This window comes from Lissotriton vulgaris, chromosome 2_1 (genome assembly GCF_964263255.1).
Source record: "Lissotriton vulgaris chromosome 2_1, aLisVul1.2, whole genome shotgun sequence".
Taxonomy (NCBI): Eukaryota; Metazoa; Chordata; class Amphibia; order Caudata; family Salamandridae; genus Lissotriton; species Lissotriton vulgaris.
In genome coordinates this window covers 2,078,123,407-2,078,700,122 of record NC_141687.1, presented here as the reverse complement: position 1 = coordinate 2,078,700,122, position 576,716 = coordinate 2,078,123,407, and the positions used below count along the sequence as shown (strand labels likewise).

Here is a 576,716-nt window from a genome sequence, read left to right as displayed (position 1 = left end):
CATATATACAATACATATACAACAGTGTACCCATAGAAAGATAATAGAAACCTTTCTAAAATATTCACTCCCAGTTCTGAGTGATATCAATCTAAAAGGAAATCCTCATAGCGCCTAAGATCTAAATTCTCTCACAAACTGTTTTAGTAGGGGGCGTAAGAAATTGAAACAAGCACTAATAAAGATAGGGGGACTCCTTCAACACAAGAGTGTTGACGCAGTCGCGGTCGTGTTTCAGCCAGAAGACTCTTTCAAGGCATCATCAGGACAGGGGTACTTGCAAGTAAACAGTCGATGGACCAGCCACTCCCACATAAGGGGGGCGAGGCAGGAGGCTCAAATCCTCTCAGACTGGTGCCCAGAACCTTACGGGCACAAAAACGTGCAATGTCCGCTTTTCTAACCAACAGGAGAGTAAACTCGTGTCGGGCGTGTAGAAGAAAAATGTACAGGGCGGGAAAATTTGTCGCTCCTACAGCTCCTTAGAATGGGGGCTGAAATATTCCAACACCGGCATCCGCAATCCACAGGCAGCAAGCTCCGCGTTGAGGGACTGTTGGGAACAGAGGACGCCAGAAGATCAAGAGACTGCTCTGAGAGCAACGGGAACAAGTCCAGCGCTCCAATGAAGGAAGCGGATGCTGGGACTCCCCTCTCGACAGCCCAGGAGGGACGTGGGTTCAGGCAAGTGCCTAGCTCACATGTTTTTTTTAAAAGGTTGGTGGGCAGGTTTATGGACTGCACCAACTTGATTCGCGATACCCCTGCACTTAGGCACCTGGTGTGGTGAAGGGAGCACAAGTCCCCTCTGATACATCGGGACATCAGCCTGACCCCCTTTATTCGTTTTTGTTCCTCTCTTGAGGAGAAGCCCTAAACTGATGAAAAGCGTGGGACAAGGCGAAGAGTGAAGACGCCGGCAAAGCACTCCTCTTTCGTTATGAGACTATTCTTTTTATTTTGTTGTTCTTTCAAAGAAACTGAGAAGCTAACCTGTTTAAATAAGGCCTATGCTCCACAAACTGTTGGTACCCTCTATGAAAGGAAGGGATATAAATAAAAATTATACAAAAGAAGCTTGTGATTCATCCAAATAATGATAGCGTTCCAAGCAATGCGCTCGTATATCGTCCATTCTCTGTGTATCCAACCAAGAAAATCCCAAAGGAGTCTTGTTTAATTAGAAAGCCAATTCCGAATGTATTATTCAATTCAATTTTTCAACACAGAGGCACATTATCCAATTTATCCAGCCAACGCGTTTCGTCCTAGGCGGACATCATCAGGGCTTCTAATATCATGATAATCGTATGACTTTAAATTCCATGTTGTGCACCCATCCTTCTTCTAGTATCAATCTTTGTTTATTGCAAATATTTACGTTCCACGCTTCCTTCTAGTGCATCCCCAACACTTTCCTTCTTTCGTACACCATCAAGATGGTGTACGAAAGAAGGAAAGTCTTATGATTATCATGATATTAGAAGCCCTGATGATGTCCGCCTAGGACAACTCTGAGAAGGTAGACCGGTTTTCTGTGTAAAAAAAGGTTTATTATATAGGATAATATATGAAAACAGACACACTAAAGAACAGCTATTGGTGCCAAACGCTTTCCGCAAACAGGTTCTGTACCTGGCCCACAGCCAGACAGGGGGTGGGCACTATGGAAAGGAGAATACACTGAAATACTTACTTAACAAGTTCTACTGGCCGGGGGTGTACCAAGAAGTGGCTATGTATTGTGCCTCCTGCATTAGGTGCCAACTGGCTAACTCACCCGCCCTTCCCTGCACTCCACTTCAACCACTCCCTATAACGGACTTCCCTTCTCCCTTCCAGAGAGTAGGAATGGACCTGGTGCGTCCTCTGATTTTGTCTGCCCGAGGACACCAATATACAAAGGTATTGGGAGACTACTCTACTCAATATTTGGATGCCCTCCCTTTAACTAGTACAACCACCATGGTTTCTTTGCTTTCCTGGGTGAGTTTTCCCCATGAGATACTCATTGACCAGGGCACCCCTCTTGTATCCTGTTTGATGAAACAGATATGTAACCTCCTAGGAATCAAACAAATTCGCACTGCAGTCTAACATCCCTAGACAGACGGCTTAGTCGAAAGGTATAATAAAACTATCAGGACCATGCTTAAAAAGATGAGGCTGGAAGGGACTGGGACCGTAAGCTCCTATTGGTGTTATTCGCCATCCAAACATATGAACAAAGTTCTACTAGGTTTTCATCATTTGAACTACTGTTCAGGAGAAAACCCTGCACACTCCTTGATATGGCAGCTCAACAGTGGACATAGGAGGATAACTAGAGTAAGCCTCTGTTACACTACAGCACATCATTAAAAGACACCCTGGCTACTCTGTGGGTGGAGGTCTATGCAAATATGGAAGTCGCACAAGCCCGTAAAAAATAGCAGCATGATTACAGCACTTAGGGCCAGATGTAGGTCTCGATTTTTGGCCATTTACCGGCCGGTAACGGCCGATTTCGGCCGTTACCGACCGGTAAATGGCCATGAAGATGTAGGGGCTGAAAAATGGCACCATAATCGGTAATTTTACCAATTCGGCAATTTTACCGAATCGGTAAAATTACAGAATCGGTAAATTTACCGATTCTGTATATTTTACCGATTCGGTAAAAATACCGACCGGTAAAATTACCGAATATGTGTCATTGCAATGTAGGTAGCAATATTTACATTGCTACTGGGCTCCAAGATTCGGTATTTTACCATGCAATACAATTGCATGGTAAAATACCGATTCAGGTGTACATGCAAATCTGTGCATGTACACCTGTGCCATGTGGCACACATACATGCCCTTAGGGCATGTATGTGTGCCACATTGCACAAGAGCCTAAAACATGGGTGCCAGAGGGTGTCAAAGTGACACCCCCTGCACCCTTGCAGAAATCGGTATTTCCAGATTCGGTAAATACCGAATCGGTATTTGATATTGAATCCTATGGGCTTCAAGGCCCATAGGCTTCAATTGCAAATACCGATTCGGTATTTACCGAATCGGTAAATACCGAATTTTACAGATTCGGTAAAATTTACCGAATTGGTACCTACATTAGAAATACCTACTCTAAATTACCGAATCAGTAAAATTCGGTAATTTAGAGTCGGTATTTCTAATTTACCTACATCGGGGCCCAAGTTACAAGAATTTTCAGTGGGAGAAAATGTGCTGATACTCTTACCCAGTACTGATAAGAGACTTTTAGCCACAAGGCAAGCCCCTTACCAAATTCTGGATAAGATCACTCCAGTCACATATCGAGTGTCCGTTCCACACAAAAGCCAGACAGGCCAAACTTAACATGTAAACCTTCTTAAAGCCTGGGACTGGCCTTTACCCATCTCTCCACGTAGGGTCGTTAGGATAGATTGTGTTTCAGTTGACAAATCACTGGAGGTAGCCCTTTCCCTACAAAAAGATGGATAGAATACGTCTGTTCGATTAGGGGATCAGTTAACAAATGAGCTAAAACACCAGATACAGACCCTATATGATACTTATCCCCAGGGCACAAGTCCTAAAAAAAGTGGGGGGACTAACCTAGTTAGGCAGTATGCAAATGACATCACAGCGCGCAAAATTACAGCGCACAACACAACAGCGTGCAACATCACAGCACACATGACATCACACGGGGCATCACAGGAATTGATATCATTGAAAGTGGCATCACAAGCAATAACTTTACAGGAAGTGACATCACAAGAAGTGACATTAGATCTAAAGCCATAACATATATGTTTATCAGGTCTATCATGTGTATGTTTGAGTGCATTGCGAGGTTAATAGCACAGTGAACTATGGAAGATGACGTGACTTCTACACCTTCCAATTCCCAAGTTTTATGTACCATATCCTGTACATTCATTTACAAACTTATATAATTTATTGTACATGTAATATGCATGTGTTGATGTAAAGCGCTCTGACACCCTGCATTGGAATGAGCAGGGCTATACAAGACAAAATAGTGGCACTAAAAGTATTTCAACCCCTCCGCAGGGGAAGTAAGCTCTATATAAATGCAATTTGCTTCGTGTAAATACTGGGAAAGACCAACACATGTGATATCCTTAGAGTGCATTCATATCTCCTAAAAAGGGACTAAACAAAGTGAAAAGCTGTCTCTCTTAAGTATGTGTGAAGTGTTAACAAGGTGTGAGCCTTAATTTCCCAACATCTTCATTTGCATCAGGTGTGAGGCCCCTGACTGCTCCCAGCCAAGAGACTCCAACAAAAGGAGGCCTGATGACCCCTGAAATTCGGCCTTTGTTACGGACCCAGCAGGAATCTTAAATAAGAAAGCCCCATCCCCTCCCTGCCTGCTCATTATTGCAGATGGAAAGCAAACAACGTGCAGGCGCTGCTGAAAGTGTCCCGGTGTTTGGAAATTACACCGGGACGAGATCAGCACATTATTCAGTGGGGCCAAAATTCTTGGCAGGGTGGACAGTGTTCTCTCTGTGAAAAAAGTGGGTGGATGCCGTCCACCCGCGTGTACCTCCGATTCGTGCCCTGCTTATCCCACCGTGTCCTTCGGTGTTCCAGGGCGCGTTTCCCTAGTTGAACATAACATTATCACAGCTAGTACAAGAGTAATAAAATTAAGATCCTATCGCATTCCATCTTGAAGGAGACAGGTAGTGGACCAGGAGGTAAAAGCCATGCTGGAAGCAGATATCATAGAACCCTCCCATAGCGTCTGGTGCTCTCCAGTCGCCCTTGTTCCCAAACCCGACAGTAATCTACGGTCCTGCATTGGCTTCCGTCAACTAAGTGCTATTTCAAAATGTTATGCCTATCCTATGCCCCGGGTCGACGAACTTATAGAAAGGCTAGGAGATGCCAGGGTTATGTTCATAATCGATTTCACAAAAGGGTATTGACAAATACCCCTGTCCCCAAATGAACGAGAAAAGACAGCTTTTTTCCATTCCTTCTGGTCTGTTTCAGTTTAAGGTCCTCACCTTTGGCCTTCATGGCTCTCCAGCCACTTTTCAAAGCATGATGGGTGTTCTCTTGCGTTATCATCAGACGTATGCCGTTGCCTACCTGGACGACCTAGTCGTCCATAGTCTTGACTGGAAAAGACATCTCCTTCACTTAGAGGAGGTCTTAGGAAACTTACAACAAGCAGACCTCACTATAACCCCCCCCCCCCAAAAAAAAAACTTTTGGCACTGATCACATCAAGTATCTAGGATATGACATCCAAGTAGGGAACATAAGACCTCAACTAAATAAACTGGAGGCTATCTCTAAAATCTGACGTCCCGTCACCAGAAAAGACACACGCTTCTTCCTGGGACTAGTGGGTTATTATCGGAGATTCATTCCCCACTTTTCAGACATAGCCAGTCCCTTTACAGACCTCCTGGTCAAGACTATATCAGGGAAGAATATCCCGTAGTCTGACCTTCAAGAGCACAGTTTCTGCCAGTTTAAAGACTCTTTATGTAATCCCCTGTTTTAACATGCCGCGACTACAAGAAAAACTTCATCCTCCAAACAGATGCCTCAGGTAGGGGCCTTGGAGCTGTCCTGTCCCATTGAACAAAAGAGATTGAAGCTGTTCCTCTGGGTTGGATGTCACCTACCAGATGTTTTGTGGTGGTGAGATGGGACAGGAAAAAGGAGGTAGTGGGATGGCGGGGATCCCGCTTTTGCAGAACTAGGGTCCTCTCACACCCAGCAAGCTAGGTGTCATGCTTCATCATATGGACCTGCTCCTCATTGGGCCGGCGCTGCAATGCTCAACGGCCACCCGTGAAGGGGCTCTTTGTCGGAGATCTTTTGTTCCTTTGCCGTATGATGAAGTGGGGGTGTGTGGCCGATGGGTGTGTAGATATGGTGTGGTGCAGTGGTTGCGTATTGTGTTAAAAAAGGTTGGATATTCCAAGTAGATAAGCTTTATTCTGGCTGGTAATCCACCTTACTAAAATACTTTCTAATAGAGTTGCAAAGCCTGATGAGGGATATTCATTCAATCATATGCTCTACTCTATGGGTCGACATGTTTCTTGCCCTGTTGGTCAGTAAGTACAGTGCCAATTCTTCAGGACCTATATGTGTAAAATATGTGAAAAAGTGGTGTTTGGTATCTACACGAAATGGTGCTTCTAATTAGGTGCTACCATTCAGAAACGACTACATATCAAGGCTTGTGTAGTCATTAAAAAGGACCTGGGGATATAAACAATGTGCAAAAAGAGGAGAACAAGACATTGTAAATCGATGTATTTCAAAGTTGACTCCAAAATGCACACACTGGCATTCCCTGTGGTCCAGACCTCCTATTTAGCATTGATGTTACAGTGCAATAATAATAGAATCAGTGAAACTTGAAAACATTTAAAAACAAACAATCTCTCTCACTCATGGTAGTTCATGCTGATTTCACTCAGTGGTGTCAATGCATATTTAATCTCAACAAGCGATAGCTCGATTCGCTCATTATTTCCAAAGAACTAATGCTGGTGCATGTATTGTCAAAGTGGTATTTAATGTGCCCTGACTCACCTCCCTGGTCGGTAAGAGGTGCTTCAACAAGGGCGGGCCAGTCGTAGGGGCGCCTCAATAGAAGGAGCCCTGCTCGGTGCAGAAATAGAGAAAGGGGGCAGTTTAGGGTGCAGTTGTGGTGTCCGAGCTCACCTAACAAAAGATTGAGTCCATATCGGAAGTTACTTGCTCCTGTGCCGCGGGCGGAGGAACCTGCTGCAAACTCAATGCCATGCCGGAGGGTGGGCCCGCCGTGCATCGAAACGTGCCGTCAGGCCGCCTCCGGCCGTTCCGGGCTGTAGCGGCTTCCCGCCAGGTGGAGGTGTCAGTGACCCCACATGTTCCCAAAAGGCATCCCTTGTAACTTACTTGTCTCCGGTGGAGTCCACGATGGGAACCTACCCTCTCTGGCCGTCCCACGGTCGCTGGTATCACCGGTATGTTTGGGGGGGCGATATGTAGGACCCAGGTGCACGCGAGTGGTCAGGGACGTGGTTACAATCATGGACTTCCAGGGTAACGTGTGTAACCTCTGCAGGCTGTGTCCATGGCTTGTTCTGGCGGCCATATTGGAGCGTGTTGTTTATAGTAAATTAAGCTGGAGTTAATGGCTCTGTGAAGTTGATGGGCTTGCGCATCTCCAGTAGATATTCCGAAGAGGTACACCAGATTATTAACTGCTTTTGTTCTACCTCATTTGTGATAGTGGAAACCTCAACCCGCTTGTTCCGGTGTATGTCCCGTTATAGGTTGGGGCCGTTATGTACTATATTCCAATTATAACAGTATTATTTATAAAATGATAATTGTAAAAAATTATAATTATTAAAATCCGCAACCTGTCCTTATGGGGGTAAAGTGTATGTATGAGTTTCTCTGGCGGCCGAGCTGTCCGCATGAGCGCCCAGTGTTAAGTTGGGCTGGTGGAAAGGACCAACTCAGATGTCCCAGCCTGAAGATAATGGAGATCTGCGCCACATCCTCTTCCTCAGCAGATAACTGGTCCAGAGAAATCCATTATGCCACTATTTAGAAGGAATGCTTAGCCATCAGGTGGGCGATGGAAGCCCTTCAATATTACCTCTTGGGACAGCTTTGTCTTTTGCTCACGGATCATGTCCCTCTTACCTGGCTTGCTCTACATAAGGACTCCAATCCTGAAGTGCTTTGCTGGTTCTTTGGTTTACAGCCTTTTTCCTTTCAGGCCTTGCACGTTCCGGGGCAGCTGCAGACAAATGTGGACTTCTTATCTCATTATCCTGTTACTGAATGGCCCTCACGTCCATTCCTGGTGGGGAGGCAATGGAACAGATCAGAGGAGGAGCTCTGCTGTGCCACTAACCCCAACATGGCTGCTGCGGTTTTCCACACAAGAAATGGACTTTCCCCTCTAGTTGAGCACTTGGAATCTGGAAGTCAGAGACGGCATCCCAGGAGCTGAGAGGTGGGGCCTGGAAAGACGTAAAACCGCTGAACCCCGAAGCCCCCAGTGAGGAGGAAACCATAGAGATGATGGAGCCGAAGGAACAGCTAACGAGGTGTCAGGACTGCCTGAGAGACTACTGGGAATGGAGGACGCCCGAAGATCAAAAGACCGCTCTGGGAGCAACGCGAACAACTCCAGCGCTCCAAGGATGGAAGCAGACGCTGGGACTCCCGTCCCCATGGCCCAGAAGGGCTGTGGGTTCTGGCAAGTGACTAGCTTGAATGTTTTTTCGTTTGTGGTTGTGTGTGTGGTTGTGTGTGTGTGGTTGTGTGTGTGTGGTTGTATGCGTGGTTGTGTGTGTGGTTGTGGTTGTATGCGTGGTTGTGTGTGTGGTTGTGGTTGTGTGTGTGGTTGTGTGTGTGGTTGTGTGTGTGTGGTAGTGTGTGTGTGGTTGTGTGTGTGGTTGTGTGTGTGGTTGTGTGTTGTGTAGTTGTGTGTGTGATTGTGTGTGGTTGTGTGTTGTGTGTGTGGTTGTGAGTGGTTGTGTGTGTGGCTGTATGTGTGGTTGTGTGTGTGGTTGTGTGTGTGTTGTTTGTGTGTGTGTGATTTGTGTGTGTGTGGTTGTGTGTGTGGGTGGTTGTGTGTGTGGTAAGGTGTGTAGTTGTGTGTGGTTGTGTGTGTGGGGATGTGTGAAGTTGTGTGTGTGGTTGTGTGTGTCTGTGGTGGTGTGTGGTTGTGTGTGTGGGTGTATGTATGTGTGGTTGTGGTTGTGTGTGTGGTTGTGTGTGTGGTTATGGTTCTGTGTGTGGGTGTGTGTGGCTGTGTGTGTGGTTCTGTGTGTGTGTGGTTGTGTGTGTGTGGTTGTCTGTGGTTGTGTGTGTGGTTGTCTGTGGTTGTGTGTGTGGTTGTGTGTGTTTGTGTGTGTGGTTGTGTGTGTTGTGTTTCTGGATGTGTGTGTGGTTGTGTGGTTGTGTGTGTGGATGTGTGTGCGGTTGTGTGTGTGGTTGTGGTTGTGTGTGTGGGTGTGTGTGTGGGTGTGTGTGTGTGGTAGAGTGTGTGGTTGTGTGTGTGTGGTAGTGTGTGTGGTTGTGTGTGGTTGTGTGTGTGGTTGTGTGTATGGCTGTGTGTGTGTGTGTGGTTGTGTGTTTGAGTGTGTGGTTGTGTGTGTGGTTGTGTGTATGGGTGTGGTAAGGTGTGTGGTTGTGTGTGTGGTTGTGTGTGTGTGGTTGTGTGTGTGTGTGTGTGTGTGGTTGTCTGTGTGGTTGTGTGGGTGGTTGTGTGGGTGTAGTTGTGTGGGTGTGGTTGCGTCGGTGTGGTTGTGTGTGGTTATGTGTGTGGTTGTGGGTGTTGTTGTGGTTGTGTGTGTGATTGTGTTTGGGTGTGGTTGATGAGGGTTTGTATGTGTGGTTGCGGTTGTGTGTGTGGTTGTGGGTGTGGTTGTGTGTGTGTGTGTGGTTGTGTGTGTGTGTGTGTGTGTGGTTGTGTGTGTGTGGTTGTGTGTGTATGGTTGTATGTGTGGTTGTGTGTGTATGTGTGGTTGTGTGTGTAGTTGTGGTTGTGTGTGTGGTTGTGTGTGTGGTTGTGTGTGTGTGGTTGTGTGTGTATGGTTGTATGTGGTTGTGGGTGTGTGGTTGTGTGTGTGTGTGTGGTTGTGTGTGTGGTTGTGGTTGTGTGGGTGGTTGTCACTGTGTGTGTGTGTGTGTGTGGCTGTGTGTGGTTGTGTGTGTGGGTGTGGTGTGGTTGTGTGTTGTGTTTGTGGTTGTGTGTGTGATTGTGTGTGGTTGTGTGTGTGTGGTTGTGTGTCTTGTGTGTGTGGCTGTGACTGTGGCTGTGTGTGTGGTTGTATGTGTGTGGTTGTGTGTGTGTGGTTGTATGTGTGGTTGAGTGTGTGGTTGTGTATGTGTGGTTGTGTGTGTGGCTGTGCATGTGGTTGTGTGTGCAGTTGTTGTTGTGTATGTTGTTTTGTGTGTGTTTCCGGTTGAGTGTGTGACAGTAATACTAAAAGCATCTCAAAATAAAGGAACACAAACATCGAGTTTGTGGAAAGAGAAATCACATTGTAAGTCAAACGGGCACAGCAAAGCATTAACACAACAGCATGTTCTTTGATGTTCTTTTAACGAGAACATCAAAAGGGCGCTGCTAAAGTGATCGCGGGCGAAAATGATCTTGGGCGCTTAATGAGTATGACGAGGTTTGCCATTTGGCGCCTCGGCTCCTAAGCGCGCTAGTGCACATGCACTGTAGCTCTAGGCTGGCCAGGCTGGCCATGGTAGCATTTTCTGAGCCCTCACTAAATGTCTCGTGAGAACAGCGCATGCGCTCGGTCAGGCGAAACCTAAAAAATACTACCCTCAACTAGTCAGATAGTACATGACAACCATAATTTGGGTTCAGCAAGCCCCTAACATCACTAGTCCTATGTGCCATCTACCCTGGTGCACTATGCCTTTGAGTATCAAGAAGCTATTTCGTTTTTGCCCAGTGTTATATACTTGATTATTAGTATGCTTATTGACCTGTTCCTGTCATACATTGCATATAATGTGCATCCAGCAGGCATGTTATACCTACCTCATGTACCTACATGCAGTTCTCCACGTTTCAGTGTGAACTGTTTGGCTTTTATCGAACTACATCTCATGATATTTCACATCTGTGTCCAGCCTGGAGAGGGGGAGAGGGTGTGGCGCAGTGGCCAGAGATGCCGACTGGGGAGCTGGGGGTCCGGGCTGGCGTCTCGGCATCTGCTCAACATCCTGTGATTCTGGGCAAATCACTTTAGCTACCCCATGCCTATGGACAGCTCCTGGATACCCTCACGGGTGATAAGCTGTGCTATATAAATCTTCAAATTATAATTAGTAATAACTACAACCAATCCCAAACACAGAGGTCTTAGAGAAGCCTGGGGAACGCCCTCTTTTTATCATTGTTGTTCCCTGGTGAAATTCCAGACAGGTGACAAACTAGAGGACATTTAACACTCAAATAAATACTGAATTGTAGTGGGTCCGACTGACTGCGCCGGTGTTTGCACAGTTATTAAGCTAACAATCTTCCTACATTGAATACATCACACACTGACCATTGATTCACGCATCTGACTCAGAATACAGTACGGTTTTGAAGATGGTTTGTCAGTGAAAAGCCCGACAATAAAGGTACCCGGAAAGGAATCCATCTATGTTGTGGAAACCTGAGGTCTATTGTCAGTTTATTGAACCCTATTTTACATTCTAATAGCAACAATTGGAAATGTTAACTGGAGAATCTGCTAAGAATTCATAATTTCTGTCGCAAGGGTTATTTGTGAGCCAGCAGAAGTTTCCAAAAGAAAAATAGGGCAATTAAACACTGCTATGACTTCACAGTAATGCACAACACACGTCTTGGTAATCCGCTGGGACGTCACATCATTGTACAGTGACTCTATGAGGGTGCCTTCTGCTGGAAGGAGGTGCCCTCAGCCTGCAGAGGTGCATACGTCCCAAGAGTACTTGGTAAAGGCAGATAAAGCCTGTTCAGCTTCCCCTCACTGCCTCCAAAATGCTTGCACGTGACGCTGTATATAAAAGAGGCCTGCTAAATTGTGGTTCCTGCACAAACATCTGTTTGCAGAGAATTGCCTTTTTAAGTGGTACAGTGCCAGTCGCCCTCGAAATGTCTGCACCCTCTGTTTTTGGCAGGTCAAACCTGTCCGAATTTAACAGGGGAAATGGGCTGGAATTTACAGGGAAATGTAGATTTTGGTGCCATGACCTGAAAATATGCATCTTATTCTCCAAAATGTTGGAAAAATCGATAATTATCCCACCTGATTTGCTCTAGACCTTGATCTGTCATTTTTTCAAATGCAATAATTATCACATCCGACAGGGGCACTTGTAATCCCAAGCCCTAAAACATGCAGGAAATAGAGCTGCATGCAACAGAGGGAGCCACTACTGAGTGTAAGGACTGCCATCCACTCACGGATTAAGCTTGATGGTGATAGGCGCTGTTATGGGAAGGTAGAACTTTTGAGACCTTTAGGGAAGGGAAGTAGGGTACTACAAGGGAACTCCATTTAATGTGTGAAAATAGAACCCAAAAGAAAATACAGTTGAAACTAGAATTTTGGATTACTAATCACTCCCTGGCATATCAAATTTGACAGAAAGGAAAAATATCAAGAACCAAAGTTGTTCCTTAACGATTTAAATGAGAACTGTGCCAAAAAAGTATACATTTTTAAAAAGAACAGACAATAGATTATTGTTGTACATTATTAAAAATAAAATATAACAAAATAATTAAACATGGATTATCACAAGATTAATTAAATATGTGACCCAAGTAAATAAGAATCCTCCTAGTAATGCAAACAATATATAATATCAGTTGAAGCATACATTGATTTACTTCCATGTAATATGACAATAACATCTATAATCCCCCCTCGCCCCTGCTCGAGCAGGGATGTAGATGTCATAGGGTGAGAATGCCATGGAAACTTAGTAAACACCCTCAAACTCACTGGTATATAAGTATTGATAACATTTTCTATAGAAATGTGCAAACATGGATCCGGTCAGAGGTTACTTTTCTTCTATAAACACGTATCCAGGTAGGAAATAGAGAGGCAGCAACCCCACAGATGATGTGTGTTTCTCCACACAAAAAAATAATTTCCCCTTGAAGAAAATTGTTACAATGTGAAAATGCACATCGAAAAGGCATGCATAATTGTAAACTTTATACAATTACTCATTTGTAACTGGTTAAGAAAGTGAGCAATATTGCAATGCAGAGACTGTTGCAGCTTCCCCGCAGGACTTCTGAGATTGTTTTAGAGTTCCAAAAATACATAGATACACAGCCAAACATAGATGTACATCTTGAGATGAAAATTTAAAAGGTTGTTTCCGGAATCAAACCTCTAGTAGTCTCCACCTGTTATAAATTTAACTTTATAAAGGCTGTGACTCTTTTTAAAAACCATTGTCGCCATTAAACCATATCCTCCTTCTCGCAAATTGGCTCTTTTGAAACAATGCCTGGTTGAAGAAGGGCTATAGGAAATGCAAAAATTGCCATCACTAGAAAATGGTGTATCAAAAGATGTTTTTAATACGCTAAAAGGGGTATACCTATGGTGAAGGTAATAATGTCATCATGGACCATTATAAACTTTATTCACACAAAAACAGATTGAAAGTAAGTCCACTGAAGACTATGTACATGCTTTAAAAATGTTTGCAGCTACATGTGATTTACAGCAAATAAACTATGAACAGGTTCTTTGCGATCGCATCTTGATGAAGACTAAGAATATCAAAGTACATGAACGTCTATGAGTATCCATTACTTAACTCAATCTGACGTCATAATGATTGCAAAGTGAATAGATCATTTAGAGAAGTTTGGATAAGACATATATGGAATTATCATGGTAGTGAATACCATTGTTAATGAAAAACAAAAAGGAAAGTACAACTTTGAGCTAGGGGAACATAGAAAGAAAAGGAGGGGTTCAAGCTACAGGTGACGAAGCACTAATCATTTCGGGAACCGACAATTGTGCCTTCTTATTGACAAAAATTGTAACTGATGTAGGAAAAAATGTTAATTCTGGAAGGGAATCCTAATGCAGGCAAGATTCTCATTACAGAGAATGATGATGTGCAAGAATTCAGTATTGGCCAGTGCTGTGTATTAGAATGAACAGAATACAAAACATATTACCATCAACCATGATCAGGTTAGAAGGAGAGGAAATGCGTATACTGACAAATTCATGCACATGAGATTCCATCACTGGCAATGAGTTATTCTAGAGTTTATAACTGGGAAGGAAGCTCCTGCACACAGAAATGCGACCAGCCAGAAGGGGTCATAACGCACAGAATAAACAAACCGGGGTTTATACTGGTAACATTTGAATTTAAGGGCATAACACTCAATGCAAAGCTGAGAAAGGTGAATCTATTTTAGCATGGCCACAATAGGAAGACTTAGGAAACGACTTAGATCCCAGGGTTGATCCCCCTTTTCATCTTATTAAGAAGAGCAAGTCTCAAGAGAAAGGCTGGATGTTGGTGGAGTTATCACTAAGGTATTTTACTCAATATTTGCCAAGTTGGAAAGATATGAGGGTTTGAAACATCAAATTGTAGTGAAGGGAGGTTGTATGTTGATCAGCACAAAGTAAGAAATGTGTTCCTTAGTTGCAGGGAACATTTTTAAATAATATTGTGCTACTTGTTTGACAAAGAAATCATGGAACCCACTGAATTATTTCTGTGGTTTTCCTGATTGTAACTTAGCTGAAGAGTTTGGGAGATCACCATTTGTTTGTAGACTTCTATAGTCTTCTTTATTCCATTTGAGTAGATCAACTTATCCTCTGTTGAACAGTTATGAGATGGTATCCATTCTTTTTTTTTTTGTTTTTTTTTTTGTCCTCATTAGCCTTTACGCCACCCATTTCTAACCAAACGATACCGCCTATGGGTTTTTATCTCATATACCGGGACCATTAACAACCTCACTAGTAGTGTCAGTCCATGACCGCCTCTCTATATATATGCCACCCTTTGTAGGAGGTTGGTACATGGGTGAACTCCACCGTCACGTTGAAAAAGCACCACCGGCGAGATAGGCCAAGACCTTAATCATTGGACTGAAATTACTTACAGATCCACCTATCCCTTTACTCTAAGAGAAACACTCATCACCCAAAGTGTGACAAAAACAATGTCCAAAATTTGCATTTAACTTTTGTCGGACCCAAAGTATCCATTTTAGCTGTGAATCTCATAGCTCGCAACCAGTCTAAAATCCCGGGAGATAAAGGGGAGACCCAAAGTTTACATATCTCTCTGCGGGCCAAGAGTATCCCATAAAATACAAGTTTAGCTTTATCATCTATGCTTTTTATCTGCAAATTCAACCTTCCAGTTATAATAAGTTCAGGGCTTACCTTGACAGTCTGGTCGATAGCTTGGGATAAACAGCTACTTACTTCCTCCCAAAACTCTTTAATATTTGGACACTCCACGAACATGTGTATATCTTTCTCATTGGGACTTCTACACTTTGGGCATTCCACCAGCCCTCCAGGCTTGAACTTTGAAAGTCTATATGGAGACCAATACGCTCTGTGGAGTGTAAAAAGATGATTTCGCCTTAAATTTGCGGGTTTGACAACTTTATACAACATAGCCATAGTTACTTGCCATTGAGTGTCAGATGCGATGTCCGGCAAGCAATCTCTCCACAGCGTTTCTGGCAGTATAAACTGACCATCCGTCGTCTCCAATATTGACCAGTACCAGAGTCCTACTTCTTTTTTATACACTTGGCTTGAGTGGATCTTCTCTTCCAATTCATTCTGAAGTCCCACGATAGTTTCAGCTTTACCAGCCCAACTATGGATTTGCAGATATTTAAATTTCGATATAGCCTGCCCCCAGATGTCCACTCCCTGACTCCACCCAACCAGCTTTCCATCTGGAAAAAGATGTCCCCATATTTCTACCCCTGCAGTTCTTAGAGGAATAGCCAATGCATCTTTAGTCCATGCAGGAGATCCTGGGCTGTCCCAAATGGAAGTATAATACCCATAATAGGGGATTTTTAGTATCCTCCTAATCCAGTACCAAAGTTCCGCTGCTTCCCGCAGTAGCTTAAGACACACTTTTTTAAAATACTTTGGATCCGCAAATTTACAAAGAAAACCAGATTCCTTATATTGGCAGCTTTTTAGCATTACTGCCAACAATACACCAATACCCGAAGTCGGTGGAGTATTTACAAGAATTCTAAGATTTTTTTACTGAAAAGCCCAACAATATAACTGAAAATCCGGGGCTGACAGCCCCCCTTTAAGCAATTTTCTCCTTATCTTAGTCCATGAGAGACAAGATCCTTTTGAGGCCCATATAAATGTACTGACTTCGCTCTGAAGCTTCTTCAACCATTCTCTTTTGAATGCAAGAGGGATTGTCTCAAATAGAAAAGTTAGTTTTGGAAGAACCATCATTTTTATCAGATTTGTACACCCATACAGATTAAGACACAAATGACTCCATCCTCGAAGCATTCCTCCTATTTCTCTCTTAACTCTTACAAAATTAATTTTTGCTAGGTCATCCAAGTTCTGAGTAATCCTGACCCCCAGATACCTCATTTCTGATTTGCATTTTATAGGGCCCGGATCCAAATTCCAACTCATAATTTCCGTTTTATCCTCGTTTATTTTGTACCCTGAGACAGCTCCAAATTCTTTAGTTATTACAGATATATTCTCCAATGTCTGCTGAGGGTTAGAAGTATAAATTATAATATCGTCAGCGTATAGACCTATTTTCTTGGACCAAGCTTCTACCGAGAAAGGGAGGATCTTCTCAGAACCCCTAATCTTACAGGCCAAAGGCTCTATATACAGATCGAACAATAAAGGGGATAAGGGACAACCCTGCCTGGTGCCCCGCATTACTTTAATTGAATTAGTTAGAATCCCATTAATCAATACTCTAGAGGTAGGAGAATTGTACAGTGATAAAAGTGTATTAGTAAAAAATAAACCCAGGTCTAAATGGGTCAAAAGTGCTTTTAGAAATATCCAATTTACTCGGTCAAACGCCTTAGTGGCGTCCAGCGCTATTACTGCTAATGGAAATTTATGTGTAGAGGCCAAATCTATTGTACCTATTAGAGAAAAAGTAAGTTCCTTTAGGAACCTACCTTTAATAAAGCCCTTCTGATCTTCCTGCACTAGTTTAGGAATAACCAGACTAAGTCTATCCGCCATTATCTTTGCAAATACTTTATAATTGCAATTTAACAGCGAAATAGGCCTATACGAATTCGGATCACTTGGTGGTTTCCCAGTTTTTGCAATTAGAACAATAGTTGCCTCGTTCCAAGAGTCCGGCAACTCCGCCTTTCCTTGCAAGATATCATTGAATAACTGAACCAATAGAGGCAAGATTTTTTCCATAAATACTTTGTAGACCTCAACTGGTAGACCATCAGGCCCAGGAGCCTTCCCTCTCTTAGCTGATCTTATAGCCTTTTCTACCTCAGTTAAGAGAATCTCCCCATTCAAAACCTGTTTTAAATCAGTTGGAAGCGGGTCCACCATCTTCAACCATTTCGCTATTTCCAGAGTATCAGGGTTCAAATCTTCCTTATACACATCTGAAAAGTACTCAAAGAATGCATCCGCAATTCCCTTGCTCTCCGTAATGGCCTCACTCCTACCAGGCAGATTTAATTCTTTAATAAAATTGCGTACTAGATCTTTTTTGACCTTCCAGGCCAGTAGCTTTCCGCACCCTTCACTATGGCTAAAGTGTGCCAACTGGCTTGATTCCCATTTCTCTCTGATTCTGTTGTTAATAACTGCTATTAAATCCAATTTTAACAGCTCAAGATCTTTCAGCATCTGCTCTACCACTGAACCTTCACAGGAATTAATGCTGGATTCCAAATCTCGAATATTCTTTTCCAAATCGGTAATTTTATTAAAATAGATTCTTCGTTTTTTTGCTCCCTGGGCACCCAGCCTACCCCTCAAAAAGGCTTTACAAGTCTCCCAAACTGTTTCTATCTTTGCAGTGCCTGCATTTGCATCCAAAAAAACCTCTAACTCTGAACTGATAAATTGCAAACACTCTTGATCTAAAAGTACTGTGCGATCCAGCCTCCAGATTGTTTCTGCTTCAGATGCTTGAATTTTTATACTAAGTGTGATGGCTGAATGATCAGAGATATGAACGCCTACATGCCCCACTTCTGTAACAGAATCTTTTAACCTTAAGTCCAGCAACACATAATCGATCCGAGATTTATGCTTATATTTCTTGTTATAGTATGTAAATCCCAACTGTTGCCCATGATTAAATCTCCAGATATCACACAGCCCAAATTGAGTCATCAACATCCTAATTCTGTTTGACATTTCACTAAACTCTTTTTTTAAAGTTATTCCCAAAACTTTAATACTGAAGCCCAATTTGGCAAACTCTGCTGAAAGTGTGACATCAGTATTAGGGGACGAGGGGGTCAGTGCTTCACCGATAGAAACTCCTGCTTTAGATTGGTCTGGTGTTTTAAGTCCTAATCGCTATCAGCTTCTTATGGCCGATATGAAAGGGGAAGACCTGGCGGACTCGAGTAAAGTACCAGCAGTGTTAAGACCGAGGAAGTGAGTGAGTTGACTTTGTCAGATTCGAATTCGGGGGCAGTGAATGAGTTGACCTCCTCAGACCTGAATATGGGGGAAAATTCTGATATGGCAATAATAGCCCTTCTGAAGAAACTGGATTTGGACATGCACAAGGGGTTTGAGGAGTCTAAGGCGGTTCAGGAGAATATACGTGCTTCCTGTACTAGTCTGGAGGTCAAATTCAGTGAATTGAGCTCACGTATGGTAGTCCTAGAGGTGGAGGCAAAGGACCTCCGAGACTCAGTTGCTGACAACTGTAGAGAGATTGAAGAAATTAAGTTTAGAGAAAGGGCACAGGAAGAGCGAATGGAGAGACTTGAAAATATGCAGAGGCGAAACAACTTAAAAATACTGAAACTGCCGGAAGGAAAAGAAGGGGCTGACATTAAAAGATTTGTAGCCCATCTTTTTAAATCTGAGCTGGAACTGGAAGAGGACGAAGAGACGATTTATGCAGATATACAGAGGGTCCACCGAGATCCTTTCAGATTAAATGCTAACCGTACCAAGCCAAGAAAAGTTTTGATAAATTTCCTGACATTTAGTTTAAAAGAAAAAATTTTGTCAGTTGCCTTGAAGAAAAAGAATGTCTTGGTGGACGGGGTAAAAATTGATGTGAGGTCTGATTTGTCACCGGTCACAGCTAATAGGCAATGGGAGCTAGGTAAACGCATAGAACCACTTAGGGCACTGGGGGCTACAGTTCAATTAAAATTTCCAGCCTTTTTAAAAGTAATGTGGCGGAACAAGATGCATAATTTCCGAGCAGTAGAGGAGGTCGATGCGTTTATTGTACTATGTCAAGAAATGACCTGGCAAGCTGCCGTATAAGTCAAATATTCGATACGATGTTCACTATTAAGCCTGTGTTTATTGGTGTAAGATGTTTAATAAAATATGAAGCACCGCCACGAAAAAGCACCCACATGGCCTAGGCCAAAAGGGAGGATGGTAGGGTTTTCCACGGGAGGGTTGGGTAGGAGTAGTTGGGTGGGTAGGGAGGGCAGGGGGGGGGAAGGGGTGGGAATAGGGAAGAAAAAGTCCTTAGAAGCTTAGCGACCACCAAAATGTATGTAATGTTCTTTAGAGATCGATATGAGTAGGGCTAGTACAGGTGACTTAAAATTTCTGAAAGCGTAGGGTGGAGCACCGCTATTTCTACTGGAAATTGTTCGATGTTTACGTGCCTCCGGGGCTCTCTCCCCGTCTGGAGAGATATGTATTAATACATATCTCTCCAGACGGGGAGAGAGCCCCGGAGGCACGTAAACATCGAACAATTTCCAGTAGAAATAGCGGTGCTCCACCCTACGCTTTCAGTATTATACTCTACCCGCCCTCAAGGTGAGAAGCACGCAAACAAAACCTTTTCATAAACCAACTCAAATATGCAATACGAGGACATCACAGCCTCCACAGACAGGAGGGCAGAAACTTTCGCATATGCGACAGACGCAAGTGAGAAAATATATTCGTTGATACAACCATCAAGTAAGGAACCAATCTATTCTAAAAACAAAGAACAACAAATAAGACATCTGTTATACCTAACTCGAAAGGAGATCAACCAGAGAATGCACGCATCTACCATGATAAAATACCATAAAGCACAGAGAATACCGAGAGGCCTCAGGATTGCACTCAAACCCAGTTTATGCAAAAACTCAAAAAATTTCACAGAAAAATGGTTTGCTATTCTAAACAAATGCAGCTTAGATCTCATTCTACTAATTATAGAAGAATTGGCACTAATATTGGAGGAACTAACACAGGAAATAGAACAAACCAAAACAGAAATCTCCAAATTAAGTACACCGGAAGAACTAACAGCCACACTAGAAGATATAAATAACCAACTCATAAAACACACACAGGAAATAAATGAGCGAAAATTACGCAAGTATAAGCGAGACACTTTGGACTACAAACTACAAGAGGTCTACACCTGGGCTGAAGTGTATGCAAGAAAAAGACAATCTAAAGGATATACAACACACACGGATACTTCTTCTACAGACAGTGAAAGCACCACCTTAACGAAAAGACAACCACAAAAAATAGTACAGCCAACCGAACAAGCAACCACATCAACAACAGTACCTTTTTTAGAGGAAGGCCGGATAGAAACAGAAGACTCCGGAGGGGACGCAGAAAAAGAAACGGAACCCAACCAACCACAAACCCGGTCCACACTAACCAAAAAAGAGAGGAAGAAGCAACAACAAGCCAGCAAAGCCTAGTGTTGAACATATCAGACTATACCTTCAGCAAAATCCAAATAGCAACTCTACAAAAAGGATTATCTTTCATTCCCACAGCTCATACTAACACCTTGGAGTTGGAAGTAAGTCTATTTAAACTCACCAGAAAATTGAGACTGAAACATTTTTTTGAAAATGTAATAGAAAAACAGATCACAACAGAAACGGATGAACTAAGAGGATTAAAAATGAAAAGCACTTACATGCCTCCACTCAGCCACAAAACCATAGATCTGTATGAACAACTGTGCAGCAAAGAACTCAAACTATTGAATACCAAACCAAAACCACACAAAATGAACATCACCAAAAAAGAATTTGGAATTCTTAAATCAATAGCTGGGAACCAGAAGATCATATGCCAAAAGGCAGACAAGGGAGGTGCCACAGTTATCCTCAATAAAACTTACTATCAAGAAACCATGTCTGAACATCTCAGAGATTCAAATCTATACATGGAAATTGACACAAACCCCATAACGGAAATCAAAAAAGTACTACAGAGTATAGTTCAAAAAGCCCACGACCAAGGAACGATAACGGAAAAAACATCTAAATATTTAACACAGGAACAACAAAGAACCCCAACAATGTATTTAGTTCCTAAAGTCCACAAAGATCTATGGAAACCTCCATGCAGACCAATAGTGTCTACCAAGCAAAGCATCCATGAACCAGTAGGGAAATATCTGGACAGATACCTGCAACCATTAGTCTTGAAAACCAGATCCTATTTAAAAGACACAACAGATTTTCTTTTAAAATTATCTTCTATTCAACCTGAAGAAAACATGATCATGGTCACAGTTGACGTCAAAGCTCTTTACACTTCAATACCACATCAACAAGGTCTGGAAGCTATTGAAAGCGCCCTTTTGGATAGTGAGTATCCGCAAGATCTTCGAATATTTCTTCTCGAATTAATGCAGTTCACGCTACAACATAGCTATTTTGAACAGAACAACAAATGGTATATGCAACAAAGCGGAACCTCAATGGGAAATTGCGCCGCCCCGGCGTATGCAAATCTGTTCATGGCAGCTTTTGAAGAAACCTATGTATATCAAGACACGGTTTGGACCAATAACATTGCTATGTATGTAAGATTCATAGACGACATATTTTTAATATGGAAGGGCTCAAAGAACCAACTGGAACAACAATTACAAACACTAGATTCTCAAATGGATCAAATTGGATTCACATGGAACATTCAAGAACTCACCATCCAATATCTTGATGTAGAAATAACCAAAGAAACTAACAAATTTTCCACAAACCTATATCGTAAACAAACAGACAGAAATAATCTGTTGTTATACAACAGCCATCACCCACCAGCACTCAAAAAACATCTCCCGTATTCCCAGATGTTAAGGGTAAAGAGAGTGGTCTCAGAAGCCTCCACATGTAATGTACAAATGAAAGCAATGAAACAGAGATTTATAGAAAGAGGGTACCCTCCAGAAATCACAGAAATGGCACTCACACGAGCCCAACAAAAATCCAGACAAGAATTACTAGTACGGAAAACCACCACTCCTAGTAACCGTATCACATGTGTAAGTAAATTTTCAACAGTTAGCACCCAATTTAAAAAGATCATCAAGAAACATTGGTCAATGCTCGTAATGGAACCCGACTTCAAAGGAATCTTCTCAGAAGAACCGATATTTGCACACACCCGTGCAAAAAACTTAGCAGATTTTCTAAAACCACAGGAGGAAAGTCACACAGTCACCAAATTTCGAGGTACTATTCCGTGTTATAATTGTAACACGTGTAACAACATCATCAAAGGATCAAGTATAACACACCCACAAAAGGGTTTTCCAATACCCTTAAAAGTAAATGCAACATGCGATTCAAGTAACTTAATTTATATGATCAAATGCCCCTGTGGAGACGTTTATGTAGGTCACACTGAACGTAAACTGAAAGTCCGCATAAACGAACACAAGAGTACAATTAGACTCAAATCCAACAAAACGAGTGTGGCAGAACACTTCACTGAGAAACAACATAACGTTGGGCAATTACGAGTATGTGTATTGGAGATGCTACCCAGAACGGAAGGTTCCACAAACAAAAACAAACTGCTAAAACAAGAGAACTATTGGATTTATAAGTTGGGAAGTCTAAAGCCTGGGGGACTCAATGAAAGGACGGAGTTTCTATGTTACTTATAATTTTTGTCAGTCTAACAATTCATTATAAACACATTATTGCAAATCAATACAGTGATTTTGTATAAACATTATGCTAGCGCACCAGCAGCGTATACTCATGGTAGTACGAGCCCTGGTTTGGATCCCCTAACACAGAACAGTAAAGTTAGTGAAATAACATAAAAAAACGGGTCCGCGAGACCTTAATAATGCGCATGCGCTAGGGGCGTAGACCGAAAGGAAACAGAACCAGTCCGTAGAGGAATGGCGTGGAAGACAGAAACGCCGTGGTAAGCCACATTGCTTGTAACTTTAACTAAGTGCGCTAAATAGGAGCATTAACCCGAGCCGGAGTAACTGTTACAAGTGTAACAAGAACGATAGACACGCTAATGTTTTTGAAATGTAATATAACCAGCGCGTAACGCGAGGTGCACAATCCTAAAGGTAAACCTCGCAACATAGATAACAGTTAACCAAGAGCAGGAAACAAGCGTAATGCATGGCCATAACTGAAAAAGAGGAAAGTATATTCAGTTTCCGATACTCGATAAAACTAAGAACAGAGGTTTTCAAAGGTCCCTTAGTGAAACAAAAATAACAGTTTGAATAAAACGTTTAAAGTTAATTTGTTGCAGTATGCATAATATATCAAAGCATGTTATATTGAAAACACGTATATTTTTTATTTGTAGATCAATTATTTCCCTGATGAAGGCAGATCTTACTGCCGAAATGCATTGGATGTATTATGTGAAATAACGGAAAGAATGTTTTGAAAAAGAAAACAGTTTCATGAGAAATAAATGAAATGTTCAGAAATAACGGAATAATGGTATTATTTTGAAATACAAACTACAAAAATTTCAGTGTATGAACATAAGATAAACCGAGAGCTGATCCAGCACACATCGGTGCCCGGGGGGACAGCTATACCCAGCCAGGTACAGCTGCTATCGCAAGACTTAAAATTTCTGTCATGGAATGTTAACGGACTACGTACAAAATCTAGGAGACGAGTAATATTAAAATATTTAGAGGATTCTAAGGCCCATATCATAATTTTGCAAGAGACGCATTTGACTGCAATAGAGTGTAAGGAGGTTATGCTAGGTCAAAGATGGGTTGCCCATGGGTTTTGTACTCCACAGACCATAGTTACAAAGGGTGTTGCTGTTTTGGTTAGACAGGGGGTTCATTTTTGCCTGGAAAATTTTGTTGCAGACCCAAAAGGTAGATGGCTTATTTTAAGTGCAAGAATTGATTCTGACTTACTAATCATAGTCGGATATTATGGCCCAAATCTTGATGAGGTAGATTCTCTGGACACTTTGGCTAGAGAATTGCTAGGCTCTGCTGGCAAAATTATAATGGCAGGGGATTTTAATGCAATTTTGGATTATAAATTAGATCGATCTGTAAACTCGCATGGGCGTATGAATCCCAAAATGTCAAACAGAATTAGGATGTTGATGAGATGGTATCCATTCTTGAAGGCGCCATGTTTTTCTCGACAATGGATTAGGAAAGTGCCCACCATCAAGTGATGTTACATGAGAATTCAATGTAAGAAACTGCATTCATAAAAAAATTGTTTATTTCAGTACAAACGCATGCCATTAGGTTGGAGAGAGCATCATCTGTGTTCCAGCGTACAGTAAAGGAGACCACAGAGGGTTTTCAAGGAACCATTGTATCCCAAGAGGACATCAAGGTGTTTGGTGAAAGTTAATTTGAATATGACGACAATCTGGAAAAAGTTTTGGGTTTTGTCAAGACAGAGATTAACTTTGCAATAGGATAAATGTAGATTTCGTCTTTCGAACATTGAGTATTTAGGTAATTGCATATCTGCAGAAGGCATCACACCAAAGGAAAACCATGTTATGGACATGCTGGAAGAGCCAGCACCATAGGAATCTTTCATGAAGGTGAGTTCCAGAACGCCCAACACCCAACATTCTGCAATGACATAATACGTGCTGCAGAGCACGTAACCGCCGGTTTTACATCTTTCCTGCTCTTCTTATTGAGCCCCATATTAAAGGATTGAGCTCAGCCTCGCCACGCCTGGCCGCCATTGCAACGATAACCATCAACATAAATAAACAAAACTCAAAGCACCTCTTGGTGCTTGGCACACAAAGCGCCCCGCTATAAAAGCCAGACAGACCTACAGGCGTTTAATGTTTGTATTTTCTGCGAGGCGGTGATTGAGGAGGGGAGAGACAACAATAGGTGTGTCCGCAAAGTAAGAGTTAAATCACCCCTTGACGTCTTCGGAGCAGTGTCCATTGACAGGAGGGGAACGTTGTCTAGTAGGCAGGCTTGCCTTCAGAGAAACAGAGATTCACTCCCTGGAAGTGTCAATAAACTGAATACAAAGCACGCCGGTGTACGTCAATGGGAGGGGCCGAGGACTCAAATCACCAGAGATTGGCAGACGCACAAACAAGGCCAGTCAGACTCGAGGGAATAGAGAATCCGCCCGTGTCGTATCAATGGCGACCTTTAGTAAAGAGATTTGTGTTGCCCACTATCTGCTAACATTTGGAAAGCACAACGGTACAGTCCTGCACTTAATTAAGAAACGTCTGCCTGAGTATGCATGAGCAACACACACCACCAGGCAGGTGCTAAGGAACGCTGTTACATGCTCTGTGTGTGCCTACGGGCCTTAAGGTATGCCACAGCCCTGTAACACACATTTTGTGACGATTTGTTGTGTCCACACAATGCATTAGAACGCTTTACAAATCCACATTACAATACATCATATTATTATTGTTCATGACAATCAGTTCTTAATTTGTAAAAAAAACAATGTTTAAAGGCCAAAGCTTTTCTTAGAAACATTCCAACGTCGTTGCAGAATGCTTGGTTTGCCGAAGGCCGAGGTTACTGAATACCAAGGCTGCCTAGTTATGATCCCACCTCATGCCTTTTTTGTCCTGCCCTTCATTTCCCTTTGTCCCCCAGCAGCAGGCTCTTTTACTTACCTGTTTTCTCACCTTGTCACTGTTTTCCTTGTTTGACCTTCCTCCTTGGTTTTCCCAAGGGGACACAATGGCAAGTGTAATCAGGCGCTTTAGAAACTCAGAATTATTATTTATTTTGTTGCTGACCTTTTCTCTCGTATTCTAAGTCACAGTCCCCAGCAATGCATGCCGGTGCCCACTACCGACAATCACCGGCACAAATGTAAACTTTTATGATACTTGAAATACTCTTAGGGGTATATTTACTAGAAAATGTCGGAGCGCAGAGCTGTGCCAGTTCTGGCAGCGCCGAACTAATTCCGTCTTTTCTGTGCTGGGCATAAGGCAGCTGGAGTTCATCCATCATGCAACTTCTGTCTTGCGGGCAGGGAAATTGGTCCGGTGTTTGGCATTTTGTTGTAGAGGGAGAGTATGAGCTGGGTGTCATTAGCACTGGATATGATTCTGATTCTGTGGGTGCAGATGATGATGGTAGATGGGGTCTTGTAGGCAATAAACAAGGTGGTCCTCAGTGAGGATCCTTGTTGAACTCCACGGATGAGGTTGACAGCATTCAAGGTGACGGGGGCCAGGATGACTGACAAGGGGTGGCCTGTAAGGAAGGAGCAAATCCAGCAAACTGTGGGTCCTTGGATGCCGGCTTTGTGCAGTTAATGGCTAAGGATGGGGTGGAAGAATATTTAGAAGGCTGCCGAAAGGTCTCGTAGGATGAAGAGCCTGGTGTGACCTTGTTTAATGGCTTTTACACTTATTTTTTATTTTTCATCCGACCTGCCCTTCCTTCCTTTTCTGTTTTGCCTCCCTTTCAGTTTTCTTTGGGTCCAAGAATAAGGGAATCACTTTTTCTTTTTGTGTTTCCTGCCTATGCTTCTTGCTTCAAACTCACTGCTCGTTGGGATCCAGGGGTTCTCCCCAATTCCCATTTGGTGTGAGGGCTCATCATAGCTGCACTCACCAAAGCCACACCCCGTTGAGTTTGGCTTCTCCAGAATTATCATTGCATTGAATCCACTCACCAGTATTTGTTTACAACCTTGTGTTTGCTTGCTCATGGTGTCATCCTAGATTCCGAAAACCCATTGTCTGAAGCCCCATGACTGAACTAGTCTCCTGTGTCTCTTTTTCTGTTTCCCCTCGAGAAGTGTTATTCATTAAAACCTGTTCTCGGAGAGCAGGTGGGAGTACTGGGATACTCTGTGGATCCATCTCCTTCTGCCAAAATTGGCACTGAAGATGTGTTTATCCTCTACCCTGTGGTCCTCAAAAGGAAAATGAGCATTACCATAGTATGACTGGTCTAATGGCGTGATAAGTATAGAGGGATTGAATCTGAGGCCACACACCATGTCATAGTGATAACATGCAAGTGTTATGTGTTATGTGAATTCAACAAATTTACATAGCAAACATTCTGCCATTACTGTTGCCTCTCTGGAAAGTTGCAGTCAGGTACCTTCTCACCTCATGTCTAGGATCCTGGCATAGGACCGAAGTCTACTTACATTTATGAATTGTAACAACAATTACTCTCGAGGTAAGGTGGTGGAGGAAGGAAGCTGCTATCTCCTGGTGGCCTGAGGACACGGGAGCAGGGAGCTCCACTGGTCAGTGCAGCACTGGCCTCAGTTGACCAGCAGCAGCGCCAAAACCTGTAGGAGAGAAGATCTAGGCTCAATTGATACAGCTACAGCTTGACTCCCTTTGTTTGTGTAGAGCTGTTTGGCTCCCCTCGCCTTCCTCCTTTAATCCTTAAAACTCGCTGATTGTGGTGGGTGACTCCCCCAGACAGAGGACTGGACCTGGAAGGGAGTGCTCTTACCCGGACTTTGGCGCCCATTATAGGTGACTGAGCACCAGGAAAAATAGGAGCCATTGGATGAATTGTGAGGCCCACTCAGACCTTCAACTGAAGACAGAAATGGGATAGGAGTAAATTGATGAAGCCAAATGATACGGTTACACTGATGGGTGATCTAAAAAGTGAGCCACATAGAGTCAGGATCCATCAGTTAGACTCCATGGGAAGAGACAAACAGCCCCACAAACATGGCAGGGTAAAATAGATACACCAGTGTGATGGATCAGCAGACTGAGGGCCAACCAACCATTCCACACAGTGTTGCCCCCAAGTCAGATGCCACTGCTACTATATATAAGCAAGAGGGGAGACATGAATATCACTTAAAGGATCGGAGAACTTAGCCTAGACCTCTCACTACTTGGACAAGAACTGCGCAACACTGTAGATCAATAAACTGAGGCTGAGAGCTCAATATGTATGAAGGAAGACTTAAGAACAAGGATGACGACCAAGATGTTGGAGCTACAAAAAACATTCGAACTACTGTAAGACAGGCCTGAAGATGCTGAAGAAAGGTCTAAACAAATACCATCAGAATCATAAGCCTTCTGGAGGGTGTTGATGGCACCATGTTGGTAGTTTATCACAGGATGACTGAACATCTGGATACCATCTAAAGACCTAGGCTGGATAGCACCTAAAGACCTATCACAAAACTTCCTTATTGAAAGAGCTCTGAGGTCTCCAACAGCTCAGACACCCACTCACCCCCTAGGCATTTTTCAATTCAGCTGATAGAGACACCACACTGGAAGCAGCATTAGCCCAAGGAAACCTGCACTATGGTTTGGCCAAACTAAATATTTTTCAGCAATGATGGTCTTTCATGGAAGTGAAACAAAAGCTAAGAACACCTCCAACTGATATATATGCTACTCTTCCCTGCAAGACTGAAATTCATATTCCAAGACCAGAGTTATTTCTTTGTTCTTCAGAAAGTACATGGGACTTGGTGAAGGAGAGGAAAACAAGAAAACCCACTTTCCTCCCCACATCTCCCGGAATGGGGTCCACCTAAATCATCTGGTGGTGCTGCAAAACTGGAATCCAAAGAGCATAGACACCAGCGACGAAAGAGACACCGATCTGAAGGACAACCCACCAGAGGTCCGAAATTGCAGTGTCCTCATTCAGGAGAAGGGGACACTACTGAAGAATCATACACGCTTCACCACCCTGACACCTGAAGGTTGGGTAAGACTGTGACAGGGTGTCTCCACACACCAAAAGAATCAGGGGGTCTATTTGTAATAGCACCCTAGTAAACTCACATGCTTTTGAACTTCAGTGTTTGATTGTTTATTCTGTTTCTTGTTTATAATTTTAGGGATTCTTAATTTTCGGACAACAAATACTTCAATAGTGGAACGTGGTGAGAGGAGTGTTGGGGAGATTGGATTTCGGTTAAATGTTGGCAGGTACCTATGATTGCTAGATTTAAAGACATCCAGGGACTAAAAATGGACGACACACACATAGCAGAATGTAATCCGAATATAGTGCAAAACAGCTACAGAGTGCTTTCATGGAATGTTAAAGGTTTAACGAACCATATCAGAAGAGGGGTGGTTCTTCAATTCGTAAAACTACACGTACCCAGCATACTGTTATTGCAAGAAACACACTTAGTGGGTAACAACTGTTATTTCCTTGGTTGATATGGATTTGACAGGGTATTCTATGCAAGCTTCACCTCCCGTTCTAGAGGGGTGATCATTCAGCTCCACAAATCCTTCCCTTTCACTATAGAAAAAACCATACTTGGGAACTTGGGTCACTTTGTTCTGGTTAGAGGCAGACTATAGGGGCAAACATTGTCTTTCTTTTTGGTTTATGCCCCGCTGACAATGCTGAACATGAACTTTGACTAGCTCACTACTCTGTTATCTGGGAGCAGCCTTTGGCAGACTAGTGATAGCAGGTGGCTTTATTGCTATTATTCATACCCACCAGGACCGGCATTCTCCACCCATTGCTCTTTCCACAAAACTACCTTATTGGGTTGACTCACTGTGGTGGAAAGATGTCTGGCATCTTGGGTATAGGAAAGGTAAACAATAAACATATTTCTCAAACGCGCACCCGTTGTTTTCCTGTGTTGACTATTTTTAGTCCCCGCATTAGGCAGGTCAGAAGTTGAGGGGGTAGAGATACTCCCTGAAGATATCTCTGACCACGCACCTGACATGTTACATTGATATGGTTCCAGTAATAGATCCCATGGCATTTGGAGATTCAGCCCCTGGTGGCTACAATACCAAGGTATTGCAGATGCACTGCAGAAACATGCATTTGACTACTTTGACCTTAACATGCACCCTGTCCAGTCTGTGTCTACTCTATGGGAGGCTTTAAAAACAGTGATATGAAGTAGAGTATGACATTGAATGAGGGGAAAAGACATAAGGAAGAACATAACATTACTAGAAACACACAATGCTCAGCTAGAACAATCAATAATCATCTCTAGGGTCCCAAGCGTTTAGATTTAAAATAGTAAATCCCAACTCCATCACCTAGCTATGGATACTCACAAGCACATCTGTATGCCAATGTAAAGCAGGGTCTATGAATCCGGGAATAAGTCAGACAGATTGTTATATTGGTTAGTGGCCTGAAGCCACCCTTCCAAATCATGCCCAGCTCAAATCTAGGGGAATCAGAGGGTAACTGTAAGTAAGCCTACTATATTGCCTCAGGCTTTGGTTCAAATGACCAAACTCTGTAAGCTTCCCAACCACCCCTCCCTTCCCAGACTGAGACTACCTTTAATATCCGATCTGCCGGTCAGACAATTGTATGAATCAGAAAGAGACAGCTTATACCTTTTGCTTACAGTAGACAAAATTTGAGTAGCCATTGCAGCTATGCAGTCAGGGAAAACTCTGGGTCAAATTGGCTTCCTGGTTGAGTTTTAAAAAAAATGCAACTCTGTAATGGCCTCTCATTTGCTCTCCCTATCTAATGAAGCAGAAAGGGGGCCCGGAATCGTAGAAGTGGGTAGGAACCCAGAATACTGTTCATCATAAAGGGCAATTTAATTACTGAATATTGAGACCAGGCTGTTGGCACAGATTCTTTCACATAGACTGGTTAAGGTCATGCATTCCTAATTGCACAATGATCAGAACAGCTTTTTACATGGTCCTGGTACCTTGCACTGTATTAGACATTTACAGCTTGCCTTGACTAGACTCAAGGAACTTAAGGGACACCTATCGTGGATTCTCATTGACTTTGAGATGGCCTTTGATTCCATTAATCGAGAATTCCTACAGCAGGTACTTCCAATGATGAACTTCAGGCCATGGTTCATGGCTGCTGCTAAAACATTTTATACAGATCAATGGGCAAATGTGAAAGCCAATGGAGCAGTATCAGATCCCTTCCTCATCCAGAGAGGTAAAAGCCAAGAATGTCCCCTCTTCCTTCTGCTATTTGCACTTTTTATTGAGCCACTTACAGAGTAGATCACAGTAGATGTGTTGATGAAGGGCTTACAATGACGGTGTATAACAGAAGACCGCATTTCCTTATATGTGGAGGATGTCCTTCTTTTAGAAGATCCTGTGGAAACAGGAACTTGACTGATGAAAATACTTAACACGTATGGATCAGCATCTGGTTTAAAAGTCAATCTGAAGAAATCCATTTTGGTCCCAATTAGAAAAAATACAGCTGACCAAGGGGTACTTTACCATCTTCAGATTAATAAGGAATATCAATTCAAATATGTGGGAATTTGCGTTTCAATGTCTTTGTAGGCCTCTTTAGAGGCCAACTTTAAAACACTTGACAGATCAGGCTTAGACATGGAGAGGTGGCTGAGACTCCCACTCTCAATTGCTGGAAGAATTGCTTTGTTTAAAATTATTGCACTTTCCCTCTGGCTCATTGTATTGCAAATCTTACTCTTTCAGATTCCTAATCGTTTCTTCCACAAACATTATGCCTGCTTCCGAGATTTTATATGGGCGAGTTGACAACTGTATGCTCAATTTCCAAAGTGCACCCTCTCTACTTATGATGGTGGTCCTGAAGGCACAAGACTTTCACAGATATTACTGGGCAGTCCAGTTGTTGAGAGTTAGCAATTGGATATGTGGACAAGGTAACGATCTGTCCTATAGCATGGAGGTGGACCTGTTTGCAGAGAAAGACGCTCATCACTTTTTTTTACCATATTACTAAGAAATTTCTTCCCTTGGGACAAAGGCAGCACCGGCAACTTGCTCTGAGGAGTCATGCAACCGTGTGGCAGATTTTGCAGAAAAGGTGGAGCAGATTTACTCCTTCTTCCCGGACTCTGCTCGAGTAGGCCAAGTGACCTCGGGAGAAGTCGGGCACGTTCTAGAGATAGAATGTATTGATACATTTACAGTTCCCCCTCCAGAGCTCCTAACTAAAATCTGTACTAGTGTCAAGTCGGGCTCTCCTAGAAACCAAGCCTCCCCTAAAGTGCTTATAGGTAGTATTGGAACTCTCCAGCCATGCATTAGACACCTCTTGGAGGTATCTTTCATGGCAGGTACGGTGCCAGTAAGATGGAAGGAAGCAATGGTCCTTCCACTACCCAAGAAACTGCACATTAGTCCAGACCAACTCGATAATCTGCGCACAATCTCCCTACTTCCTTATTTCGCAAAAGTTGCGGAGAAGGTGGTAAACACACAACTTACTGGGCATATCGGGAAATACAATCTCCTTCATCCCACTTAGGGGGTCATTAGGATTGCGGATTTTCCGCATCCTCTGGGCCGGCGGAAGCCACTGCTGGCCCGGAGGATGCGGAAAATCCGCAGCGGACCCACCAAAGACCCACCGCCACATTAGGATGGCTGGTGGGTCCTGGTTTCCGTCCGCAGCTTTTCCGCTGCGGCTGGCTTACAACCGCGGTGGAAAAGCTCTAATATGGTGACTGTGTCTGTCAGACACCGTCCGCCATATTAGGATGGCCTGTTTCAGATGCTTTTCCGCTGCGGGTTATCCGCCGTGGAAAAGCATGTGTAACTTCACTGCGGGGGCCCGTTGCGGGCCCCCTAGGTGAAGGGGTGTGGGGGTGCACATGGGGGGTACCTATGGTACCCCCTGCATTTGTATGCGTAAAGCGGCAGGCACCGCGCGGTGCCTGCCTCTTTCTGCATACAAAAGCAACACCTGCATTTTTAACATTGCCGTGGGTGCAGCTTGAAGCCGCACCCGCCGCAATGATAAAAATAGATGATGTGACTGCCAGGGTGGCGGTCACATCCTAATTGCACAGGAGGGAACTCCGCATGCCATGCGGAGGTTTCCTCCTGCTCTGGGGTCGCGGACGGACGCAAGTCCGTCCGCGATCCTAATGAGGCCCTTAGTCTGGTTTTTGGGCTCTCCATTCGACGGAATCGGCCCTGCTACTTGCCACTGAAACCATTAGGAAATATGTGGATGCGGGACAGACGGCGGCCTTAATTCTGCTTGATTTAAGTGCCGCATTTGACACTGTTGCCCACCATACTCTGTTGCACTGTCCGAGGAAAGAAGGTGTGTCTGGCAGTGCACTGAGCTGGATGAAATCTTTCCTATCTGAGCGCAGTTTTCAGGTGAGGCAGGGCTCCCATTACTCCAAAGTTATCAAACTGAAACAGGGGGTGCCTCAGGGATCGACCCTGAGCCCAACCGTGTTCAATCTCTATGTTACGCCTCTAGCTGAGATTGCAGATAAATATGGGTTTATGGTTGTGTCCTATGCCGATGACACTCAACTGGTGGTTTCCCTTACACAGGCACAGGACACGGCGGCTTCCAATTAAGTGGCATGCATGCAAGACCTAGCCTTGTGGATGTCGAATAACTGCCTGAAATTGAATGGCAATACGACTGAGGTGCTTGTGATAGGGAAAGCCCCGTCAGTGTGATCATCGGCATGGTGGCCTCAAAGTCTGGGGCCCACCCCCACGCCCTGCGCTCAGGCTAAGAACCTGGGGGTATGCTTGGACACCAAGCTCTCCTTTGAGCACAATACCAGGCGGGTGGCAGGCGCCTGTTTTGGAGTCCTGCGATGCCTTCGGAAAACCTTGGATGTGCTGCCTACTGCAGCCAGGAAGACCATGGTGCATGCCCTGGTGACATCACGCCTTGATCATGGTAATATACTGTATGTGGGTGCTACGGCTAAATGCATGCAAAGACTCCAGGGTATCCAGAATGCAGCAGCGCATCTGGTTCTTATGCTCCAGAGGAGTGCCTCGTCTAAGACGGCGTTGGCTTCCCTCCACTGACTGCCGATAAGGGAGAGAGTCTTGTTCAAGGCACTGTGCGTCTGCCACTGTATCATTCAAAGGACGGGCCCATCATATTTGTGTGACTTACTGACGCTCTACTCTCCAACCCGCCAACTTAGATCATGTGGGATGGGACAGGTGTGTGTTCCGGCCATTAAGAGAGCAAGGATGGGTGGCCGTTCCTTCCGCTTTGTGGCCGCACAGCAATGAAACAAACTACCTTGAGCCTCCCGTTGGAGGGCTCGGAGGGAACCTTTCGGAAAAATTTGAAAACCTATCTCTTCCCTCTGGGTAGTTCTCCTGGTTAGGATAGGGTATAGGGGTCAAGGGCAGTTTCGCACCGCAGCGCGGGGACACACTGGCCTAGTGTAACCAGGCGCTTTATAAATGTGCTTATTATTATTATTATTATTATTTGTTGTTTTTTTTTTAATTTTTGGAAAACCTTTATTTATAATTCAAAGTACACCGCTATTCAGCCATACATCCCGGAGGCTAGGCAGCATTATAAAGCAACTTGGAAGTGTGCACAAAACAGTAGGAGGAGCAATCAGGTTTAATTTTGCAGTTTTGAAAGTGAACTCATGAACAAGGTGAAACCAAAAAGGGACAAGGAAAGAAGGAAAAGGGAAGAAAGAAGGGGAGAAGGAGAAAAAGATGGCAAGGCAAAGGAGCATAGAATATCGGTAAGGCACATATCCAGGGGGAGAGGCAGGAACCTCAGCATCATGAAATAACCATTTCGAATAAGCAAACATGTGTAAGGGGAGCAAAAGACAGGATTACATCACGTGAAACCTGGGTGGAGGGAGTAGCTATGGTGAGAGACGAATTTCCGGTTGGACTTCCTCTGGGGGCACACAAATGTCGCCTCTATTCGAATTCCAGGCACCCCAGACCAGCCCCCACATCTTGGGCTTACCCCGGGCAAAGTAGACAGTTTTTTCCCGGAGCATGCACCAGTCCATGTTGGTTTTCCAAAGACTCACAGTGGGGGGGGCCGGAGCACCCCATCTCTGGGCAATGTCCCTCTTGGCCACCATATTACCCAGGGTGACCCAGCGGGTCTGAGCGATATTGTAGTCGGTCGGACCCCACACATTCAGCAAGCAGCGTCGAGCCTCCGCAGGCAAATTCACACCAGTCACGACCCGCATAACAGCATGCACTCGCTCCCAGTAAGAGGCTATGACATGGCACTCCCAAATGGTATGCATGAAAGTGGCCATCGCACCACAACCCCTCCTGCAAAGGCCATCCTGGGAAAGCCCCATACGAATCAATCTGGGGCCAGTGACATACACCCTGTGGAGCACTTTCAGCTAGACCAAGCGCAGTCTGGCCGAAATAGCCACCTCCTTAGGGGAGGAAACCGCAGACTGCCAGTCCTCGTCATCCATCTCAATCCCATCATTCATCCAGAGGTCTCGTACTTTCACCAACAGGTCCGTCCGAACATTAATACGTTTTTTGTAGGTCAGGGAGATGGCGCTGTCCGGCATTTGGCCGTCCAGAACTCTGTCCTCTAGCGGGGATGACTCGGGGACTTTTTCACCAACGGGCAAGGAGGACGTAAGGGCATGTCTCAATTGTGCATACAGAAAATACTCCGTGGCCCCCAATTGAAATTCCACCTGTAAAACAGCAAACGATTTAATTTCCCCCCTGGCCATCACATCCGCCACTTTGGATATACCAATGAGGTCCCACCGGTCAAAGCCTTTGGAATGCCACAAGTTCCCCAGCAAGTCAGAGTCATAAAGGGGAGTAGCCATGGTGAGCCTATCCTTCCACCCCAGAGCCTTTGTAACCGCCCTCCACAAGTGCACTGCGGTCCTGGTGGGACCAGACAATTTCCGGTCCAGAGATCTAGAATACAGCGCTCTATAGTACATCCCGTCGTTCATGAGCCAGCGATCCATGGCATACCCCGGATTGACCACCGGTCCGTAGAAGCCATGATTGATGGCCGCCAATTGAGAAGCCCAGTAGTACATGCGCACGTTAGGCAAAGCAATGCCACCGTCATACCACGGAATGGTCAGTTTGACTACGGCAATGCGCGACCTACCATCCCACAAGAGGGTACGCTGCAAGCCCTCAATCTCCCCGAAATATTTAGAAGGTACTGGGTCCTGCGTGTTTTGAAGCGCATATAGGAATCTCGGCAGGGACATCATTTTGAACAACGCCGCACGGCCCAACAGGGACAGCGGCAATCGTTTCCAACCCTCCACGTCACGCCGAAGGCGCGTCAGAGGAGGGAGCAAGTTGTTTGCGTATCGTGCCCGGGCATCCGTTGAAATATAGATGCCCAGGTACTTGAAGGCCTGTTGCGAGACCTGTATTGCACAGCCCCTGGGGAGACGCGGAGTGTCTCCGCATAGCACGTAGAGGTAGGACTTGGACCAGTTGATGACCAGGCCCGAGTAGCTACCAAAGGTACCCAGTACATCAAACACCACAATCAAGGACCGACAGGGGGAGGTGAGGTAAAGAAGAATATCGTCCGCGTATAGCGAAACACGATCTTCAAACCCCGGTGACCATTTGATACCAGTAATATCAGGGTGAGTGCGGATCCAAGCAGCCAGTGGCTCCAGCACAAGGGCTAAAAGGAGCGGCGATAACGGGCAGCCCTGCCTGGTACCCCTGCGCAAGGCAAAGGAAGCTGATATGCGGCCGTTGACCGTTATGTTGGCCATCGGGGAGGAATAGAGGAGCCGAACCCAACTGATGAAGTCAGGGCCGAACCCAAACTTAGACAGCACCGCCCAGAGATAGTTCCATTCAAGCGAGTCAAATGCCATCGTCGCGTCCAGCGAGGCCAGGACGGTTGACTCACAGAGCGTGTGCGCCCGCGCCATGACAGCGTGAAGTTGTCTAAGATTAAGGGCTGTGTTACGGTGGGGTATGAAGCCAGACTGGTCCGGGTGGACCAAGTCCGCGATCACGCCCACGAGCTGATTGGCCAGCAACTTAGCCAGGATTTTGGGCTCGGCGTTTAGCAAGGAAATAGGGCGATACGACCTACAAAGGTCTCTAGGCTTCCCCTCCTTATGGATGACCACAATGGTAGCCAAGCGTTGATCCAGTGGGAGTTCACCGGCATCTCGGGCTTCCAGGAACATATTCTGCAGGGGCGCGGCAATAGTGTCCGCTTTGATTTTATACTGCTCCACCGGGAGACCGTTGGGACCCGGAGCTTTCCCGGAGCGCAAAGACCTTATCGCCAGAGCCACCTCATCGACCGTGATGCCGCGGTCCATGTCATCGCGCTCAGTATCAGACAGGCAAGGGAGCTCAACCCCCTCTAAGAAGGAGGCCGAATCCGATTCAGTCAAAGCGGAGACTGATGTATAAACCATCTCAAAGTAGTCGGCAAAAGCCGCGGCAATAGCAGTGGGGTCAGTAACAACCAGACCATCTTCGCCCAGGATCTCAGGCGCCACACGAGAAGCCAGCTCTTTCTTATCCAGCCAGGCAAGGAGCTTGCCCGCCTTGTCTCTGGCGTCGTAAATCCTTCCTTGCTGTTCCCTGCCCATCGCCTTGGCCGCGTGAGTGGCAGTGGCACTGTACTCCGACTGCTTCAGGGAGAGAGCATGTAGCAGTTCAGGTGCCGGTCCCAGCGCTAATTGGGAGTTCAGGTCTGCAATATCCGACTCCAACCGTACCATGTCTTCATCCCGTCGTCTGCGCACCTCGGCTATCAAGGAGAAAGCCTCTCCTCTAAGGACAGTCTTAAAGGCCTCCCAGAGGGAAAGGGCCGACGTTACCGTGCCAGTATTTTCCGTGAAATACAGATCAATAGCTTTAGCAAGGAGGTCACGAGTCTTGGGGTTGCGGAAATACCAGGGATTGACCGGCGCCACCCTAGTCGCTGTCGCGATGCCAAAGTCAAAGGACACCCAAACTGGAGAGTGGTCCGATATACCCCTGGCCATGAGGCGAGCCCCAGAGACGGTCCGTGCCTGAGCCGCAGGTGTCAGGATGTAATCAATTCGGGAAAGACTACCGTGAGCTCCCGAATGGAAAGTGTACTGTCGTTGGGCGGGATGTAAGAGTCGCCAACAATCAATGAGGCCCATGGTGCTCATGAAGTCCGGGAGCCATGATTGTGCGCTGCGTAGATCTCTGGACGGAAAACGATCCAGCGTGCCCGAAACCACAGAGTTAAAGTCCCCACCCAGTATTAACAGCCCCTCCGGGAGACCCAAAATGGCGCCTCCAAGATCCTGGAAGGTAGCCGCTTGCAACCCCGGGGGGACATAAACAGAAACCAAAACCAGGGTACGTCCCTCCCATCTGCTCACCACGGCAACATAGCGGCCCCTATCATCAACCACTGTGGACTCCACCTCTAGGGGAAGAGACATGCGCATCATTATCCCCACCCCTCGGGATCCCGTAGAGAACCCGGAATGGGCCACCATTTTGAACCCCTTTCTATTCAGAGCCTTACAAGTATTACCAACGAGATGAGTTTCTTGCAGGAGAATATCTGGAACACAGCGTTTAAACATTTGTATCACAACACCACGTTTAATACGATCCCCCAACCCATTCACGTTCCAACTGAGTACATTCAAGGTCTTACCCCCCATCGTCAAAGGTGCCCGGTCCCAGCCATCCCCCCCAGAAAGCAGCCACCGAAACGGTGTATTCAAGACAGTAGTTCCCTCGCCATGAGAAAAGTAGGAAAAGAAGAGATAAAGAAGAACACAGAACCCAACTGACTCCCACCCTGCACCCCTGCATTAGACTAGAAACCACCCCAACCAGCAGTGTGCCTGTCGCCCCTTATAAACTAACCTACAAAAAGCCCCCAGAGGAGAAAGGAATTATTGTTATTATTATTATTATTATTATTATACTAAACCCAAACTTCTATACCCAAGGTAGTTGCTATGACTATGAGAGCCTGATCCATGGCTCCAAATTCTATTGGGTAGTATGAAAAACCCACACTGGAGACACTGTTGTGGGCAGAAGACTGGCTCGCCTATTCTGCCAGAGCAGTGAGTTAAATAAAGCAAATTATATTGGAATATCAAAGATGGGAGACATTTGGGAGGGACACCACATGAAATCAATTGAATCCACAGAACCAGAGAGGGTGGAAGAGCCTTCTACACCGCAGCCAAAGCCTGGAATGAGCTCCAGTTCAACTTCAGACGCTCCCCTACTCTGCACACCTTCAGGAAGAGCCTAAAGACCTGGCTTTTCGGCTGACTCGGAGCTGCACAACCCCCCACCCAGCGCCTTGAGACCCTCACAGGTGAGTGTCACACTTTAAACCCCCTGATTGATTGACTGATTGAAGCTGCAAACATGCTACTTGGTGCCTAAAAATGCACCAAGTGAGACAAAGTTGAGCAGAATGGGGTAACACTTTGGTAGTTCTGACCGTCACCGAGAGACTTTTTTTTTTAACATCCCACACTTGTTGCAACAGACAAGTAGGTTTCTAGGTGTTAATTTCACCCATAGCTTTTGCCAAATGTAACACACCATATCTCTCCAATGTTCTATGTACACTGAAAACTTGATTTTGTACACCTCTTTGAAAAGCTTGCTGCTTTGTTACAGTAAACAAAACACTCAATTTCTCTCAATGACGTTCAAGTGTGAGGGTACTTATTACACACCGATCTATTCACCAGGCGCTCATGAAGAATGAGCTTTACCTTCCAGCACTGGTCTTTTTTTCATACTTGATTTTGGTATTTTTTGTAGATCTATTGGCTTGCAACCCAACATACTCGGAACAGTTCCCGAACAAGACATACTCTGGGCCTAATTTTAGGAGGCAGATAGAACTGCACCTGTTACCCCCACACAACAAACAGCTCAGTCAGCAGGGTCTCTGGCATGCCAAGCGAGGAATGTGTCCTAACTCCTCCTCTCCCCCTTTTGGGTCTGAGAAACAGCGGTAATTGTGATGCTCATTGATCCCCTCAGCCCTGGTGCCAATGTACCTGCTGCACTAACGATACCAACTTCTCACAGCAGGTAACTCACTGCCTCACAAACTCGCACCTCAGTGGCTGATTGTTCTACAACTTTTAATGCCAGACCCAGAAATTACAAAACAACATTTTCTCCAGGCACACAAACAGACATGTATTTGAAAATAATTTTGAAAAGAACAGTGTGTCTCAAGACGATGAGTGTAAACAAAAAGCCCTGTTTATCATAATAATAATAATTCCTATTTGTAAAGAACAAACATATCACCCCCTTAAGGGGTTCAAGGCGCCAGAGGCCGTCATTGAGATTAAGTGAGCTATTGCCCAGAGTCTCATGATGCTGAGCTGAGGTGCTGCCGGTGCCAGGCATTGAACCGTGAACCTGCGCTCCGGAGTCAGCTGCTCTGGCCACTGTGCCACACCTCTCCTCTCCTGTGTGTGTTACACAGCCAGGCAAGTGTATAGAACACCCATTAGTTACAGGGTGGCCTAACTTGGGCTGGTGTCATTTATCTATAACTTAACTAAAGCTGTTCCCACTGCCTCTCTCCGTTCATCAATTCTTCCCAGTCCAACCACAACACACTCCGCCACTGTTCTTGCTCGCCCTGACCCCCAACCCCACCCCCACCCCCTTTGTTGCTTGCCCCATACCCTGCCCCCCTTGTTGCTTGCGCCTTCCACCCTCAAACTTCCCCCAATGTTGCTTACCTCTTTCCTGACCCCCTCCTGCCAGAAAAATAAAAGAGCTGTGGCGCAGCCAGTACTGGCAACGTCATAGAGCTTTTTTTCCTAAGCATTACCAAAGCCAATCAGTTTCACTCGTGCAAGATCAATTGGCTTTGTCAATGTGTCTTTTTTACCATTTTCTACAGTAGCAAGAACATCTGAGCTTGCATGGGTTCATCCAGTACTCTGAGTGTAGCAAATATTTACATGGACCTGTTTGAAGAGAAGTTCTTACACAACGAAGTAGCCCTCATTTTTTAATAACATCACGCACTGGGCAAGATATATTGACAATATCTTCTTTGTGAGGGACAGAAGGTACACAACCATTTGCAATGCAATTCAATTCAATTCATGAAGCTTTATTCGGCACATAAAAAATGACCATAAAAGCACAAAACATATATAATATCGATATTACAAAATACGGGACATAAAAAAATATATCATAAAATACAGACAGTGTTCCTAAAATAGCATACTTTTACGTGCCTTAATAGAACAAATTAAAAAGGTGGCAGTAAAAAAGCAGATATCGGCAGACTCCATGTTAAATAGCAAATTCATCGCCTGATTAACAGTACATACACCATATTTGACAAACATGGGTTTCAGATAGACTAATCGAAAATTCATATACAGTTTACAAATCAATAAAAAGTGCAAAGTGCTTTGTTTGGTAACGCCATCACACAGACAAGGCCCAGTTGGATGTTTCTTAAGGTTTAGCAGGGCCACTAAGTGATGTTCTACGCCAAACCTCAGCCTAGTTAGCACAAACTTATGGGATGGCCTAGTCACCATGGCTAAGTAGCCTGGAAAACCTTCATTCATGTTGTATTTGCTGTAAAACATGACTGTGGACATAGATCCATAAGCTGAGGCCCGTTTCCTTGCTTTTTGGGCCAGGAATGTAGTTTTCAGCTTTGGATATCTTAGATGCGGCACTGGGGTCAATCAATACATTAATATTAAATATTTCTAAATAACAGTCGGCAAAATATTTTAACCACAGGATATTGCAGGATTTATCCATTGATAAACAATCCTCTATGATAGATCTATTAAAAGCCTTTTCTTCCTGAAGCCATATCGACCGCCATAGCATTAATGGCCTCATTGATAGTAGATCATCTAAAAAATGAATATCCAATTCCCAATGGATCAACTCAGTCGGGGCGGAGGAAGGTAAGCATATGAGTTTTTTTTTAAAAAGAGTTCTCCTCCAATTGCAAATTATGGTAGCGCGTGTGTCCCCATACCCCAGCACCGTTTATTGCAATGGCGACACATCTGGCTTGATAAATGTGGAGCATATCCCTTGTGCGTCTGTCACCAACTTTTGCCGCAATCTAAAAACACCATGTGCGTTTTTCGCCATTTTGTTACTAATATTATTGAATTCATTAGTCCACTTTTTGTTTTTCGAGAAGGTTATCCCGAGATAGCAGAATTTATCTACTTCTAGCACCTTTTCACCCTCAATAAAAAAGGCATTAGAGGTTTTTCTTCTAGCCCCATAAGTCATTGTATGTGTTTTCCCCTTATTGATAGACAGTTTTCTATCCTTAATAAAGTTAGAAAAATCTATTGATCAGACGCTGTAGTCCGCAAGGTGTTCTTGAAAGCAGGACAGCGTCAACAGCATACAATAACACTGGTACAGAAACGCCTTTAATTTTAGGGGCATCAGCGTTTACGTCTTTTAAAATGGAGTCAACTTCATTAATGTCCCCCGACCCTTTCTAAACCCAAACTGGCTGCAGCCAGGACACCCTCTTGCTCAACCCACTCTTCTAGTCTAACCAACATAACTCTACCCATGATCTTAACTGAGGAGTCTAGAAGAGAGATGGGCCGATAATTTCTTACATCAGATCTATTGCCCTTTTTGTGAATCGGGATTATGATGGATTCCCTGCAGGTTTTTGATGCCACAGTACATACAGCAGCATTAAACACAATGGCCAAAAGAGAGCTCCACAACTCTGGGGCTGCTTTATAAACATCTATAGGGACCCCATCTGGTCCCTGGGCTTTGACCCCCTTACTCGCACCGATGCCAAGCTCGATCTCTTTTGCACTTATGCCCAATGGAAGAATGTGCCATCTACTAGGGTAGTTATCGACAGAGTTAGACGGACCAAATATTTGGGAGAAATGCGAGACCCAGTCATCGCTAGATACGTTGGAAGTTAGCTCAGGCGTGTTTTCCTCCTTAAGAAAAGCGGAGTTAACTGTTGCCCAAAACAATGTGTTATTAGATAACTCTGCAGCTTCATTAAGTGAATCCCAGGCCTGCTGCTGCATCTCACCCTTCCTCCTCTTTAGTGCTTGCTTAAATTGACGATTTCACCGGGGGCCCTAGGTTTTTTTGCAAAAGCGCGTTTTAGCTTAGTTAATAAACTGGTACACATATGGTCAAACCAACCCGGTCCATTTAAACATTGTGTTTTTTAAGGTCTAGTGAACCTGGCATCAATGGATTTATTGATATAGTTGAAAGCAGTTAAAACCCGCCCATGATCTATATCAGTATCAAGAATAAGGGTAATGTCAGTCAAACTTTCTTTGACAATAGAACTTAACAAATCTTTAGCCTTCTCCCCAACCCATCTTATTCTTACACCATTAGGTCTATGTGGCTCCACATTCGTAATTGTGGTACCCCCTTCCACAGGGCTTTTCCCTCACAGAGTACATTCCAAAATTATACAGTTATGGTCACTTAGAGATGAGACCTCGATCCTGGGGGGGCACAGTATAGGGTAATATTCGATGAGACAATCACATGGTCAATTACTGAACTGCTCTGCTTGTTCTTAAAGGTAGGGATAGTCTGAGCCAGATCATCTTTAGCGGAATCTAAGATTTCCAGGTCATGGCAGCCCATAAGCTTATGTAATGAATCGCCGTAGCTGTTATGTTTGAAATGCAAGTCATCTGAACCAACATTATTGATAATCCCACAGACCTTTTGGGTTGACAGTTCACAGAGCGGTAAATTAAAATCGCCCACCCAAATAAAGTCAAATAAAACGTTTGATTCTGTGCTAAAATTATCAATTTCACTCGCTAGATCATTGACTACTGTCATCCTAGAGTTATCAAACACATTATTGTAGTAGTTAACAAGTAATATATTGCACCCTTGATCCGCGATGAGCCACAAAAGCTGTACGTGTGTACCCACGGTCAAGTACCTTTTTACTACAATTTGCCGTTTAATAGAGACCAAAATTAAAAGACCACCTTTAGCGCTCCCTGAGGTTGAACCTTGCGCCACCAAACTATAAGAAACAAACCCCTCATAATTTACATCTTCCCTACACCAAGATTCCTGGAAGCATAGAATATCATTACTATTAATAAAATCTTTCCAGCCCAGAACATTCCCCTTAGATTTTAGTCCAGCGATATTCCAACTAACAATTGAAATACCATTAACATGCGTAATACTTTTAGCATCCGATGCAACAATAGTGTGTGTACCGTCCCCCGCCTTTGAGTTGACATTTAATGCATCCCCATAGTCATTATTCGCTATTAGACCACCCGTCAAGATTTGCTCTGGGTCTGTATGCAGGGCAATTGGTTCAGTTGTCTGACTAATTATGATCGCCCTTACAGGTGACCCACAACCCTGTAGATGTCAGTCATTTGTGTCCAAGGAACTTAGAGCTTGGAACCTGTTCTGCATAGTTAGTTCAAAGACAGGGCGATGAATAGGTATAAAGGGTCTGCTTCTGCTGATATCGGGAGATGCTGCAGTGAGGTGACTATAGAAATAGCCAAGTGGGCGCACATATACACTATTCGCATCATATACTAGGGAGGCTGTTCTTAACAAGGCTGCAGCAACGTGTTGGGGGTGTTTGAAATTAATGATAACGCAGTCACCCCTACAGGTCTTTCTAGAAGGGCCAATCCAATTTACCCTTCTGGTAGATATTTGATCAGAATAGGCATTTGGGAAGCCACAATGCTTATTTAGCCATGAGACTGTTTTATTTTTAAGCGATTCATGAGATTCCTGGTGGGACTGGGTGGTATGGGGTTCATTAGGCGGAACATTGGTCAGAACGACCACATAGGGTGCACAGTCAGGGGGGAGATTAAGAAAACGGCTTTTCTTTACTTGTCTAAAACCCAATTTACTCTCTGGTAATGCTATAGCCTGTTTATTCTGACAATTAATTGGTGTTGGGTCAGGCATAGCAGTTTGGGTAGCGCTAATTCTCCCTCTAGGTGGGTTAGATATGCTTTTACTGGTTCCATTACCCTCTACGGCTGGACCCATGGTAGCAGCCATAGATCTTTCGGCTGCGGCCAGATGTGTTTCCAGAAGGCCCTTTAATCTTTTGACTTCTAGGGAGACAATATCCAATTTAAGCACTAGGGGTTTAATGATCTCTTCCATCTTGGTTTCAATAATTCTAACTAGAAGGTCTAGTTGCATAGAATTAATTTTAGCTGCGCCTTTTCTTTCCGATAGTTCAGGAACAACCTGAGGGCTTTTTTAGGGTGTTTCTGCTCTTTTTCTGGTACGATTTCCCCCACGTTTGATTTGCAGCTTCCTACATGACCTCACCGCTCTAGGGGCAGGTGGGCGTTGCTCAATTGCCTGAATCGATACATCCAGGGTATCCGGATGAAAATCAGAGTGAACCTGTGCTTCGGTCGTGACAACTAACCTATTATCCAGGTCTATACTGTCATCATTTACTAGTGCAGCCGGTGGGGAGGGGGAGGGAGAGGCTGAGTGTATGGCAGGAGGACTCCCCCGTCCTAGCGAAGCTCTCCGGTCATTATTGATTTTATTGACGACTTTCACTAGGTAGTTATCTAAAGTAGCTAAAACAGGTGTGGTTTTATCGGGTTTCTGTTTAGACATTATCAAATCTAGCGACAAACCCTTAAATGTTTGAATAAGTTTAAAAGAACAAAGACTATCATGAATGTCCAAATATAATAGTACCAGAATTGGCATACAGATCTGAGGTCAAGTATGGTAAATAAAACTGGGCAATGTCCACAGTCAGAAAGAAATAAAAGTCTCACTTGAGGGGGATGAGTGGGCTCAGTAGCAAGACCAAAGTCTGTGGCCCAGCCCAGCCTTGGCCTGCCCCGGACTGCCACAGACTGTCCTGGCCTTGTCCCGGGCTTCTCCCGCGATGCTCCAGCGCGCGACTTGCGATGGGAGAGGCATTCCGGCTTCTTCTAGCGCCTCCGGGCGCGCTGCTGGCGTGAGGAATGTGCGCCGCCGCCCCAAGGCCTGCCGGGAGTTGTGGTTCGTTGTTCGGACTTCTGCAGTTCCCCTCACGGCGTTTGCGTCGTGGTATAAAGCTGATGCCCTCACGGCTTGCAGGTAAGTTCAGACTGAGGTCCCCAGGAGCTCTAGGCACTCCGGCTTCTTCTAGCGCCTCCAGGCGTGCTGCTGGCGTGAGGAATGTGCGCCACCACCCCAAGGCCTGCCGGGAGTTGTAGTTCGTTATTCGGACTACTGCCGTTCCCCTCACGGCGTTTGCGGCGTTGTATAAAGCCGTTGTCCTCACGGCTTGCAGGTAAGTTCAGACTGAGGCCCCCAGGAGCTCTAGGTGCTCCCGCTTCTTGTAGCGCCTCTGGGCTCGCTGCTGGTGTGAGGAATGTGCGCCGCCGCCCCAAGGCCTGCCGGGAGTTGTAGTTCGTTGTTCGGACTACTGCCGTTCCCCTCACGGCGTTTGCGGCATTGTATAGAGCCGTTGCCCTCACGGCTTGCAGGTAAGTTCCGACTGAGGCCCCCAGGAGCTCTAGGCGCTCCGGCTTCTTCTAGCGCCTCGGGCGCGCTACTGGCATGAGGAATGTGCGCCACCGCCCCAAGGCCTGCCGGGAGTTGTGGTTCGTTGTTCGCACTACTGCCGTTCCCCTCACGGCGTTTGCGGCGTTGTATAAAGCAGTTGTCCTCACGGCTTGCAGGTAAGTTCAGACTGAGGCCCACAGGAGCTCTAGGCGCTCCGGCTTCTTCTTGCGCCTCCGGGCGCGCTGCTGGCGTGAGGAATGTGCGCCACCGCCCCAAAGCCTGCCGGCTTGCAGGTAAGTTCAAACTGAGGCCCAGTCCCACCACACCACAACCCACCACTGTCCTTACTCGCCCTGACCTCCAACCCCACCGCCACCCCCTTTGTTGCTTGCCCCGTACCCTGCCCCCCTTGTTGCTTGCGCCTTCCCCCCTCAAACTTCCCCCAATGTTGCTTACCTCTTTCCTGACCCCCTCCTGTCAGAAAAATAAAAGAACTGTGGCGCAGCAGGTACTGGCAACGTCATAGTGCTTTTTTTCCTAAGCATTACCAAAGCCTATCAGTTTCACTCATGCGAGATCAATTGGCTTTGTCAATGTGTCTTTTTTACCATTTTCTACAGTAGCAAGAACATCTGAGCTTGCATGGGTTCATCCAGTACTCTGAGTGTAGCAAATATTTACATGGACCTGTTTGAAGAGAAGTTCTTACACAACGAAGTAGCCCTCGTTTTTTAATAACATCACGCACTGGGCAAGGTATATTGACGATATCTTCTTTGTGTGGGACAGAAGGTACACAACCATTTGCAATGCAATAGGTCTCCCATTTTTTTTAGAGTTAGAGCTATTGGCGTTGTAAAAGACAATGCCTTTTACCAATGTGTTTTGGTTTGGAGTATAGTGGTTGTATGAACAGAGACACAGCTGCAGCATTGTCTAGAGGACTAAGAATTGGGAATTAACACTGGGAACAGGGAAGTCTAGAGGACTTGGAATGAGGAATTACAGATGAAAGCAAAGAAGCAGGTAGCAGCACTGTGTAGAGCACTCAGAATGAAGAATTACCAACTGGACCAGCGAAGTAGCTAGAGACACTGTCTACATAACTTAAAATGAGGAATTATTGACAGCACCAAAGATGCAACTGCAGCACTAGCTAGAGGACGTAGAATGAGGAATTACTGATGAGACTAGAGAAGCAACAAGCAGCACTGTCTAGAGGACTTCGAATGAGGAATTAACGATGAGACCAGAGTATCAGCAAGCAGCACTGCCTAGAGGACTAAGAATGACGACTTACCACTGGGAACAGAGACACAGCACTGTCTAAAGGATTTAAAGTGTATAAAATTCCGACAGGACCAGAGTAGCACCTAGCAGCACAGTCTAGAGGACTTATATTGGAAGAATTACCACTAGGACCAGAGCAGTAGCTAGCAGCACTGCCTGGAGGACTGAGAATGAGGAATTACCACTGGGAACAGAAAAGCAGTTAGAATGTCTATATAGGAGACTAAGAATGAGGAATTACCAACGGCACCAGAGAAGCAGCTCTCAGCACTGTTTGGAGGACTTAGAATGGGGGAATTATCGAAGAGACCGAAGAAGCTGCAGGCAGCACTTTCTGGAGGACTTAGAATGAGGAATTACAACTGAGAACAGAGATGTAGCTGCAGCGCTGCCTGGAGGACTTATAATGAGGAATTGCCAACAGGACCAGAGTAGCACCTAGCAGCACTATCTAGAGGACTTAGATTGGGGGAATTAGCTTTAGGACCAGAGCAGCAGCTGCACCGCTGTCTAGAGGACTAAGACTAAGGAATTGCCATTGGGAACTGAGACACAGCTAGCACCTCTGCCTAAAGAACTTAGAATGAGAAATTACCAACAGGACCAGAGAAGCAGCTAGCAGCACTGTCTAGAGGACTAAGAATGAGGAGTTACCACTGGGACTAGAGAAGCAGCTAGGAGCACTTCCTAGAGGACTTAGAATGAGGAACTACTGATGATACCAGAGAGGCAGCCAGCAGCACTGTCTAGAGGACTAAGAATTAGGAATTACCCCTGGGTACAGGCACGCAGCTGCAGCATTGTCTAGGGGACTAAGAATAAGGAATTAACATTGGTACCAGAATAGCAGATGCTGCTGCCTAATTGTCGTATGCAAATATAAGCAATTATAAGATTTTTAGGGTGAAAGGACGACAGCTGTGTTTGGCAGTTAGGAAAGCCTCACTCACCTTGCTGCCATGGTAGCAGTCAGGGGCAAAAAGCATGCAACATGTTGTGTGCATAGCGGGAACATGTGTACTTATAGCTGTTGCTTACTAGAAGCAAGGCTGGCAGTAACTTCACCTCTTTTACTGCCAGCCTTGTGTGTCGTAAGCAAGGACTATAAGTACAATGTGCATGTTTAGACACTGCTTGCAGGTTTTCAAAACACATAAATAAAAGGCATTGTCATTTACAATTCCAATAGCTCAAATTCTCGCAAATGCGAGACCTATTGAATTGCAAATGCTTGTTAAAGAAGGGGGCGGCGTTGGCATCTGTGAAAGGCAGAGAGAAAGTGTGCTGTGTTCCAAGCTCATTCCCACTGTCTCCCTAGCGCAAGGTCCAGCTGTCCAGCCCCATACACCTCCACCCTCCCTAAACCTGGGCCCAAACAGTCCTAGGCACCTCACCCTGGACTGTTCCCAGCGCTTTCAACTTACTCTCCAATGGGGCTGTTGAAATTCTTAATGGCAATGTTTAGGATATGTGTTTAGAATTCAGAGAGCCCATTGGCTGCTTAAAAAGTAGTTTTGTTTCTGAAGAGAATTGTTATGACTTTGTGTTCCTTGAAGCGCCCTCAGTGCCCCTGGGCCTGACTGCTCTTGCAGTCCTTCCTCGCTAGTCATGTTCAGTGCCAGTTGCTTAGCGCCATTTCAATGTTTAGATCCAACATCTGGGTTCAGTTGATATACACAAAAAGATGTCTAGTGCCTACCTTCCTACATGTCTTGGTGCCAGTTAAAATTAGCAAACAAGCCTGCTCCCTGCCACCTTCAGACTCGCAGCAGCAGGCTGACTGCCCATAGTGCCAGGCTCAGGTGTGCATCATTGTGTTGTTAAGGTGAGTCCAGGTTGAAGTACTTCATTGCTGTGCTTCACCACTGGAACTAATGCATCTATTCCAGGCCTAAGCGCCAAGGAAGACAGGCTAAAAAAATGGACGTCTACCATCCCGTCTCACCAGTGTACCAGTGGTCTCCTGAAGCACTGCTAAAAAGTAAGCATAGTGCTCCGTGCAAAGTGAGGTGCCTCCAGGTGCTAGTGTGCCAGTATGAAGTCTCATGATGAGACACTGTCTATTCCCAGTAAACCCTTGGCATCCTGGATCGTGTATATATTGGGCTCCCCGCAGCTCCTTTACTTTTAGGTCTCACCTGCGACAGTGCATGCACTGCATGCTCTTTAGCTTCTAAGAGATATTGTATACAAGGGGCTCGCAGCCTGCCCATTGCTTAGCTTTCTTTGGTTTCATTCTCACTCCTATTTTCTGCTTTATAACTGGCCAACACATGCTGGCTTCACTTCATCTTCCTTCAGCTGGAGCACGGACCAAGTACGGATTGCTTCAGCTTGATTGCTGTCCTACTGCTGATCTTTCTGTGATTGAACCCCTTCTTTTATTTTTTTCTTCTTAACTGTTGTCCTAGTTGAACCTCTAATCATTTTTAGCTATGTTTTACTATACCACATGCACTTCAAAGAAGCCCTTTTCTCCCTTGAAATGGATGTCTATTATGTCTATTATGACAACAGATGTTATCTGCTTCCAAATGTATTTTCTCTAAAACATAAGCACAATTGCTTTCTTTATGTGGTAGGAGTTTTTGCCAAACGTCATATTTATTTTCATTTTCACACATTGGAAGATTAACTGATTTGGACGGAATCACAGGGTGTTGTGACAAGACCTAACAAGCATTGGTAAAGCCATTATGTAATTCCCTTGAAATTATTGGCTCTACTATTGCTTGTTGTTCGTGCCGTACAGCATAGGCATTGATGACTTTAGCAATGATTTTTAGTGATGATGTATAGCAGTGTGGCAGCTGTGCAACATGGCTTCAAATTATAATGAAACAAACATTGGCAAAGCCAATCGGTTTTTGCTATACAAGAGTTATTGGCCAATGTGTTTTAGCCATGTTGTACACCAGCGTGGCTGCTGTTCAGCCCAGCTAAAAGTTAGTGGCATAGAGTGGAATTGTGAAGAGTGAAGTAGAGTGTTGTACAGTGGAGTGTCAGAGAGTGTCATGTATTGGAGTGGCATTGTATGGAGTCAGGTAGAGGGGCATACACTGGAGTGGCATAAAGTAGAGTGGAATGGTGTAGATTGCATTAGTGTAGAGAGTTGCAGAGTATAGTGGTGTAGAGTGCAGTGGCATTAAGTGCAGTGGCATTGAATTCAGTGGCGTACAATTCATTGCCATAGATTAGAGTGGTGCATAGTAGAGTGCAGTGGTGCAGAGTGCAGTGGCACAGAATGGAGTGCCACAGAGTGGATTGGCACAGATTGGAGTGGCACAGCGTGGAGTGGCGGAGAGTGCAGTGGCGTAGAGTGCAGTGGCATAGAGTGGTGCAGAGGGGAGTGGCGTAGAGTAGAGTAATGCTGAGGGCAGTGGGGCAGAGAAGAGTTGAGTGGCATAGAGTGTAGTGGTAAAGGATACAGACTAGAATCGAGAGGTTAGAGTGAAGTAGCATAGAGTGGTGCAGAGTAGAGTAGCATTGAGTGGTGCAGAGTAGAGTATAGTGCCGTAGAGTGCAGCGGCATAGAGTGCAGTGGAGTAGAATAGAGGGGAGTACTGTAGAGTAGAGTGGGGTAGAGTTCAGTGGTAGAGAGTGCAGTCTTGTAGAGTAGATGTTTAGAGTGCAGGGGTGTAGAGTGGAGTAGAGTGGCATACAGAGCAGTGGCATTGAGTATAGTGATGCAGAGTAGAGTACAGTGGCATAGAGTACAGTGACAGAGTGCAATTGTGTAGAGTGCATTGACATAGTGGTGGTTAAGAGTAAAGTGGCATAGAGTGAAGTGGCATAGAGTGGAGTAGAGCAGAGTGGTGTAGAGCGGCGTAGAGTAGATTGTTTCAGAGTACAGTGAAGAGAGTGGAGTAGAGTGGCGCAGAGTGGAGTGGTGCAGGGTAGGGTGCAGTTCTGTAGAGTGGCATATAGTGTAATAGCGTAGAATAAAGTGGTGTAGTGTGCAGTGGCTTAGAGTGCAGTGGTGCAAAGTATACTAGAGTGGCACACCGTGGATTGGCGTACAGTGCAGGGGCATAGAGTTGGGTGTTGAAGAGTAAGTTTATTGGCATAGAGTGATTTGCATAGAGTACAGTGTCGCAGATTGGCGTACAGTACAGTGGCATAGAGTGGTATTGTGCATAGTAGATTGGTGTGGCCTAGATTGGAGTAGTGTAGCGTGCAGTGGAGATGACAGCAGTGGTTTAGAGCGGGGACGAGTGCATTGGCATAGAGTACAGTAGAGAGGAGTAGAATGCAGGGTCATAGTGTGGAGTGGTGAGAAGTACTGTGGCATGGAGTGGTGCATAGTAGCCTGCAGTGGTGTGGTGGGTGCAGAGTAGAGTATAGAGGAGTTGTATAGAGTGAAGCATTCATGGTGTGATAGCACACTGCCATTACAGACACACATTTTCAGTTGAAATGACCATTACATTTGCATAGACATACAGTTTTACTAATAAAACTTTACAGTGCACAGACAGAAATGTGTGGAAATTGCATCATCTCTTGTAATGATTTGTTTTGATCATATTAAAGTATTTGTTTCCAACACACTTCAGAAATAACAAAAAATTTGCTTAATTTGTGTTCCTAATTCTGATTTATTGTGAAGCACATACACAGTTCATTTAAATGTTGTTTTGTACTACAAAAAACTCCCTCCTACCCCCAGTGTCCAGCAAGACTGCCACATAAATCCTCTCACTTTGAAGTCAGAAAAATAAAAGTAAATAGGCGCCCTCAGAAGACAGGGCCTGACATTTGACCTTGGTCTTTGAATGCACAGGAAATATGATGAGATGAGATCAAAAATGATAGACCTGGTTATAGATGGGAACACTTAGAAGGATGCTGAAAGTAAAGTATGGGCAAGGGAAGGTACGAACACAAGCTGGACAGCCTAAAACAAATGAAGCCAGGAAATGGAAATGAAGAAAATGTGAGTTACAAACCACAAAGCCAATGGTAAGCAAAGGGCAGAATGCATTTCCAGGTCAACTTTCGGAATGTTCTCAAGATGTCTGTAGCAAACCAGACAGCTGCACTGTCTGATAGGCTGTGACTTAAAAATGATTATGACGCATCCCAAACTAATGCATTTTTTAAAAAAGTGCATTACACCTGGCTGCATTATAGCACTTTTTTAAAAATAGTTTTAGCCAAACTGCAAAGCAACCATGCTGCTGTACAGCACAGCTTTAAAACATTGCCAAAGCCAATAGCTCTCATAGGCGAGACCCATTGGCTATGCCAATACTTGTTTGAGAATGGCCGAAGAGTGTGAAATCCGGTGACTTGGAGAGCAACTGTCAGCGAGGAAGATACAGACCCTTGCATGTGAGCTCTGCCACCAGGGAGTTTTCTTGGACGAGCTCAGTGACCCTTTTGAGTTGACTGTGTATTCAGGTAAATGTAAATTTTCTCATGGAATCAGCTCACTATAGACTTGGTTATGAGCAAACTCGATTACGGGAATGCACTATTGGCCGAAGTTGGAGACACAGCGTTAGCTAAACTGCAGGTTATACAAAATACTGCAGCCAGGATGGTCTTGAAACGCCCCCCAGGATTTCCATCCCTTCCCCTACTCAGGGAACTTCACTGGCTCCCAGTGAAAAAGAGAGTCCTTTTTAAGACTTGTTGTCTTTCCTTTAAGGCTCTCAAAGGGGAGGGACCCCGTTACCTACAAGAGAAGTTACACAAATACACATCCTCAGATCCAACTCTCTGGCCCTCCTTAGGGTCTCTCGAATCCGCATGAGCCGCACAGGAGGCAGGGCTTTCTCATATGTCGCCCCCAAATACTGGAATTCCTTACCGGAGTAAATAGTACGCTTTTGTATAAAGCAAAAATGTTTAGGGATATTACTATTGTAATAAAAAGTATTAATGACATTTTCAATTGAGTTATTCATTTGGGCTCTGTGTTATCAATTGAATCGGTGAACTTTCATTACTCGTTTTTTAAATAAAGGAATGCAGGGTAGACAGATTTCTTTGTCCAATATTTACTTGTTTCCCCTGTTCCTCAACCCTCATCAGCCTTTCAGTATTCCCCTTTCTTTTAATTTTAAGACTTGAAGCTGTAGCTGCGTAGGGGTCCAGGAGGCCAGTTAACTTTACTGAAAGGCCCCGATTAACCTGTTTTCAGCTTGGCAAAATGTTCTGAGCCCCAAACTCCTAAAAACAGGCTACTAGGTATCAGGTCTCTCTAAAGATAAGTCTCCTGCAGGGTACAGTCCTCTGTAGTCTGCTGGGTTCCCTAAGTCAGGAGTCCTTCTGATTTTGTGCCCTGAAGCTGGAAAGCAGGAGGAAACCCACTTGACACTTGGAGAGCAGCTATAGTCCATTGGCGCCAGCAGACGTCAGAAATCATTGAGTTCCTTTATGAGTCTTCTTCATCCAGCAGGAGCCAGGAGTGGGGAGGCATCTTCCAGCAGAGGCTTCTTCAAGTAGATTCTCACAAAATCCAGGAATGTTCTGATGAGCTGGTGGTTGAGGGGTGCCTCGGACAGATGATGGTCAGTACTTTTAGGTTAAAGGTTATATATATATCTCTGGAAGCACAAACAATGTCCAGGATGTGCCTGTAAGTAAGAAACCTAGCAATAACAGTTGGACCTGCCAAGTCCAGACACTGAGTCCTTTGGGCAGAGGAATTACCTAATAGCTCTCAACTCAAGAGACCAAGATAAACCTTTGGGTAGAGATTTTAGCATGCATTTATATTAATAAAGAAATAAGTAGACAGAATCATATACTGGGACACCAACCTGACGGGGGCCACTATCAAGCAGCCTCCGCTGCCAACGTGAGGTGAACGGCTCCATTTGCATTCCCGGCCGTGAGGGGAACGGCCCAATGGAACTACACCTCCCAGCGGCCCCTGCCCTTCCACACCTGACACTGCGCCGGGGGGCACGATAAAAGGACACCAGCCCTCCCGCAGCATGGGACACCAAATTGGCTGGGGCCACTAGCAAGCAGCCTCCGCTGCCGCCATGAGGTGAACGGCTTCATTTGCATTCCCGGCCGTGAGGGGAACAGCCCAACGGAACTACACCTCCCAGAGGCCCCTGCCCATCCGCACCTAACACCACGCCAGGGGGCAAGATTAAAGGACATCGGCCCTCCCGCAGCGCGAGACACGTGCGAGCAAAGCCCGGGCCAAGGGCGGGCCCGTCTGAGCCCGTCCGAGACTGGGCTGGGCCATCCCCCTAAAAAGAGTGCAACGTGAGTTATACGGCTGAATGACTGGTTACTTGGCAATACTTGTGGACTGTGGGAGAGTATTTGGGGGTTGTTAAAAGTAAAGATTTGGGATTATACTCTTTGAAGTATTCTAGGGAGCCTGTCAGATCCACCCAATTGACCCAGCTACTTCATAACCATGGGGGAGAGTATCTCTCCACCTACAAGGCCAAACACTACCCAGAAGGCCTCTGTGCGATCCTCCACTGTGAAACCTACAGCTATTGATAAAATGTTACGCCATGTAATTGGGGCTGTTTCTGGTGAGATTAAACGTATTGAGAGACTTCTCTCACTAACACCAACGATCCCAAGAATTACACCAACCTTGGAAACAGGAGTCTTTGATTCTTCCCAAATAGTAAATCTCTCAATTACCCCTGACCTAATGTCTGTCCAAGAGAATGCAACTCCAGAAAATTCAAGCAAAACCGACACGGGGGGGCAAAAATAGGAACGGTGGCCAGCGGAAACAAAAAGCTCATAAAGGGGGGAAGCAAGCAAACCGCACAAAAACATTTATTTATTTATTTATTTATTGAGTTTATATAGCACGACAGCTACCCATAAGGGCTTCCCGGCGCTGAAGGACAGAAGCAGCATATTACTGGCAAATGAAGGATTATTGGTTAAAGGGCCAGGTTTTAACGGCTCTGCGAAAGCGAGCATGACAGTTCTCCTTGCGAATGTCCAGGGGGAGGGAGTTCCAAAGTCTAGGTCCAAGATTAGCAAAAGAACTGCCACCAATTCTGGAAAGTCTGTACTTGGGTACATAAAATAAATATTGAGAAGAAGAACGAGGAGAACGAGAATGAGTGTAGGGTTTGACAAGGGACTGAAGATACAAGGGAGCTACCTCCAACTTGATCTTGTGCATGTATCTCAAAGCCTTGAACTTTACATGACTTTCAAAACGGAGCCAATGAAGCTCCCGAAGGCGTTCTGTGATGTGATCAGTTTTACGACAGCCACAGAGAAGCCGAGCAACGGCATTTTGGACCAATTGAAGACGACGTGTGACTGCCTTGGTAGACCCCAGGTAGAGCACGTTGCCGTAGTCCAACCTGGAGGTCACCAAGGCATCCACTACGGACCTCTGCGTGTCGGACGGTAGCATCCAAAAGCTTTTTCTCAGCCACCGCAAGATGGTAAAGCAGGTGGCTGCCACTCTGTTGACCTGACATTTCATGGATACACCATTGTCAATGGTAACCCCTATATTACGCACATATTTGGAAGAGGAAGGTAGAGAACCCAAGGCAGCTGGCCAGTGCCTAGGGCTCCAGAGGTCGGGTTTGTTCCCAAGTACCAGAACCTCGGTCTTCCCACCATTTATTTTAAGCAGGTTGTGGTTCATCCAGTCGGATAATTCGCTGATACCCGCCTGCAGGGGGGAGGTCGAGGCTGGGTCAAATTGGAATAAAGAAAAGACGATTTGAGAATCGTCCGCATAGGTAAATAGATTAAGTCCAGAACGTTGTGCAATAAGTGCCAAGGGAGTGACGTAAAGATTGAAAAGGAGGGGACTGAGGATCAAACCTTGGGGCACACCTTGAGGGGAAGAATAAGTTTTGGAAGTGGAAGAATGAGAAAAGATTTGGAAAGTCCGGTCCGTCAGGAAAGATGTAAGCCAGTCCAAGGCTTGTCCACCGATGCCAATGGCCACGAGGGATCTGACGTGGGATACAGTATCAAAAGCTGCACTGAGATCGAGTAATATCAGAGCAACTGTATCACCTCGTTCCAGCAGCAGGCGAAGATTTTCTGTGACGCCAAGAAGAGTGGTCTCGTGGAAAATCCAGGACGGAAACCGGACTGACAGGGATGTAGCAAGTTATTAGTTGCCACAAACTGGGACAGGTGCTGGTGAATATGCCTCTCTAAGATTTTAGAAAATGCAGGTAATAAATAGATAGGACGGAAGTTGGAAGGAATCTTGGGATCAGCAGTAGGTTTTTTCAACAACGGGGTAACCATTGCGTGCTTCCAACAGCCAGGGACGACTGCAGTGTTGAGTGACTGATTAAGTAAGGTGCAAATCATAGAGAGTTGAGGGGTATCCAGAAGGCGCAGTATAGGGATAGGCAAGGGATCAATCGGAGAGCCTGACTTAACCTTGCTCAGGATCTCCAAGAGAGTTGAGGGGTGAAGATCAGGCCAGGACAGAAGTAATCCCGGGGACGAAGCAGTAGAGTCAGTGACCTCCCCTAAATTAGGGGGCAAAGTCGCCAAGATGTTGCTGTCTCTGTGAACGGAGATATCCTGATAAATATTTTTAATTTTAGCGATAAAGTACTGAGCTAGTTCATCGCACTTGCTGCTTGACAGGGGGGGAGGTTTGGCCGTAGTCTGAGAACCTGCCAGATCTTTAACCACGCTAAAAAGTACTTTGGATTTATTAACCGCTTCCGAGATCATTTTGTTTGCATAATTTGCCCTTGTCAGGGCACATGCTTTATGGTAACGCTTCAACTCATTTTTATAGGTAAGGCCAGCTGAAGGGGAGTAATCCCTTCTCCAAGCGCGTTCCAATTTTTTACATCGAGATTTGTCCGTTTGTAATGTCTCGTTATACTATGGGGCAGGTGTTTTATGGATTTTCTTATGGACAAAGGGAAGGCATGTGTCAATAGCTTCAAGGAGTCAGGAGTTGACAGCGCTGGCAGCGGTTTCCATGTCAACCGAATTTGGTAGGCGGTGGGTAAGTGAGTGGCAAGAGAGCCAATGTCCAATTTTTCCAGTCTCTCTTTCGAATACTCACTGGGGCCCTACATTGCGGCAATGCTTCAGTAGGAGTAACAGTAGACCTAAATAAATAATGGTCGGACCAAAGAACAGGCAATGCCGAAAAGCAATGTATGTGGAGTATATTAGAAAAAATGGGGTCAAGAAAATGACCGCCACTATGGGTGGGGCCCTTATTATGTAGAATAAGATTCATGGATGCGAGGTCAGCAATAAGATTGCTGCCTACACTATTTTTAGGGTCCTCCAAGTGGACATTCAGATCCCCAACAACTAAAAAGTTGCTGGAGGATGTTAAAACCGAAGCTATATAATCCGAGAATTGTACCAGCCAGGCATTAGCTGGGTCAGGAGGACGATACACTAATAGACCTGTGAGGGTAACCTTAGGATGAAGAGCAAGCTTGAAATACGCTGCCTCACAATTGCATAGGGTGACCGGATCGGTTGGCATAGATATGTGTTCTTAAATTTAATTGCAATGCCACCCCCGGTTTTCTTGGGTCGGTCACTTTTAGCAATGGCGTAGCCAACGGGTAAAGCTTCCGCGATGTCTGGACCGGAGCTCTCGTGGAGCCATGTTTCAGTGATGAATAACGCATCAGGGGATTCATCAGTGAGAAGATCAAAAATCTCACGTTTATGCTTATGCAGGGAGAGACAATTCAAGCTGAGAAAGGCATAGCTAGGGTAACAAGGAGTAATGGTCCGCTGAACAAGGCAGTTACATAGCTGTGGGAGTAAGTGCAATGGGGGCAAAATTGTGGGAACTGATCAAGCATGTCAAAGGTAACAGCTGCATGGATAGGTATGGGTCTCAAAGCATGCAGTTGATCAGCTCCATAAATGAGCTTAGGTGTTGTGAATTGGTCAGGGGTCGTGACCCTGGGCCCGTGTGGGCGAAGACGGGCACGCCTTTGGCGCGCCTTCGGCGCTTCCGCCCGCTGCGCGGATGGAAGGTGCCAGACATTTAAACAGGAAGAGGGCGGGAGGGTCAAAAGAACTAGACTGCCAACCCTGCACCTCAGTCAGAAGGCCATGTACCTGGTACTAACAGTATAAAGTCAATGGAGTCCCGCTATGGGCCTCAAATCTGGTTAAAGAGCTCAAATCCCACTTTGAAAGGCTTATAAAATGTGAGCTAGAAGCTGTAATGAGTCATATAGAGAAGCTGACCTCGTTTTTAGATATGTGGGGGAACAAATTAGACACTGTCCTGAATAATTTTGAAACTAACAAACTGTTGGACCACGCCTCTGTTCACCAACGCATAAATGCGGTCCCGCCTGTCACTACTGTACCACCTGCATCAAACCCGCCAATTGGCCTATCCCTGTCATTCATCAAGCTGTAGATCCAGCTGTCTTTCAAGAGGGGGCAATACAAGCAGGGGATATTGCCCACGGCTCGAGAAATACGCCAACAACCATAGGCCCTTTAGTGGATCAAAATGTATCTAGTGATCGCAAAGGAGACAATGGGACTACTCGCCAACCTAACCCAAGGGTAATAAACCTTTCCCCGCCACGTATCGATCTACCTCCAGCTTCTACTCCTTATGTTGTTATTTTAGCTGGAGTACCTGAGTTGGAATTAGGCAGTGGGGACATTTATCCTGAGTTGAAAAACAAAATCATTTTTTGCCTAAATAAATACAGAACCCTTTCCCCCCCTAATACAGAGTGAAATATTATTCGCTCAGAGGGTCAGTTGGTTGGGACAGAGGCAGAAAGAAATTCCGGGGGATTGCGTTTTGATCAACTTTAGGGACACAAGGGCGGTCCAGCACATTCTTAAATAGGGATCGACCAGGGGGAACAGTGGTATCTAGACACTCCCCCTAATCTACTTCTACCCACCCAGTCCCCTGCTAGAAAAGATGGGAAGTGTATACAAAACGTGGGAATAGAGAGGGCAAACTGGAATTCTGCCAAACATGGGTAGGGGCTTGGAAAACATCTCATCTTTCAATATCCCAGTTAGCAACAGATACAGCTCCCTAGATCTAGTCGATTGACTGGATCCTACAGCTAAACAAATAGAAGGTACACCTATTCAGCCAGTTGAGCATCAAAACTGTGAAATATCTGAGTCTGTGGGTCTCCCTTTTAATAACATTTGTGAGGCTATAGTAGCACCAGGTAGCTCTGGTGCCCCTATTAGTACACTAGGGTAGTCTCAAGGTACCATACAGGGTTGGGAGGGGATCCCGTGCCAAGTGTTTCACCAGGAGGTGCGACCTTTGCACACACAGATTGATACTGCAATATACGCGCAGAATACTAAGATCTTATCCTGGAACATAGCAGGTCTCATTTCTAAAATGGACTTCCCAGATTGGGGAGAATATATTGATACACATGAGCTATGTCTTTTTCAGGAAACATGGTCTACCTTACCACTGTACAGAGTAGGTTATGTTGCACACTCGATTCCAGCCCTTCAGGAGCCTAGGGGCAGACCCTCAGGGGGATTTTGTATTTGGGTTGCTGTACATCTGGGTTGTACTATTAAGTTGATTGATACTGATTCCCAGGACATTTTGTGTATCCTCCTTTCTTTTGATGACACATCCAAGTTGGCTATTATTAACATTTATTCTCGTCCAGTGAGGGTGGGGCAAACCTCCCAGACCATAGATCTCCGGCGCAGATGCAATCAAATACAGATTAATTTGGAGCCCCACCTAGAGCCTCCACACTTGTTCGAAGTGTGTAACATAAACAACAGAAATCCCTCAAATGCAGACCACACAAAAATAGGTCTCACATTGCACTAAAAGACTGGGGATTATACTAGCTTCGTTAGAATTATTGGACCCGCGGAACCACGTCGCCCATCATTGAAGATTATCCACAATGAAAGAGCCCTGATGAGAATCTGAAACGTAACTCCAGATTCGAAACGCGTCGGCACTGGTATGTACTAAAAGAAAGATAACAAGAATTTATTGTTAATCACTTTAACTTTGTTTTCAAAGTTGGTTTTGATCTTTCCTAAAGAAAAATTCTTTGTTGCCGTTTTTTGCAGCTATTTCATTTTGTGGCTATTGTAGTGGAGAAAGATTTCGCAAAGATTAATTTTTTTGTGGACACAAAACCGCTACATTTGAAAAGAAGATTTTGCATAAATTGTTTATATTTGTATATTTGTATGTTGTATGTTGTGCAGTAGTTTTGTATATATGTATAAATGTTTTGTATAAATGTTTTTCTCACCCATGAAAATATATAAAAAATTTGATAAACTTCAAAAGGGTTCAAATAAAATAACCCCCACAAACAGAAGATAATTTCTTAGTTTGTTTGTTCTTAAATTTTGCGACAAGAAATCAGAGCGAGGGCTAGCAACAATTCTTTCTAATTTATCACAAAAAGGTCCAGCTACCCCTCCGTCCCAGGACCAGACTCCTTTTCTTCACAAATCTTTCAAGGTATGGCACTTCCTTTGACCTGGGTTGGCTCGGAAATTATCCCTATTTTTTAAAAAGGCTCACCACACAATCTGGCAAATTATCGGCCAATAAGCCTTATCGGCGTTACCCAGAAGATATTTGACCGTGTCCTCTTGGGTCAATTGTAATCATGGATGGACGAGATGAATGTTTTAACTCGTTTACAAGCAGGATTTAGGTCCAGAATTTCGACCATCGATCAGATATTTAGATTGTAATTGATCCACTGGAAAACTGTAACTTTGGAGGGTGGTAGCCTTTACCTAACCTTTGTGGATCTTAAGTCCGCATTTGATATGGTGCAGTGTGGCTCAATGATTGGAGCGGCAGACCCTGATGCAGAGGTCTAGTCCGGGACCAGAGTTCAATTCCCCGCTTCGGCGGGTCTTGTGCTCAAAATTCCACGGACCTGATAATGCTTGCCTCGGTGCCTATTCCAATCATGGAGTCCCACTCTGCAACTCTGGGCAATAGCTTGCTTAATCTCCACGACGGCCCCCACAAAGCTAAGGATGCCTGTCCTCCACCTTGGGGGTGCCCAGGAGTGGACGCCTCACAGGGAAAGCCAGGATGGGTTCCACAGCGGTATTCGTAGAAGCGCCTTGAGACCCTTGAGGGTGAGTATTGCGCTATACAAGTATCAATTTACATTTACATTTACCCCACAACAGGGGAGCCCCTGTTTACTTATGCCAGCTGTTGAAGCGCTTACATGAAGGCACCTATGCGAGGGTAAGATTTGGTAAGAAAGGAGAACTGACAGCTCCCTTCCCTGTGAGAAAGGGGTGAGGAAAATATGCGTTCTAGAGCCAACCCTTTTTTCCCTTTTCCTAAATGGTTTAATTGAAACGCTCTTGTCAGTGAAAGACATAGATTCACCATTGTTAGTAAACCGCAAAATCCCAGCATTAATGTTTGCGGATGACACGCTGCTCCTGTCCAAATCACCAATGGGTATGCAACGGGTACTGGAAGAGTTTAGCACTTTCTGCAAGAAGAGGAATCTGGAGATCAATAGCCAGAAAACCAAATATATGGTCTTTCATGCCAACACTACCAATTGCCTGCACCCGCAAATGGAGGGTAGGCCCCTAGAGAGAGTGTCCACTTTTTACTAGTTGGGTATTACACTTAACAATAAGATGAATTGGGGGACCCAAATAAAGAAAGGCAACCTAAAATTAACGCAGTTAATAGGTGGCATCTTGAAAGTCCACAAAAACTGTACCCAAAAAGTGGTCGGCCCGCCAGCATAAATTTATAAAATTCAAGCAAGGGGTACTTCACTATATGGAGCTGAACTCTGGGGATATTGTCCATCTAACATCTTATCTCTTACAGAGAATACCTTTATTAGGCAGTTGCTTGGTCTCCAAAAAGTACTCCTCTAATCCCACTTAGGATGGATCTGGGTATGGGACCTATAGCCGACCTAATTGTCTCTCATCCCCTCCTATTCTGGCATCGCCTCTGGAGCACGCCTGAGTATGCCATTCACTGGGGAGGCAAACATGTGGTTAACACGAGAAGAGACCTGCCCCTCTATCCCCAAAAAGTCCTTATCTCTACCTCTTAAAGAACACAAACTATCTTTATTGTCCCAGAGTATGAATTAATGTTGCCTGACATCTAGGTTTCTGGATGTCAAGCAACAATATAAATTGGAATTAGCCCTGGGCAGTATCCAACCATTCATGGCAAATAAGTTGTTTACTATTTAGGCACAGGATGCTCCCTCTCCGTGCATTTATAAACAAATGGAAGGGAGCAACTAAATCAGATTGACTTGGGTGCACTTCTTCTGAAGAAACAGAACTCCATGTTATGTTTTGCGGTCTTGCCTATAAAAGGTCTAGATCCAAGTGGGTCCTCCAACTTTGTAGAAATTCGGGCCTTAGGAGCTATAGCGAGGTTTTTAGGCTAATAAAATACGAGACTCATCCACTATTTGTTATGTTATGTTATGTTATGTTATGTTATGTTATAATGGCTTTTGTAGAGCGCACGGCTACTCAAAAAGAGTGTCCCGGCGCTTTTAAAAAGGAGGGCTGCAATATACTAACATAACACATTAAAGGAGAAAATATCACAGATAAAAAGAACAGAACAAGCAAAAGGCCTACTGGGTGAACAACCAGGTTTTGAGGCCTTTTCTAAAAGCTAGTAAGCTGGTGGCTCCTCGAAGTATAAGAGGCAGAGAGTTCCACAGCGGTGGCGCCAGTAGTCCAAAGGAGCGACCTCCCAGGCGCGCTCTCTTCACTCGTGGGACAGTCGCTAAAAACAGGGATTCTGACCTCAGAGAACGAGCCGGCCGGTAGAAGGCAAGTCTCTTTTGGAGGTACTTAGCTCCCGTCGCATGGAGGGCCTTGTATGTCAAGGTCAAAGCCTTAAAAGCAATCCGCTTGCGGATTGGGAGCCAATGTAGGGTCTGCAACAAGGCTGCTGCACTAGCATGTCTGTTCAGGCCAAAAATCGCTCTCGCCGCCGCATTCTGAACAACTTGGAGCCGCTGTAGCAGGTACTCTGGCAGGCCCAGGTACATAACGTTTGAATAATCTAGCCTAGAGCCTATCAGAGCCTGCACAGTCAGCTTCCTGTGCTCCTCCGATAAGAGGGGAAGAAACCTCTGCAGCATCCTAAGGAGGCCGAAGCAGGTGCCCGACAACCCCAGAATCTGGGACTTCATAGTCAACCCCTTGTCCATCTTGACCCCCAAGTTCTTAGCCATTTGGGATGAACAAGTGGGGGGGAACATATCAGTAGGCCACCATGCCTGCCAGTCTGGCTCCATGTCACACCCAAAGAAGAGTACCTCGGACTTATCGGAATTGCACTTGAGGCTGTTCAGTTGGAACCATTGGAACACAGCCCCAAGGCAATCCCGGATACTCTCCCCATCGAAGTCTCCTTCTCTCGTACACGAGAAGAGGAGCTGGGTGTCGTCTGCATAGGATACGATCCGGGCCCCAAACGACTCCGCCAACGCCGCCAAAGGGGTCATGAAGATATTAAAGAGGGTCGGGCTCAAGATAGAGCCCTGGGGGACCCCAACTCCCAGGGGCGGCATCACGGCGGAATCTGGCGAGGCCCAGACCGTTTGCCGGCGGCCGGCTAGAAAGGACGAAAACCAGCTGAGCACCGTCCCCCGTAGTCCAATCTCACTGAGTCTTGTGAGCAGGCCATCATGGGGGACGGTGTCGAAAGCCGCCGACAAATCCAGCATCACCAGCATGGCTTTACCCCCAATATCCAGAACCCCTTTAATGGTTTCTGAGACCTCGAGGAGCGCAGTCTCCGTGCTGAGATTTGGGCGAAAGCCCGACTGGGTGGCATGCAGAATCTCATTTGTCTCTAGAAAATTGGACAGCACCGTCTGCACGTGCTTTTCTACAATTTTCGTGAGAGCTGGCAACAGGGAGATAGGCCGGTAGTTGACTGGGGCCTTTGGATCCAGACCAGGCTTCTTGAGCAGCGGGATGACCATTGCCTGCTTCCAAGCCTGCGGAACCACTCCCTGGCTCAGCGAAAGATTCAGTAGCGGGTTAGCCAGCGGATTGATCACCTCGGCCAATTTCGCCAGAATTTTAGCAGGGCACGGGTCCAGGGCGAACCCGATTTCAAGTTGCCCATAAGTGCTAAAGAGGCGGGCGCAGATATAGGTGGAAACACGCCCAGCGTCACACCTGACGCAGCCGGGGGCGGTCGGTTGGCCTCAGAATTAATCAGCCCCGCGGGTACAGCCGATGGAAAAGAATCCTGTATAAGTTGGATCTTGCTAGTAAAAAAACTAGCAAGATCAGAGGCCCAAGAATCAGAGGGCCTCTCCTCAGAGGTGTTAGACCGTGGAGATATAAATTCTCTAACTATAGAGAAAATCTCCTTACAGGAGTTGGAGGCAGCTTCTATCCTCCCTGCCAGGTAGGCTTTCTTGCCCAGGCGAATGTCCCGGTGATAGTCCTTAACCGCACTCTTATAAGTCAGCTTAGCCTCCGGGTCATATTTTACCCGCCAAGCTCTTTCGGCCACCTTGCACTGCTGCCGCTTAGCCGACAGTGCAGCGGTGAACCAGGGGGCGGAAAACCGTTTTGGAGTAAGACGGGGGGCCAGTTCCGGGGCAAGATCGTTAAGCCTGTCTGAAAGCCATGCCTGCAAGGACTCCAGATCCTTCGACAGGTCGCCCGAGAGGGGGCAGGGATGATCCAGGGCAGCCTGGGCCAGCATCTCAGGGGTCACTCGATGGAAAGCCCTATGGGTTCGACCATGCTGCTGTGGGGCGGCAACAGCCGATTTAACTGTGCCTTTGATTGAAAATTTAGCGAGCAAATGGTCTGACCATAGTACCGGGATAATCTCTAGCGCCTCAAGAGGGGATGTCGAGAAAACCTGGTCGAGAGTGTGCCCCTTGTCATGCGTCGGCCCCTGCAGATAGGGGAGTAATCCCAACGGTGCCATGGCCTCTGAGATTTTAATAGCGGCCGCGTCAGATGAATCATCCATCTGGAAGTTGAAATCCCCGGCTACGATGCAGTGTTCCGCTTTCAGGGCCAGTCCCAGCAGGACGGAGTCAAGGTCTTCAAGGAACATTCCGGGAGGACCGAGCGGTCTATAGACCAATAATCCCTTGACTGATTGATGCGGAGCCAACGCGATAGAGAACGCAAGGGACTCCGAGCCACGAATGTCCTCCACAGGCAAGATAGTACAAGCCGTGCCTTTCTTCACCACAAGTGCCACTCCACCGCCCCTTCCCTTAGCTCTGTCCTTCCTGAAGATGTTATAATCAGGCGGGATTGCCATGGCCACGTCTGGATTCGAAAGTTCTCCCCACCACGTCTCGGTGAGCATAAGACACAGTGGTTTAGCCGTGTCAAGAAGCTCAAAGATGTCTTGTGCATGTCTGCACGCCGATCTGGTGTTTAGTAGCATGCAGGGAAATCCCACACTGGCGGTGTTACTGCCAGAGGGACATGGCAGAGCTCGGGTGGGGCGCCAGCCACAGCCGGGGCAGATGGGCTTACCACGGTGACGGCCAAGAAAGACAATGCAGCAACCACTGACAGCAGTGGAGAGAGCGCGAAGCTCCCCAGAAGTATAACGCAGCACGAGTGATCCTGTATGACACATGCTGGATGGCCGAGCCCCCCTGTCGCCCGAGCGCCTCCGGGACGCTGACAGGCGCAGACGGGCAGGACTCTGGCAAGACTCCGGCAAGCGACAGCGTCCTAGCTGCGCGTTCCCGCTGCACGGGAGAGAGCGACTTTAAATAGGCGCCGGAATGGAGGGAGGAGCGCATGGACGCTCCAAGATGGCACCCGCCGAAAAAGCCTGGTCCCAAGCCAAGATGGCGCTGGTCGCCGATCACCAGATGATCCCCGGACCACCCACAAAACCCGGGCCCACCAAAACGGTGGTGAAGATTCCAGAAATTAAATGCAGGTATGAGGGGGGGGGAGAGCCCAGCCAGTACACAATTAAAATACAGAAACGAAAAATACACGAGCAAAATTCTACAACTAATGGAGTTAAAATATGCAGCGCTTACAAACCGCAGCGCGGTAATGCGGCACCTTTTCAAGGCTGACCGCTGTCTAAAAGTGCCTTAAATAGGCGCCGGAATGGAGGGAGGAGCGCATGGACGCTCCAAGATGGCACCCGCCGAAAAAGCCTGGTCCCAAGCCAAGATGGCGCTGGTCGCCGATCACCAGACGATCCCCGGACCACCCACAGAACCCGGGCCCACCAAAACGGTGGTGAAGATTCCAGAAATTAAATGCAGGTATGAGGGGGGGGAGAGCCCAGCCAGTACACAATTAAAATACAGAAACGAAAAATACACGAGCAAAATTCTACAACTAATGGAGTTAAAATATGCAGCGCTTACAAGCCGCAGCGCGGTAATGCGGCACCTTTTCAAGTAGTTGCTACCTCGAAATTTTTATTTGCGATGTGGTGTATATGCAGAGGTATTTTAAAGGAGAAAGAGATGGGCAATAACTTGACTGTGCTCTCCAACTAGAAATGTTATGGTATGATACTTGCACATATCTACACCTATAGAAATGCCTTGAAACCTTTTTATGGTCGCTTAATTTTAATGTTTATCTAAAAAAAAAATGTTTGAAAACAAAAAATATATCTGCACTGCTTTAATGTTTTTAATTGCATAACGTAGGAAATCCTGGGTATTTTTGACACATGTGGTCGTCAATCTTAGGGGGTCAGGCTGCAGGGTGATAGCTCACTATACAAACAGTTATTGTTATTTTGTATATTACCCGATGCACTTGTCTGCTGTTTGTAAGAATCAATTGTATTTATGAAATGTTATATCCACTTGTTCTTTTATGGCTGTACAGCCAAAATAAGGTTTTTTGAATGACTGATATACTTACATAGATGAGGAACTGAGAAAGAAATCTGAAACTAAAGTAACCTGGTATTTTCTATTTAGTCTGATGTTGTGATGTCTTGTTTCTTCTTAGCGTGCGCAGATACTCAGATATAAATCCAGCTGTGGTGCCTCGATGTGCACTATCTGGAAGGGCAGTCGAGTGAAGCAGCACTGTTACCTGAAGTCTACGTTGCCTCTCTCCTACATGTATGTGATTCAGACTGTGCATTCAAGAACCTCCTTTGCTGTGCTTTTCAATGTTTCACTTGTCCATGAAGATACGTTTCCCATGTTGTATATTGTCAGTGTTCTTGATCCTTTTGGAAGGCTGTACAGGCTGGTCACATCACCCACCCAACAGGGTCCAATCTGGTAAACTACCCCACTGTCTCTGGAACCTGACTGTCTAGGATGAACAAGGGCATGAAAAGGAAAAGTCTTGACTGGTATCTCAAGTCAAAAGGGGTAGAGCTAAGGCTGTTCTCTGTTATGTCACTCTCAGATATCTAATCCCTGCTAAATGATAAACAGTTAACTCCACTCTGTCTTTCCTGAGCTCTGAGTCAGGCCTTTGTCTTCTGTGCCAGAGATGTTAGTACTACCAGCCAAGGATGTGTATTTCAGGTCTACGGAATGTGATGAGTGCCAGAAATCATGTTTGAGTCAGCTCTAGCTCAAGCAGTCTATAGTAAATGTTTATAAAATTACGTTTAGACTCAAGTTACCATAAATCAGATTTCATTATTAAATAAAATCTTCGAAATTAAGAAACACATTTTAATGACCTTGCTAGCATTTTCCCAGACAGAGATATACATTGAAATATGTTAATCATGCCTAAGTATGTTTTTAAAAAAAACGTAACTGGGCGTAGACATCGAAATAGCATTTAGACATTCAGTCACTGTGAGGGTCACATGTTATTTTTTTTGTTGAAACAATTTTTATTGCAGAGTCAAATACAATTTACTTTACAGGAATCAGAATCTCTGAGTGCGGAGTCGTTCCCCCTGCTATGTCCCAAAGTCCCCGTACACAGCCGTTCAGCCCACAACCCGGAGGTCGGGCGGCGCTATTCAATTCCAGTTTACACTCTTCTCCGGGACCTTTGCTGTATTCAACATATGAGGCTCTCCGCTCTCTGCTTTTGTATTTTCACCCCATTCCCGCTTGCACTAACTGACATTCGTACTTGTTCCGTATCTAAGTCTCGGGATGCTTCTCCGCCCCCCCCTCCCCATCCTCCCCGGTGTCTGTAACTACGTCTGGCGCTAGGATATGTGCTTATAATGTGGGCCTCCGGATCAGTACATGTTTACTGCTCGTGTGTGCCTGGTGTGGGTGCCGGGGTCAGAACCCTCTCTATAGGAGCCACCTGTCCTGCCGCCTCTTCATCCCCCTCCTCGTCCAACATACTATCCCTCAGTGCCTGCACTAGCATTTCCCATGCCATAGCTGCATCCTGTGCCTTCTCGTCCGCAGTACGGCGAGCCAGTTGGTACCTGATCGTGCTCTCCGCCGCCGCCCACTTCAAGAATTCATTCAGCCACCTCCGGTGTGTTGGCCCTACTGTCGACTTCCAGCCTTTGGTTAGCTCTCTCTTCGCGATAATTAGCCCCATGTCGATGAATTTGCTAGACAACTTATTCTTACGCGTGTGTGGGAACCAGTGCAATATGGTGACTGCGCTGTCGTACTGTAATTCCCTGTCCGCTACCTCGTTTAAGGTGTCACCTATTCCCTCCTAATATTCCTGCAAGTGGGGGCAGCCCCTCAGCATATGCACCAGATCTGCACCCAACTGATTACATCTGGGGCATGCTGCGTCCTCTGCACCAAAGTATTCTACTATTTTACTCGGGGTGAGGTAGGCCCTGTGGATGACATAGAGGTGTATTAACTGAAAACGCGCATTCCTGGTGCATTTCCTAGCCCTCCGCACTAATTGGGACCATGTCGTATCTGGGATGTCTAACTGTAGGTCCGTTTCCCATTTACGCTTCAGGGATGTGAGTGGTTGCAGGGTGTCTGTTTGCATTCTGGAGTAGAGGCACGTAACAGCCTTAATAGTCCCTGCCGCCATCATGGTGTATTGGCACGCTAGTGTTGTCGTGGGTTCCATCAGTCCCTCCCCCCAGTGTGCCTGTATGGCTCGTACCACCGCCGCATGTAATAGGTAGTCGCCCCTCGGAAGGTCGTATCTTTCCTGCAATGTCAGGTACGGGGCCAACACCCCATCCTCATAGAGATCCCCCACCATCTGTAACAAAGCTTCCTCCCACAATCTTATGTGAGGGTCACATGTTATAGGTACAAAGTGTGCCACATTTTATATTTTAGGCTCTCTGCGTTGCGGGTTTGCAAGGCAGACTTTAAGGTTGACTTATTAGTACATAAAAATAGGGTTTCCTACATGGCAAAGGCACATTTCCTTACCATGTCTTACTATAGTGCAGTTAAACTACAGTCCAGCAAGAGTGGGGTGGTGCTCCTGGCAGCTATATATTTTTGTCATAAATGTAAGTGGTACAAACACACACTGCGTCCCACATAAGGCATTTAACTGACATCCCATGCACTATGGCCTTTAGGAAAGTTAAATAGATTAAATGGGTGAAAATTATTTTACCACTACTATCTTAGTGATAGCAGTATCCTAATACCAGCAAACATAGAAAAAGCCCAAAAAACTAAGTGGATGATGAAGCAGAAAAGGCGAATTTGTTACACTGCCTACTCTGAACGTGAAAGCATGTCAGGAGTAGTGTGAGCCAGCCAACCGCCAGGCCAGCATAAAAAGTGAAGTAAAACTCTGACATCAGGACAGGGGGCCTAATTCTCATACAAGACTGACAGCCAGGATGGAAATTCCACACTCCATTTGAAAGAAGCCTTTGGACAATTAAGGGTGTCAAAGGAACAATGATCATGGCCCAGAAAGGCTAGAAAACAGTCATTCGAAACACATCATTGTTTTAAAAGATTATGTTTACTACAAGCCACAAAGACCGAAGTTGAGTGATACTGGGGCCATCTTATCTCCACATTGACTGGCAGGCAGCTCAAGAGAGGGATCCACCAGGAGTGGCTATGGGTGAGGGGCAGAGGAATGGTCCGCGGAGATCCCATCACCTTGGAAACTCAACGATGCAATCGTCTAACATACTCCACATCATCTAAGAGATTCAGAGGCCACATACGGTGATTGTGTGTGATTCTGCAGATAATTGTTAATCCAGGTGGGTCTAGATCGAATCCAAGTTGGGAAGGGATATACTGAGCCACCTGTCACTATGGACTAACATGATGTAAGAATCCATACATACGAACATTTTAAAACAAGAAAATAGAAGATTGTAAAAAAATCGGAAAGCTGGAAATTGTAAAAAAAATCGGGGGGAATGGTTTTTTTCCCTTTGACTTCTACTGAAGCAGAGTAAATTTAGGTGGGAGACATCTAAAATAAAGCCATTTTTGGCTTTAAAAATCAGCAGCATTCCACCTGAATCGGGTCTGTCGGCATGTATATAATACACACGGAGCCTGAAGCTGGGCGAAGCTGAGGTATGAAATAAAGGGGGATTAACCGCTCATAATTGTGTAAAATGGTGAATTAAATTAAGAACATTACTCTGCTATATACAACATATTTAGAAAATGTATTTTTTAAACAAAACAAATGTTGTAATATGCACCCCAATTAATATATATAAATTCAGGACAATGGCAATTCACCGTAAATATAGTCTTTCAACCAATTCGGTTGTGTTCTCCGTCATTCTCTCTTTCTATATCTCTCTCTCTCTTACCATACATCTGCTCCCCTACATCATTCTCACCTATAGTGTCTGAAGAAGAACAATTTGACATATTGGCATCACGATTATGACTAACCATAGGTTAATCAATATTCTGCACATCATTACTGTTATCATGCACAACATCCAATAATGCTTCCCTCGCCAGTTCTCCCACCCGGATGTACCTCCACTGCTGCCACAGATTTACTGGAAGATTCCATGGTTGCAGTTGTAGAATTATTGTCCACCCATTGAAAATCACCCTTGGAAGGATTATCATTGGGATGAGAATTCTGAAAGTCTTTCCGCAAATCTTTCTTACCTGGAGCAACTCTCTTTAAATTTCATACCTTTCCACTACTCACCCTGACCGCATTACTTAACACCTCAACAACTTCTTCTGGTTCATAAAACTAACTGTGACCTATAGGAACCTTACCCAATCACCAACAGCAATGTTAACTGGTTTGACACCAAGTTTCGCATCATAATATGTTTGCTTCTCAAATGTAGTTAAACTATTCTGTCACGAACAGCTTCAAGCGACCATTGCTCTATGTCACTTCTCCACAACCATCCTGGTCTTTAGACTTTAGACTTTAACTTTAGACACGGGGTTCCTTCCTCTCATTATGACAACTGGGGACAACCTTTTGGCCTCATCACATGTCAGCCTATTAGCCTAAACTGCTTTCTTAAATTGAATCTCCCATTCATATTCCCAGCAATAAGCTCTATCCACAATGTCCACTACTGCCCACCTCGAAAATAGAGATCGATGAGGACAATAATGTACCTTTGTGAATCACCCACCGGTCCCACAAAATCTATGGCTCCCGGGTCCCACAGTTGCTTAGGAGCAAAATAGTCACACATAGGTCGTCGAAAGGTGTGTAGGGTTTTATCACAATAAGAACAATTCAAGCACTCCCTCACAAATCTTTACACAGCGATGTAAACACCAGGCCACCACAACAATTTCTTTACCAAGGATTTTGTTTTTACTATCCCAAAATGGCCTTCGTGACACAACTGAATAACAATATTACATAACTTACTAGGAGGAATAATGCTGGCACCTCTAAAAATTGTACCATTAGTCACCGAAAGTTCTGATCTAGCTTCCCACTAAGGCCTTAATTCTGCCCTTTAAACATTCATTCTTAGGTCAATTACTATGAATAAACTCCATCACATTCAGTAGAATACAGCCCTTTTCATACTCTGTCATCCACTCATTCTTCTTGACAACAGGCATACCAGTCATGCACCAATGCCATCAGGAACTTGTTCCCAGCATTCCTCCAACTTTGTAGGCATTCTGAACAATCAACTAAAAATGATCCTTTCCTGGCAGATATTTTATAGTATAAATATATGCTTGCATTTGCATGGACAATCTTGCGATTTTGGCTTAGGCATGAATTGTACCCTAAGTTGTCAACAATTTAACCCAAGGCATATGGTCACATAAAATCATGATAGGACTTCCCCACACAAAAGCCATGATATGATCCAAAGCCCACTCGCATGCTAATGACTCTCTCTCAATTATAGAATACCTTTCTTCAGTAGATGAAAGTGATCCAGAGGCAGAACAAATTATCATCTCTCTACCACTGCTATCCTTTTGTGTTAACACTGCTCACAGTTCTTTATTGCTAGCATCTGTGGTAATGTAACAGTCAATGTTGGGGTCAAAATATTTTACTTTTTTTTAATTCTTTTTATTTATTCAACAAGTTGATCAATTCAGATACACAGAAATCGTCAGACAGTTATGTTTTACACAGCCTCCGTTACAGGGAGAGCGACAGTATACATATGTGGTAGAGGACACGACTATCAATCAGTTTAACACATTGCAAATATTTACATCCTCAATTCTCCCAGATCTGGGACCCCACTCCCTCACCTATTGTTAAGATCTATACTTCTCCCATGGGCTCCATATTTATTCCCACTTCTTTGGGTAGCCCCTGCTCTTGTAAGCTACTTTTTCTGTCAATCGGCACCAGTCCATGTCTGTTATCCAGCTGGAGAGGTTTGGTGGATCCAGTGCCCCGCACGGCAGTGCAATGTTACGTTTTGCCACCCCAGAAACCAACATTAGCCATGTCTGTGTGTGTGTGGGCCACCGGTCTTCCCCCTTGATCCCAAGTAGGAGCCAGCATACCTGCGTTTCCCCAGACCCTCCGACATCACCCCGGCAACCCTTGCCCAGTAGTGTTGAATTCTGAGGCATCCTCAGATGATATGGAAGAAAGTGCCAGCTTCACCGCAACCCCTAACACAGTGGTCCGTGTCTGCCCTCCCAATCTTGTGTTGAAGTGTATGGGTATATTATGGTCTCTGTAGAATTCGAAGTTGGATTAGTCGGAATCTCGCCCGTATGGCGATCTCTCTGGGACTCTGGTCTAACTCCTGCCAATCATCATCCTCTAGCATTCCCACGTCCATTTCCCAGGCTCCCCTAAGCGGTCCCAGAGGATTGGGGAGGTTATTCATTAATTTACTGCAAGTGTTAAAGATCGCCCTGTCGGGTATATGGTCTAATAACAGTCGGTTTTAGGGGGAAGTACTCAGGTAATTTGATTTGATTTTTCTATTTGTATAGCGTGTGATTGCCGAGGGCGTCTTGGCACTGGGAAATCTCACTGGCTCATTAAAGATGTATGATTAGAGCTGTTTAGCGAAAAGCCATGTTTTAACTTCCTTTCTGAAGGATTTCAGGGATGGACTGGTTTTTATGTGTAGCGGTAGTTGGTTCCATGTTCTTGCCGTAGTAGTGACTCCCCGTCCGGGATGTGGCACCTCAGGCATGTCTCAACTGTAGGTACCTGTACTGCTCCTTGTCCGTCAGTTGATATTCTGTTTGTAATTCCTTAAAGGTAATTATCCTACCCTTACGCCATATGTCCCCGAGGGTATCTACGCCTATGAGGTTCCAGCTGCGGAATCCCTGTAGGAGACCCACCTCTCTCAGCGCGCCGCTGTGCCACAGTGGGGTTTGCTAGGTCAATCTGTCCTTCCATTCTAGTGATTTGGTGGCAACGTGCCATGCTCGTACCACCACCAGGGTGTGAGTAGGGAGCGGTTTCCCCCTTTTCCTTGATACAATGCCGTTAGGTGCGCGTTTGTTCCCATAGCCTGACTATCAACTAGGTATGCAGGTTTAGAGAGGGGCGCAAAGACCCAGCTATTTAATAATGAGGTGGGCCGCCAGGTAGTAGTTCTGGATATCTTGGATAGCTAGCCCACCCTCGTACAACCCCACTGGAATTTGCGTAGTGCAATTTGCGGTGTCCCAATGCCCCACAGGAGGTTACGTTGCTCTACTGCAATGGCTTGGAAGATGGTGTCCGGGATCTTATGTGGTGCATTTTGTAAAGAATAAAGTAGTTGTGGGAGGACCATTATTTTAAATAGCACTGCCCCACCCATAAGAGTGATAGGTAATTGACGCCAGTGGGCAGTGTCTCCGTGAAGTCTTGTCAGTTATGTGTAAACATTCAGTTGGAGGAATTCCTCAGCTGAATATGTTATCCAAATTCCCAGATATTTAAATTCGTCATGTTGTGTTAAGCCCGCACAGTCTGAAGTGAGTGGGGGTAACGCTCCAGAGAGATTAAAAATGAGGGATTTGTCCCAGTTTATCTGGTGAACTGAGTATGTACTGAATAGCTGAATTATGTTAATAAGTCTGTGAAACGTTTGCCCGAGGTTTGCTTGCATAGTTATATGTCGTCTGCGTACAATGAGATTCGCTCCCCCCACTACCCTCCATATCTAAGCCCCTAACTATGTGATCCCCTCTGATCCCTGCCCAGAGTGGCTCGAGCGCCAACGAGAAAAGTATGGGGGACAGTAGACATCCCTGTCCCTGTGGCTCACAAAGGATCTAGAAATCATAACATTCACACGGACACAGGCTCTAGGGTCCCGGTAAAGGAGACAAACCCATGCAATACAACATGGGCCCAGGCAGAGCCTAGACAGAACTGCCTGGAGATACGGCTATTCAATAATGTCAAACGCTATGCATGCATCCAATGCCAGTAAAGCCTCAGTAAAGTGGACTCACTTGGATTAGCTGCCGTGGCTTGCATCACCCCATCAAGGGGTCTAAGATTTAGTCTGGTGCATAAACCCAGCTTGTTCCGGGTGAACCATAGTGGAGGTTATGGGGGCAAGCTGGTACCTTTGCCAGCACTTTTGTTTCAAAATTAAGTAAGGAGATAGGCCGGTAGGAACCACAGAGCTCTGGAGGTTTTTAGGTCTCGCCTGTCGATGCGCATGCGCATCGAGCAAGCGAGACTATGGGGGCTTATCCACTCTTTATCCACTGCAAGGAATCGTGGCGATTCCTTGCAGTGCCCGTGACTTTTAAGCTCAATGCGCATGCGCATTGAGCTTAAAAGCGCGTGCACGTCCGTCTTGTTTTACCCACTCCGCCCCCTCCCCTTCCCGCCGTGTCGCATTTCTCATCCCCCCTCCCCTCTCCTCCGTCCGTCTTGTTTGTTTAATTTAACCCGCTCCGCCCCTCCCCTTCCCGCCGTGTCGCATTTCTCCTCCCCCCTCCCCTCTCTTCCCTCCGTCTCGTTTGTTTATATTACCCGCTCCGCCCCCTCCCCTGCCCGCCGTGTCGCATTTTTTTTAAATCCCCACTTCCCCCCTACCCCCCATCACTGCCAACACTGACGCCGTGCTAAAGCCCGCTCTCCCTCCATTTACTGGCCTTTAGCAGCCTGTGGCAGCAGAGGACATGTAAAAGCAAGGGCAAGTATAATAAAGCTTAACTTAGTATTGTAATGTTGTCCGTGTGATCTCTTACCCTGCATTCCAGTCACTACATCTAGCTTACCTTTTACTGCCACTAGTTCTTCTGCATGGATTGTATAGTCATACGGCGTATTGAGCTGGCAAACAGAGAAACCATGCCATGACATAGTATCATCTGATACAAAGAGCGCGTTAGGAGGTGGAATTTTGATGACAAAATACCATCACAGCTTTACTCTCGGTCTCTCCCCTCGGCCAATGTCACCATACTTGGGAAATGTATACTCTGAAATATCGTGTACTATAATGTTACGGTCTCACCCATCCCTCCACAAATAATAATTTTACCGTCGTCAGATGTACACAACACATTAAAGAACAGGGCGGGGTCAAGGTGTTATCAGAAATAGAGCGCCCTAGGGCAGAAAAGAACACCCTTTCAACCCAATGTCCGTAACCCTGCTCCAAATAGCATAGAGTATCCCTCCCGCCGATTGGTTCAGTCACCCGCCCGTCAAGTTTAGCTCTCCTCACCCGAAAGCCCCGCGGCCCACTACCCGGATCCGCTCGTACTTCTCCATTTCTAGGAACAAACTTCCATTGTCTCCTTGGTAACGCTTCCGGGCTAGAGATTGCCGTCATAGACACAAAAGACAGACTCACATGAACCATGGAGCGAGGTGCCGTGGTCAGAGAAGAGAGACTTTCTTTAGAGTAGCGATCGAATGGCGTTTTTATTTATTTATTTAATGCGACTTTTATAGCGCGAACATCACCCTCAACCCCTCACTCACCCTCACTCTCACTCATCCTCACTCACCCTCACACCCTCACCCTCACTCACCCTCACCCTCACTCACCCTCAAACCCTCACTCACTCACCCTCAACCCCTCACCCTCAACCCCTCACTCACCCTCACTCTCACTCACCCTCACTCAGCCTCAACTACTCCCCCTCACCCTCACTCACCCAAAACCCCTCACCCTCACTCACCCTCACTCACCCTCAACACCTCACTCACCCTCAACACCTCACCCTCAACACCTCACCCTCAACACCTCACCCTCACTCACCCTCACTCACCCTCACTCACCCTCACTCACCCTCAACCCCTCACTCACCCTCACCCTCACTCACCCTCACTCACCCTCACTCACCCTCACACAGTGCAATAGTTCTCAGACCATTTCAGTTAGAGCTTTTAGAAATGTTTATGGCTTTTTTTATTTGTAATACTTTAGCATTGGCTACAGGAAACAAAAATGCTAAACATTTACAAAACAAACCCATAAACAATTCTAAAAGCACTAACTCTAATGGTGCGAGACCTATTGCATTTCCAATGCTTGTTTTTCCTTTGGGATGATCACTATTGTGGCGATTCTCAAATCTGTGGGTAAGCAACCCTCCTGCAGTGCTGTAGCGAACATTTCCAACAGGGGCTTCGCCACATCAATTGCCACACATTTAAAAAGTTCTGCGGGAAGACCGTTAGGGCCTGCTGCTTTCCCCGATTGTAGGTCCCTGATGGCCCCCTCTACTTCCTTCACTGTCAGGTCCTGGTCAGTGTCTTCCCTGTCCTCCTGGGTCATAGTGGTTAAGGATAAGTCCTCAAGTAGTTCAGTGCCTTCATCAATTGATCGGGTAGATGCCGACTGATGTACTGTCTCGTAATAAGATGCAAATGCCTCTGCAATGTCTGCCCCGGAATTAATTGTCTTCCCACTGCTTTTCTTAATTTCGGCAACCCAGTCTCGCTCGGTCTTATCTCTCTAGTCATGTGATTAATTTATTAGCTTTGTCCCCTACATTGTACAGTCATCTCTGCGCGGCCCGTGCGTTTTGTCAGCCCGCGTTGTCCCCCAGGTCTCTGAGCTCCTTTTGCTTAAGACGTAGTCTTGTGAGCAAATTTGGGGTGCCCAGCTCCTCCTTGTGTAATTGCAGCTTTAGGGCATCAATCTTGATCTCAAATTCATCACACCAGGCGCGTCTCTCCTTCTTTAGTCCGCCAGCCGTTGCCTGGATGTAGCCCCTAACCACCACTTCGTATGCTTCCCGGAGTGTGCAGTGCGAGTCAACCGACCCCTCGGTTTTGTCAAAATATTGTTGGGTACGCTGTCTGAGCTTGTCCTGGAAGTCACTGTCTTTAAGGTGCCACGGTGCAATATGAGGAGGGAGGGTGTGATCCTTAGTTGGGCCATGTAACAGGAGCTCTACCGGTGTGTGGTCAGATATGCCCCTGGCCTTGTGATGGGACCCACAGAAGCGTCCTGTTTATGTGCCCTGTGTAAAGATGTATTCAAGACGGAACCCACTGCCATGTGCTACGGATATATGTGTATATTGTCTACAAGAAGGGTTATGCAATCTCCTTAACCCCTTCCAGGCTCATGACGAGCTGGGCTCGTCATGGTGTAGCCTCCTCAAACACTGATGACGAGCCCAGCTCGTCATGAACAATGGGAAATTCAATAATCCAGCACAGCAGCAAAATATCGCTAGCAGCGATGGTGTTAAGTCCCACAGGCACATTGCGTTTGCAAAGGCCCGCCGAAGATCCGGCTCCCCGTCCTTGTTTGTCATGTTGTTCTATCAAGTTCCTGTGACATCACTGCATTCATGTCGCCACCCATTATAAGCACACCAGGGTGCATGTCTAGTAGTGTATTACGTAGTTCAGGAAAAGTTCCTGCGTGTAGCCTTGGTGGAATATATGTGGAGCACAGGTTTAAGATTAGACCATGCCATGGCCACAAACCTTTCCAGTGGGTCCTGCCAGGTGCGGCCCGGAATGAAAGGCATGGAGTTTTCAACCAGGATTGCCAGCACCCTGGAGCCTGATGAAAAGCACGCATGTGCCCGGAGGGTATATCCAAACCTATTCAATACCAGGTAGTGGTGGCCTTGCAAGTGCGTCTCCTGTAGGAGGACAAGGTTAGGGGAGGGTCTGCGCAAGTATTGCAGGGCCGTAGTCCATTTGATCTTGTCTCCCAGCCCATACACGTACCATGAGAGGATCTTCAATGTTGTTGTGAGTTGCGTAGCCATAGTTGTGTTTGGGTACTTAACAACTGCCCTCTCTCCTTCAGTGCCCTCCCTAAACAACCCTCTCTTCAAAGCTGCTTGCTATTTCTTGCCTGATGTTGTGAATCTCTGACTGGATCGTAGAAAACATGAAACATTGTATATAACATTAAGCTTTTGTAACAGAACCCCCTTGTGGGAAGGTGGAATCTGACTGCATGGTTACCCCCACTTTTTTCCTGGTGTTTTGCTGGTTTTCGACTAGTTTGATTGGGATCCTGCTAATCAGGACCCCCGTTTATCTGCTTTCTCCCTAAATTGATTGCATGTACTTTAGGTACACTCCAGATTGGATACTGGGGTACCCCATCAGTCCCTAGTATATGGTACGCTATATACCTAGAGCATGGGTACCCCAGAGACCTCCCAGGGGCTGCAGCATGTATTATGCCACCCCTGAGAAACCATTCAAACTGACACCACAGGTCTGCTACTGCAGCCTGTGTAAGGTGGTGCAAGCACCCCTTACTTAGATAATAATAATAATAATAATAATAATAATAATACTGATACTTGTATAGCGCAAACAACTACCTCTCGAGGAGGTGTCCCGGCGCTAAAAGAGTACTTCAGCAGGGCAAGATGCATGGTGAATTGCTTAGGTTTTCTGCGTAAAGAGCCAGGTCTTTAGGAGCTTCTTAAAGCTACCTTCTGTCGTAGCAGATTGGATGGCAAAGGGCAGGGTGTTCCAGAGTTTTGCCGTGCCAGCAGAGAAAGACCTGCCCCCAAGTCTAGCTTTTCTAACTCGTGGAACGACTAACTGAAGCAAGGAGTTAGATCGCAGGTGTCTCTCCTGATGGTAACAGGGAAGTCTGAGTTTTAAATAGTTAGGGCAAGTCCCTTTTAGTGCTCTGAACGCCAGGGTAAGAACTTTGAATTTAATTCTGCTCGCCACTGGGAGCCAATGCAGTTTGTGCAGATGCGGAGAGACATGATGTCTGAAAGGAATATGCTTTATCAGTCTCGCAGCCGCATTCAGCACGATCTGCAGGCGTTGCACCAGATATTTCGGCAGACCAAGGTAGAGGCCGTTCGAGTAGTCCAGTCTGGAAGTGACTGTCGCATGGACGACCATTTTGCGACACTCAACTGGTAGAAAGGAAAGAAATTTACGGAGGTTTCTGAGTTTATGGAGACATCCAGTAGTGACCTGTTGTATATGAGAGGAAAAAGAGAGATTCTCGTCCCATTTTACTCCCAAATTTTTCGCACTGGTTCCGGGGGATGGTGCTGGGCCCATTTCGGGAGGCCACCACAGGTCGGGGGGAGGATGTGTACTTTTCCCAAAGAATAGTACCTCCGTTTTGCTTGCATTCAATTTTAATTTGTTTGCATTCATCCAGCTGGCCACATCTCGAAGGCAGCCCCTTATTTTACTAAAAGCTGCCTCCGACACCTCCACATAGGGGAAGACTAATTGCGTATCATCTGCATACGAAATTGCCTTGACCCCCCATTTGGCAATCAAGGTGAAAAGTGGGGCTAAATAAACATTAAAAAGTAGCGGGCTGAGTGCCGACCCTTGGGGGACACCACACCAAAGGCGTTTTGGCTTAGAGGAGAAGGTACCCAATGCCACTTTCTGAGAACGATCTGTGAGATAGGAATGAAGCCAACTCAATGCCTTGTCTTCCAGACCTATGTCCTTCAGCCTTAGCAGCAGTCTGCCGTGATCTACTGTATCAAATGCGGCAGATAGATCCAGGAGCACCAGCATAGCTGATGCTCCTGAATCTAAGGACCACCTGATCGACTCAGCAACCTCAATGAGGGCCGTCTCTGTGCTAAAGCTGGACCTGAGACCTGACTGTGTTTCATGTAGAGTTCCTTTTTCCTCGATAAAGCTATTCAGTTGACGTTGAATCAGCTTTTCGAGCATTTTTCCTGGGGCTGCTAGTAGGGAGATGGGACGTAGATTACTCAGGTCATCGTGAGTACCATTTGGCTTTTTTTTCAACTGGAGAAGTGTAGCATGTTTCCAACAATCAGGAAACGTGCCAGTCTCGATGGACGTGTTCCATATATGTAGGAGTGGTACTGCAATTGCCTCTGACATCATTTTCCAGAGCTTAGGTGGGCAGGGGTCAACAGGGGCCCCTGATTTACATTTTTGTAGTTCTCTCAGTGCCTCAGCGAGGGTGATAGGGTGAAATTGAGTTAAGCAAGGGGGGGGCTCAGTTTTATCCAAGTCCGCCATAACTGTGGGCTCGGGGCTCGTGAAGGTGTCATAGACCTTCCCGATTTTTTTGTCAAAAAAATCTGAGATGTCTTCAAAGAGTCTTGCGGACGGGATAATTTCCGTCTCGATAGCCCTAGGTTTGGAGTGGAGAAGTGTGGCTCAGGGGTTAGAGGCGGCAGACCCGGAAGCTGAGATCGGCCCTGGACCAGGGTTCAATTCCCCGCCTCGGCGGGTCTTGGGCTCAAAAATTCCACGGACTCGATAATTCTCGCTCCGGTGCCTTCTCGACTCACGGGTTCACACTCTGCGACTCTGGGCAATAGCTTGCTTAATCTCCACAACGGCCCCTCGCGGCGGGATGCCTGGCTTTCACCTTGTGGATACCCTGCCGGGGTTACCTCACAGGGGAATACCAGGACGGGTTCCCTAAGCAAGCGCCGGGAAACCCTTTGTGGGTAGCTGTGCGCTATATAAGCTCAAATACATTTACATTTACATAGGTTTAAAAAAGGATTGAACAATCTTAAAAACTTCTTTGCTAGATTGCTCCGCTTGCTGAATGGAGGTCACAATGAATAATTTTTTGGCTTTTTTTATGGATTGATGTAGACCGCGTAAGGCTTTTTTGTAGCAGATTTTTGCTGATTCACAGTAGTTTACCCGCCAGAGGCGCTCCAGCCTTTTACATTTGCTTTTTTCAGCCATCAGCTCTGTGGAGAACCAAGGGGCGGAAGGGGATTCTCTACGTGACGTGGCGACTTTAGCAGGAGCAATAAATTCCAGTGTGTTGCCTATCCAGCGATTCAGCATCACTGCATCAGAGTTTACGTCTGAAGTCAGTGGTGGGGGGGCAGCTGCGAGAGCGGGACATAGGGTATCAGCTGATATGTTATCCCATTTTCTACGCACATAGGAGCGTTTCCCTATTGTCTGAGAGTGGGATGGGAATGAGATTGAAAATGGGATTAGGAAGTGATCCGTCCATTACAATGGCAACGGAAGTTTAGCTGTAGTATCCAATATGTTGGGAAAAATTAGGTCCAGCATATGGCCTGCCCGGTGCATTGGTCCAGAAATAATTTGAGTTAAATTAGCGGATTGCAGCGTAGTGATAAGTTGAGTGGCCTGGGGGCAATCGGGCCTGTCTGCATGAACTTTAAAATCACCAACTACAATGTAATGTGGGTGGGCTAGAGAGCTTTGGACTATAAAGTCCATAAGTTCACAGGTGTATATCGAGGAACAGTCCGGGGGTCTATAAATAATCAGGCCGGCTAGAGATAGTTGGGGATTAATTTGAAGGCAGAAGTGTAGCCCCTCTATACCAGGAATAGTAGTAGGTGCAGAGGACGCCAAAGTGTATTTATCCTTGAAGATAATAGCCACTCCGCCACCCCTTCTGACCTCTTCTCTATTTGAGAAGCTTAATTTGAAGCCTGGTGGGACAGCTAGAGGAATGGATGCCATATTGTCCTCATTGAGCCATGTTTCTGTAAGAAATAAGGCGTCCCACTCATAATCCGCTATTAGTTTCACTATATCTATCCTATATCACCCCTATGGCAGGCCTTATCAATCCTGAAGGCAGGGTGCTGGGTTTTATGTGAGAGGGTGTCCATGCATGAGCAGAGCCCCTCTGCAGCCTTCGGAACCTATTCTCCGGGGTTGTTTGTGATGCAGCCAACCATATATTTGTAAGTCCATTACAACCGTTCGGTAAATGCTAACTTTAAAATGGCTGCTTGAAAACATGTCTGGTTTAATGTCAAACACCTTGATTCCACCCTCCTAAAGGGACATATGCGACACACTGGTACTCCTGGTACAAGCTTTATCGACCTGGGCATCACAAAATGGATGCTGCCAGCCACAGACAAAAGTCTGCCCTCCTGCTGCTGAGCCAAGCTCGAGCAGGGGAAGGATTGACAATAGGCTTCCTGTCACAAGGAGGTGTGACCACCTCCCAGACAGGCTTTAGTGTATTGGGGCTGGGTGGGTGCACTCTGATAGTGCTTTGAAGTCTACATTGGAGGCACATTTGGTGTCCCTGTGCATAGTCCAGCTCAACCCAGTTGCAGGAGCCATTTGCTCCTGCTCTGGCGCGAAACTTGACAAAGGACATGGGTGTAGCCACCCCTCTGTCCTGACCCTCCAATAGCTGGGTCCCCAGATTTTGTCCCACCCCTTCCTTGGGTATAAAGTAGGTACCCCTGACTACAAGACTTTAGATTTTACCTAGACTAATCTCTGCTACAGAATCAAAGTACTTCGATGATCTGCACGACGCTGGACATCTGAAGAATCTCCAGTGGAGTAAAGGAGTTACTCCCCTGCTTAGCAGGCACCAAAACAAATCTGACCGGTTTGCATCTCTGAAGCTCCTGAGGATTCCGAAGATTTCTGCAACACAGGAGGTGGGTTCCCGTGGTCTCTGAGTTTTATCTGCCCTCTCAGCTATTCTGAGGCCCATATCCCTCGTGGGGACCGTGCAAACCGAACCCCGGTGCACTGTGAACCTTTGCAGCAGCATATGCTTTCCGGCAACCCCTGAGGCTGTGCTTTGGGTTTCTTGTAGTCCTGACCCCGAGCAGTGTTTCCACCAAAGATTTCCGGCCTACATTCCACAATTGTTCCGTGGGCTGGTATTTTGTGATTCCTCTCGAGGTCCCTTTGCGATCCCTGGTCAGTTGGCCTGTGGGTCCCAGTGAAGGTAACTTCAACTTTCCGTGGCCTTTCCTGGCTGCTCCAGACGGGTCCTGACTCTCCATTGCTTGGAGAGTCCCCAGGACCTTGCTGGCCCTCACCAAAGCTGATTTCCTCTGACCGTGTGGGTTGCAGTTGTCAAGGCTTGTTGGCATTCCATCCGAACACTAACCCCCACACCTCCAGCACTCAACATCCTTCGTGGGACAGCTCACTTCTGGATTTTGGTCATCGTCGACATCTCCTGGTCTTGGTGGCTGCAGAGTCAAGCATTGCCTCAACTCACCTGAAGCACCCGACATCGGTGGGCATTCGTCTACCGAGCCCCTGGTCATCCTGAAGTGACCCAGACTCTGTCCCTCTGCTTTCAAGTTCTTCTCATCTCCAACCAGGCTTGGATCACACCGGACACTTTTCATCTTCCCGGCAGCAGGACTTTTCAGCATCACGCCATTGAAACCGACGAAGTTTCCCAACATCACTTGACACCTTTGCACCTGGCTTAGGTAACACGGGTACTCCGGTACTCACAAGGGAGCTGGCCTTAGAACCTTCTATGTTTGAAAGGGTTTGCTCAAAGTCCTCTCCGAAGTGTCCTTAATCTTTAAAATTCCAGCCGCGACTTTCCCATAGAGTTGTACGGACTCGCGTCTGTGTTCTCACACTGCACCCATCCTCCGTGGGTCTCCTGTGTCACTACTTTGGGTGGTTCCTTGGGGTCCCAGCAATTCTACGTGCTCTAGGCACTGTGTCTAGTCAAGTCGTGGTTGTTACACCATTTTCTTAGTATATGGTTTGGTCTCCCCCTGGAGCCCACTGTGTATTGAGCTATTTACTGTCGTTCTAGTGATTTATTATTGTGTGCTCTGTTCTCTAATCTCATAGAGAGGTTAGTAGAGAGTGTTAAGTAATAAATACATATATTTTATATATTCCTTGTGGGATTCTCCTTTCATTTGGTCATTCAGGAGGTTATAATCTGCTAAACCAAGCTGTTCTACATTCCTTCGAGACTTAGCCTGAAGACTGCCCTCCATAGCTACTACTAGGATAGCTTTCAATAAATGTCGTCTTTACCTAATCTTCGATATGGGTTGTTTGGCCTGGTACAAGGTGCCCACTATAATTAGTGGTCTGCATATACCAGGCCAACTTCTCACACCCCTTATAAACTCCCCCTACTGCCCTGCACTGTAGGTTTGTAACTACTCACCTACCCAATTTGCAGAGCGCCTGTCGCCCAAATTGACTAATTAAACAATAACTTGGGGTAGGCCGGTGCCGCCGTTCGTGATCCGGCAGCAGCCCTCCCTGTTTTCATGTAATGTCTGTTTTAATGTGAGTCGTTGATAACGTGTGGGTGTGCATCCTATTCTCTTACTGTTCCATATCAGCTGAAGAAGTCTATTTTATTCGTGGTAATCTACCGTGGCAGGGCCGGGTACAATTTCTAGCCATGTGGAGCCCGGTCAGGGGGGACGGGGGGGGGGGGGGGGGGTCATTTCCATGAGAACAGATCCAAAGTAAGGAAAATACAAGCCTAAATTTAATTTGGTTCAGGAAATATAATATATAAAATTATGGAAATATACATTTATTCATTTCCTGTGGAATCATTCTATATTATTTTCAACTCAATTGTACTCATGAAGGAATTTAGTTTCATTGTAATTTGCACATGTAACTTTGATGTAGGCATGGGCGGAAAATCCGTTCCGCTCGCGGATTTTGCGGATTTTCGGGAAATCCGCAATCCGCGAGATTTGCGAATTTCCCGCAAAATCCGCAAATCCGCGAGCAGCGGATTTTGCTCGCACTGCTCGCACTGTTCGCGTGAGTTCGCGCCCCGCGAATAAGTGCAAAATTGCAGAAATACGATCTTAGCAAAACTGAAAGTAACTACTTACCAGGTTCAAAAGTTCAGGCTCATCATTAGTAGCCATTTCCTGTAGTGCTTCCTGAGGGGCCCCTCCAGAGTTCAGTTGCCAGTTGAAACTATTATGTGACCCTGCTCTGAACCTCAGAATAGTTACACATATGCCACAAAGGTCCTGAATTACAGCTAAGGGAGACAAGCAGGAGCCAGGCTGGAAGTTAAAATCCATTAATCAGCCCCTAATTCATTATTGTCAGTTGGGGCAGGGCAGGTGTTGTAACTAATTTTGCAACAATGAAAGCACTTAGCAAGTGCAAAAGATCACTAATCAGGGCGCACTAAGGAAGCAGGTGCCAGCTAAAAAAATATTCTGTGACACATTAATCAGCCCCAAATTAATTCAGGTCACTTGAGGCAGGGAAGGTGTGCTTTGCTTTGCCGAAAATAATGTACATTGGACAACCAGAGGGTGTGGTGATGAAACAGAGGGTGGCATGGGTGGGCCAGAGGGTGGCATGAGTAGTCAGAGAGTGGCAGTGGTGACAGAGAGTGGCAGTGATGAAGAAGAGTGTCCCAAACAGGCTGGACACGTAGAAACAACAAGTTCGCAAAACTTGCGACCCGACAGGTAAGTTCGCAAATTGCGAAATTGTAAAAACCCTCGCGAACTGGCAGAAACACGGGCGAACACAAAAAAAAAATCCGCAAATTCGCGGGTATTCGCGGATTTTGCGGATTGCGAATCCGCAAATCCGCAAAATTCGCGAACGCGAGATCCGCAAAATTCGCCCATGCTTACTTTGATGTATTACTGCAATTTCAAAGTACCAACGTGTAAAATCATTTCTAAACATAACATATTAACATAGTTTCTAGTAAATTCTCATTAGTACATATATAAGGGTTATTCTCTAAAATGTTTCAAAGCATTTAGGGCCAGATGTATCAAGGTAAATTGCGATCGCAAACGCAGAAATTCGCAGAATTTCAGTGTTTGCGATCGCAATTTAGCTGTGTGCAATGCAGGTAAGTTAGAACCCACTCGCAAAATAAGGAATTGTAAAATTTGCGATTCTCTATTTTGCACAAGCATTTAGAGAATTGCAATTTGTGATGATTCTCTAAATGCTATTCAAGTATCCATCGCAAATTGCGATTTTGCTGTGAGGAATTGCAAATTACCACCAACTTCAGGTTGGTGGTAAATTGCGATTTTTTTGAAAAATGCAATTTCATGCATTTTGCAAAGTGCCATGGTGCGCACATACATGCCCTCAGGGCATGTATATGCGCCACATGTGCACACATGCACATGTCAGGGCTGCTACAGGGTGTCCTTTAGGAACCCTTGCAGCCTTGAAACTGTGTGCTCAATTTGCGAGTGCCTATTGGGTACTCCCAAATTGCGTACGCAAGTCCCATTCTTTCCTAGGGGCGCATTGGCCCATATGAATGAATGGGAATCCATTCCTTATTTGCGAGTCGCAAATAAGGAATAAGTAGGAATCGCTAAATATTAACAGATTCCTACATACATTGCGTTTTCTGAGTCTATAGTAGCGAATCGGTAAAATTTGCTATTATAGACTCGCAAATTGTTATGTTCATACATCTGGCCCTTGGTCTTAGTATAAATGTGCGGTATGAGAAGAGAGAGGTACCCCCTTAACAAACTCAAGGGAATTGAGGTTAACAACCTGAGTGACAGAAATATGCCCTTGAGACCAATTCACTATATGCAAGTATAAACACTAATATACAATAAAAAAGGGCATCAAAAATGCGCTTCTATCTCAATGTTATTTATTACACAGATAATTGAAATGAATTTCTGTGTAATAAATAACATTGAGATAGAAGCGCATTTTTGATGCCCTTTTTTTATTGTTGTAGGAAGGTGGCTACCTGACTATGGTTACCCCAGATTTTTTGCCTTGTGTTTAGCTGGTTTTCGACTTAGTTGGCCTGGTTCCCTGCTAATCAGGGCCCCAGGCTATCTGCTCTCTCTGTAAAATGGATTCCATGTACCCTAGGTGCATAACTAGATTGGCTTGGGTCACCTTATCAGCCCCTGTACAGAGCACTATAGGTGCCCAGGGCATAGGTGCATCCAAGGCCTACCAGGGGCTGCAGCATAGCTTTTGCCACCCCTGGCTGGTTCTTAAATTGACACAACTGGCTGATCACTCAGCTGGGGCAAGTGGGTGTAATCACCCCTTGCTTAGATATAGTATACCTATATCTAAACCTATATCTGGACACATATATAGCCTGTAAGCCACTCCTATGGAAGGCCTCATCAATCCTGGGGGCAGAGTGCGTGGTTTTATGTGAGACGGAGCTCTGGCATGAGCTGAGCCTGTCTGCAGCTGTCGGGAACAACTCCCTAAGCTGATCCGGGATAATGCCATACCATATACTCTTAAGCGCCTTATAATCCTCGCGGTTATATAGCAACTTTGGTTTGGCTTTATCAAAACATGTTGTGTAAGGTGTCATACGAATTGGAATACTACCCCCTTGCCAGTTCTGGCGACGGGGGTAGCATTCCACCCTTCTAGAGGGATAAGACATGTTACTTTACTGAAACGCGGTTGATTTAAAATGAGCCTCAGATCCACAAGATGGATGCCTCTGCCACAGACACGGGTCTGGCCTCCTGCTGCTGACCGAAACTCAGCATATGGTGGCCTGGACAAAGAGTTTCCTGTCGCAGGGCGGTGTCAAACCACCCCAGACAGGAGATAGTGGATTGTAGTAGGGAGGTTTCAAAGAAACCAGACACTGCCTGGGGAGCACAAGGCTGCCCCTTGCATAATCCGGCCAAACCGGTTCTGGGGCCTCCCAGCCCCTGTCCCAGCGCGGCCTGGATCAAAGGAAAGGGGTGTAACCACCCCCTTCCTGGGTCCCACCCATAGGAGGGGACCTAGCAGGATGTCCAGCCCACCAGATTCGAATAAGAGTGGGAGCAGTGCCAATGTCAGATCATCCTGAAGAAACATAAGAAACAAATTCTGGACCCTTCGACTTTCTACTCAACGCAGAAGACTGAAGAATCTCCCTTGTGGTCAAGGAGTGACCACCCTGTGCAAACAGGTACCATCCAGCCCTCGACCCTTGCTTTGTTGCAGTTCCCGCCGGAACTCGAGCGACAGAAATCGACGAGATCAAGCTTGCCTGCCTTCTCCCAGCCCGATCGACAGTCCCTGCAGAGCTGAGACCAGTGGAGGCGACCGGAAGCGTGGGGCACGCCATCTTGAAAAGGCCACGAGACGCTGACCGTGCAGCCCACGAGTGATCCTCGAAGCTGTGCACCGGGGTTTGAGAAGCCCCCACCCCGAGCTACACTTGCACCAAAGCTACCCCCTCCACACTCGACGAGTGCTGCGTGGGGCCCTTCTGCTTGTGGCGGCTCGACGCGTTGGCCTGGTCACTTGCCAGATGGCTTGTGGCCCCCTGTGCCGACGAAAACTGAAATACGACTTGCTTTTCTGGTTGCTCCAGATCTGCACCAGCTCCTGTGAAAAGGAGCCCCCACTCTGACCCTCCTGGTTTGAGTGATAAGCAATCTCCCGGTTCCGCGTGGATTGCTTTTGCCAAGTGCTGTTTGCTGCAATCTTGAAGCCGACAGTGCTGACGGTGAGAACCTACGTGGGACAGATCGTGACCCGCTCCTGGACGTCGCAGATGCCCCAGAGCCCACGTGACAGCGGAGAGAAGCCTATCGACAACCACCTGATTGCGCCCGACATTGCCTGGTTCCGTCCTGGTTCCACCCTGGTCACTGCTGAGTGACCCAGACTCTGTCCCCTCTGCTTTCAGGTACTTTTCTACTTCGATCCACCCTTGGATCGCACCGGACACTTCTGCTTCACATCGCCTGCAGCTGCAACAGCTTCAAGCACCAAGAGCCTGCGTGTCAAAACCCGACGCCACTTCGACCCTGTGCACCCACGGCCTGTGGGTGCGGTAACATTGCAACGCCGGTGTTTCCACACTGGTACACACCTCTAGGGTCTGTGTCTAAAGTTTTGTTCCTCTAGGTTCAGCGGAAGTATCTTTTAACTCACTTTAAGTAACTTTTACGCACCATTGACATTGCATTGGTGCGAGCCGCATTTTCCGTGCTGCACCCGTCTCCTGTGGGCTACTCCCGACTTCAGCATTGCTAGTCCTGACTGCTCCCAGCGAATCTCTAGGCCCTAGGCCTAACCACTGTTCGATTGGTGTTCCTTATACCACTTTTTTAGTATATGGTTTAAGTGGCCACCGGCCCTTATCCAAAATTGTGCAACTTTATATGTTTTACTGTGCTTTTGATTTAACGCTTGTGCCCCTTTCCTCATAAAGAGTACTGGGGAGTAATTTAGAAATAAATACATATATTTTTATAATATATACTTGTGTGGTGTCCTTTCATTTGATTACAGGATTGTATGTGGTAAAACAGCTCGCTTAACACGACCTCTTAAGTTAAGCCTTTAAGGCTGCTTAGTCCATGCTACCACTAGGATAGCTTGTCTAACAAGGTTGACTTACAACCAGACATCTTTGGGGTTTGTTTGGACTGATACCAAGTGGTTCCAGAATTGGAAACACTACATATCAGGCCAACTTCTCACAATTGTATATTAGTGTTCATACTTGCATATGGTGAATTGGTCTCAAGGGAATATTTATGTCACTCACTTAGTATAAATGTGCAGCACCATTTTCTCTTTTCTCACTTAGTGCACCAATTTTCAGATATGCAAGGATGGAAATTACCCTTTCAATATTACACGTAAACCTTTAAAACGTGTTCAACTTCAATTAATTTTTTCTCACACATTATTTGATAAGAATAGTTAGAAATTTTGTAACACCTAAATAAATCTATTTTTTTTTATTGATACCCATTCGACTAGAAACTGAATCAGGTTAAACTATGAGCCTTTGTTATTTAAAATATGTTTCCCCCTACCCTACACTTCATCTGCATGCTTTTAATATGCAGTAACTAAGGCCCTCATTTTGATGTGGAGCCCACTGACATCCATTGAAGCGGTTCGACCGGTGGATTACAATCTGGCGGTCAGAGGCATCTGGGGGAGGGACCGCCGACTGCTATTCTGATGGGCTCAAGTAGCCTGCTGGGGCATCAGTGGGTACGGTGCCTGCTCGGACACCGCCGCAGGGATTACAATGTTCCTTTCCATCTGCCTTTCTATGGCGGTCCAAATACTATAAAAAGGCAGACAGAAGGAGACTTTGGGGGCCCCTAGCAGGGTCCCCAACACCCCTGGACCTCCGCTATGGGGCATGGGGGCTGTGGTGCCCCCCAAACATCCATGCACCGTGTGGCAGGCATTGCATGGTGCCTGGCACAAGGTTCATGGATGTTTGAAAACATCCAATTTTCAATTGCAGCTTATGCTGCAACCCTTTTTCGGCCACCGTACATGCTGCAATGGAAAAATTGATGTTTCCGATCTCCCATAGGGCGCTCGCATCCTACTTTAGCGGGTGGAACCGCTGAGTAATAGTCGGGTAGATTCCAACTTGCTACGTTGTCAGTCAGACGCTTTTCCGACTGGCCCCTAAGTCTCTAAATGTATTTGTCTCATAGAATTTTCAATGTATAGTTAGCACAGATGGTGCACATTTGTAATTTTTCTCTCAAATGTGTCAAAATCGGTGTTATGTGTCAGCTATGGGATTCAGCCGTTTATCTGTTTCATCAATCCCAGGATTGATGGTGAATTAAGCCATCACAAAAATGTTCTCTTCTGATGTCTCACATTACAACTCTGTAGTCTTCATTCATTGTAATCTGAACATTTCCAAAGCCTTCATTTTAACGTAGTACCCACTTTGTCTATCTTCCAATTCTATTTCAGCTCTTTTCCTTTTTATTCCTCAAATTTCTTTCCTAGTTTTCAGACGCTTAAAAACCTTGAAGATGATAAGCAAGGTCAATACACATACAGCAATTGTGAAGCTAGGCTTCAAGATTTTTCCCAACAATATACTTCCCAGATTTGCAAGCCATCTACCTATAGAGGAAAATCCTTCCCCAATTGATTACCAAGCACCGTCAGTCAAGTCCTTTCCAAGATATGTAATGTTCGTAATGTATCCTTTCAGATATTTACTTTTGTCTGCAATAAATAGGCAACAATGTTGCACCTTTAGAATTTGGCAGACTGCACCTTCATTTGTGAGAAAGACGTCTAACGCAAGACAATTATAAAGAATTGTAGTACTCATGGCAATCATTTCAGTATATATTGCAGAGAATCCTCCAGCAGTACTGGTCAACAGCTTATCTACCACAGTAGACAGTTCTCATATTTTGTGAGAATTTAATATCACCCCAACAGATGGTATTGTAGGTCCAAAAATGTCTCCCACTATTTCTCTAATACTTGCACCTCTTTATGGGTTGTATGAGGTTACAACGCATTCCGTTGCAATGCATGCCTTTACCACGCATAACCTTTTACCACAAATGTGCCTTTACCGCGCATACCTTTACAACAAATTTTGTTGTAAAAGCAAGTATGTTAAGGGACTATTTGTGGCAAATGTTTTTCCTGACCCCTGCCCCAAGTCCTAAAACCTGTCCCTTTAGCCCCCACTCTGTCCCTAGTCTTTTTTAAAAAAATACCCGTCCCATGCTCTGTACCCCTGCACAACAACCGCCGGCGCACAATAATTCTAACAAATACCCCTCCCCTGAGCCCTAGAAACGGACCCTGCACGACCCCTACAACCTCCAGCCCTTCTAAAACCTAACCCTCCCCTGAGCCCTAGAAGAGGACCACTACTCGACCCACTCCCCCCCACCCCCGCCCCCGGGCCCCAGCCTTTCAAAAAATCTACCCCTCCCCTGACCTGAGCCCTAAAAGGAGACCTAAGCGCAACCCCCCTCTAAAAAAATGTTAGATTAATCATTAAAATAATAAAAAAAACAGAATATAAATAAATAGTAAAGACAAATTAGTTTAAAATCCCCCTTATCTCTCCACAACATCACCTCTTCAGCTCTTCTGAGGCATGTTGCAAGGGCCTCTCTGTTTTCTCTAATGACACTGAACGCCTCCAACACTCTTACCACGCACATACGTTTACCACACAGACCTTTACAAAGTTTCGATTCTACAAATTCCTTTTCTACATTATGTAAAAGGCATTTTAGTTTGTGTTGATGCGCATAAGCTATCTCTAAACTTTGAGTAGGCTTAAAGAATTCGGCCATCATTACAGCTTTTTTAGCATCAGGCACAGGATTTCAATATTTCCTCACACGCACTTCAGAAAAGATTAGATCATAATTACAACAGTAGTACCAAAACTGTCCCTGGACATAAAATAAGCTCATTAGTACACTGCAAGAAATACGATATGTTACAGGCAAATGATGATAGGTCACTCGCTCAGAAATTGATTTAGGCAATTGGAAGCACACATAAAAAACTCAAGCATTCATGGTGTCAACATCTCATACAAACATTTTGTAAATACATTTGTTGAAAAACCACCAGTGGACTGATCTCCATGTAACATCTTATCATCTGAAATACTTAATCTATTGTGATTTGCTAAATTGTTTTTAGAGACAGATGAAGGCTCAGGCTTGTTCATGTAGATATGATGGGGCAACGTCAAAACTATTTTTTAAAACTACACGCAAAACAGAAAATATAGCGAGTATACAGGCACATATACATTTACATTTTGATGATAATGCGTTAGGATCCATCGCCTCTTTAGAATCAGACCTTGTGACCCTTGATACGTTTTGATTAAATGTTAATAGCATTAGCAGCACAAGTACGTTTCAGGGAGCTCGTTCTTTGCAAGTCTGCAGCTATTTTTACGTTGTTTTGTAGCACAGTTTATGCTCCCTTTATAGTCTTGTAAATGAAAGCTTTTAGCAAATGCACAGTTCTTGTAAATTGCTAATTTCTTCAGCCCAAATTGACTCCGTTTTTTTTATTGGTTAATTGATTTCAGGAATTTCAGGAACACAAAGTTCTTTCAAGGTGGCTCTTGCAAACTCAGATTGCTGTAGCAAAAGGCATGATATGCTTTCTCCCAATCATTCAGTGCCAGGTAAGTCCATTCAGGTGCAGCATATTGTTGACTTGGTTTCTTAGCACTTTTGTACCTTCTCACTGATGGTCCCTCTTCATCACTGTCGCTTTGTTCAGACTGACTTCAGCAATTGTTCTTGGAACTCCTCCTTCTGTTAAAATGTGTCTCTATCTGTCTGGTCTTCTGGGCAAACAGTCTCTGGACACTACTCGCATTTCAGGTGTACTGTTCCCTTCAGTGAGGTCAAAATGACGCCTAGTCAGCTCTTCCTCTCATGACCCTTCAGTGTCTACAGTAGCAGACTCTCTTGGACCTCCTTCAGAACCAGTGCACGAAGTCCCAGTAGCTGGAGCGCTCTCTACAGTTTGTCTAACCTGAGTCAGTTGTCTCTCTGTAATCACTGCCACATCCAAAACAGGCACTGTATCTTTAAGAGGACATGGGACTCTAGGAGTATGAGAGTCTTGCACCCAATTTGGAAGACCACCACACTTAACAGCAGTTGTGGTTACCAGGATCACCTGGAAAGGCCCACACCAACGAAGTTCCAAACACAGCTTGCGCACATCCTTCTTCACCAGGAACCAGTCATCTGGACTGAGGTCATGGAACAGCTCCTGTTGAGGCAACCTGCTGAGACACAGAACGTACCATGTCAGGCAGGCATTTACAATAATCGACCAACAAATCATCTGTAAAATTCACCACTGCATTGGATGGAACTGTAGGCTGTCTCATAGCCCACCCAAAAATTATTTTGTGAGGAGATAGTTCTGTTCTTCTGTCTAGGATACTTCTCAAAGTCATCAACACAAGAGGTAATGCATCAGGCGATTTTAGAGAAGACGAAGCACACACCTTTCAGTGTTCCATTTATCTGCTCCATAATTCCAGAGGCTTCTGGAAGAGACGCGCAATGAAGCTTCTGATCAATTTGTAATGCTGCACATAACACCTTTAGGACCTCATTATTAAAATCTGTCCCTCGGTCTGACTCCAAAGAAGTCGGGAACTTGAAAAGCGATATCAACTCCCTGAACAGTAACTTGGCCACAGTGAGACAGTCATTTCGTTTTCTTGGGTAGGCTTCTACCCATCTTGAAAAGATACAAACAATTACATTACAAGAATGTGTTCTAAGCCATTACATACAGGCATTTCAACAAAATCAAGCTGCCTTCGATTGAAAGGACCTCCTGACCTCCCTATGTGACTCATTGTGAATGGTGTTCTTTTCTCGACATTTTGTTGTTGATGCTATATGCAGCTGTGACACAAAGCTTCATCCACCAATCTGACCCTTGGGTTAAACCATGTTTGATGAAAGAGGCGCATCATAGCATAGCATAGTATCGTGCCATGGGAGGCAGCAAACTATCTGGTAATACAGGCCTCCTATCAGTGTACACCAACATTTCATCTTTTTGCCTTTAGCACATCCCGCACTGACCCATCCTTAGTTCTCAGCTTCTGGTACCTAATCCTGTAATGCTTTCACTTCCACCCAAGTGTCTACAATGGATAACAACAGTTTGCAGTCCATGACATCAGTGTTCTCTCTCAGGGGATCTCCCGTGATGGTGTAAGAATTTAGAATGCAATAGCGCGCAGTCTCGTCCACATATCGGTTTCCTACTGTGACATGATCATTGCCATGCCAATTGGCTGCACACTTCACCACAGCAATTTGAGCAAGAGGTTTCTCACACTCTCTCCATTCCAGGTAGTGGACCCTGATAAGGTCATGACCCTTGCTGTGACCACAGTTGCCCAAAGTCATGTACAATACCAAATCCATACTGACTGTTGGTGAAGACTGTAACTCGTAATTGGTCAGAGGTGTTACAGGCTTGCATCAAGGCAACTAATTCAGCCACTTGAGCAGAAAACACACCTTGCAACAACCAAGCTTCAATCACTCACACAACTGTACATACAGCATAGGCAGCTTTTAGATTTCCTTCTGCATCACGCAAACAAGATCCGCCAACAAACAGCACATGATCTGATTCAGGCAAAGGGGTGTCAAGGATGTCTGGGCTCGGTTTTGTGTACAGCTCAGTCACATCCAAGTAATCCTGATCAGCATCATTAATCACAACCTTGGGTCCAGGAAGGGGCATTTATGTTGCAGGATTTAAACTTGTGCATTGCATCAAAGTCATATTCTCAGCTACTAGTATGATTGGCTCAAACCTGGTGAAGCCGCTGTTTGTGAGGTGTTGCGTTCGAGCATGAGTAAGCAAGACCTCAACTGAATGAGGGACATACACCCTAAGCGGATGTCCCATCAGATACTCTCACTCTGCTCCAAACTCACACTTTGCTTCAACAGATTTCAAACATCCAGGCAATGTGATGGCAACAGGATCAAGAGTTGCCGAAAAGTATGCTACAGGTCTGTGTGCCAGTACCATGCATCTGAGTCAGTACTGATAATTCACAGTCCTTGCACTCACTGCAAAACCGAGTAAAGCTGTTGTTATAGTTGGGCATTTCCAAAGTTGGAGCTCGACAAAGACTCTCTCAGTTCAGTTAAAGAGCAAATGCAATCGTCAACCCAAGGTACCGGGTCTGATACTTTGTTATGTGTCAGTCTCTAGAGAGGTTGTCAAAGAGAAGTTGGGAATCCATTGTCAACAGTAGCCAACTATTCCCAGAAACATAAGGACTTCTTTTTGAGTATTTGGCGGACTCGTGTTCAGAATCGCAGTGATCCTGTCTTGAGACACTTTCCTTGTTCCTTCCTCAATATGGTGTCCAGGATACAGAATGTCCCTCTTACAAAATTGCAATTTGGACGGTGACACCTTAATTTCATTTACAGCCAATTGATTCAGTAAAGTGATGATATCACATGTGCAAACTGCCTAAGTACTTGCCGCTACCAATAAGTCGTCAATGTACTGAACGAGGACAGAATAATTTGGCAGCTCCAAATTTTTATCCAAGATCGGATTGAATATTGAGGGGCTTTCCATATACCCTTGTGGAACTTGCCACCATGCCAAAACAAGACTGCCAAACCGGAAATCGAAGAGATACTCACTGTCCTCATGCAATGGAATGGAAAAGAAGGTATGACACAAATTACTGACAGAAAACTACTCAGCTGCACATAGAATCTGGAATAAAATCACTGCTGGATTCGGTACAACAGGACAACATGGGACAAAAATCGGATTAATTTTGCGTAAATCCTGAACAATGCTGTATTTACCGTTGGGTTTCTGCGAACCCATAATAGGAGATTTACATGCACACCCCATTCTTTTTTTTCAGGATTCCTTGCTCAATCATGGATTCACTCAAAGGAGTAATCCCTACAATGGTTTCTGGACTCAAATTGTATTGCAGGATTTGTGGAAATTTAGCATTAGGCTTCACCTTCATGGAAGCTGGGGAGGGAAGCTATATCTTGTTTTGATGACATAAGGGGCAAAGCTCTGTTGCGAAGGATGGTGTTACAACTGGGGTGTGGACAGCGAGGAATTATTCTGAAGTTGTACTATATGATGTATTATTTTATCGCTGGAGGGGTTTCCTTTGCCTGACTCTTTGTGTATATTGTAAAGATTCGTGTATGTTTATATAAAGCCAATAAACTAAGTTTTTAAAAAAATTAGGCTTCACAGTCATTTTTATTGGAGCCACACCTTTGATCAGGCCAATGTTTTTTCCTATAAAATCCTATACTTCTGGAAATATGGTGTCTCTCAATTCCAAAGGCAAGTAATCTCTCGTTAACATAGGAAACAATTCTGCACTTTCTGACTTCTGGGTAACCAATTTAAAGACAACATCCTCATTGTTTGTGTGAAATTCAATTCCCTTTGGGGTACAATAGATTGAGCAATTGAGTTTTCACAACAGGTCTCATCTCAATAAATGTACTGGACTTTCATCACATACAACCAATTTGTGTACATCCTCGAAAGAACCTATTTTCACAGGTACAAGTTTTGTTACTTGGTTTGACATCTGTCGTTTTGCAACATGGATACTTTCTCCCGAGAGAGGTAGGTTTGGAACATCCGCTGTTCTTACAGTGGAACGGGTAGCACCAGTATTGAAGAGAAATGAATCCCATTTACATTGACATCCACATAGGAACCACTCTGGTCTAGGGAATTAATCAAAAGGGAATGGACACTGGTGTCTACTAAACCTTCGGTTAGTCTTTGAAAACCCTCATAGATGGCCTGATTTAGTCGATGCGGTGTATCTTTTATCCGCCCCGTCAGGCGTCATGGCATATTCATAGGGTAGTCAAATAACGTGCGGTATGCCTGCCTCACCCGAGGCTAGCTCTGGTCCAGGTAGAAGTGTCCAGAAATAATAGGAAAGGGAAAAATATAAAAAGAGTGTGTCACCCAAAAAGATATTTTAATGAAAAGGTTGGCACTGTTGTTAAAAAATTCGATATATATGTAATCGGGCAACTAGATTACCATATATCTATATATATATGGATGCGTCAACATGTTTCAGCTCTATGAGCCCAGCCGGGTCTGTAGAGCTTTCGTCAGGACAAAAAGACAAAAATACATACACAGAAGGTACTTACACAACTTGTGTAGTTTCCTATAGCTATTATGGAATTTCTTATACAGTCACCTATAATGTGGGAACACAAACCAATACACTATATTATGGTATGCTAAATGCGGTGAGTAGGCATAATACTTTTCTTAAAGCACACAGACTAGAATTACTAGTAAAAGGTATGCACCTAATTGTAGATACATTAATAGTGAGAAGGAAGGAGGGCAGGGGAAAACAGGTTTCAAGTCTCTAAACACAGAGAGGAGGCTACTTGTGCAATTTGTGCTTATTGGTGGGGTAGGAGTGGAATGCTAAGAGTGCAGGGTCCCTGTAGTGACAGACTTCTGTAGTTAGACTACAAATCACTGCGTTGGTGTTATTAATGTCGAGCATCTGTTCTACAAAAGTGGGATGTTATTATCCATTTACGCGCTTGATACTGGGGGATGCCTGTTAATATCGTACTTGCACGCATGTGGCAAAACGTCAAATACATCAGGCTATTCCTAATTACATCGAAAGCAAGATGTCCCAAAGCGGGGAATATCTCCTGGCTGTGATTACACGCTTTACAGCGGGATGTGGTTCACTCTGGTTATTAAGGTCTCTCAGAGATGGTTGCACGCACGGATAAAAAGCGGCAAACATTCTGCGATTAGAGCATAGTCTTTAAAGTATGTAGCACGCGGGGAATTTATCTTTGCTGCAAATACGCGCTACGCTTGTTACGCGCATGTATTCAGGCGCCCAGCAGTGTATTGTAAATCACAATGAGAGCAAGGTCTCTTAAAGAAAGTTGCGATTCTTGTTTAAATAACGGTGTCAGTGTCACAGTCACAGGTTCGTGCTCAAAAACTGTTGTCAATTACTACGCTGCTCTATGGGTGCCAATTCCAATAAAGTGCATATTTACACACGCAGCAAAATTTCAGAAAAAATACCTTAATAGGCGTTCTTAAAGGCTTCTACAGGAGTGAAGAGTCGCTAGGAGTGGTCTTTGCTAGAAAAATTTACCAACTCGGTTAGAATATAATAGGTAGGACTTCTTACCCGAGTAAAGTCGTCTTCAAACATAATTCTTACCCACGAGGACCAGCTTTCAGTCCCTGTGCTGACTCTGCCCTTGGTTACAGGCGGGGCTCTGCCTACCAGTCTTTAGGCAGGAGTCTAGACACAAAAAAAGGACTAAAATACAAACAAGTTAGTCCCTCCAAGATGGTTCCCTCCACCAGTTCAAAAAACGAAATGCTTTATTTATATATTTTAAACATAAAGGCTCAAGGACCTGGTGTTTACTTGAAAGGGGTGCAATATTAACCAACTTAAACATAATTTTTACCCACGAGGACCAGCTTTTAGTCCCTGTGCTGACTCTGCCCCTGGTTACAGGCGGGGCTCTGCCTACCAGTCTTTAGGTAGGAGTCTAGACACTAAAAAAGGACTAAAATACAAACAAGTTAGTCCCTCCAAGATGGTTCCCTCCACCAGTTCAAAAAACGAAATGCTTTATTTATATTTTTTAAACATAAAGGCTCAAGGACCTGGGGTGCAATATTAACCAACTCAAAAGCGGGCATGGACACAGTCCTGCTACTATGGTTAGCTTAAGTTCCTGACAAACAGAGTTCGTCGTTGGATTTAAGAGTATCAATATATATTTACATTATGGTAGTCGTACTCCACTTAGACATTGGGTAAAAGAGTGACAAACATCCGTGGGATGATGCCAATTTTATATCACAGTTACCAAACTGGATGAGTTGTTCCTGCCATCATCAGAATGGTTTGCAAGTCTGATATTCAGGTGCATGTTTTAGATGTTTTTAATAGAGATGTTTTCAATAAAACTGACTCCAGGGAATATGATCATTCATCCCTGATATATGGGTGCCAAGACGGTCCACCCACCTTTGTTCTTTTTCAAAAAGAACTTGCTCTGCGTTGTTGTTCTTGTCTTGTAGCATTTCTAGTACTGTCCAGCTCAACTCATCACAGGTATGTCCTGCTTCCACGAAGTGTGTGCAGAGCTTCGTGGTGTTTTTCTTCATTCTGACATTGCTCCTGTGTTCTCCAATTCGTAACTTGATTTTTCTGCATAACTTACTACATTCTCTTGCTGACCTTCCGTTCTTGCAACAGGTGTAAAACATAAAAGGGACATGTCAGAGTCTGGCATTCCACTCGAAAGAGTGTTTCTTGTAGTGTTCTGTGTCACCCTTGGTGGAGTTACCATACCAATCTCAGGTACGAAGAAAGTTTGGGCCTGTCCTGTCCTTCCACTGGAAGAATTTAATTGTGGAATTTAGACTCAAACCAGTTCTATCTCCTCAAGGAATATCAGCTGGAGTTGGAATTAAAGGCATCTGGGTAGGCTGTCTCGATCTCAAATCTGCAGGGGTAACAGTTTAACCATTTATCCCAGTAGGAACAGTCAATGTATGTACATTTTTCTCAGACTGATATAAAGGAACTGCAATACCTATAGTCATTGGGGCAGTCAAAACATTTGGTGCATTTAAAACAGTCTGATTATTCACATCAGATATCCCTATATTCCCACCCACTGGTGTGAAGGGAGTATGTGGGTTTAATCTGTGTGCACAGCAGGTACATCAGGAATTATCCCAGAATAAGAGTTTGTTAAACTCTGGGGTTGGTCTTCGTTTTAAGGTGGTGGATAGTTAAATAACAATTCATTTAAAAATGTATCATCAAATTCATGATCACTATGTCCAGCCAGATCTAGTATTTGTGACTCTTCAATATGCTTTTTCTTTCCCTTACACTTCTTTCCATGTCTCTTTTCTGCAACTATTACAGGATACATTCTAGTCCTCTGTTATATCTGCTCTCCAGGCCTCTGTTCAGCACCCCATCTAGCCTCAACATATCAGTTTAAAGTATTCTTTTACCTTCCCTGGCATTTCTGCTTCTCCTTTTTATGAGCTATATGTTCCCTTTCACTAAGCGCATCCAACTGCATTGGTCTAGGCGGTGGTTTGATCTCACATAATTGTCTCCTCAAATTTTCAAGAATTCTGTCATTAAATGTTCCACATGGGAGAAAGCTAATAGTCTGTCAGTTTCAGTGTATTTTAATACAATTTTTAAGCCATACACACATGTGATATCCTCTCTCCTGGGTCGTATACAATGCTGGTGTACCCTCGGGTGGCATGGGTGCATCCCCCTGCCTTAAACTCTTCCCGAATTCCCCCTACTCTTCCTTGTTAACCTCCCTTTACAGCCAATAACAGTGCGGTGCACAGACACATAGTCATTCTATCACAGCACAGCATTACACCAAGTAGCCAATCCAGTGCTGCCAATCTCACTCCTCGCAGCAGCTACCCCTACTTTACAATCCTTCATGCATGTTCTCTGTGTGTAAACACTTCACACAATGGAAGCTTATTTCACAAACTCTGTCTGCTATACTAAAGAAATGATAGATCCTTTTACACAAGAAGGCTAGCCAACTACAAAGAACCAATCTATTTTCCCATACACTTCAAGTGAGACCGCTACCATGCGATCTCACTCAGGCTGATGCAATATGCTTCCTGTGCACTGAAAACAATTGTAACAACAGTAACCCTCACACAAAAAAATTCCCTTCTCTAAGTGGTACTGCCAAAGGCGTCTCATGAACAGCACCTTCGAAACACAGCAGACAACTTACTCAGCATATTCCACACTGAGACCACCCGTAGGTGTATATCCCAAGATCTTAGGTCAAGACAACCGCTATTGCAGCTTTAGCTTTCCTGCTCAAAGCAGGATCAGCGGTGGTATATACAACTTTGCATTTGTTGTACTAACTTGGTTACCACTTGATCACTTGACAGAACTCTTAAACTGTCTTCAGAATTCTGATTTATTCAAATTGACATGTTTGCAAAATTACTAAAAGCCTTGTTAGGGCCTTTCTTAAGTATATAGAGAGCCAGCATCCTACAGCAACCCTACTGATACTCTCACCACTGCTTAAGACCATCATCGTCACACTACTAAAAGTCTTGTTAGGGCCTTGGTTAAGTCCGTTTAGTATGTTAGAAAAATAAAAAGTCACTTTAGCTAGGGATAAGAGGGGTTAGAAGTTTTTTTTTAACTATGTCTCTTAACAAGAACCCAGCTGTTAGGGAAGATAACTATAATGGCATAGAGGACCAGATTGAGGAGCTCAACCTCACCCCTAACCTGCACTGGTCTTTCAAGGAGGTATGGTCCCTATGCAAAATCAAAAACATAACCATGGGGTCCCATCCCACCCAGCAAAAGCTCCAGGAGCCGTTGGCTGGGTATGCTAAGGACCATCCATCTGAAAATGGTGAAGACCAATCAAATGAGGAAGAAGATGAAGGGGATGAGGATACAGTCAAACCCCCATCACCCCCACACTTCATAGGGAGAGAAGGTCCACAGTGGCCCTGAATTCAAACTTCAACCTCTCTGTACCTAGATCCCACAGAGGTGAGTCAGGCACTACTGAAGACATTGAGGACAGCCTCAATGAGGAGGACAACCTTTTAGCATGGTTGACCAAAAGACTGGATCTAGAGACCAGGTTGTTGGCTCGAGAGAGAGAGAGAGAGAGAGAGAGAGAGAGAGAGAGAGAGAGAGAGAGAAAGAGAGAGAGAGAGAGAGAGGGAGAGCAGAGATGGGCCTAGCACCCATCAATGGTGGCAGCAATGTATTTAATAAAGATAAAGAGCAATCTTACGATCCTTAAATCCCCAAAGGGATTGTCCCTAAATATGAAGAGTGATGATATCACAAAATGGTTCAAAGCCTTTGAGAGGGCTTGTGAAATGAGAAAATGTAAGAAGACTGGGAAACCAGCTTATGTACAGCAAAAGGATGAGGACCTCTCTCCTCAGGAAGAGGACTTGGACACCCCAGAGAGAACTGAGCCCATGGAGCTTGACCATAACCCTGGGCGTTACTTGCATAGTAGCTACGCGAAGTGCACTTCGCAATACGCACGCTACGCGTAGCTACGCGAACTGCGTAGTGCGGTAAGGAAAATGCTGTTCGCACTGACTGCACAGTGCCGGATGCTTGTCCGCACTATGCAATCAGTGCAAACGGCATCTTGCACAGTGCAAGCTGTCGTTTTCTGCCGCTCGAGTAGATTTGAACTCGAGAGGCAGCTTTCTCACCGCGGACTGGTAGTTCCTCATCGCGAGCGATCGAGAGCATACGCAACCACTTGAAATGAGAAACCTGACCTCCCTGCGTTGAGAATCTCGCCAGGAGGTTTATTTTGCACGCTCGCAATCGGCAACTTGATGTTGCTGATAACGAACGAGCAAAAAATGCCCGCTACGCTTTGCACTGTGCTACGTGCAATTCGCGTAGTGCATAGTAGCGCAAACTATGCACGCTCCGCGAGCGTAGGGTAGTAGTACGACGCCCAGGTTTAGACTACAACAGCTCCTGCAATAGCCAAGCCCTCATTGGTGTCTTCGCCAGGGTAGGGTTTCCTAAGGAGGTGGTTTCAGACAGAGGTTCCAACTTCATGTATGCTTACCTAAAGCACATGTGGAAAGAGTGTGAAGTGCTGTACAAGTTTGCTACACCCTATCACCCACAAACCAATGGTCTTGTAGAGAGGTTCAACAAAACACTGAAAGGCATGATCATGGGGCTCCCTGAAAAACTCAAAGGGAGATGGGATGGCCTCTTGCCATGCTTGCTTTTCGCCTACAGAGAGGTGCTTCAAAAGGGAGAAGGGTTTTCCCCCTTTAAACTTCAGTTTGGCCATCCTATCAGGGGACCACTCCGTCTTGTATAAGAAGGTTGGGTTAAGCCTCTCCAAGAACCAAAACAAGTCATTGTGGACTATGTGCTTGGCCTAAGGTCCAGAATGGCGGAGTACAGGGAAAAGGTATCCAAGAATCTTAAGGCCAGCTCAGAAGCACTGGAATTACCAAAAGGCTGCACTGGTATAATTTCAACCAGGGCAAAAGGTGTAGGGTTTGGAGCCAGTTGCACCAAGGGCTCTTCAGGACAGATGGAGTGGCCCTTACCCTATCTTAGAGAAGAAAAGTGAGGTCACCTACTTGGTTAACCTGGGCACAGAAAGTACCCCGAAAAGGGTGATCCATATGAACCGCCTTAAGCTTTTCCATGACATGGCTGACATCACCATGCTTATGGTGACTGATGAGGATCAGGAGACAGAGAGTGAAACTTTCCCTGACCTCCTCTCCTACAGCCCCAAAGATGGGCCAGTGGATGGAGTTGTCTTATCAGACATCCTACCTGCCCAACAGCAGACTGATTGCAAGTCTTGCAGCAGTATGCTAAGCTCTTTTCCTTAACCTCTGGTCAGACAAACTGGTGTACCCATGATGTGGACACTGGTGACAGTTCACCTGTCAAAAACAAAATCTATCGACAGTTTGATCAACTCAAGGAAAGTTTCAGAGCTGAAATCAGCAATATGCTGGAGTTAAGGGTTATTGAACCCTCTTAGAGCCCCTGGGCCAGCCCAGTGGTTCTAGTCCCCAAACCTCATGCACAGGGTGGAAAGAGAAAAATGGGGTTCTGTGTTGACTATAGAGGGCTCAACTCTGCCACCAAGACAGATGTTCGCCCTATCCCAAGAGCAGATGAGTTGATAGACAAATTGGGTGCAGCTGAATTTCTAAGCATTATCAGTTTACTATTATGCTCTTTGGTTTAAAGAATGCCCTTGCCACCTTCCAGAGGTTGGTGAACCAAGTCCTTGCTGGGTTGGAATCCTTTAGTGCAGCTTATCGTGATGATATTGCTGTCTTTAATTCCACCTGGCAGGATCACCTGACCCACCTTGGGAAGGTTTTAAATGCCTGTTGGCAGGCCTAACTATCCAGGCATCCAAATGCCTGTTAGGGCAGGGAACTGTGGTGTACCTGGGCCACCTTGTTGGTGGAGGCCAAGTACAATACTTACAGCCCAAGATCCAGTCTATCCTGGACTGGGAAGCTCCAACAACTCAGACCCAAGTCAGGGCATTCCTTGACTTGACAGGGTACTACAGGAGGTTTGTGAAGGGATATGGGTCCAACGGCTAAGAGTGCTCCTCTTCCCCCTATTTGGCGTCGAGAGTGGCACAAAGTCACGGCCAATAAAATCCAGGAATTTTGGATAGACCCCGGAATCTCAGCAACCGACACTGCTGATATGGCCTTAACTAAGCTTAATGTCTCAATTAAGCAAGCCATTGATCTTATAGCCCCTTTAAAAAAGCACAAACAATACCCAGTGTCCAAACAAGACAGTTGGTATACCCATGAATTGAGGGTAGCTAAGCAAAACTGTAGACGGGCTGAGAAAGCCTGGAGGAAAGGGAAGACCGAGAGCAGTAGAGTAGCTTTCCTAGATACTCAATCCAAGTACTACAAAAACATAAAGCAAGCCAGGAAGCAACACTTAACACAGCAGATTGCACAGGCAGGCAACTGCTCTAAGGAGCTTTTTAACATTCTGCAGAATTTTATTAAGCCGACTGCCTGTGACAGCTCTGAGGACTTCTCACAAGACCTATGTGATGAAGTCTCGAGATATTTTGAGGATAAAATAAAGAATATCTACGAAAAAATAGTGGCAGCCAATGATGCTTTAAAAACCCCCAACACAGGCCCTCTCTATCCTCAAACACCGGTATCTGGTAATAAACCCACCCTTTCATCCTTTCCTCCGGTCACCAACACAGAGCTCATTGCCCTCTGCAGCCACATTAAATCTGGATCGCCTAATGACCTTATTCCAACCAAAATGGTTGGCCCCATGATTCCTATTTTGGGCCCGCACATGCTGGATGTGATTAACATCTCCTTAACTAAAAGCCAGGTCCCTGCAGATTGGAAAAGGGCGGTGGTGAACCCGATCAGGAAAAAGGCATCTTCTCCTTGGACTGACCTCTCCAATTTACGACCGATCTCCCTCTTGCCTTACCTGGGTAAGGTTACAGAGAGACATGTGAACACCTATCTCTCTCAACACCTGGAAGCGACGGAGGGCCTGGACTATTCACAATCTGGTTTCAGGCCCAACCACAGCACAGAATCAGCCCTTCAAACAGTGACCAACAACATCAGAATGGCACTGGATGAGGGCAGCTCACTGATTCTGGTGCTGTTGGACCTTTCTGCCGCTTTCGATACGGTGTCTCACACGGTGCTTCTTGACCGCCTAGGTGAGGTGGGTGTGGAGGGTGAGGCTCTGACCTGGATGAAAAGCTTTTTGACTGGTCGTGTCCAAGAAGTTAGGCTGGGCTCCCATAAATCCACACTAAGGGAGCTCAATAAGGGGGTGCCACAAGGCTCATGCCTTAGTCCCACACTCTTCAATGTGTATGTGGCCCCCCTAGCCAACCTGGCCAGATCATTCGGGTTCACCCCGGTGTCGTATGCCGACGACACCCAACTCCTTTTCCCGTTCAAAACTCTCACATCTGCAATAAAAAGATCTTTTGCAGATGGTATGAGAGCCATTGCAGACTGGATGTCAACTAACTGTCTGCAGTGCAATGTGGGGAAAACGGAGGTAATGTGTTTTGGACAAGCGGCAACATATTGGTCATCTGACTGGTGGCCTGTGGAGCTTGGCCCTGTCCCCACCCCCAAGAGTTCTGTTAGGAACCTGGGAGTGCTTTTCGATCAGCAACTCACCTTCAAGGGACATGTCAATCAGGTGGCCGGTACCTGCTTCCGGGCTATCGGGATGCTGAGACGAGTCTTCCCCTATTTACCAGACCATCATAGGAAAATGCTTGTGCAGGCTCTGGTCATCAGCAGGGTAGATTACTGCAATGGGCTGCTCCTCGGAGCAAACGAGGAGCAGCTCAGCAAATTGCAAGTAATCCAAAACACAGCAGCAAGGATTGTCCTGAATGTTCCAGCTAGGACCCCCTCTAGCCCCCTGCTGAAGAGACTCCACTGGCTTCCAGTGAGGAAGCGAGTCCAATTTAAGACTCTATGCACAATTCATAAGAGCAGGATAGGGGAGGGCCCGAAGTATATGACCAAGATCTTTCAGCCCTACATCCCGGGGCGTTCCCTGCGCTCCAGTCATCAGCAGCTCCTACAGACACCAAGAGTAAATAAAACCAGACAGGGTGGCCGTGCATTAGCTTATGCCGGCCCAATACTCTGGAATTCCTTGCCTCCAGAACTCAGATCAATTTCCAGTCATCTGTGTTTCCGGAAAAATTTAAAGACCTACCTATATCCCGACACATAAATAACTCTCCAGTTTCCGCACTCTTTATCACTCATGCTCTCGTAACTAGCACAGTTTCATGGTACAGTAATAGCGCAGAGATACCCCTTCGGGAGTCTAGTCTGGCGCTCTACAAGAATATAAAATAAATAAATAAATAAATAAATTGTGGCTCCCCTCAGAGAACTCACCTCCAAGAAGATGCCCAAAACGTTAATCTGGACAGTTAGCTGTCAAAAGGCTTTTGACACCCTGAAAGAGGCAATGTGTTAAGCCACAATTCTCAAAGCTCCAGACTATGCCGAGCAATTCATTGTGCAGACTGATGCCTCTGAGCTAGGAGTAGGAGCGTTCCTATACCAGACCAATGATGAAGGGCAAGACCAATCTGTTGCTTTTATAAGCAGAAGGCTTCGCCCCACAGCAGCGTTATAGTGCCATTGAGAGGGAGGCCGTTGCTGTGGTTTGGTCCCTGAAGAAGCTGAGACCATACCTATTTGGTACTCACTTCCTAGTTCAAATCAATCACAGACCTCTAAGATGGCTAACACAGATGAATGGTGAAAATTCTAAGCTGTTGTGGTGGTCCATCTCCCTACAGGGAATGTACTTTGTAGTGGAACACAGACCAGGGACTGCCCGTGCCAATGCAGATGGACTTTCCAGGTTCTTTCACTTAGAAAACGAAGACTCTCTGGGGAAAGTGAGTGTGCCCTTGGCTCCTGCTAATCAGGTACCCAGGGCCAATGTCCTTTCCCTAAAACTGCATTGAAATACAAACCTAATTGGCATCTCTGGCCACAGGTCAGCCCCTGGTAAATGGTACCACAGGTACCCAGGGCACTGTGACCAGGGAATGCCTCTAAGGGCTGCAGCACTTATTGCGCACACACTTAGAGGTACCTCTACACTCACACACTGCCTTTGCAGGCTGTGTGTCTTGGTGCAGAACAAAGTGAAGAGTCGACATGGCACACATCCCTGTGTGCCTTGCCTACAACCCTCTGCCCTGGCTTAGATCAGTCAACCCTTTAGCTGGGTACACTATACCAGTGGTGAGGGTACAGGTGCATGAGCCCTGTACCCCTTCAGTATCTAAGTCCATTCTAAGAAATTGTAAGTGCAGACTGCCATTAAGAGTAAATGGTGCTGGGAGGTTGTCATAATGAACTCCACAGCACCATAATGGCTACACTAAAAACTGAGAAGTTTGATATCAAACTTCTCAGCACATTAAACGCACACTGATGCCAGTGTGGGATTTAATGAAAAATGCACACAGAGGGCATCTTTGAGATGCCCTCTGAAAAACGGCATACCACTAATGTCCAGGCTGAGTGGCTGCTCTCAGCTGCCACCACCAGACATGTTTCTGGACCCCTGGGTCGAGAGCCTGCTGCTCTCAGGGGTCTGAAACAATGCACATCCAGGGAAGAGGTGCTAAGCCTCCTCCCCCAGGATTGGCAGAGTCCACGAAGGGGAAGCTTCAAATGTTTGCCGCATTTGTGAGCTTCCCCAGGCCACTTTCTGCTTTCAGAAACTGTTCCCCACTGGTTCTGATCCCCACTTTGGGCGGGAGAACCGACGGGAAAAACAACTGAGGAAGAGAGGTGTGCCCACCTCTGCCAACTCCACCCATCAGGTGGGGGAGGCGAGGTGAAGCACAACTCTCAGTCCCTGCCATCTTGCAGATGGGGGACCCATCCAACCAGTGAAAAGCTTATGCCCCCCTCCCGCAGGAGGGTGGCATAATAGGGGGTGTACCCACCCCAGGGAAGGGACCCATAGGGCCCAACCTTTTACCTACCTGTAACGCCCTTAAATCTAGTGTTTAGGGGCACCACTGAACCTTACTTCCTCAGACAAGAAACCACAAGAAGAAAAGAAGAAAATGACTGAACAGCCATGCCAAAGCTAACAAGAGGAAGACGCCTACTCACTTGGCCCAAGCCCTACCGGCCTGTCTCCACCACGAACCTGCTCTTGAGAAATCCCGGTGTGTCCTGCAGCCAGCAACCTCGAGGAACCCGGAGGACCTGTCTGCCTTCCATCCCAAAGACTTTGTCTTCCGTGAACACCGGATTTGTTCATCTTCAACCTCTGACCCCGGCCGGAAACCGCAAATTCGCACCACTCTGCACCCGCTGTCCACGACCCGAGCTCGAGTGGGCAAATACCACGAGGAGGTCTCCCCAGAGATCCTGGCCTGACATCCAGCAATCCCTGACCTACATCAAGTCTCCAGCTGACGCCTGCAGCCTAAATCCGGATTGTCCCCCCAACCGCGACCAGGAGCTGGTAAGAAGATCCGACCCTAAAAGGCACCCATGCATCCGGCGCCCCACGGCCTTCGGTGGCCCAACCGACGGTCCCTAGCCAACGCCTAACATTCCAACCTACCTCTCAAAGTGGTGGTCACACCCAGAAGATGTTCGTCCCCGAGCCTGCAGTGCCTTTGCAAACCGGAGAATTCCCATTGCAAGTTACAGGGCGCCCGACGTCACGACAGCACCCTGCACCCGGACGTCCTAGTGCCGCTGAGAGTGTACCTTTGGTGCTACTTTGTTTCCCCATTTGCCCTGAGCTAAAGTCCAGGAGCTGTGCTCCCACAACCAAGCGGCCACCAACCGGAAGCCCCCTATCCTCCTTGGGACAACATTGGGCCTCAGCACTCTGCATCCGGCCTCCCTAGTGCCGCTAAGGGAGTAACAAGAGTGCATCTCTGACCCTGGGGGACCCATGAGTCTATCCCCAGTATACCAACTCCCACAACCAAATACTTACCCTTAAACCGATAACACTACTTTCCTCCATAGGATAACATTGACTGTTTTTCTGTGCAAAGTTTCCAAGTGTGGAGTTGGTAAATCTATGAAAAGCTTTTAAATTGTAACCAAAACAACCAAAACACTTTTACTTACCTGTTTACAGGAAATGTCCCATTGCAGAATCCAGGTATACAGCACTGTGAAAGAAAAGTAATCTCAAAACTAACTAACCTGTAATTTTACTAAAAAGCCTATACAAAGTATATTTACTGTAATTCCAAAGCATTGAATTCTCAGTACCAGTACTGTAATCCAAACAAAGTGTGCATATACAATTACAACTGTTTACAAACTGCATTACTACTGTAAAGAATGTATTGCTTACCTGTGCCAGGCGTGCTTGGTTCTAGAAAATAAAATAACTAAAAGAATATTTTATACAAAAACAATTGGTCTGAAGTTCAGTCTTTGAGTGTGTCAAATCATTTGATGACTGAGTGTATACAACAAATACCTAACACTGTCCTCTGATTCAGCCTTACTGCTCAACCACTCTACCACAAATAGAGTATAAGGTGCTATCTAACTTTACCTCTGCCTACCTTTGGGGTTCCATTGGACTCTGTGCACACTATACCTCACTTTGGTATAGTATATACAGAGCCAGCTTCCTACATTTGTGGATCAGCATGATATATACAACTTTGCATTTGTTGGACTAACTTGGTTACCACTTGTTCACATGACAGAACTCTTAAATTGTCTTCAGAATTCTGATTTGTTCAAATTGGCATTTTTGCAAAATTACTAAACGTCTTGTTAGGGCCTTGCTTAAGTATATACAGAGCCAGCTTCCTACAGCAACTCTACAGAAACTCACACCACTGCTTAAGACCATCTTCGTCGCACTCCTCCGTCGGTCCCGGCACTTGGTCTCCTTCAACCGGACATGAGCTCTGAGCTTGGGCTGGATGGAAAATTTTTGGAGAGGGAACTTCAATAAGGATCTCGGTAGGGACCCCTCTATTTCCTAACTTCATCAGATGGATAAACCATCCTCTGGAAAACTGTGGGCCCATTTACTTTGTCTCACTTTATCTCCTGACACTACACATCAGATTCTTTTACTTGGTCCTCTGATGGATCTTGAATCGTGCTGGGTAGGTGGGGGGGAAATCGTATATTGGGGATCTAATCTAGTTATTCAATGAGGACCAGGAATTGGGTAACTGATCTACAAACTTGTAATTAGATTCATATATATCACTCTCAAAACTAAACTACTAAACTATACAAGAACAAGATTATCACAGCTAGACCAAATCTCCTGAAGAAATTCAGCTGAAGTAGAATCATGTAAACCAATAATTTGGTTAGAGCTATGCAGAATAATAAGGTTATAATCTTCTGACAAAGATATCTCTCTATTAGAATTCCCATTCCTCATTAATACTCAACTAGAATGCACAGTAAATAATTTGGGATGAATCATGGAGAGACAGAAACAGGATTTAGTTACAATTAGATTGTTATCAGTAAATTAAGAAGAGTAAATACATCAATATCAGGCATTAAATTAGGAGTGGAGAGTGATCAAATTAATCTCTTAAGGGCCATCAATTACCAAAGCTATAGCAGAATTTATTAAATGACATGACCTACATCAACTCTAAAGTTCTCTCCCTTAAGGGTAGAAGTCCAGGAATAGCGCACTAAGCGTATGTGTAAGCCAAAGGAGAGCCAATAGAGTCCGCAACTAAACGAATGATGTGTCTCTCAGTCCGCAAAAGGGTAAGATGATAAAGGACAAATGTTAACTCCAACAGTTGAGATGGCTCAGCTGAAGCAGAGGGGAGGGGGTCTCCAGTGCAGCAATCTAGAGAGAGGGGCAGTTAGGGTACCTGGCTGCTTCAATGAAATGTAAATGTGGGCAAGTGGTTAATCTGCGCACGTAAAGGCTGCTTGAATGCCGTTATAGATGCTAATTAAAGGTTCACTTTAACTGCCTGATGTGAAAGAATACTTATTATTGAGTGGTATTGTAAGGGTGTTCCAAGCTGAGTTGTGAAATGTGTACTTTTAATGGACAGTTGTAAAGCTGTTTGCACTAGATGCAATCCGCATATTATAAAATTGTACACTTTGAAATAATATTTTGTCACTAACCTTCATTTATTTATGCATTTAGTGACAGCCAATCTGATCAGGCGTGTAATGCACATTTAAAACAGTGGCTTATACACTCACAGTGCTTTCTGTGTGGGGGCAGGGACCTATTAGCACCAAAAATACACCTATAACTATGCCCTAATAGCCAAAAAAGATTAAATTCAATGTGCCTCTGGTTGCCCAAACATACATCTGCAATGATCACATCAATCAACAGAGGTTTCATAATATAAAATAGTAAATTTCCCAATGATTAGTTTAACTTACATTTATCTTTTATTTAAGGTGTGAATTATTTTATATGGTATTACCCGATCGCGAAAGATTAATAAAATAGTCACTGAATATTTTGTTCTGTTTAGCCATACCTATGATTCCGTCTCCACGCTCACTGACCCTGTCCCAAATGCACTCAGGATCACAGTATTCATACTTATTTTTAATGCACTAACACTGCTGCATTGACTAGCTATGTAAAGTCTGGATGCTCAGGAATAAACACACTCCACCCATGGAACGCCTACCCCCCCCCCCCCGCTCAGAGGGTACAGTAATGGAAGACAGCAATTTGTGCTGTCGAGACTGCAGGGCCGTGCAAGGTGGACTTGTATGGCATGATAAATCTAACTTTAGTGTTGAGTCAACCTTACATTCAGCAAGTGCGACGCAACACAATAATAAATATGCCCCAATGTGTGACCAGGCAACCTGGGTTCAAATCCCAGCTCACCCACAAGACTATATTGTGTGATTTAAGTCATATCAACTTACTTCATTTGAGGGCACTTTCAAGTAAAGCAGTTCAAAATGAATTCTATACAAAAATCTCACTTGTACATGCTTAAATGGTCTGCAACGTTCCACCAGCCATTAAAATATTATTGGCCATGACATAAGGGACACCAGACAATTGGTTCACTTTGTTCACTCATGGCTTTGTCAGAAGGGAGGATTAATAAATATTTTAAAGTTCATGTTTAGCTACTTTCATTTCAAATAAATATTAGTGCAATGTTCTGATCTAATATACTAAATTGAAACACTTCCATGTGTTAAAGAAACACTTTTTACATTTTTAAGTCTTTATCATGTCCTCATATTTTGTTTGTTGTGAAATTTGCATCCTAAAAATATTCTAAAGATTCTCATGTTCTTTGGCACTTAGGGGTGAGACAGACCATTTATTAGGGGTTGGCTCAACTACACAGCCATTACAAGACATGGACAGAGTGAACAATTTCTCAGGGCCCACTTTTCCAAGAGGCCCAGCTTCTGCCTTTCCTCTAGAAGCACCACCAATGGACCATTGCACAGGCAGTTTTTGCCAGGGTGAGTGGAAGATGCTTCTTCTACCACTTGACAATGCTTCTTCTGTTTCTGGTCTCTCTGCTGAGATTACTCCCCATGTACGCAATAATTTCCAATACTCATGGAGGGCCCACCTAATTTTAACAATCGTTCTGTCTTGCTCTTCTTTCCCTTATTGCCAGCTCTTAACAATGACCCTTTGATTCCGTTGCAATAGATCTCCCATCTGATCTTGTTTTTATCATGCTCTTTAATTATTTGTCAAGTGATCAGACTCCCAGTTCTGAGATAAAAGTAGAGACCCTGGCGCACACTCTATTGTATCAGTCGGGTCTTTTTGGTGCTCTGAGAGTACAGACAAGTTGTGGATACGTCACATCCTGAATTTAGGTGTGAGACTGTCACCCACACCATCTGCTCTGCCTCATTATTTTTTCAGGTTTAATACCTGGTGGAGGGTGAGGTAAGCAATACTGAAAAAGTCACCTACCTTAATGTTTCTCAAACTTTTTGCCATGTGTATTGAAATATATAGAAACGTAACCAAACTCTTGCTGTTGCTTGCTCTCCAAGAAAGACTAGGTAGAATTGGGTTGGGGTGATGCCCTTGACACCATGCTTAAGGTTATCAATTTACTGTTGGACAAGGACATAATACACCATCTGAATGCAGCATACATAGAGGCACTTTCATACAGCACAGTGAATAAATATTGTAAATAAATGCAGTATAAAAAAAAATAATTCAATGATTTGATCTCTGACCCTGCTCGCAGACAGGTCGCTCCCCACGCTGCTGCACGGCTCTGCCTGCATTGTTTTTGCCTAATCTTGTATTTTTCCCCTGTGCCTAACTGGCTCTCTTGCCCAGACTTGTTTTTATTCCCCTGTGCCTGTACTTGCATTCTTGCCCAGACTTGTTTTTATTCCCCTGTGCCTAACTTGCTTTCTTGCCCAGACTTGTTTTTATTCCCCTGTGCCTGTACTTGCTTTCTTGACCAGACTTGTTTTTATTCCCCCGTGCCTAACTTGCTTTCTTGCCCAGGCTTGTTTTTATTCCACTGTACCTGTACTTCCTTTCTTGCCCAGACTTCTTTTTATTCCCCTGTGCCTGTACTTGCTTTCTTTAACCCTGGGCAAAGCACTACACTACGCTCGCGTAGTTTGCAAAGTTTGCGCAACTTCGCACACTGCACGTAGCACTGTGCAAACATGCGTGGCGTAGCGTAGCGCAGCGGTCATTTTTTGCTAGCTCGCAGTCCTCCACATCAAGTTGGCGACCGTGAGCAAGCAAAATTACATCCTCGCGTGACTTTTTCCTTGATCGCGATCAGCAACATCAAGTTGCCAATCGCGAGCATGGAAAATAAACCTCCCGGCGAGATTCTCAACACGGGGAGGTCAGGTTTCTCATTGCGAGTGGTCGCGCATGCTCGCGACCGCTCACGATGAGAAACTACCAGTCCGCGTAGAGAAAGTTGCAGCTCGAGTAAAAATCTACTAGAGCGGCAGAAAAGTACAGCTCGCACTGTGCATGATGCCGTTTTCAATCATTGCACAGTGCCGGATGCTTGTCCGCACTGTGCAATCATTGAAAACGACATCTTGCACAGTGCAAAAATGCTACTACGCAGTTCGCGTAGCGCTACGCGTAGCTCGCAAAGTGCACTTTACGTAGCTACGCATAGTGCTATTTCGCAAACTACGTCCACCCTTAGCTTTCTTGCCCAGACTTGTTTTTTTTCCCCTGTGATTGAACTGGCTTTCTTGCCCAGACTTGTTTTTATTCCCCTGAGCCTAAACTGCTTTATTGCCCAGACTTGTTTTTATTCCCCTGTGCCTGTACTTGCTTTCTTGCCCAGACTTGTTTTTATTCCTCTATGCCGTACTTGTTTTCTTGCCTAAACTTGTTTTTCCTTCCGGTGCCCAACTCTCCCGCGGCCCCATCCGTTTTTCCCGCCGCTGCGGCTCCGCCCCCCTGCAATCCCATTCACCGCCCCGCTCCTGCCTTCCAGCTGCTCCTCCCTCCCACATCTCCTCATTTGGAGGCCGCGCAGTGGCCGCGGCGCTGGTGTGCCCAAGGCAAGCCTGTCGGCGCCTGTCCGCACCTGGACTGCGCCCAGTACCAGGACCCCGCGAATGCCACGACACCCGACACCGCTATGATGCCAGAACGCTCCACGCACTCAACACAGTAAGATCACACACCAGCTTCCTGGCCGCCCCGAAGCACACCCACGGAGCTTTCACCTGCCGGAACTGTAGCTTCACAAGCATCCGCCCCACCAGGCTGCCGACCAGGAAAGAACCCAACCACCTCAGATGCATCCTTCTCAATACCCGCTCCGCCCGCAAACACGCCGTTGAACTCTGGGACCTACTCGACTCAACCTCCCCAGATGTCGCCTTCCTGACGGACGGGCTGAACCCCGCCTCGGCACCCGACATAGCCATAGCCGTCCCGGAAGGCTACAAGATCACCTGCAGGGACCGCACCAACAGAGCAGGAGGATGAATCGCCATCGTCCAGAGGAACACTCTCAGAAACTCGAAAAATACCGACGACACCCTCAGCACCGCCGAAAACCTGCACTTCCAGATCCACACCGAACCCAACACCACCCTCAGAGGAACCCTCATCTACAGACCCCCCGGACCCCGACCACAGTTCAGCTACTCCATCACCGACTTCGTCAGCACACACCCCCTCGCTTCCACGGACTACATCCTCCTCGGGAACATGAACTTCCACCTCGAGAACAACAACGGCACCAACTCCACAACCCTGATCGACAACCTAGCCAACCTTGGACTCAGACAACTCATCACAACACCCACCCACTACGCCGGTCACACGCTTGACCTCATCTTCTCCGCAAGCCCCCACGTCTCCTTCAACCACACCACCGAACTCCACTGGACCGACCATCGCTGCATCCACTTCACCTTCAAGAAACCCACCAAGCACCACCCCACCCAACATATGCCTCACCGCTGCTGGCGAAAAGTCACCGAAGACCAGCTAACCACCACCCTCGCCCAGAGCCCACCCGCCGACCCCAACACCGCGGCCCACAACCTCAGACAGTGGACCAACGACTGCGCCAACACCCTCGCCCCGATCAAGAACCCTCCAACAGTCACACCAACAAGAAAGCCAGCTGGTTCACTGAAGACCTCCGGGCCTCCAAGCAAACCTGCCGAAAGCTGGAGAAGATCTGGCTCCGTGAACGAACACCGGACAGCCATGCAGCCCACAAGAACGCCACCCGCAGACACCATCACCTCATCAGATCTGCCATAAGGGCCTCCTTCAAAGACCGCCTAGACAACAACACGCACAACAGCAAAGACTCTTCAACATCATGAAGGAACTCTCCAACCCCAGCTCCAACACCAACGACATCCCACCCTCACAAGACCTGTGCGAATCGCTGGCCACCTTCTTCCACCGCAAGATTGCAGACATCCACAACAGCTTCAACGCCACGACCGCCACGACAACCACTGAGACCTCTGCCCCCATGACCACCAACCGCCTGCTCTCCTGGACCAACATAAACAACAACAACACCATCAAGATCATGAACACCATCCACTCCGGATCTCCGTCAGACCCATGCCCACACCACATCTTCAACAAAGCCAGCACATCCATCGCACCCCATCTCCGGAAAGTCATCAACACCTCCTTCGTGACAGCAACCTTCCCCGAGAGCTGGAAGCACGTCGAGATCAACGCCTTACTCAAGACACCCAAGGCGGACCCCAAGGACCTCAAGAACTTCCGGCCCATCTCCCTACTCCCGTTCCCGGCAAATGTCATCGAGAAGACCTTCAACGAACAACTGACCCGCTTCCTCGAGGAGAACAACATCCAGGACCCTTCCCAGTCCGGGTTCCGCAGCAACCACAGCACCGAGACTGCCCTCATCGCCGCCACCAATGCATCAAGTCCCTGCTGGCTAATGGAGAAACGGCTGCCCTCATCCTCCTGGACCTGTCTGCCACCACACACTACGAACACGCCTCCACAACGCCGGGATCCAAGAGAAGGCCCTGGACTGGACCACCTCCTTCCTCTCTGGCAGAACACAGAGCGTCCGCCTTCCCCTTTCCGCTCCAAAGCCACTGAGATCATCTGCGGCGTACCCCAAGGCTCATCCCTCAGCCCAACTCTGTTTAACATCTACATGGCACCTATCGCCCACGTAGCCCGTATGCACGACCTCAACATCATCTCCTACACCGATGACACCCAGCTGATCCTCCCCCTCACCAAGAACCCCCACGCCGCCAAAACCAACCTTCACGAAGGAATGAAAGCCATCGCTGAATGGATGAGGAACAGCCAACTGAAGCTGAACTCGGACAAGACGGAGGTCCTCATCCACCCCTTCGGCCTGGGACGACTCCTGGTGGTCGACCGCACTGGGAACCACTTCAAAACCCACCGACCACGCAGGCAACCTAGGGGTCATCCTCGACTCCACCCTCTCCATGACTAAACAGGTCAACGCCGTCTCCTCCTCCTGCTTCAACACCCTCCGCATGCTCCACAAGATCTACAAGTGGATCCCCACTGAAACGAGAAGAACGGTCACCCAGGCCCACGTCAACAGCAGGTTGGACTACGGAAACGCCCTCTACGCAGGAGTCTCGGCCAAACTCCTGAGACGGCTCCAAGGCATCCAGAACGCCTCTGTACGCTGCCTGATCCTCGACATCCCTCGTCGCAGCCACATCACACCCCACCTGAGAGACCTGCACTGGCTCCCGGTCAACAAGAGGATAACCTTCAAGCTCCTCACCCACACACACAAGGCACTCCTCAACACCGGACCAACGTACCTCAACAGACGATTCAGCTTCTACACCCCCACCCGCCAGCTCTGCTCCACCGACCTCGCTCTCGCCACAGACCCCCGCTTCAGAAGAGCGACCTACGGCGGCAGATCGTTCTTCCACCTCGCCGCCAGGACCTGGAACACCCTCCCTATCCACCTACGGCAGACCCAAGTCCTGCTGACCTTCAGAAAACTCCTCAAGACCTTGCTTTTCGAGCAGTAGCAGCATTCCCCACCCCAGCGCCTTGAGGCCCTCACAGGTGAGTAGTGCACTTTACAAATTATATGATTGATTGATTGATTGATTTGATAAAGTAGTGAGGTATGGCTGCATTATTTATTTATTTATTTTGCAACTTATACCGCGCAAACTAAAACCCGAAGGTGTCAAGGCGCCTAGCAAAAAAAAAAGGTCAAAAAGCGGGCAGTAATGCACTTACATGTACGCTTGAACAAAGAGGCGAGTTTTAAGGGCTGCTCTGAAAGTTTGGAGGGAGGGGAGGGACCTAAGTTCTAATGGAAGATCGTTCCACCATTTCAGATGTGTCTGTAAAATTGATCTTTTGTCCTGAATTCTGACCCTTAGTTCAGAATTTTTTACATTCCTGTCCTGAATTCCACCCCCCTTTTGAAGGTTCGGGTCTGGTACGCCTCTGGTCTCAACCACCGATTGTTGGTCAGTTCTGCGCTTTCTCAGCGCTACTTATGATAGCACTTTTGCGGTGTCACTTCTGATGTTGTCGAATGTTTGAAAGATCTTCCTCATACCCTTTTTTTCCTCCATTCTTCGTTCTCTGCCACAACGTGAACATTTGTTAAGAGTATGATTGACATCGCTGGGCAAAATTTGTAAATCACACTTTCAGAGTAAAGCTGGCCGACTTGTCTTATCACTTGTTAGTAACTTGTGCAAAGTCTAAGCCTGCTCCACCCTCCTGCATGGGCCTCAGGGGTACGGGTAGGCCTCGCTTCCTGTTGCCATGTCAACTAAAAGTTCGCCCGGGGGCTGTGCAGAGGAAATGACGACATATTGACAAAAGATGTTGTTGAGGCACGTGACCTGCTGTACGAACCCTTCCCAGTGTATTGATGAGCGGGCAGAAAACAAATAGAGCCCTTCGGCTGGTGAGATAAAGTAGTGCTGCTCCGCACCTTCAAACCATCCTGAAGACTTGGTCTGGAAATCGCGCCATATTTCACAAGTGAAGACTCTGCAATATATTTGACTTTTACTATGTCTAATGTAATAACGTGTTTTAATAAAATATGTATTTTTCTTTAGCTGACGGAATTTAAGTTAACGTTTATAATCTAGTATTAACAAGTAATTCAGAATTATTTACATTAATTTCAGGTTCATCGTATAACTTTTTGTTGTACTTTTCTCCTGCATCGACTAACTCTAACATGGCCACTGTATGCGCAGGACGCTAGCTCTTGACAATTGAGTGATTTTCTGCCTGTCCTTCTTCTGTTTCTAGTGCAGTACCTTGTTATGACAGAAGTGCGAATCAGCGGGGATATACGTGCATTAACAGCTGGAGCTCTTTAGTCACCTGAGGCAGGGTCGAGGAGGCGCTGGGGGTCTCTAGGGCGCACCACATCGCTCGGCTTCTTGGGGCTTTGTTAAGTGCCGGAGGGACTAAGGTGTCGGGGAGATTATTTACTAGCAGCAAATGTTCGGGAAGGGCGGAGCGGTGGAATTGCCAGTCCCTGGCCGGACAGAGTCGTTTACGCAGATGGGAGACTGTGGGCAGCGAGCGCCGTGAGTGGAGCATGAACCCTTCACAATCAGGGAAGGGGACAGCGAGGAGTGGGGTTGTCATGCGTCGGTCAGCGTGTATGTGGAAGGGGGCTACGGCAGAATCTGGTTATCTCTGAGTCTGTTTACAGGGGTTGTTGGGCTCGCCTTGCTTCATGAAGCTGTGCAGCCTGGACAAAGGTAAGGGAATTTCGAAGCGGGGGGTTGTGGGGGCATCGCTGGAGAGGCGTAGGTATGACTTGGTGCTGGCGCAAAAGGAAACATCCAGACTACTAGTGCAGCTAGGGCGGAGTGGCAGGTCGACGCATTGTTTGTACAGCTCTTGCTGTGCTCCAAGGAGGCGTCTGTGGACCGGCAAGGTGCCCTCATCAGGATTGGTTCCAGAAGGTGGTGGTTTCTCCAGATAGCGTGTTTGTTGGACCAGGTTTCTGTTGTTCCAATGACCGACAGGCACCATTGAGCACTGCGCTGGTGCAACCAGGACCGAGTGGCTGTGTTAGGGAAGTTGCTGGTGCGTCAAAAGGCAGAAGTTGGGTAACATACATGGTGGACAAGGACGTTTCTATAGAGTTGCTGTTTGCGAATTTGAAATGTGGATGTAACGTTCGGTTGAGTGTTAGCACTGCATAAACAGTCAATACCATTGCTGGGTAAGCCGCAGTGGTCCCTTATTTCTCTTCTGCTTTATAGATTTCAATTTGGTGAAGTAGAGGTGCAGGCGTACGAGAGTATGACCAGCCCAACACATTTTCTAGTAGAAACTCCTCGCAATAGCGGCCTGTCTGTCTCTGTATTGCTCTGATCACGATGTCTAGAGCAGTTGGTCATTTCTCCCAAACCCACTGGCGATTTTAGTGGGTGTTGATAAGCATTAAGATGTATGTTAGAAGGCCGTCTTTTCACCCACTCTCCGCGGCTATGGTGAGTCCCGATAGTATTCAGGATCGTTTTTGAGTGCTAGTGGTTGGCCTCTTAAAGGCAAATCATTTATTATGTGGGGTGTTGAAAGTTCTCGAGGTGGACAAAGTTGTTGTTTAGTTCTCACAGACACATTGCTGTGAATGTTGCAAGTTGACTGTCTTTAGGGTGAGTGCTGGTGGTTGTATTTTTCTTCCGGTGCATCATGGTTGCTATCTTGGGTCCCAGGCATGGGTGTTAGAGTTTGCTTCCTGGTGGATATCACTGATTGTGAGGGGGGTCCAGCAGTCCTTTTCCTGAGCGCTAGTAGTTGGTCCCTATCCCAGATCTCTACACAGTGCTTACTTCAGTGGCTGATGATTAGCCATTCTTCCACCTAGACTGTTGCACTGTGGCTGCTTGCTGCAGGGCGTTTGAAAGTCCTACAGGCTGCAGCAACAGTGCTGATTGTGGTGGCACGCTGGAGGGACAGTCTCCCACTCATATATATATAGTGTCGATTGGAGTAAGTGGAGGTTGGCTTGCCTACTTTCCAGGTATATTGCTAACTGCGATTGATGCTAGGAGCCGGGATGGCTTCTCTCCCATGTTATGTGCTAAGAGCGGGCGGAGCTTCTGGTCTTTACCCAAGTGCTAGAGGTTAGCCCCTCCCCGACATATCTAGACACAGCTGATTGAGGTGGGCGCTAGTGGGTCGTTCTCCTCCCCTAGGCAGTACAGTATTGGTAATGCACAGACTGTTCGCCGCTCTGCACAGCTCGTCGTGATTATGCGGAGGCTGCTTTACTGTGCCACTCGGTTATAAATAGACTGCAGGAGTCGTCGTGTCAGGAGAGGACACCGTGCCAGCCTCTGCTGCTGCGAGGACTGTGTAGTTGTTGCTGGCGACTCTGAAACAACATGTCCCTGTAAGGATCTCCGCAAGCCCCCTCTCTTTCTTTCCTTCGTCAGTAAATAAGGCTTTCCGAGGCAGTCTGCTGGAATGAGACCTAGCGAAACCATGAAGCCAGAGCGAGGTAAGTTACAGTTTCCTCTCTTTTTGTTATCTTACCTGCCGAGCGCTTCTCTTTCGAGGACACACGAATCTGTCATTTGGCATGCATACTGAGACTCGTTTCAGACTCGGATTTCTGAAGCAAGGGAAAGATAAATGGTGAAAAACCCGAGGCGTCTGCATGGGTGGGTGTCATTTACAAGGCTATATATTTGAAACATTTTATTTAAAATTGATTTTTCTACCTGATGTTCGCGTGTCTTTAAATAGTTATCCGGAACGGTAGTATTTGTACGCGTACAACGTGCCATTTCTCAGTAGTTTAACCACCCGAAGGTAAGTTTTTCATTGTTTACACAGGGACAACATCAAATTTAACTAAGTTTTTGACGAACGTTTTACTGTGGTCGTCAAAACTAACTGATTAAGAAATTTAAAGGTTACTAGGATAAATCAATGAACGAGAGCTAATTTCGACCCATCTTGAAAAATAATGTAGCTCCAGATTGGCGTGTAGCTGGGCTCATCTTTCGCTTTGTTGTTTTGTATATTAGTTGCGCGACCCTAGTGGTCTTGTTATTGTGTCGGACTTCATGAGATTGAGAACAACAGGTACCCAGGACGGTGGGAGAGAACGCTCAGTGCGAGCCAGCTGAGCTGGCAGGTTGTGTTTGGTTAGGAGAACAGCTGATCCGCACAAAAGCAGGCTTGTCCTTAAGTGCCTATGACGTTGCTGGAGTGCGAGAGCAAAGTATATAAACAGAGGTCTCTCCACTAACAGAAATAACCAAGCAGAACAGCCAGTAGGCAGACTTGTTTCTATAAACTTTTTTTCAATTTTCCTGAGAAGGTAAGGTTGGAAATCGGATGTATTCCTCTTGAAAGGCAGCTGGACAAGGCCATTTGTATATCTTTAACGTCAGCGATGTCGTCCCTTTCCAAAAACGGGTGTTTCCTTTTGCTCATTTGATGATATACGTTCGTGGTCCTTTTCCCATTTCTTTTTAAAGCCTTTGTATGTAAACAACCATTCTTACACTGCGAGGTTTCTGACATTGCTATCTGTACTAAACAATCTTTGTTGCCTGAAACCACACAATTTGGCTCATTTTGTTACTGCTTCTTTGGACGTGGTGTTTGTGTCCTGTTGTGTCACACACTATACTCTAGTTAGTACAACAGTATGCTTCTGTAAAGCTGTTGGAACGTATATCGGATTTGTAGTTTGTTATGGTAATCATTCAGTTTGTTTTGTAGACGTGTTCAGTCGTTTTAATGTAATTTTATCTCTCGTTCTGTATTTGGGCGCACTGTTTCAAATGGGCTGCCGTCACTGTTATTGTGTTGGGGGTAGGGGTGGTGGGCTGGTGCAAAAGGGTTGCATGGTTGTACTACGATTGCTTAGCGGTGGAAGACTGGATCGCATGGTGTTAGTGGTGTACTGATGAACTCCCTAGTATTGGAAATGAAGAACTTTGCCATCACCATCTACTTGCGCGCCATGATTTCTTCTCTGGAGGGAACTTGTACAACTGCAATATTTTAACGAACATGAACGTACACATTTTCCTGTTGGCAGCCACTGAGCTACAAGCCTACTTGTTATTCTAAGTGCTGGTGCCGTGCTACAATTAGAGGAGTGAGGAGATTTTGAAGTGCTGGATAGTAATGGGACGACAAAAGCAAAAGGAACAAATGATGGACGGAATGCTGAACAATGCAAACATTCACCCCCAGTCACAAAGATCTGGGTTTAATCCTTCGTTCTTTTGCCTAGCACTCCACCCCAGTTTGGATCCAGCTATATATGCTAATCAGTCTTGACTCAGTTCCTCATGGGAACCGTCCTGGCCGAACTGCCAAGCCAGGTACTCCCTGGACTGGTAACCAGCATCCCGCGAATGGTTATGGGGCATCACTCTTCAAGCCACTGGAGTCAAGCTAGCCTGGCTGATGAGGAATGAAACCCCGAAACCGGTCCAGGGATGCTTGTTTTCAGTCCAGGAGGACCTTGCCTGGCAGTTTGTGCTGGATTGTTCCCATAGTTTGCATATGGCAGGGTCTAAACAGGAATGGCATGGTGAGTAAAAAAAAACCAATGTATTTAGGCCAGGTCTCTGTACTGGGGTGAATGTTTGACATTGTTCAACATTCTGTCCATCAATTGTTCTTTTTCCATTGGTCAGTAATGAGCGTCGTATGTTCCAGTGTAGATCGCTATTTCGAAATTTCGACTAGGACAGCATGGAAAGGGAGTTGTCCAAAACTTGATGATGCAAAAGTTAGGCTTTAAGGCAGCGCTAGGTTGCCAGCTTCACACTTCATAGCTTTGCAGCGTAGACAACGTTGGTGCTATTTTGAAATGAAAGTGCAGCTTAAAACCGTGCTGAGGAATCGACGCACTAATTTTATGGTAATCACCAGTCTTACACACAAAACTCTTGAACCTAAGTGAAAATTGAACTTTGTGTGAAAATAGCATCGCCGCAAAGTGCAATAGCAATGTGCAGGTATTTTTAAAAACATCTTTTAAAAACTGTGCAATAAACAAAGGTTCACTACTTCTTGAAATACAGTGACAGAACTGCAATTACTGAAATTCCAGAGCAATAACTACTTATACTTTAGAACTTGAGTACTCAAGTTAAACTAAATTCTGGGATAGTAATTATGCGCTATTTGACACCATGGCTACATCTCAAGGAATTTTACCACCAACATTAGTCTTATGAAATCTAGGAAAACCAGTCTTTAAGTGCATATGGTGGCATAGAGCATTTGAAAATTATTTAGTTTCCATTGATGATGAGAGTTTTCATCCAGAAAGAAAAATAGTGTGGTTTTTCTATTCATTTGGGTCTGACGAGCAAAAAATCGCTGTTCATTTGCAGGTGATACTACCAACAAAATGAGACTTTGGAAGATGTTGAGTTAATTAAAGCTCTGAAGAGACTAGAATTTTGTTTCACTGAAGAACTGAGCGTCATAGTTGAAAGGTCATCTCTTCTGCTCATGGAAGCAGGGTAAGTCCTGACTAGGCTCAGGTGGAATTACAATTCCACTTGCAGAATTGGCATAAACCGTATCAAATTTGGGCAGTAGACAGTCAGGCCCAGGGATTTTGCAGAGCGAGTCTGCGTATGGCTTCCTTAATCTCGAAGATCGTTATTTCCCCATTAAGTTTCTCCCTGTGCCCGAGTGGTACCTGAGGGTAGGCAACATTGGTTAGAAAGGACCTAATCTCCCTCACTGCCTATGTATAAAGCATAATGGCGTGTGAATGCAGCATGTAACTTCCTTTGCATGTGTAATAGGACCGTGTAGAAATGAATGGACAATATAGGTCACTGGGGTTGTTCCTGGTGTAGTAACCATGCTAACAGTGCTCCCGGTTTGTCGGCCTCAGCGTATGTGTTTTCAGTGTGAGCTGCGTAATTGCGTCAATGCAACCTCTCCAATAGTGCAGCATGGTTGCACTGAGCCTTACCTAGTTGTGCACGGTCTGCTTTGGAGGACTGGACCTGCTCCTCAAGTCTAAGCAGCTGCTGTTCCACCCGGGACACCACGCTGTCAATCTCACGGAAAATGCTAAGTGTGTTGCCCAAGCAGTGTTCTGTAATTCCCACCTTGAAGACGTCCCATTCTATCAGAGGTAGTGAATTCCGTGTTTATATCGCCATTGCCTGTTCAGTATTAGGCGCATTAATTGATCCAAGCAGCACCTGGCAGCCATCTAATCGCCACTTCCAACACCACTACTAACACATATTGACCTTCTGGGTCCATGACTGTGTTCTCTGCAGTGATGGGGGTCCCCTGCCTTAATACATACCAATACCCCCCAGGCGTAAGTAAGAGTAGTTAGTGGAATATACTTGTCTCCTCCATCTCTTCTGCAAACACAAGGCCTCTACCTTAGTAAGGTGTGATTCTTGCAGAAACTCTTCCTGCGGCCTAAGTATGAATAGACAGCATATCAACAGGAAGGGGTGTGCATTCCCCAGATATTCCATGTTATGATGTTCGTGTCAGTCATAGTAATGGAGTTCGAGTGGGTAGGGTTCGGCCCACACCGATAGGACAGGGCAAGTCCCACCCTAAATAGAGTAATCTAGGTGAGTGCAGGCTATGGCGGCAAATCAAAAAGGAACAATCATAAAAACATAGTACATGTAATACCATCAAGAGCAGGGATACAACGGGTACCCGCCCAAACTTGTATAAAGGGTGGCGTTGTTGAGAAACTGGTTTTGGGGTGGGCAATGGTGGTCACTTGAATAGTGCCCATATCTCATGTGAACCTGAGTTTTGCTCGACCCCAGTGGCCACCACTCTCCTCATGTGATGGCTTAGCAGACGGGATGGACACCAGAATATTTCATGAGTTGGCACTCTGGCGCCTCAACAAAATCACAGTTGGGGAAGGAAAAGGGTATCAGAACGTGCCCGCACCGCCCAACCAGATGGTGCAGCCACACTTCCTGTGTGCCCTAAGTGATACATCCATGAGTCACCACAAAACGCTATAGTGGCGTAGGGTCAGCTAATGTGAGCGTTTTGGGCAGTGTTGTAGCACTAGCAGTCATGGTTGCACTAGTGGGAGTCCAGAGAAGTTGATGTAATTAAGGACCATCAGGCCTCCCCATCCCACAGGGAGCCATCAGTGCTGCAACTTGGGCATCTAAGCATGGTCCATGAACCGGGCGCAGATCAGGCCTCCTGTGCCACCTGTCATCCCATGAGGGGCAGGACAGCAGGTCAGCTATAGGGAGAACAGCGTAGGGAGTCGCCATATCTGGAAGGTGTAACTATGAACCCCACATAATCAGCATAACACTGGCTCGTTTTAAACATATTAAACGTAGTTTGTGGGGTCACTGTGGGCAGCGTGTCGAAACCTGGGGTCAGAGGTCAGAGAGTCCTCATCTCCTGAGGATTTGGAGTCATTGACATCTGTGTCAGAGGGTGGAGTGGGATCGCAAAACTCCACAGCCATCAGCAGTCCCCTCCATCTTTCCTGTATGACCTCCTCTAAGTTTGGGGGACCGGGCATATGTGGACCTGCGGCAATTTCCCCCTCCTCCTCTACAAGAGTGGGCACTGGCTATTGGAGTCTCTTAGCCTGCGTTTGACCACAAAAAGAGGATGTTGTTTGCTCTGGACTTCTAACATGTACTCAGGAAAAATCTCTGCTTTAACGTTGTTGACTGTCAGGTTGTTCAATTTGCGGGCCTCACGCGGTAATGTGTCCTTTGTTTTTATAGTGCATAAGGCATGCTACTAGGGGTTTAGGTGGAGAGCCTAGAGATAGTCTCTACAACGGAACCCTGTGTGCTTGCTCCACTGAGAAGAAGGGCGAGAGGGCCTCTGAGAATAAAACTCCAAATCCAGGACTCAAGCTAGGATTATACATTCCGTCCCTCTACGATTTTAGGCAGACCCACCAACTGAATGTTGTTGCACTGTGATCAGCCCTCAGCATCTTCCACCCGCTCCTCAAGAGTGCAGACCCTATCCCTTAGTGTATAGAACAGAGACTGCGAGTCCTGAGTTTGCGGTTGGTAGGTGCTAGCGATTGCTCTGATATGTGAATCCTGTTGGATATTTTGCGGTGGTTGTCTCTCAGTAGCGTAAGATCCGTTGCAACTGCATCTGTTTTATTTTACAGCGACACGCTGGACCATTCTATTGCTGAAAATACCAGGTCAAGTTTACCTTCACCTGAGGTAGGGCCAGTAAGGTAATTAACAGAGTCCACAGCCTGTTGATTACCCATTGGCAGAGTCAAGGGTCTAGGCTGTGCTGGCTGGGTTCCATTTCTGAGGCTACCCATTATTAATGCAGTGAGTCCAATGGCGTCCACAGGGTGCAGTGGTCGACTCCAGGTGCAGGCCAGCTTGCAGCTTGAGCAGCCTAGTGCAGCAGGGGGCCTCTGGTATAGACAGCCAGTTGGTACACAGGGATTCCCAGTGACAGCACAAGGTAAAGCCCTCCAAGGGCAGCATCTCCACACAAGGCTCTCACGAGGTGCAGTGGGGAGCGCTTGAGGCCTTAAGAGAAGTCTCTGTGTACGGGTGTTGTTGCTCAGAAGACGCCTCCAGTACATCTTCACAGAAAGGTATCAGTGGGGTATCACCAGCGTGTCCTGTAGAGCTCAGACAAGCTCCCCAACATCCTCCCAGGCAGGCGCCCAGATGCAGGGTGCCCTGTTCCAGGTTGCGCCTGTCCCCAGTTTAGTGCTTCAAGTCCAGCTCGGGTGTGGTGTTTTATATGCTGTCCCTCAATGCGACGACCAAAATGGGCTGATGGTACATGGCAACCACAGACCTCTGTGTGCCCATGTCTCCTCTAATGAAGCTGTCCTTCTGCCTGCATTGTGAGCCCATATGGCGTGTTATGATCTCCTGGGGAGGAGCACACACGTAATCACCCCCGCTGCCCCCATCAATCTAGGCTGAGCCTTGACAAGAGCTGACAAACAGGGAAGGTCCCCGCTGTACACTTGACTACCGCCAGACGGTCTGATCGGCCTTGCCTCAAGGGCTCCTCAAGGCTGCCTGCTGCTGCACAGGCCCCCGTATGGCTTGGGCCAGATGAATTAAAGCACCCACCTTTCACCTTTCGGTCCTGAGTAGTACACTGGTGGTCTGGAGAGGCAGTCAGTGTCCACATGCTCCATTCAATCACAGTGTCGGGGCAGGTAGGAGCATCTGGGACTCTTCTGTTTTTTGGGCCTCATAGGCCAGGCATCGGGTGACATTCCACTGGGGGCTATGGGCCCATATTACTGTTCTGCTGTCCACCTCCTTCCTCTACCCAGACAAACTGTGAAGAATGAGGAAGGGGTTAAAGGGGAAAGGGAGGAGGGCGACCTACACCCAATGGCAAGTTCCAGGCCGCGTACTCTCCTCCGCGTACTCTCCTAGGACCCCAACAGGCCATTGGGAGTCTGGGCAGGCCGTGAGTGAAATCCTTCCGTCAGCGGCAGCCTCGAGGCCCTTGCATGCCTCAATGGCATCCCCACTTCCTCCAGCAGATCCCACAGGTTGACAAGGAAGTAGTGGCCTTGTATATACAGTGGATAACAGGATCGCGGCGCATGGCTCCATCATAGCGTTTTCATCTTGGCCTTGGCCATGCCTTCATCAAAGTGTTCACCTTATTGCCTGTGACTGCATCTTTATAGTTACAGAGCAACGCATAACATCAATTACAAACTTGTTAACTCATTTACAAGTGTGTGTAGAAATGCAACAATAGCTCATCGTCTATCAACAAATAGGAACTGGATCCTGATTGCACATTGGGATATCTCTGTTCATCTTGGAAAACTGATTTAGGAAAAAGATTAAAATGGTTTGGGCGAAACATGTCTTTTGGTGACCACCTACTGTGCATATTCACTTTTATTACTTTCATTTTTAGTCTGATAAGCTTAAGTTTGGAAACAGTAACTTAGTGAGACCCTCTTCTCACTGACCCCCCCCCACCATTCCCTCTTTCTCAGTTTTCCATTTATCTTGCTTGTTCTTTGTCTCTCATCGGTTATCTCTTTCCTTCTCTGCCCTCTCGATTTTTTTTCTGATTTGTTACCTCCTTTTTGGTTGTCTGGCCCTTTTACCGAACCCCTTTTGCTGACCATCTTGTCTCACTGACGCTTTCTTCTTAAATTGCTCTTTGGTTCCTCTTCTTTCCCTAAAACCCTTGACTCAATGACCTCTTCCTACTGATTATTGATCTTGCTGCTCATTGACTCCAATTCTCTCACTTGAAATATGTTTGCCAGTGCTTTCTTTGATTTCCTGCTCCAACTGCATGGGTTTAGGTCCAAAACCATGCAAAGCTTTGAACACTATGCACAGAGACTTAAATTGTACTCTTAGCAATACATGGAAGCCAGTGCAGCTCCGAAAGAGTCTGAGTAGCAGAACAGCGTCATGGCCTTCCCAAGGCTAACTTAGCTGCCATTGTCTGGATCCTCTGGAGTCTCTCAATCAGATATCTTGGGGACTCCAGCAGCAAGGCATTGCAATAATCCATGAAACAAAGGGCCCTATTCAGCCTGCATGGTTAAATTCTCATACTCTGTAACTAATGGGGCCACACCTCATATTGGCTCACCAGAACATTTTTTAAATTTGACCGCTGCTGTGTTACAGGTCGGACATGCCATGGAATATGCAGCCTGCTCAGGATTGTACTTCATACTATCGGCGCTCGAGCCTGTGCTGGTAGCAGCGGGAGAATCTTCCTGAGGACTCTAATAATGTAGAAGGAGTTCCCCACTGTTTTGTTTACTTGTGTTTCGAGGTACAGTTTGTCATTGAACATAACTCCCAGGTTACACACTGTCTCTGAAAGAGCCAGTACGGGGGCTGTAGGTATGGGCCAGAAATTGACAGGAAGTGGGGGGGCGCAATTTTCCCGGCTGCACAGTAAAGGACTTCTGTCTTATCGGCATTAAATTGTAAGGAATTCTCTCTCAGACAATAAATAGGCAGTGGTCTGCATACAGGCGTGGAAGTCTTCCAAAGATAAAGACTGGTCCCCCTCTAGTGATAGAATAAGTTGAGTATCATCTGCTTAGTTTACAAGGTTGACATTGTGAGCCCTTACAACCGCAATCAGAGGGCTCATATAGATATTGAACAATATTGCAAATCCCTGAGGGACACTATGCAGAATGTTGGTGAACTCTGATTGATAGGGGGAGAGCCACTGCCTGTCACCTATTAGATAGGTAAGATTGAAACCACTTCAAAGTTATGCCCACTACCCTAACCTCTTCGAGACTGGCCAGGAGGACCTCATGGTTGACCATGTCAAATGCGACAGACAGGTCAAGCAAAATCAGTATAGCTGATTATCCCTTGTCTGCTCGCATTTGAAGATCGTCCAACACGGTCACCATAGCAGTCTCCGTTCCATGTCCAGGACTCATTCCAAATTGCACGTCCTCCAGTATGTTATTGGTTTCTAGGAACTTGGAGAGTGTACTACTGACCAGTCGCACTAAGATCTTTACTTGGTAGGGTAGAAAGGAGATGGGTCTATAGTTTTTTGGGCAAGTTGGATCAAGCTTTGATTTTTTCAGAAGTAGTGTCACTAACGCATGTTTCCAGCAAGCCGGCACTGACTCGCTAGTCAGGGATTAATTACAGATCTGCCGGAGTGTCAGGAAAAGTTCTGGGCCCAATTCCTTCCAAATTTTGTGTGGTGGTGGGTCCATAGGTGATCATGAGGAGACACCCAGTGCTATTCTGTTAAAATCCTCTACTGAGAGTATCTCAAAGTGGTCTAAGGAGCTCGAGTTCTCGCTCTTTCCCCATCTCATCTTCTTTTTTTTTTATTTTATATAATGAACCTCTAGTCCTACCAATGTGCTCTTCTTCCTCCGGCATATTGTTCATTTTGAGTTAATCAGTGATCTTTCTGATTTTGTCCTTGAAAAAGGGTGCTAGACTATCATAGAGATCCTGAGTAGGGTGAATCTTGTTTTTAGAGCAATCCGGATTGGCAATATCACTAATAATTTTAAAAATACTTCTAGTGCTATTAGGCACATCCAAAATGGTATCTGCGAAGTACTTTACTTTTGCTATAAAAATACATTTTTTTATAGTTAATTATTGCCGTCTTCCAGACGGTTTTATCCTCGTCTGCATAGACCTTCCTCCATTTCCTCTCTGCCTGCTTGCATCCCTGTTTCAGATTTTTTAATTTTTCATTAAACCATGGAGCCGAAGGTCTACCTGTTTTTTTCCTGATTTTTCTGAGGAGCAATCTGGTCCAGTCTAAAACGTATCTGTGCATAGAAAGCCGCACAGTTTTCTTCCACCTGCTTCTCTATATCGACGCACCCATTAAGGGAAAATACCGGGGATATTGTTGCCTTGTTCAGGAGCCCCTTCCAGTCCCTACTTAGAAAATTCCTCACCTCACTAATGGCCGAGATACTCATCCTGGGGTTATATACCCGAAATTCGATCAGGTGGTGGTCGGACCCACCCGCTGACAGGATGTCCACTGCTCCTATGCTTTTTGGAGAATATTAAATTTATTATATGTCCACCCTTGTATGTTGGCTCTGTGACCCATTGTTGTAGGTTTAGGCTCTCACAGGGTTGGAGAAGATTCTTGAAGTCTTAGTCCAGGATCCCATTTGGCAACATGTAAAAATCTCCCACAATGAGCAGTCTGGAGTGGGTAAACGCCATATTACTAAAGCCCTCGATAAGCGCCTGCTGTTGTTGAGGGCTGACTGTCCCGGGGGCCTGCAGCATACTATGCCGGTCAGCACATGTCCCTTAGGATCCTTTAATGAAATTCCTAATAGTTCAATGCCCTCTATCTCATCGAATATCCATTGGGGCAAAGTCCCATACCTCTTTAAAAATAATCCCTACTCCACCTCCCCTGCCACTAGTTCGTGGCTTATTAAATACTTTATATCCCAGTGGACAGGCCAGCCCTGGCTCTAAGTTTGAGACAGGGTGTGTCCATGTCTCTGTCATGAATAGTGCATCCAAGTCATGGGTTTCCAATAGCAATTGCAAGTGATGGTTAGACAAGGATCTGATGTTAAGCAGACCACGTATAACGGTATCTTTTCTGACAAAGTTCGACTTAAGTCCTGCGGTCTCCTCAAGCTTGTACGCTCCCATCCTACCTCCAATCTCGCCTATATCATGTAGTTCTTTGCTTGTATAGTCGGTAATCTTTGTTAGTTGCCTAGTACATCTCCAAACGGGCAGCATGGTTGGCGCGGTGCGCGGATGGGCGCATGAGGGCTTGCCTTTGGTGCGCCCGCTGCGTGGCCACGCCAGCGTGTCTTTTTATGGGCAAATGCGTGGAAAGACTAGAGTGCTGACCTCAAATATGGCGGGTCCGCTCTGACTGACGGACACCGCAAGGTCAGGGAAGCAGGGATGAGTACTTCGTTATGGATCAAATAATAAAAACCTCTGTTAAAAGCCGGATCATCAAATTGATATAAGTAATAAAATGAGGCAAATAAAGAACACTAGAACCGTATTGCACGTTTCTGGATTGAAGCTCTGCCTCTACAATAATAAACAGAACCTTTTAGCCATCCACGGATATGTCAGTTTGTTACTAGATTTATTTTTTTACATCAGTATTTTTCCTTTTTTTTCTCTTGCCATGACTTTTAAGGTCCATTATTTTAAGAATTGTTAACTACCACTGCTGTACATAGCATTACTGTATGTTTAGTACTGGACACTAATGAACCATTCAGTTTTCAATATACAATTACGGTAGTCACTGTTTCTGAGCCTCCTCCAACCCTGAATGAGGCTGGTGAAAAAATAGACCCTGACAACGTTGGATGAAATCGTTTCAATTTTATTTAATTGTGATGTGTGCGGTGGTGATATTTCTCTGTGAGAAAACACATTCTGTTTCTCCGTTTAGGTGTGGAGAGTAGGAAAGTGTGTGATTCTTCCCAGTCCACCTAAAGCACGAAGAACATTTTTCAGGGATAATCGATGAGGGAAAATCGATTATACTATTTGGGAAGGGTTCAAGTAAGAATGAAAAAGTTTAAAGTTACATCGCTGTTTTGAGCAGATTAGCAAATGATTGGCTGTTGGCAAATCGGAAACTCCTTGATTAGAAATAAATTGGGGAGTTGCGCAATCACTTCCTTAGTACACAAAAGGATATTAGGAAAGAACCCTGACTTTAAAGAAACAATAGCTATAGCTAATGGCAGACAGTGTCAAGGAGATGAGTACTTAGAAAACAACAACTATATGTGATAAAAAATGAAGGAATCATATCCAAGGTAGGACAATGTCCATGAAAATGATTCCGTAAACAGTCCACGGGCCTGTCTAAATTAAATTGTTTACCTTGTAGTTATATTGGGCTTTTGGTTAACAATCCTTTGTCTAGTTGAATCCTTATTGAGCTAGAAATGTGGCCAAAGAGGGCATTTTGCTCATGCTTACAAAAACATTTATACAAAGCAGTGAGCAAATTCGTCTTCTGGGTCGATGATGATAAAAAATAAATGTCATTTACCAGTTGTAAAATCATGTTGGATGGTAAAGCTGTCATGGCAGACTAATGTTCTCTTTACAAGCCAGACCTCAAATCTGAGGGATGGGGCTCCAATAAGGACCATATTCTGTTGGATAGAATGCTAGTTAAGTAATAACTCCTTTAGAGGGAGATCAATGGTGGTGATAGTTTATGTAACAAAGATTTAAATCTCAGAATGGAGACTTCAACAAAATGTAAGTATCAAACTCGACCCAATTAAACCCCCACCATGTTCTCTTACTAGTGCGATTAGTGTAGCAGTTTGTGTGCACAGATTTGCCAGACGTTTTTAGGGATAGTTTAAGGTACCTCAAGTATTTTGAAATTGCACTAAATCAATAGACATTCTTGTACCTATGACCTTTTCTACAAATCTTGAAGAAACCACGAAGGACGACTTTAAAACTATTATACCAGAGGGTAATAGATGGAATTGCAAGCTCAGAATGGTTAACCGCTATTGTGTTAAAGTCTGGTAGTGATGGCTTATGCGTGTGTGTGTGTGTGTGTGTGTGTGTGTGTGTGCGTGGGGGTGTGTGTGTGTGTGTGTGTGTGTGTGTGTGTGTGTGTGTGTATGCATGATTTAAATTCCTGCATTTGAGTGGACAGTTCTTCTCCTGAAGTGTTTTGCCTGACCGGAGTAGCCACATGTTTTATTTGTCTTCAAGTTACTATCAAGTAGATTGGTACTCTGGTTCAACACCCTTGACTTCTTGTGCGATGTTCCTGGAAGCTATCAGGTTCTCCAGCCTGTCAGTTCGGTTGGCCTCTGCAACAGCGTTGCTCATTGTTAATTACCTTATGAGGTGAGTTGTTGCATACAGTTCGTTGAGAGACTTATTCATGGACGAGAGCATACATGAATAGTTTTTCTCCAATATTGGCATGTAGCTGACCTCAGACAGTGTTAAACAGGTTTTGCAGGAAATGTCAGAGAAGCACCTAAGAACCACTTTAAACTACCAGAGAGCTAATGTGTTTTAAATGTTGAATATGAAGATTAAATAATGCTCACAGTGGGCACAAGTCAACACAATAGAAAGAAGTAAGGCTCTGGAAGAGTTTGGTGTGGGAATACCATAACACAGCCAGGCTGTCGCTGGAGTTCCACCTTTCTTTTTTCCTGAAGTGGAAGCAGGTAGACACAGTCGCACTCCAGTTTGAATCCCAATTCCTTAAATTACCGTTCGGTAAATTACCGAATCCTTAAACCTGCCTCCTACATCTCAAATGCCCAATACCGGTCGGTAACGGCCGAAATTCGGTAGTTTCGGCCGTTACCGACCGGTATTGCGCTACCTACATCTGGCCCAAAATGTCTAGTCTTCATATATTATAGTATTTATTCCTTAGTTTCTAAGATATCATATTTATGATAGCTTGACATTTTATCTAGCTTTTTTTTCACGGATACTTCATTTATTTTGTTCCTTCAAGGGGGAAGATGCATCATACTATAATCTGTTTATTACTCAATTTCGGCCCTGTTTCTGTATTCCTTTGTCTCAGTACTCCAGCCCCTTCCAGCAGTGTGTCTCCTTTGTTCCTTCAGCTCCGCAATTTTCTACCTTGCCTAATGTTTTATCTCCAGTCAGTGTTCGAATGGCTGAGGTGTGAGCTGCATTTTGAGGGTCTTGTTTACGTGCCAATTAATATTTTGTCTTCTGTACAGGACTGCCTCTCCTTAATTTCAACAGCCTTATTCCTGAAAGTCCAAATGGCATTTATGTACCGGCTGAACTGAAGCTTCAACTTTGCCCTCCAGATGAGCCTCTTTTAAACTTATCTCTCCTCCCAGTTGCTAGCTGCTCTCCCTTCCAGCTTGAAAATGTCTCACACTTTAAAACTATTTCTGAGTCACAGGCATTTAGTTGCAATTTCCATCTCTTTGGTTAATACTTCATAAATAATCCACTAGAACAAAATAGATGGCTTGCTATGCAGAGGAGAAGTGTTGAACACAGACTAGCTTCTTAGAACAAGTCACTAAAGTACTTTCATATCCACTGGGTTTAACCAGATGATTTTTCTGCCAGTTTTCTTTTTGCTAAATATTTAACTTGCTTGCTCTGTTAAACCATACATTGGTAGCTATCCTTCCATTCTCATATAGTAGGAAAAGTACAAACCATGTATTTTCTGTTGTCACTGTTAGGAAAGGTAGAATCTATGGCCCTCAGAAGGACTGGACTGTTAATTGTCCGCTAAGTTTCTTCTTGTTCTGTGGCTGTTAAGGGTAAATGACTAGTGGTTTGATTCTGCCTTTGTGACATTTTATCTCATCTGAAATTCCTTAAATGAGTGGTCACCAGATTGTCATTAATGGTAGTGGGTGGAATACATTTCCCTTATTGTGAAGTTCAAAAAGCTTTAGAGGAGAAGCTCTCTACCAGCATTAAGTCCAAACTGTGTAGTATTAATGTAACTTTTCCTCCTCATTGAGGGTTTTGACTTTGGATCCTGGTCCATGTGCTTGCCGTGCACTCAGGTTTCACCCTACCGAATTGGTTATTTGTCTGGAAAAGCAGGTTTCTCATTTACCTCAGAATCCAGTGATCATATCCACCTCTATGTATTCTACTGGATGCAACGGACTTAAGACTTATGAAATCCAATAGACCGTTTCCTTTTTGCAAAAACAGGAATTTCATAGAAACCGCAAATGGCCAGTCTGCCACACCTTTTCCAGCATGCAGTTCAAACAATACACCTGCGCCTTCTATGACTTATGAGTTAAGGGTAGTCTTTGAGATCGTGGCTCCTCCAATTTTTGACCCTTCATCTTTCTGTATACCAGAATCCAAGCACTGTTCTAGGTAGCAATAGTCTTCCTAGTGCTTAAAAAAACCAGTGTGCGTTTGCTAACTATTATCTTGTGCCCTTCTCTTCAAAGACCTGAAATGTGTTGTCTTTGACAGAATAATTTCTCAATACGGACGTCGTCATCTCTGTCCTTTGCGATTCTGGACTATGGTGCTCACCCATATCTCCTGCATAGTCCTAGTCTACATTCATCGAGTATGTGGATTTTTCGCCCACCATGCATGTCTTTTCTGTTATCTTTTCCATTGTCATTGGCTTGCAACCTGAGGGTATTTTCTGGCTTTGTGTACCGGTCTTCCATTATCACTACACATTTCAGCTGCCCTTTCCACCTTTATAAAAATCATAAAAGTCTATCTTTTCATTTTATTTAATTAAAGCTCACCTTTACCACTTGCATTATGTTTTATTTTACAACACAGCAGCGCGTCCTACAGAGAAGAAGTTGTCTTAACCCTGTTCAAAACAATCTTAATACAATGTATTGCCTTGATCTCCAAAACCATCCATGATCTGCTCCCTTAACACCTCTTTCCATTTATTTTAAATCGTACACCTCTTTTAAAAAGCTGACTGCGTAGCCTCAGGGATCTTCGGGACTGAGGTAGCATACACTTCAGAGGGGCTTGCCTGCCCTTAAAAACCACTACTACATCTCGAATTCTCATGACCAGTTGTCACCTAGTCCTATTTCAGGCAAGCAGCACCTGCTCTGTGATATTAATTCTGCTCCAGAAAAAGTGTAAAATGTTTGTCAGTTGCCCTAATTTGCTCAATGTATCTTAGCTGCAGTAATGGAGAAATGTAGAGCACTGCAACTGTTACTTAATGATGCATTGATATGTGCTTCAGGGTAGCTACACACTGGTCAGTTAGAGGCATTTGAACGTGTTCCGTTGTAAAAGTAGCAAAGCTGGTATTGCTGACTGATAAACTAGGGATTATCTGCCACAGTCTTACTTACCCCAAAATGAACTAGTGAGTACAGAAGCGACAGATAGGCATAGTAGTAGATGAGAAGTACCCGAAGCGCTCACAAAAGTTCAGAATGAATGGTAGATATGTCCAATGATGCATTCAAATGTGAGGGTGAGCAAGAATTGTTTTATTACATTTTCTCAAAACACTGTTTTTATGGTATAGCATCAAAGGAAAAAGCATTCAGCATGCGTTTCATCACTTTTTCAAGGCTGTAGGTCTGTTATGGGTCGTTTGCCCATATGGCAAAATATTTGGGTGAAAGCGATGCCAAACTCTGTAAGAGTGTGAGAAAAAGAAAATATATATTGCTCAGCCCAAATGCGTAAAATTTAGAGAAGCTTGCCGCCACCACAATGATTGGCGGCAATGTAGGTACATCAATAAATAACACTTATTTCATCCAGCCAAAATGCGACTTAAGCGTGGTCTTGCTCTCAATGTAAAAGTTTGCCAAATAGTAAAAAAAGGCCACGATATGCTAGATGCAGTGTCTGTCGATTTCTATGCAAAGTCAGAAGAGGGGCCTGCCTGCCCACAAAAACAACTGCTACATCTAGAAGTCTTATGACCATGCTTCACCTTGCCCTGTTTCTGGCAGGCAGCACCTGCACTGTGATGTTAATTCTGCTCCAGAAATAGTGTTTAATGTTGTCAGTTGCCCTGATTTGCTCTACTTTTCTTAGCTGCAGACATACAGAAATTTAGAACACTGTAGCTGTTACTTAATATTGCATTTAAAATGTGCTTTAGGGTAGGTGCACAGTAGTTAAAAATGCATCTTGTTCCGTTGTAAAAGTAGCAAAGGTGGAAATCCCGACTGATAACCTAGGAATTATCTGCCAGTATTGTACCCCGTAATGAGCTAGGGAGTACAGAAGGAACACCTAGGAATTGTAGGAAAGCTGGAGAACCGTTCAACTGCAGCTAAATATAGAGGCAACTTGAGGTATTAATATTTGTGCTAATAAAAACAATAATTACTATATTATGCCCCTTACATTGCTTTACTGTAGAAGTGGTATCTGCGTCTGGCTGCCGTCCATTCCAAACCCAGCCAAATTCTGCCATAGTAGGCTCCAGTTTACTCAAAGGATGGCTCAAGGTTAAATTAGGTAACCTAAACATGGGCATGTTTATAATTCGAAGCTTTCTCAATTAGGGTCCTCAGTTGCAAATAGTGGTCAGTAGTTGAGAATCGGTCACAGAATCTTGATTTTTAATTTTGTATAGCGCTCGAATGCCCTAAGGCACTGTTGCAGCCATGGGTTGAAAGTGGTGTATAAAGGTGCTGTGTTAGTGACTAAAGGGCCAGCTTTTAAGAAATTTCCAGAAGGACAAGAGATCTGGACAGTTCCATAGTTTTGCTGTCCCCAGAAAGAAACCCCTAACTCCTCATGATGGTCGTTCTGCCCTTGGTAGCACAAGAAGCTTGGCTTCTGAGCATATGACGTTCCTGGATGGTGTGTACCAGATACATCTGTCCTAAAAATAGACTGGACCAATGTTATGCAGTGCAGTAAAAGTTATAAAGAGAGCCCTAAATTCTGTTCTCTTTGCCACTGGAAGCCATTGTAGCTTAATCCAGTCCTGAGACAAAGACTGATATTTTTGAATTCCCAAAAGGAGCTGAGCTGATTCATTCTGTAGCGTCTGAAGTTTGAGGAGTCATTTATGGATGCCCATAAATAGGGCATTGCCATAATCCAATTTGGCTAAGGCATGACTGGTAACCACCATTGCTTTGGAGGTGTAAGAGGATAATGGGACATGTTTTCCTGATAATTCTTAAAGTAAAAAAATACTGATGAAACAAAGGCATTCACTGATCTTTATAGTTGAGTTTATTGTCAAATACAATCCCCAGGTTCTTCACTTTCCGCACGGAGAGAGGAGAGTACCCCCATTTCCTGAAGCAGCCAATTTGGCTACCAAAATGAGGTTTGTTTGCCTATTAGACGGACCTGCGTTTTCCCAGAGTTGAGCGTTAAGTAATTTAGCCTCATGCAGCTACCTATCTGAGACAAAGAGGAGCTAAATCTTAAGGCAGTGTCTTCCGGATTGCTGATTGCTAATGCCCTTATTTGGGCATCGTCAGCATATGATACCACGAGAATCAAATGATTTGATAAGTCTTGCCAGTGAGACAACGTAAAGATTAAAAAGAGTAGGGCTTGCCAGGCTGCAACAGTTCCCTTTCTCTCAGCTGCCACCTTATCTCTGTCTCGTATCAATTTTGAATAAAGTTTTCAAGGAACATCGGTAAGTGTTTTAAGTAATTTGTGAAACTGGATTTTACATTTCTCTTCCCTCTTCCTTTAGTTTTTTCCTTTAGATTCAAACCATCACACCATTCTGCCAGGGTGCTGAAACCAGTTAAATTTAGAGTATGATTTCAAATGTTCTTAATATATTTTTGCTCTTTCCATTTGCATGCTTTACCAAATGGTGCCAGTATGCTTTTATATTAAATCAGAACAGTGGAGGCAAAGTCTCAACTTAAAACATCTCCCGTTCCTTAGGATGCAAACACAGCGGATTCTGGTTGGAAAATGTTGGGGATCAACGCAAGCCACACCTCCCTGGACTCCCACAAGTGCCCAACTATCCATCACAAAACGACTTGGTTTTTCAAGGGGGTCACATGCGTTTTTGGTCCCAAGCTCAGTTGCCATCTAGGGAAGCCTACCAAACCCCAACATTTCTGAAAACTAGACACCCATGGAGGTGTGGCTTGCATGGACTCTCCCCAACGTTTTCCTACCCAGAATCCCATGTAAACCACAAATTTAGCTGAAAAAATCTCATTTTTCTCACGTTTCTGTGTAGGAAAGTTCTGGGTTAACCAGGCTGACACAAATTTTCTACCACCCAGCGTTCCTCCAGGTCTCCCGATAAAAATGATACCTCCGGTGTTTGCGGGCCAAGTACCTGTGACGGGCAAGGGCCCAAAAGGTATTGTGGAGACATCAAAATTACCCATCACAAAACAACCTGGTTTTGCAAGGTGGGTCACTTTGGTTTGTGGCCCTGGGCTCGCCGGCCATCTAGCGAAACCTAACAAACCCCACACATTTCTGAAAACTAGACACCTGGGGAGTCCAGGGATGTGTGGCTTATGTGGATCCCCCCCCCAAAAAAATCACATTTTCTTCACAATTCTGTGTGGGATCACCGTGCCGGCACAAATGTCGTACCACACCGCATTTCCCTTGGTCTCCCTATAAAAATAATACCCCGCCTCCCCCGAGAGTGAGCCTGCCTGGGTCTGGCTGCAACATACCTGGGAGGTGCAAAGGTGTGATCCAGAGTCCCATCGCCTGGGCGAGAGGCCCTGTGGCATGCCTGGTCAGACCAAGCCCGCTTATGTCAACATCTTTGTTTCCCCGTTCCATTCATAGCCCAGTGGATCCTGTCACCGGTGGCCTTGTCGACGCCTGCAAGCTGTGGGTCCGGCTGGGGCTCACAGAGTCTACCGGAGGGGGCCTACGGGGTGATGTGACAGAGCTGCTTGCTGTGCGGGCAGAACCCTAGTTTGCGGTGCCTAGAGACAGCCAGAGTGCGCCTCTCAAACCTGACTGCAAAGCGGAGATCCGTGTGACTGGGGTGGACGCGTGGCTTAGACCGGCGGCTGCGCTTTTTCCTCCCCCAGGGCTACCGCAGTACAGCTGGCGCCTGCGACGCATTAGGCCCTGATCAGGAGTTCGTCATCCGGTGGTAGCGGGCCTCAGGCGTGCCCTACTGCAACGCTTCAAACCTGGGAAGGTGGGCCTGCTGTGGGCCACTGTGCTGCTGAGGGAGTCGGCTCCTCCTGCTTTGCCTGGAGCTCCTACAGCGGCATTTGGATTCATGCATTAGTACCAGGGACATGGGTGGTGCATTGACCCGTGATTGCGCCTGGGATTCTGCTCGCTGGTGGTCTGGCACGTGTCATACTGTTAGAGGGTCTGTGCTGCATTCAGCCCTGGGTGGTGGAGGTGGCCGAGCTAGGCCTGATGCGGCTTGCGGTCCAGTGCCCGCTGTTCCCATGAGGCCTGGCCCGTGACATCCCATCTTGCATCGGCATGGCGAAAAACAAATCTCTGGCCCCTCCAATGAAGCAAAGCACCTAAGACCAATATACTACCACTAATGTTGTGGCGGCTGGAGGATCAGATGGTGCGGGGCCCACTCCGGACAATGCCGCCTTACTTTCCGCCATCACATAGCCCCACGACATGGATGCTAAGATTGGTGCAGTTGGGGTAGGAGGTATCGTTTCTTCGACAGGATCTCAGGAAGGGGGTGGACCGTATCACTGAGACCGAAACCAGAGTTTCAACAGTAGAAGACACTGTCACTACTCTCCAACAGCAAGTTAATAAACTGACCGTGGTGACCCAGGTATTGGCTGCATGGTGGAAGATGCTGAGGGGCTCGTCCGGCAAAATAACCTGCGCTTCGTGGGATTCCCAGAGGGCTGAGAAGATTCCTCCATGGAGGCATTCCTGATGCAGTGGTTACGCTCCGTCTGGCCGGAACATATGCTCTCCCTTTGCTTTGTTGTGAAGCATGCCCACAAGGCCCTCGCGAAGAAGCCTCCCGACCCCACGAGCAAGGCCCAGTCCGGTGATCGCCAAACTGTTGAACTACCATGATGGGGATGCAATCTTCAAATTCGCGCGGAGATCAAAACCAAGCTCACATACGGCTCCCGGGACATCATGATATTCCCTGACTATACAAAAATAGTTAAGCAGCAGCGCCAATCGTTTGTGGCGGCCAAACGCCGACTCAGGGAACTTAATCTCCAATACATGCTACTTCATCCTACTCGGATGCGAGTCATCTAAAAGTCGCAGCCTTTGTCCTTTGACTCACCCGAGGCGCTTTTTGCATGGACTGATGAGACTATACACCCTAGGCTGCATACACCACCACCACCACCACCACCACTGAAATCCTATTCCTCCCAGAGAAACAGGCAGGCCCGCCAACAGATATCCACATCAAAGCGAAAGCACAGATTGCGCTCCAACTGGCATTCTCAGGCACAGGGTGAAGACTCCTGACGGGGTGATCGAGTCTCCACAGGGACGAGCTAACCAGCCCCATTTACTGCATCCAAAGACCATCTGCTCGGCCCGCTCTTGTGGGGGTCCACTGGCCGGTTGGGGCCCCAGTGAGGTCTCTGAGATTCTATAGACCCATGGTTGAGGGAGTTGGGGAACCAATTGCTTGGGATCCCTCTGGGCTCCCATTGGGACCTGGGGGTACTCCCTCCGTGACAGATACTTCATGTTCACAGAGGTATTGGGGTGGGGAAGTCAGAATTTCGATGTTACATGTTTTATACTGTTATGGCACCGACACAGGGGTACCGCTACTCTCGAACACACCATCCCCAAATAGCGCCCCCCGGACTGTAGATGGCTGCCCAAATCTCTAGGGATCAACTGGGAGGGATTCACATCATGACGTGGAATGTGCGGGGTATCCTTAAAAAAAGTCAAACCTGGGGAAGGGGCAATCCTAAAGCAGGCCAAACGACTAGAAATCGACATGTTGCTACTACAAGAAACCCAATTGATAGGAACAAGGGCCACATGTTTGGCTTTCTTTTGGTTTGTTCAGATCAGATCTTCTGGGTTCACCCGGGGCTCAAGTGGCACAGCTATCCTAATCCACCATAGGGTCCTCTATAGACCCACCAAGACTTGGACAGACGTCGGTGGGCGATATACACTTGTGACAGGATCACTATAGTCTGTTTCTATGCCCCACACCCACTGGGCCAAGCCATTGTTGACAAGGTCCTACACCTTTGGGGGTAACTAGCAGTGATTGGGGGTGACTGGAATGACATCATGGCGCCTGAGGATATTTGGCGTGTGGAGGGATACCGCCGCTGTGCGGAGGCTTCAAAATTGCATTCTCTGGTGGCTTCGCATGGAGAGCTATTCACACGTCGGAATCGGGATATACCTTCTTCTCAGAAGTACACAGCCTTTCTCTCGGCTGAACTTCTTATTTTTTCCAGGTCTTCATATACATAGGGCTATTGTGGTGTCTATCCAGACACGGGAGGTGTTGTTCATACTCAAATGACACTTAAGCTGCATATAGGGCTCCAGATATCCTGTTTCCTATGCGCATGTCGCCTTGGCACCTATCTAATTCATATTACAAATTCACATTACACCAAGTGATTACACACTATATGGCATCCTACGTAGACACCTCCTCCGGTGTATTCCTGTGGGAAGCTTTAAAGACCACACTACGAGGAATGGATATCAGTTTGTGTGCCGAAGTGTGACAACGCCATGATGCGCAGGTATTTGTTGAAAACCCGACAAAGGGCCTTTGAGGCCATGATTAGAGATGGGGCGGAGCTCTGGATAGACATAATTGGGTTCTCTGCCAAAAACAACTACATCAACTGCCCATGAACGAGACTCGGACGGCATGGTAGGCAACTCAGTGTAGGATATAGCAGTGTGGGGACAAATCGAGTGGGGTGCTGCACCGCTTATGTAAAATCTCATGAGTGCCGGTGCTACGCCATACCGCGAGCAGGCAACATACTGACCCACAAGAGGATGCCCAGGCTTTCGCTGCATATTATTCAGAGCTATATACTAGGCGAGAAGTCTTGTCCTGTGAAGGACATTCTGTCGAACACGATTACGGGTGATGCCAGAGCACAACTTGATGCACCAATTACTGAGGAGGAAGTCACAGATGCACTGTTGGGCCTGCTCTCTGGCTGAACCTCAGGACCCAGTGGGTTCCCATGCGTATTCCTGAAATTATAGAAGTACCAATTAGGAGTACCCTTGCTAAAGGCACTGCAGGAAGCCTTTGAGCCGCAGATCCTCCCACCAGATTGGCGACATGCCGAAATTATGGTGTTCCATAAACCAAGGCGTCCCCCTGAAGTCCCTTCGTGTTAGAGACCTATTTAGTTGAGTCTTGAAGCCAAGCTGTTGGGTTAGATCCTCGCAGACTGTCTCCTCCCACATATATCCAATCTCGTCCACCTTGACCAGGCAGGTTTGATGCCACACCGTTCCAGATGCCATAACATCAGACAGGTCCATAATGCCCTTTCAAAATCGCCAGAACATGGCCGCTTGCGGCCATCCTATTAGCGGACATAAATAGCCTTTGATTCGCTCAGTTTGGAGTACCTGTTTCTTCTCTTGGCCAAAGTTTCTGATGTATATTGGTCTACTGCACACAGACCTTTCCACCTTTTGGGCGAGTGTCGGGGCGCGGTCTGACCGATTTCCTATCCTCAGAGCTACTAGGCAGGGGTTCCCCCCCTTTCCCCCATTATTTGCATTTGTGGTCGAGCCTTTGGCAACATGGCTAAGACGGGACACCCTGGTGCATGCGTTTGAATGGTCCATGGGCCGTCGGAGAGAATCGCACTGTATGGAGATGATGTGCTTTTTTTTTTTTCTTTTCTTCAGATCCAGGGTTCACAGGCCCACGGATGCTGCAGATTCTCAGAGTATTCAGGGAGACCTCTGACTTAAGGACAGACCCGTCAAAGTCAGTGCTGTTTCCTGTATGTGGTGATCAGGGCCGCTGAACCTGGCCACTCATTTCACCCGTGTTGTGGATTTATTTTGGGTACCTTGGTATCTACATATCCCCCAACCCGACCCACCCTTTCTTGGACCTACAACTTAAACGTCCTACTACCGCTCATCCGAGAGGAGATGAAGACATGGTCCTGCTTGCCTCTGTCCCTGCTTGGAGGATCTGCCATTTTTTTAAAATGGTTTCCTTACCACGACTATTATATCAGCTACAGAATTTCCCCAATGATATTCCACAATCCTGGTTTAAGCAGAACCATGCAGTTCTCGCATCATTTTTGTGGGGTGGTAGCCGCACTTGCATACAGTCCACCTACTGCGGAGGTATAGCCGCAGGGATGTATACGCCTACTGCTCCACCTCCCATCTACTCAATATTAATGAATAATGGTACAGCTCAAAGACAGAACTGGCGTGTGCAGTGGAGAGACGAGCGATGGGCAACCAGCCACTGACCGACTTTCTCTATAGTCATATAGGAATAACTCACTTGCCCCCAGCAGCTAGAGTGCTCATCCGCTCATTGCGTCCATGGCTGTGTGACCGTATCTCCCGGACTAAGACGGATTCCGAGGGCAGTGTAAGTGTCAAGTCAATACCTATGTAATTCGCCCACATTTGCCATATTTTACTGTGTTTCTGGGTGCAGCCATATGTCTTAAATACTGCTAGCTCCAAGCTCATACATTTGTCCATAGCTCTCTTCCATCCACCCAGCGAGGGTGGGGAAACCTCGCTCCAATGTTGGGCAACATCTCGCTTTGCCACGGGCAGCCCCAAAATTAAGAGGTGCTGTTTATATCCGTTACCGCCTACCGCCTTCGTACTGTGTAGGAGAACTAATTTAGGTTAGGTTCAAGGGGGATCTCCCAGGACACAATGAGCAGTGAGCAATAGTGTGTAGCCCTTTCTACCTTACTGCTGTGGACCATTATCGCGTGGGGTTTGAGGTGGGGTACTTGGTCTGTGCCAGGGGTTTTGGAAGTTTTATAATATTGGTATTGCTTGGATTTAAGATACACCTGATATTGTCTATATATCCGGGCCACTCCGGCCATATTGTATCGCCAATAAATTTCAATAAAATGTTTTTTTATTAAACGTATTTTTAAAAGAAAATTGCGCTTAGTTTGCTGTGCTATCCCCTCAATCCCTATATGTTTGCCCCTTTTCAGTCGCAGGCGTGTGGCCCATTCACACAAGTGAGGTATTATTTTACTCAAGAGACTGAGAGGAACGCTGAGAGGTAGGACTTTTGTGCAGGCACGTGATCTCAGACAGAAATGTGAGGAAAATTTGATATTTTTCCTGCTAAATTTGAGGTTTACAGTGATTCTAGGTTGGAAAACGTGGGGGATCATGCAAGCCATACCTCCCTGGACTCCATCGGTTGTTTAATTTTCAGAAATGTTGGGGGTTGGTAGGTTTCCCTAGATGCCCGCCGAACCCCGGGGACATAACCCAGGTGACCCCGTCTGCAAAACGAGGTGATTACCATTTTTATTGAGAAACCTGGGGGAATCCTGGGTGGCGGGAAAATTGTGTCAGTCCGGTGATCACACCAGTTTTACACAAACAAACGTGGGGAAAATATGTGTCCACTATTTTTTTTAATTTCTTTTATAGAGCTTTAACACTACTCCTCGCAATGCATGGTGTCAAGGCGCTTTACATCACACATACAGATTATACATTGGCAATAAATCATGTGTGTACAACAATATACATGATGTGTTATATTAGCCAGTGAGGGTTACAAGGTGTAGGAGCCACATGTCCTTCGTACCTCACTGCGCTATATTAGAGGGATTACAATTTATGAACTGCATGTAACAAAAGGCTCTTTGTGTTAAAAGCAGTAACCCGCTTACATAATGTGCTTTGTAGGAGACATATTAACCCTCTATGCTACTTTGATTCACAACTGGAATTAGGAAAAACAGTTCTCCAGAAAATAAATTATCTTCTAATTATTAATATTGCTTGACATTTAGCTGGCACACAAAGATCTCTGCAGCAGGGGCTTTAACCTCATAAGAGATTTTAAAATGCATTGCAATCAAAAGTGCCGGTCTTTTAGCATGGGTGAGCTGGGCCCAGACCTAGGGCACCTATTTTCTAAGGGGTGCATGGAGTTGTGTGCACTTTAAGGTTGTGCCCATAGCAGCACCCTTCTCATCTTTCTCCAACCTTCTCCTTACCTATTTGTTTCTGTACGGTAACGGTTTGCCAGTGTACAGTGGTTTTAGTCCTTCATTGTCATACGGGGGATGATGTTTTTAACACCCCTTTAGCCCCCTTCCTTACCCTCCTTTTACTTTCTCACCCCTGCTGGCACACATCAACACAACCATCATCTGGGTGAGGCAGCTAAACGATCGGTGATTTAGGTGAGCTGGGGGAGGTCCGGGATATTTGTGTAGAGGGGACAGTCCTTGCTCATTCAGGTACTGACTAGTGAACACAGAAGAGACCCCCCTGCTGCCTCATTTAATTCACTGCCATCAGTAAGGTCTCGAAATGTCTCTCCACCCACGACCCAGGGCTCTATCTTAGCAAAGGCTGGCTCTGGCAACCAATTAAGCAGAACATATTTACTGCCTTATTTCTCATTGTTGCCATATTCTTACAAGACATGGCTTAGCAGTTTGGGCTGGGCTGTTCCCATGAGGCACAGGGTCAGACTGATTTGCATATAGCCATGTCTGAACTGGGGTGGCAGAGTGGGCTAAAGAACGGTGATGGATTAAACCCAGCTCTTTTGACTGGGTGTGAGTGTTTGATTGATTCAGATGCTCCGTCCATCACCACTGCCTTTTGTATCGCTTTTGGCCACCATAAGTGTGGCAGGGTATGCTCAGACGTGAGTCCCTTGCTCACTTTGCCACTGGATTCAAGCAAGCCGGGCTGAAGACGGCTGGAATGCCAGAAACCGGTCCTCGGAAGCTTGTTTCCGGTCCAGGGAAGAAATGGCTTTGCAGTTCGGGCTGGACTGTTCCCATGAGGCACAGGGTCAGACTGATTTGCGTATAGCCGTGTCTGAACTGGGGTGGCAGAGTGGGCTAAAGAACGGTGATGGATTCAACCCAGATCTTTTGACTGGGTGTGAGTGTTTGATTGATTCAGATGCTCCGTCCATCACCACCGCCTTTTGTATCGCCATATTCTTACTGGCACAGCTTAAACATTTTTTAATATTTAAGTTGAGGCCCAGATTTTGCATCGGGTTTGCATCAGCATTTTGCCTCAACACCAATGCAAAATCCAATTTGTTCTTAAATATTGTAAGTGTTCAAATGTACTCATGACAGACCTGCTAAACAAATGTGAGGTCTTAAGATCGGATGTCACTTTCTGTGAGGACCTGGGTTGTGAAGCCACATGCAGTGTCCTGTGGTGTGATGTCGCATGTTGTGATGTTACACCCATTCTGCCTAACTTAGTGAGCCCCCCCCCCCCCTTTTTTTTTTTTAAGGACTTGAGCCCTGGTTTAGTATAAATGTTGCGTTTTGCTAAAAGTTGATTTAAGTTTACAGAAGACTATATGTGACACTAAAAGAAAGATCTACAGCAAATAGCTAAACCAAGCGCTAGATATCCCGGGCATCATATTGTGAACAATTCCCCCCCACCCTCCCTAGTGTCTACCATTTCCCTCAGAGTGGGAGGACTTGACTATAATTTACCTATCTCCTATTTCGCATATTCAGTGGAGATTTTACAAATTGTACTTTTTCATATCTGGAAATCTCCATGGATAGTTTCAAGTTGTTTTCCTAAACTGTAGAACACTTTCAAACATGATCTGGACTTTTAAACCCATGTAAATAAACGTCTGACGGTTCCAAGGCATTACTTTTGGTTGCTTTCATACATTGTATGTAAAAACCGATAAATCTGCGCGTTTTTATCGCCTGCTGTCGAGTTCTACTGCTTGTGCTGTTTTTTTTTCTTAAATTGTTTCTTAAATCGCTCAAACACAGCTGAGTTCACAAGCACAGAAAGAGAAAACCTGATACTACTGCCAAACAGACAGGAAATTGTAGTAGACCTTGCAAGCAGGGAAGCGTTGAACCACGCCTACCGCCCAATCAGCTGTCCGGGCTGTTGCTATGTGCGCTCTACTCTGCCTTCTTTGTACAGTAGACAGAAGAAATGCACTGCACGGAAAGACGGGCTGTGCACCGAAAGCATAATGTTTTTGTCTAACCGCTGCAGCCATCTGGATTCATTCGAGAAAAACCCCGCAGCTTTTTTACAACCGATGTTCGGCTTCCTAACACAGGGATTTCAGTATGATTTACAGTGGAGACACAAGACTGCAGAAAGGTGTGTTTTGAAGGAAGTTCATGTTACCCTTATTTTCCAGTCTTTTCATTGTCAAGTAATGTAGCGGTATTTGTCAGGGATAACATATTTTAAAAGTGTGAATTTAGTTTCAACGGAGATGGCATAAAGACTGTAGCTTTGTATTTTTCTTCATGCCCAGTACCAAACAATACACTTCCTGTATTCCAGTCTAGAGGCTAAGATTACTGTATATACAAATGCAGTGTTGTCAAAGTTGTTTTTTTGTAGAATTATAATTTTTTATTTGTAAAAGCGAAGGATACAATTGAATCTTTCGTGGGTACATTTGCCGTACTCTGCTAATTTGATCGTTTCTAGCAGGCCTATGTTGTTTCGTGTCTGTTGTCACCTGTAATGTATGCTCAGATTTGTTACATATCATAAGATGTTAAACGGAATCAAGTTGAGCATCATTTTCATAATTCTTTTGCACACATCCCAGTTAAGTCCTGTTTTATGAAAATAAAGTCTGTGCCATCGTGTTATGATAGACTTGGATGGAAGCCTGTTAGTTGACTATAAACTGGAAACAAAGGCCCCACTATTTGGTTTAATTGTTTTAGTATTGCGTGCATCGAAAGATCACTCGAGCACTATGGCATTTGAAATTAACTTGATACAAATGTCAGCTGCTGGCATAAACTTGAAATTAAGTGGTGATGTGTTTAAATAGGTCGTTGGCTTCCACTGTATCAGAAAGGAAACGCAGTTCTCGAATCGATATGCAACATTTCCACTTGAATCTCTATTTATTATATAGGTGCAGTTCCAAGGATCATTGCTGTGTATTGTATTGCATTTCACTGTATGTGAGCAGTATGTCGGTATTTGTTGTTAAATAAAGCTGCTGTTGGAAAACATCTACAGTTGGAGTTGTAATCAGCCTATTCCTGTTTTTGACCTGTATGGCTGTTATGCCATTCATGGTTAACATATTTCCTACAGTAATTTTCAAAGAGGATTTGTGACCGACTAATATAATCATTAGCTCATTTTGCTTCATAACCTTCAGCAGTTGGCTTGAGACCTTACAGTCACATCTTCGAGTATGTCAGTCTCGTGTTTTTATTTTTATTGGATATTTGTTTGTGTCCTTTCACCTTCATTGTCATGCCTTAAGGGCTGTTTTGTAGACTGACAAAAGCAGCTGAAAAACATGCATCAGAATGAAAGCAACTCTTCTTTTTCTGTAGTATCCATTTTTCAGATGCTTTTGTCTGCGCTCGCCCCTCTGTACAAACACAAGCATTAGTAAAGCGTTCATTCGAACCCACCAGCTCAGACAACATCATGTTATTGTTTTCTTAACCCACTCTTTTGTGTAGCGTGAGGCCCTGGAAATACTGCTTTTGTTAACAAGTGCTTATTGCCAGGGCACCACGCGGGTGGACGGCGTCCCCCCACTTATTTTAACCGGGAGCTCGGTAACTGGGAAAAAATCGAGCCACCCATTCACTCTTTGGCCTCTCTGGGGCGAGATCGGAGCTCATTCAGAATGCTGCTCACACGCTGGCTTCTCTGATGCAATCGCATCTAAGGGGTGAGCGAGGGTAGGTAATTAGTCAGATGGTGCAAGCCACCTTTCGTGAAGTAACTTCCTGTTTTGACGTCAGCGTCCCCCCACTTCTTTTTTTAGGACTTGTGCCCTGATTATGCTACTAGGATGCCTTTAGATTACCGACAAACTAGAACTGTCATTCAGGGACTTAACATAGGCCCCCGCGGTGCGGGAAGCGAGCTGCAGGGGGCACCCTTAGTACAGTACACAGACCTGAGCCCTCTGGATTAAATCCAGAGCGGGGGTCCCTCCGTGTACATTGCAGGGGGGCCCTTAAACTTATGTTACACCACTGCTGTCATTGCTAAAGATATGACACATGTCCTCATTGAAAACATGAGATCTAGACTGGTGTGCTGTTTTGTAATAATGGTCTCTGCAAAAAATGTATTGAAGTTGTGGTCTGGGCCGAAAAGATGGCATGTTGTCCAGGGCACTGTACGTCTTTGATTTAGCTTCATGAGTGCTGGTGAACACTAAGCAGTTGTACTATTACACATACTTTTGTACCACTAAACATACTTTGAAGATTTTCATCCCAGGATAAAATGTAGGAAAACAGAACAGATGCTTAAGGAATTGCTACCTTGCATGACTACAACTTGAATACAGAGCTTGATGATCACACTTCTGTCTCTTTGTGGCAAACTGTGTCATATGTTACACCACAAGAAAGCAAGACATACCCACTGAGATAAAGAGAAAGCACATGCCAGGAGATGAGAAGATAAAGGTTAGGAGAGAGAACTGTGAAACAATGTGTGGGGATTGAAGAAAGAGAAAGATGATAGGAAGAGTAGACGGAGGCAAGGAGAGGAAATGTAAACCGAGTAATGACAAGGCTGACCTAAATCGAAAAGTGGAATTAATAAAGAGGTAGTATGATGTTACAACGCATTCCGTTGTAACGCATGCCTTTACCACGCATGCGTTACAACGCGAATGCCATTCCCACCATAACCTTTACCACGCATATTTTTACAACGATTTTCGTTGTAAGTTCATGCATGGTAAGGGCATAGTCTTGGTAAAGTTTATTCCCCCACCCCTAAACCCTTCTTACAAATACCCCTTCCCTGCCCTTAACCCTAGAATCGGACCCTGCGTTGTTTTTTTTTTAAATCTAAATTTCCCCTTACCTCTCCACGTCGTCTCGTCTGTCGTCTCTTCTCCATGATCTTCCTTGTTGACGTTGCACATCGTGAAGAGGAAACTGAAGTGTCTTTCCGTTTCCTCTAACGACGTCGATTGCCTCCATGATCGTTACTATCCGGTGTGTTTTTTGGGGCGGGGAGACCCCCCAAGCCCCCTTTATTATTTTAGCATTTACCACACATGCCTTAACTACGTATCTTGTAGTAAAGGTATGCGCGGTAAAGGCTATTCATGCTAACCACGCATGCGTTGTAATGCATGCATGGTTAATGTTATGCGTGGAAACGGCTGTGTCGTAGTGGCCGTTTCCCTATTGGAGATTGATGTGGAGAAACACAAGAAGGAGAGGGTGAGCAGAGTGGAAGAGAAGCCACGCAAGGAGAGCAAATTAAGGAAAAAGTAATTGGGGAGTGATAGAGAAGATTATTAAAACTCACTCTACTCGCCTCCGTCTCAAGAAGAGAGTAGTACTAGGAGTGGAATAAACGAAATTGATTAATTTATTTAAAGTTGACGACAAGAGAGGAAAACCAGGGAGAAGGGGAGTAAAGTGTGATGGAAGAGGAGTAAATCGTGATGGAAGAGGAGTAAATCAGGAGATGGGGAAAAACTTTGACAGTAAAGTGAAGGAAAAATGACAAAAGAGATGAACAGGATGGCTGAAGAAGAACAAATTAAAATGCTTTAGCACAGAGAGGTGAAATGGATTGTGTTAAGTTTAGAACAAATTACTAACTGGATTAGTGGGGAATTAGTAAAAGAAAATATGAAATTAACTTGGGCGATGGACATGTTAGTCAGTTATTTGCATGGAAAAGGAATAGTGGAGGGACAGAAGAGGGAAGGATCGAGAGTTTAAAAATAAATAAATAAATAAATATATATATATATATATATATATATATATATATATATATATATATATATATATATATATATATATATAATTACCTACTGGCGGTCGCCAGTAGGTATATATAGTTAGGACCTAGTTACCATAGGAAATCCCCAACATTCTATTGGGAATAACTTTGGCGCCGATTGAGGAATCTGCTTATAATTTTCCTTAAATTTGCTCATCTACGCTTCGCTCCTTCCCTGAAAGTGTCAGGGGGATTCGTCAAGCGGGGGCCGAGAAAAAAGTGGGGGTCCCAAAACGTGTTTTCCCCATGTTAATTTCCATAGGGACCTTTAGACACAGCTACAGCCCGAACGGCTGAACGGAATTACACCAAACTTGGCAAAATGTTAGGGACAGGTATGCAGTAGTGCCTTTTCTTTATTTGGTGAAAATCCTTCTAGTAGTTGTTGAGAAAATTGAATTTGAGCAAATTTTATATCTATATGCGCTCAACATTCTATTGGGAATAACTTTGGCGCCGATTGAGGAATCTGCGTGTAATTTTCCAGAATTTTGGCCAGCACTGCTCCGCTCCTTCCCTGAAAGTTTTGGGGGGATTCGTCAAACGGGGGCCGAAAGGGGGGTCCCAAAACGTGTTTTCCCCATTGTTAGAACCGGCTGTCTCTAGTTGGCAGAGGTATGCACTTCTGACAAATAGGGACACTCCTTTTCTAGTCAGGGCAAGGGGATCACACCCTTCGATAACCCCTGCTCACCCCCTCGGTAGCTTGGCAGAGCAGAACAGGCTTATCTCAGAGGCTGTGCGTTAAGCAATTATGACCACATACAGTAACACCGTGAATACGCTACAAATGGACACGACACCGTAGTATTATAAAAATAAGTATTTTTATATAAGGCTTAGCACAAGACCAAAATAACGGCAAAACTGTACACAATCGGAATAAATACGTTTAGGAAGGAAAAAGGATAGTTCAAAGGTAGTTTCTTCTGTAGCACGAAAAAGTCTTTTAGTATCAAGCAAATCTTCTTCTTGGAAACACAGTTCTTAGCAACAGGGTAACTCACACGGGAGCTACACAACGCCGGGGCAAAGATAATCCACAGGTTCGGCGTCGACCGCGAGGAGCGCTACGCCGGGCCTGGAGTCACACGGACCCCCAACAACACAGTACCTTAGGAAAAAGAAGCACACGATGATCAGCGGCGTCGAGCAATCCGGCGTCGCGTCTCCGGTGTCGATCAGGCCTCAGCAGGCGTTGTCGATGATGCAGTTGCACAGAGTGAGCAGCGCTCACGGCGTCGAAGGGCACACGGTTGATGCGATCAGCAGCGGGGCAGACACGAGGTCCTCTGGAGTTAGAGCCGTACTCCCACTCACTGGCGTTGCTGCTGGCGTCGGTCGGGCCCAGCGTCCGATCGTCGTGTTTGCTGGTCCTTTTAGAGGTGCTGGATTCACACTTCCAGCAAATAGCACTTTTAGCAGATGAAGTCCTTTAGCCCTGTGACTTCAGCAGGAGACTGGCACTCTTCCAGTCCTTGGAGATTTCCTTAGCAAGCGTGAGAGTACACACACAGTTCCTCTCTCCTGGTTCCTTGGCAAAAATAAAGAAGCACTGCAGGATTCCCCCAACAACAGCACACGGGCAGAAGGGGTAGGCAGTCCTTTAGATCAGCAGGCCTCTTGTCCTTGGTTACAGGGTTCCTTGTCAGAAGTGATCTGATTTCCTATTTCAGGGGTCCTTCTCTTATACCCCTTTTCGTCTTTGATCCCTTTGTCTATGCCGGGGATTTCCCAACATCCTGGGTCTGTGGTGGGTGGAGCTAGGCAGTAGCACCTGGCCTATTCATTGAGCCGGGCTGAGTCCTCAGACGCCCCGCAGGAGGTGGAGCCAGCATTGATACTGGCAGGAGCAGAGCTATCGCCCTCCTGGCAGGAGGTGGGGCTAGGATCGTCCATGGCAGGCACAGAGCCATCAGTCGCTTAGCGGGAGGTGGAGCCAGCATTGTATCAGGCAAGGCAGGCTATCAACAACTACTCTCCCCCTACTCTCAACGTAAATGTCCCACTCATCCCACACTGACTCATCCCGACCTGTGGAGCCACCCAGCTCCTGTCACACACACGCAAGACCAGCAGAAACCAGATATGGTTAGGCAAGAAAATAGACACTTTCTAAAAGTGCTATTTTCGAACCCAGAGTCCAAAAACCATCCACACCAACGGATGCGTAATTAAACCCCGAGTTCAGGGATACCAAACTCGACATTGCACCATGCTCCCCGAGCCAGTTAGGATTATAGCGTTAACAATCCCGGCGGCCCATTCTATCCAACGGAGAGCAGGCTACCTCGCAATAGTGAAGCACGAAGATGGCGGCACTTCACTATCAGGACATGCCAACTTGGTCAGGCGTGTCCTACCTTACACTTACAATGCACCCTGCCCATGGGCCTACCATAGGGGTGACTAACATGAAGTTAAGGGAAGGTTGGAGGGGCTGGCAAGTAGGGATACCTGCGCAGCCGGCGTGACAGTACAGGACTGCACGTGGGTCTCGCAATGACCGACCCGTAGACATTCTTTTACAAGGCCGCTCCTGTGGGTGGCACAACACGTGCTGCAAGCCCACGAGCGGCATTTGTATTTACAAGCCCCGGCACTCCTGGTGCACTAGACTAGGGACTGATAGTAAACCAAATAAGCCAAACATGGATACAATAGATACATCATTTTAACATAGGGAGCACTTGCGCTATGGCACTGATCAGCAGTGACACGGCGCCCAAAGCATATACCAGCAAAACATCGTAAAACAGTAGAGGCAAACAGAAAAAATGGAGGAGAGACTCAAGCCAATGATGTCAGGTCTAACACGTGTCCCCTCCAGCTGAAATGTGGGGAGAACTACCCTTAACCTAGGGAGTCCTCATCACTAAGGCGGAAAAATCTGGACAGACCATCAGCATTGGCGTGATCTGTACCAGGGCGGTGTTCCACCGTAAAGTCCATCCCCTGTAGAGCAATGGACCACCTCAACAGTTTTGGATTCTCACCCCTCATTTGCATCAACCATCTGAGGGGCCTGTGGTCTGTCTGAACCCGGAAGTGAGTCCCAAACAGGTAGGGTCTCAGCTTCTTCAGCGCCCAGACCACAGCAAATGCTTCTCTCTCTATCGCACTCCACCTCGTTTCTCTGGGAAGTAACCTCCTGCTGATGAAGGCTACCGGCAAGTCTCGGCCCTCTTCATTCACCTGAGCTAGAACAGCCCCCACGCCATGCTCTGAAGCGTCCGTCTGAACAATGAATTCTTTCGAAAAATCGGGTGCTTGGAGTATAAGTGCTGTGCACATTGCAGTTTTCAGGGTGTCAAAGGCCGTTTGACAGGCATCAGTCCAGATCACGTTTCGTGGCTGCTTCCTGGAAGTCAGCGAAGTCAAGGGGTGCACAATGTTGCCGTAATCCTTGACAAACCTCCTGTAATAACCCGTGAGTCCTAAGAAGGCTCTCACCTGCGTTTGGGTTTTGGGCGGTGCCCAAGCCAGGATGGTATCAATCTTGGGTTGCAGGGGGGCCACCTTGCCGCTCCCTACTTGGTGCCCCAAGTACACCACAGAACCCTGCCCAATCTGGCACTTACTGGCTTTGATTGTGAGGCCTGCTCCGCGCAGGGCCAACAACACTTCCTGGAGGTGGCGCAAGTGTTCCTCCCAGCTGGCGCTGAACACTGCGATGTCGTCCAGGTAGGCGGCACTGAATTCCTCCAGTCCAGCCAAGACCTGGTTGACCAACCTCTGGAAGGTGGCAGGGGCATTCTTCATTCCAAAGGGCATCACCCGGAACTGGTATAGCCCATCTGGTGTGGAGAATGCTGACCTCTCTTTTGCCCCATCAGTCAAGGCGATCTGCCAGTACCCAGACGTTAAATCGAACGTACTAAGGTACCGGGCAGCCCCCAACCGATCGATGAGCTCATCAGCTCTGGGGATGGGGTGCGCGTCAGTCTTCGTGACTGAATTGAGCCCTCGGTAGTCCACGCAGAACCGGAGTTCCGGTGAAGCACCAGGCGCTGCAGCCTTCGGGACCAAGACCACTGGGCTGGCCCAAGGACTGCTAGAGGACTCAACCACCCCTAAGGCAAACATTTTGGAGACCTCCTCCTTAATGTACGCTCGGACCTTGTCAGTCACCCTGTAAGCCTTGTGCTTCACAGGAGGGCTGTCTCCGGTGTCAACGTCATGGACACACCAATGCGTGACACCCGGAACCAAGGAAAACAGATCCAGGAATTGCCCCAACAGTTGGTGACAATCCTGTCTCTGCTCAAGGGTCAGTGTGTCAGAGAGGACCACACCATCCACTGACCCGTCTTGCTCTTTAGCATACAGGAGGTCAGGAAGAGGCTCACTCTCCTCCTCCATTCCATCATCTGTAGCTAGGAGCATGCCCACTTCGGACCTTTCTAAGTGGGGCTTCAAACGGTTGACATGCAGGACCCGCAAGGGGTTCCTGGGAGATTTCAAGTCCACCAAGTAGGTGACATCGCTCTTCTTCTCCACAACCTTAAACGGTCCAGTCCACCTGTCCTTGAGCGCACAAGGTTCCACAGGGGACATGACCCACACTTCCTGACCAGGCTGAAGCTCTACCAGAGTGGCATTCCGGTCGTACCATCGTTTCATCTCCTCCTGGCTGGCCTCCAGATTTGCCTGAGCAAGTTCTCTGAAGCGCCGAGTCTGGTTCCGAAAGGCCAGCATGTAGCTGTATACATCCTGGGGAGGTTTCCTGGGAGATTGCTCCCAGCCTTCCTTGACCAGACTCAAAGGTCCTCTTACCGGGTGACCGTATAAGAGCTCAAAGGGGCTGAACCCTAGAGCCTTCTGCGGCACCTCACGGTAAGCAAACAACAGGCATGGCAAGAGGACGTCCCATTTCCGCCTCCTTGGTTCTTCAAGACCCATAATCATGCCTTTCAGGGTCCGGTTGAATCTCTCAACCAGCCCATTTCCTTGAGGGTGGTAAGGAGTGGTGAACTTGTAGGTTACCCCACACTCCTTCCACAGAGACTTCATATAGTTCGAAATGAAGTTGGTGCCTCGGTCGGACACCACCTCTCTGGGGAACCCCATCTGGGAGAAAACACCCATCAGTGCTCGTCCCACCACGGGGGCCGTCACCGTTCGGAGAGGGATGGCCTCCGGGTACCTCGTGGCATGGTCCACCAAGACCAGGATGAACCTGTTGCCCAGGGCTGTCTTGGGGTCCAGGGGCCCAACAATGTCAATACCCACCCGGTCAAAGGGGGTACTGACCACCGGAAAAGGTTGGAGGGGAGCCTTCTGCTTCCTTCCGCTTTTCCCACTTGCCTGGCAAGTGCGACAAGTCTTGCAATGGATGTCTACATCCCTACGCATCTGAGGCCAATAAAAATGGGTGACAAGCCTGTCATAGGTCTTGTCCTGCCCCAGATGTCCAGCTAACGGTACGTCATGAGCCAAACCCAGTAGGAAGGCTCTGAAGCGCTGGGGTACCACCAGCACACGGGCTGACCCAGGCTCAGCAGCCTTAGGCTCGCTATACAGGAGGTCGTTCTCCCAGTACACAAAATGTGACCCTGACTGATCACCTGAGGATTGGGCTGAGGCCTGCTGCCTCATGCCCACAAGAGAAGGGCACACTTTCTGTTCCGCACAGAATTCCTCCCTGGAGGGACCACCATCCTGCTGCCAGTGGGTCAGCTCGGGCAGATCTCCCAGTTCGGCAATTTGTTCCCCTGTGGGCTCCAGGGCATCCCCCTCAGGGTCTACCTCCTTCTGGACCATGGGAACAACAGGGGCCGGTTTCCCGCGCCTCCTGCCTCTTCTCTTCACAGCTGGGTCCTGGGCCGTACTTTCAGGCTCCGGGACCCCATCAACACCCTTACTCGCTGTCATGGATCGAGTGGTTGCACACACCCACTCCGGCACACCCAACATTTTCAAGTGCGCCGCTCGCTCCACCTTAGCCCAAGGGGAGTCTTCCAAATCATTGCCCATGAGACAATCGACAGGCATGGCGGGCCTCACAGCAACCTGAAGAGTACCTGAAACTCCCCCCCCATTCAAAGGAAACCTGAGCCACCTCACACTCTTTCTGGGAGTTATCGGCAGCTATCACGGGGTAGAATGCGTGGGGAACCACCTGCTCTCTGGACACCAAGTGACACTTGACAGCTGTCACACTCGCTCCGGTGTCTCTGAGAGCTTCCACTCTATGGCCATTAATGGTCACCCACTGCCTATATTTACTAGTGTTACTAGGCAGAGGGGGTGGAGGGACCATTTGCATGTCTCCTAGCGAGACCAGGGACATTTCTGCGGGACCCCTCCCACCATGGACAACCATCTCCTCCCCTCCCAAGGCTACACTTGCCAACTGACGAGGGGGTGCACGCGGCGGTGCATTCGAATCCTTTTTGGGACACTGGGGGTCATAAAACCGGTGTCCCACCTGCCCACAACCGTAGCAGGTTAGGGGGCCCCTATGAACAGGTTTACCCGTCGGGGCCCCTGGCTTCTTCTCAGGGGGAGGCTGGGAACCTTTCCCTTGGTTCCCTTGGGGATTACTTTGGGGCCCTTTCTGAGACTCCTTCTGTTTACCCTTGTCCCCCCCACTCTTCTGCTGGGGACCCTGCCCACCTTTGGCTGAGTCTCCCACTGGACCCTTGTGGACCCTGGTACTGACCCAGCGGTCCGCCTCCTCAGCAAGTTTTCTAGGGCTAGATATCTTGCTATCAATCAGGTGCTGGCGCCGCTCTGGAAAACAGTTATTAGACAAGTGCTCCCACTCAAATCATAAAGAGCTTCATAACTTTCCACTTTGCTGCCCTTTACCCAACCATCCATAGCTCTGCAAAAATAAGACACATATTCAACCCACGTCGTACCAGGCAACTTCTTACATTCTCTAAAAGCTTGTCTGTACTGCTCGGGGGTTAAACCATATCGCAACATTAAAGCATCTTTCATATGAGCATACGACATCCTATCGGCAACAGGCATGTCTAACAGGGTATCTCTTCCCTCATTCACAAAGCGACCCCACAACCCCGCTCCCCAATTTTTCTCAGGGACCTGGTGGGCCAACAATGCTAACTCATATGCTTTAAACCATTGACCAATATCTTCATTCTTATTGTAATCTTTGATCACATCTTTCGGGAAGTAAAACTTACTTTCTGCAGGCTCGGATGGAATGCTGCCACCAGAGGGATTCAACTCTAATTTTTTAGCTTGGATATCCAGTTCCCTCAACCTGGCTTCACGCTCCAAAGCTAACTTCTCTCGTTCAAACTCCAACTTTTTGATCTCTAAATCAGCTTCCCTTCTACCTCTTGCATTTTCTAACTCCAACTGCCCATTTATTTTTAGCCTTGCCATCTCCATGTTGTAAGCTCGCTCTTTCGCCCTTTCTTCTCTTTCTTCAGGGGAAAGACCTTTGGAGGAAACACTGCTTCCGGGAGAGGGCACAGGTCCATTCACTGGCACCTCCTCATCCCCTTCCTCTGTGGGTACCACCACCGCATCAGAGGGATTCCTGGACTCCCACCAGGCCTGCAATGCTTTATAAAAATCATCTTTTCTCGAGAGGCCGGTGGTAGGAACTTCAAACTGGTTGCAAAAGTGTTTCAGCTCATCTTTCTTGTATCTCTTTAGCTTACTCCTCTCGAACTCTTCTACAACAACGATAGCAGGGGCAGTGACTCCGTTGTCACTCATGGTTAAAACTGGCAGTGTTCAGAAAATCAAGTTTCAGAAAAGCGGAGAACAAAAATAGGATCCTTCCGAATCAGATTGTGACTGCGTTATGGTCTGCTTTCACTACGTAGCGCACACTAATCACTGTACATGGGTCATAAATGCAAGGTCCAAATCCTCACCGCTGCATCCAATGTTAGAACCGGCTGTCTCTAGTTGGCAGAGGTATGCACTTCTGACAAATAGGGACACTCCTTTTCTAGTCAGGGCAAGGGGATCACACCCTTCGATAACCCCTGCTCACCCCCTCGGTAGCTTGGCAGAGCAGAACAGGCTTATCTCAGAGGCTGTGCGTTAAGCAATTATGACCACATACAGTAACACCGTGAATACGCTACAAATGGACACGACACCGTAGTATTATAAAAATAAGTATTTTTATATAAGGCTTAGCACAAGACCAAAATAACGGCAAAACTGTACACAATCGGAATAAATACGTTTAGGAAGGAAAAAGGATAGTTCAAAGGTAGTTTCTTCTGTAGCACGAAAAAGTCTTTTAGTATCAAGCAAATCTTCTTCTTGGAAACACAGTTCTTAGCAACAGGGTAACTCACACGGGAGCTACACAACGCCGGGGCAAAGATAATCCACAGGTTCGGCGTCGACCACGAGGAGCGCTACGTCGGGCCTGGAGTCACACGGACCCCCAACAACACAGTACCTTAGGAAAATGAAGCACACGATGATCAGCGGCGTCGAGCAATCCGGCGTCGCGTCTCCGGTGTCGATCAGGCCTCAGCAGGCGTTGTCGATGATGCAGTTGCACAGAGTGAGCAGCGCTCACGGCGTCGAAGGGCACACGGTTGATGCGATCAGCAGCGGGGCAGACACGAGGTCCTCTGGAGTTAGAGCCGTACTCCCACTCACTGGCGTTGCTGCTGGCGTCGGTCGGGCCCAGCGTCCGATCGTCGTGTTTGCTGTTCCTTTCAGAGGTGCTGGATTCACACTTCCAGCAAATAGCACTTTTAGCAGATGAAGTCCTTTAGCCCTGTGACTTCAGCAGGAGACTGGCACTCTTCCAGTCCTTGGAGATTTCCTTAGCAAGCGTGAGAGTACACACACAGTTCCTCTCTCCTGGTTCCTTGGCAAAAATAAAGAAGCACTGCAGGATTCCCCCAACAACAGCACACTGGCAGAAGGGGTAGGCAGTCCTTTAGATCAGCAGGCCTCTTGTCCTTGGTTACAGGGTTCCTTGTCAGAAGTGATCTGATTTCCTATTTCAGGGGTCCTTCTCTTATACCCCTTTTCGTCTTTGATCCCTTTGTCTATGCCGGGGATTTCCCAACATCCTGGGTCTGTGGTGGGTGGAGCTAGGCAGTAGCACCTGGCCTATTCATTGAGCCGGGCTGAGTCCTCAGACGCCCCGCAGGAGGTGGAGCCAGCATTGATACTGGCAGGAGCAGAGCTATCGCCCTCCTGGCAGGAGGTGGGGCTAGGATCGTCCATGGCAGGCACAGAGCCATCAGTCGCTTAGCGGGAGGTGGAGCCAGCATTGTATCAGGCAAGGCAGGCTATCAACAACTACTCTCCCCCTACTCTCAACGTAAATGTCCCACTCATCCCACACTGACTCATCCCGACCTGTGGAGCCACCCAGCTCCTGTCACACACACGCAAGACCAGCAGAAACCAGATATGGTTAGGCAAGAAAATAGACACTTTCTAAAAGTGCTATTTTCGAACCCAGAGTCCAAAAACCTTCCACACCAACGGATGCGTAATTAAACCCCGAGTTCAGGGATACCAAACTCGACATTGCACCATGCTCCCCGAGCCAGCTAGGATTATAGCGTTAACAATCCCGGCGGCCCATTCTATCCAACGGAGAGCAGGCTACCTCGCAATAGTGAAGCACGAAGATGGAGGCACTTCACTATCAGGACATGCCAACTTGGTCAGGCGTGTCCTACCTTACACTTACAATGCACCCTGCCGATGGGCCTACCATAGGGGTGACTAACATGAAGTTAAGGGAAGGTTGGAGGGGCTGGCAAGTAGGGATACCTGCGCAGCCGGCGTGACAGTACAGGACTGCACGTGGGTCTCGCAATGACCGACCCGTAGACATTCTTTTACAAGGCCGCTCCTGTGGGTGGCACAACACGTGCTGCAAGCCCACGAGCGGCATTTGTATTTACAAGCCCCGGCACTCCTCGTGCACTAGACTAGGGACTGATAGTAAACCAAATAAGCCAAACATGGATACAATAGATACATCATTTTAACATAGGGAGCACTTACGCTATGGCACTGATCAGCAGTGACACGGCGCCCAAAGCATATACCAGCAAAACATCGTAAAACAGTAGAGGCAAACAGAAAAAATGGAGGAGAGACTCAAGCCAATGATGTCAGGTCTAACACCCATGTTAATTTCCATAGGGACCTTTAGGCACGACTACAGTCCGAACGGCTTTACACCAAACTTGGCAAAATGGTAGGGACAGGTATGCAATAGTGCCTTCTCTATATTTGGGGAAAATCCCTCTAGTAGTTGTTGAGAAAATTGAATTTGAGCAAATTATATATCTATATGTGCACACCGTAGGCTCACCGTACGGTACGCGTACCGTATGCGTATGTGCGCGTACCCTTACGTGCGCGAGCGAGTTTCTGATTGGCTGGCAGTCGACTGTCAACATTCCAAACTGGCCAAACCAGGAAGTGTTGGCCACCATCTTGTTTTTCAGGAGAACTGAGGCACAAGAGAGCCCAAAACAAGAGTGGGAAACACGAAAAGGGGGCAGGGTAGAGACCCCCCCAACCCTCTAGCCCTTCTCAGGGGGTCCCAGAAGGACCCCCAAGGGCAAAAAAAATATTCGAAAAAATCGAGGGGTACGCACCCCGTGCGCGTACCCCGCGATTTAAAAAAAATTTATATATTTTTTTGCACTTGGTGGTCCTTCTGGGTCCCCCTGAGAAGGGCTAGGGGATGAGGGGGTCTCTACCCTGCCCCCTTTTTACGTTTTCCACTCTTGTTTTGTGCTCTCTTGTGCCTCACTTCTCCTGAGAAACAAGATGGCTGCTCAGGTGGTCCCAGAAGGATAATAACGTATATAAACGTTATCCGCTAATAGAATTAGCATTTATAAAACCTTTTGAAATTTATTGAAAAAAAATATAGGTTTCACGCCTGATATAGTTAGGAATTAGCATTTTAAAAACCTTGCAAATTCACTTAAAACCATAGGTTTCAGGCCTTATATAGTTAGGAATTGGCATTTAAAAAACCATTAAAATTGCTCCTATAATGTTAGTTGTACTAACTATATTTCGCGCACCCGCAATCCACTGCTGATGTCACATATTACATCATTCATGACATGGTCAGTGACATCACTGATGATATCTCATTTGACATCACTGATCACATCACTTATGATATCATTCATGTGATAATACGATGCACCTCCTCACACTCTAATATAACCTTTGATACACCCAGTGTTAAATACAGACTACCATTCTTGAAACCATTGACACACCAATACCAGTTACTACATACGCACTCACTGATTCCTTGGTCTACACACACAATTACTCATTCATCCATAGAATCACTCATACATACAGTCACTCATCAATACAACACTATCATATGCACTCATACACCTATACAGACACTCACACACTGCCACTCATCCATGGAGTTACTCACACACCTAGTCAGTCATGCAAAGAATCAATCACACTTCCATTTCCTCAACTATACAGTTATACACACACAACACCTTACTTATTCAAACATATACTAACACATACTTACTCTCTTATACAATCACTGATACAAGTACACAGTGATCCATACAGCCACTCGCATATTCACTGGCTCTCATGTATAATCATTTATATATGCCAACTCTCACATGCACTGTGTTTTACATATGTACTTACTTGGACATGTAGCACTGAGATATCCATTCACTCACCAACACACCCATTAACAGTCAACCGCCCATATAACTGTTTCCACATGCACTCTTGAACTCATACACCTAGTGAACCAACTGCTCACACATCTATGCACAGTTACACACCTCCCAGCCACCCATACACACACTCAGTCTCCCATTCAAATACTTGGACAACCAATCAATAACCCATATAGCCACTCATATAGCTACTGATCAACACATGCAGCAGCTTACACAACAACCGACATACTGATGCACACATTCAGACAGTTTAGTCACTAACCCATGCATTTAGTAAGACACATTTAATCACTCACTCATACAGTCAGTCACGCACCTACTAAATCCTTCATCCAGACACTTATACATCCACTCATTCTTCAATATGTAAAACATATTTAAACTTTACAGAAACACACAGTCACTGGATGATGTCATCAGTGATGTCATCAGTGATGTCAAATGAGATGTCATCAGTGATGTCATCAGTGATGTCACTGACCATGTCATGAATGATGTAATATGTGACATCATCAGCAGTGGATTGCGGGTGTGTGAGTAGATAGGTGGGTGGGTGAGTGAGTAGCTGTGTGAGGACTGTATTGGTGAGTGAGTGACCGTGTCAGTGACTGGGTGGGTGGGTGACAGTGGCTGTATGGATGGGTGGGTGGGTGGGTGGATGTTTGGTTAAGTGAGTTGTGTGAGTGGCTGTATTGTAGAGTAAGTGTCTGTGAATGGATGTATGGGTAAGTGAGCTAATGTGTGAGTGCTTGTGCAGATGTGTGATTGGGTATGAAGGTGGTTGTGTATGAGCGCTTGTATGGGTGAGTGGGTTTGTGAGTTGCTGTATAGCTGAATAAGTGGGTGTGTGAGTAGCTGTATGCGTGAGTGTGTGGCTGTGTGAGTGGCTGTATGGGTAAGTGACAGTTCAGCATCTTTATTTGGGTACACCAAGTATCCAAAAAGTACAACAAATACAGTAAAACAAATACAAAATAACATGTAATACATAAAAACAATCTTTTAAAAAGAAGTGACTACCTTCTGACTGGTTGCATGAGTAGCTCTATGGATGAGTGAGTGGTTGTGTGAGTACTTCTATGGGTCTGTGAATGGGTATTTTAGTGGTTGTATGGGCGTGCAAGCGAGTGTATACGGTTCGTGAGTGCCTCTGTGGATGATGTAATTAGTTATGTCAGTTATGATGTCATGAGTGATGTCACTAACCCGGTCATGAGTGATGTAATATGTGAGGTCATTAGCAGTGCATTGCAGGGGCGTAAGGTATAGTTATCTCAGCTAACTAGAACTACTGAATTTCACTTGTTTTGTATAAGTTAAATCTGAGCCTAACTCAAACATCCTTAGAACAACCTTTGGGTTTTCAGTGAATTTCAAGTTTTTTTTTAAATGTTCTTTCCTAACTATAACATCCCTGTAATGTTTTTTTTTTAGGTGAATTTTATTTCCTATATGTAACCACTAACCTTTGACAGTGCGTGTGTGAATGAGTGCCTCAACAAGTCTGTAAGTGGGTATGTGAGTCTATGAGTGGGTGTCTGAATGCTCTCTGTTGTACCCTCGTCTGCTCTGTTTTGCCTCTTTCTGCTCCTTTCTCCCCTTTATTTTGCTTATTTCTGCTTGTTTCTCACCTTTATTATCAGTGATGTCATCAGTGATTTTACTGACCAAATCATGAGTGATGTCATGTGATGTCATCAGCAGTGCATTGCGGGGCGCGAGTTATAGTTAGCTCACCTAACGAGAACAGCTGAATTTTTCAGGTTTTGTACTAGTGAAATGTCAGCCTAACCATAACGTTCTGTGCCCTGTGTTTTTTTCCGTGAATATGAAAGGTTTTTTAAATGCTAATTCCTAACTATAACGTCCCTGTAACCTTTGTTTTTTTTCAGTGAAAGTTTTTAATTTTTTTTAATTCAGCCGTTATAGTCAGCTGAGTTAACTATAACTTTCGCCCGCACAATGGACTGCATATTATCTCGCGTATTACATCACTCATGACATGGTCAGTGACATCACTGATGACATCATCCAGTGATTGTGGTGTTTTCTAAAAGTTTGTGTGTTAAAGATCTATACTAAGATACTACAAGTGTTAAATTAGTATACTCTGTCTACTACTGAGTGATACTATTTTCAACACAAATTATGTGAGTGATTGTGTATATCCATGTGTCAGTAGGTGTCTTAAGTGTCTGTATGGATGAGTGAGTGGCTGTATGGGTGAGTTAGTAACTGTGGGTGGGTAGGTGAGTGAGTGAGAGGGTGTATTGGTGCATGGTTGAGTTATGGGCTGTGTGAGTGGCTGTATGGGTGAATGAGTGGGTGTGTGAGTGGCTGTATGGATGAGTGTGTACATGTTAGTATATACATGAGTAAGTGAGTGGGTTTGTAATTGTATGGGTGATTGAGTGGCTGTATGAATACATGAATGGGTGGGTGTGTGTCTGTATGACTTGATGTGTGAGTGGCTGTATTGGGGAGTGAATGGTTGCAGGGTGGGTTAGTGGTTTTGTGAGTGGGTCTATGGATCATATAGAGTGTGTGTGAGTACTTGTATGGGTCTTTGAACGGGTGTGTTAGTGGTTGTTTGAGTGGGTGTATGAAAGTTTCTATGGGTGTTTGAGTGGCTCTGTGGAGGATGTCATGAGTGATGTCACTGACAAGGTCATGAGTGTTGTAATATGCGAGGTCATAAGCAGTGCATTTGCTGGGGTGTAAGTTATAGCTAGCTCAGGTAACTATAATTGATGAATTTGTATGGTTTTGTGTGAGTGAAATCTGAGCCCTGTAACCTTAGTTTTTTCAGTGAATACATATATTCTTTATTATCTGCTAATATTTTTTGATTTTGTAAACAGTCGGGGGCCACCTGAAAAGGCTTCATGGACCCCTGGTTAAAACAACAGTTTTAGAATGCGTGTTAATGCCGATTGGATCCATTTGTTACATTGGCAGAACTTTTCTGAGAGTACCTCTGCCAAGTATGTCGCATCGAACGGCTCAGTATGAACTACTTGTTTAATATAGCTATCTTTGCAGAGCGTTTCAAGTTGTCTGGTATTTTTGAGCTTTAGGAGCAGCAAGTTAATATAGTCGAGCAATGATTTAATTTTCTACAGTTGTATGAGACCGATTTACTGGAAGCAACACTTATGTGCATTTGTGTTTGCAAAATTTACATGTACACTTGCTTGTTTTATTCCCTTTACCTATTCAAGTTTAGTGTATCTATTGTGATCATCGAACATTTCCTAGGCTGATTTTCTAGAAATATTTTGTAACCTAACATGAAACGTGGGAGCCTAGCGAAAGGTTCAAACCATTGAGATATTTAATTTGAGATATTTAACCAGCATGCAGTCTGCATTAACAGAGCCAGTGTGAAAACTTTGTTCCATTTTTTCTTTGTGCTTGCTGAGAATGCCTCCTTTAATGAGAGCAAACATGCTCCCTAGCTTGTTCGCCTCTGACTCTTTCTAGCACACTGGGAATATACAGATCAAGCTTCATTAAACCAACCTTACATATGGCACTTTCCTTTTTTTAATGGATGGATCGGACTAATTGGATTCATCAATCTATTTTTAGATTTCAGGTCTGCCGTTATGGGTCTTTCATTGAAGGCTTCTTTGAGGTAGAAAATAAAAAAGAAAACCCCCAACTGCCCGCGTTGATTGCCTTTTTCTTAAGAAACAAGCTTTCAAAAGTTTAGTTATTGACTATTCTTTGCTTCCGGCTAGGTGTTTATATGACATTGCACAAACTTACTTAAATCAAGCATTGGTGGTGGCCTCTGAAGGATAGTCTGGGCCTTTTGCTCTAACAAGCTTTAAATCGGAATGTGCCCTTACTGACAACAATTACAATGCTGTATTGCTGCTGCTAGCCCTGATGTAGAAATTTTGTTTGAATAACCTATTTAATAAGTATATTTCAAAAGTTTGTATCAAGCGTCTGTTGGAGTTTAAAACACAGTACATATACTTCTATCTAGCATTTGGGATCATAAAGAAAGTAAAACCTGCTTGTCTCGAAGACTGTTTTTTGGTCGAGCCCAGCGCAGCGCGCATGCTCTGCTCTAGGAAAACAACCTCTTGGAATCACTCAGGACTTTTCACACGCTCATGTGTTTTAAAAGAAAAAAAAAATTCTATTGGGCTTTGCGTGCATCTTTCTAAAATTGACCGCACGCAATTGGGCAAAGGCAGGTGCGTGTCCCACCTTTCCCAGGAAATGTAGTCTCGTGGAATTGACAGTGGCTTGATAGCGGAGTCATCAGATGTCTACTCGGGAGGGATGAGCTGGCACGGTGGCCAGTCTGGTGGAATCGACAGTCTGATGACTCCGCTATCGAGCCGCTGTCGGTTCCACAAGATTGGCCACCGTGCCAGCTCATGTCTCCTGAGTAGACATCTGCAACTAATCGTGATAACCTGTGTGTACTCCCTTAATCACTGAGCTGCTGTGTTTGGTAATATTCATTACTGTACCTCACATTGAGCCCTCTTCAACTATCCTGGGCTCTACCTTGAATCCCCCTCGGCAATTGAGGCTTCTGAATATTTAGGCATATTATCCATGTCCTGATGATGATCTGCGCTATGTCATGCTGGATCGAAACGCGGTCAAAAAACTGAAACACCTTCTATACTAAAAACCTTGTCTGTATTGGAATTGTAAAGGTGTTGCATGAGATTTGTTGCCCTTTGACACAGTTATTCATTAAGTACAACAAATCATAAAGCTTTTGCCTAAAAGCCCTTTCTTCCCACTTTCTGTATTGTTGAAAAAACCTTGTCTATATTGTTAAAAAGTAAATATCAGACCTCTGTCCGGCTGGAGATGTCCATTTTAATATAGCAACTACTGAGTCTATATTCATTGTTCTTATATTCTCCCTTCTCCAGGGGCCACTGTTGTTTAAAATAATTCACTCCCAGGTCCCTGGCCGACTTGTTTGGCTTCCCTTGTTTCCTTAAAATCAGTATCATTAATGTCAAGTGTCAAACAGTAAAACCAAGGGGGATGATGGACGGAGTGTTGAACATTGCAAGCACTCACCTCCAGTCAACTGATCTGGGTTTAATCCATCATCATTTTTTAGCTCACTCTGCCACCCCAGTTCAGACATGGCCATATGCAAATCAGTCTGACCCTGTGCCTCATGGGAACAGTCCAGCCCGAACTGCCAAGCCATGTCTTCCCTGGTCCGGAAACAAGTATCCTGGGACCGGTATCTGGCTAATCAGCTGTCATCAGCCAGGTTAGCTTGAATCCAGTGGGAAAGTAAGCAAGGGATCCACGTCTGGGCATACCTGCCAACTTACGGTGAACAAAGCAAAACCAAAGGGAATGATGGACCGAGTGTTGAACATTGCAAGCGCTCACCCCCAGTCAACTGATCTGAGTTTAATCCATCATCATTCTTTAGCTCACTCCGCCACAGTGTCATTGTTCCAGGTTTTTGATACCAAAAAGTTTTTAAGCCATTTCCTTCACCAGTTATGTTGCCAAAACGTTCAGCCTCTTAAACAATTGCTCTTCAGGAGTCTTCAACTTATGGTTTGGAACAATACAGTATACTCTATAGGTTTCTACAGCAAATAAAGTACACTCCTGAAAATAAAGATGCAGTGTGTTGCTGAGCTGTATGTTTCTGAACAGCCAAAGCACACCTATAGCTGTGAGGATTCAAAAACCTTTGCATTTAATTACTTAACCCCTTCCACACTCATGACGAGCTGGGCTCGTCATGGTGTAGCCTCCTCATACACTGATGACGAGCCCAGCTCGTCATAAAACAATACAAATAACAAATTCCCAGCACAGGAGGGGAATTGCCTTAGCAGCCATGGAGTTAAGTGAGGGACTCATTGACTGTTGGTGCAGACTTCTGTAATATATGGGCTGACTACAGAGTCAATTTGTCCCTTGAGAGAAGCATTTATATCCATTTAAACACTTTTTACCAGATATAACTAAGTTTAATAATTCACTGTATTTAACATATACGTTGCAAAGCAGTCCAGAGAGCATGGCAGGAGTTCTAGTACAGAGTAGAAGATCGGAAAACTATTACTGAACAGATCGGACTTTATTCTAAATTCCTTCTCATGAAACAACATCATAAGCAAACTTAAGCTAAAATTACACAACACTCTACTCTATTCAAAACAGCAACATCTGAAAATACAAGCGCACAACACCCATATAACACAGGACACTTACAGTCCAGATATCCAACTAAGTATAGTAGTAAGTTTAAACAATACGTTTTGCCACCCATCTTCTCAAAACAATCCATACTCCAGTTAACACCACCTGCCACAATTAAATAATATCAGTTCATTCTAACCACTTTAGATAGACCCAACTATTTTGAGTCACCCTCATGCACACAGACAGGCTTCATTATAAGAGCTTGTGTGATATTATTTTCTTTTAGCATTAATTCAAGGTCGTTTGGCATACATATTTATAAAGATAGGATAAGGATAGAACTGTTTGTAAAAGTAAAGAGTGATAGCTCCATGTAGACATACTACATGAATTGAAGACTATACTGTACTGGCTAATGCCATTCTAAAGCTTTGCAGAAATATGAACTTTTGAGAACGTACTTTTAGGTGACTCACAGTTTAAATAGGTTGTTACCAGCACTATCAGTAAAAGAACTTTAAAGAGCGGTATTGAGGCAGGGTGTTAATAAGGACACACCTGACTTTGTAACCATAGGTCCTTGATCACAGAAATAGTACAAACCTTTGATGTTCCCATTAAAATCATACAAAAGAACCCTACAGTTGTTCGAAAAGATATTCATTTTTATCTAACTTTTGGCCAGCCACATAATGGTGTGCACATCAAAATCAGATATGGCACAGGGAATATTAAGTTGTATACCAAAGGCCTGGTTACGATGTCAGTCGGAAAGCCTCTGACAGACACTCTGATCCTCCTAGACTGTGTTTGAACCCATCCACCGGACTCGGTCGGAAACCTTTCTGACCGACCAATTGCGATGCTTGCGGTCGGAAGGGTAACAGTTCGATCATTCCGAATCGGTTCTGATTGGCATTCGGAGAATCTGTGTCGGTCGGAGCCGATTCATACAGCTCAATGGACTGCGTTTCTGACTGACCGATTACGATGTCTGATTCCGACAGCCTTTCCGACTCGTCTGTCTGACACAAAAAGACTGACGAAAAGTGACTTTGAGAGCCCCAAGCAGGCTCCCCTTCATCCTGAGTCTTCCGGTTTGGGGGTGAAGGGGTACCCAAGGATCCCCCCCCTGTAAAACCATACACAGCGTAGCAGGCATCATCGGGTGCCCTCAAAAGGGTGAAGGGTTTTCCGCAGACACCCATTTTCCCCATAGGTGCCTGTGTTGTCAGTCGGAACACAGGCTATCATTGAAGCCAATGGGAGTCCTTCCGAACGGTGTTAGAAAGCATAATAATTGGTTGGGAGGAACTGCCGACTGCGAGTCGGTCGCAACCAAATCTAACAAGGAGTCGGGCAGTTTAGTTTCCGACCAACATCATAATGAGGCCCTAAATTTGATGCCACAACTGAAACTTTGAGGAACAACAATTTAAGCTTTCTGAGCCCAAAAACTAGATGGCTGAATATGTAAACAGAGAGAAGCTGCATTCTAATAGTTACGGATAAGTAATATTTCTTTAGAAGTTCTAAATTTAATACATATTTAGTAACTGGTATACATCATTTTACTTAACCTCAGGATAAAATGCTTTAGTATAACTATTAACTTGTAATACTTTCATTTCTTTACAGACACTTCAGATGAATTCTTTGAATATGATGCAGAGGAGTTCCTGGTCTTATTGGCCTTGTTGATTACAGAAGGACGAACACCAGAATATTCTGCAAAAGGGCGGACAGAAGGGTTTCATTGTCCTCCACCGAAATCTAGTGATCCAGTGTACATCAAACATGAATGCAGCGAAAAATTTACACAGGTACAAATTCAATTGTTCATACTGTTCAGTGTATTGGCAGTTGGTGTATCCCTTTTACAATACAGGAGAGCATTGATTTTTTTTGGACTAAATTGCTGGAACTGCAATTGGAGTAGTCACCTTTGAACATCTGTATTGCTTCACAAACAAAATAAAATACTTTGACAAAGTAATGTAGGAAAATTTGCTCTAAGCACAATACTGGGAATGCTTGTTTTGCACATCTGCCATTTTATTTTCTAAATATTGCCCCTTATCTGGGAATAGATTAACCTGTAATACAAATTGCGTCACGTAGTTCAATTCCATATTGTGGTTAGTTTAATTAATATGTAAGGCCCTTCTACTTAAATATTCTTTTCTCACTTTCAGAATTATCCCACTGAGTTCTCAAATTTTGTTCTGAACCCGATTTTGAATAAACATAGGTTTCACTCCTACTTCAGGAGTACGCATTTGCCTTAAATTCCTGCTCACAAGTTCTTTTCATATATTAATGACTTTCCATAAACGCAAGATGAAGAATTACACTGGACTAAGACTCCAATCAACAGCCAATTTTTCACAGTCTTTAACCCACCAGTATTATGGGCTCCATGGGTTTTACGACTATCACAACCCTGTGTCTTAGATGTGCTAAGCTCAACATATTTTTTTCAGTTTACTGGTTCCAAGTACGACTGCTGCACGACCTGACATTACACTGACACAGTAGCATTACTGGTATGGGAATGACAGCACCCTGCAGCCTTCAAATAACAAATCCCATGATTTCTAGCATGATGTCATCACACACTCAAACATTAACCCCTGTTCGATGATTTCCCTGTAAATGCGGCCCTAAATGAACGCCGGTGTTCACAATACACTGGATAGGGGGGTGAGCTAGGTTTGGCAAGCAGCACCCATCCCTCCACAAAAAAGGACCTTTTTTGCTCACCTTACCATGAGCACCATGGGACCTCTTACAAGGGGGATATAGGCATTACCATCTTACAGGGGCGGTGGGTGACATTTGAAAGTGGTGGGGCGGCAAGTCATTTGCATACAGCACCGTAGCGAGCGCAGCGAGCGAGCCCGAACCCCAAAAAGGGGGTTATGGGGGGATAACCCCCCCCAAAAGAAAATTTTGAGAAAAAAGAAGAAAAATCAAGCATTTTCAAGCAAATTTGAGAAAGCAGGAAGGTTAATAAAGCAATTGTGAAAGTGCAATTATTACATTAATAGATGGCATAACATAGGTAGGTGCTTATTCAGTATAACCACAGAGCTTCATACATTCCGTCCTATTATGCTCAGGTGCTGAATTCAGACTATAAGACTTTAAATAAATACCAGCTTGAAATACCATGTTTTAACAGTGTGGCTCACGCTCGCACCATGCACAGCTTGAGGCAATTAAATAAAGGCATGTCAGTCGCAATGATTTAGATTATCAGCTTTCACAAAGTGCTAAAACAAATGCTGTCCTGAACAGTGCTGTCCTGCCATCCTTAGCAGTGACCACCACATATAGTGCCCAATAACCACCTAATGTGCGCAGTTTTAAATGTGATCATTTATTGCCCACTTAGTAAAAATAGGCAAGTGGATAATAACAAAGTTTAATCTGATTTACAGCTCCTGTAAGCAAAACAACTCTGCATTACACACCTATAATGAGTGCCCCCGTTGTATTCTTCGCCTTCTCTTATACACAATAATATTAGTTGTTAGGACGAGAAAAGTTAACGTTAAAAGAATTGCTCTTCCTATATTGTCAAAGGAAGCCAACCTCAAACTGCATCCGGACTGCATTTATCATGCCTTTTCCTTGTACAATTCAAAAACGGCATAATATTGCATGTCTTTTTGCCAGAAATACATATGGACATGCCTAAAGCTGAATCGAACAGTGGAATTAACAGTGAAGGCTCCTGTATTTAATAATCAGACTTGTTTTTAAAGTGTGGATTCCATCCGGTTCCTGTTCAATAGTGGCAGGTCATGTTTTACATCTAGTTAGAGCGCATCCTTTCGAAGGTGATATTACCAGATTAAAAGTGATGTTTGGAACAGCACATCAGACAGGGCAGCAGTTGGATAGTACACGTTGCCACTGTTAAGATCCTTGTACCTCTAGTAGCAAAGGTTTGAATCAGTGGGTTATTGGACACACCTTTATGTGATGTGTTTTTGGTTGACTCGCTGCACCTCTGAAAAGTGTGCAATGACTGCTTGGGCATTAGTATTCCTCCTGCTTCACACCTCATACCACCAATGATTCAGTCCATATGGCACATTATTTGGTACATATCTCAATGAAAGCCCTGGTAAACTGAATTAAACACCATTCTTACACTTAAGAGACAAACCATTTCCGGGTCTCCAAAGTAGAGACGTTAAGGCAATTTATAACCCTGGTGAAATCCAGGATAACAATTTCAACTGCATCTGTTATGTTTCTGTATACACATTTTTATGTGTAATTGTATATAAATGTAGCTAATAGTTAGAAATGCTAGATAACTCCAAAACCCTCTATTGGACACTGGTAATTGGCTCCATGATGTACCTGAAATGAACAGGAATGCTGCTCAGAACCTTCCAGAACTTGTTCAAACCCATGTATGATGGCAGAGCATGATGGCAGAGAATTTGGATAAGCTAAACCTTCGGTAAACAATCAACTTCCAATGAGGAGGGGGACTCTCGTAGTTGTCTTTGGAAAAGTCGAAAAAACACTCCAATGACCCTGGAGGAGCTTCCACGAATCAAAAATCACGATCTGGTGCGTCCTTATGGAACACCAAACCCTAATAATACTTTAAAGTACATAAAATAGAAACGGAATTTCCCAGGATCACCTGCACAAGCACCCACACCAGCTAGCCAGGATATTTTAACCTGTATAATTATTTTTACAAAAATACAACCTGTTTGCACGAGGTACTAAGAAGTAGCTGTTTTAATGGAAAAAGGTGCAATTGATCACACAAAGCAGAGAAAGGGGGAAACCACGTAGGCTACCTTCATTTTGGGAAAGATCTTACTTCATTTTCTAAAATAATGTTCTGCTTTGCTCTGTTGACAAAGCAGCAGGAGTAGGTTGCAGAACTGCATGCATTAATCACCGATATTACCTTGAGTACATTATGTTTGCTGTAGGCAAAAGCCCTAAAACATTTAATAATCCGATATACTGAATTCAAACTTCCAGGTATATTTCTACAAAATAAACCAATTCGTTGTTTTCAGTGATATCGGGGTTCTGAGAACTTAATTTAAAGGAAATGTAAACACTACATACTACTTAGAACGCTTTTACTTAAACCGTCTACTTTGAAAGGATGATGTGCTGCAACTTGAACCTGTGACCTGCAAGTATACAGGTATAGGCCCACTCGCTCCTGAAGTCACTGACCTGATTTCATTATTTGTGGACAAAGTATATTAATAAGTGATTATCAATGTCATTGCCATAGTAGATGCCTTAAGTGGTTTGCCTATCATAGTCCTGTCGACTTGGGGCCATTTCATGGTAACTTCTAGAACTAGAGATGCGTCAGGCACTGCCAATCACTCTTAGAGCACAGCTGGCATAGATAAGTGTACATCAGGGGGAGTTGGTTCTGAGGCACTGTTAGCCGGAGGGGCTCGAATAGCGCCCACTGCTGTCCCCACATGAGCGAGATATCACACATTTGTGCTCCAAGTGCACCTCTGGAAGTGCAATTATTGTGCATATGTTTTTGGGAGGAGCAAGAGATCCACACAAAAAATTCACACGGTCAATCGACCTATTTAGGCTTAAATAACGCTGTATAATGTTTGCCAAACAGTAAAGGAGAACAGTTTCAATTCCTTAACGTGCACACTGCCTACTCACATTTGTTTGAAATGCCTAGACAGCAAAGGATAAACTGTGAACACATTAACACTGCGCTGTGCGGGTCCTGCCTAAGAAATTCAGCACATCAATGGAAATAGTTTGGCAACTAAATTTAAACTTTTTGGGGGGGCATACTCTGGGATATTCAACTCGGGAAAGTTAGTCATTTAATTAACCCAAGCAAACATTTATTGGACACGGCAATATCACACTGCAAACCACCAAGTGATCTGCAACATGAAAAAATACACCCATCATCAATATGTATGGCAGTGAAATAAAACTGGCCAATAAAATAGGTACATTCGGGCAGAGTGTAATTACAACAACATTACGTGTAAGAGCTCATATTAAAATGCCTCGCTTGTTTTTAGCTTTGGTGTTTACCCAAATAAGTAGATGTGCTCAAACCATATAGAAATTATGTTCTCACAAAACTTTGGTTGAACACCCTTTTTTAGAGCTTTCCCACACAATGTGCAAGCTGCAGTTTCCATTTTCGGTATCAGCGTTTTCCAGTCAGACAAAAACAAATGTACCACATCATGTCAAAGTACATACATGTTTTACCAAGTGAAGGAATATAGGCAGATGCATGGGTATCTACATTATTGCTATGGTTACCGTATTACAGATAACAGGCATCGTCAGTGTAATGCCCTCTAATTTAATTCTTCCTCAAGAAATCAAATGTCTGTTTGCACAGTATGGATGCGTATCCGAAGAGTTGAAAGTACATACTCTAAGGCTGTGGGGTGGGTGGGGGTGTTAGTACTTCAAAAACACAAGACCTCTCCCCCCAGCGAGCCCCCTCATGCGCACATACCATGCGCCTTTCTCAAGCAGGGTGCCGGCAGGAGGCAGACAACATTTCTTTTTGGTGATTACTCCATCAGTCGCTCAATCCCTATTCTAATCACACAGCCGGAAGCCCCTCACAAACATGGAGCTGTCTGCGTTAATGCTGGGCAGCTCTTGAGGCAGGCACACAATAACAGGCGCCAAACATATCAATTCCTCCCTGCCTCCGGTCCCCTATCCCAGCATCCCTGTCACTGCCGGACTCAACATTACTTGCAACCAAAACTCCAGTAAGCACAATCAGCACTGCACCTCCTGACCTATATTACACAACAGGGTCGCACTGGCCTGTAGGACAATCTGGCAGTACATGAAGGGCTGGTGCAACAGGTCAGCGTATAGGTAATTTATTTTTGGGATTGTTCGTGGACCTATTTTACGGTGTTGTAGGTCGGTTTTTACAGTTGATTTCTCTGATATTACCACAAACGTTGGCTGCAGCAAGCACAGATGGATAGTCTCCGACACCTTGCAAAACACCTATACTTAATGTCTTTACAAAGTTAAACCAGTCCTGATTTGCAAATGTGGGCTACTTGTTTAGCTATCTGTGTGGGGCGGGTGGGGGGCATATTTAATTTGGTGTCCGGGCCTATTTTTTTGTCCCAATTGGACACTGCTACAGAGGTGTGTATAATTACCAACCCACGCCAAACACATGGGCACTTGTTTTTCCCCTCTGCTGTGCCCCATTTTTGCCCTCTTTGCCACTGTTTTTCCCCCTTTTTTGTGCCCCGTTTTTGCTCCCTGTGCCACTCGTTTTTCCCCTCTGTTGTGCCCCATTTTTGCCCTCTGTGCCACTGTTTTCCCCCTCCTTTATGCCCTGCTTTTGCTTTCTTTGGCACTCGTTTTTCCCCTCTGTTGTGCCCCGTTTTTGCCCTCTGTTGTGCCCCGTTTTTGCCCTCTGTGACACTGTTTTTTCCCCTCTGTGTGCCCCGTTTTTGCTTTCTCAGGGAGCAAAAACGGGGTTACAAAAGCGTCCATAGTTAACAAATCAGTTAATCTGCACATATTATTTGCAGCAAAAAACACAGCAACTAGCACTACAACTACTAGCCTATTTTACAACATGATCTATGGTTTTAAACAATAACGAAGAAGAGCAGTTACATTATTGAACAAAACTCTGCCGAATATGATCAAATGTTCTTTAATAATAAGCGATGACGGCAGGCAACTGAACAAAGCTACACAACAAAAATTGTAGAGAACGCACTCTTGAAGTTAATTCAATTTAACTATCTACACAGAGCACAACTCACCCCATGAAAAATAATCAAGATGTACCAGACCTCGGGCCCCGGGGCCTCCTGTTCTAATGCTGCCTCCAAAAAGGAGTCTTTCCAATATATTCTCTGCTAATGTCCAATAATAGCAGAATGTTGGGGAAAGGTCAAGAGGTACTTTCCGAAGGAATGGACAGAAAGGAGTTGATAGATCCTGAAGCCTCCTTACTGGACTTAATACCACGCCCAAGAAATAAGAGTCTGCAATTAGTGCGAAGAGCATCCGTGTTGGAGCACTAATGAGCGCGTAGAGAGGGCCTCAAAGATTGCACCACATATTTTAAACACTGAACATAGCGTCACTGCTACTGCAATGCAAGAGCCTCTGAACCAAGCACTTCATATCTCAACTAGCGCACACATCTCAAGCAGTACAGACCCAGATGTTCTCTGCTGGGAATCGAGTAAAGCAGAACATTCCAAGGGAAACGACTAAGAGGAATGTACGAGCCGAGGATGAAAAAACTCCGGTCTGGGCCGAACTACTATACTACTCACGCGCCCTGAAAAACACGAGGCTATGGAAGAGAAGACAGACAGCCCTGGCTCGCACTGACGTCACTGAGGCAAGCATGCACTTGTTGTCCCCGAAATGGATGCATCGCACTACAACATACCAAACACGGCATCATGTTATTGTTGGTCTCCACTAATACCCACAGACACTGCACGTGCCATATTGTTCTGGTTCTGTACATGATTGAAATGCAGTGACAGGGTGTGCATGTACCTTGCATCACTCGCGCCCCCCTCCCCTCCCTACTCCCAACCCTCCATTACAATGTTTAAAGCTTCCTTATCCTGACTTACCTGAAGGGCATCTCCCACGGCTGCAATTAGCTGCCAAGGTTTCATTGTCGGCTGCAAAGTGCCTCCTGTTCCCAAGCCGGAAGGACCGTAGACGAGAAGTAGAGAAGTCAAGTGAGGGGAAACCGAGACCCGGGCCCACGTGCTGGCAATGTAAATGACCGGACGGCATCCAATAATGGTCGTTGCGTGATGGCAGCCAATCCTGGCCTTTAGAACCCGGCCCGGCTGAAGCCTCACCCCCGGCCCCTTCTCTATGCCTAAGGGCATCAGCGCATGCGCGGGCAAGTCTCAGCCTGGCAGTATCATGCGTACAGTGCTGGCCTGCTGCAGACTGTCACTCAAGCAGCTGCAGCAGGCCAGCAGCCCCGCCCCCCCCCACCCCCACGCCCCCTGCGCACTCCGGCAGGCATTGACAAAATGATCCGTGTCTCTCTCACTCCCGCGCTGCGTTTTACTGAATTTGAGCAGCTATATTTATTAAGCTTAGCAGTGCCACGGTGCGTCCAGGGCTTAGTGGGGCTACGCCCCTACGCCCCAATGGACGCACCGCTGCTGCCATCTTATATGGACGCGGGTCCTATCTCTACCAAAATGGCAGCGCTTTAGATACTGGTGATATAACTATCAATATTTGTAGTTCCTGTCTCTTTGCATGCAGTTTACTTTATACATTTGTCCATCAGCATGTTTTGGTTTTATATAAGCCTCTAACAAAAGAGAGGTACCCAATAAATCCAAAGGGCTAGGGTACCAGAAGACGAATTGTCAAAGTTTCCCCTTTGAGTGAACTTATGAGCTAACCACAGTTAGACCATGCACATGCACACTCAATTCAGTACCACAATTTAGGAGCAGCAAATAATATACATAATACAGTCATACAACAAATGTACATTTTATTTTGGCATATTAAAAACAATGTTAAAAACAATCATAAAAAATAGACTATAATGCACATTGATACACAGTAAATTGATCACATATAATGGGACAATACATAAGGAAAATGGTTCCAATTAAAAGGGGCGAAATACACTAGTCTGAACACAAAACTAAATCACACTCCAAACTGCACATTAGTTTCTATTTGGAGGAGTTCCTTTGTTCAATGACTTAGCATGTTTCCACCCAGCATTGCATCGACGCGTTTCGGTATGGCAAATATTATTCAAAGCCAAAACCTTCCTCAGGATTAAAATAATAATATCCCACTTTAACAATGTATCTTAATTGGGGTCAACAAGTGACCAGTATTAGTGGTTCTGCTATATCCAGCTATCAACAGGTATTGCCTCACAGCCGCCTCAATGTGCGTGTAAATATACACTGCACTCGATCACCCAAGTTGTGATGATGCTGTTTTTTCCAGGACGGATCTGGTCCTTTTGGTCCCGTTGCAGCTAGACCGCCTGCAGTCTGCTGATAATTTGTCCAAGCGGCAAAGTGGGGTCCTTAGTCCTCGACACAGCGCTGTGATCGAGTGTACTATACCACATTTAGTATGTCAATGAGGCTAAGGAGGGTGTCTCTTTTTTTTAATTTATGTTTGAGGTTGAAAGTTGACAAAGAGAGTGATGTGGGTGTGTGGATGGATGAGGAGGCAAGGTGATCCAAGAATTCATCTGGGAAGCCCTTGTTCAGACCAGGACTCCTCAGCCTACGCTGAAGTAACTAACAGTCTAGCCCCGCCCCTGGAAGCCGCTGATGCTCCTCGCCGCTTCCCCATTTCCACGCTTTGTGCAAAACGCGGGGGTAGATGTCTGAAACTACCCCGAGGCCCCCCCTGAGGCAGAAGCTTGTAACCCCTGCTCTCGCCCTCATGCTCCGTGAAGCCTGAGCCTGAGCATGAGAGCCGGAGCGATCCCGTAGGACGCCCGACCTGATTGCCAAGACCGCCAAAGCACCAAACCGCAGGGCTATTGAAACTGCCGAGACCGGCAAGGCTGAGGTGAGCGCTCAGGCGGACTGACTGTGACCGCGATTTATTTATTTATTTTTTTTGTCACTGTATTCCTGAGCGGTAGGGGCTGAGGGCTCAATGGTGCGCTCCACCTGTAGCAGCTGAAGAGTTCTTAAGCTGGAGTCTGTGTCTGCCTATAGCCCTGTGAGTCTAAAGCTTGGCTGCTGCACGGAAATTACCGGACTGTCTGTACCGTGGCATTTTTGGCACAGAGGGCATCGCGCAGAGGGTGTTCTCGGCGGAAATACGGCTGATTTGAGAGACTCGTGACCCCGTAGTGGCTCTTTACTGGGGGCAGCTATAGTACTAGCGGGACTGCCAGCTCCAGCATGCATTGTGGTCCAGCAACAAAGGCCTAGACGGGGACAGAAAATTTGTTTTTACTTTGGACTCTTGGGCTCTTGTTTGACTGAGTGGTGGGGACACTTCCTAGATTTGGAGGGGGGAGGCGAGGAGGCCCCCACTGCAGCCGCCACCGCCAGGAGTCAAACTTTTGTTGCCTACAGCGCCGCCGCCCCGGGACTACATCTCCCGGCAGCCTCAGCGGCGGCGCTGCCTTCTGACATCGGGAGAGCGCCAGGAGGCGCCTTAAAGCAGCGCTCCGCGGGACGCGAGCGGAACTCCGGGCAAAGGGCGGGCCCTCTACGACCCTTAGCAGCACGAGTAGGACGGGGACAGGCCACTCCCCTAGGCATCCCCACAAGAGAAGGTATAGTGCCCATTCTCATTTGCAGACGACTCATGGACTTTCCGTTTCACTAACATAGTCATATTACCTAAATCATGACATCTAAGGGGGCCTATCCAATTTTTATTCAAAAACGATGCCCGGGCCAGGAAATGGACACGTACACTCAGAGCCATAGGACCCATACCACCATCAGCGAAACAGATACCGATGACTGCCGTCAACCCTTAGAGCCAACTCAAACCCTCCCACAAACTACTGTCAGTTCGGAAAAATTGTCTTATTGGGAGGAACTAAATGCTTTTTGCGGGACTAATCCAACTCAAACCCTCCCACAAACCCCTGTTAGTTCGGAAAAATTGTCTTATTGGGAGGAACTAAATGCTTTGTGCGGGACTAATTTTCTTCCTGTTATAACCCCTTCCCCCGTAAAAGGCTCTACTATCGACCCTCGCGCAGATAGACCTTGCGATCCACCCCTATCACCCAAGGAGGATAGCAACCAAGCTATTGGACTGCCACAGGGCCAAGCTAGTGGATTGTCACAAGGCCAAAGTGCGAAAAGGAAGCACGACGGGTTTAATGATCACGAAACAGAAGCTAAAATACAAAAACTCTGTAGTGATCCCTCTTCGCCTGCCATAAATCCTATCTTTTCCAAGATGCACACTGAAACTCTGGACGACGAAGCAGCATTCACCCATCTGCAACTATTGCCCCAGTTTGAATTGATGTTAAGATCTGGAATAGCACCCCTGCTTGATCAAATCAACATCCTAAGGGATAGGGTGACAAACCTAGAGACTATTATTAAAGCCAATTCTTTCCCTCCGGCAAAGATTGTTAGATCTAATTGTTCCACTCTCCCTACTGCTCCAAAAGTGCCTCACACTACAAAAACTGTCCCAACTGTAAGTCAATCTCCCAACTGCCTACCTCACACCGTTACCAAAATCGCCCATACACCTGTGATCAATACCACAAAAAATGTCCTAACCGATAGACAACCTCCCAAGAGACAACCCCCAACTGCCATCAAAATTGCCCGTAAACCTGCGTTATCTAAATACTCTGCTATTAGAGCAGAACCTAACAGAGTAGCTTGCATAGATTTGCCTCCAGAAGCCGCTCCCTTTGTGCTTGTTCTTGCAGGAGTACCTGCACCTATCCACGGGAAACCTGAAAGACATCAGGACCTATTGCACAATGTCCTGTTTTGGTTATCAAAAAATAGACCCCTCCCACCCAACAAAGACGGTGGCATTCTGTGCGTTAGAAGGGTGGGTTGGTTAGGGTCATCACCTAAAGAAATTCCCGGGGATCTAGTTCTAGTTAAATTTAGGGACAGGCACACAGTCCCCTACTTACGATCCTCCCAGCCCCATGACAATGATGGCTCCATCTCCGTTTGGGATCTGTATGATTTTTATCTGAGTATCCCACCTATTCCCCCAGCAAGATCAGCAGCCCTACACAAACATCTGCTAGGTAGGGGTACCATCAATCCTCCTACCCCTATTAGATCAGCTCTTGTTATTAGAAACCGATAGTGAATGTTTATGAAAATCAGCATTATGTAAACATGTACCGTGGTTTTATTGTAGCTTGTGTTTTTATATTTATGTATACTTTTATGATTTCTTTGTGGAATCGAAATAAAGTTATTTAAATGACTGACTGACTAGAATGAGAATGTGGCCTTTGGAGTGTTGGTTAAGTGGTGTACTATACCACATTTAGTATGTCAATGAGGCTAAGGAGGGTGTCTCTTTTTTTAATTTATGTTTGAGGTTGAAGTTGACAAAGAGAGTGATGTGGGTGTGTGGATGGATGAGGAGGCAAGGTGATCCAAGAATTCATCTGTGAAGCCCTTGTTCAGACCAGCGTTACAAAAAGGGGGGTTGAACCCATGCAGTCACGGGGACCTGGGCGTTATGTGATACATATAAGGGGGGGTCCCCGTAGAAAGGGAAGGTGTATTGTAAATTACATACACTGTAATTATTTGAAAGACACTGAAGTAAAGAATTTTTTAACAAATTGAAGCAATTGTGGGATTGGCATATATTATTTAATAACCAATACTACGTGATTGTATATTACAGTACGAAATCATCTAAATTGTGAGCCCCAAAGGGGGGGAAAAGGGGAAGAAGGGGAAGGAGTAGTGCTCAAGGGAGTGTAAGAAGAAAGTAACACAGAATCAAGAGGTAACAATACAAAATTTAAAGACGGTTATCGAAGCAATTATAGTACAAAAGCCCAAATACAGGGCAAAATTCATGAGCACATTTAATAATTGGAATTCAACGGTCACATCTGAACATTAGAGAATTAGGGGTTGTGCCGGAGAATCAACAAAAGGAAAACAGTCGACGTTTCGACCCCTATCCGTAGGCCAATTAAAGTCCTTTCAACGGGGTCTTCATCAGGACGTCACACAAGGGAAAGAAGAAGTGTGGGGCCATTCTGTGTAAAGAGATTTGTGAAATATTTTAGTTCATGGAAGGGACGACAATCATCATCCTATCTAGAAAAATAGACGGATAATCCTAGTTAATTACCAAAATTACCATGGGGTACGACCCGACTGGGTTCTGTACATGGACAAAGAAGCCACGCTGAACGTCGTGGGCAGTCTCGTGGAATGAACGATTCAACTGAGGAGGAGACAAATAATCCGTGAGATTCAAAAAGAATCAGGGCACTTATTATAACTGCAGTATCTACCACAAAGAATGGACGCAAAAACATCATTGGCCCTACAGACGGGGGCAATTGGGATAGGGTAGAGATGTGTTGGAAGATCTGCATAAAATCTACATAAAATCTGGCTACATGGAGAGTCAAACTCTACCTCTGGGTCGCTGGAAAATGACCTTCCAGGAGAACGGAAGTTCTGGCACAGTGAGCGCAAGATTGGCGGCTTCTGCGCTCAAGGTACTGTAGTAAAACAGAGAAATGGGTAATGTTTACCAAATACTCGAGTTAAATGAAAAACACAAGTTGTAGCAATGACAGCAAGTTAAACATACTTACAGCTCAAAGAGCGTAACTGCACCGTCTACAAAGGCGCAGAGGCCATGGGATGTATGGTTCTACTGTAACAGACCACCCAAGGTTTCTTGATTTTTCTATGGTTGTAAACAAAGGTATTATAAAAAAAGGGCAAGATTGCAAGGTGAAAAAGATCCCTACAGGGTCATAGTCTTACTTACACAAGACTGGCAAATCGCCTAGACTGCGGCGCTCGAGGCGAAGGATTAAATGACTGTGAGTGTCGCCTGTCTCTTCATATAATCCTATGGTAGATTAAGGCAGGTGTGACACATACGTCGTAAAAATCAGCAGAAATTAAAGCAGACTTTCAAGTTACTTACAGAGACGGGAGACGCAGTCGCGTCTGCTCTGTGCACGTAGTCGTAGAGCGGGTGACTAATTAAACGTCCTACGGTAAAATAAAGATTATTTACCGAGTTGCAGGACTAGAATAAATGCGTATTTAAGGCAGAGTTAACTGGCAAGTTACTTACGGGATGGAACAAAGGTACCGGCGTCTGCTCGGGTCCTGAGCTTACAGAGACGGGAGACGCAGCCGCGTCTGCTCCGTGCATGTAGTCGTTGCGCGGGTGACTGATTAATAGTCCTACGGTAAAATAGAGATTATTTACCGAGTTGCAGGACTAGGAAAAATACGTGTTTGAGGCAAAGTTGACTGGCAGAGTTACTCACGGAATAGACCGAAGGTCCCGGCGTCTGCTCGGGTCCTGAACGCGAACTCCGCAGTGTGTACAACGTGGAGTTTTAGGGGTGGAGCTAAATTGAAACTACAAACCAAGTAACATGGTAGAGTTACTACAGCGAGCCTCGTATAGATGCACTTGAATTGCGACTGTAATAGAATTAATAGAGCCATAACACTATAACGTTCCTAAAAACTTATTACAGTGTGTAGTCTAATGAACGGAGCTATGTAAAATCTCTGGGTGATTAATTACAAAATTTATATGAGTGTGGTGGGATGGGGCCGCATTGGTAAAGTTCAAATATGGTGCAGCTCTCACGCAGGAGGCTGAAAACCAAATCACAGAGCAATATCCACAACTTGTGCTGGCGACATATCACAACCCACCACAACTCCCAAACCCAAAAGGTCGTAAGTGAGAAATAGCATGGAGGCATCATTCATAAATATTAACAGTCACGTAGACATTCCAGTACAGCTCTCAAACAAGGGCCTGTTAAGGGAAGTCCACACACCATTAGCAAGAAATTGACATACTGTACTTTACATAAAGCTCGTGCACTTCTCAGACATGAGGGTGTAACGAGTCTGGCTAGAGTGAGTTGTGAACCATCACCTAATAACACAAACAAGATTCTTCTAACCGAGAGCTGCCAATTGTGCTATACTGCTGTCCTGCTCATTTAGACCATTCTTAATGGAGTCCAAAAGGGACATCCATTTGGACTCTCGTGTGTTTAATATTGTGGGGAGATTACCACCTCTTCTACCCAATGATACTTTCTCAATAACAAACCAACGTAGGTCTGTTACAGCGTGTCCTGCTGAACCCCAGTGGTCTACCAGAGGCGCCCCTGCCACTTTGCATCCCAATCTGCTGGAGTGAGATGAGATCCTGGATTTGATTTTCTGTTGAGTTTGCCCTACGTATAGCTGACTACATGGGCACCGAATAATGTAAATAACTCCAGTAGAGTTACAATTAGTGTAATGTTTCAGGTTATAAGTTCTCCCTCGCACACTATGAATCCCATAGTGTCATGCTCTACGGGCAGGGCGTGCTACGACCTACGACTGCGTGGGAGCACTTTTTTGTTCTGAAAAGACTGTGTGGTGAATTTTGTGAGAGTAATGGGGAAAGTGAGGATGCTAAAAAAGTTAATTTCCTGGCTAGTAGAAAAAATATACTTTATTCAGTTCCCTAGCTGGAAACCTTAAAAAGGGGGAAAGAGATAAGGAGTAATTCTTACTCCCTACTTGGTCGACATGTTTCGAACGCAGTTCCCAGTGCGTTTCTCATCAGGACCTTAATACGATCCCTACTACACCGATGTCCTTGATGCCTACAGGCCTGGAGAAGAACCTGGATGAAGCCAAGGCATAGACGACGCAGAAGACTGGCAGGATGACAAAACCTAGGAGCAGCAGGAATCTTCCTTGATTCAGTCTCGTTTCCCAAGCGAAGTCCAACGAAGTCCAAAGTGCCCAGACGGTAGAAGTTGAAGTGGTTTTGAATCTGAATCTTGTCTCACAACGAATCTGAAGAGCCACCCACAGGTAAGCTCTTAAGTACTCTAGGGAAAGGGTTGGGATGATTCAGGGTACCCTCCCAAAAGAGGGGCTGAACAGAGGAGATGATACTCCCATGTCATTTAACCAGTTTTGCGCTACAATGGGAGCCAGTAGCTCCCTGAACGGGTTCATACTGGAGTATGCAAGGACAGCACCAAATGTGCCTTTCAAAGCGTTCTGGTGGCTTTGGCAAGTGCCTCACCCCAGCCCAATACACAAAGCCCTGTCTGGGAGGTGCTTCTACCTCCCTGGAACAGGAAACCTATTGTTCTGTCTTCCCCTGCTCGAGCTCCGCAGCAGGAGGGCAGAATCGGGTCTGTGGTCGGCAGCAGCACTAGCACAGCAGTTAGAGAATGGGACTTCAGAAGAATTTTGGCTTTTAAATACTAAAATAAATCTCACCATCATGAGACCTGTGTAACATTAATATTATTAACTTAGGTCACCCAGTACTTGCTGTGATCATCGCTAGGAAAATCAATGCTTTCCTCTGTGCAATGGTTATTTCTCAAGGACGCAGGCATATATTTATCACCCCTGTCTACAGAAAACCTCTATCATTTTTATTAATCAGTATAGTTGTAGATTTATTTGCTGTCACCTTGGTTCTAAGCAACCTTCAGGTTCTTGCTGACTGATTGTCACTATTGACAAGTATCCGGGGTAATACTATTACCTTTGTTTACCTTGGTGTACATCATTCCTGTGAAATGTTCTTATGCAGTTGAAGTAGACCCATTTCTTTATTGCATGCCAACATAACGTGTAGCATGCAACACTGCCCGTCCTAGGGGCTGTTCATCTCTTACATATCCCTGGCTACAGGCACCCTGGATACCCACAAAATAGTTTTCGCATATATGCAAAGTATGTTCTGCTTTTTTAGCTATTTAATAAAGCACTATTTAGAGCCTGACCTCTCAGTAGTTTCCCTTCTCACTCTGAGAGGTGGAAGATTATGGTTACTGAGCAAATTTACAAACTCTGATCATATTTATACTCCTTGTTTAGGACCGTTTTATGTATTAAAGGCAGAAGGCTTGACGATTTTAGACTTTAAGGTTGAGAACAAATGGGTTAACAAGTTGAAATCTGAATATTTGTGTTCCATCCACTTTAGGTGTTCCTGCGACACACTTACAGTCACTTACAATCAATCAATTCTTACTTTATTCGCTTATTAAAACAAAACAACCATAAAAGTTCAGATAAAATCACAATTTGAAAACAATACATATCAAATTCATCCAGTGTACCAAAGTCAATTCATCACATTTCAGGATATAATTGATTTCCGGAATTAAAAAAAATAATTTTAAAACGAGGAGATCGATAAAACAGTTAAAATATTGTTACGTTTCTGTACAGCTAAAAAGGCAGGGCGACAGCGATTTATTTCCATGGTCTTCAGTAAGGGAACAATCCATCTTCGTCTAGGAATTGAATAAAACTTACAGAAAAAGAGTATGTGTATATCTGATTGTTCTGACAAATCAACACATGGACATTTATTTAGATGTTTCGACCAATCATTCATGTTGGGGAAGCTAAGTGACCTGAATAATAAATGTAATCTAAAATGAGTTAATAAAAACCTCTCATAGTCACTCATTTGTAGTTTAGCATATGTCTGCATTTTACTTGTAGTCACAATTAGCTCGTGCGCAACCACCGTTTTTTTCATCATTCCTGTGGTGGTTCTACGCTCCTCCAAGTAACTTGTGCACTTTTCCTTCAGGGCTTTCCTGGAGATATTACACAGAGAGGATGGTTCATCATAATAATTTACCAAGCCTAGGTCAGTAGCCATCCAATCTTACCACCATTATCTAACCTAGTCACATTGATGGAACTGTTAAGTCCACATTCCTCTGCGGTCCAGGCTCTATGCCATAGCAGTACCGGGGCCACCTTTATAATGTCTTCTAAATATGGTTCCCACACTTTCTGGAATGGCTAGGAGGTATTTCATGAAGATGTTTTCCACCACCTGTAGTGATTTCACATTTGTATATCCCCACTGTCCTGCGCCATATGTGGCAATTGCTACACAAGTCGCTTTATTAGCATCTCCTCAATAGGCTTTCTGCTCATCTTTTTAAGTCCATTATTGATTTGCAGAACAATAACTTTCTTGTTTTGATTGTATTATTCCCTAGACCAGTATGGTCGAATAAGACTCCTAAATAGGAGAAAGTTGGGGTAAAATCAACTGGGCTAGAACCGATAAAAATTGCCTTTCTCTTTTTAAGTGCACCCAGACCACAGGTCATGCTAAAGAACTTGGAACAGTTTATCCTTGGGTCCAAACCGGTCATGAAATCTGAAAAGTAGGTGACTATACTTTGCATGGCCATTGGAGTTCTGGCCATCAAGACTGCGTCGTCGGCATACAACAGTGCTGGGACTGATTTTTTTTTTTTTTTTTTTTTTTTTTTTTTTTTTGTTCCCCACCATCGGCATATCCTTACACTCCCTTATCAATGTAATCTCAACGTCATTAATATAGAGCGTAAAGAGAAACGGAGCCAGGACGCAGCCTTGTCGCACTCCCCTAGCAATACCAAATGGTTTTTTCCCGTGCCTATCTCTGGCGGATGCACCTTGGTAAAGTTCCCGGAGAAAATTGATAATTTATGTTTTATGTTGTGGAGAAGTGTGGCTCAAATGGTTAGAGCGGCAGACCTTGATGCAGAGCTCAGGCCTGGGACCAGGGTTCGATTCCTGCCGCTGTGGGTCTCGGGCTCATAAATTCACCTGACCTGATATTCTCGCCTCAGCGCCTATTCTAATCATGGGCCACACGCTGCAACTCTGGGCAATAGCTTGCTTAATCTCCACAACGTCCCCCAACAGCGTTGGGGATGCCTGGTTTCACCATGGGGGTGTCCAGGAGTGGACACTTCACAAGGAAAGCCAGGAAGGGTTACTCAGTGGTATGAGTACAAGCGCCGGGAGACCCTTGTTGGGTAGCTGTGCGCTATACAAGTACAAAAACATTTAAATTTACATTTACCCCTAGTTGTTCCATAATCAGCCAAAGTTTTCTGTGTGTGACTCAATCAAAAGCAGACGATAAGTCTACAAAAGTTAAAAACATGCAACCATCCTTGGCTTTTGTATATTTTTCTATTAGGATATGCAAATTCAGACACTGGTCAGTGGTACTGAGCCCTTTCCTAAAACCATTTTGCAAATCACTGATTATTGTATTTTCGTCAGCCCACGTTTGAAGCCTATTTAAAATCACACGGCCAAAGATCTTGATGGTGGAGTCCAGAAGCGATGTTGGGCGATAGCAATGGCAGCTTGCTCTGTCCTTATTTTTAAATATCGGTACTATAGCGGATTCACACCAGGAAGATAAGAGGCCATTCCGAGATGTGGTATTAAAAAGTTGGGTGAGGATCGGGCCCCAGAGACCAATATTGTTTTTGTACAAGTCCACCGGGATTATTTCTTTATGCACTCTGCCTCGACATGGTAGCGATGGAAGCATTGTAAGTTCACACAATGTACTTGTAGCTGCCATCTTTCTATTAAGAACTTTGAGTATTCGTACGTTTCTGAAAAATTAATCTTTTAAGATAAAATCTTTATTCTTGTGTATGCCATTACAAACCTTAGGTAGTAGGGTTACACGTTTATCCCTCAGAAAACCAGCAAGAGATGAACATATCTCTTCAGACTAGCTATGCTTCACCACCATTTTCTTGATTTATTGGCATTATTTATATTAATTATTCAATGAAGTTGTTGTTTTATAAACCTTTCCTTATTGTCTGATGGTTCCTTTTGAATGGTCTGTTTTTATGACAGAACAGTCTACATCAGCTGCATTAGAGATTAGAGTCTAAACCAGTAAGGCAGGAAGGTGACCCATGTTTCTTCATTCACAACCCCTCTCTTCAGTAGGATGTTGAATTGAAATCCGGTTGCAAGAGCTCAGTTTTCAAGAGCTTTCTTAGACTCTTGTAGTTTAGTTTGGCTCTACGGTTTTAGTTCATGACGTTCCATAGTTTAGGGGAGTGGACTCTCTGATATCTGCATCTGTTTCGGATTGATACTTTTTCTTGCGATTGCATCTTCTTCTGCAAAACCTTAATAGTTTGAAACGTAGAGGCAGCAATTAGGGTAGTGTTGGCTGGGTGGAGTCTAGGTAGTATGGTTTGGCTTGGTAATTTACTAGTTGGTGGGATTGATCAACTGAACTGAGTTTGTGTTTTATAGCAGAGTGAATCAAAAGTTGGTATTCTACAATCAGTTATCATTGGTTGTTCCGACGCAACTTTGCACATGAGACCACTTAATAATGCTGCACAAACCAGTGGATTAAGAAATTGGGAGCACAAGTTGACCTCTCACTCCCACCTCACCCCCCCTCCTCCTCCTCCCGTCTACCAACCCTCAAATCAAACAGCCCTTTGGTCTGTTGTATGGTAGTGGTATTGAGGGGTAACAGGCAGCCCAACCAGGGTTCGCAGGTCCATGTGTGATATGCTGCTCCAGTTTTGTTTTATGAATTTTGAGCCATGTAATCTTGTTTAGCCCATTATAAAACAGGACTACATGTCGCACAATTTAACTGGAGCAGCACATCACGCATGGATCCGGGAAACTTAGCAGCTATAAGGGTTGAAAGATTTCCCTACAAGAATCAAACTTTATCTTGGATGATAACCGATCTATTCATGCTGAGATACAATGGCTCACCTAATCTGTAAAGAAATTAGCTGACACGTGAGTGATTATATCACTAGGAATGTATGACAATTGAGCGCTGTCCAACCTGTGCTCATGTGTTTCAACAACTGTCTTGAGCCACGTGGACAACCCTACAAAGATGTTATATAAATAAATTGAGAGGTATGAAATCCAGTCAAAATGTAAAGGACTCTTGGTCAGTTTGCTGTGACGTTTTCTGCGAGATCTGCAGGCAGTGATACTGCACCTTCTAGAGTTGCATAGTGGGAAAGACAAACTAAACAGCCCACTCAGTCATTGAGCCATGCGCCGACCCCAAAGGGCACAGAAGTATTACTGACCCCCCTCCCTTCCTAACCCCTCCCCACCCCGAAAATGCCCACTAGACATTAGGGCAAATAATTAAGCAGACTGTCCCTCCCCACCTATAATGACCACAGCAGTTTTTCTTCCTCGTCCCCCTTTCTCCCAGGAATTTTCGACAACCTGCAAGCACCATATATCCCTGCGACCAAAGGGGTCCACCAGACTTAATTGTATATTACTTTTGTTAGTCAGCCATCAGGGTAAAACATTTCAGTTGAAAATTTCACTTTTTTCAAATTTTATTGTTTTTTGTGTGAACCATTATTTATTTATTTTTGGGATAACCCAAAATCACTCCTTGCTGAATTTGGAATTTTGTCAATAATGTAGTATTCTCTGGCTTCACCCATTTGTTTAACGCCTGTTTTCACTACCAACTGCAATTGGGTAGAAATGACAAAATAGGAAAAAATTATACATTTTTAATTTTTTAACTTTTTTTTGTTACAGCTCTGCTTGTTCTTGAAACCTGGGAAAATTGTGATCTTAGCAGAGCGCACTATGTTGATGCAGTTTCTTAGGAAATAAAAAATAGAATTTCTTTCATTTCACTTTTTAAGAAAGCCCTAAGATGTTCCTGTAGTTAGCTAAATTTCTACGTTGGGGATGGTGTCCTAATCGGAGGAATACATTTTCTAAACCTCCTAAATAATGCTTTTCCCGCCCCAGTGACAGCTCTTTTTTGATATTTGGGCGCTTTGCCCTTAAGTTGATACAAAAAAAAGACCTAGACCTTGTAGGCACTTATACATTCATCTATTTTAGGGTATACTGTATGTTGCATAATTATTACAAAGCCTACTCCCCAACCATTAGTTATCAGGGTAGTCCGTATATCCTGATGATGTGCCTCCTTTAATATTCGCCCATTCCCTAAGAAAAAACATTCAGTTGCGAGACAACAAAAAAAATACACACTTAGTGTCTGATAGTAACCCAAGAAAGACTAAAAAAGTGTGTGAGAGCGAGATGGCACCTCACGGGCGCACCACCAACGGGAACCTGGCAGGTACTCACCAGGGTTGCCCTGTTCTCATCATTGGCACCATCAAGCTCATGAAAGAAAAGTGTGTCCAAGAAACACAAAAAGGAAATATTTTGTGAAGATATGCAGTGAAAGAAGACCACAAAACAACCAATAAAGTGTCAAGTCAAACCAACATGTAAAACTGACCCGACAACACAGATATGCAATTTTATTCTGTCTCTTGTGTTGGGTGTGGAACCTAAAAAAAGTGGGAGTGGTTACTAACTATCCAACCAACACCACTTTACTTGCCGACATGTTTCATTGCCATCGAAATTTTGGCAATTTCTTCAGGGCGTCATACATATTAAAGCCACTGCATAGGGACAAAATTGTCTCAGCAACTGAAAAACATAAAAACACCTTTGTAACTGCCTGCCGTTATAGTGTCCAGATTTTCAACCCAAACGCATATGACTCAAAAATAATGATTACCCTCTCGCAGCCATCTGAGCTCATACCAGCCGGGAGAGTAAAGTCATCGTGGACTTGCAACCCCAAGAGTGGGTCGTTGATCCTTCCCCTACAAAATGCTGTGGGGGAACAAGGACAGTATGTTTGCTAAACTCGTATATTTCTTTCTCCTTATGAGAAAACAAGTAACCAACCTCATGGTATCCCTCTATTATTCACAAGGATTATCAGCCAGACAAATCTCAAACTGCCTTTATCAATCGTTTTCAGTGACCTATCACCAGAATACTCCAGAGTCCAGCTCCTTACTACAATAATGGAAGCCATCGAGCGAAAGCTCCAACTCGATACGAATTACATTAATGTTTGTTAAGTGGCGTATTGTCATGAATTGGCATTTTAGGATTCCACCGGACTTCTATAAAACCGATAACCATATCAGCTTACAGGCAGGGGACTCTCAAGGCTACTGTCAAATTTCCTATCAGCTTGTTGGATTTATCGAAAAACTTTGTAACAAACAACTTTTAAACCCCCCCCCCCTATTTTTTTAATCATAACCCGTTCGAAATGACTCGGGTGCTGTTAACATATGTCCAGCTATCCTCTCGAGGTAATACACGAGACCCAGAGCCCTTACTCCTTACCGCTGCGGTGGAAGGTGTCTGCCGTCAAATCAGCCCGTCCTTATCTCAAACAGATCCCTGTTCTATAAACAATGGTTTAATGGCGTGCTCTCGTGATCTAACGTGACCGCCATCTTGGAACGGGCCGGTTTCCTTTGCAATCAATGGTGTTGCCCCTAGCGAGATGCAATCTCGCGGGATCTCGATGTAAAATCCATTTAATCACAACTTTGTCAATCAAACTTTATCAGTCACTACAGCATGGGTCACTGATTTACTAGTGTTTTTTACAAAAAAAGGCCTGTGGAATTTTTATGTCTTTATTATAAAAAAAAATGTAAAATTTTTATTTTTTATTTTTTTATATACTTCTAATATCCCACCAATCATTAGGTGTATACTTGCCTACATTTTTCATACAATAGCTCAATCAAATATTGGGAACTTCCTCACTAATCAGTGTAGCTATACCTCCCATCCCTGTATATGCGACATGGCATAGCCACTGCAGCACCTCGCTACTTTAAGTAAGGAGTTAATCACTGAATTTCACGCGGTTATTCCGGCAGGTATACATTATAAGACATACTCTACCCTTATCATGACTCTCATGGGCAGAGGTAGAACCCAATCCTGGTGTAAGTATTAATGGAACCAGGTTATATATAGAGAATGAGGTAGTGAGTTAGTACTTATTCAGATGCCAAGGAACTCCCATTCTTTCTGATTCAATGTAGTTTGTTCCATTCCAGTGGATCATTCAGCCCAAATTTTTCGCTCTTTTCTTGAAAAATCCATTTGGCTTCTTTTGTAATTATTAACTGCTCTAATGTGCGTGCATTTCCTGTTACTTTTTCTAACACTAACCATTTAAAAGAATGTTTATTGCTATGGCAGTGTTGCACTAATTTTGTAGTTAGTTTACCAGACTTTATGGTGCTCAAATGCTCCTGTATGCGAGTTTTTATTTTTCGTGTGGTAAGACCTACATACTGTAGTCCACACTCACAATCTAGCCTGTATACCACATTAGTGGTATTCCAGTTACTGAACTGTCTCAGATGCCAATCTTTGCCTGATTTTAAAGTGACACTGGTAGCCTTAGAAGTGATAGGGCAAACAGAACATGTGCCACATGGATGATGACCTGAGGGCCGTGTTCTACTGGTATCTTTAGGAATTTGTGTGCGAGTGTGCACCTATTTGTCCTTCAAGTTGCTGGATCATTTGAAGGCAAATCTGGGTGGGGGCATTTTGAAGTCTTTGTTGGACAGGATCGCCCAATGTTTGCGTATTGACTGCCTTATTTTGGGGGCTAAGGGGCCGAACGTCAATACTACTGGAAGACATTCTGTTTTCTTTTTGATTAACCTCCAATAAGGCACTCCTAGGGGTATTTAGTGCTCTCTTCTTTGCATGCTTTACAATTTTTGCTGGATAATCCCTTTTCAAGAGTTTATCACACCGCACCTGTGCTTGTTCTTTGAATACTTCCGTAGTGGAGCAGTTTCTCCGGTAGCGGAGAAACTGTCCCACGGACAAGTTGTCTCTTAGGGCCCGTGGGTGGTATGAATGGTAGGACAGTAACGAATTTCTGTCCGTGGGTTTGTGGTGAACACTTGTACTCAAGTTGTTACCGCTAGTTTAAGTCTAGATATACAGCAGAGTCCCGGCTATAGGACCAAGTGAAACGAAGACTTTTATCTTGACAATTAAGCCAGTTGAGAAATTCCAACAATGTGGTTCCCTATCCTGTCCAGATGCAGAGCACATCGTCTTATATCTCCTCCAGAGATGCACATGGTCTCTGAAGGGATTGGTGGCGGGGTAGGCGAAGTGCTCTTCGAACTGGCCTACATATATAAAGGCCAAACTGGGCGCCATAGTGGCCCCCATTGAGGTCCCTTTAGTCTGTAGGAACAACTTGTCCTTATAACAAAAAAAGTTTCTTGTCAACGCTATTTCGATGCATTTAAATAAAGTTTGCGGAGCATCATAAAACCACTCCTGCTCCCTCAGGGCTCTGGCTGCTGCCACCAGCGTAGCATCCTGGGGGATACAGGAGTATAGATTCGATATCGATGGTCACCAATATTTCTTGTGTAGAGTCAAAAGACCACCAATCCCATTCAAAATATCCATTGAATCTTTTACAAAGGATTTTTGAGTGACGACAGACTCGCGCAGGAAGTAGTCCGCGAACTGTGAGAGCGGTTCGAGGATAGATTGTATGCCCGACACAATCGGCCTGCCCGGCGGAGGCCGGGCAATCTTATGTATTTTCGGTAACTTGTAGAACGCAGGGATCCTGGGATTTGTATTCACCAGGAACTCTGCTTCTTTTGTAGTAATCCATTTCCTCTCTTGCTTCACCCACCATTTCTTTAATGAGGTTGAGCAGTTCAGGAGTTGGGTCTTTCGTCAAAGGTTGGTAGTTGGCACGGACACTAAGTAAAAGCAGTACTTCAGCCTCATAGTCTCTAGTATTGAGCACAACCACCGCACCCCCTTTGTCCGCACTTTTTATCGTTATTTCAAAGTTATTTTGTAAGGTTCTCACTGCTTCCCAGTCAGATCTAGACATGTTTTTATACCCTATATTCCTCTCTTGGGATTCAAGCTCTTCAATGTCTTGTAAGACTTTAGACTCAAAAACACAATCTCAGGGCCCACAGCTGCACTAGGAGTAGAGGTGGATGGTCTTCGTAGATTTGTATTAAAACCCTCTTGCATCTCCTGTGGTTGGTTAGAGAAGAATTTTTTTAGCTTAATTTTCCGAACTGTCTCTAAAAACTCAACCCTAGATTTGAAGGGGTCATGTGTAGGTGTGGGAACAAACCCTAGACCTTTGTTAAGGACTTGCTCTTCATTCTCTGCAAGATATGGTCTGACAGATTTACCACTATATTCTTTATAGGGGTTGTCTGCCTCTGCTCCGGGTTTGTCTCTGGGAATAAGTTTGCCATTGGGGTGGTTGGTTTCCTCGTCCACTTCCTCCTCTTGGTTGCCCAGTTCCCCTGTTGGTTCCTTGTCCCTGTTCTAAAAAAGAGCGCAGCAAAGTTCCCAATTCTGCGTTAGTTTGTGGTTGTGGAGTGAACCTCACTCTATTCCCCTGTGGCCTATTTTGATCGTCCTCAATGGACATATTGTCAAATGACCAGTTCGCTGGGGTGCGCTTCTGTTGTCTATTCCCCCACCCTTTAAGTTGACCTGTCTGATTGATTTGTTCAGGTCTTGATTGATAGTGTGAGTCAGTTACGTATGGGAAAGCCCATTCATGTGAATACCTCTGTAGATTTCTCTGGAGACCCTTGATTTTTTGATTTATCATATAGCTCTTATATTCAGTTAGGTCTTCTTGTATTTTACTTAGATGTTCCTTGGCATTTGTAAGGGTACTATCCCGTTTAATGCTCTCTTCGAGCTCAAGAATCTCCTTCAAGAGTTCTTCACTCAATCTCTGAGCTGTGCTAATAATAAGAATTAGCCAATCCCTGGTGCATTTGTTAGCTATATAGCTCCAGTCTAGCCTGAATTTTTTTATCATCCAAGAAAATTCTTGGTTCTATTCTTACAAGAAGGCTAGCCGGGGAAGCTCCTGCTGTATAGTATTCTGACATCAACGCCCCATGTAGGGCTACTCTAACTTGCTTCTTTTTTAGATTGCTAAGTTTTTCCCACTCTTCTCTCACAGAGGTGTTACCTAATAGTGGAGTGTCTGAAAAAAGTGAGGGGGCCGCTAGAATTGCGGCTATCTGGTCGTCTGTGAACGCCAGACAGTTCTTATCCATAGTCTGGCTAAAGGGAAACCTAGAGTTATATGCAATGGGAAGAGAGGGCCTTTTGAACCTTTTTTCCATAAAAAGTATCCAGGTCACATTTATGTGCTTTTTCCTCAAGTGTTAGGGATTGAAAATTTACCAGAGTTTATGTATTTCTCTGGAACTTAGAAAAAAGTTCAAAATACAGCAACATTGTGTTCTGTTTGGGAAAAAATGTGCTATGTATAATAGCTTGTGCTCCCCCCTAACCCTCTAAGAATTGTATCAACAAAAGGTTTATGTGCTCAAACCACTCTGTCTACCTTTCAGGAACAGGCAAGGTTGTAAAAAATATATGTATTTTTTTACCATAGGTTTTGCAATTTTTTAAGTGTTAGTCAGTTTTCCATAATTTTGTGGTTTCTACCTACTTGCAGTTTTTGTTTGAAAGTGGGAAAGCTTCACATTTCTAAAAAGTAGACCAAATTATAAATTCAGCAAGGTTATGTTCCTCGAAGGTTTTTGTCAAGGAATTTAATAATTGAAATGAAAAACTAATAAAAATAGGTAGGAAAAATATAACTAGGTTTTCATCTGTTCTTTTTTTGCCCCGATTGCTTGTTTACAAACGTAATTTGCTCCTATATTCATCAGTCTATACTAGTTGCAGAGATACATAGTGTTTGTAAGTTGTCCAAAATTATGCAGTGCCCAGTCCCATCAACTAAGTTGCAGTTTTTATTGATATTTCATTGTGTACTGACCATGCATCAGTTCATATGGTTACTCTTAATGAATGTAGATGTCAATGAAGGTAACCTATGCATTTTGAAACGTGACCAGGATATTGAGTTTAGGAATAGTTATTTGTACAGCTCTGAATTTGGGGTTACTCCTACTGGCATACGATTCACATCATTCTTCAAATTTGTGTTTCCTTGCACACTGTTTACAGTCAGAAGCCACACATGGAAAGAAAGCCATTAAAAAATATCCAGTATTCTACTTCTGTTCTCCCACACTTCTCCTGATAAAAAACAGTATCCCACTTGTGTTGGTGCACCTATTGCCTACGGCAGAGAAGGCCTCCGAACACAACAAGATAACATCAAGATTACTCCATTCACTCATTCTGGCAATGTGGATATCTGTGGTATTTGGGCCCAGGCTCCGCCAACAACCTGGGCAAACATCCAACCCCAGACATTTCTGTAAACCAGACACCGAGCAGAGTCCAGGCTAAAATCCTAGATCTTCCACGCATTTACATTAGGGAAATGTTCCCGTTTCTGCAGGGATTCACAAGATTCCTACCACCCAATGTTCCTGCAGTTCACCTGATAAAACCAGTACCCGTCTTGTATGGGTGGTCCTAACTAACCACCTCAACAAAATCCAGTCAAAGGTTAGATTGTAGGAGAGAGGAGTTGGCCTAATGGCTATGGCGGTCGACCTCGAATCTGGGGAACCGGTTTCGAGTCTCCGCAGTGACGCTGAACATCTTGTGATTCTGGGCAAATCACTTAATCTCTTCGTGCCTAACACAAATGAATGTGTCCTCATGTAATGTAACTGGTGCTATGTAAAGCACTCTGATACCCGATTTGGGTCAAGTTTGCGCTATATAATTTAATTTTTTTAAAAGGTGGTGTTAATAAAGCCTTCATGCTGTTATAGTTTTGGTCCATTCCTGTGATGTTCATTAGGTCCATCCACACATAGAAGGCAACGATACAATTAGAAGTGTGAAAATACAGGGTGTTAAGACTTTTGCCATTGGCGGGAAGTGCCCACATCTTCTGCCAGGTAAATATGAAAAGAATCATTTTTGACCTTTGCAGGGCATTCCGGCTAAAAAACGTCTTGTTATTCACGCAAGACACATCATCCTGGGTCCATTGCCCAGGATTTGTAGGATTCCTTGATTGCTGCCATTGACTATGGCAAGTGAGAAGAAATTTTGTTCTTATTTGACGTAATTTTGATATGCCTAAGGGTGGAGCCTCATGCAGAGATGGTCTAACACCCCTAGCCCTTCTTTTCTTCCTTTTTGTTGTACATAGTAGTCTTGTGGGCTTTCATCCCCTCTATTTGGGCATATTGGGATTTTTGCAACCTATCTGCCTATCACTTGGTTAGAGGGTCAAAAAGCCCATCATAACATCCGGGGGAAAAGTGATAACCATAATTGAATGCAGGGCTTAACTGTCTTTAACCTTGCACCAAACAGTCTTTCATTTGGAGGCAGAATTTGGGTTTATCCTCCCCACTACTCATCCATATATCCTAATTACACCAAGAACTCTGATTCCTTTTTTTGTTGCTAGCCATGGGCATGACTGCAGCTTTCAGGCTTAAGGCCCGAGGGCAGAAAGACTCTTGTAGTTGCATGGGTAAACTGAGTAGCCCAATGCCAGCACAAGTTTACCCCATAACATTTAAAAATTAATGAATAAAACTATCCCTGGCATCCACTGGTCTTTCTACCCCACTATGAGCCAGATTGGGGGGAGAGGGGTAAGCAACCTATTCTGATCCTGAGGAGGCAAACGACTGTAGGTGCTTTAGGAGTGGAGGGTAAGACAAGATGACTGGGCAGTGCCCCCCCCCCCCCCAATCCATTACAGTGGTACAGAAACCCTGGTGGGGCCTTTAGGAGTTTGGGTACCGCCCGATGCCTGGACGAGGCAGCCCCATCACATTTATTTTTTGTAATTTTAAAATGCCCTGGTGTCTAGTGCCTCTCTGTTCATCTCCCTCGGGAGGTCATATTGGAATAACCCCCCCACTGTGCCCCTCAAGGGGGTCAGAAAGTCTGTTGGGGCCTACAGCATGTGGATATTTCCTGATCCCAAGACGTGCTGGCACCCAACCCACCCTATTTTATTTTTTTAGGTCGAGCCTAGCGCAGCGCGCATGCGCTGCTCTAGGAGAGGGCTTCTTGGATTCACTTCAGACTTTCTGCAAACTTGTGCGTGTGGTGTTCAATTTTTCACACATGCTCATGACAATAAGATACAAGCAAGACACTTCCCCTCCACCCCGGCCAAGGGATAAACCCCATTTCCACAAGAGTGCGCGCTTCTTTTTCTAGCACTCGCATTACATCTATATCAGCACTCTCTTCCTGCACCTTTATCTTTGTTTTAGTATGTTATTGTCAAGACATTTGCTCTACTCTGTAGTTGGCCTCTATAGTCGCCTCTTTTTCGGTACCATCTTAAAAATTGACCGCACCTTTTAACATTAGCGTTTTTTCATCACCGTGGTGCGCGCTTCCTTTCACACCTCTGCGCAGCTGTGGTGCTTGCTACCTTTGAAATCTCTACATAGTGCACGGCTGTGGTGCGTGTTTCCTTGTCCCACATTGCTTTTGGTGATCGCTCGATCCAGGGTCGTAACACTGGCCCTTGCTTGGGGGCTTAATTTGAGCCGGTATCTGCCAGTGCGCACATGGGCACTTAATTATTAACACTTGCTTTTTGTGTGTGCTTGCTGGCACCGGCTGCTACATAATGCGTCTGCTTAGCTGTGGTGCGTGCTACCTTTCACATCTCTGCACAGTGTACAGCTGTGGTGCTTGCTTCCTCCCCCCCCGCCCCCCATTGCACAGTACACAGCTTAAAAATTGACCACACCTTTTAACATTCAAGCTTTTTCAGCACTGTGGTGCGCACTTCCTTTCTCACCTCTGCGCAGCTGTGGTGCGTGCTACCTTTGACATCTCATAACACACAAAAGATTGCCCCCCTCTCAGGTTATTTTAGGTTGAGGACCAAATAAACTATTGCATTAAATCTGGCCCGGTATATTTATTTATACCTTTTTAATCACGTTCTTTCATACAAAAATTATTTCAAATGGCAGAAAGAGAATACACAAAACAAGCAATTACTAACAAACCTATTAAATGGACAATTGACACAAAGCATATTACGAAAATATCAAACAATTAACATCAATATTACATCCAACAATCAATATAAATTGCAGTGCAACAATTTTGCAATATATTAAGTCAATTCAATGATCAAAATTCTTTACATAAAAAAAGTTACTACATTCCAAGAGCAAATAGAAACATGTATCACTATTATCCTGAGACACACTAGTTGTTGCAATTGGCTCTTGCTGGGGTAGCCGACGCGTTTCAAGTTCGGACCATGAGTGTCCAAACCATCATCAGGGCTGTGTATTATTCTGTGTGATACTATGTAGTTTGGCCTTTGATCGCTTCTATCACTGGACACAATTCTTTTCTTCAACTATCCAGCGGGGCAACTTATTCCACAAAAAAGAGTTTTAGTCTGCGCTATCTTGCGATGCACGGAGAGGCGGAGGAATGTCTTTTTAGGGCTCGGCCTACGTCACCACGAAGTAGGGCGGAGCTTCGAGCTCTATTGTTATAAAAAAAACAAAAGGTTTCTTTAGGGCTCTGGCCAGAAACATTCCAAACATTCCTTAGTGCGCGTGGCAGTTTTATGGCATCTGCATAGTGATTCGTCTTCGCTGTGCTGTCTTTGTAGTAGCCTTGACGCGATAGGCTTTATGTGATTTGCGTCCGCCATTGTGTGGCATTTTCTCTGCGGTTTCGCGCACGGGCGTCCATAAATAAAAATTAGGAGCTGTCAGGGTGCCTCGTTAAGTGAATGCAGACGGCCGGGGCGCGTTCACCATTCAGCAGCGCTCCGTGCGCTGGCTCGCTCTGCACTGCAGCCTCAGCCTCACCTCTGCTCTGCTGCCAGACACTCAGTGCTGCTAGCTCAGTGGGTTAGGCGCTGGTAGCAGAGGTCTATCACTTAACTTTCCATTCTTCTTTTGAGTTTGAATTGGAATACGGCAATACAATTTGTGTGTTTGCATGTGTCTGCTTTAAAAATTGTACTAATAATTACGTTTTGTCACCTGTAAAATCAATATAGAATATTAGTAAACTTTTTTGTTTTTCCAGGATATGCCTCCAGGCTCATCAGCACAAGGCTGCATTCATACATCCTTTCCATTGCTTGTTACCTCATTAAGGAGGTCGTCTGCTGTGAGTGTGTTTACGTCTGTCTTTGTTGCTCGTGGGACATGAGGCGTGCAGAGTGGCGGTGGGTGCAGAGTGGCGGTGGGTGCAGAGTGGCGGTGGGTGCAGAGTGGCGGTGGGTGCAGAGTGGCGGTGGGTGCAGAGTGGCGGTGGGTGCAGAGTGGCGGTGGGTGCAGAGTGGCGGTGGGTGCGGAGTGGCGGTGAGTGCAGAGTGGCGGTGACTGCAAGCAATCGCAGTATGGTACACTTTACTTTTAAACCTATTCATATAAAATACAGCATGCCACCATTGGTAAAATTACAATCCAACCCACATAATTCCACTACACACCACATGCACACACTCCATAACACATGGCGAAAAGACATTGGCGTTTACAATGCCATTAGCTCAAACTCAAATAAATCCGAGCCCGATTGCATTTCTAATGCTTGTTCTTATTCTTGTGATCCTTTAGTTCGCGTGATGGTAACATTCAAGGGACTTCGTTTTTTCTTTTTTTCTCCGATTATGGCAACAAATCTCCCGTTCTGCTTATGCAGTCCGCTAGTCTTGTATTCTGCTTCTCAATCGCTCCTTTTGTTGCCCTAATCGGAACCCGCTGAATACTAAAAAGAAGGCGAGGTCGATACATCTACAGCCCCGGACGGGGCGGTAGACGGGGGGCGAGAGGCGACGCCTCGTTCTACCAAAAGCACAGGTAGACGTGGCAGTATTTAAAGAAAAAACAAAGTCCCTTAAATGTTACCATCACGCGAACTAAAGGATAATAAGAAAAAGACATTCCTCTGCCCCTCCGTGCATCGCAAGATAGCGCAGACTAAGACTGTTTTTTGTGGAATAGGTTGCCCCGCTGGATAGTTGAAGAAAAGAATTGTGTCCAGTGATAGAAGCGATCAAAGGCCAAACTACATAGTATAACACAGAATAATACACAGCCCTGATGATGGTTTGGACACTCATGGTCCGAACTTGAAACACGTCGGCTACCCCAGCAAGAGCCAATTGCAACAACTAGTGTGTGTCAGGATAATAGTGATACATGTTTCTATTTGCTCTTGGAATGTAGTAACTTTTTTATGTAAAGAATTTTGATCATTGAATTGACTTAATATATTGCAAAATTGTTGCACTGCAATTTATATTGATTGTTGGATGTAATATTGATGTTAATTGTTTGATATTTTCGTAATATGCTTTGTGTCAATTGTCCATTTAATAGGTTTGTTAGTAATTGCTTGTTTTGTGTATTCTCTTTCTGCCATTTGAAATAATTTTTGTATGAAAGAACGTGATTAAAAGGTATAAATAAATATACCGGACCAGATTTAATGCAATAGTTTATTTGGTCCTCAACCTAAAATAACCTGAGAGGGGGGCAATCTTTTGTGTGTTATAATTATATAGGGTCCAGCCCTCCCTCAGCCCCACCAAGGGCCTATCTCCTTTTTGTGTGCACCTTTGACATCTCTGCACAGTGCACAGCTGTGGTGCGTGCTTCCTTTCCCCCCATTGCACAGTACACAGCTGTGGCAAGTGCTTCCTTTCACCCCACTGCACAGTAGTGGCGCGTGCTTCCTTTCCCAACACTGCATGTGGTGTGTGCCTCCGTGCACAGCTGTGGTGCGCACTTCCTTTCACACCTCTGCGCAGCTGTAGTGCGTGCTACCTTTGACATCTCTGCACATTGCGCAGCTGTGGTGCGTGCTACCTTTCACCCCATTGCACAGTGCACAGCTGTGGTGCGTGTTTCCTTCACCCCACTGCAAGTGCCCCCTCCATCACACCCATGTGGTTCTCTCGATTTCTGTTTTAATAAACCAATTTCACACACAGATACCCAGGTTTCCGATGTTAGCATTTGTGAACTCGCTGGACCTTGCAGCTTTTCTTACATGGCGTGTCCCTCCACCCTGGCCGAGGGACAAACTCCCCTGCCACAAGCTGCTATGATAGTATGATAATATTATACATTTGTATTATTCCCAGCAACTTTGGCATTGACATTATTAACCTTTATTACACTGTATGTTCGTTTTTAAATCATCATCAGCAACATTTGTGCCCCTGTGCTGCCCAGACAGGAAGCACACCAGTACTGCCACTGTACCAGTAGGCAGACACACCAACCCTCCCACAGTTCTAACAGTAAACGGTCTGTGTATTGTTTCTTATTGCTGAAATGTTTCTCCCTTCACTGATTCCTCACACGCCCCCTTCACTCTTCCCCTCTCTTCCTCCCACTGTCTCCTCTCGGAGATTGGTGCAACAGACATAAGTGTTTAGGCTCTGTTAATCTGCAGGAACGTTAATACCTTTAACAGGCCCATGCTGCCACTGTTATTTTATTTTGCAGCTACACTGATTTATGTTGAGATGCCAAAACCATCCAAACGTCCTACAAGGTACCTACTATACAAAATAAAGGACACGGAGCATTAAAAGATGTTTTGTTTTGGGGAATATTGTTAAATAAAGAGTTTTTGTGGGAGGCCTGCACACGAGGACAGTTCAGAAAGCCAGCCCAGGAGAAGTGTGGCTCAATGGTTGGAGCGGCAGACCCTGATGCAGAGGTCTAGCCCGAGACCAGGGTTCAATTCCCCGCCTCGGCGGGTCTTGGGCTCAAAAAATTCCACAGACCTGATAATTCTCGCCTCAGTGCCTATCCAATCATGGAGTCCCACTCTGCAACTCTGGGCAATAGCTTGTTAATATCCACAACGCCCCCCACAAAGCTAAGGATGCCTGGCCTCCACCTTGGGGGTGCCCAGGAGTGGACGCCTCACAGGGAAAGCCAGGATGGGTTCCACAGCGGTATTCGTACAAGCGCCTTAAGACCCTTGCGGGTGAGTAGTGCGCTATACAAGTATCAATTTACAATTTACAATTTTTACTCTACAGGAGGCCTACAGATCAGCCGCTGCAAATCAGGCGTCCTTTGTATTACAGCTCCTTTGAGTGTGTTTGTGTGTGTGTAGTAGTCCAGACTCTTAGGGCTCGTTCGATCCAGGGGCGTAACGCAGGCCCCTGCTGGGGGCTTAATTTGAGTTGGTGTCTGCAGGTGCGCACATGGCCACTTAATTATAAGCAATTGCTTTTCGTGCATGCTCGCTGGCACCGACTGCTAAATAATGCCTCTGGGGAGCTGTAGTGCGTGCTACCTTTGACATGTCTCTACACTGCACAGCTGTGATGCGTGCTTACTTTCCCCCACATTGCACAGTACACCGCTTCAAAATGGACCGCACCTTTTAAGTCATGTTTTTTCATCATCGTAGTGCGTGCTTCCTTCACATCTCTGTGCAGCTGTGGTGTGTGCTACCTTCTACAACACTTATTAAAAACATTAACAAACCAGTAGCTCTGTCTAAACACTTGTAACGCCCCAAAGGTGAGACCTATTGGCTATGCCAATGCTTCTTTGAATTATAGCTGTGAAAAGCTGTGGTGTCTAGTGGCTTTCAGCTACCCCACAGGAAGAACAGATTTGGAGGTTTACACCCAATTTTTCTCCCTGAGAAGGACTGCGACACTGTTGGGTCCTTTTGGGGGTGTGGCTGGATGTCTGGGCTGCCCAACCCATTTTTTGTTCTCGCAAAAAAAAAAAATCCCTGGTGTGGGGTAGGCTTTTTATTATCCCCTGACCGCATGAATTGCACTGGAAGTGCATATTGGGAGAATCCACAGGGCTGTGCCCTTGGGTGGGGAAGGGAGGAGAGTTGCAGAAAGAATATTGGATCCTATAGAGGAGTCGTTGTTGCCAGATGTGAGAAGGGCTGGCTGGCCTACACCCCATTTTATTTAAATACACTGGTTTCTAGTGAGCTTTGTTTCCATGGGTGGGAGTAGGGGCAGACTGAGTTAAACCACAGCAAATTTCTCCCTGAGGGGCAGAAAGACTTATATTGCCTATTTTAGCGGGTAGAGCACTTGGCTATGCCCAGGAGATCTACTCACCCCATCCTCAAGGATTAGGGGTGGCTAATGGGTTGATTCTTGCTTGGTTGGTGCCATTCTGAAGTGGTCTCCTCACATGGAGCCACTAAAGAGGAGTATCATTAACAAGCAGACATTGTACCCTTTCCTGTAGTACCTCTCTGATAGCGATCTGATCTTTGGGGGGGGGTAGACTGTGTCGTGTTCTAATCTAGGACCCCGATCAATACTGTAACCTTATGCCCCCATACGGCTATAATTCATTCATGCCCCTATAATGGCATAAACGATCAGAGCCATGTTTCAGCCACATTTCTGAAACTCGCCTCTGCAGCTCATTACAGTACATGACACAGCAGAAGCCACTATCTAAGATTCCTAGATTACACTCCGAGTTCTTCAACAAGATAAAACTCAGCAACCTGGGAAAGCCCCACTTGCTATGTTTTCATTAGTAATAGAACTCTAATGAGCACTGAAAGGACGATCACTTCCTAGTGACACCTTTATTGACGTCTTATGTCCAAAAACTTACGTCAAACAAGGCACCTTTCAGGTATAAATATTACCAACGTTGCCTTAAGCAAGCGCGACGACATCGATGATAGCAATGGTGTGGTGAATACAGGAGCAGAACAGCTGTCCCTTGCAGAGCCCAGCAGATGCAAGCAGCCCACGGACGCTGCCCCTCCTCCTCCTTGACGCGCTGAGAGAGACGCTGTCTTTTCTCCTGCCGAGAAAATCCAGCTCCGGCGTTTCCAGCCCACTCTTGCGAGTGACTGGGATATCGAGTCCTGGAAGGAGATGCAGACCTCCAACATTCTATTCCAGAGGTATGGTGTTGACTAAACCCTTAGAGAGAATTCTTGAAGCAAACCTTGGCAAAACCATCTTAACTAAAACTGCTACTTACTCCCTCCCACGTATTAGGCTTAGGTCAGGTACACTGGGGTAGGCGTAGTTAGAAGCACCAGTTGAGTAAGTTAGCTAAATGTATATATGAATGTATATAATTTATTCATTTTAACCATTGTATGGCTAAGAAACCATATCAATGCTTTTACAGTATTATTTCGCAATCCTCTTTTTTTCTGTACGCACTTTTTATAATAACTAGTCTTGCAATTGTGGCAATTCATTTCTCTTGCATGAGACTGTTCAATAAATAATACCTTTTATTGACAACGCCCGTCTCTCTATTCTCTGCATCTTGGTGAAAGTAATCTGCACAACTGACTGAGTAAAATAACTGTCTATTGTTTCACACGACTCTAGAGATTGACTCTTATTCTAAGGAGCAAAGTTGTCATGTTTATGCAGTTGTTGGAAAACTGAATCCCTTCTTGTCGGTACCAGGGAAGCTGATCACTTCCTATTCAGTCAAGAAAGTTTCCTGTGACCTCTGAGCTAGTTGGTAACAAACCCAATTAAGTTTAGCATAGTCAGTAAAGACCTGGAAGACCGCACTTCTACGTCTATACTACTGTTTATGTTATTCCAATGCGCAGGGCCTATAGGGAAAATAGGAACTACACTACAACTGACCTCTGTTCCTACGCACTGATCACAGTGAAAGCAATAGGACCCTAAAGGCTTGCACTGTTTTTACTTTCAGTATCTGTGACGTTTGAGGGATAGTCTTGTGCATTAAGATCTAATGTGCACTGGCCAAGAAGCAGCCCCTGGTAAGTTTGGAATCCCATTCTTCCAGGGCTAAGGGTGGTATCACTTCGTTGGCTTGAAGTGCCTATCCTTGACATCTGCCGGGGTTCAAAATGGGTGCTGGTGCATGTGTTTATGAAACACTACCGCCTTCACAGCTAGGTGTGGTGAAAAGTACCTTTTTCCCACTCTGTCCTGCTCAAGAGACCCTCTTCCACCTGGGGAGGGTACTGCTTTTGTATTTATTCTAAGGTGGCAAATCTGTGTTTAGAATCTATCAGAAGAGCCGATTACTTGCATTGGATAAGGATACTCTACCTCTACCCTTCCTCAACTGTCAATTCCTCACTGCCTTCCCGCCTATCCATTATGTAAAGTGACCTTTTCTAACATCGAAAATGGCTTAAAGTTAGTATTCAGCACACTTGTACAAACAATTATTCACGCAGTTTCTGACTGTGTAGAAAGAGTAAAAGAGAAGAAACTTGCATCCGGAAGCAGGGGTGGCGCTTATATGCATAGCATCGCTTTGCTTCATACGGGAACACTGCTTTAAAAAGTTGATCAGTTCTTGCACTTGGGAAGAACTTTAAGTTGAGGACTCTGTGGTTAAATCAAGTATCTTCAAGAATGAGGGTCACCGAAGGTAAGTAACTTGTTGACCAGCAGCCAAGGTGCAACCCACATCATAGAGCTAAACAAAACAAAAAACCTTTGGCTGTGAAAATCTCTTCCCTCGCAGCTTATTTTAAAATCCTTTTGGTGCGGGTACTAAAATAATTTTTTGCCTATTTTTGGGAACGAGACATTGTGTCATCCACCCTACTTGGTGCATAGGACAAGAACCTTTGTTTTCTGCGCTGAAGCAGTTAACCAAAAAAATAGCAATAAATACTAACTTTGATCCTTACTCTCATCTTCCTCTCTAAAATCTGGGACATTGGTGCTCCGTTGCACCTGAAAGTGACAGTATGAAAATGTCTGGTGTATTCATTCGCAGCTTTACCTGCTTCTTTTTTTATTTTAAGAAAATATATGTTCGAGGCATATGAGCTGCAGATTACACAATGTGCATAGATCGCCACCTAGTGTTAGGCCCGGATGTTTGTCCTGAAAGTACTTTGGCCGTCACAAGATAGGCGGCTCCTCCTTTGGACCACATTGCGCATGGGCATTGGCTCCATCCTCAGATTGTTTTTTTCCGCCATCTGGCTCGGATGTGTTTTCTGTGCTCCGGTTTGGAACCGAAATTCCTTTCGCTCGCATTCCTCACCCACTTAGACGGTATTGTTTCGATTGCGCTCCCCATCAATGCGATTCTTCACCACTTAGAAGTCTTCGATTCCGGTCGTCGATGAAGGCCTTCGGGCCTACCTGGGCCTTACTTTCTGGCTCATGAAAAGGAGGCCATTCAAGAGGTGTCCTCAACGTGGGTCGAAGTTTCCCCACACCGATCTACATGAGGTGTGCAACCTTTGCCTCTCACCGGAGCACGAGGCCAAAGACTGTTCTGCTTGTGCCTCCTTCCGCTCCAAGAAGATGATTCGGGACAGGCGAGCTCGAAGAACCATGGCGCGCTCTTCAGCTTCGATTCCCGATTACATTTTTCAAGAGGGTGTCGACGTGACAGAACACCAGCGGGCCGGAGAAAGTGCCAGCTCCTCCGATGCTGAAGACTCAGACGTCGAGGACATCACTCCAGCTCAACGGGTCGTAAGTAAGACCGTCGACCTCAACCCTTCCTCGACACCCTCAAAAAAGGCTTCGGTCATACCCTCACCTTCGGGCCCCAGTGCACACCAAGAGACTGCTTCCCACGCCCTGCCTTTGGGCCCGCTAAAGAAGCCTATTAAGCCTTCAGGCGGCTTGGGCTCGTCAGCCTATTTCCGGTGTCGATCCCATACCGACACCGAAGAAGAAGCCATCTTCCTCAGCCACGCTGACCGCTGCTCCAACACCCAAGCACTCTGCGTCGAAGACTGGCACCATCTCATCAACGCCAAAACCACACTCTGAGCCGAGAAAAAAACTGCCTAAAGGTCCCGACTCGCATGCTTCGGAGCCGAAAAAACACCCAGAACCGAAAATACACGTTCCGGTTACCAAAAGACCCTAGACCAGCTACCGAGTCCGTGACGAAAAAACCTCCGATGTTGAAGGATCTGCCCTATACAGAAGAGCTTTTTACACCAGATCCTACTCAAAAGACTCTTGTAAAGGATCCTAAGACTGGCCAACTAGCTCTTAGCTCTAAGAAGAGACCACTAGAGGCGCCTACAACTCCTCCTCTAAAGAAGTAGAGAGACATTGCAACCTCTCCATTAAGGGTCCCTTGTCCACCACCTCCCCATACTATTCCTCCTCCTACAACTCCTCCACCACATCATTCGCCTACACCATCCACTAATCCAGATGATGATGTAGATACAGACTCTGATGACACAGGTGGGGATGCACATAACCCAGTAGGGACCAATAGTCCCCCTCAGTCACCTAATCCATGGGTTGAATATAACAACCCTGATGTGCCTTACGTCCCTCAAGACGATGTATATCCTTCCAGACCTTCCCCACCAGAGGACACTATAGGGTTTAACCTATTAGTCCATAGCAAAACACACAAGATGATGGACGGAATGATCACATTCACCCCCAGTCACAGATCTAGGTTTAATCCATTATTATTTTGCTCCCCAAGCCACCCCAGTTCAGACAAGGCCATATGCAAATCAGTCTTGACCCTGTACCTCATGGGAACAGTCCAGCCCGAACTGCCAAGCAATGTCTTCCCTGGACCAGAACCAAGCATCCTAGGACCGGTTTCTGGCTATCGGCCGTCTTCAGCCAGGATAGCTATTAGTTCATAGAGCTGCCCAGTACCATGGGGTTGACTTGCACACAGATACTGTGGAGGTAGACTTCTTATTGGGCATTTTTGACACTACACAAAGGTCCACTGCCATTTTGCCAATGCTTAAAGGGGTCATTAAGCATTCAACAGAGGTATTTAAAGATCCTGTCAGGGCTCGTGTCCTCAATCCTCGCATTGAGAAGAAATACAAAGCTGCCCCTACAGATCCAGTTTACATTAGAGGTCCAGCTCCACTAGATTCCTTAGTAGTATCTAATGCACGTAAACGCGCTAATTCACAAACATCAGGTGAGGCCTCACCACCAGATAAGGAATCTAAACTCCTTGACGCCTCTGGTAAGCGCCCAGCGTCACAGGCCTACTAGTGGGGGCTAGAGAAGATATGCTATCTAGGTTACAGGTACTGCAGAATACTGCAGCGAGAATGGTTTTGAATACGCCAAGATGCATGCCATCGCGTCCTCTGCTGCAGGCTCTGCACTGGTTGCCTGTGAAGAAGAGAGCAGTCTTTAAACTTTTGATCGCGGTGTTTAAGGCTAGGCAGGGCCTAGGCCCGTCTTACCTAAAAAGGAAGGTAAGCGCATATGAGCCGGGACGTCAACTGAGATCTAGCAACCAAAATCTGTTGGCCCCATGCAAAATCAAGAAATTGAGAATGGGTGGGCGGGCCTTTTCCTATCTAGCTCCCTCCCATTGGAACAAGCTACCAGAACCACTGCGTGGTTGTTCCTCCCTGGCACATTTTAAAAACGGCTTAAAGACCTGGATGTGTGAGTAAGCTTTGGCCGTCCATGAGGCTTGCTTTTCTGTATTGCCGGGCGCCGAGAAATCCCCTCGGGGATAATTTGTTGCGCCATACAAGTGTTAAATAATAATAAATAATAATGACATGTGGCGCATTGCCAATACTCAAGCGCTGTTGGCAAGATATGACCGGGCACATTAAAGACGAATTAGAATCCATAATGCAGCATCTACCAGATAAGTATAAAAACAGGGCCAATGAACTCATACAAGAAGGTAAAAAAATCACCAATACTTCCATTTGTTGCGCCCTAGATGCCGCAGATACTGCCTCAAGGGCTATTAATACTAGTGTCCTTCTGCGTAGGCATGCCTGGCTACGTATTTCAGGTTTCAAACCTGAAGTGCAAAATTCCATCCTCAATCAGCCATTTGATGAGGAACACCTATTTGGCCCAAATGTCGATGTATCTTTAGAGAAAATGAAAAAAGACACAGACACAGCTAAATCTATGGGAGCCTTGCAATTGCAAGCTCCCAGACGTTCTTTTCGTCACTCATCATATAGAGGCAATACAAGAGGCTATGCCTCTGATAGCCCCTCCACATCCTATAAGACCCCTAGCCAATCCACATTCACTAAGGGCTACCAAAGAGTGGGTTATAGGGGTAACAACAACAAGGGCAGAAGCAAACCAACAACTCCCGCTCTGCCTCCACCCCTACCCAATGACTTTCCTCCACTCTCACCATTCCACTCCGGTGGCGGGGAAGACTACAACAATTCCTTCCTGCCTGGACCAACATCACATCAGAAAGGTGGGTGTGACAAATTATTCAATCAGGTTACTGTCTAGAACTAAGATCTAACCCCCCAAACATACCTCCCAAACCACGTCCAATGTCACAAAAGCATCTGTCACTGCTAAAGCAAGAAGTAATATTTCTTCTAGAAAAAAGTGCAATAGAACCAGGTCCTCTGCACCAACAAAACAAGGGGGTCTACTCCCTATACTTTTTTATCCTAAAGAAGGACGGGTCTCTATGGCCTATTCTAGACCTCAGACCGCTAAACATATACATACAGTCAGCCCATTTTCACATGGTCCCACTCCAACAAGTCCTTCCTCTCCTGTTACAAAACGACTTCCTTGCTACTCTAGATCTCAAGGACGCATACTTCCACATTCCCATTCACAAAGCTCTTCCCGTACCTAGACGACTAGCTCATAAAAGCCATCTCATACAACCAGTGTGTGGAACACACTCCTGCCACGATCCAACTGCTCCACAACTTGGGGTTCACAATAAACCATACCAAGTCTCATCTACAACCATCCAAAGTACAACAGTACCTCTGTGCCACAACAAACACCTCAACAGCGCTAGCTTATCCCACTCCAGTAAGGATAGCCAGCATGCAAGCTTGTCTCACAAAATTTCAGCCACAACACTCCCTTCCAGCACAAGTGTTCATACAGCTCATAGGGCTGATGGCCTCTTGCATTTTCATAGTGCCCCATGCAAGACTTCAAATGCGTCCTCTCCAAGAGTGCTTATCACATCAATGGAACCAGGCTCAAGGTCAATTAACAGTTGGTAGACGGTTGAACTCATCGCTCTCTGCAATGGTGGAACAGCAAAGACCTTTCCAAAGGGCGACTGTTCCTAGATCCAGTTCCTCAGTCTTGACAGCGGACGCATCGCTCTCCGGCTGGGGAGCCCATCTACTGCAACACACTATGCAAGGCAGGTGGACACCACAACAAACGTTGCTCCATATCAATTACCTGGAGTTACTAGCTATATTCCTAGCACTGAAAGCTTTCCAAAAGCTGTGTGAGTCCGCACAGACAACATGACAGCCATGTATTACATACAGAAACAGGGCGGAACACTCTCCCTGCAACTCTCTCAACAAGCACAAAACATAAGGCGGTGGGCTATACCTCAAAACATATTCCTCTTAGCCCAGCATGTTTCAAGAGTACAAAATACCATAGCAGATCTGTTAAGTCGTCAGACACAACAGACCCACGAGTGGGAACTTCATCCGCAAGTTCTTCAACCATTCTTTTAGACCTCTTTGCCACCCACAAAAACGCCAAAAGCCCAAGCTTCACCGTCTGATATCCACAGCCACTGTCCAAAGGCAATGCGATATGGATGAACTGGTCAAACAAATTTGCGTACCCTTTTCCACCTCTACCACTTATGCCACTAGTAGTACGCAAACTACAGCAGCATTCTCTGACCCTCATCCTAGTTGCTCCAATGTGGGCCAAACAGCAGTGGTACACGACACTGCTACAACTGTCTGTAGTACCGCACCAAAAACTATACCTGTCTCCACACCCTTTAACACAGAACCATGGAGAGATCAGGCACCCAGACCCAGCTCAGCTCAACCTTGCGATCTGGCTCCTGAAATCCTAGAATTCGGCTATCTTAACCTTCCTCCAGACTGCATGAATGTCATAAAAGAAGCTAGACGTCCAACCACTAGAGCATGCTATGCAGCTAAGTAGAAACGCTTTGTAATATATTTTCACAACAAAAATATTAATCCCCTAGACGTGTCTATTCAATACATCATAGGATACCTACTACACCTCCAAAGATGTAACTTAGCCTACACGTCTATTAGACTGCATCTTGCTGCCGTAGCAGCATATCTTCAAAACAGACGACATCTATCTCTGTTCAGAGTACCTGCTATTAAAGCCTTTATGGAAGGCCTTAAGAGAATAATTCCTCCCAGAGTACCACCTTCACCGGTGTGGAATTTGAACATTGTTCTCACAAGACTAATGGGACCTCCCTTCGAACCTTTACATAAATGTGAACTACAATTTTTAACATGGAAGGTTGCGTTCCTAGTAGCTATTACTTCTCTACGGAGAGTTGGTGAACTACAAGCACTAACCATTCAAGAACCTTTCTTGCAGATGCATCATAATAAGGTCGTCCTCCCGTACTAATCCAAAATTCCTGCCCAAGTTAATTTCTCCCTTCCACCTGAATCAATCTATGGAACTTCCCGTTTTCTTCTTGCAGCCACAGACAGTAGCAGAAAGAGCTCTTCATACCCTAGATGTCAAAAGAGCATTGTTATACTACATCGAAAGAGCACAACCCTTTTGTAAGACCAAACAACTTTTTGTGTCTTTATCACCACCACACAAAGGCAACCCCATATCAAAATCTGGGTTAGCTAGATGGATTGTCAAATGCATATAGATTTGCTACCACAAAGATAAACGTACGTTATCTGTTCCTCCTAAAGACCACTCTACAAGGAAAATGGGGGCTTCAATGGCATTTTTAGGGAACATTCCGCTAGAGGACATCTGCAAAGCAGCTACATGGTCTACACCGCACAAATTCACAAAACACTATTGTGTAGATGGGCAAACTAAACAACAAGCTAATGTGGGCCAGGCTGTTATCAAAACATTATTTCAAACTACTGCAACAGATAGGGGTGGTCGCCGCTAAGAGTGGGTACTGCTATAGAATCTATGCACAGTGTGTAATCTGCAGTTCATATGCCTCGAACGGAATAGGCTACTTACCAGTATGCATCTGTTCTTGGCATGTAGAGCTGCAGAGTTACACACGCCCACCCACCTCCACGGCTACCCTAGTCTGTTCCAGTATGATCTTAATTAGATACAGCTTACATGGACATCCTTCCTTTTCTTGCAAATCTCCATCATTTCCCTCATGGCGAAAAACAATCTGAGGATGGAGCCGATGCCCATGCGCAATGTGGGTCACCTATGTGGGTCACTTCCAAAGAACTTTTCAGGACAAAAACAAACTGCAAACATCCGGGCCCAACACTAGGTGGCGATCTATGCACAGTGTGTAACTCTGCAGCTCTACATGCCAAGAACAGATGCTTACTGGTAAGTAGCATTTTCAATTTTTTCAGTTTTTTTTTTTTTTCGTGCCATTTTAGTTGGATATGATTAAAATCAATAAGACTCTTCTGCCTTTTCGATATGTGGGAAATATTCATTCTTCAAGGTGTCGCAAGATCTTGTTTGAGTTTAGAGAAGATGTCTGTGATTTAGAGCTAAAATTTTAAATCTATTTTTCACAGTTTTCTATTGTTAAGATAATTTTTTTACTATATCCACTGTCTCCTCAGTTTACAATATTATAGTTCCTATGCCTCAATTTGTTGGATTTTAAAATGAAAGTGCTTCATACTTTTGTTACATTGGAGGTATACCAAATTCCCTGAAAAGATATACTTACTTGGTAATTTGATTTTCTGTAAATATCTCTCTTCATTATTTTTAAGTGTTGCCAAGCTAAAAGAACGAGGTCTGAAGTTGTAGAGCTGTGGAAGAAGAATACCCAGATTATGGTGGAGGTGATGCTTCTTCCAGACTGCTGTTACAGTGATGAAGGGGCTACCACAGATAGTAGCGATTTGAAGGATCCTGCAATCAAGCAAGATGCATTGCTGTTAGAAAGATGGCTTTTGGAGCCTGTTCCACGCCAGTAAGTGTTTTCATTGTTTTTGAAAGAGTTGTGTAATGAAGTATAGTATTTGGGGAAAGAAAACATGCCAGACATATAAACACTGTCATGTAGCATTTGTGATACGCTAAGTATGTTATTAGTCATTATCTATATAGGCTACTGTTTTTTCAGCAAATGTTACTGCTATTTATATTAGTAATAACAATTAAGATTGATTAAAAACTGTACGTAGCCGCAGTCACAATCTTAATAATAAAGGATACAGATCTACTAAAATGCTTTGTAAACGGGAGATGCAAATCCCAAGCACTGTGTGGTCTCAACAGGGAACTAATACATTAATAAGGCATTCACTAATCTCAAATCTTATTGACTTTTCTTAAGCTTCCATTAGCATGCGTCTATTTATCGAAGGATCCAATCGCCAACAATGGTGTTGCCGCTGCCAGTTTTGCATGGAAGTCCATTTAATAAAAATCAGCTTAATATTTATATTTCCATGCTTTTTTGCAATGTCCAAGACTTCCAAGATTACAGATAAAGCAGTTTTTTGGGAGTCTAGGGTAGCCATCTCACCACATCGAAGATGGCACGACCTGTCCCATTCTAGAAGATTTCCTGTACATAATTTCCCCCATGCACTCTGTAGGCAGTTGTCCCTTAATGTTTGGCACCATAAGATGTTGGATAAGTGGTCCTTTTTCATGTAACATAGACTGTACCACACCAGGATTAGGCTATGTAAAACCAAAATCAGCCAGTCGCTAACAAATTGGTTATTTCTCCAGGTGCCATCCGTGCATCACTTAAGTCCTTTTTAGTTGGCTCCCACACTTATGTGGAGAGTGGGTCATTGGTTTATTATCATTGACTAAAATCTGGGTGAACTATTTACAGTCAACTCTATACATTGTTATCATAGCCTGTAAGGGACTGAACTCTCGGGATGATCCCACCTCTGAGACAGTGCCTGTGAGTATGTCACATTTGCAGGTATGAGAATGTGGCCCTAGCTCAGCATGCCACCCACCTTGGTGATTCTAGTACAGTCCTTCCTGGTAAAACCCTCCAAAGCCAAGACCTGGTAACGTCCGTTCACGCACCAAAAGTAAGTGTGTGTGCTGTGTGATTCGTCTGAACCACCTAGTCATCTTCAGTGTCTCGTACCAGGTACATAATGCCATCTACGTCGCCTTTGGGAATTGCTGCTTTAGTACCTTCAAATGCCCACTGTTCCAGCTGTGCCTCAGAATCTCATTTTGTACGAAAGAGTGCGTTGTTTAGTACTAGAAGTGTTATGCCCAGTAGTGAGATGGTAGAGTGGCCATTCTTAGTCCCCTCTTCGAAAGTTGACTGACAACATTTGTCCAAAGATACTCGGGACAAAAGAAGGAAAGAAGCTGGTCAGTGAGAAGCTGAAAAAATTACTTGGCGACATTGCAAGAGTGCTTCTGAAATGAGTACAATAATGTGGAGGGGCACACCATCTTAAAGAGAGCAATCTCCACCTATACTTGAAATAGGAAAAGTGCACTAACTTTTTCTGTCCTTAGTCTAGTGTGGCAGTAGTCATTTGACACATCCAGCTCATCATTTCATCACAGCAATGTATTGAAGCCAGTAGATTGTATGTTTAGCCTACACTGCAAAATAGTCTCTCTCCCCATTAGAAAATAACATTGATTTAGAGCAGATACCATGAAAACGGGAGAACTTTCCAAAGAAGTCAAGTAGTTGTACTATTATTGGGATGGACCACATGTAGTAACTCCGGCACATGAGCTTGTCACCTGTGTACAACAAGACTTCGTCTTCAAACCATGAGCCCACAAATCCATATGACAAGATTGTTTTTTTATTAAGATGTAGCAAATCCTTCAACACAATATACAATGACTTTCCTATGTTAGTTGCTCAGTTTACCTCACATTGCGTGATTGCTTTAGACCTTAAAATTAGAAATCATGGCACATTTTGACAAGCAAGCTGACAAAAATGGTTGCCAATTTGCATCTGCATTTGAGATTAACAGATTATAATGGTTTTTAATACATTTTAATTGTGAGGGTTTTGTTTTCAGTAGTGTGTAATACTCTTGAAGCAATTTTCACATATTTTGGAACTCATTGAGATTGGTTTGCTTAGAAGGACACTCAGTGGTGAAAATCTTATCAGGGCTGGATCCGCTTCCATTGTGTTTTATTTACATGTTTATCACAGTTTAACTGAAATTGTAGTTTTAAACTTGCTTGCAATCCGAAGTCCAATTTGCTGGACTGTTTTCTTGTTGATGGTTCTAATGAATAGCTCTCCCAATCTTGTTTGTTTATGCAGCATTAAATATACTACATCAGTGTTCATAATTTGTTATAACCCCATTGCATCCTAGGAAACATTACATCAAGCCAGCTATTATGGTCTAATACCCACCACATTGTAACACACAGGGGCAGATGTTACCGGCTATACCCTTAAGTGCATTGCAAAACAATGAGTAAGCGGTATCTGTCCCCCACATAATGGGGCTGCATCCAGCAAGGTCTATTTGCAGGTATCTAGTGCACGGAAATGCCCGGATTCATGCAGAATAGATTAGATGGCTCGCAGCCAGGCAACCTCCGCCCCTCAAGTGGGGTAATTTCTATTAAAATAGAAAACATACATATATACGAGTCAAGACCTCCTTTACAGTAGAGCAATAGGTTTAAAATACCAAATTTACAAAATCTAGCTCAATAACAGCTCCACCTTATAACTAGCTAACTCAGGGTGTACTTGGAAAACTAGTGTGGAAAGCAACATATCAGGTTAGGAGTTTATGACGAGTTTGAATGCGCAATAGAAGGATGTGATAAGAATGTGCATTTGGTGAGAAAGTACAGGGTGTTGATAATGAATGTGATGAGGTCATGTGAGGATTTTGGTAATGATCTAGAGAGCATCCTTTTATTTTTATTTATGAAATGTGAAACGTAATTTTATAATGTTCCTGGCACAACGTCGAAAGTATGAGAATCTACTTGTCTGATGTCCAATAGAAAAACATTAGGGTAGTCTTAAATGCAGTAGGTTTGCACTTAAAGTACCCAAAGCCCTATATTATATTCAATATTTAGAACAACTATATTGTGATGTATCTGCTTTATAATAAGACAGGGCCTATGGGTTGGTTTTATCTTCAACAATAACTCGAAAGCGCTCTCTGGTGAAATATGGCTGTAGTCTGAGATGTAGCAAATCAACATTTATTTTATGATGTCTGCTTCTTGATATACATGTTTTAAACCGAATGAGATCAGTTTAGTTTTAAATCCATGAATTGTAAGTGTTTTGTGTGCATTTCATAATGTGTAATCAACACATTTTGTGGAAGGAGCAGTAAATTATGTTGGGATGATTTTGTGTTTTAGTTGATAGATATGATAAAAGATTGTACCACAGTATATTTATTTTGTGAATTACTCAATTTTCTCAATGGCTTTTATTAATTATATAAATAAAGTTAGTTGAATAGTAATGAAATTGGTAGAGGAGGGCAAACTAAGCGCCCCCACATTCCTGAACTCAGCATTGAATGCAGCAGGCACAGCCAGCAGGCAGCTAGTAGAGTGTACATCCATGAGAAGTGATTCCTGTGTGTGGGTGTCTGGATTTAGGAATGAGGTTCAGGCCAGCATCGTCAACACTCTGTCTACAGGAAAGAGCCTGTTCGGATCTGCTGCATTCTACACACTGCAGCAGATCAAAAAAGACAATGATGCAGCAAAGGCCATAGGGGGTACTACAGTTCCAAGGCCAAACAAAAAGGGGAGCAGACCTGCAGGATGAGGAATTTTTCAAAACTCAGCATCCCAGCCATTTTGCCATTAGCTAGCCCCAGACCAAGGTACACAGCAACAGTGGCAGTTTCCAACACCACAGAGTCAGCCCTTTTGGAGAAGAGCCAGAGGAAGGGACAACCTTCCAGGGGAGTGAGATACTCCACAAGTGACTTTGCTCTGGACATAAACAAATCCATTTTTTAATACATTTTTATTCATTTTCTCTTCATGTAAAACCTTTCTTTAACACGTTACATTCACCGTCAGTTTGCCGGTGACTCATCAAGATAGTTAAGAGGAAATCAGGATTACAAACAATATCAGCAGAACTGTCCAGCACCCCAACAAGCCTAACACCCCCACCCCTCTACCCCCACTCCTGCCAGTGTGCCACACTCAGTCAGTGCAGAACAAAATCCTCCGTGTAATTTGCCGGCTAACCCACACAGCCCAGCAAAGCTAGAGAAGATACAGTTCAATATTCCTCATCCAGGAGGTAGTAGCCTTTGCATTTACATCCCATTCCACCAGTTTTATCAACCCCGTGGTGCGCTAGAGAGCTCTTTCCCACACAGCCATGCAGCATACCGTCCCAGTATACATCCTCTAGCAGTCTAACGTTTATGGCCGTTCCTCTTAATCATGTTCTACGCTTCCTCTTCTTCCTCATCATCTGTGGTCGGGGTTTGGAGTTCCGCCACTAATGCCCCCCACGCTCTCGCCGATTCTAGTGCCTTATCACTAGCAGTACGCTTAGCCATTTGCAAACGCAGCGCCCCTTCACTCCCCGCCCAACTTAATAGGCCTGTCTTCCATCTCCATCTCTGATAAGTCTGCGACTTCCAATGCATGGTGAGCTCCCTTTTTGCTAGAATGAGCCCTAGGTCATAGAACTTACTAGTAACCTTAGTGCTGGGGGTATGCGGGAACCAAAGCAACAAGCAAGTAGCCATTTCTGCCTCCAATGTCCGTCCTGTTACTCGATTTAGACACGCCACACCTCTTCCCAGTAGGATCCCAGTCCTCTACAGGACCAGAACATATGTTGGAAATCCGCTCCATCTGTGGCACATCTTGGGCACAGTAATTGGGAGCCCCCAAAGTACTGTAGAATTTTTGCCGGGGTTAAATATGCCCTATGTAATGTAAAGAACTGTACTAGTTGAAATCTGGCATTCCGCGTCCCCTTCCAAGCACGCCGCAGTAAATGAGGCCACGTCGTCTCCGGAATGGGTCTACCGATATCGGTTTCCCATTTACCTTTCAAGGTAGCAAGGGGTGGGAGCTGTTTGGTCGAGAGTCATTTATAGAGGCACGTGACAGCTTTGAACGTACCCGCCGCCATGGTGACATACTGGCAACCCGATGAAGTTGGGGGTTCTTGTAACCCATTTTCCACTGTCGCTGCAGTCCCCCCACCAGGGCTGCATGCAACAAATAGTCCCCCCTTGGTAAGTCAAAAGCGCCCCAGGGCTCGACAAATCCACTCGCCCGCTCGCATTTGCGAGGGAGAATGGATGAGGACGAGCTATTTTTAGGTCCTACTCGCCCTTTCTGGCGAGTAGGAAGTCAAACTAACTTTTGTCCTCCGTCTTTGAAAACAGAGCAAAAGTGACAAGATAACATGATTTAAAGGCATTTTTATTGCTAATTAAGGGAATGAGCAATAAAGATGCCTTTAAATCTTGTTAACTTGTCACTTTTGCTCCGTTTTCAGAGACGGAGGTCAAGTGGGTTGCAGTCAGGTCGAGGGGATTTTCCATGGTACTAGACCAGCAGGACTAGTACCATTTTTCGGATTTGTCGAGCCCTGCCGCCCTGTAGGTCTTGAAACGATAACAGGGATCCGTCTCGATATAAATCTCCCACCATGTGGAGACCAAGGTCCTCCCAAACCGCCAGCTCGGACCAGTTCCCCCCATGTGGAAGGGCCGTGCACTTGCCCAGAGGTATTTCCGGGGCATACAGGCGTGAACATCCCACTCGTTTCTGGCTGCGGTTCCAGCACAAGCGAATAGTGTGTTCTTCAAGAGTGAGCTGATCAAGACCAATCTTCTGCTGGAGGATTATGAACGATAATATATGGCGAGGGATTATTCTGCCTTGCGGCCCTTACCGCCAGCCCCCCTCATCCCTTGGTCGCATCCCGATGTACAGTGCCACCCGCCGCCTACCCGAGCCCCTTATAAATCCCGTAATCAAGGTCCTAAGCCTCCGGGATTGTGACGTCAGAATCCACACCGGCAGTGTGCAAAGAAAGTAGAGCAAACCATAGAGTAGAGTGCCACCATTTTCAACAACGCCACTCGTCCAGCAACCGACAAGGGGAGGGTGCTCCAAAAGTCCATGCTGTCCATGCTGTCCTGAAGACCTCTTATTGCCTTACCCACGTTGCCCTCCAGGAGATCAGGCTGGGAATGGTAAATGTTAACGCCCAGATAAGGCAGACAATGGGGCTCCCATCGCAAACCGTCCTCAACTGGTGGCATCTGATCAACCGGGGCCAATGGGAATAGACAGGTTTTATTCCAATTCACTTTTAGGCCAGAGAGACTACCCAATCTCTGGAGTAGAGCTTTGGCGCCCGCAGCGACTCGCCCACTCCCGCCAGAAACAACAGTAGATCATCTGCGTACAGGGAGATATAATAAGCCTCTCCTCGCAGCAGAAAGCCCTCGTAAGATAATCCCAGTCTAGCGTGTATGGCCAGCGGTTTTATCGCCAGGGCAAACAGCGGGGATAAGGAGCAGCCCTGACGCGTGCCCTTCCCCACCTGATATGCCGCTGATATGGTATTTCCCGTCCTAACTCTTGCGGGGGCTGAGCAGTACAGTAGTTTAGTCCACTGTACAAATCGATCCCCTAGGCCAAATTCCTTTAACACATGAAATAAATAAGGCCACTCTACAGTATCGAAGGCCTTTTCGATGTCAACCGAGAGCACCGCTGCTCCCGGGACATCCTCCCCTCCACCTTCCATAATCCTAAGCAGCCGACGTACACATGTCGCTGTGTTCCTGGTGGGGATGAAACCCGCCTGGTCCGATTGCACCAAAACCCTCATGTGGTCCAAGAGCCGCGTCGCGAGGATCTTGCTCAAGATCTTATAGTCTACTGTGAGCATTGATAGTGGGCGGTATGCCCGGCACGAGCAGGCATCTCCACCTTTCTTCAGCAATGGAATTATGATCGCCTCCCTGGTAGACTCAGGCAACCTGCCCAGTTCCCATGCCTCCCTATCAACCAATTGTAACTGCGGAGCCAAAATATCAACATCCAACCCATAAAATTCCACAGGAAGACCGTCTATTCCCGGTGTCTTTCGCCTGGCCGTATGTTTGATCGCTGCTCTAATCTTGCCCAGTGAGATATCCTCCCCCAATTTGTCTCCCTGTTCCGGGTCTAATAGGGGAAGCTGCTCTGCCATCAGAAACTCATCAATCCCTTCAGGCAGGACCGGCATTGTGCTTTGATAGAGCGATGTATAATAGCCAAGGAACTGAGCATTGATCTTGCTTTGAGGATATACTAACTCCCCGGCCGCTGTATTCAGTGACAAGATCGGAGTGCCCCGGGCTACCGGATTCGCCAACCACGCCAATAAAGACCCCACTTTATCTCGCTCTGCATGCAAATTGTGTAGCCACTGCCTCACGCGCTGCCTGGGCCGCCTCCTGCTCTGCTGCGTCCGCATGACTCGCCTTTTCTGCCCGCTGCAAGCGTTCTTCCTCCCTGTCTACATCCTGCAATAAGGTCTTGCATACCCCCGAGACGAGATACAGATCCCTCGCACTACAACCTTGAACGCCTCCCACTCCTGAGCCCTACTCGTTGCTGCTCCCGCATTTTCAACAAAATAGTGTTCTATACCAGTCAGGACCTCGGCACTAAAACCTGGGTCTTCCAGCGTCAGAGGGTTCAAGCGCCATGTTGGGAATCACTTGCTGCTGTGCAGACCAGCGTACCGCTATGAGACCGGGATTGTGATCTGAGATTGTCCTCGCCAAGTACTCGCTATGGTAGGTCAGTCCCTGGGCATCTGGCGAACACAGAATACTATCAAGTCATATATGCATATCATGTGGTACTGAATAAAACGAATAGTCCCTATCCGTTGGGCAATGTGTCCGCCAAGCATCGGTTAGGCCCCAAGTGTCCTGCCAGTCCCGCCGCACTTTCGCCAAGCTGTGTACTGCCGATTGTGCCAGCGGTGGGTGTGAGCGATCTAAATCTACATCAGTGATTGAATTGAAGTCCCCCCCCATAAACACCGTGCCTACCAAAAGCGACGCTAACTTCCCTGACAACCGTGCAAAAAAGGCTGATTGTTCTGCGTTCGGGGCATACACACTGCACAAGGCCACCTCTCTCCCATCCAGTAGCCCCTGTACCGCCACAAACCTCCCCTCTGGATCCACTACTGTAACTAAATTCCTAAACAAATCCATAGATGCAAAAATTCAAAAGGACCTCACGACAGGAAGTCATCCCAAGTCTACAAAAAGGGGACTACATGGCAACGATAAACTTGAAGGATATCTACTTACAATTGCCCATGAATTAAATGCACAATCGATTCCTACGCTTCATCGTGAACTAAGTACACTACTGATCCCAAAGTGCTCCCCTTTGGCATAAAATTAGCACCAGGAGTTTTTGCTAAATGTCTAGCAGCATTAGCAGCATATCTCGGAAGAAAAGGAATACACATACACCCCTACTGAGAAAACTGGCTAGTAATAGCAAGCTCTTTCTCAGAGTTCAAGTGGAGCACAAGAATGGTGATGAGCACATTGCACAACCTGTGATTCACAATCAATTTGGAGAAATAATCAGCACTCCCAAAGAGAGAAAACGTAATCCTAAAATCCAGGATTAACAAGGTGGAGGCAAAAGCCTTCTTCAACATCAAAAGGATACTAGCGATATCCAAGCCCTACTTGCCCTACCGCTTGGTGCTTTCTCTGCCAGTGAAGACAGTGGGAAGGATGATGGGCATGATGGCCTCCTGCATTCCCCTGATCCTGCATGCAAAATCACACGTGCAGCCACTCCATGAATTTATCTTAAAACCAATGGTCACAGGCAACAGGCAGTTTGGGAGGATGAAGAAGTTTTAGTGCAAAAAGCACAAGAGGAAATAGCATGGTGGAACACAAACAACGTAACATAGGGGAGAGAATGTGGCCTAATGGCTAGGGCGGTCAACCTCTGAGCCAGGGGACGCGGTTTGAGTCTCGGCAGGGATGCTCAACATTCTGTGTCTCTGGGCAAATCAATTAATCTCCCAGTGCCTAACCAAAAATATTAATGTATCTGACCAACATAACTGGTGCTCATGTAAAGAGCTCCGATACCTTCGGGTGTAGTTCGCGCAATTTAACACCCCTGCCCCCCCCCCCCCCCCCCAAAAGCTCCCCCCTCCAAAATAAATGGCACTGGGAAGGCCTTTCTTTTGCAACAAACCCCAACTGCGACTATCACCACAGATGGATCACACACAGCATGGGAAGCTCACATGGAAACTCTAAGCATCAGGGGACTATGCAAGACACAGGAAGTATCTCATCACATAAACATCCTGGAGTTCTATGCAGATTTTCTAGCCCTAAAAGCATTCCAGACACTGATTTGGAGGAAAGTAAGAGCAGGTCCAAATGAACAACATGACCACAATGTTTTACCTGAATAAGCAGGTGCACAAGTTCACATGCACTATCAATACTAGTGCAAAAGATTTGGAGATAGGCCTACCACAGAAAGATAACTATAATGAAAGAACACATGCCTGGAGTAGAAAACATAGAAGCAGACAAACTAAGTGGGTAGGCTGCAATCTCGCATGAGTGGAAGCTCCATTACCAGGTGCTTCGGAGGATCTACAGGCAAATGGGTACACCTAAGGTAGACGTATTCACAACACTTGGAAATGCAAAATGCCTAGACTTAGCATCCAGTGACCCACACCACCACTCCATAGGAAATGCTCTTTCAATAGGTTGGTCAGGGAAATTTGCCTACGCATTGCCACTAATTCTCCTTCTTCTTGCTACCGATCTCCCAAGTGCAAGCAATTGCAGATGACCTACATCTTTGTTGCTCCAAAATGGGCAAGACTGACTTGTTTTCCAGATCCTGATAGAAATGGCCCAAGAAACATAAAGCTACCAATATGCCACAATTTCCTCCTAATGCAAAAGTGGATGCTACTCCACCCAGAACCAAGCAGCCTAAGTCTAGCGGCATGGCTACAGAGGGCATAGAGTTCTGATAGCTAAATTTGCCAAACAGCTGAATGAAAGTTCGGAAGAGGCTCCATGGACGAGCACAAGAAAATGTTATTTCGCATAATGGACGAGATGCATCTGATTGTGCAAAAAGGAACAGCTGTAAGAAAGCAGAATGCAAGCAGTGATCAGATACCTAATGCATCTACTGGACCAAAATTTGACTTGCGCTTCCTAAAAAGTACACTTTTTGGCAATTGTGGCCAATGCAAGAAGTCACGTATGGCGAAGTCTGTTTACCACACCAGCCATTTAAAAGGTTCCTAAAGGGGAAAAACGACAATAGCCTCAGCCAGCGTGGCACCCTTGCCAATGTGGACCCGGAAAAGGGAGACAATGCTGTTCAAATAAAGAATCACAGGTGGAACATAGAGTACCAAAAAGACACTTTTTTGCCAGTTCATTTCAACCCAACCTTCAGAGGTTAACAAAGATACCACTGCAAAAACAATGCACAGTATCTGAATCCCAAAAAGATTTGCGCTGCAAAATTAAGTTGTTACTTACCTTTTTGAGCAGTTTTGCAGCTCAAGAAATATTATGGATTCACATACATCCCACCTCCTTGCACAATTAATAAGATGCAACATAAACATGCAAACAAAGAGCAAATGACAAAACAAGGAACGTTTTTCGTTTTGCATTGTAAGGGGAAGCCACAACAGCAGGCCAATTGAAAAAGAAAGGTATAGTAGAATCTGATGATGGAGACCACAAGCAGAGGCTTTCGGGCCCATGTCTGGCGTCACAAGGGGACGGGACTCAACACTAAATAGTACCAGACAGTGCCAACACAAAACAAGCATTTGTAATGCAATAGGTCTCGCATTTATGAGAGTTTGAGCTATTGGTATTGTAAATGAAAATGCCTTTTATTTATGTGTTGTTTTTAAAACCATTAAATAACAGGCATTGTCATTTAACAATGCCAATAGCTTAAACTCTCGCAATGCGAGACCTGTTGCATTGGAAATGGTATTGGGTCCAGCCAAGAGCCAACGTGCATGTCCATGCCTTCAAAATCCCCCCGCCCTCCCTCCCTCCCTCCCCGTTGGGTTGCACCTACTCAAGCCATATTTAATGCTATTCTAGATCCTTGGTTTTACTTGTCGTTCTAACCTCGGAAGTTTTGTCTGTTTGTCCATTTTTGCTGTATTAGAGAATTTTCAGATGCAACCTGCTGCTGCTTTTTTTTTTTAATTGGTCCTATATTTTGTTTTGTTGGAATGGGAGCTTCACTCCCCAGGTAGTCAGTCAGGGTGTGCTCTTGCATGGCAAAACATTGATATATACATTTGCCTGCCCTTTATGCTTCTGGAAGCTTCTTCGTTTTTGTGAATGCAGAATATCACATTAGAGTGCATAGGCAGTGAATTGGTGGCCATGGCAATGCAACCCAACGACTACTATACTCAGAGGAATCTTCCAATTGAAGAAGGTAACACATTTTATCCATTCAAGTGATATTTGAATGTGGAATGCATATGTGTAAAAAACAATATCTCTGTGTTTTTATTGCCGTGGCACACATATCAGTCATTTCGTTATAGTGATTTCCTTTAGTGTGGAAAAAAAGAAAATAGCTCTTTGTCAAGTAAACTAGATAGAAGGGGATAGATTTGATCTTCCTTCCAGTTCGGTTGACATTGCATGAAAACTGGGTTATCCACACTTAGTGTAAATGCTGAAATATCTATTTCCACAGTTGTATTGTATGACATTAACAGTACTTGTTGTTTTAAAGGCTCACATTTGCTCTCCATACAGCTAAGTAACTGAGATCTGGATGTCAGTGTTATGGCTCCTCCCATACAGTATGGTCATTAACCCTACTAATGGGGGAAAGGAGTTGGCCTAACAGCTAGGGTGGTGGACCTCGAATCTGGGGAACTGGGTTGGTGTCTTGGCAAGGACGCTTTCAAACATCCTGTGATTCTGGGCAAATGATTTAATCTCCCCGTGCCTAACAAAAATGAATGCGTCCTCATGTAATGCAACTGGTGGTATGTAAAGCGCTCTGATACCCGATACAGGTTCATGTTCGCTCTATTTAAAACTCTGTGGAATAAGAATAAAAATGTAAATGTCAGACACTGAACCTGCCCATATTTTTTTTTTTGCAAGTTACTGGAAGGATGTCGGCTGCCATCCTGGCTATTACACATGAAGGGCACAGGGATGCCCAGCCGGAAGTGCAGCACCGGTCCATGTGCTGCAAAGATGCTTTCGACATTATATTACCATCAGGGCTGCAATCAAGGCCTATAGTGTCGCTGCCTAGGAGCATGCGTAACAAAAGGAACATAAAAAATGAATAACAATGCACACTGGCCCGTGCTCGCTTCAGCTTAAATCACTTCCAAGAAAAATCCAATATCACCTGCCCCGGCATCATTGTCTACAGGGCTCACGAGACCGGAACTGCAGCTCACTTATTTGTCTTCGAAGGTCCCAATGGGCTATGAGTGCCAGGAGGGGAAAAGTAAAAGAATGTTCTTTTACTGAGGTTTTCAGCTGTCATGCTTCTTCAGCAAACGCTGCTCTCGCGGTGGTAGGAGCTGTAGTCGGAGCGCTCTCCAAAGGGACCGGATTAAACTCCCCCGTGGACACCGGCGAAGGTTCTTGCTGAGAAAATACCTTCATAAATCAGGGCTCCTTTATAATCCAATAAACGAGAAGCAATATTCCCTGTTTGCTGTAAAATAAGTATAAAACATTGCGCTACCAAAGCAACTTGAAATGAAAAAAAGATATGTTTTAAGGAGGCACAGTACACCGTGGCCGTGGAATATCCGGGTGCTTGAAGGGAAGGGAAGGGAGGGAAAGTGAAAGTGTGCGATGCGCGCGCTGTGCAGCCGGTTTCTCTGCTGAAGGGAGACAGGAGATGTGCACGCGCGTGCACATCTCCTGTCCGCACGTGCCACCTCCTGTCTCCCTTCACTAAGGAAAGCGATGACAATAGAGTCCCTCCAGTAAAGCAGCTACGCTGCATTCACACGCGAGACCTAAAAAGGAAGAAGAGACTAAGATGTATTGTGGACCAAAACACTAAATGGCGGAATAATGCACAGTATTTGAATCCTGAAAAGAACTTGAAGGTACAAAACCACTTCTACAGGTAAGTAGCCATTTGTTCCTGGTAATTCCACTGTATTGGCTGAAATACAGCTCAAACAGTATAGTCCAGGGGTCTACAACCTTTTAATTACTTATGTTCAATGAAAACTAACCTGAGCTACTTATATTATTAGTGTTGTAACCGTAACCACATCAGACACCATTACATTAGAAGCCAACCTTATGCACGACAGCTAGCAGTGATCACCTCAGTGACCCAGACAGTGTTCCCAGCAATAAAATAAAAACACTGTCTATTCGGAATGCCATTACTTGGTAATACATAACCGCTATAGCTGCAGTGCCATTGGCACCAACGTAATACTATTTGTAATGAGGCTTCCCAACACCGCATGATTTTGCTCTCAAATGCTAGCTTTACATTTTTGGGGGGAATTTAACCATTTTTCTTCAATCATCTGCGTAGGAGCTCTGGAAATACTTTTGTCACTAATACACACTCCAATTTTGGCTTGCATATATAAATTCAGCCAGGCAAAAGCTTCTAATTTAGAAACTTGGCTGCAACCAGAGAGCTGGTGAACGGGCAGTAGCTTAAGAACTACTGGCTGGAGAAGCCCAATGCAGTCAACAGCCTATTTGAACTGCAGTTACAGGTTCATCATATTTTTTCAATTAAACAATGTGCGTAAATGTATCCACGATAAAATAAATGTATTTACTATGACGGTGCCAGAGATAGATTCAGTTAAAATATATTGTTCTGTGCCGCAAGCAGTAGTCATCCTTAAGCTGAAATAGTTGTAATTTTCTTTATAAAAACGTTTAAGTGTTAATATAATAAAAGGTAGATTTGGAAATATACAATTATCTGACGGCGCTGCCTCCTCTGTTTTTCTTTACTCAATTCTAGAAGTGGAGATCGATTTATTGAAGAAAAGACCTTATTATTGGCTGTTCGATCGTTTGTTTTCTTTTCCCAATTGAGTGCCTGGTTGAGTGTATCTCATGGTGCTGTCCCACGTAACATTCTGTACAGGTACGTTGGTGTTGTATTAAAAAGTATTTTGTGTATTGCCTGCTTTTGTGTTATTCTGTTGCATTGCTTTTTATATTTAGCGACCTGTGAGTTGAAAGCAATAAACTATTCATTTGCACCTGAGGTAGCATAATCAAATACATAATCAAATTCTAAATAGAGCTGCACACTTGCAGGAAATGGGTGCATAGGAGTTGCTAAAATGTCCATGGCATTTGAGTTTTTTGTTCAGCCAGAGGCAGTTGCTCGGGCTGCTGTCTAGTCTATCGTTTAACACCCACTATGCCACTGTAGACAAAGTCCTGCTTCCTTTCACCTTTTGCATGTTTGATGTGATGCTCTAAATATTATTAACCAAAAAGGGGCAATGCTAAACTCTCAACAAAGTAGCCAAGGATTTTAAAAGCACACAGCCCAATTAGTCACTTCAGTATATACCAGCAAATTAGTTCTGTATAAACTATTGCCCACCTCTAAGGTCTGCTGCTTGTGGACCAAATAATATACTAGACAATAACAATGGAAAGAGAGGCAACCGGTATAAATAATCCTGTATAATGAGGAAAATTCTTGAGTCTTCAGTGACCAAAAATTCTTCTTTAATATTTTCAGTCCATTACATGTGCTTACATGAGTTTCTCCCTTAGCAGGGCTTCACCAGGGCACTGGTAATATCACACAGCAATTTCCAGGATTGTGTAAGGCGTTATCCAAATGGAAAGACACACACCTGAAGTTGTAGTCTTCCTTTGATCAGTCGATCATTCACGTCCTCCGTAAGGATCAGGCCTATAAAATAACGAGGATAACGTATCCAAAAGTATGGTCCATCAATAGAAAATTCCAGTTGATACTTAATTGGGCATCATGAACGTTCTCATTGACCTGAGCCTTGTGCGGCTCTCTTCTCCTTACACCGACAGCTGATCTGGAACACCGTCGTTCGACTGAGTCGATTGACGGCGTTTCAGATCAGTTGTCTGTATACCTGTTGCCTCTCTTTCCAACGTGCATTAACCAACAAGCATTTACAATGCAATGGTTTTGCCTTTGTTAAAGTTAGAGCTATTGGCATTGCTCTTGACATTATTTTTATTTATGTGTTTTTTTTAAAACATAAATAAATGGCATTGTCATTTACAATGCAACTAGCTTTATCTCTCGCAAATGACACACACAAACACCCACAGAGAGCCCCCCCCCCACACACACACACACAGAGCCCCCCACACACACACCCACACAGAGCTCCCCCCCACACACACCCACACAGAGCCCTCCACACACACCCACACAGAGCCCCCCCACACACTGCGTCCCCCCCCACACACTGCAAGCCCTACACACTGCGACCCCCATTTCAATAGATGTGTGATGCTTACCTGGTACTAAATTGGTCCCTGCATGGCTGAAAGGTTGAAATGGTGTAGGAGGCAAGGGGACAAATGTGAGCATGGAGAGAAAGGAGTATAAGTTTGAGATTAGTGACTAGGTGAAAATAAAATCAGGAAGGACACAGGGTGGTCTTTCCAAATTAGATGGTCTATTTCAGGTAGAAAATGTCAGTAGGTTATTTGTGTTCTTGAGGGGGGATAGGTCCAACCGGCACCATAATCGGACGTTTATTGTTTATACCCATTCACAACAGGCAACTAGGCAGGATGGCCGTCTCAGAGCCCAATCAGCAGTGAAGCAACAAGGTCCCTAAACCTCCGTAAAAGCATGTCTAACACTGAGGGGCCCTCCTCAACACACACAGGGCTTGATAGAACTTAATTAGTTCCATACTGACAATTATTGCCAGACCAAAAATGTGTTAAAAACAGTAACATACACACTTGATATCTAGGAGATCTGACCGTGTAGCACTGCAGACCCCAATTTTACCCCCATTTTTGCCTGCACACCCTAAAAACGACCACATACAACATGTATACACAGAGAAGTCATCTGGAGTATACAGAGCAGAGGGAGCAGGCACTAGGAACAGACAAGACACAGGCAGGGGCACAGAGAAGTCATCTGGAGTATACAGAGCAGAGGGAGCAGGCACTAGGAACAGACAAAACACAGGCATGGGCAAAGAGAGTTATCTGGAGTATACAGAGTACAAGGAGCAGGCACTAGGAACAGACAAGACACAGGCATGGGCAAAGAGAGTTATCTGGAGTATACAGAGTACAAGGAGCAGGCACTGGGAACAGACAAGACACAGGCATGGGCAAAGAGAGTTATCTGCAGTATACAGAGTACAAGGAGCAGGCACTAGGAACAGACAAGACACAAGCATGGGCACAGAGAGACATCTGGAGTATACAGAGTACCAGGAGCAGGCACAAGGAACAGACAAGACACAGGCATGGGCAAAAAGAGACATCTGGAGTATACAGAGTACAAGGAACAGACCCTGATAACCGAGGACGTGACCTAGGAGCAGGCAAGAGACAGGCAGGGGCACAGAGAGACATCTGGAGTATGCATAGTGCAGAGAATAGACACTGAAAGACAACCGAGGACGTGACCTAGGAACAGGCAAGAGACAGGCAGGAGCACAGAGTGAAATCTGGAGTATACAGAGTACAAGGAGCAGGCAATAGGAACAGACAAGAGATAGGCATGGGCACAGAGAGTCATCTGGAGTATACAGAGTGCAAGGAGCAGGCACTAGGAACAGACAAGAGACAGGCATGGGCACAGAGAGACATCTGGAGTACATAGAGTACAACGAGCAGGCACTAGGAACAGACAAGAGACAGGCATGGGCACAGAGAGTCATCTGGAGTATACAGAGTGCAAGGAGCAGGCACTAGGAACAGACAAGACACAGGCATGGGCCCAGAGAGACATCTGGAGTATACAGAGTACAGGAACAGGCCCTGACAATCGAGGACGTGACCTAGGAACAGGCAAGAGACAGGCAGGGGTACAGAGAGACATCTGGAGTATACAGAGCAGAGGGAGCAGGCACTGAAAGACAATCTGGATTATAAAATGGAAACAGCCAGGAGACAGAGAGGGAGACACTCGAGCACAAAGAGACACCTGCAATACACAGAGAAAGCTCAAAACCTACTCTTGAAACGGTCAGGACAGGCAGGGACACACTTGGCCCCATAGAGGCGTCTGCAATAGGACCATGGGAGAATACGGACCATGCACAGAAACTGACCGACAGGAAAACCCCTGGAAACAAAGTATCCGAAGTTCAGAGAGAACAGGGAACAGGCACTGAAAGACAACCAGGTGCATAAACTGGAGACAGGCAGCAAACAGACAGGGCCACGGCTCGACACAGAAGCACATCTGAAATACACAAACTGCAAGAAATAGACAGTGAAAATCAATAAGGACACACACTGGAAACTTACAGTGACACGCCTGTGCACAGAGGAACATCTGAAGTATTGATTAAACAAAAATCAGACACTGAAGAAACAGGAACATTAACTGGAAGTAGACAGAAGACAAACAGGCAACCAGAGACATCTGAAAATATTGAGAAAAAGAAACGGATGCTGGAAACAACTAGGGGAACTCTCTGGAAACAGACAGTCGACACCTAGGGACTCTCCTGGGCACCGAGGGGCGTCTAAAGTATTAAGAAAACAAGGAGGAGATGGAAACCATGAAAAACACAAACACAGAATCAACTGCTAAAAGCCACAGACACGACTCGCCAGTAACAGCTGCAGGATAATAGAAGCTGGGGGTTAGGAGCATGCAGGCAAGAAATGACGAGGGAGGTCCGGGCGTAGGAGCATGCAGGCAAGAAATGACGAGGGAGGTAGGGGGACGGGAACGGGGCCGGGGAGACATAGAGAGCGAGGCAGCGGTAGGGGGGCGGGAACGGGAGCCGGTCCATAAGAGTAGGAGAACAACACAAACACGTCTAATGAACTTCCATTCCTCCACCACAACCTCCATTCGCCAGCCCAACACACTGCAGCCCTCCAAACCGCAGTCTTTCCAAATATCCGCCACTGTGTTTCCGACCGCATCTGGAGAGTGATCAAAAGTGTAAAACCACCCACCGTCACCACCAGCAGGAGGAGCGCCGCCTGCACTCCGGACATCATGGACAAAAGAGTGCGGCCCCCGCAGGTCTGTCGGGGGCGCGCACGGGCCTGGCCGCCCCTCTGGCGACCGTCGCTGACTCGGTACCCTCCTGGCACAGCCTCCGGGCTCAGTGCCCCCCCGCTGGGAGATTCATCGAAATCATGCTGTTTTAAAGGCTTTCAGGAGTAAGGCTATCCCCGACAGCCACACAGGAGTAAAATCAGCCAAAGCAGCGATATAAAGGCTTTCAGGAGTAAGGCTATCCCCGACAGCCACACAGGAGTAAAATCAGCCAAGGCAGCGATATGCGCCTTTAGGGACACAGGGACGAGCTTTCACCAGGTGCTGCTTTTTATGGTCGGACGAAAAAAAACATATCTTGTGTCCCGTTCTACTATGAGGCTTCCATTGGCGACCATTAAGCACCTCCTTCAATATACCTTACACTGCTCATTGTTTCTGCACAGTGGGCAGCCCCCCTCCCACCCAGCCGGACGGAGCCCCATCCCGTAGGCCATTAGCAGGCGTTCAAGCACTTAAGCAGTAAATAATGGGAAAGCTGCCTGACAAGGTGGAAGCGTGAAGAGGCCCTCGCACATAACAGAAGGAAGTGATGGGGTGTGTGCATTACAAGAGCAGGTGTCAGACAAGCACTCGACATTATCACATGAATGGGGGGGCTCTTCACTTGCAAAGGTAGGCTTTCCCCAAGTGTTTGCAAGCCAAACACTCCCATTCAGCCGCATCTTATCACAATACCCAACGTGAGCGCTCATTATCGCCCGGCCCCAGGGCATTCTGGGAAATGTTTGGGAAGCTCGAGTGTCCGAGGCCCAGAGGCATGCAGGCGAGAGGCCAGACTCACCCGGTCCGTTCACAGAGGCATGCAGCAGTTCTCGCCTGGGCCTCGGCAGAATGTTGCACGCGCATCAGAGGTTATGGCTGGCACGGAAACAGGCTGTTACTTCAGGCCTCCGAGGGAGTGGGAGCCCGGGAATTCCACCGGCAGATCGAGAGAGGGCTCCGGGGAGAGAGAGGGCTTCTGCCCATCTCTCTGCGAGGTGTCGCAAACAAGCCAACTCCAGAGCGACGGCAAAGGCCAAACGCACTGACAGGATGCAGAAAGCACTCGGTACATTTCGGAGAAGTTCGGTGTGCCACCGTGACGATCGGTCTGGGAGGCGAGCAGCGACAGGCTGGGCAGCCCAGACAGAGCGGCAGGTTGGAGAGGCACTTCTCCGGTCTCCCCGCGGGCGCCGCCATAGTGCTTTCTGTCTTCCTCTCCTTCTTCCCCGGGCTGCGGGGGGCGGGCACTTCCGGCCGGCCGCGCTAGGATTGGCCGGCCGGCCAGTCACGGGGCGGGAAACGGGGGGGAAGAGACGCAGTAGTGCCGGCAATGCCGGACCAGACACGGGGGCGTTCCCGGCGTCCCGTGACGTCGGCAAAAGCCAAAGAATGTCGGGAACGCCCCCGTGTCTGGTCCGGCATTGACGGACAGGCCCCTCGTCCAATGGCAAGGCTCCGTTTACGGAGCCAGCCAATCAAGGACGAGGGCCGAACAAAGCCACCCTACAGTTCTCAACAGGATTTCGCCTGCGCCGAAAAGATGCGCAGAGCGCATCTTCGGCGAGGCAAAACCTAAAAAGGGGTAGCTTGTATAACCCTAACAGAGCCTGGGCTTCAGTAGAAATGAGATGGGTTCTCTGTTGCAATAAACTAAATAAATGTTGTCGTCTAAATACTATAATTGTATGGGACCCGCTGTTTTATTTTGTGCAACATGATGTTCTACCAAGATACAGCATGTACAACTACACCACTACCCAGCATAGCATACTAAATAAGTAACATCACAAACATATGTGACAATATGTTCACCAACTGTTAATAAATCGTTGACATTTTCAAAAAAGCTATAGAACACTTCAACCTTGTTCCAATTTTAGATCAGGTGTCTACTTCTTTACTTCTAATGTGGTCTAACTTAAGGGTAGCAAAGCCAGTCTGCTAAAAGGTATATCTGTACCCCATGTAATGGTGCTGTATTCTCTAGCACACTTTTCTTAATTATTTTTAAATAATGCCCATGTTTCTGTATACTTGTAGGTCGACACCTTTCAGCCTGTAGTTACTGGGCTCTTCAGGACAACAACAAGGTAACTTGTGCATCTATTCATTTTGTACTCTACTTAAATGCGGATCACCCTGCCTGTGTGCTATCACTGTGGTTGGTCCAACGTATTCAGTGGACAACCCCATCAACTGTAGCGCGTGGATGGAATCTAATCGATGGAAACACAGACCGCTGTAACACGGTTAGCGAGTCAGGAACTCAAAATAAAATTGGAGTATGCTACCACCCACGTGGTCACTGCCAGCGTGGCAACTTTTTGATCCAACAAGACAAACACAGACTTCAAAGAGATGTGGGTCAGTTCCTGCGGTCCTTGTTTCTATTGATTAGATTCCACCCATGCTCTAGAGTTGATGGCATTGTCCACTCAATGAGCTGTACTGATCCTAGCAGTTGCACACATGCAGGATGATCAACGTTCAACTTGAGAACAAATTGAATCGATGCATCAATCAATCAATCAATCAAAGCATTTATATAGCGCACTACTCACCCAGAGGGTCTCAAGGCGCTAGGGGAGGGGGGTCCGCTACTGCTTGAACAGCCAGGTCTTGAGTTGCTTCCTGAAGGCGAGGTGGTCCTGGGTCAGGCGGAGATGGGTCGGGAGGGAGTTCTATGTCTTGGCGGCGAGGTAGGAGAAGGACCGTCCCCCTCTGGTGGCTCTTCGGATGCGGGGGACGGCGGCGAGGGCGTGGCCGGTCGATCGAAGCTGGCGTTTGGGAGCGTAGAAGTTGAGGCGGCTGTTGAGGTATCCTGGGCCTTGGTTGTGAAGGGCTTTGTGTGCGTGGGCGAGGAGTCGGAAGGTGATTCTCTTGTTGACCGGGAGCCAGTGCTGGTCTCTCAGGTGTCCGGAGATGTGGCTGCGATGGGGGATGTCCAGGATGCGTCGTGCTGAGGCGTTCTGGATCCGCTGGAGTCTCTTCTGGAGTTTGGCGGTGGTTCCGGCGTAGAGGGAGTTGCCGTAGTCTAGACAGCTGGTGACAAGGGCCTGGGTGACCGTATTCCTGGTCTCGGTGGGGATCCACCGGAAGATCTTACGTAGCATGCGCAGGATGTTGAAGCACAACGAGGAGACGGCGTTGACTTGTCTGGTCATGGAGACGGAGGAGTCCAGGATGAAGCCCAGGTTGCGTGCGTGATCTGTTGGTTTGGGTGCGCTGCCTAGGGCGGGAGGCCACCAGGAGTCGTCCCAGGCGGAGGGTGAGGATCCCAGGATGAGGACTTCCGTCTTGTCCGAGTTCAGTTTCAGGCGGCTGTTCTTCATCCATTCGGCTACCTCTTTCATCCCTTGAGTTACCTTGCTGTTGTGACGAAGACGCCAGTACCTAGAGGATGAAACGTGTTGACATCCAAGGATAGGAGCACCGCCAAATTATGAAAAAGTAATAATGGACAGTGTGCTAGAGGATGCAGCACCATTATGTGGGGTCAGATACACCTCTGGGCATTTTGGCTATGCTACCCATAGGTTGAACCACATTAGAAGAAAAGAATTGGACATCTGATCTAAAATTGTAACAACAAGGAGCATTAGTATTCTGTGGACATTTTTGAAAATATTTTGTCAATGATTCATTAAATGTTGGTGAAGGTATTGATTCCTTTTTTAGGTATGCCTCTGGTCCATCATAGGTAATGGTGGTCGCCAACTTCTCAATTTTAGGGAAAGCGAGTCACCATTTTCCTCGGTTTAAGTAACATTATTGTCATGTCTGCCATTGACGAAAATGTCGTCTGACCTTATCTTTCTAAGAACTGTGAAAGTGTCAAAACATTCGGCTAATTACATAAATATAAAACCTCAAACAACATCAGTCTGGGGCAAGTGTCTACTTATCATCATGTCAAGGTTAAATAAGAATAAATACAGACATATAGTCAAAATAGTGTTGTCTTAATTGATGTTCTTTCACCTTCTATGGTAAGAATAAAACATCTGGGATGCACAACTTGATGCACATAATCTGTCAGACATTCCTAAATTTATTTCACAAATATCAGTCTCTCATAGGATTTAGTATATTAGGGCTGCCACTTGACCAGTTGTCAGGAGTGGTGCTTTGCCCAGATTATTGCACGAAATTCAGCTAGCGATGGTCTCACTTAATGGCAGCGCATTTTGAAGATGCTACATCTCGCCTTCTACTGATGAAATCAAGTCCCAGAGGAAGGCTGCTACACAAGCTTGTGTTTGCCCTTTGTATGGAACATTGCCTTCTCGCCTCTGCCTTTAACGAGCGCTCTTGCTGCTAACAAGGTATGCAGTGTGTCTCTTCTCCCTAAGTAACTGTTGACGTCAAGTTTCTGTACTTTTCATTTTCTGTTAGTGTAGCGCATAGAAGTAGGTTGTAAGGTTTTATGACATTTTAACTATGTTTTTAAAGTTAATTTTATTCTTGTTGTTCACAATGTGCTTTCTTGCTGTCTTTATGATATCCTGTTTAGATATTTTAGATGGGCTGAGAGACTCATTTGCACTGTTGTGATGAATGCTTTAGTTAAGAGTCTATTCTACTTAGTATACTCTTCTCTTCTGTTCTACTCTATTCTTTGGAAATTATATAGTGTGTGGCTACCCAACGGGCCTGCCAGCGCTGGTAATAAACCTCCACTAGCAGTACTTCTTTCATGCCTCTAAATTAGAAAAGGTAAGTTTTCAGCTGTTTTCTGAAGCTGATTTCTAATTTGTCCGGTCTGATGTGTGTTGGCAGAACATTCCAGAGCTTAGGTGCCAGATATGCAAAGGAACTTCATCCGAATCTTGTTCTCTTGATCCTTGGTACCAGTAGAAGATTGAGGCCGTAAGAGCGTAATGATCTTCTCAACGTATAAGGAGACACCATGCGTTGAATAAGCTGGGTGCCTTTTTTTTGTTAATAGCACATGACCTGACAGAGATTTAAACTGGGTTCTCTTATGTTTTGCTAGCCAAATGCAAGGCTGCTAAGGCTGAGGCTGCTTACATATGCTTGGGGATTTTCTATTGCATCAGTGTTGCAGCATTCTGGATTACCTGCAGTCGGTTTGTAACATATTTCGGACTCCCTAGGTAGGGAAACCTTCCATAATCCAGACACGAGTTGATTAGTCCTTGCACAACCACTCTTCAGAGTGGTGCCAAGAGCCAACTAAACAGTTTTGTCAGGGTGCGAAGTAGTCCAAAACGACAAGATGGGTAGCCTGTTATCTGTCCATAATACCAGCTTTTGACTGTAGGGGAGGGTGAGGGAAATGCACCAGAACAATCAGGCCCTTTAAGTTTCAACTACCAGGAGGGGTTGTTTCCTGCAACTAAAACCTCAGTTTTATTCAAACAGCTGGCAGACACCCAGTTTGTAACTTGTTTAGGGCAAGAGTTTAACTGATTGGAGGTTTTGTTAAGTTCTGCGTTGAGTGAAATGATGATGTGTGTAATCTACATAGGAAATTAGAGCAAGCGTACCAAAATCTCCCAATAAACACAAGGGCTCTTTTTTAGAGCCACCCAAGATCCAAACATATAACCTAGATTTATAATAAAAAGTTACATTTTGTTTGCTGGAAGTGGCGCACCCAGCACTTTCACACTAGGGGGCTGCGCTGAGCATCGCGCTAGGGTTGCGACTGAAAGGTTTTCGTAAAAAAAAAACTGGCTCCTACCACTAATTTCTTTTTGCCCGTGGGACCTCATCCCCGGGGGCCTATCTACTTCGAAAGAGCCTGGGGGCGGGGAACCCCAATGCCCCCGCAGTCCCACCGGCTCCCCACGTCCTGCGAGAGACGGTATTGCTTTTCCTGACATGTAGCTCCCCATGTGGAAAAGCAATCCTCATTTGGATTTTGGAAGAGAGAGCAGGTTTCCCTCCTCTGTCTTCCAAAATCCAAACCAGAGTTTGCAACTGTAGGGTGGGATACATGCTCTTGCCCTACCGTAGCAAACAGCAGTGTCCCGGGGGTGTGCACCTGGGACACTGCAGGAGCCGGCCCTGGGGGGTGGTGGTCCCCAGGGCCATCAAAGGCTCCAGGAGGGGGGTCCGCAGCCCCCTTCCAACAATTTCAAAGCTCTGGGGAGGTGGTGGTCCCCTAGGACGGAGGTCCGCTATGGACCCCCAAATTTGAATTTTAGTGCCTAGGGGAGGTGGCGGTCGCCGGGGCGTGTGGGGGATTCAGCCCCCCATACAGGTGTAATAAAACAAAAATCCCCGATCAGTGGCGATCCCTGGGGCTGCGGGGGCCTCCCTGTGCCCCTGCTATTACATTTGTACATACCCCCTGGAACTGGCCCACCCGGGGGTTAAAAATAACTGAGCGAGGAAGCCCTCACTTAATTTTTTAAAAACATTTTTGTTTGAATCCGCGCACCCAGCATGTTCACACCATGGGGCTGCCCTGAGCGTCGCAACTCCAAATTTTTCGTTAAAAAAAAAGTCTCCTTCCACTAATTTCTATTCTCCCCGGGGACCCCATTCCCCGGGGCCTATTCACTTCAATGGGAAGCCCCAATGACCCCATGGTCCCGCCGGCTTACCGCGTCCTGCGAGAGCCAGCATTGCTTTTCCACATGGGGAGATGCTAACATACAGCTCCCCATGTAGAAAAGCAATTCTGCTTTGGATTTTGGAAGAGAGCAGGTTTCCCTGCTCACTTACAAAATCCAAAGCAGAGTTTGCTACAGTAGGAAGGGAGATGTGCTCCCACCCTACCGTAACAAGCAGCAGTGTCCCGGGGGTGGGCACCCTGGAACAATGCAGGAGCCGGCCCTGGGGGCGTGGCTGTCCCCTGGGCCATCAAAGGTTCCAGGAAGGGGGCCAACTGCCCCCTCCCAACAATTACAAAGCCCCGGGGAGGTGGTGGTCCCTGGGGCCGGGGGTCTGCTATGGACCCCTGAATTTGAATTTTAGTGCCCTGGGGAGGCGGTGGCCCCCGGGGTGTAGGGGGGATTGAGCCCCTCCCCACACAGGTGTAATTTTAGAAAATAAAAGCCCGGGGTGGCGGTCTCCGGGGCTGTGGGGGCCTCCCTGGGCCCCTGCTATTACATTTACACATGCGCCCGGGACCTGGCCCACCCGGGGGTTAAAAATAACGAAGCGAGGGAGGCCTTGTTTCTTTTTTTTTTTTTTTCCTACCCGTTTGGATCCGCGCACCCAGCGCGCATTCTGCTGTGTTTTTTATTTTTAAAAATGGCATAGGGTCCTTCTGGGACCCCCTGAGCAGGACAAGGGGGACAGGGTGTTTCTACCCAGTCCCCTTTTCTTGTTTTACGCCTTTATTTTTCTGTTTGCTTGTGCCTCGGTTACCGAACCACAAGATGGCTGCCAACACTTCCTGGTTTGGAATGTTGACAGCCAATTAGAATGCAGCTCGTGATCGGCAGGGTGCGCGAGTCCACTGCTCCTCTATATATCAAAACATTTATTTTTTGATTTTTCTAAGCAACTACTGAACGGGTTTACACCATTTAAGAAAGAGTTCTTTCTGAGGCAAGGGCTACCTTCATGCTAAATTTGGTGTAATTCCGTTCAGCATTTCGAGCTGTAGCCGTGCCTAAAGTTTCCTATGGGAATTTCCATGGAGAAACCCCGTTTTGGGACCCCCTTTTTTCTCGGCCCCTGCTTGCCGAATCACCCTGAAACGTTCAAGATAAGAGCTGACCGGAGCTGGCCATATGTTATGAAAATGTCGTGAAGATTCATCAACCGGCGCCAAAGTTATTGGGGAAAAAAAAAATACGTTTCCTATGGAAACTAGGTCCTAACTATAACTACCTGTAGGTAATATATCACACATGTATATAAATAGGCAGCCCCAAAACCCAAAATTAGACTCAAATATGCCATTATTGCATTGTATTTTTCTTCTTTAATAAATCATATAAAATAACCTTTCCATGATATAGAGAAATTTATTCCAAACTTGCTTGAACAACGCCTTTATTTTAAAAGAAAAAGTCAAGGTGATTGGAGATTAGCTAGAAGGCTGCATGAAGAATTCTCATTCGAGAAAACTGGCACCGTACCTTTAAGACCTCCAGTTTCCCATCATGCCCCACCGGTGACAGATTGTGTAGTTCTTTTTTCCGGCTCCTTCTGTGAGAATCCTGGAGCATTGAGCTTGTCAGTTAGTGTTTTTTTTATCACTAATTAGTATTTTCAAGTGAGATTCTTTTGTCTTCACTTGACGTTTTGTACTTGTAGTAGTACTTGTAGTACTATTTCCATAATTTTTTCTGACTTTTCAGCAATTTTTCCTGTCCCAAATGCCACCCTTATTTATAAGTGCCCTTCCTGTGGGAATAAGATGGCTAAGTCAGTTCTGCACTCTGTCTGTATTGTGAACCTACCATATTCACACAGACCAGACAAGTGCTAGTACTGCCAGCAGTTTTCCGATGAACCCTTTGTGAAAGGGAGACGATCCAGGTTCATGCCATGCAGTAGAGTGGAAAGGAGTCTGTAAGTGACCTGGAAGCAAATCCATCTAAAGAGCCCTCCTCTCAAAGAAGATCAGCGCACAAGAAACAGGGCGAAAAAAGAAAGCATCAGTCAAATTCGCCATTGAGGTAAAGATCGACGTTGATAATACCACTGTGCGCTCCTTCAGCCTCTAAGTCTCTGGTGTTGCAGTCTGCATCGAAGACTCTATTGCAGTCGAAACGGACGGCTCTCGGTATGGCAAAGTCTAAATCTCGACACGTATCAGGTTCCCATCAGCCGACGTCGTTCCCCTCTCGTAGACGGTCCAAGTCCGGCTCGACAACGAGGTTTGAGGGCAGACGTTCGACGTCGAAGACTGATCGTCAACATGGGCGGTTGCAATCGAAGACCTTAGTGCCAATTATGAGGACACCACCTATGAGGGTACCTCAGACGACGCTGAATCCAATGCTGAAGACTCCGACGTCGGTTGTCCTTGTTCACAGTCGATCAATTGTTTCCTCACCAACAGCAGGGCAAGCTCAATCATCCTCGCTGGCGAGATGGTAGACGTCAAGAACGGCTCAGGAGAGAAGGTCGCCTTCGATGTCGAGAAGAAGGGCACCTTCGACTTCCGGGATCACCGTCGGGGAGGTCGCATCCGAGGCCTAGATCCGCCTGCATGTCTCCACCTGATAAGAGACAGTGAATAGATAGGTCACCAGTTCTGACGTCAAGCGATCCTTCGTCAAGGGAAATTCAGGCTCTAACATAGAAGGGTATGACGTTGAGAAGTGCTTCGTCGTCCCCCGGACCCACGGATGGTGGAGATCAGGCCAGAAGATTCCCCGGCTCCAGAAAACCATTCGCCTCCAACTAACCTTTCTCCAAGATGGCTGGAGAGCATAAGAGACTGAAAGATGAGAACCTTTCTCCTACTATGTCATCTACTCTACCAATAAGAGTATCGCCAGTGGATGATATTGTTACCTTTAACAAGGTACTGTGTAGAGGGGCTACAAAGCTCAACATCGAGATCCCTGTCTGGTCTGTCAACATTGGTCATATTTGAGACCCTTCATCAAAGTACTTCCACTAGACTTCTGCTCCTCTTGCTTCCAGAACTATTTGAACGGTCTTTACATATTTTCTAACACCGGCATCAGTGGGAGCAGCACAATCCTAGATAGCGAAACAATACAGAGCCCCAAAAAAGGACCCACTTTTTCTGAGGTCTGATCCTCCACCGGACTCTGTCATTGTATCAGCAGCCAGGAAAGCGTACACGGGGGGCCTCCTCATCTGCTGTTCCCTTTCCCCCGACAAAGACCGCAAAACCACGGTCTCCATTGATTAGAGAATTTGCAACACCTCTGCCTCTTACATGAAAGTGACCAGCACTTCTACACTGCTATGTTGACATGACTTTCTCTCAAGGTTTACAGAGAAATTATAGAAAGAAGATTTTCAGGACTTTCAGGAGATCCTGCATGAAGGAGGGCTCGTGGCGATTCAGTCATCAGCGCTGCAGCAGATGCCTCGGACCTTGCTGCTCATGGTTATTCCCATGGTATCTGCGCTAGGAGTTTCTCCAGGCTGAGACTCGCAGGCTTGAAACCAGAAGCCCAACACAGAATTCTCAACCTTCCCTTCAATGGTACCTCGCTCTTTGTCTTTCATGTAGATGTTGAGATGTCCAGGATGAAGTCCAGCAGTGGGTTCAAACCTCTCATTGGTCATCGCAGCAACACATGCAAGATCACATTACCACCAGTGGTGGCCCGGCAGAGGAAGAGAGGGCTCCAGACAAAAAAAAACTGTGGCAAAAGAACAGCCTAAGCAGTGAGTTCTTGTTTCCCCCCCAACTCTGTTACCCACTCTGGTAGGTGGGGTGAGGGGGGCGGGGGTGAGGGGAGTTCAAGTTTTCACTTGGACGAGTGGATCAAAAAAATGCAGGACAACTGGGTACTCAATATTGTGTGGAATGGGTACTCAGTCAGATGCAAGTCTCCTCCACCCTCTGTACATCCTCGGAGAACTCCAGTCAATCTGTTAGATCTCCTGTGAAAGGAGGTCTCCATCCTGTTAGAAAAACATGCCATCGAAAAGGTTCCCTGGCAGCAACATCGCCAGGGGACCTATGCCTGCTACTTCTTGATTCCAAAGAAAGGTCCAAACAAGGCGTTCAAGGCCATACTAGATCTCAGACTCTTAAACAAACTTGTCCTCAAAGAAAGATTCAAGGGGGTGGCTAGCAGCCGATGATGGCGGCAGCAACCTAGAGAGGCTCCCGTAGCAAGGCGGCTTCCCGCAACAATCCGCATGCCTATCCGCTCAATATTCGTCCCAGAAGGGGTGTCCTGGGTGCGGTGACCGAACGGCGGTCGCTGGAGAAATTTGGGAGCTTTCAAGCCCCGGGAAGAGGAAGAAAGACCGACCTTATCCTCCATCACAGTGCGGCCTGGTGGCACGAGTGCAGCCGGGTGATCTGGCCGAGCTCCATCCGGGCGGAAGTGGACCCTCCCCGGCACAGCCGACAGGAAGTACCCGCAGAAGACGTAGTCCGACACCAACGAACATCCGGACCGGCGGGTTCCCTTTGAACACTCCACTCCCGACTCTAACTTTCCAGCGACGAGGCGGGGCAGTGCCTGGCGGCGGCAATCAACCACGACTGGAGTCTGAAATTACTGCGCGATAGCCGCCATCTTGCCCTGGCCTGCCAGAGCCGAGGCAGACCTGCCGCCGAAGGGACCAACCCGCCAGCAGCGATCACCGAACTGTGCCTAGCTGAGCTCTCCGTCCGGACGCCTACTTCCCCTATCACCGAGAGTGGCCCGACGTCGAGCCAAAATGGCGGGGAAGGGACTCCGACAAACCGCCGCTCAGGCGAAACTCGACAAATTTGCCTAGGATAACCAGGCACTTTACCAGCTTGAGCAACGCAAGTCCCTCGGCAAAGGTGCGGACAGCGACGGGGCTAAAAAGGCTACTTTGGACGATGTCCTACGCGCCCTGGAGCAGGTTCAGGCGACCGTGGGCTCGACCGCTACCAAGGTGACCCTCATACGAGCCGACCTCCAGAAAATGGGTGAGAGTGAAGCAAGTGGAGGTGATGGCCAAATCACTCGTGGAAGACGTCTCTGATCTACAGGTGGCAATGGAAAAGTTGCAGGCTGACAACAAACTCTTGAAAGACAAGCTGGATTACCACGAGGGGCGCTCCAGGCGAAACAACGTCTGCATTTTGGGGGTCCCGGAATCCGAAACGAAAGGGGCTATGGACCTGTACGTGGAGGACCTCATCAAGAACCAGCTGGCCCCTAAGGGGCTCTCCAACTTCTTTACTGTTGAGTGAGCCCATAGGGTACCCGGTGGGACACCTAAACCTGGGGCTACCCTGCGTCCCATCCTGGCAAGACTTTTTAACTTTAGAGATCGAGACACAATTCTCCAAGCGGCCAGGGTGGCACCACCCATTCAGATTCAAAATTCACGCATCTCCTTCTTCCCGGACTACACGGCGGAGGTCACGCGCAGGAGGAGAACTTTCCTGGAGGTGAAGAAGACGCTCCGCGAACAGGAATTGCCGTACTCCATGCTGTTCCCAGCCCGGCTACGAGTGGTGGCCGAGAAGAAGGTTTGGTTCTTCGACTCTCCGGAGGCAGCGAGAGACTGGCTGGAGGGATGGCGCACGGTGGACCGCACATCAAACCGTCGACGCAACAGGCCCGAAACCGACAGCCGGCCCGGCTCGCAGACTTCGGCTAGGTGGAGCGCGAGTGCATCCCCATCACAGGAGCGAACTGGGGCTACCGGGGGCAAATGAGAACCGCAGGCGATGTACTGGTTGGACTTTCTCCCATAAAGATTGCTCTATCTCGTCGTTCTTGGACTCTGGCCTGGACATCCCGAGGGAGGCAAGGGGACCGCCGGCTTTGGGGGACACTCTCCCCTGACGCGCAAGTACTCTGTTTTTGGAATGGGATAAGCGCTCTACTGAGTTGGGATGGCGGGCAGTTGAAGGTCCGTTTAGCAGGGAGGCAGGGTGGGAAGGGGAGGGGGGGGGGGTTGTTTCTTTATTATGGGAAATTCGCTAAGTCGATCAAGAACTGTGCAGTGTGTTTTGACTAGTATTGTGCTATTGCAGGTACGGATGATTCTTGCTGGGTGTTTGATGACTGGTGATGGCGGATGAACGACTCAATCCGTGAGGGTGCATGGGAGGCAGACGAGTAGCTCCGCCCTCCGGCTTCTTTCCTGGAATGTGCGGGGCCTAGGGGATAAGGTAAAACGTGGCCTAGTCCTGTCTGAAGTGAAGCGCTATAAACCAGACTTGGTACTCATGTAGGAGACTCATTTGGTGGGGGGAGCTACTAAGGCCCTGGACAGGAGGGGGTATAGAATGCTCGTGCACTCCGAATTCTCCACTGGTTCAAGGGGCACAGGTATACTGATCAAAAAATCCTCCCACTTCATCACACTCCGCACTAAAACCGACAATCAGGGATGCTTTTCTGCGGTGGTGGGGCAGTGGGACGGTCGCCCGTTAACGGTGGTCTCAGTGTATATCCCGCCTTCCCTACACTCGGTGATGCTTCCAGCGCTGGGCGACTTCTTGCTGTCCCTCCCGGACGGTGAAATGCTCTTGGGTGGAGACTTCAATGCAACTGTAGACCCGCAGCTTGACAGGTTTCCGGTTGCCGCCCCGCCGGGGGGACCCTCCCGGTTTCAGCGGTTCTTAGAGGCACTGGGGCTGATCGATGTTTGGCGCCATGTTCACCCCCTGATTAAACAATACACGTTTCATTCCACAGTCCACAACAGTCTGTCCCGCATTGATTACTTCCTAGCGTTGGGGGACGGGGTACAGCGAGTAGATGAGGTAGGCATACACCCTCGTGGCATCTCCGACCACTCACCATTGACCCTCACCATTACCTCACGGACACGCTCCCGTCGCCGCATATACCCCATTCAGGCCTCCTACCTTAAGGTCCCGAAAGTCAGGAGGGCTCTTCAGAGGGCCACAGAGCAGTATTTCATTGAAAACGAACCAACCGCGGCTTCTGCTGAGATTCTCTGGGAGGCCTATAAAACAGTATTGCGGGGACAGGCTATAGGCTCAATAGCTGCTCATAAGAAGGAACAAACAGCGAGCACTCTGCTCTCGAGCTCCGACTGCGCGACACCACAACCTCCCGCGAAGCTGACCCCACGGAAGACACGACACACACTCTTACCCTTCACCAGCAGTTTTACACTGACCATGCACGCCTCACGGTACAGGGGCATATCACTGAGACACAGAATCGGGTGTACGATGTGGGGGACAAGGCGGGGAAGATGCTGGCCTGGCTTGATAAGAGAGGGGGTAGCTCCAGGGGGATCCAACAGGTGAGGGACGAACATGGCACGATGTTAACTGGCCCCGACCAGGTGGTGGAGGCGCTAGCGTCCCACTTCGAAAAGGTGTACACTCCCGAAAGAGAGGTTACCGTAATTGCGGCCCAATGTGCACTGAGCGACATAGATATTCCGTCGCTGCGGCCGGAGGCCGCGGCCGACCTGGAGGCGGCGTTGACTGCCGACGAACTTCGGTTGGCCGTAGGGGCGCTCAAACCCGGTAAGGCACTTGGGCCGAACGGCATTCCGATCGAGTGGTTCCAGGCACGCACTGACGACCTTTGTCCCCACCTACTTAAGATGTACGTAGAATGTCGTGAAAAGGGCCAGCTCCCGCTGGTTCAGCGGACGGCCACGATTGAGGCTATACCAAAGCCCGGCAAGCCTCCAAAAGAGTGCGCATCTTACCGCCCCATCTCGCTGCTGAATGCAGAGAGCAAAATTTTGGCGAAGCTCCTGGCCAACCGCCTACTGCCCCATCTGTCTGACCTTATCCACCCAGACCAATCGGGGTTCATGCCTCATAGAAACACCGCACTTAATCTCAGAAGGGTACACGGGGTGCTGGCAAGGGCGGACCAACTTAGCGATAGTGCAGTTATACTGGCCCTGGACGCGAAGATGGCTTTTGACCTGGTGGAGTGGACTTACCTCTTTGAAGTCCTGTCCCACATGGGCTTCAGCCCGAACTTCATCTCATGGGTAAAGCTTCTCTACACAGCGCCAGTGGCACATGTGGTGGCAAATGGCCACATATCACGCATATTCCCTCTTGGCCGTGGCACCCGGCAGGGCTGCCCTCTATCTCCCCTGCTTTTTGCGCTTACCCTGGAGCCTTTGGCTATTCGCATCAGACATACTCCCTTACTCAAGGGAATTCAATGGAGGGAGGGATGGGAGGACAGCTTGTCCCTCTATGCGGACGACATGCTGGTGTACCTAACTGATCCCGAGCGTGGAGTCCCGGCCCTTTTGCGCCTGTGCAACGAACATGGTGAGGTTTCCGGCTACACTATAAACTGGAACAAGTCGGAGTTATATGTGCTGGCAGGGAGCACCCCGACACTCGGGCCAGACTGCCCTCTGCGTCTGGCCGGCTCCTCCTTTAAATACTTAGGTATCCATATCACAAGGGACCCCTCTGAACACAAGCGACTAAACCTCATGCCACCACTGGAACGTCTCAAACAAGACGCAGGCTTCTGGGCTGGGTTGCCATTGACGATGCTGGGGAAAGCTGCATTGTACAAGATGAAATCACTGACCCGCTTTCTGTACATCCTGGATAACACACCATTCCCGGTGACAGCGGGATACTTCAGGAGGGTTGCAGCGGTGGTTTCCGGGCTGTTGTGGGGCAATCGCCCTGCGCGCATAGCCCAAGCTAAACTCTGCAGGGGCTGGTATGAGGGCGGCATCGCACTTCCCAACTTGCACTTATACTACTGGGCAGCACAACTCAGGCCCATCAACCAATGGCTGCATGCTCCACAATCTGACCCGGCGTTCCAAGCGGACAGGGCACAATTAGGCACCAATAACATACTTGCCCCGCTTTACGATCCAAGGAAGCGGAGACTGCTCGTAGGCCCCACCAAACTCACTGTAGACACCTGCACGCGGCGACTGCTGCGCTAGGATGGAAAGGTACGATTACTAAGCTCACCCCGCTTTGGGACACACACGCTTTGGGAAGTTTAAGGAACAGCAAGGGGTTTTCCCGCTGGGACTCCATCGGCATCTCCACAGTGGGGGATATGTGGGAGCAAGGAGATGTCATCTCATTTACCCGCCTGAGAGAACTGTATGACCTCGGACCGCACGAGTCATACCGATACGTGCAGATCCGCCATGCCCTGCTCTCCGCCATCCCTGCTGGATCGACTCTCCCTGAGTCCTCCCCGCTGGAGGATCGCCTCCTGACGGACTTCATGGTGGAGAGAGCAACGTCCCTGACATACCGTAAGCTCCTAAATAATTCACCAGATCCTCTAACACCCCTTAAGGACAGATGGGAGCGTGAGGTAGGCGCCCTAGATGAATACGAATGGAATGAGGCTCTAGCTTCCCCCAAAGAAGCGGGCATATCGGCCAGGATGAGGCTGGTTCAGCTAAAGGTCCTTCATAGGGTATACTTCACGAGGACACTGCTACACCACATCCACAGAACTCCACACCCGTTTTGCTTGCGTGGTTGCGGGGATGAGGGTACCTTCTTCCACACTTTCTGGGACTGCCCACGCATACAAACCTACTGGCGCCAGGTTTTGCGTACCATATCGCAGGTACTTGAGGTCTCGGTCCTTCCGGAGCCACGGCGGTGTCTCCTCAATGTATGGGAACCAACAGACCTGTCGCGGCACGGCCGCCTCTGGGTGACACTGGGAATGATGGTGGCGAAGCGGGACATTGCGCAGCGTTGGGGGGCGGCAGACCTTCCGACAACATCACAGTGGTGCATGAACATGGATAGAACGATGGTCACTGAAAGGGCGGTGTACCTAAGCCGGGCCTGTCCGGGCAAATGGAACAAGGTCTGGTCCCCATGGAACGCCTACCGGGGTGACATCTGCGATCCTCTGCCGGAGGATGATCCACTAGACTCAGATGAGGATGAGGGGATGGAATGAACGGGGTTGATTGCGGGGGGAGGGTCCTGCGGGAGGGCTGTGGAGGGGTGGTAGTTTCTTCCCACCCCACTTTGATTCCTGGATAACACGACACTTTATCCTATCCTTGGGCTGCTCCTATACCTATCCTGCAATGTACATTGTCAATGATCGCACTGTGATTTCCCGATGTTCTGTTGTTCCTTTTGTTATTTTAGGAAAAAAAGAAAATGAAACCTCATTTATTCCTTATGATAATTGTGCTAACGTCCTTCATTCCTCCCTGTGGCATGCCTTCACTACAATGACTTTTTCAATATAAGAACTTTACTTCCACAAGGCTGTCCTTGCAATTTTCCTCTTTTGTTTAGCGGCCGGCCCCTCGGGGTTGTAGGCGGCATGCTGTGTAACATTATGAAGGTACAATAAAGGTTTTTAAAAAAAAAAAAAAGAAAGATTCAAGATGTTGGCATTACACCAAATCATTCCACACATTCATCAAGGGGATTGGATGTGCTCCATAGACCTTCAGAATGCTTACTTTCATATCCCAATTTCTCAAAAGCACCGGACGTTTCTACGATTCAAGATAGTTAGACCACTTTCAGTTCAAAGTATTGCCTTTCGGACTCAAGTCTGCTTCTCTCACTTTTTCAAAATGCATGGCGGTGGTGGCTGCCTTCCTGCGAAAGCTAAAAGATCTTTGTCTATCCTTACCTAGATGACTAGTTACTCAAGAGTGCCTCTCCGAGTCTCTTGCAAGAATATCTTGAGATACTTCATTGAAATCTTAAACCACTTGGGCCTGTGTGTAAACTTCTAGAAATCTATCCTCAACCCAACTCAAAGTATATACTACCTACTTGGGCGCCACTCTAGACGGTGCAAACACAACAGTGTGTACTTCGGAGGAGAGACTATTCTTAATACTGCACAAAGGTCGCACTCTCCTGCGAACACCTCATCACATGGCCAGGCAGGTATCCTCGCTGCTGGGCTTGATTGCGTCATGCATATTCGTTGTTCCAAATGCCAGGTTGCAGATGAGACTGTTACAACAATCTCTAGAGGACCAATGCTCTCTAGTTTCCAACTGCTGGGAGGGCACCATACCTCTCCCTCACTCAGTCTAAATCTCAATAAGATGGTTGATGCAACGTTCTAATCGCTGAAAGGAGTTCCTTTCCACCAGGAACTTTCCAAACAAAGTCTCGTCACGGATGCGTCCCTTCAGGGCTGGGGATCTCACAATGGGATCTCTCCAGGTACAGGAAGAGTTGTCAGAAAAGGAGAAAACTTACCATATCAACATGCTAGAACTGAGAACGTTACATCTGGCTCGCAAAGCATTCTTTCACTCCATAGAGTCATGTTCCCTGGTGGTTCATTCGGTCAACACCACAATGATGTATTGCCTGAATAAACGGCCCAGATCCAGACTCCTCTCTCTTAAGGCTCGAGCGATTTGGAAATGGCTGCTGGCGAAGAATATGTCTATATCAGCAGTTCACCTTCCAAGCACCCTCAATGCACTAGTGGACGATCTAAGCCGCAACTGCATTGAGGCACACAATTGGGTGCTAAAAGACGAAATAGCACAAGACCTCTTTCAGAAATGAGGTTCGCAAGGCCTAGACTTATTTGCGGACACAGCAAACACAAAATGCTGCGCTTTTGCATCAAGGTACCCTCAGCCAGCCTCCAGAGGGAATGCACTTTTGATCGATTGGCCAGAGAAATTACACTATGCTTTTCCACCAGTCCCTCTAATACCTCTGGTGATCAACAAACTGGACAAATCCAGGACGGAGATGATCCTGATAGCGCCAGAGTGGCCTCGCCAGTGGTGGTACTCGGACCTGCTATACCTGTCCAAGACGCCGTGCAGGAGGCTGCCGTGCCATCCGGATCTGTTAACCAAGCCAGGTGGGAAAGTTTTTCATCCCAACCTCCCATCACTCAGGTGACAGCATGGCTCCTGAGTTCCTCCAATATGGTCATTTAGAACTCTTGCAGGACTGTATGCAGATCTTAAAGGAAGCGACAAGGCCTTTAATGAGAAAGTCATATGCTTTCAAATGGAAGCGTTTTTATCTGTGGTGCACAACTAACGAACATAACCCTGTCCTGGGCCAAGAATAGGTCATTTTACCATATCTTTAGTACTTGGCTAAACCAGGTTTAAGGTTCTCTTCTAATAGAGTACATCTGGCACCAGTTACAGCTTATAGAAAGTCTCCCACTCAGGCCTCTTTCTTTCAAATGACAGTTGTTAAAGACTTCTTGGAAGGGCTAAGAAAGATCTACCCACTAATTCGATTACATTCCCCTGCCTGGGAACTAAATGTTGTCCTCTCCAAATTAATGGGTCCCCCCTTTGAACCTATTCCCAAAGCCTCTCTGCAGCACGTCTCTTGGAAGACTGCTTTTCTACTGGCAATTACCCCTGCTCGCAGTGTAAGTGAGATTCAGGCCTTATGTTCTACAGAGCCTTATCTCGTTTCCCACGCTAACAGAGTGGTTCTGAGAAACAGAGTGGTTCTGAGAACTCACCCGAGCTTCCTACCTAAGATTATCTTAGACTTTCATATGAATCAGTCGATCACCGCCCCACACACATTTTTTCCAAATCCAATCACGCCTCCTGAGAGGGCGTTGCGTTCACTTGATCTAAAAAGGGTGCTAAAATTCTATGTGGACAGAACGAATGATATAAGAAAGTCGGACCGTCTCTTTGTTACCTGCAATGCACACTGGTTTTCCCTCTTCTAAAAGGTTGATCGCTCGATGGATAGAATCTTGCATCACATAATCTTACCCTGGCAAGCCAAGGGCTCACTCTGAGGGGTAAAGCCCTACTAAGGCTCTGCTGAGAAATGTACCTATTCAACAGATATGCAAAGCAGCTACATGGCGCTCAGTCCACTCCTTTGCCTGCCATTACTGCTTAGATTCTGATACCCACGCGGATGCTCAGTTTGGGCAAGCATCCTGGAGTAATGATATTTGGATAACAAATGTTTCAAAATATGATAATATACAGGTATTTGTCTGCAGGATTCAGGGGATGGGCTTGCTACTCTATTCAGGGCTTATGACTATTGATCAGTATCCCCTGGAAGAGAAGGATACGTTACTTACCTGTAATCTTAGTACTCTCTCAGGAGTTATACTCAAAGTCCTAAGCAATCCTTCCACCTCCCCGGACGAATACCATCACTATAACAGAATGTTTTTTCCTCATGTTCTTTATACATTGTAATACGCCGTTAAAAAGACCTGACCTAATGTCGCCTGTGGGGCATGATGGAAGCCTGTAGGTCTTAAAGGCACGACGCCAGTGTTCTATATGCAGCCTCCTAGGCTATTCTGCCTGCTATCACCTTGCCTTTTTCTTTGAAAATAAAGGCGTTGTTCAAACAAGTTGGGAGTACATTTCTCTATATCATGGAAATGTTATTTTATATGCTTCATATGAATTGAAAAATAAAATGCAAATTTGGCATATTTTAGCCTAATTTTGGGTTTTGGGGCTGCATATTTATATGTATCAACAAAGAGAGAGGTAGGGAGATTTCAAAGACACTCTCTTAGTCCCCGGTTAAATGTCAAACAACAAAAAAAGAGAGAGGTCTGAACTGGTCAAGCCCACGGCTACCAGAAACGTGGAGCAAAAAGATAAGCGAGATATTATTGATCACAGTCACTCTAGTTGAGTGGGATCACAGTCACTCTATTTGAGTAGGAAAGCCCTCACACACCGACCTAGTCAGTGTCATGCTTCATCATCGGGCCCCACCGAAGAGACCGAGTGTCTCTTCGGTGTGCTGCGACGCCAGAAAGACTGCGGAGCTGGTTGTGTGGGGAGGATGTGTTGTGAAGATTCTCAAATTAAAAGTGACTAACAGGGTATCAAAAAAACTTTAATAAGTGATCCCTAAGACACGTGTAAGTGGTATATGTGTCTGAATTTAATAGCCAAGGTTATTAGGATCTAGTTTAAATTCAGCTAAATACCACAAATTTATTAAAATCAGTCAACATGTTTCTGCCTTCAATGTGGTATATATTCACCATGGCATTCTTCAGGACTATAACCCCGGCGGTATGGACACTCTAATAGTCCACCCTGACCTGGGGGCGTGAAAGTGAAAAGGAAAAGTGAAAAAAGTGCTTAAAAATGGGAGAGCAATTTGCTCAATCCAAAAAACCCCAAAATTAGGGGTGTATCAGCACCTGTAGGAAAAGATATACAAACAAACACATAAAGACATACATACAATTAGTATATGCCAGCGTAGACTTATCGTAGTGCTCCTAAGATGGTGGCAAACCTTTGTGTGCACACAATAATAGATAACTTATGCACCATCCAAGTAGCCCTTTGGGAATAATCGTATTTGCTAGGAGGTGAAGTGCTAGAGGTGGTTTAAAAACTACTATTGTAGTGAAGGAGATAAAAACGCGATGTGAACTCTCCATGAGAAGGGATCAATTTGACCAAATGGTCAGTGACCCCCACAAGATGGTGAAATATGGAGAACATCTCACTTTAAAAATGGGCGCTACTTGCACCATGGGTCTCGGGAGGGGGGTTGGAGCGCGATTGGCACATCCTAAGAAAAAGTACAGAGTCGAAATGTCAGCATAACCCATACAACACACAGGCACTTAGCTTTGTTAGTCGTAGTAATCGTTCCGCTGTGGATGTAGACTCACGCCCTCAGCGCTCACAGCCCGCTTTTAAACCTGTTGCGACCCTCTAGACCGGACCCCGACGATGGGAAGCGGGGCCGGTGAATGCATATAAGAGCGCTTTGTTTACGCGCTCGATTCCGGGTTTGGGCGTGCCTCGCTGTTCTCGCGATGGGCGTGTCTCAGTGAAAGCGAGGCTTGGGGCGCACACGCCCACTAAGGCGGATGCGCGTTACTGATCGGACCGAGGCTTGAATTAAGGAGCCTATCCCTACGCTAAGCCTCAGGGGGGTGTGTACACGCTGATAGTTGTTATGACGACCAAGGGAAAACATTGTCTCTCGGAAAAGGGAGCGAGGGATTAGCTATTTCGGTGGCAAGATTTACTTTGCAATCAGGAACTTGGAACTGCTATAAACCAGTGGGTTTATAAATAGGGAAGGACAGTGTGAGAGAGCACATATTGGCAAAAAAAGGATTGTGATTTTGTACACATAGATTGAACTGTGGACTGGGATGTTAAAGCACACAGAGTTTTTATGAAAAATAAATCGACTATTGCATGTTTTTAAACAGATCAGTTCTGTGTAGTATTTGACAGCCCGCTGGAGTTAAAGAGTTCATGTTAGGACTGTGTTCCAGGGGATATCGTCGTTGAGCCCATTGACATTTGTCCCCAGACGGTATACCCAACGCTGTTCCTTTTCGAACAGTCTATTTTGTATATTCCTTGCACCATCAATTGCTTCAATGACAGTCCACGTCATGTCATTAGTGGTATGATTCTTTTCTAGGAAATGGCGGCTCAGCTTAGTGGTTACTTTCTTGCACCTTATGTTACTTCGGTGTTCGCAGATCCTTTGTTTCACTTTTCTAGTGGTCATGCCAATGTACCGAAGGTTACAGGAACATGTGATCAGATAGACCACATTGCATGAGTTGCAATTAGTATGAACACGTTGCGTCCACACTTTCCCTTCTTCCAATGTCAAGGTTTTTGTAGGTTGTGTTAAATGGCAAACACTACAATCCGAGCAGGGATAATGCCCGGTGATTTTAGGGAGTCCCCACGATGTTGTTACTGATGGTGTGATATTCAGTGGATTCTCTTTTGGGCGTGTGTGGACCAGCGTATCTTTTAGACTGCGTCCCTTTTTAAAGGAAAAAAGGGGTTTTTCCCAATCCTTTTTAAAGGTTCTTACAATACTCCAGTGTTTATTTATACTCTTTTTCATGGTGTTGGAGAGGCTGCTGTATGTCGTGACACAGGTAAGTGGAATCTGATCTGAATTATTAGTTCTTTCTTCAAGGAGAGCTTCCCTTGGCTGATTTTTAGCTCTTTTAAATCCCTTGTTTAGTGTGGAGTTAGGATAGCCTCTATTTCTCAATTTTTCGGTCAGATCAGCTGATTGACTTTTAAAGTCTGTGGTTGTGCTGCAATTCCTCCGCAGCCTGAGAAATTGCGGAGGAATTGCAGAGGCTATCCTAACTCCACACTAAACAAGGGATTTAAAAGAGCTAAAAATCAGCCAAGGGAAGCTCTCCTTGAAGAAAGAACTAATCAGATTCCACTTACCTGTGTCACGACATACAGCAGCCTCTCCAACACCATGAAAAAGAGTATAAATAAACACTGGAGTATTGTAAGAACCTTTAAAAAGGATGGGAAAAACCCCTTTTTTCCTTTAAAAAGGGACGCAGTCTAAAAGATACGCTGGTCCACACACGCCCAAAAGAGAATCCACTGAATATCACACCATCAGTAACAACATCGTGGGGACTCCCTAAAATCACCGGGCATTATCCCTGCTCGGATTGTAGTGTTTGCCATTTAACACAACCTACAAAAACCTTGACATTGGAAGAAGGGAAAGTGTGGACGCAACGTGTTCATACTAATTGCAACTCATGCAATGTGGTCTATCTGATCACATGTTCCTGTAACCTTCGGTACGTTGGCATGACCACTAGAAAAGTGAAACAAAGGATCTGCGAACACCGAAGTAACATAAGGTGCAAGAAAGTAACCACTAAGCTGAGCCGCCATTTCCTAGAAAAGAATCATACCACTAATGACATGACGTGGACTGTCATTGAAGCAATTGATGGTGCAAGGAATATACAAAATAGACTGTTCGAAAAGGAACAGCGTTGGGTATACCGTCTGGGGACAAATGTCAATGGGCTCAACGACGATATCCCCTGGAACACAGTCCTAACATGAACTCTTTAACTCCAGCGGGCTGTCAAATACTACACAGAACTGATCTGTTTAAAAACATGCAATAGTCGATTTATTTTTCATAAAAACTCTGTGTGCTTTAACATCCCAGTCCACAGTTCAATCTATGTGTACAAAATCACAATCCTTTTTTTGCCAATATGTGCTCTCTCACACTGTCCTTCCCTATTTATAAACCCACTGGTTTATAGCAGTTCCAAGTTCCTGATTGCAAAGTAAATCTTGCCACCGAAATAGCTAATCCCTCGCTCCCTTTTCCGAGAGACAATGTTTTCCCTTGGTCGTCATAACAACTATCAGCGTGTACACACCCCCCTGAGGCTTAGCGTAGGGATAGGCTCCTTAATTCAAGCCTCGGTCCGATCAGTAACGCGCATCCGCCTTAGTGGGCGTGTGCGCCCCAAGCCTCGCTTTCACTGAGACACGCCCATCGCGAGAACAGCGAGGCACGCCCAAACCCGGAATCGAGCGCGTAAACAAAGCGCTCTTATACGCATTCACCGGCCCCGCTTCCCATCGTCGGGGTCCGGTCTAGAGGGTCGCAACAGGTTTAAAAGCGGGCTGTGAGCGCTGAGGGCGTGAGTCTACATCCACAGCGGAACGATTACTACGACTAACAAAGCTAAGTGCCTGTGTGTTGTATGGGTTATGCTGACATTTCGACTCTGTACTTTTTCTTAGGATGTGCCAATCGCGCTCCAACCCCCCTCCCGAGACCCATGGTGCAAGTAGCGCCCATTTTTAAAGTGAGATGTTCTCCATATTTCACCATCTTGTGGGGGTCACTGACCATTTGGTCAAATTGATCCCTTCTCATGGAGAGTTCACATCGCGTTTTTATCTCCTTCACTACAATAGTAGTTTTTAAACCACCTCTAGCACTTCACCTCCTAGCAAATACGATTATTCCCAAAGGGCTACTTGGATGGTGCATAAGTTATCTATTATTGTGTGCACACAAAGGTTTGCCACCATCTTAGGAGCACTACGATAAGTCTACGCTGGCATATACTAATTGTATGTATGTCTTTATGTGTTTGTTTGTATATCTTTTCCTACAGGTGCTGATACACCCCTAATTTTGGGGTTTTTTGGATTGAGCAAATTGCTCTCCCATTTTTAAGCACTTTTTTCACTTTTCCTTTTCACTTTCACGCCCCCAGGTCAGGGTGGACTATTAGAGTGTCCATACCGCCGGGGTTATAGTCCTGAAGAATGCCATGGTGAATATATACCACATTGAAGGCAGAAACATGTTGACTGATTTTAATAAATTTGTGGTATTTAGCTGAATTTAAACTAGATCCTAATAACCTTGGCTATTAAATTCAGACACATATACCACTTACACGTGTCTTAGGGATCACTTATTAAAGTTTTTTTGATACCCTGTTAGTCACTTTTAATTTGAGAATCTTCACAACACATCCTCCCCACACAACCAGCTCCGCAGTCTTTCTGGCGTCGCAGCACACCGAAGAGACACTCGGTCTCTTCGGTGGGGCCCGATGATGAAGCATGACACTGACTAGGTCGGTGTGTGAGGGCTTTCCTACTCAAATAGAGTGACTGTGATCCCACTCAACTAGAGTGACTGTGATCAATAATATCTCGCTTATCTTTTTGCTCCACGTTTCTGGTAGCCGTGGGCTTGACCAGTTCAGACCTCTCTCTTTTTTTGTTGTTTGGCTGCATATTTATATACATGTGTGTATATTATATACATTGTATTCACTTTGTTTGCCAAGAAGGATATGACAGTAGCAGGCAGCGTTTAAGACTATTTAGGTCTAAAGGAATTGTATGTACTGCCTATGCTGGTCAAATAGTCACACTGTTGCATCCTGAAACTCGTATTGCCCTGGAAAGTCACATGACTAATATTCAGCACTTGCAAATGAGCGTGATGTTACCCACCTGTGAACTAGGCTCAAGCCAAAACGCATAGGGTTAAGTTTGCAGAAAAATGAAATAATTACCAGTGCAACTGCAAACCTGGCTTGGCACTTCTTTGTTGTGTGTGTGTGTTTGTATATATATATATATATATATATATATATATATATATATATATATATATATATATATATATATATATAATTATTTCTTAATGCTCATGGCGGGACTATTTAGTGCTTATGACTTTTCTGATTCTGCTTTGGACAACCACACAAGTGAGGTATCATTTTACTCTGGAGACCAAGGGGAACTCTCGGTGGTAGGACATTTGTGCCGGCACAGTGATTCCACACAAACATGTGTGGACAAAGTGATTTTTTTTCAGCTAAATTTGTGGTTTGCAGGGGATTCTGGGTAGGAAAACGTTGGGGAATCCTCGCAAGCCATACCTCACTGGACTCCCCCGGGTGTCTTGTTCTCAGAAATGTGTGGGTTTTGTAGGTTTCCCTAGATGGCCACTGAGCCCGGGGCCAAAAACCCAGTCGCCCCCCCTTGCAAAACCAGGTTGTTTTGTGATAGGTAATATTGATGTCTCCATAATACGTTTTGGGCCTTTGCCTGTCATGGATACTTGACCCAGACACACAAGTGAGGTACCATTTTTATCAGGAGACTTTGGAGAATGCTGGGTGGGTGGAAGTTTGTGGACCCAGGCAGATTCCAGAACTTTCCATCACAGAAATGTGGGGAAAATGTTTTTTTAAAGAAAGTTTGAGGTTTACACAGGATTCTGGGTAACAGAACCTGGTGAGAGCCACACTAGTCACCCCTTCTTGGATTCCGCGGGGTATTCAATTTTCAAAAATGTATAGGTTTGCAAGGTTTCCATTGGTGCAGGCAGGGTTAGGGTTCAAAATCTAAAGCTAGGCACTTTCCACAAAGGGGTCAGTATTCACTGTAAAAATGTGGTGTGTTCACATTGCTTTCTGGGCAATTTCCTGTCACTGGCACTAGGCCTACCCACGCACGTGAGGTATCATTTTTGGCAGGAAGACTTTTGGGAATGTGGGGTGGGTGGAATTTTGTGGATCCACACAGATTCCAGAACTTTCCTTCACAGAAATGTGAGGAAAATGTCTTTTGTTGGTTTTTTTGACATAGTTCGGGGTTTGCAAGTGATTCTGGGTACCAGAACCTGGCGAGAGCCACTCAAGTCACCCCATCCTAGATTCCTCTGGGTGCTTAGTTAAAAAAAAAAATTATAGATATGCTAGGTTTCCCTAGATGCCAGCTGAGCAAGGGTACAAAATCCACAGCTAGGTACTTCGCAAAAAAGGGGTCTGTTTTCACTGTAAAAATGTGGAGTGTCCACGTTGTGTTTAAGGCCTCTTCCTGTCACGGGCACTAGCCATACCCACACAAGTGAGGTACTACTTTCTATGCATTTCTGCCTTACAAATGTAAGACCATGTGTAAAAAAAGAAGTCACTTTGAAAAATGTCCTATAATTCACATGCTAGTATGGGTACCCGCAATTTTGGAGATGTGAAAATAGCTACTGTTAAACTCTATAATTTTGTTCCCATTTCGGTATTACATAGGTGCCTTTCATACCGATTTTTCACTGGTTTTATTTTCCCAAATGAGTTGCTATATTCCCGGTACACTATAAAAAAACATTGCAAGATGCTGCTCAGTTATTGACTCTGGGTTCCTGCCGTTCTTGGTAAACCCACAAGTCCTATATATCCCCATAACCAGAAGGGTCCAGCAGATGTAACAGTAGATTGCTTTAAAAGATCTGTCATACTTTGAAGAAGTTACAGGGCAAAACATTGGCACAAATGGCTGGGTTTATTCAACTCATTTAAAATTTTTCTTATTTTCAGCTGTTAGTTTCTATAAAAAAAACCTTGAAGGAACTACACAAATGACCCCTTGCTGAATTCCGAATTTTGCCTACTTTTCAGAAATGAATAGCTTCCCGGGATCCATTATTGCTTTCTCACTGATTTCTACCACTAACTGGAAGGTGGTAGAAAGCACAAAAAGTAGCAAACTTAGGCTATGCCCCAGTAAAATGACAAAACGGTATAAAACCTTTTGCTTCTCTGACAAAAGTCTGTCGGTCCCTGAAAGCTGGGAAGATGGTGATTTCAGCACCACAAATCCTTTGTTGATGCCATTTGCAGGGAAAAAAACTGATGCTTTCTTCTGTAGCACTTTTTCCCCATCCCCCCCACTAAACTCCCCCCGAAAAATAGGTTTCGTTTGGCTAATATCTGGGTCTCCTCCAGGGAAATCAACAAACCCTGGGTGCCTTTAAAATCCCATGATGGAAGAAAAGGGTGCTAATTTGGTGTGGATACTTTATGTGGTCAAAAAGTTACAGGGGCCTAAGCGTTAACTACCCCAAATAGCCATAAAAAAGGCTTAGCACAGGGGGGGGGGGGGGGCCTAGCAACAAAAGGGTTAACAATATATTTGGTGCAGCTCTGTGGGACTACAATAAGCGGTCTTTCACATTTAGTGCTGGTGCACTGAACGGAGTTCACTTGTGTTACCCGTGGGTATAAAAATAAACCTTGTAGAACTACGTCAAAGTCACAGTTAATGCAACAGTTTTAACCCCTTGACTGCTGGCCCGTTTCCGCCCCTGTGCTGTAAACAAATGAACAGGGGCGGGCCATGACGAACCCCAGCCGTCATCAGCACACGAGCACCGTAGTGCATGACGGCTGGGGTTCGTCATCAGCATGCAAGGGGTTAATGAGGAAAAAGGAATATAATGGTGTGTTATTGTGCACACCATTACTAAATCCCACTGACCTTTCCTGTGCAGTAGTCTGTGGCTCAGAAAGACTCCATACAAAAATGAAGTATCTGTATAGCCGGATTTCCCTTTAGAAAATTAGGTGCACAATTAACCACAACATACCAAAATTCCATGCTATGGGGGTCTTTGTAGATATCATTGATCGTTCTATTACAGAGAATGTTTGCTTTCTAGTCTGTGTACAATGCTCTCATAACAGGCCTCAATCGTGACTTGTTGCCAGCACAACATGACGACATCTTGAATGTTTGTGTGGATGAGGTGAATATTATTGTAATCAAACATTTTGATTATGGAACATTCTGTTTTAGTTGTTTTCCGAATACAATAATCGATATATAAACACACTGGAAATATGCTATCTTAAAAATGGTTGCTTCATGATTACCGAAATACTTTCCAAATCTTCCCTACAGCTCATTGTTTGTTTGGTGTATAGTACTGGCCATGTGTTTTTTGATAAATAAAGGGCTGACTGCAAACTTAGAATATTTTTTTTCCAAGTTTTAGATGCTGGATGAGTGTGTTATAGATGTATTACCTTTAGAGATCTAACCCTTTTTTCTTTGTATTGATGTCTTATCTTACAGAGTAAGTGCTGCAGATGCAGAGCTACAATTGAGTTTTACCCAGCCTCCAACAGAACATGTGTTTCCTGTCCCGAATGTTTCACACAATGTGGCCTTAAAAGTCAGTGTTCAGTCTTTGCCTAGACAATCCAGTTACCCAGTTTTGAGCTGTAGTATTCACACCAACCTGAGTTTTTATGAGAAAAGAACCCAAGAGCATGAACGTAATACTCAGCAACACTGTGATTCTTTGGAGTCTGAGACGCAAATTGTCCCCAATACAAATAATTCTTTGGGAAAACCATCCTGGGATATGGCCCCTGAACGTTTACTACATGCACGAACTTGTTTATTCCCCGATGTTCCTTTTTCTCTTAGAAATGGTAAACTGTTTAAAATAGGCCATGAGCAAGATACTGGAATACCTCTGTGTATGGCTCAGTGTTTGAAAAATGCAGTGGATGCCAAAGCCCAATTCAATGAAATGCAAGCAAGAACTTGTAAAACGTTTTCTTTGGTTTCTCCTTGTGTGCCTAGTCTACCATGTCCACCTCCACCAGTAGTAGAGGCTAATCCTTTGATAGGTAATCTGCTCCAGGAACGACAAGATGTTATTGCAAGGATTGCTCAACATTTGATTCACTGTGACCCACCAACTTCACACATAACTGGACTCCGTTTTAATATGCATGATTCTAGTTCAGTCCATTCGAAACGCTTTTGGAATTCATGTGATAATGAAAGTGAGTTGAGGAATGACACCGACGCCTCTTGCAACTCTAGCCATTATTCAGCTGTATCAGAAGACGACAGTGAAAGAAAAATGAAAGCAAAACATCATACCCCTAGTCGTTCTTCCAGACCGGATGGTGAACTTAAGACCTCACCAAAACCTCAAGCAAGAAGAAAACTTTTTCTAGCACAGTCCGGTGAACCGGTGAACTGCACATTTCAACAGTCTTCGTCTAAAACCAGTCCTCTTACTTGCATTAAATTATCATCCAGTGGGGAACAAATATCACAGAATGTGGAAACACTATCGGACAGTCCATCGAAAGATAAATGGACTATTTGTGACATTTCAAAGCATTGTTCTTACTGCAAGAACATTGATCATGTTTGCTCTTACAAATGTAATCATCGAACAGTCACAGATAAAAAAGTTTGCACTGGCATTCCTTTTCATCTCCATTCAGATCATTCCCAAAAACAAAGTTCAAACCTAGTGATGGTTGACAATGTGCATACAAAAACATTGAAGTGCTTAAATGAGGACTCGAAGGATACAAAAGTGTCTGAGAAAAAAATCCAACTGATAAGTATAGAAAATTATTTAAAAAAAGACCATAAAAGTTTTACAATAGCAGAAAAACCAGATAAAGTAAAGTGTTTGCATGACGAAAATGAAGACCCAAGAATTGGTGAAAACCAAATATTTCCTGAGAAAAACTATTTTGAAAATGGTTTCACTAAGTGTGAACGATTCAAGAGTGAAAATGCACAGGTAAGTATTAAGAAATATGGAATAAATGAGAGGCATGATGAAGTTCCAAACAGATTTGAGTGTTCTTGTTATCTTTTTTTAAAAAAACTATTTTTTTGCACCAGTTGAGGAATGTAAAATTGATAAAGCTTTAATTGCATATCAAATCTTAAATTCATTGTATACATTTGCATGCACTGTGCTTTTCCAGAGCAGGGGATTGTATCTATTCAGAATTGCAATCCATATACAAACACTAGCCCATCCATTTCCAGCAAAAAATAAACTGTACCACTTACTTTTTACTCAGTGCTCTGAATGGATTTTAAAGGAAGTATTCTAGCAAGTGTTAGTGGAAATAGGTTCCTTTTGCTTGAAAACATTTGCATGCACATTTGATCGATAATAGGTGGCCTTTCCATGAAGTAACTCAGAGGTGTGTAAAATGTTGTTTAAAACCGCAGATCCATTTATGTCTATTTTTGTGGCATGTAAGGAAATCTGCCAACTTGTAAAGGTCATTTTACTCTTATTCTAGTTTACATAGTGCAGTGCTTCTACTTGTTTGGTCCTGAAGCACTGTTAATTCATCCACTGAGGCATGCCATGGTAGTGCATGTTTTGTGTTGGTGTGGTTGAAGCATATTCAGTTGTCACTGGACTGGTGTTCCAGTTGTATTGCTGTGTGAGTGCCAAAAGAATAACTCTTTAAATGTGTGTATAGGAAACTGTATTAGATCAGTTGTGCAATGGCATTGTAGATCAGTGAGGAAGCTGCTAATATGTTTGTGTAGCTCTCGAGAGGAGGATGAGTAGGTATGTGTGTGTGTATCTCTGTGTCTGTGTCAGTCTAAGATGCACTGCAAATGTGGTGCAACACAGTGGAGTGGGTAGCCAGTGAGGGACTTGAAGCTGTGGAGTAGAAGGATTGTGATTGGAGAATTGCAGAGTAACGTTTGTACATTCGTACAATGTACATTGTTTGATGGCCAGAGACATTTTGGAGTGGCAAGAATCAAGCTCATCCTGAAGGAGAAAACCACAAGACCCCGGTATTGACACTAGGTTTGCAAAGAAGCCGGCAGTTGCTGTGGATGTTGGGGAAAAAAGGCAGACCTCCTTAAAGCGAAGTGGGTGATCCAAAATGTGGCAGAACCTTGAAGCCCAGCTGCACCTGCAAGCACCTGTTGCCCACTTGTGTAAGAAGCAGTGCCAAGACAGTCACACAGGCCTAGATGTATCATCGTTCTCATTTGCGAATTCTTAATAGCGATTTTTACCGAATCGCTATTAAGAATTAGCAAAATGGGATGTATGTAGAAAATCGCTTTTTTTTTGCGATTCCTTATGATTCCTAATTTGCGAATTCGCACGTTGCGAATTCGCAAATTAGGAATAATTTTCCATTCATCCCTATGGGCCAGGAGGCCCATAGGATTGATTTTGAAAAAATTCTCAAATTGCGATTTCGCTATTTGCTAATCGCAATTTGAGAATTATTGCAAGGGTGCAGGGGTGTCTCATGGACACCCTGCTGCACCCCTCAAACTTACATGTGTGTGCATATGGCGCACATACATGCCCTGTGGGCATGTATGTGTGTCACATGCCACACTCAAAATTGGCACATTTTGCTTTTGTAAAGGAATTCGCAAATTAACACGAACCTCAAGTTCGTGTTAATTTGCGATTCCTTAACCTGAATTCGCAAGAAAAAAAAGCTTCATACATGGCATTTAAGGAATCGCAAATTTGCGATTCCTTAAATGCTTAAGCAAAATAAGGAATCGCAATTTTTTGCGATTCCTTATTTTGCTAATTTTACATACATCTCAAAAAGTGCAAAATGTCCGTTTGCGATTCCTTAAGGCCGAAATTCGCAGAATTTCGGCCTTAAGGAATCGCAAAAGGCTTGATACATCTAGGCCCAAGTTTCAAATGCACAACCCTTCTAAAAAACGCAAATCTGCAGTAGCAGCTTTCTGTGCCTCTTTCCAAGCCCCCATTCAAAGGGTACTTTTTTTCTCATCGTATCTGGCGGAACTTAAGGTCAATGGCAGATGTATCCTAGAAGTCTTTAGGGTGAGCTGTTGCTTTTATTTTATGTTGCCCAGCCTGCTCTTCCTTTTCTTTGGGCATCTCACATCTTCCTGGAACATTACAGAACCCAAATATGCCTCTGTGACAGCCTGACTGATGTCAAATCCAAAACGTACCATTGTAAATGATTAGTTTATTGATATTGGTACCACAAAGATGATGACCTTTGCCATCCCCCCCACAACTTAATCAGAATCTTGCCATTAGGTGAGCCCTAGAATAATTATTGGCTCTAATGACTTGGCGATAACAGTCGCAACTTGCCACAAGGATTGCCCAGTACATCTGAGCCCCCTGGGATCTGGAGAGCTGGCCTGATATCGACACTGCTCCCTCTTTATATCTTTATAGGGTTTTCTCTTCTTTTTGATACTGTTCGTGCAGCTCTTTTGACATGCCGTAACTATTTTTGACTAGATTTAGTCCGGTTGTAAATACTGCTGCTCCACTTTCCTTGCTGTTTCTCTGCTTAAATCATGTTTAAAGTGTTATGGTATGGGTGGGGAATGCTCAGTTGTTAAAACTTTGTCTTCATTTCACAGTGCAATGCACTACTGTACTGTACTGTGATGGATGGGGTGTCCGCCTTCCTGAGCAGAAATAAGTCTGCTGTAACAATATTAAAAACGGCTATTGGGCAAGGTACATATTCTGCTTCCAGTATATATAGGGGTGTTTTTTTTTTTTTTTACACTGCAACAAAAGGCTAATCGGAGATTACAAGTATCTGATCCCACTTTATGACCTATACATAACCTGTTTTAATTTTCCATTAAGACTGAGGCTATCCAGTTCTCTTTTTTTCTTCTTCCCATCATTCATCACATAGCGGTTAGGTGTTTTGGCCAAATCCCACCATATAAACCCCTCATTCTATGACTTTGCAGTTAACATGGACCACCTTATGGCCACTTACTAGGAGGAAAAACTGCAGAGGCGCTGATCACATGGGAATATACTTCGCCTCTCAAACTCTTTGAGGCCTTTTCAACTCCTCCAACATCTTTCACCTATTGTTCATCGAAAAAGGCATTGTTTCCAGTACCAATCCTCTTTGGCTAGAGTTCTTTCTCAGTTGACCAAAATGTAATTGGCAGATCTTCTGCCCACGGCTCCATCTTATACAGGGTCTTTCAACTTCTTGTCACTTGATGATCTTGCACCATGTGGCAACGTGCTACTTCGAATCACTAATGAATTTGATACACCAGTCCCTTACATTTCTATTGAGACCACAGTATTTCTGTGCTTAAGGTTAGCAAGCAGTTTCAAAATTTGAGTACAGTTAGTTCCAGACATGTAGAGGATTCTTTATTTTAATTTCTTTAACCCCTGCCCTGTGTGCTTTAGCATTATCAAATTTAGGAAAAATACAGAAGACACTCTTTATCTTGATGATTTCAGCTGAAGGTAGACTTAATCATACCGTTGGTGGCTAGAGATAAATCTGCATGGCAGTACAGCATCTTCAAAAGGAAAAGTATGTTCGAGGCATATGAGCTGCAGATACTACACTTAGCATTAGATCGCCACCTGGTGTTGGGCTCGGATGATTGCATGTTGTCGTCTTGGAAGAAGTCTTTTGTAGTCACAAGATAGGTGACTCCTCCCTTGGACGATAGTGCACATGGGCATCGGCTCCATCCTTAGATTGTTTTTTTCCGCCACTGGGTTTAGATGAACTTTTTCCGCTCCGGCTACAAATAGACTTTTCAAGCACTTCGAAGCGCAAAAAACGTATTAAAACTTTACCGAACTACCTTCGATATCGACTAACAGTTTTCGACTCAATCAGCTTGATTCCGGTCGTTGACGTGGGCCGTTGGGCCTATCCACGCCGTGAGGCCTACACCTCATGGAAAGGACGCCATTCAAGAGATGTCCCGAGTGTGGAGCAAAGTTTCCACACAGTGACCACCACGAGGTCTGCAACCTGTGCTTATCGCCAGAACACGATGAATCCAGCTGTACAGCCTGCGCGTCCTTTCGATCCAAGAAAACCATCCGAGATCGGAGGGCCCGTTGACACGACATGCAGAGATCAGCTCCAGAACCGGTGGATGTCTTCGACGAGGAGGTTCTGCTCGTTCCCAAAGAAGATTCCGATGATCTCCAAATAGTATCAGAGGCAGACAACTCAGATGACTCCATACCATCGGGTTAGCGCGTGAGTACTACTGCCCCTGCACCACACACAGCACCCAGATCGAAGGCAAAGGTCAATACTCCACCTCCGGGGCCCAGTCGCGACCGAAAAACCACTTTGAAAGCACCGCCATCGAGCTCGGCTCCGAAGAAAGTAATTAAGCCTGCTGGTAGCTCTGTACCGAGCAAGCCGCACGTGCCGATCCCACAAGCTCCCTCTGCACCGAAACAGAAAGAAGTCTCGGCTCCGAAACTGTCGACTTCTAAAGACAAAGGTATGAAGCCAGCATCCAAATCTTCAAAGCCGACGAGACCAGCTTCCACTCCGAAGCCATTGTCTTCGGTACAGAAACTGACGAGGCCTGATTCCGATGCGCCCAAGCCCTCGAAACAGCCTACAACACCGAAAATAACACCGTCTGTGCCGAACACTACGCCAAAGGACATTGTAAAACCTCCTAAGGCTAAAGACAGACAGCAACCTCGTCCGGAACCGAAAAAATTGGCACCGACAAAGGTTTCACAAGGGGAAGACCTTTTCCAACCAGATCCTCTGCAAAAGAAGATCTACAGTGACCCAAAGACAGGTCATGTATCCACTACACCACACAAGAAGAGGAAGGCAGATACAACACCCACGCCTGTAGTACCTGCCAAGAAGAAGGACTCTGCCACATCTCCTATGCACCCTTCTCGTATACTTCCGTCTCCTTCCTCCCCTGTTCCTCTTAACAATTCACCACAGATGGCTCCTCCACATTCTCCTCTTATGTCTTCACACTCACCTCAAAATAATGATGAGTAAAGTTTAGGGAGAGGGATGGACCCAGATGAGCCTTTCCCATACCCTGTAGATGATGCAGACTGGGAGTACCCAAACCCACAGGATGTGCCAGGTATCCCTGACCCACAGTCCTATCCATCAAAACCTTCCCCCCCAGAAGATAACATTGGTTTTGGTCACCTGCTGAACAGAGCTGCCATTTACCATGGAGTCACTATGCATTCTGATGAGGCAGAGGAAGATTTTCTGTTAGACACATTTGAACAATCGCAAAGGTCTGTTCAAATTCTTCCCATGATTAAAGGGGTCATCAAACATGCTCCAGAGATATTTAAAGACCCTGTACGTACTAGGATCCGGAACTCTAGAATTGAGAAAAAATATAGGTCTGCACCTGCAGATCTAGCCTACATTAAAGGACAACTACCATTAGATTTACTAGTCGTGTCAAATGCTAGGAAAAGGGCAAACCCACAAACGTCAGGTGAGGCACCCCCACCTGACAAAGAATCCAAAGTAATAGATGCTTCAGGCAAAAGAATAGATGTGCAAGCTACCAACATATGGCGTATAGCTAACACACAAGCCCTCCTTTCAAGATATAATAGGGCTCATTACGATCAGTTAGAGAAACTACTAAAACATCTACCTGACCAATATAAGGAGCAAGCAAACAACCTTATACAAGAAGGCAAGCAAATTTCTAATGCCTCGATCAAGTGCGCACTAGATGTGGCAGACACTGCATCTACAGCTGTAAACACTAGTGTCCTACTTAAAAGACCTGCGTGGCTACGCATTTCAGGATTTAAACAGGAAGTGCAAACTACCATTTTAAATCAACCATTTAATCAAAATCAACTGTTTGGACCAGAGGTAGACACAGCACGTGAAAAGATGAAGAAGGATACAAATACTGCCAAATCTATGGGAGCTTTACAGTCCACACAAGCTAAAAGTTCCTTTCGGCGCTCCTTCTACAGAGGAGGCTCCAAACAGACTGGAGCATACAATACAACATCCTTCAAATCTAACACATCCTCTAACAAGGGATATTTTAGAGGAGGATATAGAGGAAACAACAACAAAGGAAGGAGTCTGGGTAACAACAATAATTGAACCTCTTCTACTACAAAACAGTGACTTCCCTCCGCTTCCCCGACCGCATTCCACTCTTGTGGGGGGGGGGGCAGATTAACACAATTCCTACCTGTCTGGAATTCCATCACAACAGACAAGTGGGTAAGACAAATTATCCAGTGTGGCTACTGCCTCAAACTTATAGCAACCCTTCCACACATACCACCCAGGCAGCGTCCAATGTCTGCAGAACACCTTACTCTGCTCGAACAAGAGGTTCTGTTGCTTCTTCAAAAGGACGCAATAGAAATAGTCCCTTTACAACAGCAAGGAACAGGGGTTTACTCGCTATATTTTCTAATACCCAAGAAGGACGGGACACTAAGACCAATTCTCGACCTCAGGCCCCTCAATCATTACATACAATCAGATCATTTTCATATGATCACTTTACAACAAGTGCTCCCACTGCTGCAACAAGGCAATTTCCTTACAACACTAGATCTAAAGGACGCCTACTTTCACATTCCGATACATCCTGCTCACAGGAAGTATCTAAGGTTTGTGTTGGAAGAACAACATTATCAGTTCAAAGTAGTTCAATTTGGAGTGACAACGGCACCAAGAGTATTCACAAAGTGCCTAGCAGTAGTAGCAGCACATCTTGGGAGATAACAAATACATGTCTTCCCTTATCTAGACGATTGGCTCATAAAAGCAAGTCATTCAATCAGTGTGTCCAACACACACATCAGACAATTCAAACATTGCACGACTTAGGGTTCACAATCAACTACACCAAGTCGCACCTGCAACCCTCTCATATACATCAGTATCTAAGGGCTACAATAAGCAAGTCTACAACTCTAGCAAATCCCAGTCCAGCAAGGATACAGAGCATTCAAACCTTAGTCACATTCTTCCAACATCCACACTCTCTCCAAGCCAGAGTGTTCATGAGACAAATCGGCATGATGGCGTCTTGCATTTTTAGTGTGCCATATGCAAGACTGCAGATGCGTCCTTTACAGGAATGTCTAGCACAACAGTGGAACCAGGCTCAAGGGCAACTAACAGACCTGGTGTTGGTAGACGGCCGCACACATCGCTTTCTGCAGTGGTGGAACACCAAAAACTTGATAAAGGGGCGGCCGTTCCTCGAACCTGTTCCACAAATAGTACTCACAGCAGACTCATCTCTCACAGGATGGGGAGCCCATCTCCTACATCATACGACACAAGGACAATGGACCATTCAACAAAGATTGTTCCATATCAAGCATCTAGAGCTGCTAGCAATATTCTTAGCAGTCAAAACATTCCAAGTACAAAAAAAATCTGTCTTAATCCGAAAGGACAACATGACAGCTATGTATTATATACAAAAGCAGGGGGGGGACACACTCTCTACAACTGTCCTAGCTTTCACAGAACATTTGGAGATGGGCCATTTCACAAAATATATATCTGCTAGCACAACACCTTCCAGGAGTTCACAATCAGATAGCAGATCTGTTGAGTCGGCAGATACAACAAATTCACTAATGGGAACTACATCCGCAAGTTCTTCAACCAAAATGCCCAACCGTCGCCGCCAGGTTTCCACATCCACTGTCCAAAGGGCAATGCAATATGGATGAACTGGTTTGGCAGATTTGCGTACGCTTTTCCGCCACTACCACTAATACCATTAGTAGTACGCAAGCTCAGACAACAGTCTCTCAAATTAATCCTGGTAGCTCCCACATGGGCACATCAACCGTGGTTCATCACACTGCTAAAACTCTCTTTAGTTCCACACCAAAAGGTACGCCTCACACCATCCCTGCTAACGCAGAACCATGGAGCCATCCGACATCCAGACCCAAATCAACTGAATTTAGCGATCTGGTTCCTGAAGTCTTAGAGTTTGGTTATCTTGACCTACCACCAGACTGTATGAACATCTTTAAAAAGAGGCCAGGAGACCTACTACCAGAGCTTGTTATGCTGCTAAATGGAAGAGATTTGCCATTTATTGCAACAATAACCAAATTGATCCCCTGGACGCGTCCATCCAGAATATCATTTGCTACATTTTACATTTACAAAGATGTAACTTAGCATATTCATCCATACGCCTGCACCTTGCAGCAATTGCAGCGTATTTACAAAACAGAAACCAACTGTCTCTTTTTAGAGTGCCTGCTATTAAAGAATTTATGGAAGGATTAAAAAGAATCATTCCCCCCAGGTTACCACCTTCTCCAGTGTGGAACCTTAACGTTGTTCTTACAAGACTCATGGGGCCTCCTTTTGAGCCTTTACACAAATGTGAATTGCAATTCCTCACATGAAAAACCGCTTTCCTTATTGCTATTACCTCTCTTAGAAGAGTAAGTGAGATACAAGCTTTCACAATACAAGAACCATTTTTACAACTACATCGTAACAAAGTGGTTCTAAGAACTAATCCTAAATTCCTTCCAAAAGTCATTACTCCTTTTCATTTAGACCAATCTGTAGAGTTACCTGTGTTTTTCCAAAATCCTAACTCGGTAGTAGAAATAGCTCTACACACACTAGATGTTAAAAGAGCTCTTCTCTACTATATAGATAGAACTAAATCTTTTCGAAAAACAAAACTATTTTGTGTCTTTCTCTTCACCTCATAAAGGCAACCCCATCTTTAAGGGTGGAGTTGCAAGGTGGATTGTAAAATGTATACAAATATGCTATCAAAAAGCAAAACGGACATTAACAGTTCCTCCTAGAGCGCACTCCACACGCAAACTAGGAGCCTCTATGCCTTTTTTAGGGAACATTCGCCTAGAGGACATATGCAAGGCAGCAACATGGTCTACAACACACACCTTCACTAAACACTACTGTGTTGATGTGCATGCCAAGCAGCAAGCTGCAGTATGCCAAGCTATCCTTAAAACTCTCTTTCAAACTACTGCAACAGATAGAGGTGACCACCGCTAGGGGAGACACTGCTGCGCAATCAATGCTAAGTGTAGTATCTGCAGCTCATATGCCGCAAACGGAAAATGCTACTTACCAGTATGCATCTGTTCTTGGCATGTAGAGCTGCAGATTACTACACTCCCTCCCACCTCCCCTGTACCTGTATCTATTCCAGTTTTATCTTACTTAGTTGCACATGCATGGACATCCTTTTCTTTACTTCTACTAACTCCATCATTTCCCATCATGGCGATAAACATTCTGGAGCCAATGCCCATGCGCACTATTGTCCAAGGGAGGAGTCACCTATCTCGTGACTACAAAAGACTTTATCCAAGATGACAACAGCATGCAATCATCAGAGTCCAACACCAGGTGGCGATCTAATGCTAAGTGTAGTAATCTGTAGCTCTACATGCCAAGAACAGATGCATACTGGTAAGTAGCATTTTCCTTTCTGATTTCTGAAGGTTATCTGTTTTCTAAGCAGATCATCATAATAATGAATGTGACTGATTTACCTTCCAGAGACGTGTGCTGCCGCTTGGCCTTTTGAAATTGTATTTTTCCTTATGGCATATACAAAATAGAGGCAGAACAAAGTGGTCTCCCCGTTCTAGGCTGCATGATCCTCTGATCCAGTTTCAACCAAGAAATGCATATGGTGAAGACTAGTTTGAAACTTGGTAATCAGTCCGTCTTGGAAGAAGGAATCTGGCAGTGACAACTAACTTTACTTTAGGACAAACAGTAATTGTAGTGTACCAATCAATTTAGTCACCACCGTGGCCCCGGAAACTCACCAAGACAAACGTAAAACCTACAAATATAGTTAAATCCATACTCCTGAATTTACCCAGGATTTGTCTCAATTGCAGATATATAGGAGACCAACATACATCCACTTGTATGGCCATTTGGAATAAGAGAACATTGGTCCCTTAAAATGTCAGATTTCAGCATGAGCAATGTTTGAGCACACCCCTACTGTAGCCAAGAGCATCTCCAAACCTAGCTGACATCAGTAAACTAAGCAACATTCCACAATGCCTATTGTTGATGATTGTTGGAGATGAAGGACTGGGAGAAAAGATGTATTTTTCTCTACACTGGATGGCCTGTTTAAAATCACCTGTACTATTGAAATGCTTACATTTCAAGATCTTTACTTTGCACGTTGCTCTTCCAAATTGATTAGGACTGTGGAACTACAATACGTTTTGGTGGTCTGTAAATCTTCCTTCTAGTAGTGAGAGAAGTAAAGTTCGGACAATATCTGCTATATTTTCCATTAGTAATGGAGACTGTTAGAACCAGATCTGGTTCTAACAGACTCTGTTCTAACGGCCATTATCCTGTGAGATACAGAGAAGGCATTCAACATTGTGAATTGGAAGTGCCTCTTTTTCATTTTGGTTAAATTCAGATTTTAATTCCAACTCATAGGCTCGATCCAGGCCTTATCCCAGGGAGTGAGTTCAATTGATTATTAACAACATACAGGCAGGGTAAATAGTGATGGAGCAGGGGACTAGGCAGGGTTGCCCTCTCTTTCCATTATTTGCCTTGTTTATTGAGCCCCTGGCCCAAGCCCCACATCAGAATAGTCTGATTTTAACACCTATATCTGGGTCCCTGGTAATAAAACTGTATGCGGACGATGTGACGCTGTATTTAACACCCACAACAGACAATAACTTTAGGGCATTGTATCTTATCAAGAGCTTTACAGGTTTAGAAGGCTACAAGATAAGCAAGTCTATGACAGAATGTCTACTCTTTAATTCCTCCCCAGAAAGGATTCCGCTCCTTTTGAGAAGGAATTATAAACCGGGCCCTAAGAGATATCTAGACATATATTTTTCTGAAAAGCAACATTGTTTTTTTTACTACAATTTTTATTTTTATTTTTAATTATTTCATTTATGCAATTTTATCATACAGGTACAGTACATTTCAGAACAATTTACCATCAAGTATATCCATCTGTCAGACTTTCACAGACCCGCATTGCAAACTTTTCTGAGTAGTCCTTTGGTTACAGAGCATTCCAATAAGTCAGGCGGTCACACAGCTGTTGAGCCAACAACCCCTGCGGGGCAGCCAGTGACATAACTACTTTCTTCGTCTTGGCCCTCTGTCAGCACATCAGTACTCTGTACAACCACCCCCACTTGTACCCTCCCTGCCCCGTTTACCGCCCCAGACCCCTGTCTTTATACGTCTTGAACAATCCCCAAAAATGTTTAGGCCGGCTACGCGGAGGGAGCAGTTCGCTATAGTTCTCCATCTGCGTGCAACAGTATAGTATGTCGTGCTTCCATCTTTGTATTGTCGGCACTAGACCCTTCATCCAGCATAGAGCCACCACACTTTTTGCTATTAAAAGTCCCATGTCTATTAGCCTGCGCACAGCTTTTGGCATTGCTTTGGAAAATCCCAACAGTGCTAGGGCCGGGTCAGGGGTTAGGTCCATTTCCACTCTCCTCCCCAATTCCCTGAAGACCTCTCCCCAATATTTCTGGATTCCGGGGCAGTACCAGGCTAGATGTATGAAATCCGCTGTCCATGCACAGCACCTCTCACTGGTCGCTTCGTCTCTGAGTCCATATCTACATAACCGCTCCGATGTGTAGTATACTCTGTTGAGAAATTTAAAATGAATAAGCCTGTGCTTCCATTGCAGTGAGATTCGTCGTGTGTTCGAACAGCAGTACTGCCACATTATGTCATCGATTGTGATTTGCAGGTCCCTCTGCCAAGCCAGTCTGGCTACCGTGCATTCATGCACCCTGTGCGACATTGCTAGCCTATAAATATTGGTAACCAGCTAATGAGGGGAGCTGGTTTTTACAACAAACGTAAGTTCAGGGATCTCCGGGGGTTCCTGCATGTCTTCACCAAAGTGCTCCATTATAGCCCGACGCACCCTGTAAAACTGGAATCTCTGCAATTGCGTTGTAGCTTCCGCCCCCTCCTTTACCTGATCCCATGTTTTGGGTGTTCCTTCGTGAAAGAGGTCTCCCGCAGCCTGTAATTTCAGCGACTGCAAAGCTCTAACCACTCCTCTGTCCCTGCACGGCGCTAGCCAGCGGGCCCATTCTATGGGCTTGGACGGGGTATATAGTAATGCTCCCGCCTGCTGTTGTAGCAGGTAATGCCAAGCGTGTCTGGTGGCATTTAAGGAGTCTAAATAGCCTGTTCTACAGTCTGGGTCCTCGAATATTGTCGCAGGAGGCGAGTGCGGAGCAGCAAACAACTTTTCCATACGCAAATACGGTATGCCCGTCTCGCCGTCTATCCAAGCATGTAAATGGGAGCACTGTGCCACCCTTAGTATAATTCAAAATCCGGTGCTCGTAGGCCACCCATACTGTATGGCAGCGTCAGAACCCGCCATTTAACTCTCGCCTGCTTGCCCGCCCATGCTAGCTTTAGCATCAACTGCGTCAGTCTTTGAAAGAAGGATCGGGAGAGGACAATTGGTATATTGGCTAATAGAAACCACATCCGAGGTAAAACTACAATTTTTTATGATTGATATCCTCCCCATCAGGGACAGGGGGAGCTTGCACCACGCCTCCACATCGTCCTCCAGTTTATCAATAGCTATGTGTAGTTCTCCCGCAGAATCGTCTCTGGGTCTGTGTGCACGTTAATCCCTAAGTACCGGACGGGGTCCGTAGTCCATTGTCACGGTTACTCCATCTCGAATTCCTCCGTGACCGGGGTCAGAGGGAAGACCAATGACTTGGTCCAGTTAACCTTAAGGCCTGACAAGGCCCCAAAGTGCATAACTTCGCGAAGCACTGCTGTCCGATTTCGTTCTGGCTGCCTCACGTACAACAGCGTTTTGTCTGCGTACGTAGATATAACTATGTTATATGTCGGAAAGCTGATGCCTTCATGGCTGTGATATTCCCCCAGAGCACACGCCAGGGGCTCCGCTACCAGTGCATAAAGCAGTGGCGATAGGGGGCCGCCTTGTCTTGTGCCTCTAGTGATAGGGAAGCTATCTGTGACTAGGTTACCTATACATACCCTCGCAGTTGACCTGTGATACAACGTGTCGATGAGTTGTAAAAAAACTGACCCCAACCCCATTCTCGTCATCACCTTACGCATAAATGACCATTCGACCAAATCGAAAGCCTTTTCCATATCTAAAAAAAACACCACAGCTTTCACATCTTGCCGCACATGCTGCATAGTGCCAAACACCGTGCGAATGTTGTACGCTAGGTTTCTGTGTGGTATGTTATGTTATGTTATGTTGATTTATTATGCGCACAGATACTCCAGCCAAGGAGCGTCCCGGCGCAGAGACAAGGTAGAGCATAACACAACAGGAGAGTGAAAAACATAAAAGCAGCTAAAACAGGAATGTTTTTATAGCCCTCCGGAAAGTCAAGAGATCCTCCATCAGACGGATTTCAACAGGAAGGGAGTTCCATGCTGCCGCAGCCTTTACACTGAACGAGCGGCCTCCCATGCGACTGAGCCTGAATTTGGGGACCACAGCAAGGGCCAAGCCCTGGAAACGGAGGGTACGGGTGGGAACGTAAAAGGAGAGACAGCTAGATAAGATTTCCGGGCCTATCCCTCTCAGAATCTTAAAGGCAAGGCACAGAACCTTAAAAAGGATGCGCTTCCTTACAGGGAGCCAATGTAGGGAACGAAGGACACCTGCCACCGAGCTGAATCTGGGCAGTCCGACAACCGCCCTCGCCGCAGCATTCTGAACCCGCTGCAGACGGTTTCACTCGGCCTGGTTGGCCCCGGCCAGAAGAGAGCTGGCATAATCCAGGCGGGAGATGATAGTTGCCTGGATCACCAGCTGCCTGGTCGGGGCGTCAAAGAACTTGAGAACAGGTCTCAAGCCCCTAAGCAGTCCGAAACAACAGGCCGTGGTTTTTTTGGTGTGCCCTACAAAGGAGAGGCCCACATCCAGCCAAACCCCCAGGTTTTTTACCTCCGATACCGGGGTCGGAGTGGGTCCCAGCTCTGAGGGCCACCATTGGTCACCCCACAACTCCACTCCCTTACCGACAACCATCACCTCCGTTTTAGTGGCATTTAGCTGGAGACAGTTGCCTGTCAACCAGCTAGCCACCGCCTTCAGTCCAGACTGAAACCTGGGGGCCTCGATCTCCGCATCCCCGCTGAGAGTAACCGCCAGCTGTGTGTCGTCGGCATATGAGACCAGAGTTAGGCCCCACTGCCTAGCGACATCAGCCAGCGGTCTCACGTAAAGGTTGAACAACGTGGGACTCAGCGAGGACCCTTGCGGAACCCCCATGGCCAGCGGTTGGAAATCGGACTTGAAGGGAGGGATGGCAACACAGAAGGAGCGGTCATCTAGAAAGGAGCGGAACCATTGCAATACCTGGCCGCCAATGCCAGTCTCCTCGAGCCGATGCAGGAGGATGCTGTGGTCTACCGTGTCAAAGGCGACGCGAAGGTCTAGTAGTATAAGCGCCGCCGTTTGACCAGCATCCAACCTTGCACGGAGATGTTCCACCATCACAAGTAACGCGGTCTCTGTGCTGTGACCGGCACAAAACCAGTTTTGTGTGGGGTCGAGGGCATTGGTCCGTACAAGATGTTCAGACAGGGCCAGATTGACGTGGGCCTCTGTAATCTTGGCTGGCCAGGGTAGCAACGAAATGGGGCGATAACTTTCGGGCTTGGACGGGTCCAGGGAGGGCTTTTTGATGATTGGGGACACCACAGCTTGCTTCCACTTAGTTGGAACCACTCCCGTTTCCAAGGAAAGGTTGACAAGGGAACATACAGCTGCACGTCCAATAAAAGCCTGATCTCGAAAGAGAGCAGGCCTTACTGGATTGGATGGAGATCCAGATTTGACTTGCAACGCAAGTTTGTCAAACCCGTCCAAGGTGAGGGGGGGGAAGACAAGCAGAGTAGTCTGATGGTGGGTCCCACTGGTGCTTTCCCAACCGGACCCCATGCTAGGGAATGTACGATAGATGGCTTGGACTTTCCCCAAGAAATACGAGGCAAGGGATTCACAGTGGGAGAGAGAGCTTACGGTCGTAGAGGTAGGCCGCTTTGCCATGAGATCTTTTACGGCCTTGAAAATGGCTTTCGACGGATTAGTACTGTTCCGGAATTCTGCGGCATAAAAAGCCGCTCGAGCTTGACAAATAGCCCGATGGTAGAGCTTGACGGACCTGGCATATGCAGCTTTTAAATCAGCCCCATAGGTCTTCCTCCAGGCCCTCTCAGCCCGTCTACAGGCACCCTTCAGAGCCCGAAGGGCGCCATCGTACCAGGGACTCGACTCTCTAGAGTTGATTTTAGTCGATACAATGGGTATCAGAGAGTCCAGAGCCCTAGTAATCCAGGAACAGAAGAGGTCATACCCCTTTTCTACATCCGTCAAAGGACCCAGCGGCTCCTCTAGTAGAAGACGATGGAAGTCTTCTAACCTAAGTTTCTTCCAAGCCCTCTTCTGAACCCGTCTAGCCGAGGAGATGGAAGGGGTGGCTGAGACAGGGCAAAGGATGGACACCAAGAAGTGGTCTGTCCACTCCACCGGCAAGATGGAAGTAATTTTAGTCCCCGGCAGATTGGTAAACAAGGGATCTAAAATATGCCCCCCCCCGAATGGGTAGGCTGGGAGACCAACTGGGGAAGTTGAAAGGCCTCTAGGTCAGAGGAGATGGAGCGCACTGTCAGGCCTGAGAGGGTGTCGAAGTGCAGATTCAAGTCACCTATGATGGTAAAGTTGGCACAGTCTGCGACCAAAGGGCCAACAATGTCGGGGAAAGCATTTCTAAACACCACATCGCTGCCGGGCGGACGATAGACGACCATCCCGGAGAGCGTAAATTCAGGGCTGACAGAGACCTTGAACAAGGCACTTTCACACCCAGGAATATTGAGGGCACTCCAGACACAGGAATAATTGGACCTTACTACTAAGGCTATACCCCCACCTCTGGACACCCTATTCAAGGTGTACATGGAATAGCCGGGTGGACAGGCTAGATTTGAAATAGCGGTGTCCGCATCCTGTAACCAAGTTTCAGTCATAGCAAATATGTCCGGAGCCTCCTCCTCAATAAGGTCAAAGATGTTCTGATAATGTTTCAGTGCAGACCTGACATTCAGGTTCAGGATCCGCAGGGAGGAAGGAAGATCAGTAGTACGGCGGGTCGCCGGGGCATTAGTGCTAGGGAGAGGACTCGGAGAGTCGAGAGCCCACCCCTTGCAAGGGCAATGGTACGGGCCTCGCAATGGATGTACCGGTGGAAGGGTACAACTACGGCTTACCTGACCGATGGCAAACAAGCACTCCCGCGAATAAGACAGCATGGCGGCAGCAAGATGGAGTAATAGCCGATAACCAGAGCCCCGCGGCGTCCAGCGCGTCCTTAGCGCGGACGGGCGCAGACTGGCAGGACTCTGGCACGACTCCGGCCACGCGAGGACACGCCCGCTGCGCGATCCCGCTGCGCTAGGGGAGGAGCTTTAAATAGGTGTTCCCAGGCGGCACATGCGCACTCAAGCGCTATCAGATGGAAACGCCTCACTCCACTCACCCCACTCCAAGATGTCCGCCAAAAACGAACCAGGCACCCACCCCAGGACCAGACCCGCCAAAACGGCGGTGAAGGGGCACAATTTATGGTGCAGGTAAGGGGCAATTTTTAAAAAGGGTCAAAATGACCAAAACAAACAGAATTAATATACAACGTTTTTAAAACAGCAGTTTTACTGCAAAAACGTGCCTGTTCCGGGGCAACCAATAGTGGAGCGAAGGGACAACGGGCGGTATGAACTGCACTCTTCAGGCGGTTTCCCCGGCTTAGGGATCGCCTCTAGTATTGCCTCCCTCATGGAGCTCGGTAGGGTGCCCTCTATACCCAGGTCATCGAAAAGCGTGGCAAGCTGAGGCCGAAGTATATTAATGTAGGCCTTGTAAAAACTAGCAGTGAGGTCATCCGCTCCCGGCGCACTATTGGATTTGATGCTTGACAGGGCTTCTACAATCTCGTCTTTTTCTATCGGAGGCATTAAGAACTCCCTGTGTACACCCGAGAGGGAGGATAGTGCTATGTGTTCCAAGTATTCCTGCACTTCTTCCTCCATATCATCTGATCTGAATGCATAAAGCTCGGAGTAATATTGCCGAAATCTATCCGCAACATCTACCTCTTCCGTAAGCATATCTCCCCCCTCAGATCTCACCTGAGTAATAAGTGTCTTCCCCGTTTCGCTTTCAGCATCCGAGCTAAAACAGAGCCCAGCCGTTCCCCCTCCCTGTAAGAGCGAGCTGTAGCATATTTATCGAGGTGCTTAATTTCACTATCCGCAGCCTTGTGATATTCTTCCAAGAGGACTTTCATTTCCTCCTCCCTTCCTGCGTTCCCCTCCTGTCCCCGTTGATCTTCCAGTTGCGTTAGCTCCCGCTCAAGGTTCGCCAGCCTCTTCCGTATGTCTTTTAGGACCCCAGAGTGTTTAGCCATTACTATGCCCCGAAACTAAACCTTGAATGCCTCCCACGCAATCTGGAAACTATCCACTGAACCCACGTTAACCTCAAAGAAGGCTTCTATGGCCTCCGCTACTTCTCCTTTAAAAACCGAATCCAGCAGAGAGTACGGTTGGAAGCGCCATGTAAATGGGGGTATCGTTTTCTTGTGGGTAGTCGGTGTGAGCAGTACCGGCGAGTGATCCGAGAGCTAGCGTGGCAGAACCTTACAGGTCCGTGTGCTCTCCCATAACCCAGTGGAAGCCAACCAGTAATCTATACCGGTGTATGTTGTGGTATGCCGAATAGTGTGTGTAGCCCCCAGGCAGCTGGCTACGCGCTCGCCATACGTCTACCAAGTCCAGGCATGTCATCCCTCTTTCTAGCGCCTTCGCAGCTGCTGATGGCTTTTGGTGTGGGCAGCCGATCTATCTAAGCATGGGTCCCTGACCATGTTGAAGTCACCGCCCCACAGAATCCGTTCACCCTGCAACCTTTGCACCGTGGAGGTTAACTGTAAAATAAATTCAGGACAATCCTAGTTGGGGCCATATGCATTAACTATCATCAAATCAAGCCCTCTACTTCTACAAGTCTAACGTGTAAGCTGATTTGGGATTCACCCATGTCATCACCCCCCTGCCATGTGTCGTAAACCCTGCAGTATTAATATTCCCTAGGAGCCCCTTGTATCTCAGCATTGCACTCGTTTGCAGAAGGTGCGTCTCTTGTAACAATGCCACATCAATATCATGCCTGTGTAGGTAATTTAGCACCTTCCGGACCTTACGATGATCATTAAGTCCCCTAATGTTCCATGTCAAGGCGCTCAGACTGTCTATCAGTTTCCGCTCCACTCCCCGTCATCCTCTGCCATGTGTTTGGGGGTGTATCTGTACTATGTGCAGTCGCCAATGTGCATGACCTAGATGGGTCACCCGTCCCCGATGAGACCTCAATCCTTTGTAACCTGTCTGCATCCACTTGTGTAATTTGTACCTGTGCATAGCATGTTGCAAGCCATTTACGAACTATTCCGATCAAAAAGAAGAACCCCTCCTCCTCCACTCCCCCGAAATTCTGACATTCTCCCCGTGTCCTCCCATACCTCCCACAGCTGACCACCCCCCAACTTGGTTGCGCTATTAGAAGTCACCCCATCCCCCACCACCCGTTCCCCTCCCTTGAATTTCAAGCAGTGTGCAAGAAACTCTGAGGCGAAGGTAGCTCAGCGAATAAGGTGCAGTCCCCTACTCCAGGAAACCATACCTCGCCCAGCTGCGCTTGCGTCTGATAACTCATTTCACAGTAATTACCGGTATAATAATATAACATTCAAATATCTTCCTTGACCAGCAGTCTTTGATCAGCTATTATCGTTTTGTAAAGTCCTGTTGCCCCTTACTATCGCCTCAGAACTAGAATCTCCCCTCCCATAGCATAGAGTCCCAATTATTTAAAAAATTACAGTGCCCCCCCTGCTGAGTGTCTGAAGGACAATGTCACTTTCTAGCATGCACATTCAAGATTGTTCCTCCTTCAGGCTCCCTGATTAGGACCTCCCAGCCAAATCATCCACTCCACACATGTTACTCATCTTTTGCGCACTGGCACTTGACCTCAGTCCTGTTCGTCCAGTGGACCCCCAGACGCTTCGTCCAGGATTCTGCTTTCCGGGGTGCCTCGATGTTCCGACGCCCAGCGTTTAATAACCTGCTGCAGGGACTTGGGATCCGTAAATATCTGTGTCCTTGTCTGTTCACCCTCCGCTTCGCCGGGTAGAGCATGGCATAGTCGACTCCCAGATCTGAGTTGCTTCTTTATTGACACAAAGGGACGTCTTGCCTCCTGGACTCGAGCTGTGAAGTCTGGGTACAGCGATAATTCGTCGCCCTCGTAACTCAGAACCTTCTTCTCCCTGGCAATACGTAGTGCCGCATCTCGATCACGGTAATTAAGTAATTTCGCAATTATCGGTCTAGGCGGAGCCCCTACCAGTGGTTTAGGTCCCAGAGATCGGTGCACGCTCTCTCAACCACAAACATGTTGGAGAAGACCCCCTCTCTGAGCAGAGTTACCAGAAGTTTCTCCACGAACTGCTCCATTTTGCCAGTGGCTGTGGTTTCCGGCAGGCTCGTAATCTTCAGGTTGCATCTCCGAGAGCGTGCCTCCAAGTCTTCCGTTTTGTCTTGCAGGACCCTTATCACTTTCCCCAGTTGCTTATGATCTGCATCCAGGGTGTTGTGCGCTTATTCCACCTTCGTTATTAGTCTCTTCGACATGTCCAGCCTTTCTGCATGCTTGTCAATGCGCTCCACCATTCTGTCCATTCTGTATGAAAGTGCGTCCATTTTGTTGCCCAGTGACACTATACCGCTCTGCAGTGTCTTCTCCATGGACTGGAGCATGTTGTGAATGTCCGAGTTTGTGTCTTTTCTTGCGGGGGACCGCGGCCTTAGGTCCTCTCCAGTAGCCCCATCCTGAGACTTCGAGCGCTTCTGCTCAAATGAGAGTTGAGTCTTGTCCCCTCTGCTCATGTTCACAATAGCGCTGTCCTCACCTGCAGTGGCACAAGTCTGCACAGTCGTGTCTTCGTGGAGGGCTCGCAGAAACAGGTCGCGTATGTGACCCCCCCCACTCTGAACCACTACTTCGCGGTTGTACCTAGAGGGGCTGGGAACTGGACCACCTTTTCTTCAAGTGAACCCTCTCCGTCCTTGCTGTCCGAAGGTGTATGGGTGGGGAGTCAACTGAGATGCCCCTCTCTTCAATTCCGCTGCTTCAGCCAACAACTGTGTGCGCCAAGGCCCGCTGTGAACTTCCTCCCAGACTGTTGCTGCACTTGCATTTCAGTTCCCGCTCTGGTAATAAGAGCGCAGTGGGTCTCCCCAGGGCGATCCACCAGTTGACAGCGCTCAGGGTGGCTGGCCACCTCCGAAGTCTTCCTTCTGTCCTCACACTCACAAGGTGGGGCACCCAGAGACTCCGTAGTGTATTGTTGTCTCCACACGATCTCCAGCACCCCGGGTAGATGTTGGGGTGCCTCTGTTAATGTGTCCAGCATAGGAGGCCACCAAGCGACTCTCGCAGCCCTGCAGTTAAGGCCGCCACCTACGTGCTCTCCCACGCCCGCGGCTGCTGCAAGTTCCACCGTAATGCGGGGACCTCTGAGCCAGCAACAGTCTCTCCCCCCGCTGAGCTGCGCCCTCCACTTCAGTCACCGCTGACTCCGGGCTCGCCATGCGAGTGCTCTCACAAGCGCAGGGGCACAAGACAACCACCAACGTTGCACTCCGTGGGCGGCCCTGCACGGGTAGCCAGCAATCGAGCACGGTGCTTTGCGGCCTGCCACCCGCTTCAGAGTGCCACTCTTGTGCCGCTCGTAGAGGCCGCTTCAGGCCTCGCTACGCAGTTCCGGGGCTTCCTACCGCCTTCCGACCACCGGTCCTTTATTTCAGGAAGGTGAGTCACTGATTTACTGCAGGATAAATGTAGTATAATGCTCAGACGCTGCGGAGAGCAAGGCGGCCATTTTCTACGCAAGCTAGCTCCGCCCCTTGTTTACTACAATTATAGCCTAGTTCTAAGGAGTCAGTAATCTGTTAATAACCTAGGCCCAACTCCCGCTCTCAACAATTGGCATGATCGGCCTAATTAAAATGTTGATCCTCCCTTTATTTAAATTTTCTTTCTGGCTGTTTCACACAAATTAGCTATTTTTTCTTTTCCAAGTTGTATCAGTCTGTACGCTAGTTTGTGTGGAATCAAAAGCACCCCAAGGGAAAATGAGTATTCTGCAACTGCCCAAGAATAAGGATGGATTTACAAAAGGGGGTGGTGATGAACAGAGTGTCTGAATTGAGCAGACCACTCTTACCCAGTCCAAAGATCAGGGCTTGATCCATCACCGTTATTTATCTCACTGCCCCATCCCAGCTCAGAACCTGGCTATATGCAAATCAGTCTGTCCCTGGCCCAGTGCATCATGGGAACAGGGCAGACTAAACTACCAAGCCAATTCTTTACCAGAAAGGAGACAAGCTACCGGGGACCGGTTTCTGGCATTTCAGCCTCTTCGGCCCGGCTTGCTTGAATCCTGATGGAGCAGTGAGAAAGGGACTCATGTCTGAGTATACCCTGCCACACCTATAGTGGCCAAAATCGATTTACAAAAGGGGGTGGTGATGAACAGAGTGTCTGAATTGAGCAGACCACTCTTACCCAGTCCAAAGATCAGGGCTTGATCCATCACCGTTATTTATCTCACTGCCCCATCCCAGCTCAGAACCTGGCTATATGCAAATCAGTCTGTCCCTGGCCCAGTGCATCATGGGAACAGGGCAGACTAAACTACCAAGCCAATTCTTTACCAGAAAGGAGACCAGAATAAGGATGAGCTGGGACTCCTGGAACTACGTTGCTATTATCAGGTACGCCGTCTGAAAGCTAAGCCTTTTAATTGTGACAATTAGGTTGTTTTCCAAAGGTTGAAAGTTTTAAATTCCTCTGACTTTCCTTGCTGTGTGAAATCCCCTAAACATCCCAAAAAAGTAAGATATAAAGTGGTATCCCAATTCATGTTATATAGGAAGATTTTTTCAATGCAAGATATACCCATTATTAATGCGGAGACACCGCTAGGGTTCTGCATCTTTGTTGCCTTGATTAATCAAGGAACTTATATGTAAATTGGTTGACCTAGGCATAGCCAAGGTGGGGGACCGCTTTGAGGGTCCTAGGTTAAAATCCCCACAGTCTCTGTTCGCAGGTAGAACCCTGTACAGCCTGCAGTATTTTTTCTGTATGCCCAATAAGAGCAATACTTGCCGACATCAACAGGGGTAGATATAGAATTTTGTTAGGGAATAGTAAAAGATTTGTTTACGCTGGATGGAGTCAATCTCTGTCTGATTTTGGTACCAGGCTCTAGCCTTATACCCTACGTGGTTAATTGAAGTAGCAAGAAGCAAATGGATGCAGCAGGCAGACATTGGCAATAGCGAGCAACAATGGGAAAGGTATTTCAGTTCGTGTTTCACCTGTCTTAAGGGGGTGTATTTCCAGCGTATGACTTTTTTCAATGAGAGGTGCTTTATTTTACACCACGCGCTCTGAACAAGACGTTTCCATCAATTGCTGAGAGATGCCCAAGATGCACTTCCAAACGAGATTGGTTCCACGTGCTTTCGTCCTGCAGCGCCCAAAAACATTTTTGACCGAGGTCATTAAGTGCCGTAAGCTGGACCATTCAAGAAAATACCTGTCCCTTACCAAGAGAAAACACAGGGAGATGATGGACGAAGTGCTGAAACTTTTCAAACACTCTTCCCCAGTCACAGATCTGGGTTGAACCATCATCATTCTTTAGCTCTCTTTGCCACCCCAGTTCAGACACAGCTATATGCAAATCAGTCTTGACCTTGTGCCTCATGGGAACAGTCCAGCCCAAAGTGCCAAGCCATGACTTTCCTGGACCAGAAGCAAGCATCCTGGGACCAGTTTCGGGCTAACAGCCCACATCAGCCAGGCTAGCTTGAATCCAGGCTAGCTTGAATTCAGCATTCTGTCCAACATTTGTTGCAGTTACACCTTAACAAGAGTGGCCCTTCTGGGCTGGCATATTCCTATTCTCTTAAAACCCCGACAGCTGAGAATTAAAGCGGATAGGGCTATAGGAGAGAAAAGGAAAGGCTTCCCCATTATGATCACGGAAGAATCGGCTGGACTGAGGGCTTCTCCCAGGAGGCATTGTTAAGTATGCTGAGTCACTTTACAGGGAATGGCAAGGGCAGGGTGGTGTAGAATGTGAGAGAGTGACTGATTTCTAAAGGGGGGGAGGGGGGTTCTCTTCCACTTTGTAGACTTTTTGGTGACGGTTTATTGTTTTAGAGGACTGAGGAAGGCCAGCGCGGTGGGTGAGGAGGAAGATTCTTTGGAAGCTTTTACCAGGGAGGGGAGTTATTTATTTGTTGAATTTGATGTGTTGTCCTCTGATTTGATTTGTTCTGTATTGTGGATTGTTATTGTTGCGGAGTATCACCTTTTCCAATAATTAATTTTTTCAAAGTAATGAAGATTGCACCTATTTGAAATAACTTTTATGTGATGATGCACTTTTAAGTCTCATCATCCAAGAACTCACTCGCCCTCTCAGCAATTAAACGGACTGGTGATTTTACCCAAGATGTAAATGTAGTTTCCTAGTGTTTGTAACCAAAAGCTCCAGTCCTGTTAAGAACATGGGTGTCTGAGGATCATGCATTTCTCTTTCATTTATTAACTGCTCGCACATTCATTTTATAGTTTATCTATTAAACAAAATCAGTACCTTTCTCAAAAGTATATTTCTCACCAGCATGAAGCTGTCATAAGAAAATACTTCAGTCACAATCATCAGAACATGCTTGCAGTTTCACTGAGAGTCTAGTACATCCTCTTTCTTCATGTGACCAGCCTGAGGCCTTCTTGCTCACATCTTCCACTCACTGCTTCTGGTCCACTCCAGTCAAAAAGGAATGGGCAGGTGTAACATGCCATTGTAGGCATCAGCCTTTTGAATGTCATTACACAAAGTTTCATCTAATACATTAAAATAGTCCACTTATAAAAAGAAAGCTGATACTTATATCTTACTGCTTACATCTCCCCGAAAGGGTGACATTTTGCAAGTGCTATCTGCTGTCCTTTGGGATAATCCCTGCCTCAGTGTCCTTTATAGAATTGAAGCTTTCTGTTTCCAAAGCTTGGAACTTCTGCATTCTGTGTAGATACCGGAGGTGATGGTTTTGAGTGTTCAAAGCTTGCTCTCACTAAAGAAGCTAATTTCAGCACCTTGAATTAAATGTTCAAAGGACGATTCTGTGATCCAAACTACACCCTTATATTGTCTGTTAGACTATTTCTATAAGGGGAAGTGTCTGGCAATATGTGCTATGGTGTCCAAATAAGCAGCAAAGTGCAATGTATCTGTTCTCACTTCAGCCATGACTGAACCAACTCTGAAAATGGGAAGATGTTCCACTCCCACTTGTCTCTATCATTTCAACATGGTCTCTTAGGCATTTATGCACCTGACAGACAAAGTCTGAGTGATTCCTGAAAGCAGAATAGGAAATATATCTGATAGAGACATCTAGCCACATATTTCTTAACTTAGAATATCCCCAGGCGTCAGACTGGATCCGCAAAACGTTCCGCAGCAGCACCTCTGCGCCCCGCAGGTAGCTCCCCACAGCTTCGCCCTGAAGTCGTCCACGGACTTGACGTCAGCGGAGCCATATGTGCCCCTCCAGGCGTGCTGACGTCAGTTTTCTTCTTTTCCGTGTCCCAACGCGCTTCCTGTAAAACCAGCGGTTTACTTGGCCTCTTTTTTGGGCCTTCTCGACGCCTTCGGTGTCTCACGTTACCCTATAGGAAGATTTTCGCTATACTTCATATGGGTCTCGCATCCACACGGTATGCTTATGTATCTTCCAGTCTTCCACTTGACTATCAGTCTTACGGTAGTCCTGTTTTCGGTGCTTAGGCTGGTTGCCTTCAGCCTTTCACATGTCCTGTGACAGAGCGACTTTGTACTGGCGTGTCTTCTGTTTTTAGTACTACCAGCACTTTCTGGCCGTGGATCAGCATCCTGTCAATGCTGCCCCACGTATGCTGCTGCGGAAAGTTTTCCAGATCCAGTCTGACTCCTGGATATATTCTAAGTTAAGGAATCTGCGGCTAGACTGTGTCTCTACCAGATACATCGTTACCCCAAGGTAAGTAACTCGTCTCCCAGGTACTGTAGTTGGTCCAGCTGGAAACAGCAGATGGGAACACCTTCCTGGGTAAATATCCTGCCAGACAATCTTGGCACCTGTATATCAAAAGCTCTCCTGCAGGAGACCAGGCACTACAAGTTTGTTTATTTAGGGGAGAGTTCTTTTCTAAACAGAAATATATTTTGTACTCAGGACAGGAACGCATCGAGGACCAGGTTAACATCCCAGAGATCCAAATGCTTAGGTACCAGATGTCTCACAAAAGGTTGCAGATCCGGGGTTGTGCTGTCACTGGAGTTCTTTCTCCACCAGCTAGCACAGATTAGTTGGAGAGCTACCCCTGTCCTTTTTTAAATTTTTTTTAATTAGTTTATTTTTGTTTTTGTTTTATAGATTTCTTTTGTCGACATTTTGTTATTTATATTCCATCATGTCCAAAAACACCTCTGGATTCAAATTGTTCGGCGCCTGTCACTTCTCCATGTCTGTTAACCCCTTTGATGCTTGTGACCAGGTCAACTCGTCATGGGTTTTACCTGCCCTGTGCTTATGGCGAGTTGACCTTGTCACAAACAATGGGATTTTGAAAATTGCAGCGCACAGCGGGAATATTCACTAGCAATAATGTGGTTAAGGATCCCCACCCTGTATGCCTTTGATGCCTGAAGCGGGACCATGACCTACAGTTGTGCTCCAAATGCCGGGCCATGGCTCCTAAAGCTTTGAGGGAGCTGTCCCTAAAGCTGCTTGGGGCATCAGGCACCTCGGAGGTCTCGGTCCGGTCGAGAGGTAGGTCCAAGCACCACTCTGGGGGCTCCCAAGTCTTCATCCTCCCATTTAAAGGGGTCCGATAAGAAGCACCACAAAAAAACACAGGAGGTCGAAGCATGCTTCACCTCAACCCAGTCTGTCACCCGACGCAACAGAGTTGAGTCTCGACATTCAAGGCCTCGTTCTGCAGAGCGTGTGCCAGGGTCAGCTCCACATTTACCTCCCTTTCTGGGACCAGAAGTGACCCCGCCCAATAAAAGACATTTTATGATGCCATGTGCTGCATATGTGGGCGGCCTGACCCTGCTTGCATGCCTTCGGGCCCTGTAGGCTCAGCAGAAGTAGTTCCATTGGGTTCCGTGCCAGGGGCTCTGACCACTGTGGCCATGGACCCATCCCGGATCCGGACCGGCGCCGGTAATACCTCATCGACCTTCCACAGCACCATATATAACGCAGACTCTCCCGCCGACTGTGTCAGCCCCCTTCTCATCCCTGGCGACACGGAGCCAGCCGGTCGTTCTCCGAAGCCGGCACTGGCAGAGCCCTCTGACTCTTGTCACATTCTCAGTCTTATTTGGAGGGGCTAGGGTGGGAGGAAGATTGGGAGGAGACGCAGAACCCCTTAGAACTCCCTCCTTATTCTGAACAAACTGACTGATATGAGGAACTGAGTGATGACAGTGGCTTGGATACCTCTACAGAGCCTGGCATGCTTTCCCTTCCAAACTTATTTACTTAGGAGGGAACTTCCTTTGCCATGGTAGTACATAGGTCTTGGTCCTGCGGCTTCCCATGTGGCAGTCAAGACTAATGTCTTGACAGATGTACTGCAGCCTGGCGTCTTCACCTTAGAACCCTTGCTGCCATTTTAATGAGGCCTTGACTGATGTTCTCCTGGGCACCAGTCCAAGCCAAGCAGAGAGCCTCCTGTGAATAGACCAATTGCCCACCGCAATCGCCCTGCACTTGGCGACCCAACTATCCTCACATCTCACCTGACCCCTGAGAGCTTGGTGATCCAAGCCTCTACTTCTCGTGGCACCTCGGGATACGGAATCCAAAAGGATGGATAGTTTGAGCGTGCCGTTTGGGCCATTGCTCCCATTCGTTACGCGAGACAGTTGGGCATGTACTGCTACAAGTCCCGGAGGGGGCCCGGGCTGTCTTCTCCCAAGCTGTTGCTGACAGGAGAGATGCCGCAAAGTTTACCATATGCTGTGGCCTTGACATGACCGATTCGCTGGACAGAGAGATTTCTTCGAGAGTGGCAGTTAGGCACACGCCTGGCTGAGAACGTCTGGCTTTTCTGGGGATGTCCAAGCCAACCTTATGGACATGCCCTTTGATGGCTCTAGTCTGCCTCAGACGCTAGAGCATTTTAAAGAGTCACGTGCTACGGCCAAGTCCTTGGGACTCTGTGTCATCTCGTCCTGCATCCGTCTTTTGCCCCGTTTGTGGCTACTGAAGGAGCTTCCAGCCGCACCAGCCCTATCATAGTCAGAGAACTGTGCAAGTTCTGCAAGCTCTGCTCGGCCATGGGTGCGGCTCATTCTGATCCCATGATTCGGGCGGCCAGAGGTCAGGCTACTAAACCCCTCCCCCTCCTCTAAATCCTCCTAGTCCGATCTTCCCACATCATAGGCGTCCAGTTGTTGGCAGGATGCACCATCACCTCCACCACTTGTGGGACATCACCTCAGACAGGTGGGTGCTACAGCTAGTCCGAAGGGGGCTATTCCCTCCCCTTCAAGACCATGCCTCCTGCATATGATAGGCTGAAGGAGGATCACCTTTTCTTACTTCGAAAGGAAGTCATGACTCTCTTGGCCAAGGGGGCCATTGAGCGAGTTCTAATGCCATAACTAGGCTGTTGTTACTATTCCAGCTACTTTCTGGTCCCAAAAAAGAATGGAGGCCTTTGTCCTATTCTTGACCTCAGAACCCTCAACTACTCCCTCAGAAAAGAGAAGTTCAAGATGCTCACACTTGCTCGAGTTCTGCCTGCCCTGGACCCGGGGAACTGGATGGTAGCTTTAGACTTTTAAGACGCTTATTTCCATATTTTGGTCCTGCTTGCCCATTGCCTATACCTGCAATTTACGGTGGGCCGCGAGCACTTACAGTTTACCATGCTCTCCTTCGGCCTCACCAGTGCCCCTTGGATGTTCACCAAGGTGATGGCGGGGGACGCAGCTGCAGTGATCAGGGGTTCCAGTCTTCCGCCTATCTTGACAACTAGCTGTTGAGGACTGGCTCGCCCCAGGCAGTCGTCTCACACTTCCAGACTATGGCGAGCCCCCTGCATTTGCTCGGGTTCACTATCAACATGCCAGAGTCGCACCTGACTCCTTGCCAGACGCTCCCTTTCTTCAGAGCTGTTCATGCAGTTTCAGGCCTATCCTCCCGAATAGTCAGTCCAGTATATTCAGGCTATGATACCGATGTTTCAGCCTCGATCCTAAATTTCGGCAAGACTAACTTTGAGGCTGCTTGGCGTCATTACCTCCTGCATCTTGCTAGTTGATCATGCCCTATGGCGCATGCGGGTGCAGCATCGGGGGAATCTCATCGACCTGGTCCAGATCTCGATGCATTGGTAGCTGACAAAACTGCGAACGGTCACAGGCAGACCCCTCTCCCTTCCCCAACCAGATCTCACAGTGGTGACAGACGTGTCACTCCTGGGATGTGGCGGCCATCTGGAAGAGCTGGAGAGGACTCTGGTCTCCGTCGGAAGCCGGGCTCCACATCAACCTGTTGGAACTTTGTGCTATCCGGATAGCACTGCAAATCTTCATTGGAAGGCTGGTTCAGGTGTTCTTGGACAACACCACAGCCAAGAGGTACTGCAACAAACAAGGTGGGGGTGGGGTCTTGGACCCTCTGTCAGGAGGCTCTTTGTCTCTGGCCACTTCCCTGAACACAAGGGTGGCCAAACTCAGCTGTCCGTGCCTGGCGGAAGTGGATCATGAATGGCGTCTCCACCCGGAGGTGGCGCAAGGACTCTTTCCAGCATTGGAGAGAGCCTTGGTTAGATCGTTTTACCTCCGAAGAGAATGCACAATGTCAGTAGCTTTTGGTGTTTGAGTTTCTAAGGCGGCTCTTGCTCAGCGACGGTTTTCATCTCGAGTGAAGTCAAGCCTCCTATACGCCTTTCAGCCCACACCACTCTTGCCCAGAGTTCTCAAGAAGATCAGGAATGACCGGGCACAACTCATCCTTGTGGCTCCGGATGGGGCACAGAGCGTTTGGTATCCCGAGCATCAATCCTTTGATCAGCCTGCCCCTTCGGGAGGATCTTTTGTTGCAGCAGCAAGGGAAGATCCTCCTCCCGAACGTATCGACCCTCTGCCTCCTTCCGTGGAGATTGAGTGGCAACAGTTGATAGCATTTGAAATTCCTTTCAAAGTATGTGAAGTTATTGTGGCAGCCAGGTGTCCCTCCACTTAGTCGATATAACATTTGAATAGAAACCTTTATGCTGTTGGAGCACACTGTCATTTGGGCACATTAGCCGACAACACATCAATATATGCAGCTACTACGGACAAGTAGGAGATCTGTGCATATCGAACACGGAAGCACGCCCTGACGAAGTTCTTTTGAACGAAACTCGTTGGCTGCCAGATGAATTTGAATAAAGAAGACTAAGAAATTGGACATTGGATGGACATTTTTCTTTAAATCCATTTACATTTCAGTTATTGTATTGCGGTGGTGCAGTCCACAGTGGGTGGAATCTTGGTTTCTGATCAAAAGTGATCGCCCCTTGGGGACAGCAGGGGTGGTGGAAATGCACGCCATGAGAGCTATATGCTCATTATTGTTGACCTAACTTGTTTAGGTGGGCATATTGTTTCTGGAGAGGTGCGTCACACACAATTTTATTGTGTGTAGTGTTGAGTTTTTCCGACTGTGGGTGTGTTTGCACTTAGTCAATATACACCTGCCGATGGCAAATATTGTACAGAACCGTTTATTAACCCTCTGGCTGCCTCCATTTTTGGCATCCTACCTTTCATCCTAACGATTGCCCAGCAGAGCTCTGCTCTTGGCACTCTAAAGGGGCCCTTCCTGCAGTTGCCAGACCAACTGTCACTATTCAAGTCTCCTATTGTAAATAGATTTGTGAAGGGGCTTGCACATCCGTTCCCCCTTCACCTTTTGTCATACCACAATAGGACCTTAACTTATCTTATCTAATGTGTGAACCTTTCGAGCCACTGCACAATTCTCCCCTCTGGCTGCTCACCATCAAGACAGCCATTTTAGTGGCAATAACTTCTGCTAAGAGGGTGAGTGAGTTGCAGGCACTGTCTTCTCAGCCATCTTACCTGACCGTCTTCCCAGACCAGGTAGGGCTCCGCACTAGGGCTTCTTTTTTTGCCTAAAGTGGTGATACCTTTTCACCTAGGGCAGTCTGTCACCTTGCCAACCTTCTATGCTCCTCCGCATTTGTCTCAGGAAGAATGCCTCCATCGCCTCGACCCAAAAAGGATGTTATTGTTCTTCCTTAACCGCACTTAAGAGTTTCGGGTAGATAACCAACTCTTTGTGGGGCACGTTAGATCAAAGAAGGGTCGTGATGTGCAGATAAGGACCATCTCCTGATGGCTTATCCTCTGCATTAAGATGTGTAACGCTTTGGCAAAGAAACAGCCTCCTGAGGGCCTCCGAGCTCATTCTGTCAGAGTTAAGGCAGCCACATCTACTCTCCAGGATGGTGTCCCGTCCTGGACATCTGCCAGGGTCTACGTGGGCATCCCTGCACGTTTTCCAAGCATTATTATCTGGTCATTCAGGCCTGTTTGGTTGTTCGGTCCTAGAGGACTTTCAGGTTTAAACTTTTCCGCAGTCCCTCCTCTGGGGATTGAATTGCTTGAGTATCTGTTAATGGGTAAGGAATCTGTGTCTAGGTGTCTCTTATCAGACCGACAAGGTACTTACCTTCAGTAACACCTTATCTGGTAGAGACATGATGTAGCTGCAGAATCCTTACCAGCCCACCCATCCTCCCTGCACTGCGGATCAGTTCTTCATGTCGGGGCTTTCCCCTTCAGGGCCCTAGTTATCTGAACGCAACATTGTCAGTCAACTTCATGGCCCGCTCGTCTGCCATGGAAAGTTGTAAAAAGTACTGACTTCAGTATGCCGAACAGTGGCGTCTATATAAACGACGTGGTTGTCACCATGGCGGAGACGCCGATGCTACGCGTAGTCGACTGACACCACCTATCGGTGCGCTGGGGAACTGCTCAAGAAAAATCTTCCAGATCCAGTCTGACGCTTAGGTAGTTCACAGGTAAGGAATCTGCTGCTAGATCATGTCTCTGCCAGATCAGGCGTTACTGAAGGTAAGTAACTTATCCATTCTTACCACGTGTTTGCTGTAGATACACATGCTACGCATATTACTGCCATCTAGTTGTGGGCCTAGACTCTGCAAGTTGTTCTGTTTTCCTTGAGGAATTTGTATGATCGGCGTTGTGCGTCAGGTCTCCTCCTCGAGGCATTGCACATGTTCAATGGTTCCTTTGTTATGTCGTTTTCTTGGGCCATTGAATTAGGACGGGCTGCATCGTAGCTCTACAGATTTCGACACCTATGCAGCGAATGGTGAAAAATAATAACTGACACGATTTGAAGTCTAGTATCCAACGACTGACGCCAACACCAATCGAGAATGTCTGTCTCTGGGTGATGGAGACGAAAAAAGAAAGTCTATTTTGCAGATGCCCTTGGTGCGGAGCAAAATGCGCTCACTCGGACACACACCAAGTGTGTAACTTGTGCTTATCACCTGAGCACAAGGAACAAGAGTATGCAGTGTGTAGCCTGTTCTAAAAACAAATAGACGCTGCAGTATAGAAGAGATCGGCGCCTAGCACACACTATGTAAATGGCAGGCTAGTTCTCCCATGACGAATCACAGAGCGGAGAGGAGATCATCAATACAGCAACGCATGGTGAGGTAGTCATGGCAAGCCCCTACTATTTCGCCTCCGTAGAGTCAAGTGGGGATGAAGGGACCCTAATGAACATGGATGACACCACACCAAAGACTACAGTAATGGGGCGTGACTGAAAAAAAAACCTCATAGAACTGTGAGTAATATCAACAATGCCCGTACTAACAAAATCTTGCAAACATCTCCCGGTCCATGCCACTGTGTGCCACAGTCCTTGGGCTCAGGTCGACACAGTGAGCATGCCTCGGAGCCGAGAATGTTCTTGATTCCAGTTGGGTGACAAGGCCGAAACATGGGGATGGCACCGACACAACACCGGCACCAAAGCATAATTCGCTGTCTAAGAATGCTTTGGAACCAATAAAAAGAAAACATGCTTCCACGCCACACAAGCAATCTGATCTGAAGAAACACTTGCCCTATTCGGACTCCTAAAAAGCATCAACTCCAAGAAAGGAGAAGAAACATGGGCAAACTTCAATATCAAAGAAAAGCCATGTTTCCGTGACAAAATCAGTAGCACCTTCCACAGCCATACCACCGGCAACAGGGAAGAACAAGGCACATACCAAAATACATGAAGAACAAGGTAATCTGTTTAAAGGACTGCATACATATAAGTAACAGAAACACAAAGTCTCTTAAAAAATTAAGACAAAAGATCTAGAAAGCCTACAACCTTCACCAAAAAGAATTGCCACTGAAAATAGAGCCACAAGCCCCTTATCATTTAGTCAACAACAGTTCCCAGAACCACAATCGCACTCACCAACACAGGAAGAGGAGGAGGATGGGGACAAAGAGGGGCCATAGAACCTGTCCCATTCAAAGATCACAACATAGGAGTATATTCTCTTTACTTTCTATTTCAAAAAAGGATGAGTCGCTACATCTCTTATTAGACTTACTGCCATAAAATCAATACATACTATTGGAACACTTTCACATGGTAAGGCTACAAGGCGTAATACCATTGCTTCAAAAAAGGCGACTTCATGACTGCATTAGATCTGAAAGATACATGCACATCCCAATCCACCCAGCAAATTGTAAGTACCTCTGGTTTGTGGTAAGTGGACGTCATTATCAATTCAAAGTACTACCATTCAGGGTAACAACAACCCTGAGATTATTCGCAAAATGGTTAGCAGTAGTGGCAGCAAAGCTACGAAGGGAAATCATACATGTATTTCCCTATCTAGAGGATTAGCTGTTCAAGAGTCCCACCAAAACAAAATGCCTAAAGGACACTCCAAACTCAATCAACGTATTACACAGAGTGGGATTTACATCTATATCATAGCCTTCTAAAATCTCATGTACAACCGCTCCAAATAAACCTCATCTCTAAGCCATAATAAATTCCAACTCTAGGACAGCATACACCAATCCGCAAAGTGTTCTCAATCACCAGAACCAACTGCATAGCAATAGTCCCTCATGCAAGACTATATAGGAGACCCCTGCAAGAGTGCTTGGCATCACAATGGTCCCAAGTGTAGGGCAACATTGAGGATCAAGTGTTGGTTTCACCCAAAGTCCATCGAACCCTATAGTGGTATAACACCAAGAACATACTAAAGGGGAAAGACTTCCAGAACCCAATCTGGCATTTAACAATAACAGATGCATCTCTCATTGGATGGGTTGCTCATATGGAGGATGTTATGGGTCAGAGACATTGGTCCACACAACAACAGACACAACACCTGAACATGTTAGTACTGTTGGCCATACAAATGGCTCTCAAAGCGTTCTTACTCAACACAACAGGGAAGAATATCCTTCTACGAAGAGAGAAGAGGACACCAATGTACTACATTCAGAAACCAGGAGGGATCCATTACATACAACAGTCACAGTTTGGGCAAAATGTATGGCAGTGCGTAGCCAATAACAAAATTCACCTCCTAGTATGATACATCCCAAGGGAGGAGAACTCCACATCAGACTTGTTAAGCAGGCTGCTACAACAAGTTTATGTGTGGGGAAAATCACACTCAGTCCACATCAATACTTCCAATGGTGGGGAACCCACACAATAGATCTTTTCGGGACTGCTAGGAGCGCTAGATGTCAAAACGTTCCCTCCAGTCACACACACCCTCAATCCAAAAGGGATGCACTATGGATGAATTCATCAGAGATCTTAGCTTATGCTTTTCTGCCTTTCCCACTCATTTCTTACATGGTCCGCAAACTTAGACAGACTTCCTTATCCATGATACTAATAAGCTCCATCCTGGGCACCACAACCCATGGTGCACAACATTAACAGAACTATCCCTAGTACCTCACAAGAAGCTACCCAACTATCCAAACCTTCTTACTCACATTGGGGGCAGGGCCAGACACCTGAATCCTCGACAACTCATTCTGGCTTCTGAGGTCATAGAGTAGGGGGTTAGGTGGGTGGGAAGCATGAACGTTTCTAAATTCATGTTTGAAAATCAAAACTTTAAAAAAAAAAAAAACTTCTGAATGCACTACTATAATTTGATTTACCAAGGAAAAATGGTTTAACAGGCCAATGAAATAAATTTTTTGAAAAGACTAACATATTTTTACATGTTTCCTTTCTTTAAAGATGAAGGTGTTCCTACGTTTAAGGGCCCAGTTACTTTCTTTTGTTGAACTAAAAGTAACCTTTAAATAAGTGCTTTATGTGTATTTAACAATTTTTTTAATGTTAGTGCTGAGTTAAGTAAACAGCAGCCCAGTGCTGATGCTGCTCAGGGGGCTACATGTAAAGGAGGGCCGCATGCGGCCCCCGGGCCGTACATTGAGTATCGCTGCTATAGAGGGACAGTATTTTAAAGTATTCCAAGAAGGTGTGCTTACGCACAAACTCAAAATTTCTACCAAAGTTCATCTCACCTTTTCATTCAAATCAAAGTTTGGTCTTTCCATAAACCGTAGCAGAAAGAGCATTACATAAACTATATGTCAAACGTGCTCTTATGCACTATCTGGCAAAAACAAAACCCTTAAAAAAACTCAACTATTTGTAGCATTTTCCAATCCGCACAAAGGCAAAGCTATCTCAAAATTAGGAATAGCAAGATGGATATTCAAATGTATTCAAATTTGCTACGCAAAAGCCAAAAAAAACACCAACAGCCATGCCTAGAGTTCATTCAAACCGGAAAAAAAGCAGCAATGGCCTTTCTAGGGAATATTCCATTACTTGACATTTGCAAAGCAGCAACATGGATAAACCCACATACTTTTACTCAACACTATTGTGTAGATATGCAAGAGGCTCAAGATGCTCAAGTAAAGCAAACCGTTCTACACACATGCTTTACAATCTATGCATAGCATGTGTATTTGCAGCCAACACATGCTGCAAATGGATTGTTACTTACCCTGTAAGCATCTATTCGTTGCGTGCAGTGCTGCTGATTCACAACCACCCTCCTGCCTCCCCTGTAGGTATTAGATAGTTACACAAATATACAGCATGTTCAACAGCAAAGCTAACTTAGCAAACTATATCCTCACTTCCTATGTGGCAAGGAGAAAATAACATTTTGCAGCATTAATCTTTTCTGTATTCACATGCTGTGCATTATTCCGCCATCTAGTGGTTGGCTCCGGAATTGTGGCATTTCTTTCCTTTTTCTTTTTTTTTTTCTTTTTGATTGGTTGGCGTCGACATACCACCATTTGGTGTCTTACTGGGACGTTGACGGGCTTTCTCCGGAAGCTCCCACCTTTGGTCGCCATCCTCCGATTCTTTTTTTCCGCCGTTAGGTCTGGTTCGAGACGCAAGGAGCTCCAGAAGATTGGAGAGCAGAATCGCCAAAAATATTATGAAATTATCCAAAGAACAGGATCAAAGATTCTTTGACGTACCGGACTGGGATCCAAGGAGCTGGAACATGTCGAAGAGGGAAAAAACTAAAACTTCTACGACACATAAAGAATGCGCATACAGGGGGCTCCCTGTGCACAGTAATGGACAAAACACCATTCAAATTCTGTCATTACACTTACACACAAAAAGATCAGCATCCAGTCTGTAACCTTTGCCTGCCACTGGATCACTAAAGCGACGACTGCATCGCATGCTCAGCTTTCATCCCCAAAACGTTGAGGGTAAGAGAGCAGCAGAGAAGAGCCAGCTATATTATGCAAGGTCAAGGCCCGCCATCATCGCTTGGAGACCTGGGCATCTCCAACGAAGACAACGTCGACGAAGGTCCAGAAGTCGAAGCAGACAGACGTCACCGTAGTAGAGGTTGAGAAGAAGACTCCAAAGGAGGTAAGAGAACCGTCGACCAACTGTCGATCAAAAAGAGCCTCAGTGTCGAAACACTTGACGTCCGCAAGTGCGTCCAAGAGAAAACAATCCGTCAGTTCCTTGGACAAGGGCTCCGAGATGGCAAAAAAAGACTCTCAAAAGTTGAAAGATGTCAAGACAGTCACGAAAAAGACGTTAGGAGGTCCAAAAAAGAGGTTGAAACACACTTCGACAGCCGCATTGAAGAGAGGTCGAAACAGACTTCAACAGTCGCATCGACGCTTTCAAGCTCCAAAAGAAAGGCGGAAGGTCTCGACCCCGAAACTCACGCTTTAGAGATAAAGAAAAAGAGGCTCAAAGCAGAAATGGCAAGTATCTTGCAACACAAGAAAGATTTCGACGAAAAGATGAAATTATTCAAAATTCTGCAAAAATTTTCTATCGACGCCAATAAACAGGTTGAGGAATTACAGCCGCCAATAACCCCCGAACAAAAGACGAAGATGAAGAAGAGGAATTCTTCGAAGGCAAGGGAGAAGAAGAGGAGCAAACCTCCGCGGGTTTGGCGACCTCTGAGGCTCAAGACCTGCAATAGAAAGATCTGAACGCCAAATCACTAGAAGAAGCAGTGGAGACCTATCCATCGAGGCCTTCATCACCAGATGACATTGGAATGTATAACCAAGTCCTAAAAAAAACAGCAGACAATTATGGAGTGCAATTTGAGGAAAATTAAATTTTGGCCATGTTGTGTTCCCTAGCGCGTACCCCACCGACTCCATGTACCAGCTTAAAGTGCATGTAACTTCCCTCCTGTGCCAGTTATGAAGACGCAAATACATTTGCGTCCACCGTCAACTTGTCCTCTTTCAGACGCACCATGAATGGATTATATAGTCCGTTCCTAAGTATGCTATGCCAACGTCTTTTTGTAGTACACTTTCACTTTTTCCTGCTCTAGCCAGAGTAGGCCCTGAATTCCTGCCATCTGAACCTCTTTTGTGGCTCCTGGCTCTGCCCAGGCTACCTCTGTACTCATGAACTATGCCCTATATTCAGCGCGGCCCCTCGCGCTCAGCTCAAGCCTGCTTTCTGCCAAGACTGACTATAACCTTCGAGTTATCTGTTCCGCTCCCCGAGAATACATTCCTGCCTACTAGATCCTGTAAACATCCTTTCCAGCTGCAGAGCCAAAAGGCCGATCTGTCTTAATACAAGTAATTCATAGCCTCCGTTGCCATGCTTCCATGGAAGGCCCCGTGCCCCCACGCTTCACATGTAGACACTCAGGCGCTTATACACGCATCCACAGTTAGCATAGAATAGCTTCTACCCTAGAGACCTTTCCGCCCAGATAGTATAGTTCCTAAACATCAGATATCAGATATGATAGAAGTACAAGTTGATCTGACATGCCAGACTTCTGTCTCTTCCCGTCAGTGTAAATGTCAAGACCCCTGCACCCCGTCAGTCACACGTCATACAGCAGCTGCGCGCGCATCCAAGCTTCCGATTTCTGCTGACATTGCAACATTCTGTTAGCACCACCCTTGGTGCCACCCACTTGCGTCACCTGTCAGTGACGTTTCTAGCACACACCTCTAGTTCACGCCCTAGTTTACGCCTCTTGATGATGTATTGGTACCACGTGTATACTGTTATCTTGTCTTCTCTCAGCTGTTACGCCTCTCACATTGAAACTTATGATGTAAATCAAGTATATAAGCTATGTAATGTCAATAAACGAGAGCGCGCTCATCTATCCCTTCTGACACCCCTGTGGTGGTCAGAACATGATATCCTGATTCCTTTATGAGGAATAAAACCCTTAGAAACTCTAACACCACGGACTCTGTTTTCTTTCCTTCTGATTGAGTTATTATTGATTAAGTACTTACCTGCATAGAAATTAAGAGAGTAAATTAATTATTTACATCATTTTGGCGCCCGAATAGGGACCCCTCCCCCACCTCACGCGCCGGAAGGTGCGTTGCAATCCGTGTCCCCTGCCATCAGTTAGACGGACAACACGTGTACTGGCAGGATTTCCTGCATCCCCCTCTGACACACGGAGGTGACGAAGACTGCGATCAGTGCCCAGACGAGGCGGTGAGGAGTGCGGAGGATCCCGACCAGAGCCCAGCCGAAAGAAGCAAGGTCCGAGGTGTGAAGAGGCCCACCAGTTTTCCGAAGTTTTCCGAAGTTTTCCGAAGTTTTTCCGAAGTTTTCCGAAGTTCCGAGTCGAGTCCAGTCGAGTTTTCCGAGGCCTTCTGTTTCCGTGCTTCCCGGTGAGTACCATTGCTGGGTCGTATCTAGACGGGTTTGGGTACGCAAGTCCGGTCTGCACTGTTTTTAGGCAGTGTATCTGTACTGTTTAGCAGTATATCTAGGATTCCGAATTTCTGCACTGTTACAGCAGTGTATCCGTACCGTTGAGCGGTACATTCAGTGTAGGGGGTAGTTAGCTATGTCTTCAATGTTTTCATGTAATTAATGTCGTGGTATGACTGTGACTGTTTAAACGTGTATTATTGTGTTTTTTTTTCCCCATACAATATAGCTGTTAAAAAGTATCAAGGAATAAAGATCTAGCGTTCAGTAAATAAGTAAGCAGGATGCCGTTTCTCAGTAAGTTAAAACAGATCGGAACTAGGAAAGGGTTACTAGAGGAAGAAATTCCTATCCCCCCTAGGGACACTCCAGGCAATTTTATGTATCAGAAGCACGGCATAGACGCCATATTATATCTAGATTTATGGGCCGATTACACCAAACACCTAGACGAGAGACACAGATGGCCTGTTACCGGAACGTGGGATGCCGAGTGCATCATGAGGGTAGAAGAAGCATTATGGAAAAAGAAAGCTAGGCAATCTCAGAAGGACGCCATAGAATTTTGGCGTAAGGAATCACGTAAGCGTGCGGACAAAGCACTCCGTAGAGAAGACAGACTTAAAGAATCAGATAAAGAGCGAGAAAACGAATTAGTTACTGAAGGGATCCGAGTAAAAACAGAACAAATAGACCGTGCCCGAAATAATCTTGTAAACGGTATGTATCTAGTAGCAGATGGCCCATCCGAAACTGAATCAGAGATACCAACAAACTTACCGACACCGTTAGTTCCAACTAAAGTAATGCATAAAACTACTAAAGACATATTCCTGAATTCATATCTAGAGGATGTAGTACCAGCTTATACCAACATGCCTGTGCGTGCCCTGCCTACTGACAGGGATGGGGGGGGCACTGCGCCCCCAGATCCAGCTCCACCGGTACCGCAACAGACCTCTCCCGCTCCGCCAGCTCCGCCACCCCCCGTTCTTAAGACAGACCTACCGAAACCAGTACTACCTGATCTTACTAAAAGACAGATACAAGTCCAGATACAGACTCCACGGAGAGATAATGGCCAAGCATCCGCCTCAGGGGGTGCGACAGCGGGTCTACGGACCCCGCCACCGACACACAGATTGCATTTAAAGGACACACAGAATCCTTTCCAGTCTCCCTATTCAGCCCGGCTTGACGCATTCAAAGATAGGATGTCATTCTGCAGATATGATCCAGTACCCGGAACAGACGATCTGATGGTATTAGCATCACTGCGCTTAAGATCTGCCACCGATAACTTGCTATGCTATGTAGGAATGCAGGAAGCTCTCGACAGACTATACAAATTCATACAGACGGGGAAAGACCCCGACAGTGTTAAAGCTGCCATGTATAAACAGAAAGTTGACGTTCAAAAACAGATATTACGATTCTTCATTAATTGTGTGATAAGAGAACGAGACAGGCCCGGGACAGATCAAAGTGAGTTAGACACATTAAACAAGTGGGGCCAAAATATAGCAGACGCGAAACATGACAAGGGAACTTGTATAGCCACTATGTCCCAGAAAATTAGAAAGGCAGTATTAACTGCACATCAGGAAGAAACTGATAAAACTTCCTCCGGGGAGGAAGATGAAGATGAAACATCAGAAAAGTCTACAGATATCATAGCGTATGTAGGTAGGGGAAACTACCTTAGGAAAGGTGTCCGTCCGGAGAGCAAGAGAGTTCTTTTCTCCGCTTTAACCAATCCGAATTCTTCTGAACATCAGTTCCAGGAAACTGATAAAAGGCTTCGAGATCGAGTAGGGTATCATATACTCAATTCTATGGATGAACAGGAACTAGCCCGGTCGGCCGTGTTGTGGGCCGAAAACGCAGACATATATAATGATGACACGTTAGTGCAGACATTCTTGAACCTTTCCCCGGAAGAGCAGAAAATAGCAGGTGTATACATGATTCAGCACCTCCTTATCAAGTTCAGAAACCATCATTCTGATCCAGGTCCCTTACACGAAACATTAGAAGCACTAATCATGGATAGATGGAGAGGTTTTAGTACCAAATTAATACAAATAATTCTAGAACAACGACGTAAGTATAACACTTTCCTGAGCTCTGAATATGTTCCCGCCCCGCCTCCAGAAAGAAAAATGTACCACATGCAATGCGGTGGCGGCATTGAAAGCCAGAATCCCTTACGAGAAGTACATCCAGTTATGGGTGCCGATAATAACCTGAAACGTGTGTATGTTCACACACCACTGACTAAGTTAGAACTATTAGAGATGAAGAAATTAGTTCCGTGCCATGATAAAGACCCTGCAGGTTTTCACAGAGAGCTTAAAGACATGTTATTGATGGGAGATTACACGTATGACGATATTATGAAAATGTTAAAAGTACTGTTGCCCACGGGCATTTACGAGAAATTAAAGGAGAAGGATTGGGAAGTGGGAGAGTCAAAGATAGCATGGGCAGAGATAGAAGACGAAGAAAAGAAACGAGTCCCAGGGTTAGGCCTTGGGGATCTGACTAAAGCATTACCAGGTTTAATAGTACAGGTTCTGCCAAGATTATTGACAACTAGAAAGGAAGATTGGGACGCAATCTCGTCCTGCAAACAGAAACAAGATGAAGATACTAGTGACTTTTATTCGAGATTCGAGAAATGTTTCATTATCAATAGTGGCCTAAAAACAAGTAGCGAGTCATATCCACACCTTTTTGTAACGAAATTAGTAGAGAACGCCCTACCACTGGTTAAAAATAGAGTGTACAAGGTTGAAAGTACTTGGCAGGCAAATACGCCATCACAGATGTTACAAATGTTACAATATCACCAGAATAGAATTAGGGAAGAACAAGAGCAGGAACAGAAACGCATGAAAGACACGAAAATGAAAATGTTAGTAGCTCAGACAATTCCAGCCGAGGGTCATAGAAAAGGTGGGGCTCAGACCAATCATTCTGCCGCTCCCGTTAAAGGGACATGTAATTATTGTAAGCAGCCAGGTCACTACGTACATGAATGTCCAGTTCTGAAACATAACATCGAGACAGGTAAAACTAAAGAAAGACCGCGTCCGCCTAGACATGAACAGGGTCATCAACAGACCTCACAGAACGAACAGCCAATGCAGAATACACAGCCTATGCATGATCAGTCCCATACAGTACAGACCGTAGCAGTACCACAGCCACAGCATGCTCAGACACAGCCCGCTGCTGCAACTAGAGAAGTCTCACAACAAATGTACCAGTATGCCCAGTCGGCATATCCAGATTATCAGCGTTATACATGAAACAGCCTAGGGAGGGAAAGTGATTTGCCTCTTATTGAAATTCCTGTAGATCAAGAAGGTCCATATGTACATAGTCACGTATTAGGAAAAGACAGAAAGTTTTTAATTGACACAGGGGCAAGTCGCACTACTATAAGTCATAATGAAGTTCCAGGGGCACCCCTCTCAGGCTCACAGAATGTTTCCCTTGGTTTTTCAGGACAGCCTATTGTAAATGAAGTATCAGAACCAGTACCACTAGCTGTGGGTCCATTATCTCGAGTTACAGATTTATTACTTACGAAATCATGTCCCGAAAATCTGTTAGGAATTAAAACACTAAAGGCTTTAGGAGCTATAATTTGCTGTTCTCCGGAGGGAGTCAGACTCTTTCTACGAGATTTCAAGGGTCATTATGTTCTACGTGACTTTGATGTCAGATTGAAAAATGTACCAGATCACTTATGTATTAAATATTTTATTGAGCATAGGCAAGGAAATGCACCTCCGAGGCATCTGTAGAGCCGGCCCCACTCCCGGGGGAGCTAGATCAGCGACCACACTGGCACCCAACACGGGGCCAGCGGGAACATCATGTATTAACACAGCAAGCCGCCTACAACCCCACTGGGCCGGCCGCGTCATAAGAGGTGCTACAACGGTGCAAGCTGATCAACGCTAGTGCAATTCATAAAACAAAGAACTGTAAACAACTCCCTACCCTTCCCACCCCAACCCTCCCCTCTCCTTGTCCATTTCCGGGCGTAGTCTAACGGATGTGGTCCCTGCCTAACAATCAGGTGGTGCTGCGCGCGCAGTGTTGGTACGCTTGCGGGTGTGTGTCTTGGGGTCCGGGAGCGGTGTTTCTGCCAGCCGTAGCAGGCGCAGGTAGCGTGGGCAGCTCACCTCCCGAAACTCCCCGGTAAGCAGAGTGAGGAATGGTCGCCAGAGCTCCGCAAAGTCCGCCCCCCTCCCTGCCGCCGTCAGTGACAGCTTCTCCATGCCCAGGATCGCCCATAGCCGGTGAAGCCACCCCAGTTGCTGCGGGGGCTGAGTCGCCCTCCAGTGGGCCACAATGTTTTGGACTGCAGCCCCGAGTGCCAGCGCGATCAAGCGGCCTCTCCAGGATTTCAGGGGGTACATGAGGGCGTTCGGGAGGCCTAGAATGATGTATGCTGGGAACCGCGGCAGCTGAGTGTCCAGGTGTGCATCAATAAGATCCAGGATAGGGTCCCAATAGGGGCGCAGCGCCTTACAGCTCCAAAGCAGGTGTTCCAGTGTCCCTTGTTCCCCACACCCCCTCCAGCACCTGTCGCTTACCCGAGCATCCCATTGATGAAGTCGCTCAGGGGTGTGATACCAGTACATGGCTACTTTAGTCATTGTCTCTGTGAGCCCAGTGTGGTGCGCCGAGTGTCTGGCCCTATGGTACACCCCCTCCCATTCTTTCCTAGTGAGCTGCCTCCCCAGGTCCCTCTCCCACCGGGCCTGACCTGCGTTGTATGTGTGTGCCTGGGTGAGGAGTAGCTGTTGATAAAGGTCTGAAATCAATTTCTTGTCGGAGGTGCGCGTCAGCAGCCACCGTTCGTAAGGTGTGAGGTGCCGTTGGGCCCCGGGCTGGATCGAGGGGTGGAGCACCCAATGGCGCACCTGCAGATATTGCAAGCGTTCCGATTCGGCCACGCCATAATCCGCCTTGACCCGCTGGAACGGGAGGACTCCCTTTGTGTCGAACATGTGTCCCGCCGCCCTGCAGGGCGTCGTCCGCCACGTAGTAAATGTCCCGGGGACCAGGCCCGGCGAGAAGTCCGGGTTCTCAAAGATGGGAGTCATAGGCGAGGGGAAGGAGGTCAGTCCCTTGACCACGGCCACTCTGTCCCACACTCGCAGGGCGGTGCTAGTGATTTCAGAGGCGTACAGGTTAGGGGGGCGGTGGCGGCGTGGCAGGAAAGGCACGCCCTGGAGGGTACGGCCGGCCACTGCTTGGTCTAGGAAGAGCCAGTGTTTGCCGGACTCCAGCTGGAACCATTCTACCAAAGTGCGCAGCTGCGCTGCCTGAAAGTACAGGGTGAGGTCGGGTACGCCGACCCCCCCATTCGCCGGGGGTAGGGTAGCGAGAGCGTGCTTAAACCGGGGCCGCCGGCCGTTCCAGATGAACCGTGACAGGTCCGATTGGGTTTGCTGAAGCCAACCCTTCGGGGGGTTCAAGGGGAGCGTCTGAAACAAGTACAGAATCTGCGGCAGCAGAGTCATTTTGACTGCGGCAATTCTGCCGAGCCATGACAGTGTAAGCGGCTTCCAACGCCGGAGCTGCTCCCGAAGTTTGAGTGTGAGGGCCTCGTAGTTGACACGCGCGGTACCCCTAACGGAGGGGGCCAGGCGGACGCCCAGGTACGGGACGGTTGCGTCCGACCACTGTATCTTGAATTCCGACTTAATCTCGGCCACCACTTCTGGAGTCAGGGAGATATTCAGGGCTTCAGATTTAGCTTCGTTGATTTTGAAACCTGAGGCCAGGGCAAAGGTGTGGAGCTCTACAAAGAGAGCACGCAGGGACTGCATAGGGTTGGTGAGAGATAGCAGGACGTCGTCAGCGTACAAGCTGATCTTATGCGTATCGGCACCGAATTTGATGCCAGATATGAGCGCGTGCTGCCGTACCCTCTGAGCCATCGGCTCCATGTATAGGGCGAATAGAAGCGGCGACAGGGGGCAGCCCTGGCGCGTGCCTCTGCCAATGTCGAACCTCGGGGAGGTGTGGCCGTTTACCCTGACCGTGGCGTTGGGCTGGCGGTAGCAATTGAAGATGCGGTGGCGGAGCTTCTCGCCAAAGCCGAAGTGGCGGAGGACCTGGTCGAGATAGGGCCAATGCACTCTGTCGAATGCTTTCTCCGCGTCAATGGTGAGGAGCATGCAGCCCGGTTTGGTGCGCGACCCAGCCTCAATGAGGTGCAACACTCGCCTGGTGTTATCGCTAGTCTGCCGTTGGGGGATAAAGCCCGCCTGATCAGGGTCTACCAGCTGCTGCATGTAAGGTGCAATGCGGCCCGCTAGAATGCCCGTGTAGAGCTTCAAGTCTACATTCAGCAGCGAGATGGGCCGGTATGAGCTACACGTCGCCGGGTCGCGGCCCGGTTTGGGGATGACAGAGATGGATGCCTCCAGCAGGTCGGGGTGGATGGCCCCAGGTGTGTCAAAGGTGTTAAACAGGTCTCGCAAGAGGGGGGCAAGCTGCTGGCAAAAGGTTTTGTAGAAGGCCGCGGTATAGCCGTCAGGCCCCGGGGATTTCCCCACCTTGAGGCGGGCAATAGCAGAGATGACTTCCTCCAGGCCAATGGGCCGTTCCAAGAAGTCCGTTTGGGCTTGGTCGAGGGAGGGGAGTTCTGCGCCCTGCAGGTATGCCGGGCCGGCGAGCGGATCCAGGCGGTCCGCGTCGTACAGTGCCGCATAAAAGGTGCCAAAGGTCGCCGCAATCGCCGCGTCGTCCGTGATCTGGCTGCCATCGGCCGACCGGAGGGATCGCACCTGTTGCCGTTGGGTTTGCGCCCGTAGCCTGCTCGCCAGAAGCTTCCCACACCGGTCGCCTCCGGTGTAATAGGCGTGCTTAAGGCGCATAGCGGCGTATTCCGCTACGTCTTGATCCAAGGCCGCCAGCATTTTCCGCTCTGCGCATAGTTGGCGCCATGCCCTCGCTGCTCCCGTGCGCTGATGCATCTGTTCTAGTTCCGCCACCCGTTGGGTAAGCTCAGCACGCTTCAGTGCCCTGTCCCTGTTGTTGGCGGTGGCTATGGAGATGAGTTCCCCGCGAAGGACCGCCTTGAGGGCAGCCCACTGAGTGGCCTTTGAAGTGTCATCATTGGCGTTGTGTTCCAGGAAGCGGTCGATCGCAGCAGTGAGGCGTGTTTGGGTGTCGGGCAACTGCAGGAGGCCGTCTCGCAGCCTCCAGTGTCGTTGCGGGGCTGGCATAGCGCCTATACGAAGCGTCGTCACAACTGGGGAATGGTCCGAGAGTGCGGCCGGCAGAATCTCCACTTCCTCGACATGCTGCGCTAGCTGAGTGGTGCACAGGAAATAATCCAGCCGCGCATACGTCTTGTGCGCCGCCGAATAGTACGTATATGCAGTGGTCTGGGGGTGCATGTGTCGCCATAGATCTATGAGGCCCAGGTCCGCCACGTGTGTGTGTCCTGTAGCTGTGAGCGCCCCCACTTGCCCAGATCTCTGGCCTGAGCGGTCCGCCGTGTTGTGAAAAACAATGTTAAGGTCCCCCCCTAACAGCAAATGCGTGTGTGTGGTGGATGTGGCGGCTTCAAGCGCCGTATGTAAGAACCGTTCCTGACCCTCGTTCGGGCCATAGACTGAACCCACCAGCAAGGTAAGGCCTGCAACCTGGAAGCTGTAAAGCAGAAGTCGCCCCTTAATTTCGGCCTCTTTCTGGAGGACCCTCCCCTCGAAGGATTTAGCCACTAGAATCGCCACTCCCGCTGTTTTCTTTGGGGAGGAGGAGAAGAACTGCCAGGGAAAGGCGCGTGACTTAAGTCTGTGCTGATCGCTGCGAACAAGGTGTGTCTCCTGGAGGAGGCAGATATCCGCTTTGGAGCGCTCGAGACAGGAGAGGATTGCTTTGCGCTTATTCGGGCTGTTAAGACCTCGCACGTTGAGTGAGAGCACCGTTAGGTGACGTGTCATGTCTGAGGTAACAAGGGAGATGCTATTCCCCACCCGGAGGTGGCCGCCACCGACCAACAGGCCGCAAGAGACGCTGCGCAGGGGGTCCTACCGACTCCTACCCTGATGCCACAATCCCCTGGACAAGGAGAGCCCACCCGCCCCTCCCCCACCCCCCCCAACGCCCCCCCATCCCCAACTGTCCCCCCCAACCTTTCAGGAGAGCCCCCCCGCTCCCCCCCCTCTACCCCCAACTCCCCCCCAACCCCAACTGGTGCAGCTCCCCCCTCCCCCCAAACCCCAACAGTGCAATGCTCGATTCTCTTTACAGGTGCAAGCACCTGTGGAATCCCCCCCCCACTCCCTCCCTTCTCCCCTGCAACCAAAAAGAAGTCCAAATCAACATAGTCCCAGGTCCAGGTGTAAGTCCGCTGGACCCGTGGTGGATGAAACACTTGGTGTGTGGGCGATGGCGACGGTGATGTCGGGCACCGCGCCTCTCCACGCGGGTCAGCCATCAAGGGGACGGCGTAGACACAGCGCGGGTCAGCGAGGCTTCGCCCCCGCCGCCGGGCGAATCGTCCCGGCCAGGTCATGTCGTGGCAGCGCCGTGTGGCCGCGGCAGAGCTCAATCATGTTCTTTATTCGCCAGGCCTTGCACGACCGTCTCCACTGCCGCTCGTTGGCCCTCTGTTATTTCTTTGGTGGCAGGGCGTCGCGGCCTGTGTCGCCTCCGCTGTTGCCGCCATTTCCCCGGCGCGTCCTCATTGGTTGCAACTCCCGCTCCGGGGTTCTCGGCCTCCGATGGCTCCTCAATGTCTAGAAGGGCGCAGGCCTCCTTGAGGGAGCGTATCTGGTGGAGGTTATTGCCCATTTTAAACACAAGGCGAAAGGGGTGCCCCCAGCTGTACGAGATGTTGCGCTTCCGCAATTCCGCCGTGACGGGTCGGAAGAGGCGCCTCTTCTCCAGGGTCAGTGCTGCAAGGTCCTGATAGAGGGCAGGGGAGTGCGCACCGAAGGACACCGGCGCCATCCTGCGCGCCCTAGCAAGGATCTCCTCCTTAGTGCGGAAGTCCTGGACGCACACAAGGATGTCCGCTGGGTGAGCCGTGGCCACCCTCGGCGGGCCCGTTCTGTGCACTCTGTCCAGTCCCAGGGGTGCATCGGACGGTCGTCCCAGGATGTGGTTGAACAGCTCCCGGGTGAACTGGAAGAGGTCCTCTGTGTCAGGGGAGTGCTTCACCCCCCGGATCCTTATGTTGTGCCGCCTGGAGCGGTTCTCCAAATCCTCGGCGTGTGTTTGAAGGTCCACCTGCTGGTCGTGAATGCGCGCCAGTTCCTGCCGCAGCGCTTCGATCTCCACGTCCCGTGCGTCGCTTTTCGTTTCCAGCTCCGCCACCCTCTCACCTATGGCGTCGGTATCGCGGCGTGCCTCTTTGATCTCGTCCTGGAGTTCCTTCTTTAAGTCCTGAATGTCTACGCGAAGTCCCATGAAGAGTGACTCCAGGAAGGAGCGCGTGATGGGGCCCTCAGTGTCCGGCTGCCCCTGGGTTGGCGAGGCCTGGTGTTTCTTCTCGGCGCCCCCGCGGTGGCTGGCTGCTGAGGCGTCCGCCTTCTTCCCCTGAGCGCCGGGGGTGAAGAGGTCCGCGATGGAGCGGTCCTTCCTCGTCCTGGCGGTGGACATGGTCTGTGTAGCTTCACCTGTCCAGTAACACTCCGGTGGTGGACCGCAGGCCTAGGCCGCCGACGCCGCTGTGTCACCTGGCGCCCAGTCTGGGGAAGGCGGTGCGTTGCGCCTGCTCTCCGCGAGGCTAGGCGGAGCTCCGGGCGCAGCGCGGGTATAGGCGAGAGGGTCCGCCAAGGGGTGCCAACCAGGTGCGGGGTGGGCCCGCGTTGTTCCTCGGGGGTCCAGGCAAGTGTCGGGGCGTCGCAGGGCCCGCGGAGTGGGAGCAGCGCCGGCCACGTGGACAGACTTCCCGCGTGCGTGGTGGCTCTGCGCCCGGCGTGGCCCCAGACGCCTCCGCGTCGTCGTGCTGGTCAGTGGTCCAGGAGGGGGGGGAGCCGCAGCGCTGGTGCGCCAGAAAAGGGCGGGCTGCCGCAGGCAATCACCCCTCACTCGCCGGTGAAGCCCCTGCTAGGGAGCGCGCCTAATATGCTGGTGGAGCCTGGCCCGGCGGGCTGGGTTGCGTGTGTGGCGAGGGGGGGGGGCGCCTGGTACCTCTGTCCCAACCCCCCCCGTACCTCCGTTTCAATGCGCTGCAGGCCGGGTCTCCAATGGCACCAGGTCCGGCGATGGGAGCCGGCGGCAGTTCGGGCAGCGTCCCCTTCAGATGTGTGTTGAGGCTGGCCGGTCCGCAGAAGCCTCCACGGAGAGCCGTGGGAAGCCTCGCGCTTTGTCGCGCGGGCCGGACCCGCCGCCTCAGCCGATGCCTGCTCCGTGCGTCCTCAGGCGGCGCTGTGGCTCCGCCCACCTCGGCCTCGTTTTCGGCCGCGCTCTCGGCACACTGAACGCGCCAGGCCCCAACGGTCGTCGCCTCCGCTGTCCAACCGGTCACGATTCCGGCCGTCCCCAGACCCCGGACCGGGTCTGCAGATCACCGCTGCTGTGCTGTCGGCGCCAGGAGATTCTCGGGACCAGTCACGGCCGGGTAGGTGCTGTAGTTATGCTAGAATCGGCGGCCGGCGGCGGGAGCTCAGCGAAGCACGTCCGCTCACACCGCCATCTTGGCCACGCCCCCCTACCAGATCACTTATGGGCAAAAGGCCCAGCTGATGTAGGTTGTATGCATATCACACCATACCGTGTTACACTCAAGACAGGAGTTGTTTTACCCAGAATCAGACAATACAAGTTACCACCCGATGCTGTAGTGGCCTTACTGAAAATCATTGAAGAGCTTATTGCCCAAGGAGTGGTCGTAGAGACCGACTCCAATATCTGTAATTCCCCCATCATTCCAATTCTTAAACGTACAGACCGCAATGCACCGCCAGTATACCGGCTGGTGATTGATCTTCGAGAACTGAACAAATGCATTGTACCACAGTATCCTGTGGTCCCCGATATCTCCACCCTGTTAACTGCTATTGATTCAGAAGCAACGTTCTTTACTGTAATCGATCTCAAGAACGCCTTCTTCAGTGTACCCATTGACCCGGAGAGCCAATATCTCTTCGGATTCAGTTTAAATGGACGAAGTTTCAAATTTTCCCGCGCACCTCAAGGATTTACAGAAAGCCCCAGCATCTATAGTCAAGCACTGAAAAGACAACTAGATTGTATTCAAATGCCAGTTAATACAGCTTTACTACAGTACGTCGATGATCTGCTGATCACCGCACGAAGTGAGCCCGAATGTGAACAAGCATCTCTGATAGTTTTGCATTTTCTGGCCGACAAGGGACACAAGGTGTCTCCTTCGAAGCTACAATTCTGTGTTCAGCAAGTTGTGTACTTGGGTCACTTGCTGTCCAAAGTGGGGAGACAGCTCACTCCCGATCGCATTCAGTTAATAGTAAACATGCCCCGACCCCAGTCACAAAAAGAAGTGCGGGCCTTCATAGGCCTCACCTCGTACTGCAGACAATGGATTCCTCAATATGCATTTCTAGCTAAACCACTCATCCAGTTAACGACACAGGAGGCAGCGACTTCGACTGTCCTTCCTTGGACTCAGGAACACACACAAGCCTTTGAGGAATTAAAGAAAGCTTTATGCCAAGCACCAGTTTTAGCGACACCATGTTACAGCAAACCGTTTACACTTTTTGTAACAGAACGTGATGGTACAGCATTGTCTGTCCTCACTCAAGATCAAGCAGGTTCACATAAGCCTTGCGCTTATTTTTCAAGTACATTGGATTCAGTAGCACAGGCACTCCCTGCATGCTTAAAGTCAGTAGCAGCAACAGCGTTAGCAATAAGACAAAGCGATTCAATTGTTTTAGGTCATCAGTTAACAGTACAAGTTCCACATTCTGTAGAGGTTCTGTTAAACAGAACCCAGACTCAACACTTGACTATAGCACGATTGACAGGTTACGAATTGACATTATTCCAGCCACACATAGAAATCAGACGCTGCAGTATCTTGAACCCAGCAACATTGTTACCTACAGTTATGACAGATCCAGCTCCGCATGATTGTATAGAGATTATTAATGCAGTAACAAAGCCCAGACGAGATTTAACAGATGTTCCACTGACAAATCCAGACCTGACATTTTATGTGGATGGTTCATGCATGAGAACAAGTACAGGAGAATTAGTGGCCGCATATGCCGTGACCACTGAAACTGAAGTTAAAGAAACACATCGTATTGATACACTGTCTGCTCAAGCAGCAGAGCTCATCGCTCTGACCCGAGCCTGTATTCTAGCGAAGAACAGAAATGTTAACATATACACAGATTCCCGTTATGCGTTTGGAGTCGTACACGACTTTGGTATGCTCTGGCAGGAACGTGGTTTCCTGACCTCTCATGGTACCAAGATACAGCACGGTCCTCTCATTCAAGGACTGTTAGAAGCAATACATCTGCCTTCAGCCATATCAGTCATGAAGTGTAAAGCCCATACTAAAGCCACAGATTCTGTCTCCCAGGGTAACGACCTGGCAGATCAGACAGCAAAACATACAGCACTGACTCACACTCAGACAGCTGACACGACCAAGACAACAGATCCGACAAACTGCATGACAGTCCGAGATCCCACCCTAGATGTTATTGACATTCAGACACACGCTACTGCAGACGAAATAAAGAAATGGATCGAACTAGGAGGGATCCAGACAGATCAGGGTTGGATGACGAAGGGAAAATCTACATGGTTTCTCCCTGACTCTATGGTTCAAGTCATGATAAATACAGCACATAGCCCTGCCCATTTAGGAGAGAAAGCAATGCTAGACAGTTTGCAAAACATCTGGAATAATAAACACTTACGAGCAGCCGCAAAACAGAAAGTGCGTACTTGCATGATCTGTTGTCAGTTCAATCCAGGTAAAAGCGTCCCTGTAGAGCAAGGTGGATTTCATCCTCCCGATCACCCTTTTGAAGTCCTCCAGATGGATTATATCCAGATGGACCGTTGTCGAGGATTTAAATATGTTCTCGTAGTTGTCTGTGCTCTGTCCCGCTGGACCGAAGCATATCCAGTCCCAGATTACACTGCTCCGACCACTGCCAAACAGTTGGTTCGTGAATTTTTCCCACGGTACGGCTTGCCTCGTGTCGTGTACTCAGATAACGGTCAGCCATTCTCGTCTGCCCTAATGAAAGAAGTTTCCTTGTTATTGGGATACCAGTGGAAGTTCCATTGTGTCCGACATCCAGAAGCAGCAGGCCTTGTAGAAAGGCATAATCAGACATTAAAGATTCGCCTTGCCAAAATATGTCAGGACAAAGGGGTCGACTGGATAGTCGCCCTGCCGGTGGCACTATTCTATATGAGAATGGTCGCCCATTCGAGATCAGGGCTATCTCCGTACGAAGTGGTCTTTGGAAGACCACCGAATATGTGGGGGACGCCCATTCCTAAAAAAATAACCGATGTTGATTCTAATATGTTGACAGATTACCTTGCCTCCTTGATGTCTGCACTCCAATCATGTCGTTCACAGGTTGCCGCTGCCTTCCCTGACAACACCGATGTGAAGGAGCATGATGTCCGCCCCGGTGACGTTGTTTTAGTCCGAAACTTCGACAGGAAAAGTCCGTTGGAGCCCCGCTGGAAGTCTCCGAAGACCGTTCTTCTAACAACAAAGACTGCAGTCAAATTGGAAGGAAGAAAGGGGTGGGTCCACCTAAGCCATATCAAAACATTCCCAGGACTGAAACCGGAACAAGACACACCCACCCTTACAAAAGACTGTGATCCCAAAGACTTTTCCGAATGCAAACGAGAAAAAACTCCTCAAGAACAATATCGTATGAAGTTACGATCTAGCAAGTCAGACAGTTTAATTGTTTAAGTCCTCCCCTAGGTGAATCGGTTAAATAGTTTCTGACATGTATCCCCTAGATCGAGTTAGAGAGAGAGAGGAAAAGAAAAGAACATATTGCAAATCACTTCGTAGTCACTGCATAGTGACACTAATAATTATGTTTTTTTTCAGTACATTAATAATCATTGCTAGTATCTTGTTATCTATATATTATCCTATCTTCAAGCGTGAACAATCTGCTTACAATGTCTCTGCTGAACACACTTTTAGTGAGCTACCTCCTCATGAGCTTTCCTATAGACTTGCGCTGCGCAACAATACATTCATTAGTATGTTACATCATTCTCATCAAACTAACAATGCTACAAATTGCTGGATATGTGGCCGACTCCCTCCCTACCAGAATTACAAGGGAGCACTGCCTCTCTTTCCGTATCCGTTCACTCACAATGGCTCCTGCGGGGCATGGTTTAAGATAATTAATTCTTTAGATCCAGACATTGCTGTTTTCGATGGGGGTTGGGTTTGGGGAAACTTGAACTTGGTCCTACTAGACGTCTGTTACCCGGATAAGGAGGGACTCCCCATTAGAATAGGAACTGATCTAGAAAATGAAGTATATGGATTAGGTAATTACACAATTAGCCTTATGATTCTTACTGTCGAATCCGAAGCTGCACCAGTTCTACCTATTATGTCAGTACTGCCAGTCACTGGTGAATTATGTATCAAGAAGAAAGGTTCAGTACACTTAGGTCATAGTAAATGCACTACTGTGGTCGAATTCAGTGATGATGGAAAGTCATCCCTCAAAGCTATCAGTCATTCCTACTTTGTGTGTGGTCATACCGCATACATTCGTCTACCTCCAGATTGGGATGGTACCTGTTACATTGCATTCCTTTTGCCACCCGTTTTTCTAGCTCCTTCTGATTACCACAGAAATAGCAATCTAATAAAGAATAGACCCAGAAGAGATGCCCCCCTTGTCGACTACACAGAAACAGCATGGGAACAGTACACTGATTTTAATAAAGGATTCTTTTTCTTCTTAGGTCCTGTTCAGAATAGTAAATTAATACGCAGATTAACTAGAACACTTGAAGCTGTAGTAAATGAAACTACCTCCGCCTTAGGAAACTTAACAGAGGAGCAGTCCGCTATGCGGGTTGTTGTCCTTCAGAATCGTCTTGTAATTGACGTCATCTTGGCAGATAGAGGTGGAGCCTGTAAGGTCATCGGGTCAAGCTGCTGTGTTTTCATTCCACAGAATGCACCATCTGTATATCAAGCTATCACCCGTCTTCATAAAATTGCAAATCAGATACATCAGAATCCAGGCACCTGGACTTGGTCCGGTTGGTTCTGGACAACGTTAACAGCTTGGGGATGGAAAATACTATCCTTCCTAGGCATTGGCCTAGTCCTAGTATTCAGTTGCTGTCTGTGCCTACAGTGTGGGCCAGCGATTTGTGGACTGTGTGCCACTTCTTGCATTGAACATTCCAGTTTTCACTCAAAACGTAACCGAAAGAAAGAAGAACAAATGATGTTACAAGAACAGACTGATCGATTCATGAGGATCGATATTTCATGAAGGGTCCGTAGGGAACAAGGAGGGAATGAGGAAAATTAAATTTTGGCCATGTTGTGTTCCCTAGCGCGTACCCCACCGACTCCATGTACCAGCTTAAAGTGCATGTAACTTCCCTCCTGTGCCAGTTATGAAGACGCAAATACATTTGCGTCCACCGTCAACTTGTCCTCTTTCAGACGCACCATGAATGGATTATATAGTCCGTTCCTAAGTATGCTATGCCAACGTCTTTTTGTAGTACACTTTCACTTTTTCCTGCTCTAGCCAGAGTAGGCCCTGAATTCCTGCCATCTGAACCTCTTTTGTGGCTCCTGGCTCTGCCCAGGCTACCTCTGTACTCATGAACTATGCCCTATATTCAGCGCGGCCCCTCGCGCTCAGCTCAAGCCTGCTTTCTGCCAAGACTGACTATAACCTTCGAGTTATCTGTTCCGCTCCCCGAGAATACATTCCTGCCTACTAGATCCTGTAAACATCCTCTCCAGCTGCAGAGCCAAAAGGCCGATCTGTCTTAATACAAGTAATTCATAGCCTCCGTTGCCATGCTTCCATGGAAGGCCCCGTGCCCCCACGCTTCACATGTAGACACTCAGGCGCTTATACACGCATCCACAGTTAGCATAGAATAGCTTCTACCCTAGAGACCTTTCCGCCCAGATAGTATAGTTCCTAAACATCAGATATCAGATATGATAGAAGTACAAGTTGATCTGACATGCCAGACTTCTGTCTCTTCCCGTCAGTGTAAATGTCAAGACCCCTGCACCCCGTCAGTCACACGTCATACAGCAGCTGCGCGCGCATCCAAGCTTCCGATTTCTGCTGACATTGCAACATTCTGTTAGCACCACCCTTGGTGCCACCCACTTGCGTCACCTGTCAGTGACGTTTCTAGCACACACCTCTAGTTCACGCCCTAGTTTACGCCTCTTGATGATGTATTGGTACCACGTGTATACTGTTATCTTGTCTTCTCTCAGCTGTTACGCCTCTCACATTGAAACTTATGATGTAAATCAAGTATATAAGCTATGTAATGTCAATAAACGAGAGCGCGCTCATCTATCCCTTCTGACACCCCTGTGGTGGTCAGAACATGATATCCTGATTCCTTTATGAGGAATAAAACCCTTAGAAACTCTAACACCACGGACTCTGTTTTCTTTCCTTCTGATTGAGTTATTATTGATTAAGTACTTACCTGCATAGAAATTAAGAGAGTAAATTAATTATTTACATCAAATTGTAGGAAGAAAAACCCCAATCATGTTTTCTGTTAGAAACCTTACTGCCTACCCAAACAAGGAGCCAATTCCTTCTCATATTGCCAAGTGTTTTGGATCAGGGTAAGGAAGCTTGTAAAGAACCAGCCACACGCAAGGCGGTCACGCCAAGAGGAGAAAATAAATACAAGCTTTCCTCTAAGGATGATATGTACTGCAAGGGTTCAGTGCCAGCAGACTCAATTATAGCTTCTACAGCTCGAAAGAGAGCTAATGTACCAACAAATATTGTCCCTCCACCTGACCAAGAGAGCAAAAGGTTGAGAGAATGCATTGATCAAGAGGCATGCATATCGACACTGGGAGGGATTTGGAGAGCTGTTAAAACACCTGCCAGAGAAATTCCAAAAGAGGGCAAGTCACTTAGTGGAAGGGGGAAAAAAAATGTCAAACATATGTCTAAAATCAGCCCTAAACGCTGCTGAAACAGCTAGCAGATAAATGGCAATCGATATTACCGAAAGGAGGCATGCATGGCTGTGAATCTCTGATTTGAAGCTGGAGGTGCAAAACAACATTCTAAACTCACCTTTCAATTGAGAACAGCTGTTTGGAAGCGTGGAGGATGAAAAACTAAACCAATTAAAGAAAGACTATGAAACAGCAAGGTCTATGGGTGCCCTGCAGTTCAGAGGCATGCGTAGAGGCACACCCTCACGGAGACCAATGGGCAGAGGTAATCACCAACCTACAACGTCGCGCCAAGCCTTTCAACAGACGTACCAAGGAGTAAGCCAGGGACAACAGCAGAATTGGCAATGCCAACAGGGTAGGCAGTCCTTTTGAGGCGCCCTCTGGGAAGGGGCCCGCCACAACGAAGGGGACCACAAACAACCACCAAGTGACTGCACTCAAAAGCTTGTGCGCACTCCATAGACCTCATGGAGTGTGCTACACAAAAGAAAAACAATACAAACCAAAAAACAGAAAAGCAAACAGTTCCTGACCCCTACTTCACCTGTATGAGGCAGGTTAACATACTTCCTCAAAGAGTGGAAAAAGATAACTACAGACAAATGTATACTCCATAATACAGTATGGATACTGCAGCTGGCAAAGAAACCTTCCAACAAAAGACCAAGCAAAAAGATACATCCTAAAAGGAATTATCTCAATTACTACAAGCGGTACAAGAACTCCTGAGTAAACATGCAATAGAGCAGGTACCATGCAAGGAAAGGAACAGCATTTACTCCACGTACTTCCTTATCCAAAGGTGGACGGAACTTTACGACCAATACTAGATCTAAGGTTCCTCAACAAATATATAGACTCAAAGATTCAAGATGACAACATTGCAAGAGGTAATACCTAACCTACAAACAGGAGACTACATGGCAGCCATAAACTTAAAGGACCTGTACTTGCACATTCCCATGAACAAAAGACACAATCATCTATTAAGATTTGTGGTCAACAAGACACTACCAGTTCAAGGTGCTAGCTTTCGGACTAAAATCTGCAGCAAGTGTCTTCACAAAATGCCTAGGTGCAGTAGCTGCTCACCTAAGGAGACAAGGAATTAATGTTTACCCTTACCTAGACGACAGGTTAGTAAGAGCAAGCAAGCTTTGCAAACAGCATATGCAGCAAGTAATAGAAACACTAGTTCAGTTAGGTTTCTCTATACACTGGGACAAATTGTCAAAAGAACTAGAAGAACAAAAGGTGTTCTTGGAGCGCAAATCGACACAATATTAGGAAAAGTGTTCCCAAGCGAGAAGAGAACATTGGCACTACTGAAGGAGACACATATGTAGCACAAGGGGCAAGCTCTGACAGTGAGGACAGTGGGGAAGCTGCTAGAAATGATGGCTTTATGCATTAATTCAGCCCCCAACATTCGCCTACACATGCGACTGTTCCAGGAATAGCTTCAGCAGCAAGAGTCACAGGCAACAGGGAGTTTGGAGGATCTTGTGGTTTTCATGCGGACAGTTCATCAAGAGATGGCATGGTGGAACAAAACAAACATAGCCCAGGGCAGATTGTTCACAACACTAACTCCGACAGTGGCCATAACAACAGATGCGTCCCTAATGGGATTGGGAGCACACATGAACAACCTCAATGAGGAGGGGATTGTGCACACAGCAGGATGCAATGAAACACATAAACATCTTGTATTTAAAAACAATATTCTTAGCCTTAGGGCTCTGAAAACCTTCCTGTTTTAAATGTTCCTTGCTTTTACTGTTCTGCTTTTTTGTTACTGGACTTAGTGTTGTGTTGTGTTTTCCTTTCCCTGCGCCAGGACGCTCCTTCGCTGGAGCAGCTGTGCGCATTAAAATGCAAATAACATAACATAACATAACTTAGAAGCCTTTCAGAAAGGGCTATACGGGAAAAGGGTGTTGATACCAACAGACAACACAACCGCAATGTTTTACATAAACATCCAAGGAGGAACTCAGTTGGTAGTGCTCTCAAAGCTAGCTCAAGAGATTTGGAAATGGGCAATTCCAAGGGGAAACGACGTGATAGCAATACACCGACCAGGGAAGGACAGTGTAGAAGTATTCAGACTGAGCAGACAAAAAACATCATCTCACTACTGGGAACTAAATCGAACAGAACTCCAAAAGATTTTCAGGAAATGAGGGACACCACAAATAGACCTATGTGCAACACCTCACAATGCAAAATTCCAGAATTTAGCATGCAGGCGACCTTTTAGTCAGTCCCTAGGGAATGCGCTATGGATAGACTGGTCAGGGATATTTGCTTAGGCTTTCCCCCCAATGTAATTACTGAACAAGCTGATCAACAAATGCAAGATCAGCCAAATGACAATGATTCTCATCGCAACAAAGTGGGCCAGACCAACTTGGTTCTCAGAAATAATGGAGATGTCGCAAGGGACAATTCACAAACTGCCAAGAAAGAAAGATTTGCTAACAATGCAAAATGGAAAAGTGCTTCACCCAGAACCAGAGAGCTTAGGCCTAGCGGCATTTGCTCCTGAGGACTTCGAATTTGCACACCTCAAACTACCAGAAACAACAATGGCTAGGAAACCAACAACAAGGTGTTATATAGCGAAGTGGAAGAGATATATATAATGGTGCCTTAAAAAATGTCTTTCAAAGAAGATTACAAAGGAGAGAACAGTGCTAAAATGCTTGACACACTTACTGGTACTACTAAGAAAATTATGCTATACATCATTGAAAGTGCACTTAGCAGCAATTGTAGCGTATACCAGAGGAGAACCAGGGAAAAGTTTCTTAACTTCACATGTGGTCAAAAGGTTCCTAGAAGGAGCACAAGAAAACAAACAGTTCTTTGTATCCTTTGCACGCAAGCCATATATTTATGCCACAATCAAACAGAGTCCTTACAAGGTGCCCCGCGAGCACTCTCAACAAGAAAAAAAGGAGCAACTATTGCCTTTCTAGCTAATGCTCCAATTCAAGACATCTGCATGGCTGCAACATGGCCTTCAGTGCACACATTCACAAAACATTACTGTGTTGACATTCAAATGAATAAAGAAGCACAAGTAGGACAAAAGGTCATTACTACATCTGTTCACAAACCAAAGCTCATCTTCTACCCAGCCACCATAAGACTAGCAAACCGCTACAAAGTCTATGCATAGCATGTGAATCCAGAAAAGATTCATGCTGCAAAACGAATAGTTTCTTACCTGTCGGTGTGGTTTTGCAGCTTGAAGAATTTTCTGGATTCACTAGCGAACCCACCTTTCTCCGCCAGGAAGGATGAGAATAGGAGGAAAAGTAGGGGGGGGGCAAATCTGATGATGATGACCAAAGGTGGGAGCTTCCAGAGGAAGCCCGCCGATGTCACAGGAGGACATCCAATAGTGGTATGTTGTTGCCGACTAACAATAAGTAAACAAATAAATAACATAATGAAAGAAATACTGCAATTCTGAAACATCCACTAGATAGTGTAATAATGCACAGCATGTGAATCCAGAAAATTCTTCAAGCTGGAAACCTGCTCTTACAAATGAACCACTGAAGGAGGCGTGGCTTAGCCATCCAAAATGGTGGACGTGAACCCATAGTTCACTGCTCACTAGTCTTACCATTGCCAACTATCTGGGCTTTGCAGCCACTCGTGGAGGTGTTCCAGCATCAGGGGCCCAGTTAGCAGCACGAAAGGCCGGGGCTGGGCGTGGACTTTCTGGGTGCTGAGGGTGCCCTGCTGGAAGTACCCCCATTGATGCCTTAATGCTTGTGGTGGCCCCTGTGGCTCATGGCTGGGCTTGGAAGGTGGGCCACTGACCTGTTACCTGGCTTCCTGGAGAGCCCCCCCCGAGTCCCTACATGTGGGCCAGGTCCAGAGTGCCACGTCTGGGCCCAAAATTGCTGCGCCATACAGGAGTGTCAGGCCGTAGCCCCAGGAGCTGTGCCTGGAGAGAGGAGTGAAGTTGGTGACATGACTCCACCTGAATACAGTGGGGGATACCTGAGGTGAGAGGCTTCGTGAGTGGAGTGAAACCCCCATCCCCTCCCCCGCATCGTCTAGCCTTCTCTTATAACTACCGGGCCGTCTTTGAGGCAGAAGGGTCCCCCGCAGGGCTGGGCTTTCTCCCAATGGCCTACAGCTTTGCTCCGGTCTCACTGAGCTGGCTTGGAGGACGGTGAGAAGCCCCTTGCTCGCTGCATAACTGCGCTTACACGCTCCAGCAACACAACCGTGGCACGCGCCTCCCTGGGACGGAGCAGCAGGGGCACCCGTCACACACCCGAGTTCCCCTGGTAGGGGGCACAGTGAAGGAAGGACTGCCACTGCAGCATGAGGCGTGGGACAGCCGGGGGATAGTTGGGCCTATCCAGATATGAGCAGCCCCGCTGGTCCCAGCAACGCATTCCCTCTTCTGGCGGCAAACTCACCTGAAGCTGCTGATCTGTCGGAGTGACCGGTCGCATGCCAGCTGCTCATCTGTCCTGAAAAGTGTACCAGCGCCACAGTCTAGACACGTGGCTCCTCCTCTGAAACTGCACTGTTGGGGATGGCTGGCCCAGGAGACAGGCCTCGCCTGAGGTCTTGCTTATGAGAGACTTCTGCTTGCCTCCCGCACGGTGGTCTGTTGAACTTGGGCTCCCTCCCCAGGACCCATCGGAAAAGCCATGGTGTTGTACCTCTTTGGGGGAACAGCTCCGGGATCCTCTCCCCTGGACTACACACAACCAGGCGACCTCCCCTCCCATGATGAGAGGCAATTTGACCAACAGAGTCACAGACGAGTAGAAGGCCCTTGCAAGTCTGCAGCCACTCGCCAAGGAGAACTGCTCTGTCATTGCTGACATTCAAGCCCAGGTTGCGCAGTTGGAGGACAGGATGGAGGGTCTGGAGGGGTGCTCCCAGAGAAGCAACATTCATCTCTGGGTCTTGCCGGAGGGCATCACGGGGTTGGATCCTCTTGCCTACCTGAACTCCTAGTTTCGCTTGTTCACCCCTGGTCTGAACTCACCACCTTCTGCTCCCTGGAGCGGGCGCATCTGATCCTGACGCAGCGTCCGTCCCCTGCTCCCCTCCTCGCCCGATGCTGGTGAAATTGCTACATTTCAAGGACACTGTTGCTATACTTCGAGTGGCCAGAGTGGCAGGACCGTTCCAAGTAGAGGACAAAGTTCTTTTATCCCCAGATTACACTCTGGCAGTCGAGTGATGCTCCTTCTTGGAGGTCAAGCACCTCCTCTGACAACGGGGGATGCAATATCTTCTGCTGTTCGCCGCCCGCCTTAGGATAATATTTGATGGGACCACAGTTTTTCACTGCCCCCAAGGAAGCATAGGATAGGTCAGAGCAACATGGTACAAAGCACTATGCAGTTTACTCGTATATCAAGCGGCAGAAAGTGCAGTTAATTTTTCTTTGAGACTTTTGACAGCGAAGGAGCTTGATCGCCTGCGAAAGTGTTGTGGGGGCTATCTTCTGCACCACAACATTCTCTGCTTATGCGCAAAGGCTTTGGTATGGGTCCGCCCTCCCTGGAGTCCCCTTTCTGGAGCTTAATAGAGAGGTAGATAAGGAGGGGCACTATACCTTTTTGTAGGGTAAACTGGATGGCCGACCCCTACTTCTGGGGAGAATCTATGCTTCGAATAATGAGCAAGCCAAGGAGATTTCTGGGACACACTTTCAGCCACCCTCGCGAGCTGTATGACACTATCGTTAGTCCTGAGAGGGGACTTTAGTTGCCTTCTCAACACTAATCTTGATCATTCCCATCCCACGCCACCCAGGTCTCCTCCGCATGTGCAAACAGAGCGCTTTCGAGCCTGTACTCTGCACTGGTCCCTGGCAGACATCACCACAACTCCAAGCTCTACTCCTTTCACTCAGCCCCATACGACTTGTTGGTACATCTGGACCGTTTTCTCTGATATCAGTCCCCCTACTCCAGCACATGGATTGTCTAGACAGGTTACTTTCTAACCACGATATGCATATCATGGATCTCTGATGGGCGCCCCCCCTTGGACCTTACACAGGCTTGGAGACTACCGCGTGACAGCCTCGAAGATCATTTGTTCCGGAGGGAACAAGAAGATTACATCAAACAATACTTTGCAGAAAATCACAGCACAGCTTCCACCAGAATGCTAGAATGGGACACCTTTAAATTGGTCCTTCGGGGGGTCTGCGTCTGCCAGATTGCAGGGATCACTAGGACACTCGAGAGAGCGATATATTGGGAATGCTGAGGTCGTACTGACGGACCTTAGCAAGTCGGCGGGCACAGATCCCGCCTTAACCTTACAGCTGGCAGATGCTTGAGTAGCACAAGCAGTCCTACTAGAAAACCTGTGTCACTACAATTTCTCCGCCTATGCGGCTAGGATGCACCAGGAGGAGAATTGGCCCAGCTTCTGCTGGCGTGGCTCGCTCGGCAGGACACAGTACTTCGTCCCAATACCGAAATTATATTGGAACAGAGTGTCATCCTCCATACAGAAGAAGACATCCTGCAGGCCTTCGGTGATTCTTACTCAGCGTTGTATAGTACGTCACCAGACTTGAGTGTTAACCGCCCTGGTAGCTTTCTGGCTTGCGCCATGCCCCGTCCCCCTTTCCCTGAGTCCATCCTCAACTAAGGCAGCTTTGGATGCAGCCCTTTGATGTGAAGCAAGAGATTTGTGACCTGGCCTGCAGTAAATGTGGCTTTAATGGGCTGCCATTGAAGTACTATCACATGTTCTTGGCCCTCCTGTCACCCAAACTGGATGCCATGTACGACGCAGCAGTAGCAATGGGGGTGCCTACTCACTTCCTGCGGGAAGCCCTCACTTCCTGCGGGAATCTCCCACTCCCTGCAGGTATCCCTCCTGTTCTCTGTCCGAAGCTCAACAAAGACCGCGCACGACTTCCCTCTTATAGGCCCATTGCCATACTTTGAGCTGACTATAAGGTTCTGGGAAAGGTGCTGGCTGGCGTGAACACCCAGCTCTTCCCGAGACTGGTGCATTCAGTTCAGAATGGGCTTGTCCCGGGTCGTAGCACTTCGCAGAATCTTTGCAGGCTCTTTCATATACAGGACCAGGTGCGTTGGAAATTTACCCGGGCGGCATGCCTTATTCTAGAGTTGGAGAAGGTGTATGATACCCTATCCTGGCGCTATTTATTTGCTGCACTGGCCCGACTGAGAATAGGGCCTAGACTCCTGGCCTATACGAAATTGTTATACTCCTGCCCAGTTTCCCCGAGTACACCTGGGCTGCCTCATCTCATCTCCATTCTCAATCCATCAGGGGGGCGCAACAGAGGTGTCCGCTATCCGCCTTACTGTTTGCGCTTGCCATGGAGCCGCTTGCCTTACGTCTCTGTGGGCAAGGCCTGGATTTGGGTAACCCATTCACAGACTGGACTGGCGTAGCATCTTTATATGCCGACTGTCTACTCTTTTGTGCGAGACATCACAACTGATATCTCGCCAATTCCGCACACCCTGACTGAGTTTGCCTCCGTGGCTGGGCCACATGTCAATTGTGAAAAATAGTGTTATAATCTCTCCACCCAGAGCCGGTTCCTTGAGTTAATCATGGGGACCACGTGTCTTCCCTGGGAGAGCCGGGCCCCCCCTACCTGAGAACACACCTACATCACACTAACGACCTGTACTAGGGGAATCTCCGCAGGGTGCTGGCGAGCATCCGAACTTAGATGCATTTCTGGGCCACCCTGCATTTGGTCCCTGTGGGTAGGATAGTCCTGGTTAAAATGGTGGCCCTACCATGCCTCCTCTATCACTTCGCCAACCTCCTAGTGGTTCCCCAGCTCCTTTTTTAAGGAGCTGGATTGATTCTTGTCTCCCTCTTCTGGGCGTCTGGCCGCCCTCGAGTTGCTTTATCCAGGCTACAGATGCCAACTGATCGAGGGGCTCTCAGAAAACCATCCTCTGATGTGTATTACTTGGTAGCACAGCTGCAGTGGTTGTCTCTTTGGACAGATGGCAGATACCTCGATGAAGCTTCTGCGGAAACTGGCCCCTTGCCCATTCCTGCTCTCAGGCGCCTACTCCTGCCAGGCTCCTGCCCCACGACTACCTGGCCTCTGCAGGTGGCGGTGGCGCAGTATTTCCAGGATTCACCGCCTCTCTCGGACAGTTCCTCTCTACTCTTATGACCTACCGTTGGTTGGCTTTCCTCATGGTATTAGTACACTACAAAAGATCTACGGGTCTGGACTGTGCACTCCCTCCTCTCGCTGGGACACTTTTTCACGGAGGAGGATCCTCTACCTTTTACCCAACTAGCAGAGGAGAGAGGCCTCCCGCCGGGACAGATCCTACTTCGACTGCTTCTCCACACATGTGGGACTCTGTGGTATCTTTCTGGAGGGTAGCCTGGGACACACCCGGTCCTGCAAGCCATCCTGACCATAGGGGCCGGGACGCCATCTCTTCACCCGGCTGTACAAGGTCATACATGACTTAACCGCTACCTCCCTCCTTACCCTTCGCCATAAATGGAAGGAATAATTTGGGCGGGCCCTCCAAGAGGAGTAGGAACGTGCATGCGACTTCCCGAAGAAGGTCTCCCGTAATGCACGTTTAAAAAATATACAGTACATCGTACTACATAGCATACCTCACGCCCAGACTGCTACACCAGGACTTCCAGGCACATAGTTCAAATGCCCACACTGCCGCAATGTGGATGCCATGCTCATGCACATACTGTGGTCATGCCCAACCCTTCAGGATTATTGGCGAGCTGTGCACGAGGCACTCCGGGAGGTTACCGGGCTCCCATACATAGCCTCCTGGGAGGCATGTTCCCTGGGCATTTTTAAGAGGAGAAAACACCACAAACTACAGACACCATTTCCTGCCTTCGCGCTACTACTCGCAAGGCACACCATCACACTACACTGGCAATCATGTGTATCCCGGCCGATAGAGGCCTGGAGGGGGGCCCTGCATAGATGGAGCAGAGCAGATTAGGACTCACTCCGTAATGAGGAGGTTCGACAGCTGCGTTGCAGGCCCATTGGGGACCCAGGGGGACCGTGGCGCGAGCCGGTGTCCCCTGGGAAGTTTCGCACAGTGGAACAATCCACCTTAGCGCAATTGGGCGTTAGGTAGGGAAGGGGCGGGGCTTAGGCAGGCTACTTAGGAAGTGGTGGGCGGGAATTACATCATCGGGAGGCGTGTGGCGCAGTTTGTTGGTCCCACCCACACTCCCTCTTTTTCCTTTTTGTTTCTTTTTCTTTATTTGTTTAAAAAAATATATATATATATATGTCACGTTAAGACAGTTGTTACAGTTTATCCTTTATTGGTTTAGATTGGTATTAGACGCTCTGTGGGGGGTCTGGATAGTCTAGAGCGGGTTTATCCTTTCCCTCTGGGGGAGGGCAGGAGAAAACATGGTGAGGAAAGAGAATGAGGAGAAAAAGCAATGTTTGGGATTGTACAGTATTTGGGGCATTGATTGATAAGTGGTTGGGAAATGTTTTGCAGTTTACATTTATTATGGAAAATGTTTGGGGGAAAATGTAATGGGTGTTCTTTCGATCATAACAAATTGCAAAGAATTGGATATCAGTTTTTGACTGTCTGAAATAAAAGTTACCTTTTTTGCTATAAATATATGGTGTGGATTATTCTTATTGTGAGATGTGCCGGTCTTCTGCATTTTCAGCAGCTGAGCGAGGGTGACGACGTGCTCCCGGAGTCTCCCAGACCCTCACGGGGAGCTCAGTTGGTACCCCGAATACCGCCCGCGCAATTCCCCGCCCGCTGAGATGACAGTTACACAATACATCCTTGTACCTTCACCCCACTCGTGCGAAGCACCTTCCCCCGCATTTGCACTACCCAAACCTGGTACGCCACCCTTTAGTCCAACACAAGTCACCAACATACTCGCTCAAAGCCATGCTACACCCCCTCCCCCCAATGCGTTTCTCCCATGTTGCTATTTACAACCCCTGAATTACCCTGATAGGTCCATGTACAGTTTCCCTACGCATTTTTTCACAAGGCGCCAAATAATACTAATTTGGGGAAGCCCCTGCAGGAATCGTGAACTCATATTAACTGTGCTACCTATGTCTATATTATGCTACGTAATGGAACCTGTGCTATATGATGAGATTGGTCTGTTCAGAATGTTAAATGCAAAGAAAAATGATTCATTAAAAAAAATTCTAGCAAAGGAACCATAGAACATGCGCAATGCCTTGAGGAGGAGGAGATGCAACCATGATGCCAACCATAAAAATTCCTCTAGGAAAACAGAAAAACAACTTGCAGAGTCCGGACCCAACACAAGATGGCAGGAGTATGCATAACATGTAAATCTGCAGCGTTACATGCTACGAATAGATGCTTGCAGCGTAAGCAACATACTCTTTCTTTGGCGGACCACTTCTCCAGTGGAGGCATCTTCACACAAAAACCCCAAACACTCAGACTGGCACTCGACTCTCTGATGAAGTTTGAGCGCTTCTGAAATTGCCTTTACATTCCTGAATGTGGTCTTGCCACTACAGGAGTTCCGTTCTCGTGGTGTCTTGGAAAAAGAAATTTCATTTCATTTCATTTTCAATCTTTATTTCGGCCATTCGGTCATAAAAGATACACAGTACAAATAAAATCACATGTAACTCTGTCATAAACAGGTAAAACATTGGGTACATATGTTAAAAAGAACAGACATAAAGACATCTTAAAAAGAGCAGCATTTCTAGGTCCTACCCAGCATTTATTAAAAAGCGATTACGCGTGTACCAAACATTAGTAAAGAATTTGGAAAGTGCAAAAACAGTTGGGCCGGAAACATGGGATTTTAAAATCCTATACATTGGTACATATTCCCTGCCACCCAAATTCTTTATCAAGGGGAGGAGCCAGTATTTTCTAGCTGCCTTGTAGGCTGGGCAGAAGATCACGTGCAAGTCATCTTCCTCTTTGTCAGCACAGACAGGACAGTGCTTTGTGGTGGGGGCCAATGACCAGGAACTTGTAAAGGACCGAAAGGGCAATGTACCGTATCTCCATTGGAGGAACAACTTTCTAGCAAGTGTGGGATATATAGGGTCCAATGCCTTCTCAAATCTATAGAGATCCTTACTTTGCAGGAACACAAATGATAGGGACCCCTCTGTCTGGGTAGCTTGGGCCCTTGCCCTTTTGTGTTCATGATACAAATTCGCCAGGGTCCTCTTGGAGATGCTTGGTGCTACATTTGCCGGCTCAGTCCACAAATCAGGGAGCCCCAGTTCCGCGCAGGTAGCTTGGATGTTTTTGACCCAGGGAATGCTAAGCGCCTTGGGGTGATTCAGTAATTCGACCAGTTCCGCCCTATAGTCGGCGAAATCATTGCTGCTCCATAGCCTACGCCAAAAGGCAATGGGTCTCAAGCTTATCTCGTCAGCAAGTGGTCGTAGCCCTAGGTCAAGCCTCAAGGGGAGGAGCGGAGTACTAGGGGGAAGTGCGGCTATCTGTCTTATGAACTTATTTTCTGTTAGTGACAGGTTCCGGCATGGCATATGGCCCCACAATTCAGCCCCGTACATAATCGCCCCCCTGGCCTGGGCCTTATATATCTGGATTAAAGCCCCCAGTGGGCGGTAGGACGAGCCGGTCATCATCCGGGAAATACCCCCAGTAGTTTGTATTAGTTTGAGGTTTGCCCTACTCTGATGGGGTTCCCAGGTCATGGTTTCGTTGAGGGTCACACCAAGATATTCAAAGGTGGCTACTCTCTCCAGCCGCACGGCTCCCAGTTGTGGATTCGGGCGCTGTTTCAGGCTCGGGTTCAAAACCATGAATTTGGTTTTTGTAGCATTGATTTCTAGCCCTCTATCAAGGCAGAAAGCCACAAAGGAATCAAGTATCCTTTGTATGCCCATGGGTGTTTTAGATAGCAACAGTGTGTCGTCCGCAAACATAATTGCGGGCACACTGCTGCCATTTAGTTTGGGGGCGTCAGTATAGTCGGTGGCGTTGAGATGGGCGATTACCCCGTTGACGAAGAGGCAAAACAGGGTCGGCGCCAGCACGCAGCCCTGTCTTACCCCTCTGCCAACGGGGAATCTGTCAGTCAATTCCCCCGACCTCCCACACCTCACACGGGCATAATTATTGTGGTGCAGCCTCTGCAAGATCAGTAGGATATCTGGGGGCACACCCATCTCTGCCAGGACGCTCCAAAGTTTCCCCCTGGGCACCAAGTCGAAGGCGGCCCGTAAGTCCACAAAGATTGTGTACAAACTGCCGCCCTCGAACTTTGCTGTCCTCCAGTAGATCAGATTCAATCTAAAAACCTGATCCACTGTGGATACCCCCTTCCTAAATCCCGCCTGGTAGGGACTAAGGGCGCCCACCTCCTCCATCCAATCCTGAAGCCTGTTCAGCAAAACCCTGCCGAACAGCTTCTGTGCTACATCTATCAGACTAATCTGTCTGTAGTTGACTGGGAGGAGGGTCGAGCCCTTTTTAAAGATAGGGACCACCTCAGCCCCCAGCCAAGTACTAGGGATTTCCATCCCACCGAGAACACTGTTAAAAAGGGCCGCAAGGTAAGGCGCCCAGACGGTGGGCTCCTGTTTAAACAGGTCCCCCGGTAGCCCATCCAGTCCCGGCGCCTTCCCCGAAGCCAGACCTGAGATAGCAGCAGTAACCTCACCTAATGTTGTTGGATCCCCTTGGCAGCCCGGCCACTCCACCTCAATAGGAGCAGGCAGTTCTCCCGGCTCAGAGCTGTATAGGGACTGGAAATGGGCCTGCCACACTCCAGGTGATATTTTGGGCTCTAATGCCGAACATAGACTCCCTGATCCCCCATTCACGGTCCTCCAGAACAAGCGTTGGTCTTGAATCGCTAGGGCCTTAGTGAGTTCTTCCCATTCTACTTTAGCCTGGACAAGAAGCTTCTTATAGGCTTGCCTGCTTTGTTTAAGGCGTTCCCCTCCTATACCCTCCTTGATTACTCCAAGAAGTTCTGTTTTGGCCCGTCTACATGCTACATTGTACCACTGTGTTTTGCCTTGGCGCCTTTTCCTTGACTTTCGTGAGCTACAAGTGAAATGAGGTGCCGCAACTTTTATAAGTTCCTCATGGGCTTCAAACAGTTTGCTCTGTGAGTCTCTAATGTTTGCCTCGATGTCAAGGCTCCCCACGATTTCCAGGATGGGAGTAATCTCCGCATAAAGCAGAGGGAGTTTATCCTTTTTTGTAACCATGTGCTCCCACCTGATTCTTCTCCTGTTGTTATCCAGGAGAAGCGTGGGGTTGTTCCCTTCCTCATTAGGCACTGGAGCTTGGGGGCCTGGGTGGACAAGGTCAAGCTCAAGGGCGTTGTGGTCACTGTCGGTCCTTTCCATCACCCTAAAATCCTGTATTGTTGACCACCTCACTAATTGGACCAAGACGTAGTCCAAGTGGGACTCTCTCCCCCGTCTATTGTAAGTATTTTTACTGGGAATGTCTGATTTCGTTCGCCCATTACAGGCTCTGAGTCTGAACCTTAGAGTAAGGGCAGTAATTTGGAGTGCTAGTGGAGTCCAGGCTTTCGGGGGTGGAGCTTCCACCAAGGGTACTGCCCACCTAGCCTCTTCTTCCGATGAGAACCCTTCCAGAAGGCCGGGGAGTGGCTCAAAATGAGAATTGAAGTCCCCACCAACCACATAGTATGAATCAGTCGGCAGTTCAGATAAAAAATTCGAAAGTTCATCAATGGTTGGTGATTCCTTCGCCATTCCCATCGGCCTGGAATAGATGTTGACCAGCAGAAGTTTAACTTTGTTTGGCCAAAGTAGTGAGACCACAAGGATATCATCAGAATTAAGCGGCCACCGTGTGGCCTCGCATCCCAAATGAGCTGCGACTCACGTCGTGAGCCCCCCTGATGGGTGGCCTTTGCCTCCCCACCTTGCTGGGATGGAGAATGATGAATAGCCTTGATGTCCGTGATCCTCTCTGGCCCAGGTTTCTTGGAACATACATATGTCGCCTGTCTCGATGTAGTTTGCCCAGTCCGGCTCATCCAGTTTGTTGGCCAATCCCGCGATGTTCCAGCAAAGTAGCTTCAAGTGTTCGGGGGTGGCGGTTGCCATGCCATAGGGGATAGGGGAGATGATTCCGGGCCCCACTTCTGTTGCAAGGCCTGGGGCAAGGGCAGCAGGAGATGTAGGAGGCTCAGAGAGTCTATGCACACCATTGGCCGCAAGAAAAAGGACCTTGGCTGTCCCCTCAGCTACAGCTACATTATCAGCGGTTAGGTGAAAAGATTCGCTGATGCCGTAGTAAAGAGCCACTGGATCGTTCGATGGGCCAGGGGTTGTGCCAGGGGCCACGGTGGGAGGTTCAGAAAGTCCGCAGGAGCCATTATCCCAGGTCACTGGCTTGTAAACAGTAAGTCAGTCCACCCCGTCCAAGCCATTCAAACAGTTGAAGCGATTAAAATGGCAATAGGGTGTGTCTGGCGGTTGGAAATGCGGGCGTTGTGCATAGCCCTTGTGTCTACGTCTGCGTTCCACCATTGTCCAATCATCATACGATGGAACCTGGTGCCTGCGAATGGGGGGGAAGAAGAAAGATACTGGGAGGGCCTGTATGGTAGAATCCAGCGATCTATTTACTCCTCCACAGATGTGCAGAACAGTGCCCGGATCTTTAAAAGTTACCAGAATGCAGTCCCCTATTATAGTTTTTCTGGTCTTCCCTAACCAAGGGACCCTTCTCACCATAATGATCTCGTTGTTAAAAAGGGATGGTAGGGGTCGGTTCCAATTAAGCCATTTAATGACCTTTTTCTTTAGGGATTGATAATCTTCATTTTCCCCTGATCTTAGTTGGGGGGCACCTGCTAAAACCACCGTTAGGCTATTAGCTTCTGGCGGGAGGTCTGGCCTCCGTGGTCTTGTGGCTGGCTGGACTGGAAAGTGTGGGGGAGCATTAACCTCTTCTTGGCCTCTTCCATTAGTCTCCGTTTGAGATCTATGAGGGGCATGGTCTACTGATTGTATAGGTCTATTACTTTGGTTGTAATGCTGTGCCTGGAGTGGGATGGCCATAAGAGGTTGCAAAGGGGGGGCAGATGGCGCAATCTGGGGGGGGGGCTTTATTAACATTTGTTACAGTTCCTACTTTTGGAGGGTCCCCAACAGAAGAATAAGTTCCCACTAGCTTTGTTTGCTTACTTACTAGGGTGTTCAGGGTAGTAAGGGATGTTTCTAATAAAGTGAACCTGATCTCAACTTTTTTCAGACTATCACTAATGGGCTGCAGAAGGGAGCGGAATAAGAATTCGATACTCCCTGAGGCTGTGAGTGGAAGGATTATGTTCGATGTGTTAGCCTCTGGTTCTTTGGTGGTAGCAACTATGGTGGGGCTTTGAGGCTTAGGCAGCGGGATGGTAGGCACTGTCTCAATGGCCTTCCCCGGTGGAAGGATGTTAGTGTGTTTCTTGCCAAAGTCAAGGTGAGATATTTTAGGTTTCCCCCGTCCCCCAATTGACTTCCTGGCGCGTTTACTAGGCGGCGGTCTATGCACCTCCACCACTACATTATTTTTGGCTTACTCTTCTTCACTATTTGCATAGGGGGAGTTTGGGTTACCAGGTTGACAGGAGTAAGAGAGGACTCTTGGGGGGCTAGCTCTGCGTTTTTTCCGGGCACTCTCCCTGGGGTAGAGGAAATTTCCCTTAGTAGAAGGGGAAAGTCCTCGAGTGTCGGGTTATTTAAGCTGCTGGGGGGCGTGCCTTCCTCTTGGGAACTGGGGTAAGGGATAATGTCACTCAATGGTCTGTTTTTCATGGATTCAATGGAGCGCCTGCGCTCCGCCCTACGTTTCTCTAATGAGCTTTCCTTTCCCACATCACCCTTTGCAGATTTAAAATAATTGTCCAAAGTCCCTGTACTGGAGGCCCCATCCCTAGATGTAGTTTCTCGTGATGATGGCGAGGGCATTGCCTTGCTCGTTTTGGGGACTGGGATCAAGGGAATGGGCCCGGCCCGGCCTCCTTCGGCCCCGGACGGCCACAGACGGTCCCGCCCTTGTCCCGGGCTTCTCCCGGCGCCCTCCCGCACGCTCCCGCGCAGCGGGGCTATTACTTCCTCTTTATGGGTTTGCAGAGTACACCGAGGGGGCGTGGCCGGCAGGGAGAGGAGCCCAGCTGTAGTCGGGCGCGCGGGGACTCCTGGTCCGTGGAGTCCTCCGCTCTACCCTCGCAGCCCTGCCGGTCTTGAATTCACCAGGTGTTACCCCTTGCAATAGGCAGCCGCTGGAAGTTGCGAAGCGGGACCCGCGCAGCGGGTCCGGCGAGGCGTGGCGGCTCTCAGTAGGCTGAGTCCGGGTCCGAAGAGGTCAGAGGTCCGTGCAGCGTGATGACAGAGAATCCACCAGAGATAGGTTTTCCAGCGCCTTAAGGCTTGCAGTGATGGGGGCGTGGCCGGCAGGGAGAGGAGCCCAGCTGTAGTCTGGCGCGCGGGGACTCCTGGTCCGTGGAGTCCTCCGCTCTACCCTCGCAGCCCTCCGCTCTACCCTCGCAGCCCTGCCGGTCTTGAATTCACCAGGTGTTACCCCTTGCAATAGGCAGCCGCTGGAAGCCGCGAAGCGGGACCCGCGCAGCGGGTCCGGCGAGGAGTGGCGGCTCTCAGTAGGCTGAGTCCGGGTCCGAAGAGGTCAGAGGTCCGTGCAGTGTGATGACAGAGAATCCACCAGAGATAGGTTTTCCAGCGCCTTAAGGCTTGCGGTGATGGGGGCGTGGCCGGCAGGGAGAGGAGCCCAGCTGTAGTCGGGCGCGCGGGGACTCCTGGTCCGTGGAGTCCTCCGCTCTACCCTCGCAGCCCTGCCGGTCTTGAAATCACCAGGTGTTACCCCTTGCAATAGGCAGCCGCTGGAAGCCGCGAAGCGGGACCCGCGCAGTGGGTCCGGCGAGGCGTTGCGGCTCTCAGTAGGCTGAGTCCGGGTCCGAAGAGGTCAGAGGTCCGTGCAGCGTGATGACAGAGAATCCTGTGATAATCCTGACCCTACTCTCGCCACCCCACGCGAAATGGAAATTTAAAATCCCAAGCGGAGTGCAGCTTCATGTACCCAGGGATGTCTGTCCTCTGAATGACTCAACAATTCTTGCAGCACTGTATATATCTTGTTCACATTTAGCACTTTTTTGCACACTTTTTGCACCATATCACTTGCACCATTGGAACAAATTGTATGCTCATGAACTTTGACAGCCTTCTAATGTCAACTCGACACCATAAAATATGGATTTATCCTTTAATGCAAACCTTGTTTGATTTTTGGTGTGATTTTTGTTTTGTGACTCATTTGGTCTTTTTGTTTTATTGATTATTGCTAAAACATTTGAGTATTGTTGTTTTATTGGTTATTATTCAGTATACTAGGAATCAACTTTGTACCTGACAGAACCACATTCTCCACTCTCCTTAGATTCTGAGCCATCTAAAATTTACAGCTAGTTACCATCACATGCACCGTATGCAACCCAGTCCTTCCTCGTTTCACTGTTTTATCTCTTTACAATATTGATATGCTTTATCAGCCCACCAAGAGTCCTGAAGCGTTTTATGAACAACAAATCCTAATCAGTGTAAAAAGCAAAGGATAAGTACTTTATTACACCTAGAGTGGGAAAGCTGAAATATTCTGTAATATAACTTAGACAACTGTTTCTATATTTAGAAAAGGATGCCACTTAAACATTCATCTTTTTGGAAGAAACATGAATTTCATTCGTTGGATGGAACTTCAACCAATGCATTCCATCCTCGGACTGGACTGCCATTACTTTCAAGCCCAGTAAGTATTTATTTCAGATTAATATTATACATGAGTATGTTATATTTGTTAGACACGTATGCAGTGTTATTTTTGTGCTTTTAACCATATTGCAACATGCTTATCTCTCTTCTGGGTCAACAAAAAGCCACAGTGCCCAAGAGGGGTCTGTATTTAAGTGCCCAGAAAAGTTGGCAGGTATGGTACCCTTCAAAGACCCCTATGTTCTTCATATAATAACCATTCATATCCGGCAAATGTAATAAGCCATGAAATAAACTGCATTGTTTAATTAAAATATCTACTTGGTCTATAGCCGTTTGTACCATACACCTTGTTCTATCAATTTTCCCTGAAAGTCCTGCTGTACCTTTTGTGTATCTGGGAGGCTTCTAATCTTAGTGACCACAAAGACACGAAACCCCATTTCTTGCAAGCCAAGCCTCACGCTACCGCTTGGACCAGAGGAACTCTAAAAAGGGGCATTGTACCATCACTCTTTTAGAGCACTTACTCTGCACTTACTTTTGTTCCAGATTGCAGGGATGGAAATGGCTTGCTGCTTTGTAAATAATATAGCTGGTTTTGAAGATTGGGAGGGGCCGACAAGGGGAGCCAAAGTGGCTCTATTAGGATTGGGTTGATGTGATCATATTTCTTCAGGCCCTATGTGAGACCTGCTGCAGCATGTAGGATGCCCTTAATGTATAATGCTCTGTAGTAATTAAAGTAGTTTACCTTGGTGTGAGAATTCATCATGTTGCTCTGCAAAATCCTTGAGCCGGGCTCCAGGAGTACTAAATATAAAACTATCATACAGCTACCTTTTGATAAGAACTGTCCTTTATGTGCTGTGCTTGACGCCTCATTAGAAAAAAAAATCTAAATGTCTTGGACAAAGTAGAAGTATTCCAAATTATGCCTTTAATCTCCTGGTATTTTAATGACCCCTGCCCCCCTCAGTCCATTGTGCCGTGATAAATAGGGATGTATTTTTCAAAACTGTATAGTAAAAATTGCAAAAAGATATTGCCCTGTGTATCACACTCTGGCAACCCTTCTTGATCAGTCCCTAAGTCCAAGGGCAAACATTGTTGTTATTGCAGAAAATGTTTTCATTGCGCTCCTTTCGTGGTTATGTGGCTCTGAACATTTGACTTCCTGATGAGTAGTCCTTGTCAGTATAGGACAAATTCATGAATTATGTGCTTGCTTATGATTCCTGAAAAAAATTGCCCGCAATCAAAAGGTCTTTGAGCATTGGCACTACAAACCTGTACATTATATTCCTAATTTGATCTTTTCTAATATTGATGGCAAGAATTTAAATAACACAGCCTCTAGCTAGAGCTCAGTTTTAAAAAAAAAATTATGGTTTAATTGTTCCACATTACAATTAAGTTATTTCAGTACATATGTAATATGTTTTGCAACTGGGAAGCTCTTCCAGTTACATTCTGTTTACATGACATTAGAGTAGTCTATAGGAGAAGGAAATGAAAAAGAACAAAATATAAGATAAATAGGGCGAGCAGGGTTTTACAGCATTTCTCTCTGTAAGAATACACTTATATGGCCATTCTAATTAGTGTTCACTCTTTCCATCTCATGTGTTGTTTCTTTGGCTATCTTGACTAAGTATGCTTGGTATGGGCTCCATATACTTTGAATCTACTCTTAACTGCCATCAACGTGCTATAAGTAAATGACATATCATTACAATATGTTAACTCTCTGCCATTCCTCCAGCATTGGAAGTCGGTCCTTACACCATTGCATTGCTCTTCACCGTCTGGCTACTAGCATTCCACTAGCAGTTAGCCGTCTAATCAGTTTGGGCACTTCCTTAACATAACCAAGCAATGCAAGAGTAGAGTCGGAGATGATGTGAGGTTCTATTATTTTACTGAGATAATTGACTACACCATCCCAATATTCACGTTTGCCCCGACAATCCCAAGTGTCATGCAGGAAATCCGCCACTTCTGCAGTGCATCTAAGGCAACCTGGGTTATTTCTTAATCCAGATCTATGAAGTGTTGTAGGAGTATAGCAATTCCTTTGTATGTTTCAAAATGTCTTCGCCTGCATCGCTATTTAGTGATATGTTTTTTATTGCGGAGCTGTAGTATGTCAATAGCTCGTCTTTTATTATTTTCTGTATGTTAGTGTGCCAGTCGTGTCTTTTCTTCAGGTTTTATGCTTGTTAAGCGTTTCTAGATAATGTGTATAGGCGTGTAATAATGTGCCTGGATTTGTCATTTTGTAAAACCTTTTGTTAATGGGTTAATTGCCTGTGTTTGTTCAGCTCCTCATCTAGTATCTCCCAGTGGCAGTGTGTATCCTATAATATGAATCTATATCTAATGTGGTTAGAGTCTGTCCCTACTCTCGTAACTATTCTAGTGTCCACAGTTTACCTTCTCTAAACTACTCTTCTATATTATTTCTGCATAATTTCCTCCTTGCATGGCAACTCCTTTCTCTTGATTAGTCAGGTGCCAAGTGCACCAGTTGACCAGCATTGTAAGTGTGTATAGCAATTTACCTGTTGATATTTGAGTAATCAACTCCATGCATACACTGTGGTGCTCACTGAGACTGTTCTGTTGCATCAACTTGTTGGGACGCTAAACAGTACAGGGTCGTTCTTTTGTAGCACTACCGCTTCTCACTCCAATTATAAGTGTGGTAGATTCTGTGAGACATGGAACCAGTAGTGTGCAAAGTGATTTTGAGCTACTCTGTAGTATATCTCCAGGTCCGTAGCTTTCAGTCCTTTTTTTCATATAGGAGCACAAGTGGGTTCCAGCTGACCCTCGGCTGCCTCCCCACCGTAGCCAATCTTACCATAAATTTTGACAACGTATGAGAAAATGACTTTTGGAGCACTATTGATATATTTAAGAATAAGAACAGAAACTTTGGCAACACCACCATTTTCATTATAGCTGTTCGGCCTGTCAAAGACAGCGGAAGTCTAATTCATTTATTACGTTTTCAGTGAGCCAGTCTACTGCTGCTCCATAATTATTTAGAAGTACTACATTGAGATCCATGTCCACCTTTATTCTCAGGTAACTCGCTGGGTCTTCCGTCCATAGCAGCGGAAACTCTTTAAGTGTTATTTGTCAGTGGGAATATAAGTGACTTTCCAAATTTATACGTAAGCCAGACTAACCCTTAAATCATACTGTTTACGATTGTAAGTGCCAGCTGGTATCCGAGTACTCTTACATACAGTACTGTGCACATTGAAAGTGTTACATTTTAGCATGGGAAACATAGATCCCTATGTGCACGATACTCGTGCAATGCGCATGCCAGTGGCACCGCAGTGTATAGAACAGTCGAGAAAGCGGGCATCCCTGCAGAGTTCCTCTGCTTATTTCAGTTGGTTCCATGACCATGCCATTTATTTGCATTTGTGCCATGGGATCGGAGTGTAGTAGTCTGATCAACTGCAAGATTATCCCTCCCACACCTATCTTGGCAAGTACCACCAACATGAACTCCCATTCCACAAGGTCAAATGCTTTCTCGCAACTAAAAAAGTTGCACTTATGAGTCCATGTGAGTTATACCACGGAGCAGAGTTCTGAAATTTATGCCGTAGATCTTGCTGGGATGAAACCTGCCCATTCGGGAATTATCTATCCAGGTATCATAGGGCAGGTATCATAGGGCGTGTGCAATTTGCTTGTATTTTTGCAAATATTTTTGCTTCGGTGTTTAAAAGTGACAGTGGTCTTTATGACGTGCACTGATGTGCCGGTTTGCCTGAATTCGGTATAGTAAGTATTAGAGCTTCCCTAAGGGTACGTGGGAGATGGCCGGTCTGTGCCAGATGTTCTTAGAGTGTAGTTAGGTAGGGGATCAGTTCTATCAAATATTCTTTATAAACTCCTACCTTTAGCCCGTCGAACCTGGCGCCTTACAGCTCGGCATTCCTTTGACTTTATTTATATTTCAAATGGCTAGAGTGGTTCCGTCACTGCCTCTGTGCTCGTTCTCTAACCATGCCATTGTTAAATTCCATGTATAATTATGAATCTATTTTTGAGTGTGAGTGACTTGTAATGTGCATATTTCTAAGTAATGACATCTAAAACAATCTGCTTAGGCGCATACAACATGTCTCCAGTCTCTAAATGAATGTTAATTACTGCAGCATCTGCATGTGTAGGGTGTAATAGTGCCACAAGTATTGCTCCCCAATCCCCAATCCCCCTCCAGCCCCATATATTCTGCTGCTGCTAAGTCTGTCACCTTTTTTTCTGCTAGATGTTGAAATTCGTCTAGCTTTATTTTGTCGGGTTACATATTCACTTTCTAAAGTAGCTATTCTTCTAACCAATTCAGCCAACTCCTTGTTGAACGTAGTACCACTACGTGCTTGGGTATAGATACCCCACGTATATACTTAAAGGCATCCCAAACTGACTTACATCTTTCAAACAAACTTATTTTATTTTCAAGGTGCTCTGTTAAAGCTCTTGCCAGCTTTGCACAAAAAGTTTAATCTTATAGAGAGTTAGATGGGAAGCTCCATACTGTGTCAACAACAAAGGGTTATGACTATGCCACATGATTGCACATCTAGATTCTGTTGGTAGTCCGGGAAATATTTGCGTAGAGTTTAAGAAAAGCAATTTTAAATGTGGGTTGGTGCTTTCGAGGTACACACACCCCACCACCTAGGGTGTAATAGCCAACCTGATAACACAAGCCCTCTGCAGGGAAGTTTATCAATGATAGGTACCTAAGCACACACAAAAGTCCAGTGGTCACTGTATTTAAACAGTAATATAATACTTTAAAGTCCAAGTATATGCTGTGCATTTTTATTCTTCTCAGTATTTTTTCACAGTTCTGGTGGAACAAATCGTGACATTAGAGCAAGCAGCAGCTGCTACTTATTTCGTCAGATTTACTTTTTCAAGGCTGCAAAGGATATATGTATACCATATTGTTGTATTCTATAGTGTTAAGGCTACTCGGGAATGAGTTTCTTTTATTAGCGTAACCTCACCGGAAGAGTGAAAATAATTGTGATTTGTGTAAGATTTTACGTAACAATGGACTCAAATGAGTAGAAACCCTAAATGGACATTCACCGACTTGTAGTGTTGGTATGGCAAAAAGTAGATTCCTAGTAGAGACACTAGTATATGTTGTCATAGAAATAAAAACGTGTTGTAGGGTGTGCATGTGGAAGAACTGAGTGCAAAAGTCCCTGCCGCAGTGGAGGACGTTCCTTCTCCCATCTCATCGCCACAGCCTGGAACACCCTCCCCCTCTCACCTCGACCTCACTGACCAACTTCAGGAAGGGGCTCTAGACCTGGCTCTTCGAATGAGACCTGCAGCAAGCGCCTGGATACCCTTGTGGGTGACAAGCCACGCTCTATAAATACTACTTGATTGATTACATTTCAATCCCACATAGCTTTCTGATTCATAGCAGTTTCCCTTTTTGCCCGTGTACCATGAGGTCCCTTTCTGTTTGCTCCTTATTTTTAGTGTATTGTTGGGGGCCAGGTGTGTTTCTTGGAGGAGCTCTACTTCTATTGGGTGTCTTTTAGGTATGTTGCTACTCTTCTCGCCTATCTGAGGCTATTAAAAACAGCATATTTAGAATTTTAGTGCTGCAGTGTGTGTTTTGTTAGCATCTGTCATGCATATATTTCCCTTCTATTCCCTGTCTCAGTTATGTTCTTGTCAGTTAGTATTCTATCGCTATAGTATTTCTTGCTTTTCTCTTACCTGATGCTTCACATTTTAAAATTACCCCACAACCACCCACACGGCAGTCCCTAACTTGTAGGGACTTCGGTCTTCCCCTCACACCCCTCCTTTTCTCCCACTTTCAATTTAGTATATTTAATTAACACTGTAACACTATGGGCTACATGTGGGGGCGTGTACCCACTGCATATAGCTGTAGTAGCTACCTTTATACTATCTCAAGGTTTGTAGGCTTCTAGCATATTTCACTATGCATGTCATCCTTAATGTACAACATCATAACACGGGTGTCGCTCCTGTAGCAATGTTGTCTGGGCATTCCATACAGGTCTTTTATCAAATGGTTACGCAAATTATGCTATCTAGTCTGCGTGCCTTCACAATGTATACCTTATCTTCCCTCCCAGTGGTCGAGCATAGTAGATTCTCTTATAGTTTATCACTGTCAAATTTGCTATACATAATACCTCCCATTACTTCCGCTCTCCCCTGTTTGGAAACTTACTCTGCCCATTAAACCGCATGTTCTTTTTTCGTGTTTACCATAGCCACCTGTAATAAGTAATTTTCGTTTATGCTCGAAGTTTCAGTATGGTTTCCTTTTTGGGTACTTTTGCTTAAAGGCTTTCGGTACCGACTGTCCCTCATTGAGGATTTTTGTTTTCCCTTTTATTACAGCTGTGTATAGCATACTGTACTCTACCTCTAGCTCTTATAGTTTTTTAATGACAGTCGCAGATGAACATCGGGCTTCTTGAACTTATTAAATGAAGTCTGGATGTAGTGAGATTTCTGTACCAGCATGTGTGTTAGTTTTCAGTTTTTGCTCTTTGCGGAGCCCCGTGTCTATATCCCTCTAGTTTATTATTCTAGCAATGATTGGTCGTGGTCTATCTCCAGGGACTAGTGGAAGAAGTGATCTGTATGCGAGTTGTAGTATGAAGACCTCTCAGAATTTTTCTCTAGTAAATAGATTAGGATTTTCTACATATCACTCCATGTTGCCTGTGTTTGTTGTTTCTGCCACTCGCATTGTTCTGATATTATTGCACCTGGATCTCGCTTCGATGAGACTTTATTGTCTAGTCTTTCAGACATTCTTTCCATTCTGTAGTTTAGCGCATCGATCGTTCCATCTGTACTTTGGAGGCTTTGTTTAATGTCTTTTAGAATCAACTTGAGATCCTAATTTCCTTCCACTGTTGCTATGTTGTTTTGAGCATTGTCATCCTTCTTACCTCTCGTAAGTTTTCGTTGCATCAAACGTTAATTCCGGCTGTGTTTTATCTGTTTTTCCTATTTTTATGTTGTGGAACATTTTAGAGGTTGGTGATGTTGTTCCATGCCCCTTCATCTTAAGGACCTCACTTTCGTTTGGATGGCGGGTGAGTTACCCCAACTTCACATGCAGCATTTATATCTCAGTCTCTGCATGTTCACTTCTTCAGGGGCAGGAATTGTCACAATCGCTTGTTAAAGGATTGGCATTGCAGACCTTCTGAAATAAAAAATAAAATCATATTTATTGGCCTTAGTTACAGAGGTACCTCGTCTCAGCCCATTCGTGCAATTTCCCCTTTCCTTTCCTTTAGTACATGTTGCTATCAGGACTCCCAAAGAACGGACAGGGTCACAGGTAAATCTCTTGGTGCAGGCTGGGGTGGGGGAGGGGAGGAGGGAGTCTCTACCCCAGTGCCTCTCCAAGTCCTGCAAAGTTTTTAATGCTTGCTTCCCTGCCACTATACGCAAGTCCTGACTCCACTGGATATTCTAGGTGCTGTCTGCTGCTTGTCTCATCGGCTGAACATCTGGTGGACACAGTACTCCACTCACTTCTACCTTTGTGTGGCGTTTGATTGTGTGGAGTCTCGCTTGTTGCACAGCTGCAATTTCTTGTTCACTGCTCCTCACAATCCGTTTCTGCCGATTGTCATTTTATCTTCCTGGTCTGCCGCTGCTCTCCTCCCATTCATCAACGCCACCGGTATCCAGCTAGGCTGGTGTCTCTGTGCTTTGTTGTATTTGAGGAGGGGGCACTATGAAGGCTCGTCTGCTCTCGGGTGTCGCAATTGTACCCATGTCTGCACTCAGTGCCTTGCGCCGCTTATAGCTGCTATTTTCTTGTCAAACTTCTTTTAATAGGATTTTACATATAACAAGGCATAGCAACGCAATCAGTAGGAGACCTTATATTATACCAGCATGTAGCCATATCAAAACACAGCGTTCTACAGTCGAGCAAGGTCCTCTATGTGTTGGGCTTCACATTTAAATATTGCTTTTCCACAAAACCAGACAAACATCATGCATCCCTGTGTCTCCTTCCTCCCTGAACAGTGGGAGGAGTAAACATAAATGAAAATAAAAGGATACTCTGTTAACATGGATGGATATTGCTCATTTTGCAAATATTCACAATTTTCAGGGCTGGAATAAATTCAAACCTCCTACACAAGAGGGGCATGCTATCAAAACCCCCTGGCGAGATGGCTGACTAGGGGACCCCAGAAAAATTAAAGTTTTTAAAATTGTCTCTGAAAATGTGTGCCATCCTCTCCATTGTGAGCGCTTGCCATAAGCATGCGTGCCATTGTGTCAATGCCAGCGCCTCCCTCTTCTTCCATGCTGCGGCTATAACTGTTTCGTTGCTCCTAAGCATAGCTACATTATGACTTTGTTACTTCTAGTTTTATATATCACACATTCCTCTCGTAGGCCTAAGAGTGGAGTGCTGTGGGTCACTGGTTAGAGGCGGCAGACCCGGAAGCAGAGGACGGCCCGGGACCAGGGTTCAATTCCCGACGCGGCAGGGTTGTGGACCTGGGTCAGCGGACTCGATAATTCTCGCCTCGGTGCCTACTCTAACCAGAAATCACACTCGGCAACTCTGGGCATTAGCTTGCCTCATCTCCACAACGGCCCCCCACATACGACGGGGATGCCTGGTTTCACCCTGGAGATACCCAGTAGGGTCCATCTCACAGGGAAAGCCAGGACGGGTTCCCCAGTGGTCTACAGCGCGAAGATACCCCATGTGGGGTGATTCATGCGCTTTACAAGACATCATATCATTACATTAAATTACATTACATTACATTACATTACAAGAGTGCGAATTCAGGGGTGTCTGATATTGAGTAACCCAAAATATCTTTAATTTGAGCTAACATTTCAGACCAAAAGGGTTGAATTGTTGTGCAATGCCATCAGATGTGGCAGAGTCCGCCCATATCCCTACAGCAGAGGTCTGTTCGGGAAGATCATTTTTAGTTTAGTGGGGTTCAGGTACGAGTTCTAGAATATCTTATAGTGCGCCTTTCGTAGGCTTAAGGAATGGTTGCGTTTTGTTTTGTCTTTCCAGAGTTTCTCCCCACAGAAAGGAATACAGAAAGGCGATGAAACCCTTCCAACACCTCTTGAGAATCGTTCTATTGGTGCAAGTTCTCTAGTGGCTGCTTCCCGGACCTCAGGTTGCATTGCCAAGTGTATCTGATAGAGACACCTAGCTGCAGATTCCTTATCTTTGAGCTTCCAGGTGTCAGATTGGATCCAGAAGATTCTGCTTAGCATTACCCCTGCGTGCCGGTAGATGGTTTCTGTTGACTCCTTGTGATGTTGTTGCCATCTTGTTAGTAGTTGTCGTCATGAAGTCTGGTCTGTCAATATAACCGCCACTCCGGCGCGCTCACTTCAGTTTTTTTCTCTTTCTGCGCCAGCCAGCGCAGATCCGTTGAAGAGAGCTACCCCGTGTCATTTTTTTTTTTATTTAAAATTTTTTTTTATTGCAGAATTAGTAACCAATTCACAAAATAGATTAACCAGTACACTTATGGTGTTCCAATGCATAGACAAAGTAAGCAGAATATCATACACAGCCATTTAGCCCACAACCTGGAGGCGGGGCGGCGCATCGATCCGTACTTCCAGCAAGAACATCACAGTGATTACCCCGGAGGGATATCTGGTCAATAACATCATTATGTATCTGCATTTTACCCCCCTAAACTCCCGCCCCTCCCCTTGCACCAGCCAGCATGCTCCAGCGATCCATTTGAGCGACTTCGCACTTGTAATCCTGGTCCCACACCTATCTGCCAGTGGACGCCTATCGTGTCGACCCAGGGTACCTCTACTATCACCCTCGCAGCCTGTCTGGGACCTCTCGGTGCCCTTGGAAGCGTACCTAACTCTAGGTTCAACTACAGTGTCTCCCTGAACATGGCCTCGATGCCCAACCCCGTCCCCAAACAACGCCCTCTTCCCTCCCCTCCCCGCAACCGCTGCTGATGTGGGCCTGGTCTTGCTAACACTACAGTGGAGCACGCTACAGATCGAGTGGTGCCTCTGCTCTTCAAGCCTCATGGAGCCCCGGGTATGCAATTTGTCTATTCTTCGTCCTCCACCAGGTGGTCACGCAACGCTTGAACAATCGTCTCCCACGCCCTCGACATTTCCAAACTCTTGTCATTATCAATCTTGACAGCCTGTCTCATCCGGAGCACACTCTCACATTCAGACAATTTCAGCAGTTCATTCACCCATCTCCTCACCGACGGTCCCTCCTTAGACTTCCAGTGCCAGGTAATTTCTCTTTGCGCCAATATGAGCCCTAGATCAATGAATTTGCTAGTTACTTTTGTGTTCTTTGTGTGCGGAAACCAGAGCAATAGACACGCCGCCATGTCAAAGTCCACCTCCCGATCAGTCACCACATTCAGGAGTTCCCCCACTTCCAACTAGTACGTCCCCAACATTGGACAGCCCCACAACAGGTGGTCTATGTCGACCTCTGGAGCCAGGCACCTCAGGCACAGTGCTACATGTACCCGGAAGTACCGTTTGATCTTTTCCGGGGTCAGGTAAGCCCTGTGTAGGATGTAAAAGTGTACTTGTTGAAAACGTGCATTCCTTGTCCCTTTCCATGTTCGACTCAAAATGTCTGGAATGTGCCTACCTAAACTATCCTCCCATTTCGATTTCAGCACCAGAAGCGGTTCCAATCCCTCATGTAGCATCCTGTTATGTAGGCAGGTCACCGCTTTAAACGTGCCTGCGGCCATCACTACATATTGGCAGGCCATGGTCGTTTCTGGCTCGAGGAGCCCTCCTTTCCAGTGTTTCTGTATCGCCGCCACCACTGCCGCATGCAAAAGGAAGCTCCCGTCCGGTAGACCAAACTGTTCCTGCATCGTCTGAAAGGGGACCAACATTCCATCCACATACAGATCTCCCACCATCTGTAAACCTAACTCCTCCCATTCCGACAGCTGGGACCAATCACCCCCATGCGGCAGTGCAGTCAACATTCCCAGTGGTATCTCTGGGGCATACGGCCGGGCCTTCTTTATTCTCTTCAAAGTCCTGTGCCAACACAACCTGATCGTCTTTTCTTCCACAGTAAGGCCCCTTAACTCTAGTTTCTGTTGCATAACTATGTAGGCCAGGACGTGACGTTGTATACCGGTCCCTCGTTCGTGTTCCGGCCCTCTAAATTCCCTGGCCACGTGTTGCGTGAATATTTGAAGCTGCGCCGCCAAATGGTACAGCTCAAAATCGGGGAATGCCATCCCCCCTTCGAGCTTGGGTCTAAGCAAAGTATTCAATGCTACTCTGCGTCGCCCGTGACCCCAGAGGAAGTCCGTTGTCAACATTCTTAGTTCCTTAAAGATCCGCTGAGGAATCCAGATGGGCAGTGTGCGGAAGTAATAGAGCAACCTCGGAAGCGCCACCATTTTCAGTAGCGCCACTCAGCCCAGCACTGACGAAGGGAGAGAGGCCCAGAAGGATATACAACCTCTCAGTGCACGTATACAACGCCCTATGTTACCCTCCAACAGATTTGCGACCTCGTGATAGATGCGAACTCCCATATACGTGAAGCAAGATGGCTCCCAGACCACACCCAACTCACGAGGGGGACATTGTGTGTCCGCCCTAAGCGGAAAGATACAAGTTTTATTCCAATTCACCTTGAGTCCCGACAACAGACCAAACCTGGACAACATGTCCATCGCCCCCGCTAGAGCCTGTTTCACATCCGCTAGGTATAACAACAAATCGTCTGCATACAGAGATATGTAGTGTGATTGCTCACCCTGTTCGATCCCCTGATACATGGCCCCCGACCTAGCCCGCGCTGCCAATGGTTCCACTGCCAGCGCAAACAGCAGTGGGGACAACGAACATCCCTGTCTCGTCCCTCTACGGACCGGATAATCCGAAGATACAATCGAGCCCAGGCTTACCCTTGCTGTGGCCGATGAGTACAACACTCTTGTCCATCTGCCAAACCCTTCACCTATACCAAACTTTCCCAGTACCTCATCCAAGTAAGCCCACTCAAGGCTATCAAAAGCTTTTTCAATATCAACTGATAAGACCGCCGGTCTTCCATCAGTGTCCGCAGCACCGTCCAATATCCTGATCAGTCGGCGTATGTTAAGCGTCGTGTTCCTAGTAGGAATGAACCCTGCCTGGTCCCTGTGCACCAGTCTGGTCATGTGTGGAACCAATCTGGTGGCCAGGATACGGCTCAATATCTTATAGTCCACAGTCAGCATGGACAAAGGCCTATAGGACGTTACATCAGATGCCTCTCTACCGGGTTTCAGCAGCGGTACTACCAGCGCCTCCCTCATTGATCTGGGCAGGTACCCCAATCTTCCAGCCTCAGCATACACCACCAATAGTCTGGGCGCCAAAATATCCACGTATTTCTGCTAAAATTCGATCGGCAGGCCATCTACCCCAGGCGTTTTGTTCCTTGCCATTTGTTTAATGGCCACTCTAATTTCCGTTAGTGTTATAGGCCCTCCCAACTCCTTCGCATCTTCGTCATCCAGCACTGGGAGTGGTACTGAGTCCAGGTATGCTCCGATCTCCGAGGCCTCCACCTCTAAGTGGCATTCATACAACTTTGCGTAATAAGACCGAAAACGCGCCATCACCGCCGCCTGCGAATAAACCATCTCCCCTGATTCAGTTTTTATGCTCATAATTGGGCAGCCTCTAAGTTCCGGGTTGGCAATCCTGGCAAGCAGCGTACCCACTTTATCCCTCTCGGCATGTGCTTTAATGGCGTATTGCTTATAATCATAACTCTGCAGCCGTTCAGTTTCGGTCGCCACTACCTCTTTAGCCTCTAATAACCAGTCTTGTAAGTCCGGTCGTTCAGGCCTACGCCGTTCCAAGTCCCTTAGTACTTCCTCCGCTTTTGCAAGTGCATTCAAAACTGACGTTCGTGCATTCGAGAACCTGCCCATGCACACTCCTCTCACTACCACTTTCATTGCATCCCATTCTGTAGATCTGGTATTAGCTGAACCCTCGTTTTCCTCAAAGTAATGTTCTATGCCCTGTTGGAACGTGTCACTAAACACAGAATCCTCTAAGGTGTCAGGCCGTAGCCGCCATGTTGGAACCGCTGATCTCGCACGTTGCCACTGCACTAATACAACAAGGGATTATGATCTGAAATGGTCCTAGTCAGGTATTCCGTGTGAGTGACCATGGCAGCCAGGGAGCTACTACACAAAACCGAGTCTATCCTGACGTGTAACGCATGGAGAGCCGAAAAAAAGGAATAATCCCTACTATCAGTATGTTGCTCCCTCCATACATCTAGCAATCCCCACCTCTCTTGCCAGTCCTTCCTATGTGTGGCTAACCTGCGTACCGGGGAATCAGCCAGCGGCGGGTGCGACCTATCAAGCGCCACATTAGTAATCGAGTTGAAGTCACCTCCTAGGATCATGGGGCCTGCCAGGAAATAGGCCAGTGAGCTCGTAAGGCCATCAAAAAAGTGAGCCTGATCAACATTTGGTGCGTATATACTGCATAAAACCACATCCCTGCCATATAACCTCCCCTCCACCACCACATATCTACCCTCAGGGTCCACCAACTGGTTCGTAACCTGGAACGGTATGCCCGCCCTTACCCATATCAGCACCCCTCTAGCAAACGCTGAATAGGTGGTACCAAATACCTGACCCCGCCACCTCTTCTGTAGTGCAGTGCATTCTTGCTTATTTAAGTGAGTTTCCTGTAACATTGCAATCTGGACACCCCGCCTCACCAGATAAGCATGCACCTTGTGGCGTTTGACCATTGTTCGCAGTCCCCGGACATTCCACGTTAAGCATTTCAAATTAGGTAACGTCCCCATGGTAATCATTACTGTACCAGTTCAATAGCAACCAGTTGCCGCCCACATCGTTGCAGTTGCTTCCCCCCAGCATAACTGTTGAAAAAACTCCCCAAACCCCACTCCCCAGGACAGAGCCTAATAACCCAGTTTCAGCCCTGTTCCAAACCTGTAACACAACACACATCAGTCTAATCTGTGGTCGCCACCACAGAAGGCCTTAAGGGCCACAAGGGGGTGATTTATCGCTGACCCAGGGCAGGCGGAGCCCCCGCCCCGCGGCTCCCATCCCACACTGCTTGTGCACCACCATACCTGCCGGCCCTTCAACCACTAGGAGAGCCTGCCCCCGTAGAAACAACGAAATCGGCAAGCCCAATCAATAGTCACTCATTAAAGAGTCCATCTGACGTCTGTGGGGTAACCGCTGGGCCCTTTGAACTCTCAGCCTCCAATAGTTCTTCTCCAGTTCTGCCTCCGTCCTCACCAGAGTCCGATTCAACCAACATCTTCTCCTGTTGCGACCTCGTGATACTAGCTGTGGCAGCCAGCGCCCCCTTCTTGTCCGCGGCCATCTGACCCTCCCGCTCCGCTCTCTTGAGCTTGTTCCGTGAGCGGATTTGTTGCGATTTTCGGATCTGGAGTGGTTTATGTCTCTTCCGTTGACTTTTACCAGTCCGGTCCGTGCCGGCTCGATACAACTCAAGCCACGACCACGCTTCATCCGGGGTCTGAAAAAATTGGGTGTTCCCATCCAGGATAACACGTAGTTTAGCAGGGAAGAGCAAGGAGTATTGAATGCCTTCCTCCCTCAGCTCCTTTTTCACCGCTAGGAAGGACGCTCTGTTCTTTTGGACCTCCTGTGTGTAGTCAGGGAAGACCGTAACTCGACTATTGTCCACCTGAAAGGGGCCAAATGTGCGAGCCCTCTGTATTAACAGGTCCCGATCTTTATAGTGCAGGAGTTTCACCACCATAGGCCTAGGTGGTCGGCCTAGCATCGGTGGGCGAGCTGGCACCCTGTGTGCCCGTTCCAGGGAGAAGAAGGGAGATAGACCATCTGGTGCCACCACCGTTTTGAACCAGTTCTCCATATAGGCCACTGCGTCGTCCCCTTCGATTTTCTCCGGAAGGCCTACAACCCTCACGTTGTTCCTCCGATTACGACTTTCTGCATCCTCTGCTCGTCTCTCTATTGTGTCCAGGCGGCTGAGGATATCCGTCAGTTTATGTTCCGCGGTCACCACCGCCGGCTTCAGTTCTTGAAGCAATTGTTCGTGATCTTTTACTTTGTCCGATAGCTTGGCATGGTCCGCTCTCAGGAGATCCAGCCCTGTGGCGACCTGCGCAATGTCCTGATGCAAAGCCTCCTTAGTCGCAGTTATTGCATCCAAAATGTTGTCCAGTCGCTGGTTCAGCCTCTGTTCCTGCTCCGTCACCAACGGGGAGGCCCGGGCCTCGCCGTCTCGGGTCAGCGCAGTCGAGTCGTCCTGGCCCTGTTCCACGACGGCGGCCCCGCCAGCAGCCGCCATCTTAGTTGCTTTGGGCGTCGTCATACGGCCGCCGCAGACCTTCCTCCTGGTCTCGTGATCCCCGTCTCGGGAGCCTTGCTCTCTTATGTCGGTCCTAGTGCAAACACCCCAACTGGGCTGCCGAGCCGTGACCCTCTCCGACGGTGCCGATAGCCACTGGAAGCCGGGGCCGCCTGTGAGAAGTTGGCCTGATATATAATGTTCACTATTCTAGTGAGCACTTTGTATCAGTCCAAACAACCCTTATGGTGATTGGTTGTAAGTCAACCTTATAGACCAGCTATCCTAGTAGCGTGGATACGAGCAGTCTTCGGGCTAAACTCTAGAGGGCGTGTTAAGCCAGCTGTTATACCATCACATATACCCCTTGAACACCAAGTGAAAGGACACCACACCAGTGTTATGAAAATAAACAGTGTATTTATTAGAATCACAACAGCCCTGTACTCTTTATGAGGACAGGGTACTAAGCACACAACAAAACTCTTACGAAAATACTTGAGTTCGCACAATTTACACAAATGCCCGAGGGGCACGGAAAACCATATACTACAAAAGTGGAATGCGAAATTACTAGCAGGTAAGTACTGTACTAATAGGCTTTGGAATCGCTAGGACTTGACTACTGAACCTTCAGATTACTAATAGGAGGCCTAGGGAACTCGGGTGCAGAGTGTGCACTCTCACGCGTGATGCGGGACAAAGTCTATGGTAGCTAGATTTCACAAAGTTAGTGTTCTCGGGCGAACCCGACCTGGTAGGAGGAAAACTAAAGTGGATTCTGACCCTTGGATAGTGAGGCTATGCTGGGGCACCGAAATGCCGAAGTTACCTAGCCCAGGGGCTGCAGCTGCATAGGTCTCAAAAGACGTCGGGAATCCTCGTAGACGGACCAGGAGCCTGAAGAAAGAAGTTGCTGGCAGGCGACCAGTGAAGAGAGTTCGACTGATCCAAGCCTGGATCGAAGAGGGATGACACCTGAAAGCAGAGGGGACCAAGTTCGTGACTACTAGCCAGTAGTCAGGTGGCACCAGGAGGGCACCGGATGGTAGTCACCTCGACTAGGTGAGTGGGCGACGCTGTGCTCTGCAGATCTCACGGACCAGGAGGCGTTGTCGGCGACCAGGATGGAGGAGCGAGCTGTCCCACGATGGATGAAGCTGTCGACGTCGCTGGACCCAGGATTGGGGCAACAAGTCTTGGCTAATTCAAGCCCACGCGGTGGACTCAAAATGGCGTCTGGAGTGGACCAGGAGGGTCCGGGGTGCTCCTCTTCTGGAAGGGAGCAAGGGCCAGTCTGGAGCAACCAGACCAGCAGCAGTGATGTCGTCGGGCGTCGTTAGGAAGGCCACAAGCCAGCGGGCTAGTAGCCAAACAACGCGGTGAGCAGCAAAAAGCAGAAGGGCCCCACGCAGATCGTGGAGATGCTGGGAGGCTGAACTTCGGTGCTGGAGCTGCTCAGGGTCGGGGCTTCTCGGACCCCAAAGCACTCACCAGAGGATCCCTCGGCGGTCGTGCTGGAAAGAAGTCGTACAGTCTTGAAGATGGCCGGTCCCTCGGTCTCGTCGCACCCACGGTTCTCAGCTTTGCTGTAGAGGTGGGTAGAGGTCAGAGGTGCCAGGGAAGCCGGTTCTCGTCGAGCTGGGCAGTCGGATTCCGGAGGAAGGACTTGCAGCAGACCGCAGTGTTCTTAAGATGGTGCCTGCGGATGCAGGGTGACTACTCCTTAGTCACAAGGGAGAATCTTGAAGAAGAAATCTTGAAGTCCTTTCGTAGAAAGTCGTGTCTTGATTCCAAAGATGATCTAATTTGGAAGGGTCCCCGCTCCTGCCTTTATCCTAAAGAAAGGGGTGGGTATGCGACTAGGTCCTGCCCTAGGGGTGGGACCAGGAAGGGGGGGTGGTTACACCCCTCTCCCATGCCGGACTTTCCCCAGGCCAGGGGCTGGTGTGCCCCTGGAACTGGTTCTAGCCGGCAGATGCGTAGTGAGCACCGGGGTGCCACTCAGCAGTCACCTTCCTGTAAAGCCCTGCCTACCCAGGATACACAAAACCCTGTCTGGGATGGTGCTAGCACCGCCCCTGACAGGAAACTCTTTGTCCAAGCTCTCCTCGCTGGAAGGACTCCCAGCAGCAGGAGGTCAGACTCGTGTCTGTGGTGGCAGCATCCATTTTGTGGAGCTGAGGCTTCGTTTAACTTTAACCGGGGTTCACAGTTACATACATGTTGTGTCCCTCTAGAAGGGTGGAATGCTAACCCCGTCGCCAGGATTGGCGAGGGGTTAGTATTCCAATTCGTATGACACCTTACTCGACATGTTTTGATAAAGCAATACCAAAGATAGCATTTAACCGCAAGGATTATAATGCACTTAAGAGTATATGGTATGCGTTATCATGGAACAGCTATTAGGACTTGGTTCCGCAAGCTGCAAACGGGCTCAGCTCATGCCAGAGCACCATTTCACACGATTCCAAGCACTCTGCCTTCAGGATTGTCAAGGCCTGCCATAGGAGTGACTGATAGGAATCTGTGTGTCCATTTTTAGGGTTAGATATAGGTATACTATATCTAAAGCAAGGGGTGATTACACCACCTTGCCCCAGCTGTCGTGCAGCAAGTTGTGTCAGATTTAGATGGCCATCCAGGGGTGGCATAATACATGCTTCAGCCCCTGGTAGGCCCTGGGTACACCTATGCCCTGAGTTACAGCGTCTGATAAGGTGGCCCAGTACCAATTGGAAATGTACCTAAGGTACATGGAATCCATTTTAGAGAGAGAGCAGTAGGCCTGGGGTCCTGATTGGCAGGGTCCCAGGCCAACTAAGTCAGAAAACCAGCAAAACACAAGGCAAAAAAGTTGGGGGTAACCATAGTCGGGTACCTACCTTCCTACATCGCCCGTCATACTATCACCAAGGCCGAGGTTGGGGGGGAGGGGAAGATAGAGGCGGACGTCGTGTCAGCCGTACCCCAGTCCAACGCGGGCCCCAGCACCTCCAAGTCCACTCCCTGGACCTGTTCAGGTGGGCCCTAGCTTCACCAGCCCTATTGAAAGAGGCTCATACTTCGTTTCAGTTCCAGTCCGCCTCGCCCCTTGGATCGCCGTCTCTCTACGCCGCCATTTTCTTCCCTCTCGGCGCAGCACCTCCGGCCTCCACCATCTGGTCTCAGCGTTATGATCGGTCTCCCGAAAGCCCCCAGCTGCTCTCCAATGTTTCCTCAACACTTCGCACGAAAAAATCGCCGTGCAGGGAACGCCAAAGGTGTAGTTTTCAGGAGAAATAGCGGGACCATGCGCGGAGCAGCAAGCTCACGCTGCCATCCCGATCGGCGTCCAAGCCACGCCCCTTTACCCCCTGTCATGTTTTTGACAGACTTTTTGTCGACTCCTTTTGGTGTGCTAGGGATGTCTAGTAAGAAGACCTCAGGGTTCAAGACATGCAGCACCTGTCACCGCATCATGTCAGTCACGGACCCCCACTTAGTGTAATTCTGGTCCGTGACCAGAACAAAGAGTCGTGCTCCGATTGTCGGGCCATGTTGCCAAAGGCTTTGAGGGAGTGGTCCCTAGAGCTGAGAGTGTCCTGACGTCCTGCACCACAGAGTTCGCATCGCCAATCTTGATTCAGATCCCGGTCTCGGTCAGGAGGAAGATTCGAGCACTATTCTGGTAAATCAAAGTCCTCTTCATCGAAGTCAGGTAAGAGGCACCCAAAAAGCACAAGAAGTCGAAGCATGCTTTGACTTTGCCCCGCCTGTCACGCAACGAGGTGGAGGAACCTAGGCGTTCGAACCCCCTTCCGCGGAGCGGGTACCTTGGTTGCCACCACATTCCCTCCCTTTCGTGGGCCAGGAGTTAACCCCGGCCAACTTAGAGTTTTATAATTCCATGTGCGCCATTTTTGGGTGGCCTGACCCTGCTGTCGCGCTTTCCAGCCCCGCAGGCTCTGATGATGGAGGAGTCCCAATGGGTTCCACGCCTTCAGCTCCTGCCTCAGGACCACGGCCTCCAACTAGGCTTGTACTCTGGTCCGAACTGTTGCACCGCCACAGAAACCTTTAGTGGCGCAGTGTCCACCGCCAAGGTCCTTGTCTTCGCCAGCGCCCACCTGCGGGGCCTCCCCAATCCTCATTTCAATGACAGAGCTGGTCAAGCATCCTCCGTAAACCAGCCCCATTGTGTCTATACGGCTCCATGCCGTTCAACCTGCCCTATTATGAAGGGTTAAGAATGATGAGGAGGATTGGGAGGGTGAGCAGGATCCCTTAGAAATCCTGCAACCATAAGACACAAGTCTGGCCACCTCCCCAGATTCTGGAATGCTGTCTTCACCTAACCTGTCTAGGGAGGATGGGGCATAATTCGCTATTGTGGTGCGTAGGGCTGCAGAGGTCTTGGACCTGCAGCTTCCTATGGTGGCAGTCAAGACTAATGTCTCGACAGAGTTCCTGCTGACTGGTGTCTCCAGCTCGGAACCCTTGCTGCCTTTCAATGTGGCCTTAACAGACGTTCTTCTGGGCACCTGGCCCAAGACCAGCACAGGGGCTCCTGTGAATAAATTATTGCCTGCCCTTACCGCCCTGCCCTGGGCGACCCAGTTTTCCACAACACCCACCCCACCAAGCTTGGTGGTTCAAGCTTCCACTTTCTGTGGCGCATTTCCTTCCACACCTCCGGACAGGGAATCCAAGAAACAGAAAAGCTTTGGGAAGAAAATGTTCTCACCTACAAATCTAGCATTGCGGTTGGTGAACATGGCATGCCTTTTGGCCCGTTACTCCATTCAATATGGACATGGTTGTGCAGGTGCTGCCCAGGGTCTTGGAAGAGGACCGGCTCCTATTACTTACCCAGGCTGTTTCCGACAAGAAAGATGCAGCAAAGTTTGCCATTCAATGTGGCTTGGACAGAACCGACTCACTGGGTAGAGAGATTTTCACGATGGTGCCTGTTTGTCGCCGCGCCTGGCTGAGGACGTTGGTTTTAGGGGGTCTAAAAACGAATCTTGTGGACATGCACTTTGATGGCTCCTGTCACTTTGGAAACAAAGCAGATGCCGCCCTTAACCGATTAAGGGACTTGCGGGCTATCGCTAAGTCCTTGGGCCTCACCACAACATCCCGGCAAGTATCTGCTTTTCGCTCCTTTCATGGCTATGGAGTGGCTACCAACCACCCCAACCCTATTCCGGCTAGAGGTCCCACAACTGTGAACACTGTTTACCCCGACCCAGCGGGTGGCCATAAGTCGAGCCAAGTCACAATCCCCTCCTCCACCTCAAAACCTTCCTAGTCCGATCCCCCGGAATCATTCAAGACCAATTGGTGGCAGAATACCTCATCATCTCCACCACTGGAGAAACATCACCTCGGACAGGTGGGTGTTGCAAATAGTCACAAGGGGCTACTGCCTTTCCTTCAAGACTACCCTCCATCTATGCCTCCAATGTATGATCGGCTAACAGAGGATCACCTTGCACTAGTCTGCAAGGAAGTCCAAACTCTTTGCCAAAGGAGCTATAGAGCTGGTTCACAGGCCAGACATAATGTGTGTTTGCTATTCCCGTAATTTTCAGGTTCCAAAGAAGGACGAAGGCGTTCGTCCTATCCTCTACCTTAGAGACCTCAACTGCTTCTTCAAAAAGGAGAAGTTCAAGATGCTCACTCTAGCTCAGGTCCTGTCTGCCCTGGACCCGAGAGACTGGATGGTAGCGCTAGACTCGCAGGCTGCCTATTTTCATATCCCCATCCTGCCTGCCCATCGTCGCTACCTGCAGTTTACAGTGGGCCATGAGCACTTTCAGTTTGCAGTGCTCCTCTTCAGCCTCACCAGTGCCCCTCGTGTGTTCACAAAGGTGATGGTGGTGGTCGCAGCCCATCTGCGGAGATCAAGGGTTCCAGTCTTCCCCTATCTCAATGACTGGTTGTTGAAAGCGGGCTCATCCCAAGCAGTCGTCTCCCACTTCCAGTCTATGGCAAACCTCCTGCATTCGCTGGAGTTCAATATCAGCATACCAAAGTCACACCTGACTCCCTCTCAGATGCTCCCTTTTATTTGGGCGATTCTAGACATGGTGCAGGTTTGGTGGACCATGCACAGTGGCGCATGCGGGCTCTGCAGTGGGATCTGAACTTTCAATGGGCACAGCATCAACAAAATCATACCAACCTGGTTCAGATATCAGAGGGTACTGCGAAAGAGCTGCAGTGGTGGCAGACAAACCACAATTGGGTTAGAGGCAGACCCCTCTCCCTTCCCCACCCATATTCCACTGTAGTGATGGATGCGTCTCTTCTGGGATGGGGCGGCCATCAGTGGGAGGTGGAAATCAGAGGCTTCTTGTCTCCGGTGGAAGCTAAGCTCCATATCAACTTCTTGGAGCTTTGGGCTATCTAACTGACACTGAAAGCCTTTTTACCATCCATTGAGGGAAGTCTGATTCAAGTGTTCACAAACAATCCTACCTCCATGTGGTACTGCAACAAATAAGGTAGAGTGGGGTCATGTATTCTCTGTAAAGAGGCCCTGCACCTCTGGACTTGGCTGGAACAACAATGCATTTCCCTGGTGGTTCAACACCTGGCTGGTTCTCTGAACGCCAGAGCAGACAAAATCAGCCGTCGGTGCCCTGCATATCACAAGTGGCGTCTCCATCTGGAGGTGGCACAAAGTCAGCTTTTCGTCGTGAGTGGAGCTGTGACCTGTATGCCTTTCCACCGATGGCACTCCTGCCCAGAGTGATCAAGAAGATCTGGAGTGACCAGGCACAAGTCGTTCTTGTGGCTCCAAATTGGGCATGGAAAAGTTTGGTATCCTGAACTTCTGGATATGAGCATCGATCCTCCGATCAGGCTGCCCCTTACGGAGGATCTTCTGTGGCAACAGCAAGGGAGGGTCCTCCACCCGAATCTGTCCACTCTCCATCTCCTTGCATGGGGATTGTGTGGCAACAGTTGATAGCTTTTGACCTTTCCCCCAAAGTCTGCGAGGTTATTCTGGCAGACAGGTGTCCCACCACGAAATCGGTATACTCCTGCAGATGGAACAAATTTTGGAAATATTATACAGAACGGTCTATTTACCCCTGTAACTGCTTCTCTGGCAGATATTCTCCTGTTTATCCTTTCCATGGCCCAGCATGGTTCTGCTTTGGGCGCTTTGAAGGACTATCTTTTGGCCCTCTCTGCTTTTCTTAGACTGCCAGATCAGCTTTCCTTTTTTAAGTCCCTTCTAGTGCAGAGGTGTTTGAAGGAGTTAGCCCACTTGTTCCCCCTTCTCCTTTTCTTATGCCACAATGGGACCTTAATTTGGTCCTTACTTTCTTGATATGCGCACCGTTTGAGCTGCTGCACAACTGTCCTCTAGGGTTGCTCACGATCAAAACAGCTTTTTTGGTGGCAATTACCTCTGCCAGGAGTTAGAGCGAACTACAGGCACAGTCATCACAGGCACGGTCATCACAGCCTCCTTACCTGGCAGTCTTCCCTAACAAAGAGGTAGTAAGAACTAAGGCATCCTTTTTGCCCAAGGTTGTAACTCCCTTTCACCTGGGACAGTACGTTACTCTGCCCACTTTCTATGCACCACCGCACCCTTCCAAAGAAGAGTAGCGTCTCCAGTATCTCGACCCAAAAAGAGCATTTTAGTTCTACCTTGATCACACAAAACAGTTGCGGGTGGATGACCAACTTTTTATACGGTATGTGGGAGCAAACCAAAAAGGTGGGGGATTTTTTTCCCTGTTTCTGTATGACCGTGAAAAGGCCTCACTCATTGTGGGCGTAACTTGCCTACCCCCTGTGATATGATTGAAAAGAGAGGATAGGTGGGGGGCCAGTTCAGAGCTAAAAGTCTTATAAAATTGCGCAGTGAGCCCATCTGGTCTGGGGGAATTTGTGAAGTTTCAGGACTCCAATAGCCCTTTGCACTTTTCCCTCACTGATTGGTTCTACTAGTAGCTCATTTTGGGTAGACGTCAATTGTGGGAGATCCACTGTTGCAAGATAATCAAGCGTTGGTTTGTCAGCTTTATATAATTCTTCATAAAAATTTCCAAACACACAGGCTTTCCCCACGTCCGAGGTTTCTAGTTCGTCTGATGATCGGAGTATGTCTCCCATATATTCCTTTTCCCTCCTTACCCTAAGCTGTCTCGCCAAGTGCGGCTCCCCCTTGGTACAGTTTCTGTAGGATGGATGTTTGAGATGTAGAAGCATCAACTTCTCTCTGTTGGTAAAAATGGCATTGAGTTTCCTATTTAGAGCTGTAACTTTTCTTTGGAGAGTCAGTGTGGGAGTAGCCTTGTGTGCCTGCTCTAAGCTTTTCAATTCCTCTTCCAGTGCCAATCGTTCCTTAGTCCTCTGTTTATAAAGTGTGGAGATTATTGCCACACATTTACCCCTCATGTCTTTCTTGAATGTGTCCCAGTTGTTGGTGGGTGTGGTGTCTTGGGGGTTGTTCAATTGAAAGAATTCCCTGATGGTCTTCTGCAAGTCATCATGGAGCAATCTGTCTCGTACAAGGGTATTTGGAAAGAGCCAGCAACTGTGTTTTGGTACTGGGTTACTCCAGTCTATGAATAGGGAAACTGGTGCATGGTCAGATATCGGAATAGGGTGATTTGTCGCTACTCAGGTCGTGGTCAAAGGCCTGGCTAAGAAATACATAGTCTAGGTGGGAGTATGTACAGTGGATGTTTGAAAAGAAGGTATTATCTCTGGTTATGGGGTAAAGTGTCCTTCAAGCATCTTTGGCCTACTACTCAACTGCCGATCAGCAGTGTAGCATGCCTCTGACATTGCCAAACTTATCTTGAGCCAAGAAGTAAAGGTGACGATCTTAACTTAATCATGGCTCACTAAAGCATCTTCGCCATGCATGGATTTATTGATTCCACCAAACTACAGAATCGCAAGACTAGACAAACAAATTAAAAAAAGGGGGAGGTATTGCTTGCATTCATCGCTCTGACCTCTCCATTACTCCACTTCACTCGGATCCTCTTGACTTCTGCGAGTATTCTTGCACTTTCCATAAGACACGCAGCTAATTAAGTGTGCAAATTACACACCTTTTACCATTCCCCAGGTAAGAACAACCCTTTTATAGACCACCTAATGGAAATCATTAGTGAAAACTCTTCCCCTCACTCCAGTGATATATTCCTGGGAGACTTCAATCTTCAGACTACCATATTATTACCTTCCTAATTCCTGGCGTAATAAAGAAAAGACCTACGCAATCAATCTAACAGAAGCTACGGATGAGGGATATAAAGGGCTTAGACTATGACAAACTGGCAGCAAGTTGCATGAACGATTTTCCCCCCACCCTCTAATTTAACAAACGCAGCAAACTTACAGTGCACTATAACTCAATGTCAGATATAATCCACTCATTAGTTTCATTAAAACTGAGACGAATCCAGGATAAAGACAAAAACCCTTAGTTTAACGGTTCCCTAAATAAGGAAAGGAGAAATCTGAGACTAACCGAAAGGAAATGGGGTCAACACTTTTCATCCCCCCAGCTAAAACTGCTAAGAACGACCAGAAATGCATACAACAAAAAAACCTTCTCAAAATCGAAAAATGAATTCTTCAGAATGGAACTAGAGAGCACTAAAAATAGACCTCGTAAACTCTTTCAGATAGTGGTTCCAAGAAATGGAAAAACAACAATCAAATAAATTGGCCAAATACTCTAAAGAAGCAACAAAATCCCTAATAAACTGTGAAGAATTCTCATCATTCCTTACAGGCAAAGTCAATTCGCTGGGAAATGAGCTGTAAACAGCCGCCATGAACCTACCTCTCCTAATGCCTGCACAAATCGATGAATCAACACACCCCTATCAAGCAGTGTCCAAAAATGAAGGTCACTAGTCAACCTTCAATTTATATGACGATAACAATATCTCCTAAATCCTGTCGCCCATAAAACCAAATAACCACTACATTGACTCTCTCCCTTCAAAATGTAGGACAGCAACCAACCAATTTGTGATACCCATCAGTACTGCGATAATCAACACTTCTTTGTCCCAATGTTCCTTACCAGACTGTCTAAAACAGGTCCAGTCATTCCAATCATAAAAAAACGGCAATGAACCTTGCTGACCCTTTCAGGGCGGTATCCAATATTCCCATTTTAGCGAAAGTGCAAGAAAACTGAGCGCAACAACAACTGAGCCCACACATCGCTAAATGTAATCTGCTAGACGAATACCAGTCGGGTTTTAGGCAAGGTCGCACTACAGAAACTACAATACTTCATATAGTGGATGCTGCCTTACAAGCACTAAACCAAGACAAAACTTGTCTCTTGACTCTTGTGGACCTATTGTCGGTTTTCAAAACAGTAAACCATGAGAAATTACTGGATTAACTCAAACAGGATGGGATTTTTCGGGAACTGTTCTTGAATGCTTTAAATCTTTCTTGTGGAACAGAGAGCAAAGATTTTTAGTTAATCAAAAACTATCATCAACATCAATATTACGATTGGAGTACTGCAAGGTTCAACTCTTTCTCCAACTCTATTTCACTTCTATATGGAACCGCTAACTGTGAGACTTTGTCACACCAGCATCTCTTTCCATATGGATGCAGATGACACACAGATTTACATTAAAATGTCGTCACTGGAAGAGACTAAGACAGTGAATGAAGCACTAAAGATGATTCAATGGTTAACAAGTAACCCGCTTAAACTAAACTGGCAAAAAACTGATTCTTACTATTATCCCCTCAAAAGTTCCACTACATAAAAGAATGGGCCAAGTTGATCTCTGCGCTAAAACGCACCCGGATCGTAGAGGATTCAACCAGATCACTAGGAATCATGGTGGACAAGAACCTGAACATGCAAACCCACATCAACTCGTTGGCTAAAAACACCTGGTTCACCTGAGCTATCTTAAAAAACTGAAACCATTCTTAGAAACGTCAGACCTCAAAATGACAGTTCAGGCATTAGTCATTGTGAGGATCGAATACGGATGTACAACTCTATCAAGGCTGCCCTAGGTCTCAACAGCTCCTCTAAAAGCCAATCTCAACACAGCTGCAAGACTCCTAACAGGTTCTGGAAAATTGGACCACATCTCTCCTCACTGAAGGCTCTGAATTGACTATCATACAAATCCCAAGTCCAACTCAAACTGGCATGTATCACACACAAAGCATTGCACTCTAAAACACCTTTCTATCTAGCTCCAAAAATTGTGATATCTGGCGGAGGCAGGTATTCCCAGAACGCCAGGGATCTAGTTCAGAAACCACCATTCTTCTGGAAGAAGAAAACTTACAACAGAGCTTTCCCAGTTGCCGCACTTACAATCTGGAATTCGCTACCACCAAATATTAGAAGAATCCCAACCAAATCAAGATTTAAGAAGGAAGCTAAGATTTTTCTAATAAGCAAATTCCTTCCATAACTCCCTTCAAAACAAACACTGAACAGTTCCTTAGTGATTATCAGCACTTGCCTACCGGTATGTAATCCGCTAGCCCCTCAAGACTTCGAAAATGAAGCTGATTGAGAACTGTACAACCCTCTTTCAGAGTGTCTTACTACTTAACTTACCAAAGCTGATGTCCAGTTTAACTCTAAAATATGTTATCTTCTATGGTGGTCAGTCGATTGCAAAAAATTGTAATACGTTATATTCCTAGGTGTTTAAAGATTATTGGAAGCGCATATGTCTCTTCATGCTTTTGGATGTAATGTTCTCACTCGAGTGTTAGATATGATTGCTTGCTCTCATCAGTATTGAGACCACTAGTTCTCTGTTAAGCACTCTGATACGCTAACAGGTCGCGTTTGTGCTATATAAAACACTAAATAAAATAAAAAATTATTAAATAATTTTAAGTTATTTTATTTATAGATAAATAAACAAAGGAAGAGTGACTGTCAGTGAGACGTGGGTGTGATCTGGATAGCACGTAATGGTATGAGGCCAGCTGTGGTTGGTCAATACACTGGGCTAACTTTCTAGAAAAAACAAATTATTTCTTCAAGAAACCCTCACTCACCCTAGTGGTGACATGCTTCATCATCGGGTCCACTCGGGAGATCGAGTACCTCCCGAGTGTGCTACGACGCCAGGAGACTGCGGAGCGGGTTGTTGTGAGAGTGAGTGTGAAAAAGAAGGTGTAGTTAAAAATGTCAGAGGTTGTCCCAAAAAATCATTTATTCGCTGGTCAACTTGACATATTAAAATTCAGACTATGTGCAGGGAAACTATCCACAACAAATACAGGTGTTTCCCTGTTAGGGGAAGGTCAACATGTTTCTGCCCTTAAAGTGTGTGAGTTTACAGGGCTTTCGTCAGGACCAGTCAGTAGGTGTTACCTCAACAGGTATAAGCGCGCTAAGGCCTACCCTGCTGTAGGTGTGAAAGTTAAAAACAGTGGCACTATGTGTAAAAAAGTGCGTGAAAATACAAACCAAAGGCTGGGGATTTGCCTCAGTTGCGAGGAGCCCAAAAGTTTGTATTCAGTGTGAACCACGCCCCATAGATTCAGAGGGGGGGTGGGAGCGACAATGGCACACCGCCCGCAACGCTCAGCACCCTCTCGGCACCTAGCTGTCCCCGCTGGATCTCGTGATCCACGAGATCCAGCGGGGACAGCTAGGTGCCGAGAGGGTGCTGAGCGTTGCGGGCGGTGTGCCATTGTCGCTCCCACCCCCCCTCTGAATCTATGGGGCGTGGTTCACACTGAATACAAACTTTTGGGCTCCTCGCAACTGAGGCAAATCCCCAGCCTTTGGTTTGTATTTTCACGCACTTTTTTACACATAGTGCCACTGTTTTTAACTTTCACACCTACAGCAGGGTAGGCCTTAGCGCGCTTATACCTGTTGAGGTAACACCTACTGACTGGTCCTGACGAAAGCCCTGTAAACTCACACACTTTAAGGGCAGAAACATGTTGACCTTCCCCTAACAGGGAAACACCTGTATTTGTTGTGGATAGTTTCCCTGCACATAGTCTTAATTTTAATATGTCAAGTTGACCAGCGAATAAATGATTTTTTGGGACAACCTCTGACATTTTTAACTACACCTTCTTTTTCACACTCACTCTCACAACAACCCGCTCCGCAGTCTCCTGGCGTCGTAGCACACTCGGGAGGTACTCGATCTCCCGAGTGGACCCGATGATGAAGCATGTCACCACTAGGGTGAGTGAGGGTTTCTTGAAGAAATAATTTGTTTTTTCTAGAAAGTTAGCCCAGTGTATTGACCAACCACAGCTGGCCTCATACCATTACGTGCTATCCAGATCACACCCACGTCTCACTGACAGTCACTCTTCCTTTGTTTATTTATCTATTGATTGGGGACTAAGAGTGCCTCTGAACCCTGTCTCTCCCTTTGTTGATCGATTTTATTTATAGAGCCAAGCCTGGTGCAGGTAAGTGAAATAATACCTTTCAAAATCTTATGCAGTGAATTACAGTTGAATGCAGGTTCAAATGCAGTTAGTTGAATTACAACAGTTCGAAATTAATTCTCAGTTACTTTACAGATAACTGTGCACGTTACTTTTTGGATTAATTTTGTTAATCAGTGTGATGTGCCTAGATAGCACACAGAGACATTTCCTAGACAAAAGTTAAGTAATTCACTTTTAGTACATTTGCAGTTTTTCAATGTTTCATATAAACGAACTCCACACAATTTTCAAGGAAAAAACAGTCAATGTAATCCTATGGGAGGAAATAAAGTTATTAGTTTGCCGGTAAGTACTTATTTTTGGGAGTGGTATTCTCTGGGTCGAGGATGATCTCCTAGAGACCCTCAGCAGCACTAAGGCAGCCAGGAGGTGCAGAGTGCTGAGGCCCAATGTTATCCAGTGGGGGATAGCGGACTTCCGGTTGGTGGCTGCTCACAGGCAGGCTCAAGGTTGTGGGGGCAAAGCTCCGGGTGTTAGGCTCAGGGCAAAGGGGGATCCGAGTTGGCACCCAAGGTACACCTGCAGTGGCACATGGGCAGCTGGGTGCAGGGTGCTGTATTGGCGTCCGGTGCCGTGTTGATTTCCTTGGGGATTCTCCGTTTGCAACAAACACTGCTGGCTCAGGGATGAAGATCTTCTGGCGGTGACCACCAGTTGGAGAGGTAATTTGAAATGCCTGGGGATGCTGGGACACCATCTGTTGGGCCGCCCAAGGCTTTGGGACGTCGTGTGCATGCGTGTCTTTAGGCGTCTGGTTTTCTTACCAGCTCTGGTGGGAGTCGGGGGGGGGGGGGGGGATCCTCCAGAAAGGGGCTGCAGGTGTCGATTTGGAGATTCGAGGCAGGTCCGAGATCACCAGACCTCAGTTGAGGATCTCCGGGAAGATCTCCTTGTGGTGTTTGGCCACTCGGGTGGTGGGCTTTGGGTGCAGAGTGGTGTAGACTTGTGGATTTGGCCGCAGACAGAGTTTGTCTCCCGTGAATACCAGATTTGTTCAACAACAAAGTCTTGGCTTTGGAAGTCCGGACATGTCCTTCGAGTTCTTGAGGGCTGTTGGCTGCAGGACACACTGGGATTTCGCTGGAGCTGGTTCGAAGTGGGAACAGGCTGGTAGGGCTGAGGCCAAGTCAGTGGGCGTCCTCCTAGTCTTAGTCCAGCACAGCTTCTTCGGTACTTCTTTTCTTTTGGTTGTTTATTGTCATAGGAGGCAAGGTTTGGGGTTGCCCTACATACTAGATTTAGGGCCGTTACAGGTAGGTAACAGGTAGGTAATGGTCGGGACCAATGGGTCCTGTCCTTGGGTGGGTACACCCCCTATTATGCCACCCTCCAATGGGAGGGGGCATAAGCCTCACCCTGGTTGGCTGGTTCCCCATCTGCAAGATGGCAGGGACTGAGAGTTGTGCTTCACCTCACCTTCCCTACCTGAGGGGTAGGGGTATCAGAGGTGGGCACACCTCTCTTCCTCACTTGGTTTTCCCACCGGTTGTCTCGCCCAAAGTGGGGGTCAGAACTGGGGGTGACCAGTTGCTGAAAGCAGCAAAAGGTCTTGGGAAGCTCACAAAGGTGGCAAGCCTTTGAAGCTTCCCCTTTGTGGACCCTGCCCATCCTGGGGGAGGAGGCACCTCATCCCAGGATGTGCATTGTTTTAGTCCCCCGAGAGCAGCAGGCTCTCGAACCAGGGGTCCAGAAACTTGTGTGGTGGTGGCAGCTGAAAGATGCCACTCAGCCTGGACATTAGTAGTAGGTCGTTTTTCATGGGGCATCTCTAAGATGCCCTCTCTATGTATTTTTCATTAAATCCCCCACTGGCATCAGTGTGGGTTTAATGTGCTGAGAAGTTTGATACCAAACTTCTCAGTTTTCAGTGCAGCCAATATGGTATTGTTGCGTTCGTAATTACCAACTCCCAGCACTGCACTTTCAATGTCTAAGAATGGACTTAGACACTGTAGGGGTACAGGGCTCATGCACCTCATTACTGGTATAGTGCACCCAGCTCGAGGGGTGACTGATTTACTATGCCAGGGCAGTGGGTTGTAGGGATGTGTGAACCAAGAAAACCCAAATGAAATGATGAACAGAGCGTTGACAATACAAGCACTCACCCCGAGTCAACTGATCTGGGTTTAATCCATAACCGTTCTTTAGCTCACTCTGCCACCCCACTTTGCCACTGGATTCAAGCAAGCCGGGCTGAAGAAGGCTGAAATGCCAGAAACCGGTCCTCAGTAGCTTGTTTCTGGTCCAGGGAAGGCATGGCTTGGCAGTTCGGGCTGGACTGTTCCCATGAGGCACAGGGTCAGACTGATTTGCATATGGCCATGTCTGAACTGGGGTGGCAGAGTGGGCTAAAGATTGGTGATGGATTAAACCCAGATCAGTTGACTGGGAGTGAGTGAGTGCTTGTATTGTCAAAGCTCCGACCATCATTTCCTTTGGTTTTTCTTTGTTCGCCATAAGTTGGCAGGGTATGCTCAGACGTGAGTCCCTTGCTCACTTTGCCACTGGATTCAAGCAAGCCTGGCTGAAGAAGTCTGAAATGCCAGAAACCGGTCCTCAATAGCTTGTTTCCGGTCCAGGGAAGGCATGGCTTGGCAGTTCGGGCTGGACTGTTCCCATGAGGCACAGGGTCAGACTGATTTGCATATGGCCATGTCTGAACTGGGGTGGCAGAGTGGGCTAAAGAACGGTGATGGATTAAACCCAGATCAGTTGACTGGGGGTGAATGCTTGTATTGTCAACGCTCCGTCCATCATTTCCTTTGGTTTTTCTTTGTAGGGATGTGTACCATGTTGACTCTTCACTTTGTTCTGCACCAAAACACGCAGCGTGCAAAGGCAGTGGGTGAGTGTAAAGGTACAGGGCCTCTAAGGAGGCATTACTGGGTCACAGTGCCCTGGGTACCTGTGGTACCATTTTGACAGGGACTGACCTGTGATTTGGTTTGGTCTCCAATGCAGTTTTAGGGAAAGAACATAGGCTCTGGGTACCTGATTGGCAGGGGCCCAGGGCACACTCAAAGCACATCAACAGTTCAGAAAAAAGTGGGGGCAACCATGCAGAAAGAGGGCACTTTCTCACAATGTCATACTCGGCAGACCACACTGGACATAATTAATTACCTGCACCCTCTTCCCAGTTAAAGCACCACAAAATATATAGTTAAGCAGTCTTTAAAGTTGTATGCTAACAAAAATAGAATTTTGAGAGATGTGTGGGCTAATTTGGGAAAAATAAATTCTAGCATCAGTTCAAGTAGGAAGGAATAGCGCTCTTGCTTGATTTTTGTGTAAATAAATGTTTTAAAATGTCTTGCCATTTTCACTTTCGACAGCTGTGAGGATTACTTCAGCTATCGTAACACACTGCTATAGAAGCCAAAAGAAAGCCTATGTACTGGAGCATTATATAAGAAAAAATCTTACCATGACCCACTCACTTTCATTGGCTTGCTGGTGGAGCAATTGCTCGGATAGCCAGCAGCCGTTTCTTCCAGAAGAAGCTGAATCCTGCTACAACATTTGAAGAAGGGACTGTGAACTGACAGTGACAACTTAATTTTTGTGATGTCAAACAAGCATTAAAATATTCTATAATTAATCTACTCGTGCAATGATGGGAATTTATTTTGGAATACTTATGAACTACATAAATAGTATTCCTCACAAAATGTTATGCATGCAAAGATTTTACTCTTTGCTAAATGAGCCATTGTGTGATTCTTGACTGTTTCATTTATTCTAGGTGCCACAAAGAAAAACAAAGTCTGGATGTTTTGACCTGGACATTTCTTTGTTGCAACTGAAAAGCCTGTCTACAAGAAGGTATTTATATTTTGGGGTTTGAGTCATAAATAAATTTTATATGCAAATACTAGTGGACAAATAAATGTATGATGTTGCGACTAAAGCAGTTTTCTGACGTTAAAGTCCTTCCCTACTTTTGTGATCTCTTGGGTACAGAGCCAAGCCTTAATTATAGCGCTAATGAAATACATTCTAAAGTCTTAACATTTTTTATTATGTAACCACTTCCATGTTACTATTATTGTTTATCTAAAATAAGTGCATTTGAATACTCATTTACTTAAGTAGTTAACCAAGGGTGATTGTATTGATGCAAACATGTAACGGTAGCCAGAGAGTGATCTGGAGATAGCGTTAAATGCAATGCTTAATTCCTTTAAAAAGATTTTTAAAAAGTGGCAGGGCCCTTCTCAGAAGGCCACTGCAGCCTGCACCCCTCATTACCCCTGCCAGTGCTGCCAATTACTGTACCAATGCAACTTCTATCCATCACAAATTAAGCACTGGGTAAATATAGAAAAATAATCAATACATTTATATCACCAGACCGGTGTGTGATTTGGAGTAAGCTGATTAGTAGCAGCCTAGCTGGGTGTAAGTGTCTTTGTGTGGGGGATGACACTAATGACCGCCCACCAAATAGGACGTGTCCTGATTAAGGCCTTAGCAAGGAACAGATGTAGGGTTATGTATAAGATTTGTGAGTCATGTCAATCAATATCATGCCCACCTCAGATGAAAGATACAAATGTAGGCAAAGGCCTGAATGAAGCAATCTTTTCAGTAAGTCAGTCTTTGGTCTTAGGATGTAAATCGGAGAACCCCATGTGAGTGTATATTTGGTATCACACAATCCCTTATCACATGGAGACTGGGTGCAGGTTCACTCATCATAGACCCCTGGAGATTACTTGTATGGAATAAACAACATAATGAAGAACTCTGGACTTGTAAAAGGGCAATTTCTACTTTAACAGGAACATGTGTAGAGTCTTACATGTTCATGAAATGGCTTGGTATCCGGTTTGAATAGTAATAGCACAGATTGAATTGAACTCTTTGTGAATGAGCTGTAGAGGATATTTTATCCCAATTACGGTATGTTCTGTGTACAGTCTTGTTTTAGTTGTGTGATTTCTCTTTCAGGACAGTAGATACACTGAATGACATCTGTATGAGAAGATGTGTAAAATGAAGTTTCCCCTCTTACTGCCCATTACTACTCTAGTACCACCCAGGTGTTGTATTATAACTTTGTGGGAAAGCCCACTAACTGTTCTGTCTAAACTCGCAGTCGCATATACACATATTTTGCATGTACCACTTTCCTTACACTATTTTCAATTTAGTAAGCCTGTAGAAGCATTGTGTTGACTGATAGTTGTGCAGTTGCACACTTCTTAGCATTCTGTTTGTCCCACAAGTAAGTCTTTAAGTCCTAATCTAAAACTATCTCCTTTAACGGTGTTCCATCATAATACTGAATCAAAAATATTGTGGGACACAAATATTGTGCCAAAATTATTGTGATATCACACATATCAGGCGACAGAATATAGACAGTAAGAGTTTTGTTTTTTCTGTACTTTTTTTTTTAACTATAGTTGTATATAATCATTTTTATAATTCTTTTCTTATGTTTTATTAGTTTTTATTTTAGAAGTTGCTATTGTGTGTAATGTTGTTAGTTTATTTTATTTTTGATTTGGTATTATATTTAAATATTTGTTTAATTTCATTTGAATTTATTTATTGGTTTGTGTAAGAAATTGGTGTATTAGTTGAGGGAGTGAAGGTCCTAAATTAACCTGAGGCGCAACGCCCTGGTAGCTATGGCACTGAGCAGGTGTGCTTAACTGAGAGGCAATGTGTAAAGTATTTACGGAGTACTAAAACAGTAATCAAGTTGAACGCCACAGCAATAAAAAATACCTAAACAAATTAGAAAAATACGTAAAATTCAGTAAACAAAATCGCACCTAATTGACAAAATCCAATAAGGGGTACCAGAGATATTGTGTTTTGAATTTTAGGGATAAATAGTGCCAAGAAGGTCAAAGGGCAAATGATAGTACAAAGGTGCATTAGAACAGGACCTTGATGCTTACTGCGATGGAATGCAGGTCAGCTACACTAACCAGATTCATCCTGGTCAGAGATTTTTACTTTCGGACTTTAGTCTTTTAACTCACAATCCACCAAAGTAGTACACTTTTAAAGCCACCCCATGACCTCAGGGGAAGCATGTAGAGACTCACAAGATGGCTTGCATAAGTCCGGTCCAGTTGCCACCGGTCGGTTGGGCAGTTGCAGAAAAAGGCCTCTTGTAGATTGTTGTTCCCTGTAGCTTTAACAAGAAGTTATCTGTACAACCCTTGGAGTCCACTCTTTGCCCTTGATTCAAGAGAGAAACAGGTCTATTCCTCCTGGGCTCTTCTCTGGTTTCAGACCGCAGGTTCAGTCCTCTTCTGATCATCCTCAGGTCCAGGAATGTTCTGAAGTTGGTGGCTGGAAGTGCTACATTTATGCCTTACATGTGCTTATCTGTGGGAATGACCCCTGAAGGAAAGCTTCCCAGGGCTAATTATACCCACTTTGGGCATTTTGAAGATGGCTGAACTCTTCAACCTCACTAAACGTGGGTTCCAAGGGCTCGCGGTATTTGTGGGTAATGTACTAGGGTGGTCCCAGTGTAATCCCACATCTAACACTAAAATCTAGTTTGATGCAGTGCCTGAACCCACAACAACCTCCAAAACAGATGTCTGGTATAACAGAGTGGAGCTTTCAGTTACCAAACAGTGGATACACAAAAATTGTTTTGGCACTCTGCTTTCCTCTTTTGAAGTTTGCCCTAAAAACCTAGCAGACCCACGGGTGGGTCACCTAGGGGGGTGAAAACACAAAAGGAAAAAAAAGAACCAGTTTTTTCAGCAAAAGAAATACTTAAAAGGATACCAAACAGAACAGTAACAGATTTAGATTATTTCTGTATATTAAAGTTTTATATGCTTGAAGCGCTGCTACAATCATTTTCTATTAATAATGGGTAGATTAAATGTCCAAACTTGGAATGTTGGAGGATTATTAACAGGGGATAAACGAAGACGATTGGCTGAGTTGCTTAAACTAACTCCAGTAGATGTACTCTGTCTCCAAGAAACCCATCTGCCATGGATTAAAAAATCGTGGTTAAATATGAATGGGTACAATTTATTGGCTGTCTCCACAGTCTTCGAATATAAGGGGGGTAGCAATACTCGCGAAAAACAATCCTGGACCAAGTGTACGGCACCTTTCAGATCCCCATGGCAGATGGGCTATTGTAAAACTCGCCTGTGGTATAACCATTTGTACGGTTTATGGCTCAAATCAAGATGATCCCACAATCTTTGAAGAATTAGAGATCGAATTGCCTACTTGGCAGGGCCCGTTAATTCTGTGTGGTGATTTTAATATCTCATTAATACCACCATTATCTCCTCCAAAACAAAATATTGAGGACGTAAACCCAGAGTATACAAAGCTGTTAGGAGGCTTATAAGTAATCTTGGATTAACTGATATGTGGTTACACAACAATTCACACGATCAAGGATTTACCTACTTCTCTCATCCGCATCAAAAACAGGTTCGAATTGACAACATATTTGCTACTGGAGACCTCATTCTACTATCAAATATAAAAAAAATTCCAAGAATAATCTCAGACCACAATGCACTAATCCTTGCAATTACATTCACTCCTTTTTCTACTCAACAACGGTCTTGGTCATTTGACAGGAAACTACTCTCCAATACCGAATTCATTTCACACATTAAAAAATGGACTGAAGAGTTTTTTTAACATAAATCGCTTTAGTGCGTCTAGAAACATAGTTTGGGATTCATACAAATCTGCTTTAAGAGGAGAGATCTCCAGTTTTTAATATGCAACACGAACCAAAACTAGAAAATTTTATGAAATAAAGTTATCTGATTTGATGAAAGCTGAATTAGAGCACACCTCCCTGATTGAACAGAACAAAGATTCCAATAATCAATGGCTTCGGGTTGCGGTTTAAAAGCTGAACTTAATACTGATCTAAGTCAAAAAGCCGCTCAAACTTATAGAGCTTATAGAAAGAAGGTTTACGAAAGTGGGGAAAAAATAGGTAAACAATTGGCATTACCAACACGTCAAAAAAGTTTCTAATAATACTACCACTATTGTAGATGGTGGACGGACTTACGTCCAACCTACAGATATTATTATACAATTCCAACAGTATTATCAAAACTTATATTCTGAGGAAGGGAATAATTCCGAAAAAGATATTGATACTTTTTTGGCTGGCTTTCTTAACAATTCGGCAGCCACCAGCTTACTAGATGATGGGATGAGAGAAGAACTTGAAGCTGAGATTACACTAGATGAAGTTGTAAAAGCTCTATCACTTTTATCTTCTGGTAAAGCAGCAGGCCCTGACAAACTGCCAATTGAAATTTATAAAACCCTTAGTTTCCTATTAAGCCCCTTATTATTGGATTTATTTTTGGGTGTACAGTACAATGGCATTCCCCCACTTTCTTGGGATGAGGCTAGTATTATAGTATTTCCTAAGAAGGGAAAATCACCTGAACAGCAGACTTCTTATCGCCCCATTTCATTGATAAATTCGGACTCCAAATTATATGCCAAAGTGATGGCTCTCAGACTCCGCAGGATCATTGGGCATCTGGTCTCTCTGTGGCAGCATGGCTTCATTCCGGGTAAGGGGACCACCGACCATATTCGCCGGGCTATTGCCCTATTTGATGCCATGTCTGTCACGGGGGGCCAGATGTCTATGATCCTGCTCGATGCTGAGAAAGCCTTTGATCGTGTTTCATGGAACTTTTTGTGGGTTGCCATGGCACGTCTTAATTTCGGCCACAAATTTCTTAAATCTATAAAATCCATGTATCCTCAACCTAAAGCAAAAATTTCAATATTAGGTTTGGAATCTGGTTTAATCAACATTACAAGAGGCACAAGACAAGGGTGTCCTTGTTCACCTTTACTTTTCGTATACAAAAACAGCAGAGGGACCCTGAACCGGAACCTAAGAGAAGGATGCAGGAGGGGAACAACCCACCAGGGGAGTCAAAATAAGCAACAACATGAAAGGGAGGTTCCCAAAAATCAAGCGGACCAATAGGTTCCGAAATTACCAGTTGCCCACAGAAAAGCTGATAATCTTTTAATTATTTTATTTTCATTTTCACTTGTAAAAATTCATTATTTCAGTGAATCACACAACATATATAGTTAATATAGCGTAAGCCCAGAACTCTAAGGAACATTAAAAACATTTCTGCAGACTCATTCATCCAAGCAAAAAATCACAGTCATACTCATACAACAGCACATTCATCTAAGGACCAACAACTTAAGCAAAAAAGACACCCAGACTCTCATCAGTCAGACAGAAAAAAGCGCCGACGCGCGTTTCGGAAATGCCACAGTTGGGAACTCCTTCATCAGGGCGCCAGTCATTTAGTTTATTATGGCCATCCAGGTCCTTCAAGACTTTCAAAATGAGTAGAAGAATTCCAATTTTAAAACTTTCTGGGCAAACAGTATCCTAGTACAGCATATCTGTGGGCAAAAACAGAATAAATCAAAAACCACATCCAATTAAATAAGGAAGGGGAAGAAACGGTCTTAGTTAATACATGGAGTCAAACAAGAGTTGCAGGAGAAAACCATTCAGTCAACATGCAACCAACCGGACAACTTACCAATAAAGAAAAAGAGAAATAACTCTAAGAGTGTAGCATAAAGAAAATGAATAAAGTTAATGGTCGTGAGAGCATAACGGATCTTACGGTAAAGAGTCTCCTGGGTACATCAATAGGCTAGTCACAAAAGCTATGAAGGATCTCAATGCCATACATACCAATAACAGAGGACTGGGCAGAGTCCGACTAGAGACCGATGGTCACAGTGGAGGATGTAATTTGCGAACATAGGTAGATCTCTGGAAACGTACATAAATAAATCAACAAACAGAGGAAAAAGAAGGGGACAGAATAAATAAGGGTAACACATATATCCTCTGAAACATATAAGTCGACATAGTTACATACATAGCCTCAGAATAATTATAAAGATTTGGACATAATTCTTATCTTACATAATGGTACTATGAGAAGAGTATATATCAAGGGAAACGCTAAGGCCAAGATAACTTTTGTACAACCACCTCCATTTCATTGTTACATAAATATCCAAGTTTACAGGAGACCTGATTTAGTTATCTGGAATCAAATGCTAACCTGGGTAGGTAGATGGATGGAAAATGTCGAAAGACGAGAAAAACCAGTGGTCCCGGTCTCGAAGAATCAAATTGCGAAGAAGTATGCACGTATGTAGCGATATCCTTAAAAAATACAATAAACATAGTTTCTCATAGAGCTAGACTTTAAAAGAACAGGAAATCCCAAAAATGTGTTTACTCTATATGGACAACCTAAACATAATAGGCATAAGGAGCATAATGGTGTCGAAAGGACTGCAAATTCGAAAAAAGGGGGGCCACTCGACGAGGCTCACCCAAATTAAATTTGAAATCTGGAGCCAGCAACAGGTAACAGTTCTAGTATCGCCATAAACCAGGGACAGGAATATAACATCTTCCAAAATATTACGAAGTTAGCAAATACATGACGGGTACAAGAACCTAGATGGTAGGCACAATTATTTACCTATAGTTTCTCGGTTGTTCGATTTAGAGTGTAACATGAAATCAGCTGCTTCGGTTCCTTTATTTAGCAAAACAGAGTGCACTTATATTTCGAATAACTTTTCCTAATGGGAGAAAGGAAAACGTCTAAGTGCAGCAGATCTAAACCGCTACATACTGGGAAGATATTTTAGTATACGACCAGTCAATTAGGGATACAAGAATCTGGCGGAACAGCAGGAAATAATTACCTATAGTCTCTTGAAAGTTCGAAATACGGTGTAGCATAAAAGTGACCGCTTCAATAGTTTAGTCTAAAGAAACAAAGTGAGCAGGCATCTTTTGAACCTTCCTAGGGAGAGATGAAAAAGGCGTCTTAGCACAACGAACAGGTAACGGGAAAATACACAACCAAGAGGGTATCTACCGCTACATAGGGACAGACTTACTTGGCATATGAAGACGCGAGGATCGAGAAGTCGACCGCATAGAACAGGCTCCGCACCGAGATAGGAACGGCGAAGATAGCGTGCATGGAGGTATATACGCTATGTTCAATTAGGTTAATACAAGGCACCTGTGTCCAAGGGAATACTGCGGGATAAACACTAGATGGTCAGCCAAAAATCCAGATCACCAGGTTATCCAATAGGGGCCGCCCTTTTGAGAGAAACTCTACTCTGGCCTCAAGAAGTCATGTGGGAGACAAGGGCAATAGAAAGAGGACATTACATAAACGTCGATCCAGATCACCCGGGTATCTAATAGGAGCCGTCCTTTTGAGAGAAACTCTACTCCGACCAAAAGGAAGCCGAGTAGAAGGCAAGAGCAATAGAAAGAGGACATTTCCTAAACGTCACAAAAAACAATATCAATTAGGAACAATAATAACGCAAAAAGATGTATGGCGTAGAAAAATAAAAAAAGCGAAATGAGCTTAAAGAGGGAAAATTAAGTATAAAGTAACGATTGCAGAACAATATATCTGTCATATATGAACAAAATAATAATCAAAGATCGCGCAATTAATGAATAGCTGTTAATTTCGGAACCTATTGGTCCGCTTGATTTTTGGGAACCTCCCTTTCATGTTGTTGCTTATTTTCACCTTTACTTTTCGCCCTTTATATTAATCCCCTTATCTTAAAATTGTTAGAAAGTAATAATATAAAGCCAATCTTATGTAATCATTATGAAACTAAAGTTTTGGCATACGCTGATGACATCGCGGTATTAACAACTCACCTGATAGAAGCGCTACACGAAATTGAACAGCTCTCTCTGCAATATGGCAACTACTCAGTTATTCTCTGAACAGGGGAAAGACAATTGTACTGTGCACCGACAACACTATATGCCTAGATACAAGAAGAGCAAAAACTGCGATGTATCTCGGTGTGATTTTATCTGCTGGTATTAAGACTTTAGGTAAAAACAACATTGATCCACTTGTAGACAAGATTAAGACAGACCTGGACAGGGTAAATGGATTACATCTTTCCATTATTGGTAGGGTGAATTATTTAAAAATGAATATACTACCGAGATGCCTGTATCTTTTTCGTTCAATCCCTTTAATTGTAGATACTAAGATAATTAAGTTAATCAATAAACTCACTTCTAAATTTGTTTGGCAACATGGGAAAATCAGACGATCACTGTCTTACTTATCTATTCCGTTCAACAGAGGTGGGCTTACAGCACCGAATATTATCTTGTATCATTGGGCAGCTTTTTTAAAACATTTAAAACCAATGATTCTAGAAAAACCCTCTGTCTCTGATATTACTAACGCCACTATTCCTACAATTTATGAACTAGTACTTGGGCAGGAAGCCAATGGCCTTCTATTAAGAAAAACTGAAAACGCCCATTATAAACAAGTTAAGGATGAAATCACTAAAAGCGCCTGGCTAATCTGGAATCAGATACTTAAACATATACAGATTGGCAAAATTAACCGATATACGCCCCTACTTCAATCGACCATTACTTCTGGTCTGGATTTTGATCATACGGCTAAGAAATGGCAAAGACTGGGCATAAGAACAGTTAAAGATGTTTGGGTAAATGGCCCACATACTACATTTCAAGATTTAAAAATAAAATTTGGTCTTCCAGAAGCGGACTTTCTCAAATTTGCTCAATTGCATGCAAAATTAAAAGCAAAAAGGGACTTAATCAGTCTCCAGAAAAACGACCTAATAGAAGCATGTAATATTGCAAAAACTAGGATAGGAACATTCTGCGATATTCTACTAACAAATATTAGGGATGATATCGAGAAAACAGAAACTAAATAGGCGGTAAAATTAAATAACCCCGATATTGATATAGATAAAGTACTCGATATGAGCAATAATTTGTTTATGGCTAGTAATTTAAGGGCACAATTGCATAAAACAATTTATGATTTATATTTTACCCCGGCCAAACTATTCGTTTGGGGTTAAAGGGAAACTGACTTATGCCCACGCTGCTCACAAGGCCCAGCGACGTTAGCTCATATGTTTAGCAGCTGTCCCGAACTTCTTCTTATAAAAAATATGATTGCTTCATATTGGTAGAAAGTTTTTCATCATAAACTTTCTGAATCTGACACCCCATATGTTTTGGGATATGATAGCTCGCTAAATTTAACTAAATCGGAACAAAGATTATTATTTATAGGTACAGCTGTACTGAGATTAATCTTATCCGCGCGTTGGAAGGATAGTCTTCCTCCTAGCTTCCAAATGTGGTTAGCTCGCTTTCTTGCCGTCTTTAATTTTGAATCTGCAGTATTTGCCACCAGGGGAATTAAAACAAAACTTTGCGGCAAATAACTTTGGCGCCCAATTTCTACTTGGAAAGAAGGTTTATTTCTTAGTGGAATTGGTTGAGCTAAATGTGATTTTGTGTACATACGCTATTGCTTTTTGTAATCTCCGCTAATACATTTCCCCTTTCGTTTTCTGCTTTTCTTTTCACTCTTGCATATCTTAACTGTTACTGCTTGTATTGTTTTATTCTCTTACTGAATCCAAATGTATATACTTTATTCAATGTTTTTCATGCTATATGTATTGTCTTATGCTGATACTGGTTCTTAATAAAAAAAATCAACAAAAAAAAACCTAGCAGACCTGCCAAATAGGCTGTGGCACTATAATGTCAAAAGAAGCCCACTGTGATTGGGGCCTGACTGGCTGGGAAGACAACAGAAGGGTCTTGCCCAAGTGTCCGCTAATATTTGCCAGTGACAGGGAAGGCCTCTTTGTAGTACGCGCAAGGGTCATTTGAAAAGCCGAAACAGACTTGTCATGCAGGATGAGTCATTCAAGCAGGACTTGACACTTTTTAATGTCAAGAAGAATTGTCCAAGCCCCATTTTGCATATTCTTTCAGGTTCACAGGAATCATCTCTGCCCATTCATGTCAGCCTATTGTTGTGCGCCTGGGAACAGGTTCACACCTCATTCATGTTTGTTTAAATGCTAATTACTGGCTGGTCGAATTGGGATAACAAAATGAATTAGTTTCTAGGGATTCAAGAAGTGCAAAGGTAAACGTTTTAAAGTTACTTTTCCATAATATGTAGAACAAATATAACTTCATTGAATTGGATTTCAAGAACCATTAAAAATAGTTGTTTATTTATTATCTAGTCTAATTATTTATTATCTTGTTTAATTATTTATTATCTAGTCAAGTTCCTGAGATACAAAATTCGTATTTAATATTGCACCCCAGTGTGTTCCTATGGAACAGCCAAACCTGCTACAGTCAAAGTAGCTTTGAGGGCATTTTCACTGTAAGGACATGGTAAACATACAGGCCAGGGTGACAAAGTACTTTTGGCATAAACATGTGCCTATTTAAATGCCCAATACTCCATATACCCCAGTCTTGCCGTTATGAGCCCTCCTGGACTTTAATACACTCATGTTCCACCATGACACAAAGCACTTGTTAAAGAATGAACTGTCAACATTGGGAGACTTGTTTGAACCACCATAATGCTCACATTCCCAGAAGTGACCAAGGAATATAGAATTGCCCTGGGCCACTACCTGACGTACAATGCACTGACATTTCATCAATAGACATGGGGCCAGGGCCAGACCGAACAGTACACCTCTCAAATGCTGGGACTTTTGCTACGACACTAGTGACGTAATGAAGGAGGTAACTTTGTTATATAACATGTTTCTGGGGTCCCGCTTCACTGAGGATCCTGGTCTTCGGGGTTAATGCGATGCCATAGTAGGTTAGGAATTGATGGAAAGACACCGGGAAGGGGAGATGATGTAGGTAAAAACAGTGTCAAGGAATCTGAAAATTAGGTATACCCAAGTCAACTACTTACAACATACATACCTTACCTCTGTATGGTTGAACCGCTTACTCCAAGAAGTAACCCTTACCCCTATATGGTTGAACTGCATGTTCCCAGGAGTAGAGCCCAAATGACCTAGATGCCCCACACAGACAGCAGATTTCCAAAACATGATTTGGTTCTGGCCCGAAATAGCAAGGTAGTGGGAAGAAATTATGTTGACCATGACTGAGCTTACGGACAAACCCTGTGCGCAGATCCCGGAGCAATGCCTCTTGGGGCTGATACCACATTAAAAAAATAAGGTCCTAATTGCAAGTTTGGTGGTCCACGTACCAGTGGTGGCGGTCAGAGCATGGTGAGCTCAGCGGTCCTAACGCCGTATTAGGAGTTGCCAGGATCAGCTTTTTTGAAGGCCATTGCTGGACCGCCGAGACCGCCCTCAGACTTCCGGGTTCGCAGTCAGGGAAAGGCCGCTGCAACTGGATAGTACAGGGGAGCTGCAACTCTGTCCAGATTACGAGTTGCCTGATCCACGAGCGGACAGCTGCTGCCTGACCACCTGCTTCAAGGTGGTGGTGACAAATGATTTGGGGTGCCCGCTCACCCCTCTCTTCTTCTTCTTCTAGGCAGATTCCGACATGAATCCCTTTCTCCAGGTCCCCCTTCACAGCAGGATCTCACCCAAGGATTACAAGCCTGTTTGCAGTGATTTTCACATAAGTCCTTTTTGAACCATATACCCATTCCCAGGGGGCTGAACCCCGATAAGGGGTATATAGTATTTTTCCTCTTACGTCATGTATATGTGTGCATCTGATACATCTGCAGTCGAAAATACATACACAGGCATCAATATATTTGCGAATCGAAATACTAACCACTGCTGCAAGATCCCTGCATCCACACAGCCAGTACCATGGTCAACTTGTAATGCAACGGCCTTTCGACCATCAGCGCCATGGGCTGCTGGGGAGGGGGAAGGGGGAGGGTGGGGTGGGGTGGATGCGGTAATACTGCGGCTAGACTGCCAAACTCGTAATAAGGCCATAAACTTGTTGAGAAATTCAAAGCCATAGATGGCGCTTTAGCTAAACAAAGTGTCACCATGGGCTGGATATCACCAGGGGTACCACAGCGGCTAGTATGGCTACATGAGCTCCTTAAACGCGGGGCGGTGGAAGGTGATGCATGGCACAACTTTAGCGCACAGGGCCTTGGAAGCAGTCATTCAGATACATGAGGCGATTACCTGAAGGTGCTGAAGTCCAAAACAGATGATAAACCATCCTAACGGAAGGGCTGGGAAGGACTTGAATCTCCATGACTGGGCAGATTCCGGAGTATGACCTGGGGTGCACCACGCCCCACCTGCATCAAGCGCCCGCGGGCGAGGTCAATAACACGCACAAAGGATACCCCTTGAGCAGTACAAACACTCACTGAAGATATTCCACCAATGACTAGTACAAATATAATGAGAGGTTAGTACCTACCATAACAAGTATTAGCGGGACAGCACACACTCATTAGTAAGGGGCAATATTTGAGATTGCAGCATTGACTAACACCTGGCTTCGCGTTGGGAAGGACTGTAGACAATTTCAATGTTAGCCACCTTCCTAGACGGAATGTGATGTTATCAAGCGTTTACGTATTGTATTGAGAAAGACCTCCCAACAAGTTCTTTTGCCTACCCATTGTAAAGGTCATATTCTAAATCACATCTGGTCCAATTTTCCACTCAATACTTCCCCACTCACCATTCCCTGCCTCTGGTCAGACCATTTTTTCCTCCAATTCAAACTTACTTAGTCTACGTTCAAATCACCCTCCGCGCTAACTTGCTGCAGGGCAAGGAAATGGAAAACTCTTGACAAACCAGAATTTATTAATACACTAAGCAATACGATTCCTTTCCCACACCCTGATATTAATTCTGCCGAGTCCAACCTAGCGGGCTGGCTCCAAAATGCTAGCGAAATCCACACACCCTTCAAAGATATCAAACTGGCCCGGCGTGCTGACGCTCAGCGTTGGTTCTCCCAAGACCTAAAAGAAAAAAAACTATCTCTGCGCCAACTTGAGCGAAAGTGGCGCCGCTGCTATTCCCCTGATCTAAAATCTGAGTCATCGCGGCCAGGAAGGTATACATGAAGGCCATTTTGGTAGCCAAATCCGCCTATTTTTCCTCCCGTATCCTAAACTCTGCAGACAAACCCAAGGATACCTTCTCAATCTTAAACGAGCTGACTGATTTGGATAGCGTACGCCCTAAGGTGGCTCCAACCCAGACCTTCTGTGATGCCCTCAATACATACTTCATTGATAAAATTGTAGACATCAAAGCGAGCATCCCCAGATCCTCTAGCGTTACCCCCTCTGTTCACCATTCCCCCACCTGCGAGGTTACACTAGACAGGTTTCCTACCATGACTTCTGAATAATTCTTAGCGTTATTGACAAGAGTCAAGTCCTGGGCACCCTCGGATAAATGCTCCCCCTACTTTCTCAAAGACTGTCTGTCCTCCATCCCTACGCTGGCTCTTACCTTACTGAACACTTCTCTCACTTCCGGCCTAGTACCCCGTGCATTTAAGGAGGCAGCAGTCATCCCACTTCTGAAGAAGTCTGGGGTGGACCCCTCCTGCATGGCTAACTACCGGCCAATTTCTTTGCTTCCTTTTTTGGCTAAAGTTTTAGAAGCCCATGTTGCGAAACATCTGTACAACTTTTTGGAAAGCTCAAATTGTCTAGATTCCCATCAGGCAGGCTTTCGCCCTGCCCACTCAACAGAGGCAGTGGTAGTCGCGGTCCTTGACTCGCTCCGTGACTGCGCTGATAGACATTCCCCTCAGGCCCTGGTGCTCCTCGATCTGTCGGCCGCTTTTGACACAGTCGACCATGACATACTGATCGACCGTGTCAACCAGGCTGGCATCAAGGGCCTAGCCGCAGACTGGCTGAAGTCCTCTTTGGAGAATCGCTCCCAGTCGGTCCGCCTTAGTACCCTGGTTGGCCCTAAACGGTCCATCACCTGTGGAGTTCCTCAGGGCTCTTCACTGTCACCCCACCTGTTTAACATCTACATTCTTCCGCTAATCCAGGCCTTAAGAGACATGCAGGTGTCTGTATTTAACTATGCAGACAACCTGCAACTGCTCTTTACGATCGACAACTTCACAATCTCCATTTCTCATTTCCAGTCCACCATGCTGTTCATCCAAACTTGGATGAACCAAAATCACTTAAAATTAAACCCTGGAAAAACCGAGCTGATGCTTACAGGGGACAGTGCCAAATTCTGGGGCCCTCACTACTGGCCATCCAATATGGGCAATACCCCTACCCCTGCCGCAAAGACACTTGGAGTGACCCTGAACAGTGACCTCTCCTTAAAAACTCAAGTGGGCCAAGTAGTCTCCAAGTGTTTCTTCCAGCTCAGGAAAATCCGGAAGGTTAGACGTTTCATAACTCCTGCAGCTATGACCCAGGTGGTGATTACCACGGTTTTGTCCCACCTGGATTATGCAAATTCCATATACCTAGGTCTACCCCTCTATCTCTTAAAGCGCCTCCAGATGGTCCAGAATTATGCAGCCAGGTTAATCACTGCGCAACCGAGTTGGCACTCAGCCTCTCCGCTACTTAGGGACCTCCACTGACTCCCCCTGGCCCAACGTTGCTCTTTTAAAACTGGTTGCATGATCTTTAAATCACTCCATTGCAAAAGCCCTAAATTTATAGACAATCTCCTCACCAGGTACACCCCCTCCCGCAATCTGCGCTCTGCGCACCAAGCTCTCCTTCAGACACCTGCCTTCAAACGCAAACGCACTGGTGGCTGCAGATTTGCGGTTCTTGCATCTCGCCTTCGGAACACCTTCCCCTTTGAGATCAGATCATGCCCAGACCTCTTGTCTTTTAGGAAAGCCTTAAAAACATGGCTTTTTAAGCAAGCGTATCACTGATCGCCTCCCCCCCACCACTTTCCTCAGGATCCGTTCTCTGTCTACTCTAGCGCCAGGAAACCAACCGGTGGCAGCGCTCTCAATAAATACTTTTTAACATTAACATTAACCTGTATAAGATGTACAACATGATGCTAAGAGATATAAAACATCAAAATCAATAAAAATAGGTCTATAAAAAAGACTAACACCTGGCTTCATAATTCAGTTTCCCTGATAAGGGAGAGTTGTAATGGTTCTGTTCATGTATTGTCCTTCCTACTGGCCTCCGACACATCCTATATCTCCTGACTGAAGAAGATGGATACGGACAATGTGCACAAGTGTATACCCTAAAGGATTGGGAGATGTCACATACCTCAGTCATTGCTAGCACCTGAGCGGAATTATTCTGTTGTGTGTATAAATGTAATGTCTGTTAATAGGCTTGTGTGATTTTACAAACGGTGCACAATTGTTACGCCCATTTCTTAAAATCAATAGAGAAATACTGGTGAAAAAATGACATGTTAAACATTAATCTTTTACATGTCCTACTTTTAAATATCATGCATCCTGCCTTTATGGGCAATAAGGCCTACTTAGGGGTGAGTTATACATGTATAAAAAGAAGGTTCAAGCCTGTCAAAAGGGGTTATTTTCACAGGTCAAATTTGCAGTTAAAACCTGCATAGGCAGGCTACTGGTCGCAGGCTTTCATTAATGGTTACATTATCCCTGTAGTGGATAGCACAATTGGTGCCGCAGTCCACTTGCGACATATTTATATTATGGCCCTGGATACACCTTGGTGCCATATATTAGAGACTAAGTTAAATTAGGGGTATATCATTTTCAGCACGTTGAAAGGGGGATCACAGGTACTTCACCATTGATTGGCAAGGGTAAAATGCAATGAGATCTACAGTCAACAGTGCCAATCAGGAGTATACCAATTTAACCATATTGAAAGGAAGAGCACAAACATTAAAGTTCAAAGAGTTTAATAGCCAAAAAACATGGTGATCAGCAAAAAGGCTACAAGATATTGGGGTGACCCTGCAGAAAGGGCACATTTCCAACATATGGTTGTTAGGTTTGTGGGGAAAACGGTAGGAAGTTTTTAAATATTTATTAAAATTGTGTATTTTTAGTTTAATTTCAATATTAATTACGGCAGTTATTTATTTTGTTAATTATGTAATCATTTGAATAAAATAGTAATTGTAATTTTTAATTGGTTATAGTATTGAATTTGTAAATTAGTTTGTGGGTGTTGGGATTGTGGTGTGTTTAGTAGGTTGTGTTGTTTTTTTATATATGTGTGTGTATATGTGTATATATATATATATATATATATATATATATATATATATATATATATATATATATATATATATATACATATATACTAGCAGCCCGTCCCGACGTTGTCCGGGTATGAATTGCTGCCGGCCAGTAGTATTTTAATTTGTAGGATTTCGTTTTGATAGCCTTTCTTATCTGTGACAGGCCTGTGAAACGCTCCGATTCACGGTGCACTGCTGATGCACTTAAGAGTGCGTGTTCAGTAGTGTATGAACTCGAGTGTCCCTACTTTATTTTTCCTTGCAATATTATATAGCGCGAACTCGACAACATGGCATGAGCACAATTTACATTACAGAAGAACACATTCATTTGTGGTAGGCACGGGGAGACAAAGCGGTTTGCCTGGAATCACGGGATGTTGAGCTGATGCCGAGATTCGAACGTAGCTCCCCAGCTCTAAAGTTCGCAATTCTAGAACTTGTGGCGGGAGGTGTGTCTAAAAGTGTATGTTGGTGCTGGCCATCAATGAGAGAGACCTGTGCATTTTTCAAATGGGTGGTGAAAAAATATGAGTGTGTTGCTGGAGATGTGGGCCGCCGTGCCACCAATGTACTTACCGGGGGAGGGTAAACACCCATTATTCCGCAACTTTCTTTCCGCATACCACCACTTCGCATACTTTCATTACGAAAGTACCATGACTCAGCAATGCCATTATAACGCATGGCATTACATTTTATATGCTTTTACGACGCATACATTTACAACGAAATTCGTTGTAAATGCATGAATATTAAAAGCATGTTTTTTTAATGTTTGGGAAAGGTAAGTATGGGTATAGCGGTATATGTTTTGGGGGTACTGAGGTATATGTTTTGGGGTGTTTGGGTATTTTAAGGGTTCGAATATAGTTTTGGGTTATGGGGTACAGGGGCAGTTTTAGGGTTTAGGGATAGGTATGGGTTTTGAGGTACAGGGGTATTTTTAGGGTTCAGGGCTGGTTTAGGGGTATATGGGTATTTTTAGGGTTCAGGGGTAGGTTTGGGTTTTGGGGTACAGGGGTATTTTAAGGGTTCAGGGGTAGGTTTGGGTTTTGGGGTACAGGGCTATTTTTAGGGTTCAGGGCTATTTTTAGGGTTCAGGGCTAGGTTTGGGTTTTGGGGTACAGGGGTATTTTTAGGGTTCAGAGCTAGGTTTGGGTTTTGGGGTACAGGGTTATTTTTAGGGTTCAGGGCTAGGTTTGGGTTTTGGGGTACAGGGGTATTTTTAGGATTATGGGGTAGGTTTGGGTTTTGGGGTACAGGGGTATTTTTAGGATTCAGGGATAGGTTTGGGTTTTGGGGTACAGTGGTATTTTTAGGATTCAGGGCTAGGTTTGGGTTTTGGGGTACAGTGGTATTTTTAGGATTCAGGGGTAGGTTTGGGTTTTGAGGTACAGGGGTATTTATAGGGTTACGGGCTAGGTTTGGGTTTTGGGGTACAGTGGTATTTTTAGGATTCAGGGGTAGGTTTGGGTTTTGAGGTACAGGGTATATTTATAGGGTTAAGATGGGTTAGTGTTTAAGGGTGTTGGGGTATTTTAAGGCGTAAGGGTGGGTTAGGATTATGGGGTCCAGGGGTATTTAAAGGGAGCAGGGTGGGATTAGCACACAATATGAGACATGGCATGAAGGGCGGAACGTACCACACGCCCCCATCATTTGTCACGCCCTCAGCACACGCCCACAGCACAATGCAGATACGCCCACAAGGCACTACTTTGCTTGTACAGCTCTTTTACCTTTTAAATGTACCAGGTGCATAAAGTACGGCATTCCCTGTGAGCTTGTGGGACACTCACTTTACTGCCATAAAACAGAATAAGGATACTGACCTTGGACAATTCCGTTTGCCTTCCTGTGTGGGTCTCTGGAGTCGCCTTTACATGTCGCCGCACCCGCTTTGCGGGTGCCGCTTTGCGGTTGAGGTCAGAGGGCAGAACCTAAAAACTGTGACTGCGGACTTTGTGGAGCCGGGGAGCCAGCAGTAGCCTCAGGGGTGGTGCGCGGCAGGGACTCTGTTGCCCAGGAGTCCCTGCACAGCCAGGAACATCGCGGCCGCGCCCCCTGGTAGCCACGCCCCCTGCCTGCAACGCCCCCTACTTCAACGGCTCGCCTAACGTCTCGCGGGACGCCGGGCGAAGCCGGGCAAAGGGCGGGCAGTCTGTGGCAGTCCGGGGCTGGCCAAGGCTGGGCTGGGACACCCCCCTGTCATCTGCTACTCCTGGCTGCAAGGGTTGGACTATTTCAGGTATAGGGTGTCGCTATACCCCCACAGTTACTACCAATGTCCACACACTCGGGGAAAATCTTAAGGGGAGGGGGAGAGGGGGGGGCCCAGTACTATTATAGGAACTATGGACCGTTTTATTACACGAGTAGCTGCAGTTATTGAGAAAGAGATAGTAATGACAGAGCGCCGCCTTTCACATGATTAGTTTCCGCCCAAGCGCTCTTCTCTGGGCTCACTAGCCCAGGTTAAAGTCTCCAGTATGCAGCTCGGTTCCCCTCTACCCCACCCCCTCTACACCTGATCAGCTACGAATTGCTTCACTGAGGGATAGTATCGACAGGCTGGAGAACCTGGTAGCACCATCCATTCCCACTCCAGTAGTTGGTAGTGGACAGGACTTGTGTTCTCAGGAAGTCCCAGCCTCTTCACCATGCCCGGTATCCTCTCGAAGTGGTTCTGGTTCTCCACACCCATTGGCCTTAGCGATGTTGGCAACCAAGAACCCGTCTCTTGCTAAAAGGAAAAGGATTGCTAGCCCGCGTAAAGGTAGCTTCTTCAAACCATACAAGAGATCGGAGAAGCTTGGAAGTAGGGGTACAGGAAACACAATGGGGGAGGGTTCAGTTACGGATAACAACACCACCGAAAAAAGGGGCCACCATCCAGGCACTAAAGTTAAGGAAGCATGTGTAGTCCCCCCTTCTAATTGCCAACTGACTGCAAGTCACGATCCGGTAACACTAGCACAAATTGAAAACTTGATGAAAACACTACTGTCCCCGATAGCTGATAGAATAAAGGGGTTAGGGGAAAGGGTGGACAGGTTTGAACAGGCAACCCTGGACAACTTTTTTTCATTGAAAACCCTCATCAAATTGCATTCTAGGATGAGGGAGGATGGACAGGGAGGGGTAGTTGGCAACTGGGCGATCCCGGATTCCCTGCAGACAATTCCCACAACAACATCCACAGCAAATACAGTAATTTCGCAGGCGACTGATAATGCTCCTGCAGTATGCCGTTGTGGATACCCCAGTGAGCACTACCCTGATTGCCTATGCACCTATGAGTATCCCCAAACCCCCTGAAGCCCCGGCGAGGAAGTCTAGTAAGGCCAAGCCGCCGGGAGGGAAGGGCTCTGGCAATATCATGAGCACATCGAAGGGCAAGGGTATTGGCAAGGGTCCTGATCGGGCATGCCCAGTCTCAACCTCCACTAGTATATCCAGAGCCACCCATTCTGAAGTTTCTGTGCCAAAAACTGTCCCAAAGTGCCCCCGATTAATCTGCCCCCTGATTGCCATCCGTATGTCGCCATCCTTACAAATGTACCAATCTTGAAGGATGAACAATACAAATCCCACCAAGCACTCAAAAATAAAACCTTACACTGGTTAAAGACCAACAGACCACATCCTAGGGGTGTTGACGGGCTGATCTTGGGAGTAAGAAGAGTAGGGTGGGTGGGTTACGGCAACAAGCAATTTGAAGGGGACTGTGTGATAGTTAATTTCAAAGACAGTAGAGTAGCACAAGTTATTTGCAACCACAGGGATATAATTGGGGGTCCCAGTATTGGTGTAGTAGATTTGACCTACTTCTACCCAAGGCCTGTTGCAATCTCTATTTGCCCATATCCTGGCAGGGGTTGGAGTAATAGTCCATCTTATCCCGATAATTCTGTTGGTCCCCAGTTTCACCCATGTGCTCCCTGGCCTGGGTTTGACTGGAGCCCTCCAGGATATTGAACCGATTTCCACCACGGGGATGCTTCCTGGGCCCAGAGTACGGATGTAGTTAGCGCAGCCCTTAAGCCACCAGTAGTCGGCGACATCCCGTTCGCCGGCCCGGTGGCCCCTATTATTGTATTGGGAGATAACGAGTCCCATGGGAGATTAAGCAGGGGCAGTGGAATAGGAACCCTGGATCAGTTGGAGGATGGAGATGGTCCCGTACTCCACGGCGAGTTAGCTGTGGCGGATCCAGTTCTTAGGATTTGCAGCTGGAAAGTCGCGGGTATTGATAGGAAGTTGGGCCTGCCGGATTGGAATACCCTTGTGGAGGGTTATTCCATCTGTATCTTCCAGGAAACTTGGTGCAGGGAGCCCTGTCACAAGGTGGGATACTCAACCCACTTTGTTCCAGCTGTTCCCCCAGTGGCAGGGAAGGGACGCCCTCCGGGTGGCCACCTTATCTGGGTCGCGATCTCCTTAGAGTGTAAGGTGGAGGAGCACCCCACCAACTCTCCCGACCTCCTTAACATCACCTTAAAGGATTCCCGGGGTGTCCAGCTTTTGGACATCTTTAACATCTACGCTAGAGGAACGAAGGGTGGCACACAATCGGCCACCATTGCTCTCTTGGAAGGACTGCTTAGGCAGCGCCCCCACAAATCCCACATCTTGGTGGCGGGTGATCTTAATTGCACATTCGAGCCCCTTGATACGCATGATGTACTAGGCACAGATGAGGAGGACTCAAGGAGGGGGATGCCCGCTCTGACCTTGCCCCCCATTAAGAGGTGGACCCAAGTGGCTCTACAGATTAACTCCCTCAATATGGAATTTGACTTAAGGGCGGTCAAAGGGAGTTCCAAATCAGATCTGAAAGGGGCACACACCTACTATAGGCCAAATCATACATCTAGAATAGATTACATTCTTCTCGATGTATGTTTATGGGGTGCCCTAGGGTATATGGAGATCAAGTCGACAATTGAGAGTGATCACAATCTCCTCTCTCTTGTCCTCTCCCCCCCAGTGGCTTAAGGGTAGGGAGAAACCCCTCCCCCATATGGCTCCCAACCCCCAGGCAGTTACTATTTCTAATTGTGGCCGACTGTTGAAGTGGGCTAAATTTACCTTATCCCCAGAGAAAATGGCAGCCGTAGGGTCTTTCCTGCTTGCAGCTTCGAATAAACTAGATTTGTCTTCCCAGGTGTTTGAGGAGGTCTCGTTGACCTTCTGTAACCTAACCAGGGAATTAAGTAATCTATTTATCCTCCCTGGTAGGTGTTCGGGAGCTAACATCAGGGAGAAACCGCCTATCAAACAGGGATGGTACACAAAAAAATACAGGGCCATGAAAAAAGCCTTGGTGGGAGCAGTCAAATCTAAATCTCAAGTAGCTACCAGGCTTGCAAGGAAGGATTATTACCGGACCTTGAGGGCAGCGAAAAAGGAGTGGGAGGAGAAGTTCTTGGCGGGCCTCTTGGCAGCTAGCATAGGAAGGGACGCCAGGGGTTTTTGGAGCCTGGTCAGGAACAGGGATAGGCCGGTTGCCACGCTAGTCACTTGTAATATTCCTGCTCAGAGTTGGTATAACCACTTTGAGGCCCTTTATTCCCTACCTGATGGGGTCATCAGCGATTCTTTATCCCCGGTGGTTGAGGCAAAGTTTGGTCCCCCCGATGTCTTCACCGCCAAGGAGGTTGAAGCCGTAATAAAGACCCTGGTCCCACTAAAAGCTGCAGGACCAGATGGGATTCCCGGCGTCCTGCTACGAGCCTATCCCAAAGAATGGGGCCATCTGGTTGCTTCCTTATTGAATGCAATTCTGGGGGGAGGTCCTGTACCAGACTCTTGGAAAGGGGCGGAGGTTGTCCCGATATTCAAAAAGGGATGTCGGGACAGCCCTGCCAACTATAGGCTCATAAGCCTTATTGACTCTTCCCAGAAGGTGGCAGAGTAGGCGATTCTGGGGAGGGTTCTCCAATGGGTGGATGACAATAAGATTCTGTCAGACCTCCGGTCGGGAACTGGAACTATTGAACAGGCCTTCAGACTAATGCTCCTGCACTGGAAGGTGGTGGTGCTGGGCAAGGGCAGTCTTTACTTGGCCTTTATAGACCTGAAGACTGCCTTTGACCTGGTACCTAGGGAGGAATTGTGGAGGGTCCTGCAGAACATGGGGTTGCCCCCCTATATTCTGTCGCTCCTAATTAAACTACACTCAGGGAATTATGCGCAGGTGTGGTGGGGTACGGGGGGGAAAAGACCGATAGGATCCCGTTGTGCAGGGGTGTCCGCCAGGGATGTGTGCTAGCCCCCACCCTATTCTCTATGTATGTGAATGGGGTGGTGGAGCACTTACAAAAAGAACCGGCCGATGCACCCTCCTTGGCAGGCATCCGGATCCCTACTCTGCTTTTTGCAGATGATACTCTCCTCATTTCGAAGACCACCCAAGGACTGCAAAAGCTTCTCGACCGTTTCCAGGAGTTCTGTTCCCTGAGGGGACTGGTGATCAATATCGACAAGACCAAATATTTGGTCATGAATCCCCCCAGGAAACTAGGGCGTCCACCGGTCCTGAATGATTGTCCACTGAAAAAGGTAGCAGAGTTTGATTACCTGGGAATCCGGCTTAGTGACTCCATGAGTTGGACTCCGCATATTAATTAAATGCTTCTCAGCCATAAAAGGGTGGGCGGTGCGTTACTTAGGGAACACTGCTCTCCCCCCAAACATTGCATGGCCCCTGCTATTGATATCTATAAAGCTAGAGGGGTCTCTGCTGCACTATATGGGGCAGAGCAGTGGGGCACTTGTAATTTGGAGGTATTAGCCAAAGTGGAGAGCAAATTTTTGAAAGATCTGATGGCTCTCCCCTTGAGCACACCCACAGTTCCCGTACTACTGGACCTGGGATGTAGATCGATTGTGGATCAGGCACGACTACGGCCCCTGTTGTTGTGGGCTCGTTTGTGGAGGGTCCCCGAACTTGCCTCATACGCTGAGGGCCTGTCCGAGGTGATGGCCATTGGGGGTTGGCACATGGTAAAGTGTTTGAGGGATGTCAAAAGCCTCTTGGGGGAGCTGGGATTGGGCGACGCATGGGTTACTCGATCTGCCCCACCCAAAGCCACCCTGAAGAAACTGTACTGGGACTGGGTCTCTCTCAAACTCATTAGCAACCCACGTCACTGCAATTCCACCTCAGCTTTATTACGAATCAAAGACGTGGTGGCCTACGAACCCTATCTTGATCTGGTTTCCATCGCATTTGATAGGGCATTGTACTTTAGGTTTAGGGTGGGCACCCTACCAGTAGGCAATTTGCTATCGAGATGGAAATCGACCTCCCAGCATTCCCCCTATTGTGCCCTATGTTCCACGTGGGTGGAGACTGTTGCTCACATCCTTTTTGAATGTCCGGACTATTGTAACCCAAGGAAGCGTTGGCTCAAACCAGTGTGAAGATCATTTGGCACTCGCCAATATTCAGTGGCCCTATGGATTCTATTAACAGACACTTCTGCCCTTGTAGTTTGTGGCATCTCAAAATTTTTAAAATGGTCTTGGTTGATCCGTTCAAATAGGCTTTCTGTATCATTTTAATTCCTTTTTAATTGTATTTATCCCAATGTTTTTATCGTCTTTTTTATCCCTTTGGATGTGTTGTTATGTACAGTTGGTGAATGCCTTTTTTAAAAAATATTTGTTGTACGTACTGCTTTTAAGATATTTTTATGTATCGAAATAAAGCATATCAACCAGTATATGGTGGGCGTCTGCATAGCCTATGTCATTCTGCTGCAACTGCCCTTTCCAACGCTGTATTGGGTGTTGTGATTGGTGCTGTGGTTCCTGAGATTACCCGCCTCAAAGGTTTGGTCTCTCTCTTTATTATATTAGTATGGATATATATGTGTGTTGTGTGTGTATATTTCTGTATATATATATATTTACAGACTCAAATATTTCTCTTAAGTTTTTTATTGATAAATGTTTAGAGTTTTATTTTGGACACATTTTTTATGTTTTATTTTGTAATTATTTTATACATTTTATATTGTCAAATGTTATATATTTTATTTTACCAATTAATTGGAAATAGTAACTGTAGGCTGCCCAATGTCCAGCCTTTCCCAAGTTAACTTACATTGCAGTGGGAATAGTAAATCTGACACATAAGTCCAACACTTTTCCTACTGTTTTTTTCTTTGGAATGGGGATTTTACATTTTACCCCTACAACTCTAATTGCTTTGTATGTGGCATGTTTCTTTTTTATTGTTTTATCAAATTTGTTTGTGATGTTTTGTAAAGTTATTTATTTAGTAATAATTTGTTTATTTTTTAAAAAGTGAGATTTATTTTTAAATTTTGTAATTTTACAATTTTTTTATGTTATTCTTGTTTATTTCATAATGGTATTTATATATTATGTTGATTGTTCTTACAACTTTATTTTGAAACCTATATTTTTATCTTTTTTGTCATTTATTAAAAACAATGTTTTTTTATCTGTTGTATTTTTTAAGGGTTTTTTTAAAGTAATTATTTTTAATGCTAATATACTGTTTAATATTACAAATCTGATATACTTGTGTCTACCTATTTTGTAACAATATTTTGGTCTCCTATATTACTGTAGTTGATATTTTATCCTTTACAAAGTATGTAAACTCTGTTTTTTTTTAATCATGATTCTTTATGCTATTTTTGTATCTTGAGATTTTTGGCTCCTATTTTATTGTACATTCCTTTTTACTGTGTTCTTGCTTGGTCAAGTACTCCAAACATTATAAAGCTGTTAATATGCTTATGCAATTTTCCCTTTAGGTGGAATTCGTATTTACTTTTAATACATGTCAAGTAGTTGAGGGGTATGATTTTCATAAATATTGGTTATTAATCTTTAACTTAATCTCATTGCTTCTGTCACCCCTCCATATGTAAGAATGTTTACAAAAAAGATCAAATGAAGTTGGCCAAAATGAGGTCTAATAAATCTGTTCAGATGTTCTGCAAGTTACTACAAAAATATTGTAAATTTGGTTTATTTTAGAAGACTTTGCATTTTTTGTATTTAATTTTTTTAAAGCATTACACAACTGTTCTGAAAATATAGTGCCAAAATATCAATATAACATATTAAAATATACTTATGCTTTTTCACTTAATATCTTCTTTCTTTTACAGTACACAGCAGTATTTAAACACAGAAGATATTCCAGACAACTTTTCGTATATTCTTAGTGCAAGTGCTCCACCTGTCACAAGTCTTAGTCTTTTGGGAAATTTTGAGGTAAAATCTTGATTTGTCAAATGTTTCAACTGGTTGTACTATGAATGGTTATTATTCAGTGAGGTTTGTTTGACTTATAATACATTCAGGTGATAGTTGTTGTTGTTGATAGTAGTGGAGAAGTGTGGCTCACTGGTTAGAGGAAACCATTAAGAAAATGGGGTAACCCATAAGGTATGGACCTGGGCGTTCAATGGTATCAAAACAACAATGGTCCTAGACCTAATGATTATGCAAAATGAGTCAAATCAATACTATCCATAGTTTTTGTGAGTAGAGCAACCACAATCCGTCTGCTCTATTGTACTTTTTTGTACCACAAAATAAACCTAAACCACCAAAAAGAGATTACTTTTGATTTATTAGCTTATTCATCATCTTTCCTGTTTTTTAATGTTTTAACAATTCATTTTATACAACAAACATATCATTTCCAAATTGATAAAAACAGAGGTTGCCCAAGAGAAGAAGTGTGCAAAAAGGGGGGGTGATCAAAAGAGTGAAAACAAGTGAACGGAAAGGAAAACAAATTAGTGGATAGAAAGATTATTATTCGCATGATTTACAAAACAATACCGAACTCTATGCTTAGCTGTATTGGGACCCTGGCCAACGTATTTTAAGTTATTAATCAGAGCACTTTTTTTATATAGACATGTATCTGAAGGGTAATTTGCACTTGATAAAGTTCTTTAGTTGGTCCAAGGGTGATTGAGAAATACTGTCGACGTTTCGACTCGTCTTATGCCCAGCAGGTAATTTAAGCCTTGGGATTGCGAGTCTTCATCAGGACTGGAGAACAAAAACGTAGGCAACCAAGGGATAATATTAACCCTAAGAGATAAAAGTGGTGGTTACTAACTAAGGTGGATAGGTTTTTCTTTTCTTTTACAAGGTATTCGCCCATGAGAGGTATTATATTCTTACCCTTCACTAGAACAAGAGCGAGAGGAAGTGGTCCTGAATTCCAACTTTCCTTATAATATTCTGTAAGATAAATAGTGAAGCCCAGAATTAGTCTAGGTCTACACACTACTCTGTCCACATGCATATGTTAGTGTGGAAGAAATTATTTATTTATTTACCCTTATTTTGTGGATTCCATCCTCACCACATCTTGGTAAGGGAACAATCCTTCATACAGGCACCATGGTAAGTATTTACCTGCAATTAATTATGCCAATGTTAATGTATAATTACCAGAATTTTTTAAACAATAAATATTAAGCGACAATTGAAAATTGGAGTTTTTTGATTTACCTTAGAGATTTTTTCTTCTAGGTTCTGGGTAGCTCCAGTTGATCAATCCGGTAGCTACAAACGGAGACACAGTGTAGTCTCACTTAGCATATACTATTTACAACAACAAAGGAGAATCACATCTTTCAACCTTAAAAACGATATAGGTATTTACCTTATATGCGCGTTTTCCAGTGCATATATTAGGGGTGCCTGTTCCTCGAATCAGATTTCTGTGGGAGGGGGGGGGGGGTGTGGGGCGGGAGGGAAGGGAGAGAGACACAGAAAGTTTATTGTCTCTCTCAACGCGTCTCCACTACGACAGCCTGAATGTAAGGAATTGAAAGACGTAGCCGGTCTCAAAACGTCTTACCTATCTGCCGATTTCCGGAGTCATGTAATGCAGCCAAGCCTCGCTGTTCGAGGACGCCGCCGTTACTGATCCCGCGCATGCGCGTGTAGTTATACCTGTCCGCCTCTAACAGAGCTGGATGTAGAGAGCGGACTACTTTTTCATGTTGCGAGATGCACTGTATTTTGCCCTGCCTTCTGTACTCGGCCAGCGGATCTAGACAAAAGTAAATTAATCGAACATAGTGCACGTAAATGTTAAAATTAGCGGGCTCATTGGATGATTTAAACAATTTTGTTTTCCGAGCCTGTTGGGTAATTTGTTGCGCTCTAGTTACATATCCAAATTTAATGGAAATGTCCGTAGTGTCATAAGGTGCAATATTACGGTTCCATTACCAAATATTGTCAACCTCACTACCGCCTCTCACAGGGCTGGATATAGAGAGCGGACTATTTTGGAAACGTGCACTGTTTTTCATTCAGTATTCTATGGGCAGCCGGCGGATGTGAGCACAAAATTGTCTGATGGACTTGGTATACATTTTTATTCAAATTAATGGAATGAATATTTTATGCAGTATGTTGTTAGGCCTATTCAGATAAATTGTACAGCTCCAATTACATATCTGGAATGGATGGCAATGACGATAATATCCCGAGGTGCAATACTACGATTCTATTACCGAAGATGTCAACCTCATCGGAGAACCAGGGGAAGGACAACTATCTTGTCATAGCTATGCCACCGTATAGATATATACAAAAACCGACCTTCCACACAAATTAGCTGAATAACATCGTAGATTGACAGTCCGTATATAGATGTATGCAAAATCTAGGCTCAAACACAATTAGCTGAATAACATCATAGATTTGCAGTAAGTGTGGTGAGAATTTACATATAAACATCGCAAAAGTATTTTTACAATGGACCACATATTCTGTACTTAAAGACAATTGTGTACAAGTAGACATATACATATACAGTCATGCATGTTTATCTAAAAAGATAAAATCAATAAGTACATACGGTGTTGTTCATTATGGTTGTCACATGGGGAAATATTAAGATTAGACCTACTTTTCCAAAACCCCGAATACAATGGTACACATATACCCAGCAAAGCTACTTGTTTGTTCATCTCCTCAAGTTCGTTGAGTCCCTTGTTGACAGTGTTAAGAGAGTATATCCACTTACATTCCCTTCTATTCAGTATGTTATGTAGGTTACCACCTCGTGGGTTTTGTGTTATTTTCTCTATGACCCACCACCTCAAGCTGTTTTCTGAATGTTCAAACTTGCTAAAGTGGTCTACCAGAGGGGCACCTTGGGTTTTACAACGTATCCGGCTCATGTGTTGCAAGATCCGGCATTTTATTTTTTGTGTTGTCTGACCAACGTATAGAAACCCACATGGGCACATGATTGCATAAATGAGCCATGAGGTGTTACAGTTAGTGTGTTGTGACAATCTATATGTGCGCTCGTTGTAGGTGAAACTCTTACCCTCTATTGTGAGCGGACACGCTTTACAAGAGCCACACTTCCTGTGGCCAATAACTGTTTGTCCACTCCATAGTTTTAGTACAGAGCAGATGTTCCCGATAGACTGCTCAAAAAAGCCAGAAAAAGGGCATGGCATAACCATCGGGAACATCTGCTCGGTACTAAATCCAAGCCCAAGGAGGAACGTTTGGTCTGTGTGACGACATTTAACACAAAAAGTAATGCCATTAAAAAATGTGTGAATCTTCATTGGCATTTGGTCAGCGATGAACTAGGGGGAATTCCACCACCACTACATGCATTCCGTAAAGGGATGAATATCCGCGATCACCTAGTACAATCTATGCTGCCTAACAAACAGCCCTTGAACCAATCTACACTATGGAGTGGACAAATAGTTATTGGCCACAGGAAGTGTGGCTCTTGTAAAGCTTGTCCGCTCACAATAGAGGGTAAGAGTTTCACCTACAACGAGCACACATATAGATTGTCACAACACACTAACTGTAACACCTCATGGCTCATTTATGCAATCATGTGCCCATGTGGGTTTCTATACGTTGGTCAGACAACACAAAAAATAAAATGCCGGATCTTGCAACACATGAGCCGGATACGTTGTAAAACCCAAGGTGCCCCTCTGGTAGACCACTTTAGCAAGTTTGAACATTCAGAAAACAGCTTGAGGTGGTGGGTCATAGAGAAAATAACACAAAACCCACGAGGTGGTAACCTACATAACATACTGAATAGAAGGGAATGTAAGTGGATATACTCTCTTAACACTGTCAACAAGGGACTCAACTAACTTGAGGAGATGAACAAACAAGTAGCTTTGCTGGGTATATGAGTACCATTGTATTCGGGGTTTTGGAAAAGTATGTCTAATCTTAATATTTCCCCATGTGACAACCATAATGAGCAACACCGTATGTACTTATTGATTTTATCTTTTTAGATAAACATGCATGACTGTATATGTCTACTTGTACACAATTGTCTTTAAGTACAGAATATGTGGTCCATTGTAAAAATACTTTTGCGATGTTTATATGTAAATTCTCACCACACTTACTGCAAATCTATGATGTTATTCAGCTAATTGTGTTTGAGCCTGGATTTTGCATACATCTATATACTGACTGTCAATCTACGATGTTATTCAGCTAATTTGTGTGGAAGGTCGGTTTTTGTATATATCTATACGGTGGCATAGCTATGACAAGATAGTTGTCCTTCCCCTGGTTCTCCGATGAGGTTGACATCTTCGGTAATAGAATCGTAGTATTGCACCTCGGGATATTATCGTCATTGCCATCCATTCCAGATATGTAATTGGAGCTGTACAATTTATCTGAATAGGCCTAACAACATACTGCATAAAATATTCATTCCATTAATTTGAATAAAAATGTATACCAAGTCCATCAGACAATTTTGTGCTCACATCCGCCGGCTGCCCATAGAATACTGAATGAAAAACAGTGCACTTTGCTAAATGTTTCCAAAATAGTCCGCTCTCTATATCCAGCCCTGTGAGAGGCGGTAGTGAGGTTGACAATATTTGGTAATGGAACCGTAATATTGCACCTTATGACACTACGGACATTTCCATTAAATTTGGATATGTAACTAGAGCGCAACAAATTACCCAACAGGCTCGATAAACAAAATTGTTTAAATCATCCAACGAGCCCGCTAATTTTAACATTTACGTGCACTATGTTCGATTAATTTACTTTTGTCTAGATCCGCTGGCCGAGTACAGAAGGCAGGGCAAAATACAGTGCATCTCGCAACATGAAAAAGTAGTCCGCTCTCTACATCCAGCTCTGTTAGAGGCGGACAGGTATAACTACACGCGCATGGGCGGGATCAGTAACGGCGGCGTCCTCGAACAGCGAGGCTTGGCTGCATTACATGACTCCGGAAATCGGCAGATAGGTAAGACGTTTTGAGACCGGCTACGTCTTTCAATTCCTTACATTCAGGCTGTCGTAGTGGAGACGCGTTGAGAGAGACAATAAACTTTCTGTGTCTCTCTCCCTTCCCTCCCCTCCACCCCCCTCCCACAGAAATCTGATTCGAGGAACAGGCACCCCTAATATATGCACTGGAAAACGCGCATATAAGGTAAATACCTATATCGTTTTTAAGGTTGAAATATGTGATTCTCCTTTGTTGTTGTAAATAGTATATGCTAAGTGAGACTACACTGTGTCTCCGTTTGTAGCTACCGGATTGATCAACTGGAGCTACCAAGAACCTAGAAGAAAAAATCTCTAAGGTAAATCAAAAAACTACAATTTTCAATTGTCGCTTAATATTTGTTTAAAAAATTCTGGTAATTATACATTAACATTGGCATAATTAATTGCAGGTAAATACTTACCATGGTGCCTGTATGAAGGATTGTTCCCTTACCAAGATGTGGTGAGGATGGAATCCACAAAATAAGGGTAAATAAATAAATAATTTCTTCCACACTAACATATGCATGTGGACAGAGTAGTGTGTAGACCTAGACTAATTCTGGGCTTCACTATTTGTCTTACAGAATATTATAAGGAAAGTTGGAATTCAGGACCACTTCCTCTCGCTCTTGTTCTAGTGAAGGGTAAGAATATAATACCTCTCATGGGCGAATGCCTTGTAAAAGAAAAGAAAAACCTATCCACCTTAGTTAGTAACCACCACTTTTATCTCTCTTAGGGTTAATATTATCCCTTGGTTGCCTACGTTTTTGTTCTCCAGTCCTGATGAAGACTCGCAATCCCAAGGCTTAAATTACCTGCTGGGCATAAGACGAGTCGAAACGTCGACAGTATTTCTCAATCACCCTTGGACCAACTAAAGAACTTTATCAAGTGCAAATTACCCTTCAGATACATGTCTATATAAAAAAAGTGCTCTGATTAATAACTTAAAATACGTTGGCCAGGGTTCCAATACAGCTAAGCATAGAGTTCGGTATTGTTTTGTAAATCATGTGAATAATAATCTTTCTATCCACTAATTTGTTTTCCTTTCCGTTCACTTGTTTTCACTCTTTTGATCACCCCCCCTTTTTGCACACTTCTTCTCTTGGGCAACCTCTGTTTTTATCAATTTGGAAATGATATGTTTGTTGTATAAAATGAATTGTTAAAACATTAAAAAACAGGAAAGATGATGAATAAGCTAATAAATCAAAAGTAATCTCTTTTTGGTGGTTTAGGTTTATTTTGTGGTACAAAAAAGTACAATAGAGCAGACGGATTGTGGTTGCTCTACTCACAAAAACTATGGATAGTATTGATTTGACTCATTTTGCATAATCATTAGGTCTAGGACCATTGTTGTTTTGATATCACTGGTTAGAGGAGGCAGACCTGGAAGCAGAGGTCAGCCCGGGACCAGGGTTCAATTCCCGGCTCAGCGGGGTCTTGAGTCCTAAAATGTCCATGGACTCGACAATTCTCGCTCCGGTGCCTACTCGATTCACGGGTTCACACGCTGCGACTCTGGGCAATAGCTTGCTTAATCTCCACAACGGCCCCTCGCGGCGGGATGCCTGGCTTTCACCTTGCGGATACCCTGCCGGGGTTATCTCACAGGGGAATACCAGGACGGGTTCCATAAGCAAGCGCTTAGAAACCGCTCGGTGATTTGCGCTATATAAATTCCTGTACATTTACATTTAGTTGCATGTTTTATATGCATTTCAAAATTGCTGTTTATTTCATATTAAGGGTTACAACAAAGATTTATATCTTCGAGATCCAAGTCATCAGCTCGGTCACATCAAAAAGAATGAAAAATCAAAACACTGCTCCTCTGTCCCACAACTCGGATTCTCATGACACCCCATGATCCTCCAGGCCGCGACCATGGTCTCAGTCATCGGAACCGACTCTGGCCCTTGTCCTGATGTAACCCATATTCCCGCGGTCCATTGGTGATGCCACAACTGATCCAGGAGTTAAAAGACTCCAAGAGGCCTGTGGAGAGCTAACAGGCCCTTAGGAACTGAGGTGGGCTCCACGTGTTCCTCTCGACTCCTCTGTGAAGTTGGCACCAACACCAGGGGAGGAGTAGATAGTTCTTAAAGACTGGGAAACTAATCCACCGCAACATCCACGGAGGCGGTCACCACCTCGTCCTCTTGCCTTCACCGATTCCAAGACGCTTCCACAGCACTATGACAGGGACCCAATCAATGACGAAAGCCAGGTCTACAATGATGAAAAACTATTTTTAGACTTGCAGGATGCCAGTGGACTCAATGCCTTCCCTGTACTGGCTTCCATTCACCTACACTACAGCTACTGAAGAGACTTCCTTTTTGGCAGTGGTAATCAGGAGAGCAGCAGAGGTCCTTGTTCTGACACTTTCAACCACTGAAGTCAAAGCCAATGTCATCAGTGAAGTCCTACATCAGAACAGAAGTCATAAGAGCATCTCCTGCCATTCAATTGAAGCCAGTACTGACACACTGCTGGACACCTGGGCAAAACCAGGATCTTGCTCAGTAAACTGCCAAATAGCGAGGAGACACAGACCTGCTCCAGGAAATCCTTTAACATCCTACACCATCAAGCTTGATATTTCAGGATTTAACAAGCAGGTTAAACTCCACTGCACCAGACCTAGAATTGCAAAATATAAAATCTTCATGCCAAATGCATGCTAGTATTCCCCTACACTCTGTGAACTCTAGTTGCCCCCTGAGCAGATATTAGCATGCAATGTGAGATATGGTGGCAGAGGTATTGGCAGCAGTCTGGGAAGACCTCCGATGCAACCTCCAGTGTGTTATCCAGGGCAATCAGGACACTGCAAAGTATTTCATTTGCTCGGTTCTCAAAATTACCAAGCGCTTGGGTTGGGCAATCTGAACTAGTGTGGTGATTCAGCACCTTGCTTAGATTCGCTCAATTGGCTTTTTGAGTGATGTTCAACAATCGCTAATCAATATGCCTTCGATGTCATACGTCTCTTTGGACTCAATAAGGGCTCCACCTTGGAGCGTTTCGAGGTGCTCAAGGCCTCAGCCCGCTCCCATGCGTTGGTACCCCGGGTACATCAGTTTCCCAAACAATTTCACCGCTTTTAGGGCTTCAGAATAGATTTTCAGCAGAGAAAGTGCCAGTCCTTACTTCAGCACCAGCAGGCCTCCCAAACTTTTTGAGGCAGAGACTCCCTCCCAGAGACAAAGATTTACTCTAATTCCCCTAACCCCTTCCACGGGCACCACAAAACCTCTTTAATTGACCCATGGCCGTACAGAAACGGCAGATGCGAGGCTACATCACGTTTTACCACCAGTGGTGGTAGTGCAGCTTGTTGGCTGAGAAGGTGGTCCAGATTATCCAAAACCAATATGCCCTCCCTCTCCTTGCCCAGGCCACAGCACCTCCCAGAGGACTGATTGTCCATTCTATAAAGGAAATGTCATGCTCTCTTAGACATAGGAGCCATAGAGAAGGTGTATGTATCAGAAGTTGTATTGGTTGTTACTCTCATTACTTCTTGGTGCTAAAGAAGGACAAACGCCTCTGCCCTAGCCTCAACCTTTCGTCCCTTGAACTTCTTCAACTGGACCTAGGAGAGTAGATGGTAGCTATGGACCTGCAGTACACTTATTTCCAAATTCTCGTGGTTTCAGGTGGCCCACAAGCACTTTCAGTTGTCTGTGCCCCACTTCAACCTAACCAGTGCCCTTGCATGATCACAAAAGTGATGGTGGTGGTCATGGCACATCTTCAAGAATACCCATCTTGCTATACCTTGACATCTGATTGCTGAAGGTGGCCTTGCCGCAAACAATTGTGAACTACCTCCAGATGACCAGACATGGTGGCCTTTTTGGGATTTTCATCAACATCTCAAAGTCACACACTTTCATTTGAGCCTTTTGGACACAGTTCTTTTCCGAGCCTTCCCTCCATCTCTTTGAATCCAGGGTATCTGAAAGAGACACGTTAGTGATAGATTCCTTACCTTAGAATATCCCCAGGCGTCAGACTGGATCCGGAAATTTTTGCGTAGCAATACCCCTGCGCGTCGGTAGGTGTCGTCCGCGGCTCCGCGTCCGTCGTCGTTGGCGCCGGAATGAAGTCGTCGGAGTTCTTAGACGCCGCCCATGCGCGTTGACGTCAGTTCTTCTTTTTTTCCGCGCCAGCTAGCGCAGATCCGGAGAAGCTCTACCCCTAGTCATTTTTTGACTGAACTTTTTGATCTTTTTGATCATTTCTTTCTTCGAGTCTATCGGTGCCGGTAGGGATGCCCGGGTTCAAACCCTGTTCGAAGTTCGACCGACTGATGTCGGTTACGGACCCCCATCGCCGGTGCCTGAAGTGTTTAGGCCTCGACCACGACCACCGCACCTGCTCCGACTGCTGGGCCCTGACGTCTAAAGCTAAGCGGGATCGGTCCCGCAAGCGACTCGAGCTCCGGCAGTCGGCCCGCGCCGTTCCAGGTCCCTGTCAGGTAAGAGGCATGAGAGGTCGGAGCGACGTCATCGTTTCTCCGACCCACCCCGACGCTTGCACGATGCGGCCGGGGGTTCGGGCGACACCGCCCACGCAGCTCCGAGGGAGTCGCAAGCATCGCCGCCTGCCCCACACCTTCGGGTCCCTGGGCACGGCGCGACGCCGGAGGAGATCGAGCGATACCTCATGGCCATGAGATCCCTCCCTCCTCAGCCGGGTTCCGCGGCGCCTCCGAGCCCAACGATCCCGGTTGGAGGCCCTAGCGGGTCGGGCGTTTTGGCCCGGACGCCGTCTGGTGCTTCGGCCCCGACTTCGGTCCCGGCGCCGCAGGACCTCACCGGATCCGGGTCGTCGCCGGTCGACCCCACAACCTCACTGGCGCCGGCCCCACGGGTGTCCCCCCCCGGCGCCCACTGTGGACGCCGTCCCCAATGTTCCCTCCGGTCCGACTCTGGCGCCGGAACGGCGCCGCTGGGCGCCGCTTCCGACGGCCTTTGGAGATTTTTATTTCCATGAGGAGGCTCCGTCTGTTAATCCTGCTTTACAGGAAACTGGTGACGAGGGAGATTAGGAGGGGTCTGAGGACCCTCTGGCACTGGAGTGCCAGTCTCAACAGGACTGGACATATGAGCTTGGGGAGGCCAGTGGTATTGACACTGCGCCAGACACTGGATTTGTCTCCCCTCCGACCGTGGCTTCGGAGGAGGGGTCTACATATAGTGTAGTGTTGACGAGGGCGGCCAAGGCCTTAAACCTTGAGCTCCCCGTCGCGGCCGTGAGGACTAACCTCCTCACTGAGGTCCTCAAACCGCAGACAAGCTCCAGCGAGCCTCTGCTGCCGACCAATGAGGCCTTATGCGACGTTCTTGTGGGCACTTGGTTCAAGCCCGCCACAGGTCCCCCTGTGGATAGCAACGTGGCCAGACGCTACCGCCCGGCCCCGGGCGACCCTTGCTTTTTGTCCACCCACCCCACCCCCGAGAGCCTGGTCATCCAGGCCTCCACTTCCCAGACCGCATTCCCGTCGGCTCCGACCGATCGGGAATCCAAGAGATATGAGCAGTTCGGGAAGAAGGTGTTCTCGTCCCTAAGCTTAGGGCTTTGGTCTGTTAATACCGCCTGTCTCTTGGGCCATTACACCCACACCCTGTGGGACGCGGTCACGGACGTGCTGCCACAATGTCCGGAGGAGGTCCGGGCTAAACTCGCCCAAACCCTTGTGGAGGGCCGAGATGCAACGCGATATTCCATCCGGTGTGGGCTTGATACCACGGACTCACAGGGCAGGGCGATGGCAACGACGGTGGCGGTTCGACGCCACGTCTGGTTGAGGTCTGCCAACTTTTCGGCCGGTGTCCAGGCCACACTTCTGGACATGCCGTTTGATGGCCGTCGCCTCTTTGGCGACAAGGAGACCATGCGCTTGATCGTTTTAAGGACTCCAGGGCTATGGCCAAGTCCTTGGGCCTCTCGGCCACACGCCAGCAATCGGGTGCCTTTCGCTCCTTTCGTGGCCAAGAAAGGGGCGCCCCCACACGTGCTGCCAGCCACGCGCCGCAGAATGTTCAACAGCGCGGTGGCGGCCGTGGAAACCACCGTGGCGGCGGTCGGGGACAACGGCGAGGCCAGTCCACACCTCCCTCCGCAGCACCTGCCTCAAAACCTTCCTTGTCCGAGTTTTCAGGCCCATGTGACGCCGGTGGGAGGCAGGGTTCGCCATCACCTCTGCCACTGGCGCACTGTCAAGTCGGACAGGTGGGTGCTGCAAATCGTCCGAAGGGGCTACTCCCTCCCCTTCGAGGTGACCCCTCCAGCCATGCCACCGCAATTCCACCGCGCGTCGGGTGATCACTTGCAACTTCTGCAAGAGGAAGTCACAGCCCTCTTGGCCAAGGGGGCCATCGAGCGCGTTCCTGGGCCGGAAGTAGGGTGTGGTTGTTACTCCCACTACTTTCTGGTACCCAAGAAGGGCAAAGGGGGCCTGCGCCCTATCTTGGACCTGCGGAACGTCAACGGCTTCCTCCGGAAGGAGAAGTTTAAAATGCTGACTTTGGCTCAGGTCTTAGCTGCCCTAGACTCTGGAGACTGGCTGGTAGCGTTGGACTTGCAGGACGCTTATTTTCACATCCCCGTCCTGCCGGCCCACCCGCGTTACCTGCGGTTCACGGTAGGCCACGAGCACTTTCAGTTTACCGTGCTCCCCGTCGGCCTTACCAGCGCCCCACGGGTGTTCACGAAGGTGATGACGGTGGTCGCAGCTCATCTGCGCAGGTTCGGGGTGTCAGTCTTCCCCTACCTCGACGACTGGTTCTTGAAGGCGGGCTGGCCCCAGACAGTCGTCAGCCACCTCCAGACTACGGCCGACCTCCTGCACTTGCTGGGGTTCTCCATCAGCGTGCCGAAGTCGCACCTGTGTCCCTCTCAGAAGCTCCTCTTCATCTGAGCGGTTCTCGAATCGGCGCAGTTTCGGGTTTACCCACCCGAACAGCGGGTTCGGGATATACAGGCTCTGATTCCAATCTTCCAGCCTTTATCCCGAGTCTCGGTCAGGTTGACGCTGCGGCTTCTGGGGCTAATGGCCTCCTACATCCTTCTGGTGCATCACGCCCGGTGGCGGATGCGGGCTCTGCAGTGGGACCTGAAGTTTCAGTGGGCCCAGCATCAGGGCAACTTGTCCAATCATGTTTTGATCTCAGAGGGCACTGCGAGACAACTGCAGTGGTAGCTCACGGACCGCGATTGGGTCAGTGGCAGATCCCTCTCCCTACCCCACCCGGAGCACGTGGTTGTGACGGACGCGTGCCTCCAGGGCTGGGGAGGCCACATGGGAGAGGTGGAGATCAGAGGCCTCTGGTCTCCGGCGGAGTCCCGGCTCCATATCAACCTTTTGGAGCTGCGGGCGATTCGTCTAGCATTGAAAGCATTCCTCCCCGCTGTCCGGGGGAGTGTAGTGCAGGTGTTCACGGACAACACCACCGCCATGTGGTACTGCAACAAACAGGGCGGGGTGGGGTCGTGGACCCTATGCCAGGAGGCTCTGCGCCTCTGGCAGTGGCTGGAACATCAGGACGTGACCCTGGTGGTTCAACACCTGGCAGGCTCTCTGAATGCCAGGGCGGACGAACTCAGCCGTCAGTGCATGATGGATCACGAATGGTGTCTGAACTCGGAGGTGGCGCAAGGCCTTTTTCAGCAATGGGGAGAGCCTTGGTTAGATCTATTCGCCACAGAAGACAACGCGCAATGTCTTCCGTTCTGCGCGTTGGAATTTCCAAGGCGGCACTCGCTCGAAGACGCTTTTCGTCGCGAGTGGAGTTGCGGTCTATTGTACGCCTTTCCGCCTATACCACTTCTGCCCAGAGTGCTGAAGATCAGGCGCGACCGGGCCCAGGTTATCCTTGTGGCTCCAGACTGGGCACGAAGATTCTGGTATCCCGAGCTACTCAGCATGTCAGTCGATCCCCCGATTAGTCTACCTCTTCGGGAGGACCTTCTGTCGCAGCAGCAGGGGACGGTCCTCCACCCGAACCTGTCCAGTCTCCACCTACAAGCTTGGAGATTGAGCGGCGGCAGTTGAGGCCATTTGACTTGCCTCCCGAAGTCTGTGATATCATTCTGGCAGCCAGGCGTCCCTCCACTAAGTCGGTATACGCCTGCAAGTGGAACAGATTTGTGGCATGGTGCACAGCAAAGGCTGTGGACCCACTCTCTGCACCCCTTTCTGAGGTTCTCCTCTTTCTTCTTTCTCTTGCCCAGCAGGGCTCTGCTCTGGGCACTCTCAAGGGGTACCTTTCCACCCTTTCCACCTTCTTGAGGCTACCTGATCAGCCTTCCTTGTTCAAGTCCCCCATTGTAAATAGGTTTTTGAAGGGCATCACACACATGTTCCCTCCTGTTCCTTTCGTGATGCCCCAGTGGGACTTGAATCTTGTGCTTAGTTACCTCAGGTGTGCTCCATTTGAGCCACTCCATAACTGTCCTCTCTGTCTTCTTACTCTGAAGACTGCCTTCCTGGTTGCCATCACCTCTGCCTGGAGAGTGAGTGAGCTCCAGGCTCTTTCTTCTTCACCTCCTTTCCTCTCTGTTCATCCGGACAAGGTTGTGTTGCGAACAAGACCTTCCTTCTTGCCCAAGGTTGTCACGGCCTTCCACATCGGGCAGTCCATTACTTTGCCCACCTTCTTTCCGCCTCCGCATCCCTCGAAAGAGGAAGAGAGGCTCCACCGTCTGGACCCAAAACGTGCGCACTCTTATTATCTATATCGCACACGCCAGTTCCGGGTGGAAGACCAACTCTTCGTTGGTTACGTGGGCGCTAAGAAGGGAAAGGCGGTGCACAAGAGGACCATCTCGCGGTGGATCATCTTGTGTATCCAGGCATGTTACTCCATGGCCAAAAAGGAGCCCCCTGCTGGATTGCGGGCTCATTTTACTCGGGCCACGGCGACTACAACTGCTCTGGGCCAAGGTGTGCCCTTACAGGACATTTGCCAGGCAGCTGCACACGTTTGCACAACACTACTGCCTGGACAGCCAAGTCCGGAGGGATGGCTTCTTTGGCCGTTCCGTCCTCCAGGACTTTCTGGTGTGATTATTGGTTCGCAGACCCACCACCGGAGTTGGTATTGCTGGGGTATCTATTCTAAGGTAAGGAATCTATCACTAACGTGTCTCTTTCAGACGCACAAGTTGCTACTTGTGTAACGCTATATCTGTAAGAGACATTAGTTAGTAATAGATTCCTTACCGACGCGCCCATCCTCCCCCATTCTGCGAACTGAATTCTAGGGTTAAGGTCATCCCTTTCAGGGCCATAGTTTCATGGCACCAGTGGTCAGTTTCTTGCATGGCTCTGCGTTTCTGGCGCGGAAAGTAGTGTACAGAACTGAAGTCGGCACGCATGGGTGGCGCCTAAGTAGTCTCCGTGACGTCATCTCGCGCTTACGACTCCAGCGACGGACGGGGAGCTGCACAACGCCATCTATTGACGCGCAGGAGTACTGCTGACGAAAAACTTTCCGGATCCAGTCTGACGCCTGGGGATATTCTATGGTAAGGAAACTATCACTAACTAATGTCTCTTACAGATATATTGTTACACAAGTAGAAACTTGTGCGTCTGTTCGCATGCCATGCCTCTACACGACAATGTCAATAGAATAGCTCTTCCGAGCCGTCCTTGTATCATCTCCATGGTACCCGATGTATCCGTGGAATTACTCATGCAGAGCTGTGTACAAAGATCAGTGTATATACAATAGTACTACATGCAATCTCAGTATACATATGTCACTAATACTCAGTCATTTGCTCTCTGACTCCCTCACTTGGGGTGAGTGCTGATAAACTAATGGTATCTACACGACCAGCTGGTACCCTGTCCACCTTGGCAAATTAAATTCATGTATACGGGATGCCTCGTGGTAATTAAAAACGACCCATGTTATGCCCATGTAGTGCATCTTAGTCAGATGAGCCGCATGAGACATGCATTCAAACACGCTTCATGTAAAACAAATTAACCAACAGGTCCCGAGTCCTTACTCTGCGGGAACCAGGTGGCGTCGTGGGCACCGGACGCCAACCATTCATTCACTCTAAAAACATAGCGTTATCACGTTATTTACCGGGTATGTATATTACAAACATGCTGATACTAATGTAGTATTGAAAACACACTTACTGCAAACATCAACGCAATGTGAACTACTCCATCTTCGTGCACTGCAGGTCTGAACAATGTCTGCCGGACACAACGGGAAGTTAACCGTTATCAATTTCACTTTTCTCTGTAAAGGCTAGAATTCTAACTCAAGCAAACGTATCCACATAGCCAACATCAGCCACAGTCAATACGTCACAAAAATAACGATACACAAAGTGTGCATAGTTGAGAGAGCTGGAACTAGATGGTTTGAAGCTGTTAAACTTTTCGCAGTGGACTCTTTTGTTAGACTGCTTAGTGTAATTTAGCACAATTTCTTGCAATGTACAAAATGCTACTCAATTTAACATATAAAGTGCAGTAAATGTACATTATTTGCAAAACACAGCTGTCAATGTAAACCGGGTCATGTGCCTATAAAGACCCCAACAGTGTGTAATGTTCAGTAAAATGTCCTCATTAAGTTGTATCTATTATTCAGAAACGGGGGTCCTCATTCAGATGCAAATTATGCGAGCAGGATAGAAAGGCGTCTGAGGTCATCCATAGCTGGCTGCTGTCGTCAGACAATGTGGCTTAACCATGACATCGTATGCCGACGACACGCAGCTGGCGATGACACTCAGTGGGGACCCTGAGGTGACTGCGCCCAGATTCCGTGCAGGATTTATAGCTGTGGCGAACTGGATGCGTAGTAATTGCTTACAGCTAAATGCCAAGAAAACCGAGGTCCTGATTCTAGGGAAGCAGGCGGAACTTTGGGGAGATCAGTGGTGGCCTCCTGAGTTGGGGGTGTCCCCCATCCCAGCGGCCGAAGTTAAGAACTTGGGGGTCTGGCTGGATCCTAACCTCTCTTTTACCAGCCACACAAAGAAGATTGCAGCTACCTGCTATGGTATTCTGCGAGGACTGAGACCAGTCCTCAAATTCTTCGACCCTCCTACTCGGCAACTGGTGGTCCAAGCCTACATTCTCTCTCGGCTGGACTACGGGAGTGCACTGCTGCTTGGAGTAAATCAGGCTGAGGCCACTAGGCTGCAGAGGGTGCAGAATGCCGCTGCGCGGGCCATTGTTGGCCTCCCGAGACGTTGTTCGGTCTCTGCAGTCCTGACCTCCCTTCACTGGCTGCCGGTCAGAAAGAGAATCAAATTTAAGGCTCTCTGTCTGGCATTTAAGATCCTGAAACTCTCCTCTCCTCCTGCCCTTGCGGGCCTTGTCTCTCCCTATGTCCCCACGCGGTCTCTCAGGTCGGAATCTCTGCATCTGGCGATTAAGCCTAGGTTCAGACTGAGTAGGGTGGGAGGGCGCTCCTTTCGTGTGTTGGCGGCTGGATTATGGAACTCCCTCCCTGTCCATATTCGTGCCCTAAATAGCCTGACTCTCTTCTGACGCGCTATAAAAACCCACCTGTTTGCCTCCGCTGATTGATTCCCTCCCTTTCTAGCACTGTTCTGTTGTGTTGTGGTACTTGATCAGGCGCCAGGACGCCCCTTCGCTGGGGCAGCTGTGCGCCGAATAAAAGTTATTAACATAACATAACATAACATCATTTAGCCCAGTACACGTGATTTTCTGCAAATCTATCCATTTACATTCTCAACTGTTAAGTAGCTTGTTGATGTTGCCACCTCGGTTGCTTGTGGTGACAACTTCTATCACCTGCCAGTGTAACTCATTCTCTGTGTGTTGCATGTCTCAATAGTGGCGGACAAGGGGTGCTCCTTACACTTTGCATCTTATTCTGCTCCTATGTTGGGCGATGTGTTGCTTCACCATCTGTGACGTTTGTTCCATGTATAGTCTCATATAAGGACATTTAATCACATGAATTACACTCCTGGTATTACAATTCGGAAATGTTTTCAAAGCCCATTTCTTATCACGTTTCCAAATATTTTGTGTCCGGGGTGATTGCACATGCTACACATCCCCTATATCTGTAATGGCCAACAAGCGCAGGTAACCCCCATTGCTCCCTGATTTTATCATTCCTAGGACGGTCCCTGTGCTCCTTAACCACATTATTTTTGATGTTCTTATTATGTTTGGCGGCAAACAGAGCTACATCTTTGTAAGTCTTCTGTACCGAATCTCCATTCTTACAGACAATTTTCTGAAGCATGGTTCCGCTTGCAGGGAAACAGCATGTATGGCTCAGCTCGCATTGTAAAGACCGTTTCCCCTGCCTGTATACCCAGCTTTGGTGGGACAGGCAATTTGCCTGTTCTGTAACACAGAATTTCCTGGTCTGAGCCATTCCACTGACCCACCACCTGGGGAAGCACTGCTTTGGTATCTATTTAGAAGGTGAGGAACTTGCAGTTCGAATTTTCCATCAGAAGAACAAGCTACTTACTACAGTAATGCTCTTTCCGGTGGATACTCTAACTGCAAATCTATCACCGACCCATGCACCTCCTCTTTCTTTGGAATGTTCTTATCTAGGTCATACTAATAAGATTCCAATCTAAAGATCTGCACACTGGCACAATCTGATTTTTTTTAAGACTGTGTCAGACTATGCAGACAGATATCAGAAAGAAAACACCCACATGTGTATTTAGCTGGTATGTAAGTCACATCCAGGGCGGGACGGACTAGAGGTAAACCTGCACACCACCTCCGATGTATGAGGAATTGCTGAAACAATTTTCCAGATCCAGTCTGGACTCTTGAGGAATTCACAAAGTAAGGAATCTGCAGTTAGAGTATCCACCATTAACAGTGATACTGAAGGTAAATAACTTGTTTAAATATATCATGGTTAAAGGTGATAGACAAATTCTACAAATCCAGCAGGCAAAGCACTGGCACCAACCAGTCTCACTAACAAAGTTTGTTTGTACTAATCTGGGACTTGTATATTGGTGATCTTTCACAGTCAGACATCATTTCATCAGTGACTAAAACGTTTGCTTTTAAGAATGTATTAAAGTAGTTGCATTGCAAAGTCCTGCTTTGCAGATTTGGAGTGCAAGATCAGTTCTTGCATTGATGATTATTGTAATGAGATACATCACAATGTTCGTTTTGAATAAGTTCAGGCACATAAGTGTTTAGTTCAATTTTGGTGGTCCGAGAGTTCATTAAAGTCAGCTTGTTAAATAAATCTTTGTTAACCATGTCTTGATTAGGGTAAATATTTTTCATGTGAGGCTAATCCATTTTTATCTTAGAGGAAATGGGAATTGCATCGAATATGTCCTCACAAGATGCATACATTATCACATTAGTCCTTACATCTAGCTCAATTTCAAGGACAAGCATTGCGTGATCGAGAAGCCATTATGTAAAAACCTATGATCTCGACTAGTAAGTATTGAGGAAATTAGAAAAAAATCTATACGAGAAAATGACTTGTGCCTCCCCGACCAGCATGTATATTCTCTTTTATGAGGGTTTGCTAACCGCCAACACTCAGCTAGATCTAAAGTCCTAATATTGTTAAGAATAATCTGATAAGATTTAGGTTTAGACTGCTTTTTTCCGCCCACGGTTGAATCAAATTGTGGGTTCATCAATATATTAAAATCCCCTCCAATAACTATATCTCCGTTGACCATAAGGAGTGATTGAAACATTTCTTCATATATTAAAGGGCAATCGTTAATGGGAGCATAGAAGTTCACAAAAGTAATGGGAGATGGTCTATTCTTAATTTTAAAATTAGCCCAGCACCAACGGCCCTGTGTATCTGCTGGGTCTTCAATAAATCCTATTTGAATGATGAACCTTGGGTTATGTCTGTCCAGGCAGAGATTAAGTATTTTGTAGAACAAAATATGGGGACAGCACCAATTCATATTATATGGGACACCTTGAAGGCGTAAAACGTGAACTGAGTGCTCACTATTTCTTAAAAAGTGAGGAAATCTTTTATAGGCAAGCGCAGAAATCCTATGAGCATAGCAACTTTACCGGAAAATTTTTGGCATGGCAAGTAAAAGAACAAGCCGCAGCCAATCTGATTCGTTCTCTAAAATCGCCTACCACCGGAGAAGATACCTCAGATCAGGCGGAAATAGGAGCAATTATGTTAACCCATTACGAAAATATCTACTCTTCTTCCCATATTTTGGATCAAATTAGTTTAAATGTATTTCTAGATAAATACTCTCTTCCATCACTTTCCAATATGGATCAAGAAGTAATGGCTTCTCTTTTCTCTATTAGAGAATTGGAGCAGGTAGTTAAAAACTTGCCACATGGTAAGGCTTGCGGCCCAGATGGATTTCCAGCCGAATTTTTTATCACCTTTTTTGGCTCTCTTTCAGAAATACTTCTTTTATTAGTAAATTCAATGCTTCAGGGGGGACCAATCCCGACATCTTTCTATGATGGTACAGTGGTTAGCTTTTTGAAAAAAGGAAAAGAAGCAAAAGACCCAAATTCCTATAGACCTATAACTTTATTAAACTCGGATTACAAAATTATTACAAAATTGCTTTCTATTCGTTTCAATAAGGTTGCGTCACAGTTAATTCATACAGATCAGAATGGATTTATAACTGGCCGCCAACTGCTCACTAACACACATTATTTAGCAGAAGCACTAGATTTTTTTGAAACTCGTAAGGTATCAGCTTTAATTCTTCTTTTAGACGCAGAAAAAGCTTTTGATTTAGTAGTTTGGGACACTTTTTTTTTATTTTATTTCGATTTGGTATACCTTCTCAAGTCATCACTTTAATTAGAAATTTGTACCAGGGAGCAAAAGCCCATATTCTAATCAATAAATTGATGGTTGGGTCTATTCCTGTTCAGAGAAACGAGACAAGGTTGCCCTCTCTCCCCCACTCTTTTTGCTTTTTTTATCGAGCCTCTAGCATCTGCAATAAGAAAAAATAAAAATATTTCTCCACCGATAGATGGTATGGATAAGATCAAACTGTACGCAGATGATATTATGCTTCTGTTGAAATCCGATATGCAGTCACAAGAACAAGCCTTTCTCATTTTTTCACAATTTGAAGCATTGGGGGGGGTATCGCATTAATAAGCGGAAAACTGAGATTATTATCAGCGGGAATAACAACCCGGACCTGCATCCAGATATTCGGAGATGTATAACCAATAAACCCAAAAGATACCTAGGGGTTTATTTTTCGTCTACAGTACGCGATCTATACACGCTTAATTTTGAACCCTTGATTAGGAAAGTCCGTGCTATGTTCCTAAGATGGGATACACTTCCTTTATCTATCTTGGGCCGAGTAGCATTAATTAAGATGTCAATACTCCCACTTTTCAACTTTTTGTTTTCAACCATTTCTTGTTCCCTTCCTGGCCTTTTTTTTCCCAAGATTGAATCTCTTTTTTCAGCCTTCATTTGGGCAAAAAAGACTCCAAGATTAGCTATAGAAACCTTATATGTATATAAGGAATACGGCGGATTGGGCCTACCAAATTTAAAAGACTATTACTATGCATATTTTGTGCAGTATCTTTCGAGATTTAAATATCCAGCACTTAGAGATGTATTGTTTATTAATTTCTTTTTTGACTTAATCTGCAAAGAATCCAAAATACCTTCTCCTCTCGCGATTTTTAAATCACCCAAATTAGTCAGAAACAAGACTCTGCGTTGGTTTCTTAAAAAGCGAGATGTTATGCTGAAAAGGTACTCACTCTCTCTCCTGTCCCTATTAACTTAATTAAGAGAGGCTGTTTTTGGATTAGGGACCAGATTAGAAATAGACATCACACTTACTTGGGCAAGATATGGGTTCATAAACTTTCCAAATTTTATTAAATTTGGAGTCTGGTTGACTCCCGATGAGATGGCAGTGTTAATAAGTGGTAATTTTCTTCTTATGAGCTCATATGTAGCGCTGTATAGGGTACTGAGCATTATTGATATAACACAATTAAGTCAGATCTCTAATTTAACGAACGATATCTTTTGGTCCCCAGTATTCAAGAGGGCGGGAACATGGAGGAAAAGTTTGGCAGAAAATAGGGAGGAGGATCCGAGTGCCAAAGCGATAAATAAATGGCAGAAACATGAAGGCTTCAATTTAAAGGAAATAAACTGGACAACACTAAATAAATTAAACTTCATGGTCCTTAGAGGGGCGAACTGGATACGTATGCTTTTCTTTAGCAAATGGCTATTGTATTATACACCGGCAACGATGTCCAAAATGTACAGTAATGCAACGTCTAATTGTTTTAGATGCACTCAACCTGATTTGGCTAATTGGTCACATATTATTGCCTTTTGTCCCAAAATTAAGGTTTTCTGGGAAAATATGTTTGTTATATTGTCTCAATATTTACATTTAACGATCGATAACTATAATAATTTGATTATACTTGGGGTTGATCCAGAGCTTAATTTGGAAGATTCCATGGTGAAGCTTTTGTACATTATTGTTGCAATTGCCAGATCTCTTATTCTTAAATATTGGAAATCAGAAATAATTCCAACTGCAGATGAATGTTTTCAAAAAATCAAGAGAGTTAGAAATAGTGAATTGAGGTATGCAAAAAGGATTGGAGCTTTACGTAAATTCACTAAAATCTGGAAAGATTACTTTGACTGAGAAAAGCGTACAACGCTGGATATCTTGGACAGTATGTTTTTGTTTAAATACAATCTTTTGTTTGATCTGTACCTATCTTGGGCAATTTCAATGTATTTTCAGTTTAGTATGTTTAGATTTACATGTCGGATATTTGGTAATCATTATGTCATTGATTCTCTGCCAAGAACTTAATAAAAATATGTTAAAAAAAAAAAAGATGCATACATTATGAGGGACCATGCTGCGTCTCAGAAAGAAATATTATGTGCGATTTGATGGAAATAATGGCTTTGAAGAAAGCTATTTTCATGTTAAAAACGTTAACTGAAAGGAAACCCTAAGCTAAAAAAATGCATTACCATATAGCTAAAGCATTATTTAGATTGTGAGAGAATTGGTGTACACTATTGCCATGTTAAAACCAGTCCTTCGAAGTGCATTATGGTATATGCAGTTGGTTTTTAGTATTGGTGCTCTTTGGTGCACCTCACAGCTAATGCTGGACATCTCAGACGATTTGGCCTTCATTTGTAGAGAGCAGTACTGGATGTGGGAGTGCTTGACATGCTGCATTCAGTTCCTAATATCAAGTATCTCTAAACTCAGGTGCATCACAAATTGTACATGAAGTATAATTGCTAGTTTGTTTTGGAAACTGTAAACCTTTGCTCTTGAATGCCATTTCTTCCCAATATTGTGCAAATGCCATAAAATCTGCAACAGAGCAGATTCATTTATAATGCTGAATTATATATTTGGAGCAGTTTGCCTTATATTGTACTCAAGACAGTTACACTCCAAGTGTATTAAAATTTATTTTTTAGGTTTAAATCGGTTTTATTGAAACCAAGGATCTGGCATTCCACTATTCAATTCAATATAAACTTTATAAACTTTATTCGATTTTTCACAATTAAAAAACATAAAAGTATACTAAAACACAGCCCTGCAGTACAGATTTAGTCATTAATACATCATATAAAAAACAGAGAACATATAATTGTTAGCAGCCCTAATACATAAAGATTGTACTCTCATTTCTTGTTTACAAATTTAAAATCTAGACATAAATATAAAAATAATTAATCAAAACTGGCCCTAGACTTGATTGCAGACTTTAAAAAACCGACAATAAAAGGGATACAATCTTCCCTCAATAGTTGCAGAAACCCGAGAGCTGGCCGAGCCTGTTAAAAATACATCTTTTTTAAAACGGGAATTAAAAAATATTTCCGGAGGACATCATAAAAAGTACATAAAAACATAAAATGTAAAATATCCTGTGGGGACATCTCGTCGCAACCACAGGGTGTTAAATGTTGGCCTTTCCTGCAGCCCCTTGGTACAGCAAGCAGGAGATGAAATAGATCTAAACGAAACCTGGCCAACAGATAATTCGTGAGGGCCCCCAGTAGATATGGCTCAGCCCCTAATGTGGTTTTCAACATAATAAATTTGCGCACACTAAGTTTAAACAATTCAATCTCCTCCCTTTCCTGTGATTTCAGAGTAATTAATCCTATGTCTTTTTTACAAATTGATTCAGGGTTACTGAAAAGATTTGAGCGATTAAGTTTTCCCAGCATTTGTTTTATATACTGAAGCCACGGGATTCTCGACATATTGTCAAGTTTCATGCAATATTTTAAATTTGTTGAGTCATCAACAAGTGCTCGCTTGTCCAGATCTTTAACCCCAAAAAAGTGGGACGCAGGGCCAAAGTATCACACAAAAAGGGCATGCCTAGTTCTTCGTGCACTATCAAGTTGGCTGTACCTCCAGGCACTCCTAACACGCGCTTAAATAATTTCTTTTCCGTCACCTGCAGTCGGTCCAGACTACTATAACAAATTTCGCTCCCGTAAGCAGCAGTTGCAACACTTCTGGCTTGATATATTTTCATTAGTCCTGCAATTGGTGTTTTACCTAGTTTCCAGGAGAAATCAAATGTAGCACCATTCAGTCTCATCACATCTCCCTCTTTTTTCTCTGATTTAACGGACCCCAGGTAAGTCTGTCATCTAGAACCACGCCCAGGTAAGAGAAAACATCAGTGCGTTGAATCCTAGCTGTGCCTGCTCTAAACTGATAGCTGGATTTTTTTTTCCGAGCCCCCAACTGCATAACATAATTTCGAATTATTGACTGTTAAATCCCGGTCTCCCATAAAAGTGGAGAAAATTTCCAAAAGTGACTGCAGACCCCTAGCAGTTCTTGAAATAAGAACCGCATCATCCGCGTATAAAAGAATTGGAAGTGGACGTCTCCCTATGTATGGACAGTCAACAGCTGCAGCTGATAAGACCTTGTCGAGATCATTGATATAAAGGTTAAACAGGAAGGGTGCTAAAATACATCCTTGTCGTACCCCCTCCGTAGAGCAAACGACCCGGAAACCTCCATGTTCTCAGAGTACCGCCCCTGAGCAATGGTTTCACAATGTAAATCCTGTAGGAAATTCACAATGCTACAGTCAGCTCCCATGGCCCTCTTGGACTGCCACAGCTTCTCCCGATTTACACAGTCGAATGCTGAGGACAAGTCCATGAAGGCCAGGTAGATGGTTCCCGACATGTGCAATTGTATATTTGCTAATAACCATTGTCAGGTTAAGGCACTGGGCTACCGTAGACCTTCCCGGGCGGAACCCATATTGAATGTCTGCTAAAATATCATTATCCTCCGCCCAGGTGGTAAGTCTCTCCAGGGGCACCCGCCCCACCACCTTAACCACTGAATCAAGTAACGAGATTGGGCGGTAGCAGTAGGGGCTATCCCGGCTTCCCTTCTTAAATATGGGAACTATGGTGGAAGTGGCAAGGACCCAGGACATCCCACCATAGCCGCAGCATTAAGTACAGAGGTTAAGATTGATGCCCAAAAAGCAGAGTCTGACTTGAATGAATCAGGGGTTATTCCATCTGGCCCTGGTGCCTTTTTGCAAGTTAGGCCGACAATACCTCTTTCAACCTCCCCCTGTGTGAAAACTAAAATTGGATCACCAGCAGGATTGTTGTGGGAGCAAATAACGGGATTCGGGTCTTCAAACATCGCTATAAAGTAAGAGACCCATTCCTCCTCTGTGATATGTGATCCAGAGCACTTACCTCCCCATTCTCTACTATTGGCTTATTAATTATGCCCCAGAACCTAGCACTATCTTTAATTGTAGATGGTTCGATAAACTCCATCCAGGCCATCTTTTTCAAACTAGATTTCCTGTTTGACAGTTTTTTTTTATAGGCAGATCGCATATCCTTTATCAGGATGCGGTTCCTAGGAGTTCCTTTAAGGGCCCTATGTAGGTTGTTAGAGTCCTGTGTGCATGCAGCATCAAACAATCTTGGTTTGGGGCTAACCTTTTTGCTTCGTGGGGCAGATAGTAGATCCCCCTATTGTATGGGAAATATTTCCAAAAGCACTCATGATAGTATCCGGGGAAGCCCCAGTAGAATTACAAGACGCTATGTCTTCTTCACAGACCTCCTTGATAGTTTCATAGAAACCGTCCGGAGATATCTGTGACCATTTTAGTCGCCTATTTCTACTTGTGGGTCGAGCAGCACCATTTGGTGCAACAACATTTTTAGCAAATAGGACAGGACTGGAGCATGAAATACTGAGGGGGTTGTGATCACTATGAACATTCTCCATCACTACAAAATTATCAAAAAAGTAATATAGGGGGGATGAAAATATAATGTAATCAATAATCGTTCCCCGCCCTTTCCCCTTAAATGTTGGCACTTCCATAAAGCAGCATTCATCTACCAGGGTCCAGGCAGATAACAAATTAAATTCCTGCATGATGGTATTTAAACTGTCCCCTTGGGTACTATGTTCAAAGTGGATCCCTTCCACCCGTGAGCATCCCAACTCTCTCAGGCAAGATACCGTGGGATCTCCACAAGGGTGGGTATTGAAGTCTCCCAAAATTAAAATATTACTCCCAACTTTGCCACCCAGCAGGTGTAGTAGAGATCCCAGCTGTTGGATATTGCCATGCCCTTGTTCATTAGTAGCTGAATTATAGAAATTAACTAAACCCAGCACATGGGCCCTTCTTCTCAGAACCAACATCTGTGAAACTACTGTGGTGGCTAATAATTGGATACAACATTCTAGGGTCAGCGAAATATAAGTAACCAGTCCACCCTTTGATTTCCCTTTTACTGAGGGAATTGCAGTGGAAAAATAGGCCTTATAACCTTCCAATAGTAAGCTCTGATCCACAAGCCACGTTTATTGTAGACAAATGATTTTAAATTGCCTAATAAAAGATAACCATGAGGGGTCTGAGAACTTACTTGCCAGGCCAGCAATATTCCAGGATATAATATCAGAAGTTTGTTGCCTCTGAGGTACTGTTAATATACTACCCTCGTCTGCAGGTCTGCTTGGGAAGATGTCAGTTTTAGGTTCAAGGTCACCCCCAGGGCCAGAAGAACTCTCCAGCAATCAATCACAAAGCTCCAAATCTGAGAGAGGTGAAAACCTGTTCATTAGATCAACGGGCTGAGTAAACAAGTTCAGTGAATTTGTGCGGGCATATACACTGTTCTCGCCACAAGCTCCCCTGGCCTCAGTGGGATATACTAGTTCTGTGGGGAGATGAGCAGGATGTAGTACAGGAGATGGACCGCTGTGACAAAAAGGCTGGCGTCTGTATTGACCAGGGGAATAAAAATACTCGAACGATAATGCCGAAATTACTGTAATGGGACCTCTGCCTAGGCTAGTATTGTTTGATGCAATGACATTCCACTAATAACATACAAATCCATATGCCATTTATCAGACCAACAGTTTACGATTTAACACCCCTCCCCTCTCACCACCCCATCGCCATCCCCCCGTTCCAGGTACATAAGCAAAAATTCAATAACCACCTCCGTAAAAGCAAAAAGAAAGGAGGAAGAATAACGGGTCCATACAGTTCTTCAATTACTGCCTAATTGCTCCCTATCAGAAGCGCTAATTTTGAGTCATAGTAGATGCCAATACTTGGGACAGGTAAGTTCAGTAAATTCTTGAGATAATAAGCTAAGGAAGGGCTTGCTGTGCCATTGATGAGGAAGGTATCTCCATCCCCAGGTTATGCCAAAGCCTGTGTCTCCAATTTATTCTAGTTGGTGTCTTCCCTGACCCCACAGTGCTCGTATGGATTAATGTGCTACACCCAAAGATAATGCTATATGTCACCCTCTTCTAGAGCGTAATGGGTATGTGAGTGGATTAGGGAGACCAAGTACTATGAAGGTAGAAAATCTTGGCAATTGGGTGTCAAACTGCATGTTATCATTTAATACCTCATCCCAAAATTGCGATAACTTGGGACACCCCCACAATATATGCAACAATGTTCTCAATTATCCACATCCCCTCTAGCACCTGGCACTTCGTTCTGGCTATATTCAATGTAATCTCTAAGGTGTAAGGTACTAATTTGAGGCTATTTTTGTTGCTGTCACAGTGCTGGCCCTGTTTGATGCGACATGTTGTGTCCTATAAAACATTTCTAGCCATTCCTTCGGTGAGAGCTGTCTGCCCACCTCTTTCTCCCACCTGAGCTGCTAGGGTGTTTTTAAGTTCTCTCTCTCTTCTCTAAGATGCATATATAATTCTGTAATCAAGCCCCGGTCTGTAGCTTTGCGAATCAGCCATTTCTCAAATGAGGTTAGGGGGCATTGCGCTGCGTCCCTTATCGAGGGCTGTGAAAGCCAATACCTAAACTACGTGTATCTGTACCTTTCTGTTTTACATGTGGTCCTATCTCTCTGTAGATCATCTAGGGGTATAAGGCCCTCTACATAAAACAAATGGCAAATGAAACGGTACTCCAGCCCCTGCCAAGTCCTAAATCCCCTGGCGTCTAATCCTGGGGGAAACTCTCTATTCCAAACCACTGGAGTGAATTTGGAAGGGAAGGAAGTCTGTTCTTTAGGAGTAGCCACTGCATCCCAGGCCTGTAATGTAGAGGATGTAATCATAGACAAGTAGAGATTGGTGGGACGGTGTGGGCTTGTCAGAAAGTGAATCTTCCATAGATTCATGCCCACCAGGACCTTGTCCATAAAAAGCCACCTCTTTTCAGGCTCTGGTCTTTTTTTTTTTTTAAACTGTTTTAATTACAACATCAATAAAATTGGCAATGCAGACAGTAATCAATTACATTCCTTATTTACTCAGATCACGTTTCTCCTATGTTAAGCCCTTCCGTTAGAGCTTATGTACCTTATTGCTGTATCAGTACCTTATCCTATTTTCCTAACCCCCCCTTTATTCCCCTTCTATCTCCTCATCTGAGCTATCTCCATCTGAGTCTGGCAGCGGATCACAAATGTCCCCTCTGAAAGCATTCCATCCCGCCCATATCTTATTCCATTTCCGCGGGCATCTTCTGGTTGCATATACTGTGCGTTCAGTGATCATTGTTGGGTCCATGTTTCTGCACCATGTAGACAGTGTTGGCACCTCTGCCGCTCCCCATTTCTGTGCAATGTCTCTCTTGGCGATTAATAGACCCAGTGTAGTCCAGATCTGCCCGTAGCGTGTGAGGTCGTTAGGTTCCCACATATTTATCAAACATCCTCTTGGTTCTGGTAAGAGTGATATTTCTGTTGTCTGTGATATAGTGCGTAGCACCTGTCGCCAATAGTTTGCTATTATTGGGCAGTCCCATACAGTATGCAACCTCTTAAACAAAATGTGTGTGGTGCTCTCTGTATTTTATGTAGGGTTGTCCTAGTATAATATATTCTACGTAGGATTTTAAGTTGCACTAACCTGAGCCTGGCAGAAATGCCTACTTCCTTAGGTGATGCTAAAGCTTCTCTCCATTCTGGGTCATCTATGTCACCCACCTCTGCAGTCCATTTCTCTCTCAATATACCTGTGGGGTTTGGCAGATTATTAAGTAGTTTCCGGTATGTAAGCAGTCGGTCCTCTAACAGGGAAGCATCAGGGACTTCATTATCTAGTGGGAGAGCCGTCTGTAAAGCGTGTCGTATTTGCATGTATCTAAATTTTTTGTTCGGGCCTAGATTATAATGTTGTTGCAGCTGTGCAAATGGTATCATTGTTCCTTTGTCCCATAGATCACCCACTGTGGAGATGCCTATGTTGTCCCACTGTGTAAAACCCTTGCTCCGCCGCAATTGTCCTAATGCCTTGGCATCCCAGAGTGGGGTCAGTTTCGTTATCACCCCTCTCCATCCCATCCGAGCTTGTGCCGCATACCAAATCAGTGCTGTATGTTTAGTAGGTCCCACTAATTTCGCGACTAAACCTCTGGTATAAAGTACCGCTAGCATATTATTTGTTCCCAGTTGCGCCCTGTCTGCGCTGTAAGCTGGATCATCATGGGGTATATGCATCCAGTGGTTTATGACTTTGAGTTGTGCGGCCCAGTAATACAGTTGGAGATTTAGGAGTGCTATCCCTCCATCATACCAGCTGTTATATAGTTTCGCCTGCGCTATGCGGGCCGGATGATGGCCCCAAAGGAGGACCGAAACCTGTGCCCCTACTTGCTTAAAGTATCGGGCGGGATTAAATCAAACGTGTTTTCAAGGGCATATAGGAATCTAGGGAGGGCCTTCATTTTGTATAGCGCTGCTCTACCGGAAAGTGTGAGGGTCAGTGATGCCCAGTGCGTCACATCACGCTTTAGTCGCTCCAGTGGGGGTGCCAAATTCTTAGAAAAGAAGTCTATTGTGGATTTAGTGATGTGTATTCCTAAGTATTTAAATGAATCTTCTGTAGTCAGCAGTGGACACTCTGCAGAAAGTGTTGGCATCGGTCCTTTCAGAATGTACATGACCGATTTAAACTAGTGTATTGTATACCCTGAGATTCTACCTTGGGTGTTACATATATTAAGAAGTTCTGGTATACCGCTCTCTGGCTCTGTAAGATAAACCAACATGTCATCCGCGTAGAGTGAGAGACGGTCTTCCCACCCCTCCTTCCAACTGATCCCCTTTAGCAGCGGGGTTGCTCTAATTAGTGTCGCTAGGGGTTCCAGCGCTAGTGCAAATAACCGCGGCGACAAGGGGCATCCTTGACGTGTTTCCCGTGCCAGGGCTATCTCATCTGATATGCGGCCATTAGCCGTCACTCGAGCCACCGGTTTAGTGTATAGGAGCCGTACCCATGCACAGAATTTAGGGCCAAAACCCACATGTGTTAAGACTCCGAATAGATATTGCCATTCCACCATATCGAATGCCATTTTCGCATCCAATGACAAGATCACAGCCGGTTCTGCCAGAGCTGCGGCCTGCGCTATTGCTCCTTGCACTCGTCTAAGATTGAGGGCTGTGTTCCTATGGGGCATGAATCCCGATTGATCCGGGTGTATCAGCAGTGGAAGATGGGCCATCATTCTATTTGCTAACAATTTTGCTAGAATTTTGCCCTCTGCGTTTAGCAATGAGATCGGGCGGTATGATGTACATTCCGTCGGTGGTTTAGCAGGCTTTGGGATCGCCACTATCGTCGCTATACGTTGGTCTAATGGAAGTTCGGCTTTTTCCAAACTCTCCTTGTACATAGCTAAGAGAGGTGGGCCCACCGTTTCCGTCATTAGTTGGTACCATTCTATGGGTATTCCGTTTGGGCCCAGTGCTTTCCCTGATTTCACCTAACGTATTGCAGTTTGGAGTTCTTCAAGCGTTAAGGCCGCTTCCAACTCCAAGGCCGTCTCCGGTGTAAGAGTGCTCATCTCATTGTGTCTGAGGGATTCTGGTATGTCTGCCTCTGTTAGTTCTACAGTGGGGGTATATACCTCCCTAAAGTGGTCCGCTAGGATGCACACTATGTCTTCTGGGTGTGATGTTAGTGTTCTTTCCCTCGTCCGTAGCTGCTGTATTCCTCTTTCGCCCTCTCCTTTCCTATCTAGCCAGGCCAACATTTTACCAGCTTTATCCCCTATGTCATATACTTTCTCTCGTCGCCGAAATGTTTCCAACCGTCCGTATTTTAAGGTAATCTCGATATTGCTGCTGGCATAAGCTTAGGGTATGTGCTGTGTCTTGGGTTGGGTCTGAAGAGTGCGCTGTGTCTGCCGCTAGAAGCGCCACTTCCAGCTCTGCCAGTTCCTTTTGTTGTTCCTGCTTATACCCAGTGATTGAAGCTATCGCCTGCCCTCTAAACACCGCTTTATAAGCCTCACATAGTATTATTGCTGAGTCTACCGAGGTCGTGTTTTCCTCGAAATAAAGTTTGGTGGCTTTGCGGAGTTTCTTTTTGATAGGCTGAACCGTAAGATATCCTGGGTATATGGGGTATAGGCGTCTGCGGGTTTTTTCTCGACAGGAGAGTGCAAGTATCATCGGGGAGTGGTCCGATATGCCTCTGGGCTTTGTCTACGTCATCAATATTTTTGAGTCCAGTGTCCAACATTAGGAAATAGTCTAAACGGGATAGACTATTGTGGACCGTAGAGTGGTATGTGTATTGATGAGTCTCCGGGTGCGTCTGCCTCCATATATCGACAAGACCCATTGCTTCTATAAAACCTTGGAAACGTGAAGGCCCAGGTGTCTGCGTTCGAGTGGGGAACCTGTCTAGTGCAGCATCGATTGTGGTGTTAAAGTCCCCTCCTATGATCAGATCCCCTTCTGGTAGCGCCAGTAGGAATTCGTCGAGCGCCGGTAGAGCCACTGTGTGAAGTGCCGGTGGTATGTAGACCGATACAATATTTAGGAGCCTGTCCTCCCATTGACCATGCACTGCTGCGAATCTTCCCTGATCGTCTATTTTAGTCTGTAGGACTATGAATGCTGAAGTCTTTTTAATTAGAATACCCGTCCCTCTAGATCCCGAGGAGAATTCAGAGTGTGCAGCCATTTTGTATCCCCATCTGTCCATTGCCTTACATGTTGTCCCTATGAGGTGCGTTTCTTGTAGGAGTACCAGTGCTGGGCTATGTCGCTTTAGGGCCTGTAGGACTAAACCCTCTTTATCTTGTCGCCCAGTCCTCTTACATTCCAAGTTACAATTTTAAGGGGGGTGATTGAGGTCTCTTGCGTCGTTACGCCAGCGCTTCTAGGCAGTGTGTCATGAGCCATAAGTATGGTGTTCTAATGACGAGGACATGAAAGGCTACGCCAGTATGTGTATTCGCGCCAAGACCTTTCATCATGAGTGCGATAGAGCAATTTCTGTGACGTGTGATGTGTGGTCGAGCTAGATACCTATCGACTGGTCGTCGTACTTCTCTGTCGTTATTGCCTCTAACAATTGCAAACAAACTACATAAACTGTTAACATTCCCCTCCCTGATCCTCCCCACCCTCCCTCCCTCCCTGCTTCGCGATATTGCAACTACCCGCCACCCCAACTTAGCAGAGCACTCTTCCCCTCCCAATAGTATAGTACTTGCTTGTCCGGGGTAAGAGGACCAGCGGAGTACCCAGACCTTCTTGCCCCCCAAGGTCGGCCATAGTCCGCTTCCACAGCCGCCCCAGCCGTGGTTTCGTTACGATGGTACTATCTGCTGGTAGTCTTTCATGCCTTAGTGTTGTCGTTTCGCAGCCTAATCTTCCTCTTCATGTCCTGGCGACTGTTCTGGGTCCGGGTTTCTGGTTTCTTGCGTATCTGGTTCCTCTTCTCCTTCACGCAGGCGGTGATATCTATTTCCCCGATTACTGTTTCCCACTTGTCTCCATCCATCTATCCAGTCTTGCGCCGCCTCTGGTGTCTCGAAGAACCATGTCCGTCCATCAGCCACCACTAGTAAGTTTTGCCGGGAAGAGCATAGAATAGGGCAATTCCCTTGCCCTCAGCACTTTTTTGACCTCCAGGAAGCTCCTCCTACCTTGGACACCGCTGCCGTGTAGTCAGGAAAAAAGGTGATTGTGGAGTTTTGCACCCGTATTGGCGGAGCGGTTCTTGCGGCCTGCAGGATAACATCTCTATCCCTGTAGTTATATAGTCGTGCCAGTACCGGTCGCAGGGGGGGTGGGTACGGGGGAGGGGGCCCGGCTTCTGCCTGGTACTCTGTGTGCTCGCTCCACTGTGAAAAAATTTGAGACCCCCTTAGGTTGCAATCTCGTCTTCACTAAGTATTCCACGTATAGATCCATTGCTTGTCTGCCTTCTGTCTCCGGAATTCCAATGATGCGTACATTATTCGGTCTTGCGCGTCCTTCCTGGTCGTCAAGTTTGTCTACGAGCAGTTTATTTTCTTTTTTTAAGTAGGGAAACCTCAGTTTGTAATTCTGATGTGTCCGCCACTATTTCGACTTCTTTCACCCTGTCCGCCATTTTGTGGAGGTCCGCTCTCAGGAGGGAGACGTCTATGGAAATAGAACCTACCGTGGTTTGGACATTCGTTAATGCAGTCAAAATATCTTCTAGAGTGATTTTCTTCGTCCCTTCTCCATCCTGGTTTTTGCCTGTGAACGTGCGCCCTTCTGAATGTGACGTAGAGTTTTTATCGAATGTGAATTTGTCCAACTTAACATGGGCGGCGGTGTTCCTAGGTCCCCTGCCTGCCATTGCTTCTTTTTATGTGGAGTGGGCTGTGTCTTGCGTGGGGAGCAGCACTCTTCTGGTCGCTTGGTTTAAAAAAGGCTATTGTGTAGCAGTCTGTGCGTTCAGCTATAGATGTGGGGACCGCTCCTCTTGCGCTATAATTTCAACTACTCCCACAGTTTCGACGGTAGCCTGAAGCGTGGCTTCGCGTCTGTTGTGTCCTTTATTTCAGTAGTTCTCCCCTATCGCTTCTCTATGTGACTGCTCTTCCCTTAGTTGTCATACCATGTCTTTCTTTATGGACAGTGGGTGGCTTATTTATGATCCGTTCTTTTCAGTGGCCCTGATTGCCTGGTAGCGCACTGTGTGTCTCAGTATACTGTGTGCCTGCACTTTTTGATGGTGGAATATGTCTGTACAACAATCTGTTTCCTCTTCCAGTCTGTCTAATTGCCGCGTGAGGTGGTGAGCGTCGCTCGCTGTAAATTTCTCCAGAGTGGCTTATGTTCTGGTTTGCGCAGGCAGTGATATTCGCAGACTGCGGTTCAGCTGTGTGTGAATATTGCCGTAGGGGGTCTCTCAATGCTCTAGCGGTGGTTCGCCTTCTCTGCTGATTTAAAAGTGTTTGGTTGTTGCGGAGTACGCTGACACTCACCTTTCACCTCTAAAATGCCAGTTCAGCCTCTCCAAGTCTTTACTGCGCGTTCAGATGCTGTATCGCCGTGTCAGCTCCCGTTTACGTCCTCTGCGTATGCCGGTTCTTCATACAGTCCCAAGCCCCTCCAGCTTGGGTGATGCGTCTTCTTCCCGGAGTCTCGGCCTGTTACCGGATTTGTGCCCCTTTACTGCACCCGGTTGCTGTGGTGGTTTAAGCCCTGTGAAGGCGCTACCTTCTACTTTAGTCCCCGGTCTCCGCCTTTTGGATAGGCCGCTCCTTCGTAAATGATGGTATTCAGACTTCCCGGTTATGGATTTTCACCGGACTCCGGCTGTTGCCGCCCGGTCGCAGGTCCAAGCTCTGGCTCTTGGAGGTTAGTGCAGTCCCGGATTAATGCTCGGATTTATTGAAGGCCTGTGTTCTCCCCGGAGCTCCTGGGCTATGCAGCCGTCTTGTTCGGCTGGTAGCCACGCCCCCCGGCTCTGGTCTTTTTAAACTCATGTCTCAACCACTCCAGCAGGAACCTAAGTTGGGCCACTCTATAATATCGATGCAAGCACAGGACACCCAACCCTTCCTGTGATGTGTGTTCCCAACTACGCTCTCGGCTCAATCTGGGTCTCTTCGCAGCCCAGATGACCTGTTGCAATTCTCTCTGCAATTGACCCAACATTCCATTCGGAGGCTGTATTGGGAGGGTCTGGAACAGACATAATATTTTGGGTAACATTGTAATTTTAACAGCTGCAATCCTACCAAGCCAAAACAATGGGTACAATTTCCAGTGCGACCGGTGCCCCCTCACTCTCCGCAATGGGTCTTGGTAATTTAATCTTGATACCTCCTCTATTGTCGGGGCAATTTGTAGACCCAATAGGAAATAGCTTGCAGACCCAAGTAATGGGGAATGCCGCTGATATACTCTCCCGGGTTTTAGGAGTAACTGTCAGGTCTAAAGCCTGGGATTTAGAGCTATTTATATGAAACCCTGAGACCTCGTCAAATTGTCGAGCCTCATCCAAGAAGCCCGGTAGTGACCTTGCTGGTTCCCCTAGTGCTACCAGGAAGTCATCTGTATAAAGGGTGATTAGATGCTGTTCCCCTCCAAAGTTCACCCCCTTCACCCCTGTATTATCCCTCACTCTCTGGGTAAATAGCACCACATACAGAGCAAACAGGAAGGGAGACAAAGGGCATCCCTGGCGTGTGCCCCGCCTAATCGGAAAGCGGTGTGAACTGTGACCATTTACCCTAACCGTGGCCACTGGAGAATCATAACCACTCAGCACCCACGCCCAAAATCTCTCTCCTGAGCCAAAGTGAGCCAACGTCTCTATAAGATAGGGCCAATATCCTTGTTTGAAGGCCTTCTCCACATCTATAGAACGTAGCATAGCTTCGCCCTTCTTAAGAGTGACCTTGTCTATCAAGTGAAGGATCCTTTTTGTGTTGTCTGCACAGTGCCTGGACGGAATGAACCCTGCTTGATCCGGCTCAACTAAACCTGGCATCAGCGGACCCAGATGAGTTGCCAGTATACCTGTTAGCAGCTTCCAGTCAACATTCAGGAGTGAGATGGGCCTAAAAGACCCGCATTGGTGTTTCTTTCCCCGGCTTAGCTATAACCGTAGTGGATGCTTCAGCCATCGATGATGGCAGACTGCCTGGGCCCTCAATTGAGTTAAACACTGTGGTTAGAATCGGAGGCAATTCTTTACAGAAAGTTTTATGAAAGACAGCCGAAAAGCCGTCCGGTCCAGTGGACTTGTGTGATTTTAATTGGGATATTGCGGATATTACTTCCTCTATTCCTATGGGTGCATCAAGGACCACTGTTTACTGTTACAATAGGGTCTCAGTGTTAGCACCCCCCAAATAGCATTCAATATTGGAGGTCGAGCAATCCTGGGGGCCATAGAGAGCTGTGTAATACGATCTAAACGTCTCCACCATCTACTTATCCCCGGTTAATAAAGTGCCATCCTCCTCTCTCAATGCAGTAATCACATTGGACTGATGGAGGCCCTTGAGCTTATTTGCTAGTAACCTACCACATTTGTTACCCCCAACGTAGAAGGAATGTCTGAGGCATAGCAGGGCATATTCTGCATGATCTATGTCAAGTTCTGCAAGTTGTTTTCTAGCTACTTTAACTGCCTCAAAACTCTAGTTGCCCCCGTACTGGTGGACCCGCTTCAGCTCTCTTACTTGCCATTGAAGGTGTCCACGTTTTTCGTTTTTCACGTCCGATTTTATGATCTCCTGTTAAAATGCTAACAAACTCCCCCCCACCCCTGTATGACTGCCTTCAACGAATCCCATAATATAGCTGGTTTCCCCTCGGAAGTGTCATTAATTTGCATGTAATTCCGATCTGTTCCACAATGTCTTTCCTGCTAAGCAAATTCTCCCTCAATCTCCACAGACGTGATCTATCTCCTACCCTAGGGAGAGATATCGCCATGAGAATCATGGAATAGTCAGACAGAGTCTGTGGTTCTATCTCTATTGTCTCTAGAGCATTGAGTACCACCCTGGTCCCTAGTCAATAGTCCAGTCAAACAAGATTTATGCTCATGAGAACAAAAAGTGTAGTCTCTCGTGCTCCGATGTTTGACCCTCCATACGTGTCCTCCAATAACGCAACTGGTGCTATGTAAAGCGCTCTGATACACGATACCTTCGGGTCAAGTTTGCGCTATATAGAACTCTGTAAAATAAATGTTAAAAAAAAATAAGTGATATAGCCCCAACTACTGTACCCATTGGGCCCCTTCCCGTGATAATGTCCTCGTTCTTTCCTGCCTCTGTACTGAGCGATCCAGCTCGCTGTGCATTACTACATTAACATCTCCCACCGAGGATCACCCTCTGTTCTTTTGTAGCCATAATATCTGCTATAGCGCTGTAGTATGATATATACGCATACATCGCGCGGTATGTCGCACGATGTATATTCTTTGTTATTCTTGCGCTGTTGCACGTGGTATACATGTTATGAATTAAGTGTATTGCCCGTGCATGGAGGGTTGTTCCACGGTTGGCCAGTGTCACAGTTGGCTTTCCTGTGGAGCGGACGCTTCATGATCGGGTGGAGTTTTATCTACAATAAATATACATGTTTTACTGAGAACAGGATTCTGGTTTCCATTATTATCCTGCTACATTTGGCGACGATCGGGGAACTACTCCACCTGCACCCACGCAGAAATTTATCGGATTTTAATCTACCTCCCGATCCCGAGTTATTCCTACCTTCATCTGTACCTGGAAATCATTGTAGTAGGACTGATCTATTTGACGACTGATTACTGAGGTATGTACTGATCATAACGTGAAGCGTGATTGGTAAGCCACAAGCTTTTCATTGGCTTTCACATTTTAAAGGCGTGTCTGGAGATTTTGTGACGAACCGAACATTGTTAGAACGTCATAACTTTTATTCAAGGAAACAAAACGAAGATGAAAGGTGGAAGAGTATATTTCGGCTCTTAGAGTGTTAGCCATTACATGTGATTTTGGTCCATTACCGGATACATTTATCAGAAACCAGTTTGTTTTTAACTGCGCTTCAAGGAAAATTAATCAAAGAATACTAGAATGTAAAAATCCATCTTTGAGTGACTTAATTGACCTCGCATTAAGTATTGAAAGGTCTACCTTGACAAGTAAAGTAGTAATGGACCCTCCTAAATCTGGAATAAATGTGGTAGACACTTCTGAGTTCGATCAAGAAAAATCCATATGTATAATTAATTCAAAAAGCAAAAATCCATCTACTTTTAAATCTACTCAAAAGAAACAATTTTCAACAACGTTCTGTTACAGATGTGGGTCAAAGAACCTTTTAGATAACGCTCCAAACTGTCCAGCACTGAGAAGGTGTACAATTTGTAAAAAAATATGTCCCTTTCAAGGAGTGTGTAGAAATGCAAGGAAACCACTGAATGTAAATTTCATGGAACATGATGTTGATGAATGCACAAATTCTTTTAACAATATTGTCGTGACCTTAGATTGTAAAGGGAGTGTTGATTCCATTAACGGTCCTCTTTGTTCGGCAATAATTGATAACGTTCCCTTACAGTTGATGGCTGATTCAGGTTCTCCATTCACAATTTTAAGGGATTCAACTTTTTATGAAAAATGGCAAAGAAAAGTGAATCTGATAAAATCTGATATTAACCCTAAAGCATTTGGGGGAAAATATATTAACATGATTGGTTATTTCCTGGTTTAGTCCAATGCTTAGGTAGAGAAAAAATTACTAAGATTTATGTAGCAGAGAAGGGGAAGAATATTGTAGGTGGAAGGACCTAGCTCGGATGGGTCTTTATCTTGTTCCTGGAGATGAGAACCCTATTAAGGTTAGAGATCTCCCCAAGAACATAGTGAATGATTTACCTGTGTCTACCATTGAATATTTTAATTCTACATCCCCAAGTATACAAGATATTATTTCCGAATTCAAACCTGTTTTCAGTGATGTAGTGGGAAGTGTAAAAGGTTTCGAACACAAGATCAGGTTGATTCCAGGAGCTCAACCAGTCGCTCATAAAGTCTGGTCAGTTCCATTGAGTGTTATGTCAGAATTAAAGAAAACATTGAAAGATCTATGTGACCAGGGTATCATTGAAGCTATAGATTCATCTCAGTGGGTGGCTCCAATTGTAGTCACACGCAAAAAGACAAGGAGAGATTAGGCTTTGTGCGGATTTACGTTCTTTAAATAAGAACATTATCGTCGACTGTCACCCGCTTCCTATGATACACAAACTTCTTGCAAACATAGGTGAGGCTAAATGGTTTTCACTTATAGATCTGAAATCAGCATACCATCAAGTCTTCTTATCAAAAGAGTCGCAAGAACTTGCATCATTTATCACTCCTTTTGGAGCTTTTACATTTTTACGCCTCCCTTTCGGCTTGGCTTCAGCCGGAAGCGTTTTTCAGAAGCTTATGGACCTTTTTTTTCAAGATGTTACTGGAGTACAGGCATACCTAGACGATATTTTGATTTTTGCTAAGTCACTAGAGGAACACAATAGTATTCTTAGACGAGTACTTTCGATTTTAATGTCTAGGAATATGACTGTTCGTAGCGACAAATGTAGGTTTGCTGTCAATAAAATAGAATACTTAGGGCACACGATTTCACACGAAGGCATTACTCCAAAATTCTCTGTGATTAGAGCTATTGAGGATGCTAAACACCCCACAGATAAGGATGCTTTACGGTCTTTCCTTGGTTTAGCGGAATACTACGCTAGGTTCTTTCCTTCATATTCTCAGTTAGTTGAACCTTTACGTTCACTTTTGAGGAAAGGTTCAAGTTTTGTATGGTCAAATGAACTGGAAAAAACTTTTTGTGAAGTTAAAAAGATAATAGTATCTGCAAAGTCGATTCATGCTTTTAGAGAGGATGCCATTTCTGTTATTATTGTGGATGCTAGCATGTCCGGACTTGGTGCTGTCCTTACCCAGAATGCTGGAGGTCATGAACAAACCGTGGCGTTTGCTTCTAGGTCCCTGAAAACGTTTGAACATAGATACAGTACTATAGAGAGAGAAGCATTAGCGTGTGCATGGGCAGTGCACAAGTTCAAGATGTACATCTGGGGAAGGAGATTCGAATTAGTCACGGATCACAAGCCGCTGATTTATATTTTTAACAAAACAAATTTGGCTTGTATGTCTGCCAGACTTATGAGACTAGTTTCAAAATTGCAAGAATTCAATTTTGTGGTGAAACATATTCAAGGAGGTAAAAACTTTTGTGCAGACTGTTTGTCAAGGTTATCTATGTTTAAGGACGATGAGGAAGATGTTTTGGTGGAGGATGTAGAATGTGTCACTCTGGTAGATGCATTATGTGAAGTGAGTAATGTTATTTCAGAAGAGGAATGGAAATTGGCTACATTGGAGAATACTATTTTGCAAAAAGTTATTGACTACTCTACTCACTATTGGCCGGAACCTAGAGGTTTAAATGAAGACCTGCATAGATTTGCACAAATTGCTGAAGAACTTTCTATGGAGAATGGAATAGTTCGTAGAGGAGATACATTTGTTCCTCCTTTCAAAATTCGTAATGCTATAATTAACCAGGCTCACCAAGGTCATTTAGGGGTGACCAAGACAGTTATGGGTATTAAACAGCATTACTGGTGGCCTGCAATAGATAACCAAGTCAGAAATTTGATTGAATCTTGTCCAGAATGTCTGATGTCAGACAAGCATTGGTGCACGATAAAGGTACCTTTACATCCAACTGAGTTTCCTGATGTAGCTTGGGAAAAAGTTGGAATTGACTTTTCAGGCCATTATTCCATACTGAGTCAGGAGAATAAATATTTAATTTTATTTATTGATTATTTTTCAAAATGGATGTATTTTGAATTTGTAAAATCCCCTGATTCAGATTCCACAATCTCTTTTCTAAAAAGGAGTTTAGATCTGGAAGGTGCTCCGAAGGTGATTGTTACAGATAACGAGACACATTTTGTTTCGGAGAAGATTCTAAAGTTTTTGAATGATTTTGACATTAAACAGTTGAAAGTAGCATTGTATTATCCTTCGTCTAATGGTCTTGTGGAGAGGGGGAACAAAGTAATTAAGGAAGGTGTTCAGACAGCTGTGTCATGTAATCTTGATGTTGAGGATTTTGTTAAAAAAAAATGTATGGCATTATAACACTTCTACACATTGTGTTACTGGAGTGTCTCCATTTTCTTTGTTGAGGGGCAGGGATAGTCACTCATCACTATTCCCGGTTTGGTTAGGTAATGAAACTAACAGACATAAAATAGATCTAGACACCGTTCGGAGGAAAGTAGAGAACAAACAAAAACAAATGAAATCACATTTTGATAAAAACATGAATTGTAATTCAAATGATATTTTTGTGGGAGATTGGGTTTTAATTAAGAACCCTGAGAAGGTCCGTAAAGGACAATCTAAATATTTTGAACCAATTCAGGTATTGAAAGTGAGTAAGAGTGCTGCATTTATGGGCAAGAAGGGTTGGTGGAATAAGCAACAATTAGTGAAAGTGACTCGTCAACAGGTAGAAATCATAAAAAAAAACATCAGGATGATTTCAAGGATGGGTTGGATTGGCGTTTTTGGTTGAATGAATCTAATGGAAAATGTTATTCTTCATGTTCACAAGTCTTACCTTCTCACCAAAGTAATCAACAGTGTACTAAAGAATATGATGATTGTTCAAATGTTGCACATGAACAAAGATTTTCTTCTTTCGGTAGACCGATTAGAGCACCTAAAAAAATCAATGAATTTGTTAGATTTTAATATTTATTTGTTGTTGTTGTAAGGGGAAAGGTGGTGTAGTATGACATATACGTATACATCGCGCGATGTATATTCTTTGTTATTCTCGCGTTGTTGCGCGTGGTATACATGTTATTAATTAAAAGTGTATTGCCCGTGCATGGAGGGTTATTCCACCTTTGGCCAGTGTCACAGTTGGCTTTCCTGTGAAGCGGACGCTTCATGATAGGGTGGAGTTTTATCTACAATAAATCTACATGTTTTACTGAGAACAGGATTCTGGTTTCCATTATTATCCTGCTATAAGCGCCCTGTAGAAAGTGTTCCTGCCCTTCATTTGGAGCGTAGATAGAGCCCACCACTACAGTCTGTGTGCCCACCTGCAACTGATATCTCAACAAACTGCCTTTTATCTCTGCTATCTTCGCTCCTACTTTCCCTGAAAAAAAACGTGCAAAAAGTATAGCTACCCCTGCTACCATAAAAGAAAAAACTGTTGGAGGAAAGCCCTGGACCTCAACCTGTTGTCCCTGGGGAGTAAATGTGTTTCTTGAAGAAGGCAGATATCTGCCAGAGACGTTTCTAAATAAGAAATAATGGCCCTTCTCTTCACCGGGTTATTAACCCCCTTCACATTAAGAGTCAACACCTTCAGCCCTTCCACTATAAAAGGCCAAGAACAAGTATGCAACGTTGTGCCCTACTCTCTCTACTGGCTCCAATCATCTCTCCCGCCTCCTCCCAATCCAAGGTCCCAATGTCTTCACACAGGGTTTCAACAACTAAAATCAAATATAGCACCTGGAAACATTCCCCTCAAAAGAACAAGAAACAGTAAGTGTCCCTAAAGTGTAGTCCAGTGGATAAGTGTCGTCATGAGTGGTTGCTCTGGCTTCGCGCAAAATTCTTTCCTTTAGGGGGAAACTATGGACACATGTCAAGATGTCTGCTGGCTGTGTTTGCCTCGGTCCACCTCGGCCCACTCTGTGTGTCCTGTCTAGGCAGATCTCGGCTGCTGAAACGTCCCTCAGTATCTGGGCAAACAGTTCAAGGACGCATTTCTCTACATGTCATTTCTCTGCATCGCAAGACACTCCTCTGATCCATATGTTTTTCAGTTTCGAGAGATTTTCGAGATCCTCTGTGTGGGCCTGTAGGTCGAGGTGTTGCTCATTAAGACAAATCAGTTCCTGCTGTAGTTGTGTGATCTCTTCAGCTTGAGTTGACACCCGAATCTCAACAGTGTCCACCTCGTCCTTCATTTCCTCCACATCTTTTCTGATAGCTTGCATCTCGCCCCCACCTTGATGCCTTCATAACTGGCCTCTTCGCTGAAACCCTGGGAACAACATCAGTCAAAATTAAGCTGGAAAGAGTACATAGAGTGGGGAGGCCTAATCAAAGAGACAAACGCCATCCACGCTACATCGTGGCAAAACTACACTTGTTTAAAACTAAAAGAGGCCATACTGCAAACCACCCGGAAAATGAACACAGTAAAGTTCCAGGGATTTACATGCACACCAAGATATAGCACCAGCAACCCTCATGCGCCGTCAACAATTCAGACCTGTCACGGAAAAACGGCATCAGCTACCGCTTGACTTATCCCTTCGGCCTGGGCTTTGGGTTCCGAAACAAAGCATGGCACTTCACTGCCGTTATAGAGGCTCTCGCTGTTTTGGGTCTCCCGCTACCTGTGGACGACAACGGTCTGGATACCACAACCTACAAGGTAGCTCCCCCTTAGGCGCGGGGAAAGGAGACTCCTGGCAAACTTGTCGACCTCCCAGAACACAGTGTTAAAAAGGGTTTCAAAGACAACCAGTAACCAAAGACCCTTTTATGTTGCCCGGCGGTATCGCCTCTATAACCCACCAATGTTAATCAATGAAGAAGCAGGCGCTGGAGACTGGAAGGCAGGAAACGAGGATTTTATTCTCTCCGGAGGAGAACACATCAATTCAGACAGCAAGTATCGTCACGAGGTGCTCTAACCACATCTCTGAGGCCTGGCCTCTTATACTAGTGTTTATGACCTTTATTGCACATAACACATTCTCGCAACACTTTGATATTTTGAAAGAACATCCTCGGAATCTCCCCTTCAGGCCCGTTCCCACATACATTTACAGTTGGATTCCCCACCCCGGTCACAACAGGTGATGGTTGTCGCACAGCAGGGCATTCCGCCGATTCACGGAATGCATGGGGTTGATCGGATCTCATAGGGTGGGGGCTTTGATCGGCTCGAGGGTCTTTTGATGGGGAGGGGAAGCTTCCTACTGTACGGGGTAATAAACAGCATCCGCAGGGCCAGGTGGCGGCCTGGGAACAAGGAAGACAAATGGGGACACAGGGAAAGGGGGTTTGCATCAAAAGGAACTGAGGCCATGAAAGGAATGAGGGGAGGTGTCGCGCTGGGAACAGGATGGGATTCTGTGGTGAAGCTGCGCTGAAGAGGGGTTTATGACCCAAGGCATGAGAGAGCGGGGGTTGTCAGCGTGCGGGGGATGCTTGCGAGGTTTAAGAGAGAGAGAGACGCGCTGGCTATCAGTGAGGGGCAGGGAGGCCATGGTGCTCAAAATGGCTGCCGCTTACGCGCACGAATGGGCTCGAAAAGGGGCAAGATGGCGCCGATAATGTTCACCAAGCTTGTATTTATTTTCCACAGTCCTCCCTTTAACATTTCCAAGACATCTTGCTGGCCTATTTCCTATCTATACCTATTGCAGCGGTCATAAGTAAGGGAGAGGGGACTTAGGCAAAGGAACTGTACATAAACATTAGATTATAAACATCACATTGAAAAATCTCATCATCTAGTAAGCGGGTTCATTGTTAAGTTTGGTTGCAGAAAAAGTCATCGTAATGTAATATCGGACTAGAATTACGTAGCGAGGGCGTTGGGTACAGATCATAGATACTTATAGTCATTCGAAATAGGAGCTGGTAAGTTATCATTTAAGTAAGTCCTTTTTGTATTCGGCGGGAGCACAGTTAGTCCAATGGTGATTTTGGGAGAGAAAGGAGATATAGTAAAAAAAAAAAACATCAGAGTTCTCGGTGTCTTTGTCGTCTTCTGTTGGCACTGTTGAGCTCCTGGGTCACAATTTGTTCTGTCAACAGAAATGTTCATGTGGATTGAGTCGTTGGGGGTCTGCGGGTAGGGGTACATTTTGTCTGGTTTCGTCAGACCTCATAGGAGAAATGCGTTACGGTTTTGGAGCAGGTGCATTTTCTTCCGTAACGCAGAGCATAGGATTGTGATGAAAAGTGCAATTGTCCCTGAGTTGTGGGATCTGTTTGTTTCTTGAGTCTTTGTGGTGGGTATTTCCTGTTGCTTCCATCATCATTGAGGCGTTCAGCAGCGGGTAGAACCACATACTTCGTTCATCTTCTCTTTAGGGGCGACCCTTGGTGGAGTTCTAGGTCACCGTTCTGAGATTAACATAGTTCGTGGTCTACTTAGTCGGAGCTCCCTCCCTTTTGACGCAGGGAATACCCTTCTCTGGGTAGCTCAGTAGGATTTTGGAGGAACTTGGAAGTTCAGGTGGAAAGGTGTGGGTGTGAACAGTCCTTATGGTAGGTCGGAGGAGGAGGGGATGGAGCAGGGCCAAGTCGGGAACAGATCAGGGGGACGGAGAATTTGAGACAGGCGGGTCCATAACCAAGTTCAGAGAGCGGGGACACTTTGGCACACGTCGATCATAGAGCAGGGGCTTCAGGTCAGCCCTTTCCTTAGTTTTGTCTGAAACAGTGCCTCATCCTGCGACTCCTTACTGCTGTGGTCTCGCCTCGGCCTCCGTCGCTGATGTCCCACGATCCGCAGTCAGGCCGCGTGCTCCCACATCTGGTCTCTTTCTCCTCCGACAGTGATACCCTTGAATGAGTTTTGAAAAGACAGTCTTTAGAGATATTGCAGAAGAAGGTAATTACATAAATCTATTTCTCTCCCAACACCAAGCAACTGGGGTAAACACTCGCCACATTTGAGATTTTGCAGCCAACGTATAAACAATCGATGATGGGTTTGCTGGATTCCTTACAACTTTTCCTTTGTGGCTAATTCTTTGGCGTTTTATTGGTTATTACATTCATTCGTAATAGGTACGAGGTCTGGTACCCATTCATTGCATTCGTCTATTACAGTAGATGTCAGTTCTTCTGGTAGAGACCCATTTCCCTGGTACGAGTCTTGCAAGGCTAGGCTGGTCTTCAGGGCTTTGTATTTTACGAAAAAGTGCAGCGTGCTATTCACCATAGTCTGATAGGCATCCTTCTGAGGGATGAACATAGGCTAAACGACTCTTCATTACATCAAAACATCCTATTTTCAACAAGGTTTACTGCAACAAGTTCTTTCGATTTTCGATCTAATTTTAACTTGGCACACATCTTCCTAACTTTCTATATAAATTCTCGCAACCTGGTTACTACAAAAACTCGGGGGGGGGGGGGCTTGTGATAATTATTAAACTTATCCTTGGGGTGGGTGGGATCTTATGGAAGGCAATTAGGAACACAGCGAATTGGAGCAAGGGGCGTTTTTCAGGTTCTTGTTCAGGGCAGCTGATACCAAACTGGGGGCATTTTGGGAAGACGGGGGTGTCTCGATCATTTCTTACTGCTTGGGGTATGGAGACAATTTGGAATGGGGATGGTCGCATTACCACAGACATATTTTATCATAGAAGCCACTGACAAATAGTTCCCTGACTGTGGGTCAAATTTAGGGAACCTTAGTCGTCTTACCTGTCCCTTTCCTTTTGGCCAATTTAAATGTCATCCATATTTAGCAGAAAAGGAGAGGTAGTAACGTGGTACCGATACAATTTTATTTAGGACGAATTTGTGCAAATACTTGTGGTATTTGGGGCCAATCAGGAGGTGCACCAGGTTCGCCAATTAGGTGCCAGTCGCTAGGAAGAGGGAAAGTGTGGAGGGGTGAAAGAGTGAGAGAGTGAGAGAGTGAGAGTGAGAGTGAGAGTGAGAGTGAGAGTGAGAGTGAGAGTGAGAGTGAGAGAGCGAGAGACACGCAGAGACACGCAGAGACACGCAAGGCCAAACAGTACACGTGTGACATGGAGAATGACCGTGTATTGTTTGGGCTATTCAGTGCGTTACCCAACGTTAGACGTTTCGGGTCTAGGTTAGGATGTAGAAAGCATGCAGTTTTGGGACGGAAGAGCATTAGGTCAGGTACAGAAAGATCGTGCATTGGGTAGGGCGTCTTTTTGTGTCGTCTTGCAGCGTTAGTCCGTTTTCATGTATCGGGCGTGACGTGGCTCCAGATCCTTTACGGTACCCTAATCAGGACCCCAATGTAATCTGTAGAGGGAAAAAAGGAGGAAAAAGGGGGAGGGGGGGACAACATTCGAACACATCAAATGTACGGGCACGAAAGTCCTTTACTTACCGCATACTCGTACTTATCTCTTCGGGATATAATCCCTAGGGTCTTGGTTTCTGAAGTCAAGGGGGCGGGCAATGTGATAGGTGGTTCATGGGGGGGGGGGTTCGAGGATGGCATTAAGGATCGTGTGTAGGGAAACGCTAAAAAGAGGAATCAGAGGTGTCTAGCGTGAGGTACCCGGTTTTGTAGATGTATCCGGCCATCGGGATCCTTAAATCATTCCCAATGCTGTGATGTTCTAAGGCATATCAGTTCTTCGTTCAATCCTGTACCTTAGTACCTTCGATCACCATATCTTTATAACATTTTATCAATCACACCGCTTTACTTTACCCATTCTCAGAAGTCGAGGTCCTTCTTCATACGTTAGTTCCTGAGCTTAGTCGCATATTTTGGGGGCAACGTATCATACCTTTGATTCGATCATCAATCCAGGGCCGAACAACCATTTCTCAGATAACCTTAAAAAAGGAGCAGAACGGTTGCGCACAGAAAAACCCTCCCACTGATTCCCACATTTACAAAAGTATGTGATGCTTATTCATAGTTTTGAAGACCTTTATTTGCATAATCATTCAGTACGTAAAATGTGAAGAGTGCAATCATATTTTGGCCGGACATGTCGACGATGGAAGCACATACAGTAGGGGGTTGTTTTGTGGCACAAGAACATGTTAAAAGGCCTAATTAATTATTTGCAAGTAACTAAAAAACATTTCATTGCGTGGTGAGGGATCAGGGGCATTTCAGTTCATCAATGGAAACACAGTCAAGCTCATTGTAATCACATTTCCTAGATGTATACCGTGGGTGTGCATCATAAGCGACGTTATGTACCAGTTACACTAAATATCAAAATAAATCGTTCATTGAAATCAACATTTTTACGGAACCCCTTTCAAATGTTCGCCAAGTGAACCCTCCTCCCTTTTTCATTGAGTGCGCAATGGTTATCTTATATATCTTAGTACATCAAGTTTCATTAGCTAAGGAACACCACGAGGCATCCGTTAGTTCCTATTGATACCGGCGCCATTTTGGGCGAGGCCGGTTTAGTCCGGAAGTAGCATCAGGGGCAAAAATGTCCCCGACGATTGGCGGTTGGACCAGGGTCCCTTTCGGCAGTTCAAAAAACTGTGCTAACAGAGGGGCTGGTGGTGTGGACCGTCAATCAAGAGAGGGAGGGGGTAGAGTCTTTCTTACCGGGTCATGTTGATGTTCAGCCGGAACTTACTCGAGTTCGTTAGCCCATAATGTTCCTGGGTGGTTCAGACGGAAGCTGATGCAGACACGAGAGCACCGCCATCTTGTTGCTGTGCCGTGGTTATTTCATTTGTGATCAATGCAGCTGTTCCCCACCGGAAGTCTGAAGGGGCTGAGGGCTCTTGAGACTTTGGTAGAATCTTCAAAGTCGAGGGGATGTTTATCGATGGTGGGGGCTTGCGCCCAGGTGGACAAGCGCCCGAGTTGTAATTTCGGACAAAGTCTCTCCAGCGGCCTAGACCCGCCTTCCGAGGACCCAGACGCCATTTTGAGACCCTGCAGCAGCCGCCCTTCGTCGTATCTATCAGGAGTGGAAGAAAAACTTCTTGTGGTGATGAAAGACAGAACATCATGCTGTTGGAGCAGGACATTTTGGTTCGGGGCGCCAGGGTGCAGCAGTGGAGCCTTCATCTGGGGAGGTGAAGGAGGCTCGTCTGTGCCGTCTCCCTCTCCCGGCGCATCCCACGCCGTCCCTTTGAATCAGGGGTGCACATGATGACCACCCTACACCCCTGATTCCGACTCTTGGGGGACCATCGTACGTCCGGTGTTATTCAAGTAGGCCCATCGGACATTGTATGTCCTGTGCTGCGTAAATATACCAGTCGGGCGTTGTATGTCTTGTGCTACGGAAATATACCAGTCGGGCATTATGTCCTGTGCAGCGTAGGTATATGGCCGTCGCCCGGCTGGAGGACATCGGCGCCGGACCAGGGCAGGGAAGCCTCCTACCTGTGGAGGCGGGAGAGGCTCGTCCGCGTCGCCTCTCCCTCCCTGCCCACCCTGCATCCGCTCGATGGAGGAATTTGTGATGGCCGGACCAGGAGATACGAGGGAGGGGGTCATTTGCATCCGCCCCCTCCCTACTCGTGGCCCGGGGGACGCCATCCCTGGAAGGGTAGTATGGGAAGACCATTTCATTGCCTGCTTTGTGGAGTCTCCAGTACCTTCTCGCCGGCGATCTCTTTTGGTCCATAGCTGCTGGCAGGCCCCGCCCCACACGTGCTCTGTGTTTCGGGTGGGCGGGACCATCGAACTGTTACATTTCGAGGACTTCCGGAGTGAGTATAATGCGTTTTATTTTTCTCCTATTAGTACAGTTTGTTTTAGAGAGTGTTCTACTAGTTATTTTATTTACCGTTGGTTGTGTGTTTTCTTTACCGTAATTAAATCCTAAGTTATATAATAGACGCTTGGCTTCCTTGAGTCCTTTCTCTAACGGGGGTTGTTCACACTGGCCTGTAATTGTGTTTGGTTTTCAGAGTGGGGGAGCAACAGAGAGCAATCAGTCCCAGAACTCTAACATGTCGTTAAAATTGGTCTGACGAAATCTGTGCCATCAAGCATAATCAAACGGGGTGGTTCTGTCTGTCCTGTCTGCACTAGTCTGATTGGTTTTTATCTCGCGCCTTTTCCCTTTCTGTCGGCCTGTTCTTTCTGTCGACCCTCCGTTCTTACCTATGCTCTGCAGAGTCGGGCATTGGGCTTTCCAGTGCCCGAGACATTTACAGAAAGCACATTGGTTTTGTTTTAAATCTGTTTGTCCTGTGCGTAGTGTCGGGGGATTACCTTCGGGTCGTTGTGTCCCGGGGTTGACTTGTCGGCACATCCCTTTACACCGTTCTCTTTTCATGTCTATTCCTTGGAACTGTGCCATCGCTGGCCCTTCCCTTTGCCTACTAGACGTTTGGAGGGTTGTCCGTCGTGTCCCTTCACCTTTTCTGAATTCGTCGCCTTCCCTTCGTCGTGTGGCTTCTTTGCGCCACATACCGAGACTATCGAGCATAATAGGTGTTGTTTCATTCCTACGAAGGGCTATTTCTACCGTTTCTATTTTGTCAAGATCGAAGGATCCTCTCAGTGGCCACTGACTTTCTCGATCCTTTTTCGTATATTTATGCCACAGCTGGCTATAGGCTATAGCGATTAATCCATGCTTCATGAACATGTCCTTATTAGGGGTGCCTTCCAGCGGAGCCGGATGGTTCATCTCTAATAAGCGGTCCGGGCTAAACAGGCTACTAACCAGTGGGGAGAAGACAGGCATGACGGATCACAATGGGATAATAGTCAGCACTACCTATCTTATCGCTACGTGCAAAGACTAGACAGAATATTTCTATTCTACGTTGTTTGTACGTAGTGAATACCTCATGAACCAATCTTGAGCAATCAATGTTAGGTCAAAAATAAAAAATCAATATGGTCAATGGGGAGAATAAGTAGGCTCGCAAAGGTTCGCGTCACCTACCCTTTCACTATCTGCAAAGAGGGGACCTATTCTTCCCTGTTTGCAGACAGAGAATCTCCAGAAAACAATCTATAACAGTTAATCAATGGGGGGGGGGGGCAATTGTTCAATGGGGGAGAAAGATAGGTCCGACTGGTGCGTACCTATCCTTCGCTGTTTATAAAGGGAGAGCCTGTTGTTTCTCCGTTTGCAGACAGTGAATCTCCAAATAAATTAACAAAAAGTAATACTAGTATTTTCTCATCAATTATCAATCTCTTTCAATTATCAATCACTTTCAATTATCAATCACTTTTCGCAATTCGTCGTGTTTACACGACCTTACCCGGACCGCATGGACAGTTTCTTGTCTTCCGAATCCAGCGCCCGATCGTCCTCTTCTCTTCGTACTTCTCGTGGCACTCCTGATGGTTCCCAGTCAGGACCGCAGATCACTCGAGAGAGGTCTGTTCGGAACCAGTGAAGTTCGGATGATCGGCTGTCAGACGAGGGTCTATCGGACAGGGTACCTTCCGATCGTTGCAGTCGTTCACTCTGTCGTCAGGACCTCTCCCACTGGATCCACGAGTCGCTGATGGGCCCCACGTTGGGCGCCAATTGTTAAAAAGGGTTTCAAAGACAACCAGTAACCAAAGACCCTTTTATGTTGCCCGGCGGTATCGCCTCTATAACCCACCAATGTTAATCAATGAAGAAGCAGGCGCTGGAGACTGGAAGGCAGGAAACGAGGATTTTATTCTCTCCGGAGGAGAACACATCAATTCAGACAGCAAGTATCGTCACGAGGTGCTCTAACCACATCTCTGAGGGCTGGCCTCTTATACTAGGGTTTATGACCTTTATTGCACATAACACATTCTCGCAACACTTTGATATTTTGAAAGAACATCCTCGGAATCTCCCCTTCAGGCCCGTTCCCACATACATTTACAGTTGGATTCCCCACCCCGGTCACAACAGGTGATGGTTGTCGCACAGCAGGGCATTCCGCCGATTCACGGAATGCATGGGGTTGATCGGATCTCATAGGGTGGGGGCTTTGATCGGCTCGAGGGTCTTTTGATGGGGAGGGGAAGCTTCCTACTTCACGGGGTAATAAACAGCATCCGCAGGGCCAGGTGGCGGCCTGGGAACAAGGAAGACAAACGGGGACACAGGGAAAGGGGGTTTGCATCAAAAGGATCTGAGGCCATGAAAGGAATGAGGGGAGGTGTCGCGCTGGGAACAGGATGGGATTCTGTGGTGAAGCTGCGCTGAAGAGGGGTTTATGACCCAAGGCATGAGAGAGCGGGGGTTGTCAGCGTGCGGGGGATGCTTGCGAGGTTTAAGAGAGAGAGAGACGCGCTGGCTATCAGTGAGGGGCAGGGAGGCCATGGTGCTCAAAATGGCTGCCGCTTACGCGCACGAATGGGCTCGAAAAGGGGCAAGATGGCGCCGATAATGTTCACCAAGCTTGTATTTATTTTCCACAACAGAGGAAACAAGGACTGGCCGATCTCCCCTAAAAACTCTCATTTCAATGGTTCCCGGCCGCTCAGAGGGCAGATCTTTGCATGGGCCTGTGATTCATGGTAAACAATGTTTACCACAAAACGTTTTCAACGCAGGGAATCACAACGCAGTCGTTAAAACTCATACCGTTACTCCTCAAGTCGGAACAACGACTTGCGGGGGGGGGGGGGGGATATGTTGGATTTAAAATCCAACACCTTCCCTAAAGTCCGCAAAGTCTGGAGTTGGAATAGTAAATCATAGTATTCCAACATCCAGCACCCCCATCCACAAGTTGTTGTTCTGACTTGCGGAGTAATGGTATGCAGAATCCCTACGCGGTCGTTGTAACATTGTGATTACCTGCGTTGAAAAAGACTGCAGGATAAGGACACACATTCGTGATTCATGGTCTAGAACAAACACTGCAGTGTAGAGTATCAGGGGCCCGTGAAGGTTACATTATTCCACTATCCGGATAAGACATGTTTGAACACAACCTACGGGCAGTTAGCTGATACACATCAACGGATGAAGCTAACAGGATCCAATACAACAAGAAAGACCTTATCTTCTCAGATAGACTTTACACAGGAACTTCGTCAGCAGACATTGGTCCAACTCGCTTCTAATGTGTAACAAATACCACAATGGTGAACTGAATTAGGAACACATTGTCCCTCTGGGAGAACAAAGTCGAGTTGCAGTCGCTGGGGGAGGCTCGAGAAACCAGGAGGGGAGGAGCTTGGGTGGGAGGGAGTGCGAGAGTGAACAGAATGAAAGGGCTGAACAAGGACTAGCAAGTAGGGGCACAACACCGTCATGGTGATCACCACTCTTTTGTCGAAAGTTAGATGTCTGAATGCTCCCTTCAAACGCCAGAAGATCTGGAAATACCTCACAGATCAACACTATGATATTGTAGCTCTACAAGAGACCTACCTCAAGAGATCCGAAGACCATAGATTGAAACACAAGGCATATCCGCTAATATATAAATTCACTGTCCTCCACAAAACACAATGGGGTGGCCCTCTTTTTTCATTCCTCACTTAAATTCCAACCAGACGGAAGGGTAATATTACTGAAAGTCATATTCGAGGGAAACTATGTACCTTAGCGTCAATATATGCACATAGCACAAACTAGGCGGCATTCATAAATCCCTTATCCCTATTGTGGGGGATTCACAGGGGGAGACGTATTCTTGATGGGATTCTTCAACCTCACCTGGTATACAGGGACAGGTAGCACACACCCAAATAGATCCCCCACTGGAAGCTTCCCGAAATAAGTGAAACATGCCATCCAGGAAATGGGCCTCAGAGGAACATGGATGGACACACACCCAGAGGATAAAGACTACACATTCTTGTCCCGCATCCGTCACACCTACTCTAGACTCGATTATATATTTATGAGCCAAGCCTTAAATAATTAAGTCCAAGAAGCCACCATACACCCCATTCTCATCTCTGACCAGGCGCCAGTCTCGGGCTCCATAAAGTGGTATTGCTCCGCACCCACATTTAGTAGATGGTTTTTTCCCAGTGCACTAGTCTGTGACAAAACACCGTGCTATGCATTATGAACAACCATCAAAGACTTTTTCAAATTAAACGATCCTCAAGACACGCCTCTAGCGAACACATGGAATGCGTTCAATACGGTGGTAAGGGGCCAATGGCTGATTCTGATGGCCGCCCTCAATAAACTTTGCGCCTCAGAATGGCTGAGCCTAGAAAGGGAACTGAAAACACTAGAACTTACACATAAGGATAACCCCACGCTTGCACTCCAAAGAAAGGTCACAGTCCTGAAAGGGAAATTACATGCGACCTACTCTAATAGGGCGGAACAAACACTGCTACAAGTTAGGCAGACATCATATGCACAGGGCAATAAGCTGGATCACACCAAGCACAACAGTTGCTAGTCAAGAGAGAGATGGACTACATTGGAGACATACAGGATTCAGACATGGGAAGACTCTGGGAAAGCCTGCATATTTAGGGACTTCTACAGCACTTTATACACCGCAGATCAACCCAAATTACAGGCGCAAGCAGATTATCTTAGCACTGTGGAGCTCCTACAGGTCTCCAACACCCAGAGCAAACAACTGAGTGAACCCATAACAGAAGAGTAAGTGTGTCTGGCACTTGGGGGTATGAAGCTGCACAAATCTCCAGGACCAGACAACTTTACATCACAATTCTATAAAACCTTCAGCGCAGAATTAATCCCCCATTTGACCATCCTTTTCAATCACATCACGAACACCCAGCAGGTGATGCATACCATGCGGGAATTTCTTATCACGGTATTCCCCAAAGTTGGGAAAGACCCATAGCAATGAAGTTCTTATTGCCCCTTAGCGCTTCTCAATTTCCACATCAAGATATTGGCTACATGTCTACCCGACCTGATGCCGGGATGGGTACACCGGGATCAATCCGGCTTCATAAAGGGTAGGCAAACACACGATAATGTACAAAGGGTAATACACCTGATAGAAAAGACTACTAAAAGCAGATTCCCACAGTTCTTCTCTGCCTTGACGCCGAGAAGGCGTTAGATCGGGTGAACTGGCCATTCCTTTATCAAGCTCTACAGAGGTTTGGCTTCTGTGAAACATCCATAAAACTGATAAAGGCCGACTTTGAAGCCCCACTTGCCTGAATTCTAGTCAGTGGGGTAATCTCAGATCCTTTTTTACTAAGGAGAGGGATGAGACAGGGGTGCCCGCCATCCCCACTACTCTTTGTGCTTAGCATTGAACCATTAGCAGCAAAAATCAGAGAGAATCCGATGATCAGGGGAATTGATTTTGGTCCCGATGAACATAAGATTTCATTGTTCGCCGATGACATACTACTGACACTTACGGATCCACAGCGCTCTCTAACAGCCCTTCAGGAGGAGCTGAGATGGTTTGAAGAGGTGGCTGAGCTCTGCATTAACCTACCCAAATCCTTTCTACTTAACCTGACCTTAGCTGAAGCAGAGATGAATTCCCTAGTGGCCACAACCTTATTCCAGTGGGTCAATAATAAACTAACATACCTGGGTATGAAATCCCCAAAATATCAGGACTATTTGCAGCTAAGTAGCCCCACTCCTCTGTCATCGGCAAGGCGATCTTAAGAGGTAGGCACCACTATACCTGTCCTGGATTGGCAGAATACCTGCCATTAAGATAATAGTTATCCCGAAATTCTTACACCTGTTACAGAGTTTACCCATCGACCTAGAGAGAGATTTCTTATGAGGAGTCCACACACTCTAAGAAATGTATCGGGAAAAATAAAAGACAGAGGCTCCCTCCGGAAGCAGTCGTATGAAGGGGGACTGATTTTGCCGTACATGACCCTCTATTACAAGGCAGCACAACTCCAAGTTATAGTAGAACGGTCCCAACATGAGTCAAATAAACACTGGCTACAAATGGATCTGGCTTTTACAGGAATAGTTATTTGGGATCTCCTTTGGAAGCAGAACAAAATTGGCCCGGCGGCACTTATTAAGTACACACACTAGAACGGCTCTTGCAACTTGAGATGCAGATGCTGAGTCAGACTAAATGGACAACATTTCTCTCGCCGTTCTCTCCCTTACACTACAACCCGGCTTTCCCTCCAGCGTTGCAGCCGGGGCCATTTGACTCTGGGAAGGAGGGGGGATGCCTCACCCTAGTTGACATTTTCCATAATTGCGCCACTGGGTCCTACAAGCGGTAGTTAGGAAGGGGGCGACAAGGGAACTTACATCACTAGAATGCTACGTGAAGGGGCATGGACAGTAAAAGGGGCAATCTCTTTCCTCTATTCTCTGCTGCAGCATACACTACCATCCAGCCGCCCAATTCACCGCGAATTCTGGGAATACATACTAAGCCATGATATTACAAGTGACACAATGGAAGGCCCTATGAAAAGATATCAGGCAACATAATCACTCCCTAGGGCAACATGAGGTCCATTACATGATACTTTACAACTGTTACCTATACCCCACTAAATTAAAAAAGAAATTTCTTAACACATCGGACCTCTGCTGGAGAGGGTGTGGGCTCCTGGGCGACTGCCCTGCCTGCAGAGACGGAAGAGGTACGCTACGATCCAGTGAATATTGTTTGAAACCCACTAACTCTCTGAGGACAAAATCGATATGAATTGCAACCCGCACGCACTTAAGATCCTCCCAGGTCCACCGTCAAACGAATAAATTTGTGACCACCCACTCTTGTTTGGTCGATCTAGAAGCAGATCACCATGGGTGACAAGTACGTGCCCAAGCAATAAATTGGAATATTCTTTCAGAAGTTCAAACTCGCATATTAAAGAAGGTTATCCAGTCTTTTATTAACTTTTGAGAAATTCCGTCTTTTGAACAGTCAATAGAGGGATACTAGACACACACTCCCAAATCAATCATGGAGTAATTCCATCCACCGCTCAGTATCACTTTGCTACATAGAAAATACAGAATTCCTGAGGAAGGCTAACCGCCGAAACGCGTTGAAGAGGAATTGGTTCTGTATTTTGTAAAATGACTGTACATTTTATGTGATGTATCCATGATTGTATATTATAACTGATTGTATATGGTCACATGTAACAATATGCACTTTGCAAAGATAAAAAATACATGAAATTTAAAAAAAAAAAAGGATATATAAAAAAATTGAATAAAATCTATTTTGATACAACAATTAAAAATAAAATAGTAAACAAAATTTACACATATCTATTAGAATTTGAATCATTGCTCAGCGTCTAACTTGTGTGGTTTAAACTCTTGCACGTAACCCGGTGCGACTCCGAATTTTTCTAAAAAGGCTCCTGGGCGACTTCCGCCACATATGGTGGGAATGCACGACAATCAAGCCCTTCTAGACTAAAATCCTAGCCCAAATTAAAGAGATTTTGGGGTACCCTACCCCAGACAGCCCAGATTTTACGCTCCTAGGTCCCGAAACCCATGCTTGAAATACCAAATGACAGCCGATCAAGCCATAATGTGGCTATGTTTGTGGCTCTGGAAATCAATTTGGGAGTCAAGAGGAAAATGGTAGAATCGTCCTCCTCTCAATATTGTTTTACATTACAAAGATTTTACTGTTATTTTACTTGATACCTTAATGGTAAGAATAAAAAGGATGGTGTGGGTAAATCAAGCACCTTCTCATTGATGTTAGATGGGCAGTCCTTTTGAAATTGTAAAATACCCCTCACACACTGACACCTGATTCAGTGTTATGCTTCATCATTGGGATCTTCCTGTCCCTCTATGGGGCGGGGTGTGCTACGACCTATGTAGACACGGGAGCACTTTTATTCGTGATGGGGATTATGTGTAGTGCATGGGGAGGTAGGATCGTGAAAATTAGTGAAACTAATTATTTAAAAAAATGTTTGGGGGCTGCGAAGACTGCAATAGCCACCACCTGGAAGAAGAAAGAAGCCCCAGCAATAACACGTTTATGGCAAGCATTCATTATGGAGCACATGATTGATATTTTTAGGGATGAATTAAAAAACTTTGAATATGCCTTTGGCCCCCTGGTTAGCTACCTATCTAGAGGTCTCCCTCTGACCAGCTGCCCATTAAGGATTAGAGCACTACATTTTTTCCAATTCTAATTAGTGCCACCTCCCCCGCTTGAGCTCACGCCAACAATATGGTTTCTACTCCATGTCACCCAGGTCCTAGTTAGGCCAAGTTAATTTGTCTTTATCCTTACTTTTATTTCTGTTTATGCTAGTTTTGGTTTTCCTTTTCACTTTTCTTCCCTTCCGCCCATACGTGCAAGCAATATTACATCAACTATTAGGGTTTTTTGTCTTTTTTTCTCTGCTGTATGGGAAAAGGGAGGGATGGGGAGAGTTTAGGTCTAGGAGAGGGGTTCGAAAATGAACTATGTGCATCCCGGGAATACATGAATATGCATTCGAAGGGGAGGCTGCTCGGATTATCCGACAAACTCTGTACATGGAAATAGCTACTCATTGGCTATATGTGAGGGCAATGATTGAATGTATTACCATGTTTGTTGCCAAAGACCTTGAAAAATGAATTTAAAAAGTCTGACAAAAAATAGTTGAACTCATAAAACATTTTTGACTTTCTGAGAACCAGGAACAGCCACCCATTCAGACCAAGGTGCGACTTTGGCAGGCAAGGCTAGTCCTGCGTGGAGTTTTGTACCTCTCGAAAGAAGACTTTAGCTGGCCCTTGCAACTAAGGTATCAAGCAAGGAGCAAAAAGTGTTTGACTAGCGAGAGGATTTTGGTAGGGGTAAAATTTTATTTTTTTCTCACCAATTTCCTGCTAATTCCAGCTGGTTCAGTTGACCTCATTTAAAGGCTACCAGACTTCAAGAGGACTTTGTCGATTCAGCCTTTAACCTTACTATGCTAGAGAGTTTAGATTCCCATAAAAAGACTAGCTTGGTGTATCCAACCATTGCTTCATACGGGTCAGCCTGAATTTGTGAATATTTTCCTAATTAACTGCAAACAGTAACATGTGATTGGCATATTACTTTTTCTTGTTTTTTTGGCTTAAATCTTTAAAAATTATAACTCTGGTTCTCCTTACTGGATTTTAGTTAAAAGAAATTGTCTATAGGATTTCTATTGTGTTGTGATTTGACCTTTATATTGCTTTTTGTAATTAGTGCTAAATGTCTAACGAATATTCCTGACTTAAGCCTGTCTGCTCTGTACTATAGCCACCAGGAGTGACCCCATGTGTACATTATTTAAACTGTGTGTTCGAGGCATATGAGCTGCAGATCTCAAACTGAGCATTATATTGCCACCTGGTGTTCGGCTCGGATGATTGCATGTTGTTGTCGTCTTGGAAGAAGTCTTTGTAGTCACGAGATAGGTGACTCCTCCCTTGGACGATAGTGCGCATGGGCATCGACTAGATCCTTAGATTGTTTTTTTCCGCCACTAGGTTCGGATGAAACTTTTCCACTCTGGTTCGAAACCTACTTTCTAAGTAGTTTGACGCGTCAAAAAACTTACTTAAACTCTTCTAAACAACTTTTGACAACAGGAACCATCGACTCGATCTCATCAGCTCGATTCCGGTCGTCGACGTTGGCATTGTTTGGTTACTCATAAGGTTGAGATTTTGAGTTACAGTAAAATCAAACTGAATAACTGCAGTCTTGCAGGGACTACAGGACTTCATGCAATTTAGTCCAACTGGTTTCCTTCAATGAGCAGTTTTAAATTTAGTCCTGAAGCTGCTGCCTTCATTGTTACAAATTTTTAACTTTAATTTTCCAGTATTGATTCTCAAACAAATTAACATGCTTGAATCATTTCCTGTGTCGTTGAGGGAGTATGGTATAATTAGAAAGCACTACAGTGTTATACACAGCCTGTAAGAGCTAGAAAATAAATGTTCTTATCCTATCATTTAAAAGGAAAAAAAACTTTAGTCAGTCATACTGCAGCACAACGTTACCAAAACCCACAGAAGCTGCCATACCTCAGATATTCTACTGCACATTGTGTGATGGTAGTCTCCCTGAGGCCCGTTCAGTTTACTTCAAACATACCCTAGCTCCACCTACTTTGATTGTCATCATAATTTGTTTGTCCCCCCACCCCCCCATCAACAATCACTTCCACTCTGCTTACGACTAAGGGTGGGTGGGGAGCTCCGTACCGCCAGGGGGGTTTGTGGAGTTTTGCTTTCTCTGCCCACCCCTAACTGAGTAAACTCCCTCAGGAATGTGTGTTCCTAGAGCACAATCCGCTGTCTGCTCAAATCAGGGAAGATGTGGAGCGGTGCAGGAATGTTTGAGGCTCGCAGGGGCTGGGCCTGTGCCACAGCAACATCATAGAGCATATATTTCTCATTGAGATATGAGAGCACTCAAGTTCCAAAGCAGAAGACCTTGTGCAGGGCATGCTCACATATCACTGTACATGGACTGGACAATGGCTATAGCAGCATAGACACAAAGAAGTCAGTCAGGACACCTTTGAATGGTATGGTATACTGAGGCCACTTAGGGGCACAGTATTAGCCACAGCAGCACACCTGTCTCGAGTACATCTTTAAGGACATTGCAGAAACTGAACAGGGGGCAAAATAGTACAGCTCTCATAGCCTCAACCAGTGCATTTATAACGCCAATGGTCAAAGACTATTCCACCGCGCAACCTTCACAGCGTCACTAGTTGGGTCATTGGGAGCCCAGCTTCGGTGGCTTGCTCCAACCCATAATATGCCAGCCCCAGTCCCCAACATACCTCTGACCTGCCTCCCTGGCCACCCTGATCTTTCTGCACACGTCACTGTCCCTTGCAAGCATGCAGAGGTTGCTGGGTGACAGACGTCCACTGTGCGCGCCATGCCCTGTGAGCAAGTATGTGCAGCTGCTGCTCCCGCCACTTGTTACGTGTCTAACACTGCACCCCTGGGCAGCGGAGGTGGCTCCTGGGAGCCGCGGTAGCCCAATGCAGCACCACAACCTGCAGCCATCTACTTGGGCAGCGAGGTGCCCCTTTCAGCATAGCTCAAATCACTGGGAAGAGGAGATGGCGCTGCGAGGTGAGTGCAGGCCCGAGCGGGAATGATCAGTTTTACAGTAGGGCAGAGCTGAACTCCCAGGAATACAGCAGAGTTTTTATGGATCTCCCCGTAGGGCAACTCCTCGAACTCCGCCCACCCCTGCTCTTGACAGTGGCACTGAGAAAATCACTTTAGTATCAGAGAAACAAACATTCCTATTCCACCAATGCCAGAACATACCTCTCCTAGTAGTTTCACATTAGCACCGTCATTCAGCGGTCCATGCAGGTAAACGCCTATGATTAGAAGTCGACCGAATAGGGAAAATTAAGTAAATAAATAATCCTATTCCGTCGTCTGTCGACTACTCACCACCCCCCCACCCGCCCCACCTAACCGTGTTTACCTGCACGGACTACCGTTGTAGCCAGTTATTAGATGTCATCGATTCAGAGACTTACAGTCTAAAGAAACTTCATGTTACGTACTAGGAGAAACACGACAAAAATATGGAAGTTGAGTGTTTTCCTTCTGAGCCCGACACCCAAGAAACATGCAAGGTTAGGCCTCGTATCATTATGAGCCTTTGAGCAAGAATTGAGGTTTGTTAGCGGATTATTACAGAAGATTCCCAGACCCTTCAAAACCCATATCACCAAAACAAACATCCTTGAACCCTGTGTCGCCACTTCTATTCCCCCCCTCCTTATATTTCTTCTTGTTATCCAAGTCCGCTATATCAGCAGCCTGGGAATATACCTATTCTGACGACAGAAGGCAAGTAGGTGAAGTACATGATGATCAGGAAGCTGGCCCAGAATGCAACAACTACCTAGAACCTGTCTCACCACCAGACAATATTGGTTGCTTCCATGCACTTTTAGACAAGGCAGCTAAGACGTTTGACTTGCGGGTCCCGCATCGCCGAGGGAGTCAGCGGGGGACTTGTTCCTTGTGTGGCGGCTGGGGAGTCTTGGGGCTTTCCACAGGGCTGCGAGCAGAACTGCAGGGACTCCATATCCCAGGAGTCCCTGACTGGCCAATTGGTAACACCTGGCCCGCTCTCCCTGCTTGCCCCGCCCCCTGCGCACAGGTTGGATTGGAAAACTGCTTCGACCCTCGCTATCACGGGATTGATAGCATACTGACCCTGTCCTGAGTGGACCTCCTTTGGACCTTGTGCTGAGCTGTTCGTCCTCAGCAGTAGTGCCTCCACTCTGCTTCTTGCCGGACCTGTTTCGTGGGTCCCGCATCGCCGAGGTAGTCAGCGGGGGAGTCGTTCCTTGTGTGGCGGCTGGGGAGTCTTGGGGCTTTCCACAGGGCTGCGAGCAGAACTGCAGGGACTCCATATACCAGGAGTCACTGACTGGCCAATTGGTAACACCTGGCCCGCTCTCCCTGCTTGCCCCGCCCCTGCGCACCACAATCCTTCATTATCAGCACTTACCACTGCTGCGCGGGAGCGTCCCGGGAGAAGCCCGGGCAAAGGGCGGGCCGTCTGTGGCAGTCAGGGGCTGCAGGAGGCTGGGCTGGGGCCCCCCTCTAACTTTTTGGCCCGTATTTTAACTCCCAGCTGGGAGTACATGACCGTAAGCTGTGCTCCGCTCGTCATTTATATTCTGTTTAGCTAACAACTCTGTTACTAGGTCCACCCCATGCCTGTACAAGACAGGTTCATATTAGAATATTGTCTATACTTTTACTGTATTGAGGACCCAGGATGTCTACAGGTGTTCCGAACTCCTTACCGTCCATTGTAGGGAAGTCCATACTTGGGCCGTTAGACAAATATTTTGCCTGGGCCACTAGAGAAATAGACAAGGAGATTACATTGGCAGAGAAACGGGCGGAGCGCCGTTTCTCCATTGAACTTTTAAAAAATAAGCCAATAACCACGCCACAGAAGGTTGCACCGATTGCACAATTACATAATAAGACGCCTGTTGATGCAGACGCAGAGCTGTTTAGCACAGAAAATATCCCGCTAATATTTCAAGACAGGTCACCATTGTCACATGCCACGGAAAACACAAATGATTTTTTTTATTAATGAGCCGACTGTCACATCAAACTCCTTAATAGATCTAAACTCTCCCATACTCTTAGACGCAGTCTCTCAGTCAAACAGAAACGCATCTTCTCCTGTTTCTAATTCTCCAGTAGAGGTTGTTGTGTCGTTGGAGACACAACCGCCTATAGCAGTTAGTGTGACCAAAGATAAAATACAAACTAAGAAGTACACGGGAGTACATCGTTCTCCACCAAAAAAAAGGAGAAAGGGTAGGGTCAGAAAAGGGGATAAAACCACATGTATATCACCACCCCCTATGGATCCATTAAATAAGTCACCTAAGGAAATAGGGAAGGATGTATCAATAGGGCCTCCAACAGTAATAACTTCTTTTTCTGAAGCCTTGCCAACTAAATAGCTAATGGAGGCTATTGAATGCCTTCTAAAATCTCTCATACTCCCACTCACAGAGAGAGTTAAAAGGCTGGGGGAAAAAATGGACTGTATTTTGGCAGCCTCTAATCCAATTGAAAATCCTAAACCAACCAATCCAAGTGAAGCCTGCTCTAAAATTAAACATTCAATACAGAAACCATCCAGGCAACAAACTGACACGTCCGTACCTAAAAATACGCTTGCTGACATAAATTCTATCAAATCGGCGGCCACGCAAGACACTCTTAACCCCATGGCTGCTAAGGCAATTCCCCTCCTGTGCTGGGATTTGTTATATTTCATTGTTTTATGACGAGCTGGGCTCGTCATCAGTGTATGAGGAGGCTACACCATGACGAGCCCAGCTCGTCATCAGTGTGGAAGGGGTTAAGAGAAGGTTAAAACAGGTGCCCCGAAAGTTCTTTCCACTAGAAATGACCCCCCAACGAAGACAAGTCAAACGACTAGACCAAAATCTAATTTCAGAAATATAGTAGACTTACCCCCAGAATCATCCAACTATGTCATTATTTTAACAGGAGTTCCGGTCGTGCCAGTAGGAAACATAGAACCTAATACTAGTCTCAAAAATAAAGTTATCCACTGGCTGCGTAACAGACCTCTCCCATTACATCTAAATGGAGACATAGTATCGGTGAGACGGTGTAATTGGGTGGGCCTACGCCCTAAAGACATTGAAGGGGATGTGGTGTTAGTAAATTTTAGGGATCATAGGGTGGTCACTTACATCAGTGATTGGTTCCCAGGGAGAAGCGAGGGTGGTGTATCATCCCATAACTTGAGCTATTTTTACCCAGAAGCTCTGATGATGCCCCCAAAAAACCCTCCAACCTTGCGCAGCTTTGATGCCCCTCATTTTCCATATCATATCCCACACTTTACCGCCCCCAGACAGTACAACAACAATTATATTCCCTTACTTTCATCTCAACGCCCAAATAGGTACTCTATTCCGTTTGGCAATAACTACCACCCCATAAATCCAAATGAGTACTGGAACATCCCACTACACAACTTATTCGAACCCCTCTCTGGCTTAGACGTAAACAAATGACTTATTCCACCTATTTCTTATGAGGGATTCACCCGAGAGTAAATGATTAATTGTAATACTTTAGTAGAACCTGATAATCTTGTACCAGGGATGGCCCTCTCTGAAAATTTGGATGGTGCATTGACAAGGGAAGAAATTCTAAGTGGGGGCAATATTAGTAATAATTCTGACTACGAGAGAGTAGAATCTAGCAGGTCCATTATTGATCCTGGATCCCCTGAAGAGCCTAATGTAATCACTGTGAGGAAGGTAAATGCGGGGGCGCTGAATCTCCTAAAGAAAGTGCGGCGTGCCATAATTTAGGTTTAAATGGAGGGCATGGAGATAAATGGTCCATTATATTTTGGAACATAGCTGGCCTTAAGGCCAAATTAGATAACCCAAACTGGCAAAAATTAATTAATAACTGTGATTTTATATGTTTGCAAGAGACATGGGCTAAGGAAGAATACCATATGAGTGGTTTTAAAACTATATTCATCCCAGCCATAGGATCTGCACATGGCCGAGCAAAGGGGGGGATTATGCATGTACATTTCAAATTGTTTTCTATGTAAAAAAAATTGAGTTGTATTTCCATAACTGTTTTTACCATATTGTTGGGCTACATATTAATACCACTGTTTGTATACTGTTAGTAAATTTCTATAATAACATCCCTGTATTAGATATACCAGTGGTGCTTAAAACCCTGAACTCTAAACTTTACAGCATAAATAACAGCGCTCATAAACAGTTCATTGTCATATGGGGCGGTGATTTTAATTGTGCCCTTTGTGACAGAGCAGGAACAGGAAATTGTGGGTTAATGGTGGATAGGGATACCGCTTTGTCTCATTTTGAGCACTCAGTAACGGGGACTGCTTTAAATGAGATCATGTTTAATAATGATTTAGGGTTCTCGAACGAACTATGTAGCACGTAGGCCTCCTTCTCTCCTACTTTTAATGGTAGAGGTTTATTCTCTACAATTGACGTTATCCTAATTTCCTCGTGTTATAGGGATAGCATTGCAAGTTATAATGTCTTAAAATCTCGCGTAAGTGACCATTTCCCCATCAGGGTAGAATTATCCGACCCACAACTGATAGTCCATAAAAGAGCAGAGGTTTCTTCTGAAAACTTAGAAATTGCCAGGCAGAACGGATATGCTCTAAAATGGACCACGGTGGTCCCCGAGGAGTTCCTTAGCAATCTAATTAATGCATGCAACACAAGTTTTTCTGTTTGTTTGGATTTGGCATCTGATGATGCAGACATTATAAGTAATTTTAAAGAAATAACTGCTTGTATAAAGAGGGGTCTGTGAGTAAATGCTAAGGGAAACATGACTCAAAGGAAAACAAGAGGCTGGTGTAAATCAGCATGCTGTAAGGCCCACAAGCAATTAAAATTGGCTTTGCATAGGCATGACAGAAATCCGACCCTGATAAGGGCCCTACGCAAAGAATATAAAACTGCACTTAAAGTTCAAAGAGACCTGATAAGGAGGGAAGCATGGACAGCTATAATGGAGGCCTCTGAACTAAAGGATATGATAGCCTTTTGGAAAGCAGTGAATGCCCCATTTTTTAAAGATAGTACAAAGGCTCGAATTGAGATTGCTGTTACCGAGGACGAATGGGTCCATCATTTTGAAACACTTTATAGCCCAGTATCAATCACCACTGAGACACTGAGAGAACCCACGTTTAGGGGAAGGGCACTGAGGGGTTGCAACTCAACTTTTCCCTGGATGAGGTAATTAAGGGTATTAACTCTAGCCTAGGGGGAAAGGCACCTGGCCCGATGGCGTCCCAGTGGACATTAAAAAAAAAAAATGTACCCCTCTGGGCACTATTGCTTATTAGAATTTTTAATGCTGCTTGTACAATAGGACTGATTGGTACTTGGTATAAGTCGATTATTATCCCTATTTTCAAAAAGGGAGATAGAGCAAGCTGTGTGTGCTATCGGCCCATATCCTTGCTTGACTCCACCATCAAAATTTTTGGCAGAGTCATTTTAGATAGACTGCACTCATGGGCAGACGAACACAACATTATTAGCGACCTCCAATATGGTTTCCGCGAAGGAGTTGGTACTGTTGAACAAGTACTTAATTTATCAATATTAATAGAGAAATATACTATGGCTAAGGGAGGAAGACTGTTTTTAAAAATTTTAGATTTGACATCTGCCTTTGATTATGTAAATCATGGAAAACTATGGATAATTTTAACCCGGTTGGGAGTGGAGGAAAATATCATCAAATTTCTGAGAGAACTGTACAATGGGGCTAGTGCAATGGTTAGATACGGTAAAAATGGGGAGTGCACAAGAGAGTTTAGCGTAGCGAGGGGCGTGAGGCAAGGGTGCGTCCTTGCACCGTTTTTATTTTCTATTTATATAAACAACTTGGAGGAAACTCTATTACAGGATATGCCAATTGTTTTAGCCCGTCGTATACCTGCTCTTATTTATGCAGATGACACTGTTCTCATGGCAAGAACCCCCATGGCCATGCAGACTCTGATTACCTCTTTTAGCTCCTTTATGACCAAATTAGAATTACAAGTAAATTGTACCAAAACTTTCTCTATGAACTGTGGAGGCAACGCGAAACAAAAGAAAAAACCATGTTCATAGGATCGACCCCTTTAGACCATACCCCAACATTCCCATATCTGGGGATCTTGTTTGATTGCACTGGTAAGTGGAGCAGTGCGATCAAAGCTAGAGATTTGCTATTTTCTAAATCTATAATGGCCCTTAAGTCGTTCAGCAAAAAGATGGTAAAAAAGCCAGTCAAAGAGCTTTTATATATATATATATATATATATATATATATATATATATATATATATATATATATATATATATATATATATATATATATATATATATATATAAAGCTAGTTGTGTTACGGTGGCAATATATGGGGCAGGAATCTGGGGTGATTCTAATATCAGTAGATTACAACTAACTGAAAATGGCTTTTTGCGATATCTTCTAGCTGTCCCAGAGAGTACGTCCAGTTATAATTGCCACATTGAATTGGGTATTACTTATCTGGAAGACTTAATTAAGGTGCAACCAATTCTTTTATGGCATCAGGTATGGACTACTGAAAAATGCCATCTAAATCGCCTGTTTCTAGGGGATGCCCTGAAATTAGATGGCGTGAACAGGATAAAATGGCTGTGCTACATTAAGGCATTCTGTGAAAATATTAACCATCCGGAATTTTATGTAGACCCTATGTCGTTGTCTAATATCACTAAGAAAGCACTGAAACAGCTAAGTTTAAATTTCCTAGAGAATCGAAGAGAACAAACAGAACTGCTAAAAAAGACAGTAATCGCCCATCAATTGATAATAAAACCAAGGGTTATTCAGTCTTACCTAAACCTCCAAATGAAAGATCAAGAAAGGTTTTTGTTGACCCGATTTAGATTTGGGATACTGTTCAGACTGCTGAGCTTCCCTGTTATAAACGACTGGACAAAGGAAATTTGTAAATGTCCGTGTGATAACGTCTCCACTCAATCGGATATCCAAGTTTTATTTTTTTGTAGATTTTATGTAATATCTAGGAAAAGATGGATTATGCCTATCTTAAAATATATGAACATGAGACAGTGCCGCCCAGCTTTTTTCGCTGTACAATCTTTGGATGATATTTTCTCAGTGGCATCTGTTTCGGCATTTCTTAAAAGTATTTTTTATCTACGTAAGACACTGATTATATGAAATCCACTATTTTAAATTCTGGCCCATGTTAAATACTGTGTTTACTGATTTTATAATATTAATTATGATGATGTAATACTTCATGTGATTTGATGTACTTTTATGGTTATTTATGAAAAATAACCGAATAAAGTCTTTTGAATTGAATTGAATTGACTTGCTGATCCCAGTCTTGCTTATTGTATGATTTTACAGAACTCTCTCAGAAGTTTGTCGAAGCTGTTGCAATAGTTCACTTTATTTGTAATTAGGGTATTAAAGTAATAAAGAATCCTGCAGCATTTCTGCTGTTATCTATCCCTTGTTTGGATAAGAAATATCGAGCACCTGAGGATTCGCATGCCTGTCTTATTTTTTTTTATTTATTTAATTATTTGGGTATTCTAAAGCCGACTCAGTGGTGATGCAAGTTGCCCAGATATGTATTGTGGAATCTATTCACGCCATGCTCGACTCCGCCAGACAGGGAAGAAAGGTGTTTGGACAACATAGGGAAGAGGTTCTCAGCTGTTGCGGCAACCACAGCTTCTAACTCCTTAGCAATCTACAGTCGATACGGAAGACAGATGTGATCAGACATCAGTACTTACATTGACCTTCTGCCGGAAGAGTAAAAAGTCTGAGGCTAAGGAAATACTTCAGAAAGGAGAGAAAGCACCCTTAAGGATGATCGATTCCACAGTAGATATATTATCCACTGTATTTCTGCAACTGTTGGATGTTGCTGTTCTCCAAAGGCAAGGATGGTTGAATGCACATCTTTCAGAACGGAAGTACAACGTAAACATTTTCAGATGCTTTATCTTCGGTAAGCACTTAGATAATGCCCTGCAGACAATCAAGACTGACAGTGCCAGATCTCTTGGCTTTCTCCAGCAGAGGACAATTCAGTTTTAGAGGGGGATACCAATCTTATTGCTATCAACCATATCAAACTGATCAGCCACATACCCTAAGTAGGAAAACAGACCTTTGCCATCAACTGCTTTCACAGAACAATCTCCACAGAGGAAACTAGGACCTCAGAATAAATACACTGGCAGAAGGCAGTTAAAAAATAACGATGCGCTCATGAAAACCCCTTCACCAATAGTGTTTGGAGGTCAAATTTCCAATTATTATAGTGACTGGAAAATTAGGGAAATTTAACTGCAGACCGCTAGGTCCTAGACCTTTTTATCATTACTTACTTATGTCTACTATCCCTTCTGGGGTATGGGCCATCAACCTGGACTTTCCAACAATCTCTGTCCTGGGCTTTTCTTTCAGTCTGACTCCAGTTGTAACCCATCTCCTTGAAGTCAGCCTCGAGGCCTTTGTGCCTTCCTCTTTTCCTTTTCCCTTAAAGGTTCTAAGTCGGGGCTTGCTTGGTGATGTTTGATGCAGGCGTCTGTTCATGATTTCTTCATGAGCAGGGAGTTGGAATGTCTGCTGCCATAGGTCGTTGTTGCTGATTGTATTTGGCAATTGGATTTGAATGATTTTCCCCAGACAAGTGTTGATGAATGTCTGAGAAGGCATTCAACAGTGTGGACCCTTTGGAAACTACTCTGCCACTACAGTGTGCCAGATAACATTTTAAGAAAGATCAGGAAATCTTACGAGGGAATGACCCGCAAGATAGTCCACAAAGGTCAACTTGCAGAAGCCTTCCAAGTGAGGTCCAAAGCCCATCAGGGTTCTTTGCTATCATCTTTTCTCTTCCTGCTGCCCATAGACTGGATCATGAAGAAGCAAGAAGAAATGGGATCCAGTGGACATATTGGACGCAGCTTGACGAGGTGGACTTTGCAGATGAGTTAGACCTACTCGCCTATACCCATCTGAGAAGACCAACAATGTGGTAGCCACAATAGCACAACTTGGCCTCCAACCACAGGGGAAAAACCAAGATCTTGCAGGCTAACACAGCCAGCACAACTATGTCACTTTTGCAGGCGATGCACTGGAAGAGTTTGAGGCCTTAACCTACCTGGGCAGTGTCAGACAGGCACGGTGGCACAGACTCTGACATCAAAGAAATAATCTGTAAGGCAAGAGCTGCCTTCATTCCGCTAAGGAAGATCTGGAGCTCCAAGGACCTAACCCTGCAAACCAAGAGCAGGCTTTTTAACACCAACGTAGAATCGGTCCTTCTGTATGGGGGAAATACTTGGAGGACAACAGTGACCACAACTAGCAAGTCTAGACTTTCTACCCTACTGTCACAAAATGGAAGTCATCCAAAACACTCCCCATTTTCTACCTCAAAGTAGGTTGTGCTCTCCACCTTCATCTGCCGCAATTAGAAATGTTACCATGCTAAACAAAGGAAAAATAGTCCCTTTACCTCTGAGAAATATGGGCTTCTTTTCCCACTTCTTTTTAGTAAAGAAGTCTGGGGGAAATGAAGACCCATTCCAGATCCGAGAAAATTAAACCAACATCTCAGTAAACATTCATTCAAATGTTCACACTTCAAGATATCCTTCAACTCCTGAGTCTCGGCGATTATATAAACTCATTAAATCACTTTAAAGTAGCAGCACTACCCAAGATTCGAGCAGCCATTACTATTTCAATGGTATTTCTATTGGGCTAAAATAGGCTACTCTCACCTACACAAAGTCTCTCGCCTCAGTAGCATGGTATTTAAGGCAGGAATGTCACTAGGTATTTCCATACCTCCGCAACTGACTGGTAACCGCTCCTTCCTGTCAGGCATTCAGGAGGTCAACCAAAGCTTATTTGTGACTTCATCATTTTAGGCCTTACTCTGAATGAACACAAGTCTTCCCTCCAATCATCCTGGAAAATAACATTGCTGCATGCAGCTTAAGGACACTATGATAGACAAAGCTCACCTGATTGCGGAAAGTTGTTCCAAATACACTTACCAAAAAGCTTTAATAAACCACTTCAAGTCACTCTTGTGAAGGATGTCATCGTGCTGATTATGCTGTCCTTTAGTCCTGTTTTGCTGTCTTTGAATGAGTTACCTTTTAGAAGAACTGCACAAACAAAAGCAAGACTCATTCCACAGTGTACTCTGTGAATTAAATCTGCTGGATTCAGGAGACCCATTTTAAATCAGAGTTAACATTTTTATAACACAGAGCCCACAGTTTGTTATTACTGTGAAGCTCACTTACATGACCTGGAAATAAGTGGGAAATTTACTCCACAAGATTTGAGTATCCACATAAACCTCTTAGAAATGACAGCTCGTAGTTGAGTCTGAGCTTTTCTTGCGAGGATAACAGATTTTTCAGTTCTAGAGCACATTGGCACTACGACAATGATACATTATATAAAAAGCCTGGGGAATAAAATCTCAACCACTTGAACCTCAAATAATTTTGGAATGATCGTTAAAGCACTATCTCAAGCTTAAAGCCGAAATCATGCCCAGCTCACTCAATCAGAATGCAGATACTTTAAGCACAATGACAAAGAACTGCCACCAATAGGACCAATACACTTGAAACGGAATATCCAATTGTACAGGGGAAACCGTAGCTAGATTTTTTTGCCACAGTTCATAATCAGAAATACACATTTTTACACAAGTTGGCATCAATAAAAAGGGTCAGGGGGGAAAGCGTTTTCGATAGAACAGCCAGGATTCGTTCAATGCGTATTTCCCCCCAAATACCCATTGTTCGAAGAGTTCTGAACACAAGGAAGAGAGAAACAGGCAGAATCATACTAGGAGCTCAAAAATGCTCCTAGCAAAATTATCTCACCAAGATATTTCACTTATCTGTGAAAAGTCATACACAACTAAAACCGATCCCCAACCTGCTCACCATACACAATAGATCCAAAATCCTTAAACATTTCGGCATGGCTGCTGAACACAATGAATTTTCGCATTAGGCATCCCAGAGGATTGTAAAGAAATCCTAGCTAAAGCCAAAGTAGAAACAACAAATAAATAGGAAGGATCTGTTTATGGCGACAAATGTATTAATTGTCATCTTTCTTCTGCACAGAACACATATTGCCTTATGTACTACATCTGATATAAGAAGGCAACCCAATAACCCCTTTAGAGCTTGATCTGTCGGCACATACTGAGGAAAGAAAAAGATAATTGATGAAAATGCTCAGGAAATATTCAGATATTTTTGTGTATTTACATGTGCATATATATATGTATAATCAATCAATATTATGCTGAAAATGAAATAGCACATTAGGCATACAAATGCAAAACTGTTGAATAAACGGAAGGATTACGTTGAAACAAGCAACTGAACACGAGGAACAATTTCTAGCATGCAGCATACACTTGACTTTAATAATGGGACAGCATATTGATGAATCCAAGTTTAAAACATTCTTTTGACATGTATATGAAGATCCACTCTTTTTGAAAAGTACTGTACAATAAATCATGTTGGTTTTAGATGGTATTGTTGTGTTCATCTAAACAAGAAGTGCAGTAACCGTCTACATTTCAGTCTCTAACATAATTAATAAATGAGACCATCCTCAGGAACGCATTGCAATGGGTGTGGATGATTGACTACTAGATCTTCTTAAGTTAACACCTTCGCTGCGGTGGCTATTCCCCCTGCACCGCTACAGGGGCGGAGCGGGCGCGCGGCGCGCCCATGCTGGTGACGGAACCGCTCCGTCACAAGCCTCGGTTGAGCTGTGCTCATGACTGAGCGGTTCCGTCATGGCCCCGCCCGCTCAATGGAACGCCCAGCGTAGGCGCGGAATCCGCGCTGGCACGGCGAGCGAGCCATGACGGAACAGCTCCGTCATCAGCACAGCGCTACCACGGCTGATGACGGAGCGGTTCCGTCATCAGCATCGAAGGAGTTAAAGCAAAACAATTATATGTATGCCTAAAAATTGCAATATTCTGGAGTTGCACTGCAAATGCCAGCAACACTAATGCATCACATAATATAGGTGTAGTGTTCACGCAGTCGATACAGAATTATGAGATAATATGCAGCATATTGGGATAGGTGGGGTGCCTTGAAATCAATCAATCAGGGGCTCATATAGTGCAGCTACTCATCCATGAGAGTCTCAAGGTGCTTGGGGTGGAGGGACGGGGATGCTGATTCATCTGGGCGCAGGAGTTCAGTCGAAGAGCCAGTTCTTGAGGTTTTTCCTGAATTGGGTCTGCGACGAGGATTGCCTGAGGTGTAGAGGCAGAGTGTTCCAGGTCTTGGCGGCCAGGTGGGATAAGGATCTTTCTCCCGTTTTTTGGGGTTTTTTTTGGACAGACTAATTCCTTTCTGTCAAGCAGATGCCAAACAGTTTGGATGCCGCCATTTGCTTCAGACTACAAACCATTAAAATGTAGTGTTCTGGAGGGCTCTTCATTAAGTCCAACATTGTTAATCTTGGATATTTGGGAAAGTTTGTTTTTGCTCTCTCCCTCAGTGCCAGAAGATGGTAGTGCATAACCTCGTGGGTGGACTATGCCAGTGCTTATTACTGGGGCCACTCATTGCACCAAATAAAGAGACTCCAATTGGTACAGAACGCAGCCACTCTGCTTCTTTTAAGTATCTCGAAGAACAATTCAATACATGCACATTTTAAGGAATTCCATTGGCTGCCAATTCGGTATTGAGTGAAGTTTAAGGGATTGGTGTTGGCCCACCAAGCTTTTCGTAGATCTGGTCCTGCTACTCTGGCCAAAAGACTTAATTACCATCCGGCCAAACTTTGCGCTACTTGGATGCATTGCATACGGTGATTCCGACTGGGATGCACTTCCTCTCTACATGTGTGCTACTAAGGATGAAGGTTTCTTTTGATTGATTGATAATAGCTCTCTGTAGACCTGTAGAGGAAGAATTAGTATAGTATTAGAAACCTGCAAGCATCTGTTATCTGTATGGGCATAAATTGTGGAAAATTGCACACCACTATGATTGGGATATCGTAGCCCAATGAGTTGAATATAGGTTGCGGTTTTCTTTAAGAATGTTAAACTTTAGCAGGCAGAGGTGCATGTCTGTGTGCACACCATCTTATGTTGTATGTGTCAAATGCGCTGTTAAGCTTTTTGATTTTTTTACTTCACTGACATTTGCTTGGTAAATATTAGTGACCCTCTGAAAGGAGGCATCTATTGCTTGCTAAATCAAAATAAAATAGTTGCCAAAATATTTTTTGTTTAAATAAAGTAACACATAGAGTGATTTCAGATAGCCTTAGACCAGTGACATTGTTTTAATTTGAATTGTCTGCTTACAGCATGTGCTGTCTTCTGGGCTGTGAAATCGTATTACCTACAAATGGGGAGGTGGGGGGGGGGGGGGGGGGGGTTAGAGTTGGCCCCTAGTAAGGACTTCAATGTGATGCCAGTACTCTTCCCCCTTTATTACACATCCCCAGCCATCCTTGAAAGCAAATTGCATGTACCAACCTTACGGTTTGAAAAATCAAGTAACAACCAAGGGAGGTGATGGTGGAGGGGAATTGAACACATTCAAGAATGCTTGTGCTAAGGCAGCACCTGCAATTTTTTTACAGTTCTGATGTTCCATTAGCAAAGCATTTTTCAGTTGCTAACTAGAATGGGTGAGGGCAGTCGGAAGCTAACAGTTCCAGCTTTGCAACCAAGGTATTTATTTTGTTTTCAGTAATGCATTGAAGACATCAGCGATATTGAGGAAACCTGTCCCTTAGGCAAAGGCCATTTTCTCTCTAGGAGCGTGTCAATATTCTACTTGCATGCTCACTCCTCCTTTCACTAACCAATTGCTTTGTATGACTCGGGGTACGTGCACTGCACTTTTGAGCAATTTTTATATTCCAGGTCCTCTAAAGTGTTGCTTGTGAATCATAGCCATAAATTACTATAGCCAACTTTTATGTCCTTTTCCATTGTTTTTGTTAAGTATGGTTTACAGAAATGTTTCGTTCTCTTCAAAATGATTAAAAAAATGTTATTAGAGTTAAAAATGTGACATTAAATGCTAGTTTGCAATGAGTCCATTTACTATAATTGACATTGTGTCTTTTGATACATTAATGATTTATATGCCTTTTTCTAAATGTCAACCGCAGTTTGTTCACATAGCCACTGCTCCTTGCTCAGCATTTATTGTAATCTATTCTTCTTTGCAGATCATACAGTCTGCTATTGTGTGCCTGTGTTCGGCAACTTCTAAGGGTTTGCATGCTTGTATAGCCCACAGCTTATTAACATAAATATTTGGTATAGTCTAGAAAGAACGCTGTATTTTCTCATAGTCCTTCAAAACTACTGTGTTTGAAAAAACTTGTTGAAAAAAATCGCCTTTTCAAACCAGTAATTTTATGCTGTTTGTTAGGAGAGAAGTCTCTTCACCGCAACCAAAGTATTTGACTGAAGCTTTAAAACAAAATATTTTCTTCTTGTGTTGCAGGAGTCTGTACTGAATCATCGATTGGAACCCCTAGGCATTGTTGATGGTTTCACAGCCGACGTCGGTGCGAGTGGCCTCTTTTGTCCTACTCACATGACTCTTCCAGTAGAAGTGTCTTTCTATTGTGTTTCTGATGACAATGCGCCTTCACCTTACATGGTAATGAGCATTCTTTATTTAAATGTTAATTGGGGAGTTTGAAGGACTTTGTGTGCAAGAAATTAACTAAGGTGAGAGGGAGGCTCACAATGAATGCAATCATTTTTCACTGAATGCTCCGGAAAAGTAAACCATAAAATAGTTTTGTTACATTTTAATATAATTTGCCGAGTTCAGGAAGTACTCTCAAAGAGACGTTGGGTACCTCCAGGATCAAGTAATCAAAGGGCAATAGTTAATACAGTGAGGAACGTACGGTCCTATTATAATTCCTTAAAAGTATATGTTCTTTGCGTAATCACTAAAATGATCAAGAAAATGTGATCAAAGAAAACTGGATGAAATGAGTTTAACCAAGTTTAATTAATGTCACTGAAGTCAACCTGTTAATCATTCTTAGATTCACATTTGTATTATTCGGTGTCGGTTTACTATGACACCTTTGTAGCAAATGTTGAATAAAAGTGATTATCGTCCCTCTTCTATCTATCCCATCACATGACCCAATCTGAGTCTAGTGGACTGGCGAAGCTTTGAGCTCCCCTCCCCCAAAGGCTTTTATAGGTCACATTTCCTACTGTGTGCAAATGAAAGAGGGATGCTCTAAAAATCTGCTCCAGTTATTTGAAAAACGGATAACTATTCTTTTTTTGATGTTCTTTCTGAAAAGTGTTACTTTGCTGAGTATTTCATAGTTCAGAGGCTAGTGCTCCTCTCTCCTTTTCTCTGGGAAGCTGGGCCCTGGAATGATTGTTTTTCTTCACCTGATTAACATGTTCTATTCACTTTGAAAGAGTATCCTTCCAAAGCCAAAGTGCCCAATTTTTTTCTGATGATCCACATTTGCAGAATATTTACTGTCTCAAATCTGAGATTGTTTTTTTGTTTGCTAGTCATTCCCTGCAAAAAGTAAAACGTTTTCTAAATGAAAGAAACTCTTTTCTGATTTACATCCTGGCATTTAGACAAGAATCTTTCCAAAGCACTCCCGCTGTACACATCGAATGATTTCTGTGAAGAAATAAGGCTAAAGACTGAATCCTCCCAATACCCTAAATGCAATGCCACAGAGACTGATTTTTTTTTCTCAACTTAATGAGAATGTGCCCACACACATGCACATTCTGGAAGGGGGTGTATGAACGCCTTTCAGATGAAATAGACGGGACTTCAGCCAGATCCCCTTATAGCGCTCATGATATATGTAGCAGATGTTCCAAAGAGTACTCCAAGTTTCACTGCCATGACTCTGCTGTTAGCTAAGAGAAGGATAGCTTTGGAGCAGTGGTGCTCGTCCTACTGTGGATGCTTGCCTAACTAGGATGATGTATTATGATAAGACAAATAAAGTATATGCAATATTTTAACCTCCTACAGCCAGGCCGAAGAAAACTTGGCAATAGCTCCGGGACTACCTGTTAACTATTGACTCAGAGGCACAGAGCTGAGTCACTGGACATTTCTTCCAGTATGCTATACGCACTCTGTGCAACACTGCTTCCGCTTATATGGTAGGCTTCCGACCACAATTCTGCAACACCATCGCCGACTTAATCAGCTCGCACGCACTGACCTCCACCAACTACATCCTGAACTTCAATCTGGAGAACAACAGCAATTCGTCCACCCTGATAGACAACCTCGCCAACCTCGGACTGGAACAGCTCGTCATCTAGAAGATGGTCAACATCCAGCTCACCCGCTACCTCGAAAACAACAGCATCCTGGACCCCTCCCAGTCAGGTTTCCGCAGCAACCACAGCACCCGAGACCGCCCTCATCGCTGCCACAGACATCAGGATCCTGTTTGACAACGGCGAGATGGCGGCCCTCATCCTTCTGGACCTCTCCGCCGCCTTCGACACCGTCTGCCACCACACACTATGCACACGACGCAGGGATCCGAGACCAGGCCCTGGACTGGACCTCCTCCTTCCTCTCAGGCAAAACCCAGAGAGTCTGCCTCCCCCCGTTTCCATCTAAAGCCTCCGAGATCATCTGCGGCGTCCCGCAGGGATCCTCCCTCAGCCTGACATTGTTGAACGTCTACATGGCACCTCTCGCACGCATCACCTGACAGCATGACCTCAACATAATCTCCTACGCTGACGACACGCAACTGATCCTCTCCCTCACCAAGGACCCCCTCACCGCCAAATCCAACCTCCACCAGGGAATGAAGGCCGTCGCCGAATAGATGGAGCATAGCCGCCTCAAACTGAACACAGACAAGACGGAGATCTTCATCCTCGGGCCCAACCCCTCAGCATGGGACGACTCCTGGTGGCCCGCATCACTTGGGACACCCCCGCTCCCAGCACCCATGCACGCAACCTGGGAGTCATCCTCGACTCGAAACTCACCATGACCAAACAAGTCAACGCTGTCTCCTTCACCTGTTTCAACACCCTCTGTATGCTCCGCAAGATCTACAGATGGATCCCGACAGACACAAGGAAAACAGTCACCCAGGCCCTAGTCAGCAGCAGACTCTACTACGGGAACGCCCTCCGTGCTGGAGCCCGACCAAGCTCATCAAAAGACTACAAAGATTCCAGAATGCCTCTGCACGCCTGATCCTCGACGTCCCATGCCGCGAACAAATCACCCCCCACCGGAGGAACCTGCACTGGCTCCCTGTCGATAAAAGAATCTCCTTTCACTTCCTGATCCACGCACACAAGGCACTCCACAAGACCGGCCGAGCCTATCTCAACAGCCGACTCTCCTTCTACGTACCCAACAGGAAACTCTGCTCCGCAGACCTCTCCCTGGCTACCGTCCCACACATCCGTAAAACCACAGCCAGAGGCAAATCCTTCTCCCACCGCGCCGCCAAGACCTGGAACACCCTCCCCCTCATCCTACGACAAACCGAAGACCTTCTAACCTTCAGGAGACAAGTCAAGACCTGGCTGTTCGACCAGTAGCAACAGCACCCCCCTTCCTCCCCTCCCTTCACCGCCTTGAAACCCTTGCGGGTATGTAGTGCGCTTTACAAATTAACTGATTGATTGATTGATTGTACTTCTTTGCTGCTGCCGACCTCCCTCCTGAAGTTTCCTAATCCATGCACCCTATCAATGTTTGAATTTGTTAGTGCCCCTTCCAGCCCCCTCCCTTCCAATATATTGACAACTGATGTGCAATTTCCCACTGCATGGGTTTTTGATATATTTGTCTGTTTTTTGTTTAAAAAAATCTTAACTGAAGTTAAAAAAAGAAAAAAGTCTGGGCTTGTAGATGTCTGGTACATTCTGGCCTCAAAGCACTCTGTGGCTGTCTTCACGCTGCAGAAAACAGAACTCCCATCTTAATCATGTCTATCACCAATATCGAAAACACCATTAACAAGTGGGTCAGAAAAGAAAAGATTCTCAATGACAGCAGAAAAGTCCCCCAGAGCCATCCTTGATCGCCTAACAGCAGGCTACCATACGAAAGTCATTATAAGCCTCTGTTATTCACGAAACCTTGTTAGAGAAACCCTTGTATATGAGTGCATGCATACTTTAACCTTGCAGTCTTTTATGACTGCATCTACCCTACTATCATAAGTATTATAAGACAACCTTATACCATCAACCATAACAATACATCATTGTGCTTAATCAAATTCCGCCATTGAGATTTACCATGCCACCTCTAGCAATGATTCAGGAAAAAAATCTCTTCTATCCAAGATAATGTAGAAAAAGAGGGTCAGAGGTTATTTTTTTATCATGGGCGACACAGATGAGACTACATTTCCAGCATTTGCCATTGTATGAAGATACTAATTAGGAAGACAATTAGAATGACTACCCATGTTGGAGCATTTTACCGTCAAGTGTGGGTACTTTTTTTTTAGATTTAAACTCAAATCTGCCTCAGAAATTGTACTCAAGATTGCCTCACTTAGGTGGTGAGGCTTCATTTTATGAAATAGAAGTTTTCCTCTATCCAGCCCACAATGAGACCGGGTACCTAAATGGGCTCTCACAGACCTAGAGCTCCGAGTCCAATGAAGCCTCCATTTCATGGGAAATAGGATGCGGATGATATCTTGGTTCAAGAGGAAGAACTCTTCCAGATGTCAGACTACAGAAGGAGGCAAATTTGGGGATTACTACCATGGCTCCTGGAAACAGTTGGTTCCCCACGTGATACCAACACCCTCTCATTCAAATTACAGTGCAAATTTCCCACCCTAATGGTATGGCCTTGGTGAAGTTTGACCTGCCTGTATCATTCACAGAAAATAAATAATTGCTTAATTTAAACTATAAACCCATGCATACTAATAAAGGTTGTTCTGATATTGGACCAGGTTTAAAAAGGTCCGCTTTGTATAGAAAACCCAGCCACTTCTTTGCCACCTCTTTTGCTACTGCTCTATACTTGAAAAATAAAATGAATAAGTGCCTGTAAGTACCCCAAGATGTATTCTAAAAACATGTTTGAGCAATCCACACGTACAGAAGAAACCCAGCCTTTCACTGTACAACACTACCAGCTAATGGGAAAAATGGATGCTATGGGGCTATCACACCAATGCATTTCCAGCAACTCGCCAGGAGGCTACTGTAGCTTACACCAACCATTACCCGTGCCAGGGCTGCCAATGACAGACCAGCACAAATACTAACTATCACACTTCTACAAGCATGACAACGCAGTCTGTTCTAGGCTCCCAAAGCTATACGAATGACTTGTGTGGCAGGTATGTTATTTTTAATGTATATTGAATTAATAAACAACTGTTGTTGTGCTCATCTCTAAATTTGACAAGCAGCACCAGAAATCACCAGTTCAAATTACGCACTGTGGACTACTGGGCCTGGGCCTTGCCCTGGGAAGGAAGACAGAAGACCAGTGGGTGCAGACCAGAACTATCCTAAATGAAAAACAGACCACAGAAACCATTATTGGTATCATTATGGGTGTTGCAAAGACCAGCTATAAGTGATGGTTAAGAGGTGCAGTGTTTAGGTGCTGTGGATGGTTTCGTACCACATCCTTTTGCATGGAAGTGAGGTGAGCATCCTAGATTTCGCTTTAGTTGGGCATAACTAGTTTGCATTGCATGGAAGTGAGGTGAGCATCCTAGATTTCGCTTTAGTTGGGCATAACTCATTTGCAATACATGGCAAGTTCCTTGCCCTCACTTCAAAGAAAGTATTTAATGAAAATGCCAAAGAAGTCTTCTTCCATTGAAAGGAGGTCATTCTAGAATGACACTTTTTATGTCTTTATACAGCACACATCCTCCCAAGCTCTCAATAGGAACCATGGAACACAAATGAGCCATAGCACAAAACAAACAGAAAATGCCTACTATTAGAAGGTGGGCAGAGGAACTCTGCACAAGGGAAAAAATATACTGCAATGTTGGATTTAGGTAGAATAGGGCACTGTGTGATTGTTTGCAGCAGGGCACACAGGTACTGCTGCAAACATGGGTAGGGTTGCTCCTGGAACCTTTTCCCCTATTGACTAGGGAGGGGCCAGGAGTCACCCTTACCCAGGCATAAATGTGGTACCCTCTTCAAAAGTACTGGGCATGTGGAAGACAGAAGTAGGACTGCATCTGCTATTGGCCCCTGTGAAGAGAGCTCTACAGCTGGACTTCCTTCCACTTGTACCTTGGACAAAGTAGTGGATTCTAAGGATCAGTTGGCAGACCTCCTGATTTGTTAAACTACAAGGATACAACAAGCTGCTTGAAGCCCTTTTCCTGAAGAGCCTAACTGACGAGTTCCAATAGTACCTGCCCTGGACCCTGCTGGTATAATCTACTGGAGTGAGTCTTGAGCCCCCATGTGCTGTTCATGGCACCCTGGGACCCTTGACTATGTCAAAGTTTACTCCTGCTAACATCCTTAAAAACCTGGAACCTCAAAACTTTTGGACTCCAAAGACCTCCAGAGGACCAAAACAAACCTTCCAAGTCAATTCGACAAAGGTGCATTGTCACTGGGCTAAAGATTCAGGTATCTTCCACTCAGAGATTTTCCCAGCAGCATATCCATTTCCGTAAGACGTTGCGGAGAGGCCATCTGGTCCCTTGGAGCATTGTTTATTCACAGCCTGCAGCCTTTCCCCGCTTCAGGAATCTGAGCTAAAAAAAAAAATAAGTCCGACCTGAGAAATCTTAACTGGGATCCCCGTTTGGAGCTTTCTCATTAAGTCAATGACTAAACTGAGACCCCGTTCAAAGGCTGATGGGCCTCATGCACCCCATCTTGGCCACAGTATGTTGCCCTACCTCACTGAAGATTTTTGACGTCCGTTCCTGAAACTAAGTCAGAAGGTAAAATGTCTGACCGGGTTGAACCTGGTTTTTGTATCCGACCTGCACTCCATTGCTTTTGGCCTTAAATAACGTTAATGTAACAGTGAAGCACAACCAGATAACCATGGTTGGCCCTTTATGCTTTTTGGCGCTAATTTCATCTCCTGTTCCCCTTACTGGATTTTTGTCATGTTGGGGTCATTTTGTTCATTAAGTTATTTTCTATTTTTATAAATTGGAGTTGCATTTTAACTTAAACTGTTTTGGTATTTCTAAATGCTTTATAGATTTTCTTAAGATAAGCCTGTATGCTCTGTGCCATAAATACTAGGGATTGAACTCCGCTGTAAATTACAAATCTTTACTGGACCTAACTAGAATGACCGTATTACTTGTGGTGGACTAAATTCCACCCCAACTAATAATCCACTTTCTCACTGCACCATTATAGAAAACCTTTCACTATCTTTGAATAATGGGGGTTGATAAACCCAGGAATGCTTTCATAAGCTAATTTCGTTTGGGCGTGGCCTGTGCCCATCGGCAATGTATCGCTACTACCTGTCCAGGAAATAGCATACATCTTTTGGTGGAATGGGTACCACAGCTCCGGTCTTTCGGAGAAAACAGCACCAATCTCCACGAACCACAGGACATTACCTGATGGGTAAGCCTTGAACCTGAACTAAACATTGTATCCCGACTTTTATGCCTAATTTAGTCCTGATATAATTATTTATTGTGCTTTTAATTCTCAAGGAAGGGATTGTCCTTAGGTTCAACCCCTTAGAATTATTACGTGCCACCATGCTGAACCTCGGTGCATTGCAAAAATAAAGTTTCTCCAATTATTTATAAAAATATATTCTCTAATTCCGATCCTTTTTTGTTTTAAATTCATGCAGCACTTTGAAGGGTAATTCGCTTTCCTTTTTATGTATTTTAGTTCATCTTCTTCAAACATTCCTATAGAAAATTCCCATTAAAAAAAAATACATAATAAAGTAGTGCAAATGTACCAGATTTTGTGCACGCACAAATTTCACTACGTAAAATGTGGTGAATTTTGGTCAGGAAAATACCACAAAATTGCACGTTTTGCAGCACAGAATGGGGATGAATACTGTGTTTATGGACTGGGTAAGGAATACAAAACCCAGTGCACACCGCACTGTGCATTATTGACATTTACTAGGTATGGTAATACCATTCTAGGCATCAGTTAAATATTAGTGGGGTCTTATTCTGTATTTGGGAACTTTTACATTATAATATAACCTCGAATGAGATTTTAAGGCAGATTGTAAGGAGCTAGTTGTGCAGTTCTTCTATATAAGCCTAGAAGCCGCAAATGCTACTACATGTTTGGTCTATTACATCTTTATGCAAGACATGTCATAGACATGGGTTTGTAATACTGGTAGGGATTTAAAACTATATTTTTTTTATCCACCTAATGCCCCATAGTTTTTTAGATCTATACCAGGAGTAAATTTGGGTAGGAAATGGTGACTTGAAAATTGTAAGGAGCATACATTAGGTCAGTATGCCGAGCTGAATACAATATTGAAAACCCAAACCAGCATGTTAACATAACTTTCATGTGTGTGCTTTATGTTGTTTGTAGATTATATGACATATTTAGAAAATGAATTAAAAATGCAATATAGTATATGGCATAGAGCTGTGGTTTAGCGTTTCTCGCGTGAAAGCAGTAAGAATGTAAATACAATTGATCTGTGAATTGAGTCAAATTTTCAGTTGAGCATAGGGCAACATTGTAAACTTCGATTTTTATGGGTGTTTTTTTTTTTTTTTTAAGGGTGTGATTACTTTGGAATCCCTTGGAAAAAGAGGCTATCGAGTGCCACCTTCAGGAACAATACAAGTGGTATGTGTCATAGTCATGCACCGAACTAAAATGCTATTTTACATAGTTTGTCCAAGTAAAATCTGATCTGTAATCTCTTTCAAAATGAAATGGTGCTAAGCTCAATAATATTTGTTATGCTCACTCTTTGGCATCGGGACTCTGCTCATGTAAATTACATTTTAGCATACTTTATGTACTTTAGATAACAAAATGATTTACCCCGGGTCATCGGTATGTAAACAAATAATATATATATAGCAAATTTAGGAAGGCAGATGCAAACTTTAGACTTTCTCATAAAACGAAACTTGCACAATAAAGATTTTCACTGCACTGTAGAGGAAAACATCTTTTTGAAACGTGGTTTTGTACACACAATAATTAGTGTGTAAAGTGTCTGATGGCTCATCAAGGGTAGCAACAACAAAAGATTAGTAACAGTGGTTCCCAAGTGCACTAGCACTAAGGCTAACCAATAGGGCAAATGGTTCTAAATGACAATTTCTATTTAGAACTAATAGATATTGAGTAGAATGCAGGCAGTGGAGATTGTATTATAATGGGAGCTACTCTTGATGTAAAAAGCATACATTTGTAATGTAAAGAAAAAAAATTGAATCAAAAATAAAATATAAACATTATCTAAGTTGTCACTACATCAGTATATTGCACGCCATTGTTATTTGCACATCACCCTTCTATTTTGACCTTTAAAAGACATTTACACCTCCAGTCCTAATGCGTAGATAACAGCAGCTTTTTTCCTACATGTTCAGTTTTGTTCTTTGCATTAGGTATTTTGTAATGTAATGTAATGTAAAGGACACTTTTATAGCGCTCCTATCACTCCAAGGAGTATCTTTGCGCTCACCCAACCCAGATGAAGGGGTTGGAGGGAAAAGAGATGACTTGCACTTTGCACTACACATTACACCAGTGCCATACAGGCAACATCAGATAAAGAGAAGACCCAGGTTTTTAATGCTTTCCTGAAATGAGTTTCTTGGGACAATGATCGTAAAGAGGGCGGGAGCTTATTCCAGGCCTTGGCGCCCAGTACAAAAAGGGATTTGCCACCTTTTGTTACCAGCTTGAATCGAGGGATTGTGAGCAGATTCTGACTGGCGGACCTCAAACAGCGTGTAGGGTGATATCTTTTGAACCCATTACACAGGTATTTTTGACCTTGCTGTTGAAATGCCCTGAAGGTGATTATGAGAATCTTAAAAAGAATCGTTTTACCGATTGGTAGCCAATGGAGTGCATTAAGTGCTGCTGAGGCTGAAGACCTACGGGGCCAACGTAATACAAGGCGGGCCGCTGCATGTTGGACCATTTGTAACCTGTGGAGAACGGCTTTGTTAGCTCCAGCATATAAGCCATTACAATAATCCAACCTGGAATTTATTAGGGCCACTGCGACCGTTTTTCTGTCCGACAACGGGAGAAGATCCAAAAACTTCCTCAAAGCCTTTATAATCTGGAAGCACGTCCCGGCTACGGCCACCGCTTGATGTTTGAAAGACAGTTGATCGTCGAACTTGATACCCAAGTTACGAGCAGATGTAATTGTGTTGGGGGGGGGGCTTCTGCATCAGCAGGCCAACACATTTTTGGGGAAAACAGATTATGATTCCCAAATGGCAAGATTTCTGTCTTTCCAGCATTACATTTTAAATGATTGTCAGTCATCCATTTAAATGTTGCTGCTAGACACTCCTTAAGATCTTCCTCGGCACCAGGCCGTTCCCTGTCCAACACCAGGATGAGTTGGGTGTCGTCAGCGTATGATATTGTGCTGATCTGAAATAATGCGATCAGTTTCACTAGGGGTACCATGTACAGATTAAAAAGTACAGGACTTAGACGACCTTTGCTTCAGACTGGTATTGACCCAACACTGTGACTTGGCGTCTATTGCTGAGGAAGTTCCTGAGCCATGCCAAGACCTGCCCTCCTACTCCTGCGGCAGCCAACCGGTCCACTAAGATGTTATGTGAGACCGTATCAAAGGCTGCCGACAGGTCGAGTAGGATTAGGACAGCCTTCTTTCCCTGGTCCATGGCCGTTCGTAGGGTCTCTGCTGTAAATAGCAGGGCCGTCTCGGTAGAGTGTTTTGATCGAAACCCTGACTGGTTGGGGTGTAGAATGTTGTTCTTCTCCAAAAAGCTCGTCAGTTGACTATTGACGAACTTTTCCACCAGTTTCAACAGCACAGGAAGCAGGGAGATAGGACGCAGGTTGGAAAGGGCGGTAGGGTCAGCTAGTGCCTTTTTATGGAGAGGCTTGACAGCTGCAAGCTTCCAGTCATTAGGAATGTCTGCCGTGGCTAATGATGAATTAATAATCCTATTGATAATAGGATTAACCACCTCTACTAAGGTCTGTAGGACTACAGGGGGCCAAGGTTCAAAAGGAGATCCAGATTTGCTGGCCAGAATAGCCTTGGAGGTCTCTTCAAGGGAGACCGGGGCAAATTCCTCCAAGCGGGCAGGAGTCCTCACCTCCTCTGTCTGTTCAGGAGCTACCGACATAGCGGGTACTGAAGGGAAAGTCTTCACGATGGCAAGGATCTTATTGTCAAAATAATCAAATATCGCATTGCAAAGATTTTGAGACGGAGGAATCTCCTGCGAGAGGGCTGATGGGTTCATAAAATCCTTTACTATCTTGAAGATTTCTTTTTGTCCCTGGCCCGCCGTGGAGAGGGCCTGTAGGTAATGGGCTTTCTTGGCTAACTTTATTCCAGCATGATACTTCCGTCTTGCTGACCTATAGGCGTTATGGGCGATGGCGTCGTAGTTCCTACGCCACCTCCGTTCCAAAGCTCTTACTTCTCCCAGTTCCAATTTCAAGGCCAATGAGAACCATGAGGCACTCTTTTTGGTCTTAATGGTCCTTGAATTATTATTGCTGGTTGATCTCAGCGAGGCACCCACTCTGGCAATACAGTCACAAAAGTTCTGATTGTCAACAGAGGTATGGCCTGATGGAACCGGTATACTGGCGTTTAACTTTTCTACAACATCAGGTCTGCTGGGTAGTTCTTTCCAGTTAGGAGTGTATTTTTCTTTGGGACTTTTAGTTCTTTTTATAGAGGTGACTATAGGTGTAGGATTTAGTGCAATATGAAAAGGGACAAAGAAATGATCGGTCCAAGTCTGGGGGCTGGGGGGCTTAACTCTCAGGCTTGTGGAGTTAGAGCAGATACAGTCCAGTAGATGTCCCGCTAAATGAGTGGGTTAGCTGTCAGACTTAACTTACTTCCTCATCTTGATTTTTAGTCCGCCAATGTCACCCTAAGAATGTTAATAAGATTTATGTGAACAACCTTATAAAGATCCTTTTGTTTGCCAGTTTCATGATAAGTGGTATGAAATATCTAATGCACACCAATCCTCTGGGTCATTCCACTGCTCAATTATTTATTAAATAATGCGTATGCTGTGAGGAGTAGGTGTGCTGTTTGATAATGGTTGATATCTGTTTTTGAGTGTTCCCAGTGAAGACCGTCACCAGAGCTAAAAAGCATATCTGGGAGGATTTTCCCCTGGGCACTTGACCTAAACCGTTCTGAAAACTGAGCTTGTTCATTCAGCATATCTGGTCTTTGTTATCCATACCAAAGGCATGGAGAGATTGACTAGAGAGTAAAACTGCCCTGTTCCATGTGTGAAAGGAAAAGTATAACATTTCCTTCTCGCAGAAAATACGGAATAGCTGTCTGCACTTGGCCTGCCAGCTTGAAATAGGAAAGAATGTTCAGGTAGGCTCTCTGAGCAGCAACATATAAGTAGTCTTAAGCGGAAGGCTTTAGTCAAAACCAATTTAAATAAAAAAATTCTAAATGGAAACCATCCTTTTATGCTTTACAAAACAAGAATGTATTGTTGGACTTCAACTTGTCCTACTTTTCTCTGTGATGAGTTATACATGGCCACTCTGGGACTGCTTGGTGCAAGGGTGCAGACCTGATACTGCATAAGTTATGCATTACCTCCAGGGCTCTGATAAACCAGGTAGTCAGTAAAAGCAGTATCCCCAAGGCCACTTAAATCCTTATATCCCATAGTAGACTTTCACATAATAATTTCTCTGCCATGTTTGTATGTCTTGGAAACCAGGAAGAATTCTCCTCCCTAAGCCATCAACTCCCATCTTATGCAGAAATGGAGGGATAGAATATTTTGATGTAATACTGTATATTTTAGGAAGCCAAAATGTCATTTAATTAAATCGATTTATTCGTATAAGTAGAAATGGCAGTTGAACAAAAATGTAGCGTTGAACATGACTAAACTGTGTCCTTGTTTTGACATGGTCAAGTTGCATTGTGATTTATTCCTTTTCTTCTTGAAGGCATTGGGATCAGCTTCTACTACCTTTCTCTGTACTGTTCATGAAGAGCTTTGATGACACGTTCTACCATCAGTTGAACACTACTGCAAAACACCTGAATTTGACACTGTGCGCTGTAATTAATTTATCCTCTGTGCGTAATGATTAGTAGGATTCGTTCTGTTCAATGAGTCATTGCTGCTTCCTATCACGTCTGTAAGAAGGAAAAGAAGTATAAAGCAATTTTTTCATGTCTTTCATACATCGATTTTGATGCATATAGGCAGTTTGAGCAAACCCCAAAATGTTGTGTAATGTGATTTTGTATTTTCTTTTAACACATTCTCGCTCTAGAGTTCTCTGACAAGGGACTCCCCTTGCTAAATGTTAGAAGTGCATGTATTATTGCCTTAAAAGATAAAACCATGCTGCTAGCAAAAACAGACTCTTTTAAAAGCGTTTAAGGCAATGAAAAGGAATTGAAGCTCCATCTGTAGATTATTCTTAACAGTATCTGATAATTACTATAGCTTGCCAAAGAAGCCTATGCCTTTGTCGCTCTGTAAATAGCCCTTAGCAACTATAGCTATCTCCACATAAATCTATTAAGCTACCACATAGTAGGAACCCTAATAGTAGCATGAAAAGGCGTTTGGTGTTGCAATTCTTTTGAATGCAGAGAGATTTTTTTTTTTTTTTTTAAAGTGCAGCAAATTACGCAAAATGAAATAGTGTTTTTGGACTTTTATATTTATTAATTCATGATTATGCTTCCAGTTTATTTTTTTATCTTTGCAAAACAGATGTTAATACTACTAAGTTAAGATCTAGCCTACTAGACAGCGCAAGCTGTTTGATTGCAAAACACCTGTTGTAAGCTTACCAAGAAATTACAGGGATTAAAATCTTGCACATTCTTAACCAATGGTTGGCCTTATTGTCAGTCTCATTTGCTTTCTTATTATTTGATGGGTTTCCTTGTCCCAGCTTGTCTCTCTGGTGTTTGTCCCTTCCCTGCAGCATAACCTCATTACCATCTCTAATTGTCTGGCCTCTGTCCTTCAACTACCCACTCTTTTTGCTTAAGCTCTCTTTAGTGTGTGTGTGTTTTACAGCTCCCTTGTGTGCTACTTCTCTGTGCCAAGTACACTTCCCCCTCGTGCTCCGTGCTGCTGTTCCTCTCATGTTACAAACTCTCCCACCAAAGTTCCTTCCCCACATCGAAGATGAATGGAATTATTGTCTACCTTTACCTGTAGACTTGGGTGCTCAAGACCAGCAGCAAAGTCATACAAAATTTCAAACTTGAGTCACACCATATAAAGTTAATCTGAATATCATCAACATATTTCTCATTCCAGACAATTCACTATGTAGGAACATTGATAGAAATAGAGGCACTTTGTTTTTTCCCTTGGAGAGCAAATAGATTCCCATTCGAAAGAAAGGCCAGCCTCTTGGTTGTGTCTCATTTAATGGCTCATCACATCTAGTCTCTCCTTGACTTGATGACCTCTTATATATTTATAGATGTGGATGTGAGATTTTCTATCAGTTTTTCTTCGTGAAGCTTTTCTGGATTCACATGCTGTGCATTATTCCGCCATCTAGTGGTTGGATCCGGAATTCTCCACTTGTTGTCGCCCTTCAATTTTTTTATTGCTTTGCGTCGACTGAAACACCCCCTCCCAATTTGGTGCTTTCTCTGATGTTATACGCCTTCCCCCAGAAGCTTTAACATTTGATCGCCATCTTCAGATTCTTTTATTTACACCTTTGAGTCTGGATGCTTGGCTGAAGGCTCTGCAACACGCGGAAGAACGTTTCTGAGAAGTTCGTCGAAATTGGACGAAATTCAGATAAAGATCATCAAGGAAGAGGTACTGGAGGAGACTCCTATAGTTATGGAGTAGATTTCCTCAACAATTTCGAGAATGTCTGGACAGGGGGCTCCCTGTTCAGCATAATGGAGAAGACCGTTATACCCGAATTGTCACCACAAATTCTCAAAGGACCATCTCCCAGTCTGCAACCTCTGCCTGCCGATTGATCACCAAAGTTACAATTGCAACGCCTGCGCCAGGTTCAAGACAAAGACGCTGAGGGCGAGGGAGAAGCAGAGAAAGGCACACTACACCATGCAGAGATCAAAACCAACCCCAGTCCTAAGAGACATAGGCCTGTCACACGACGAGGAGGAAAACTACTCTGAAGGTGCAGAGGCAGGAACATTGGACGCCGACCTGAGAACCGTCAACCTAGAAGGGAAAGGCTACCAAGAAAGACAAGAGACCGCAGGTAAAAGAAATCTACCCCGAAAAAATTGCCTGAAAATTGTAGAAAGGACTCAAAGGGTGGCTCGTCAAAACACTTGCCGTTTGAAGGCACGCCCGGAACAAAGATTCCCTCAGGCCCCTCAAAAGGGGCACCACAGGAGGAAAGTCTTCAGAAAGAAAACACTAGTTGAAAGACCGATGAGGAAAAAATGCTTTGATGTTGAAGAAAGGTCTCGTGAAGAGCAAAGATGCTCGATAGCCTATGCGTTCTCGAAGGAATCTTCGACATCAAAGAGGAAATCTATGTCGACCCACGACCCTGAGGAACTCTGAGTCTGGATCGAGAGGCGACGACTCCAGGCTGAAGTGGCCGCTTTGCTTCAGAAGAAAAAACACTTTGAAGCAACATTGAATGCATTTTGAATTCCTCCAAACACTTTGACGCCAAAAGACCAGAGCGAGAAGAACATCAAACCTCCTTTAACACCTGAACCACAGAAGAGGAGCTCTTCTATGAGGAAGAAGAAGAGCAAGAAGGACTGGGCTTTTTTCAGGACTCCGAAGAGTCGGAGTAGGTGGATTCTCAGTGGCAGGAGCCAGAGATGGACTCCCCAGAGGAGGGAGTAGACTATCTATCGAGACCTCCTAAAGAAATTGGCATGTTCAACCAGATCATCAAAGAGGCTGGAGAGCGAAGAGGAGCTTTGCGCGCATCCAAGATGGCTGCGTGAGCACATGGCTCCAGAGACCCTCGTAGCCCCCCAAATATATCCTGCCACTTATCCTGTCTGCCGTTGAATTCTCCGTGTAGCTGAACCACGGGAGAATCGAACGTCGTAACCCGTGTCCCGAATGGACCCCGGGTGCCAGAGTTGTGAAGTTAGAGAGTTTGCGGCCTCTACCTCCCGGATGCCCGGCGCTTGGGTTGGCAGAGTACCCGAGGTGTAGTTCAACAACAACGGCGCAGTTTACCGGAAGTGGCCGGTCTGGCCCTACTTTCGCTTTCGATTTCATTAATCGACATCGGACCTGGGTGCATTTCACTAGCACGGACGACCCTATCGCTGTTAAAAGAGCTGGTTGACTGCACAGTCCGATGAGGGACAAATTCTTGCCATTGATAGCCGGCTGTCTGGCCGACCATCGCTGGTGCTTTGCCCCGAGGCACTCCTGTACTTTGCCTCTGTGGGAGCGGTGTGATCACGTTTCGCAGATCAGAAACTGAGGGATTGATCTTATCGGCTGGCGGGCATTCGGAAGTCTTAAAGACAGAGATGCCCGCAGGGTCCCCGCCTAGGCCTATGATAGCCCGGATATTTAATTTTAGAGACAGAGATGCCATCCTCCAGGCCTCCCGAGCGGGTGGGCCCTTGAAGTATGAGAACTCGTCCAACAGTTTCTACCAGGATTTCACACAGAGTGTTGAAAAACAGAGACTCTGGAGAGTTTTCTGGGAGTGAAGAGAAGACTCCGGAACATGGGACTCAAATATGCGATGCTTTTTCCGGCTAGGCTGCGGATCGAACACAGTGAGCTGGCCTACTTCTTTGACAAGCCGGAGATCGCGGCTGACTGGTTGGACACTTTGTCGGCCCAGCAAGAACTGGAGAGACAGAGTGGTGGTGCGGAGGGGGGGATCACAAGAGCAGGAATGAGCGCTGTCTAGGGTGCTGATTATTGTGGTGGTTCTGATCTCATGTTGATGCATGCAGTAAGGTGGGGGGGTTAATGGGCAATCGGGGGGGTCTCTCTCCTCCTCAGATCTACTTCTTGTAGTTTAGTTTAGATGTGGGGACGACAGGCACACTGCGAGTTGGGGTGGCTTTATAGTCTGAAGCAGGGGTGCAGGGAGGGGGGTATCGTAACGTGAAGTTTGGGGGGATGGGGGGCATTGGTTCTTTGTTTTGTTCATGTTCCTGCAAGGCACAATATCGCGAGACTTTTTCATTGTTGTGCTGGACTCAAGGGAGGGTTGGGTCTTCTTTCTCTTTCATGATGGGGGGGTAGGGGGTTGAGGGTGATGAGCTGGAAGGTAAATGGGTTGGGGGATAAGATTAAACGTAGTATAGTATTGCAACTACTTAAAAGGCATTCTCCTGATGTGGGCTGCTTCAAGAAACCCACTTGATAGGGAATACGTGCAAAGCGATGAATAGGAAGGGGTATCGCCTAGTGGCTCATGCTGGGTTTACGTCTGGGTCCCGAGGAGTTGGCATCCTTCTCAAGAATTCTCTTCCATTACAGGTGGAATCTATTGTTTTGGATGATAGGGGGCGCTATGTTGCTGTATCGGGACGCTGGGAGGGCTGTATGCTTTCTCTGGTGTCTATTTATGTTCCTCCTGGCTTGCAGTCTGCAACCTTTGCTGACCTGGGACAGGTTATACTGGATCTTCCGGGTGGTTTCTTGTTCCTGGGTGGTGATTTTAATGCAGTGGTTTCCGGTGTGTTAGATCGATATCCGCCTAGGGATGTCAGAAGGGCCCATGGACGGTTGCCTGACTTCATTGAGACAATGGGCCTGATGGATTGCTGAAGGTTGCTGCACTCCAATCAGCAGCAATATACATTCCTCTCGAGCGCCCATGGTAGTCTTTCGAGGATAGACTATGATTTGGTACCTGCGGCCCAGGCGCCGTATGTCGCTGAGGTCAGGCATATAGCTAGAGGTGTCTCGGATCATTCCCAGCTTTGACTTAGATTTGAATTGGCTCCTGGCTCAGGGGGGAGGATAGCCCCCATTAACCCTTGGTATCTGCGCAATCCTAAGACTCGGAATGATTTGGTAACAGCGTTGAAGCATTATTTCCAGGATAATGAAGGTTCAGTCTCCTCGTCGGTTTCGCTATGGGAGGCTTTTAAGACGGTGCTTAGGGGTCAGGCTTTGTCCCTTATTACAAGTGTCAAAAGGCAGAAGGAGGAAGATGTCGTTAGGGTTGAGGCCGAAATCGTCGACTTAGAGCTGGAGCTTGAGCAAGACGTGACGCGAGCTAGACTACATGTCCTGCAGTTGAAGCAGCTAGAATAGAGAACGTTGGTTCCGGATGGGGCGAACGCCCTTAGTCGAGAACAGCAAGGGCGTATTTATGACGTTGGTGACAAGGCTGGTAAATTAATTGCCTGGCTGGACAAGAAAGATAGAGCTAGTCGCGTAGTCCCTGAGGTTAAGACCGAGTGTGGTATTTGTATAACTGATTCGCAGGGGATAGTGGACTGCTTCGCCGATCACTTTCGTTCTATTTACTCTTCTGTATCTGATAGACCGGAGGAGGATTCTCGCTTATTGTTACGGGACATAGCGCTTCCGTGCCTATCTGTGGAGGATCGTGACATCATGGACAGTAGGATTACCGCGGATGAAGTGGCCTTAGCGGTGCGCTCCCTGAACTCTGGTAAGGCGATGGTCCCTAACTGTCTCCCGATTGAACTTTACAAGCTTAGGCCAGACAAGATTGCTCCCTATCTGAGAGACATGTTCCTAGAATCTCGGGAGGGTTGTCTTCTCCCTCGAGATCAGAGACTGGCGTCGATAGTTGTGATACATAAGGAAGGGAAGCCTAGGAATAGATGTGCTTCATATCGGCCAATCTCGTTGTTGGACGCGGAACCCAAGATTTTGGCTAAATTGTTAGCTACTAGATTGCTTAAGGTCATTAGTGAACTTGTCCATCCAGATCAATCTGGCTTTATCCCGCACAGGAGTTCTGCGTTGAATCTTAGGTGTCTGCATGGGGTTCTTGCGAGGGCATCTACCTTACGGGAGCAGGCCGTAGTGGCGTTGTTAGACGCCACGATGGCTCTTGATACAGTTGAATTGCCGTATCTATGGGCAGTATTGGCCAAATTTGGTTTCGGCCCGGACTTCATCAGCTGGGTGCGTCTTCTCTATACAGCACCCCTCGCTCAAGTAGTGGTTAACGGTCGTGTTTCGGCGCCATTTTGTCTTGGGAGGGGCACCCGACAGGGCTGCCCACTTTCGGCTCTTTTGTTTTCTTTGGCCCTTGAACCTCTCGCGGCTTGGCTTCGCTGGAAGTCTTCGATTAAGGATATTCGATGGTCTCTGCAGTTCGAAGATCGCATTTCATTATATGCGGATGATATTTTATTGTATCTGACCTCTCCCAGGAAATCTTTGAATGTTCTCTGCAATGTGCTGGCTTCCTATGGTAGAAATTCGGGATAGGTTATAAATTGGGCGAAATCCTATTTGTATGTCCTGTGTGGTGATGCACCTGTGTTGTCTCATAATTGTCTGATTCAAATTACAAAGGACGGGTTCAAATATCTCGGGATATATGTCTCCATGGATCCCGTCGTCATATACGAAAAGAACCTTCTCCCTCCGCTGATTCGGCTGAAGCGTGATGTTGCGTGCTGGCAGAAGCTTCCGCTGTCTATGTTGGGTCGGGCTGCCCTCTTTAAAATGATGTCGCTTCCTCGTTTTCTCTATGCCCTTCAAAATACTCTTGATATTGTTCCAGCTAGGTATTTTTGCGAATTGGAGGATTTGCAACGGAAGTTGTTGTGGGATGGTAGACCGCGTATAGCATTGGCTAAATTGACGCTCCCGTGTTATGATGGGGGATTGCTCTCCCTGATATTAAAAGATATTATTGGGCATCGCAGTTGGGGGCTATTAATCATGGTACGTACGGGCCTGTGTCTGATCCCGGCTACGCCGGATACTTCCTGGAGGCAATTATAACAGAGCGTTGTATACTAGGTCTGTGGAGAAGAGTTTTTCTGGGCCGACTAGGGCGGCAGTGCGGATATGGCATGATGCTACTAGCTCGCTTGGATGGAAAGACCGTTTGACTTTAGCGACCCCGTTCTTCGTCTCTGAGAGGTTCGGCAGACAGTGGAATACTAAGGGTTTTGACAAATGGGATCTCATTGGCATTTCCACAGTGGGCGACCTCTGGGTGAAGGGAAAGGTTAAATCATTTGTAGCCTTACAGACTGAATACGAATTGGGAGAGACGGAATACTCTCGATATGCGCAGGTCCGTCATGCACTGACATCGGTTTTCCCGGAGGGGGTGGAGATACCGGAGGCAACCCCATTGGAGGACCGTATATTGGACGGTTATCTGCCTGACAGTACCATTTCCCTTGTCTATAAGAAGCTGATCAATCATAGAGCGGACCTTTTGACACAACTATGGGATAAGTGGAACCGAGACGGCCTAGAACTTGATGATGAGGACTGGCAATCGGCAATCTCCTCACCAAAGGAGGTCGCGATTCCTGCGCGATTGAGATTGGTTCAGGTTAAAATACTACACAAAGTCTATTTCAAGGGTCCCCGTTTGGTCCAAATGGGTTTCACGATGGAAGGTCTGTGTCAGCGGGGATGTGGTCACTTGGGGACGTTTCTGCATATCATATGGGAATGTCGATATGTGGTTGAATATTGGGGCAGGGTCCACGAGGTGATGCAGGAAGTGACAGGGGTGGATCTCTTGCCAGAAGCTAGGCGATGTTTGTTGAATGTATGGGAGCCGACTGATCTCAATACGGCACAGACTCAATGGGTGACTTTGGGGGCCATGATTGCTAAACGGAACATAGCACAGCAGTGGGGGTCCCAGAGGCTACCCGCTATTGAGGTGTGGATAGAAAACATGGATTGGTGCATGTTCCGGGAAAAAACTGTGCATTTGGCTCGGGCCGCACGAGGAAATGGAACAATGTATGGGGCCCGTGGAATCGATACAGGGGGAACATATGTGTACCACCCGCGACTGCAACCTTTGATGTCCCACTTTCCCCCTGACCCCTTATTATTAACACTGACGTATCTTTTCAGTACCCTCTCCTCCTCTCTCCTCCCCCCCCTCAGTTCATCATTAATTGTGTCATATGTTGATATTGTGGACGACCCTCGTATGTTCTATGCAGTCATGTATTCTGTGGTTGCCTTGCTTTAGTAAAAAGAAATATTTAAAAAAAGAGGCTGCAGAGAAATATGGAGTACTGATAGAGGAGGAAAGACCACAGTAATGTTTCCTGCTGAAAACTTTGTAGCAATTCCAACCAGGTACCAGTTCCCTTCAATGCTGCCTAATGTCCTGGATCCAGGAAATGAGGCATTTAGGGACCCCGCCACGTCTGAGTATTCCTCTAAAGAGCCAGCTTTCATCGGGGGGACAGTACCGGCTAATTAAATTATCATAATTGAAGAGGGCCAACATGCCTTCAACATCTGGTCCACTTCCTGACAAGGAGGGCAAAGGATGGATCTCATGAGAAGAACACCTGTGCAGCGCACCCAATCACTGCGCATCGCTAATTCCATCGCCGTCCTGAACCGACATGCCTACCAGCACTAGGAAATGTCTGAGCTAATGAAGCACTTGTCAGAACAGTACAAAAAGAGCTGCACATCTGGCAGAAGAGGGAAAGAATATTGCCAACACCTGCCTAAAATTGGCATTGGATGCGGTGGATACGGCAAGCAGGCTAATGATGAGGGGCATCACACTATGCCCTCACTCGCGGCTGAAAATATCTTGGTTTAAACCGGAGGTACAGGCTAATATCTGAAACATCCCATTCAACAGATAACATTTGTCCTGAAGCACGGTTAACAACACCCTAAACCAACAAAACAAAGACAGGGAGACAGCCAAGTATGAATTTACCTCGAAAAAACAAGAGGTTTGGCATAACAGGAAAAGTTGCTTTAATTAAACACTTTGGCAGGTAAACAACCACATAAATGGGTCTGATGACCGTCTCAACATACATTCGCTCTGAGTGCCATTATATGCAGTCTTTGGAGCTTCACAAAATGATTTAGATCTTATTTTAGAGAAAGGAATGCAGGGCTAGTCATGGGGAGTTGTAAATCAGGCCACCTGATAGTGAATACAGATGGGTCTCGACCTTGCGTGAACACAGTGAAGGCCAGTGGGTGTAGTGTCCAGATGTCTGGTATGGGGAGCACCTGATTGCTGCATGTACTGTGTGTGTCTCCTGTGCTCTGATTGGCTGAGTGTTCCCAACTTCATGTGGCATCGAACTTTATGATGTTTTGGAAATACGAGCACCCCTCTGGCCATATGTGCCTCATTCGGGCCAAACTCCTGGGACCATTGTGGTGTTGCATGCCTATCTGTAGGACTAATATGGGGTTTTCCTTTTTGCATGGTTTTCCTGCAGCTTACGTTCCACCCCACCTGTGATCTGTCAATCAGTAGGCTCAAGCCTAGGTCGCAGGGGCTGCCTGACCATGTATTTCTTACTCTGAGTTGATGGAGAGGTCATCTCGGCAGATTTCAACAACAATGGCTTGATCTTGTTTTTGAATATATATGTATTGTTGCTTAAATTGTCATCAATATTAACATTCCCCCCTCTAGTTGAATTTTCAACTACATCATTTACCCCACACTCCATAGCAGTCGCATTGTTGGGGGCTTATTGTGTTACTGTTTCAATTACTACTGCTTCTCTATTTATTTGCATTCTAGCCATTTTGAGGACTGCATTTTTACAGCAGGAAACCCCCAATTGTAGGAAAGCACATAAAAACAGTGCAAGACAGCACTGACTTACACCGTCCTGGAAGCCAGGCAAAACCGTCTTCATACCATTCCTGCTTAGGGGCATCATCCTCCTTACGTATGTTCATTTGCAATCGATGAAGTGTTTGGATGCCAAGTGAGAGCGTCCTGTTATCCACGTCACTGCCTGGGATGAAAGTACAGAAGGCCCTACACTGGAACTCCATGTCTGGCATCCATTTGTTATTAAAGAAGACTGCACCTCATACACTTAGCACCACCCGGGGACCACTAACGAAAGCGGGATAGGTGGTGTTTGTGTACTCTTGTGGTGGCTTTGCTACCTCCAAGAATCTCATTTCAGGAACGTCTCAGGACCAAACAATATCCTCCCCTATGGTACCTTGCCTGCGCAACCTTTCTAGCTCTGTTCGAATCTTGCTAGGTTCGGTGTAAAGGTATAGTGCTGGGGGATTGGTCTCGTATCGAGGCACGTTTTCTATGGCTTTATGGGGTTCTACTCTATTTGGTTGAACCTTGGCTTTAATCCTACATAGGTACAAGTGGAAGAGGCATTGTGCTCTTTTGGGTACCTGCAGGGGTAAACGGTCCAGGGGTCCCAGGTTCCAAGACCTTACTTCTTTAAAAAAAATTAAACAATGAAGGAGCCGTGCTCAAAGCTATGGACCATAGAAGCTACATAAGAGAGTTGAGGTTGAGTGTGAGCATACCTTCCTTACTTTTAGATAGATGGTTTATTCATATAACACGGATAAATCCTGTTAATCTTAGTATTGTGATGGCAAAATCTGTTACTGCATGTTTTATTCATTCATCCCTTAACACCTTGGCTGCTAGGCGTTTTCCCCCTCCTGTGCTGGAAATTGCCATTTTGCTGGTGTCATGACGAGCTCAGCTCGTCATCAGCACAGCTCAACTGTGCATCATGACGAGCTGAGCTCGTCATGAGCATCGAAAGGGTTAAGTAGTCCATTCACTCTTGTTGTAGATTTATAAGACTTTATTTGAACAAAGGACAAGGACAGCTGACACGTGTTTCACCCTGTGTGGCGAATTGCGCCAGGGCTTTCTCAAGGCTAAACAAATTTGTCACGTCATTTTTCAACGTTTTCAGTACAAAGTGTCACAATACAGTTGATGCACATCTGATTTTTTTCTCAAGTGAGTCAGTATCCAGCGTAGTCCTTTAGGCAAAGGTCACGTATTTACCTTGAGACCGCCGCCATCTTAAGTAGTCTATACCGATGGTGTAAGACGGAAGTCTTACCCGGAGGACTACGCTGGATACTGACCCTCACTAGAGAAAAAAATCGGATGTGCATCAACTGTATTGTGACACTGTCAGGAATACCCCACCCCCCCACCTGCTGCTCGCGGACTTGAGCACGAGACAATTCGCAGGATATGTAAAGGCGGCCAGACTACAAGAACCAGCATGCCAGCGCGGGTCATGCGCAGGTAGAACACGCCCATAAAAGACGTCCGCCGTGGAGGAAGGGCATCGGATATTGTGATCCTTGCCGGCTGTTCCTCGATCTGGAGACCACGGACCCGCGTCTCCTGGAGAACTGCAGCGGATTTGGAACGTGTGTTACTTCGACTTCTGGAGGTAAGATCGAGCGGCTGCTCTCTTACTCTCCCACCGTTGAGCTCCTCGTGGTCGAGTGCCTTGCTAGGCATTCCCGTGAGAGGAGTGAGCAGAGACGCACACCACGGAGGTGTTTTCCGCATCCTCTGTTTGGAACACGTTACAGGCTTAGTAACCCTTCCTATGGCACAATACTGAAACGCTCACCACAGAGGTGATTGCCTACGTTCTTAGTTGGTTAAACTTGGCATTTCCGGCGATAAGGTCGAGCGGCTGCTCCCGTGAACGCCATCACATACCACACGGTTGAGTGCCAGTTAGGCATTCCCGTCCTTGATACTTTGACACTTGGTACTTCCAAAGCACAGTCAGCAGGCCTTGTTTGCTGGCCATACCTACAGCACACAAAAGAATTCGAACAGCATTGTCGGCCGTTACTTAGCACAGTGCCCTCCGTTGGAGAATACCGGGACCGGTATTCGTGCAGAGGACGGTTGGTTCTTGCCCTATGAGCATATCTGGGCTGAGAAGGGTATCGTTGACGAAACATCAAGCTTTATTGTTTCTTATGTATTGACAACCACAGTTGTGGGACTAACATTATTCTTTATCCATTTGCATTGTGTTCTACACTCACCAATAAATACCCTATTGGAAAGTACGTCTATAGTAGAGTGGTATATGTTTTCTTTATCGTCTCCCCGATCCTGAGGACATCAGGTAGATTACATAATATCCAACCTTACTCATACAATCTTTCTCCTGGTCGGGCGGAAGACGCTATGGCCACCATGGACGACGTGTTAGCAGCCTTGGCTGCTGTTCAAAACGAGCTCTCAGCCTCCAGGCAAGAAACAGCGGATCTCAGGTCCAGACTGGACACTATGCAACAGAACCCCTTCAATGCAGGACCCTCAGCAGTGACCCCTTCTCCAGCGGTAGTGGTGGAGATGCCCGTCTCCATACCCCTGGCCACACCTGAGAGATACAGCGGAGATCCCAACACAGTGCTGGTCTTTCTGACCCAAGTGGCCTTGCACCTCTCTTGTAAGCCCAAATCATTCCCTACCAGCCAAGCTTTTTTTTAAAAAAAAGCTTTATTCGAGGTTTGAACTCATAAAAGCACGAACATGCATTTGAAATACAATATTAAAAATGTTACCTTATAAAATACAGTTTTTAAGTAATATTTGTACAAACATAAACAGTTGATCAAGGAAAGGGAGCACAATAAAACTTTTATACACAATTGCACAAATGCCAAAGTAAATGCCACAACATGTATACTCTAAAGAAGGAGGGCCCTCCGTCTAATAGACCATGCCCACCCCAGGTACTTGGCTGTTGCTAAGACTACAGGCAAATGGGTGGAAGTGCAGAGGATTCGTAGGGCCTCCATACCCCTGGATGTCCCTAAATTTTTGCAAACAGGGACTAACCAGACTTTTCTCGGGGTGGCATAGGCTTTGCAAGAAAATAGGAAGTGGCCTATGTTTTCGTTTGATGCACCACAAGCTGGACAGCATAGGCTGGAGGAATTCCTCCACCTGCCTGTCGGCGATCTCAAGCAAGAGTGGCGTTTCTCTTATCGTGTCTGCCAGGGAATGCCGCCCAATGGGCGGTTCCGTTGGTGAGCCGGGACGACCCTCTTTTGTGCAATTGGGAAGCCTTTCGGGAGGAGTTCATGAAGGTGTTCGACAGAAGGGCTGATTCCTACACCGCAGACAGGGACATGCTGGAACTCCGCCAGGGCAACAACGATCTTTTGCAGTATCTGAATTCATTCAGACGTCTAGTGGCCGAAACCAAATGGCCCGTTTCGAAGCAGTCAGTTGTGCGATGAACTAAAGGATGTTATCGCACAGATCGACCCACAGCCCAAAACATGTGAGGGACTCATCAACCTGGCCTTGCGCCTGGATCACCGATTGGGCGAGCGCAGATGCAACCATAAGAGGAAAGAAAGCACTCTGCCTCCTTATGGGTCGCAAGGAACCACCGAAACAAACACCTCACCCAAGGCGGAACCAATGGACATCGGAGCTATCAGAGCCAGTCTTACGGCAACCAAGAGAATCACACTGCAAACAAGGCCTCTGTTTGTACTGCTGCAAGAAGGGGCATTACGTACGTGAGTGCCCGGCCAAGCCAAAGAACAGTCGATACCAGACCAATAGGACTGTGACGGCAGCAGTGGGCACTCTGGCGGAAAACCTATAGACTCCCGTAGTAGAGAAGGGGCTTCTCGGAGTCATACATGTATCCCTTCCTTGCTACGCATGGTTCAAGTATGGCAACAACATCTATTTATCACCATACACGTAGGGATTCAAGCTAAGTGGATTCCTGTGGTGGCCATGATCGATTCAGGGGCCACTGGCCAGTTCATGGATCAGGAAGAGGCGCAGCGACTAGGCATCACCCTATTACCCAAGGAGTTTTCTGAGGACGTGTATGCGGTGGATGGACGAAAACTAGTCACAGGACCTGTCGGTCATCACACAGGAGGAGTTCCCGTAAGATATGGGGAACGGCATAAGGAAGTGATCGACTTCAGTATAATACGAGCACCGCAGTATGGGATCATTTTGGGTCTGCCCTGGCTCCAAAAACACAACCCCTTGATCGATTGGGTGACTCACGATTTACACATGGACTCTCCGTACTGTCTCCGCACCTGTAACATGGCACAGGCTCTCCCTGTTGGCAACTAGGTTTCAGTTCATATGGTAGCCACGGCGGCAGAGAAAGCGTTTGATCTTCCCGGACACCACATACTGCAGCCTTAAGTTTCTCAAATGTAAATAAAGACTTCATATTTCGAGTGTTCTCTTACTAGTCTTTATTCTGAAATATGTATTGAGGTGATCATTAAGATCTGCATTGGGGTTCAAATCTACTGCCCACATTCGAGTTTTGTGTTGGTGCAAAGGTACTTCCTTCCCTGGCAGTTACCCTTCCCTGCTGTGGTTGCAGCCCCTGTCCCTATTGGGCTGGGTTCCCTGTCTGCTACTGCTGTGGCCACATGTTTGGCCAACGCCTCGTCCTTGTTGCGGTGGTGTGGTCGCTAACTGATTTTGCTATAGCTGAATGTGAGGTGCATTTGGGTTGGTCTGGGCTTGAGTTTGTGGTTGGGGATTTTGAGTGGACTTGCCTAGGCTTTGCGATCTTTGCTCATGATACACCTTTAACCGGAGTCTGTCGGCCATGTGGCCCATTGTGTGGCAAAAGAAACATTCTTTGAAGTATGGCTGTTGCCAGCCTCCCTGACTGGGCGGAAACCCTCTGGGATTCTGAGGCAGAGCTTCAAGATTGTTGCCATTTGCACGCATGTGGACAATGCTGCCCCCCTCAAAGACGGTCTTTTTCTTTTTGTGTTGGACTAGCTTAGCTGTGTCTTGTTGGGCTTGTTCCTGCCTCTTCCCAGTGGGATGTTATGTAGGAGCTCCTTGTGGCTGACTACCCTTCCCAGGCTCAGGGTCCCTTCCCATGTGATTGGCAGGCACATTTCCTTGGGGTGGTCTTCAGTTTGCTTTACGTGCTGAATTTCCTAGGGTGCTTATGCGCCTGGGTACCACATTTGGCAGCAGGAACGGGCTCCAGGCGTGTGGAACGCATCACATTGTGTCAGGCAACCACGTCTGTGCCTCTACATGTGCAGTGGTGGCGATGCCATTGCCACTGTGTCCCTTGACCCTGCTTCCTGTCTTATCTCGGGGGGGCCACCAGGCATGTGTGCGTCACGGTTCCAGCTCCCTGCATACCCTGTTGGTTATCGGGGTTCTCATTTTTCTGGCTGCTTCAATTAGGAGGTGGTGTGCACGACAGGCCCACTGCCGGACTGAGCCCCATAGTTCAAAGAAACTTCCTATATATTCTGTGACTGCCTCAGTGAAAGGCAGGCTCGCTGGGACTGTTCTTGCCTATATACATGCATTGTGGAAAGGCTTTGTTAGTCTGGGTTCTAGGGAAGGAGGTCCAAGAGAGCTCTGTTATCTGCAAACTGAATGGGCATTTCTAGCTTGGTCTCGTCCGAAGATATCAGTCGGGATTAGGGATAGTATAGTACCTGTTTCTTCATCTTATATCCCCCTTCTTTATCTCCAACTCGAGAGGTTCTGTGATGGGGACCCCTGCCACTGTACATGCAACTCTCAGTATGGTTGGTGTGTACTCTGATAAGGGGATTGTCCTTTTCCGTAGGCACTATGTCGTTGCCCTGTGTGTATTAGGAAGTTGTGGGGCATTTTATTCACTAGCATTGTGACCACGGGTCTCCTTCTGGCCGACTTGGGATGAGTAATAGGGTGTGCACGTTCTCGGGTGTGTTGGTGGCCTCTGGCATAGGTCTTTAATCTCCCCACTTGGTCTGTTGCGCTGACCCCGTAGCCTCACTTTCGCTGTCGGATCCTATGTGATCGGGCCCTCACTCTCTCTAGTCGTGTCACCATGAATCTTCTGGTCACCTGAGAGCATTCAAATGGACAGGTTGGAGTGCAGGCTCCCCGCGCTATCGGGGATGGATGGGGGGTGAAACTTCAGCAAACCCTAGCACCGAGATGGGGTGAGACTGGAATCACCTCGGCTTGCCAGTCTGGTAGCCTCCTAGTCCTAGATTTAGTGGCTCGCTGCCTGGTGGCAGGCCTCTGGCTTCCACAACCGGCGGGTTGGTGTATCCTAATGCAGGAGCGGCTGGGTTGGCACGCATCAGAGAGAGCACCTCCGCTCCCGTATACGGTGGGTAGGCGGATACCTTACTTGTGTGCTCTTAGACTGGATTGTCGGTCTGGGCCACAGTTCTAGCAGTGCCTCTCTTATAGATTTGTTTTGTCCTACATATTTGGTCTGAAGGTGTCCTTTTATGTTGGTGTGGAACGTCGTTCCCCCCAACTCCCCCCCCCCCCCCCCCCCCCCCCCCCCCCTGTCCACCCCCCCCTGTCTGGCCAGGGAAGACATATGCCCTATTGTGTGCGTGCCATTCATGGGAAAACTCAAGTTTTTTTAGCCTACATGGGAAACCTAGTTTGCCAGTGGGTTCAGAGGCGGCTCCATGGTTTAGTTGGGAACTTTTCAAGGTAACAATATACTCAAACTTCTCGGGTCAAAATAATCCTAAGTCTCCTGTAGGAGTCTGGCTCAGTATATAGTTTACACCTGTGGTAAGGCACTGTGCGCTGAATCCAGTCAACCCTTAGTGATAGTGTTTTGCTTGTACCACTTTAGTTGGTCTTTAGTTGGTCAGTAAACTTTTCACACAAGAAAGAACCACAGCTGGTGAGTTGAAAAATACGTATTTATTAGTACACACTAGACACTAATTTGATATACCTCCTACCGGGAGGTGTTAATTACACACAAGAAATACTTAAAAAGCAGGTCAATAGCATATAAAAGCGCATTGGGCCCCACGGGGGCTAAGCCATATACCTAAACAGTAGAATGCGGAATATGTACCAAAACAGGACTAGGACCCAAGGTTGGAGAACCCCAGGTGAAGCAAGGGACCACACCAAGGTGCCTGGGTGTACAGTCGTTACACCAGGTCAGCGTCCATTGAACAATACAGGTAAGTTGCAGTTTTAATTTTAAAGTTTTAGTATCCTTCCCAAAGGACCCCGAAGGAACCACTTTGAGGAAGGAAAGTTGGAGAGTCACCCGACCCATGTATAACCAGAATAGACCGATACATGCACCAGGGAGCCGTTTGCGCATAGGGGCGAAGTGATGTCGGAAACCTCTGTAGATGCCAATAGAGGGTCTTGTAAATACTGCAGCTACAGTGTCTCGTGGATCAGGCCAGTGGAACCTGGTTGACAAACCCAGACCAGAAGAACCTGAAAGCAGAGGGGACAGAGTCCAAACTACCCGGTGGTGACCAGGAGGCACAGGAGCACAATACCAGCCCCGGTTGAAGGTTCTTGCAGAGATGCAGTAGAAGGAAACAGCAGCTCTGGGGTCCAGGCGATGTTGTAGAAGACCAGGAGCCTCTCACGAGTTGTCCCATGCCGGTCAACTAGTGCAGGAAGGTCAGTGGCCAGCAGGATCACCAACAAGCCATGGTAAACACAAACAACGGTTCACGGGTGAAGGTGCAAGGATGCAGACAAGCAAGGTCTGAGGGACTAACCCAGCAAGAGTAAGTCAGGACTGACCCTGAGCATGTTGGGGAGCCAGAAGGAATTGGTGAAGCCCGCTCGAGGAACCTCTGGCTTCAGCCACAGGAGGTTGCAAAGAAGCCCCAGCAGCCCACTGAAAAAGGAGCCCGACAAGGCATGGGATGCAAGCAGGACAACATGCTTGGAATCTATGAACCGGGCGCAGTCTTCTTGTGGGTCCTGGCTTGAACAGAAGAGTTCCCGTGTCTACCAGCAGAAGAGTCTTTGAGCAAGCTTCAGAAGACAAGCAGTTGGTTCCAGAAGTTGATGTTAAGATGAATCTAAGGGCCTGCCCTAAGGGAAGCTCTTAAATAACCCCAAAAAGGGGGAGAACCTCTTCTGTGGCAACCCAATCAATCAATCAATCAATCAATGACATTTATAGAGCGCACTACATACCCGTAGGGTCTCAAGGCGCTGGGGGAGGAGGGGTGCTGCTACTGCTCGAACAGCCAGGTCTTCAGCTTCTTCCTGAAGGAGAGGTGGTCTTGGGTCAGGCGCAGGTCGGGAGGGAGGGAGTTCCAGGTCTTGGCGGCCAGGTAGGAGAAGGACCTTCCTCCTGTGGTCGCTCTTCGGATGCGGGGGACGGCGGCGAGGGCGTGGTTGGCTGATCGGAGGTGGCGTTTGGGAGCGTAGAAGTTGATTCGGCTGTTGAGGTAGCTCGGGCCTTGGTCGTGTAGGGCTTTGTGTGCGTGGGTGAGGAGGCGGAAGGTGATACTTTTGTTGACGGGGAGCCAGTGAAGGTCTCTCAGATGTCCGGAGATGTGGCTGGTTCGTGGGATGTCGAGGATGAGTCTGGCTGAGGCGTTCTGGATCCGCTGGAGTCTCTTCTGGAGCTTGGCGGTGGTACCAGTGTAGAGGGCGTTGCCGTAGTCCAGTCGGCTAGTGACGAGGGCCTGGGTGACGGTCTTCCTGGTCTCGGTGGGGATCCACCAGAAGATCTTCCGTAGCATGTGTAGGATGTTGAAGCACGCCGAGGAGACGTTGTTGACTTGCCTGGTCATGGAGAGGGAGGAGTCCAGGATGAAGCCCAGGTTGCGTGCATGGTCTGTCGGTTTGGGTGCGGTGCCCAGGACGGGAGGCCACCAGGAGTCGTCCCAGGCGGAGGGTGAAGAGCCCAGGATGAGGACCTCCGTCTTGTCAGAGTTCAGTTTCAGGCGGCTGGTCGTCATCCACTCGGCTACCTCTTTCATCCCTTCGTGCAGGTTGGCTCTGGCGGCGGCGGGGTCGTTGGTCAAGGAGAGGATCAGCTGGGTGTCGTCGGCGTAGGAGATTATGCTGAGGTTGTGTTGGCGTGCGATGGCCGCGAGGGGGCTCATGTAGACGTTGAAGAGGGTGGGGCTCAGAGAGGATCCTTGAGGGACGCCGCAGATGACTTCGGAGGCCTCTGACTTGTACGGTGGTAGGCGGACTCTCTGTGTTCTTCCGTCGAGGAAGGAGATGATCCATTCCAGCGCCTTGTCCTGGATTCCGACGTTGCTGAGGCGCTGTACTAGGGTGCGGTGGCAGACAGTGTCGAATGCCGCGGAGAGGTCTAGGAGGATGAGGGCCGCTGTTTCTCCGTTGTCCATCAGGGCTCGGATGTCATCGGTGGCGGCGATGAGGGCGGTCTCGGTGCTGTGATTGGCTCGGAAGCCGGACTGTGAGGGGTCGAGGGATCCATTAGTCTCGACGAAGGCGGCCATCTGCTTGTTGACGGTCACTATCAGAGGAGGTCAGGTACCCTACTCAGATGTCCCAGCCAATCAAATGCTCCCTGGGGAGGAGCTGCAGACTGGGGTGGGCACTCCCCTGTCCTTTGTGCAGTTTTGCGCCAGAGCGGGAGCCAAAGGCTCCTGGCCTGGGTAGAACTGGTTTATTCAAGAAGGGCACCAAATGTGCCCTTCAATGCCGTCTGATGGTGCTCGGAAGCTCCCCCACCCTACTTAATTCTAATGGAGAGGTGGTTCCACCTCTCTGTAGTAGGAAATCCTTTGTTCAGCTTCCCTTGCTCGATTTAGGCTCATCAGTATGGGGGCAGAACAGTGTCTACAGCCAGCAGCAGCACAGGCTGGCAGGCAGACTCTGAAAGGCTACACAAGTAGTTATTGCGCGGCTTCTGTGGCGTTACATTTCTGCGTCGGCTTCATGCCTCTGGTTTTTCAGAGGCTGTTCTGGCCACTTAGTTGTGCCTTTTGAAGGCAGCCGCTTTTGGGCGCACAAGCTCACTCTGCTTTGCGATGATATAAAGGGTGGAGCAGAATCTTAACTCTACCATTTGCTTCCATGGTCGCCCATACTAGGGTTGTATGGGAAACTCTCCCCTTTTTTTCTATTCAGATCTGTGCCATTCCGGGGTGGGTGCCTGTTGGCTTTTTTGTCAAATTCCCTTTATATCTACGGGTCACACCTGGTGGGGTGTTCCTACCCTCTACAGGTAATTTTCTTATTATTATACTGTCAATGACATGATGTGGATACCACAATATGGGACGTATATTATTTTCTGGCCTCTGTCCACCTGTTCTTACAGGCTTCTTTCTGCAAGCTAGTTTAACCTCATCCATGCTGCCACGATTTACCGCAGGTGCTGGGGCCCAATGTTAATGGGTGTGGTCATGACGGAACGGTTCCGTCTTGAGCACAGCCCAACCGATGCTCATGACGGAACCGTTCCGTCATGAGCATCGAAAGGGTTAATACCACAGTTCTTTTTCGCTAGTGGATACTTTGCTTGCATTGTGCGGATGCACTGCGGCCTTGCGCCCTGTTCTGCTGGAACCATCTTTTGTGTGCATTGTAGGCCTTTTTGAGATCTGTTCTAGGAATAAATATCCCATATGGGGACTTGGGTTGTGTGCATCTGACATTTATAGGTTGTGCATTCGCTTTGCACCAGCTTCCAATACAACCATCGGAGGGACTGTCTTTCATCTCCATAGCGCCTGTCTTTTCTATTGGGCATCTTTTCTTCCCTAGCAGAAGCAGTGCACCAAATGGAATACTCCTTGCCCTGGGTTAATTTTCCGTTGTGGCCTACAATGACATTTCCACTAAAGTCTTTTATTAATTCGCCTCTCATTATAGATTGCCAGGATGACTTCCTGCCACTAATCCTTCTGGTCCCTTATTGGAATATAACTAGGCCTGCAACTCTAGCGCCGCTATTTTTTCTCTGCTTCACCCCTGGAAAGGGTGTTATTGCTGTCACTTTCTGAAATACCTTGTATTCCATGAACATTCTCAGTTGGCAATTTTCCTTCTGGAATGTGGTGCCTTTGGCATTATGGTTCCGCCTCTCGGAGGACTGGTTTCCTCTCACTCAGTACAATCGTTCAGTGTTGTGGAGCGTGGCTGCATCATCAGTGAGGGTCTTGAGGCTAGGGAACTTCTTCCTCCTTTCGCACCCTTTTTTGCTGAAGGTTCTCTTCTTTTTTTCATAAGATGTGATACAGAGTCTCACCTCTATATTCAGTATACCACATACTCTTTTCTTTTGTGAACTTCATCCACTTCAGAGACTTTTTCCTCTCTTCGCCAGCTCTTCCTTGGAATCTTTTCCCCTTTTTGCCATGTGGTATACTGAAGCCTTGGCTGTGTATACCTCTTGTCTCCTATGGTGACTTTCTTTGCTGGTCTGATATCTCTGTCTGTTGGTTGAAACTGGTTATGTGTCGAGGCCTTTCATGTGTTGGCCTTTATTTTGACTACCTTTTCGTAGTCCTCGGTGTGCTCTTTCACTTCATAGCAGAGTTTCATGCCTGTTGTTCTCCTCTTCTGTCAGTTGCGTTGTTTTTGGCTTTATTCAACTCTGTAGTTTTCTCAACTTCGATCCATCGCCAATGTATGTCATTCTGTTAGCTCTTCATAGATACTCCTATTGTATAGGTATTCTTTGTTCCTACTCTAGTCGATATCACCACTTACGGCAGGAGGCCGTGATTCTATTTCCCTACGGGTAAGATTGGATTCTAGTGTAGTCTGATTAAATGTACCTATCCATGTGTAGATGTAATATATATATATATATATATATATATATATATATATATATATATATATATATATATATATATATATATATATATATATATATATATATATATATATTATGCTCCCTGTCCCACTGTGAAGTCAGGGCACTCGCGAGCGGGTGCAGTTTGCGGTAATGGGTACCCGCAATAGTATACAGCTCAGCCTCGGAATTGTACTCTCCAAAGAACCGCACTCGTGGAAACCAAAGGGTTGCAGTGCTCACACCAAAACTTTAATCACACTCGTTTGACAGACGCGTTTCAGCAATACGCCTTCCTCAGTGTCAATTACACTGTGAGGACGTGCCGGGGATATAGCATCAACACAATCATAAACATGGTAGATGGACTACCTCATTCTAACGGGCGCGCCATCTTGGAACATGCAAATACAGTTCACAATCGGGTGCATATTGCCGCTTAAAGGGAAAAACAGAGTAAATCAAGCCGTGGATCGGCATGGATCCCCGTATATCCACATCCGGGGTGATGTGGGGTACTTAAGTATAAGGCCCCTTCTGAACGTTTCCCCCGTCCATCCTGCCATGTATTGGCAAGTACTCCAGTGACTAGTATATACAGTGTCCCCATATGTCCTTAACCCATCGATGAACTTCTTAAACTAAACTATAAACAATTAAAACAATTAAATTGCATTGCTGTTAATGTTAAATGTCACTATGCATCAGATCATGGAGAGGTGTCGGGGAGATCTCATGTTGCTTATTTTCCTAAATGAACCGCCAGTTCTTCCCCATGATTCAGCCCGCCTGGACTTTTAGTCATGAGGTCGATTATGTACCTTGATTCCAGGCGTCTCAAAGTTTTTAACCTATCCCCTCCTCTTGGATTTTCAGGTACAAAATCTATGCCAAAGTACCGCAGCTTAGTTCTATCCCTTTGGTGAACCAAGTCAAAATGTCTCGCGACAGGGTATGCCGGATCTGCCTTGTCTATTGCCCTTTGGTGCTCAAGTACCCTGATTTTCAGTTGGTGGATCGTGCTCCCGATGTATCTCAATCCACAAGGGCAGATGAGGCAATAGACCGCATAATTAGTGCTGCAGGTCAAGAATTTCTTGATGGGTTTCGTGATGTTTGCTCCCGGGATGTCGTAGTTTCGCACTCTCTTGCATCCCGAGCAGGCCTTACATTTTCCGCAAGGGAAGAACCCACCCATCTCTGCAATTTTTCCTGTTCTTGGTGTCACATTCTTGAAGTGGCTTCTCACAAGGGAGTCCTTCAATGATCTTGCTCTGCGGTATGTGATCAGGGGTTTCGTAGGAATTTCATCTTTCAGAATAGGATCTGTTTCTAGAATATGCCAGTTCTTTTGCATAATTATTCTCAGTCCCATAGAATCACTGGTGTATGGTGTGATTAGACGAAATTTCCCCTCATCTTTGGTTTGTTCATTTGGTGCTTTTGGTTTTAGGAGATCTTCCCTTTTTATTTTTCTCACTTTCTTCAGAGTTTTATCCAAAGAGTCCGGATCGTATCCCCTCCTTGTGAACCTAGCTATGCAACCTGCCGCTGCTGTTTCAAAGTCCTTCTCTCTACTGCTGTTTCTTCTCATTCTGAGAAGTTCCCCATACGGGATGCTTTGTATCAGCCTCTTCGGATGGTTGCTGTCGGCCCGCAGGATGGAGTTGCCTGCCGTCGCTTTGCGATACAGTGATGTGTGTAGCTGGTTATTATCTATTTCCACTCTTAGGTCCAGGTATTCAGCTGTTGTTGTGCTGATGGATCCTGAGAAGTGTAGATTGCAGTTGTTGTCATTCAGCATTCTTATATATTGCTGTGCCCCCTCCATCGTCCCTTGCCACACGATGAAGAGGTCATCACTGTACCTGAACCACTGTACCACTCTCTCTGTTCCTTGTCCCTCAGTCTGAAGGGCCATGGGCACCCGCTCCTCCCACCAGCCAACGAACAAGTTCGCGTAGCTGGGAGCAAAGCAAGTGCCCATCGCGGTCCCAGAGACCTGGGTGTATAACTGGTCATTGAACAGGAAGATGTTGCTTATTAGTCAGAATTCTATGAATTCCAGCAACATGCGATTGTGCAAAGCGAATCTGGCAGGTCTCTTGTTCAAAAAATGTTCCACTGCCGCTAAGCCTAAGTCATGTCTGATGTTGGTATATAGGCTAGTTATGTCTAGCACAATCATCAGGTATGTTGGATCCCATGTTATTTCAGATACTTTCGTGAGGAAGTCTTTGGTGTCCTTTACGTGAGATTTGAGTTTGGTTACCAAAGGGAATAAGTAACTGTCTATGAATTTTGACATGTTTTCAGTTAGTCCATTTATGGATGACACTATAGGTCTTCCCGGGGGCTCCCTTGCATTTTTATGAAGCTTGGGTAAATGGTAGAAGGTAGGGATCGTGGGATTGTTGCTTCTCAAATACAGATTTTCATCACTTCCCAACCTAGATTTTTTGTACCATTTGTTGACTAGGTCATCATACCTTCTAATGCCCTCCTTGTAGTGTTTCTCATCTGTTTGCCGGTAATATTGCATATCTGATAGTTGCCGTAGTGCCTCCTTTTGGTAGTACTCACGTTTTAGAAGCACAACATTTCCTCCCTTATCTGAAACGTTCAGAAGGGGCCTTATACTTAAGTACCCCACATCACCCCGGATGTGGATATACGGGGATCCATGCCGATCCACGGCTTGATTTACTCTGTTTTTCCCTTTAAGCGGCAATATGCACCCGATTGTGAACTGTATTTGCATGTTCCAAGATGGCGCGCCCGTTAGAATGAGGTAGTCCATCTACCATGTTTATGATTGTGTTGATGCTATATCCCCGGCACGTCCTCACAGTGTAATTGACACTGAGGAAGGCGTATTGCTGAAACGCGTCTGTCAAACGAGTGTGATTAAAGTTTTGGTGTGAGCACTGCAACCCTTTGGTTTCCACGAGTGCGGTTCTTTGGAGAGTACAATTCCGAGGCTGAGCTGTATACTATTGCGGGTACCCATTACCGCAAACTGCACCCGCTCGCGAGTGCCCTGACTTCACAGTGGGACAGGGAGCATAATTTACGGACGGGCACCGCTGCAGATCTGAAACGCGTAACGGAAGAATAACGCAAACCGGAGGAAAGAGGCGGACCGCGAGAGAACGGGAGGACGACGCGGGACACGCATAATCACGGTGAGAGCGCGAGCCCGGATCTATACGGGCATCAGAGACAGCAGCAGGGCGTCAGTGGCTTAACCAAATTAGTGCTCACACCCCCTCACACTGTTTACAGTATAATCCATGAGAGGATATGTACTGTGAGGACACGCGCAGAGATGCGGCGAGAGGGATGTTCAAGAAGCAAGAGACCATAGCAGCAAGCTCCAGTGCGGGTGCAGCTCCTCAGCCACCTAAAACTAAACTTAATGAACTGCTGTTAAAACTTGAGAGACTACACGAGAGAGAAATTCGGAAGTGGTGGGAGGCCACCAGTCTCCAGAGCTATATAGATGACAAAAGGGTACCGAGGGGTTTAAGAGTCTATACGATCCCGTCCTATGAGAACCCGGACCCTCAGCTTCTAACTGACTGGGCAGAGCACACCGCACATTATTGCGAAGGAACTTTGGCAATACTTGTGAAGTACGCGTGGAGTGACCGCGAGAAAACGCTGGCAGAGATAGAGTTGCTAGAGCAAGAACTGTTGAAAGAAGAGAAACCCGAGAAACTAGCAACGTTCAAAGATCAACTCAAAACTCGTCTGAATAAGTACGAAGAAAAGATAAAGACCCGTAAACAAGAAAAATACATAAGGGACGAAAACGACTACCTATCGGGTCGGATCCTAACCTTTGCCAAAAAGTACGACGCCCCAAGGAAAGAGGTTGATCGTAAAAGAGCTCAAGGTACATTATCTCCACTGGACACGTCGGAATCAGAAGTCACCGACAGTGAGGCTGTGGATGAACAGAGGAAGAGAACGACAACTGGGAGACAAAGAGGAGGTCAAACACCACTGCCCCCTCCTTTTCACAACGAGTGCACGGTAATCCGCCAGTCATGGTTACGGGGCGGCAAGAACAAACCGCCAGAAACCGTGGCAGGAGAAGAACAAGAAGAGCCGGAGGCGGTAGGAAGAGGAAGGGCACAAAGATGGAGGAGCAAGAGAAAACCGAACAAGAAGTGAATGTGAACCATGCAGACGACCTCACTGTGGTTAACCTAACAGACAGAAGGTTAACTGAAGTTGAACATAACTTATTAAGTCGGGGTTTAAGCTTTTGTCCCAACAGCAAGAGTGAATATACGCAGATGAGGATCGATCTACATGCATTCGTGAGGAAACTCAAGTTACATAAATACCACAAAATCAGAATCAATACGAAGGGACCGAAACTTGCACAGAAAAGACTAACAGCCACTGATATCCTATCCTGTGAAGATCTGAGAGGGATAGAGAATCTTGAAAATCTAAGATTGGAAAGAGAGACACAACCATCACAGGAGGACACCATGATTAATAGAGCTCTCGCAAATGAAATAGATCAGGAGAGAGAGGAAAGCAATATGAAGCCAATGTCCACGTTCTGCCCGATAATGCCTTGGGATGCCATAGACGCATTTTCAGAGACGGTTCTGAAAGATCTAATAACTCTAAGAGGTAAACGGGAAAAGTCAACCAGGAAAGATAATATCACCCCACAAGAAAGGGAGGCTCTACGTATCCTGGAAAAAGAGGAGAACATAATAATTAAACCCTCAGATAAGGGGGGAAATGTTGTGCTTCTAAAACGTGAGTACTACCAAAAGGAGGCACTACGGCAACTATCAGATATGCAATATTACCGGCAAACAGATGAGAAACACTACAAGGAGGGCATTAGAAGGTATGATGACCTAGTCAACAAATGGTACAAAAAATCTATGTTGGGAAGTGATGAAAATCTGTATTTGAGAAGCAACAATCCCACGATCCCTACCTTCTACCATTTACCCAAGCTTCATAAAAATGCAAGGGAGCCCCCGGGAAGACCTATAGTGTCATCCATAAATGGACTAACTGAAAACATGTCAAAATTCATAGACAGTTACTTATTCCCTTTGGTAACCAAACTCAAATCTCACGTAAAGGACACCAAAGACTTCCTCACAAAAGTATCTGAAATAACATGGGATCCAACATACCTGATGATTGTGCTAGACATAACTAGCCTATATACCAACATCAGACATGACTTAGGCTTAGCGGCAGTGGAACATTTTTTGAACAAGAGACCTGCCAGATTCGCTTTGCACAATCGCATGTTGCTGGAATTCATAGAATTCTGTCTAATAAGCAACATCTTCCTGTTCAATGACCAGTTATACACCCAGGTCTCTGGGACCGCGATGGGCACTTGCTTTGCTCCCAGCTACGCGAACTTGTTCGTTGGCTGGTGGGAGGAGCGGGTGCCCATGGCCCTTCAGACTGAGGGACAAGGAACAGAGAGAGTGGTACAGTGGTTCAGGTACATTGATGACCTCTTCGTGTGGCAAGGGACGATGGAGGGGGCACAGCAATATATAAGAATGCTGAATGACAACAACTGCAATCTACACTTCTCAGGATCCATCAGCACAACAACAGCTGAATACCTGGACCTAAGAGTGGAAATAGATAATAACCAGCTACACACATCACTGTATCGCAAAGCGACGGCAGGCAACTCCATCCTGCGGGCCGACAGCAACCATCCGAAGAGGCTGATACAAAGCATCCCGTATGGGGAACTTCTCAGAATGAGAAGAAACAGCAGTAGAGAGAAGGACTTTGAAACAGCAGCGGCAGGTTGCATAGCTAGGTTCACAAGGAGGGGATACGATCCGGACTCTTTGGATAAAACTCTGAAGAAAGTGAGAAAAATAAAAAGGGAAGATCTCCTAAAACCAAAAGCACCAAATGAACAAACCAAAGATGAGGGGAAATTTCGTCTAATCACACCATACACCAGTGATTCTATGGGACTGAGAATAATTATGCAAAAGAACTGGCATATTCTAGAAACAGATCCTATTCTGAAAGATGAAATTCCTACGAAACCCCTGATCACATACCGCAGAGCAAGATCATTGAAGGACTCCCTTGTGAGAAGCCACTTCAAGAATGTGACACCAAGAACAGGAAAAATTGCAGAGATGGGTGGGTTCTTCCCTTGCGGAAAATGTAAGGCCTGCTCGGGATGCAAGAGAGTGCGAAACTACGACATCCCGGGAGCAAACATCACGAAACCCATCAAGAAATTCTTGACCTGCAGCACTAATTATGCGGTCTATTGCCTCATCTGCCCGTGTGGATTGAGATACATCGGGAGCACGATCCACCAACTGAAAATCAGGGTACTTGAGCACCAAAGGGCAATAGACAAGGCAGATCCGGCATACCCTGTCGCGAGACATTTTGACTTGGTTCACCAAAGGGATAGAACTAAGCTGCGGTACTTTGGCATAGATTTTGTACCTGAAAATCCAAGAGGAGGGGATAGGTTAAAAACTTTGAGACGCCTGGAATCAAGGTACATAATCGACCTCATGACTAAAAGTCCAGGCGGGCTGAATCATGGGGAAGAACTGGCGGTTCATTTAGGAAAATAAGCAACATGAGATCTCCCCGACACCTCTCCATGATCTGATGCATAGTGACATTTAACATTAACAGCAATGCAATTTAATTGTTTTAATTGTTTATAGTTTAGTTTAAGAAGTTCATCGATGGGTTAAGGACATATGGGGACACTGTATATACTAGTCACTGGAGTACTTGCCAATACATGGCAGGATGGACGGGGGAAACGTTCAGAAGGGGCCTTATACTTAAGTACCCCACATCACCCCGGATGTGGATATACGGGGATCCATGCCGATCCACGGCTTGATTTACTCTGTTTTTCCCTTTAAGCGGCAATATGCACCCGATTGTGAACTGTATTTGCATGTTCCAAGATGGCGCGCCCGTTAGAATGAGGTAGTCCATCTACCATGTTTATGATTGTGTTGATGCTATATCCCCGGCACGTCCTCACAGTGTAATTGACACTGAGGAAGGCGTATTGCTGAAACGCGTCTGTCAAACGAGTGTGATTAAAGTTTTGGTGTGAGCACTGCAACCCTTTGGTTTCCACGAGTGCGGTTCTTTGGAGAGTACAATTCCGAGGCTGAGCTGTATGTATATATATATATATATATATATATATATATATATATATATATATATATTCACAGAAAAAAACACAAGTTTCAGGTACTTTATAGTTAGAAATTACCATTTTAAAAAAAACATAGAAATTCACTGAAAATCCATAGGTTTCAGGGATGTTATATTAGCTGGACATTTCACTCTTACAAAACCCTGGAAATTCCACCGTTATAGTTAGTTCAGCTAACTATAACTCACGCACCCGCAATGCACTGCTCATGATGTCACCTATTACCTCATTCATGACATGGTCAGTGAACAAGGCGGACTTGTCCGCACAAACGCGCCTGGTCGTTTTTTTGGGGGGGATTAAAAACCTTTGATTTCCATCCAAGGAGTCTGTGCCTGTTCTTTCTAAACTAAACCAGGATTGGATCCCTTTAGATCGTGCTTGGGGCACACTTATCGACTTTGTTTGACTTTATCCTCTTCTCTTTGACTCTGAGGAACTGGGTAATAGACTACAGTTTGTGGGACTTGCCGCTCAATGATCATAGGCTCTTGGTCCTCTCCTTTCATACTTTGTTTTTGGTCAAAGTTGCAATTGTGTGTAATCCTTTCCCTCTACAGTATTCAAAGAAAAAAGGGCTGGTCATGAAGTAGTCTAATGTGGATGTAGCTCCTTTTATGAGAAAGCTGGTAGCTTCTTTATGGTCTGATTTTGTTAACCTTCTAGCTTACGACTGTATGTGGGGGCAGAAGGTAATTGATTGTTTTGAGATGATTTGCCGCACTGGACGTAATCTGATTTTGGCCCTGCTTCAATCTAGGAAGGAAAAACATATTAGGTGGTTTGATGCGGATTGCACTGAAGCACACAATCAGTTGCTGGTGGCCCTGAAAGACACATCAAGAGATCAGGAGAACGTGTGGGAATATAGAGCCTGTTACAAGCATGTTCCGAGAATAAGGAAAGCTACTATTAGAGCGGCAGCTTTCTCTTCCCTGCTCCAGGCTAATGAGTAACAGGATACCAACACTTTCTGGGTGACGCTAAATCGCAACTATTTTAGTAGCACCAGTGCTTCAGGGATTGATGTTGTGATTCCCCCTTACACTGGGGTTGCTCACTTTGCAGAATTGTATGAGAACCCCGATGCCAGGGCCCCTACCACATGTGGGGTGGCAGCAGGCAGCCAAATCTGGTTCTCCTCATGAAATTTGCCCCTCTTTTGACAAATGTTTTGAATGTATTTCTAGATGCAGGCCCACCAAAATCCTGGCCCATCCCAATATTGGCCCCATATTTAAAAAGGCTCTAAGAGTGGTCCACTCTATCGCATAATTTCCTTGATTAATTCCACCGCAAAATTCATGGGGAGAATTCGCCTAGAACGACTGCAGACATGGGCCGAGGAACATAATGTGTTATCTGACCAGCAGTTCAGTTTCAGGCCCGGCTTGGGAACAGTGGAGCAGTCCCTAAATTTTTATCTTTTAATCTGCAGGTACACCTTGGCCAAGAAGGGCAGGATATACCTGGTATTTATTGACTTAAGCTCAGCGTTTGACTATGTTAAGAGAGTGAAATTGCGTAACATTTTGTGAGACATTGGAGTGGAACTGTACTTAGTTGATTTCCTGAGACAGCTGCATAACAAAGTTACGGCTAGTGTGAGATATGGCCCAGGGGGCTGAAACTACAGCAGCCTCTATCTTTGCCAAGGGCATGCGCCAGGGTTGTGTGTTTGCTCCGTTCCTGTTTTCTCTATTTGTTAACGGCCTGGAGAAGCAGTTGGTGAATCTCTGGGTAGATTGCCTATGGGTAGATCATCATAGTGTCTCTGATTTTTAATTGCTGCAGATAAAACAGTTTCAATTGCTAGGACAACAAATGGTGTGCAGCTCTTAATGGACTGTTTCTGTAAAAATTTGATGAACCTTGATCTAAGGGTAAACCAGTCAAAAACTTGCATCATGGTCAATTGGGCAAAAAGGGAAGAAAACCCTACGTTCATAGATAACAGTGACAGAAAATGCACTGTCCTCACATTTGCCTATCTGGGGTTCTCTTCGATAACAATCTTCCCTGGAGACCTCTGAAGGGCAGCAGAGCTGCCACCTTCTCTATAACGGTGGAGGCAGTCTTTAATTTTGCCAGTAGACTGAGACGGAAGCCAGTCAAAGAACTGATAGCCATTTCTAGGGCAAAGTGTTTTTTGGTTGCATTATATGGTGTTGAGTTGTGGATTATTGGAGATCCAGAGGGATTGGATGTTGTAGAGAAAGGCTTTCTTAAAATGCTGTTTTCTGTTTCCACTAGTACATGTTCTTTTAATTGCCACCTGGAGGTGGGGATGGGTCACATAGTAGAAATCACTAAAATGCAAACGTAGCTATTGCGGCTCAGTTTATAGACACTGAAACACACAGCCTTTAACAGGGCCATCCTCACAGACTATTTGCAACTGGACCACTGTTTGAACATCCCCTAATTGAAGCATTTTCAACAAACTTCCTTGAGTCTGGGGCTAGATCAAGTTTTTTAGGTTCCCCGGTAGCCTTACAACATGTGTTGCTAATATATTGAAGACTAAGATCCTTGCCCACTGTGGGGACCACAGACTGCATGGGAGGCCAACAAGTGAAGTGTTCAGGCATACGTATCCTAATATCCTAATCCTGCTCTTGTTCCATATTTAATGTGGGTGGGGAGTCAACACTATATCTTTCTAGCCTTCTGGCCTTTCTCACCCTAGGTTCCTTTTCTAAAAATGTATCCGTTTTACCTTGTGATGGTTGCTCGTGGCAAACCACTTTGTACTTTGTTTTTTTGTCAATTTTATGTTTCTTTGAGTAAGTTTTATCTTGTTTTTTTTTTAAAACAGGCTAATATTCGCCTCACCAGAGCAGCTTTTATCTTTTCATTCTTTGCCAAATCTGCAGATAACCTACATCCAAAGGGCTGAGCCGGGACCCAAGAGACACCCAGGGAGAAAACTAACAAACTAGAGATAACCAATTAGAGGCCGAAATACAGGGTTAGATCTTGTGCTTCAATAGAATGACGGACATCAAGAAGATGCCCATTGTAGCTTGGAAATAGTAGGCAGATGAAGCTGGTGGGGGGAGGGTGAGAGGGAGGGAGGGAGGAAGGGAGGAGGAGGAAATTGAAACGGGGAATTTGGAAACATGATTTTTCCAGTTATGGAAAAAATTGCTTGAACTGGATAACTATATAACCTGAGCTAAGATGAAAAATATGTTGTACCACATTGTTCAACATAAGAATGACTGTAAAGAGAATAATGTCTGCCTGAAGAAAATAATAAAGAAATTGTTGTAAAAATACTACTCAGAGGCAGAAGTAAGTAAGAGCCGTCTTTATTCTGTCACCCACTCTCCTGGACTGCCTGAGAGATGCCAACATTCTAAGGCGCGCTCTCATGGAACATACTAACGGGGGAAGGGTTGGAAGGGGGGAGGCGGAGTGTACCATGTGGATATGTAAACAGGAAGAAAGATTACAACACATCTCCTTTTGATACGTAAAGGAAAAAAACTAAAATTGACATGAATGTCAGGAAAGTCGTCGAGAAGCCAGCATATGACCTGGAAAACTTGCAACAGTAGGAGAGGGAAGGGAAGGGAGGCATCCATTGCTGGCAAGAGACAGTGAAGGGAAGGACACAACAAGAATAACAAGGTTGTATAGTACATAGGTCACACCAGTACAATTCCATCATAAATGTACAATTCCACAACCAAGAAACCCCCTAAACAATTACCTAAAAGATACTCGGGAGCATAATGTAAATGTGCGAGGCACGGTGAAAATGTTTCTAGATACTTTAACACGCTTGCCTTTACACACCACATATACAACCAGCCCTGAAATGAGTGGTAAGGCAAGAGCAGAATCTAATTGCCACTACTCAGACAAACTTGATCAACATTATTAGGGTCAAGCATTATTCCTAGCTCTTTTAAGTGGTGCCAGCCTAATAGGTTTGACCCAATTTTTACAATGTAAACCCAACCCCGGGTGGACCTTCCTCTGAATTCTATATCCATCTCTACCATGCACACCAGGTGTATGGGTTCCCCAGCATAACTGGTAGGAGATACATCAGGTTTTATCACATTAAGACTGGAAATACTAAAAAGATCATCCATTTTCTGTAGACTAATCATCGTAAACTGAGAACAAGAATCTGCATATACGACCAAAGGTTTTTTGTTCACAAAAATGGTACATTTAGGATACGGAAGTTGCAGGGTATCTCCCTTAGAAGACTTCACATCTTTTTTTAAATGAAATACGTAACGGGGAGAGTGTACCTCTCCGTTGCTAACTAGTTTTACCTGTTTACTCTCCCCTTCTCTGAACACTCTAGCAAAGTGTCCTTTCCTGATACATTTCATACACGTAGCATTGCGAGCAGTGCAAGGAACATTGTTCGCAAAGTGGTTACTGCTGCCACGCCTAAAACATTTTAACCCTTCAGTTACTCATAGGTTTTTCTGTCTTGACTTCTCTTGTTTTGACTTTCAAAATCTCACTGTCAATGTTGTCATCCTGATACCCATTGGCATTAACTACACTACAGACCGGTTCTCTAGGTGGGTTCATTTCTAAAATGCACTTAGCAGTGTGCTCAATAGATAGTGCCATACTAACAGCATCTTTCAAGGATGAGTTTTTAGATAGGAGTTTCTCTCTAATGTGGGGATTGTTGGTACAGCCTACTAACTGATCCCTGATAAGGGAGTCGTTCAATTCTCCAAACTCACTTAATTGAGTAAGTCCTCTAAGAGCTGCAATGTAATTGCTAACTGACTCTTGTTTACCCTGCACCCGAGTGAAGAACTTGTGCCTTTCTGGGACAACATTAACTTTGTCACCAAAGTGACTTTCTAATTTCAAAAGAGTGATTTTAAACATCCAAATCAACCTCCTCATCTTCTAGCTCATGATCAGGTAGGGTATCATACATCTTTCTACCTTGAACACCAAGGTTGTGCAACAGGACATGTTTCCGAAGAGCAGAGAATTCCCCACTTCCCTTTTCCCCCCCCAATAGCGATAAGGTAGGAATCAAACAGGTTAATCCAATCCTTCCATTGGATTTCAGGGTCCCCAATATCATTTAAGAAGGAGGGAGGTTGACTCATGGACGAAGCAGCCATGGGGAAAGCTGGGGGAGGGCAAACCCTAAAAAGAAGGGAGGAAAAGGAGGTGCAAAGCAAGTATTCTCTGGGAAGTAAACTTAAAGGTAAGTGGCCCCTAGGGATAAGAGACCTACCTAGTCTAATACATATACATGTAAAAGGGGGTTAGAATATAAGTACACTTGCTGAGGGAAGAGCGCACTATAAGAGAAATCAATAGAGACTCTATAGACGTATTAACAGTATAAAACTGAACCTATGTAGAGTACTAGGTTTACCATGAAACAACAACAAATAGCCTATCACGGGCTGTACAATATCACTGCAAATATGATATAAGGTACTAGGTTTACCATGAAATAATAACTACATAGCTTATCACAGGCTGCACAATATCACTGCACAAATGAACTAAGATACACCCATTGCATCAAAAAACCCCAATATTAGGCGTAAAACACAAGTGAGTAGAAATGGGAAATAACCCAGGATGCAGGAGCAACTCAGTGAGGATAACACATGTTAAATGACTTAAAGTTGATGTTATAAAATGTAGATACCACAGTAGTAAGAGGATACAACAGGAAATGGTGTGTGAATCACCGTGAATCATGCCGTGACTCACTGGCAAGGGCCGTAGTTCAATGGTGGAATATTATAGCTTTAATAGGCAGTTGCAATAAAATAAAGAAGGTGTGCGTATCACCGTTGAGACACACACAGACACAAATAGAATAGCAAAAGTCCTTATTAGAAAAATGTATGTGGGCGCTTGTTGTTGCTCCAACAATGAGATGTACCAGTGTGTGAGCAGAGCTTCGGACGTTGGAACTAAATTACAGAAGTCTTACTTGTGACCTAGAAGACGATGACAGCTCTGCTCCACAGCCGATCGACGAAAATCCCTGAAAGGTGGCCCTGAGGAGCTGGAGCGCCGGGTGTGCTAGCAGAAGTCCTTGTACTCCCAAGAACACTGAAGACTCTGAAGTACGGCTTGTGAGGGGAGCGCTCGGTTGTGGGGAAAGATTAAATGTAAACAGATTGAAACTCTACGCAGACAGACCCTGGGAGATGGAAACCATCAACTGAACAGCTAGACAGATCCCTGAAGAGGAGACGTAAATAGGCGGCTCTGAGGAGCTGGAGCGCTGGCTGCGCCTCACAAAAATCCCGGTAATTCCGGCTGAGGCATTGAGACACATCGTCTGACAGTATACACCACTCTAAAGGCAGGCGAAAGAGGCTGGAGCACCGGAACAAACTTGAAAGAGGAGCCCCCGCCTGAGGTTTGAGGAAACTCGGAATGTCGACAGTATGTCAGCAACTTACACGGTTGCACCCTATCACTGTGAATCGCGGTGTGATTGAAGAAGCTCCAGAGTTGCCGCAGTGCCGCGACTTCGTGCACCACCAAAGCAGCCGAAAATCATTACACTGGGATCCACACAGCACCCGGCACCGTCGGCCACACAACGGCAACCAACACACCAGGCAGCTGATTGTACGTAAAGTAAGATCCCCACAGCGTCCGGCACCGTCAGCAGCAAGAACGGCAGCCAAGTCCAGAGGAAACACGTATAGGAAACAAGGTTGACCGCAGGATTAGTTCTAGAAGGATGGGTGAACAGAGGACCAGTCGTAGACACCGACGTCCTCTCACTTCCTGGGAAGATCGCAAACCACCCAATCTCACCTCCGGAGCTGTAGAGGGCAGCTGAAAATCGTCAGACTTGAAATTCCACAGGAGCTATCAGTATTGGCAACACAAATGGCAGGCAAGTTCCCAGGAACCAACACTTGCAGCAAAGCAGATTATCAGGAGGAATCTTCACACAATGCACTGTAATGGTTAACCAGGCACATGAAGAGAATGGAGAGAGTACTGAAAGGGGAGGTGACAGCAGGGCCCCATGCGCTGCTCTCATCACCAGTGTTGTAAAAATACTACTCAGAGGCAGAAGTAAGAGCAGTCTTTATTCTGTCACCCACTCTCCTGGACTGCCTGAGAGATGCCAAGATTCTAAGGCGAGCTCTCATGGAACATACGGGGATAGGATGGTAGGGGGGGAGGCGGAGTGTACCATGTGGATATGTAAACAGGAAGAAAGATTACAACAGAAATGTATTGAAAAAAACCTACATCCAAAGGGCTATTAGGCAGAGGTCCACTATAACTGTGTAAGAACCAGGAATTTGTATTCCGTTTGATTTTTTGATGTCTGGTAATCTCAATTTCATTTGCGTAGTTTTATGATGCGATTAAATGTTTTAATCTTTAATTGGCCATGTGCTTTTACTCTCTTTTATGTTCATTGATGTAATCGAATAAAGATAAATTGAATGATTGGTTGTAAATTACATTTCAGTAACACACATCTACTGCTGCTGGTATGGCTGTCTATCAAGTCTGGCCATTTTTGTTGAAGACATGAACTTGAGTCCATTGTTTGGAGAGGTGTGCCCGATATGAGAAGTTATTGTAGTGCATGAGGTACAGAGGCTAACGAGGATCCTGAACTGTTTTACCTTTCTTTGTTCATCTAGGCTATATTAACCAAAACAACTCTAGTGAGTGATTCAACGTAGAAGCACGGGAGAGAACATGTCATATAGGTCATATGTGCGAGGTAGTCATGAAAAGAGACAATAACAGTACCTAATGCCAAACACGCACATGATCACTTCTTGTGACTGGGTAGATGGTAGTGTGCGAGTTGGGGTGGAAAAGTTACCCACTGTACCTTGGTGAAGATTTTGGCATACCGAGCCTTTGTGACCCTGGTGTAACAAATCATTTTGTGTGATTTGCTCGTGAGCGAGCATTAAGGTAAATCCTTTTAAGGATGTTGGTCTTGATTTCAGTCTTTAAACACATTTTGACAATTATTGTATGTAAGCTCTGAACTGCTGTATGAGAGGTGTACACTTCCAATAAAAGTATTTATCTGAAAATGTAAATTCCTCTGCCATTACCAAATTGGTAAAATTAATGCAGCATAACGTTGTCAACAGGAATACATAATGTGAACCTACCTGAAAAGATATATTTAATCATTTGTCCCTTCGTCCAAAAGGTTACTTTTTCTTGTACAGCGTTGTTCCTGTTATTTAAGTTAACAATTATTATTGTACAGAGCCATTATGAAAGAATAATTATAATTTGTCACTTTTCAGACCTTATTTAATCCCAACAAGACTGTGGTGAAAATGTTTGTTGTTATATATGACTTACGAGACATGCCAGCCAATCAACAAACATTCCTACGACAAAGAACATTTTCTGTTCCTGCGAAAAAAGAAATTAATGGAAACCTCAATGAAGAAAATATTTTGCAGATTGAAGAAAAGACGTTACGCTACCTCATACATCTGAGGTAATTGACCATAATAGAGTGGGGGTATTAAATGTTATATAATATTATATTAAATGTTATATACAGGTGCTATGCAGGGTATGACTGGGGTTACTTTATTTAAATGTAAGTTTTGTTTACGTTGTCGATTTGAACATAAAAATGCCAAACGGAATTTCAGTTTTGGTGCCGGCTTCCTTTATTTAAAAATATTCACAGTGTCTGCAAAGAGGATCTCTAACCCCTAATTGGCATCAATTCTTCCCAACAAGGCGCCTGTGATGAAACTTTAAAGAATATAGTCCAGCCCTGCCAAGTACCATGCATCAGGCGTTAGACTAACGTATTTTCAGTGTGCTGAAATGCAAAATCGCACCGTGACTGAGCTGCAATAGCAGCCCCGGGTGCGCCCTGCTCCTGCCCGGCTATAGGGGCTTGCTCATGATCTGCTTGCAGCTCTGTCTGCTCCAATGTATTGTAACTAACACAGGACACAGTCCCGCCCGGACCAGGCACCACGCAGGATTACTGACGGCACAGGAATTATTGCCCAACAGCTTGGCTCCTGACTAAGACACTTAATTCTGAGAGACACTTTAACAGGTGGGTTGAGTCACAGGTTCAGTGCTACTGGCCCCCACGGTGTGCGCCGGCAGCATTTCAAATTTCTTTGACAGCGTTTGTCAGTGTAGGCAATTGAATGTCCATGCACCTCCTTCTAGCTGCTCGCACCATGCCACTATGAATGAGGATTGGTTACCGCAACCCAGTGCCACATCAGGACCACAGAGTTAGGCCGGGTGGCGTTGGTTGGGTAAACAGCCATTACAGCAAGGTTGTTACCCCGCAAGTCATTACATCGCATGCGATGTAACAAAACATAGCCATTACTACGCACACCAGTACATCACATGCGCTTTTACAATGCATGCAATGTAATGGCTATCCACATTGTTTTGAGGAAACTGAGGCAGTTCAGTTTCCTCACCACGACGGGCACCACCCCTCAGATGACGCTGAAACCAGGAGAGAGGAACCACGAGGAGAGAGAGGTAAGGGGTATTGTGCTTGGGGTGGGGGTTACTTTTTTAGGGTTTAGGGTAGTGCTGAAGTAGTGCTGTAATGTTTGTGTAGTGTAGGTTTGTGTTTTAGGATTTAGGATAGTGTATGGGGATCGTGCAGGGTAGTGTTATAATGTAGGGGCTGGACTGGGGGTAGGGTCATGCTGGAGATAGTGTTTTAGAGTTTAGGCTAGTGTTGTGGTGTTTGTGTAGGGTAGTGTTTTGGGGTTTAGGGTAGTGTCGGGGGGTCGTGCAGGGTAGTGTTTGAGTGTAGGGATCGGACTGGGGGTGGGGAGGGGGTAGTGCTGGGGGTAGTGTTTTAGGGTTGTGGTGTTTGTGTAGTGTATGGTAGTGTTTTAGGTTTTAGGGTAGTGTTGGGTGTCATGCACAGTAGTGTAGTGTTATTGTAGGGAGAGGACTGGGGGTCGGGGGAGGGTCATACAGTGGTACTTGGGGGGTAGGGTGGAGTCATTTACCTTGCAAAAGTTAACCATGAGTATGCCTTTACTACGCATGCCTTTGGTTTGAAATGGCATGCGTGGTAAAGGCATAGTCATGGTAATATTTGGCGTTGTAAAGGTAGTCGTTGTAATTGACATTGCGTAGTAAGACCCACGTTGTAATGGCATGCGTGGAATTGCTATGCGATGTAATGAGTCCTATTCGTTGGTTGTCGCGCCGGCCTGGGAGTCTACAATAAGTCTTTGCGGGCTGGCCTCCACGTTTGGTGCTTGCCTGTTGCAGCAGTGCCGACTCGCCTCGAGAAGTAAGTGCCTGAGAGAGTGAGCATTATTAGTCTGTCCAAAGTCAACTTGCACTTGTGCTATATCTGTTATTTATTTGATTTTTAAAGACTAAAGCCACACTGGTGCATAACTCTATTTTACATGAGTTGTTTAAAAATCGATCTGTATTCCTTTGCAGCCAGTAATGTTGGGGAGTGGGACATGAATGAACAGCCCGATAGGGAGCAGTTTCAATGTCAATTTTTTATTACTAATAGATCGGAGTCCCGTGGGGGAGCCAGCCCACTTAAAGCCCCGTCTTGCATTGTCTTTACCCTCTGTCCCCCAAGCGCCTCATGCTGTGCAATAGTTCATAAGTTCCTTTTTAGCCAAAGAGCTCAATCTATAACTCCATGTACCCGAGTCCCATGACCCCTCTGTCCGTGTACCTGAACTCATCACCTTGTCTGCGTGGCCCAAGTGCCTCTCACACAGCCTGATACATAGCTGCCAAGGTTTCAGATAGCTATGTGTGACAGTTTCATAATTTTTGACTAATTATGAGTGACCCTTTCTCACCAGCAAAATAAATCAATGAAGAAGAGGGAAACCTAAAAATACAATAATTTAAACACTTCAACTGGTACTTCAACTACGAGAAAAAAAATATTTTAAAGCTGGTGCAAAGCACCAGATATTGAAGGACAATAATCTAGTGCCGTTCCAATCAGGTCGTATGGTTAAACTGGGCTGGACGCCTCGTGCTGGAGAGATTGTTTTATTTGGCGCACGGCGACGCCTATTACGTGATGGTCAGGCAAATTGCATGTAGCCCTGGTCCACTAGCACGGCACACTCACACACACCCCGACTCAGTTACACTTAAGTAATGTGCATTAAAGCGTCACTTACTCAAGCAGAGACACGCTGCTCTACTGCAGGGATCCTAGAGTACAGGGTACGGTAACGGAAGCCACTCTGAATGAAGCCAACTGTATACCCAATGTAATACCGGTCAAGTGGACCTAGATACCGGGCAGGCATGGTTGGGATGTGAGAAAGCCGTCGTACTGAAATAAGTAAAAAATAAAAGCGTGCAGCAAGTAAACAGCAAGTGATTTAAAATCCTTTTGATGCCTCAACATTTGTTTGTTCCAGAGGTGCTCAGTGGGAAGGTTAACCAGTGGCATGATGGCAATTAGTAAAACTGAATTCCGAGGTGGCAATGTGTGTATTTCTAAATTAGGTGCTCCAAGCACGGAACGTAGGGAGATCGTTTGTGCTGAAGTGCGCAAAATGCAGAGGGCGAATCACTGAAACCCATAGGAAAGTATTACCGACTGCCCATCCACTGCAATGATTGTTGCGTGAAGGCAACGTGGAGGGTGATTGTTAACAACATCTAGCAGGGATTGACACTTCAAACTTCTAGAAAACCTTTCTCCCCTGTCCCACGGTGTGAACCTAGACGGTCCCCCCAATAGTAGTCACTTACTGCGGCCCCGGCAATGAGTGTAAAGGTAACAGCGCGGGTCTTCTCAGTCACGCCTGACTACACGGTCGTCCAGCGACCATGGCGGTGAGCGGCAGGGGGTCACTGTGGTAACGAGGTCACGGCCCTATTGGCACACATGTCATGGCCCCGCCCCGGGTGTGTAATCGGCAGAATCAGTGAGTGCGGTTGACAGCCTGGCGCGCTGCAGTGCGGGCGGCCCGGCAATTAATTAATTAATTCAGCCAGTCTGGTGGACGGCTGAGGCAGCAAAGGTAACATTGTAGCACTGCCGGCAGCACTCTCAGTGACTCACTCAGCCAGAGCTGGGGAGCATAAGAATTTAACTATTTATGAGCCACACTGCCAGATCTGCTTGAGGCAAGTCTAGAGCAGCAGAGCCATCGCGCTAGCACCAGCGCGGTAGCCGGTTTCAGTGGCATTAAAAATGCGTGACAAAGCATTTCAGTGCGGTGGTGCAGAACACCACACTGAAATGAGATTGTGTCACACGTGATGCGTGATACTTGGCAGGACTGCCGATAGCTCATCCCTGTCGAGACAAGCCGCGAAGAAGAATGTTTGGAGATCGATGAAAAAATATTGCAATCCCTCTGTCTAGAAGATAAAGGAAGGAATTAGGGTCCCAGCTCTTAGCTGAGGTTCACATTTTATGTTGACGAGGTTTCAAGGAGGACACACGATAAAAACACCACTTGCCTGCTCTCCAGCCAATGAAGTTCGGTTACTGGGTGTGTTCCCTTTGTGCCTCTGTAATGTATAGCACAAACGACACAGACTAAATTCTAATTTGAAATGTCACTATCTCATCTTGTTGCACTGGCTGACTATACTATGAAAATTAGCTTTTGCTGGCGCAGTCGCTTTGTTCAAATGGGTGTAATTTCAAAATTACCTCCGGCTCTCCCAACGATCCTGCACCCCCTCAGACCCTCATTAAGGCTATGGACGTGATCCGCCCGGTCATATTGGACGTTCTCAACACTTCCATCTCCTCTAAATCCGTACCTCCTTCATGGAAGTGTGCGATGGTGAGGGCCGTGTTGAAGAAGCCCAATCTTGACCAGACCAACTTGGCGAATTACCGCCCTATTTCCTTGCTCCCTTGGTTGAGCAAACTGCTTGAGAGGCACGTAAATAACATCTTGATGAACTATTTGGAGTCAAATAGTCTTCTGCGTGCCTCTCAGACAGGGTTTCGTCCTTTACATGGGACTGAAACCGCACTCCTAGCTGTAACGGAGGAAGCAAGAGCAGTGTTAGACCAGGGCGGAAAAGTCGCCATCATCCTATTAGACCTCAGCGCCGCGTTCGACACGGTCAACCATGTCACGCTGTTACAACGACTGGCGGACATGGGCGTGTCGGGCCCGGCCCTGGAATGGCTGACATCCTTCCTGGCTGACCGTTTCTTCCAGGTCTTTGAGGGTGAGGCGGTGTCACCTAAACATCCACTCAGGTGTGGGGTTCCTCAGGGCTCCTCCCTGAGCCCCACCCTGTTTAATGCCTACATGGAACCCCTAGACAGGATAGTCCAGCCCTTCGGTGTGCGTATTGTCACCTACGCGGACGATACCCAACTGGTGGTCTCTTTAGACCACTCGGAGGGATCGTCCAACACCTTAGGCCTCTGTCGGGAGGCTGTTGCCAGATGGATGCAATCTTCCTGTTTAAAACTTAACGGGGAGAAGACAGATGTCATCCTATTGGGTAATCCTTCTCCCTCTGTCTTTGCATCCATCTGGCCACCATGTCTGGGCCCGCCCACCGTGCCCAAGTCCCAAATAAAAAGCTTGGGGATTTGGTTTGATACAACCCTGAACTTCTCGGTCCAAGCCACAAAGACCACAGCTACCTGTTTTGGGTTGATGAGGATGTTGCGGAAGGTGCTCCCTCTGCTTCCATTTCAGGCAAGGAGACTCCTGGTCCAGGCTCTTATACTATCTCGCCTGGACTACGGGAACGTCCTCTTTATGGGAGCCCCCTCCTTTGCCACCCAGAAGCTCCAAGTCACCCAAAACAGCGCGGCCCGCTTACTCTATAATCTTCCTCGCTGGCAGTCAGCAAGGAATGCCCTAAGAGAGCTCCACTGGCTCCCCATAGCGGCTAGAGTACAATTCAAAGCCATGTGTATTTTACACAAAGCCTTCCATCGCATTGGCCCTGCAATTTTACAGCCCTTGTTCACTCCCTATGTCCCGTCCCGCTCCCTCCGTTCCTGTACCCTCCAGCTGGCCACCTCCATCAGAGTCAGGAAAGCCCGCTGGGGAGGCCGCTCTTCTTCACACACTGCGGCTAAGCTCTGGAACACCCTCCCTCTATCCCTTCGAGGAACCACTAATCTGTCCTTCAGGAAAGCCCTGAAAACTCACTTGTATGCTAGATCCTGCTGATCTGCCCTGAGCCCGCGCTAAATAAGCTCTCAGTCATAAGCGCTACGAGGCCTCCGGGTAGATAGCGCTATACAAGTGCAGTTTCAATTCAATTCAATTATGTTTCCCTCGTCTTCATTGCTTGATTTTGCTTGTGAGAAAGTGTCACTCATAGTTGTTGAAATGTCACTCATAATTGCACTTAAATTAAAAAAATGTCACACATAGCAATCTGAAACCTTGGCAGCTATGATAGTTCTAGTTGAAGCCGGCCTCTCCTGCATACATATCATGTTCTAAGTCAAACCATGTCACGAGAGAAGGTTGGACATTCCGAATATAATGTTTTTAGTTACCTCACTGGGCGCAAATTTTGGATGAAAGATCACGACTGTTTGAAATTCACAATCATGACATGGGGCTTACGGGCAGCTCTGATTATCATTCCTAGATAGGGTGATCAACTGACATGGGTGCAAATTCAGGACCGTGAGTGCAAAAATTCAGGACAAAGGGTCAAAATTCAGGACAAAAATTCAGGACAGAAGGTCAGAATTCGGGACAAAAGGTACATTTTACATACACATCAGAGGAAGGCGCGCAATAGTGCATATGTAAATGGACAACCAACACAAGCACAAGTCAAAATAAGTTAGGTTGAGAGAACCTTTCACTCACTGCATCTGTTGCGTATGCGAGAGAAACACACTTGCGTTTGCATATTCAAAAAAAAAGTGAAGAAAATCTTACAATTCCCCTCTCCCCCACTGAAAAAAACAACTGTTCCGAAGTGCCGTCACTGGGCAGAGAGGCCCATTAATTTTCTGTATGTGATATTTAGGCCAACATGCAGAATGATAATGGGCCTGATAGCAGTATGTGCCAGGTCAGTGAGGGGCTGCTGCAGGCCACAGAGCACAGCAGGAGCACGATCTAGCCCCTGCAATGAGAGTTACAGGCTGCTTGCAGGGGGCAGCTCACACCAATGTCTCAAATTACGGACAAAAGGCATCCATGGAAGAAACCCTTACGGACAACGGACAAGAGGCCCAAGTAATGGGCAGTCCGTGAAATTTACGGACAGTTGGTCACCCTATTCCTAGAAGCCCTGGCTTTCAGTGAAGCCAGGTACTTGCAAAGTTTTCAAATAATAGATATATTCTTCCGTAGGCCTCACGTTTCTTTCATACAACTTCCCCCAGCGAGGTTGTCCAGCATGACTCGAAAGGAGGTCAGCATCATCCAGAAAGGAATAATCCCTTTGTTTATGACCATAAAATAACTTCTCTCCAGCTCAGGACCTTGGCAAAATCTGTTACTTGAACATAGCTGTTTGTGTGTAGACACGGGTTCATGATGAAGGCTCTAGAATAGATATCATGTAACAACAATGCAAGCTGTTATTGTGGCTATGTAAGAGATGAGCACTAGTGTATGTTCTAGAGCTCATGTGAGGCCTGGGTGGGGGATTCTCCTAAGCCTTCCATGGTGTCTGCAGGGTTGGAGTAGGGGTGATAATCTCAAATCCATAGTTCCTGCAGTCAGTTCTTTCCAGTGCCTGGTGTCTCCATCTCTGATGGGGAACTTTGTTCATGGGTGTTGTTCAGTGCTGCACTGGCATACTTACTCTGAGCGACACCAAAACTGCGACCACTCAGCAGATTCCCCCAACTCCTGGGCCATCAACACTGCTTTTCATCTCCTCTCTTGACCATCTACCCGTCAAGCCGGGAATACTTTCTCTCCTCTCCTGCTGTGCAGGCTGCTCGGTTCAACAACACTCACAGCTTTGACTCTGCTGTTCCCATGGTGTTCAATTTGTGTTTCTTTCTGGGCGTATCTCTAAACAATTATTTCACTTTGCTTCATCTTGGGTTCTCTAACAGATCTTTTTTTGTGTTGAAATTTTTTATTAAAAGGTTTAGATGAAAATACAGAAATACGTACATATGTAAATAGATAGTAAAATAAGATATTGATAAATGAAGCATAATACAGGTATGACAATGATATAGTTATACATAGGATATAATGGATGTGAAGAAGCAAAAATAGCAAATATTCTATAAGCTATAAAGCAAAAAATAGCAGAAAAGAAGAAAGAGAAAGAATGAAAGGAAAATAGAAAAGAAAAGGAAAAAGAAAAAGGAAAAAAGAACCCCAGAGTAACAAGAGAAAGGAGAAAAGGAGATGAGACCAAGACATATAAAAAGGATTAAGGAGCAGAAAAGACTAGGAAGAGTACACAAATGCAAACTAAAATAATTAAGGAGGGATAACAGACGTTGGAGAGGAAGAAATGGAGACAGAGTCACTATCCACCGTGGCTTCTAGGAATGGGAACCATGTTTGAAGAAAAACAGAAGCCTGATCTTGCAAGTTATAAATCACACGTTCATAAGAGGCTGTTTGTACCATAGCCACCAGCCACTCTTCCTGAGAAGGAGATAAGGAGGACTTCCAATGACGTAATATACAGATTTTGACCGTAGCCAAAGCAGTATGAAGAAGGCGAGTCTGTGGTTTAGACTGTGTCGGAAGACCTCGAAGATCATGTAAAATAATATTTGCAGAAGTAAAGGGTAATGGTAATGACATAGTAGACGCCAAAGTCTTTCTTATAAAAAGCCAAAATGATCTGGTGCGAGGGCATTCACAAATAATGTGCCTAGTGTCACAGCCTGAAGCAGAACATCTCCAGCACAAAGAGTGTTATCAATTTAGCATGATGTAGTTTAGATGGAGACCAGTGCCATTCATGAATGATTTTGAAAATGCAAAATTTGAGACGAGCCTCTCGGACACCTTTATGTAAACCTTCTAAAATTTGATCCCATTGAGTAATGGAATATGTAACTGATAAACGAGATTGCCATTTTAATTGAAGAGCTTTCGAGAGGAGTTGCGAAAAAAGAGGATGCAGTAAAGTTTTATAAAGACCAGAAGTCACACCTTTAAAGTTTCCCCACAAATGTAAATAAGACAAAATAGGAGACGCGGTCAATAATTCAGGTGGGGAACCTGAATGTTTTGTGATGGCTTGTGGATGGTAAATGGAATTCCTCACTAATTTGAGAGAAAGATTTAAAGTTGTTGTCATGGAACAGTTGTTCCAGAGAGTGAACACCAGCCTTCTGCCATAGAGGCCACGATAACATGCGACCACGAACACGAATAGCCGAGTGGACCATAAAGGAGCTTTGACATGAAGCCGCGGATTAGATTGAAGTAAACGATGACTTCTTTGCCAAGATTTATACATAGCAGATATGATAGGATTTTTAGGGTCGGAAGAACTGGAACCCTTGCCATATAAATGGGACAAGCCAAGACTAGAAGATAATAAGTGACGTTCAAGTGGGACCCATTGAGGTATGTCTTTAGACTTGGGCAAAAAGAAGGAAAGTTGTGAAAGATGGAGGGCGAGTGAGTAATGCTCAATAGAGGGAAGACCCAGGCCTCCATGTAATTGATGAGATTTTAATTTGGCCAAGGTAAGACGCAGCTTAGCCGTACCCCAGATAAAAGATTTGATTTTGGAATCAATGGACCGAAGAATAGTCAGGGGAATGTTTAGAGGGAGCATACCTAGAATATAAAAAAATCGTGGTAGGATAACCATCTTAACCACCTGAACCCGCCCCCATAAAGATAAGCCGAGGACTTTCCATTTATCGAAATTTCTTTGCATTTGTGCAATCAACGGTGTTAAATTGTCCATAACTATATTATCCAATCCTCTGTTAATCAATACTCCTAAATATTTAAGACGGGAAGGTTGCCAGTGAAATAGAAAACCAGAAATTGCAGGTTTTGTAGTACCAATGGACATGGGCAATGCTTCACTCTTGTCCCAGTTAATCTTATAACCGGAAAAAGAAGAGAAATTATTTATGATGCGAAGAGGAGCAGGGAGAGAGCGGGGAAGATCAGTAAATGTGAGAAGAATATCATCCGCGTATAAATACATTTTTGAATGACCAATTGGAAGAGGAACTCCAACCACTGCGGGTGATTGACGTATTGCAGCAGCCAGAGGCTCCATTGCCAGAAGGAAAAGAAGAGGGGAAAGAGGACAACCTTGACGAGTACCCAGTCTGATTGGAAATGGAGTAGAAAGGAAACCGCCGCAGTTAACTTGAGCTGAAGGACTATCGTATAACAGACGCACTTTAGCTATAAATGGGTCGCCTAAACCAAATCGTTGCATTATGGTAAAAAGATACTCCCACTCAATACGGTCAAATGCTTTTTCGGCATCCAAAGAAAGGAGTAGGGCATCGTTATCGAGATTTTTAGCTGACCATAAAGCATGAGAGAGAGTACGTAAATGATTTCGAGATGAACGACCAGGAACAAAGCCTACCTGTGAATTGTGGATTAAAGAAGGTAAAACCTTATGAAGACGTGATGCGAGAATACTCGCAAGAATCTTAACATCAGAATTTAATAGAGATATGGGGCGGTAACTACCACACAGCAGAGGTTCTTTACCAGGTGGCCTTGTTGGAGATAGAACCAAGAGAGGATTCCTCTGTGGCTTCTGCAAATGCGGCATGTAAAGTATCAACCATACTCTGACCAGTCTACTTGAAAAATTCAGGGGTGAAACCATCATCACCTGGTGCTTTATGGTACGGTAAGGCAGTAATAGCTGAGGAGATTTCCTCCTTTGTAATAGCTCCGTCAAGTAGAGCTCTACCATCATCAGAGAGTCGTGGAAGATGAACCGTATCCAAAAAAGTGGACATCTCTGACGTATCTATGTGAGTGCTTGGCGAATAGAGAGATCTGTAAAATGAAGCAAATTCATCAACAATTTCTTGTGGTCGAGTAAGCATATCGCCAGAACTCGATTTAATAGCGGGAATTGCCATACCAGCTTCCCTCTGACGCTGTTGCGCAGCCAATAGCCGGCCAGCCTTTTCACCCTGCTCGTAGTGGCACCCTTTCATCTTTTGTAAGGCATATTCGGCCTTAGAAGTAAAAAGACTATTGAGAGACATGCGTGCCTTCTCCAACAATTTACGATTTTGAAGGGTTGGTTTTGAAACATATAATTATCCAGTATTAGGGGTGTCTTTCATAGATTCACATGCCTGAATCATTCCCGTCGTCGAGACGGGAGTCTCCGGTATATAGAAAAGTAATGTCCTATAGACATACATGGAGAGAAGTAGGCTTAAAGGTCCCACCTTAGTAGCCTATCTATGTCCTTTTGTAAAAAGGACCAAACTCTAGAAGAGAGCCAATCAGATAACACCTCCCTCTAAAACCTTCCTGACAGGAGCCTCAGTCTTTTAGATTTTCTACCGCACGTTGCGCTAGGGAGTCTCCACCTGAGTTCTCCTCAGGTCTGCTTGTTTTAAGCTTCTTTCTTCACTATTTTCAACAACTTTCAGCAGAATCTGACTATGGCTGACCCACAGAAGAGGGGTCTCTTCAGAGCTTGTGCCTCTTGTAATAAAAAGAGATTACATATTGAGGACCAGCACAAGACCTGTCTTTACTGTCTATATCCGGACCATTCGCCAAAGGAATGCAAGATTTGTAGAACATTCTCTACAAAAACACTTATGGACAGAGAGGGACGACTTTTGATCTGGTTGAACAAACTTAAGACCAGGGACAACTTGGAGTCTTCAGAGGACGGTGAGATTGCTTCTGTTTCCTCTAAATTATCCTTGAAGAAGCCAAGGGTTACTTCCCCTAGCCCTTCAGAAGCTCCTCCTATAAAGTCTTCAGAGGCAAAATCTTCAGCGTCTGACAAGGAAGTTCCTGCCTCCAGGAAGCCAGCGCCGTCGTCGACGTCGACATCGTCGACGCTATCGTTAGCGCATAAGAAGACTGTGTCTCCTGTCCATGTCTCCACTTCGACGACGACAGTGTCAACGACGACGGCGTCGTCTGCGTTTTCATCGTCGACGAAGACTACTCCATCGTCGCCGGCGGGTAAGACTGTGTCGTTGATTATCCTCATAAAAAACCAGTCGTCGACTCTTAAGATCGCGTCGACGACGTCTTCGTCAGTGTCGACGACGAAGCCAAGGACGTCGACGCCTTTGCCGTCGACGAGGACCCTCTCGTCGACGGGTGTACCGTCGACATCGACGACGACAAAAACAGTCGACGGAAGTTAACCCGGTGCAGTCATCGTCGACGAGAGCACCGACAACGACATCGTCGACGGTACAGTGGAAGCAGTCGGAGATGATTCCTCCGTCGACAGCGAGTATGGTTTCTATGCCATCGACGACCTTACAGTCGTGGGTTCAGATTTTGATGGATGAGGACGGTCTACAGCAATCCTCTCAAAGAGCAAAGAATGTCAAGAAGACACTTACACCGGACTTAACATCTCCGAGTAGGGTTCAAAGGTTGCCACCATCTAGTCTTCTACAGGATGAAGACTCAGATGAGGAACAGGACATGCAGGCTACGAGTCCCTCTCACCTGGTGGTAAAGTGGCAAAGCACTGATGATGAGCTCAACGACGCGGAATTTACTCAAGAACATTCTGTTCAATCACAGGTCCAGACACAAATCACACCAATGGTATGTCTACCAGCGTCCATAGTATCAGACTTAAGGTTTTTGATCCAGGACTACAAACAAAGGTTCCCAGAATCTTCCACTCCACAGGCAGCGGGACCGGTGCCATCAACAACTAGGGTGACGGCGTCTCCACGTGCTAGACCTCCACCATTGGTGTTCCATCAGGAAAGGGAACCAGTACAAGTTCTTCCGTCATCGGACGACGAGGTGGTGGAACAAGAGGAAGGGGAAGTCCAATCTGATCATGGGGATGATGTGGACTATATAGCCTCTTCCCCAGCCTCGCCTGAACCTGCAACCTCAGACTCACCTCCTGCAGACATAGGAGGGTTCCACAATCTAGTTGAAAGAGCGGCTAAAAGGTTCCATATCACTATGGAATCTCAAGAAACTGACTGTTTTCTTTATGATTTTAAGGACCCTATTAAGAAAACAACCAGGTCTATTCCCATTATTGACCACATATGGGAGCAGGGTCTTCAAATAATGCAAACACCAGCCTCAGTATCGGTGGTTGTGCCGATACTTGATAAGAAGTACAAGGCTCCATCAACGGCACCAGCTTGCCTTACCGGTCAACCCAAGCCGGATTCGGTAGTCACTCAGGTGGCACAGAAAAATGCTAGGAACCCGTCCTCGCAGGTGACAGCTCCACCAGACAAGGAGGGTAGGAAGCTGGACAGCATTGGTAAACGGTTCTCTACCACCTCAGCCATGACAGTGAAAGTGGCAAACTCAATTGCACTGTTAGGGAGATATAACAGGCAGTTGTGGGCTGACATTGCTCCGTATCTTTCCGAACTGCCAGACGGCATGAAAGAAGAGGTTCAATCCCTACTCAAGGAAGGCCAAACATCGGCTTCAGAACTGATTGACTGTGCTATGGATATAGCAATGACTGGTTTTAGGCAGCTGGCTGGAGCAGCAGCATTGCGGAGGCAAGGGTGGCACAAGGCTACCTCTTTTAGGCAGGAGGTACAAGCTAAAGTCCTCGACATGCCTTACGACGGACAACACTTGTTTGGAGAGAAAATTGAGGCCCTGCAATCGATAAAAAAGGATACAGATACGGCAAGGGCACTGGGCACACTTCAATTCAGAAACCAGTCCTTTCGAAGGAGCAGGGGCAGAGGTCAGTCCTCCCACGGAGGAAATTATCAAAAACGATCCTCCTATTCCTATAATCAAGGCCGATCACAATTCCAGTCGCGACAGCAGCAGCAAGGTCGACTGACCTCTTATGGAAAATCCAACTATAGAGGGAAGAATCAAAAGAAAACCACTGGCGGACGCCAATGAATTTTTCCAACAGCCAGTCCCTCCACCATCTCATTCTTTCAAAATTGAAGGAAAGCTAACCAACTACCTCCACAGGAAAACCCCTACTAAGAAGTCCTGAGGAAGGTGCCACAGTATCAAGTGCATAGCACCGAAACGCGTCAACGCATTTCCGAATGAGAGAATCCACTTTATGCCTAAATACACACTGAATGTACATGTATTGTTGTCGCACTAGTGTAAGATTGTACATGTCACTTCAGGCCAGTGGATCCAGAAATCCATAGTGGTAAAAATATCTAAGTGCCACTGTTTTAAAAGGGGTCTTTTGCTTTGTTTCATTTGTTGACTTTGGTAACAAAAAATTTTTTTTGTTGTTTATGATATACAATGTGTTGTGCATGAACTCGTATGCTCTATTACTGTATTGTTCATATCTCATATATTAACTTTTACTTTTCAGGGAAAGTTCCTTTGAAATTTTAAATGTGTGCATTTTTATTGTAAAATATCCTTTTTTTTTTTTATAAAAAACTAGATTGTTAACAAATATTTTTCTTTGTGGAAATTATTATGTAAATCTCTCCCCGCCGGACAGTGATCTATAGTAGTCTGTAATTTAGATGCTATAGTGCAACTGTATGGGTATAGATATCTTAGACTAATAAACATATCCCAGGGATTTCCCTCTGACTTTTTGTCTTTTCGCCCTGTTCCCTGGTGACAGTGGGGCACCCTCTCTTTTGAAATAAACCTACCAACAGAGACATACTCTGAGGAGGCCGAACGCGTAGTGTAAAACCATAAAAGAACAGGGAAATAAGACACATTATGAAAGAGAACAAAAGTTATCATAACACAAATGGAAAGACAGCGTTAGAATAAAACTTAGACGAGAATATTAGGATAAGGAGAAGAAGAAGAAACACGAAAAGGAAACAAACCAGCAATGGCACATAAAAAGAGGGAAAGAGATAGCATGAAGAGACGAGGAGGGAAAACCATAAAAGCATGCAATAGAAGAGAAACAAAAGAAAATGATCAGAAACAATCTAAACATGGAAAACAATGAAACAGATTAACATCATTCAAAAGCGGAATGGTTAATAAATGAAATATTTAGTGATTACCATAACAACAATAACATCACTATAGCAGGGGAATGAACAGGAAGAAAGAAAGACTACCTGCGGGGAGGTAACAGCCTTATAGTATATAATAAGCAAAACCTGAAAATGATTAAATAATTGTAAAACTGAAAATCACATATTAGCAAATATAGAGTAACAGTAAGGCATAAGGCACTATACAGAACACTAAGTATAAGGAACCATATTATACCATGCATTAAAGTCTCAGTGGACTAAACAAACAGCAAAAGCATTATGAACAACAAATACTGCTATAAACTTATAGAAGAAGAAAAAGAAAGAAAAAACATGAGAACATAATGAAGAATTCAGTCAGCATCAGAAGGCGTCTTAAGAGGCGATCTAGACTTGTCTCTTGGCTGTGTGTTAGTGAGAGAGGAAACCGAATGTAGAGCTGAATCCCTGTCCTCCGAAGGAGCGAGACAGACGAGTGAGATCCCTGCCACGTTGTCTAGAGTCAGGAGAGGTGTATAATTGAGATGTTGGTAGATTCATAGATGAGGACTTAGATTGAGGAGGTTGGGCAGAGGAAGGAGGCTGAGTTTCCATATCATTGGATTGGATATCGTCCAGAAACTGTTGTAGAAGTGCAGGATTTTAAAAGTCTTTGGACTCTCCATTCCTGATAATACGAAAACGTACAGGTTCAAATAATCCATATTTGATGTCCATTTGACGTAAATAGGGCCGCATAGAAAGAAACTCTTTCTGTCGTTCATTCGTTTATTTAGAGAAGTCTGCAGCCTTATGAATGGTATGACCTTGAAACAGGAAGGAGCCATGAGTACGAGCCAATAATAAAATCTGTCTGGTTTGCTCATGCCGAAGAAAACCAGCAATAATTGGTCTGGGTCTTGCCGAGGGACCAGAACGTGGTGGGCCCAGTCTATGAGCACGTTGGAGCTCAAGAGGAGGAGCAAAAGAAATTCCAGTCAAAGTGGGAAGGGCATTACAAAGAAAGGACTTCATATCTTGCTTTTCGATATTTTCTGGAAAACCAAAAAAGCGGATATTGTCTCTACGACTGCGATCTTCCAAATCGATTATCTTGCTGTGTAGAAAGAGTAGATCTTGATCTGAACCCTGAACAGTATCCAGTCTGCCTTTTTATGTCCATTATTTTAGAGTCAATGGAGTCAATTCTTGTGTGAAAAGTAGTGAGTTCTGCCCTGATAGACTTAGTCTCTGCCGTTAATGAAGTCATGGCAATATCCAGACCCTCCAGTCGTCTGTTAACTCCAGGGAGTTCTTGCAAAATGCGTTGCATAGTATCAGATAAGGATTTATCACTCTGAGGTGATGCAGCTTGCGATGAAGGAGGTGACGCAGATCCATTACCTTTCGCTATCGAAGTAGAGGATTGTTTAACTACATCAGTAAAGAGTGTTTGTTTAGGCCCATGACCTCCATTTCTATTATTAGACATTTCCGTGCACCATTGTAGTGGTGGTCTACAATAGCGAATAGAGGAAATATTGGAATATGAGGCAATGATGAAATCAGGGATATATCAAATAACAAGGAAGTAGTGAGTGAACATTTTTTTTGTATTAAAAGTGGGGATAAGGCTGATAATCCTGCCTGTGAGATTTCAACAGCATGAACGCAGTAATAGTCAATGTGTCTGTGGCATCAACACATTAATGTATTTAAAATACAGTTGAAAGGGTTCCAAAAGTACAAAGTGCAGAGAGGCAGAACAGAAAATCTGGCAGAAAGTACTTTAAACAGCCACCAGGTGGTGAAATTTGTCGTGTGGAAATAATTCTGAAAGGATTCTTTTACTAAACTTCAAAGAAATCCACTGGAAAACGCTTTGAAAAGAAGGCGCCGTGTATTAAGAAGATACACGATGTTATGCAGGCTTCATTGTGTTCTCCGTAGGCTGAGGAGCGCGACCTCGTCGTTTGAGGGGGCGCGGCCTAAAGTATTAGAGAGCCCGGCCCTAAATTAGCAGGAGGCGCAGCTTACCCTGAGGAGAGGCGCGGCATCAGTAATGCGCAGCTCACGGTGCGCACCACAGGACAAACGGGCTCCCGGCACACATGCCGGAAGAGAAGGAAGGCAGCACCGCCGAGTTCCGTAAAAGCACCGCTGGGCTCAGCGAAGCCCCCGCTTGCAATGGGGCACTGACAGCAGGATCCAGAACATGAGTTGAGGGCAGAAAGCTCGTCAGGGGTCCGTCCCTCGGCGGAGCCTCGCAGTCAGGCGGCCATCTTCCTGCGTGGCCAGACCACGCCCCCTCTAACAGATCTTTAATGTTCCACTTGCACCTAAATCGGCGTTCCGGTGTAGGCGTGGGAGGGGTAGAAGGAATCATACACTTACTTTCCGTCTTCATTGCGGGGGCTGCTTTTTCCCAATCTGCTGTTAGTTGGAGATTACAACTGCATTTACATTTGTAGGGGTGGGAAACTAGTGCTACCACTGCAGATTCCGGATCCAGCAATTGTGTCCACACTCCCTAGCAAACTAAAGTAGCAGAACATATCTCACTGAGATCAGCTTAGATTTTGTACGGGGTGGGAGGAGATTTCTGAGTTCTAAGGGTACATAGTTCCTTCGACTTTTTTTTGTGAATGCATCTATGTACATCAATGTGGTCTGAATAAGAGGGCCCTAGAGGCAAAATGTATTTATCTGCTATTGCCATACATTTTTCATTTCTAAATTCCCAGTCTACTACTTTCCCATAGTAAGTATTGAATAGAGCAACAGCATCCACATGCAGTCTGGCAGCCAGCTCAAACACACAAGATAACTGAATCCTGGAGAGTGGCTGTGAGCAGGCTACTGCACAAGTCTTACTCTTTTCAGCAGACTAGATTTAAATGAATAAGAAGACCCTTGCTAGATGTTTCGTCACCCTGGACATTTCACTGCCTACTTCCCCATATGTTGCATATTTTAAATCCATTTTGAATACCTCTTGAAGTGCGGAGTCCCCAGTTTGGGCAATTGACCGGTCTTGTTTTATTTATGCAGATTTTATAACCTGTTTAATTTTTTTCTTGCAAAAGGTATAAGCCTGTACTGTTACTCCTTTAGCCGTAAGACTTTTACTACAGCAAATACAGTTTCAAACTGCGTTGCTCTTCAGGTGCAGGTTAGGTGGGATCCATATGTAATTCCCAGGCCACACCTTTTCTTTCCTACCCTTAATTGGGTCCCAAAAAACCTGAAAAATCCTAAAATATAACATATACTGAAAGACTTTAAACCAAAATGAAAGCTCAGCCAACTCAACCCAGTGGCTAAGTACCCAGCATTATGTGCATTTTGCCTTAAAACTAACCCTGGGCGAAGCACTACGCTACCCTCGCGGAGTTTGCAAAGTTTGCGCAACTTCGCACTACGCGAGCTGCACATAGCACAGTGCGAACTCGCGTAGTGCAGCGCTCATTTTTTGCTTGTTCGCGGTCCTGAACGTCATGTCATGTTCGCGACCGCGAGCAAGCAAAATGACATCCCGGCGAGATTCTCAACGCGGGGAGGTAAGGTTTCTCATTGTGAGTGGTTGCGCATGCTCGCGGCCGCTCTCAATGAGAAACTACCAGTTCGCGTTGAGAAAGCTGCAGCTCGAGTAATAATCTACTCGAGCAGCAGAAAACTACAGCTCGCACTTTGCAAGATGCCGTTTTCAATGATTGCACAGTGCCGGATGCTTGTCCGCACTGTGCAATCATTGAAAACACATCTTGCACAGTGCGAACATTCTACTACGCAGCTCGCGTAGTGCTACGTGAAGTTCGCGTAGTGCTACGTGAAGTTCGCGTAGTGCGAAGTGCACTTCGCGTAGCTTCGCGTAGCGCTAATTCGCGAACTACACCCACCCTTACTTAAAACACTGGTGTCCTATTTTTAGCAGCAGCCCACAAGAGATGCCAGTAATGGAGTTGATACCCCAGAGTTGGTAGTTAAGATAAAGGGGAGATTTCACAACAATTACAGCGTGATATGTAAACTGGCATCTGCTTTCAAGATGGTAAAGTGCAACATCTCTGAAACCGAATGCACACCGACAACTTTGAGATGCCGATGAGGACAGGCTCACCAGAGACAGTCTAGAGGAAGACCTCGACCGACCTCTCTCATCGGAGACCCTTCTCCTTTTGACGGGAGGATCCTGTATCGGTAATTGCTCCACCTCCGCAGCCGATGCTGATCTTGGGGAACCCTGCTGAGACCTCAGGGCCTGAGGCTCGTCCAATTATTGACTTTCCATCTCTAGCACCACCTGCCTCAAGGGTGACCTCTCCTGTGTTCTTGTAGGGGAGACATTCCCTGAATTCGAGGTCGCCCCGCTCCCTGGATCTCCGCTGACCGGTCGACGGTGGCTGTTTCGACGTCGAACGCCGAGCAGATGGACGCCCTCTCGACGTCGACCGTGATCTCCTAGACGCCGATCTCCTGTGTGACGGCGGAGGATCCTCCGACGTCGAGCGCCACTGCTCTGATGTCGAATGTTCTCTCAACCTCGATTGTCGATGACTGTCCCTCGACATAGAGTGTCACGCCGTTGAAGGTTGCCTGCCCGATGACGACGGAGGATGCCTCGACGTCGAGTGCCACTGGACTGACTGCGACGGAGGCTGCCTCGACGTCGAACGCTGTTGACTAGGCGTCAATGTGGCATGCTTCGACATCTGTGTTTCGACAAAGGCTCCCTCGACGTCGAACGACCACGACTAGTCGTCGACGGAGGTTGTCTCGACGTCGAACGCCTGTGGCCAGGCGTCAACGGAGAATGCCTCAACGTCACAGCATGACAATGCTGCTTCGACGCCGGTTGGCTCGCCGTCTAGCTCCTCTGCTTCAACGGCGACCTACCCCTCGACGCTGTCTGTAGCGGAGGTACCTTGCCTTTCGACGCTGAAGACGTCTTCTTCGTCGCCGTCGACTGCTTTTTCGACGCCGATCCCGACACCGAAGGTGAACAAGTCGGGACTCCTCTCGACGTCGACCGCGCCCTGCGACTTTTCTGCTTCTTGGGAGATCTTCCTCTCTCAGAAAGTCCATAAATGCGAATTCTCTCGCTGTCTTTGAGAGTTCTGGATGATAAAACCTGGCAGTGTTCACAGGGTTTTGAAGAATGAGAGTCTGATAGGCACAGGATACACAATGCATGAGTGTCAGTCTTGGCCATTTTCCTTCCACAAGTAGGACATTTGTCAAAGAGGGAAGGCATTTTGACAGAAAAATTACCTTTTCTAAACCTAAAAATGGTAGCAGTAACACCCTTAATCTAAAAGACGTAGAGTGAAAGCAAAAATTGTAGATAAATAGGAATATTTTTTGACAGAAAGTCAAAAAGAAAGGGAGCTGTTTCACCAGGGTCCTGACTGAGGGAGCCGGAAAGAACAACTGACCTAATTTTCACCCCTGAGGCATGATGGGAAGCCTGGGGTCCTGGCTGCCTTAAAGGCACAGTGCCAGTATTTGTTAAAAATGGTTTCATTTTCTATGCTATTGTTTTACAATGCAGCCTGAGGGCTAACCATGTCTATTTATGCAATTTTCAGGATTTATGAGTGGTTTTACTCATTAAAACACAAAGTTCAAGGGATATTTGACCTAATGTGTTTTTGTGTTTCCTTACTAATTGCAGTACATGTACATGTGATTACATTGTTTTAGCCTCAGTTTTGGAGCTGCATTGGGGTGAGAAAAATAATATATGTACGTACATATATGTGGAGCGAGATATATGTGTTTTTACATATATATTTTTATATTGTTTCCGGGGTCCTGCACATTGGCGGGAATATTCAGTGCTTATGACTTTGATGAGGATACCCCTGGAAGAGAACTAAGATTACAGGTAAGTAACTTATCCTAACTGCTCAAGTATTACCTTCACTTTATCCCAGATCTGGCATGAGCAACGCATTCAGTTCATGTTTTGTTTGTTGCGTTCTGGCACTTATATAGAAAAACAAAACTAAAAAGGTTTGGAATGCAAAAAAAAAATGGGTCAAGACAAACTACTTATGCCTAACCTTGGACTGCATGAAACATATATGGATGGGTGCAAACACCTTTGTGCTATATTGGTAAAAAAAACAAAAAAAAACAATAACTGTACATTAAGAAGGATATTGCTAGTGACCTTGGAGTTCCGTGACTTTATAAAGGCATTCGGCCTGTGACTGTGTGTCTCTTTATCGTCATGGAACTCCTCAATGTCTTACAATCTTCGTATAATGTAAATTTAGGGGTACATTATGTCCTATTTAATCCATTGTTAGGACCTTGCCTAGAGTACACGGCCAATTCTGGAGTCCTCTTCTCCAAAAGGTTACAAATTAAGACGTTCTGATAACCGCTACCACTATAGTATACACACATTTTATTAAATCATTTCTATTGAAAAATGTCAAGATAATTCTATAAAGCAGAAACTACTCAATAATATTTTATCCAAAAAATAACGAGCATTCAAGCGTAACACAGGTTGGGACGGCATAATCTACTTAAAGATGCAGGTCAAGCCATGCTATTTTGTTTTTTTGTGATCTTCCACAGGGCAAATCCATAATGTGAAAACCACTACAGGGATAGCTTTGCCTATGGAAAAATAGGGGAGAAAGAGAAATATATATGTGATACCTTTCTAGCCACAGATTCCTTATTTTAGAATATTCCCCCCAATATTCGCCCATATAGGCGCTCCCTCAGCATGTTAACATCACTTCTTTTTTTCTGCGTCAGTCAGCGCAGATCTGGAGAGCTACCCTCAGACTCTTTTTGATTGACCTTTTGTCGAAAAAAGTTTGAGGACTTTGTCTCCTGGTGTGTAGGATGTCCACCAGAATGGCAAGTTTTAAACCATGCGGCGCCTGTCACCAGCATTGTCGGTGACAGACCCGCATTTGGTTTTCTTCAGGTGCCTAGAGTGAGACATGCGAGGATTGGCAAACCATGCTTCCAAAGGTACTGAGGGAGGGTTTCTCAAGCTCCTCTCCCTCTGACGTCAAATGACTCTGCAACGCTCTGGGTCTCAGTGGCGAGGAAGGTTCCCGAGATCGTTCGTAAAGTTGTACCCACGGCGATTATTGTTCACTCAAAATTGTCGGGTAGTATGGTTAGTCCCACAAGAAAAAGAAGAAATGAAAGGGGGCTTCGACTTTGCCGTTCAAGTCTAAGGACGAGTCACGGGACAGTCGGCACTCGAAGCCTACCTCTGTGGTGTAGCCTGTGCCTGGGCCGCCTCCACACCTTCCTGAGTTTGCTTGAGCGACACCTGCCCAACTGAAAGAAATGTATGAGGCCACGCACTTAATGTTTGAGTGGCCTGACCTCTCTGGAGCACCATCTTGCCCCACGATCTCTTGGTCTCCACCAGACGGTTCGCCCTTGGTGTCAGTCGGGCCCCAGAAAACCATTGGTAGATCCGGAGCAGCACCGCTCAAGTGACTACAACCTTCCTTGGCACCTACTCCACTGCCGACAACCCCAATGCCATTGAAGGCCAATGGTGGCACCGCCCCATCATCCTTCCCAACTCCGATACAGAGCCGGATGGGTGTCGTCCAATGCTGGGTCCGGCGCTGACCAGACGCAGACTCCCCATATCGGATCCAGTGCCTTATTACTATGACAGGCCTGGATTGGGTGATGAGTGGGAGGGCTCTGTGATCTCTTATGGCTCTCAAACAGAAGATTTTAACGACAGCTAGTTTGAGGATCTGGCAGGTGGCAGTGGCGGCCTGGACACTTTTCCAGACACTGGCCTGGTCTCCCCTCCTACCATGGCTATGGAGGAGGGTGCCTTATTTGCTCTGCTGTTGCGGAGGCAGCTGAGGTCTTGGGTCTTATGCTGTCCTCCGTGGCAGTTAATAAAAACGTCTTGATGAGAGTGTAGTGTAGTTCCTATATTCCCAATAGGCTCTGCACATTGGAATAACATAAACTGCAGTTTAGACGTAGGATTGAGGTCAACTAGGTCTCTACTGAATATGTTAGACTTAATTAGGTATGCCAGCTAGCTCAGAGGTCACTAGAGTGTTTCTCGAAATATCAGGGAGGAGTTAACTTCCCTGATTAGACAAGAAGGGATTAGCATCTGACAACCGCATAAACATGACAACTTTGCTCCCTCCAGAATAAGGAGTATATCTCCAGAGTCGTGTGAAAACAATAGATAGCTATTTCACTCAGTCAATTGTGCATACTTAGTTTCACCAGAGTGCAGAGAAATAGAGAGACGGGCGTTTTCAATAAAAGGTGTTATTTATTGAGCAGTCTTCTTTCTCATGCAAGAGAAATGAATTGCCACAATTGCAAAACTTGTCATAAAGTAAAGTGCGTACAGTAAAAGGAGTATTATGAAATAATACTGTAAAAGCATTGATATGGTTTCTGAGCCATATGATACTTAAAATGGATAAATTATATACAATTACATACAATGATAAAAGTTGACCAAACGTACTCAACTGGTGCTTCTAAGATACACCTACCCCAGTGTACCTAACCTAAGCCTAGTACGTGGGAAGGAGTAAGGGAGTCTCAGTTTAAGTTAAGTTAGTTTTGCCAAGAATCTGAATCAAGACTTCTCTAAGGATCTAATCAGCTCCGTACCTTGGTTTTAGAATGAAGGAGGTCTTGTATCTCGTTCTCAGGGCTCGATCTCCCAGTAACCCGGAAGGGTGACTGGAAACACTGGAGCTGGATTTTCTCGGCAGGAGAAAAGACAGCGTCTTTCTCAGTGCGTCAAATGGGAGGGACGGCTTCCTTCTGCACTCGCATCAGCTGGGCTTTGGGTAAGTAGATAGCCGCTCTGCTCCAAACCACCGTGTGTTGCTTAAGGCAAATGCTGGTATATTTATACCTGGAAGGTGCCGTGTTTGACGTAAGGTTGGGCATAAGAAGTCAATAAGAACCGTCACTAGGAACTGGCAGTTCTTTCAGGACTCGCAGGAGTTCTAGGACAAATCAAAACAAAAGCAGGGGGAATTCCCAGGTTGCTGGAGGTTTGGTTTGTTTAAAGAACTCGTTGTACTTTCTAGGAGTCTAGGGAAGTAGCCTTGCCGTATTTGTACTGCATTGGCTATTATTAAATATGGATATGATTCTTATGCCTTTATAAGGATATGATTTGTTATAACCACATAAGGGCATTAATCAGGGATATTTAATTAGGGTCCTAGATACGTTTACAACACCCACTCCACGTATAATGTCCATCATTACTAAATACTAAGCAATATATAAACATATAAGTATGCATGTGTTTTCCAGTCCACCCCAAAATACATCAAATGCATTTGAAACTGTATAGATACACGAAAATGAGTATTATACTGTACGCTTTCAAGCAGTGGTATCATTCAGATACAATTTTGTTCCTTTAGAATGTTGACTGAATGAATCACGAAATTTACATTCATGAAATGGCTCTTAATACAGAAAAGAGGTTGAGACCCTTTCGTCACATATTCATACAAGATTGTACATGCGCTAGAGGCTGATTCAAAATATTGTCTCTAGAATCTCTAAAAATAGAAGTTCTGTTCTCTAAGAATAGTTCTAATTTAAGCAGAGTATCATGTGCCAAAAAAAGTAAATATTTTGGAAATTGGGAAAAAATAATTTTGCTTTCATGGGAAAAAATAGTTCCAAATGTTTTCAGCAGTGTTGTTTATAAAAACTGAAGGCCGCATTCAGAGTTCAGGGAACGCTGTGTGCTCGCGATTTCAAATATTATTCTCGTTGTTAGGAGAGAACATTACCTCAGATAGGCCAGCAAAAAACGCTTCTACCACAGTAGGTGAAAGTTGGGCCAACTCCGAAAAAGTTGAAATAGTGCCTATATGCGATGCATTGCCATCATCGGTGTCTAGATCAGCAATGATCACAGAAGGGTTGTACCTGTGTGGTGCCGCTTTCATCTCATACTTCACCGCCACCTGATCGTAATGGTGAAGTCTCAATGAATACCGTCATCAGAATCGGTAGCCGCGAGGGACAACACGTTGCATGAGTCGTTACCGGACAAAGCAAAGCATCGATATCCATTGGTACTGCTGATGGTAGTGTAATACAGACGTCCAACATGCATTCTTCTCTGCATAGCAGACATCGAAGCACAGGTAAGATGCAATTTTGCCAAATTGGTCTGAACGAAAGAAACCAGGTAGTATTCAGATCTCTTAGCCGGGCCAATCCGAGGACCTTAGTGATACGGTCTCGGTATCGTATTGCTGGGATCGTTTCTCCATCGTAGCCTGAGTTTTGTCTGTGACTTGGCTTGCCATATCGGAGCAGAAGGAACAAAAATAAAATTCCTGCTACGAGTCCCAAAATAAGAGGCAGGCCACCGAAAAGAGAATGCACAAAATTCGGGAAGATGCCCAGAACTGTTTCAAAGGGTGCTAACAGTCCCGAAATAATTGTCTTAAATACATGTGCTATGCCACTGGTATCTGACATGTTTACGATTTGGCTTAACATTTCTACGAAATGCACGGGGCAATTTGTCGATAATAGGGTATGTATCTCTGCCGCTGTCCTTGCAACTTGCAGTTCATACGTCTCTTTGGACGAGGTTAAAGGCACAGTTGTTTGTAAAAGAATAGACTTCATTCTGCTTAAAGTATGAATTCGAATAGGAGAGATATTCACAGAAGGCCATATTGCTGCCTCCATGTCTGGATTGCTGTTTGGATACAATACTTGCATACAACAAATGACCCTGGAAGTAACGCTCACGAGATAGGCTTTTCCTGGCATCATGCCACAACATCTGTGGTCACTTAATATAATGTAGCTACCGTTGGAAAGTTGTCTGAAAAAGTGCTCTATCTGTGTAGCAGGGGTGCCGTGCAGATGACATGAAAGGTTGTTTGATGAACCTTCACAGGCTCCATGCAAGTTAATACATTGACACAGAAGTGTACCGCCTAGTGATTTTTTTACAATTGTTACCACTAAGAAATACCTCTTTTTTCCCTTCACTATAACATGTATGTGTAAAAGGTAAATTCCAGGTTGATTTGCTGTATCCTTTACCCAACCTTTCATACAGGCCTGCTGGTATATATTTTTGGCAGTATTGAAACTGAAAAGTTGTTATCGGGATTGTAATGGTGCCATGTATTATCCATTCAATGACAGGTCTTTCTGACATTGTCAATGGTAATCTTTCTAGTTTTTCAATGCTCAGCACCGTATAGTCTGCTCCTTTTTGTGCCAACGAGATTTGTCTATCAGTAAGGTGAAAGATAGAAAATAATGACGTTATGTTGATTAGACACCATGGCATGTAGCCTGAACGGAGGTTTTGTAACGTCCAGCCTAACTGTATAATAGAACGCAATTGGGACTGACCATGTTGTAACATTAGCATATCCTGTACTATTATATCAATAGCAGATGATACAATGCTGTCCAGTGAATAAATTCTGGAGGACAGAGTCGGTAACCCATTATCCACTTCAGAAAGTGATTTTTCCAAGTTAATACGATCAATTTCTCGTATTTTTTCTGCAGTTTCAATTTGTGTTACTTTTCAAGCTTCATTGTAAGCTGCGTAGATACCGGCGTATATGAAACGTTTTTGACGCTGTTTGCGATGTCCCATTATGAAATCTCGCAAGTCAGCACCTTCTTTAAGTAAAGTTAAATGTTGCTTAATTTCGGGAAGTGTGGATCTTTGTAGCCAATCGAGGCATAATGTTCCTACACTGTATGTTGTAACTATCCCTGGATATTGTCTCTGGGAATATCTCGGTTCTGGCCTGTTCTGTTTGAACCCCTGTATTTTGTGCAGGAATCTATCTTGACAGTTATTAGTGTCTGTGGGCCAGATCAACCATTTGTTCCAATCAGGAAGTGTTCTGTTTTGTTTTAAAATATAGGACACGTCTAACCCCTCATCTGTAGTGGTGTTTCTATCAGGCATAGGCTTTGGTATAGACTGGTTATTTAAATATTTTATCTTAGCTAAACCAAGACAGGTTGTTTGTTGAATGGTGTCATTCAGGAGCATTATTTGTTCTGGGATCATGCAGGCTCTAAACAATGATTCTAGACCTTGTACCTGCCACTCTTTTGTACCCCAGATGGTTTTTGTCTCAATGTTGTTTTTCCAAAATTCAAAACCAAATATAGACATTTTTTCATAAACTTTTTCAGAATAAATCAGTTTAGTATTTGTCAACATGTTTTTCACTCCTGTCTTATTTAACATTTTGAAATAAAACGTTTCTGGATTAGTGTAATGAAACCCTGAGAAGTATGGAAATTTCTCATAAAATGTTTTCGAACTGCCTTTTGGCAGAGTTGGACAATGTTCCCATTTACTAGGATTTGCAGATTTATGCAGATAGTGATGCCCACAGTGATTGTAGCAATACATTTCCTCATAATTCGACGAACCCTGTAAATATTCATGTTCTGTAAATTTTGCTGATATTTCTAAATCTGACATCATATTATTAATATTTTCAAAGTCCCAATCATCAGAGAAAGTACCAGGTGATACAAAGTCACTTAAGGAGATCTTAAATTGGTGTGGATATTTCAAGAGCTCAACCGGGCCATAGATTTCATAGTCCGTTTTGTCCTATGCTATACCACCAGGTATAGGGATGGCTGTGAAATTCACTGATGATGGTTCTCTTTTTTCGATGTGAGAGGATCTGTGTGGTTTCAAGACCAAGTTGATGATCTGACTTGCTGTGTCCATTGTACTATATTTTCCATCAATAAATCTACCCATACTTAAAACCAAGATGAGCCACAGAAGGAGGAAAAGTACACCTAACACAATCCATAATTTAATCCATGGTGAAGTTAGATATGTTTCTCTGAGTTGATGAAAGAGCTCTGTAATTTTCTTTTTGAAAGTTTTGTTTGCTGGCTTGTCTCCATGTTCATTTGGATCATCGGAAAAGTCAACAAAGTTGATAAACTAGCCAGATGCAGTTCTGTCAATTGGTGGAATTGCTTCCGGATTTCCATTGACCTTTGGATTTTCTTTTGTTACATTTTTATAGTCCGAGGCTACATCGTTGTACACAGGTGTTTCTTGACGAACTGTTGCGATTTGGGTTTCAAGAGGCACAAGTTCCATGGCTTTGTTGCATAGTCCTTTATTATTCACTGAAGGTTTATCAAATGTGATTAGTCTCTCAGTTTGAACCTCTAGGATTGTAGCAAGATTTGGTATTCTGCTATTTCTTGGGAGTCCACTGGGCCTACTACTTATTATCGGCCACATGGTTGTGGTTTCACCAGGTCGATTGATACAACTCCTTTTTTCCAGCAAGCGGCGGTAGTACTACTGATCTTGTTCCGCTGACAGCTAAGACAGGTACTGCTTTTCTGTAAGACGGCCCAAATTCCTTCTTCACCGTGATCTTTTCTCTGACCAGATCCCCAATCTTTGGAATCAAGACCGGTCTTACTGGGACAGGTGGTTTTTCTTCAGTGGTCGTTGGCTTTAGCTTTTCGTTACTCAGACTTTTTCTTGTTTCATTTAAGTCCTGTAAAACAGCCAAACGATCTTTGATATCAAAGGTTTTTTGTTTCACCACTGAAGTCTGACAATCCAAATCCTGGATGATCATTCTAGTACCAAATGAAAGTTCGTACGGACTGATACCTCCTAGAGAATTTCTTGCCATGTTATTATGACTACGTTGGACACTTATTAGATGTTTGACCCACCCGTCACCCGAACCTAATACCCTCGCTGTTATAGATTGCTTTATGTCACGTTTTTTTCTCTCCACTACCGCATTTCCCTCGGTATGGAATGGAATAGAATACCGCAATGCAATGCCCATTCTGGCCATGGCCTCCTTGTAAGCCCGAGAGCTAAACGCAGGACCCTGGTCAGAATGTAGCACGCCAATTGCGTATGTGCCGATAAAGACTCGCAAATCTTTTATAACAGTTCTGGCGTAAGCCAAGCGCTTGGGGCCACATCCAAATGAATCTAGTCTTAATAATTATGGGATCGCATTTTTCTGTCTGGATGTCTGCGCATAAATAGCCTGATGCTGTCTATAGTGGTGTCTGGGCAGGTGTCTGGTCCGGCTCGCAACTGCGATCTCTGTTGCAGTCCTGACAATTCATTGCAAAGTTATAAATTTGCACGCTCATCCCCGGCCACCAGTATTTTGATTGTAATTCTATTAGAGATTTCAGGATCTTTTGGTGCCTCAGACCAAATCCCATGTGTGCTTCTTGTACCAAGAAGATTTTCCGGTACGTGTTTGGAATTACTCTATCCCCCACTCCAGGGATTTGAGCTAACGGAACGGAGTTCGCATCAATTATGTATATATTGTCGAGTGGATAGTTTAGAGTTAACTCCGCATAAATGCCTTCCATTGAGGCTTTTACTGTAAGCAGCGTTTCGCCATCTATTTGTTTTTTCGTACGCTTTTTTGTAGCTACGGAAGCCGAGTGATCAGCTGCCGCTGTGGCTCTGTCAGTCAATTAATTCCCTGCAACATGAACGCCATCACGTTGAAGACTCTGCGTATGTTTCACGTGAGTCTTTTGTAGCACTTTCTGCAAAAGAACTACTTGTTCCCAAAGTTTTTTGTGCTTTATTGTGGCACCTGTCTCATCATTGTAACCGTTTTTTATCCAGGTCTGCATGGAATTATTGTAAGACCGGACGCAGTAATGCGAATCGCACACTATTAGTGTCGGGAATTCGCGATCGGCATTTTCAATCGCCATCTTTAAAGATCTTATTTCAGCTCGCTGAGCTGTACAGTTTCTGAGTGATTCTGTTTTAGTGACCATCGGTCTGAATTTACCTAAGCGCCAGCGACCTTTAACAATCGCGCACGCAGCATTGTAGATTTGTTTTTCCACAACATAGTGTTGTGCAAATCTGTCCGTGTAGATTACACAGATGTACTGTTCGAGAGGCAGAATTGCGATTGACAGAGGGCATTCATGTTCGTATTCCAGATTTTCTAGTTTTTTCATCTTCGGATCAAAAGCGTGTTTCACGTCTTCTGTAGCAAGAGAATTTTCCCATTGAATCCATTTTGGATCTAAAGCTATAGCATTTGGAATGCCTCAAGGGCTGATACTGCTGTTAAAACAGATATCCTTTTCCCTTGGGCTAGGGTTCTTTCTTTTGCTACAGCAGTTTGAACCGCATTTAGAATTTTTTCAGTAGAACTGAATTTGATCTCAGCTTGTGTGTACAAGTGTGATTTGTAAGCTATTGGTACCGTTTCTCCCTCATTAGAGGTCAGGTATGTGAATCCGCATCTTCCTGGGATGACTCTGATTACGAGGTTGCGTTCGTTTGCGCGTGTTAGCAGTTTTGTTTTAGTTAACATGTCTGTCTGTAATGATCTTAAAATTTCTGTGTGTTTTTGAGTCCAATCAATTGGTTTAAAATTGGGTTTTATTAGTTCGTAGAGAGGTTTAACCCTCTCTGCATAATTTAGAATGTATGTTCTTCCGAAATTCAGGAAACCTAGTATTGAGTGTAAGTTTTTCAGCGTTTTTGGAGCTTGGAGTACAGCACACTTATCTAAGAAGTTATCTTCTAGGCTTTTGCCTTCACTTGATAATTCATATCCTAAAAATAGGACAGTTAGATGTAATGTATTACTTGTAAAGCGCACTGTTGCCAGCCGGCGTCCTGGCGCTGTATACCGCTGGGGAACCCCTCCTGGCTTTCCCTGTGGGATGGTCCCTACTGGGAGTCCCCAAGGTGGAGCCAGGCATCCCCGGCGTTGATGGGGCCGTTGTGGAGATTAGGCAAGCTAATGCCCAGAGTTGCCGAGTGGGACCCCTGGTTAGAGTAGGCACCGAGGCGATAATTATCGAGTCCGCTGACCTTGGTCCACAACCCTGCCGCGTCGGGAATTGAACCCTGGTCCCGGCCGACTTCTGCTTCCGGGTCTGCTGCCTCTAACCAGTGAGCCACACCACTCCAGGGCAATTCATGATTTTTTAAAGTTGAATTTGTACCCTTCAGCTGCAAACCCAAGTATTATGGTGTTCTCTCTTTTCAAGTGAGTCTCCAAGTCATCGTCTGTAAGATAGATGTCATCGACATAGGATAATGCCTCATCATCATAAATTTGTAGTAACTCAGTTACCCTGGCTGAAAATAATCCTGGGCTGTTCTTGAATCCCTGTGGGAGACGACAAAATTGTTTTGGGTCCCCTTGCTGGAGAAAGCGGTCAAATATCTGCTTTCAGGTGCTATGTTTTGACGGAAGAAACCATTTGAGATATCTGATGTCGTTTTACATTTCTTGCGCACAATGTTATTCATTAGTGCTGCACTGTGTGAATTTTGTACTGCAAATGTTTTACATCAGGAGTTTAGGTGTCTGTAGTCCAAAACTAGACGATATGAATCGTCTGGCTTGGAGACAGGAAACAAAGGATTGTTGATTTGTGAGGTGCATGTTTCAATCACCCCCTGATATTCAAGTTGATCTAAAATTTCTCTTATTTTTTTTTTCAGCTTCTTGCTTAACTGGATACTGCCTCTGTGCAGTAGGTTGATTTTTTTAACTGGATTTTATAGTGTGGTGAATCCTCATCCCATCCTACATGATTTTTATATAATGCAGGGGCTTGGGCCACTGCCCATTTTCTAGCAAATGTGTATTTTTTATGAATTGGAAAGTGATTTGAGAAGGCAGGCATAATCATTTCTTCGCCATGTGGGCACTCCCTGACAAACTCTGGTGGCCAGTCCCTTTCTGCTAGAAGGATATCATAGCCTTTCGATAGATTCTCCCAAAAGAGACCTTTTATTTTCCTAGTTTTATCTCCCTCTATACGTAATGTTATTTCATATAGTTTATGGGGCACGCTCACTCGGGTGTCTGCAGTTTTCACTTGAATGTATTCATTTGTGTCCACTGTCTCCAGAAGATTCATCAGGATCTTGCGAGCTATGGTCACTTCTGCTGCGCTGTCTAGCATTGTCTGGGCCCACTCCATTTTTCAGTTGTGTCCTCAGGATTCTCGGCATCTTTTATTTTAATACTGGCTACCTTCTTTCTGGGAAATTGGATTTTTTTTAATTTGATGAGCTGGTTCCTTGTCTTTGGACTTAACGTGCTCTTCTTTATGTTCTGACCGTCCTCTTCTTTCGGATTTTTTTGAGGAAGTCTGAAAAGATCGAGAGGGACGTGTATCAATATCTTGATATCTGTCAGGTTTTTTCAAATTGTCCCTATTTCTAAGGTTGTATCTTTTTTCAGAGGGCTTCCGTTGTGGAGACTTGCCCCCCTTCTGGAGATCTATTTCTTCGTTGGGGAGACCTTCCTCTGGACTGAAATTGTTTTTCTCTGGGAGAGGTTTGTTTATTACCCTCCCACTTCTTCTTTTGAGAATTGAGATTATTTTTAATGAACGTCTTTTCAGGATTTTCAATTAGTTGGGGTTTTACTGGTTTACCACCCAAGCTATCTCTACCTAATTCTTCATAGGATTTTTCAATTATTTTAGAAGTTCTAAAGGTTGGTCTGCTATAACCATCTCTTTAAATTTTTGGCGGATCGCCACACATGCTGCTTCTCCTTTTATGTTGGCTAATAATATAGCCGAGACCTGCATAAAGTCTTTCAGTAATATCATACCCAGAGTTAAAGAAGGTTCTGGACCGTATTCATTTTGTATCTGTCTTAGTACATCTACTATAACCGCCATAGACGGAACACCATGTGTTTTTGTATAGATAGAAGCAAAAACTGTGCCCCAAGTGTCACAGTCCTCCACATGTGGTGCGATCCCCATTGGGAGACAGATAGTCAGAATTCTGTGTTTTTCATGAGGGGTAGTATCTGGAAATACTGCCTCTATTTGAGTGATTTTTTCAGCTAACCAGAATGGAATTTGTTCCCGTTTTGCGGGTGTTTCACCAAGACATGATTGTATATTCTGTGGTGTAATTTTATTTGTGTTCACCTGTTATGGGGTATTTTGTGGAATTTTAATTGCAGGTTGGACTGTTGAAGTCCGCATGACATATTGGACCAATTGTCTATGTATTTTAATTAGTTGTTTTAACTGAACTAAAAGTTCTCTGCCCGACATTGTTTCAATGTCGGGGTGTGGTGTGTAGCTGGCTAGAACCGGCCATGTGGCTCCTGGTCTACCTAGTGGACCGAGCCTGGTAATGTGATTTTGAGGTTTAGGGCGCCATTAAACCAGAGCAGGTGCTCTTGGTATGTTAGTGGAATTTCAACTTCCTTCGAAAGGAGAGTATTCCTCCGGAGCTTCCGCTATTTTGTAGTAGTGGAACTCATGTGTTACAGCATGTGCTGCTGGAAAATTTATCCAGGAATAGAATACCTCTGTCTGACGAAATTCATGTGCCTCTACCACAAATACGACTGTACCACCTCTTGATGTTACTCCATTTTCTATAAGTTTTATAGTTATGGTTTTTCTTATATTGACCGGGATGATTATTGCATCCGGGTCATTATCTTCATTAAACCCTGTAACGTCTGCACCCGGTTGATTCGCATTTACTGCGGCTTCACCGGTTTCGTTGTTGTCGCCGTGATTTGACATTGTTTAATGAAAGTTTTGCAGAGCAAGTCTTGAGGAAACCAAGATTAGGTGCACAATATTTTGGAACACTGTATCCTTCAACGTTTACTAAACTGAAAACTAATACATAGGAATCTCTTCCTACTAGGTTTCGGCGGATATTAACCTTTCACCCACTCCATACGTCTATTGGAGTTTTTACGGGAAAAAGGGGTCTGTGTGAAAAAGCACGACTGAGTTACTCTAGTATCTTGCGTTAGATTATCGCCTTACCAAACGTTGGGCACCATGTAGTGTAATTCCTATATTCCCAATAGGCTCTGCGCATTGGAATAACATAAACGGCAGTTTAGACGTAGGACTGAGGTCAACTAGGTCTCTACTGAATATGGTAGACTTAATTAGGTATGCCAGCTAGCTCAGACGTCATTAGAAACTTTCTCGAATGAACAGGGAGGAGTTAACTTCCCTGATTAGAAAAGAAGGGATTAGCTTCTGACAACTGCATAAACATGACAACTTTGCTCCCTCCAGAATAAGGAGTATATCTCCAGAGTCGTGTAAAAACAATAGATATCTATTTCACTCAGTCAATCGTGCATACTTAGTTTCACCAGAGTGCAGAGAAATAGAGAGACTGGCGTTTTCAATAAAAGGTGTTATTTATTGAGCAGTCTTCTTTCTCATGCAAGAGAAATGAATTGCCACAATTGCAATACTTGTCATAAAGTAAAGTGCGTACAGTAAAAGGAGTATTATGAAATAATACTGTAAAAGCATTGATATGGTTTCTGAGCCATATGATACTTAAAATGGATAAATTATATACAATTACATACAATGATAAATGTTGACTAAACGTACTCAACTGGTGCTTCTAAGATACACCTACCCCAGTGTACCTAATCTAAGCCAAGTACGTAGGAAGGAGTAAGGGAGTCTCAGTTTAAGTTTAGTTAGTTTTGCCAAGAATCTGAATCAAGACTTCTCTAAGGATCTAATCAGCTCCGTACCTTGGTTTTAGAATGAAGGAGGTCTTCTATCTCGTTCTCAGGACTCGATCTCCCAGTAACCCGGAAGGGTGACTGGAAACACTGGAGCTGGATTTTCTCGGCAGGAGAAAAGACAGCGTCTTTCTCAGTGCGTCAAATGGGATGGACGGCTTCCTTCTGCACTCGCATTAGCTGGGCTTTGGGTAAGTAGATAGCCGCTCTGCTCCAAAACACTGTGTGTTGCTTAAGGCAAATGCTGGTATATTTATACCTGGAAGGTGCCGTGTTTGACGTAAGGTTGGACATAAGAAGTCAATAAGAACCGTCACTAGGAACTGGAAGTTCTTTCAGGACTCGCAGGAGTTCTAGGACAAATCAAAACAAAAGCAGGGGGAATTCCCAGGTTGCTGGAGGTTTGGTTTGTTTAAAGAACTCGTTGTACTTTCTAGGAGTCTAAGGAAGTAGCCTTGCCATATTTGGACTGCATTGGCTACTACTAAATATGGATCTGATTCTTATGCCTTTATAAGGATATGATTTGTTATAACCACATAAGGGCATAAATCTGGGATATTTAATTAGGATCCTAGATACATTTACAAGAGTTGCTTCAGACGGGAGTTGCCCCCACAGAACCATCACTCCTATTTAATGAAGCCCTTATGGAGGTCCTTCTTGAGGCCTGGTCCAAGTCCAGGAGAGGGATGCATGTGCTTAGGACAATTGACTATCGCCTTGCCCCAGGGTGCCACAGTTTAGTCACACAGCCCTCTACCCCAGAGAACATGGTGGTCCAAGCCTCCATGTCCAAAATTAAACCAGGTGCATTCCTTTCTACCCCACCGGCTAGGGAATCCAAAAGGCTGGATAACTTCTGGAAGAGCATTTTCTCCTATGTCTTCCTGCCATTGCGGTCAGTGAATACCACATGCCCTTGGCCCAATACTCCCATCCGATCTGTGACTCGATTGCGTAGGTGCCCCCCATGGTCTTCGAGATGGCCCAAGCCATACACTCTCAGGCAACTGCTGATTAGAGAGATGCAGCCAAGTTCACCATAAGATGTGAGCCGGACACAACTGACTCGCTGAGCAGAACAATTTCTTTATTGGTGGCCCTTCCCCACTACGCCTGGCTGACAACCACTGGTTTTTCCGAGGGTGTCCAAGCTTCGTTCATTAACATGCCCTTTGATGGCTACCATCTGTTCATTGAAAAGGCGGTCTCCGCATTGGATCGCTTCAAGTACAGTAGGGCTATGACCAGGTCCTTTTGGCCTTTCAATGTCCCCTCGCCAATCCCAGTCCACCTTCTGCCCCTTTGATGGCCATGGAAGGGGTATCCAACCACATCTCTATACTCTGATCTACCAAGGGCATCAAGTTTTGTGATCCTTTCATGGCCAAGGACGCAGTACCCAAGACCACGTGGGACAGGCAGCCAGAAGTTGGGCCAGTACCCACCCCCTGACCGCTGCAATTCTCCAAACCCCTTTAGTTTACCCTGCAACCATCATGGTATATCCTGCCCCCTACTAGATGCCCATTACCTACACTCCTGGAGGTCAATACCATCTGACCATTGGGTTTTGCAGCTTGTCCCCTTTGTAACTACCCCACTCCTATGCCAGCCACTTGCGACAAGTTGACTGAGGATTACCTTTCCTTACTCCATCAGGAAGTGTTCGCGCTCATGGCCAAGGAAGCTATAGAGAGGATGCCCATATTAGAAGTAGGTCATGGTTGCTATTCCCACTACTTACTGATGCACAAGAAGGACAGAGGCCTTTGCCCTATCCTAGACCTGAGCTTTCTCAACTTCTTCATGAAAAAAGAGAAATTAAAGATGCTAACGATCGCTCAAGTCTTGTCTGCACTAGACCCGGGAGACTGGATGATGGCTATGGACTCGCAGGTCACCTATTTCCACATCCTCAACCTGCCTGCCCAAAGACGTTACCTACAGTTGACAATGGGCCAAAAGCACTTTCAGTTTTCTGTGCTCCCCTTCAGTCATATTAGTGCCCCTCGGGTGTTCATAAAAGTGATTCCAGTGGTTGTAGCTCATCTGCAGAGGTCAGGGGTTATAGTCTTTCCCCACTACAGCAATTGGCTGTTCAAGGTGGGCGCACCCCAGACAATCGATTTCCACCTCCAACCTACAGTGAATCTTCTGCACTAACTGGGGTTCACTATCAGCGTGTCAAAGTCACACCTGCCTCACTCTCTGACACTCCCTTTCATTGATGCTGTCTGGACACGATGTAGTTCTGGCTTATCTTCCTTATCGGTGAGTCTAGGATATTCAGGTTATGATACAGATGTTTCTGATCGATCAGGTTATTCTCTCTGACATGGTCCAGATCTTGCAGGCAACTGCAAAAGATCTGCAGTGGTGGCTACCTAACTGCGATTGGGTCGGTGGGAGAACCTTCTCCATTCCTCAACTAGGGCCGACTAGTGATAGAGGCGTCACTTCTCTGTGGGGGCCGATATCAGCGGTCTCTGGTACAATCCGGACTCCTCATTATTGGAACTTCAGGCCATCCGATTGGCATTGAAAGCCTTTCTTGCTTCGGTCGGGGAAGGCTAGTACTAGTGTACACGGACAACACCACTGCCATGTGGTACTGCAACAGACAAGGCGCGGTTGGGTTATGGACCCTTTATCAAGAGGCTTTGCGCATCTGCACATGACTGGAACACCAGGACATTCCATAGTGGTTCAACACCTGATGGGCCCTCTGAGTGGACAAACTCAGCCATCGGTTCCCAGCGGACCATGAATTACCTCTCCACCCGTAGGGGATGCAAGGTCTATTTCAAGAGTGGGGGGGGGAATTGATTAGATCGGTTTGCCTCTGCAGAGAGTGCTCAATGTGAGCAGTTTTGCACGCTGGGGTTTCCCAGGCTATTCTCTCGCTCTGAGATGCTTATCGTCTCGAGCGAAGCTTCAGTCTTTTGTACGCCTTTCCACCCATACCTCTTCTGCTCAGAGTTCTCAAGAAGATCAAAAACTACCGTACCCAAGTCATTATTTTGGTCCTGGATTGGGCATGGAGAGTCCGGTATCCATACCTGTTAAGTATGAGTATTGGTTCCCCAATCAGGCGGCCTCTTTGAGAGGATCTTATGTCGCAGCAACAGGGTTTAGTCCTGCCCCCGAATTTGAAAATGCTTCGCCTTCATGCATGGAGATTGAGCAGCGATAGTTGACAGCTTTTCACCTTGCGACTGAGGTCTGCAATGTTATCCTGATAGCAAAGCGACTCCCGACCAAGACGGTATACACCGGCTGTTCGAGTAAGATTGCGGCATGGTGTGAAGATAAGCATGTTGACTCTCTATCCACACCTTTTTCTCAGCTTGTCTTATTTATTATTTCTTTGGCCCAGCAGGGCTTTGCTCTGGACATGTTAAAAGGTTACATTTCTGCCTTTTTGCGGTTGCCAAATCAGCCTTCCCTTTTCAAATTCTCTGTGGTATATAGGTACTTAAAGGTCTCCAGCTCCTGTTCCCATCAGAGCTTTTTATTATGCCCCAGTGGTCCTAGATCTGGTTCTTACTTTTCTTATGTGCGCTTCTTTTGAGCTGCTCCACAACTGCCCACTCAGAATACTTACCAACAAAACAGCATTCCTAGTGGCGATAACATTGCCCGGAGACTCAGTGAGACACAAGTGCTCTCTGCGCATCCTCCATACCTCAATTTCTTCCCTGACAAACTGGATCTTTGAACTAGGGCATCTTTCTTATTGAATGTGCTTACCCCTTTCCATGTAGGTCAATCCATCACTCTGCCTACCTTATTTCACTCCACCAACTGGACCTAAATAAAGCATTGTCATTCTACCTTGATCGCACTTGTGAGTTCCGGGTAAATGATCAAATCTTTTTTGGGTATGTCGGAGCCAAGAAAGTGAGGGCAGTGCAGAAGCAGACCATCTCCTGATGGATAGTTCTCTGCATCAAAATCTGCTACGCACTGGCCAAAAAGCAACCCCTTCCAAGGATTTGCGTGCTCATTCTGAACATCTGGGCCAGAAAATGGGGCAAAGTCGATTTGCCATCCTTCTGCTCTTCGCTAGCCAGCACTAGCCCTGACCTTTCAGGCCTCGCCGCCTCTGCCCAACTAGACTCCATCAACAACTGGTTGACCCACACGGGCGACGCCTTCGCCCCCTTTAGGCGTATTACGGTCAAGCGAGCCCACGCCGCCAACCGATGGTTCACTCCCACTCTTAAGGAGAAAAAGCTGGCCGCACGTAGGGCAGAACGAGCATGGAGGAAAGCATACTGTCCTTCTTTAAAATCCAACTATCTTTCTGTGCTCAAGGAATATAAGCAGAGCATCCTTGATGCCAAGACCCTATTCTACTCTAATAGAATACTGTCAGCTGAGTCCCAGTCAAAGGAAATTTTCGCCACAGTGCACGAGCTCGCGTCATCCAACAGAGTCTCGGCCTCTATTCCACCTTCTCAATCCCTCTGCGACTCGCTTAACGACTTCTTTGTGGACAAGGTGATAAAGATCAAGGCCAACATCCTTCCCCCTTCCCCTACCTTCACCAATCCTTCCCCCCCCCCCCCCCGCTTCCTCCAAACTCACCTCTATCCCTCCTCTGACCACAGCCACGCTTTTCCCCCTGCTTCACAGGGTGAAGTCAGGCTCCCCCCTAGATTTCGCCCCTGCTCACATCTTGAGAGAAATCTTCCTAACATGCCCATCCCCACCCCTCACACTTCTAAATGATTCTCTTAGTAATGGAGTGGTTCCCGCCCCTCACAAATTTGCTGCCGTTATTCCCATTCTAAAAAAGGCTGGTGCGGACCCTTCATCCCCTTCCAACTATCGTCCCATTTCCCTCCTCCCCTACCTGGGTAAGGTTCTAGAAACCCACGTCACCGCCACCCTGAGCTCCCACGTGGAAACCAACCACTGCCTTTCCCCTCGGCAGGCGGGCTTTCGCCCCCTCCATTCTACGGAAAAGGTAGTGGTTTCAGTTATGGACAGCCTACGAGAGGGCATCGACACCAATCTCCCTCAGGCCCTCATCCTTTTAGATCTATCCGCCGCTTTTGACACGGTGGACCATTCCACCTTACTTACCCGTGTCAAGGCGGCGGGCATAGAGGGTCTAGCCTTCGCTTGGCTTGAGTCCTTTCTAAGCGGTAGAGCTCAGGCAGTCCATCTTACCGGTTTCACTGCGGCCTCCCACAAGGTGACGTGTGGGGTCCCCCAGGGTTCTTCACTCTCCCCCCTTTTGTTTAATTTATACATCTTTCCCCTCATTTTTATGTTACAGCAGCTCGAGGTCACGGTGTACAACTACGCCGATGACCTCCAGCTTATTTTTAACCTCTCTCATTCTCCTTCATCCTTCCAGAATGTTCAAACTGTCATGTTGTTCATTCAGGATTGGATGAATTGCAACCACCTCAAACTCAACCCGGACAAGACTGAACTAGTCTTGACCGGAGGTGGTTGCAGTCCTTGGTCCCCTTCTCACTGGCCCTCCCCACTCGGTGCTCCCCCACTCCCGGTCCCTAAAGTCAAAACCCTTGGTATCTTCCTCAATCCCTCACTTTCTGTTCACTCACAGGTTAGTTCTGTTGTTTCCTCTTGTTTCTTTTCCCTCAGAACCATTAGGAAGATCTCTCGGTTTTTTTCACTCCCCGCCCTTAAGATCATAGCACTGGCGATGGTGTTGTCGCGCCTTGATTACGGCAACATCATTTACAACGGTGCGCCTACCTACGCCATTCACCGGATGCAATTAGTGCAGAACCAGGTGGCCCGACTTATCTACGGCCTGCCTAAATATCATCGGGTCACCCCTTTACTGCAGGCACTGCACTGGCTGCCGGTGAAAGAACGGGCCTTGTTCAAGCTCGGGTGCCTTACCTTCCAGGCCAGAATGGGCACTGCACCAGAGTTCATTTGCTCGGCTATCAAGCCCTACACCCCAGGAAGAGAGCTTCGTTCCTCTCACCTGGCCCTCTTAACTGTCCCCCGTTTCAAAAAGAAAAAGGCTGGTGGCACCAAGTTTTCTGTTTTGGCCCCTGCATTTTGGAACTCCCTGCCCGCTGCACTCCGCACAACATCCTCTTACACTGAATTTAGGAAAAACCTTAAAACCTTTCTTTTCTCTCGTGCTTTTGCTGCCTAAATCTCCTTGCTCGCCATCTCCTCGCAATCTGAAGCGCCATGAAACCGCACGGTATAAGCGCGCTATATAAATGTTTTTAAATTCAAATTCAAATTCTGCCAAAGCTGCAAACACTGCATTAGCTTGTGGAGTCCCTGTCCTGAATATCTGTCATGCAGTAATGTGGGTGTCTTTATACACGTTTATGAAGCACTACTGCCTAGACCAGTGATACTCCAAGTAGGGCCCGGTGGCCGCTTGCGGCCCTTTTGACCTTTACTTGCAGCCCCCTTGTTGAGCAGCAGCACAAGCTGCTGTTTAGTTGCTGAGGAATAATATTCAGATTTTATTTTAAATAAACGGGCAAGAATTAATTCACCTGCTAATAACTGCTTGCCCGCTTATTTAACATGTCTTTACACCTTCTTACATAATCCTTGATCCACACAGACCCCCTACCGCCTCCCTGCAGTCATCAGTGTGGTCCTCTGTCACACCACAGACCGTATTTTGTGCCCCCTGGGCAAATGTTTGTGCGTACCCATGGCCTAGAGACAGTCAATACTTCTTAATATAATCCATATTGCAGCCCTGCCTCCAGGGAGGCATTGCTTAGGTATCTATTCTAAGGCCAGTAATCTGCGGCATGAAGTATCTGTCAGATGAACAAGTTAGTTGCCTTCAGTAATGCCCTATCTGGTAGAGAATTTAGATACAAATTCCTGACCAACGAACCCATCCTTCTTGTTCTGCAACTGGATTATAGAGTGTTGTGGCTCTATTCTTCCGGCGTGGAAAGTTGTGAAAGAAACTGATGTCAGCATGCTGGGGTGCCACCTATATAGGCACTGCGCACGACATTTCTGGCGCAGATTATACCACGCAGAGTTGAATGCGCCACCTACTGGCACAGAGCGGTACTGCTCACCAAAGGTTTCTGGATCAAATCTGACACCTGGAAATATTTTATGGTATATAGGCACTGCGCACGTCATTTCTGGCGCAGATTATACCACGCAGAGTTAAATGCGCCACCTACTGGCACAGAGCCGTACTGCTCACCAAAGGTTTCTGGATCAAGTCTGACACCTGGACATATTTTATGGTAAGGAATCTGCAGCTAGATAATCTCTACTAGATCAGAAATTACCAAAGGTAAGTAACTTGTTCATCAGAACCAAAGAAAAATTGAGGTTAGGGAAAACACTAGAAGCTGAAAGGGAGAGACAAGAAAGACTTTGATAATCCAGGGCCTCTCCGTATTCACTTCATTGCCTTGTGTGCCTTTAAAAAGGGATCACAAAGTAATTGCAAGCAATTATATAGCCATCATCGCTTAACCTATACTGCCTTTTGTCAGTCGCTACACCGTCTTCATGCTTTCCAAGAATGAATGCACTGGCTCTCTCTGGGTGAGCCTATCATTTTTAACCTTCTCAGGCCCCCGGAGGTGGACAGGCAGGATACCAAAATGTAATGCGTAGGCTTAGCACTTCATTTTGCCTTTCCTGGAGTTTTTTCTTTCAAGAACGGCCAAAGCTAATGATGGTACTGGCACTTGTAGCATTCGATGTACCCAGAGCTTTTGGTAGCAGCTTTAATAGTTTTCTGACAAAACCTGTGATTCCTCACCTTGTGAATATTCCTATGGTATCAGACTGGATCCGAAAACTTTAAAAGCAGTACTCCTGCGTATCAGTAGGTGGTGATGTTACACTTCAGATAAGATGAGCGGAGCCGCATATAAGCACCACCTGTGCATGCTGACGTCAGTTCCTTTACTTCCAAGCTTCTCCTTGGACTTTTGACTCTTACTTTCTTTTTTAAATTATCCAGTGTGCAAGGGAAATTGACACTCCCTAATACAACAGGATTTAAATTGTTCAGGACTGTTGCAAACAGATGTCTGTAACAGACCCTCACAAAGTCTGTTTAGGTGCATCAGGTCAGAGCATGACTCCAGTGCCTGAAATGACTTTGCCCAGATAAAGTTGAAGGCCTTACAGGACCATGAGGCTAAACTTTGACACTAAATGAAAAAAGATTCCACGCCAAAAGATCCTGTCCCCGCAACCAATCATCCGTGCGGTCTGAGTCTTTGGATAATTCCAAGAAAAACCAAAGGAAGTAGAAGCTGGAATCTGCTCCTTCCCACCACTCAAACTCGAGAGTTTGGCCCTGGCGCACCCTGAGTTTCCAGGTCCGTTGGTGACTTCACAGCAAATAGAGGTCTTCAGAAAGATGATGATGCACATTCGACAGTTTACCAGCTCTTGCCAGTTATACTTCCACCTGTGTGTCTTATCCTCTGCGCGTTTTTTTCCTTTTCAGCCCACATAATCAAGTTCTGCATAGGCTGTTGTGCAGACATTTTCTCACAACATCCCCTGCACTGGTTCCTTTTGCATCCTTTTGCATCTATTCCGTCTACACCAGAGGAGGATGTGCAGTCCATCGTGCTATCTGACTCTTACGCAGAATACACCACGGCCCCAATCAAGCTAGCGCCCAGCTCCCACTGGCATAAAGCCACTATGCAATCCCTCTGATTCTGATACCTTGCCCTTACCATATGGAAGAGCCCAGAATGTACACAATATTTTCAGGACTAACTTGGACACTGATAATTTTGAGGGAGGGGGCAACCATATTCCCCCTTATGATGAAGAGAACTGGTATGAAGAACTTTGATGCAGATTGGCATCACCAGATACTGGCCTTCTGTTCCCACCTGTTCCTGCCACAGAGGAAAATGCCTCTTTTGCCGTGGTTATACGAGGAGCAGCAGAAGTTCTAGACTTGCAGCCTCCCACCATGAAAGTGAAGACTAATGTGTTGACTGTAGTAGTTCAACCTGGTTAGGTTCCCACACAGCCCTTGTTACCTTTTAATGAGGCCCTTACGCATACTTATTTGGCCACTTAGACCTGAAATGGTTTATGGCGGTTACTAGGGAGGTCGCTCTTTGCCATCCTGTACTAGGTGACCCACTATTTCTTACTTAATAACTGACACCAGAGAGCTTGGTGGTGCAAGCATTCACCAGCAAAATCAATTCCAGTGTTTTTCCTACAGCTCTGCCTGGGTAAATTAAAAAAAATTGAGACTTTTGGGAAGCTATTTTCTACTCTACAAACCTGGCCCTGAGGTCTGTGAATGCCAGTTGTTTTCTAAACCACTACTCTAATGCCCTTTCGAATATTGTGGCACAAGTTTTACCAGCTTTTCCAACCGATGTTCAGTTTCCCCTTGCACAGACCATTCAAGATGGTTGCGATGCTGCAAAGTTTTTCATTAGTTCTGAATTGGACACGACCGACTGCTTAGGTCAAGCAAAGGATAATAGTGTAGCACTTCGGTGCCATGCCTGGATGAGGTCTAAGGGTTTCTATGGGGATTTCAGGCATCCTTAATAGACAGGCTGTTTGATGGGGAAAGTTTACTGCGACTTGGAGCAGTTCAAGAAGAGCAGAGCTACAGCTCGTTCTTTAGGCTTTGCAGCTGTCGCCAAACAACTCCACCAGCAATTTTGCCCTCTCACACAGTAGCTGTTTTCCATTTTGTTTACTTTCACCAGACCTGCAGGCCTTTCCGCCCTTTCGTGATTGGGGCTACACTTCTTAGAGGCAACCCTCAGGACAGCAGGGACAACTTGCAGCTCAGTCATCTGTCCCTCCAGCAACTGCATCCGTAAAACCTTTTTAGTGTGCGTTTGTTTGCGCACAGCCACCCTGTCGAAGGCAGGTTCTGGTATTTCCTCCATAGATGGTAGGCCATCACTTCACACAAGTGGGTCCTTCAAATTCTCCACTGGAGTTACGCCCTTCCGTTTGACAACTTCCACATCCATCAGGAATGGTTGACTGAGTACCACCTGTCTGTCTTGCAGCAGGAAGTGCAGCCTCTTGACTAACGGAACCATAGAGAAGTTCCTGGCCTCATAAGTATGAGTTGGGTGTTACTCCCCCTACTTGCTTCTGTGGAAGAAGAACAGAGGCCTTCGTCCTATTTTAGATCTTCACCCTCTCAACACCTTCCTGCAGAAGGACAAATTCAAGATGCTCACTTATGCCTTCAAGATGCTCACTCTAGCTTAGGTCCGGTTGGTCCTAGACCCTGGAGACTTAATGGTGGTGTTGGACCTGCAGGACTCATTTCTTTATCCCTGTCCTGCAGGCCCACAGGCACTATCTGCAGTTCACATTAGGCCAGGTGCATTTTCAGTTCGCAGTTCTCCTTTTTAGCCTCACCAGTGACCCTCCGATGTTCACAAACGTGATGGTGGTGTTAGCAGCACACTTACAGGGGTACCAATCTTCCCCAACCTCTATGACTGGCAGCTGAAGGAGGGTTCGTCCAAGGCAGTCGACTACCACCTCCAGACAATGGTAAACCTCCTGATATCGTTGGGATTCTGTATTCATTACGGTTCATTACCAACGTGCTTAAGTCACACCTGAATCCTTTGCAGTCGCTTAGGTTTATGGGAGCCATTCTGAATACAGTACAATTTTGTTCCTTTCCCCTGGAGTGGATTCCAGAACATTCAGGCTCTTATCTGGATGTTTCAGCCTCGGTCTTGGATCTCCATGCAGATGATTCAGAGCCTCCTGGGGTTGTTGGCTTCCTGCATCCTGCTTGCTAGATATACTAGATGGCATATGGAGGCTCTGCAGTGAAACCTCATATCCCATTGGACATAGCATTAGAGGAGTCTGACTGATTGTATCCAGATTTAAGCGGAGACAGCAAACAAATCTGCAGCGGTGATTACTGGACTGTGAGTGGGTCAGTAGCAGATCCCTATACTTACCCGACTCTGAGGGGATGGTTGTCACAAATACATCACTACGGATTTGGAGAGGCCATCTGGGAGAGGTGGATTTCAGAGGCCTCTGGTGTCCAGCTGAGACTCGACTTCACTTGTTGGATTTGAGGTTGATTTACTAAGCGTTGAAGGCCTTTCTACCCACAATGAAAGGGAGGCTAGTACTTATGGACAAAGCCACCACAATGTGGTATAGCAACAATCAGGATGAGTGGGATCTGTGGCCCTCTGTCAGGAGGCTCTGCGTCTGTGAAGGTGGCTGGACCACTCAAAAAATTTTCTGGTGTTAAATCACTTGGCGGGCTCTTTAAACTCGTGGCAGGGTCTTTAAACTTCAGGGCAGATTAAATCAACTGCAGGCGCATAATGCCAAATTACAAGGCATTACAAATGCCAGTTGCACACAGAGGTGGCACAGAGTGTCTTCTAGCAACAGGTAAAATCCTGGCTAGATCTTACCGCCAATGCAGAGACCATCTATTGTCAGCACTGTTTTGCATTAGATTTTTCAAAGCAGCTCTCTCTGACGCACCTACCCTCTAAAGTGGAACTTGGGACTCCTTTATGCCTTCCCACCACTGCCTCTGATGCCCAGAATTCTAAACAAGATAAGGAATGATCGGGCCCAAGTTCTCATAGTGGCACCGGATTGGAACAGGAGAGTGTGGTATTTGGAACTCCTGGGCAGGTAATTGATGTCATCCTGGTAGTGTGGCATCTCTCCACAAAATAAGTGTACGTCAGTCAATGGGGCAAATTATGTTGTTTATTTCTCCGCCACCCAACAGATTCACCCATTATAAGCAAAGTTGTCTGAAGTTTGGATGTTTGGTTTTTCCTTTGCCTAGCAAGGACTTGGTTTGGGCACTGTTACGGGCTACTTTTAAGCTCTTTCAACATTTGTGCAGTTGCCGGATCAGAATTCGGCATCTAAATCACCTTGAACTGAGGTCTTAACTTTTTGATGTGAACCCCTTTGATCCCCTGCCCTGTAACCACACAATGCCACATACCGGTGCGCAAGAGTACATTTCTGCATCAATTTGACACTTGGGTAATATTAACAAGTTGAGGAATCAGCAGCTAGATAGAGTATCCTCCAGAAAGATCATTTTAGAAGGTAAGTGACATATTTTTTTTTCTGGAAAAATAGATGTTTATTTGATGATTCTGTCTTAAGGTTTAGTTTTTCATCATTTACAAGGTTCCACCAGCACATGTTCATAACCTGAGATGCACCTTAAATTCACAATGGCGCAGATTCAGCCCCAAGCTCAAAATGTTGAGTATCTGTTATTTAGGTAAATCTATCTCACTAACCGAACTGTAAAGCTGAAAAACTCTAGGAGGAAGTAAACTCTTCATAGAAATAAGTGACTGTTTTTATATGTCATGAGTTCACTCAGTTTAGCATATGCTGTGTGATATTTCAAGTGGCACCTAGCTATTCACATTGGTTATAAATATCTGGGCTCACTGCTATGGGCCCATCATACTCAATTCAAGTAATTTTACAAAGTGTTCACTGATTTCCTTTTGTTTAAATTCTGGGCACAGTCCTGCATTTTACTCAAACTTTGATTTGTGCCTTAAGAAATGCTTTCTTGTGTTTGTCCAGTTTGTATTATCATTTTTAATTGTTTGTTGGTAATCTTTTCAAAGTATGAACTAAAACTAACCTTTACACACATGTATTGTACACCTCTAAATTGCATGCTCCATCTGTGGTAGATTGTATTGGCAATCTCAAAGCTAAATTCATTTGAAAGCTTAACAATTTACATCTATTTTTTATTTCTAGGTTCCAGAGTTCGAAATCTGGGAAAATCTACCTCCACAGAGATGTGAGGCTTCTTTTTTCTCGAAAGTCCATGGAAGTTGACAGCGGTGCTGCATATAAACTGAAATCTTACACAGAATCCCCAAAAAACCCTCAGTTTTCTCCAAGATGTTAACAAGAAGCAGAGATACTGTTAGGTCTTCAAATGATAGAATAAAATGTGGTCAGAGAAACTTAAATATCTCACGATCATGGACCAATTACTAAAAGTTTTCTTGAATGCAGTTTGTGTATTCCTCGTAGACTGGAAATTAATACTTATGTCCTAATCTTTTTTGTACTATGTAAAACCACTTTATTGGGTGTGCTGCAATTGCAACATTTCCTGTTAGCTTAGTGTTTACACGTTTTATTTTATTTCTGGTTATTTAATATTTAATGTTTCAGTTATTACACAGTTATGTTTGTCTATAGTGTTCTAATGTAGCACAAAGTCTATGTAAAATCATACAATGTATTTTTGACATTAATAATATTGAAATCTGAAATATATACAGAGATCTTTAATCCTGTGTGATGTTTTATGTGATATGCAATTAATTTATTAAAACCATTGTTGAATTTACTAATTTGGATGACTGTATTCTTGATTACAACACCTGCCTACAATGTCCAAAGTGGAAAAACATAATTTATGCTACGTGCTCTTGAAAAATTACTTTAGATTTCTGCTTTCTCTGTTGCTAGTACCCCAATGCAAACAGTTATTTCAATTTAGTTTGCAAAAATATGTCATGGTCCTTGCCTCTTCTCAACTTTTGAAATCTGATTAATTTGGAGTTTAGAAGTTAGAACTTTGTGTCCTGTACCATGTACGCATGTGTAAGTCATATGAATCATGCCGCATTGCTTCAGGCATTTGTGCCCTTTTCAGTTCAATTTTTTTGTCTATCGTGAATCTGACACTTTTTGTCTCACTCGTGTTATTGTGGGTTCTTATGGTCTTTTTCTTGCTTATTCCCTAAATCCTTCTGCAAAACCTTTTTCTTTCAGCTTTAAGCCACATGTTCTGTACCTTTGGATATTTACAGTAGCTGACCTGTATAACTGCTAATTCTGGTCTGTGGAAAATACACCCAGTTTATTCCTGCAGTCTGTGCTACCATTCGTGCTAGGTCTCTCTAGAACAGTGATGCTCAAAGTACAGCACGTGTGTCACTTGCGGCCCTCTTGACCTTTAAATGTGGCCCAAGCACAAGGTGCTGTTCAGTTTCTGAACACTAATATTCATTAATAAAATGTAAATAAACAGGCAAGCAAGTATTAACCTGCAAATAACTGCATGCATGTTTATTTAACTTTTTTTTAGACCTCCGTACACAATCTCTGACCGACCCAGACCCCCTAACGCCTCCCTGCTGGCATCAGTGCGGCCCTCGGCCACACCACAGACTGTACTTTGTAGCCCATGCTTTAGAAAAGGGAACGAGAACAGAGGGCAAAGCAATAACCCCTTGTGATCTTGGGTATTACTATAAACTAATGTACCATTTACCTTGGGCCCTTATAGAATCAATTGAAGTAAATGGCCAACAAGGGGGTCATTCTTAAATATAAGTATACGTAGTCCAGATATATAGAGTCCCTAAATTGTATTTTGGTCAGGCATCAGCTCAAGTACAGTGTGGAAGAACTCGCACCAGTTACCAGCTGTGAATCAAACATGCCAGCTGTCCTTCCTCAAAATTGTCATTACCCATGATTGATTTTGTTTATCCAAATTAATTGATTTGTGTATTTGCTTTATACAGTAAACACTTTATTGCGTTTAATTTTTAAGATATGATTCAATGCCTCCTATACCATAGACTTCTTAATATCTATACTTAGTATACTTTGTTTTATGAATAATCCCCTTGTTTGTTTATTTATAATCTTATAAAGAGCAACAGCTTCTAACATAGGGTTTCCTAGCGCTAATCAAGAAGGTAAGGTGACGTAGCCGCTGTTTAAAATAACCAAGTTTTCAGCTTTTTCTGAAATTAAAGAAGTGAGATACACTTTCTCAGAGACTCAGGAAGAGAGTTCCACAGTTTGGGCCCCAAAACAGTGAAAGAGTGATGACACCTACAGATCAGTCTGAATCTAGGCACAGTATACAGGTCCTGGTTCATTGATCTTACCATGTGTGTGGGCTGATAAGGCACCACTAGCTCCTGGATATACTGCGGACCTAAGCCAGCTTTAGCCCTGCACATATAACAGAGGGCTTTGAATTAAATGCGCTTAGTGATCGAGAGCCAGTGAAGCTCATGGAAGAGATGGGAAACCGAAGCATGTTTTGGCAGCCGAAACGGAAGCCTGGCTGCTGAGTTCTGGACAAGCTGCAGTTATCTAATAGAAGTCTTATCAATTTCTGAATACAGCACATTGCCATAATCTAGACTTGACTATACTTAAGGCTTCATATATAGACTATCGTCCAGCAAAAAGCTTTTTGACTTTTGTTGAAGGGTTGGGCAGGGCCCCTAAAGATTCCGGACAATGCTGTGTGACCCAAAGAGAAAGATTCTTACCCAGGACCATGAACTCGGTCATATCCCCATTGAGCTTAAGTAGGTTGTTATTCAACAAACAAGAAGAGTCCCACTGTATTGGAAATAACTATCTTCCCAGTGACCTTTATAGTTTTTAAGGAAAACAGTAAGTTTTCTTTAAATCGTCGTAGCCATGGGCAGGTACAATATGCAGGGCAAGGGAGCAGCTTTGAGGACTGTGTGACTAGGTTGTTATTCATCCATAAGGAGATTAGGCTCAAGCCGTGGTTAAGAGCCATTGACTGAAGTTGATTCTTTTACTCCCGCTCGCATTGGGTTGCCCTTCCTTTGTAGCACAGGTCTTCTAGAGCCACCTGGCTGGCAGAGGCAAGGTGCCAAACACCGAAAGTGACCTTTGATTTTATCACCAGCAAGACTAGTAGGGAGAAAAGTACAATGCCAGCACCACCATGTATGAAAAGGAGCACCCTTTTATCATCTAGGAGCCACTTCCTCTTGGAGGTCACTCTCACTAGTCCTACACAAGTCATGCACATAGCCCTGCACAAAGTCAATCAACGTGGTTATAAGGCAATCTATCCTGTTGCCTGACTACTTGCCTCTGCAAAATCCTTTATCATCGCCCAGGAAATGGCCATGAGGCACCACATAGCAGAGGATTCTTGGGTTTCAATACTTCCTGCTCCAGAAACATTGTTGCACCATTAATTGAAACCTTCCTTCGCGTTTGGCCTTGGAAGAGCTAAAGGATCGGGCCAGTTTCTCCTTTTGGTCGCAGAGCCACAAGCCCATTCCACTGAGAGGTCTTCTATTTTGGGCAGTGGTCTGAGACCACACAGTCTTTTGCAGCTCCAGTGACTATAGACTTGCAGTGGGAGGCGACCCAAGCTTTTCTTAATAATGGTATCTGTCATTGTCCATATGCAAAGCTGTTTTGAATGGGGAGATGCGTGTGTCTGAATACGCCTGACAACTGTCTAGTAATAATTTAAAGTAATTTTGTAATAATTTAAATACAACAGAAGTACTTTTACATGATATAATATGTTAGTAATCCAAAAGAGTTCTAATAACATTCTTCACTATTTTTTCATACAGCTTATTCTTTTTTCATCGTCTGTGCGTTCGAGGCATGTGGGCTGCTGAATTCATATCTGTGCATAGATCGCCGCCTAGTGTTGGGTCCGGATGATTGCACATTGTTGTCCTGGAAGAGTCTTCGAAGTATCACGAGATAGGTGGCTCCTCCCCTGGACTACAGTGCGCATGGGCATCGACTCCATCCTCAGATTGTTTTTTTCCGCCATTGGGTTCGGATGTATATTGGTTCACTCTAGTCGGAATCGATATAAAACTTTCTTAAGGCCAAAAGGCCTTTAGCTTTTCGTCGGTATAGTCTTGCGTTCGGTGCCCGATTCTTCCAGCTCAGTTCCGAGCCTGATTCCAGAGAGCCGCGTGCTTTCGACGCTGAAGGCCCAGTCGACGCCAGAGACCTTATCGACGGAGCATCATGGAACGGAGTCCGTTCAAGAGATGTCCCGTGTGCAACTCAAAGTATCCCCACATCGACGTCCACCCGGTGTGCAACAAGTGTCTCTCGCCGGATCATGATGAAGCCAGCTGCATGGCTTGTTCCCGTTTTCGATCCAAGAAGACTCTTCTGCATCGTCGCGCTGCGCGCCAGGAGGCCCAGCAGACTGCACCAGCGCCTGTGGACATATTCGATGCCGGGGATGATGAAGGAGCTGACCAGGAAGTTCGTGAGAACCTGTCGAATCCTGCGTCGGAGGTCGACTACAACTACGACGCGCATGTTGAAATGCTCGACGCGGAAGAAGTCGTCGACGAGGTACGAGACGACGGCGAGGCCTTTGGGGCCATGGAAGATAGCTCGAGCGAGGAGCTAACTCAAACTGACATTGGGGCCAAAACGCTTCAAAAGGCTCAGGTCGAGGGATCGCCACTAGGCCTTACCCAAGATCTTCCAGTGAGTTCTACGGCCCCGCCTTCGGGCTCGGCTACGGACATTGCTAAGGAGCGGCACCCTGCGAAATCGAAACCGAAAGTGAAGACACTGGTCTCGACGCAAGTGAAAGCACTGGTGCCCCCATCGAAACCAAAAGTGCGTATTGCTTTGGTCGGCTCAAAGCCCTCGGACCTGTCGGCGCCGACGAAGCAAAAGGGCGTTGTCAACCCGAAGAAACAGCTCAAGGGAGTCGAGACGAAGTCTGGCACGCCGAAGACAAAGGTCAAGGCAGTCGAGCCGAACAAATCGGCGCCGAAGACTGTCAACCCCGACAAAGGGCTCAGTGATCCGAAGGTTCTCGAGACTCCGCGTCGACAAGACAAGGCCAAGAGCGGACCGATCCACGAGTCCACGTCTGGTGGTGCCTCGAAAGATTCCGTCGAGTCGATGCAGCCGTCCGCCGCTTTCTCCAAGCAAGTGGCGGAATCCCTAAAGCGCATCAAGGACAAGGCCTCGAGTGTCGGGCCAAAAGATCCTCCACCTTCGAAGCCTGTCGATAAACCGCAGAAGGCGTCGACGCCCATTCATTTGACGTTGCCGCCGAAAGTGGCGCCGAAGGCTTTCGCCCCTAGAATGGCCACCACCGTGCCCGAGAAGGTGTTCTCGGTGCCGAAGTCGACGACAGCGGTCCCGGCCTTAAAGCATCGACAATCTTCGTTGGAAGAACAACAAGAACAATTAATCGATGCCGAAACGGGCAGACTTTCCCTTCATAAGCAGAAAATTGCCCCGGAACAGCCAATGGAGTCCTATAAAATTCCACTAAAGAAGAAAAAGGATTCCACTTCGACCCCTGTTCTTGTGGAACCGGTTTCTCCACATGGCCATGTCTCACCCACTTATTCAGATGTGGACACTGGGGAAGGTGATGAGGATGAATACAGCTATCCTGTCTACACTGAGCCAGATGATACCAATGAACCCTGGGCAGCTGCTGCTGACCCAGGTGATCCTCACTCTACCCCAGACACTCAGATGTATGCTGTGAAAACGTCGCCTACAGAGGATTCTGCTGCGTTTAATGCCCTCATTGAAAGGGCAGCGAAGAATCATGACATCCAGCTCCATGCTGACCCCATTGAAGTGGACTTTGTTTTTGACACCTTTTCCGTCTCAGAGAGGACTGTCAAGACTCTGCCTATGTTGAAGGGTGTCTTGAAGCATGCTGGGGAGATCTTTAAGGAGCCTACGAGAGCCAGGGTGATAAACGCTAGAATTGAAAAGAAGTATAAACCAGCGCCTGGTGACCCTACTTACATCAAGGGACAGTTGCAGTTGGACTCTCTTGTTGTTTCTAATGCCCGGAAGAGGGCTAATTCACAAACAACGGGTGATGCTCCTCCCCCAAATAAGGAATCTAAGGTCTTTGAGGCATCGGGGAAAAGAGTGGCAGCTCAAGCGGCCAATATCTGGCGCACTTCTAGCCAGGTATGACAGGGCACATTACGACACACTGGACACCCTGTTACGGCACCTGCCACGACGAATACAAAGAGGCAGCTAAGATGCTCATCCAAGAGGGGAAGCTCATATCAAATGCTTCTATTAAATGTGCACTGGACGCGGCAGACACTGCGGCCAGAGCTATTAACACTAGTGTCATGCTAAGACGACATGCCTGGCTCAGAATCTCAGGATTCAAGCCGGAGATACAGACCACCATTCTCAATCAGACAGTAAACCCTGATCATCTATTTGGCCCAGGGGTGGACACCACCTTGGAGAAAATCAAAAAGGACACTGAAACTGCCAAGTCCATGGGGGCTCTGCAGTCCCAGCAGTTCAGGGGTGGTTCTTTTCGTCGCTCAAGCACTAGAGATGTTTCCAGAGGCCAGCTCTCCCAAACCACACAGTACTATAAAGGCTCCACGCAGACCACATACACCAAACAGAGTCGAGGTGGATATCGTGGAAACCACGCCAAAGGCAGAGGTCGTGGAAACAACAACTTCAGATCCTCCGGCACTAACAAACAGTGATGCCTTGTCACTGCTCCCCGACCACGCAACACCTGTCGGGGGGAGACTTCAACAGTTCCTGCCAGTCTGGAAGTCCATCACCACAGACAGGTGGGTCACACAGCTTATACAGTACGGTTATTGTCTGGAGTTAACATCCACTCCACCCAACATACCCCCAAGACACCGTCCTATGTCCGCCGAGCATTTG

General features: G+C 45.7%; 1 protein-coding gene across 2 annotated transcripts; it reads left to right on the top strand.

Moving 5' to 3' along the window:
* The first annotated feature begins 120,168 nt into the window (after positions 1-120,168).
* Positions 120,169-570,589, top strand: ATOSA (atos homolog A). Of its 2 annotated transcripts, none has more exons than XM_086958313.1 (12): positions 120,169-122,392; positions 173,291-173,475; positions 217,723-217,925; positions 232,007-232,132; positions 264,992-266,474; positions 340,015-340,131; positions 372,754-372,833; positions 398,297-398,402; positions 473,180-473,338; positions 481,435-481,503; positions 522,875-523,074; positions 569,985-570,589. In XM_086958313.1, the coding sequence occupies exons 1-12, from the start codon at positions 122,359-122,361 to the stop codon at positions 570,136-570,138; spliced, it is 2,916 nt and encodes a 971-aa protein (XP_086814439.1). In that variant the 5' UTR covers positions 120,169-122,358; the 3' UTR covers positions 570,139-570,589. The 2 variants fall into 2 exon arrangements, with proteins under 2 accessions (XP_086814439.1, XP_086814438.1); XM_086958312.1 differs by lacking the exon at positions 120,169-122,392 and adding an exon at positions 149,971-150,158.
* Positions 570,590-576,716: the final 6,127 nt, after the last annotated feature.

Coding starts and splice junctions, on each gene's coding strand:
- ATOSA (XM_086958313.1), top strand. CDS start 122,359: ATGAGACCTAGCGAAACCATGAAGCCAGAGCGAG. Junction 122,393..173,290: donor AACCATGAAGCCAGAGCGAG/GTAAGTTACAGT, acceptor ATTTCTTTACAG/ACACTTCAGATGAATTCTTT. Junction 372,834..398,296: donor AAAAGCCTGTCTACAAGAAG/GTATTTATATTT, acceptor TTTCTTTTACAG/TACACAGCAGTATTTAAACA.